Raw genomic sequence first — 576,716 nt, 5'->3', positions numbered from 1 at the left:
TCAGAGTTCAGTAATAGCTCTGGCCATGATAAGCTGGGCTTCTCCTTAAACCAGGGGGCAGAGAGAAGTTGTTGGCTAGGCTCTTGTCCGTCTTTACAGCTTTGAAGCTCTATCAGTGTACGCTTGTTTTATTGATTTATGGCAATATAACCCAATACAACTCTACTAGAGGCTGCTATACTTTCACATTTTAAAAAGAAGTCTGGAGAACTGAAAAAATGTCTTTTTTTCTTCCACTTCTTAAGCATTGATTTTAAAAAAATAAAAAGTAAAAAAAAAAAAAAAAAAGGAAAAGCATCTAGAGTATGCCTGCTTAAATAGTAAGGCCCTTAAGGGAATCAAAGACAGGTAGTCTGTGCCTTCCCCCATGCTTCCTGAGTTTTACAACAGCTCAGTAATGGAAATATCTGGAGTTCTACAATGGCTTAGTAATGGAAATACCTGGGTGGGGTTTGTGCCGTGAGGCTGGGCGAGGAGCACACGTTTCCACCCTTTGTCAGCGGGCGCTGGTGTTCGGAGTTAACGTGCTCCTGCTTCGCCTGGCTGCGGTTTAAAAGCCAGGTACAGCTTTGATGTTTGGTAATGGTCAATGATTGTTCTTTGTCATGGAGATAATCTTTAATTTTGACTCAGATCTAACGATAACACCCATGTTTCAGAAAGACAGTAACTTCATAACTTAGTTTAGGCTTTCACCAGTGACTGGAAAGTAAGCCCTGCAAACAGAGTGAAGTCTTGGGTCCAAGTGCACGGTCAAAGCGAGCGGCTTTTTCCACATGTCTAAGCAGTTTCCATGTGCAATTAAATTCTTTTATTACAATGCTCTTCTGTAGGGTTCCTGTTCATCTGTGTGCTATCCACTTAATGTGCTTAAAAATAAGTTTAAAAAAAAAAAAAGCCTTTCAGTGTAGGGGAGCGATGGGGAATACTGTACAATACTCTGTTTATGCTGTATGGAGATGTAAACTGTGTCACATCATAGCATGTTTCCCTACTCTAAGATATCTTTTGTAGGTAACTATATGAAGAACATATACCTAGAGCTTTTCAGTAATTTGTTTCCCAAAGCTTTTCAAAGGACAGCAAAAGCTGGTGGACTTGAAGTTAGCACCATCTCCAAAGTATTTTTTTCCTTTGCGTTTTTTGCAGCTCCAGTTTTCTTCTGGTTGGCTTGCATCTGTTTTTCCCTCTGCTAGCTCTTATTGAGTTAGTCTTTCCTAATTTCCTAAATGGCAGCAGATTCCTGCGTGGTGCCTTCCTTCGTGAGCTGACCAGCTTTTGCAGATTTTCCATGTCTCATCTGACTCAGGGAACGCTATTAATGGAGCAGTCTCATATCTGCTGTTACAAAAGACAACAGTTTGAGATGACAGCATTTAGCCATGATTGTATCTCTGATTTATCATATCCCAGTTGGGTGTGCAATGATTCTTTTCCACGTAGGTAGTACATATCATGTCCCATTGAGAGAGAGAGGTGATTTATTAGCTGCCTAATTTTCCATATAAGCTGGAGTGCATAATTAACAGTTGTGAGGGGCCTTCCTTGCTCTTAAACTAAATGCAGCTTTAGCAGCTCAGTTGGTACTGACTAGAGCTCACCCTTTTTCTTGGCAAACAACATTTGTTTCAAGTAGATGCATCTGTACAACCCGTTGAATTAACTGAATTTCACAGCTATTACTTGTTAAAGGATTAAAGTAAAAAAAGAAAAAAAAACAAAAACAAAAACCTCCTAGCCTGCTCATTTTTGAATGCTAACACAATACCTAACACAGCTCATCTGTTCTCTCCCTGTCTGCAGGATTTTGAAGCCCAGAGCAGAAGAGTCAGGGGAATACTTGTGCGTGTTTGTGTTTTCAAACTCTCCTGTAGCCAACGCCACTATAGAAGTGAGAGGTACTCTTTTTGTTTTGTTTTGTTTCCTCTCCCTGAAAGTGAAGTTTTCCCTGCCTCTGCTATCTCACTCGGTATCGGTGCAAGAAGGCAAACTCAGGAGGCCTTTCCTCATGAAATCAAGCCTCTTATCCAATCTTTAGTTATAATTTCAGAGGAAGTTTTACAGAAAATCCCCGGGGTAAGATCTCACAGATATGGGAATGTGAATATTGGAGTTGTGGTCCTCACAGAGGGTACTAAAACACCGTTCTAGCATATTTGTCTGCACTGCTACGATGAGCACGCCTGCCCAAGCAGGATAAAAAGATTGCTGCAGAATATGTATAAGACAACTGGGGCTCCCTCCCCATTTTGGTTTAACAGTAAATGAGGTCTTCTGAATGTATTGAATGTATTTTGAATTCCTGTTCCTGAATGGGGAAAAGTGAAGAGCCAGCATCTCACACGTGACAGCTTGGAAGTGGTGTACTTGTAGTTTTTTGTCTGCAGAGACTAGTCCAACTGCTGGGAAAGCCTGGGTGCCAGTTTGGACAGATGCCCTGTGTCAGATTGAGGTTTTTCTGCTTTCATGTGTTGTTTTTTTCCCTGTCTTGTGCATATTGATACTGCTAGGGTCATAAAGATGTCAGAAAATTGTGGCTAGAATCTGCAGAATGTGAAAGTAGCCCAAAAAAATCTTGTGCTGCAGCAAATATGCTCTTTGCACCGAGCTTTACTGTAGTTGATGCTTTTTTGTTCAATGTTTTAGACATAAAAAAGAGAGGTAGCATAGAGATACTGGTGTTCTATCCAGTGTTAAATGGTTGTTCAATTTGTTTGCTGAATAACCGTGTAAATGACTGGCCAGCATGTGGATGTGGTCACTGCTGTGCAGTAGTTTTCCCCTAATGCTCTCCGGTATGATGCATTATGGCAGCCTTGTTAGTCAAAGACAGATGAGGTCAAGCAAAAACTTGATTAAAAATTCTTGCAGCCAGCCTATGTGTGTCTGGGATTGTACTAATATGCTTGTTTTATGGTGTACTGTAAATTAGTTCGGAATCTAAATGAGCATTACTTACCATCTTCATCACATCCCCAGCTTAGACAGAGCTTTCTCTGCTGCTGTAGGAACAGCAGTGAGTGGGAAGGAGGGTGCTTCTCTATTTCTCAGCATCCCTGCGCTGGTGATGCAGCCTGTCCTCATCTATATTGCGATCACTGCTGTTTAAATTAGGCACCACAGATCTGCAGCAGAAGCTGAAACCTTTTTCCTGGATACTTCTGTTGCCTCATTGAATGCTGCATGGTCAGGTTTCCGAATCCAAAGCAAGTGAGAGGGGTTCAGCAGTCTGTGAGAAATGACAAATTATTCTGAACATCATTTTTCCTCATGAGCAAAGAATCTTTTGAACCATACAAACAGCTTCTTTGCTTATTCATAAGTCAATATTTCCCTTCACAATCCAATGATGCACCAAACAAAGCTTGCAGATTTCCCATCTTGATTTTAAGAGTTTTTAAGTTTTCTTTTAATGATCGTGCATATAATAATATTTCGAGACATATCCAGCATTTAACCAGCTCTGGTACAGAAGCTACATCTGCAAAGAAAAAGGAAATGTAAAATACGTGCTCACGTGGGAGCACCCCAAGCTCCTGTTGGCCTAGAGAAGTGGTGTGCAGCACCTGAAGTGGGCTGCTATTGATTGGAAATCTGATGGCAGCTCTAAAAATAACTACTGATTTAAGCACAATCAACTGGAATCCAAACTCCGGTTGTACTTCTGGTGAGGTTGTCTTCTGGGTGTTCAATTTACAGTTGTGTTTTTTCCTTAGTTCTGGGGAAATTTTTGCATTCTGCTCTTACACCGTAATTTCTGAATCTTTCAATATCTTAATTAAGATCTTTAGTCCTTTCTGCCTTCTCTAGGCTGCTTTCAGGGGTGACAAATTGCTTCCAGAGACAGGAAATATAGCTCTGATAATGGATTGAATAAGACCTTTTCCAGCTTTGTATAATCTGTCAAAAGACCTTTTAGAGACATTTGGCTTAGGGCGTCTCTGCTGCCCAGTGGCAGGCGGGGGCACCAGGCGAGCTTGGCAGGGAGCTTTGTACAGGGAGGGAGGACCTCAAGCTGCAGGAAGAAACGCCAATATATCTGATTGAACTATTGGCAGAAAGGGCAGAGGGAGAATAATAATTCATCCTACCAGCCACTTTGCACAGATAATTTATGTATAGATACAGATGAGCAATCATCACTTGCAAGTTAATGAACGCTGCTCCTGGAGGCATCGCACCTGCAGCTTGCTCTGCAGCCGTAACGCAAGGACTGGGTAACCCTGTTCTCTGGCTCCTCCTTGCAGCATCCCAGGAGTGGCTGCCTGAATTCCTCCTTGACAGAGCAGTATTGAGGTCTGCGTGCACAGAGCAGCATTGTCTGAAGTGGCGATACCTTCCCAAGTCCTGCAAAGCACATTGGAAACTGGAATACGCGGATAGTTTTAAACTGAAAACATGCTTTCCTGTCCAACCCCTGTTGCAGAGAGATTTGTGTAGCAATAAATTGGGGCTGCACTTAAAGCACAAGTGAACTTTGTGTACAGTCTCCCTGCAGTCCTAGCGCTATACATAAATTCATTCTGATCAGCATGTTTAAGTTACTGCTCCTGGAAGAGCCATACCGCTAAACTTATACGGCATCACATATATTTTCTTGGATGTAAATGTCTCTGAATACTATCCACGCCAGTTGCATAGAATATGCAGGCTTTTTTTTTTTACCGTTTTGCAAAGGAAGGCATTCCCTGTGATTCTTGCAGGTTGGTGTAAATATTCTACGCATGCTGCTAAAGCAGTTTTAGTGCTCAAATCAGACTGATTTTGGTACAGCATGATGCGTGGAGATGTTACCTCGTTAATTGAGGCATGTGTAATGCATCAGCGATGCATGAATCTTGTTTGGCCATGCAGAAGCTGCAATTTAACGCTTACCTGCATATGTGGCCCATCAGAGTATTTGTGGACGAGCAGTGGTACACAAATGTATTCATTTAATTGCTGATTGTAATTGCATTGCAGTTTTTTAACTGCTGATGCATGGAGAAAAGATGGCCCTGAATATAAAAGTGCTTGTGGACTAAAATAGTGACTTTCTGACAACTCGAGAACAACTCTACCAAATGCCTTGCAGCAGATGTAATCCAGGATACACCAGTGCCATTTGCCTTTTATGTAATGCTGCCTATTTTCTTCCCCAATCTCTACAAGGGCTGTGTAGGAAGATAAAAATGCAGAAACATGAGCGCTGCTGTTAGAACTGCTAGATGTGCTTGCATATTTAAAGCAGCTGTTCTTGGAAAAGAAATTACTGGGGCAGCACTTGCATAAAAGCAATTGAATTAAAATACTGGGTTTTAATGTCAGCCATTGGGAGTTCCCAGGAATGGACCAAGTCTGGCTTCCCTCGTACAGGCAGCTTTTGGGTGAAGCATCTGATGGAAACTTTCTTGCTCAAATTATCTCAGAGCTGTTTTGGGGCATTGTGTGAGAGCTGCTGAAAACCTGAAACAACAGCCTTAGGCCTGTGTTGATTTTGGAAGGATTCCTCCATGAAGCAGGGGTCTTCTCCCCCCTGGCTTCCTGAACCTGCTGGCTGAGAGCTCTGCAAGCTTGAAGATCAAAAGGAAAGAGATGCAGCTGTCTGAAGAACTCTCTCTTCAATCTTTCTGCTGGTAGCAAGATCTTGGGAGAAGGAGGTTGAAACAAGTTTGTCTTTTTGTATTGTACAAACCATCATCTGGTGCAGAACAGCAGCAGCAAGAACCAGCTGGAGAGGAGCGTGCTTCCAGTTCCCTCTGTGTGCCCAGAAATTGTGCAAGCCCCAGGAAAGGTCATGATGGACACAGTGTGACTGATGGACGGCGTCTGTTCTCCCTACCTCACCTTCCCATCCCAGGCTCCTTTCTTGCCATGCACCTTCCCGTGCACAGGTAGAGCTTTTCATTTCCTCATCCTTTCTAGCATCATGACGCCGAGGGGAATCTTCCGGTTTCTCTCTTCATTCCTTGTTTCTTCTGCACCTTCCTCTTCAGTCACCTGCAATTAGTCAACTTCCCAATAGCAAGTGCTCAGACCACCACCTCTGTGAGAGCGTACAACTTACCCACTCTGCAACCACTTCTTGTACCCCCTAACTGCAGCCGAGCCACAGGCTCTGGTTTCACAGGCAATACCCGCACCCAGAATGTGGCTCTTCTGCTTTCACTCTGGCTCCAGCCCAAGCAGTGTGCTGGAAAACAGGTGGCTGTATCAGCAGCCTTGAGGAGCTTGGTTCCTTGGCTCCAAGCTCTTAGGAAACCTCTGCAGCAGTTTCACAATGCTGTACCAGCAGTGAATTCAGGAATCCAGCATTCTCTCAGCACAGCTGCATTTTATAGTGGTCCTGAACACTGAAAGGGCAATGCACGTCACGTTCTCCATCTCTGCAGTGCCGTTGGTGTCCTTGCTCTCCACCCAGGCTATCAAGGTAGATGTGGATGAGAATTGTAATGCAGAAAAATAAAACTTCAGAGACCTTCTACTAGGTCACCCATAAGATGGAATAGTTTTTACATGCAAGAATATTTTTAGGTGCCTCTGCACCTCAGCACCTTACTTTAATTTTGTCTTTTAATAGGAAAACTCGACGGGTTCTGTTAACTGGGGCATTGTTTTGGAACTGACAGGCGTATTAGCCCTCCCCTCCATTTTAGTAATGCTAGTAAAATACCTTAAATACTTGGAAATGAGGGACTGAATCCCTCCTTTATATTAAGAGGATTGCACTGCATGCCCTGTAACAGAGGAACCAAAGAGCACTTGTGCCAAGGCTGTGCTGAAGCATCCCCGTCCCAAAAGCTGCAGTTTGTGCCTGTGGTATACACGCAGTTTGGAGGCACAATGTGTGCTTTGGCACAAAATCCCTTTCTATTGTGATGCATATTAAATCTACTGAAAGAGTGATGCTTATAAGATTACTCGTGTTAAGAATGACTAAACCTGTACTTATTTTGTTACATACTTTTAACTATCAATTAACTTAAACTAGCCCTGCCTCTTTTTGCTCTTTCGTCTGCTGTTTTGAACAGGTCTTTAGATTTTCAGTACGTTTTTTCCTGCTTCCATGAAGTAAGAATAAAAATCCTTGCTTTTATCAGGAGCATTAGCTTGCTTCCACTACTGTGGGACCTGACACAATGCGTTGGGCCCACATCTCCGCAGCGAGCTGTGTCTGAGCAGCAATGTGGGTTCTGCTGAGCACTGCTGTGTAAAAGCCGAGGTGAAATCTAAATCCCAAGGAACAAAACCTGCTTCATTCTGTGCTTTATATCTTACTGGCACTGGAGCAGAATGGTGTAAGAAAAACCTCGGCTAGAAAAGCTTTGCAGGAAAATGTTGCTCTGTTGCTAAATCTGTGATTGAGGTCAGCTGCGGTGATATTTCAAATGTAGCTTGTACAGCAGAAGGCAATTAGCCAAACATTCTGATAGAAAAAGGACTGGAAATGTCTCAGCCATAGCTTGAAACTGGCTAGCATCAGATGCCCTGAAATATTAATATTCCCTGTAATGCTCCCCTCAGACTGTGTACAAAAATAGTCCCAGCCCTCGGAGAGCTGGAAATGGCTGCTGCATAACTGTGCCCAGCAAGGAACAGGCAGAGCGTGCTCGTGTCACTTAATGCTCTCATTGGGATAACCTGGCAAAGATGTCCTCTTCTTCAATATAATTATCTCCTGGCTGTAGGAGAACGCTAGGTCACCCTGCAGCAGAAGTCACCATGTCCTAGAAAGCTTCCCCTTTCTTTCTCCTAGAAAAAGTGGGCCAGCTGCACGGCACAGACTTGCTGCGCCCTGTCCCTGCAAGGCTCTGCTTTCAGCCTCTTCCTGCTGGTGAAAACCCAGTGCTGACAGATGGAGGCTGTGTGGGGCTTCACTGTAAGCTGATGAATCCTATTTCTTCTTTCCTTAATGGGGAGTGCTTCACAATTGCTTTTGACAGCCCTTACGTGCCAGTTTCGGGACCATCGCTTTGCCTCCAAGTCTGTCCCATATGCTCCATGCTTGCAGGCCTTTCGCTGTCGGGGGCTTGGAGGTGAGCTCTGCGTATCGTCCTCAAGGAAGCAGAAACCCCACTGGGCTCACCGAGCCCCTGCCCGACAGAGCCTCTTGTGCCTAACAAGGAGGAGATGACACCTTTCTGTGGATCACAAAGTGAAATTTGCTTCTTAATGAAGAACCACCACCTTTTGGAGTAAGACTAACACTCCTCTTTGAGGCTGTGGATGGCATTTTGGAAAGTGCCTACTGACACTGGTATCCTGAAGGTGTAATGCAGCACACCTAGCCCTGCCTGATTTATTTTCTGCTTGGAGACCTTTGACTTGAAAACTGTTTGGCATCATTTGGCAACTAGACAGCGTTCCTCTAGCTTCATCCATTCTTGCTGCTTTGGTCGCGTATATTGAGGATTGTTAGCAAAGACGTTATTTGCCTGTGAGGGTACTGAATTATTTCCTTCAGTGTTGTATCATCCTGCAAAGGAGAAGGGGATTTTCTTTCCTGAAGAGGAAGATTTCCTTGATGAGAAAATGCTTTAAAATCAGGAAGGGGACAGGATGACATGCTCCTCACTGTATTTAAAGTATTTTAAAATAGCATAACCTCCTTTAGGGGCTCCACTAGAGGTCCTGTGCTTAGTCTGGATTTCTGTAAGCAACTTGCAACAGGTGTGAGATTTTTGGAATTTGTATTTGCAGAGGCATTTTGACAAAAGCCTGGGGTCATCAGCCTCTCCTGATGGTGTCTTTTCAGGTGAACACGTGGATGCTGAGGAATGCTGTACCTTGTTTGTACAGCCAAGACTTCTCATGGTTCAGAAGCTTCGTTTAATGCAGCCTCTAACAGTGTTATCAATCACCTGTCCTAAAAGAATCCTCCAGCACTAAAACATGGGAAAACTCCATTTCAAATGCCCTTGTGTTTGAGATACGGCAATGCCTTTAGCACATAAACTTGTCAAACGTTTTCCCGGAGTTGTGATTTAATTTGGGGGAAGAGCAGGTTCAGGTGCTGCTGCTCAGTCAGTCACATGAGATATTTTACTTGTTAGTTTGCTGTGACTTTAGCAAGATTTCATTTCTGCTCAGTCTTCTGACATGCAGTGGCAGATGAGCCACCAGGAAACCTCCCTGCTCCTGCCTGTAGGTTTTGCTAGCAGCAAAGGGAACTTCCCTTGTGTAGACCCTTGTGATGAATTGCAGCACCTGGGGGGCTTTTCCTGGAGCTCTCAGATTGGACTTTGACTGGATTAACAGATCAGCACCCAGCGATCACACAGCAGGCCACGTGTGACATAATTAGCAGGCTAGAAAGCGAATGGGCTTTAAAGGTGGTCACTGCAGCACCGAAGCCATCTGCTTAAGTGAAGGTTCAGCTCAGGCAGTCCATTGATCCAGCGTAATCTCTCGTGAGGCATTAGGCTGCAACAGGCTGCTGTGACATGCAAAGGGGACGGCAGTGCCATTATTTATAGACAAATTAATTCAGAATTAAAACCCTCTGCTGATATTTAGGGTGCTGATATTTATTCTGTGTTTTGCTCAGGACTCCCCAATTCACCTACAGCTCCCCTTAAAAATATGTTTGCATACATGCTGGATGAAGCAGTGTTCTGTTGGAGGGATTTTAACTTTTGCTGCATTACATATACCAGCTGTAGTGTCGCTGTAAGGTGTTAACAAGTGTGAAGTGTTCCAGGTCATGGTACATTTACAGACCAAATCTACAATCTCGCTACAAGGAATAATGGCTTGATGCAGCTTTTGGAGCTTTGCGTTAAGAACAGGATCAGCACGGAGCCCTGACACAATGGGCAGGTTGTAACCCAGGTCCCTGGCAGCTCTGCTTCAAAGCTGAAGGTACCCACAGAGCCACAGGGACCTCCTGAGCAGTGCAGAAAACGTTCCTCCTGTTCCTGCCCTGGGGAGCACCTGGGCCATCTCAGTCCTGTAGGTTTTTGGTAGATAACTGAAGCCCAATGGTGAGATTTCTCCCTTGTCCCGCTGTGTGCCTGGTGATCCAAGCCTGAGTGATACGCTTGCAGATGTTCAGCTGAGATGTTGGTTGGAGAGAGGTGGGAATCAGTTTTCCTTTTTTAAGTTGGGCTCAATGTGGGAAAGGTGATAGCTTCCAGGGAACTTGTCGCTTATTTGCTGTGCAGATTCTTAAAGCTTAAAATAACTGCCTCTCCACCGAGCAGCTTGTAAATGCAGTTCCTGTTTTCCTTTGTAGCTATCCCTGACATCACTGGCCACAAGCGAAGTGAAAATAAAAACGAGGGGCAGGAGGCACTCATGTACTGCAAGTCTGTGGGCTACCCACATCCTGAATGGGTGTGGCGCAAGAAGGTCAATGGAGTATTCGAGGTAAGGAACTGGGGTAACGGGAATGTATAAATATCCCAAAACTCCCACTAAGGCAGGAAACGACCACCTGAGTTCTAGGGGTGTGCTCTTTAGGGTTCCTTGTAACTTCTCAATATGTGGTTCCGTAAGTCTGAGATGCGGCTGAGCAAAGCTGAGATTTTTTTTAGCAGCAGCAAGTACAAAACTGTTGCACGCCTGTAGCGTTGCTGAGCAAACAGTTGCTTTTTACTTTGCTGCTGGACAAAGTTAGGAGTTGTCCCGAAAGATGGAATGTTGAGGGTCTCTGCTACAAATTGCAGAACACGCGTTATGAAATGTACTTTAAAAATGCATTCAGTTGTAAATTTCTTAAATTGTTTTTCAGTTTTACTGGTTGAGCTCACAAGACTCAATAGGAGGACTTGGCAGTGATATCTATTAGCATTTAAGTGCCCATATTTTTTCCATGTGGCAACCCAACTGTTGAGCTAAAAATTTGATCAGCAATTGGAAGAGCAGAAGAGAAGCTGAAAGTTGCAAATCCTTCAGCCTGCCTATTTTTACATCTGCCAGAGAAGCAGTAACTTGATTGATAGACGAAGAACAAATATTCAGCAAGTAATAGCGTGGGTTGTTTGCTCACTGTTAAGGATGAGCTTAATTTTTCATGGGACAGTGATGTATGGGCAGCTTAGCCAGTGCTGTGAGTCATCAGAGTCCTGTGTGTTGCTCTGTCAACTTCCCCACAGGCTTTCTTTCTGGTGAAGTTGATAAATTCATCCAAGATTAGCTCTCAGGAAGGTCAAACCATTGTATTTTGTTCTGTCAGTTTTGCCCCCTATGATTCTTAAAATAAGTAATTCCAGAAATCTTTTTCCAAAATGTGGAAAGAATGTGGGGCCTTAAATTCCAGGTTCTGTAAATATTCAGACTTGGTAGTCTAAGAACAGTGCATGTTTGTTTTAAAAATGTTACAAACACAAGATGTTAACAAGTCTACTGTATCTTAAATAATTAGACAATGCTACCTAATGCAGCGTAGAATAATCTTAACCTGTGCTGCTTTTTTTTTTTTTTTTTCCTCTACATAGGAATGATTTTGTCCCCTTCTTGGGAAAGCACTCTCTAGTTCTCTTGTCTGGTTAGATCAGTTTGTTTCATCTTGTTGTGTAGAGGGGAATGGGTTGTAATGGTTTCTTGTAAGGCACGAGGCTGAGAACACTGCAGCATACACGTACATCCCAACCGCTGGCATTTCATGGCTGCTACTGTTACAGCAGGAGAATGCAGCTTGTCAGTCAAGCTGACATGGTTTGTTTTCTTTTTTTTGTTTTGAAACAATTCACTTCAGGGAGGGATATAAAGTGAACACTGGCAGTGGGCTCTGTTGTGTTAAAGAACCAACAGCTTTTTGAGAATCCATCAAATCTTTTCTACTTGCCGTGACATAGAAATAAAAAGGAAAAGCCTCGGTGCCAGGACTTATTAAGCTCTCTCTCTTCTCCTCTTCCACCTTTCTTCTTTCATCAGGACATCAACAACTCTTCCGGCAGATTCTTTATTTCAAATAAAGACAACTACACCGAGCTCAGCATCACGAACCTACAGATCAACGAGGATCCTGGCGAGTACCAGTGCAACGCAACCAACCAGATCGGCTCCATGTCCGTCACAACCATCCTCCGTGTCCGCAGCCACTTGGCTCCCCTCTGGCCCTTTTTGGGGATCTTGGCAGAAATTGTTATCCTCGTTGTCATCATAGTTGTTTATGAGAAAAGGAAGCGGCCGGATGAAGTCCCAGACGGTAAGTGTGCTCAAAGCCGCTTGTAAGAGGAGGAAAACATAAAAAGGCAAAGCAAACTTATGGAAGGAAAACAGAAGGGGTCTTTGTGGCAGGAAGGATCATCAGCGCAGCTTGTTCAGCTCTGAGCTGTTTGCCTTCTCATCTGTTCACTCTCCAAATCTTAAAAACCCCAGTAAGCCGAGAGGGTCTGAGTGCTGTGCAAAGTCCTAACACTGCATTTCCCCCTGGATCTTGGACTGTGGGATGGGAGGGCAATTTTTGCAATATTTGGAATGTGTTTTGTTGCACGAGGTGGGCCTTGTGCCCCCGTCTCTTTCCTACTGTAGTAGCCCTGAAATCTTCCATGCCAGCCCACGGAACATAGCGCAGCACAGGGAGAGAGCTGGAAACCCTTTAATCCCTGATGGTGCCTGGATTGGACACTGGGCAGGTTTTGGAAGAAAACACTGCACTTAGAGGGATTGGGACCACAGATATGCTTCAAAAATATCATGTTTTCAGGGAGGGTGGGAGGGGAGGTGGGAGGTAGGGCTCTTATTTTGGTGTGTAACTGAATTAGTAATGTATTTAAGGAATGCTCTGCAAACTCCTGTCCACTGAGTTGTATTTTCTAAAGATTAGGCTATTAGCTTTGATGGTAGCACTGATTAATTACAGCTTTGTTGTGTACCAAACAGCTTAATTGTTTTATCTTTGAACTTCTGCATATCTCCCTCTTTTAAAAATGGGGGAAGGGGCATTTTGAAGCTAAAATGAGTATTTGAAAGAAAAACATTGACAAACAGACCTGACACTCGTGTGACACCTAGTTGCTTATTACTGTGTTTGTCAAGAAAACTTACTCAAGGAATCCCTGTAAGAAACAGCTGGTAATGCCATCTTGCCTGCTGTAGGAGCATGACGTGTCCAGATAATGGAGCAGGTGCTGGGGAGTACATGGAGGGCAAAACGCTGAGTCAGTGTGGGGAAGCACTGAATCACAGGGGCTTTCCTGGGTTGGACGAGCCTGCGAGCACAGTAGGTACCTCCCAAAGGCAGCTGTGTTGTAGCTTGTGCAGCACTGACTCGCCGTTGAGTTGCACAAGGGCTCAGTAACAGCGCAGCAAGATGTTTGCCTTCGGGATGGAAACGTAGGTGCTGAAACAGCAATCTGCTTGTCGAGCTGGGGCGAAAATAACTTCACTGCTCCCGAGCTGGGTTTTAGCGAGTGGAAGAAGAAATCTTACAAAATAGGTAATCAATTTCAGTAGCTTGGCAGAGGCTTGGATCACTTCCACAGCAGATCGAAACTTTCTTAAATAGTGCATACCTAGAGGAAACTAGCTTTTGATCTTAACCACCTCGGTAGCGATTACTAACTGCTTACAGAGCATGCGTTGGGACCGTTCCTAGGTGTGTATCCACCAAACTTGATACTGTGTTGTGCATGTACCTCCGCCAACTAACAGCTTCACGGTTGCTGAAGGGGTTTGTACTGCCGGCAGTTTGTTCTGTAAGTGGCTCTCAACCAGCCCAGAAAACTTCAGATGTATTTGAAAGAATAATTTAACGTTTTCTCGTGCTTCTCACATATTGCTGTACCATTTTGGCCAGGGGGAATCTCACCTCTTTTCTTTTCTTTTGGTGGCTGTTGGTAGTTCCCTGCATTTCCCAAGCTTTCTCTTGGTGAAGTTTCACAAGGACTGAAACAAGGTATCAGCAATTGTAATCAGATATGGAAATAGTTATCGCAAGCAGCATAAACTGGATTTAATCCAGTAGAAATTGGCTTGGACTTGACCAGATTGCAACGCGACAAGCGTGTTAGCACAATTGAGCACACACCAGAGGTGAAGCGCGCATCGGTGTTCGTTACGGGCTTGTTTCAAAGGCTGAAGTTTTCCTGGCTGGTCTGGCTGCTCTTCAGATGCCTGAGGAATTCCAGGCTCATCATCTCTGGTGTAGGTGTCCAAGATGATGAGCCAAGTAACTGAGGTTACTGACTTTGCTTGCTCAGTTCGCTATTCTTTTAAAGGCAGCTAAGCTCGAGTCCTGGAGAGTGATGAAACTCTGAACCGTGTTTTCTCTGCCCACTTTCTTGGAGGACAAAATCCAATACTGAATATTGCAGTCAATATTTACGTATTAGGTTTGCTAGATGAAGAGATGCAATCGGCATCTAAAGGCTGACTTGAGTCCTGTATTTCCTTGGAGACTCTTGTGCTTTCTTTAACTGCATTTGGAGCTTTCCGTGGTACTGTGGTGGGAAACACCCTTAAAGCCGGGGCGTTTTACAAATGCATACGTGAGAAATCCTTGATAGGCTGCTGATTTCCACACTTGAGCGTTTTCTTAATTACTTATTATTATATATTATTCTTAATTCCATTGTTATTTTAAATATGTTGTTATGAAATGCCAAAGTTAACGTTTGATCACAGTGGTGTGTTTATCTGGGATTGAAACTCAGTGTTTCCAAACTCGTGCATCTGCCTCTGTGCTGCAGTGAGCTGCGGCAGGTAACACCAGCGAGCCCACAGTTGAGCCAGCAACTTAAGCAGTTGCCTATCAGAACATTAATTAGCTGCGAGTCTAAGCATCATATTACTTAATATAAATATTATTTGGCATCTGCTGTGGTTTCTTTACAGTCAGCCAGTCTCCCAAATTTTCTTACTGTTGGTTTTGATGCCTTTAAACCTTCAGGACAAGGGTTGTGGTTACACCAGCCCTTGTGCGAGGCTGTGCTGTTAGTGCCTCCTCCTCGCTTACAGGGGCAAAAACTGGTAGCAGAGTAACCTCCCTGCTGCCCCGTCTCTCTGGGATGTGCATTTTGTCCTTGGACTACTCCAAATTTGTCCCTACTCTGAGATTTTTTTAATAGCTCCCCACCATCACCCCGCTCCCCATCGCAGCAGCATAACTGGACCCATCAGATCTCCTTTGATCTACAGTAGCAGGCAGAAGCAGCCAAAAAAAAAAAAAGAACAGACAGCTGTGTTTGAGGATGGATGGCCATTTTGCATGTTCCTTTGGACTGCTGCCTAATGGATCGTTATCATTCGGCTTGGCACGTCCTCCTGCAGGCTGTCCGCTCCTGCTGATAAGGTGTCTGCTGCCATAAACAGCCTAAATGTTGGGGTGCGAGCTCTGACCCGTAGGGCGTTGGAGTTCCCCACCTGAAGGGAGGGAAGGGGGATGTCTCCTGTATCCAGCTGGCCTTTTTTCTCCCTGAGAATCCTCTGATGGGTTGGCTCGAGGTAGGTACCTTTTTGGTACAAAGAAGTGCCCCCAAAGACTTTCAATGGCTGATGCTGAACAGGAGCCCCCACTTGCTAGTGGGGGATGTGACTGGAGAGAAACATTATCTCTGTCCTGGAAGACATCTGGGATGCTTTCCAGAGCTCTTGGGAACTCTACCTGGCCAGCCAAAATAAAATCAATTGAATTAATTCCCTTTCCCTCTCTCATCTCCGTGTCCCACAGGCTAAAAATTACCTGTCGTAGCGTGCCAGCTACCGCTTCTCTCAGATGGGTAGCGAAGATACCTGCTTGAATTCGGAGCAGTTCTCGGTTTACTGTTCAGTAACACTGCAGAGCAAGGCCACTTAGGTGTCAGAGCTGGGTGGGAAGGGCTCTGTGTTGCAAAAGAGACTTTCCCAGTGCGTTTGCTGGCTGCACAAAGTGTTACCGCCCGCTAGAAGCACTGCCAGCCAGAGGAGTGAGGGAGATCCTTTAACTTTGGCATTTCCTGACTGCAGTTTTTTGCATGGACCTTGCTTTTTGTGTTTGGTTTAGTTGCTTCTTCTGCCACAGAACAGGGCTGCTCGGTAGCTCCTTCGCTGATATTTCCTCCTTCACATAATTCAGGTGTTTACTTTTTATTTTGTCCTGCTGCTGCATAGCAGGAGAAGGAACGTCTGCCCCCGTGCAATCTGCATTCCCACCAGCGATGGTGCGGGGATGGCATTAGTGCACGCCTGGGGCGGGATCTTGCTCCTCGTGCCTGTGGATTAGGGGCTTTCTGGTCCTGCTGGGGGGAGAGGGGGCTGCAGCGAGTATCACCATCAGCCTGCGAGCCCCCTCACTCTCAAATTATGTGCGGAAAGGAGGAAGGGAGGGCAGGCCGCGCTTGAATTTCTGCACCACAAACTGAGAGTTGTGGCTCACTTTACACGTGGTAAAGCGAGCCGGTCGCATTCCGTTTCCAGACAGCAGCTAGGTGTCGTGAAACCAGAGTGGGTGAATAACGTGCAGCTTCCCATGGCTTTTGGTGATGAAAGCTGCATGAACATGGCATGTCGAGGCCAGGGATGCTGGCACTTCACTGCATGCACGGTCAGAAACCGTTCCAGCGGGGGACTGCTGATGCATTTTGCTCAGAACGCAAGTTGCTTGGACTTCCCTTGACAGTAAAAGGGAGCAAATAGCTTTTTCTTCCTCTGTGGTATAGCTTAAGCTGTTCATTTCTGATAGACATAGTGATCAGTCATTGTGACCTTTATATAGTCTATCAAAGATTCCTAAAGAAAGTGCTTTCTCCTGTTGTTGGATCAAATTAGCACAGATGCTGTTTTAAAGGGTGTGTTCCGGGGTAAGTAGAAAGTAAAAACTCCTTGGCTACATTCCCTCTTAGGAATGTAAACAGTTTTTACTTCAAAATCCATCCTGTGCATACTCCTTAGCTCAAAGCCATGAGGTGACTGGGTTATGATACGTGCTTTTTCATTCTTCCCCTCTCATTTGTCAGCTTAATACAAAGCCTCTCCATAAATGTATTTCTGCTCCTGCTGTGCAGCAGCTCCATCCATATCCCTACATTCTTTCTAATACTCATTTTTTTTCTTGACTTCCCTGTTCCTGCTATTACTGTAAGTAATTTAAAGAACAAAATGTTTTCACTTAAACGGTTTACCTTGTAACAAGTTAATTTTTGTTTTTTCCTATTACCCACACCTTTCTCTCCCACGCTTAAAATTCACAATGGGGAGAAAACTGTCAGACAGGCACGCTGTGAGATTGTGTAGCTATAAACTATACCTAAACGCAAGCATCGTTGTGTCAGAGCGGTAATGGAATAGCCTGGCTTCTGTGGGCCTTTGTACTAATTTGTTAGATGCTATTAGAGGGTCAGAACTCCTTGAGCCTGATGTAAGTAATCTTGGCCAGAGTTGTCATTGCCTTATGCCTTCATTCCATTTCAGAGCAACTGCTTTGACCTTACCGGTGGGTTTTGCGGAGCAAGGTGAGCGTCTCCACTCACCGCTCCCCCCCTCTGTTATTAATGAAGCGAAACAGAAGAGCGTTACTGCAAACCCTGTGTGCTGTGCTGGTAAATGCTGCCTCCAAATCTTTGTGCAACCTAAATTGTCAGTGCGGGTCGTAACGCCCATGTCCCTGCAAACAGCCGTGTGGCAGAAAGCACAGGGTGCTCGCTGGGGAGCCTCCTGCACCTTCCATGAGTTCACTGAAGAATTTGAGTGTTTTTTTTTTTTTTTGTTTTTTGTTTTTTTTTTTTTTTTAAACTTGGGCAAACATCTGAATTCTTACTAAGGTCCTTCTCAGAAGTTTGCAAACCACTGCTGAATTTTCTCTTCCCAGAAAGCACAACCTGAAGCTAGTGTAAATGTCAGAAGTCCCCATCAGTCCGCAGCAGTTGCAGCAGACTGCTTTGCAAGCTGCAGTGGTCGCTCTGTAACACCAGACCGGAGCAGCCACAGATGCTGGCTTTTCCTTTTAAGCATTTGGACAGAAATTGCACATAGGTGTTCTGCTTGGGTGTGCGCTGTAATGATGTTTCTGTTCACTGCAGGTGTGCAAGGCAGGCCTGAGTGCTGCCATCTGCCAGGGTAAGCAGCCCTGTAAAAGGGGAGCCCTCCACAAAACGCAGCCCCCTTCTCAGCCTGCTGTAGCATGAGTTCTGTTCCCAGACATTTAATGCAAGTTGAAGCCACAGCAAACATATTTGTCATCCCCCCAGAGTTTTTACGTCCAGAAATTTTGCCTAAGAAGATCATACTTGATGCGCAATGCACTAAAGACAGGAGGGATTCTGAACTTCCAGTTCAGAAATCTGCAATTTCAGGGCAACACTAAGCAGATAATCACTATACCTACCTTAATCGTGCATTATATAAACAACGATCTGCTGGAGTCCGCAGGCCCCTCCGAATTAAAAAGCCAACTCCTGGAAAATGAGGGGGTTTAGGTCGGTCAATTATGAAATTACAGCTTCACCTGGCAGCGTTTCAGGAGCCCCGCAGGTGCGGAATGGAATGAAGCAGCATACTCAGAGGCTGGTTCTCTGTGGCCATGCATTTTAAATACTGTTGCGATAGAAATCAGTTACTAGAGCAGGTCTTCTGGCATAAAGGTTTTGAGTTATATTGATATTTGTCGGTTACTATGACTTCTTTTTTTTCCCCCCTTCAATTGCATCATACCCTTAAAAAACGGTGGTAAGTGAGAGATCTGCATGCTTTGGAGTTTGTTTAATCTCCGCTTCAGTCTATACAATGCACAAGTCATAATGTTAACACTTTTTCTTAAAACTTCTTCATTCACGTTCACGACTAATTTGGATTTCAGTTTGCTGTTTTTAATCTTTATTTAATCTAATTTTGTACTTATTTTTTCTGTTGTTCTGTTGCCCCCTGATTTCGCTCAGGTTTCGGTCTTTGTCTGTACTGTACTGGGGATGCTTTTTCAGCAGAGAAAAGTCTGACCGGGGTAGTAACGCATAGAGAAATTTTCCTCGGTCGCATTTTATCACCGTTTAGGTTATAGAAGGGGAAGGGGCAAGTGGTGGTGATCCACTGGTCTTAGGCCTTATGCACAATCACAAGTATCCTAATAGGCATTTTTGTTGGATCTTTGGCAGGGAAACTTTTGCTGGCAGCCTTTATAAACGTGAAGCTTTTTTTCTTTTAACACACTAAACTCCCTGTCTGAAATACACATCTAAATAATTTAACTGAGGAGGAAGGAACAATGGTTATTTGGTAGCGAGAGAGAGAGCTTGTATCTTAATGGTGCAGTTTGCTATTTCTGAAGTTCAGCAAAACAAACTCTCAAAGCTGTCTGATGCTTGTAGAAAGCTGAGATAACCGAGTGGTAACGCCGAACGGCGTCGGTAGCGCTACTGGCTTGGGCTGGGGGGGCGCAGGGCTTGCTGTCTGTCCCAGGCTCTTCCCACCGAGTGCGCAGAGTACGTAGCCTAGCCTGCTTTGCAATCTTTTGTGAGTCAAAAGATTATCGTGGAGGGAGGCTCTAGATTTACTCTACTGTGCTTTGTGTTTCAGTACCTGATGTGTCTCTGTATATCTCCACTGTATATACAACAGCACATTGATGTCTGGTTGTCCTTACTAGTCCTAGTTCTCTCTGTATCTTGTCCGATAGTGTACTGTTGCTGGTAATGGACTTCTGTGGACACTGGTGTGTCGCTAGTATGTTATTTTTGGCTGTAAAGCTCTCGGTTTGTGGTTAGTTCTTTATTTTTTTGAAATATTTTTTTGTTCCGGTCACTGTCTGTGCTAGCGGTGGCTTTGCCTCTCCGTTGCCTTGAAGGTACAGGTGGAGTAATGTCCCGTTTGACAGACATTACTCCTAGCGTGTGCTCATGCGGATGCCCACACTGTTCAGACTGTAATTTCCATAACTGCTTCATGTGCACCAAGCCCCCTTGTGGAATCCTGCTGAGAGTTTCTTGAAGGCTTCAGTGAAAAATCCCTCCCTCACAAGGGGGAGCAGCAACTGTGGAGTGCTCAAAACAGCAGGTCATGAATTGGTCCCCCAAAATACCTCTATGGGAGCATTAATGTAACTTTCTGGATTGATTTTTGTACTGCTGCTTAAATGCACTTCCATCTTCTGTACTGCAGCTCGGGGGAAAAACAAGGGCTTTTTTAATTCAAAAAGTACTCAATTGGCCATGAAAGAACCCATATGAAACATTACTCGTTGGCAATTTTTTCCAATTCTTCAAAGAGAATGTTTTTTCTTGCCAGGAAACGCAGGCAGAACAATGCTGTCAGTCTTCCGTAGCTGAAGTCTGTTGTGTCTGGAGGTGTTGTGACACCGGAATTTTTCCTGGTACTTTGAGTCCTGTGCTCTATCGGACGCAAACACAAAGCCTGCAGCTATCCCAGGTCTATGCTTGGGTACTTGAATCAAGTATTGAACCTTCAGCCTCCTCCTAACCCGGTCTCTGATAATTAGATCTTGAGAGAAATGGGAAATGAAAAGGCTGTGTCGTCCGTGGTAGAAGATGAGCATATGGCGTGTACACCCTGTTGTGTATGTACCAATAATTACCCACCCACAGTTGAAGGATGGCTTAAAAATCAATCCAAGAAAACAAACAGCAGGATTTTACAACTGAGATGTTGGTTTGTCTTCTCATCTATTTTTATAAGATTGAACCACTGGAACTTGGGGACAAGATGAGCCTGACCATATTGCAACAATCTGTCCGCTACAGTTGCAGTTCTTCATGACAAGCATTCAAAGTGTTAACTAAAACCATTGAAGCAACATACCTGCCATTAAAACTTGAATCCAGAAAATAACTCCATGAATCTTTGCACTACCAAGTGGAATGGCCTTTAATGCTGTAGATAGATTGGTTTGCTGTTTGCAGTTGGGCTGGCGGCGGTACAAAGACTGACTCTCTTTTCTTTCCTTCCCTTGTCTTCCCTGGATTGCACCTGAATTCTTGCTGCAGATGATGAATCAGCTGGGCCAATGTAAGTGCACCGTAAGAAAAAAAAATATTGCTGAGATCACTCTGGGGGCTTACGGGAGTTGGCAGTGCTGTTACGTGTGCCATTACTAGCTGTGACATGAAAGCTCTAATAAAGATCAGCATGCCCTGTGTTGTATAGCAAAGTAAAAGCAGGCAGAATCCTCACTCTTTGAAGCCTCTGAGTTAATCTCTGGCTTTTTTGGCCAAGGGAGTAAAAAGTCTATTGCGGGAGAGGCACAAAAAAGCCCCTGGTCCCAAATAAAGGGGGCTTGGGCCACTGATGCTTGGGAATGGTACCTGCTTGGTTTGTTGTTTGATGGCAGTGAAGTAATGAAAATTGAAATCTGCCAGATTCTTGCTTGACAAACAAATATTTTCAAAGGAGTTAGCGTGTCATTCTTCCTTCATCCTATTTAACTTGGGATGTACAAAGAAAATTTTCCTACGCTTGTAATTTAATGTGTTTTTTTTCTTTCCCCAGGAAAACCAATTCTACAAACAATCATAAAGATAAAAACTTACGCCAGAGAAACACAAATTAAAAATGCTTATCATGTAAGTATGACTTGCACCACATCTCAGAAACGGTCAGACTAAAGCCCTCCTTTTTCACCCACGGTTTGCGTATGTAAACCGAACTCATTCCGTGTGTTAAAGCTACCAGCTGCTCAGAGTATGGCACTAGGCTTTCTGTCACGCTTTGAAGAGCACTGGGGGTTATCAAAAGAATTTTTTCATAAAACGTGTAGGTAGTTTAACGATTCGTAGCGCTCAAACTCTACGTAACTGCTACTATCACTAATAAAAAGAGCCCTCATTTCATCTTAAAGCCTGGAAGCTAAGCTCGGTTGGGAAGCCTGTGCCTCCATTTAAGACCAAATTGGATGTTAAGCGCTTTGTTTAAGTACTGTTGTGGCACGTGATGTTGAAAATGCTGTCAGGCATTGACTAGCACCTTTTCTCATTTCTTTTTTAGAGCTTTAAGTTTCTGAGAGACTGATGGCAATATGACCTGCTAAATTTAAGGGTTGGAACTCTTGGTTCTAGAACTCCAGTTCTGTCTGATTTTTTTCCTTTTCAAGTGAGCAACAATATGACTGTCTAAAGCATGCCTTATTTAGCCTCTCCTGTAAGGATGACCTAGCCAGATAAATTTTAATACTGCTTCAGTGTAGAAGGTGTAAACTATTTTGGGCTTGATGTGCTGTGAATGTTGCTTTTCTTTTCCTTAATATATTTAAACATTAGAAGTAGTAAGTCGGATCACGCATGCACCATTTTTTTTACTTACTGTAGCTGTTAAATTGGCAAAGCTCTAAAGCGCACTGCTGCCATCTAGTGATACTTTTTGTAAAGTACAGCAAAACTTAAAAATATATACAGTATATATTTATATTTGGGGGAGGGGAAAACCAAAATACAGTAATTGTGTTTCATTTTTAAGCTGCTGATGTTCATTCCTTACTGTATGTCTGAAAGATGAGAGAATTATGCTGTTCTGGTACTTAGAGAAGTAATATAAATTGAAATTATCTTAAGGGCTTAACCTATATAGAAAGACTTGGGTGTCCTATAATCAGACTTCAAAAGCTGGAACGGTTTGACAAGGTGGTGATGGTGGAGAAATGCAGTTGAAACAAAAACAAAACTTCAGTTTATAAATATATATATATGATTGCTTTTTAAGTGATTTTTTTGTTAACTCATGTAAATTCTCAAATCCTTTTGCACTGATGTGTTCAACATATTCTTGTACATTCAATTCAGGCAAACTTTTATAATTTTCTTTTTTGTTTAAATGATAAAATGTTACAGCATGGTGATATTCTATGCAACTAGTTCTAATCTTTAGTTTGACACTGTAATTTCTCATGATTTAAAGATTGTAGAAATAGACCTAACAGGGTTCTCATGATGTGCGTAACTGTAGATGCATGAACTTGTGTTCTGTGTATTTGTTGAAGTGCAATGATGTATAAAAAGTGGATTCACCTGTTTTTAAAAATAAAACACTGACAAAAACACGTGAGACTTTCAAATATTTAATTGCATTTAAGCTTGTATATCCTGAGTACTGTGTATCCTGGAGCGGATATTTCAGTGGTAGTAAGTTAAATATTGCTCAGCCTTCCGCGAGTTTTTTCAGTTCCTTCTCCACATCTTCCACAAAAGCTGGGAAATTCTGATCCATAAGACATAAGCGAATGAAGGGCCCCAGCTCTTGTGCGCTCCACACTGAATGCCGATACACAAGGGGGAGCTCAAACTTCTGTTTCAGCACAGACTGCAAAAGGAAAAACAAAGGTGTTGCACTAATCTTGTACATAAAAAGTAGCATTACATGGTTTTTGTAATGATGCAGCTACGTCAGATTTTCCTTCAGTATTTAATAAAGATGCATCTGCCTTGTTATTACGCTGTTTGAATACTTTCAATCCTATATGATTTATCTGTGGAACTCTTTCCCCCTCACACCTGGTTTCAATTCCAATAGTTTTCGTGCAGCTCTGAATTAGTGCCTGTGCCATTATGAAATGCTGGTTTCCTGGGTAACATGACTTCCTAGTGAATCCATTCTGTGTAAGAGAAGAGGATCCTCTGCAAAAGGCGTGTACTGCAGTTCTAATTGAGCAGGGATAACAAAACAATGTGGTTCTAAGCTCTTAATTTAGCAAATTGTCTCTTAGAAGTAAATGGTGGGGCTTTTTGAAAGGTGTAGAACATCTTTTTCATCCCAACTTGACCCCTGCTCTCAGCTTTTCCCTTGGTGGTGCAGGAAGGATGCCCATCATGCTATTTTTTACTTCAAATCTAGTAGCAGCATGCACTGAGCTCAAGGAGGCCCTCACCGCCTCCTGGCGTCCACGGGCGATGCCAGATCTCATCCATTAGGTACAGCGGAGAAGCGTGCAAGGCTAATGGCCTGGGAGGTTGCTGGGCAGCTCCCGAGCACTTTCCATGCTGCTGTGACTACGACAACCATCTGAGGCATCTCGACTAACGCTTCATTTTGGCTGGCTGCCAGTGTTCCTGCTGGATGGGAGCCATACTGAAGAAATGGCAACTTCACAGAGTACAGGCCCTGCCGCAGCCAGGGTTGCTACTCATTGTAAATCTCATTATTCACAGTGCGTGTTAATGACTTTAAATGTTTGTGTACCAGTGCTGTCCTGTTGTTCAGACTGCAAATACAGACATTGCCACCCACCTGCTTTCTAAATTGCTTTACCTGTCTGTTCTGAAGTCATAAAAGCATCAGCTAAGATGCTGTTTGGATACTCTGCATGGGAGAGCAGGAGTACAGAAGTCACTGAAGTGCTGCTTTCATGTGAGGTAAGTGTGATATGCAGAGGCAGCTGGTGAGCAAGGTGAGTGGTCCTAGTGTTATGGAAGGTGGTCTGACGTAGCTGGGCTTAAAGAACTTCAAACACCTCGCTTGGCCTCTTCCTTGGTATGCCTAATGGCATACTAGGGCTAAACCAAGCCTCTCCATCTGGAAAAGTCAGGATTGCTGTTAGTTTCAGCCAGGCCCTAGCTTCCGCTGCTTGAACCTGAAACAGGGCAAAGTAATGAGGTGGGCTGCTTGGGCATGCTCACATCAAGCATAACTGTGTTTGTGGGAGGGGGGGAATCTAATTTTTCCTAATCTTACTGGTTCAAAATTGCACTGTTGATGTTATCTTATGTCATAGTGTTGATTGGAGAAAAGTATCTTTAAACGCAAAATAGAGTGTTTAAAAATGATTATTCTCTTTCAGGTATATTTTATATATTAATATATTATATAACCAAAGCTGCTGCCAGCTTCTTGAGGTGGCACAAATGTAGAAATACAGCCCCATGCTGCTCCAGAGCACCAGCTGAATGGGTATGTCTCCAAGGTGAACTAGGAAAAGACGCTTAGCCCTGAATTAACTTCATATTGTCAGGGCATGGGAAATGAGCTCGCAGTACAGTTGAGTTAAGCTGACTAGAAAGTGAAGGGGCAAGCAGTGGATGATGTATGAAACTACATCAAGGAGTCTTTGAAAGGGAATTTGCTAGTAATTCAAGGGAGAGATGGATTAAAGCATACAGCAAATAAAAAGCCTTGTTAGCAGATAGCTTTGTTCAGAAGCAGGTATCATGCATTTGTGATTAAAAAAGAATTTTTTAGAACCTGAGGTCTTACAATGTGGTATTAATTTACATTTCCTAGTATTGCCTCTTAAAGCAGAAATTAGTTGTGAAATGATTATGGAAGAAAACAGTTGCTAAAGGCAAGCTCTGCCGTGTCTGATCGCTCTGTACTGAGTGTTCAACAGCAGAGCTAAATTAGCCCTGGGACAGGAAGGGCATACTGTGCCCTGTGCAACCACTGTCACTAATTCCATCTGTTTAAGGCTCACAGGTATCATCAGGGAAACTGGAGGACCTAGCGCGGTCCTGAGGCTACTGTTCACATTGTCAATTAATCCATCTGCCTTCACTGCAGATAAGAAGCACAAAGATACACAAAAAATACTGTAGGTAGAATTTGATGTTGAGCTTGCTCTTTGAGCCCAAGTAGAAGGGTAATGGATGTAGCTTTAGGTTTGCACTCAACTGCCTAGCAGGGGGCATATAGAGTTTTTCCAGTGACTTCCTAAGCAGTAATCAGTGATGCTTATAATGAGTAAAGCAAGTCAGTCAGTCCCATTGTTGTCAAGCTTCAGCATAACTAGAAGTACTAGGCTACAGTCTGGAGGATCGCTACAAGGAGAAAAAACAAACCTGTGAATGAAACAGCAAGGTATGTGCTGCAGCTCTCAACACAGGTAGAGAGTTTGGGGAACTCCACTTTATGTAAACAAAGTGTTTGTTAACAATTATAAGCATTTAGGTTTTAAAGATGATAAACTTTTAATAGGGAGCATAGGAGTTGTCCCTTAAACCACTGATGTGAAGAAACAACTCCATCACTCTGTCGATAAGGAAAAAGAAACTAGTAACCATTAGAAGCAACTGCACAAAAAACAGGTTTGAAAGAGTGTGGTTTTCTCCCCAGTCGTCTTGTTCTGTGCTGTCCCAAATTCACAATAAGCAACATTTCACTCCCACTAATTTTAAGTACAGCTTTACCCTGGACTTTTGGTTGAACTGTCAATTGAATTATGGGATCTCTTGCTGTAGGTCAAGAATGATTGATGTTTTCAGACTTAAACTAAGTAGAGATAATATCTGCAGAGTCAGTGACAGTCATTTATTTATAAGTGACCTCTGGGTATTTCTTTGCTCTCGGTGTGGCAGCATGTTCTTAGGCAAATGGTACAATTACACCATGAAATCTCTGGTGTTGCAGCTTATTTCCTAGTTCCAGATCATTATGCTAGAGCCAGTGTTTTTGTTAGTACAGACAGCAGCACTGGTAGCATCCTCATCTGCTGTGAAGACACCTACCAGGCATTTACAGCATATGAGAGAGCTTTTCCTCTGTGCCTGAGAGATTTAGTTACAGGTTCCAAGTTAGATTTATTTGTTCTTTTTACCTGTGCTAGCTGTGTTACAGATCTTCTTTCTCCAAGGCTTGTGTAGGAATCTGGTAGAGGCTCATCTGGCTATAAAATATCAAATGCAAATAAGAGCTGGTTACCAAGAAGAGAGTGGGTATGTGCAAGAAGGGAAGTGGTTCCATTTTTAGAGATAACGGGAAGAGAATGTGCTCAGCTACCTTATGCAGTAAAAAGGCATCTCTTTTTATGGAACTTTAAAGCACATCTGTTAAAGTCTTTAAAAATGAAAGACATGAAATAATGGGCCTGTAGTTAAACTGTCATATCTAAACCAAGGTAACTTTTAAACTACTTACTGGAAGTACCTTTAAAGAAACACTGTGCAAGAGTGCTCACCAGGAGCAGGCTTTTTAACTTCCCATGGGTTATATCACTGAAAAGATGGCTTGAGGTGTCAATTCTGCTCTCTGGGCGAGGCTTTCAGTCACAGAGTGAGAGCAAAGTGATACCAATAGTATGACTACTAGTGTTCAATAGTATCCTGCCTTTAAGTAGTTAATTGAACTGTCATTCTTTAACTTATCAGGAAAGGAGCAAAGCCCAAAGGATAGATAAGTGTGCTTAAAGACAAAGCAATGAATCTTGAAGATCAGATGTTGAAGGTCATACATCTCCTATACATCTTCCTTCAAATAGCGTAAGTCAAATTACCAGTATCATCCACCTCTTCCCCCCACTATCTCTACCACGTGTTGTTTTCACTGTCCAGTCATGTAGGACATTTTCTGGATTATATCGTGAAAATAATGTAGCTGAAAACTTTGACATTCCCTTTTCAGGATGCTGTTCTTGGCCCTTGGTATTTTATTGCATACTCAACAGTTTCCCTGGCTGAGTTAGCTGCATGGATGTTTATTAGAGACGGGTATTCAGAAGATCACATTTACCAAGAGACTGTATATTAAAGAATTAGTCATCCTCAGCAACACTGCCTTTGCCTCTTCCAATCACCTTAAGTCAGTGTCTTAGAGGGAAAACATTCTGCTCCTACCCTGAAATCACATCTAAATGCGTCAGGTTAAGCTAAAATGTATACAATTGCTATGTGTACACTTACTAAAACTACAAAACAGGAGTAGGTAAATGCAAAAAAAAGAACACAAGTCATGGTTACTTAAATGTCTCTGACCATTTTTCTTGAGCTGTGTAATTCAGCTGAAAAGCTGCCAGGTGGTTCCCAGCTTGAGGAGCTAAAATCACTTTTTTTAGAGTGTTATTTTGTTAACCTTTTTTAGGCACACTGAGAAAATAGCAATATGATAGCCAGCTTCTGTAGCTGACTTCCTGAGTGATTCCATTCCGGTTCACTAACTGAGTTTCCCTGCATGCAAGCTGATCTTTAGGTTTCCCAGTTCTTCCCATACCAGCTTTCATGAAAATTAATACAGTTCCTGAGATACAAAATATGAAGTAGCTGGCTAGAGGGGAGGAAAAAAAAAAATTCATTTGCTATGAGAAACACTGGTTTGATGTAAACAGATACAGAACTATAAAGAATATTGTGCTATTGAGCTCTGCTGATTTATTTTTTATTTTTTTTTTTTTTTTGTCTCAGAGTCTGTACTTAAGTAGAATAAGCAGTCATTTACAGATCTAGCACTGATAGGTGACTGTTTTCTCTTTTTTGCATCCACATACTCTTGCTTGCTTACTACATGTAGTACTTGTTCAGCATCTTCCACTTGACTTCCACCACTGAGACTGTGACAAAGGTTCTGGCTTTGGTCATCGGTTACTTGAACCGGTACGTACTCCGCAAGTTTCTGAACACAATTGCAGCAGTGTTCCAACATTTGTTGTTTTGAATCTCCACCAAACTGAACTCGAAACATGCGGCATTCATTCTGCTCAAAAACAAAAAAGAAATTAACTGTTCATCCCCTCAAAATATTTTGATTTAATTAAGCTATTAGATATAGTTAGGTAGATGGTGATTAATTCTTGGATCACTGCACCAAGGTAAAAAAAAAAAAAAAAAAATCAAGTTTTCCATGCTGTATTTTCATTTATCCCAACAGCTAGATGAGACTATAATTTGCAATTTGAAAATAAGTTTAAAAAAAAAAAAAGCAAGCAGGGACACTTAAAACTAATACAACTAATTAAGCGTTTTGCCATAACAGTGGGTACAGTTATAGCATGGAAATCTAAGTTCTTATTATTGCTGCAAACTCCCTAAGAATATTCCAACTCTAACTGGTTATTGGTGACAAAAAATGAGGTGGCACTAAAGTAAGCACAAGTCAACTTTGGCATCTAAACTAAAAGTTCTGGGAATTATGTTCCATTTAGAATTTATATTGTCTGCATTAAAATCAGCCTTCCCTACCTAGTGTGCATAGATAACTATAAATTCAGTTTAGCATTCCAACTTAATGCCACTGTTTCTTGAGTAGAAGTTAATGCAGTTAATCGGGAGTGAAAGAAACTGAAATGCTTCAGCAGGAAGAGTACTGTGCAAATGGAAAGCTATTCTGTAACCTCTCCCTGAAATCATTCCTTGGAAACTTTCTTGCTGGAAACCAGTTTTAGTCCACCTCTCTTGCAATGATGCAGATGTTCAGACTGGCTCACTGCAGCTGTCCTTGGACATGAAATGGCAGATACTGTACATATACATCAGCATATAGATTTCAGTATGAGAATCTTCCTGGTTAATAAAATGAAGAATTAATTACTTCAAGTAGTGACATAATATTAAGAATTGCACAAAATCAACCCCCAGCGTAGCTTGTCATGCAGAACAATAGTATTTTTTAAATACACGGAGAACCTGTCATGCACAATAAGCTTCTCTTAAACACATCCCACTGATAAAAGGCAGCTACATATTGAATGCACTTGTTTACAGAGTGTATTACTGGGACTTTCAGTTTGATCTTGAAATTTCAAATGTAAAACATCGTTAAAGCACCAGAAAAGGAGCAAGTTTTTCTTTCCTTGGACTGATACAGCTTATAAGTCTTCATCTCTCTAAGGTTTCAACATCAAAGCCATTTTTTAAAATGTCTAGACACACTGCTAGCCTGCTGATTTACATGAATACAAGGACATCTTTCACTTTAAAGTTTTTTGTCTCAAAGATGAGCCAGCTCTTTGTGACAGTCTGTATGTTTACATGCATGTTATTTTAAGATGTGGCTATTGCGTAAAGTGATTTTTATGGCGCTGTAAGTATAAAAGACTGCCTTGATGCCTTTTAAAGGGAAAAATGTCAAAATAATTCAGATGGTAGCACTTGTTTTTACCAGCACCCAGTTAGATTTCCTGTCATTAATGAAGGTGTCAGCTTAACTGGGTCAACTTCACGTAACTGAGCACTGATTTGTGGCTGTGCCAGACAGTTAAGTTCTCATTAAAATGAGAGAAAAGTAAATTCCATCTTAATTTGAATTCTTTTTGGAGACTTTCAAAGAACTCTTATTTTAGTTACCCCTACCATCTGCAAATCCATTTTCAGTCAGAACAATTTGTATTGCCATTTGCCTTTTTGCAGGGACTGGATGGTTAGATACTTAGGATTACAGTTACAGACAGTAGGTTTTGTGAACTAAACACCTTTTTCCTTTACAGAAAGAGAGCAATCCATTTCAGCTGTGCATCAAGTTTTAGCATTAACAGTGCTAGACAGCAGCACCTGAACTGAAGAGTTCAAGAGCTGAAGTACTGAAGAACTTTTGAGATCACTTCAATCTTCCCACCCTAGACAGGGTGAGTTCAGTGAAAACAGTATGAAGGGAAATGGCCTACTACAAGAATAGTAAGAATAGTGATGGAGCTGTAGAAAGGGTAGTCAGCCATGCAGCCTTCCTTCCAAGACACAAGTGTGCACCTGACAGGTATGGCTTCAGAATTACATGCACATATGTTTCACTGAATGAAGTTTCTGATAGTATATCTGAGTTTTAGTACTAGTCTGTGAAAGGTCTTGCTTTTAAGCATGGTAACACTAAATTTCTCAAAGTCTAGTTTAGAAACTCATTTTGCTAGCTTAGAGTCTACGATGCCCTATTAAAAGAGTATTTTATAAGAAATGAGAGTAAGTTTCACTGTCAATGTACATTAATGACTTTCAAAAGCCAATCTTTTAATGTTCACTCAGTTTCTTCTGAAGTACATAATCCCAGTGATTAACCTCCATGCTTTTTTGACATAGATTACCTATAACTGTGAAGCAGGTAATATGCAGAGGGTGGAAAAGCAGAGAAGAGAGAAAATAACCGAAACCAGTAAAGTAAGGAAATCAGACTGAAAACAAGGAGCAGAAGGTATATCAGAAACATTAGAGTAGTAGTTAGTTGCACATGCCCCTTAATTGCTTTGTGCACGCAAATATAGGAACTGGTATTTGAAAACATAGCTTGCTTTCCTCTGCTTAAATGGCTTCTGCTTTGTCTTTCTCAACTCTGCTTCAGTCTACCAGGGACTGAGACATAACCCTTCACATAGCGTGGCTGGCTCCCTGAATATTTTTAAATGATTTTGAGGATTAGCACAGAAGCAATATGCACTGATAGCATTTAAGGGATTGTTTCAGCTACAATTTAGGATACAAAGTAGAGAAGCTATATGATAAGACTGCTGCAATACCATTAAATCCACTTTAAGTCATGAGAATTTATGGTAAGTAAACATTTGGATGCAGTGAATTCATTTAAGACTGTTAATATTCCTCCTTTTCCAAAATGTCCCTCAGAGCTTTCTTCGAGCCTCAAAATGATTGTGACGTTGATTTTTGTTTCTTGTGAGATGCAGTAGAGTCCCTTAACGCTGTGCTGGGGAACTGGTTCTGTTAATTCCAAAGGAAACTGATGATCTACTGATTCATCAGAACTAATTATTTCAACAGCTCAATAGTCTTCTCCAATGATATTCCACATTTTATAACAATCATCTGACAAAAATCAGAGAACAAAGGTGTTTTGGTTTCAGGGAAGCATAACCCATGAATTTAAAACACATCGAGATACTTATTTTTTGCATTTCCTAGTGCTACCATTAGTTTAGGCTTATTTTGAAACAAGATGAGTCCTTATATCTGTACAATGTTTATTATACCTCACATGTGCTTTTATCTTGCAATTAGCAAGTCATTCCACTTTGCAAATCGTACTCTTTGGTTGTAACATCCTATGAAAAAAAAACAGTTATGCACCTTTCTTGAAAGGAATCAGATAAGAGATACAAATAGAAGTAAGGAAGAATTTTTACAGTTTCCAGCTCTCCTGGATACTGCTATTTGCAATTATAATAACCCGCTCTGTTCCTGTCAGGGGAGAATGCCAGAACGTCTCAGAATACTTGAGATGTTTTTATGCCTTAATAGTTCAGTGCTCTGTGCCAACAGTTAAAACTGGTCTCTAGCAGCTACTGAACGGGGGGCTTATCTCTTTCCAAAATTCCTGTTTCTAACTAAAGATGAACTCCCTCATCACGTAGAGATAGCTAAACTGGAAGCAACTGTTTTGGCTGCAACAACAAAGCCTAGAAAGTATCAGCAGAGGAGGGAGGGCTATTCTCATTTAGAAACAGTTTTTGTTTCTGAAAAAACTGCTCAGCACAGATGGTTAAGGATTTTCCCAGAGTTCACCTAAGAACCAAGAAAACTGCAACTTATACTTAAGTTGGTAACAAACAAATGCCATGTAATTTTTTAAAGGCTAGCCAACCCCTTTGCATGAGATCTGAGGGGAAGACAGAAACTCAGGTCTCTTCTATTAATCTGAATATCAAATGTCTGAATCACCTACTGGGCGCTACTGTGCCAGGTCTCAAGAGCCAGCAAATAGCTAAATAATTGCTTTAAATACTTCATGGGCCACAGTGAAGTATGACTGATAGGTAGCAAGCTTCTGTACATGTCAGAGAATTGCTTCATCTTTTTAATTGTTAGCAGTACAGTTTTCACACTGTGGGCCCATTTCAGGTTTTATACAGTCATGCTGGCAGATGAACTCTAAAATAAATACCAGTCTAGCTGTTTTAATAGCTAACTCTCAGAAAGCAGTCTAAAAGTCTCACATAGCAGCAGCTACAAAAGACATTACGATGATTCAATTCAGTTTTGTTTCGTACTTAAATTACAAAACAAAACAAAAAAAAAAACAACTTTAATTTATATACACAATTTACATTATCTCAGAATTTCTGGTTTAATTCATCCAATATTAGGAAACCTTAAGAAACAGAACTGAGTTAGCAATTCGAAATATTAAAATTAACTCAACCTACCTTTGACTTTGCACAAAGCAGCAGGCAGTCTGCTCTTCTTACTATCTTTAACCATTTGTGGCAATCAATTAATGAAAAGCCTTCCTGAAATAAAGCAGGATACAAACTACTTGCACAGCAAACATGCAATACTCCAAAGTGCACATTCAAATTACATGATACAATTTAATCCCTTATGAAGATTACTGTCATCTGAATACAGGCATCGTTTGTATCTATCACATAATTGCCAATATGTAATTTTTATCACACTGAATTAAATTGGAGTCTGTAGCTCCGGTTACAACAGTATGTCATGGTACATTCTAATTTCCATGTATACTTTTCAGTGTGCATGTTACGAAAGTCTCCTTGAAATGCATAGTAATAGCCACAACAAGAGCTTTAATCGGTCCTTCTGAATCCCATGAAATTGCCTGAGAAGGCAGCAGAGGGCAGGCAAACCTGAAGAATGGGCCAGCAGTTGGTTTATCTAAGGCCCAGACAGGCACTTTCTCTAGATGGAATCCAGGTAAACAAGAAGCAGCTTTGGTAACTTGAAAAAGATGTTTTTATACTCCCATTGCATTAACTGTCAGTCTCTTCAAACAAGATGGACTGCTCAGCATTCTGTTAAAATACCCCAGGAACCTGAAAACACCATAAAAACCTTCAAGACTAGGGACTGTGTTCCGAAAGTAATTCCACAGGCTGCCACACAGTCATTATTTAGGAAAGTCTAGGGTAAAAACAAAACAAACAACAACAAAAGCCAACACAACCAAGCTTAAGGGCAGGGAGGTAATTATGTAACCTATTTTGTGTTTATCTGAACTTTTGATGACCTCTTTACATAGGCTGCTTTGCATAGGTGTCCTAAGGGTCAAGAATTAAAAGTCATGCCCATCCTGGACCATCAAAAGCATGCTTTTGCCAGTTCATATCCATCTTTTGCAGGTCCAGGCTAGGAAACCATCTCCCATTCTAGTTTGGTACAAGAAGTCGCCTTAATAAGACACTGTTTTTAGTATGCTGGCACTGGTTTTAGAGTCCCATGCAGCAACTGGGTGCAGATTTTTAACTGAACTTTAATGAGGAGTATCTATGAAATGTTGGAAGAGTCATGCCAAATGCAAACTGGATCACAGACTATTCTGATCAGACACCTGCTAGATTCCAGAATGGTAAGATGGTCTGCAAGTATTGGTCCCAAGTGATTTAGAGGCGGAGGGAGAAAAGAATCTGCACTGTTTTGGGGAAGGTGCAGACAGCAGGTAAGATACCTCAGCTGCTTGCACTGAGCCCATTCTGTCTGTGGGCAACGAGCACATTCAGTGTGCCTCAGGGTAGAACTTACTAAGGTGTGAAAAGTCTCAAGGTCAAAAGAGTAGGAAAAACTTCACTTTGTGTCCAAAGGGAAGTGCCGAGCTATCCTCTACTCCTACATGAATTGTTAAAGGAGTCTGGATCCTAAAAGGGATGAATTGCCAAACTCACGAAATAAAAGAGCATCTTCCTTGGTAAGTCATTGCTCTCCAGCCGTACTGCGTGATGCAGCTGGACTGCTGAAGTTCTGGAGCAGGAGGGTATCCTCCTTCCACATACAGACAAAATCCTCTCTGTCAAACAGCAGGAAGCCTCTAAAGGCCAGTTTGTCACGTAGTCTGACACAGGAAAGGAAGCCTGTGAAATACTCCTTTGTTCACCTGGTATTTTAGCATCCCTGGCTTTGAGGTATGCAGTTTTAGCTTCTTTTGATAGACCTGCCAGACAAGAGCTTGGTATGCAGACTTTAAAGTTGTTTTAAAATAATAATGCCGAGCAGAATGCCTGCGGAGTAAGATGAGATTAGTAGGCAAGGAAAAGTACCAAACACTGTTAGAACATTTCTGGATGTTGTAATTTCAGTTGTATATGCCTCAGTTGTATATGTGACTTTGCAATTTTGCTAAGGATATTCATGTACAGAATTTGGCCCCCAAATATTGCTTAACTCTGAAAATGGAAAGGTGCTAGCAAGTTAGCTGTGCTCATGCTGCCACTGCTGATAGAAGGGATCCACTAAGGAAGCAAGGAAAATGGAGCTGAAGCAAGATGAGTAAAGTACAGAGTAGAGGGCAGTCAAGAAGGAAAGCAACTGGTTGCAAAAAACATAAGTATCACAAAAGAGTTTGAATGGCACAGGCTCTAAGGTCAGAACAGAGAAAAATGTGGATTATATAGAACTGGACTATGTAAAGCAAAAAAGATATATTTAAACCATTCCTTCTAGAAAAAGTATATTCTTGAGGTTTATATAAATAACCTGAAAAGCAAGTGTTCTCAGTGTTTGGAGTGCACTAAACCAAGAGCATTTAAATCTATTTTGGTGAAGTAAATGCAAACCAACTTAAGGTTAATTCCATCCCACTGCAAGGACTTACTTCCTTCTTACCTCATTTCAAGACATAAATGTTGAGCATTCCTTAACTTACTCATATTGAGGGGAATATCCATACCTTAATTCAGAACTGCTCGCTCCAGTTAAGCAGCCAGACTAAGATCTGGACAACCAAACAACCCAGGAAATAATTTGTGTTGGAGTATGACTGCTGCTAGTGCTTACATGCTTAGTGCTTCCTGCCATAGGTTGTTTATCCATTGCTGCTTGATTTCCTCTGATTCCCCTGCCAAGTCCTGAAAGACTGTTAGTGAAGCAATTCTAATATCCCCCTCTTTCACTAGGCCACTTTCCTTAACTTGTGGCCACTTCTGCTTACTCTGTTCATTTTGGATACTTAATGTCTCTGATGCACACTGTGTTTATTTAAATATAGCTGTTCCCATACTTATTCTATTTTTATAGTGTTTTTCCTTTCACTGTAAGACGTAGGTAGAACAAATGTTTTCTCCATAAAATAATAACCCTTTTCACAAAGATCATAAAAGGCAGCTGATGTTTAACTTTCATACCAACTATTTTACTGATGCTTACCAGGTTGGCATTCTTTTAATGTGCCCTGTTTCTGAGGTAAAATCAAGCTGGGGAAAAAAATTATATATATCATTTTTATTTATGTACTCCTAATTATTTGACCCAAAATTTAATTAACTGAAATTTAATGTACTTGGAATTTAATTAACTGAAGAACAAAACAGAAAGTGTTTCCTTTTCCCTTGCACCTTTGTTGATTGTATATTGCCAGGCAGAAGCAACTAAGAACAGCTAACCCGTACAACTGCTCAGACCTAACTCCATCGTTAGATCGCTTATATCAGTAATTGTCATTACAATCAGAATCTTCTAGATTTTCCTCAGTTGTAAGCAGAAAACATCTGATTTGGCACCATTTTAAGAAGGTTCACTGTTCCTCATGGCTTTTCCATGTTACTTCAGGCAGCATAGAATCTGTATTTCAGGCTGCCTGGATTAAGACAAGATTCTTCTTAACTGCATGAACTTTCTTGTCAACACTGAAGTAGTTACAAATCCATGTATGAAGTTCGGTAAGTGAATTCTGAACAGCAAGAATGAAGACCAAAACAAATCTGTCCCATGTTCCATAGCTCAGTTGAGAGGATCTCTGTCACCATCCAGGAACTAAGTGTGCGGTAGATTCTGGAAAATGCATGGCAATATATTAAGATTATAGTGCATTTGATCCTTTCTAGAGATGATGAATCAACTCTAAATCTGCTCTCAACATATGCACGGACAAAAAAATAGTAATAGCACCTCCAGATTGCTTCCACCGTGCAGACAGAAATACAGAGAAAGCAGCTGTGGGCAGCGTTCCCCTTGAGCAGGCACCATCAGTACCTGCTTTACATTCAGAGTTGTTCATTGCTGAGCAGTACTGGGTATGAGCAAAGACAGATGGCAGTATAAGATTCATTGGGAATATAGACAGAAAGGCAACATAAAATTGGGCAGGAACATAAGATTTCAAATGTTTGCAATTTGAAGATACAAATGGCACCATTTCTGAAAGTTTGATCATTAGCATTCCATCATGGCTATAGCCTTTATGTTATTCCCTGGGGTCAGGCCTGTAAGAGCACTGCATTCAAGGAAAACAATTTCATACATCTCTGACAAAAATCTGTCTCTCAGAGGGAGGATCCTGAGGGGGGGGAAAAAAAAAAAAAAAGCTGAAGCAGAAAACAAAGCAAGGCATTTTCCAAATATTTTGGAGCCAGGACAAGACATGACATATCACATGAGGGAGAGATAATAATGCTGGTCCAGACTTACACCCACGTAGTCTGTCATTACTTGGGAAATACTTTTGTTCTGATTTTACATTTCAGCCATCAAGAAGTTGCTGGATAATGAGGCCTTTGTTCTGTGTTGCAAGGTATTGGTTTTTATTATGAATACTTCTATTATTGTATCCTGTAGAAACTCTATGGTGCTAAGCAACATCTGAATACATGAACAGATTATTCATTTTATGTTAGGGTTGCCTAAAGGCCTTACAATCAATCTTAACTAAAAATTAAACCCAGAAAACCAAACACAAAGACAAACTTTCTCTCTTATTCGCTGCCAATTATAACGTGCTCATGAAATGCATATGTAACTGTTTGTCCTCAGTTCACGGTTCAGACTGGGGATATACAATGCATAACGTAATGGATGAGGGATTCAGCTGTGTATCCCACAGACTGGGAATGAGCATTCATAAGGAATTACAAGTTCAGCATGAGATCAAAAAATGTTATTGGGTTAATTAGTATTCCAGTGCATAGTTGTCAGAGTGCTCCTGTCTGAAAAATGGAGGAACGTGGCAGAAAAGAGATGCTGAAGGCTTCAGACAACATCCCGCTTGCAACGTTCTGATTCAAACTGGGCAGCGACATGGTATGCAGCAATTTCCCTGAAAACAGCAATCTTCTGCTTGCAAAGGCCCTGTTCAGTTTCCATGGAAGGCACCTGTGACAGTTCCTTAGTCTACTCGTTGCCCAAGGTAAGCAACAAGTAAGAAACGTTGCCTGCTCTGACCCCTCCACGTTGCAAGCTCATGCAACACTGCACAAAACCAGCAGGGATGACTTCAACCTGCTATTTTTCCCAGACGGCGAGAGACGCTTCCCAGCTACTGCATCATCCTATGCAGAGCTCCACTTCATGGGTCTACTCACCATGCTGAGTGTGGGTGGTACAGTGAAAAATATTTTTTAAAATAATGTTCACTGTCTAGATGTTAAGTGATTTGTTACATTACAAATGTCAACATTTTTTGACTGCTGACATTCTAGGTTCTATGATTATTCAACACTTAGACTGAAGAACACGTTGTTTATTCTTAGAAGTGACTACTTTGGAAACAAAGGAATAGTAGTATTATTTCCAGGTATCTGCACAATGTGGCTAAATCTGGTAAAAGTCTGCAGTAGAATAGAAATGTTTCCTATGGAAAGCAAACATCAGTGGGCGCTCAGTTAGAGTTGAGAAGACTGTTACTCTATCTTGTTGCAAGACAGGGAAAAATAAGGATATGAGAGCAGACAGTCTGAAAAAGCTTGTGAATTATGTGTAAGTGTTATGATGAACACTACATAACAGACAAAACTGAGATGCTTTCAGAAACCTTAAGCGAAATCTGAAAACATTCACAAGTACATGTTTCCATGGTGACCTCTTTGATTGGGATTTAGTCATTAATAGTTATAATACTGGAAACTATATGCTTGAATGTCACATATAGATTGTAAATCAAGTGCTTGTTAATATATGGAAAAATACCAATTTTTATCCTATTGGATTTCCAAAGGACAATGTGAGCTGCCATTTTGCACTTTTAACTTAGAAAACGGCTTACTTTATAAAAAGACAAGATTCATTTCATTAATGACTGAAAAATAAAAAAAATAATTCCACCTTAAAGCTAGAAGTTATGGAAATCAAGCTTTGAACATAATTCCAATCAAACCTTTATTTTTATCTTGTGACTAACGCACCTAGAAGTCTTCCTTACTTTTATATCTGTCTCTGAGATCTAAATACTGCCAAATAGATTTTTTTTTTTTTCCTATGACGAGCTGTTTTGAAAACTGAGCAGAGCACAAGTGGCAATATGACAAGAAAAATTCCCCAAACATGACTACTTGGAGAGTGGGGGAAGTAGAAAGTTGTCTCTCCAGAAATTTCCAAGCAATATGCCAGTCTCCAAATTCTTGGGAAGCTAAGAGCGTAGCAGAAACCATGTGTTTCACAGGCTGTGTGTAACTTCGATCTTAGTTCGTGTTAAGTATTAGCTGCCTCAACCAGATCTTTAGAGTATAGAATAGGAAGTGGAAAGGAAAAGGATAAAGGCCAAAAAGCCAAGGCAGACAGACAGCAAGCTAACTAGGAATAGAAGGATGTTAAGCTCCGTGTTCTCTTTTTGCATGCAATTTTTTTATTCCCGAATGTCTTAGATTTTTGATCTTAAATGCTGCTGTTAGGCTTGTTTGACTCTGGAGAACTGATCAGGGTTGAACTCATTAAACAAAGGGTTCTGTACAGAGGCAAGAAAGCTAAATGAAGGACTGAATGCAGGCCACACATAGGCAGCCTTGAGGCAGCCGTGCAGGGGACTCTATAATTAATGAATGTCTTTTGCCAAAGCACAGCATTGGGTGCAGGAGCACTTGCTGCTGGGTGGCACCTTTCTGCAAAGACTTCCCCCAGACTGGTACACACTGCAGCCCCTTGAAGGAGGGAACAGCAAAGATAAGCCCCCAACTTGGGACAAACCTCAATGTTTCACGGAACATCAAAAAAACATTTTTTTAAACTACACTTTAGAACAATGACAACTGACCAAGGACCTAGAGAGGCGAATAGAATACTCATAGGATTAGCTGGCTGAAGCACGTGAAAGTATTCCATCAGTAAGTCAAGGTAAGCAATTTCTTCTTTAAGTCCTGATACAAAATACATACTTCCCTAGATCAGTATTTTATTTTGAACTCTAACTTTAGGGTAAGTATATTTTATTAATGCCACTACTCTTTAAAAATTAGTAGTTGGGTTTAGAAGAATTAGGGCAGGAGAGTAATATAAATTTGAAACCCTTATAACTCTTTACGGATGCTGGTCATATAATACATAATTGTTACAACAGGCATCTATCGTTATAGGAAACACAAACGGGGAAACTGATGTAGTTCCACCACCAAGCAACCTGCTCACTTCCCCAGGTCCCTGTCAAATGTCCTCACTTGTTGCACAGGGACTTTTATCTACCCAAGGTAGAGTTGTGAATATCATCTCAAAAACCTGGTGCATAAGTTTCAGGCACTGCGAAGAGAGCATCAAGAACATCAGGATGTCTGCTGAATGTTTGCCTAATTAATGAGGCTAGATTCTACTGTATCCTAAGCACTGTTAGCTCGTTAGAAGTCAGGAGGGGACTGGGAGGGCACTAAAGATATTTAGCCTATACTTAAAAGATCAGGTCACAAATCAATTGCTCCGGATTCATTTTATCCTATTAAATAAGCCCTCTTTACAATTTCAGTTTGTTTAATGTGTAGGATATTAAGGATTCTAGCACTGGAATTAATTGCATCCAATAAAACACCAAAATATAATTTTCATGATGTTCTGATTTGGAGGAGGGAAAGGAAATGAGTTGCACGTGTCATACACAGAACATGAAGTATCCTAAGTGTGACCAGAAATTGCCAGAGATGTTGTTGAGATATTTCTGTTAAAATTCCATTACTTACAGTGTGCAAGAATGAGGTTTTCCTGAGATATGCAGTCTGTTAAGCAAAACTAGGTCCTAAAAATGTTATGCAATTCCAAATGAAATACTGAAAATCAAAACAACAAACTCCCTTTGACATGCATTACACATTAGTTTTTTTTTTTTTTTTTTTTTACATTCTAGGCTCTGATGTTCTGTTTACCCTTCTCTGGATTCCATTTGGTTCATCACAAGAAGTCATCTCTGGCAGTGTCATTAAAGAATGTTTAAAATGATATCGAGAGCATACCCATTCCCCAAAACAGTCTACCCATTAAAACAGATAACTTAGTTTTCTTTGGGCAACTGATGGATACACTGAACACAATTACTTCTTAGAATAGGATGGATGTGCTTCAGTCATCAGCTCTGGAGCATTCTCAGGTACTGTAAGAAATTGCATCAAGCTGCAGCACCCAAGCAGCAGGTACAGACTGATCTGCCTGGTCTGAAAGCGCTGAGACTTAGCGCATACACTACAGCATGCTCTCTGGCCAGAAAATAGTATTGCAAATTCCATTAGTGAAAAGTCTACTAGAAGATCATTCATTGAATATTTTACTATTTTATGGCTTGTGAGAATAATTCTGTAAGTCTTCTATAAAATCTTCTTACGTGAAGATTTTTTAACTTTTATAAATGCTCATAGAAGAGTCATAGTCTCACTTGGTCCTAAGAAACCAATTTTCTTTAAGAAAAAAGAAAGGTTTTGTAACAGTCGTGCTTTAAGAAAATAAAAAACTGTGAGAATGTGTAAATATATGCATTGAAGAGAAAATATTTTGATATAAAGGCAGGAATCCTTGAATATTCATCCCCAAATGGATTGGGTTAATCCAGCCATTAATGAAATACATATTTTCATTTCTGAACAACTGTCTTTCATCTCAGTTTTGTGCAAATGGCGATGTAGTGAAAGTTATCCGTGGACGAAAGGTAAGACACTAAAGAAAAGCATTTGGTAAGCAAAAAACTCCCACAAAAGCTATTGCTTGATGTTTTAATACAAAGGGAAGCGTATGTTACACAAAATGGTTTGTATTTTAATATTTCCTAAATCTTCACTTGACATGAAAAAGCATTTCATGGAAAAATCACTGAGCGACTGAACAAAATATGCCTTCATCCAAAAGTAAGTATTCATGGGATCCATGCTCACTAAAGAGAAAATACTTGGAGCTGTTGCTACTTGCATGTTAGCCAACCAAGATCAGTTTAGGAGAAAATTAACTAAGAAGCCGATCAGCAGAGTTCAATTAACACTAACATTTACTGCAGAAGAATGAATAAAGAAAACTTCGATATGCCATACAAAGCAGCTGAAGTCTGAAGTTCACATTTTTCAACTGATTCAACTGTAACTGATTTTTGTTCTTGCTGGACTTTTTAAAAAGCATCCACCCACAATATTATCATAATAACTCAGAACTTGCTGGCAGCTAAAAAGGTTCATTTTGGCTTTTGTAAAATGTACACACCACTGAAGAACAGATGTACTCTGATTTATCTTCCTAGAGAAAATAGAAGGTACTAAACAAGATAGTTTGAGTCTATTAATGCACTGATTTTACTACATTCTGCACCCATTTTAAACCAGAAGAGATTAAAATACATCATACTATGATAGTGCCAGTTTTAAAAGCATCCAATTAATATTTTCTTTGTCAAAGATGTTACCTAAAAGCTTTTTTTTGAACCTATCGCTTAAAATGGTTCATGTTAAAATTCTTGGAGTGGAGTAAGGGTTCCTTTACTGCTGCAATAAAAAAAAATATTAGGAACATTCACCACTTTCTGAATTCTTGCATTTAGTTTGCAATTCGTTTCATTCTTGGATTACTGCTAGAGGGGAAAAAAAAATCCCTTTATTATTCATCCACAGAAATTTTACAAAAATACAAAATAGTTATTCGAGTTGAGAAGGAAGGTGGTACCTGTGACAGCAGAACAACTACCAGAATAACTTCCTTCATTTGTCTTTGAAATAACTAGTGGTTGAGATGAGGTAGTGTACTTTAGAAACCATTTGTTGATGTCAAATGACAATTTCTGTAATCATACATCCTGTGATTGCTTAATGCTGTCCTATGACAAAAATATCTACTCTTCCAGAAAGGTTCTTCAGTCTTAGAAAAGGTGATTTATCCATCAACAGCAAATGCCTCAGGAAAGTCAAACCAGATGGGAAATCCTGAAGAACAGCACTTGTTGCAGGTTGGTTGGCTGTGTTTTGTTTTGTTTTTTGTACATTACAGCAGTCTCATTCAGCACAATGTGAAACATCCAGTAGTTCTTGAACTAAATCACACCTCTACAGTAAATTAAGCCTAACTCCGACCAGACCAAGCGCGTTTAACCAAGGCGCAACATCCCTCTGAGAAGACCTGTTACCTTCCTTATTATCTGCAAACTGGAAACTCCAAAGAAAATATGGTCACCTTCAGGCTTCTCCAGGGTCTTGCAGCCAGTGGGATCACCATGAAAACTATGTATGTCCCGTCTCCCCCCCCTTATAATGGACAATACTTCTTTCACTATTTGGTGTTTGATAGGGTCACGCAGAGGTCTTGTGCCTCACTGTGTTCCTATGCAAAGTTATAAAGCTGTGATAGTTGTTAATGGGTTCCCTCAAAATCAGAAGCCTGCAGTACATCAAAAGATCTGAAAAGTAGGGATTGGAAGATGGATCAAAAGACTAGACATCAACAGTTTTTAAAGGATGTAGTTACTACATAGCAAGAAACAGTTTTGTAAGTACATCAGAGGGAATTTCAGCACATACATATGTTGGAGAACACCTTGGCATTAAAAAGGAAATTCAGTAGCCCATGCCAGCAAGTACAAACGAACAGTAAAAACAAGAGCTGAATCATTCCAACAATTGCAGCACTTTATCAGACTTCATACATTCCCTCTGGAGCAGAAACTTGTGTATTTCACGTTATCCTCTATGACAAAATGTCCATTATAATAGACCCCCAGTGAGAAGATGTGGTCTGTGACAGATTCCAAAGAACCATACATACTTGGTTGTGCAAAGCCTGTTTAAACATTGTGACAGGTTTCTGACAACTCCTGGGAGCTGGAGACCACAGGGAGATAGCACCAGTGAGATTAACCATTTCTACAGTCTGATTATTTCTACAGCAACAACACAGCCTGTACTGCATTGCAATTCTTTTTGTTACATGCATCTCAACAAGGACTTTGGAAAATTCCACCAGTGGCCTGCATAATTCTGGCTTGAGTGATACTGAAATGATGCTAAATTTCCAGTGTCCCTGTGTACTGCCTGAAGAAAACCATTCACAGACTCAGTAATGGTCATGCATGCTGTGGTATCGGTGCTGATACCAGCTTCTGGCCAACAGCACCACCCCCTGTGCATCACCTTTCTGGCTGGTGATACTGGCTGCTTTACTAAGTAGATTCCATAGACTGGTCATCAGCCTGAAAAGACACCTGCGGATTGGGATTGTTTTAGGCAGAATTTTATCACTGCATGTCAGCACTGGGGAAAGGCACGCCTTTCTGGGAGGGCATGTGCTTAAGGAACAAGTCTAACCAGTAAAGCTAAGCCAGATGTTGGGCCAAATCACTTATAAACAGGAAACACAGGTCCAAAGATGCCCACCAGTGTTCACAACTAGCAGATTGGATATTTGCTAGGTTTTTCAGCCAGTCCAGTATGTTGAAGAGGGAACTGTGGGAGGACTACTCCAATCTCTGTCGTGTTGCAGAGAGAGATAAATAGGCACAGGGCATGTTATACCGATGCATTTTGCACTAGGTAACGTCCAATATGCACAGAGCACTCCTGCAGCATGATCCCAATTACACATCCTAGAAGTGCATCCAAAGGAATTGACAATCAGGTTTTAAAATGCATACAACACCAATTTTGTATACCTTCTCTCATACACTTAATAAAACATCTTTGGTGTAGCCTTAACGTTCGTGTAGAAATATTACCAAAATTTGTTTAAAAAATGACATTTTAAAACTCTTGATATCATGTATTGGTCATATTTCTCAAGTTTGTTTGTTCCATCTCTATTCTACACTATTCCTAAATTGAGATTATTACTGCGGTATCTTAGTGTCTTTGAGAAGCTGAAACAGACCTGAGACATCTCTTCAGAAATTCCTCATTTGGTATTTCAAGCAAGGCAGCTGCCTGAAAGCTTCACTAGCCATTAAACTCGAGAGCTGTGAGAAAGTGCTTTTCTCAGCCAAGTCTTTATAATGCTTTTCTTCCTGCACTCATCCCTTACGACAGCATGCTTTATCTGTGCATTATTATTTGCCAGATACAATCTTTGCCAGACAAAGTCTCTGAAGGGCTATAGCTTTTGTCCATGCCTTTCTTGCTCATTAGTTAATTACTAAAACTTCCTTTCAGTTAGCCTTTATATGGTTATTTCAAGGACATTCTGCAACGTAATACAAATCTACTAGGTACTAAACAGTTACAGCTGTCTGATCAGTGTACTGAAGACAGGACCAGCCCCAGGAGAGGGGCATTCTGCACTGATTCATTCCCAGCAGAATTTGGCAAGAGACGGCAGCAAGTCTTATTTCAGTTGCGTCTGTTTAACTATCTGGACATTCAATTACTCCATTCCTTTTTCTTATTCAACACACACTGCTGAAATGCTTTTCATGTTCCATTTTTACCTTGTCTAAAACCACTCAATTTGTCCTTCTTAAATATATAAGCCAAATGCTATGCCTTGTACGTGGGCTATACAGACAGCTCTCTGTTAGTTCGCTCATTACCCATTCAATAACCTTAATACACTCAAAGGTCAAAAAATAATAATCAAGGGTATCTTGAATTTTTAAGTTGAATCTTGAAATCTTGAGTACTACATGGGTCTCCCCCTCTATATTTAGAAGATATTTCTGTAAGTTTAAGACATTTTAGGAGGCACAGCAAAAACTGATTTATGATCTTATACATATCCTTGTACACATTCTGTATTAAATATGCATTTATCTTAATGCTGCAGCATTTTGCAATGGCTTGTAATTTATTTATTTATTTTTAAATATATTTATCAGACAATTCCTACTTGCTATCATCACTGGGTATTGGTGATATGCACTGAACAGAGTGGATCCCACTTTCCAGCACAGGCTTTTTCTGTCATGAAGAATGGAGCAATCTCAACATCAAACCAACTCTCTTAGATGGGGTGTTTTAGGATGTCTTTATAGTTTAGAAGCCAGTCATACTGAAGCACAGGCTACAGCACAATCAGTTGACACAGCTCTTAAGATATTTTGTCTCCAAGAAGGTAAGGTGGATGTTAGATCACATTACGCAACATATTGAAAATAAAAAGAACCATGATAAACAAAATTATCAAAATACTAATAGATCACTTGCAAGAAATTAGCTGGATCATATGGCAAATCTTAAATAAATTGTATTTCTATGTATTTCTTAACAGCATATTTTCTGTTTTCTTATACTGAAGAATTGTTGGAAAAAAAATCATCTTTCAATGTCAACTGCACTTAGTAATGTGTCTTAATCTAGAGTTTTAGAAGCACCAAGGAAACACTGTTCCTCAGTAGGAATTAATACATGTAGTATTAGTCTGATAAACAAAGAGAGAAAACACCACATGGGAATTTCCATGAGCAAAATTAAATTGGCAGTTTCCTTTCACTGGGAGAGAACATGAAGCTGAGAAAGGAAAAGAAGTCAATATTGATGCTAAGATAAAAGGAGAAATGGTTTTTAAACGTGAGAAACAAACAAAAACCAACTTACCAGTACTGTTCTCCCATGGGAAATAAAGAAGTGGCCAGATACAACAATGGTAAGGATAAGATGACCAGATTCTTCATTTGATTCAAAAACCTTTAAAAAGATTGACAAAATAAAAATCCATCCCTGTATGCACAGAATCTACACTTCCCATTTCTGGTACAAAATGAGACAGGCTTCAGAGGTCAGTGCTGGAAGTTAGAGGTAAAAGTACCTCTCAGAAATGTACCAGGCCTCCAGCCCCCAGACAGCAGGCAGAGTCAAGAAATATTTACTAATTAGAACCCCACACACAGACCTAGCTACTTTGAAAAAAAACATGACCTCTTCGGACTTGATCTATAGCTTTTAATACAGTGAGTGGGTCACTTCTGAGGGACAAGGAAAAAAGCAGGCCATTAACAGATATCACTAATATCATTAACAGGTTTAATTATTAATTCACAAAGGAAAACCCCTCACTGCCTGTGTTAGCTTCGTACTCCCAGGCCGGACAGACATGCCGAAGGAAGCTAGCTTAAGAAGAGGAAAAGGCTTGATATTGTAGCATTTTTATTCCTATTATTTTCCACTGTTTCACGTTTAGCTTTCCCTTGATTATTGCTAAAATACCAAAAGACCCTCCGCGGCTCGGGTGACAGCTACAAGTGCCACCCATTTCCACACACGGAGGGCCAGGATAGGAGTTTTGAGGGCAGCAGGACAGAGGAAAGACCCCGGTACCGGGCCACCTGCCAGGAGGAGGCGGTTTGCTCCTCGTCGCCATCCGTCGGGGGCAGGAAGCGGCCGTAGCGCTTCAAGGGCCACGTCGAGGCGCTGCCCGAGAGGGAGCCACCGCCGCCCGCCGCCATCGCGGCCCTGAGGTGGCTGCGGCTCCTCAGCAGGAGCGGCAGCAGAGGCGGGAAACGGCAGCCAATAGGAGAGAGGAGAGAACGCGGGAGCGGTCTCCTCCACCAATCAGCGAGCACCAGGGAAATGACAGCCAATCCGGTAGTGCGCTCGGGCTCGCGCGGACCGTTACTCGCGGGCGGTTGTTCTCCCCTCAGCGCCGCCATTTTGAGTGAGCTGAAGTGCTGCTTTGTATGCTGAGGGGACCTCTTGGTGATACCTGCATCTGGCTGTCTTCGGGTGATGAATTTCTGAGTCCATGTAGAAAAGTTATCCGAAAACCTAGTGTACGTTTTAAGTTCTTGGTGCAGTAATGTGTTGTGTTAAGTTCACAGAACTAAAACAGAACTTTTGTGGTACCTAAAGTAGGAGCTATGCTAAATGTCAAAAAGCAATTTTTTTTTCAGCGTGTTGCTTTTTGCTAGCCAGCACAGCTTTGTACAGGTGGACTAATAAATCAAAATTGCACTTCTCTTCCATTTTGCTTCCTCTCTGTTATTAGGTTGCTCCCAGAGTTATGTAATTTTACACTTTACCTAGAAAAAGAGTGATGGCAGGATGACTCATAGTAAGACTGCACTTATGTATTCCATTTATAGTGCATATCTTGGCACATTAGCAATAGAAATATGTGCATTAACCACCCAAGGTCAGTGAGGGGGCATGAAAGAGCCTGGAAGATGTCTGTGAGAGCCTGACTAACCTGTACTGACTTTAGGGATGTTGGTTCATCACTAACCACCATTAAACCATTTTCGTTTGCATACCTGAGGGTTCTGTGCTAATACCATTAATCCCAAATGTGAGCGTTGCTACTGCCAGCGGCATGTGCTTGGCCAAGGTGAGGCTTGGCTAAATAGTCATGTTTCTGTTAAATTAAACAGAACAAAAAAAATAATTTGTATTCTTTTGTTTATGATGTTTTGTTTGTTTGATGTTTTTTTGTGTGTTTGTGTCTTCTTGTTGCCTTCATAGTTTGCCATTTTGTTGCCAGCTTGGTTTATATGTGTAAGGTTAAAATGGCCTAAGTACTGTCTCATCTGAAATAAAGCCTCTGGGTACAAGGTTAACTTGTTACTTAACCTGGGATGGTTCAGTCTGTTAGAAAGCTATAGATCTGCATTTATGTCATGTAGCAGTTGTGTTGTCTTCTGTCTGGTATTACAATCCAAAAGCCAGGCTAGTATCTGAGGAACCATTTTCCTAATAAACAATTTTAGGATGTTTTTCAAAAAGAAGGTGTTTATCTGAATGTTTTGCAGATAGGGGAGCAGAAGCAGAAAGGCATTAAATGACTTGACAAGGTCATCCAGAAAAAATCAGTAATGGAATAGGGAATAGAGCGTGGGCCTCCAGCTGCCAGTTGCTTTCTCTAATCACTGTTTTCCCATGAGGATTTCTCAAATTGTGCTTGTCAAATGTTCAGAGTTGGCTTGTAAACTTGGGACTTTCTTGGAAACTACAGAAGAAAGTAATATAAATGTCAGGGAAGAATAGTATGAATACATGTATTGAATCAATTTTCCCCTAATTCAGCAGAAGTTATAGAAAATGGTTTGTTTGCAGCATCTTCTAGTGTCTAGTTTTCCAAGAGTGATTTATGGCAGATGTGCTAAAAGATTCTGGAGGAGGAAAACAAAAGCTCTGTATTTTAACAAAGTAAAAATTTCAAAATGTGGTTTTGAAAGTGGGAGAAGTAAACTAAGAGCATCAGATACTCTCATCAAACCTTTTAAAAAATAACACTATTGAAGTAGGATATGAAAAGAAGGAATTATTAGCAGGACAGATGGCCAGCTGCAGTGTAGAAAAAGGGTATGCAAATTCTTTCCTTCCCAACCTTGTTAGGGCACCTAAATTTTTTTATGCAGTGCTTGCATTTTTTATTTAGATCTTTGTAGTCTAAATACAGTTGCCAATGCAACTCGTCAGTGATTGTGCAGTATCTCATATTGCTCTTGTCTAGAGATATCAGTCACAACCGTACATAGTTTTGATGTGGAACCTTAATGTGACTTTAGCACTGCTTACTTTTCCAATCATAGTTTTTTTTTGAGAAGGGTTTGCTTCCTGTTTTACAGTAGTGTGTTAAGATTTTATATGTGTATACGGTAAGGTGTGATCCAGGAGAAATAACAAGTGTGAAGTGGAAATACAGGCATACTCTTGCTGATTCTGATTTCTTTGGGGATTTGCATGATTAATGTTGTGTTCAGAAAGTAAAGATGTAGAAAGATTGTTAAAATGTTAATTTTTATTTATTTATTTATTACAAAAGGTGAATGAGTTTGCCAATTTTCTTTTATTTTTCTTTCCTAAGTTTCAGTATAGAATACAGAAAAAAGAAGACTAGCATGTGAGCCTGACAGGTTAATATGTGCTTCATCAGAGATGAGATGGTAAATCGCACGTATGTGCTCAGGGTTTATCATTGTGGTGTACCTCAGGTTTGCTTGACATTTTGCAGATGGTAGCAGTAAAAGTTAATTCTCTCCTTGCGAGAGTGTGTAGCCCTATTACTGAGTTTTGTTGGGAAGCCTTCATGGGTATATAGTATCTGACAAGCTAAAACAGTTCTGTAAAAGGCAGTAAAATATAGAAAGAAAGCATTCCTACTGTCCTCCTAAAATGGCCTTTTCTGTTAATTCGAGGAAGGGAAAGATGTCTGGAAGGTGAAAGCTATTTTAAAAAATGGTTTGGGTTGGGACACATTAAATAATTTAATCCCTTAAAGTGGCAAGTTCCTTAAACAGGTGAGATTTATAATTCTTTCCCTCTCTTGTCAAATCACTGTGTGGCTTACCCCTGTCTTTTACTCCATCACATGGTACCGGCTGGATTTTGCTGAGGTGTTGGTCTGGTAATATGTCAGTCTGGGTGTTATGTTTCAGTCAGCCAGCAATCTGCTCATCAGTTTCCATCAAGAAAAAACAGGTAATGTATTTTCTGTTTGAAACATTAAAAAAAGCTAAACAGCAGTTATAATTGAGTGCATTTAATAATCCACACAGTGCCTCTAAGGTCTAAAGTGAAAGGGAGCCTATTGGTAAAGCTGATTTATCTTCATGAAGGTGGATTGTTAATGATCTCTTGCATCTCTGTTAAGTCTATTATTTTCTTTTCAACTTCTTTTGTCCCCCAGCTTCTTTTGTTGTTTCAAGTGCACCTTACCTTCATCAACTTGCTTGTTTCAAGTACTTCATTTCATTTTTACTAGGCTCCTTACAACCTCACCCAGCCACCTTTATGGTCAAGACTTCAAATTTATTCTCTGCAACTGTTGTTTGTAGGACTTAGTGACCAATCTACTTTGTTACCAAATGCATGCTGCCTATTGATATGTGCAGATATTAAATGTACAAGGAAATGCTACAGAGAAGAGAGACTGTGAAACAATAAATGTTTTTCTGTCTTGCAATTTGACCATACCCTGATTTACAAATAATCCCACTAGCTCAATTTTTCCTTGTGAATGTTCCTGAAAATTGCAGTCTGGTACTTCCTAAGAAAACTTTTCAACCACTAGTGTTCTTTTGATTTCATGTTAATGTCATTGCGAAAACAGCTGTGTCCATTCAATTCAGAAAGATGCCCTTTTACTTTACTTTTACTGTAATTTTCCCCTGTTTTTTTTTTTTTTCTATTTATGTATGTGCTTTCATTTTGGAATTTGTTCTTCTTGTGGTCTTAGGCTGTTGTAGCATGTGGAAAAATTAAAATTCAAAGGTTAAAATGCAGGGTCTTTACCTTGTTGAATATTTAAAGCTTTTTGTTTTAGAGAGCCAGAAACAGAGGTGCAAGCAGGAAGAGAGATCTGTTCCTGCACAATATGGATTTGATAATGTGCTAAAAATTGTTTTTCCTCAGAGAAGATGAGAACAGATTTGTTACTGTTTGAGAGTAGGGCAAAATGATGCGTACTAGCCTGGATTGTCCAGAATACATGACTGTTGGTTTTGGTCCTAGTGTTTTTTTGTTTTGTTTTGTTTTGTTTTTTAAGCAATTTACAGTGTTAATTGTAATACTGATGGTGGTGATAACAGCAATAACTTTCTTACTAAGTTTGAGTGTATGTTTGACAAAAGTGCACGCTTCCACAAGTCGGACAAGTAATGTATTAACAAAATAGGGGCTAACAGATGCATAAAATAAGTGACCAAAGCTGCTTCCTATCCATTCTGAAGGTTTCCCAGTGGTACTGACAGCTTGCCATCCTCTTTTATCCAGCTAGAGGGATAAATAGAATTACTCACAGTGGCATATATAACAGGCTAGTGAAAATGTTCTATTCAGAACACTTGATTTATGGCTTTGATTTTTATAATAAACTGTGTTACCTTATGCTCAAGTTGCTTTGTTAGTAGCTGTGTGACTTCCTCTGAAACTGACAGGTTCATTTCCATTAATCAACGTCTCACATAGTTAATTGGTCCTTCTTTCATCTGAATGTGATCTGACAGTCAGAAGCCTTGCTGCCCAGATTTCTCAGTGCTAATGAAATTACAGCATCTCAGTATTTGATTATTACATAGCAGTTCTGTATTCATCACAAGAACGTCTTCATGCAGGTCTGTCAACGTATGTCAGCATTGAGAGAGATGAACTCAGAGGTTGCAGCAATTTGAAGCCAAGTGCCATGTGATGCTGCAGGCCCACTGTGATGGCCTCTGCTGTCCTAAGGAGTGTCAGAAGTTCACACACCTGCTGAGAGACCTCTTTTCCCAGCTGTTGAGCTGCAGCCATTGAATCTTCCTCATGATTTTTATCCTGTTTCACTTTTTTCCTTGTTGAATTGTATGCCTTGCAATGAGTTTTAAATTTCTAAGTGGAAAAAAAAGGAAACAAATTGGCCTATTTTCTGAGTGACAAGATTTCACTCCTGCCTTACAAAATAGCAAAAGTCTGACTTGAATTAGGCATCAGGCTGAGATTGATTTTGCAGATAGACTTCAGAGTTGCTCTTTTTGGTGTCCATATCAAGATTAATAATTGATGGACATTCTGCCATTGAGGCAGCGCAAGAATTAAGTGATCCTTCTGACTTAGGGTCTTCCAGAATTTTTAAGCAGTTGATCCTTCTTGTTCTCAAAATCAAAACATTTTCTCCAAAGAAATTTTATTTCCAGAAGTTTGTCTGCATGTGTCTCCAGAAATTGTTTCCATAAGTACGCGTGCTGTTGCCGTTTATCTAATGGTGATGTTCCTAACTTGTCAAGCACTATATATCTAAATGACATTTTCATCTTACTCCCTAAATCATTTTATTTGTTTCCCATTGAGGGTGCTTGAAGTTCACATGGAAGCTGTGGAATCTCATATAGCAGTGTATGTGATGTGGACATTAAATTATGTGACTCAAAACTAGCAATGTAGTTCTACCATTTATGTATTTTGATTGTGGTAAGATTCGCTCGAGAGTTTTGGTTTGAGCCAGGAGCTTCAAATAAGTATGCAGATGTAGTTGTCAAAAAACAGCTTATCTACATGAGGTCTCTCTGGCCAGAAGTGTAAGAGCCCTGTGCCGGTTCTTTAGTGAGCAGCCAGTAGAAAAGAGCTTGTCCACTATCAACAGGGACAAACAAAAAAAAAACCAATGTAGCTGAATTTGCTTGAAGATCCTTGATTTAATGATGTCTTTGGCCTCATCATGTGTTTTGAGACTCTGTTCTCTAAAGCCTTAGGCTTTTTCTAGTGAAGGGTCCCATTTATTCAAAGCACAATTTATGTTCTTTCTTCCCTTTTTACTTTTCCAACTTCCCTCATATGGCATAGATGAAAGTGCTTCTGCCTCACAAGTTTTCTGTTTGCAATAATAATAATAAAAACCCTTCACTGTCAGTGCCTCCGTTTTGCTGAGTGCCTTTCATTTTCCATGACCTTGAAAGCGTAAGGGCGTTTATTAATTAATTCAAATTTACAGATGGGTGGAAGAGAGAACTGCAGATTGGAGATAAGCCATTTGTTGTATGCCCCTTTTTTGATGAGGATTGTTGGAGGAGAAACAGTCCTTTTCATTGCCAAGTTTTCCCATCCACGGATGGGCTATGACAAACCCACAACCACCAGAAAAACCTCTGTGTGCAATTGTTTCTCTAGGCATCCAGAAGCATGCAGAGTTTAATATTTGTAAGCTTGGCCTAACAAAATGATTTTCTTTTCCTACAAACTTTGCCTCTCTTGGCAAAGCTGCTCGCAAGAAAATCTTCAGTGACATAATTCCAGAATTACCTGGGCAATCTACTCTTGTGCAGAACTGTCTTCACCATTTTGAAAGCATTTGATAATGTCTGAATGAGTCTCACTTGCTGCCATGTAAAGCCATTATGTTTTGCCCTGTCCACCAGAGGTGTGGAAAGTAGTCTTTAGCTTCCAGCCTCTTATTCTGTACATTTAGCATGCTATATGCCTGCCCAGCATCACTGCTGTTGTGACAAAGTGGTGATTTGATGCTGGTTTTGACATCTCTTTGTGAGGAGAGAGGGTGATGGAAGAGTGGCAGCAGCACAATGAGGTGGCAGTGCAGTTTAGTGCTCCCAGATGGTCTGAAGTGAAGACAGAAGTCAGCCAGGGTGTCCTCAGGATTGCTGAGGCACTGCGAGCTGAATGGGGTAGCAGTGATAATGTGAGTGTGTATCAGTACTGCAGTCTGATACGTAACCTGGGCTATGTGCCCTACCAGAAGGAGTCTGTAGTCTCCTAACATCCCATGCTGTTTAGGAAACAAGCAGCAGAACACTATTTAATTTACTTGTTCATTCTCCCCCATGTTTTATATTGATATGAATAGCATTACGGGAGCAGGACTGTGCTTATATAACAAAATGTTTTCCTTCGGATCAAGGTTAATGCAGTTGCTCATATCTACCACATGTAAACTGGAGGTCTGCAGCAGGATACAAGTAACTTCCATGAAAATTGGCTATATCCTGTGCCAGGAGCTTATGAGCTAGGGAATGAAATATTAGGTATTTGTCACATTCCCAAATAATGTAATATTAGATACTGGAAACACTCCCATCTCAGTAAAGATGACAATATGTGGAGGAGAAGAATATTGATCAGAAGCATGCAGTGCTACATAGGAAATCTTTCTTTGTGCTAAAAGCCTAAACCAAAAATTAAAGACCCATTCCTTCCCTAGCCCTGAAGGACTTTTGCTTTGACATTAGACTGTATGTGATGCAGCACAAAAAGTGTGCTGTGCTGTAATGTACACTATAGTTTTGTTAATTTGAGTACATATGATTCTTTTTTTTCCCTGTCAGCTCTTTGGGCTGGGTTCCCATTAGCCCCATATTGAAATCTCATTGGTAGATTGAAACAGCGTAAGTCAGACATTCAAAACAAGGGTATATTCTGTTGAATATCTTTTTCCAATCAGTGGCAGGCATACATGTATAATCTGTCCCTATTCTTGAGTGCTGTCTTCCTGTGTATCACGAGAAACTCACCTGTGAAGCTGTAATTTGGCAAACTAACCAACCAGTTAACTTTCCGGAAAGGAGGAAGCAGCATTTTTGTCTCACATGCATCAAGTAATCACACATTTCAGATACTGCTATGCCTAGGTGAGAAAACTCTATTATCATCCATAGTAATGGATGTTTGTTTTTCTTCTTGAACTGCAGCAGAAGCAGAGCTCAGGGGACAAAATATATAAGCATCTTTCATTTTCTGAGGTTATTGAATATGTTTCTGAAGCCTTCCTAAAACAAGACATACGCTGTACATTCAAATGGGTGATTCAGGGCCCAGAAAACAGCATTTTTTTCCCTAATGAGAGCTTAGAAAAAGCTCAATTTCTTATACAAGAACAAATCCTTGTAAGCCAATACCCCTGGCTAACAGTGGCTGGTTAGGAAGCATATGAAGCGAAGTGAGGAGGATATAATAACACTTTCCTAGTGCCTTTTCTTGGTCTACAGAGATTTCTGCATAAGGAGTTCCTAAACCAGGGTTGTTGTCTTCCTAGTTTTTCCTCAATAGATTTGTTCTTTTGAAATCATCTTACCTTTTTCTTTTGTATCCTTATTAAATGAGGTGACCAAAGCATGTACAATATTCTGTGTGCAGAATACACCAGTAAAAAAACACATGGTGGTAACAATTTTTCTGCTCTGGTTCTAGTAATTCCTAATATATCAATTGCGTTTTAAAAACTAGTGTGTACTGAGCTGTCATTTCCTTAGGATTGCCTGAGGTAACCCCATGATCTTCTTCCTTAGTGGTAATTGTTACCTGAAAGTACCTCTCTGTATAAGCAAAGCTAGGGTGGTTGTTTTCCCCATGTATATAGCTTTATAAACATTCAGTTTCTCCTGTCAGTTTTATTGCCTAGCTGCAGGGATTCACTGTGACTAGCAATCATTCCACTGATGTTTTCAAGTGTATCTCAAACCCATGTACGATAAATGAAAAGCTGGTACCTGAGCTGAGATACTTCAGGAACTCTTGGATAGTTGGAGGTGTGACACAACCACTCTGCTTCAGTAACAGCAACTGTCCCCTGTGAAGTCACGTTACCCTGTAATGTGAAGGAACTAATGAGTTAGTTCCCTCACAAAGCTGGACACCTATCAACCTGAGCAGCCTCCAAGTGTGAATATCAATGTCTTATGCTCCCTTTTGACACAGGTGGCCAGACATAATCATCTTCATTGCAACTGATATCACTGAGGAGCAGTTGCCAAATAGGCAAGCATGATTAAGTTTTGGCTATTTTGTCAAGCCATGCTTTTAAAATAACTGAAACAACCCACTTTCATCTCTGTGCCTGCCTTGGACAAGAACTGGTTTTGTTTTACCATGTTTTATGGAGCAAAACTTAGTGTCAGCATTTCATAAATATGGAATGTCTTTTCCGTACTCTAAGTTATGTTTTAATTTTAATACAGTAGGCAGTTGCTTAGTTCAGTCTAATTTAGTTGCTGCATGAAAACTGAGAGGTATCTGTTGTCATTTTTTGCAGAACCTGGCTATGGCTCTGATCTTCTAGCAAATTCACAACAGAATGGTTTTGCCAGCTTCAGCTGATTTCTTCTTGATATCCTTTGACAGAAGGTAAGAAGGAGAGCCTCTCTGTCTTATTTGTTGTTGTTAACACGAGACCTGAATAGACAGGGATGCAAATAAACACAATCTTAGTTGTTATTCTCAGCAAAAAATCAAGTATGATAGATGAAATGCCACCTGGGATAGAAGATAGTTTGTTTTCCTATCTTAGCATTCCAGAGGTGGGTTATTCACTAACATTTAATAACTGTCTGATGTCAATGGAAAACTAGATGTCATTTGGCATAAGCTATCACATTAATCAAGAAAAGTGTAATTTTAGAGACATTTCTGTTATCTGGGCAGAACTGAGGCTGAGGGTCAGAGTGGAAGGTTGGAGATCATTCTGAAGCTTCTTTTTCACGTGCTGCATAGCAATGTTTTTCAAATATAAACAAAAAACCCTTTCCAGAGACAAATGTTTTGACAGCTCTACCACACTTACTATAAAGTAAATCTAAAATGTCTTAATTGCAACAGTGTTAATGTCAAAAAGCTAGTTTGTGTCTATTTTTTAAGAGACTGACAAAGAATACTTTTAACTCAAGGGGTAAAGGACTGGAAGGGAATGGTTTTCTATGCTAAAATTTCTAGTGCCTCAGAGATTGTTCCATATGCTGTAGCGTAGTGTGACTGATTGAAAGCCACTGCTGTAGAGAATCTACAAATCACCTACAACTCTATTTCCTCCAAAAAGAAGATGGTTTTGATATGACTTCCACATATCCTTCACCGTGGTTTTCTTCATGTTCCCTGGGTGGTCAGAGAAACCCATTGGAAGGAAGTGCATAAATGCTACCACACTGAATTACCTTCAAAACAATATGAAGCTCACTGGCGTGCGGGTGGGCTTTGTCTATTTGTCTTGGTAGTAACAGTCTAAAAGTTTTTGGTCTTTCTCTTTTTGATTTATACTTCTGGCCTTGAAAGTTCAGTTCTGCTGTATGTTCCGAGTTTTAATTCCATGTGAAAGGTACGATCCCATATAGAAGGGCAAGATGACCCTGCTTATGAGAGCTGCCCGTTCCACTTGTAGATATCTCGCTAGTGGAGTAAAAAGCCAAAGAGGCTCGGTTCTTAAAATAGTAACATAGCAGCAATTTAAGAGTATTTGGCAATGTTAAAGGTCTTGTTGTACAGTGTGCAGCAGAAAGTACTTTGCTTTTCAGTGTCAGTGCAGACTCACATGCTTGCAAGTAAAGTTAAACACACTCCATGTTTAGAAGAAATGATCCTTTTAGGCTGTCTGGGCTTTTCATTTACGTTTAAAGCAGCACAGCAAGGTAATGCAATCTGTAGCTTTTCTTCTCCAGCAGGTGTGAGTTCTGTAAGACCATTGTTTTGTAAGGTTTCGAAAAGCAACAAAGCAGAGGCTGCATTAATCAGAGGTTTTGTAAAATGAAGAAAGATATATTATTTCAGATGTTGAAAGGTTTTATTCCTTTTAAGAAAAAGGTATAAAACTACAAAATGCAGAGCACACAATTATTGTACAGGCTCCTTTGCTATAGGGTGTTATCGATGCCAAAAGTTTCAATGTGTATGAAAAGTAATCAGGCAAATTCAAGACAAAGAAAACCTGTGATGGGCTGTTAAACATAGAGGTATCCTTGATAACCAGAAAGACCCTGAGCCATAGCTTGCTAGAAACTTTGAGAGTAGAGCAAGGAAATGTTTTTATCGGATTTTCTTGATTGTACGCTTTTCCCCAGAGATCTGTTACTGCACACTGTTCTCATGATTCCCTCCCTTAAGAACAGGCAGCAGCCTTTCCTGAATGGAAGTAAGCATCCCCTTTCTCCATCCTGCTCAAAAAGCGGGGAGAGGGGTGCAGCAAACAGACCATGGAGCAGTACTAAAATAAAGTTCACACAACATCAAATGAGCCATACATAATACTTAAGAAATCATTTCAAGCATAATACCCAGACACCAATCTTTATCAGTGCTAGGTTAGAAATAAATATTCATCCTTTAAGAAGGGGTGGATAAAATTCCTTTATTCATTCTTTAAAAAAAAATAGACAATGCAAATGTGAAAGAAACTCTCAGCATATCATGTACAGCAGCTGGGAAATGAGTACTGTGTGAATTTTGCACACTTGCACGTGCATCATTCATTCTCCTGGTGTACAGACGTTCAGCCTCTCTTACCTGCTCTAATAATAAGCCTTCAAGAAGCAAGAGCACACATCCTGAAACAACTTCTGTCACTTAATTGCCAAGTGACCTTTTCTACGTTTGTCAAATCACTTAAGCCCATTGGTTTTTAATACATCCCATGAAGTGCTACTTGATTTTCAGATACTTAGCTCTGAACTCCTCTCATCTCATACAGCTTCATCACAGAGTTACTATTTCCACAAAGAAGGATTTCCAAATTATTGCCTGTTGTCAGAATGGAAAAAGATGAAACTGGGTAAATCCTTAGCTACATAAAATAAGCTAGGAGGCAACTGTTAGGATCATGCTGGTATATGCTTTAAACTCAGATTTTTGTCTTGGCTTAAACCAATTGAAAATCAGTGAGAGTGACCTTCAGAATCGGAGGGCGAGCTCCTAATTCAGCTAGGAGTGCTGGGCATGGGGAGGCACTGCTTGCAGTGTAGGCACTGTCAGTAGGATGGGAGAAAGTACGCCTTGGACTGCAGTTTTCTACAGATCAGAAGAGATTCTTCTGCAGTTCTGTCTGATTTATACTGCTTTTTACACTGTAGGCACTTGCTAATCTGTTCATTGCACATCATGTGCCAGCAGGATTTTAGTGAAACATCCCCTGTAGTCTCTACCTATGAGGCAAAGATGACGTACTGGGTCAGAAGCACATACCACAGGCAACTTTGGCTTGAGTCAGAATAGGGTGTCTTAGCCTGCAATATGATATATAAATGTGACTTTCCATTGCTGTTGTAGGAAATACAAGAATAATAGCCACTTACATTCATAATGTTAGCTGATCGGCCTCAAATGCAAGCTCATGGACTTACACTGTCAGGAATTTTCTCCTATTCAGGCACATATAAAGCAGTCCTTTCACAACACTGTGTTTTTGATCAGTTTTTAGAAGTTGTATCATCTGCTCATAAATATGTAAATTGTTATTTTTTTCCCTAACAAAACAGTAATCAAGAATTTATAGGGGAGGGTTAAGGGTGCAATGAACTAGGCAGTTCTTAGTGCCTCAGCAGAGTGTTTGCTTATCTACAAGTACTACGGGACACCTTAGTTATGAAATAACGAGATGAAAAGGTTCTGTTTAGCCTTGCCGTTAAGTACCCATGGAATTAGCACCAGCAAGCAGCTACCCCCTTACTCCATTAAGGCTGCCTTGCTTGCATTTTATAGACACCAATGAACAATCTCCAGCTTCAAGAACATGGGTTCTTGTGCCAATTCATTACCTCTTTTATTGTTCTAGAATGACAGTAGGCTCAGTGTGCGCATATTTCCAAGCTCTAGTTTGCAAACGCAAGGGCTAGAAATGCAATTCTTTCTTATGAGAGAGGTGGGAGTATTTGTCAGTGATGTGATGCGATAAACCGAGTACCTTAAAACTTCTAAAGCTTAATCTGGGTAAGTAAGAGGGATTGTGAAACTTAATATTATTGAAGTGTGATTGCAGGGGTATAGGAGAACAGCTGAGAAAGAAACATCCACAAAGGAGTTAGTCTAATAAATAAAAGACAAAATATTTCTCTATCTAGTCTTTTTGATGTGCTCTTTGAAACGGTGTGAAGATCCAGATGATACTGGCAAGTCATTGCTGATTAAAGAGAACAAGTCAGGGAGTTGAGGTTCCAGCTGATGCCTTTTCTTATATGAAAGTTTACAAATTCCATTAGTCATGTTAACTTCAGAATTGTTCTTGCTGACTTTCTCCATTGAAGTGCATTGCTTGAAGGTTGATGCAGTAGAAGAAGTAATTATAAATTTGGCTCAGTCACACAGGAGCTATGTCTGATTGGATCTGTAGCTGTTCAATATTAATTCTTTTGCACAGTGAAAGGACACAATTTATTTTTACAGTTGTATTGGGATATTTTGAGGATGTTTATCAGGTGAACCACTGAGTTGGAATCTTTTCACTGTACTAAGAAGCTGTTCTTGGTGAGCCTTCTTATGTGTGCAAACACCACAAAATTGAGACCTGAAGGCAAAATAAGGAAAAGGAACAAACTTTGTGTGGTGATCGCATTGCTTACTGTACAGCTGGGTGACAGTCAGGTATGGTGAGGAGGGTAGCACAGGAATCTGTGTAACAGACTTGTGTGCTGTGCTAGGGAACAGGCAATGTCCTGGCTTGATTTGGAGCTGTGACAGGGAGATAAGGGTTGTTCTAGAGTTGCCATCTATGCTCCTCGGGAGTCCTACATTTTGCACGGTACCCTGTTTGCTTTTCTGCCCATTGCCTGCATCCAGCTGTCGGGCATGCAAAAGCAAATGGTGTTTGCTCCCAGCCAGTGAGCTAAAACACAGTTGGGTACCTGCTTAGTGCTCATCTAGTGTAAGAGTAGCACTCACTCATGCCATAATTATTATTTAATGAGATATTTTTACTCCAAAGGCATAGTCAGAAAAGGCTGACTTGTTCTACCATGTATGGCAAATGGACCAATCTGCTGAGCCACCTGGAAGGCTTCTGGTTGTAAGGCTCTTTCCTCAGAGCAGTTGTAATTTGAATTGACATGCTGTTAGCTAAGCACATGGCACACTGGGCAGTAATATCTCTGCAGGTTGTGGATTGCTAACACAGAAACAGGGCCTCTAGTGAGAACCAGTTTGCCTCTTCCACACAGGAAGAGCACACAGAAGTTTGGTTTGTGTAGGACTTGCTTTTGTCACCCAGAGCTGAGCAGTCATAACAGGTCAGTTACTCGAAGAGAGCAAAAGTATGGAGGACACATTTTATCTGTCTGGGAAGAGTTTAGGCCCTGAATTACTACTTGCTGCTTGAGACGGACACAAGTGAATGTGCAGCTTGGAGGGTGCTGTCTAGACCTAGGCTATAGCTAAAACTGTGTACATGTTACATAGCATTATTATTTTTAAAATAATTTAACAGAAGTAATACCAGTCTTTAACATCTACTGAATTTAATTCTCAAATTGCTTCAGCATGTTTGCACAGTTTACGTGCACTTGATTTTGAGTTAACATATGTTAGGCTGTACAACTTCTTGTGCATGCACCAGCTACCTGCATAATACTTGCCTCGCCGTGTCATCTGGGTGACTTCTTGCTTTGGCACTTGCTATTGTATGCATAGTGATAGGCTTCTGTCAGTATTTGTAGTTCAGAAAAAAAAATAGGCCAACACCTACTAGCATTTCTCCCACAAAGATAATGCACATTGTACAGCTGTCCTAGATTCTCTGAAGGCAAAGAGATCGTTTCATTCGTCTCTTCCTCACTGAAGGGTGAGAAGTCGTATCTGGCTAAGGCAAACCTTCCAGAAGAGCAACCTCTCCTGATACAAAGTTGTTTAACAACTGAAAATTCAGCCTCTCCTCTCTCAGTTTGTTCTGCCAGTTAATCGGCTTGCTTTTAAAATGTACTCTCTATTTATCTCCCACTTACTTGGAGACGTTGTTATTTTTATGTGTTGCAGTGCTCACTTACAAAGCTCTTTAGTTGTTAGCATAATGCCTTTTCATAAATAATCACCTCATCTCTTGATACCCTTTTAAGATAAATTAAACATACTGAACTCTTCCCTTACTTTAGGGATTTCTCCCAGATCTTTCCATTTCTTCTTCACTACATAGCTGCTTATAGCCCACGGTTACAAAAGCCTTGAGAGCCCATGCAGACAGGCAGTCCTTTTCAGGTTCTCTGCTTTGTCAGGAAATAACTCTTTGATCTGTAGGCACTTCTAGACTTTGCTTCTATGTGCATGACCTTGCACATTGCTGTATTAAAGCAGACACTGTTAAATCACTTCAATTTACGGAAGTGCTGTGTTGTGCTGACAGAAATCATTATTACTTGCCAATTTTTGTGTCATTCACAAAAGGAATTGGTAGAGATTCTGCATGTATGTGGATCCTCAGGAACTAAGTTTTGCATGTGTTTGTGTGTGTATTTGTGTACGAGTGTGTGTTTGGTTGTTTCATTATCGCTATTAAATGTGAGCCGTTATTTCTGTTGTCTTTTTCCCTATATCAAATTTGACAACTCTACTGAGATGGGTTTTCTTGGAAATCAATTTGTTTATTCCTGTTGTGTTTTAAGAATAGTGATGTCTAATTTCTACTCCAAATTCTTTGTCTGTAAGAAGCCATGTGGTGAAACTTTGCCAAATGGAAAATGTACGCTCCCAGAAAAGCAGCAACACCTACATTTTGTTGGGTTTGTGTATTGCTTGTACAAATGGATGCAGCCTAGGTGTTAGTTTTTGCTAAATTGTGAACAAGGGAGTAGTTTGACTTGATTCACTCAATTTGTAGCAGTCTCTCCATGTTCTGAAATACTGTCAAAAATCTCAGTAATCCATATCCTGCCTCCAAAAACATGCATTCATTGAGTTTAAAATGATTTCCACTTAATTTTGTGTTCAGAGTTTGGTAAACTGCTACGTTAGCCAGCAATTTGAGCTGTTTTATTCTATACTGTATATCTGCAGTAGTTTTATTCTGTACTGTATATCTGCAGCAATACAAAGGTAAGTCAATAGAATTCTGGTCTTTTTCGTCTCAGACTTTTTGTTGAACTAATGTATGTGCCCCAGATGTGCAATCATATCTTGAAAATAGGTAGCCTAAGGCACTTTATGCCTGCTGAAGCACAGAACTGTTCCTACAAAGTGGAGGGAAATTATAGGGTGGTAATTTCTCAGGCATTATGGATACGAGGGCAAGAGTAAAGACGATAAAAATCTGCCTGTTGATAATGGTTGCTAGGCAGAGCAGGGTGATGGTCTCTGCCTTTCCTGCTTAGAGCCCTTTGGCCAAGGGTTCCTAATGTAGCTGTGTAGTGGGTTTACGTGGCAAGGTTTTGGTAGCAGGGAGCCATAGGGGTGGTTTCTGTGAGAAAGATCTAGAAGCTGCCCCATGTTTGGGAAGGGCCCCATTGTTTTCCAGATCCGAGCCAATAAGCGATGTTGTTTGCGCCTCTGTGAGAGCATATTTAAGACAGGGAAAAAACGCTGCGCCACACAGCAGCCGGGAGAGTCAAGGGAGTGAGAGAACAGCCTTGCACCAAGGTCAGTGTAGAAGGAGGGGGAGAGGTGCTCCAGGCGCCGGAGCAGAAGTCCCCTGCGGCCTGTGGTGAGGACCATGGTGAAGCAGGATGTCCCCCTGCAGCCCATGGAGTACCACGGTGGAGCAGGGTTCCATGCTGCAGCCCGTGGAGGAGATCACAGTGGAGCAGGTGGCCGTGCACCGACGGAGGCTGCCGCCTGTGGAAGACCCCTGCCGGAGCAGATTCCGGGCCGGACCTGTAGCCCGTGGAGAGGAGCCCACGCAGGAGCAGGTGATCTGGCAGGAGCTGCTGCCCGTAGGGGAGCCAGGTTGGAGCAGTTTTCTCCTGAGGGATGGACCCCGTGGTACGGACCCATATCTGGAGCAGTTCTGGAAGAGCTGCTGCCTGTGGGAAGCCCACGCCGGATCAGTTCATCAAGGACTGCATCCCGTGGGTGGGACCCCACAGCACAGGGGACGAGAGTGACCGAGAAGGAGCGGCAGAGAAGAAGTGCTGTAGACTGACCATAACCCCCATTCCCCGTTCCCCTGCGCCGCTCGGGGGGAGGAGGTGGAAGAGGGTGGATGGGGGGGGAAGGTGCTTTTGTTTTTTTTTTTTTTCCTTTGTTTTCTCACTTCTCTCACTTGTTAGTTGTAGGCAATAAATCTTACTATCTCCTTATGCCGAGTCTGTTTTGCCCGTTACAATAATTATTGCGTGATTTTCTCGTCCTTATCTCAATCCTTGAGTCCTTTTCACATATTTTCTCCCCATTCCTCTTTGAGGAGGGGGAGTGAGAGAGCGACTGTGGTGGAGCTCGGCTGCCCACTCGAGCGGAACCACGACAAGCTGGGAAAAGACTAATAGCAAATGAGGATTCTAGGACGCAGAGATGTGGGAAACTGGGGGTCAACTTCTGGTTTGCCACCAAACTATCTTTGTATGAAAAAAACTGTGTGTGTACACATATATAAATACTCCTCATCCCCTGTGGTGTACCCCCATCCTCCAGTCAGAAGATGGAAGTGATACTACTCTCTTTTATGGTCATTTTAGCATTTCTCTCTCCATGAATTCACAGTTGTGTTGCATTCCTGTAGCAAGGGGGTGGAGGGCCATGAGACTCCATAGATTAAAGCTGTTTCCTAAGTAATGCTAAATTATTTTAGCATTAGGAAATGTCAGGAATTTCTACCAAGAACATATTGTTTCATTCCCTATGTAATATCTTTTCAGCCTGGAGAAGAGGAGGCTCAGGGGCGACCTTATCGCACTCTACAGGTACCTTAAAGGAGGCTGTAGCGTGCTGGCAGTTGGTCTATTCTCCCACGTGCCTGGTGACAGGATGAGGGGGAATGGGCTCAAGTTGCACCAGGGGAGGTTTAGGTTGGATATTAGGAAAAACTTCTTTACTGAAAGGGTTGTTAGGCATTGGAATGCGCTGCCCAGGGAAGTGGTGGAGTCACCATCCCTGGAGGTCTTTAGAAGACATTTAGATGTAGAGCTTAGTGATATGGTTTAGTGGAGGACTGGTTAGTGCTAAGTCAGAGGTTGAACTATGTGATCTCAGAGGTCTCTTCCAACCTAGATGATTTTGTGATCTTTTCCTAGTATAGAAATGGCTGCAGTCAGTCAGAAGCAGCTTCTATACCTCGGCTCACTAAACACCATAGCTGTGCAGAAATCCTGAGTAATTGTGGTACATGCTTTAACCCTAGTTTTCAAAGCAATAAGGGGAGGATATCTACCAAGGCTGCAGTGTATTCCTGTGGGAAATGGCAACTTCTGCACAGTGTAGCAGAGGACATGTGTCCACAGAGTCAGAATTAATCAAGAAGGTTATTGACTAAGATTTCCTTGTGAATGGGCAAATCCTTTCCTAAAGAAAACTGTTACCCCTAAAAAGCCCACATGAGGCTCATGTACTCTGAGCTGTTTTTAGTGCAGTTAAAAGAAGTTAGAGAAGCATTTGTGAACTTCTGCATTTTGTGGTATTGCATAGTTGCAACTCAATATGGAGAAGACTCATTTTATTTAGGAAAGTTAATTCTGTAAAAAGCACATAAGCAACAGATGTTACTCGTAGTGCTCAAAATACTGTTGAAAGATATTTTGGTGCAGAGTGATGGATGTAGTGTAGATATGCAGAATTCACTTAATTTGGTAAGATTGTGCATTAAGACTGCTTAATTCAGTAAGAATGCGCATTGAAACTGCTTGAGTGCAGTGCAGAGGTAAGGTCCCCTCAGCAGTTGCCTTTCTGGTGCTCTGTTAAGAGCACTGAAGTCAGTGGGAAGACATGCAGCTATTAAAAGCTGTGGAGAGGTAACTGTTTCCTCTCTGAAGTTCCAAAATCCTGCTTTAGCAACTGCTGAAAAGCTCTGCTCGTGACTCATAAAGGCTTTTTTTTTTTTTATGACAGTTTCTGGCAGGTATGTTTTGATGGGCAGAGTGATGTGTACTTCTGGAAAGAATAGATAGCTGTGAACACTATTCAGTCCTGTTCTGGTGCTACAACAGGACTAGATGCATCTGCACAAAGTGTTACAGCTGTTAACGGGATTGGTGTGATTGCAGGGAGCCTTGTTACTGTCTGGGTATGTAGAAGAGTTTACTGCTTATAGTGGTCATTATACAAGAAAGTGCTTAATAAAGTCCCAATGAAGAATTATTATTATTATTTTATTTATTTAATTTTACTTTTCCTACCTTCTTGTTTCTGTACTGGACATCTAAATAGAATATAGAGAGGACTCGGTGAAAAATCAAGAAATTTTGTACATTTGCTTGCTAGAAGATGTGCTAAGCATATGTTAGATTCTGAAATGCATTGACTATCTGAATTCCTGCCGCTACTTTCTAGGAACATCAAGCCCCTGTAGAGATTATCTGTTAAGGTGCCAGGTGGTGTTAGGAATTTCATGGTTACTGGAAGGATGGTGTTGGGAATCTCATTGTTAGTACAAGTTCAAAAACTCAGGGCATAGAGCCATGGGAAAGAAACCAGTTTAGAGTATTTTTTTTTTTTTTTTGTCATCAGAAAGCCAAGAATTAGGCTATGGGAGTTTTGAACTTCAAGTACAATCCAGTATTTCATATACATAAATGCTAGATATAACTGGAATGTCACAAATTCTTCAGTAGCAATACTATATTAAACTCCATGAATACATAAATCAGCTAGATGTGAAGTTGCTCATGTTGTTGTTAGTGGCATTACTCGTTTTCTCAGTGTGAAATCTGAGAGAATCCTTTTTACTTGGGCAGATCTTATGATCAAGTAATATTTTTTTGAGTAAAATCTATATTTTAGATAAACTACAGTTGTCAAGGCAAAGAATAAATAATAGGCAAACCCATTGGTTGCACAACACAACACAGTTGTAAGGAATAGCATGAGCACAAACGTATAACTGGAGCTTTAAGAATACCTTTAAAAGTACTGGCAAGTCCTCTCTTCTGCAAGTAACCTGCCTTCAGGAGGAGGGTGCTGGTGACTGAATGGTTGCTTGTTTGCAACAGATCTTTTCCAAAGCAGAGTCAACCTTTGCTCTGAATATGAGTTTCAACTCTGACAGTCTGAGTAAATACTCAGAAATTAATCCCAATGTCATCAGTGGAGTTATTCTAGAGCTTCTTATATTGGATCTATTTAAAAAAAATAATGTTGTTCTACCTTCTGTTAAAGTGTAATGAATCCAAATTGCCTTTGCCATCTGGAGAGGACTGTTGGATCATTTTTCTCATGTAAGTGAACAACCCATGGGTAGAAATCATATATTTTAAGTCTACCTCTGAGCTTGTCAGTTGAAGCAGTTTAAATACAGTTTATTCACCGATATAGTTAGATCTCAATGTCTCTTTTCTTTTGAGTCTCAAAATATTTGGTATTTCTCTAATGGAGCAGCTTCCATGAACAGTATGAGGCAAACACCACAGATTCACTTTGCTATATATTTGCGGGAAGGTAACATTTCAAGATGCAGAAAACCACCAAATAAATTGTTAGGCAGGCGCTGTTTTAAAACAGATAATTTGATTTTGAAGGCCTGGTTTAAAATAATTGCAGAGAGAATAAGATGATCAGGTGAAAGAAAAGACATTCCTTAATAATATTAACTTGCTTTCTTTTGGAGCAATGAGGTAGGACACGAAAAGATTTTGAGGTGCCATTGGAGTCAAGGAACAAAACTTTTCCTTTTGCAGTGACTTCCGTTCCATTTATAGTCTGTGTTATTTGGCCTTGCTGGTCTTATGCCACAAGTTTGGTCTTAATGGGATGGGGGAAGGAGTGTGTAGGTATCTGTTGTGAAATTCCCAGCTTTGCTTTAGAAGGTTTCTATCTGTAGCCAAATGGAGCAATGTTTTATGGTAGCTGTAGAGTCTGTAGAAAGACTAAATCCTTAGCACAGGTGCCAAAAGCAAACAAATTCCTTATTTTCTAGGTATGAGGGTTGAGTTCCTAGAGGCTGTGTGAAGCCTTGTTGCATGTGTCTGTCTATCTGAATGACAGTGGATGTGGTGTGTGAATAAGGGAAGTTTATTTTAAAAGTACAAATATTTAGATCGGGCACATCAAACAAGAAACCCTGAGACTGATGTGTACTTTTGTTCACTGGCTATATACATAAATACACATTTCTATGAATGTACACACACACGTGCATGTCTGTGTAGATTCTGGAAAGAGAACCACAGATCTGAGCTTGTGTCTTGGTTGCCAGTCAGCCTGTGCGATTAGGAGATAGCATGGCTGAGACTCCAGATCACTGCTGGAGGTGGGTCCTTCTAGTTTCTGAGTGCTGCAACTTGTGTAGCTCAGCGCTGCCTCCTGGGTTGTGCAAGAGCCCAGCTCAGGGTGGGATGAGCTGTTCAGCAGCTTGATGTTGCTCACTGTGTTGGTACCAGCTAGGGCAATTTGCTCTACCCCAAATTAGTAGGTGGCTGAACAACAGGGGAATTGATATGCTACTGTCTAATAAGCATCATACTTTGGAATCCTTTGTGAGTGCTGGTTCCAAAGCCCCACCTTGGTTTCGACCCAAGATAAAACGCTGTACCACCACTCTGAGGCTCAACTTGAGCTGAAAGACCAAGTTAGAGAAACAAATACTTGCTAGTAAATGAGCACAAAAGGAAATACACAGCATACTGAGACCAGCAGGGTGTACAGATTTTGTCAAAGCCAGATGGTATTATTGCATGTACTTCAAGGCTAATGTAAGCCTCAAACTCAAAAGAACCCCCCAAAAGCTTCACTTTGGGAGGGAGAAATGAGTAGAAAATATATGGTGTAGAAAACGTCTTTTATCACAGTCTAATTATCAGTAGGATGCCTCTTTGTCCAAGTCTAATCATCATCATCAATTATACCTTTTCTCCCCAGAGCTGTTTACCATTTAAAAATATATATATATTTCCAGAGCTATATCTAGTAACAACAACAAGAAGAAAGGCAAAGAAACCCGACATTTTACCCTTCAGATACAGAGAAAAGGGATCTATTAGTGGTAGGGAATGCTATTTTAGAAGCATTACCACTGTCCCACTTATTCACTGGCCTGATCCATCCATCTACCTTTCAAAGACCTGTAACAATGGCAGGAAAAAAAAAAAAGCCTTTAGAAATATATGTGTGTCTTGCCTCTGTTTAATTGGTGTGTTGGGGAACTGAGCTCAAAAGACTTTTTGCTTGTCAGTCTCTGTCCCTGTTCCTGCACTGCTGTGAGAGGCTGTCCTCGCCGTGTTCCTGCTGTGTGTGACACAATGCTCAGGCACAGCTGCAGAAGACTTTGGGTCCCTCTGCTGTATACTGCTGACACTGACAGCAGGAAGGAAGATGAACTGTTGAAAAAGCGTGGCTGCACATAATGTTTTGTAACTGCAGGAAGAGGTGTTAGTTACTTCCAACTGCAGAGAAGAATTTAAGTGCTTGAAGGGCCAGAATCCCAAGTCTATCCAAGCCCTGCTCCACAGAAACTTGCTAGCGCTGCTGGCTGATTTTAAGGCTCTGCATTTCAGGTGCAGGCTGTGAGGGAGTTTGAACAGCACAAGGTTTGATCTAGTTTATATTGTCCATCAGATTGTTCTCGAAGCTGAAAGTTGCTGGGGTTCAGTGCACAAATTATGGCCTTTTTTTCTAGGAAAGCTTTAGAGCAAGAAAAGCAAATAGCTTATGAGTGTGCCAAGGAATCCCTCCAGAGTTAGATCTTCTCTGGCTCTAAGGCAAAGATGTACCCCAGTGTGATAGTTACAATTATGAAGCAAAGCAAATTTTCTAGTGTTTAGACTGGAAACCAAGATAGTGTAGCCTTGGGGAAGTAATGAAACTGTATGACACTATCCGCAAGTTTGGGAGAGACTCCTCATTCTTGAAGTGGGGCAAGAAGGAGTATGTTAAGTTTCCTGGGAGGCAGACTGCTGTGAAAGTGAGCATTGCTGCAGTTTGCGTGCTTGAGTAAGACATGACTACTGCTTGCTGTGAGCTCCTTCGCATTAGCAATGTTTTCTTCATTCTGTTGTACTGAGGTTTTCTAGTTGCATTACTCTAAAATCAATAGAACATGCAACCAACGCATGGGAAGTGCATAAACCTCAGTGCATAAACTCATCCTTCAATGCTTTTAGTCAGGAGTACATCGCACTGGGAGCAGCTGCTGCCTACGTTGTGAAAAGCTTAATCTGGGAAAGTGAGGCACAAATGTCCTTTGGTTAATCACCCACCTAAAACTTGTCCACGTTTTTTCTTTTTTTATTTTTTTTCTTTTTAAGTTACAACACTTCCGCCGCATGTATAACATGCTCTACGCATATTCAGGCAGAACAAACTTGTCCTATCCTTGCATGTGCATCTCAAAAAAGGGAGAAAGTTTAGTCTCAGTGGCTCATCCTGTTCTTAATTTGAGCCAGTTTTTGTCTAGGAACAGGGCTGAAATCATTTAATGCTTTCTATCCAGTAGTCAAGAAAAAACATTGATTCTGGCTCACTACTGATGGGAGTTCGGTTTGGTATAGAGGCTCTGGTGCCATTTTCTAGTCACTCTTTTCTGACTTGATCCCACCTTCATGAGCCAACCTTTATCACATCCCAATCCTAGTTAGTTCTGAGACTATCATTTAATTTTGCTTTTGCCAATGGAAAATAACTGCACAATAGAAGTGTGAAGAGAAGGAAATCTATGAGTGAGAAAGTAATAGTGGAAGAATTGTTACTTTAATACTTCTGCAAACATCCCTATCCCTTCTCAACCACACGCCCCTTGGCATTGCTGAGGGACATCAAATGACCAAGTTTCAGGGAGAAGTGAGAGCAGGGCTGTTCCATGAGGAGAGAGAAGCCATCAGCTGGGGGAAACTACTGCAGAGGCAGCACCCTCTGCAACAGGACACAGATGTGTGCTACCTGAACTAAGCAAGCTAGTGACCAGAACAGGTTCCATCAACTGCCCAGCCATCGTCAAGTAAAGAACCAGTCAGGTCTGAGGTCAGTCCAGGAAAGCTGAAAAACAGCTCAGGAACAGGCAGGCCCACAGCAGGGTGCCCAGGCCAGAACTTAAATGGAAGTCCTGGAGATAAAGCAGAGGCTGTAAGGGTGAGCCTGATGGGGTGATTAAAGCCTAAGTGGTGCACTGAGGTCTCTGGCACTATGAGCTGAAAGATGCAGTAATAGTCTGCCTTTAACAGCTGCTGGCTGGTATTGTGGATGCAGAGTTACTGCTCCCTTAATTTGAGTGTAATGAAACTGCTAAAGCCAGTGTCAGCCTGACCATGGCAAGCAAGTCACAGTAAAGCAATTGTGTTGTTTTCCAAAGTGTCATCACAAGTCAGTTTGAAATCCAGTTCTGTCATCTTATTTCTTCAACCCCCATTTCCTGCAAATTCAGAAGATGGAATAAATGAAGAACACGTAATGATAAACTACTCTTCTTCACATTGTTGGGTGTCTGAAACACTGCAGACAGAAAGATGTCACTGCTACGGTGACGGTGAAGGATGATCGTTCCCCTGCCCTCAACTCTAGTCATGGCAATCCAGCTGTTACATCTCCTTGTGTGATGTGTGCCTACTGCCATTCCTACAGCACCGGTGAAGGATTTGCATCTGACCATGAGTTACTAGCCAACTATTTGGAACCTTTTTCTAAGGAAACAGAGCAGCTACTTCTTATGTGCAGCAACTTGAAGTGGGGCTGTCTCTTCAATTCCTAATTAGTTTATTTTTGAGGCATCCAAAAAGCTGATTTACATACTAGCCACTTTCTTTGTATCTTGCAGGGTCTTCCATGGGCTGCAGCTTGACTGTTCCTCTAGACGTTGCATCTGGGCTTCTGCAACACAGGATACTTTGCTCTAATTCAAGACTAAAATATTAGGCTCTTTGCCAAAAGAGAGATTCCATGTTTCAGTTGGATGCCCCAGCTGAGCAACCAGTCCTTTTGGTCTCATGCAGGAGAAGCACCACAAAGTTGCTTGTTAAAGGAGAAACTGTTTTCTCATTTATGGCATGGTGAGGTGCTGTTTAGTCATGTCATTGTATCTACAACAGCTATTTTAAAATACTTTGCGTCAGATTCCTGAGAGTTAAAGGCAATCTGACAACATCTTGTGCCACAACTGGTCATCTTTGGGTTCCCTGCTTTGGCCCATTCTTGGTGAGAGACCTTTGTGCTAATCTCCCCCTAATTCTTCTCTTCTAGCAAGCTGCAAAGGGCTGTGATCTGTACAGGTGGGATTTAAGATATAGATGCAAGTGGGAGCACTGACTTCCTTAAAGCTGACATATCTTCTCAGGAATGATCACTGTGATTCTCAGCCTCTTATTTTTTGACTATTTTTTTTTTTTGATTTGAGACTTTGAAAGCAAGGATTTCTTCCACAGCTATGCCATGATCAACTTACAAGCCTATCAGTCTCTTCCTTTTTGATGGAATGAAAATCAGAAAGCAGTCGATCCCCAGGAATGTCTGTTAAGTATTTCACAGCTGCAGCCGCATCTTCACAGACTTTATTCTTGTTGCTCAGTTAACATCTCTGAAGTTCTTACTGCTCTGTGATTCCTTTCTGCCTTACCCATAACCAGCCTTACTCGACAGGCAACTCTGTCACTTCTCTATTAAGCTCACAGCATTCACTCCTGAGTTACCACAACAGCAAGGATTACGTGACAAGCAAATGAAGAGCCAGTCAGATAATGGAGTTCTTAAAATGGGGATTACTGGTGCTGAAGATGTAATGGCCTCTTTGATGCTGTTACTATCTATAGCACAAATCCTTCTCAGTCTCTGGACTATTGACCTGACACACTGAAAAGGCTCCTTTGCAGTCCCTATTGTCCAAAGAAAGGGAAAAGCTTTGAGCACAGGCATCTTCAAGGCACAGGAAAAACACAAGGCCAAGAGATAAGCTTGGTAATTTGAAGGCATTTTATTTCTTTCAAGCACAATCCCAACATTTTAGCTGAAACTGATATCCTGATTTTATCTGTGTTGCTTTTTCTCTAAGGTGTGCACTCAATACTTTGTGATTTCTAAAGATATTCTGAGCTGATCTCCTCCGGGCCAGAGCAGCAGCCTTGCAAATCAGTGTCTGCTGAAAAGAACTGTCTAATGAGATTTTGGGAAAAACAGTTGTCTCTGACAGTTCAGATGTTGTACCCTTTGGAGTGTCTATAGGCCTCTCATGGTATGACAGGAGGCACACAGTTACTACCCAAGAATAAGAAAATAGCTAGATTTTGGAATGACTGGACTGATTGTTCTTGGTTTGGGAGAGCATAGTTAATGGCAATGGGATGACATGTAGAAAGGTGAGAATTTTTAGCATTTGTCCATAATACAATGCCCTGCGAAGCTGTTGATGTGTAGAGAGCCTTTCTGAATTCTGCAGACATAAGCTGTTTGCACTTTCATCCCGAGATCTTTTGAGTTTTTTACAAATACGTTATCAGGTTCATAGTATTTTGAGGAAGTTGGAGAATGTAATTCTCCCTGTCTTCCAGATACAAGATGAAATTCTTTCATGAATTAGGCTAGTGTTATCTGACTGTAGAGCAGCATTGTGAAGCCTGCCTGCAGGAATCCAGCGGGTATAGCTGTTCTTCACACACATAACGCATACATGCTGCCGGTTTTTGTGAGTGCTGTGGGGTCCCTGGCAATTAGCAGGTGTTGGACCAGATTCAATTTGCTCCAACCTACATGAGTGAAAGAAAACTGAGGGGTGAGGTTGAGGGCTGCACCTCTGTAGGCATTGTCCTTTGGTTGTGACTGCGTTTGGGAACAGGCACATGGGGATGAGGAGCAGTGGGATTCGGTCAGGTGCCTTTTCACAGCGGTGCCTTATCCTCGCTGTCACCGTGAGTCTCCGTTATGTTGCAGATGCTGTCCCTCGGTGCATGAACAAGCCTCCCGCTGGTGCTAATGCATTTGCTGTGTTACACTACCCGAGTTCACAGAGGCCGGTGCTTCCTGTTTCTTGGTAATTTGTTGTGCTTGTTTGCAACTAAGGACTCCAAAGAGCTGTCTGTTGGCTTACTGTTGATGAAGTGTACTTCTACAGTGTTTTCCACAGCAACTGTGCTTTCCCATTCTGTATATCAGAGCTGTTTAGGAATTTGTGCTCAAGACCTTAATTTCCGTAAGGGTAAAACATTTTTCTCCCATCGTTCACATAGCAGCAGCATCTCACTGTCAGAAAGCTCTCCTTGGGCTTTAGACAATGCTGCCTTTACTCCTGCATTTCCTTTCCCTTTCTTCCCATTATTGTGCTTCATAACAAACTAAATTCTTCTCCTTCCTTGTATTCAAATCCATCAGCAATTGGTGGTGGTTATCATGGGCCTCGGTCATTGCTGAGCCAGCTGACGTATATTACATTTGGCAAATGTAATCTTTCTTCACAAGTCAGTCCCTTTGGCCCCCTAGTCACTTGTGCTGCTTTTCTCTGAACTCCCTGCAAAATCTGTTGATGACTTTAGGATAACAGGGAGCCCATTGCAGAACACAACGTTATGCATGCAATTTCACCACAGCAGGAAAGCAGACATAGTCTCCTTGTTCCAAAGCACAGTGCTGCTGCAGTCTTTCCCTCATAGCATTTTTTTTCTGTTTGCTGATACATTGTAGTGAAAACTTACCTGATTTGGGGTTTGGCTTAAAGCCTCAAGCCTTGCTCAAAGTTGCACACAGAAAACTTTTAGGCTTAGATTATTTGTGAGAACAGATCAACTTTTTTTTTTTTTTTTTTTTTTTTTTTTTTTTTTTTTGGTAACTTCATTCAGTTAACTTGAACAAGAGTTCTGAAACAAATTTGTGAAATAAGCTAAGCTCAGATCAGGGAGTTTGTCCTGTCCATTCTAAACCCTAGGAACTGTGGCTTCACAATAAGGACTTGTAACAGGGCTTTTTTTCTGGAGCACATTCCTGTAATGGAGATAATTCATCCTTTGACTATATTGGTCCACTTAAGGAGGTTTGCAACTTAAATGTACAAACAAATGCACATTCTTTTTTTTGCTATCAGTAGGAATTGAGCCCTTGCTCTCCTGCCTGCCACATTTGATCTCTGCAGCATGCTCCCTAGGACCTGCCTTTCTTAAATAGGTCAGTCAATATGTAAAGTGGAACCTTAGCTAGTTATCACAGGTGAGAAAATCGGTGTCTTGGGTTTCAGCACAATCTGCTGATACAACCTGGTGGGAAAATGACTCCAATGTAAAAAGCTACTTTTGTGAAGAAACAAAGCAGAGAGGAATTTGAATCTACTTTTAAGTAGCTGAGAAACTCAGCTTGGGATCTGTCTGCCTTTGTCCCACCTGACAAAGCATTTGCTTTAAAGTATATAGCAGAAGAATGAGCCCAATACTCCTTGGACTGTAAAGTGGAAGGAATTCTACCTGAGTTGCTTGGTGTCACTCCTGGGCCAGTGGCAAGGCTCTGACAGAGGCTGGATGTGACACCCAGCCAGAGCCAGTCAGAACCTGCAGGCCCAGGCAGCATGCTTGTTATAAGCTGGGCTTACAGCATCTTTTCACAGAAGGTTTTGCAGGGTAGTGCTGGCTGGCAGGCAGCTCCATCTTACCTGCTGCACAGACCCTAAGCTTGAAGAATGAACATGGTACATAGAGTGGGATATACAGTCTGGATCTATTGTCTCTGTCTTCTGAGGTGTTCCTCCTGTCTGAGAAAAGCACTGCTTTGTCCTTTCTCACATGCTGGCTGGTCCTGGAAGGAGAATCACAGTTGTTCTGTTCTGTTACTGATCTAGGGAGTTCTGAAGGTTAGTTTTGCTGGAGAAAACAACAGTTTTTCTGGGGAGCTCTTAGGGACAGTAGAATTTGACTAGGTCTCAGCTTGCACTTTGTGGTCTCACCAGATCCAGGTAATTCTAAGTCAAGAGAAACTCTGCATTCAGTAGCTTATTTTGGGAAAACATAACCTGGTCTGTAAAAAATGGAGGACCGAAACCCTCTGTTTGGAGAGCACGTCCAGGTCAATTTGCTTTTGGCATTAAACCCTTTTCATTTCTTGTAGGTGGTTACATGTGCTGCTGAAATGAGAGTCCTAGGAGTGCTGTAGGTTACCATCCCATACTGCCCAGCCTGAGCCCAGTACAGAATGTTCTTCAGGGCTTCCAGCACTTCTTTCTTAGAACATCTCAGCAGCTTTCCTGACAAGGCATCCCTTCCTGATATCTCAACCTTAGCCTGCTATTTTGTGTGTCAGAGTGAACCTGTTCAAAAGGTTACTGCTATGGAAAGAGGGCACATATTTCTCCAGCTCTCTTCTACACTGCTGCTGTAAACTGTGTCTGTTTCTTGTCAGGTACTGTAATAAACTGATGGTCTGCCAGAGAACTGCTGGACAGCTGAGGAAGCAAAGAAAAAAAAAAGCCACAATTTTTCTGGATTTGGTGGATAGAAATGTTTGTGAAGGTCCAGTGAGCACAAGGAAAGGGGAAAGGAGAGCAAAGCTGCAGGAGGAATAAGGCCTCTCCCCTTTCAGCATCCACCAGCTGGTAGATCAGGGTGTGAAACCACAGCTATAGTTTTATCCCTTTATTTCTTAAACATTAGAACAAACTGAAAACCTAGAACAGAATTTCATGGCTCAGAGATCTTTCTCCTAATTATTAAGATATGTCTACAGGGTAATTAATCATCACAGACTACAAAGCACATGAATGTAGTCTCCCTTGTAATTCCAGTTCTAGGTATATTGTGGTAGTGTTCAACCCTTAATAGTTAATATTCTCCTCCTTGGGTGGAGTCTAGGCTAGACTTGTGCTGAAAGGAATTAAAAACAAACAAAAAACCCTAGCATGTATCAGTGAAACAGAGCAATGTCTGTCTGTTAGAACTACAGCACGTTTTTCTGGATGTGGACTTCTTCTGCTTCATACTTAGCTTGGTTTCATCTGGCAACTGCAGAGGTTTGATAAATGGATTGAAAGGTTCTCTAGCTTTGCTGTGAGTGTCAGCCTCAGAAATGCAGTTATGTAAGGAGCTCCTTGGTGATTCACAGCAGCTCTCTCTGCTGGAGCTTTAGGAGTCAGCTGGGAGAACCATTCTCCTGCTCTCTAGTGGTAGAAGCACAAAAAAGCCAAAAATGTTCTGCTTTTTCAGAACAAACTCATATGTGCATGCCTTATTCTTACAGTGCAGGCCTGAAAATGGCTGACAAATTCAAGTTGGTAACTTGGCAAATGGAGTCTAAACTACCCCCAAAAAGAACAAGAAATATTTTGATCCAGTATATGCACAGGGATACCAGAGAGTGTCAGAGCAATTGAGAGGCTGAATTCTGGAACCTATTTAAGTGAGAACTTTTTGCTTTCTGAGGAGTCTCTGCAAACTTGTTTCTGCAAGATAAAAAATTCTCCCTGCCACTATCAGCAGACAGCCCAGGACACACAGATGCTCAGTTTGGTTCCAGCTAGTAGGTAGCGGCAATAAGCAGTCCCATTTGCTGGTTTGCTGCTGCTTTGAGCTGGGATAGCCAGAGCCAGCACCTGGTGCAGCCACAGCCTGCTTCATACCAGAGACAAACAGCAGTGTGATGTGGTTCACCAGGGAGTAAAAGTGGTGTGTGAGGCCATCCTGCAGGCTGAATGAAGCTGGCAGCCTTAGCAGAAGGTGGCCATCAGCACTGCCTGCCATTCTGTAGGTCATTCCTGGTGATGTGTGGTGTCAGGGAGATGCAGCCTCCTCCCTGGGAGGGCAGAGTATCTGATCAGAGCTAGCAGACTTTCTGTAAGGGTCTCTAAGCAAGCGTGTACTTTCTTTTCAGACTGGAAAACTGAGAGATTAGACAGTAAAACTGGAAGCAAAACAAGGAATGAAGTCCTTATCTCAGGGGTGCCTGTCCCACTTAATTATGGCTCACGAGTATCCACAGAATACCCCAGCAGCATTATGCACCCTCTGTGACCCCTTGTGCTGGCTTAGCCACCAAGGTCTGCCCTGAGCGATCCCTGTGCCAGTCACTCCACCTGAGATGGTGTCGTGGTTCCGCTCGAGTGGGCAGCCGAGCTCCACCACAGTCGCTCTCTCACTCCCCCTCCTCAAAGAGGAATGGGGAGAAAATATGTGAAAAGGGCTCAAGGATTGAGATAAGGACGAGAAAATCACGCAATAATTATTGTAACGGGCAAAACAGACTCGGCATAAGGAGATAGTAAGATTTATTGCCTACAACTAACAAGCGAGAGAAGTGAGAAAACAAAGGAAAAAAAACCAAAAGCACCTTCCCCCCCCATCCACCCTCTTCCACCTCCTCCCCCCGAGCGGCGCAGGGGAACGGGGAATGGGGGTTATGGTCAGTCTACAGCACTTCTTCTCTGCCGCTCCTTCTTGGTCACTCTCGTCCCCTGTGCTGTGGGGTCCCACCCACGGGATGCAGTCCTTGATGAACTGATCCGGCGTGGGCTTCCCACAGGCAGCAGCTCTTCCAGAACTGCTCCAGATATGGGTCCGTACCACGGGGTCCATCCCTCAGGAGAAAACTGCTCCAACCTGGCTCCCCTACGGGCAGCAACTCCTGCCAGATCACCTGCTCCTGCGTGGGCTCCTCTCCACGGGCTACAGGTCCGGCCCGGAATCTGCTCCGGCAGGGGTCTTCCACAGGCGGCAGCCTCCGTCGGTGCAGGGCCACCTGCTCCACCGTGGTCTCCTCCACGGGCTGCAGCGTGGAACCCTGCTCCACCGTGGTACTCCATGGGCTGCAGGGGGACATCCTGCTTCACCATGGTCCTCACCACAGGCCGCAGGGGACTTCTGCTCCGGCGCCTGGAGCACCTCTCCCCCTCCTTCTACACTGACCTTGGTGCAAGGCTGTTCTCTCACTCCCTTGACTCTCCCGGCTGCTGTGTGGCGCAGCGTTTTTTCCCTGTCTTAAATATGCTCTCACAGAGGCGCAAACAACATCGCTTATTGGCTCGGATCTGGAAAACAATGGGGCCCTTCCCAAACATGGGGCAGCTTCTAGATCTTTCTCACAGAAACCACCCCTATAGCCCCCTGCTACCAAAACCTTGCCACGTAAACCCACTACAGATGGGGTCATGCAGCAAGGCCAGCAACAGCAGGGAGGCTGCAGGCTTTGGCTGCCTGGCAGCTAGGGATGGACAGGATGCCCTTTCCTGTAAACACATACCTATAAACTTACTAGAGTCCATACTAAATTAAAGGGCAATCTTGATTTTAGACACGCAAACATTTCAGAACAGTGATGTGTAGAATTTCTCTACAGTCCTGTACAATAAAATAAACACAAAGTTCCCTTTAAGGTTTGCTTTAACACTGGCAACTCAAAGCAGATGAGTCAGTGCTGGAAAATTGGAGATTATTCTTTTCTCCTTCCCCAACCATTCCATCAAAACTAGAAAATAAGGAATATAAGCTTTTTCCTACAGCGACCTGCTGACATGCCAGTAGGTTTGATAACTGGATAGGCAGTCCTTAGCTTGGCTGTCGCAGTTGATAAAATACCTATTCTAATAAGTGTTGCACAGCACCCTCTTCTGCTGAGATGATGAGGAGTGGAAATCCCTGGTCTGGCTTTCTTTTTCTGTCTCTGATAGGCATTTATATACTGAAGAACAAGGTAAGTATGAAAACTCAATTATAGTAAATAGGGGAGAATCAATAAAGGAATGAGAAGCTGGCAGCCACACCAGCTGGCTATCTCCGCAGCAGAATCCTGACACGCGACATTACAAGAACATAGAGTGCTCAGATGAGTTATGAAGATTGATGTTTATGATGATGACTTGCAATTGTGCTATTTAAAAAACTCACCTATTTGGTAATGAAAACCTGCTGGCAAGATCTGATCAAAGAAGTGAAATTGCAGGAAGAGTAAAATAAGATCAGTAAATCAAATGCTGTAAATCATCTGTGAGGCACACAGCAATTAGGGGTGAATTCAAGAAGTCAGAATTATCGGAACTGCAAGCATAAATCCATGTCACACGTGCTGCTTTCTCTTCTGGGTAGTGCACACTCTCAACTCTAGCGTTTCCAAATTGACCTCTGTCAAGGGCACAGAGGTAAAAACTGTCCCCAAACAGAGTGACTCCCATCGACTGCTGCGGGTTTCAGTGCAGCACAGGCTTTGGAGATCCCTGTCATGCCACTTTAGGACATCTCTCAGGTTCTGTGCCTTCCCATCAGCGTTCCTCTCCACTCACATGGAAGATGTGCACTGTTTGTCTGCAGCAGTGGCCCAAGATACCTACAGCCAGGGAGGAGCAGAGAGGCCAGGAGGCTGCTGATGGAGGCTCAGAGACCTTAGTTGACACCTCTGGGAGATTGTTCGTTGTTATTGATCTGAAATGCAAAACAACCTTGGAATGGTAGTGTCTTCTTCCTCTTCTACTACAAGCCTGGTCTATTTTTAATCCTGCTTGCTCTGATTATTTTATAAAAACTTCCAGTTCCTACTCATATACTAGCCACTGTACAATACCTGCAGCACAGGAACTGGAAGTGAATAAGGCCCTGTGAATAATGCAGTATACAAGACAAAAGAGCCATGAAAGAAATCAGTTAGAATCTCTACTCAAAGTTCCAGCCTGGGATTTCGTTTGTTGGTCTGAGATGTCTGCTTAAACATTCATATCAGATGGAGATGGAAGTGGGTCCTTCCAGTTTTAATGGTCTGGCAGCTGGTAGATCAGGCTTAGTGAAAACAATTGTGCTCTGGAATGCATTTATAGGGAAATGCTTAACAAAAGCTGCTTTGAGTTCAGTGACAACAGCTTGATTTTGGTTTTAAGTGGCAGTGTTGAACAAGCACAAGTGGAGAGAACGAGCTTGTTCCAATGGACTGATTATAGGATGAGGAAATCAGAAATCCTTCAATTGAGTTCCTGGCCTGCCACTGCTTTGCTGAGGGGCCTTGGGTGAACTCTTCTTAGATTTTCTGTAGCAAGCACCTTGCTTATTTCATCTCAGGTAGCATTAAAACTTGCCTCAAGTGAGTAGTCACAAAGGCTTGCAGTTTAATATTGTACAGTTTATTGCAGTTTAATATTGTGCCTTGCTTAGAAAATTAAGCAGTACATATGGTTTCCCTCTTTTAATTTTTAATAATGAGGAGTATACTGGCAATCTGTATTGTCTCAGTGGTGCACAAGGGAGAGATAATATTTGTGAATTCCCTGTTCTTTTTTTGGGGGGAAAGCACAGATCTACAAGTGCTTCTGTCTAGTTTTTCCTTGTTTCAGAAAATCATCTCTCTTTGGTCCATGTTTTTAATTCTGGGTCTTGCATTGACTTTGTTGTAATCTGGGTGAGATAATCCTGTTTCCTCCCTTTCCATACAAAGGAAATAGGCAGAAGGTGCTGAAGTGAATTTGTGCACCTACAGCAAGGGGCATCTTTGGTGCAAAGTAGCCTGAACTTATTTCCATAGATTCATGATATTCTTTCTGTGTATACTAACAAACTGCTAGAGGGAGCTTAGTAAATGAATAGTTAGTTATTATTCAGTCCTTAGAATGGCTCCATCTAGTTCTTTAAAATGCCAGTTTATTAGTCATTTTACTTAGCTACAAGGCATTAATAAACATGAAAGGCTAAAGATGACTTCATCACACTTGGAAATCCATGCTGTATAGTTGCAGAGACTGGGAAATTTCAATATGCTGCATACATTTTCTACAGGAAAGCTTACTGCTTGTGGATTTTAATTGGGATTCACCATTAGACAACACCAGTACACTCTCAGAAGGATATCTGCAAGAAGCAAGGGGGTGACCCCTTGTTTCTTAGAAGCAAGTCCATATTGAAACTGGAATTGTGATGGTCAAGCTTGGCAGGAGTTCTCAGCACTCAGTTCATATAAAAAAAAAAAAAAAAAAAAAAAAGTCTGCACAGCCCCCTGTTTAGTGTAAATACCATTGGCGATGTTGATAATCGTGTACCTCATTACAAAATTCAAAAATATGATTCAGGAATCCAGAACCTCCCAACACTCTCATTTTAAGGTCATCCTGCCTGTAGCTGGGGGCTACAACTTCTGCATTAACATTGTTTCTGTGTATTTCTTCTTGTTGGAGTAGTTATGATAATGACCCAAAGCCCATATAACGCTTTTGTTTCCCATGTTGGCATGCAAACAGTTCCATCAGGAGTATGAGAGAAGCCTAGGAGTCTTCCAGTAGGAAGGAAAGGTATTATTTCAGCTTCTCAGGCACATGTGACTAACAATTTCCCTCCAGGCTGATTTTAATCAGAATGCCAGAGCTGGCACTGAAATGTATCAGAAGTGTAAGCAAAACAGAGCTGAATGAGGAGGATGATAGGATTTCAACAAGAAGAGTGTGGAGAGATCTTGGCTGACTTGCAAAACTATGTAGTGAGATAGGGCTTGATATCAAGCAAGCATGCTTGCTGTCATGTGCCAAATCAACTGATCGATACACAATTCAGTATTCTCGTCTTGAAGCTGTCCTGTGAGCTCTGTAACCAAGTGGCACACACCTTCTGTGTAGACCCTGATTTACACAACTCAACGTTCAGACCCCTATTCTTACTGCAGCTCTGCTCTGGAGAGCTAATTTCCCTTCCAAGCAGGGGAGCAGCCTGCGTATGAATGCTGGTTGATATTTATAGATGTTGGTGGGGTCGGAATGGGGATATTTCAAGTCAGTGCTGCCAGGCAGGTGCACTGCCAGGTGTGCATTGTGGTGATAGTACTGGCAGCTCTCAGCAAGGAAGGAAGAGCCATCTATTTCTGTTTTGTAATGCTTTTATAAAGGGTACATACAGGACTTGCTGCTGTACTATTAAAGTGCAGGACAACAAAAGACGTGAACAGCTAGCTATTTGTGCTAGCTTAGGTGGAAATCTTTATTAGACAAATAGATCACTCTAAACAAAACCAGAGTCCTGAGGCCAGAAACATAGACTTGGATAAATATGATCTAGTTTGGTCTACTTGAGAGGAGCCTACGTGGTCTCTGTGAAGGGCTGACAGGTTACAAACCTCTTGGGGATCTTTGACGGGTCATCAGGAAACAAAGTATGGGTGATCTGATTTATGCTGTCTGTTTCAATTTCCAAGATGCTTTGGCAAAGTCCATCATCCAGTTTTTGAGGAAATTAAGCAGCCAGAGAGGAAAAGGAAAAGTCCTAGCATGGGTGAGTAGTTGGATAAAAAGTAGAAACAGATGGTAGAAATAAATGATTGAGCCTCACAATAGCAGAGTGCCAAGTGAGTTCTGTAGGGATTTGTACCGGGATGTAGGCAGTTCAGCATATTCACAAATGACCCAGAAAAAGGTATGAACATTCCAGCCACTGTTACTGGTCATTTGCTTTTCTAGTTTTCCAGATTTTAGTGTAGTAAAGAACAAAATTAATGTTTACTCTAGCTTCCTATGTGGTGTGATTTAGGACTAACCCAAATTATTCCAGATTCAAGTCTAGTAGCTGGTTTAAAGGTGAGCTAAAACACACCTTAAAAACAAACAAACAAACAAATTTTATTTTTTAAAATTTCCTATGATAGAATCATAGAATGGTTTGGGTTGGAAGGGACCTTAAAGTTCATCTAATTCCAACCCCCCTGCCATGGGTAGGGACACTGCTGTGGCACAGAATCAGTGGATCTGTGATGCAGAATTGGTGAAAAACTTCATAATAAGAATCTACAGGTTGGTTGCCCTGAATATGACAAGTGATTAGCTTTTATTCTGGCCTGTGTGTAGCTTCAAATTCCAGGCAGCATTTCTTTTGTAGCCACATCTACTGGTGTGAGGATTCCTCTGTGTTTTGGTCTCTTCCTGCCCATATGGGTACTTACAGATTATTATCAAATAATTACATCTCCCTTTTGCTTAACTAAAAAAGATTAAGCTCCTAGGATCTTTCCTGTTTTCCTGTTCTTCTCCACTGAGCAGGATCTTTAGGCTTGATCTGGCACCAACATCCTCTACCACAGGCAGCAAAGGCAGCCCGAAGTGCAATTTTACCACCTTTTGAGAGTGTTCTGCACTTCTTAGAGCTTTCTAAGAAATAGGGAAGGGCAGAGTCATCAGAGCAGCTCTGATAGCACCTTTTGTAAAGCAGGGAGTGTGTGCTTGAGGGCTGCACGTTACAGCTAGTTTAGACTAATAAATCTGCCTCTTGTGAAAAGCTGGAGAAGTCTTCAGACTACTCAAAGTCACAGGAAGATGTTTTAACAAGTTCTGTGTCAGCCCTAGGCTTGATGGTAAGATCAAGTCCTTTTGAATCTCGTATTCTTTAGGTCTCACAGCAAGACTCAGTCTTCTCTATTTATTCCACTCCAGTCTTCTCCCTGCTAGAAAAAGTTAAGCATTCTCTAGTACTGAAAAGTGTGGGTGGCAAACATCTGATCTGAACCTTTTCCCCTGCTGAGATGTTTGACTTTAAAAAAGCGACAAGAAAATCGCAAGCTTTCCCTCCATTACTCATGAACAGGGAAAAAAATGAGTATTTTTATAGCCACACATTTCTAAATAAATCCTGTCACCTAATCCTGTTAAGTGAAACCTGCAAATCCAAGGAAGTGGAAGTCTGTTGCTCCACTGAAACAGGGATTTGTGAAGGGCTTTGCAGAACGGTAAAAAACAAAGAATTAACAAGCAGAGAAGTGACTAATAATATATACAATTTTTCCTTCAGCAGACTTTGAACAGCAACTTGTCAAGCGCCCACTATGACATGAAGTTGCTTAAAAAGGGGGAAGTGGTATTTGTTGTTTTTGTTCTTTAGCCTGAAATGCTTCCTCTGGGGTAAAGTATGCACTGAGATGTCTCCAGCTTCAGAAAGCTGTTTAATCTGACATCCTTCTGTAGGAGTAGGAGGAGAAAATGATTGTGGTGTCTGGGTCTGCTTTACTAAGCTACTTTATATCTATACACTTGCCGTTTTCTTTGCCGCAGTAGTGAACAGAAGCAGCAAGCAGAAATGGATATGTTTTGCTAGTAACTTTGGGCTGGACACAGTAGGAGCACGTATAACCTGGGAAGCAGATTCCACATGTGACTGCAGGCAGTTTTGTAATGCCAGTCTCAGTGATGGGTTATAGGTGCTTAAAGGTTGTGTATTGCAGCCTGCAACTCCTGGGGGCCTGTCCAAGCCTGGGGCAACCCCGAACTTTGCAGCCCCATGTGCTGGTGGCTCTGCAGGGCTGCTGCTGAGCAGGGAGCGACCTAGCCATGGGGGAACACTCATCTCATAGTTGTTCAGGTGTTGCAGGGCTGCGTACACCTTCACATCTTCTAGAATTCTGTCGGAGTTTTAAGCTTTTTATTTTTAATATACAAAAAGATAGAACAGGCTTCACTCTTTTACCCAAAATGGCAGCCGGTGAAGCAAACACCACTTTCCTGTTACCCCACTATCCCATGGGAGGTGTCTTTGTGAAGTTTTTCTACTGAGCAGAAGAAGATTTAAGATTCCAACAGTGTATAGGAGAGAACAGAGTGGAATCTGATTCTGTCAGGTAATGGCTATGGGGAGAATCAGTAAGGCCTGACTTCTGGTCCCTGTTCCCAGGAATGTTTTTACAAATCACAAAGGAAAAGGCGTTGCCCAAAAAGTAGAGAGAGACCAGGAAGCAGCGTCTAGAACTGCTCTGTGCGCCATGCCCTTGCATCAGACAGTGCAGAGAAGTAATGTTAGATGCAGTGTGAAGTTTTCTCATTGATTTCGCTGAAAAAAGCTTCAGCATTCAGAGAAAGAGCCAAGTGAGTGGGATGCCTCCCCCTCACAAAAACACACACACAAACACAAGGCTACCATCCTCTGAGACAAATTTATACAATGATGAACTGATACTATCAAGGCAATGGCCTCAGGTGTCTACAGAGCTTTGTTTAAACTCTTACAGAAAGGTCAACCAAGTGTTGAAAACAAATGAAAGCACCGGCCATGGAAATTAATCAATGGGGATTCCTGGGCAGACTGCTAGAACTCTGCCTGAACAGCGCCAAACGCAGCCCTGCAGCTCAGCTCCAGCAGTATCTGAGCCTTTGACATTGCTTCAGCGGGGCTGGCCTGTGGGGCACTGTGGAAACTAAAAGCTTCATTAGTTCTGTGTGCCTGAGAATATGGGATATGCCTGTGTGATGGATATTAATTAGCACAAGAGCATAGAGCCTGTATAGGTGTCGCTGGCAACAAGCACCCAGGGAAGGAGAGTCACAGAGAGCAAAATCCTCAATGACCCTTCTGGATTTCCTGGGTATTTCATCTCTGTCAGGTGTACAGCACTTCAGTTTCCTTCTATTAGGAAGCTCAGATCTCCTTATTAGCCACTTAGGTGGCGTCATCCCAAAACTGGGTTCTCTACCCAATGCACAATGAGCCAAGCGGCTCATTGAGTCCAGATACTTGTTTATTTTGTATCTGCAGCAAGATGGGTGCTAGGTGGTAGCTCCACAAAGCTAGCACACCTTTTGATGCCACAAATACATCTTTATACGTATTGGTTATACACAAACCTCCTAAAATTGGTGGTTAAGTGAGCATGACAACTTCTAATTGGTGATTCCCTGTCTTGCCACAGCTTAACGGCCCTGTGACACTTTAATTCACTGCGCGTGCTCCATGAGGAGTGGGCTTAAGGTGGGGAAGGGGCTATTTCTGACCTGGAGGTGTGGTTTTCAGATGTAAATGGAGATAGCTCACCCAAAGCTTGACCAACAAGCTCTCTGAGCTATTTCTTACCCCTTTGCTGTTGACAAGTGTCAGTCTGTGTGTTTAGCCAGAACTCCTTTTTCTTTGTTGTTCGTTTCAGGACTTATCACGGAATGCTCCCCTTTCTCCTCATTCTTTGAGCCAGGGTATCCATGATTGAATATTTAGAGCCAAATTTTCTGTGCCTAACCTTTGATCATTCCTCATACCTCCTTCTCTGTGAAATTCCTCTAGCTCTTACTTCTACAACAGTGCGTTGGTTCCTGAAATACCATTTGGAACAGGAAAAGTATTTTTTTTCTTCTTCTTCTACACATACACCCTTCTTGTTCTCAAAACCAGTGTGTAAACATGAGGTCTTCAGAATGTCAGCTTAGTTGGCTGACAACAAGAACGACCATGAAGAAGCTTGGAATGGAAGTTCAGACCCTCCATAATGGTAGCGTTGCAGCACGACTTGAACATACAGAAGAGCAAATACAATGCAGGCAGCTCTCACCCTGCCCTCTTTCCCTGTTCATAGTTTCTTTTCTTCCTTTAGATCCACCCTTCTCCATCTGCTTTTTTTCCTTGCTCTAGCTCCTCTCAGCAAAGCCCTCTCTAAAACAGAAACAGCAAAAAGGAAATGCACAGCACTGAACTGGCATTTGGAGAGCACGAGATTGTTTACTCTGCTGCTGTGTTCTGTTCTTCTGTTTAGACTGGGACTGGGCTACCTTCCTCTGCTGTGGCTCTGAGATCAACAGAATTTTCTAGATGCTTCAGTAACGCTTAAAATTAAACAAAAGTAACAAATGACAGAAAGGGGCGCAAATGGACTTGGCGTGCTTTTTTTGATCCAAAATTGAGGTAAAAGCTTGATTAGCACAAACACAAATGTGCCCGTGTAGGCGCAGGCGTGTGCAAACTCAGGAAATAATCTCAAGCTTCAGGATAACCATGAGATCTTTCTGGTATTGAGTGGGTTACGTGCAGTATCACTGAAGGGCTGGTTTCTAAAAGCAGAGCCCAGAGAGAGGAGGCCTTTATTTTAATCTCACAGAATTAAGTGCAGCTGTACCAGCTGATGCCTCTTCCCTCTCCTCTGTTTATCTACTGGCTCACCGGGGCACTCAGCATTGCAGGCAGTTGCAGACACCGCTGCTGAGCAACAGACGTGGTGGTGGCCCAAATCGCTCTTTTCTCTTGCAAGATAATGGGAACGTCTTGAGGACTCAGGCTGGCCTGACCTGGTTGCTTGTTTGTAGAGGATGTACTCATGCCAGGAAGGAATGAATCGCAGGCAGAAATGCTGTATCTCAATTCCATTTGCCCTTGTTTTTATTGGCAGTGACATTCTATTCCTGTAAAGTTACTGAGTGGGAGGGGTAACCACCTAAAATGGGCCCTCGGGGGACAGCAGCCTGAGGAGGGGTATCTACGGCAGGGGTGGTGACAAGGTGGGATCCTCTGCTTGAAGCTCTTCTGCTGCCATATTGCTTAGATATGCTGGCTAAGCTTGTTTTTGTAATTTTGCTGTCTTCGGGAGTTCAGAAATCATGAATAAGCATTAAAATGTTCAGCTTTGTTCCCCAAAATTGTGAAATTAATGGCTTTTAGCTGTCCACCTAAGGAAATGAAGCTTATACAGTTATGCTTTATATCCATCAGTCTGTCAGTTCCCTCCTGGTAGTATTTCAACGTGTTAATGATGTAAAACGTTAACAGAGGGATTTTGTCTCTGAGTGAGTATCTTCCCATGTATCTGTAGAAGTAGATAGGGTCATAAAATTACACGATAATGGTGCTTGGAAGGGACCTGTGAGGGCTCAAGGGGCCTTCTGCTGCAGCCTGCACGCCAGCCTCAATAAATTACATTTCCTCAATCACGGAGGAAAAGTTTGGGCTGAATCCTGTACCTTAGGCATGGGAGACTGCAGTCACAACACATGAATCTATGGGACATTTCTTTCATAACCATTCTGCTTACAGAACAATTTATTTCTAATTAGCAGACAGTCTCTTTTTAAAAATTTTTAAATTCTCTGCCTGTCTTCAGCAATTTGCCGCAGGGAGGCATCGTTAAGGTAGGCTCACAAAAACAATGAGGGAGAGCAGTGTGTGCATCCAACAGGTGATACAGGTGTGAAACTGGTTTGCAGTTGCATCAACAAGGCGATGTTGAGCTGGTTTGAGGCGCTCACTGAGGAAGAAGAAGTGTTAAAAAGTCTGGCCTTCCTGAAGTTGGGTGCTGCCCTTACTGTTATTGGAGACAGTAGCACATTTGCCATCAAATCCAGCCCTGTGTGATAATCAAAAATAGTACAGTTAATGTGGACAGAAGATGCATCGGCGGGGAGAGGCTCATGAAGAGGGATCCATTATTCTTTGTGAAGCTACGGCTCATTAAACGCTGGTGAAAGGTGCTATTTTGAGAAAGCGTTGTTTGATGGTCGCTGAATGGATCCAGTTTGAGCAAACCTCCCCATGCTGTTTCAACCCTTTTCTCAATAATACCAGATAAGGGTAGAAAAATAAGCTGGTTCTCAGTATTTTAACAGGAATTTGATGGAATATACATTTGGAAAGCAAATGTTATTGAAGTCCAAGATACAAGCTTAGTATGAGCATTTCAGTGTGGACATTGCAAAACTCATTTATAGAGTTTAGACCACAATGCAAATACTCCATAAATTAAGTAACTGTGACAAAATCATATAGTTACTCTGACCTCAGCAGCTTCCCAGAGCCTATGTAATTTCTGTTCCTCGTGGCTTCACACCTGGTTACTTGTCCCTAAGTTTTCTGCTCAGGGAGTATTACAGGTGGGGTGACAAGATGCTCTTGCTAATCAATCTGTTTGTAGCTGTGATTTTTAGCTACTTCTTTGAGGGAGGATTAGCAACCTTTACAGAAGTTCTAAACATCCTGAAAATCCTGAGGGTTTATTTTTTTGCATAGTCTGTGACTTATTTTCACAGATAGCAGCATGACTGATTTTTTGGATAACATTTCCTTTTTTGCAGTGGCAAAGCTGTTTGCTAGTTATGAGCACATTGCCAACAACCCCCTGGAAATACACGTCCCAGACGAGTGCTCCTATTTTGCTGTGGTTATAAGGATGAAGAGGGTGGGATTACTCCAGGTTTATTCATCAATGGAAGCTGGACAGAAAATAGCTTTCCAAGTACTTCTGACACAAGATTTTCTTTTGTGCCTCTGCTACTGCTGCTGCTGTTTCCCTGTGCTGGTTCCACAGCCCACTGTTGTTAGAGATCTGTTTAGTACCTCTCTGTTTCCACTGATGGACATGGAACTGTTCTTTCTCCCAATGCAACCTAGTTCTTGTGCAGCACAAGAGGACTTTCTGCTCCCATCCTGACTTCCAGTGCAGTGGAACTCTTCCCTCTCCCCAGAGCCCAACATCCTGGCATGTATCTCGCTTCCCATTGCTCAGCACTTTCTTTAACCTGACCAGATGCTCAGGTGCCTTCTTTGTGCAATAAATAGGTTTCAAGATATGCTCCAGCTGCTCAGTCCCCCACTTCCCAGTTCCTATTGACAGAGCAGTAAGAAAGCAGAGGCTGAATATCAACAAGCCCACGTGTGACAGCATGCTCGTGTAACTGGCAGGGGTGAGGGGGATATAGGATTTATGTATTTAAGGTGAATATTTTTTGTTATCTTCTAGGTATGAAGGTCACAAAAACAAACTGCAGGCGCAGTGAGTGGCTGTGCCACTAAAACTCTGAGATAGAATTTCTGTGTTTTGTAGTGTTTAATATTTCATGGATTTTCAAATGTCAATTATGAGTTAGAAGCTGCCTGCTAGGAACAACATGCAGCCTTGAAGGGACTTGCTCCAGTTCCTCCAATCTATACCACATGTTAATTAACTCCTTTATTATCTGTGAAGCCAAGGGTTCAAGGATGATGCCTGAAACTCTTACCCAAGCAGAGCTAGTCCTAGCAGGCTAGCATGCAGAAAGCTTGCACTGCTGCTTCCTGTACTCTGAGCAAGAGGATACCAGTTTTTATGGCTCTCAGTCTGTTCTTGTATAATCCTGAGCTCAGTAGGAACCTGATTTTTCACATTTGCATTGCAGCACTGTATTTTTATTAAAGTAGCATCACATATATATGTACATAAAGTTGACAAAATCCCCTAAGAAACAAGCAAATCTTTGGCTGCTTCACCTGCATTCTCCCTACTAAATCAGCTCCCTTTGTATCTCTGCCAGCTCTTGGAGCAGTATCTGATAAATATTGTTAAAAAAAAAAAAAAAAAAGATAATTTTCCTCAAAAAGAGCTTTCCTTTTTTTCTGGTATGTGTGTTCTCTATACCCCCTTTGAATATTCTGTGCAGCCAATGATAGGCAAGGCTTAACCCACCAACAGTCTCAGCTTTTCTGAAATGTTCTAAAATGTGCCTACAAAGGCCCATTGCTAACATGGAAAGCACTGCCATAATGCCAATAGTAAATAATGTCCGTGATGGTAGCTTCATACCATTAGACAAGGATAATTCCCAGCCTCCTGCACTTAATTCTTGGAAGGCTCTCAAATAAAATACCATTACTTTGAAGTTTTCTGGATACCAAATTGTCATTACATTTTAAGGACTTTGAAACTTCCTCTGAGTTTGGTACCTGTGAATCCTGGAGCCAAGGTTTAGAAGTGTTTAGGAACTTGCAGACAGAGCTATGCAGGAATTCACATTCTGGTTTTTAGCATTTTGGGCTATGTGCTTGACAAGGCCTAGATTCGATGCAGCACTTACATTCTCCTTTCAGGTTAAGCATTTTTTTCAGAAGGGGATGAAGATATTAAAGTGACGTGCTCAAGAAATTGCTTCAAAGCAGGTGCTGAAGAGAAGCTTAATGCTTTACAAACAGTTGTAAAGATAACAAACGTGGTCCCAAACCAATAATTTAAAAACCTCCTCTGTAACTGAGGAATTATATGCCTCGTGTACGGGCTGGACACTGGCGACCGGGGCAGTGAGAGCCAGAGGTCTAAGCACGGGGACATCTGCATGCTTCTGTCATTGCGCAGCAGTGTGCCAGGCAGCCTGACTCAGTCTTTGCACCTGATAATTTCCTTTCTTAGCTACAGAAGTGATAAAGGAGCATTCTGCTGCCTGGATGCTCTGTTGTGTTCTCTCCCCCTTTTCAAGGCTGTAAGAGAATCTTATTTGTGTCATCAAATAAGGCAGCATTCAGAGAATAATCCCAGAAAGACCAGGAAAAAAAGAGTGTGGGTATTTTCCGAGCCTGCTAGAATACCTATAGCTGAAGGAAGGCGAACAGCTTGATTCCTTGAGCACGTCCTTTATTGCTCTGTCATTCTCTGGGAACATTAGGGACTGTGTTTAAGAAGCTGCATCAGTTTCAGATGTTATGCACCTCATTAATCAAAACAGCTCCTTTTGGAAGGCAGTTGATTGCAGCTTAGGCACAGAAGTGCTTACACCTCAGCATCCCTTGGTGCCTAGAGAAGGAAAAAAGTAGAGGAAAAAGACGTTTACCGCTATCACTGGCTTTGTTCACATTATCTAATCTACAGGATTGTTTGAAAATCGAGATTTATTTCCCTAGAAAAAGCTTGTTCTACCAGAAGTTGGGATGAAAAGAATAAAACTAAATAATATTTTTGCCAGGTAGCTTCTCTGTAGAGTATTTCAAATGAGTCACAGCTCGTCCAGGTTGTGCCAGGAGGTGGGAGGACAAGAGGAGCAGGTGAATGCTTCGGAGAAAGGATTGGAGAGCAGGCAAACAAAGATGAAGAAGCATGTGCTGTCTGTGTGCATGGTGAAGTCACTGCTGGTGGCTGCATTTCCTTAAAGTAAGAGCTTAAGTACCATCCTGCTGCTTTAAATGGCAGAGTTATCTTAGGCCTGTGACAAGTGACTCCTGGGGGGGGAAAGGTGAACATTTGCTTATGAAAGCAGAAGCACAGCGATTCTCAGGGAACCGGTGAGGGTTTCCTCACTGCTTGCAGTGGGCATTGGCTGCCTGCATTTAGCCTCCCTGCCTGTCTGCAGGGTTCACGTGGTTTCCTTTTTCTGGGAGGTATGATTTTAACTATATAAAACAACAAACATTCTAGAAAGCCACAGATCCTGAATCTGTGCAAAAATATCTGCAAACAGCCTCTTACATGGCTAAACGGATTCTTAATTTAACTCCCCTGGTTTCAAAGGCTTTACATTAGAAAATAATTGGAACTGGTTTATCAGTCTAAGAGCTTCATAAGCATAGTGGAATAAACAGCCATTCCCAGGGCAGGGCAGGGCAGGGCTGATGGCCACCTTTTTTCTTCCTTTCCTTGTGATCAAAAAAAAAAAAAAAAAAAAAAAAAGGTAGAGAAAAGCCTGATTTAAGCTTTTTTCTATGGCTTTGGCCTCTGTGTTGCATGAGGTGGTGCCTCATGGCCAGCAGTGAGAGGAAGGAAGATTCCCACCCCGAGCTGTCCTCCTGCAGAAAGCGCTGACTCAGGTGCCCAGCGGAGTGGGCTTCCCCGCGGCGCAGGGAGAGCCCACGCATCCCACACGCGCCTTCGCCATCCCGGTCCAGCCTCCCTCGTTCCGGTAGGGGAGCTCTCCGAGATGCAGCCTGCCGTTTTTTGAATGACTTCTACGGATCCAACCCCTCAGGGAGAAATAGTAGCATTTGGCATGTCTAATGGGAAGCAAGGCAGCAAAGGAAAAGAACCTTCCAAACCTTTCTTCGGTAAAAAACACAAAGGGGTTCCCAGCAGGCAAACTTGTGCCAGAACAGACAGGCACTCCCCAAGCCCCTGCTTTGCATGCAAGTGAGATTTTCAAGGTGAACCGATATTTCCTCCTTTAGATTTGGATTTGCCCCATCCCACCCACCCTCCTCCTCCCCCCCACCCGTGTCTTCACCAGAAAACCTGCAGCCAAGCAGCCGCAACTCCAGAAGGAGACAAGGATCGCCAGCATCTAAGAGAAAAAGGAATCTTCTTGCTCCTATTATTTTTATGATGCTGCTATTTTTAAATTCACAGCTGCCCGGTAGGTTTTGCTGCTAAACCAAGGATGGCATTAAGCCGGGTGCTCCCTCAGCTGCAGCTGAGCCGCGGCTGACTCCTGGTGAGCGGCAGGAGCCCCGCAGTGCCCAGGCGCCGTGGATGTTGCAGCCCAGCAGCAGCAGCGTTGCGGCGTGCCTCCTGCCACACACACCCTTGGCAGCCAGACGTTGCCCTTTTAAGAAGCCCGGGTGCTGGCTCAGGTAGGCAGAGCCTGTGTGCAGTAGTCGCTCCTATGGCAACCCAATAGAATGGGATCGCTTCATGAATATTCCCAGGAGCCGGGGCTGCATGAGGAATAAGTGATGACAGTGATGTAAGCAAGCAGTGGCTGCTGCAGGTTGCAGTTCATTGTGTTATTGGCCGGCAGGTTGAGGAGTTTGAGGTACCCAGGCTTGCGCTTCGCTTTTCGGATGATGTCTGCCCGCCGGGAGACACTGCACATTTGCATCTCGAAGCCAACATGGCAAGGCGGCTGCTGCTGCTGCTGCCGCCCTCCCTCGCCTTCCAGCCAGAAGTGTGTGGCTCTCCTCTAGACTTCTTGCCCAGTGCTCTGGATCTGAGCAGACAGGGATTGCAGTAACACTCACCAAGGGGAGGCAAGCAGCAAGTAGCCAAATCGGGACAGGGGAGGAGAGGGGGGGGCTTTTTTGCCTTCCCTCTTTTTTTTTTTTCCTTCCGTTCTGGATGCAGAGCCCGTGTGTTGATGCGGAGCCTGTGGATGCCACAGTCTGGTAAGGAGATGACACGCCAGCCTCTGGTCCCTCCTGCCTCTTGAGCTGGGGGCAGGGTCCTGGGGGCAGTGACGGTTCCCCTCCTTCGGCACAGCCAGGGGGTCTCTCCCCCTCACTGAGCAGCAGCAGCAGCAGCAGCAGCGGCCATGGACAAGCTGCCCCCCTCCATGCGCAAGAGGCTCTACAGCCTGCCCCAGCAGATAGGACCCAAGGCGTCGATCATGGATGAGGAGGAAGACAGCGACAAGGACACCCGGAGGAAAAGCATCAGGCTCAAGCCACTGCCTTCGCCCTCTGCTGGGAGCACCCGGGCACTCGGGGGAGACCCCAGCAGAGGGGGAGACCCCGGCCTCCTGGAGACGGAGGCAGGCAGCAAGGGCGCCAAGACCAGCACCAACGGGGACTGCCGCCGCTTCAAAGGGAGCCTGTCCTCGCTGACCAGCAGGCACCTCCACGATGCGGCCGAGGAGAAGAGGCTGATCGGCGGCGAAGGGGAGCCAGCCTCCCCCGGAGAGGACAAGAGCCCCCCTGGCAGTGGGGAGACGGAGCAGGGACTGCCAGCACCCCCACCACCGGCATCCCCCCCGGAGTCCCAGCAGCAGCCCCCCCGGGCTTGCTCCTCTACCTCCATCAAAGTGGAAGGAGGTGGAGGGTGCGACCAGATCACCCCAGATGAGGAGCAGAGGCTGGGCCAAGCCGGTTTCATGCAGAGGCAGTTCGGGGCCATGCTCCAGCCGGGGGTCAACAAATTCTCCTTGAGGATGTTTGGCAGCCAGAAGGCCGTGGAGAGGGAGCAGGAAAGGGTTAAGTCTGCCGGGTTCTGGATCATCCATCCCTACAGTGACTTCAGGTACAATCTCCCCTTCCTGGCCCGCTCAAAACTGGCCTGCCCCTTCCCCTACCCTGTCTAGCTCAGACCTTTCTGCACAGAGCACACACCCAGGGATAACTTTCCTTGCTGATTTCCTAGTCAGAAGAGCTGGAGGACACATCCAAGATCTGCTTTGGTCAAACAATCTGCAGGTTTTGTTTATATTTTAGCTTAATTTTAGTGTCCCCATGCTACTATTATTTTTAAATTGTGTTTTTAAACTAACAGATGCCTCTTGCTTCAGCATTTTATAAGGGAAAGCCTCTCCATAGTCCTGTGTAAATGGGGAAAAACGTTCCCACCTGATGCACAACTCCAGATTAAAAGCACAATGTCTGCTGCTTAACTACTCCTGCATCTCCAGCTCACAACCTGCAGTCTGCCAGTTTAATGTTTCGTTTCCCATTTTAATACCTCAAAGTCCTCTCCCTTCTCCTTCCCCAAGAGTTAGGGAACGATGCTGCCACTGTTGCTGCTCTGTACAGCTTCTTACTGCAGCATCGCTTGTCAGGAATTGGTATGTGCAGAGGATGATAGCAGTGTTCATTCTGAAGGAACTTAAGACCTTCAGAGTCTTACAGACAAAGATCTGCTCTTTTGCATCTGCAGATGCTTATTTGCAAGACTAATTTGGGCAGGGAATAGTTAACGTTGTCTTTAGGAGAGTAATGGCTTTCTTTCACTCAGATAGCAACATTGCCATGAAGGTTAATAAAAAAATTAACTTGTAAACAGTAGAACCAATTATTGTACAGTTTCAATCACATAGCTGGGGGGGGGGGCTGTGTTTAGGCATTTCTGAGTAAAGTATTGTCTACTGCACAGGTGAATTGTCCTCTGCAATACGTATGTAAAGTGCTGCAATCAATAATTAATTACTTAGTGCAATCAATGGCTAAGGGTTACTGCTTCAACTTTAATTACAACTGGCTTACATTTCACATTTAAAAGCACACAGTAGAAGCACATTATTCAAACATAGCCAGCAAATTACGTGATTTTATTGAATTCTTGGACTCTAAAAGAAATGTTGCCTTATCCAGTAAAATATAGTTAGCAAGATAATTGCAGGAAGGAGTTGCAGGATGGATTTTGGTGCCCAATGACAGAAACCTCTTGGCACTACCTTTTCGGGATTTAACAAGCTTAGAAGATTCAGGACTGGCACTGAACAGATTCCTGGATACTTGCTTGGATTAACAAACATTATTAGAAGGCGATGTGAATTGGAAGACTGCACTGTCATTTAAATTCAGCGCAGTCAAGTGTCCCAAGCATAGAGCTGACCGAGCATATGAGGGTTTCCAGTAGCTACATCGTGATGCACAGTCCTTGTAAGTACAATCTTATTCAAACACAGATTGGAAAAAGTATAAAATTGCCTCACTGTTGTGACTGGTCAAATAATACCTCACAAACACAGAGAAATGTGAGAGTGTTTAGCTTTAGAAAGAACAAACCAATTTTATTCTTTTGGCTACAGATCTTTGTATATTTGCCACAAGCCTAGAGTTAAAAACTAACTGCTGTGCTTTCTTGGATTATTCTAGCAAAGTGCTCTCTGTGTGTTGCATCTTAAAGGAATTTTGGATTTAGTCTCTGTATCGTATTTGGATTTATCCTAAAGTAGCCTTCAGTTTGTATATCTTTTATGTGTCTGTATAACGGATTTATGCCCTTCCGTCTTTATGACTGTTTCCAGCACTGAACCAGACTGGCAAACTTCAGTAGAAGGATTGTGGCAGTAGCTGAGGTAGCCACCTTGCCCAAGGTGAGATGGTCCTAAGAGTTAATTTTTTGAATATTCCTAGTGAACCAGTGCTTATTCCTTAAAATGGCATAGCAAATTATCAGGCAAGTTTTTATTTGTGAGGTATTTGGCCATAGGGCCACTCCTAGCCTTACACAAAGGAATGAGATACGCAGGCAAGCTAGACTATCCCAAGCCAGCTGATCATACAGAGTGCTAACACCCAAATGTTCACATGCAGGCAGTTACAGCTGTATCCATGTATGACTTGTTAGCATTAAGAACAAAATCCTCTGCAACGTCGCTTTGCATTTCTGTAGAGAAAGCAAAGTGAGTTGGATATCTGTGCCCTGGTGTGAGAAATTGTCTGCCTGGTGTCAGATTCCAGGTAGGCTGAGAGCTTGCCGTTTTGTGTTTCTTCTAAATTGATGCTAGAAGCCGAGCACACAAATATGTGCTTCCTCCCTACTATTATGGATCAGCATCAGATGGGGCAGTGGTATTGATTGTGCAGAGAAACACCTGAAGAGGCAAGGAGGAGTTGGATGCACCATTGTATGGTCAGTGTGTGCATTTTCCAGGGAACTTTGTTCACCCGTGTTTCTAGGTCACTTGCAGCATATCTGTTTGAATGTGACTGCCACTTAGAGAAAATGCGTGGACTATCATGAAAATAACCTGTGAACAATGGCTGCAGTGAAGGAGAAGAGTGGGAGCTTTCCCAGATGCTGTTCGGATTAGGTATTCCCTTCTGCTCTGAGTGCTACCAAAGCATCTCTCGGAAACAACTCATACGAATATGAGTAACATTTCTTGACCTCCGAAATGCAGTAGGTTGCGCCACAGAGCAGGTATGACCAAGATATTTTCAAGAGCTATATCCTTGGCCCGAAGGACTCCATTTGCTGCTTTGCAAATTACGCAGTGCAAGGCGTGCTTGCTCCTTGCTATAGATGGGTGCAGATCCTGGAGCATTAGGATGCTGTGAGAGGCACGAGTCTCCATTATCTGGCACTTTGCATTGTCACCAAAGCTGTACAGTAGCATTTGGTGTACAAGTTTCAAGTTAATAAATACTCAGCCCCGGATCTTTTTTTCCAGTCTTTTTGGAGAAACTGGCTACGCCTCTGAGAGCGAGGTGCATCTCCAGGTGTTTTGGTAGAGCTCCAGACCTCACGACTCCTGGCTACGTACAGCTCAAGACGTGAACTTTTGAATTGAACGCTCTGACCCTAATTAGCGGAGCTTGATTTTGCTGTAAAATTACATTTGTGCAATTCCTCTGACTTCATGGAGTAACTCTCCTTTGTGCTATGTGAGAGGCATTCTGGTTTTAGAATAGAACAGAGGCTTTCATCATTGTCTCATTAAATTATCATTTTAGCATCTAATATGGCTAATTCCAGTGGCAAATCTATGACCCTCAAAGAGTAAAGCAAATTAATATAGATTAAGGCTCTGTTGATTTCTGCTTTTAGTCCATTGTGAGGGGAAAAGACACCGAATGACCTTTATAAAAACCAGACTCAGTGCCCCTGAGTACTCATGACTAATGCAATGGACTAGTTCTGGGAGCACTTTAAAGGTGTCTTAGCGATTTCTAATGAAAATAAGAGTACTAGCTCCTCTTCTGAGGTTCAGATCTAAGTGCTAGTTACTTGAGTTTATTTGCATCTGTGGCTGATTGCACATCAGTGCAGAGCCAAAGTGTAGATCAAGATTTATCTGAGGCTCTGAGAGCTTTTTCAGTGGATAGATAGGATTGCAATTTATTGCTTAGAGGATGCATTGATCTAGTAAAATCGGTTTAATAAAAAAAATTCCAGACAAACAATGATCTATCTAGTCTGAAGTTGAATGAAGCATATTGGTTGGAGCTGCTCTCCAGAATTGCTTGCAAAACAGTGGAGCATGCTGCTTTTAGAAAGGCCTGAGAACAGATACGCTATCTGAAGGACCAAAATAGTCCAAACAGTGAATGTAAATAGAACTACACATTATTCACTGTCCAGTAATCTATTAACTTCTTCACAGGAAAAAGAAGCTGCTGCTTGCTTGAAAACAATGGAAAATATTCCACTTGGTCCCAACTTGAGATTTTGGATTTTTTCTTTCCACTGTTCTCACTTACTCGGAATACTTATCTGCAAACAGACCCTTTTGTTTGTTTGCTTCCTCTGCAAGACCCCCACACCTGCTCAGGAGCTGGGGAGATTTCTGTGGCACCAAAAGAAATAGATGTGTGAGGTAGGGGAATTTCTGAAGAACAAAATCATTTGCTCCCCTTCGTGCTGGTCCAGACCTTTCAGCAGTGTCAGTCAGACACTTCCCTCGGGGAATCAGTGGGATTTATTAATTATACTACTAAACACTGACCCCAATTGCAGTGGCAGGATTGAGCAAAAATGGGAAGGATGCATGCTTCCCTTTTCCACTCTCCTGAACAGAAGTGATTGCCAGAGTGCCTCACGAGGTGCTGCTCTGTCTGTGGAGATTGTTTTCAGTTGTAAGCTTTTCCTTTTTGCTATTTGTTAAGAGGGTAAACAATTTGTGAAGCATGCAGCACGCTCCCTGGCTTTGGCGGTTCACTTAGGTGGGTGTTGCTCTTCCAGCTCTCGGACAATAATGCTCTTTTCTCTACCTGCTGCCCAGAACGCTGCTGCTTGTGCCTGCCTTCATGCCTCTCCACATTCAAAGGCTGCCCACAATGGCAAATGCTGATCTTGTGACTTGCCCACTGCTCACATGAAAGTAAAATGAAAGCTAGCCATTGTGTGAGCCTTATGTACTGCAAATTGCAATTCTGGTTCACTGAAACCTCTGCTTGGAGGGAAAGGCGGGGGAAACATCTGCATTAGTAGCAGAACCTGTGCCAGTCATTAGAAACAAACAAAAAGTGCAAATCAGTCACGGGCTTGGTGGTGGGCAGCTCATATATTTGCCTGTCTTTTCTTGTTTGTGCTGATGGCAGTTGCCTTAAAATCATGTGGGGGCACTGCTAGCTGAGGAAGGGAGATGTTCCTGAAGTCAGACTTTGCTGTCTTTACTGCAGAGAACTTTCCTGCCAATTCCCAGGGCAGTTTTGCTGGAGCTGAACAAGGGAATCCAAGCAGGAATAACATGAGGGATAATCCAAATCCTGCTGAGTAACATGGATTAGGCTTCTGTTGTCTTCAGTGGACTGTGAATCAAGCTGCAGGAGAGGAAATGCGGTTTCCTGACCATGAAGGGGACCAAGCTGGTGGTAGCCGTGCTTCTCATGTCCTTGGGCGAGTCACCCCAAGCTTCATGCTACGGTTGTGAAGCAGAGGATAAAAAACCCCGTGCTAGAGGCTTGATGTGTGGATATAGTTATTTGTAGGAGACATGTTCAGGTACTATAAGAGGCAGCGTTTGAAAACAGGAAGGTCTCAGTAAATGAAACACCTCAGTGTACCACCATAAGATGTTTTAAGATCATAATCATATAATATTATAGTATTTTCATATTTGTTCATGTGCAGAAAATGAGATCAAATCATATGAATAAATACTAAAGCAAACATTGAGATTTAAGGCAATAGCATGATTAAGATTTCCTGCACAAACTTAATTCAGACCCTTGGTACAAATCTCTGCCAATAAATGACCACATTCTCTCTTCCGCAGAAGCCCAGGCCTCATTCGGTGCACACGGGGATGGCTGTTCCTTTGCAAAAAGCTATTTAACATTTTATCCATCTCTTGGTGTAAGATAGCATATTTATTTCATCTTATTCAGATCCTAGTATGAAAAAACAGGGTTTTTTTGACACTTAGGAAATATTCAAGTGTAAAAGCAATAAATGATCATTTCTCTTCCTGACACCTTGGCTAGGGAACTAGTACTGTCATCCCCAGTCTGTAGTGAGGCGACAGAGGCTCACAGACAGCGAGATCAAGAACATGCATTACTTTGGCATAGTCAACCTGAGGACCCGTTCGCAGAGTGTGTAGCACTACACAGCATGCCTTATGTTCAGAGCTCAGCCTCTGTGGGTGCGCAGTAAGGAACTGGACATTGCTGTGACCCACAAGACCAGGGCACAGAAGTAATGGTTCCTGTTTTAAGAGTATCTGATGCTTTAAGATGAGCAGGACATTTCAGATTTGGACCATTTCTTAGACTTGCTCGGTGAGCAGCCAGTCTGAGAAAGAGGCATGCCGATCCCACCCAAGCCTCTGATGGCTGTTAGTTTGTCTGTTATAGTAAAAAAAAAAAAAAAAAAAGAAAGAGGAGGGGGTTGTCAAGAAACAAACTCCACAAAACAAAGCTGTGAACAAAAACATAGTGTCCTCTTTAATCATCCCCTACAAATATTATTCTAGTTCCAGTTTTGGATTGAGCTATTTGCCTAACACCTCTGCAGGAACTTTTTGGCAAAGACAGAATCTCCAGGGCAGCACTCATCTGCCTTAGCCATCACATCTCATCCTGCAGTTCCTTATCTCTTTTATTGCAAACCTTTCAGATTGTGCAAGAAATGAGCTCGTACAGAAAATCTTTTCCCCACACGTCTGCCTCAAGCCCTTCCTCTCATCTTGAATGAATTCTGTAGGAAGAACTATTTTGAAACATGTAATGACTGTAACGTAATACATACAGCTAACCTCCTTCTGCTATTTCATAACTGAAGCTTTCGACTTTGCAGTCTAATTTTAATACAGGGTTTTGTATAATTGTTAAGGTAAATCAATCCCCATCCTCATCATAATAATGTCCCTGGGTTCATTAGCAGCGATGGACCTTTGAGAGGATATGCTGCACTGCCCTCTGCTCTCAATTAAGCAATGCCCGTAGCAGGCAGTTACAGCAAAGCAGCGATGATGCGCCAGGTTCTTGGGTAGCTCTCCAGGCTTCAAAGGGAAGCGTGCTCTGTGTTGCAGACTGTTTGTTTTCTCTCCTGTACCCAAGCATGATGCCTTCTGCCCCACTCCTTCCAATCTGCTGTTTTCCCTACCCCTCACTTTCAGTGTTCGTGTTGCTTATCTCACCGTTCCTATCTCTGTTTTCTAGGTTTCTTGTAGCATGCTTCTTGTCCAGCCAGTCCTAGCTCCTCATACCCAGTTTTTCATTTGATTACTACTTTCCACCTCACCACAGCTTTTAGCAATGCTTCTTCTCCCCCGCCCCTTGTCCAATTGCAGTACGTTGTGCTTGGCACTTTATTCAGCCCAGTGTCAGTGGCACTTCACTCACACCAGTTCCTTCCCTTGCCAGTCTCAGTCCTTATCTTTCTTTTTTTTTTTTTTTTCTTTCTTTTGTCTTTTCTCCAAATGGATCTCCCCCCCCCCCATTTGTTTTCTCTCCTTCTATGTATTTGTAGTTTCTGTTATCCCTTGGACTCTTCAGATAAGCTCAGTATTCTCAGTCCCTGCTTTCCTTCCTGGTTTAACAGTGATCATTTTGCCTAGTAATTTCAAACCTCTCCACTTTATCCCTTTTTCCATCCTTGGATGCTCTCAGCCCAGCAATGTTTAGACAAACTCTACCCACATTCTTTGTTTTTTAAATTTGAAACACATCCATCCTTGAAGCCAAGCATTTCAAACGATGAATTTATGTAGAAGCACCATCTCCACTGCGTAAGTGTGAAACAGATTTTATTTGAGGGAAAAATGTGTTTTCCAAAAGTGTTTATTGGTAGGCGCACACAGAATCAGTGTAGGACGTTTCAGTACTATTATAAGCAGGTAGACTTGGGTTTCCAGCACGGTGTTGTTGTGGTTAGGTAACTGCTAGTGCTTTCTGTTGCACTCAGTTTTTTTTTTCTGCTGTAGCGGTACTGCTATTGCACTGAAATTCATTTATTATACAGATAAAAGAGTGATCTCTGTCTGGAGATAACATAGTGTCATTTTAGCTTGGAACCATTGAAATTTGTCTTTGTTTCTGATATGTTATGAGTATCTCATTAGCAAGCCCATGAATCCCTCCGTTTGCTCTCAAAACCAACTATCTGAGCTCTCATCTCTGCCAGAGCATAGCTTTCGTCCTTTCTCTTATTTTTGAAAGCTCTGTTGGTGCCAAGGAAGTTATAGGTCAATTGAGTTATTGTTGGTTCTAATTGGCACTCTAACAAGCTATTAAATCAATTTACCTACGGATGAATGTCACTCAAAAAGAAGGTGCCAACTCCATTTCTATCTTTGAGAACTTCAAAAAAACGCATTTCCACCGGTGAGAGCAAGGGAAAGGCCGTTCCATAGGGAAGTGGCCTGGTAGAGCACAAGATTTCACCCCAAAATGTTTATGCCACATGGTCTGTGTTGGGACAAGGTGCAGGCTGTTCCTGTATTCAGTGGGGTGAGGCCATTTCCAGAACTAGAGATGAAGAGGGAGAATTATAAAAGCCCCTAAGTCTGCTGAATGCTGCTCTATCCCTCCCCTGGTTTGTAACAGAGCGTGGGGTGGTTTCATTGTGGAGAGACCCGAGGCCTCTTCTCCTCCCTTGGTGCTTCTTGGTGTCCTCATGCGATCCTGCCGCTGCTGATGTAGGGGCAGCATCCCCAGCCATCCTGCAAACCAGGCAGCATCTGGCTGGCAGCACCATTACCGTCTCGGTGAGGAGTGGTATGTATCTGCATGAGATTTACTTGCTCCTGTTATAAAAGAGTCAGAGTTATTACGGTGAATAGGGCTGATTTAAGTTCTGTTCAGAAATGTTTAGATAACCTCTTTGTCTAGCAGCAATACAACACTCATTCCTGCATTAGCTGAGCATTTTGCAGAGAGATGGCTGTAACACAAGGTGCTTTTCAGCCTGCAAGTCAGGAGAGGTTTCTTGACCAAGCAGCAAGTTTGTCCCAGGGTCTCCAAACCAGAGCTGCTGTATATATGTATATATGTATATATGAACTGCTCAGGTATCCTTGCTTAAGTGGGCAATTTTTGGGGTGATGTACAAGGCAGATGAGAATGCGGCTTGGCTCTGCGTGGTTCTACAGCTCTGCAGTGCTGACAGCACTAAAACCTGGGTTTTGTCAGCAGACAAAGCAGTTAGGACTCTAGAAATACAGAAGAGAAAGCAGATGTGTGCTGGGCTAACAAGGTGCTATTACAGAGACCTTTTTCTGCCCCTTTTCCTTGCTGAATGGTTGGCTACCTGGGAAGTCCCTTTACAAACTGAAATTATTCATTCTGTGCAGTATATTCACAGCGGCTGACATCAAAATGGTCACCCCGTGCCTAGTTTGAGCACCAGACTGTAGTAAACCAGGCTGTTAACTCCTGAAGAGACGCTGCGTGCAGCAGGGGAAGATGCTGCAAGTGAGAGCACAGCAGATGAGCGTTCAAAGGGGAATTCCAAGGTCAGCTTGAGGGCCCACCCCTTGGATATTATAGGGGCACAACTGCTTCCCCAGCAGTGCTCAAAAGCTAATCTCATTTGTGGTGACTTGCCCAAATGTGCTAATTAAGGATTTAAATCTTTGCCTCTTTGGACAGAGAGGTTGTCTGTGTTTATGCATCTATTGTGAAAGAGCTTAGAGGCAGGAGAGGTGCTGCAGGTTGCCAGCTGATCCTAGTGTAGGAGCTGTAACTCCTTTTTTTTTCCCTTTTCACAGCTGTGCTCTGGCTTCTGGTGACTGCCGGGAGATCAGCAGCTGTACGCTGAGTAACTCCTCATCCTGCACACAGCTCCAGCGAGACTGTATGCAGAGGGACTCTGATGGGATCCCATTTTCCTGGTCAGAGCTGCAGGGCACTGTTACAGTCTGATGTCTGGGGGATGGAAAGCCTGGTGGCACACAGTTGGATTTGCCTGGGTGTGGGAAAGAAATGCCTTGCGAAGTTATCAGCACTCTGGAGCTTGCGAAGGAGATAACGGCTACATTCCAAAGACTCGGGGACTCCACATTAATAAGTCCCTTCCTCCCAGCCGTGGCTTCACACGTGATTTCAGGGCAAGGTGCTAACTCATCACAGCACTAACATTGTTACCGGTGCGATGCCTCATCTGCAGAGGACTTGGTGCATGCGTGCGTACGTGCCCGTCTCCAGGGGACAGGAGGTAGTGGAGGCCCCAGTTTATCCCATCCCACTCCTGGTGGTCTCACCTCTGTCCCTGTTTGTGAGTAGGCTGGAGAGATGGTGCAGAGCCCAGGGTGTGGGCTGAGCGAGCGCAGTGACATCCTGCAGCTCTGCAGAGGCACCGCGGTTGCATTAGGCGCAGGGAAGCGGTGCAAAGGTGACGCTGCCTGGCAGTGTCAGGGTTTGGACTGGCTCTCCTGACAGGCAGAGCGATAACAAATGATAACACTGGCTGACTCTCTGCAGCTTTTTTAATGATGGCAAACCTGCTTTTGTTAAGCACAAATTCTTGGTGCTTGATCTTTCCCTCTTTGCCTTAAAGCACTAATGCATGCACAAGTTACGCTTTTATTACTAACAAGTGGAACATTTGTTTCAATCCCTGATTTTCTGTGAATTACTGGGAAGAGGAGGAGAAGGACCAGTGTAGACCACAGATTATGGGCTGTTCTCTTTGATGCCAACACAAACCCATTTGTATCGCTTTCCCATACTCATTTAGCTGTGGATGCCTTTTGGACCATGAGCAATGTGGAGCAGGTACAAGGACAAACTGGAAGGCAGGGCAGGCATCTGGTTTTGACATTATGAGCAACCATGAACACAATGCTCTTTGTGCCTTGATTTCTCCAACTTTGGCAATGGAGCCATGGTGCTGCTAGGGGCCAGGGGAGAGGCTGTAGGCCTCTTAAAACATTTTAACATAACAAAAGATTCAGAGTAGGTGTCGGTAAGGGTATATGGTTTACAAGGCAGTTTCATGAGAATTTCTTCATGACTCTACTTCTCTGAGTGCTACTGAAGATTTGGTTACATCTCTTGTCCACCTGCTGTTAGGACCACAAAAATGAGTAGATCCATGCACTGTTAAGTGATTTCTGAATAATGGTTCCTTATTGCCAGCACCTTTACAGTTCCATGTATGATGCTATATTGTGTAGCACGTTTAGAACTAGGTTGGAAAAACATAGGAAAAAAGTCTGGACAGGGAATGGAGATGAGAATTTTGCTTTTTGTGTCTGTAATGAGAATTATGCAGCCCCAGCACAGGGTTTGGAGGTGCTGTAAAAAGAAAATGTTCCAACTTTTCCTCACCAGTCACGTGTATTGCAAGGTGTGCTGCTCTAGGGAGATGCAACAACTTGACTTCAGTAAACACTCCTGGGTGGAAGGTCTGGCACAGGAGCTGGCAAGGTGTCTGTCTTCCTCTGGTGCAGCAGCTTTAGAAAACAGCGTCTGAGCTCACTGACTGCCGAAGCTTTTGGACGATCTGTTCTGCCCCTTGCCCTTTAGTGCACGCTCAGGTGTGCTTCAGATCATGTCAGCCCCGGTTAAGGTGGCACACTGTGTGTGCTCTGGTTAGAGAGCAGCTGAGGGGCTTGCCCCATGCTTGGGAGCTGGAGCAAGTTTCTGGGTCAAAGGCATACTTAAATCAAGCTCCAGATCTGGCAGCGGCTGTTGGCTCAGCCCTGCCTGCTTTGGGAAGCTTCTGGTCCTCAGTTTTGCAAAACACCACATAAAGTGACGTCGTGCAGAGCATGGCGGTGAATTCCCGTTATGACTGGGCTGCATGGACACTCCTCATCCGTCACCCAAACGGGATGAATTCCTCCTGCTGCTTGTTGGCTATGTGCATTGGTGGAGAGGTGGCCAAAGCGTAGGCCCTAGACAAGGGCAGTGCTGCTGGTTGTGTGCTCCTTTTGCAGCACCAAGGGGAATTTAGGCTAGTGGTGGCAGATGTGGGCATGGCCTAGGGCTCGTGCTTTTGAACAGGGGATCTGGAAGCCTCATCTGCAAGTAAATTCAAACAGCCAAATCTGCACTGCAGACAAAAAAAGATTTGCCTTGACATCATCTGCCCTGCTCTGAGATCCGCAGTCAGTCAGGAGACCAACACACAGCTCCCAGCCTCTTCAGCTCAGTAGAATTAAGGCTAAGCATCATGAGCTAATGCAAGCTGTTCCCACCCCAAATAATTGGCTGCTGGATGGTTTTGTGTCTGTCTAAGCATTACTGCATGTGGGTGGATGTGTTATGTGTGTGTGAATGAGTCTGCTTTGGAAATTAATACATAACATCGGGGGTGCATCTAATAATACACCACCTCGTGAGTGATGTGTGCGTGAGAAGTGCAAAGCAGAGCTGAGCGTGTCCAACATCTGTACAGGGAACGCTGTCCCCAGCACCACAGGAGGATAATTGCCACACCTAGGCCACCAGAGTCTCTTTTTCTCTTCTTCCCACCCTAAAGTACCTCAGATGTCTCCAGTCCTCTGTCTCCCATAACCGAAAGAGGAACAAAAATCAGTGACATTTCTCCAGAGCTCAGTCCCCCGGTCAGCACAACCCTCTGTGCAGGGCAGAGCACCCTGTGGTGGGTAGGAGATGATGGAGGTGATGGGTTGTGCACAGAGAGGAAAGACAACGCCCATCCATGAGCATCACATCCTGCTGGAGATGTCGAGGCATGGAAGCCATGCCCACCTCGGGGGTCGGGAACTGGAACCCCTCTGGGATTGAGCTTTTGGCAGCTGCTGGAGGGTTTTATTTTCACAAGGCTGAGCCGTTCTTAAACACTTCCTCTAGTGCAATCATCACACACACATTTTCTCAGTAATGGTAGACCATCAGCATTTCTTTCTAGTCTTCAGATAAGATGTGTGGAGACAAGCTGTGAAAGAGCTGAACAAGGATGCCTTGATGTTAGTCCTCAGCTTGTCCCACCAGTGGGCTGCAGGCCTTCCTTCTGCACACATCCTAGGGGCTGTGGTTTTCAAGGAGAGAGTGCCTTTTTCAGGTGGGGATGGACAAGTGGAAACTTGTATCTTCACCAGTCTTGGCTACTGAGATCTGTAGGCCGGTAAGGGAAAAGCCGCCTGCTCAGCTGTACTTCTACTCGCAGGGGTTGGAGCTGGAACAGCTTTCCTACAGCAGGTCACAGGAGGAGGGGAGAGGATTCCTCACACTCTCTTTGCCCACTGTTTTGCAAAGGAAAAATGTGTATGCTCCTGCTTAGCTTGGTGAGAGAAAGGGAAAATATTCCAAATCAGATAATTTTGTAGTATCATAAACTACCCTGATGGTTCAAAACCCATGGCTTTTGATAGAGCAAACTACTGCTCTTCATAAACAGCCAGGTAATTGCCATACAGCTCAAATGATGTACTCGAGTTTATTCAGACCCTACCCTGAAGCAGCAACTGTGCGGTGTTGTGTGGTGCACTGCCTAATTGCTGCATTTCACCCCAGCTCTGGCTTTTCTACAGTACTGGAGGCAATCGTTTCTCCACACACTGGGGCTCTTGTGTCTGCAGAAGGATATATTGTCATTTCTTTGGAGTTAGGTTTTAATCAGTGAATGTATGGAGCAAAATTCCTTGGTGAGAACCCATTGCAGCCAGTAGGGTGGCACCAAGCATCAGCTTCTCCCCTGGGAGCTGCTCCTGGCCTCTTGTGTACCCATAGCACTGGGCACATCTGGGCACCGCATGCGCGCTGTCTGAGACCTGCTAACATCACACCACAGTGAGAGCTACGGGATTGCATTCACGTTTTGGTGCTCGTGAAGGGGATCTTCCAAGCCAGATTTAGTGAGGCTGGCTCTCTGTTGCTACAGTGGAAGTATTTTAGAGCACTGAATTTTCTGCTCGTCGCCCACAAAATAGCTATTTCTGATTCAGTGATGTCTTTCATAAAGGAGATCCCTAATTTACAATCACATATCTAATGGGCTAAAATGTTTTTGGATATACTTGAGAGCAGAGCTAATCTGCCCCCTGCTTTGCCTGGACTCCAGTGGAAAGACCTTCTGCTCCGGCTTCTGAGCACAAAGAGAACAAATCAAGGAAAGGCTTCAGAATTCAAAGTGGTGGGGATTTAGTTTGAATTTTGAACTTTTGAAGCAACTTCTCCCGATTCCACTCTCCTCTGTGCCAGTCAAGCCTTATGGGGGCAGCTAAATGGAAAATTTCAGAGAACAGGTACCTTAACGACTGCTGGTGCTCAGCTTAAGCTCACCTGCCAAGGCAGTTATGCAGCCCCACCACTGTAGCACACGAGGGCTTTGTAGTTTCCAGGAACCCCCTGAACTGGGGACTGCATTCTCTCTGCGTGACAGAGGAGGATCAGAGAGTGGAAGATCCAGATCCTCCCATGTTCTTGGGCACCTCTGCTCCAGTGGGACCAGGGAGGGCCAAGGATGTTGTTTTGAGTGACTTGCTGAGCATCCTCCTAGGTTCCCTCATGGCAGAACCATCTTTTTACTTCTCTTGCACAGCCTTTCTGTGATCTGCTGAGTGCCAGCCAGCTGGGCTGAGTCATAGCGCATATACTTCGGGTGGGATGAATTTGAAAGAATGGTGAGGAAAACCCTAGCCCTACTACTAAGCTTTCTTAAACAGGACTGCGTTAACTAAAAATTAAAAGAAAACAAAACAAAACAAAACAAAACACCACCACAACAACAAAAATAAACAAACATAGAATTCACCTGATCAAGCGTTACTGAAATACACAAGTTCCTGGCTAATTTACACAATACCCGAGCACGTCCCTGCTCCTGCTGAAATCAAAGGCCAGCACCTGCTACAGCGGCCTTGAAATTCCAGTCTGCATGCACAGAAGTAAAAAACTACAGGTGTATTTCATGTCTTAGAGTAGATGGCCTTTGAGAATATGTTCTTAGATTGCTTTTTGAAAAAGATGGAATTCATTGAGACATTGCTGCCATCATAGGTACCCAAAACAGGGCAGGGAACAGACTTGCCTCCAGGCACTGAAAGCAAAGGATAAGATGTGTCTTTCCTTTTAAGACACAACAGTTTGAAGCTTGGGATGGTCTTTGTGGTTGTAACTTCCAACAGAGCAGGTTTAGGTCCTTTGGGGGTTTCTTCTTGCAGCCTCAGGACCTGAAGTACATCCTCCTAGACTGGGGAGGGGGCTGTGGTGTGCACCAAGTGTCATTGCTCTCACTTGCATGCTCTTCTCTGGGCTTTGGGGGTGAACAGACCCCGTCCTCACCAAGCCCTGCTGCTGGAGCTGGGAGGTGAGCCCCTTCCTTGCAGCACTGGGCCTCCTTCAGGAACACCACCGCTGGCAATCGCTGCCCATGTCTGCAGCAGCACGGGGCTGGGTGGGCAGACACTGAGAGAACAGAGAGACCTGCTTCTTGCTCCTCTTTTGTTTTCTGAACACTTTTGCATGTTGCCAAGGGCTATGAGCTTATTTGTAGGCGGATTCAGAACTTGTAGTGATTGACAGAATCAGGTAGGTTGAAAATATACATTTACACCTCATTTGTTGTTGGGTCTGCACCTTAAACAGACAGGAAAGCGCTCAGCTGTCACTGGCTTGGCACAGGTACTTGTCCCTCTGTTCGTCTGGTAATTGTTTAGTGTGTCAACAAAGCTATTTGCGTGTTTCAGTTACACCTGAATTCTGTGGGAAATGGGTTGTTTATATGTCCAAACAGCTCTAAAGAGATTGTTACTTCACTTTCACTGTGTTGCATGTCTGACAGGTGTTTTTTTTTCTTCTGGTTTTTCATCACTGTTAAATCTGCGCTGTCCCAGCTGTTTGTAGAGATAGCTTTGTAATATTTCTGTGAAATAGCAAGGATATTTATTCCCATTTTATGTCTGGAAAACTAGTATACAGAGAAACGACATCATTTCCTAGAGTTGCTCACAGGATGTGAACTGGACTTGTGCAGACACACAACTAGTTCTAGGGAACGGGGCTGTGCTCCCTTCTGCAACGTCCCTTTGGCTTAGGACAGGACCTGGCAGGCTGAAGCCTCCTCGGTATGTATTGATGGGAAATGGGCTGCATCAATCTGAGTATCTTTCTAAAACAACTTGTTTCTGGCAGGTTGTTCATTCTAAAAATATATTTATTTCTAATTGCTGAGCTGAATGCTTAATGAATTCTTCCTTCCCAAGAACAATTAATCAAAGAAATGATTTAGGGCTGGCACTTGCTCCCCCAGGGCTCAATGGCTGTGTTCCACTGACTTAAATAGAGCAGATCAAGCCCAGCCCATACTGGAAAAGATTTATCTAAGCATTTTTTAATGGTGCCCATCACTATTTGTCTGGATGCCTCTGGCAGAAAAGTACTACATATATTGGAGGAGCACTCGATGTTATGGTAGAGTTACAGCAAGCTGCTGTGTTTTACAACCAGTGTTTGCCTGCTTTGTGTGATTTTAAGGAGAGTGATTATGCAAGCTCCCATTGATTGGAGTGGGCGTTCTGAATGGCAATGAAAAAAGGGGCTGCAGTGACAACTTGCTCAGAGAGGTCTCTTGACTGGAACGAAGAGGTGCAGAGAGTGGGCTGTGTGGGTCACTGAGACCTGCAGCCTGGATTAGAGCTTTGATGGAGGATCCCCACCACGCAACAAGGACGTGCCCTCTCTATCAAAGGTCAAAAGTCAGGAACAGACAACGAGTAAATGTTTCTATGACGCTGAAAAGGGCTTTGGAGCACAGAGGCTCCTTGTGTGAGGAACTGCCTTTCTGTGGACCTCAAGTGCTAAGTCCTGAGTTGATCTGAGTGCCCTTAAGACCCTGGAGTGGATGTTGGGATTCCTGGCCTCTGTCCTCCCTTCTTTTGTGGACCTCTGTGTGAGGGAGGCCCAGAAAAAGTGGCTGCCGCTCTGTGCCTCAGTTTCCCTGGCTGGCAGATGCTGATGGTGAGACCTGGGCCCCTGCCACGAAGTGTTCAGAGACCAAAAGGCGAAGATCCCCTGTGAGCTATGTACTGCTTCAGTCATGCAGTAATTAATTCAGCACCCGACGTTTGGAGGGGATAGTGGATTCACGTGGATGCCTTAGATAAGCATAGCCTTTGCACAGTATGCTTCTGCTGAGACCTAAAATAATCTGAGGCTACTAGACTTGTTTTTTTTTTCTTAACTGTTGCATTTTTAGAAGGTCATTCATCTCTTGTCTGGGGTGTTGGATACCCGAGGAGCCCCAAAGTCCCAGCAGCATTAGTCTTCTTGAGGATTCATTTTTCTCTACTCCAGCCTGAATAACTCAATGCAAACAAGAGTCTGATATTAGCAGCCAGAAGGAGTTAGGAAGGAAAAATATTTTCTGCCTGTGAAACTGAAACACACCTAGTCACTGCCTCCTCACCCTTTAATGTGTCTTATTCCCCTCCGCCCCATCTGCTCTTCCCCATGGAAGAGAGCTCTTGCACATTGCTCCTGTGGCATTTCCTCAGCCTGTAACACTTGAAGCCATAATTTTGGTCACAGAGTAGGCAGAAAATTTGCACCAGAGTTGTCATCTGTGCTGGCCAAAGTGGTTTTGACCCAGAAGCAATACTTGTCAAAGAAGGCATTTGACTTGGCAGTGTGAGTTCGGAGTGAACTCTCTTCCAGGGCTGCTTCTCCCTGTGCTGCATAACCACAAGGTCTGTGGTAAAGTGTCCTTTTCAGGGACAAAAGCTACCTGCAGGGAACATGTTCTGTCACTCCGGCTTTCTTGCTCCTTGGTGAGCATGTGGTTTAGGAAGCTTTGGGACTTCAGAGTAACACAGATTTGAACATGAGCATTCAAACAGACCACAGAACAAAACAAAACAAAACCAAAACCAAACCACTTTCTATTACCTTTCTCTGGCAGTGTTTTGGATTTCCATCTCGCCACTCAGCAGGTAAAAAATGATCGATTTTTTTCCCCTGGCCCCTTGTGGCACATCCACGGCTGGCACAGAGGCAAAGGGGTAAGCGTGCACAGGTGCCCATGTCTGGCAGATGCTGTTGCTTGTCCCAGCCATATATTCTGGTAACTTTAGATGTTGAAGAAAGCACGTGAGAGTACAAGTGTGCCTCATACTGCAGGCAGGCTGAGATGCGTTTCATTGAGTAAATTGCTTCATGCAGCTGAGCATCAGCTCTGTTCACTGCTCTTTCATTGAAACTGGATGTAAATGACCAGCTACTGAGCCAAACTGCACATAAAGTTGTTTCTAAGGCTGCTTAAGACCACTATAAGGTGTTGTGGAGATGATTACCGTGATGGTGCATGCTTCAAAGGTTACGGTGGGTGCCCCAAATGTCCCCAGGAGCCTCTGTGAGAGCTTGGGAATGGTATCAGAAGAGACCTTGAGTTTCACCCTGCTTTCCGTTTGGGCAGAATGGGCTGGAATTGTGATTTCTAACCAGCACCAAGCTGTAGCATAGCAATACCTAGGAGGGACATTTTTAGCATCTCGGGTGGCTAGAAGTCTTTTTCTCAGGCTGGCAGATGACTTAACTGTTTGCTGCATGTGGTTGTCACCTCTTTGTGGACTACCGCAGAGCATGTGGACACAAATTTGTCTATCCAATGCAAAATAGCAGCTAGCAGAAAGAGCAGTGTTCCCTCCACTGTCCTCCAATTTCTAAACTGTGTTTCTGTGATTCTGATAGATATGTGACTCACGTAATCTCTCTGCCCTATTTTAGCGTTTAATTTTAGTAAATTTGGGTTCCTGGTGGTGAGACTGACATCCTCATCTCAAGTAGACTCATATTATGTCAAGGGAGCTATGGCACTGCAAAACAGTTAACAGGCCAGCCTGTCATCCCTGTAACTCAGCGGGATGCTAAGTTGGTGGAAGATGTGTGTTAGCTCAGTTGGTGTCGTATGTTCTCTGCCACTCTTGCTGCAGTGTTTACTCTGCACAGGTATGTGTGCAGCCATCTGTGTCATCTCTATATGCAAAGTCTGTGCCTGCACCACCGAATCGTGTGTGAGTTGCTGTTTATACTCTGGCAAGTAAGCGTGGAAGATAAGATTCAGAGAAGTGGGCTTTGAGATGTCTACCTGTATGTCTCCAAGAAATGGCAGCCTGAGCACTCTGAAATAAGACACGGCCCCTTCCTTCATCTGCTTGGGTACAAATTAAAACTTTGGCCCAGTATTCCTGCATTTTGAGACAACTCGGAGCGCCCTAGTGCAGATCCATTTGAGACAGACTGCCCAACCATTTGAATTTGAGTCATGCTAGACCTTGGATGTGGGCCAGAGTCTGAACTTCATAATGCCACAATTTGTGCATGTCTTTCTGCTTTAGTCCTTTACATTCCACAACACATTCATGGTGACTTGGAAGCTGCAGCCCTTATTGATCTGTCCATTCCCTGCAACAACAACATATGGCATGTTTCCGTGGCAATAGGTCCTCCTAAAGGGGCTTCATTCCTTTCCTCCGTTTATTGGTCTTTTTCATTATTAAATCATCAGAGATAAATGCACACAGAGAAGGGTCAACGTCTGGATCAATGGACAGCAAACAAAGAGGAACTTTTCCATATTCATACAAGTGAGAGATTTCAGAAGATCAAACAACGTGGCATTGCCAGGCCCTTAGCATGTCAGTCTCATGCATAATGTATGCTAGGGAGCTCTGTGAAATCAATACACATCTAACACCTTGAAAACCTTTGGGATTTGGCATGTGGGGCTGAGGAGGGGGAATCAACATGCTTAAAAGTGCGGTAGAGTGGGGTGTGAAGAAAGGGTTAAGCTCTGGCTTAGGCTCTCTGCCATGAGTGCAAGGGTTCCTGCAGTTTTGGTTAAATGCTACAAATAGAAAATTGTACTTAAGTTTTAACTCTGGGGGAATGTGGTGGTGCAGGTTCCTTCTGATGAAGTTTGATGAGAAGGGCATGGGACGGAGAAGAGCACATCTCGTGCAGTGATGTGGCTGTGTAGGAGGTAATCCCAGAGCACCAGCAGCCGCTGTGTATTCTGCCTGCACCTCCCCTCATCGGGGAGGCTGAAATGATCTCATGTACCTGCAGCAGGGAGAGGAGCCCATCCAGCAGGTTAGAGCCTGGTTTGCCAGCAGCTGCACTGGGCTGGTTTCCATCTACAGAAAGCTCACGCGTATAAATTTCCCACGGAATCTGTGCTGTATTAACTTCCCAGTGGTACCTCCAGCCACTCCTGGCGATTAATTCCCCCTGCATAACAATTTGTATCTTTGATCACCTCCTCCTGGGCAACAGTGCTATGAGAACAATAAATTGTCTAGGTCTGGTATGTAAACGTTCTTCCTTCAGGCCTTCAAGGAAGAGAAGGAATAAGCTTTCCAACAGTTAATACACACAAAAATCTCACTGCTTTTGCAGCTCATTACAGGGGAATTCTCCATGAGCTAGTAATAATAGCTGTGTCCAGACAGGTGAGAAAGTATCACCAATGCTGTTTTTAGTTGGAAATAGGAGGTTTGCTGTATTGGCCCGTGTACTCCAAATTTAGAGCCAGAACAAACAAGGTCTCTTGTGGCTACCTCTGTTTCTGTCTGTGCATTTATTTTTACCTTTCTGAGGAGACTGGATTCTAAGCGCAGATTTAAAATACCACTTAATTTGTTAGGCAGGTATCTGCAGGCAGGAAGGCAGCTTCAGTTCAGGTCAGTTGACTACTTTGAGCAGAATCCGCTGTGGCTTTTCTTGTTCTTGTGACATGTTTGTGTTTCAGCATTGTTGGAAATGAAATGCAGGAGCATATTGTTTCTGTGTGATACAGTATGTCTGCAGGCCAAGGAGTAGGTGTAAGTGTTCCAATACATTTGCATTTATTGAATGGCAGATTGCACACAAAACTCTTGAAAATGCTTGTACAATTTCTAATAAGCACGCTGCAGGATTAGGTGGTAGATGTTGACTTTACAGATTAGATGCCCAGAAGTTATCATTATCCCAGAACGTGTGCAAGCCAGGCGGCAGTGCTGCAGCCTCATGAACTCCTCTGTCCTGACATGCCTCAGACTGTAATGAAACAACACCCTGCAAGGTTTGTTAGGTCTGCATGAAACCGAGCTTAGTGATGCCACTTGCTGTGTAGTTCACACACACCGTATGGCATTTGGAGGAACTTGAGTGAAAGATAGCACTATCTAGTGGTTGGAGTGCTGTTGTCCTAGCCAAGCCACTTAAACTCCCTCAGATTAGGGGAGCAGATGATACAAAGTTAAATTTGAATGTTAAAACACCTATGAGAAGGTGAGTCAGCAGGTTTTGAGGCAAGGTTCTATTTTTTTGGCATACTTGAACAGTACATTTCTTAGTGTGGCTTTGGTTCATGACTGCTGCATTTCAGTGCAAGGATGAGAAAGCGCTTGGGGGTTCTGAGACAGAAAAACAAGGAAGGGAATGAAGTTGTTCTGACGCAGTCACAGAGCGGCAGGGCTGCCTGCTTGGGCTGATTCACAAAGCCTGTTTTAAAGTGACCGGTGGTACCAGATGGAGGCTGTAGAAATGCCTCTCTCTTGGTAAATCTGTTTTGTGTGGCTCCTCTGGCATCTCCCAGTTCAGTGCTGGGTGTCACAGCCACCCAGAGCCGCAGGGAGTGAGATTTCTCTGTGCAAGGTGCCGGCTGTGCTGTTTCTTCTTAGCTAATGCTTGAAGAAAAAGGCCACTCCCCTGCTAACGAGTTCACATCACATTTTGCAGTTTTTGTCTAGAGCCAGTGGAAAACACAAGGTCTAAGACTTGTGCCAGCAAGAAGAAAGCCACCCGTAGTCTGCTCTGGCGGCTCCAGAGGCCACCAGGCGCTAGCAGCAGGGGCTGTACCAGCAGCCCCCCAACTCCTCCTTCACTCAGAGCATTGTGCTGCAGCGTGGCACAGACAAACGCCTTCCCTGGTAGCCTGCCCCTGGCCTGAGGGCTGCTTTACTTGTCCTCCAGTCTTTGGAGTCCTCCTATAACAGCATCCATACAGCAAATCTTCATCTCTTCAAGAAGCCTGACAATAGAGTGGGTGTATCGTAGGTATTATCACAGAACTAATAATTTAGGCTAACTGATATTAATGTAATGCATTATGCTTTGTAAGTTAAAGAAAGGGAATAATTCATAATGTGTTCTGTTATAATAGGGTAAATGCATCAATGCCTCAAATGTGTTGTTTGCAAATTGTCAAGTGTTAGAACTGGAATAAAAATACCACTAAGTAATGTGTATGTTTATTTCAACAATGAAGGAGAATGGAAATTTCCCCTTTGCTGTTACCGCAAATTACAGGATATACCATAACTGGAAACCTCTTCGGAAACTAGGCATCCATATTTTCGACATGCTAGTTCTGAATACGTTGCTTAAATCTTTGGTATCTTACAGTCTTTCTATTGATAACGTAGGATGATAATGCCTTCATAGGTCTGCTGGGATTTAATTAGTGTGTGGACATAACTTTGAAAAATGTAGGCTGTTGATTATTGTTTAATAGAGAAGTGTTAGATTTAAAAATTGATGATAGAGAAGCAGTAAAAAAGCTAATGTGCTACCTTGCTTGGACTGCAAATGCCATTTCAAACTATTGCATAAGCAATAGCTTTCTTAATTTTCCACTCACCAAAATCCAGTAATTATATCTGAAGATGACAATATGAGCATGTGTGTTAAACTCCAAACACGGCATGGAATTCTGCGGTGTTCAGAGGGGATTAGGTGAGCAATTATGTAGACTGGAGATAATCTAAGTGAAAGGCGAAACTGAGACCTTAGAAAATAGCTTGCCTGAAGTAAAACTGACAGTTGAATTCTATGAAAAATTTGTCAAAGGCAGTACATGAGTTTTCAGAAATCTAGATGGAACAAAAGTGCCCCAAGGCGTACACCTCCTTTGTAGCGGGTGCTGTTCTGTGAGATATCCCTATTCATACACCTGCTTGTGTAAGCACTGCAAATTCTTGACTAGCTAATAGTCCTCACACTCCTGATGGGAAAGTGCAGACTTGTATCCCATCTGCGTAACTCAGTGGTGCCCCTTACTCCTCCGTACCCAGCTGAGGCATCATTATCGCTGTGGCGACTAAGTCCAAAGGGAAGGTGAACAGTTCAGATCAGCAGCAGGCTCTGCCTGAAGAAGCAGCCAGCACTGCCGGAGCAGAAGGCCGGGGAATTCTGCAGGAGGCTGGGGCACAGCAGAGCCCTTTCCTTCGTGCTGTCTTAGCGCATGGCTAATTCTCAGCGCTCTCAGGGGTTTTACTCGGGATGGCAGAGGATACAGATTATTTGCATAGGTTGGTCAGAAGGAATTAAAACTGTTTGTCTTACTCTTTAAATAGGTTCCCCTTCTCATTTCCCATTATATAGCACGCAGACAATTTATGTAAGTAATTTGATTTTTTTTTTTGGTGGGTATTCATTTCAAAGAGGTTTTCAAGTGCACAGGTATTTGAATAAATCACTATAAATAAATTCACTTCTAGCAAGTGAATTCTTGGACTCGGTAGCTGGTTAAGTATCCTTTGGTGTGTTTAGGAGCAATGAATCACCACATTCTTGCTATTATCTCTGTGAATAATGCAAACTTTGTAACTCTCCAGTAGAAATACGCCTACTCATATCTGGAAGAAGTAATGCTTCCAGAGCCAGGGAAGGAGCTCTTCCAGCTCCTTTTTCTTTCCCCTCTCCCGTCTGTGCTGTTACCTATGTGAATGGCTGCTTTCTGGAGTACACTTTCCTCCCACCAGCCACGCTGACATCCGCTAATGCTCTTTACAAAAGATGATTTCTATTTCTAGCCTGACTAGCAGCCCTGGGAATTAAAGTGTGGCCTCTTTCCTGTCAGGATAGTTGCTGGTGAGCACATCAGTGTATAATTCAACATGCAGTCCGGAGGGGGAAGGGAGCTGCCACTCTGCAGAAGAGGGCAGATTTTCATCAGCTCTTTAAAGAAATACCACAGCCATTCCTCCCCATGCAAAGCAGAGGATTGAGATGGCTTTGGTGACTCAGTAGGTGGCACTCTGTTTCTTGAGTCAGCACTGAGGCACTGCGCCTGCCTGGGCTTGGTAGAGCAATTGGATTTGTCTTTGGTTTTGGTATTAGCGGGATATGTTCATTAAAGATGTGCTCTTGTAAGGTTAGGAAGGTTTGACACGGTGTCTGAGCTAAATTCATCACTGATGAGGATATCCTGGCTCCCTGGCATTTGCAGTTAGATGCCTTTTTATTTTTGCTTCCTTTCTGTGCACTGTCAGGCAGCTCCTCAGCTCAACCCCGAGTTGGCTGCCTTACAGCAGAAGCTGAAAACATCCAAAAAGCTTTGTTAATTTAGAGGTGAGGTTGCCCAAGTCTATTTTCTCTTGACAGTGCAAGTGCTACCAAGCAAGGGGAACAGAAGTTAAGGCCACAAATGTGCCCTGTTCAGGAGCGGTCCGTGAATGCAGGACTGACGCAGCGATGCTGACCAGGCTGACCCCTGCAGTTTGTTATTTTCAGTCCAGTGCTCACTATCCCTCCTGAGCTCATGCACTAGAAATGGTTATACTGCACCATAGAATTGTTTTGAAAGATCAAGGTTTATTTAACAGAAAAATTACATCTGAAAGCCACATTCCTTGCCTGCTGTTAAATTATGCACTAGACAGAACGGAAAGCTGATCCAACTTGCTCATCAAAGCCCACAAACTAATACCTATGAAGCGTTCCTCGTATCAAATCAACTGCACGACACCAAATATGTTCAACGAGCATATACTCTTGAATTGTCTTTGCTCACACTAATTCTCATACACATTCTGTTAGAACTAAATAATATATTTGGAATTAACCATTCAAATGTAGCAGTGCATGGTAAAATGTGATTTTCAGCTCCAAGAAGTGGCATAGAACTAGGATGTAGTACTGAAACAAGTGTGTTCGAACGAGGCATCTGTTTTATGTAGTGCTGGCTGTTCCCCATGCTGGGAGCTACTCAGTTGCACTAAGTCAGCTATAATAAAACAATACATTCATATTTATTAATTTTTTATGTAGGCTCTTGAAAATAGGAAGAGAGGAGAGGAGACAGGATATCAGAGAAAGACGCCAATGATACAAATCTCTGTTAGACCCTTTGTCAAGCCATAAGAATAATTTCCAGTCTGGTGAGACTCAAGAATCAAGTTCAGGTTGTAGCCCTTGCTTAGCCTCAGACTTCAGTGGACAAATCCCATTCTCTCAATTTTGCCACGTGGCTTCTCTATTGGCAAGACAGGGATAATAACTCTGCCTCTCATGGGTGCAGCGGAGCCAATTTCATCATCGTCAGCTCTGTGGAATCCCTGGGTGAAAGGAAGCGCAGAAATACAGAAAACATGGGTTATTAATAGCTGGTGCTTGCCCTTACATACATCGCATGCACTGTTACTCATTCTGGCCGATAATTTACAGGGAGTGAAAAGTGTTCCTCAGTGTAAATACAAAATGACACATGGATGGTACTAGACCTCTGAGGTGCTGCAGTCCCTGAGAATCTGTTCAGTGTAAATCCACCGATGCCACCCTGAGCAGATCGTACTTCCCATGTCGATTCAATGTGCAGGAACTGTGGAATCCTAAGAGTCAAATTTTAACTTCTAGGAAGTTTATGTTGTAAAGGCAGGTGAATTGGCTGTGCTGGAATACTGCGCACACCACCCTGCAGCTCAGGATGCAGGACAACTGACTGTGGTATGACCGTGCCTGACTACAAGAGACCAGGACAGCAGTCAGACAGAAAGCATTTTACTGGGGTTGTGTGTGTAGAGCTCACTGGAACAGTGAGCAGTCCTGGCCAACGCAGTCATCGTCCCCACTTGCCGCTTAGTACTGAAATCACCAGCTAATGCAGACTTAAGAGGCAGGAAAATCCAAAGATCTCTGAGGAAAGCCACTTACCTTTGCATCTGTGCGTGTCTGGCCACATCTGTCTCATGCCATTAATTTGAAACTTGGGAAAAATAATTTTCTTTGTGCATATTTCCTCCTGTATCCCCTGTAGGCAAATTAAAGATGGCTGGGAGGTTATTTATTTTCAGTAATAACGTACACACTGCTTCCAGACTTCCTGCTATTGTGCGATTATCTAGATTAATTGACTAGGAAAGATGCAGCATCATCTCAGACCCTTAATAAGGAAGACTGCAACATGGATTTATACAGTATTAATGCATATTGCTGTCTGACACGGCCTTGCTCTCAGAAGCACACGGACCTATCTCATGGCTGAGTGTCTACCAGCACCTCCTGTACTTCTATACTATGATACTTTGCCTGCAGGGGCATGGCACCTTGAGAACAAGGAGATGGTTGATGACATTTTCAGAAACCTCGTTAGTGGATAACTTGGCTTACACAAAAGCCGGTTGCCATCAGCCCCTGCTGAACGTTTCTGAGAAATTGCGGGCTGCTGGTTTGTGGCCCTGTCTGTCCATGTGTAATGGCTGGGATCGTGTGTTTAGAGGTGCTTCAGAGTGTTAGGTTCTCACCAAGGAGAGAGAATCTGTGCAGGCAGGGCTTTTGAGTCATCTTCTACCCTTTGATTTTGCTGCTGAGAGTTTAACAGATCCATGAGGCGCTTCACTACAGCGACATTGTTCTGCAGCAGCTCAGTCTGGTCTGCAGCACGGGCTTGGGCTGAACAATTCTTACCAAACCTAGATTTTGAGGAACTTTGAGGCAAATCCATTTTTTTTCTAAAAAAACATTTCCATGATTTTGACTGTAGTTGGTCAGACAGATGGACAAGCAGCATGGGGATGCCCTTTTTTGGCAAACCCAGCAGTTTCCTTCACTGCATCATTGGGAATCCAGAGTCACTCCACTGACGTCACTGGTACTGTGGTGATCTGCTTTAAAGGAAGGCACAATTCTCTCCCTTGTGTTTGAGTCCTGTTAGTTTTCTGTTGCCTTTTTATAGTCAAGGGAGTTAGGTTTATTTGGTACTCAAGAGGTTAATAATAAAAAGAATATAAACACCGTGCTAATTGGTGTGACGGACTAGAAGAGCCACAGCAGCTTTCTGAATGCCTCATCTTCAGGTATAAGCAACCGAAGCCAATAATCGGTTTGTTCTGTGCACTTTGTCCATTTGCTGTGACAAGTGCATCTGGATGTAAATTATTTATGATACCTCACAGTGTAACAGTAACAGCCCTGTAGTATACGATGTAGAGCTGATGAAATCTTGGCATTGTGAGACTACAGCGGATTGACATCTCTACGAGTGAAACATTTGGTGGGGACTGGAGCACCAGTGTTGGGCACTGAGGGTCCTTTGTGAGACTCCTCATCAAAGTATGAGATTCAGAAAAAAATTCAGTCCTCACCCTGGTTGAGTCGCAGCAACATCATGTGACAGTGTATTGTTTGCACTAGAACCTGGGGAAAATCTTTAAAAAGCCCAAACAAATAAATTAGGAACTGTATTTAGGCTGTGTGTGCCTTCAAGAATGAAAACGAGTGTTGTTGTAAGGCCTGCTGGATAATATTGACTTGTCGCTGAAGTGAAGATAAGTTTCTTGGAGACTGTGCTTTATGACACAGTAGCTAAATGTTGTTGTTGCTTACTTTAGAAATGAAATAGATAATTTCCAGGCGCATGACTCTGAGCTTTATTGATCATTTCTGTACAGCAGAAGAGTCTATAGAGTGTGAACTAAACTCCAAGTGCAGGCTCAGTGTAAGCTTGGTTCAACAAGAGAGCTAAACCAAATACAGCCGTTCCTAGTTCTATCTTGATCCCAATGCTACCTGCGCTGGCTGCTTGCAAAGGAGGATCAGACAGTAGGAGCAAGCCTGATTGATGACTGTGACCCCAAATGGCTTTGTTGACCTGCTGACTCTGGGCCCTTCCAGATACTTGTTCTGACCCTTTTCATAGCAGTCACTGCCGTAACTTCAAATATCTCTGTCTTCTTGGTGGCCCTGAAGGTCCAGTCAAAGTTTTCCAGGGAGCACGTCTAGCCATGTACCTAATTCCTCTCTGAACCCTCTCAGCCCGAAGATGAGTGTCTCTGTGCCATTAAGCACATAATTATGTTAGCTGCTTGTGCACTGGGAAAACATCAGGCAGCCTAGCAAAGCTTAGGTAACGAGTGACAGGAGAGATGTATAAAGCACATCAGTTCTGTTGATGTGGGCTCCCTGGTCTCCCACTCCATAGCTGATCTCACGTGTCTCTGTCTTGCTGTCCAGGTTTTATTGGGATTTGACCATGCTGCTGCTGATGGTAGGGAACCTGATCATCATCCCTGTGGGCATCACTTTCTTCAAGGATGAAAACACTACCCCGTGGATTGTCTTCAATGTGGTTTCGGACACGTTCTTCCTCATCGACCTTGTCCTCAACTTCCGAACAGGCATCGTGGTGGAGGACAACACAGAGATCATCCTAGACCCACAGCGGATCAAGATGAAGTACCTGAAGAGCTGGTTTGTGGTGGATTTTATCTCCTCCATCCCTGTTGACTACATCTTCCTGATCGTTGAAACCCGCATTGACTCTGAAGTGTACAAGACAGCCCGGGCACTGCGCATCGTGCGCTTCACTAAGATCCTCAGCCTCCTGCGGCTCCTGCGGCTCTCCCGGCTCATCCGCTACATTCATCAGTGGGAGGAGGTGAGCAGAGCCTGCGGTGCACTTGCATCCTAAATCTTTTCTCCGCTTATGCCGGTATTACACAAAGGTGCTTAGATTGAATGCCCATTCTCCCACTTTATTCCAGTGCGAATGCTAAAGATTGTGTCTTGAGTGTAATGCTTTGCTTTTAGCAGGTTCCCAAGACGGCCGTCAGCTTGCTGTTGCACAGTCACTTGAGACTCTACTATCTCCTTCAGGGTCGTACTGCGTGTGCTCTGGGGAGGGGATGCATGGGTTGAGTGGGGAGCAAGTGCACTTGGGTCTGCTGCAGGCAGTGTGAAGCCAGAGCTGGCTGTGCGGGGAGCAGTTATGCAGTGTGGTCTTGCCCTCTCAGAGCCCCGGGAGGTCCAGAGATGGTGCAGAGGAAGGGTCTAGAGACAGCTGATTTGCAGAACCTGCGGCGTTTATTTACCCAAGCAACTTCTACATGCTTAGCTCCTGAATAAATGGCTTGGTTATATATTTATAACCTTTTTGCTTTCTAAATTCTCTGACATGATGTTAAGGGGAAGAGGAAAGAAGAACATTTTGCAGACAAATAGGGTCCATTTAAAAACATAATGGTCTGGTGAAAAGCAAGAGCCCCAGTATCCTGTGCTGTTCTCAGAGGAGCTGCAATGTGAAGAGCAAGTTGTCAGGCTTACTGTGAGTGAAGCCACAACCTTACAAGTAGCTCGAAAATTAGTTATTTTTTCCTGTCTCCGTGCTCTCCAAAGCAGAGAGAAAGCTCCCTGCAGCTTTCTCCACATGTCAGTAGCATATTTTCAGGACAATGAAAGCTGGTCAAGGCAATTTCATCTTCTTCCCCATTCCTTCTCCTCTGCTTTGGAGCAGAGGCTGATGCAGAACATGATCTAATGCAGTGTGCGCTCCTGGGAATGTGAAGGGAAAGCAGCCATGCAAGTCATGGCTAGATTGCACCGAGCTGTCAGAACACTAACTCACGACGGAGGTGAACTGCTTCCTCCTCCCAGCATCACGGGCTCAGAGGGAGAGCATTGGTGCATACCTTACAAATCTCGGGCTTCACCTTCATAGCCTTATGATTTGTGAATGTTTCACTTAGAGCAGAGCACAACGCCTTGCTGAAGTTTGGGATGAAATTGTGCTAGGTGCTGTACAGATGCATAGGGAGAGACAGCTACAGCCCTGAAGAATTCACTACTAGGTTACTTTGCTTCATAGCACAGACAGACGGGATGTGCATTGAGAGATGGAGACCAATAAAGCAGAAATGTCTTTCCTGGTGTGGCTCAGTAGCTCGGAGACAGGGCTGAGCAATGAAGTATCTCCAGGTCTCTTGTCTTGTCCCCTGGTTGCCTTGCTTCTCTGACACTCAGGAAAGGGGAGTTGGTGGCTTAGGTTGATGCCAACGTAGCTCCTTGATGCTGATTTCCATAGTCATGGGGGTGTAGGGCTCAGCACTTGAGCACCTCTGCTACTTGACTTCCTTTCCATAAGGTGGTTGAAGAGGAGTTAAATATAATTGCTGTTAAGTGCACTGATTTTCTTTTAAAAACATAGTGAACAGGAAGCAATTCGGCACCCTTTCCCTGTCTTGCTTCTCCCAGGGTTTCACTGAGCAGCCCGTGGTGGTTCCAGTCTCGTACTGCAGATTGGGGTGGGGCATTCTGCCCTTCTGCTGGCTGTGCTGGGCACCAGGGGACAGCATAGCTGGGCACGCTCTGGATCCCTCCTGAAAAGCAGACTCCCTGGAGTGATGCAGTGCTGCAAGTGGAAGGGACAGATGGTGTTGGATTGCAGTTGGAGACTGCAATGCAGACTCTGTTATGCATTGCAGAGCCCAGCAGAGCAAACACGATAGTCTTTTTTCAAACAGGGCTCGACCCAAGCAGCAGTTTCCCAGAGAGAGTGTGGCACTAGGGGGTTTTCCACCTTCTTGAATGAGGGAGGGAAGCAGAGAGAAGGGGCAATCCCTTGCCGTTGGTGCAGTGCATGCTACAAAGCACCAAGGAGATGGGGAAGAGAAGTGCTGCTTCATCTCTGTGTGGGAGGAAGCTGTTGTGCTCGCTGGAACCACGCTGACAATTCTTGGAGCAATCACTGCTGCCACGGGGAACTTAGCTCCTCGCTTGTACCTACTGCTGAGACGCCAAGTCCTGTTTGAGGAGGGGAGGAGGATGCAGTGTGCGCAGAGATGTCAGTCTCCTTGCCCTGCCTCCTATGTGAACATTGCATCTGTGCATTAGTGTCACTCTGAGTACAGGGATGAGTGGTCACTTCCTGAGTTGAGAGAGCCTTTCTGTTTCTCCCCCTGCAATTGGCTATGCTCTGCATGAATTTATCACTCACCCTGCAGTGAGGAGGGAGCAGCCTTCTCTAGGGCTGCAATGCTGTAAAACAGCCAGCCACTCATCAGTTCCAGATCAATGCTAGTCATGAGTCTGTGGGCTCGAGAGCCAGTGGTTTGAAGTGCCTGCGCCATTCTGTCTCAGCAGCAGATTGCTGTGACATCCTCCCCCAGACCTGAACCAAGTACTTTGGGGCCTGCAGCTTGGAAAACACCCTAAAGAAGGGAAAAAAGAAAAAAGGAAAAAAAAAAAAAAAGAAAATTCATTGCGCTCATGTTCACTGGAGTAAAAAAATAAGCTTAATTCCAAATGTAGCATTTATTTGCATTATCCATTTTGCATGAGTGGTCCAAGGAATGAATTTACCAGTAGGGCAGAATATAAATAGAGTCTTTCTGAAGTGTCTGCCCGTATCTGTCCTGCAGTCAGAAGTTGGACTGCAGTGGAGGAAGGCATGCTTGCACTGGCTGAGCCTAGCATGCCTGCTCATCGCCTTATTATAAGCTTTGGTGTCTGGTAGTTTCCAGGTGCATTAGCAGAAATCCAGAGCAGCCAACATAGTCTGGGTCTGGAGCTGTGCTGGCATGGTGAGAACAAGCACAGGTACTCCTGTCATGCCTCGGTTGCAGCCATGGGAGTAGTCCAGAGGTGGCCCAACAAGCGGTGACAAGATTACAGGTGACCCCTGCGCTTTCCGGAGTGGTTGGGAAAGTGGCTGTGCTGCAGCAAGGAGCAACCTGAGCTCAGGATACGGCAGCAAAAAAAAAACAAAAAACAGAAGAGGCTGCAGAAGGCAGTACTTGCTGCTTGTGCACGCCCAGCCTAACCCTGCTTCATGCTGCCAGGCTTGGTGGCACCCCAGGGGAACTCTGCCCACCTCGGCCTTTGGCCTACCCCAGCAGCTAGTCAGGGTATCCAGGAAGGTTTGTGGTTCTGGGCCATGTGAAAAGAGGGGCACGCTGCAGCTCCCAGGCACAGGGAGCTGGGCCTTCGCGGTGTCATCCCTGAGAAACTGTTCAAAGAAAGCAGACTGAACGGTAATATCCTACAGACCTTATCCCAAGGTCACCCAGAAGAAATAATAAAGCAGAATAATGCCCTGTAATCCATATACCCGATCAAAAGGCAGCGCAGACTGCGAGTGTCAAACAAACAAAAAAATCCCTTTAGGTTTTCATAGGAAAATTGATTGATTTTTTTTTCCTTAAGAGCAATTTGCTGAGCTTCCCCTGTTTTATGCACATCTGCCCTGTGTTTGATGCCAGGATGCAGGAACCTATATTTAAGATCAAACTGTTGTGACTTACAGACAAGGAACATTTATTGGCACAACAGTAATACCCTGCTCCTGGAAATTGGTTTTCAAATAGCACATAGGCAATGCTAACCAAAACATTTTGTTTTCAGAATCTCATGCGAGAGACTATGGTGGGAAGGAAAGCATCTAACTGGTTTTGATATATATCACAATAATAAGAGATTGTCAGACGTGAGAGGATTTTGTAAATATTTTTGTCAAAAAGAAAGGTGTATTTTTCTATTTTGGCAGCTGAAACCTGAAGAAAGGACAATTGTGTCATTTTCAGACTATTACTTCAATGAAAACGTCCAAACCTTCCCAGATACTGTCCTTTTTCCTCCCTCGTGTTTCCATATTATATAAAAGTTTCAGAATGGAAGAAATGCATCTTCTCCGGTCTGTTACTGGCCACAGATTACATCATCTGAAAGATGACGTCGCTTTTAGGAAGATTCAGAGAGATTCAGAAAGCTGATTCAAAGGTTAGAGGGCTCGCCGGGCAGGACCAGGAGAAAGCTTCCAACAACTGTGAGACCGTAGCTCCCAATTGATTTCCATTTTCATTTGAACAGCTAATTCCCCTAGGTTCTTCTGACCTATTTGTAGCCTTCCTTAAATTAAATTAACTTAACATGGCTAGTGGCCTGGGGGATGTAATGATAGTCCAAATCCATAACTGGCTCCTGAGAGGGGAGGAGCTGGGCAGAATTATTGTACTCGAGCAGCACAGCAGGGTCCCATTCCACGAGCAGTTGAAAATAGCTTAGCAGATTTTCATCGATATGGTTTGCAATTCTGCCGCGTTAAATAGCGAGGCAGACCCATGAGAGTAACTCGTTAAAACCTCTGGCCTCCGTTGGGCAAAATCGGACTCAGCAAACACGGGGAACGTGGCAGGCAGGGGGAGAACGGGCTGAATTTCTTCCTTAGTTTGCATTACCTCATTTCTGAAGGCAGAATTACCAAGCATTTGTCTTAATGTCATCACAAGAGCTAATTAGGATCAGAATGCCAGTTACAGTCATTTGCATTCTCACTGCACAAAGTGTCCCAAAACTGGAGCATCTTTTCCTTTTCGAGAAAATCCCGGCTGCACTGAAATTAATAGCAAAACCCCCTTGTTGCCACACGAGAAGAAGGTCGCTCCAGATTTTACCACAGCCTTTACGTCGAGCTGTTTCACTTGTGCAGCAGAATATCCTTGCCGAACAGGGGCAGACACCAGAAGGAAGGAGATGTTCTCCATTTCTGTGCAGACATGACATTTCCCCGTAGCCAGTGGCCCAACCCCTGCCCTGGGCTGTGTCACCTTTCGGGAGAAAGAAACCTTACCCAAAGTTTTTTGGCAGGGTTTGTCTCCGGCAGGAAGTTCTGCTGCCATAATTCAAATTCAGCTTTCTACCTGGGCAATGGGAATACACAGTTGCAAAGATGGTATCGTAAAAAATGGGTTATAATGAATTATAAGGAGCAAGGCAAATATTTGAATAGCTGTGCAGCTACAGAGGGTGCCATAAAAAGGAAAAAGCCTTCTTCTTTTTTTTATAGTCACCTTCTGGCAGTGCTTAATGCGTCTCCTGTCAACAGCGTGGTATGATACAGGGAATAGATGGCGTGAGGGGCCGGGAGGAGGGCGCAGAGCCATTTGTCTCTAGGTCAGTGGTTCAGATGCAGCTCGTAGCAAGTGAAAGCCATTTGCCATCTCACGGCCGCTTGTCTCTGGGCTGTTCTTAGTAGCTGGGTGCCTGCATGACACAATCACCTGTGGGGCTGGCCCTGGGAAGCCTCTGGCTCCCTTTAGTAGCATCTGGGAGGTTTAAGGCCCCACAAGCCCCTGAAGAGAAGTCCCCAGTGATTGGGGCACAGGGCACAGCAATAAGAGGGTCTTGCCTGTGCCCAGCCTCTCGTTTTGCGTGTCAGAGGGCTCTCAGTCTGGGCTTTCACGCTGTGATGAAATTATAAAGGCTTTCAAAAGAGAGAGGCTGATCTGCTAATGATCTCTAATCACTGGGAGAGCTGGTTGCTGCTCCAGCCTCTCATTTTCCTCTTCCCTCAGACTCCTCCCAGCTTCCTCCTTACACATCCCCTTGCTGGGTACCGTGCTAAGTTCGCTTTTCTCCCAGAGAGCTCACGTCTCCGCATTTCTCTGCCAGCACCAGCTGCCCGCAGCCCGACGCCCGTATCCTGCCAGCTGCCTGTCATTTGTCCTCAGGCCATTGTTTTTGGAGGGGGCTCTCTGGCAGCCTTTGTTCTTGCTGCTGTGGCACAGTAACAGAGGGTCCTCAAAGGAGAAGTGCTGGAGCCTGGCATGAGGAGGTTCCTGCTGCAATCCGTGCCATTTTCCAAGGCTTCCTACCATGGAGGCTGCATGCTATTGATGGGGCGTTCTCCCCCGTGTTTTAGCTGCATGGGAATAATGTTCTGCCAGGCTCACCCCATACTTTAAGGCCAGTGTGTCTGAGGCACATTAGCCTTGGCAAGTGGGAGCAAATTAATTGCTCCTGTCACTGAAGCTTCTTCAGGAAGGCACTATTGATTGCATTCATATCAAGTGAAAAACTTTAATGAGGTAGCTGAAGAGAACAGCATTTCCTCGCCTCACTTTTCTTATTTAGTGAGACAGGGTTGGAAAGGGCTGTGCCAGATCCATAAGTTGTGTGAATGAAGTAGGACCTTGGCCCAGATAGGGCCATGAGGGAAAAAAATTAGAAGCTGGTTAGTGGGAAAGGACGAAGAGGGGATTTGGGAGTGTAAGAAGGAGCACAGCAGCATTGAGTTGCTTTTTTGCCAGGAGAAATTGAAGTTGATTGCTTTGTTTCCCCATGGAGCATTTTTGTGTGCTCTGAAGCAGTCGATGGGTGAGGGCAAGTCTGCTTGTCATCCTTGTTTGCTTGTCATCCCCAGACCTGCTGGGCACTCGGGGGCACCTCTGCACGCCAGATCAATTCAGGGTAGTGGGGACCTACCCAGTCCGTTCTGTTCCAGCAGGAGGACAGGGACCCAGGGAGAGAACAGCCAATTATCACCACATCTCCCTGTCTGTAGGCACTTGCTACACCCTGTGGCAAGTGCTGTTGTGCTGTGGGGCTCAAGGCAGAGCAAAAAGCCCCAGTCCCCCTCCCAGACAAAGCTGGCTAGGACACAGCGCAGCATTCAGACCTGAGGCTTCAGCACCAGCGCTGCATAATACTGTGAGCCAAAGAAGTCCCAGGCGTTGCCATGCGAACAAGGTAGCCGAAGGCAAGCTCTTGCCTTTCAAAGGTGCAGAGGCAGGGGCACGGGGCGATGCCAGCTGGGCAGAAAGGGCAGGACCCATCCTGCCAGGGGGGCTGCACAAGGGCTCAGCGGGCAAAACCTGAGGTTCCGAACAATTCTCACTTCCACTCCGGAGAAAAAAGCTGCCAGCCACAGTGCGAGGCTCTGCAGCACACCGTGTGTGGGGAAAGGGAGCTGGAAAGCCTGAGAAGCCCTGAGAAGACGGTTGGTTTTTATCCTCCTTACTTCTTTGCCAGAAATATGCTAATGCAATGCAAAACAGCCTTACTTTTTCCACTAGTTTGAGGTGAAAGGAGGAAAAAATCTTTCTGGGGAAGGACAAGCTTCACTCCTGAGCAAGGCACAGAGAGGTGCGAAGGTTTAATGGGCAAGAGCCTTATTGATGAAGTTATTTTCTGAGCACCGCTGTGAAAAGAGCTGTTTCGAAGACAGTTTCAGGACATGCAATTATCCGGTTTGCCAGCTTAATGCATTCAACTTAACCTCATTTTTATGAAGCAGAAATCAATGTGGTAACTTTTTCAGAGCCTAGAGATGACATTTTATTCTTGCTTCTCTCACAAGGATACATATTTTTAAGCTTCCTCTTCTGCTTTAACTCCTCCCTCTCCCCATTTTGATTAAGCAGGAATACCCTAAGGGCTAGAGGAAAGGATGAGGCAATTTCCATATTCCCAGAATCATTTAAGAGTGGAAAATGTTTATGCAATCTCTTTGCAAAATTCTCCTTGCTACCTTCTTGGAAAAGGACTTGGAACTGCAGCTCTGACTTCAGGACAAGAACCTTTTTGTTCCTTTCATTCCAGCACCACGTCACCAGGAAAGAATTGTAACGTGTTGTTAACGATGCCGACCTTCACCCTGGGTTTTCATTCCAAGGAATGAGTGTCCCCCAAGTTGCTGCCTTTCCAGCCTCTGTCACCTTCCCTGCTCCTGCATGGTCAGGAATAAGTTGGTCATTATTCCTCCCTTGTTTCTTCCCTTCCTAAGCAAGAAGTCCTGCAGAACAGCAGGTGCTGGAGCTGTGAGCTGGATAATGTCTTTGGAGAAGTTCTTCAACAAGAGTGTGCCATAAAATTGGAGAGAATAGAGGTAATTGCCCCACTTTTGATAAATATTCCTCCTCTCAAGTACTCCTACCCCAGTCCTTCCTGAAGTAGGTTGTGCCACGCACGTGGTGTTTTAGTCTAGGAACACATGAAAAATCCTTTGTATGATCTGGGCAAAGGAATAAAAAATAAAACTTCACAACAAAAATCTTCAGAATTTTACAACACAACTCATCCAAAAAAGCAACAGTGCTTTAGTTCCCCTCAATCAGCGTCCCTCGACTGGCTTTTTTATCACAGAAGTTGGCGAGCGTTTCATTGGGACCCTGCTGTTCTGAGCTTTTTGTGACAGTTTGATGGCATGAGAGTCCCAAAGCACACAGCAGCCCAAGCCCCCAGGGCTCCTGGAGCAGGTGGCAGCACGAGGAACAGCAGTGCCACCGCCAGAGGGACGGGTGGTGGCAGCCAGCCACAGGTGCTGTGCAGCTGAGCTGGGTCAGCAGCGCAGGAGCCTGGATGATGCCACGCTCTCTGTCCTCCCCTCAGCGGTTCTCTACATGATCAGGTTGGTCTAGGGCTGAACGTGGGGGTATATGTGTGCACGTCCAGAGGGAAAGGGGAATGAAGACTGTGGAGTTTGGCTTTTTAATCGCAAGGGAAAAGTATTTTTCCTGGCGCTGTGAAATGGCAGCGGTGGCCCTGTCTGCCTTGGCAGAGCCCCGTGGCAGGCAGTCCGCAACAAACTGGTGATTGTATCTTTGTCATTGCTCATCCAGTATTTATGAGGGAGAAGCCAGAAATCAGGGAAGGCCTGATCACAGGAAACTTTTGGCCTTTCATGACAGCAGCAAAAAGAATGTGAGAGATGTGACTGGAAAACAGAAATACCCAAATTCTTCTCCTAGCCTCCTTCTGGGCTTAGGATAAGCCCTGTGCCCGTCATCCCTCAGTGTTCCTTTCTGTGAAGTGAAGGTAAGGATGTAGTCACCTCATTGACAATCTTAAACAGCAGCATGTCCTTCAAGCTTCTGCAGTGCCATCAGGCCTGGGATCTGCTCCGACACAGGCCCTGAACAATCCTGATGAGATGTGACCTAAGCACGGACTTCTCTGCTATGTGCCCTCTGGCAGGTCCTGCCCCTGGGCTGCTGGAACACTGTTCCTACTCTTTTCCAGAAGCAGAGCCCTAACCCAACGTCAGACAGAGATGTCTCTGTCATAGTGTGTGGCTTTTCACTGTACTGTGATGTGTCTCACGTCGTCTCTCACCTGTTGACTTAGTGCAGGTAGATGAGCACAGAAGAGGATGACATCATGGTTACTCTGGATCTTTGCCCTGTAAGGGGCAGGAGAGAAGGAGAAGCTTGGTGAAGGTTTCCCAAGTTTGGATCCCACCAGGATCTGAAGGAAGGACGGATGGGCTTTGCAGTCAGCAAGTGAACTTGGAGCAGGAGGTGAGCCTGAGGGGAAGTCTTGGGCTAAGGGCCAGCCCTGACAGTGGCCGGGGACCAACTGGAAAAGAAGTGGCTTGGGAAGAGCTGGGCTGTGCAGCATGCTGCCTGGTACCGGGGGAGTGCACGGAGCCCTGGGAGCCTGCCCTTGCCCGGCGCTGGGTTAGGTCTGGCCCTGCTCCTGGGTGGTGGAGCCTGCGGAGGGTGAACTTGGAGAGAACCTCGCTCTGCGCTGGCACTGACAGGCAACCAAACAGGCAGCAGCAGTGCTTCCTTGTAAACACTGGGAAGAAACTGTGAGGATAATGTCTCTTAAAGCAGCTGACAGGCCTGTTCTTCCTCAAGTCCCTGGAGGGGGTGGAGAACAGTTAAGACGCAGCAGCTGTGTTTGTTGTTATGTTTTTTTTTTTTCTTCATTTATATTTTTTTTACCCAGCAAACTGCCGGGTGTTAATTCCTCTTGATTTGCTGTGTCTCAGTGCAGCCCAGTTTGGAGAGGCTGTCCCTCGAATAGGGCTGATTAGACTCCTCTCCAGTATGCACCACCCAAACATCCCTAATTCCACTTTATCCCAACAGTGATTGGCTTTTTGACACTACAAAAAATTAGGCTGGGATTGTGTAGTTAGTTAGATAAATTGGGTGCAGCCAAAGTCCAGAGGCTCTGTCAGGGCCCAGCAGTGATCACCGAGAGGTCCTAGTCATCATCATGTCACCACCACCCCAAATCAGTCCCATCTACTGGGCTCGGCTCTAACTGGTTTCTGAAGGAGCAGGAGGTGAGCCACGTCAGGGTAGTTGTGTCTTCTGCAAGGGTGTTAGAGCACATCGTGGGGGCTAAAAAAGCTTGGGAGCAGCCCTGGCAAATGGCTGGGCTGGCAGAGCCTTGCCTGCCCCTTCACATAAGAGACCACGTAGAGAGAGCCCAGTGACTGCATGGGGACTCCCCGTGGGCTGGGAATGTGCCCCTTGGTTGGAGGGTGATATTCTGCTGGTGGTTTTACAGCAATGCATTGTAAGATGCTGATGGACGCGCTGGTGGACTTGGGGTATCACATGAGCTCAGTACTTCCCCATCTCCGTGAGTGTCCATCCCCGCCTTGTGCTGGAGCAGCCACAGGAGATGCAAAGTGGAGCCACAAATGAACCACAAGGAGCTTGTGCCATGATCACCATCCTCCCTATTTTCATATTGCTCCGCCATGCACACAGAGGACAAAAAGGGCTGTCATTTGCATACAGGTGGAGAGAAAAAAACCCACGTGTGATTCGGGTTGATGGCACTTTCTCCAGCAGGCTTTCCCCCTCCCCTCAGGCTTGACCTACGTGTGAGCCTTGCTCCTCTGCACCCCAAATATTTCCACAAAGGTCTGCTGCCTGCCAGGCTGAGCAGGCATCTCACCAGCTGGCTTGTTCAGTCGATAAATCACCTCCAGCTTGCACGTACAGGGAAGGATGGATACGAACTTTCCCCTTCAGCTGTCTGCCTTCCAGATCTGAAAGACACATTGCATTTTGTCTTGGGGGAGAAGCAGCCCCAGTCCAACTCTGGAATATGAAAGAAAAGCGGAGGAAGGCCGGCAGGGCAGGAGGAAGGCAGAACGAAGAGGAAATGAGAAATGAGGAAGACCTGCTGCATCATCTAATCTGCCCTGGCACAGAACTATCTGATCTTCAAGGCTGTTGTGAGATAAGTTTTAAATGCCTCAAGTCACAAGGCATTGTCACCTTTTCTGAGAAGTTCATCTTGCAGCATTGCCTTGCGTGTTGTGAAGGATTACTTACTTTCAAGCACAGGAGACTGCCTTGCTTAGCCGGGCTCTGCCTGCTGCTGCACAGAGAACGAGTGGGCTGGGGAGCAGAGAGCTGGTCTTTGCTGTTTCTAGGGGGAAGAGGTTGGTTTCTCCAGCACAGAAAGCAAAAGGAAATGCTCGTAGCAGTGAGCATGTAGAAGTGAGCATGACAGATTGTAGCTCTGTCTCGCCTTGCACAGTGCTTCCCATGAGTGCACACAGGGCAGAGGCAGTGCAGCGATGCTTTAGGAGAACTTGAGGAATCCTTCCTGGAGCTCCCCTCATGACCCTTGGCAACAATGCTGCTGGAGATGAGATAGAAGCGCATGCTGCTGCTGCTTCTTGTACAGATTTTTGCCCCTCTCCTTGCTCTCGTCAAGGTCATTTCAGCAGCTAGCAGGGAAGGAAGAGTGCAGCCCATTTTAGGAAGATGGAAAAAAACCCTTTGGTTTCCATCCCGACTCACTGTGAGCGCTGGGAACGCAGGCGATGAGGTATGGAGCCAGGCTGGGACATTTCCTCTCTGGCCTTTGCCCTTTCCCTCCTCCCCCCTTCCTGAGGCAGAGCATGCTGCGAGCTCCTGTAGGAGATGCTTCCTTTAAAAGAAACTTTATCGCAAAGCACTCGCCCCTTATCTGCAGCCTTCAGACGTGGATGTGCTGCACAGAGTGCTGGCTGGGGACGTGCAGCAGCTGGCAGCAGCCTTCCTTCTGCTGCTGGAGACAGAAAGCTCTCCGGGCCTCCCTCCCAACCTGCCTGCAGCAGTGCAGCCGCTACACCAGCCGTGCACGCTCCCGGGAGAGGCATGCCTCCCGCTTTTCAAGGTTCACCAGCACTGCAGAAAAGTGCCCATGCATCTCTGCTGGCTTTGCTCAGTAGCACCATGGAGGGGGGATCTTAGAGATCAGAGATCACACTCTCACTGAAAACCCGAGGGCCTTGGTGAGGTTTGCACAGCCCCCATGGAAGCTCATACTGCCTCATCACCCCGGCTGCTCTTTGTATTTGAGCACCGTGGGCTCCGAGTGTGCTGCAGCAAGCTCCTGGGGGTGAAAGTGTAGGAGTGCTCTGCCATTCCCTTGCCTGATAAATGTTGCCCCAGCCCGAGTGATTACTGGCTGCAGGATGTGCTGCTCACTTCAACCTCCTTCCCTGTTCCTTCCTACCTCAGCAGCCTCTAGCCAGCAGCAGCAGATGGAGGGGAAGCAGCCTCAGAGCCCAGCGTTTGACCCTGATCAACTAATGGGGTGAGGGAAGGGCGAAGAGCCAGTGCTGCAATCAGCCATTGGAGCGAAGCAGTGCCTGCTTTGATTAGCTAGCAATCTGGGGGGCATTTGGAGGAAAAGCTGCTCGCGTACATTCCCTCCTCCCTGGGGGAGATGTGAGCTGTAGGACAACACCCCACAACTTGCTGCATTGTTTTAGGACAGAGGGCAGAAACTCTTCTTTGAAGAGACCTTTCTAATGGAAGAGAAGATGTTTGCATGTGACTGAAGTGGAAAGACCAGGCTAAAAGGGACGGAGGATATTTTATTCCAGGCAGGGCTGGGCACCGGCACCCCACACAGTGGCTTCTTGTTCCTGTTGCTTGTTTGCAGGTGGTCCAGAGCTTACCCTGTGTGACAGCTGACAGCCAGCCTCTTGCCTGTGGGCCTGGCAGAGCAGCACACCGTGGGCTGCTGCTGGAGCTGGAAGGTGGGGAGGTTGCACCGATGAGCCAGCTTAATTGACAACTGGCCCAGAAAATGAGATGTGATAATGGGTGGGAGGCAGCTGCCAACTCCAGATGCCTGCACTGGCATCAGAGAAGGGGCAAGAGAGTAGGTAGAGATCCTCTTGATTCCTGGGGCGATGGCAGCAGGAGGTCATCTGTGGCCATCAGTTTCAGCAGGGACATCCCTTCACCTCCGTACGTGCACCTAGCTGCGCTGTGGGGCTGACAGCTCGGCAAAGCCCAGCCGGCTTGCTGCAGGGTGCTGGCACTTGTCTCCGTGCCTGGCCCTGCCTGGCCCTGGTTGTCACTGCGGCCCTCCCTCGCTGCCTGTTGTGACCATAAGGGTTTGGCAGGTCACCTTGGGTGTGCTGGATCCAAAGGTATGCTGTGCTGGGGAAATCCAGGTGTGATTTCACCTGCTGGAAGAAGCTCCTTTACCCTGTATCAGCTCTGATTTCTGATTCCCCAAGTGATGTGGCCTCCCAGCCTTTCATTCAGCAAGCTAATGCTGCTACAGGAGTCTTACAGTCTGTGTTTTGCCCTGAAGTTCCTTTTGAGGTTTTCCTTTTTACTTGCATCCCAACACATTGCGCTCTGTGCTCCTCACCCCATCCTCAAAGATCTCTTTCCTCCTCACCTCCCTTTTGGCATCCAGCAGATCAAAAAAGACCCCATTGCCAAACGCTTTCTCATCAGAAGTGTTTACATCCCCCATGATATTTAGCCTACAGAGGAGAGAGGGCTCTCTAATTGAAATCCTGATGTTCAGATTATTTCTCGTCTCTGCAATAAGGAGAGTTACAAAGCTGAGGCTCAAATAGCAATCGCTTGCTAAATACGTGGACACAAGTTTAATCCTTTCGGAGTTTGAGGTTTTAGGGAGATCCAGACTAATAACAGGAATCCATTCTTGAATCCCTTCCATTTTCAGTCGTCCCACTGGGGGCTGTGAAATATGTGATCCCTGTGATTGTGTTGTTTACTGCTCTTCAGAGTGCCCACACCCATCTGCGTGCTTCAGAGTACGTTCTCTCGAGGAAGTCACCAGCTTGTAGGTGGTCAGGAAGAGAAACTTCACGACGATTCCCATGTCTCACTTGCTGCCCACCATGTGCGCAAAATTCTGGAATACAACGGCGCTGTAAACTTGAAAGATATTCATGGAAGTTTAGTGAAAGGAGCCAAAACCTCCCTTCTCATGCGATCTCAACCATATCAGACATGGAGCTGGGCAATCAGGTCCCATGGTTCTGAATTCATGCTGAGTCCTCATCTAATGGAGCAGGCTCATATCTGGGTTCCTCCACATTGGCTTTAAAATCTGAAGTGGCTCAAGTTTGCTTCATCCCATGCATGGTTGTACCTTGGCTTTTTGAGGCTTCCCACTCCCCTGGGAGGGCAGCAGCCTGAGAAGGGGCCAAGACTTTGTCTGAAGCTGGGTTTCCAAGAGGCATTTCTTACCCCGTGGTACTCTAGAGGAACTGGTTGACTGCAGCTTCACTCTGTTCACTTTGTGGAGGAAAAGCTCCATAAACACAAAGAAAGTAAGTGATAGAATTATTTAAAACAAAGAAGGATTTACTCCTCGTGCTAAAGCTTCCTGAGATGAGTACCTTTGACACTGTGTAGGAGGAATGTGCCTACTGCCCTGCTGCTTCTCCTTGCCCAATCCCACAAGTTACAGCTGCTCCTGGGATCTACATCCTCTGCCTTATATGCTTGTGTCCTGATTCACGTTTCCTGCTCTGCCAGAGCTTTACGGGGTCAGGGATCCAGCTTCATTTATAATCACTGGTGACACTTAATAATAATTCTGCCTTAGGTTAGAAGTGTTCATGTAAAACCACTCGTTACAGTAAATGTAAAGCAGTGAAGCACTGTGCTGGTCCTGTTCCCACCCTTCTCATAGCATGGCTCCCTAGGGCACCAGGCTGGTCCTGGGCTGCAGTTTTACCACTTTCTTAACATTTTTTGGGGGGGCAGCAAAGGCAGCGTCCAGCCTTTCTGGGTTTGGGCTGTCACTTCAGCAGGAGTCTGTGCTATTTCTTGAGTCCCCTCTTGTACCTGCACCGCATCCCCATAATCATGCATCCAGACATGGACTGAGCCTTGGCCTTACTTGTGAGGCGTGGAGCCTGAGTATGTTCAGCCCTTCCACACAGCCCTCATTGGTGTGGTCTGGACAGATCAAGCGTGACTGAGGCTCAGCACCATCCAGGAGCAGATCCCTTGGGATGTTCAAGCCCTCCTAAATTCACCTCTAGTACATCGAGCCCATGCTACAGGCACTGCGGTGCTGGAGAGGTGCGTGCCACAAGGCTGGCACTGCTCGGAGTCCATTCTCATTTCCCAGTGCCGATAGAGCCTCAGTGTATGTAGTCTGTAGCCTTTGTAGACATAGCCAGTGTAGGCACAGCTCCTGCAAAGCCCAGACAGCCACAGAGGTAAAGCAGCTCCTACCCCGCACTTAATTTCTCTGAATAAATATTCAGAGGTATTGACAAGGGAGGCTCTGCCGCAGCAGCATGCAGCGAGCTGCTAGGGGATTGTAAAGAATGATCAATGCTGTCATTTTTATGTACTTCATTTCCCCTGGCGATTTTTCAGTGCTGCCACCATCATTTCTTCTGTCCATTTCTTCTTACGCTGATGGGGGCGAATGTTCCTGCTGCTGCACTGGGGGCTTTCACAGCAATGAGGTGTCATTAAATCAGACAAGGCAGCAGAAGTTGAAGAATGATCCAGAATATAGAGGGCAAGGCAGGAGAGGTCGCATGAGCAGGTTATGAAGTGAATTCCCAAAGGACTCAGTTTCTTCTCAAACTAAACAAGAAACCAAGCAGAGCAGGGAGGCAGCTCCAGTTCTGTTTGGTACTGTAGCTTCTTTGTGAAAGCTGCTTCTGTGTAGTTTCTTCCTGCCAAGGTCCTTGCTGGAGGTGATAAAAAAGCAGAGCAGGTGTTGGAGGAGCACAGGGTGGAGACAAGCATTAAAAATGTTATAAATCTCCATTGTAGGACAACGGGGGATGAAAATATCCCAAGTGTAGTCACTGGGACTACCTCTGCACAGTAGGAGTAAAGGGAATTCAGAGAAGACTGATGAGAATGCTTGAGAGCAACTTGGAATAAATCAGAAGTTTGAAATCCTTTCCTTTAAGGGAAAGTGGTGAAAAAAAAAAGCCTGTAAAGTAGTAACTGAGCCTGAAAAAGATGAGGGCCATATATATTTTGCCTGCTGCATACAGGAAGGATATGGAGCAGTCAGTGAAATTGAAAAGGCAGCAAATTCCAAATGAATTCAAAGAAATACTCTTTCAGATGGCGTGCATTCAGACATCGGAGCTTCTTCCACAGACAGCACAATTCAAGGGCAGTTTGGATGTTTATGTGAGCTATAAGAACATCCAGAGTCAAAAGGTAGGCAAGAGCTTCGGAAGGTTAAAAAACACTCCTGCTTCCAAGTTTAAATCAATCTCTCACTATTACACATTCAGGTGATGTCTTCCAAGGAGGTGGGTTATCTTCCCTCCGCCCGATGGGAGGTTTCCTATGCCTCCTTCTGGATTTCCTGATTCTGGTTGCTGCCTAAGAGCTTGCTAGAGCGATTGGGATGGACACTAGATGTGGTTTGTCCTTGTTCTGCTCATGCAGTTAATGGAATTATTCTGCATGTTTACCAGTGGGAAGGGAGCCGGGCTTACAGGGCAGGAGAGGAGTACATCAGGAGAGGGTGGTGGGTCACATTCCCATGAGGACTAAAATGAAAATTTGATCAGAGATAGCAGCAAAGCTATTTCTGAAGGACAATGGCAGCACTAGGGCCAAAGCAAGTCATTTTCTTTCAATAATTCTATGAGGGAGTGTGCCTTTTGGAGAAAAAATAAAATACTTGCTGATTATATGATGCAGCAAGAAGAAAAGGGTTCGTTAGGACTTTGTTAATGTTTGTGTGAGCACCTTGGTACCTGGCTCTGTTCCAGCAGTGACAGCAGAGACCTAGTACCGAATGCCTCATCCTTTTAGGAAAAAAAGAGATAAAAACTTGCCTGTGAAAGGGTGTGGCCCTTAAAAGCAATTGCTAGCACCCTTTACCTTTGGGACTGCTGGTTGGTATGGGTTTGCTGCAAAGAAAGGGTGCCATATCTGGAAGATGTGTTTCTAGGATAGAAGCGCCCTGTGCTGGGACAGCGCAGAGGGGCTCACACCACACTTCTGCTGGGTGATGTTACTCCAGAGCTCAGCCTCTGAGGCACAGCTGCAGACCTGGCGTTTCGCTTGGATGTACAGCATCCCTGTCAAACTCTCATTACTACTATTACTGCTATTAGTGTGGTGTTATTATGTTATACCCCTAAAAGAGTTGCGCAAATTTCCTCATTTTTCCTGGCTGCAGCTCTGGGTATTTTTGCCTTGATACCTGTCAACAGGCACCATTTCCTCATGCATTTATAATTAAAATGGCAGCCTTTAGGGACTATGTTCCTGCCCAGCATGTATTAAGGGAGGTTTAGGAACATTTTAGGTGGTGTTTAAATACTGCTTTTAACCATCTTTGTTCTGACTTACAGAACTTTCTTTGTTCTATAATCACCCAAAGTATCTCTGTACAACCATAGCAGGATGCTGTCATATTTTCATAAATATAATCTAGCGCTTGTCAGTTAAAGTAAAAAGTATCACTTTTCTGTGCCCCAGATCCCTAAAGCGAATTAAAAAAATGTCACTTCCTCCCTCTTCCTTGGTCCACCGCAGCCTGCGTGGTGTGAGGGTGGTGGCTGCACTTCCTTCTGCAGCTCCTCTTCCCCTCATTTTGGACCATCCTCTGCCCTGGGAAGCTTATGGGAGGGTACAGGTTTTTTTAGGTATGTTACCCAAGGAGTTCTTCTCTCTGCACTGTCCTTTTAAGAGATGTCTTCTCTAAGGTGCACATGGCAGTACTGAAAAGGTTATATTGCTATTATTACTCTGAAAGAGTGGGAGGGCGTTTGTCTCTCCTGTTACTTGTCTTGGTCAGGATGCGACGTGTGACACCGTATGCAAATAAATCTCCATCAGTCTGTGCAATGAAATCTCTTGGCATGCTGCTGGCAAACTGGTTGAGGTCCCCCAAAAGATGATTCAGATCCTCGTTGGACTTATTCAGACCAGCCTTCATCAAAGTAATTTAGTCATAAAAGCAATGTTAACAACACCATTCAAATCTGTGCTACTGAGGACCAAACTGAAGCCTCCCCAGTGACCTGGCACACCTCTGTTCTGAATTCGTGCACTGCTGCAGCCCAGCGTTTCTTTCACTGCGGTGTCGAGTACACCTTCCTTTTCATCCGCCGCCTGCGAGACGTTACTCGCAAGAAAAAGAAAGGGCCCAAAGTGGATCAATGGAGACTCTGCAGGCAAATGCTCAGCCCATTGGAAAATCAGGCCATTGTGCTGAGCATCCTCAATCCTTGAACTCTGCTCTCCGTACACATCCAGTGTCACTGAGTTTGCAGCCAGAGGAGCTTGTCATTATCTTGCTCACACTCTCTGCCTCGTGGCACAGGAAACTATTTAAGGCTCCAGGCCTGCCAGGCTGCTTCCTTTCACAGGTGTTTCAGTCACTAACAGCATAAAAAAGTCAGGGGTGGAAGTTGGGCTGGGTTGCTGAGGCTGTAATCGAATGAAGCTGGAGGACAGAAACACAGCCAAACGTCCCGCAGCTGCAGCCTCGGCTGGCAGATGCACCTCTTTGAAAACGATGTTATCTGCTGCTTAAAAATGGGAGGAGGAAAACTTGCTGTCATTTCAGTCTCCCAAAAGGCTAGTCCTTTAAACACTGGCTCCAGAACTGGGATGCTGGTGCAGAGAAGTGCTTTGGAGACAACGAGCTCATTTCATTTTGGGGTGTGAGCCTTCTGCCTCACCCTCTTGCTGTGCTGTTGTGCTTGAGTGGGGCTTGACAGAAAGTTAATAAAGGCCTCTCTCCACTGAAGGGCAAGAAGCACTAAAGACATACTAATTGATCAAGAGGAAACTGCCAAGTTCTGTAATTGTTGGGTGAGTTTGCACTTCCTGGGCAGGTCCTAATGAATTACTGTTACAGCCTGGCTGCCAGTCACAGGAGTCTGTAAGTGTGTTGAAAGACAGCCTTGGATTTTTTAAATCTGGTACGAATCTTAGGCTAAAAAACTTAAAGCGTGACTGAAGGAACTATGAAAATAAAGGTCACTGCTCGTGTTTTGTGGCAGCTTTCTCTAGAACGTGAGCTGCGGTTGTTTTGCAGGCAGTCTGAATGTTGAGGTGATTTTATTTGTCGTTCGAAGGGCCTCTTCTCTGGATTTCATTTTCTTTCTCCCATGTTCTTCTGTGTGTTTGTGGCTAAAAATCCTGCTGACAGTCCTTGGTTCTCTGGGTCCAGCTCTTTCATGTATTTAAATGGAGAAGGAGAAGCAGTGTGGCAGACCAGAGATTCCTTCATTCCGCTCTCCCATACTTAATGGTGATGAAATGCTTCAGAGGGAGCATGTGATGAATTCCAGAACAACAGCTCTGTAATAATCTGCTTGCAGGTAGATCTATTCTTCGGTCATTTTATTATTTTTTTTTTTAAGCTCTGAAAAGGAAGAATATATCCTGGTTTTTAAAGTTACTCTTTTTCAGCCAGGTGTCTATTTAGGTGTGCGTTCAATACCTGCCAAGCTCCTGGCCTCAAGCATTCCTGCGTCGATGCATTCCACAGGCCGAGCAGCACATTGCTTGGAGAGCAGCATTTCCTCTCGCCAGCTGATGTTTTTTCGAGCAATTTTTCAGCTTCCTGCCTGAAAACAGAGCCATGCTCTGAGGGGAGGGCTGTGCCCGACCTAGGCGACAGCACAGCGTGGTCAATATTTCCAGTATTATTTTGCCTCATTACTTGCCCGTGCTAACTGTTTTAATTGGCCTTGTGCCTGGTAGCTCAATGGACTCAGGGGGTGTCTTCCCACTTAGCTTGATGAATTTTTGATCAGGCCACAGCTGAGGTTCCTCTGGCAGAGTCTGCAGCCTGGCCTCACCTCCGTCATCCAAGTCGTCCATCGATGACCTCAGCTCGCCACCCAGCTGCCTTCTCTTGCGCCGGCCACCTCCACCACCCTCGTTTCAAACCACTTGTGTATCTTGTCTCTCTCTCAGGTATTTATGCCTCCTTTCCCCTCTGCCTTCCCAGATATTTCTTTCCCTAGGCGTACCTAAGTATAGCCACCGAGCCGGATGGGCCTTTTGCCTGATGACTGTGGTCATTCTTAAACTTCCAAAAAAGCCCGTGACCTATTTCCAGAAGTGATTCATTGCTGGCCTCTCAGAAGAATCACTGCCCCCAAAGATGCAGATAAGAGCCATGAGAGATTTAAAAAAATGCCTAGGCAGGTAAGATATCTCATTCCCACAGAGAGCTAGACACCTAACCTACTTACAGCTCCAGGGCTTGTTGTTTTTTTTTTTTCTTTTTTCTTTTTCTTTTTCCAAAGGCGTTTAACTATATCAAGAGATGCACGAATACTGTTGAAAACCTGAGCTGTAGGCGTATGAGAACACAAGCCCCGTTGAAAAGCAAAGGGGCACATGCTCCAAAGTCGTGGAGTTCCTGGCCCCAGGCTGTGCACGGACCCTGCAGCTCTGGGACACGTTCCCTGGGATCAGAAGCTGCCATCGTCCCCCCAGGCTGGGGGGCAGCGGCCAACTCCTGGCCCTGCTCAACAGCACCCGAGGTGCTTCCAGCTCGGTTCCGTGGAGGCAGAATGGAACCCCGAATGTTTTCATCCAAGAGGTTTAAAGAAAACCATGCAGGGAAGGCAGTCGTCTGAGTTGTGCTAGAAAATATTTTTAAAAGTCTGTGTCATGTTGCCGTGGTGACAAAAGTTCTTAAAAGGAGGAAGATTAAAGTCTAGGCTGGGGGGTGGCATGGGGAGGGGAAGGGGGGCTGTTGTCAAGACAACGCGAACTCTGAGAGTGCAAGAGGCAAAACACATGGTGGTGGCAGGATCTTTGGGGTTTATATATATCCATAAACATCTGCCATCTATGCCAGCTTTCTCAGTGCTAATTAGTCCTGCTATTTCACCTTTCTCTGCTGTAAATATTTTCCAGTAGACACAAGTCTCTGAGGGAGAAGGCAAGAAAAGTTGTGTTGTTTTTTTTTTTTTTTTAATTTTGGCTTGGGCTTTCTGCTGCTCCCTGTCTACGGCCCCATATCTATCTCATAGCTGGAGAACTTCCCTTAGCCAGACACCAGCTGCCTGGAAAGAGTTAAAAGACCTCAGGAGGTGGTAGAGGTCTGCAGATCTGCATCATGTTCTTGTAGGGCTTCAATAGCAATGGACTGTTCGGGGATTTCTTCCCCCTGCCCTGCTTCTGGACTGCAGTGGCTCTTTCTAAGGGCAGCTCCTTGGTTCTGTATGGGAGCCCCACCACATGGGCAGTGGGTAGAGCAGGATTCCAAAGCTGGTGTCCCCAGATTTGATCCAAAACTTCGCTTAAAACTTCCTGTGCCCGTGGCTTTTCCCTTTTATGTGCCTCATTTTGCCCATCTAGGATGATGGAGATAACACACTCACTGGAGATATTGAAGCACACCAGATTAATGTCAGCCGAGCCCTTGGAGACCTTCAGATGAAAACTGCCACAGCAGCACAAAGGATTATTATTTAAAGTGTAAAATCTACTCGGATCTCTCTCCTAACACCTGGCACTCGATGCACATCCCTCCAACTCACTGTTCAGGCAGCCTTGCGACAGGCACGCTCCTGAACATCTCCCCCTGTGAGTGTTACACCGAGTGAATCACGGACCTGCTTCTCCTCTCACCCTGACTCAAGGCAGCATCAGCAACTCTGCTGACATTGATTATGTCGTTCGGTGCAAAGCAAGCATAAAAAGAGAATCAACCCCAAACCCTTGCCTTCATCTAAAACTTGATCTTCTGGCTATAGTTTTCCTTGCTGGCACAGCAAAAAGCGGGCAGAACCAAATCCCACACCGTCTCAAACTGTCAGCCCCGAATCTGCACACTGCTTGCAGATGTAGCTGTGCACCACAGATGATTTCCCGTCTCCAGTCCATCTGCTCTGTGCTGGCTGGTGCTTTCAGCGTTGTCCCAATACAATCTGGATCCCAGAGCTCCCTCCCTCCCTCACCGTTCTGCCAAATACAGTGTGATTAGCACAGCCCAAAGCTGTCTGACCCGAAGCTGAGCCTTCATATGGGCCTTCTGCTTCCCAGTATGCTGTGAGGTTGTAAATAAGCCCAATTGTGTTCCTTTACATAATTTTCCTTCCTTCTTAAGCCTCTTTTCAGCAGTCCGGTCTGAGCAAAAGCAGCCTTAGAAATTCAAAGTTTCTATCCTTGTATGTTTTAGTGGCAAGAACAGCATTTTGTCTATTCATCCACAAGAACAAAATGCGTGGCCTGATGAGTTACTGGAGACAACAAGCCTTTTGGGGTAGGATTTCTTTATGTTTTGGCACAGCTTAAATGTGGCATCCCTGGAAGAATGAACACAAAGTTGGGGAGGGAGAGGAAGGAGCAAATAAAGGGGCTGATGATGCATTTCTCATCAACAGCATCAGCAGCTGAGGTCTTCTGTGTTGCTCTGCTGAAACATTGTGTTTCCCAATGGTGTGTGCCTACATGACAGGCTGAATGTCTTGGGGAGCTGCCCCTTCTTTCCTTACTCTAACTTCTTGCATGTCTTTAGCAGTGTCTGAACTGCTCAGGGGTTTTGGCTCTGCGTGTGCCTCGTGTATGCTCGTGGCTTCCATGCTTCAGTGCTCTAACGTGCGTGATGCTGTATGTGCCCAGAGAGGATTCCTCTTCTGGGGGAAGCCCCTCCTGCAAGCTCTGCCAGTTGTTTGTCTGTTCCCTCCCTCCAGCCTTCCAGGATGGAGCTGCATGGCCAGGCTCCCAAAAAGCTCTTCAGAGCAGTCACCTGTCTCCAGCAGATTGAGACTGAGCACCTAGGTTTGGAAAGGCCAGTGCCTCTGTGAGGAAAAGATATCTTTACCTCTGATTTTAACTACAAAAGCCAAGTATGAGAAGGTGGACTCAGAGACCTCTCAACCTTCTTCCCCAGAGTCCACAAATATTCTTCTTAAGTAGGAATAAAAATACATATTTCCTCCCTGCAGAACAACCTTAACTCTGACCCCTAGAGCTCTCAGAATAACATATGATACCGTTTTGGTTCTCTTTTGATATTTATGTTTCCTTTTAAGGTCTTTGGGATTTTAAACCATAAATTAAGAGTAAATTCTTTGCTTTCTATTAAGCTGGAACAGTGTCACAGCCACTTGATTAGCCACAGGGGATTTATCACAGTTGTGTGTTATCCACGGTGTGGCTACAGACGCCAGAACTGGCTTAGGACCAGGAGGCTTTCTCAGTTTGGATGCAGTGCTACAGAAATCCTGCGATATTGCTAGTAGAGGTAGTGAAGGGCAACAGGCAGTTTCACTGCTTTCCTGTGGTGCAGAATCTGTTCGTAAACCCAGCGGATGCAAGGCAGTTCTGCGCAGAGCCAGCATTCAGCTGAGTGACTGTGCATGCTGTTAGCTCTGTCTGGCAGGGTGTCTAGCTCCGGCTCAAACACTGGCTCCAAACAGAATCGTTGCTACGCCTTATCGCAGTCCCCAGCCCCTCAGGACAATCTGCCTCTTCCAAGCATGGCACCTCCAGCCCATGCAGAGCCACCAGGAGCTTGCGGTTGTGGTCCCGAGACAGACGGACACAGCAATGCAGCATCGCTCACAAGGATCTGAGAAATATTGTTGACCTAGTGGTTTGGATGGCCACAGCAAGCTATGTGCCAACATACAACACTTAAATATACAGCTTCGACTTGAATCAAAGCCCTTGTTTCACTGCCAGAGCCAGGCCCCCAATTCTCCAAGGTGTCTTTGATTTCTTCCAGCTCAAAGGTTCAGGACAGAGGAAACCTGCTGCAGCAGAGAGCCAAGTGAGGGGTGCTGCACGGAGTTAGTTGGGAGTTCCAGGATCGTGGATTCATGCCATTAGGATCCTGACAGATAGTTTGCTCAGTATGGGCTGGATTTCCAAGACGGAGCCCTTATACCTAGAGATGACTTTGCTGAGGAAAGCTTTGGTCCTTCCACTTTCCCCCACCTATCCTTTTAGAGAGTGCCGCAAGGTGCCTTTGGCTAGAAGCACAGAGTGGACTTTGTGGCAGGGATTCTGAAGCCACAGCTTGTTCTGGACAGTCAAATAACAGCACTATTGGCTTGATCAGAAAATGCCCTTGGAAACAGGTACCTTTAAGCTAGAGTCCATGCTTCCTCCTTCTCCTCCTCCTCCTCCCCACTCCCTTCCTCTAAATGACAGGCAGCTGAAAGCTGGCAGGCAAAAGCAGTTCCAGGGACAGACAGAGGTGTAATGCTCTGGGACCCAGCTGGGGTTGTGTTACAACAGGACAAGAAAGCCCCGAGTGTTAATAATGAAAACCAGAGAAGTACCAATTACCGTGCGTGTTCCTCTGCTCCTGGAGCAGCTATTCTGGAAGGTTTCTCTCCCTAGTGACCTGGAGGCTGCTTCTGGGCTCTGCAGCACTGGCGAGGCCCTCTCCAGCACACTCCTGGAGTTAGCATTCCCTGCAGTGCCGCAGTGCATTTACAGGAGCTTCTTCTGGTGAAAGGTGTTCATTCCACCCCTGCACTGTTATTCCCGTGTGCCGCAGGGTGAGTGTTTCATATTTTTCTCTTGCACGTGAATGCAAATGTATTCCAAGGAGTGGGCCGGTAGCTCCACAGACTGACATTTGAAATTAGATTTGTCTTACCTGCAGCTCAGACATTTACAGCTGGAGTTCTGACCCAGGCTTACGCTATGGGCAGCAGAGAGAAGCAGGAACTCCTGAGATGTGATGTGTCCCCTTCTCAGGTACACGAGTGCTGCAAACCAGATGTCTCGCCCTCAGTAGGCGTGCTTCCATCTAGTGACTAATGGTCTCTAGGCCCACAGTAGGTGAGCTGAATCCACCCTTTAGAGCATGAGAGGAGGCAGCAGGACCCAGTGGCATAAGCAAACACATTCATTTATGGCTGGATTTTGGAGGTGCACCACGGGATAAAGGCTTGCTGCCCAACCCTGACCAGAACAGATGCCATTCATCGTATAAGAAGCCCCATATCCATTTACCTTTCCCCTAAACCATCCATTCCCTCAGGCTCTTCACTCTCTACTTTTAATATACTAAAGGAATAAAGGCACTTCCTAAACCAGACTGGGTTTCTCTCTCTCCCTGGCTGGAGTTCCCTGGGTTACAGGAGGGCTGAAGCTCTTTGAAAAACACACATAGGTGGGAGAGGAAAAGTAATTAATATAGTAAAACCCTGGCAATACAAAAGATCCACCCAGTGATCCTTCTGCAAACTGCTGCTCTGGCTTCATTAAAACCATAGCCCATGGCTGTCACTCAGATAGGCTGGCTTCACTTCGGGTTATCTAAATGAGAATGATCGTTTCTGCAATGGAAAAAAAAAAGGTGAAACCAGTAGGAATTATTCTTTATGAATTATGTGCTTGGCTTTCATACTGACCTATTGAGTCAGCATTGAGAGTCGGATTTCCTAGAACAGCCTTTCATGCTGGATTTTGGATATTTTCTTCTTTTCAGCTCAGAAATATCATTAGAATGGCTTTTCTCATGCTAAGTGACACTGTGGACTCCAGCTGCACCTTGGATGCAGCGGAAATAATGGGGTTTAGAAGCAGCTATCCACATCATTCATCATTCTGCTTCCCGGCATTCTTCTGTGGCTCTCTTCTGGTCTGGTTTGAGCACTCTGGCATCTCCTAATGCATGTGACCTCATGGCATCCTGATTAGGTAGGGAAGTGTTAATATCTGGTGTGGCAACGAGCATTGAAATTGAACAGCTAGCTCTGACAACAGAGTGATGAGCCAATTTAGGGAGCTAAACTGACAAACACGATTCCTTTCTTTCATAACATTAGTTTTCTGCCTTTTTAGCTGCTCAGACTGACTCACTGTGGGAGCAGAGGAGCCAGTCCATGATGTTGGCAAGGATGGCAGGTTCATATTGCTGCTGGTGGCTGCAAGGAGCAGGACTAACCCTGTAAGGGCAGCAAGCAGGTAGATGGACCTTGCCATACAGTCACACAGCATGCCTACGGCCCTTTCCCCTGCTTCCCTGACAGACAGACAGCTCCTCAGTAATCATCTGCCCCAGCTTTCTGCACTGGGGCTCTGTGGAGCTGTTCAGCACTCAGGAAATGCTTCTCCCTGCAGTTTTTGTCACTGCACTCTCTGTTTTTGTTCATAACTCAGCAAACTGAAAATGGCTTTGCCACCCTATATAAGCCTGTGTCAGTGTCTCCCTGTCTTTTGGCCAACTCGTAAGAAAGTTGCATTTGTGGCTTATTTTACATCTGAAGAACTGAGAGTAAATCTTGTTACACCCCTAGGGAAATTGCAGGTCTGGATAAATGCGCTCTGCGTGGCTCACTTGGAGGTCAGCTTTGCAGCAGCACCAGGAGGCATGCTGTTTCCATTTCCTTCCATTAAATCCAAGTAGGACATTGTGTCACCGGGTTGCGGGCTGAGACACAAACCAGCCAGGCTGCACGTGCCTCCAAACCACGGGGAGGCCTCCTGAGAGGGCCCGGCTGTGACAGCAGTGAGTCTCTGCTGCACTCACACCCAGCCCTGCAAATATTTCACTCCTCCAGCAACAGCAGCAGCACAGCACTGTGTGTGGGGAGTGGTGATTAATATTTCTCCAGGTGGAACTCTAGGGCAGGACACGCTAGGGCATGGCTCTCAGGCCTCCATCCCTCCCAGATTGCTGTGGCGATGCAGCAGCATGTGGGAAAAGATGTCAGATGTGTTCGGGGTCTCTGCGGGGTGATGTCAGAGCGAGAGCATCTCCCTTGTAGTAGGTGGCCGTGCTGCCTCCTCTGCATCCCAGCAATCCTGCTTCCTTGGAGGGACTGCTGCTACTACAGCAGCATGTAGGGGCTGCTCCCTGCTCCCCCTCTTCATGGGATGTGTTCATGGGAAAAGAGGCTGGAAGAGGCTCTGTGCTCAGTCACGCAGGGTGACCATGCTCTCCAGGGCTCTGCTGCTGCTCACCGTGGCATGTTGCAGGGCAAGGAAAACCAGTCCTAGGCAGGCATGTAGCTTAGGGCTGCTGGGCATAAAAGAGCCAAGCACCCTCAATGTCTCTACAACAAAGTCCCCCGCAAATAGTGTCCATCAAGTAATTCTTGACTACCTATGTGGATTTGATGACGGAGTACCCAGTTGTCTCTGTGTGTCCTGCTTATGACTAGTGCTGTGGACGAGAGGGATGTAGGCTTCCTTGGTATCAGAGAAATCAGAGAACTGGCTGCAGAGAAGGGGTTGCAGCTCCTTTCTGTCAGGTTTCTGGGTGTCCTTGCGAAGAGCTGCTGTGTAGCTCTGACATGTTTTTCTTTTCCTTGCGCTTCATTTAAGTGCAATTTCATATCCATCTCGTAAGACTTGAAGTGATGCAGCAGCTGGTACAAAAATTAGTTAAACCAGGTGCTCTGGTAGAAGTCTACTGAGTTTGAGGCTGTTCTTTCTTGCATTTGATACATACAGAGGCTACATCCAACATCCGATACAAAGACAGCTTCAGTCATGGGTCAGTGCAACACATATATCCAACAAGAGCAGAAATCAAAGAAGGTCACTGCGGTTAAAAAGATGTGATGATGGAGTTTATTTCTGAGGTGTGGCTGATGTTCTGGAAATATTTGCAACCAACTTATTTTATAAGAGCAGTTATGGAGCTTTCAATGTAAATTGAAGGTAAAATCAAAGGGCAAGAGGGTTGAGTGCTTACAATTTTGTATTTTGGTTTTTAATCTATTTTTTTTTTTCAGCTGGCTCTGTTCGCGTACAGTGACTGACCCGAGCTGAGCTGATGCAGCCTTTCCTGTCACATCAGCAAGGCTCTTGACCCCGATACTGCGTCTAATTATGCTGGGTTGGTTGTTTGGGGAGCTGCCATCTAATCTGCTCCCTCTTGTCCCCTGCAGATCTTCCACATGACCTATGATCTGGCTAGCGCGGTGGTGCGCATTGTGAACCTGATCGGGATGATGCTGCTGCTGTGTCACTGGGATGGCTGCCTCCAGTTCCTCGTGCCCATGCTGCAGGACTTCCCTGATGACTGCTGGGTATCCCTCAACCGCATGGTGGTAAGTGCTTGCCCGTCATGTTCCCCAGGCCCCTGGTCGCCTCTCAGCACTAACGTGGTGTCCCCAGCTTCCCATTTCCCCCATGTCCTTTCAGGGGCATCCTCCACGGTCCAGCGAGCGCTGGTAGAGCCATGGCAGTGTCGGAGCAGAGCCCCAGCACAGCCTGCTGCGGGCTGCCTGCAGCGCAAGGCAGGAGCCAGGCTCCCCCTCCTGGCAGGAGACAGCAAAGAGCAAAAATGAGGGCGTCTTTCTGCTGGGATCTGAGATCCCTCTTTCTGCTGAGCCAAAGGAAAGAGGCAGGGGAGCCCTAGAGCCATAGCTGGGTCTTATCCGTAACATCCTAATTCCCATTACTGGTCCCAAGGAAACTGTTGAGCCTCTTGCTCCATAGCCACATGAAGGGTGGGTGTGATCGCACTGCCTGCTGCTCCTTGGGGAGCTGCACAATATCCCATTAAACCAGGCTGAAGCAGACAAGCCACAATTTGGCCTTCCGTTGTAGGAACAGCGACCAGACTTCCCTGTAACATCCCAAGCTGTGCTGCTCAGTGCGCTGTTTGCTGTGAGGGAGATCTGTACCATATGGTGCATGCGCGGGGATTTCATGGTACCTTTCAACTGTCTCACTGAGAATTCAGGATCTTTTATTCAAAGGGACAATGTCCAGTTGATTAAGCAGCAACAACTGACAAAGCTTAAAAAATTGCCTCTTATTGCAGCTCTTAACCTCCAGATTCCCACAGCCAGTTCCTTCTTTTAAAAAAAAATATCAGGCACTCATGCAGAACAGAACAAATGTAAAATGTTTAAAACTGTCAACTTCCATGCCTCCCACATGTGGAGCTGTGGGCACATGCTGCCCATGCTTGAGATGAGTGAGCAGCCATGAAAAAGTCGTCTGTTTGGGGGTTTATTTGTTATTTCTTCCCTCTGCAGTAATCATTCATTTCCTGCTGTTGAAAGGTGCCAGACTGGCAGTTCTGGAGACTCCAGTCCCTTATTTATCTATAGCAGAGGAACAACCCATGCAGCAGCTGCCCTGTCTTCCCCAGTGCTGCCTTTTTATTATTTATATGGCAGGAGCAATGACAGATCAAGGCCTCATTGTGCTTGTGCTCTTCAGGTTCAAAAGGACAGACAGCTCCTTGTCCTGGAGAGCTCAGAGGTGCAGGTGAATCATCCCCATTGGATGAAGTGGCTCAGCCACGGTGTCCTTGCAGGACAGTCTGAGAGCAGCAGATCTGAACCATGTTTCCTTATTCCTCACATACGTTTCCCAGTCCTGCTTCCTGCTCTTCCCCACTTAAGTGGTTCAGTCTTCTTGCAGAGGGAGTGCTCGTTAGCCAAATGATCGTTGAGGATATGTTTATGTGCATTGAGAGCTTGGGTGAAAACCGCAGATCAAAGGGTGAGCCACCTCATGTTCTTACTGCTTAGGCTGGGCACCTTTATTAGCTGCAGGGCTGAGGAGGAGGGGGAAGGATGTGTCCTGCAGGCAGGAGGACTCAGCAGAGTCTCCAGGAAGGATGGGATAGAAACTTTTTATTCAGAGCGTGGCTTTACCAGGCAAGGACTCATGCTGCAGTGCTTGTCTTCCCCTCCTTGAGAGCCTGTGAAGCTGGGAATTAAATTTGCCTTGTGTGATTTTTTTTTTTTTTCAGCTTCTCATCTGCAGCTAAATCACTTTCATTTTTTCCATTTCTTAAAAGTGAAAAAAAATGGTGATCTCAATGACTGTCTCAGAAATGGAATCTCAGGAAACTGGGATGGGGAGCTGGAGAGATGGTTATCTGCCCCACCTAGAATTTAGGTGGCTTCCATTCCAAAATTTGTACAGGAAAATGCCAGCCCTGAAATAGCTCATTTTTAGAACATTCAACAAAAAGAATTTTTGGAATCAGATAGTTTCTTCTCACACTAAGGCTCTGTCCTCTGATCTCCTGGGACTTCCAGATGTGTCACTGGGAGCCTGCTCCCTAGCGATAGATGTGGACGGCATGATTAGTGCACCGATTTCCTTGTAGTCTGATGTGAAGTGGTGGGAGAGGCCACCGAGTCAGGAAACAGCCAGAAAACAGTGGCCTGGGCTGCTCGCAGGCCTTGGTGCTGAGGTGCTGATGGTGCTTGTGCTCTCTGAGAGCTGTGCTGGGCAGGGCTGGGAGGCCCCGATGGCATCTGCCTGTGACAGTCCCCAGGGTGGATCTTGGGATGCCCAGTACGGACCTGGTCACAGCTGGGAAGGGATAAATGCACTGGGTGCACGACTGCCAGGACTGCCCACAGGAGCTAAAAAAATTGGGGTGGAACCACTGCGGGGAGAAAAGGAATCTTCTGAGGCTGCTGCATCCAAGGGGAGCTATTCGTAAGGTGCCGAATGCTTTGGAGGCTTGCTCCTTGAGTGTGCTGGTGCCGCTCATCCCTGCTCCAGAGTTTCCCACCTAGCCACTTGGCAGTCCATAAAACCAGCTCCGACTCCAGTGCAGCAGGAAAAGAAGATTCATCACCTCCCATCTGCTTCCTAAAGTTTGATCCTCTTCCAGGGGATCTGTGAAGCATCTGGTGTTGCCAAAATCATATCAGGGGCTCGATAAATCCCTGGGTCCAGTTCATTTTGTTGTTTTCTATGTTTCCATCTTTCATCTTTTGCAATTGTAGCACTGACTCTGTGTGAGCCTTCTTTCTGAACGGGCTCTGACATGGCAGGGAAGGATGTCTGCGGTATTAATTGCTCAGCCCCAGTCTCAGGGGCCTTGGCGTTAGCTTCCCTACAGGGCACTTTATTAAAAAGGGAAACACTGGTGAGTCAGCTCCAGGGAGGCATATGTGCGGGCAGCAGCATCGCCCCACGACCCTCGCCTGGCAGCTCCTCATCAGAGAAATCTGAGCTCTGCTGAGACCTGAAAGCTGCTGGAAACACGTGGCTTGCTCCCCTGGGTACGGCGCTCAACTGATAAACCCTGCGGGGAAGGCAAACATCCCCCTGTCAAATGCAGCGACCTTGCACGGGAAATACTGCTCATCTTCCCTTCTGCTCCCCTTTGAGCCTACCACCCCCTCCCCTGCCACACTGTTGTTGTGTTGCTGAGAGAAAGGAAGAAGAGACACTGGTGCAGCACGTAGGGTGGAAGACAGAGCAATCCTGCATGGGGCTCCTGGCTGATTCCTAATTCCCCCCAAGGCTCTGGTGAGCAGCTCCCTCATACCCTCACTCAGCAGGCCTGCAAAGCTGCGTAGTAGTGTTGTGTTTTATAAACCTGTCAAGGAGCAGCTGCACGAGTAGGGCTGCTCCGTGATGGTGTCAGCAAGGTGACCCCTGCACAGGCAGTGCCCTCACCTGCTGGACCTGAACAGGGTGGGCAGAGCAGAATTGGTGATGGAAGGCTCCGTTGATCATCCCAGAGAAGGCAAGGTGCTAATGGTGTCCCAGGCCCATCCAGGGAGTCCGGTTAGGAGTGGCAAGACATGCGACCAGAGGCAGGGCTGGAGATGAGGCTAAAGCACGTGTCCAAGGCCCAGCCAGGGGACAGGGCTAGCAGAGGTACAGCCCTGACAGCTCTGACAAGGACTGGATGCCCAGGCTGAGCTCCAGGAACAAGGTGTGCATGGGTGGGGGTCCTACACAAAGCTGGTGGGCAGTGAAGACTTCGTGGTGCACCCGGAGTCCTGAGAGAATCTTCTCTTCTGTAAGGCAAAGGCCACACAAAACTTGCCCTTGGAAACAAGTCCAGAACAGGCGGGTGCTCTCCTGTGAGGTACGACCCTTCATCTCCATCTCTGATCCCACTATTCCTGTCCCTTGTACCAGATCTGAAGGTCCGTTTCCCTGCCCAGCAGTTATGGTGTTGTCCAGGGGAGGGCAGTGATGCTCAGAGGCCTTATTGTGCAGCACGACCCAAGTGGTGGGCAGCAGCAAACCCGGGGTAACAGCCTGTGGCCAGCAAATATCACAGCTGGGACCAACAGGGGGTTCACAAAGAGTGCTCACACCCTGGTTGGCTGGGCTGGTGGTCTCAGACATGAACCACACATAACCTCCAGCTCATCTGGCTAGGGTGACAGCTGGAGGGGGAAAATACACCCGTTCACTACAGACAGACTCTTAATTCTGTGAAATGTCAGTGGTATAAGTCAGGCATTGCCTTGTGCCCGTGGACTGCGCCCCTACCCCAAGAGTTTGCCAGGACTTTTCTGTTTCCCCACTTCTCTCTCTCTAGTCCTCTCCTATGAGGGCTGGGCCAGGCACACTCACACGTTCCTCAGATCCAGCAGCGTCCTGTGAGACCCCGTCCTGTTTCTCTAGGTGCTCCTGTAAGGCACAGAGCCCCACGCTGCCTTTGAAGAGTTTCAGCTATGTGTTTCCAAGTATTCAGGGGTGGATCTGAGCAGAGGCATTGAAGTCCAGACACTAATCCTAGAGAAATCCTTATGGTCCTGCCAGCGTGGATGTTGAAAGCAAGCTAGTTTGAGAAACCACTTCAAAGTAACTTTAACTCCTGTTTGCAAACACTCTTAGTGCCTGGCATGTGTTTGAGATAACATCCCTCTTGACTATGCTCAAGCACAGATCTGTGGCTCCATTTTAGCTTGCTGTGAGATTTGGCAGAGGAGGAGTCATTTTCTTTCTGCAGTTTTAAGGCCTCATTTACCTCCCCTAATGGATCTGTAGGGCAGCCCCCCCACTGTAGGGGCTGGTCTGATGGTGTACTGCCCCAGCAGAGGGGCAAGCTGTGTGAGTATAGGGCACTGTGATGCTGGTAGACTTGTGTCCACATCACATTTTGAACCAGTGCTGCTCATCTGGCATAATTCTGTAGAAAACAAAAGGGTGTAGAGCAGGCCTGAAAGGTAAAGATGCACTGAGACCTATAAGCAAAGAGTCATCGTGTAGACTGTGCCATGATGATCCAGCGCCCTTTACAGATGCTCAGAGAGCTCAGAGATCGTGTCCTGAAGGTAATTGCTTTGAAAGGTTCCCCTTCATGGAAGTGCCTCCCTTTCAGCAGTCCTTGAGCTCTTCTCCCAGCAGGCCATACTGCTAGGGAATGCTGTAAACACTCCAGGTTTTCCTCCAGCTCTCGCCCCTCAGCCTGTCATTACTCAGCCAACTCCTCGCTGCTGGGATCTGTAGAGCTCCCAGGGAGCCAGAAGTGTTTCTGCAGGCTGCTGGGGCTCACTGGTGTTGGGCATCAAGGGTTTGGATGACTAATTCCTTCCAAATGCTGGTCTCCTAGACCCAAAAGTTAGTTGGGAACTATTGTCTCCTATTTACTGAGGAGGAAACCAAATCTGGGGTGGACCCGTGACTTGTCTGCTCCCTAACAGCAAGTTGCTGGAAGAATGGCTTTTAAAACTCAAACCACCCATAATAGAAGGGTGGGCTGGGATGGGCTTAACCCTTGCGCCATGGGTTGCTGGATTTTTGTCCTGAAACTGCCCTGTTCAACCAGGAGCATCAAATTGTTCAATTGATAGCCAAATTGTGCTTTTTCACGTCTTGCAATTTGTATTTAGTGCTGGGACTGACTCTTATCTCCTCTCCTTGCCGTGCTCCCCTCAAGGAGCTGCATTCGGCCCTGTGCAGGCAGCAGAGCACAAATTCTTTTTGATTCCCTTTTGGAGAGTCACACTGGAGCAAGCCAACTGCATAGCCAGGAATAGAGACCCCAGTGGCCGCATTGTCTGTTCTGAGGACTCAAAGGTATTTTTTTCCAGTGCAGGAGGTGAACTGATGCTGCTCTGTTAGGGAGGGGAGCCCAGACAGGCTGGCGCCAGGAGGGAGAGGTCCCTTCTGGGACCCTGGATGTGCTGCTGCTTCTGTGTCCGCTTCGCTGTCACTTGTGTTGCTTTGCCCTTCTTGTTGCAGTGTGAATGGGGCCTGTCTTGCATAACGTAACCAAATAGGGCTGAGGTAACACTACCGCCTGTCTTTGTCCACGTGCTTATCTCCTAACCAAGCATGACCACTCTCTGGAGGCTCCAGCTCTTTGCCACGGCTCCCAAACAGCAACAGTACGCTTTGGTTCTGTTCACTACCTGTAAGCTTACTGAAAAATTTCCATCAACATTAGTGACACCCAGAAAGCTGGTTTTTGTAGACAGGTCATCAGCCATTCACCTGATTGTGATTTAATCCCTCCAGGGAGGCATCCAGCACTGCTGGTCACTGGTGCTGAGGCTGCTGCATCTCTCTGAAGGAGTTCCCAAAAGTATTGCTCATCTCTGCCAAGCCCCAAAGCAGGCCTGCTGCACCATGACCTTCTAAGTTGCCGTGGTGTATGTATCTGCACTGCTATATCCATGATGTTAGCACCTTCCTAGGAACAGAAAGAAGACTGATGAATGTACAGATTATGTGCTGTGATGAATGTCACCGTAGCAGCGGTATTTTTTCACATGCCTTGTAACAGCAGTGTGTGATGACAGTGCATTTACTTTACAAGGTTTTGTGGCAAGGACTTGCTAGCATATAATACCCACAGGACAGTAAATGTACCTTGTGCTGTTCCATGAACTCAAGCTAATCAGAATAGTCATGAAGCTTATGTTGTATTTTTCTCCCTTTCCCATGATATAATTGCCAAGGTGCCTCTGCTGTTAGTTGCAGTGGGAGAGCACAGGGTGTCCAAAACAGGCCATTGACTTCAGCTGGCTTCTCACGGTGGTTTATTGCATCTCTCGAATGAGACCATTTGTTCAGCTCCCCGAAAAAAAGCCCAGTTTGACGCTGCAAAGAACTCGCTGTCTGGACATTATCATCTTAATTTTCTGCCCTTCCCATCTCTTCAGGTAATGACCAGAGATCCTGAACATTTCCTAAATTGCCGGGGAGGAAGTGATTTTCCCCACTTTAAGATCTTACTGCTGGCAACCTTGCTCAGGCTCTCTTTTACCAGTTCTCTGAAAAATCCATTTCCCGGGAGAGTAATCATTTGCATCAGTCCCTTCTCCCACATGTGGGTCTCTTTGAAATTATCCCAGTGCATGATCCCATTTTATCCCAGGTTAGCAGCGTGTCAGTCTGGCTTCCTTTCTGAAAAGCCTTGCTGGAAAGAGCACATGGGACCTCTAAAACCCTGACCAAAGCCAGTTATTGTCAGATGGCTGAATTTAGGCTTTGTTTTTAAATCCAGCGTGCCCAACACTTCCAAGCCATCGAGGAATCAAATTGCTTGTTTAACATACAGGGGTGCTTTAAACATGGACTTTGGGGTCTAACATTAGGTATCCTTTTCTGAAATGTGTACATCTCCAAGAATGTCGTGTCCCACTGCTAAAGCTTTGTCTGTCTATCTGTCTCTTTAGAATGACTCCTGGGGGAAGCAGTATTCCTATGCGCTGTTCAAGGCAATGAGTCACATGCTCTGCATTGGGTACGGGCAGCAGGCGCCCGTTGGCATGTCAGATGTGTGGCTCACTATGCTGAGCATGATTGTCGGTGCCACCTGCTATGCCATGTTCATCGGCCATGCCACAGCCCTAATCCAGTCTCTGGACTCCTCACGGCGTCAGTACCAGGAGAAGGTAAGGACTGGGCTTTGCAACCCTTATGTGACCCAGGGGTGGTTTACGTGTTGTCTGGAGGAAATCAGGGCTGCGAGTAACTCATGTGAGAGGCCAAAGGTCTGGTGTCTTTGACACCACAGCAGTTTACGGGTAATTTAATTTGTTTATCCAGACAGACCCATGGAGGAAACAGATGTGGGATCAGATGAATAATAGTAGGGCAACTGGGTGATTCTTTTTGTATCAGACTATCTTTTCAGATTGGCATTATCAATGTCACTGGTATCTAAAATTAAAAGTCACTTTTTCCTTTCTGAGATCTTCTTCCAAATCCCAAGTAAACACTCAGAACGTGCAGCTTTGTTTAGCAAGCACTTCCTTTAAAAATATCCGGATTAATCTCTTCAGTGCTTGTGAGGGAAGCTACCTAACAAACCCCAAAGCACAGATCAAAGCTCAGGAGCACCAGTTAGGTTCCCCAGGTAGCTATCGAATTAATTGCACGGTGGTTGAATTGCATAATGTAGGGCACAGAGAGAAATGTCACCATTGATCAGGTTACCGCTGCAGTGGCAATAACACCTGGTGGTGGCTTTAAGGTGATGCTGCGAATTTGTAAGAAGTTAAGGGGCAAACAGGGGCACTCACTGTGATACAAAAACTTTTGGAACTGCCTCAATTCCTTCACTCTTTCCATGCCTGCAGTATATTGCTGTCTGTACAGTGGCATTTCGTCTTCTAAAGCAAAGGAGCTGCTGCTGCAATGATGTTTTTCCTTCTAGGACATGGGCAGGAAAAGCTGCCTTCATCTTCTGGTTGAAACAGCAGGTCTGCACCTCCACGAAACAGGAGGGCTCACTGAAGAGTGACTGTGTGTAACTGAGAGCAAGGGCCTGACTGGCTCAGAGGTGTTACAGTCAGGGTCAGGTGAAGATTAAGAAGAGGAAGAATGAGGTGCTAGTACTATTCTGACCTTGCCTGGTGCAATTAGATTAGGTGAGAGGGTAGCTGGTTTTCAAGTCCATAAAGTACGGCTAGTATGCACGGGCTTAAGAAAGGTGAGGTTTAAGTTGCTGCATGGAAGGGGGTGGGAGAAAGGCTTTATTAGGTGGCCTAGAGCAGGTCTGAGATACAGGGATTACAATGCTGGGCCACAGAAAGACCTTGCAGGAAGGCAGAGACTGAAAGCAAAGGGTGAATCATGCTTTTAGGATAGGGAAAATATCAAACCTCAGCTTGAGCTAAAAGAAAAAGCCCAGGAGAAAAAGCATGGAGGTCTGTGGTGCGTTTTGCCTCTGTGTTCCAGATTGGCTGGACTAAGGCTAACTGAGACTAAGGCATGCCAAAGAGAAGGACACTGCAGCACTAGGAATGCAAGCTGATAAAATCTGTGTATGCAGAATATTTATTCAAATGTGTTTGAAGTAGCATAGAAGTCAAGGACTGATTTGCAAATCCAGCCACCTGGTCAGCCTAGCCGCAGCCAAGTTTACACCTGCAGGACTGGGCAGCACAATTTTTTCCCCAGCCAGGTCTGAAGACAAGGGCAGAACTTGACCCTGGACATTTGATTCCACTCAGTGCTCAGGGAAATCAGTCCAGAGACTGTAGCCAGGGTGTCAGAAGTGTGAAATGTTAAATAAAGCCTGATTAGAATGTGAAGAAGTGAATGAGAGGGTTAATAGATCCAGGAGAAAAGCTTTGTGATGAAAGCAGTGAGTAGAGGGTTTAACAAAGGGTGTATTTCATGTGTAGTGGTTATAGCAGGTTCATTTCCCAAGGTATTCTCCTAGGAACAAAGCCTCAGGGACTGAGTACATTCAATTTCCTCTTGCAAATGGGACAAATGATGGTCTAAAAACAAATATGTATTTACTTTCTGCATTCCTTAGCACTTGAATAGCCATGATTAAAATGAGGCTGCTTCGTGATTTGCAGCCCTGCAACTCAATTTAGTTCGGTCCTCTTGGGACAATGTGTCTGTTGAAGCATATTATAAGCAAAGAATCTCAACAAGTTGGCAGGGTCGACTGGGAGAAGCAGGCAGGAGTTTGGAGACTTCTGCCGAGTACCCCTTCGGGTGCAGATAGGGCTCTGCCTCTTACCTCAACAGGCTGCAGAGGTTTTTGCAGCTGTTCCGGGAGTAGCCAAAGAAAGGGGGTACAGTTGGGAGGGAGAGGAGCGGCAGAAATTACCATCGTAACAGGACAGAAGAGTATAGCTAGTAACTTTATTGGCAGGCTTTGTGTAACCTTCAAGACAAGGTTTGGGAGGGAATTTGTAGTGAAATTTCAGATTGGTCTGTGTCTCTGCCAAACAACTTGTTCTTCCCTTGTACAAACAGGGTTTCTGAGAAGAGGAATAAAAGACAAGATGTGCTGGCTGTTGGATTCAATAGCAGGCTTGTCACAGTAAACAGTACATGATTTAGCCCCATCTTTCACTCTTGATTGGATTCATTGAACATTTGGAGACACTATCCCTGTTCTGTCTAAATCCCCTCCTGTAGCATCTGAACTTCATGCTGTGCTGGTTTCTGCAAGGCAGGGAAGCCATACAGGATCAGCGTGTTGGTAGGAAGCACGGAGATTTTGGAGAGGGAGGTTGAACCTTCCAAGACAACTCAGTGCCAGGGTTCCCAAGTGCAAGCGGAGAGTCCCATGTGGCACAGAGCACTCACACCAGCTCAGGCACTGGAAGTGGCACAGCCATCATGTAAGTATGGCTCTGTGCCATCCTTAAAAAGCTCTGAGGCAGAATAGCTCTTTAGCTCTGGCACTGTGAAGTGGCTGTTTTATTTCCAGTCCCCGAGACAAAGCTAGAACAGACCTCTCTGTCCTGTCCTGCATTGCACAGTGTGTTACACCCTAAATGGCTTGCCTGTGGTCACACAGGGAGAGTCAGTGACAGCAGGGTCAGAAGCTGACTCCTATCTCTATACTGCAGTCTAGTGTCTAGCTTCAAAATCTCTTTGCAGCCATGACTGGTATCCTTTCTCTTACGTGTGTATGATGGGAGAATATTACAAGTTCATCCTGAGGGGTTCTGATAGAAAAATCTTCCAAAGTCATGGAGTTAACATTTTATAACTGAATTGATCTGACAGCTCTGACCAGCGAGGGGAAGCCTTGCACACCTGTTTTCACATGGCGCTCTCCTACTCACAGCTGCACAGTTCCATTCTTGTGCACCACATCGTATGCTTCTCAGACCTCTACCGAGACGATTTCTCTCTTCTGGGTTAGTTTTCTGCCAGGTGACTGGGTTGAATTGCTGTAGAGTCCAGCGAGTGCCAGAGCTGGTGCAGGGTGATGGTGGACGAGGTCCATAGCCAAGAGCAGAGGCTCGAGGCCTGTTTCAGCTGTTCTTGTATCAACTCACAACTTAGCATGTAGATTCATCATTGACTGCAAAATCATCGTGCAACCTGCAGTAACTGTGGCTCACAAGTACTTGGAAAGTACAAGAGTGGGAGAGTGCTTCCTGCTCAGGAGATGAGTAAACTAGTTGCATATGAAAGTTATTTTCATGCTTTTTGCAGGTTGCCCTATTAATTTCTTTCTCTAATCCTAAAGCTCAGCTGGATTAACATTTATGTCAAGTCACCACGAATGCACACACACACACTCACTCATTCTCCCTGGTAGGTGCTGTAACCTTGAGGCTTTTGGGAGCAGTGATTATGCTGCTGACTGCAGCCATGCTCCTCGGAACAAAGCAGAGAGAGACTCTGGGCTTTACTCTTCCATCGCAGCAGGATTCAGGCAGTGATGGGCATCCTGCAGAGAGGCTCGGCTCTCCCGCGTTATCTGCTCAGGTACATGCAGAAGAATGACTGATGACAAGTAGGAATTGCTGCTGTCAGCATTGCAGAGCCCGGCAAAGCTGTAATCTCTTCTGCCAGAGCCTCATCTCTGCTCAAGATCTGTCTGCTACACTGGTGTTCTCTCAAGCTCTCTGTTCTCCATATTCATTCCCCTGCTCCCCCTTCCCCCGAACAGTCTATCCAGTGCCTGTTGTTCTTAAAATACAGATTGAAACCGGGTAGATACTTACATATGCACAGCGTTGTTCCGAAGAAGCACCTGCTGCAGCACAATTGCAAAGGGTAACATTACAGAGAGAAGTGCTTTCCAAGTCCTGCAGAAGCACTCCTGACATCATTTGTAGTTCCTGAAACAGCCCTGTTCAACCGCCAGCACCCTCATTCCTGCAACAGACTCATCCCATTCTCTGGCTGTCCACACCAAAATGCACTTTGCTGTCCAACTCTCAACATTTCAATCCTTCTGTCATTGGCCTGAGCTCAGCAAAGAGGGTTTTGATACTGGTAATTGGGGAAAATGTAATAACTGTAAAGGCTGAAGCATACTGTCTGGAAAGTACAATCATTGTTGGAGGACAAAGCAGATGTTAGACCAATATTCATCAGGGCAGAAGTGGGAGACTCTTGTCAGGCAACAGTTTGAACCAAGTGATGTTGTGTGATCCTTCCCACAGCATCCCTGTGGCACAGTACAGGTCAGGGTGATCTCAGCATACTGGCTTGATGCCACTGGCCAGAGATGATGGTCTTCATCCCTCAGACTGTCAGGCACAAGTCCTCTCCCCAGAGAGCCACGCTAAGTCTGCAGCATGAGTTATTCCCCTGAGAATGGAGGCAGTTTGGGGACTGGATCAGCCCTGCAGACTGAAATTTGGTGCTCCAAAAACTGACAGAGCCAAAAGAGTACACACTGCCATTGTGCCTTACTGCTACAGAGGGGGCTGGGAAGCCATCTCCTGGGCTTAGTCAGGCCTTGCCCTTCCTTGGAGACCAGCAAGACAGAGCTTTATTACACAGCAGGTTTAAGAAGTGATTTTTTTTCTCCTGGTATGTAATTAAACTGTGAAACTTAGTGCTACAGGGTGCTGCGGAGGCCCAAAGTTTAATGAGCCTTAGAATATTTAAATAAATCCACACAAGGAAAATCTTTGAAGTGTTACTGAATACTAAGATGCAGCCATAACCCCTGGCAGTGGGTATCCCTCATCCTCTTTTGTCAGAAGCTGGGAGGGTATGGCCAGGAGCTGGGCTGCTCTACGCCTCGTTTGTTCTTTCTCCTCTTCCTCAAGGCATCTGAAACTGTCAGAGACAACACAGGCGAGAGGAGCCCTCAGCTCACCCTTTTTGTGTTTTTAGGCTGTTGGGCTACACAGTTTTCTGAACGGGCTCCAAATGAACGTGTGCATGGAATTTGGTGCAGAGATCCTAGCTGGAGTCCTGGACAGGGTATAATCACATTAGCCTGGCAGCACGCCTTTGCTGATTAGCCCCCTTCCCTCCCCTCTAAGCAGAGCTAATTAACCCAAACGCAGCACTGCACCGAAGCTGTATTAATTCTTGTGGCTCCAGGGTTGGTTTAGCCAGGGCTACCTTGGGGATGACACAGTGCAGAAATATGAAAATAACTCGTGTCAGCTGCTCTGCTGGCGTGGAGTTGGGCAAAGACTGCTGCTGTTCCTGCATGCACTCTGTCAGATGGCAGATTTCTTGTTCATTACCAACCTGGACAGGGTTTGTAGTGTTATTCCCAAGACAACAGGTCACCAGCATTGGTGGTTCCTCAGGTGGTGGTCTCAGTTTCTTAGAGTCCAAAGGGGCAAGTGTCCCCCCCAGCTAGTGTCTCGGTTCTGGATGGTGGGAAGGCTGCAGAACTCCCTGACTCTTGTGGTAGGGTGTGTAAAGGAGAGGCTTGGGAGTGTGTAGCACTCCAGAAATTGAAGGTGTCTGGAAAATTTAATCAAATGCAAAATGTAATCAAATTTCCTCATTGGAAAAAAGTTTGGAGAGCCTTGCTTTATCCTGTTATGGTTGCGCTGGTTGTGTGTTACCTCAAGCCTGCTCAGAGATGGCCGGAGAACTGTTATGTCCCATGCTACCATCAATCAAAACATTTGGGATAGATAACAAGGCTTATAAATGATGTGCTTTACTGATTGCGTCTAGCTGCAAGGGCTGCTGATGTGTTCTGGGCTCGGTGTCTCAGGCAGTGCCTCCAGGTAGGTTCTTCTGTGATCAGGGCTGGGTTTTCTGGCAGCTGTGCAGGCCAGAGTCAGCAAGGGAAAGGAGCAAGCCTGGATGCAGCTCAGGATACCAGGAGGGGTCCAGCTTCCCCCCGTCATGGTAAAGAGTAGCTGGAATAGCAAGGGGTCCTTATCCCCACCTTTTTTTTTGCCAAAATTTGCAACCTGGTGTAAGTTGGCCCTCCTTTGAGAGGGGATTTGGACCAGGTGACCCCCGGGGGGTCCCTTCCAGCTTACATTGTTCTTCGTGACCCAAAGTCCCTGATTGCTTCAGGCAACAAGCAGTCAAGGTTTGGTGAGAACGGCTGGCTCTGGATTGTGCATGCAGTGCTGCAGGACAGCCCTCCTCTTACGGACACCACATCCACTTTGATTTGAGAAGAATGTTTGTAAGAAATAGTCAATAGAGTGGTGCCAATAATAGTTCATTCAGTTCAGGAACTCAACCAGAAAATCAGAAATTTGTGTCAGTTGTTTTAAGGTTATTAAATCCTTCTCATAAAAGAATCCTGCATTGATTAAGGAACGTGGAAATGCTTTCTGAATGAAAACCCAACGGTTTCTTTTAAAAACATCTCACAGTGGAAATTGTCTTCCCTTTATGGCTGTAACTCAACTGGGATCAAGTAGTTTTTTGGTTTTACAGAAGAATATTTCACGGTGAACTTCCTTTTTCTTGAATGTGTTTACCCAAGCTTTACTAAGAGAAGCTGTAAAACATCTTCTCGATACCTGTGCAGTGGTGATCAGTCGGCACGAAGCAGGCAGTTCAGTGCCCAGGTGGGAGTGTGTCCATCTTAGAGGCAGCAGCGCCCATACAGAGCGTGTGGCTGGGTGAGGGGGATGAAGTGGAGGTGTATAGGCAGTGCCCTCTCCATGCTCAGCAGGCGAAGGAAGGATTTGTTGACATTTCCATGTCTTTGCAGCACGTCTTCACAGAAGGAAAAACGAAGCTGCCATGTAGTTTTGCTTTCTGTCAGCAGGTTTACGTAGGGGATTGGTCTTGGTTTGCTGTATCAGAGATACAGTAATTATAGCTAAGATTTTGACATCTTATTTCTGAGAGGAGAAACCAGACAAATAGTTTTATTCTTTAAGCAATGTCAAGCACAGCCTGGTCTGAGCGGTGTGTTCGTGCATGCACAAACACTGTGTGTTGTCACGGAAAGTGCTCTTTCCTCAGCAGCTCTTTGTATCCCAGTGTGGGATTTCAAACTTCATTATCAGTTTTGAAATTCATTTTGGCACTTGAACTGTAAATAAAAAAAGTAAATACATCCTAACACGAAGAGCTAAGCCTCCCTGCTGAGCCACCTCTCCTGGCAAAAGGCTGCTCCCGGCAATACTGATTTCAAGCTCACAGACTCACTCTTCCCTTTTCCACATCTCTGGCCTTTGTCTGCTGGCAGATTTTACCTCATCTCTCTTGTCTTACTCTGCTGATGAAAGTAATGTTGATTTCTTTTTCCCCGTCACCCTTCAAGATAGGTGGATCCTGTGACATGGCCTGACGTCTCCAAAATATCCTGTTTCACAGTGCTTGATGAATAATAAAAGATTCCTTGACCAGGTCCAAAAGTGCATGGTGCAGGGCAATATGCTTGGGCTAGTATGTGGCCTCAAGCCCAGCGAGGCGTTCTCCTCAGGCGTCTTTCCCAGGCAGAAGTTGGTTGTGGAAAACCTTGCCATGGTGCACAGGCTTAGACCTTAAGGCTGAGCACCTGTAAAAGCGGACAAACAGGGCGTTGCCACAGCATTTAAATGCGAACAGGTTGGTCCCAAGGTGTTTGGATCTGATTTCCTAGGACCCCTGAAGTTCTCAGATGTTTCCATTGCTTGCAGCAAAGCAAGGCCGTGTCCCCCCATGGTGTGACTGCTGGCTCAGTGCTACGTGCTGAACGGCTCCGTCCCTGTGCTGGGATTCCCTGGTTTGTGCTGGGGCCACTGCAGCACTGCAGCCGATGGGAGGAAGTAAACAACTGTTTCATCCATCAGGCTCATAATTGACCCTACTCAGTCTGTTGACATGTCACAGCCCAGAAATGGGATTGTCTGAAGCATAATCCCTGCCTGAATAGGTACTGATTACCAGCAAGGGGAGGCAGCGACAGCGGCTCATCATTGCAGCCATCCTCAGTATAATCAATGTTGTATAGAAACTGGAAAAAAAAGCTCCAAGAATTTTCTGCTGGAGTCTGTGGTATTCGTAACAGAGCAAGAGATAGAGAGCCTGATTCTACATAAAATAATACCTGAAGGTATCACTGCAGTGAAGCTAAAAGCTTTCCATGTATTTCAGCATGTAACATGCAACACCTGAAAATCATCCTCCTGTAGCAAATTGAGCTGGTGCTGCGGTGCCAAAAATAACCCAGTGTTTGGAAGGGCTCAGACCCAGGATAGCACAGAAGGCTTCTTGCAGAATGAAGACTGGATCTAGAGGAAGTGACCAAACAGCGTCCAAAGCTGAAGAGTAGACAGACATGGGTTTATGCAGAATCATGCAGAATCCTGCAGCCTCATCCCTAGCACCATCCTCCTGCTGCCTGCAGGCCAAAGAAGATGGAAAGGGCAGCATATGCCTGCATACAGCACCCCTCAGACACTTTCCCGTCACTATGGACAGCATGGCCATGTTCACATGGCGTTTTATGACTTCCCTTGTTCTTGTTGGAAAACTGCAGGGCTGTGCTGAGGAGCACGAGCGTGTATGTCAAGCCAACTACATTCCTAAGTGTTGGCAGGTCAAAATGTGACAGCCTGCACCGGGTACAGACAAACTATCAGGCAGAGAGCAAACTTCTATAGGCTAGGACTGATAGTAAATATGCTCCAAGTTCTGCAAGTTCCCTTTGAAACCAGGAAAGATTGCACCAGCAGTGTTGGCGTGGTGTTATTGTGTTACAGAAGTTCTGTTTTCTTCCTCTCTTTCTCCTCATTGGACTCCAGGAGAATGTACCTCAGCTACACTGAGTAGATCTCCTGGTCGCAGAACAAATCCGGAGGGAGGAAATACAAATGACGTAGAAGACAAAAAACAGAACTTAGCATTTATTAGTTTTTGATGATTACTAAATGCTGGGGAGCTGACATTGCAGCACTGTTTTACTCCTAATCATATGTCAGATAAAATAAACAAAGATGCAACTGTGTCCCATCAAGACACTCCATCCGGTCAATCTTGTCATTTGATCTTTGCCCTTATGAAGCACAAATCCACTTAAGAGATCCACAGCATCGTCCATCATAGCTGCTTCCATGTATCTTAATGCAGTCTCACAGGATGTGCACTGCCATTCCCGTACAGCATTCGAAATGCTGTCAGAGCATCAGAACGTTTCACTTAATTGAAGATGCATTACTCTGCTCGATTCTCCTTTTCTTACACGAGTGCATCTCTGTTGATCTGCAGGAGTTTGGATGTGGAGACTGTGTGCGAGATTAAAGTCTTCCCCACAGCTGCCTCAGCCTATTTCCGGAAGGATGCAAGCAACACAGCTCTGTATAGGAAATGTATATTGATGTTCGGGTAAAAGGCAACTAGCATCCCAGGGCCTTTCATTGCAGTAGGTTATGTGTGTGTGCCCGTGTTGGTGAGCATACTGTGAAAGCGTGTAAGCGTGTTTGTATTAACTGAGTTGCAAAACTGGAAATCAGCATTTCTCTGCAGCTCTGCAGAGTGATGGCTGTGGACCAAAGAGGACTCAGAGAGGTGTCTGTGCCAGGGCTGGGGTGCAAGCAGCTCTTCTCAAATGCAGGATCTTTTTTGCGTTCAGAAGTAGGGCAAGGAAGTAGCCCAGCTTTTCCAGACAGTGATTTATTACTGCCAAAGGAGGACTCATGACAGAGATCGAGGGTATGAAAGGAGTTAAAAATATTTTGTTCTCTTTCGAATGTGAGTGATGTGAGCTTTGCTGGAAGGGAGGGGAATGGGGAGACAACTAGGGAAAGCAGCAGGTTCTAGAAGGAAAAATACTCATCTAAATGATTCCCTTTTGATATATTAATGCCTTCTTCAAGGGCTTATTCGAGGAAAAACAGACTTAAAGAAAATGAGTTAGGATTTAAATTGACTCAATTGTCTTCAGAGAGATTTAAATAATTCCTAAATGAGTCTTTCCATTTGAACTCAGAGAGGCCACGAAATCTCTGCACAGGTCCTCCAAGCACAGGTCAGACTGAGGATGTGGAGACAGGAGGGCTGGAATGCAAGGGAGAAGGGAGGCAAAAGGAGGCTGTAAGGCTATGGCTGGCCACGTCTGAAAGGCACCCGACAGGGAGCCAACTCCGTGGGCATCAAGTGGCTTTAGGGACGGGGTCTGCACCATCTGGGAGCCTCGATTAATATCCATGCACTCTGGCGGTCGTGCTCACTACAGTCACCATCAGCCCCTGACTTAGTCCCGTCCCCGTGTGTTGCTGGTGGCCTCGGGAGTGATCTTATCTGGAGCTGAGGAGTGATATGTACTGCCCACCATGGACTGAAAGGTCCTCCCTCATGCAGGTTTTTCTTCCATCACACACAGAGAGAAGGGGCTGATGCTCTCACCTGCAAGCAGCTCTGCAGGACTCAATCTCTACATGCAGGAGAGCTCAAAAACTCTCCACCTGGCATGGGTGAGGGGAGGTGGCACTGCCAAAGGCAGGAGAGCCAAAATACCTCCTTCTTGTCAACTGTGATTCCTTATTCTACAATTTTCTTTTGTAACCGTGTTTTTAATTTGTGATCTGAAGCAGAACCTTTCATTCCAGTGAAGTAAATTTGTCCTGCTTTTACTCTGCGCCTTATCTGGGGACAGTGACTGTAGGAGAATCTGACAAGTCCCAGGGACTTTGCAGAGCCGTAATTTATTGCTCTTTGTTACAAAGCAATAAATCTGTATACAGTAGTGAGTAAGCAGAGTCCGAGTCTCCCCATCCAAACTGTGCTTGTGAATTTGAGAAGTCAGGGATATTTTTCCTGAGAAGCAGAGGTCAGCTGGAGATTGACAGCAAGTGCTTATGGTGGGGAGATGAGGGGTAGTGGGCTGGTGGCTGGGAGCAGGTGATGAGTGGCATCTTGTGACATGGGGCACACTCAAAGGGGTCACCTGGAGCTCTGACCAGTGAATCTCTGTGATGGAACATGTGTTGTGGTGCGTTTGCTGTGTGGTAGACACGGTCTGATACAGGACACGGGGCTAAAACTGAGAGTCTGAAGTGGTATTTTTGGCAAGTAATTTATTGAACAAAAGCACAGCATTAAAACAGAGCTGTTTGTGGATTCGAGATAAATTTCATAAACCTGAGTCAGCAAAAGTTGGGCCCTTTCCATAGTGCGTGTCCTGCATGTCCTGCATCTGATTTGCCAGTCCCATGGATGCCCCAGGTGCCGTGATGCATCTCCAGAGGCAGCACACATCTCTGCTTCACCGTCTGAGCCAAGCCCTTACACTTGGTGCATTTAAGAGCACAGCCTGCAACATCCACGACTGGCTCAGACCAGGTGAGTTCTCCCTACCGGAGCCTTTCTGCTCCTTTTTTTTTCTGCTGCCTTTGCCACCCCCGTTGAGGAGCCGCGGACTATGCAGCGCCCAGCACAGCCCACTGCAGCTTCCTGCCAGTCTCTACAGAACTTCAGCAATCCAAATAAAAAAGTGCGCCGTTCATTGCCAATTCACCGCCTGGCTCCCCGTGGGGAGGTGGTGACTCGCTTGACTTTGATCATGCTGTAGTGATCATGAATATTTACAGCCAGCTCCTCTGCTGCAAGCTACAGACAAAAAGCTCTGGAAATGCCAGGAAACCCCGAGTGTCCCCTCTGCCACCTTGGCTTCTCCGAGTAATTCCTTCTCCTCTCTGGTGCAGATCAAGTTGTTAGCATGCAAGGCAGTGCCAGCACAGACTGTACTGAGAGCTGAGTGACACTGGTGTGTGCCGGGGAGGTCTGTAATGAGCAGGAGTTCGGTAATTAGGCACTTCAGCACAAGCTGCAGTAAAGGGACATTCAGGGACAGATTTATTGGGGGAAAGAGGGGAAGGGGAGAAGGAAAGGGGGTGCGTGATCCTCTTATCAGCATTATTTAGTGCAGTACATGCTCAGGATCATGCTCCGTGTTGCACACTGGGGGAGGGGGCATGACCAGCACACACACCTTGTCCCTGCAGCACCTGCAGGGCAAGTGGGCACATTTACAGCCCCACGCCCTTGAAGAAGTGTCAGGTACTGATAGAAAGCACCATTCATCCTCAGATACTGCTCTGGCATCAGGCAGCACGCCCTTGTATTCCCCTCTAAGTGACGTGATGGAAATGCAAATTGTTAGGCAAAAATACAGGCAGGTTTGACAGCAAAAGTGCATGGGCCAGCAGGGACCCAGAAAAGGTGAAAAAACCTGGACCTGTGCAGCTGTGAGTGGGAAACAAAAGTGCTCGGCCTCGTAGCTGGGTGGATGAGAACACAGAGGACAGGAGAAGCAGCCCATGGGTGCTGCAGCTTCATGCAAGCAACTGTCAGGTTTCTGCGCCTCCTTCAGTTTGCCTGTGACTGCACATCCACGGCAGGACTGCTTTCTGCTGCTTGGTGTGGCACTTGGGACAGTGGGATCCTCTGCTGGGCTGAGACACCGAGGTGCTACCCATCACTTACTGGAATGGAGCCAAGCTGCCAGGACGTGTGCCCCGGCCTCCATTCTGCACAGACTTCTCACACCATTATTTGCTGAGCAGGGCACTGCTGGTCGCTCTTTACCCCCATCAGTTTTATCTCTGCGTGTTAGTACCCAGGGAATGTGGAGTTATGTCCATGGTGTAACTGGCTGAGGGTAAGTTTAAGGGTTAAAACCTTGGGCAGTTATTTGGGGAATATAATAAAGGTATCTGCAAGCTTCCCCTGTGTTCAGGCAATCACTCTATCCTGCACCAGGTTTACCTGCCTCGGCCAACACAGCGTGGCGTGAAGGAAGCAGGTATGGGGATCAGCCTGGCATGTAGCTGTCCCTGAGTGGGTGCGGTGCCATTTACTGCGTGTCCTGCTAACTCCTTCTCTTTCTCTCTCCCCCGTGCAGTACAAACAAGTGGAGCAGTACATGTCCTTCCACAAGCTCCCTGCGGACATGCGGCAGCGCATCCATGACTACTACGAGCACCGCTACCAGGGGAAGATGTTCGATGAGGAGAGCATCCTGGGAGAGCTGAGCGAGCCCCTCCGAGAGGTGAGGAGGGGCTGCAAATGGGCAGTGTGTGTTCCAGTGAGGAGGAGACAGATGCTTCCCCTGCCCTTTTTCTTCCTGCTCCAGTCATCCAGATCCTCCTTCACCACTTGGCTGGGGAGCGTTGTGCTGGGGAGATGTACTCAGTATCACCTGCTGCTGCTCCCTGAGTCTGAGCTGGCATGGCACAGCAGCTCCTGTGCGACGGAAGGTGCTGTCACACCCTCCGAGTGACACCAAGCCACAGGAAGAGGCACGGTCCCTGTCTGCTGTTTGACAGCTGAACAGCTGAATTGGGCTTTCTTCATCTGAGGTTGATGAGGCAGCCCATGCCCCGGTGACTGGTGGGCACCTTTCCCTCCCTCCTCTTGACACTGTCCCCAGCTGCCCAGGATAATTATTTCTCTGAGCGCCTTGGCACTTTTGTGCTGTTTAATATCTCATTGTCAAGCAAGGGCAACAGAGAACGTAGGGCTGCCAAGGTGAGTTATAACGTTTTCCCAGAGAGGAGCCCTGGGCATTTTCATACAGCGTTTCACCAGCAATACGCACCTCTCACAAAATCCAAGGCTTTCTGAAGTAAGAGGTATATTTTATGTATTTGGCATGGTGGGGTGTTCCTGTTTTGTCCCTGCTCAGAGAGAAAGCATATGAATGAAGGCAATGAAGCATGGTGTCAAGCTATCAGCTTCAGTTAGCACTGCTACGTGCTGTGTCCCGAGGCCCATTCCAGCCTGCACTGGGGGCGCCAGACAAAGAGGACAGCATTGTTTTATTTTTGACTTTTTAACATACACACCAAGTGGGGAAACTTCATGGGTTATTAGATGCTGACTAAACATGTGTGTGTGTCTTTTCTGCTCCCTGTCCCATGTGTTCTCCCTGCCTCCCTCCCCCCCACCTCTCTCTCGTTTGTACTCGCATCGTCATCAGGAAATCATCAATTTCAACTGCCGGAAGCTGGTTGCCTCGATGCCCCTCTTCGCCAACGCAGATCCCAACTTTGTGACATCCATGTTGACCAAGCTGCGGTTCGAGGTGTTCCAGCCCGGGGATTACATCATCCGGGAGGGCACCATTGGCAAGAAGATGTACTTCATCCAGCACGGCGTGGTGAGCGTCCTCACCAAAGGCAACAAGGAGACCAAGCTGGCAGATGGCTCCTACTTTGGAGGTGAGGTTAACAAGTCACCCTTGTGTAGTGAGACCCACTGGTAGCGTTCACATTTTCCTTCGCTTGTCATACACAGGCAGGGCAGAATGTGGTATTGATACCCAGTCACCTCCTCCACCCCCTGTCTCTGTTCATCTCACCTGTCCTGCAGCTTCCCATAAGTAAATTGTGCAATGAGTGGTGGTTGGGAGTCGTGGGCAGTGTGGGAGTCGAGGCAATAAATAATAACAAAGTGGAGAAGGAAAACTTAGTTCTTGTAGTTTCATTTCCTTTTGCCCCAAGCAAACTGACAGATCTGTGAAGCTGAGAATCTAAAGGAAAAAAAATGGAGCATTCTCAATTCTCCAAGTACATTTATAGTGTTGCCTACTCCTACTGCCTGGCATCCATCATATGAGGTACTGTATAAACATGGAGGAAAAAACATAGTCCATCATCTCCCCAGTCTGTGGCTCAGCAAAATGTCGTGAAGGTCGGCAGGCAGGCATAATGTATCAGCAGCAGAGGCCTGGAACAGTGAAAGTAATACAAGGTCAGAAAACACCATAAGAGAAGATTTAGGATATTGCTTTTATGAGTAACACAGAAACTCCTGCTATCACAGCCCCACAGAGACCTCACTGACACCCCAAGACAGACAGTTCTCTGGTAGATGCACATTTCAGTACAAGCACTGAATGCATCATAATTAATCGCCTACCAGGAGGGGTAGAATGAAACCTGACTTTCCTTCCTCTCTGTAAGAACCGTTCTCTATTAAGAAATTCCAATCTTGCATTTCCTACACACTTCTTCTGTTATTTCCTGCAAAATAACCTGTTTGCAGCTACCTGCACAGGTAGCTCCTTGGAGAGCTGTACCCCAATCCCTTGGGGTACAGGGATTTTGTGCATCACTAGCAAGTTGGGTCAGCTTCCCGGGATTTGGAGTTGGAGGGTTTGAGTCAGGATACCCTTACTCTGACAGATTTTATTAAAATTGCCCATGAGATTCAATGCATTTCAAATACCACACGCACAACTTCTCACACATTCAAAGACAGCACAGTTTCAGAGGCATTATTTTGTTAGGAAAGCAGCCTAAAACTCACAACCTTGTAGTGCTGCTACACTGGCGCTTTGGAGTGCACCCAGAATGAATCCTGAGAGTGGTGCTGGTAGATTGACACCCAACAGCACAGAAAAGAATGCTGTGACCAGACCTTCTGCCTTTAGGTCACACCATCTGTCTTTAAGTGCCTGTCTTAGGTGCCCAGACTCTGTGTGTAATCAGTGGAAAAGCAGGACTCAGGAGCTCTCTGCTGAGTGCTCAAGGAGCGTCTGTGCCCAAATGAGGCATTTATGTTAGAATCAAGGACTTTCTGTTCTGTAGCCAGCTGAGCAACCTCTGAGAGTAGCTGACTGCAGTGTAAATACACCAAGAGTTAGTACGTGGGTACCACTAACTTGGCTTATCCTATCTGTAAGCTTGTGACACATCTGCAAGTAACTTCCAAGCATCTTTGAACAGATAAATGTTCTGGGTTTGAGGATCGCTGTTACTACCAGGCACCAAGGCCACAGGTCAGCACAGAGCCTTTATTGCAAATCTAAAGAGAGAATTAGCTTCAATGAGGGCACGGCATGACCTTCTGCTCCCAGTGCCCATGAGGAGTTGGAGAAAGACAGCTTCTCCACTCTGAATGCACAAATGACATCTTTGATAATCCACCATAACAAAACTTGACTGGCTAATTAGATCAGCAGAATCCCTGAGGTGCAATTGTACGCAGCAGCTGCCACAACTGAGCCCCCTGGTATTTTCTTGTTTAAATGTTACTGCATATGGAGAACACTACCACTGCTCATGCTTCCAGGGGGAGAGCAGGTAGAGTCTATCTGGAGGGGAGACTGGTGGCTGGCAGGACTGCCCGTTGAGTGGCAGCGCCAGGTTTTGTATGGCAGGGGTGGTGGTGTCTGTCCCCACGTTCTCAGGCTGGGGTTCTCATTCCAGAAATTTGCCTGCTGACTCGCGGCCGGCGCACAGCCAGTGTGCGAGCCGATACCTACTGCCGGCTCTACTCCCTCTCGGTGGACAACTTCAACGAGGTTCTGGAAGAGTATCCCATGATGCGGCGAGCTTTTGAAACAGTGGCTCTTGACAGGCTGGACAGAATTGGTAAGTAGAAGATGTGAGGGTTTCCTTTCAACTACATGCTGCTCTGGCATCCTGGGCCCAGACTTGGTCCTTTTGGTCCCTTTTTCCTTTGCTGCATTTGTGAACTGAAGGAGATCCTACGCAGTCTCTCCTTGTCTGGTTTCAGCTCCAACAAGAAGCCCATTTATGATCAGTTAGAACCTCATCCTTCTCTCTCTGTCTCTCACATACGCATTTCTGCCTGCTCCTGCTTCATTTGTTACCATTTCCTTTTAAAGAACCAAGATCATTCTGACCCCATTAGAACCATCCTGGTGAATTCTCTAGATTTTGAATTTTAGCTCAGAATGTGTAAGTACCCAGAGCCCCCCACGTTCAACAGAAAATAGGCCAGGCTGTGACCTCCCCCAGGTCCTGTGAGCAAACTTCAGTATTTCATTGAAATGTTCTGCAGCAGTAATCATCCCTCAGCACAAGGTCTTGGGTGTTTGTTGGAGGGTAGCCTGTCTTTTGCATGGATGCTGGTTGGGCTATGGCTGAATGGGTTAGTGGTATTACTTTTTAAAAGACAAAAACTGGAGCCACATTGATGAGGAGGAGTCTCCTCTATGAAATGCAGACCGTAATGCAGCTTTTTGGGACAGTTGTTTTTCTGGTCATAGCTGGCAAACAGCTGGAAAAGCAGAAAGTGCTGCTGGGACAGGAAAGCTTGGAGTGCTTTCTGGTGTCTTGTGCAAAGCCATCAGCAAAGCACAGCCGCAAAGCACTTCCCAGCTGCCCACAGGAGTCCAATATTTTCAGTAGAAATGGGCACCAGACAGAACAAAGACATGGAACAGTTGATAGAACACTTAACCTCCCACAGCCCAGAGTAAACACAGATAACCAAAGAGCACCAATGAATTGGAATAGCTCACAGTCACCCATGCCACGATGCCATCCTGTACTGGGGGAGACATCACCTGTGCTGCAAACAGCCTTGTCTGATTAGAGGAGACCAAGTACCCAGCCTTGGTCACAACCAGAGGCATTTAACATAGAGATTAAGTGGCTTACACAAGGTCATGCAGGAAGTCTCTGCAGAGTTAAAGACTGAGCATTTCAGAGTGCCAGCCTAACTTCTTTAGTTTCTTATTCTACATCACTTAAAGCTGCACACATTTTCATTGCTTTCCAGAATCAAAAAGGTCAGTGCAAGTCTTGAGTACAACGCAGAAAGCAAGGAGGATAATGGGGTGGGGGTGGGGGGATAGGGAGGAAGCTGGCATCCCAGCAAGGGGTGCAGTGTCTCTGGGGCTTTTCATGCCAGGAACATTGTATTCTGTGCATCTCATTACCTGCTTCAGACCAGAAAGCGTGACCCCTGAAGAAAAGGTTATGAGCTAAATATGTAGAGTTTGGCCACTAATGAGGCCCTAGTGTAAGTGGCAACAGTCTCCTCACTTAGGTTATTTAAATTAGACTGAACAATCTTCTAGAAAATGTAATATCGAGCACAACCAGGGATGGGCCAGCTTGACTTTATCTGAAGTTCTTTGTCTTCAGATGGTCAGTACTGCTCCGCTTCCTAGCCTGGTGCTCTTTGTAACTGTACGTACAGGAGGGCAGGGCATTGTGTGCTCCTTGTCCTTTGCTCTGTGTGCAGCCTCATGCACAGCCAAAATTCAAGGCAAATGTAGCACAGACTGCTCGTCAGCAGTGATGCCGAACTTTCAGGACGTTCCCAAAACCACTGTGGAATGAGGTAAATCCTTGGGTGCTTAACCTGCAGTGATGTTACCAGAACCTGAGGGAGCTAGTCTGAAGCTAGCTGGTGTCTTTTCCTGCTGCAGTCCTTGAGCTGCTGTGTAGACAGAAGAGGATGAGAAGCTACTACTGATACTGCCCTGCAGCATTGCTTGTCTCAGTGCGAGGATCAGAGACAGGCACTTTACTGTTGAAGATCTGAGCTGTCATCCTCACTCCCAGCCATCAGCACTGCCTGTAGTCGTACCGCTGGTGGCAATCATCAGTCAGGCCAGATCCCTGGGTGTAAGGGCTGGAGGTGTGGGAGACAGGTTGCAGGTCAGAGAGCAGGATCGTGCTTGCTTAGTGGCTGCATCGCAGGCATTCAGAGATCTGCAGTGATGTGCACACCAGCCACTGTTCTGCCACTGGGGTGGTGGCTGGACCAGCTGAATGCTGATTTCCTTTTGCTCCTTCCCGGAGTCAACTTGAAGGAGAGAAAACGCCTCACTGGTCCCCTTGCAGACTGTGTCTCCACATTAAAGAACTTCCCAGAGTTCCTTCACCTTTCTCACTCTGCTTTGCTGCTGTCAGTTTGAGAATGGATTGCAATCATTTCTCATACAGTGGCAGGACAGTGCTATTCTCCCCATTATACAGAGTAATCTTAACCCAGAGCTACCCAGCTGTCCAGTTGCTGTTGATTTCAATGCGATAAACACTTGGGAGCCTTTCATGATGCAGATCAAAGCGAGTTGCCCAAAACTGCATTAATAATTGGTGTTAGGGCAGGGAATTTTACAGTGGAGAAACTGAGATGTGGGGAGGTAAAGCCAACCTGCTCAAGCTGACGCTGAGTCAGAGGCTACAGAGAATAAATTTTGCTGGCTCAACTCATAATCCTGTAAGCCCAAGGCAGCGGTCCCTTTCCACAGCTCCATCAGAACTATGCCTGAACTATCCCTGTGATGTTACTCAAGTTTCCAAGGAACAACACTTAGACCATGAGTCAGACCGCTCATCTGGGGCATTTCATTGCAGGCAGCCTTTTTGGCTTGTAGCTCCTTCCCATTTCCAGTGTGGAGGCATGCAGGAAAGGCTGCCAAAAGCCATACAGGAACCTCCATGTCTGTGCAGCTGTGGGAAGCCTTCTTTGCAGTGATGGTCGAGGGGGAAAGCTGCTCCTCACAGCTATGTTTTCTCAACCATCATAAAAAAAACTCATTTGTTTCTTCCCCTAGGAGAAATTCCCTTCCACATGCAGCTGCAAAATGTCAGTATAAGGTCAGAAGGTGGCACAGAGCTACTGGAATAACATGCCCTTTGGTGCAGAGCTCTGGCATTGTCCTCCCCTGCTTTTGCCATTCTGCTGACCAGAGCCAATATCAGTCCCTGCACCATAAAAAAGGCACAGACCTTTAGAGCCATACTCTGGAAAATCCTAGTGCTCTCCCTGTTTCCCTGGCAATCAGACTCGACAGCTGCCTATTCTCCAGCTTTATGTCCTCTGCCATTGCAAAATAGCATCCTCATAGCACCTTCCAGCCCCGTCATGTGTAACATTCTTTGGCTGGAATTTCCCAAAAGAGCCTAAGGGAGTTATGCCCATCCTACTGGAATTGGCAGATCCCATGGAAATCCCTGCCTTTTATAAATAAGACATTTCTTCACCTTCCCCTGAAATGTGCGCCATCCAGAAGCAGCAGCACAGTAGCTGCATAACGGCACGTGACTGGTTAGGGAAGTCAGGAGCACTGCACCGAGCTGAGACTGACAGTAAGGGGATTGTTACAGGGGGCTGAGAGTAAAGGACTAGGGGCCAGAAGGGCCTGGTATGAACAGAGGATCTGTATTTTTGGTTCATGCTGCATTCAGCTCAGGATCTGTACACAGGATGGAAGCAAGTGGGAGCCTCTTTCCAAGTCAGTGTTGCATTCACTGAATTCCTTCGACCCAACAACACTCCCTTGAGAAGCCCAAGCTTCACTGAGTACACAAAGTGATTTGGAGGCCTCCATCATTGCTCTGGTACCAGGGTAGATCCATCCAGTATTCTGCCTGTGCAGTGAGGAATCGAGAGCAGGGAGAAAAATCTCAGTCCATCCAGCCACAGGAGGCATGCTTACAGGATTAGCTGCTATACAGAAGACTTAGAAAGCATGGTCTGAGCTCACCTTGGTAGCAGAGAGACAGGGTAAGAACGTAAGACCCCATCCCTTGAAGCACCAGGAGCAGTGCTGGTTGACTGGAGGTGCAATGAGGCATTCGCTTTGCAGAGCAAATGCACTTTGAAAGCCAGTGGCTAGACAGAGGGCAAAGAGAGGGGCAGATGCACGCAGATCTGTGCCCCCCATCGCTTCCTGCTGGTAGGCCAGCAGTGCGGTGACATGGAGGGCACAGCCCCCAGGAGCTGTCAGCTCCGTTGATCGTTCTGGCAAAGACCATGTTGGTGTCTCTTCCTCACCTCTGTCGTTAATGGGAATTGATATTGGCATCCTGCCTGGGCCATGTGTGGCTGGGGAAGAGGTTTCCCAGGTGTCTTGCACTTGCAGAGCTCTTTAAAGACTGGAAGGGATTAGTCTCTGAGAATTGACTAAGGCCAGGATTCTGCAATGATTTGTGTCCCTGCTTAACTCTGCTCTCTGAGTAACTTCAGACTCTAAAGAACTCCTCAGGCTGCAGAAAATCACATGCACAGGTCTCCACAAGCTCAAAGCCTGAAGATTGAGACTCAAGGAAATCAGGCTGACCACTGATTAATAACGATTTTACCACTGATTTAATTTCCCTCTTTTTCTTGTTCTTGACCAAGCTGTAAAATTCTTCCTAGTGTTTGTTTGTTGAAATGATTTGTTTGTTTCTCCAGTGAGTAATTCTGTGTCTGACAAGCGTTTGTGAACAGCCCCAGTTTGTGATGTGTCAGTTAGTTACGTAAGTTGCAGGATTCTGTTCTTGTCTGGCTTTGAAACTGGCTCTCGGTGACCATTGAAGCTTAAAATTAGATTTTCACAAGTATTTGCACTTGTAAAACACAACCACTCAAATGTTCACTGAAAGTAAATACAATACGGGTCGTGGATATTGTCAAATTGAAATTCACCGGTGCATTCCAAAAATATTGGGGGACAATTATTTTCCAGTGCTCACTGTGCTGTAATAAATACCATGAACGTCTGCCATAAGGTTGCTCACCATCCGTATCAAGGTCACCAGTGGGAGCTGAAAGAACATTTTGAAGGCAGGGAATGTTATTTTTTCAATTTCTTTGGGAATACTTTACACCAAACAGTTAGAAATACATACATTTTGAATGCCAGCTGCATATATTTAGATCCAGGGATCCCAGTTAACCCTGGATTAAAAATGCCTTGCATTTCCTCCAGGCACTGCAGATGCTAAAAAACAAAGCTAAGGCAACAAAATACCCATCTAAATATTATTACGTAACATTATTACAGTACAAGAGTGTCTGTTTAAGATATTGTAGTGGGAGAAGTTTTAGAAGCTTTGTCATACAAGCCACGAAAATAGCTGTTCTCCAACTTTTTCTCTGGGCACCCCATTTGTCAGCTCGTGATCATGCTTCTGCAACAGAAATTCCGTTGGGTTTGCAACCCCGCGTGTCTGGGTCGTGACTAATGCTCTGGGATCCGCTGCCTCAGAGGTAGGACTGGCCTGGGTTAGGCTGGGCGAGATGTGAATGAGAAGCTCTGGGACCTGTGCCAAGCTCTGCCACAGATTCCCCGTTTGTCCTTGTCATGCCTTTGCTCTCTGCCTCAGTTCCTCTTCTCTCCTACAGGGAAAACAATACCAGCAAAGGTGGAGCTCAGTCTCTGAACACACCTTAGCCGCTTACTCCCTTGGTGCAGGTGCCATCAAAATCACATGAAACTGACTGAAATGAGTAGAAATAAAACAATATGTACTCAGCATAAAATGTCCACACTGAGGTCCCAGATTTGTTTACTGTATGCCAGTGAGTAATCCCCAAAGAGCTGCACACGTGAGAGATGAGCAAGCAGATTTGGTCATAAAGCTCTATATGCCTCTTACTGAGGCTGCTGATCCAGGCACAGGTGATGTTAGGACATAAGTTCCTGTGACCTAGGATTTGTACCGTGCTACAGTGTGTGTGCTCTGGGAGAAAGCTTTGTTTCCAAGCCGCATTGAAGACTGCCCAGCCCTTTAAGTAGACAGAAACTTATTATCCACATACTGAGCTGCTGCAATACCCGTGCCTGACAAGAGGAAACATGGGCTCTCCCGTGTTGTGTCCTCTCGGGTCACCCACAAACATAACTGTTTATGAGGACTCAGAGTTCAAATACCACTGTTTGTACTTCTCTGACCCCAAATCCTTTCCCATAATTTCTGACAGTAAGGCGTGCAGATCTGAATCTGACTTACAGTCAGCAGAGAGAAAAAGGCATTTCTGGAGTGTGATTTGGCTTCCCTGAGATAGCTATCTAAAATGGCCGAGGTAGAAATGTGATCTAGCTCAGATACCGGTGTCTTCACGGTAGGAGCTCAGACTTCAGCAGGAATTCAATTTGTGAATTACTTTTTATTTGGAAGTAAAGTCCCAGATTTGGAGTATTTTCGCCTAAGGAAAGCTATCAGCAACTCATCAGCCGTGGGTGAGTGCAAGTGACTTCATCTTAATTAAGGAGAACTGCCAACCCTGTCTTGATACAGAAGTGCTGTTTCTCATGCAACTCTGGAAGGAAAATAAAGCCTAAGACACCCCAGTAGAAGGGGTGGTGGGGACAGTGGTGGGATCTCAGGAGACCTGCCTTTGACTTTGTAAATAACCTTGAGCACCTCGGTTTATCCCAACCTCACAGGTTGCAAGTCTACCTCACAGGGTGCAAATTCTCTGGGAAGAGTTTGGTCTTCTAGGCAGTTGTCACTAGTACCACGGACACTTGGAGAGCTGGGAGACATTCAGCAGAAGCAAGAGAGTTGGAGAGTGGTAGGAGATGCAATATAATTGTGACCCATCTTCATGGATCCCCAAAGTTACCAAATTCCTTTTGCATTTAGAGAGCCATGCTCACATCTATTTGCTATCAGTATCAAAATAAAACACCCGTTCAGATAATTTTTCCCATTCCAACACCTTTTTAAGTTTTTGACTCTAATTACATGAAGTAGGATCTGCCTGCCAACCACACCTGTAAACTCAGGGGACCTGTAAACTCCGCACCCCGACCACACTGCTGACAGAAAGCAGTGCCAGAATGTCACCAGCCCAGAGTCTTCCAGAATCTGTCCCTGTCACAGCTGTCAGCTCCAGCAGGGCGCTGAGAATTGAATGCAGAAGCTTTGGCTCCAGATACAAGCACTCTTGCCACTTGAAGAGAAGGCTCTTTGGCTTCAGTCTCCAGCAATAATAAGTAGCAGCCACTGTGCTTCGGAATTGCACAATTCTTACACCCATTCACGGCTATTCACAAACAATTTGCTCTACAGAGCCCTATAGGTTTGATTTTTTTTCCTGTATGATGGGCATAAATGTGACAAGTGAGAGGGAAGAGCATCATCAGCTTAATTTATTTCACGTTTTGTTTAACAATCATGAGATTCATCAGATAACATCATTCTCTGTGTATCGTTTGACCTACAGCAGTTTGGCACAGTTGGAGGTTGCATTCTGTCCCTTAAAAGGGATGTCCCATACTTCAAATAGGTATATGGGAGAGGAGAAGCAATCAGTGGTAGGCCTGAGCTGTACGGGGAGAGCAGACCTCTACTTGGAAAGACGGGATTGTCTGTGGCAACATTTTAAACTCACTATTGTTTGTTAAGATGGTCATAAGACAACAGATTCAGCTAACCACCCCAGTGCAATGGGCTCTATGCTGATAACATTTATTTCCCTTCCCATATGGCGCTTGGCTTTCCTGCAATAAACCCCTTTGTACAGTTTTATCTCCAGAGAGGCTTGTGGAGGACAGAGCAGGGGAAGAAGGGAATATTGTACATTAAATGTACTTCAAATGATGCGGCTTTGACAAGAAAGAAATAGACTGCATTAAGCAGGTGGGTGCTGCCTTGTACGTCTCACGGCATAAGAGCACACATATGGCAAGTTCTGCAGAGCAGTTCATCAAGAACTGCACATCCAGTTTGTAATGTGTTTACATAGCCTTGCTCTCAGGAAGGTTAATGTGAATTAGTTTGTAGAGCAGATTTGTTAAGTGCACGGAACTCCTGTGTGGATGCACTGAGGCAGAGTTCAAGCTGCTGGGATCCAGCTGGCTTTGCCTTGCTTCCAGGAGCTCCTTCAGTTCTGAGCTGACCCCTTTGCGAGGCAGCTGAGAAAGTGTGGGGTGACCTACAGTGGGGAGGAAGGCAGGCTGTAACAGCAGAAGAGTACATACGTCGGGGGCTGAGAATTATTTTGAAATCTCTGCTCCAGCTGATTTCCCTGTGTGTGCAGACCCTAAGACAGCGGCAGGAGCTGGTGCTGCGACACCCCCCAGCCAGCACAGTCCCAGGGCAGGATCCCCCCAGGGCACAGAAGCAGCTGTGGCAAGGGAGGGCAAAGACCACCTCCGTACCTGCACCGCGCTGTGAGCTCTCTGCAGCAACCAGTGATTCGAGCAGGGCGTTCAGTACCCAGTCGTATGAATAATAAGAAGAGAAGACCTGAAAGAAGTAACCATGTGGTGCAGGGGGCAGCCACTTTGACAGCAGGCCAGAGCATAAGCCAACCTAATAAAGTGAGATTATTTCAAATGCATGCAAATTCAGAAAGCAATTCAGTGACCTGAATTCTTAAACTGCAGCCAGCTGACTTAGACAGAACTGAAAAGAGAAATGAACAGAAAGTCACAGCTAATTTCCCCTGTGTCTGTGCGGAATTTCAACAACAGAAAGCTAATTTTGATTATTTGATAGGAGAATTATTGTTGAGTGCTGGCTCTTTTTATGAAATCACATGAGCCTTTCTCCCCATTCTTTTGTGTGCTATCTGCAGTTGAGGAAAATCTGACTTTGCAATTCTTTATTAAGGGAGAAACATCTATTAGCTTGGTTTCCATAATTTCACATACCCCACTCCACTTCAAAGCACCGGCAGCTTTGTTATAAACATCTCGTAGGCTTTAAATATCTTCTTTTCTCTCCTGTATTTAGTCCACTGTTGCAGTGAGGAAAATATGGAGTTTTTAGAGCACACAACACTCCATTAATGTTACTTATTTCTGTCTGACCATGGGAAAAAACATACTGTGCTAGGAGCTGTACAAAGAGGACAAAAAGGTGAGTTGTGCCATGGAGACCCTTCAGTCTAGGTACTTTGATTTTACTCCTGTAGCACCTAGACCTCCGCTCCGCAGGTTGCCACACACCACGTGCTCTGCAGAACCCCTTGTGAGTGGAGTCTTGCCCCGTGACACAATCAGGGCAGCTTCTCTTCCCTCAGTAGAAAGAAGGAGCCTGAAGCTACCTCAGAGTAAGCAATGGTGGGGAGCTGGTGCTTGAGGTGGTTGCAAGGTGGCTTCTGTCCCAGCTCCATGGCACCCCGGGGAGCTCTGGGACTTGTCTCCAAGAGAAAGGTTGATGAGTAGGAGTTTGGGGAGTCTGGAACATGGGGTGATAGAGATGGGTAACATGTCACTGGCTGTAGGATGAAGAGAAAGTGGGGGTGGTAGGTCTTGCTAAGGAAAGAAGGAGGGTCAGGAGTCAGGAAATCAGGAGATGTGGGACTGGAAATGGTGAGTTGGGTCTGACCATGGAAGAGGTTATTGGGGCAGACAGGACAGGTACTGTTTAAGAGACAACTTGGCCCCTGCTTCCAAGCCTTGCTTTGGTTCCTGCACTGGACTAGGCTGTCCCTGTGTGCGTCTGTAGGTCAGAGGTCTGCTGAGGTTGAGGAGTGGCCTTCCACGAGCTCACATTAGTACAGATCGGGATTTTGGGTGAGCAGGACCTGAGCTTCTAAACAGTCCACAGGTGTATTAAACAGATTCAGTGCTCTGAGGCAGAATCTACCTAGGGAGATGTAACTGCCTGCTCCAGAGGAAGTGCTAAAGCAACATATGGCAGGGAAAGGTAAAAAGTGATGCTTTTCCCCTCGAAAATCAGATGAGAGCTCTAGAGACAGATGTGTGGCAGTATTCATCCATCAGACCTTCACCTCAGAGGACCTGGGTGCAGATCTGAGCAGTGCTTTGCAGGGTGAACTGGAAAGACATGATCCAACCAGGAAAAGGGGAAAAATAGTACCCTCTGGAAAGGCAGCCCTGGGAATCATCTGTTAGCAAGGGCCCCACGTGAAGTTGCATAACCTGACTTTATGTTTATCCCTCTCTGTAGCCACACACACTCTGACGGATTTCCTCCTGCACCTCTCCCCTGAGCTCTGCCAGAGCAGTTGCTGAATTGGAATTAACTCCCTGTTCTCTACAAACCAACATTTTTGGAGGGTGGAATTTGGTGATCAGAGGCCAGCCACCTAGAGAGGCTGGGCGACCTAAAAGCCTCCCTAACCCTGGCAGCACGGGCAGCTTTCCTGAGGAGAGGTCCCTGCTGCTCCAGAGACATCCTTTCACCCCACGGCCCAGACCCAGCACTGCTTGCCAGGGCTTCCCAGTTCCCGAGCTGGCAGCACAAGGATGTCAGTGCCCTTCGAGTTGGTGGAGCATGGGATGCTCGATGTCAGAAGCTTTAAACTCTGATTAACCGTGAGTACTGACTCCCGGCAAGCCCCCAGTCCTCAGCCTCTGCTCACAAGCAGACCACGTCCGTTCAGGAGCCCCTTCCTGAGCAGTTTGCTGGGTGCCCATCGGGGCTTTGCTGTCCTCCTTCACACACACATGCAGGCCAGTCCCAGTGCCGGGCTTACAGAGAGCAGGCCTGCAGACTTGGCTCCTGGTTCCTTGTGCCCTGGTCCCTATTTTTGCATAAGGGATGTTCCCCCCAGCAGAACCTGAACACGCCAGGTCTCGGGTTGGCCTCGGGCAGGGTCACCGTGTGTGTGTAGGCTTCTCCAGTGCCAGGACTCCAAGGCAAACATCCTTTACATTTTGACTTGTCCAAAGCAAAAGTTCTGCTGAATTTCCAGTTCAAAGAATATGTCAACAAAATGCTATAGGTTAAAATTACAGCTTTCTTTAGAATCTCTCTAAATTTATATAATATTTTGGGGTTTAGGAGAAATGCATGGATGGGTTGTTTAATACCTGAGATACCTGCTCAGCACTTTCTGTGGGGTAAACAGCACATAAGGAGAAACTCCAGTAGCAGCCAGCCTCCATAATCACGCCATGATTAGGGTGAAGGGGAAGCTGGAGTCCCCTTTCCTCTCTCCTAATGAAGCCTCTCCCTGGCTTAGCAAGAACACAGGGCTCTATTGCAGTTCACCGAGTATAGCTGTAGGTTGCAGAACATAGTTTTAATTAGGGTTACACAGAGCCAAACTAATCAGCCTTTCAGTCTTCAGATTGCTGTCTTGTTTGCTCTCCTTTTGAGGCTGGTGCAGTGAAAATCCAGACAAGGAAAAATGAATTTGAAACTGAAGCAACTTCATAAATAAGATGGAAGGGGGGCAGAAATAATCTCAGAACCACCAGCCCAAGCAAACTGACTCCCACTGCCTCATTCTGCTCTTGGCTTCTGTTTCATGCAGGACTTCAGTCAGACCTGCCAGGAAAATGTTTTTATGCCAGCAGGGCACTGCTGTGTGCCTGTTGTAATCTGGTGCTGGCTGGAAGGAGAGTTTTTCTCCAGAAGCAACTAATCAGACTTGTATCAGGGTGTGGAAGCATCATATGAGTGATGCAATTAATTAGAACAGTGGAAACAATTAATATTTCAGTCTGCTAACTAGTTACGAGTTTGAAAAATTTATTTTGAAAACTCTTCTCCCCTTCAGTAATTGAAAGAACATTTTCAGTATTTTCTTTTAATGACCTGGAGCTGAAATCTGAGACTTTCTTGGGAAAAAAAGACGAGGAAAAATTTGATCTAATGAAACAGTTAATAAATTCAAGTTGGGTTCAGAAAAACAGTAAAATGTAATGTAATTCCAAAGGAAAACTGAAACGTCCTGTTTAAAAAATAACAAAAATAGTCATTCCAAGGCTTTTACTGGAATTATTTTATCAACGTGACACAAATTTAAGGAGCTCTGATCAAACCATTTTGCAGTAAATCGTATGTACGTTTGGAAAATGTTAGTGTATTCTCCATTTAGTGATCTGCCAAGGAAACCAGTCTGCTGTTGAAGTCTTTCCGTGTTGTCAGGAGCTCCAGTTATGAAAACATCAGTCTCCTCAATTCATCCGTGCAGCCCTGATTAACATCGCAACGGGTTCTCGTTGGAATTGAGGGCAGCACTGGAAATGGCAGGCTATTCAAGCACAGACAAGCAAATCAGAAGACAAAGACAGGTGACATGGAATTAAAAGAGCGAGATGAGGTGCGGTGATGGAAGCGCAGAGCAGTTGCTGGTATCGAGCTTTTCGGAAAGCTGCACTAGCAACATCTGCTGTTTCTCCTTCTTCTACCCAAGCTGTCCCTCCTCAGCCCGGTTCTGCTACAAGCTGTTATCAGGAAAGCAAATGCAGCAGGGCAGTTTTTTGCCTGTCTGGCTCGAACTCAGCATGCCGTCTCCCATCCACATCCTGACCTTGCAGTTGTGCAAGATTCCCCATGCTGGGATTTGTACCTTCAACTCCAGAAAGAAAATGATTACAAACCTGCAGACTGAATTGCTTTTTATCTCAAGTGTGCTGGCCAGATTTTCTCTTACCTGTCAATTTATTTAGATTGGTTGCTCTTTTTCTCCAGACTTGGAGCAGTTAGCATTTTTGTTTCTGTTTAAGCAGCATTTTGTGATCTAATTTGTTTGTGAGTGGGTGTGTGCTTCTAGAAGACGCTGCCTGGAAAGTAGTGTTTGTGTAGAGTGTGACCCTCTGCTCCTTCACTGCCAAAATGCTCTGAATTTTAAAGGTGACATTCGTGCTCTGCTGGCGTGCTTGGCAGGTAGAGGCAGGCTCTGTTTAGGGGATACCTGGTGCTGTCCATGCCAGCTTGTTATACAGTGAAACGGGCGTAGTATAGGTATTGTACACAAGCATTTCAGTGCAGACGGGCTCTCCAGCCCCTGTAATGGCATTAGCAGCTCTGAACACTGGCTGCCTTCAGGTCTGTGTCCTTCCAGAGCTCTAAGATCCATTCCTGGCCATCTGCCTTTCTGCTTTTTTGGAGGGAGTAGTCAGCAGCAGGTAAACCACAAAACCATTAGGTATCCCATAGCTCTACCCACAACAGATACGTCCTTAAAACCCAGTCAGCATTTTGGTTTGGTTTTATGGTGCAGTTCAGCCCACTGGAGGGGTTGACCATGGAGCTGTGGATTTTAAGCTTTACCTGCTTTGAACAATTGCATAGCACTGTTGCATAGCACTCAGTTGTTAGAGCCCACACCTCCTCCTTTATAAGGAGAGAAACGCTTGATTTTGAAAAGTACAGTGAAGGAAAAACTACAATTACTGTCAGATTGCTCCTTATCTTTTTTTCTGAGCTTGTCTAAAATCACAGTATCTTGTGGGGCTTTCTGGAACCAAAGGGAATGTTTCTTATCAGCTTCCTTCGTCTGTGAAGTTCCCTATAAATCAGTATCAAGTCACCTCTTGTCCGAGAGAAGCTGAATACGTAGTACTCACCTACAGATAGTTTTCAAGCCTGATTTGTGGATATTTTCTGCACCTTCTCCAGCTTTGCAGTTAGAACTAAAACATTGGACACCTTCCTGGCATTGTATGTGGTAGTGACTAGAATCTCTCTTATGATTTATAAATTCCTCCTTATTTCTGCTACAATTGCTTCCCCTCTTTCTTGTGGTAGCTTTAGAACTCAGCTAGTTATCTTCAAAACTCCCTCATGTCAGAGTTACTTTTAGGATACCAGGATACCAGTTACTCTCCTCTGAGTGTCATTCAAGTCCTTGGCTGCCAGATGTTTGAGTTTACATTTGGCTAGAGTAAGAATCATGTCCTTCAGCTGTAAGCCTTTTACCTGCTACAGATGTAAAAGATACACCATACAGTAAAAGAAACAACAGTCTGGATGTCATCTGCATGCAAAGACCTGAGACCTCAGCAGCATAGGATTGAAAGGAAATTCCTCTGGAATCTCACTGGGAACTAATACCAAGGTGGCAGTCCACTCCTAACCATTCCTTCTTGGAAACTATCAGCTGGCCAGTTTAAACTAGAATGCTATATGGGACAAATTAAATACCATACTGTGGTTTTCGTTGGTAATAACAAGGGCTGACTTACTTTGAAAGCAGCGATTTCATGAGAGTAGAGACAAACTTCATGGACAAGCCTTTGTTTGCAGCAAACTTGTTAATGGACAGGAGCAGCACTGCCAGCTTTTAATTCTTAAAACATGCCATGATTTGGGGATTAAAGTACTGAAAAGAGGCTCCTCTGGTTCCCCAGCAGCTGGCAAGATGCTGAGTGCTTACCCTGGTACTGTACAGGAACTCAAAGCTATCAGAACCAGCAGAAATGACATTTGAATCGGAGCAGAGGTTTGCTAGTGGGCCTGAGGAAGCGTTTGGTTCAAGAGGAAGGTTAGTTCAGGTTTTGGTCTGATCCAAACCAGCCGGCATCTCGTCTAGAGGTGACCCTTCTGCACCCCTGAGCTTCAGGTGCAGAATGAGCTGTGTGCAGACACACAACCAGGGTGCACACAGCTTGCTAGGCTGAACCCTTCACATCCAAATGATTGCAATAAATAAAAGCGAAAAGGCAGCCGATAGGCAGGTGCTGTCATCAGTTCAAACTGGCATATGCTGTCAGGATAGAGGACCCTTGAAAAGGCAAGAAGAGAGGATCTAATCCACACCAGTTTTGTAAGAAAACCATTCAAGCCAGCATACACCAATGCCTTACAAATCAGTGCTGGCACAGTTACCCATGCACAGACTGTTACGAGAACCCAGATACAAAAGTCGTTACACAGAGTGCCTATCCACATCACAAATCCTGTCCTTTGAGAAGGCATTTGTGCTCTGGTGAAAGGGCATCGCTGGCAGCATCTCATCCCTCTGCTTCAGTCCAGGAGAGATCATCCCTTCAGTGCCAGGTGCACACTCAGGCCAGACAAACTCATTATGCCACATTTTCCAGCCCATTGAAAAGGCAAAGCGCTGAGCTAATATTTTGCTGCAGGCTAGAAAGTCCAGCTGGAACATGAGGTTTGCTAGCCTGCAGTTTCCTTAAAGTTTGGGCTAGAAGGGCACAGCCAAATAATGGTAGCTGCAGCGTGTCTGAGAGCTCTTACTTGGGCCACCTGGGCTTTTCCAGCACATAAAATCCTGCCCATTTTTCATAGAGAAATTCCATTTCAACTAGAAACAAATGTTCGACTTCAGAATGAGCAAGATGCATGAGACAGATGATGAAAAGACATGTCTGGAGAGTAACTGACGACTCAGGAGACTGCAGTGAACTTGTGTTTCTGAGGTTTTCCTTTGCAAATACAAAAATTATGGTCTTTGGTTTCCTGCTCTTTTTCTAAATGGAAATTTAGATTATGAGCTGCAAAATGACACTCTTCCAGATTCATAAGCTTTGCTACCAGTCTGCCACACTTCTCAAAATTGGCCCTACTGTCTAAGACTATGTGTCCTGCCAGGCAGTTTTATGGGACCTTGATGTATGTTGATCATACCACAAAAGCTGAAGAGACGGTGTTTATCATCTTGTTGCTGGAGCACAAAGACTGTATGCAGAGCCCATAATGACAGTGGAAGGGAGACAGTGCCAACAACTCGAGGAAGGTCTGGCAGGAAGCTTTGAGGAAGCCTCCCCTACTTTGCCATATCAGAATGACCCTTTCTCTCTTCGCTTTCCCTACAGGTAAGAAAAATTCCATTCTGCTGCATAAAGTCCAGCATGACCTCAATTCAGGTGTTTTCAACTACCAAGAGAATGAGATCATCCAGCAGATTGTGCAGCACGACAGAGAGATGGCACACTGTGCTCACAATGTCCAGGCTGCTGCCGCCGCCGCTGCCGCCGCCGCATCCACCCCCACGCCCGTCATCTGGACTCCACTGATCCAGGCACCCCTGCAGGCTGCAGCAGCTACCACTTCTGTCGCGATAGCTCTGACCCACCACCCGCGCCTCCCCACAGCCATCTTCCGGCCCCCGGTGTCCGTCCTGGGTTCCCTGGGGCAGCAGTCCAGCCAGACCCCGAGGCAGCTGAAAAGGCTTCAGTCTCTAATCCCATCGGCCGGGCCTTCCGCCGTCGGCTCCCCCTCCAGCACTCCGTCCCAGCTGCACACACCGGGAGCAGAAACCCCGTCGTCCTCTTCCTACCACATCCAGCAGCTCGCAGGATACTCGGCCGCCGCTGGCTTAGGCCAGTTCCAGGTGGGATCCCCTCCCGCTGGCTCGAGCCAGACGGGTTTGAGTGGTGTGTCCTCCGTGGCACTGAGCCAGCTCCAACAAGCACCGTCCGGATCACCTTTAGGGACAGCTCAGCCCACCCAGCAGCAGCAGCAACAACAGCAGCAGCAGCAGCAGCAGCAGCAGCAGCCACCCCTTCCCAGCAGTGGATTTGGGCACTTCCAGCAAGCCACAACTAGCTCCCCATCAGCATCACTCACCCAGCTCACATCGAATTCACCCCCCGGCCTTCTCAACCAGTTCCAGCCCACCACGAGACCACTGCAGGGGGGACAGTTACAGCAGCTCTCAGGCAGTGGGACTTTGGGGGGAATTAATCACTTCCAGCCCCCTCCTTCTTCCAGCTCGCCATCCGCCAGCCTAAGCCAGCTGGCACAGGCCTCTGGTGGGCCGTCCTCAGGCCTGTGCCAAACACATCCAAGTGCATTAGGGTCTGTAACTGGCACGATAGCCCAGCTCCACCAGGAACGGTCGCCTTTTGCCTCCATGTCTCCTCTCCAACAGTCTGGCATCGCCTCTCCCTGTTACACCCCTTCTGGCCTTAGTCCTCCTACTCAGAGCCCAGTGGCAACAAGAACTTTTCAGTGTGGCCCTTCTGGGGCCTCAGGCTCTCACGGCTCTCTGCTCCTGCCTCAGACGGCCAGCCCACCTCCGCAGATCCTGCAGTCCAAGAGCACGCCGCCCGTGCCGCCCGGACGCCTGAACCAGGACATCAAGTTGATTTCTGCTTCCCAGCCATCTTTGCCCCAAGAGCTGGCTCAGACACTGAGCCAAAGTTCTCATTCCTCTAGAGAATCTGTTTCCAGCTTCTCTCCTTTTCCTGGTGGAGGGACTGGACTTCTCGGGAAGCCTTGTAGCTCAATTCCTGGGCGCGTGACTTTACCACGTCAGATGTCCTCAGGTTCTTTACCACATCCGCTGGTGTTTGGGGCCAGCGCTGCGGGCACTGCTTCCCTGACTGCTGGTGGGCGGAAAGAATCCATAGTGCTCACGGGGGATCTGGAGCCTGTCAGATCCAAACTGCCCTCCAATTTGTGAGGACTCCTTCTGAGAGCTGGTTATGTCAGCCGTGCAATTCGGTTCCCAATTAGACTTTCATTAATCTTTTTTTTTTCTTTTTTTTAATTTTCCCTCTTTTTCCTCCATTTCTTTTGTTTAGGTTTAACTGTGATTAGAAACAAACAAACAAAAAAAAAACACACGAAAAACAACAAAAAAAAAAGAAGATAACCAGGTATTCTTAGAGCTATAGATTTTTGGTCACTTGATTTTATAGAATATTTTAATACATGGAACAAAAGGATATGAGCAAATTTAATCCAACGAGGTAACACACAGATGAGGCGTGTGCCTGAGCTGGAACATGTGAATGATCAGCCATAGAAGCCACCAAAAAAGGTTTTCCTGTTGAGACAAAGATCCGAGGTTGACGTGGGCCAGAGAAGGGAGCATCAGGTCAGGCCCGTAGCTGGTGTTTTTGGGACAGCTCTGGTTGGCCTCAGCTTAGCACCACTTTGCACCAGCCTGGTGCACCTGAACCTGGCCTGTGGCACTGAGACATGGGGGGACTCAGATGGCTCATAGCGTGCATCAGAAAGTTTTACTGCCTCCCAGGTTTTCTCCTGGGATCAGCAGGGCGCAGAGGAGGCAAGAAGAGGGGTGAGTTTCACTAACACAGTCCCCTCTGGGGGTTTCAGAAGGGCTGAGTTGTTTTTTTGGACTCCATCTGAAGAAGAGGAGGGTGACCAGGAGATGGATGGACGGGCCTGACTGCAGCTGCTTGTCTTGTTCCACCAATGCTCTGAGGGAGAAGTCCCGTCGCTGCCAGCCCGCTGGCCGCAGCAGAAGAATCACAGAACCACAGAACGGCTGAGGTTGGAAGGGACCTCTGAAGATCACCTGGTCCAATTCCCTGCCGAGCAGGATCACCTAGAGCACCTTGTGCAGGATGGCAGCCTCAGTGTCGCCGCGGTGTGCACAGCGTGCGTGCTGCCCTCCAGGCTGGGGCGTGCAGAGCAAGGGAGGGATGAAGAAAGGCAGCACGTTAATCTTCCCTCTCAGTCTCGGTGTCTCAGTGTCCATGGGCTGACTGCTCTGAAGAGAACCGGGTAGGGTAAGATGGCAAGGTGGGGTGCAGTCGCCCCGGCCCTCCTCCTCCTTAGCCCAGGGGAGTCTGAGCTCAGAGGCACTGAGGGCAACACCGGTGCCCAGCCAAGAATCCTTCAGATTTGCAACTATGTTCATACCATTAAAACAGATTAAACCAGAAATTCGGCCAGCCGTGGTCCATGCTTCTCCTCTGATGGGGGAATCGAAATCGTTTGCTTGATTTCACCAGCAATAACAGCCTGCACCTGATTGATTGGCTTTGGTCTCGCCCTGCAGTTGCAGCATCACCGGACACATCTGGGGCCTGGCAGGCACCTTGAGCTGGAAAGTTTGGGCTCCCCTGATTTAAGGCAAAGTGGGATGAAGACAGAATGGGGCCTTTTGGTGCACACAGCACTGAGAAGCTACAGCCTTTACCTCTAGAGCAAATGTCTCCTTTTCTTTTGATTCTTTCGTTCTCTTTGGTTTTTCCGTAGGCCAAGAGGTGTCTCCAGCCACCTCACTGTAAAGAGTCAGGTGCTCAACTTTTCTAACACTTGTTAGAAACCCTTGTCCAGCTTCCCTCTGTTTCTAGCTATCTTGGAGTCCCTCCAGCCCACAGAGGGAAAGCGGAACTTCACGCAGCAGTGCCAAAAAACTTAATATTATCACAGTAACGATACAGGTCCATACAACCCCCTCTCTTACCTCCTTCCCCCAAAACCACTGGCTGACAGTTGATTTTTATACCGAATTGTTTGCAAAACTCTTGACATGTGCCTGTATCTTGAATGTTGCTGCAAGCATTACTGGGCACTCTTGCTTCAACGTGCTTTGGTGGCTCAGAATTCAGATGTAATCAGCTTCGGTCTTCCTTAAAGGGTCAGGGGAGCTCTTGAAATGTTTTTTTCTACTAGCTACATACAACTATGTATGTGTGAGTGTGTGTGGAGGGAGGGGTGTGTGTGTGTGTGTGTATAGATTTTTATATATATATCTATATATACACACATGCTTTTATATATATATAGTATACAGTTATACACATATGTAGTCTATTTATGCACATGTGTAAGCACGCACACACACATACACACACACACACACATTTATATATATATGTATCTCCTAGTTTTAAAATACATGTCAGTTTTGACCCTCCTGTAGGACTGATTGGCAGGTGATAATTGTAACGCATAGCTCCTGCTTTTCCAAAACATGTACAGGTTCATCTTGAAACAGAATCAGTTGACGGAATTGAAGCAGAGTCACAGACCCTCTCATAAGTTCAAAGGTACGAGTTCCTAGAGGAAGACTCACGATATCCTTTCAAGTATTATATTTGTTTTAACAACCTTTTTTTCCCCGTATGCCAGAGGGCCCCCTAGAGCGAACATCTCAAGAGGTTGGGAGTTAAGCTGTTTGGGTCTGGGGCATTCGATACAAGCGGGTGGGAAAGGTCTTCAGCCCAGCAATGCCAAGCCCTCGTGGATGACTGTCCCGTGACTGCTGCATTGGTACTTGAATCTCAACAACCCCTGTGGACACTCAGACAACTGGAGGTGCACAGAAACACCCTGAGGGCTGTCTCTGGTAGACGCGCGTTCCTTCCGCCAGGCCGGTGAACATCCTGCGTTCGGTTGGGTTCCTTCGCTTTGATTTTCACGGGGGTGCTGTTTGATTTTCCAGTTCTTAGCGGTGCAGTAGCCAATATTGAGTTACTCCGACTGGACCCCAGTCAACACTAGGCTTGTCTCAGTAGGTGGAACTATATTAATTATTATTGTTATTTTTTGTTTTATTTCGGGGGGAAGGGAGGGAAGAGTTCTAGGGGTGGGGTTTGCAATATAAAACACACAATAAAAAACCTTAGTAAATAAAAAAGTAAAAACCCAGCCCTCTGACTTGCTGTCTGCTTTGAGTGTTGAAATTCAGGCACTGTGGGAGGAGGTTTCAAGAAGAAAAAAAACACCTCATGTGTCATTTCAGCCCTCCCTGCCCTACTGGAGAGAGATGATGAAAGGTTTTGTCTCACTTCCTATCTGTATTTTCCTGCTGTTTTCACAACTTTGGTGGCATGTTTACCTGCTGCCACCTCTCCACCTCACACATGCCTCTAGGCAGTGTATGGTAAGCCACTGACAGTAAAATTTCTACGCTTTTGCCTACACTTTAATTTTTAGCAGTGCAAAGGAGAAACCTGCCGGTTGTTTTGCTAAAAGTGTACGAGATTCCTTCACAGTACTGACAGATCTGAATCTGTGGCTGACTTTGTGAGCCTCAGAGAAGAGCTCAGGGAGCCTTTCCGCAGGATGCAGAAGTTAACAGCTTGGTATCAGGACTATCACAGAAAGCGCATGAAAATCTGGACAAAAAGTCACCATTTCCAAGTCTTAAATTAAGCTCGGTGATGATGCCAGAGTCAGGACCTGAAGTACTTTTGGAAGGTAAAACTAGCCTCAAGCCTTATCTTTCACTTCACAGCCTTATCTCTCATTTCCCTCCTGTGAGATCCTTTTAGAGTCTTTGTCCAAACCCAGCCTAGGAAATGGGCACGAAATGGATTGCTGGGGTCTGTAACTCACACCGCAGCCGTGGCCTCGTGCCCCTTCCTCAGAAGGAGCTGAACACAAAGCAAAGCAGCCCAGCTGCTGTGTGTCCTGCAGCCCGTAGCAGCGAGGTGCAGCCGGACATCCTCCTCCCTGCACCAGGAGCCTCCCCCCTGCCTTGCTGATCGGCTCACGTTCAGTTTTCTTTCTCTGAAATCTCATTGCCTTGGTTCCTTCTCATCCCATGGCTGCATTTAGCCCTCTAACCTTACAGCTCACCCAGCCGCTGGAAGGCTTTAATTGCTAGCATGTGAGCAGTGTGTCCTCCTTGCTGGGATGAGAACAAGGTCCTGGATGTTCTTTAATCAGGACTCCCAATGCCAGAGATGGCATAAATAAGTAAATAAATGAACAGGAGCCCAAAGGCTGTGAATAAAATCAGGATTTTGCAGAGAGAAGGATGCTCAGGGACTCGCACACACTTCCACCAACACAATGCAGTGCAAGCCAAGCAAGATGCTCCTTTTGGCTCTCTCCTGCTTCTGATGGTACAGGAAAATAGGGGACCCTGATGGTCTCCCTCCATCAATCCTCTGACCTTGTCTGGCTGTAAAGGAGCAGAGCTGGTGAGGAAAGAGCAACCCAAACCTTTTCATCAGAAAATGCCATTCCCTTGAAACCAGATGGCTCTGCCCTGGAAGGTCAGTTCTCCTGGGTTTCACAGAGGGAAGTGCAGGCAGGAAAATACTTGGTTTGCCTTTCAAAATAAATGCCTGCTCCAAGCTGTCTTACTTTGCATGCCATTACCATTATGGAGGAAACAGGCTAGGAGTCAGTCCTGCCCTATCGAAACATAAAAGAAAATTAATTATACTTCACAGAAGATTTGGAAACTTCCAGGATTTTCATGAAGGAAGGAAGGGCTTGGAAGGGCTTGATTGGTTTAGCCTATGCACTGCTGCCTCCTTATCTCACTGGAAGGACTCGAGACTGAACTGGGACTTCGTGGTACACACCGGCAGTCAGGAAGAAGCTGTGCAGGTACCAGAGCCAAGTCACCCTCCCATCCAACTGGGTGGTTTCTCTGCCTCTCTGCAGTGCCCTGTGAAGACCCAGCCTGCTGGGGTGGGGACTCAGAGCAAGAGAAAGCAGGATCTCAGCTCTGGGGATTTCTCCCTTGTCCCAGAAAACAGTCCCAGCCTGGCTGCCTGCCCCACTCACCTCCCAAGGAGAGATCTTTGGGTAGGGGGGTGATTAGCCCAAAGGGGGAGGGAGGAAAATGAGGCCAAAGCTGCACTGAGAAGGGGCTAGGGCTGGGGTTGTGCAGGCAAACAGCTGAGTCCTTTTTTTATCCCCGCTGCAAACCCCAGGAGCTCGCAGCACGGTGCTGGTGAGCGCAGAAGGCCACAGGGAGCCTGCAGGGTGCTCCAGCGCGTGCCCTGGGGAAGGAGAAGGGATTTGCACCTTTATCCTTGCTGGGGGAGCCACCAAGTTCAGAACCACAGGTTTAAATAGATGAGTACATCATAGTGTGTATTTTATTTAAAGTAAAGAGAACCACACCCTGATGTCAGCATTCACTCAGTCACTCCTCTGGGGCCGAGCACATACCTGCCTGCCCGTGGCACCACTGAGCTGCACACTGCGTGGGCCAGGCTCTGCGTCCCCACTGCTCTGTGGGAAGGGAAACCAGCCACAAGGCAACACTCCCACCCACGTGCAATCCACAGCAGATAAAATACAAATTAAAATACCAATTAGCTTTGCTCTAGGCCTGCAGGATCACCCTCTGCTGCCCCACCACCTTCAGGCAGAAGAAGGAGGAAAAAGCATCCAGGCAGGAGGTCCATACCCTCAGGTGATGTGATGGGCAGAAATCTTTCCAGCCTGGCCCACCTCTGCCATGTACCTCGCTGGGACAGGGGTACAGAGCAGGAGCACAGCCCCCAGAGGTGTACAGGGAGGGAGCAAAGTGGCTGGGGAAGCCCAGACAGGGAAGGGCGAGGGGCCAGGGCAACCTCACCAGCCCCGGTGAAAAGCTGACCAGGATTTTCTGCTTCCCGTAGGCGAGGGCAGTGTGAGAGCTTCACGGCTGCTGAGCCAGAGACAGCACCCGAGGAGGCAGGCAGGACCTTTCCCCTCGCAGGTAACTCCTCCTGCCCGGCACTGCTGGGTGGCAGCCACCTCTCCGAGCCCCAGAGAGCTTCATCCTCGCAGCCCCTCTGCACAAGGCAGCTGGGAGAGCCCACACAGTGTGCCCTGTAGCGCTGTGTCCCCTGCTTGCCCCCACACATACCCAGAGCCATGCTGGGTGTTGTGTGTGCCTTAGGCCCCTCCACCAGGGGCCACAGCCTCTTTGGTTTCTGGGCTCAAACCCAGTCTCAGAAACCCACAGAAGGTCAGCCAAGCCTCGTAGGCACATGGTGAGCAACGCTACCCCCTTGCCAGTGCATCGCCTTGGCTGCCAGCACCTGATGGGAAGGGGAGGTCTCCCAGCCAGAGCTTGTGCTCTGCTCTCAGCGATCCCAAGGGACTGCTGTCGGCCTTGGCAAGGCGTCTTCAGACAAATCCCCTGGCTGCCTGCTGGCTTTTTCCCTGCTGGTGAAAAGGGGGTGACTTTTCACACGTGCACGTTGCCTTTTGCCACTGACAGCCATTTGCTCACCAATTCCAGCACACTGAACCTGTGCCTAAGCCCCACTTTGACTTTAGGCTGTGATTTCCAGGGAGCTGAGTATGGTACTGCCTAACCTGACAAATTAAAGGGAAAAAAAGAAATCCTAACTTTATTATGCCACTTAAAATTTGCAGGAAGGCAGATTGATTTTTTTTTTTTTTTTTAATACTCTTTTTAAGGAGTGATTGCAAACCAGCTGCCTTTCAGCCTCCAGCTACCAGCTGACCCTAATCACTAGCAATGACTGCTCTGCTCAAGTCCACCTCTTAGCAGGCACCTGATTAGAAAAGACACTGACTGAAATCACTGGGAAGAGGTAGAGGCTCTTTCATGTTCATGGAGGAGAAACAGCAGCTTGATAGCTTATAGTGGGAGCCCAGCAGACAGCAGGCCCTTCACAGGACTTCCCAGGCAATCTCTTGCCCAGCATGAGCTGTGGCTACTGCAGCATGCTCAGGGCCAGCCGCCTCCTCCAAAATCCCCCAGACAGAGGGGACCAGACTTGGGAACCCTGCCTGGCTCCCAGGAGGGGAACGGGAGCTGCCTGAGGCTGCAGGCAGTGCCAGGCAGGAAGGCGTTAACGGCATCTCCAGCCCTGCGTGCCCGAACCTTCCCCTCCCTGGGAAGCTGCTCTCCCTGGCTGGGCTGCAAATTAGACAGCTCCTCTGGGTTATTCACCCCACCTCCCTTTAGTTTATTTTTTTTATGCACCTGCCTTCCTCAGCTGTGATGGGCACGGCTGGGGCTCGCCCACGCACAGCTCGCAGCACGAGCACGCTTGCTCTGCCCCTCCAGCTCCATCAGAGGTGCTGTGGGTGGCTGGCAGGAGGGCACGGCCACTTGCCCTCCCCAGGCCCAGCGCTGCCTCTCCGGTGCCCTGTCCACCCACACTGGCCTCCTGCTGCGGCCAGAGGCTGCTGTCAGCTCCGTCCCCACGCGTACCCATCACTGCCAGCTCCTCTCCGCAGAGGCTCGGTGCTGACAAGCCTCTCCCCGCACCGTGGGGGCCAGCACGGCCCCTGGAGGGGCTCACCGGGGATGGGAGCTGCTCTTTGCTCTCTCTGGTGCTCCATCAGTGGCCTGGCACTGCTGCAGCAAACCCAGCAGAGGTAGGAAGGACCCGGGAGTGACTTTTTGTTCTTGGGGGGGGCAGGAAGGATAAAGGACAGGGCTTCAGCACTGCTCCTTTGTGAGCATTTCTGCACCTTCCCCTGCTCTGCGAGGGGCACAGCACCCCAGCCTGGGGTCACACGCTGCTGGCCTGCCCCGTGCCTGCAGCTCCTGCCAGGCAGGAGCAGTGCCCCTGATGGATTATTGGCCTCCCTGCTGCCTCAGCCCTCTCTTGCAGCTCATGATTTGTGGCAAAAATCGAGTGCCAGGACAACTTGATATTTCATGTCATTATAAGGCTTGTGCTGCCGGAGAAGCTGTGGCAATGGAGGAGGTGCACACCTAGCTCTGGGAAGGGGCTTTAACTGCAGCTTTTAATCAGCTCTACCAAGAAGACCCCAGAGAGCACCTACAGGAGCTGCAGATGCCCCAGGGACCAGCAGGGGCACCTGAAGGCACTTGTGCAATGACACATGACATGGATTGTTTTCATCCCCCAGAAAAACCGTCTCCAAAATCAGAGGATTTGGGTTCAAGCAGTATAAAAACAAGCAGCTGCCTGTCCTGGGGAGTCAGGGATATCCCCTGGGAGCCCGTGAGTCACAAGCACTGGGGGCTCAGCATCCATCACGTTTGTCGTGATGCTGCTGTTTGCTCGCTGCGTTTTCCTCAGTCTCAGTGCCTCGGAGCACATCTCACGCAGCTCCTAAATCACCGCAGGCTGGAAATGGCTGCCTGCACCCCAGCCTTCATCCCCTGATGCCAAGCCCCAGCTCTCCAGGCCCACCTGCATGCGAGCCTGGCTGGCTTGCAAAACAGAACCAGCCCCCAGTGCTGGATTAGGCACCTGGGTTAATGCTCAGCACCTGGGAAGGGGCTGGGGGAGGGAGATGGGAAACACCTGGGGCAAGGGGCAGGCTCCAGCCGGCTCCTCGCAGGGAGCAGAGAGCTCCTCCAGGCCTGGCTAGGTAACAGCAGCAGTGGGGATTTGGGGGTGGCACCCTAGTTGCAGCACACTTTTGGGGTGTTGGTGGCCCTGTTCAGCCCTGGTAGGAGCAGGGCTGCTGGAGGTTGTGAAGGGGCAGCAGCAGGGGCTTGTGCAAAGGCTGCAGGCTTGGTATTAAGTGGTTGGGAGCAGGCTGAGCTGGGAAGAAGCACCTTGTTTACCTGGGGGTAAGAGAGGCTGGTGAATGCTGTAGGATCAGGGAAATCAGCCCCGGGAGTCCCTGTGCAGCATCTCCTCGTGGGGCTGGGTCCCTGGGGTGTGGGGGTGTTGTGAGGGCCACAAGGCTGCAGCAATACCACAGCAGGGGCAGGCAGAGATGGGGGAAACCCGGGATGAGGAGGGCAAAATGTGACTGCCAGAGCAGTCCTGCCGCCCGCGGCTGAGAGCGTTTGGGAGGTGACACTCCCACATCACTGATAACACAGTGGCAGCCCTCGAGACTGAGGGCTTCTGGAGGACAGACAGGACCAGGAAGAGGTGCAGGTTTCCTTGGCAGCCACAGATTTCTTTATTTTTTGGCCATGAGGCTCCGAAGCCTCACTGCGGGCAGGCAGGAGGTGGCTCGGAGCAGTGCGTGACCGGGGCTCTGCCTCGCAGCAGCTGCGGGGGAACCCCTGCACCGGAGGGAAGCCGCTGTCAGCATGGAGCTTGGCTGAGTTAAGTGGATGCAGTTCCCATGGCGATGGTGCCCACGGAGGAGCAATGTGGCCTGGCGTGCTCCTCGCGTGCAAGGAGGCTGGGAGGTCGGCCTCGGGGAGGGTGCGGGGTGGGAAGGGGCTTTCAGGCACGTGGCTGCCCCCAGGTTCCCTGGGGAAGCCTCTTCCTCTCGCCCTCCCTGTGAGACAGGGTCAGCGCTTTCCAACCTGCTCCCAGCTCTGCCTGCTGAGGCTCTGCTGGCCAGGAGCAGTGACTGGGGTCGCTCCTTTCCCCCTCAGGCCTGAAGCCCAGGACAGAGGCCCTCACCCCACCCTGACAGAGCGATGGAAGTACTCGAGCTGGACATGCTGGCAGCCTGAAACGAAAGGGATGCAGCAAAACCACCAGGCATGGGCCAGTGGGTGCTTTCCCCTTGTCTGGAGCCTGCTAGGTGTGAGTAGGATTAATCCTGGTTTGGATTAAGTTAACGTGGTGAATTTATTGCTACATCTCTAGCACATCTCAGTGAATTCACCCAGCCTTTGCAGCAGTGGGGTTGCTGCTGTTTTAACCATGGCTGTGCTGAGCCTGGTTCACATGAGTAGGGTTTGCAGACACCAGAGCAGCACCACCCTCCTGTTTGACAGAGGGTCGGGTGTCCTGAGACAGCCACAGCCAGGTTGGGAATTTCCTCCTAAGAAATCACCGAGGAAAATTAGCATTTGCTCTGAATTGCAGTCCTCTGAGAGTTGTCTCTCTCGGCCGCTGTCCTGACAGAGAGGAAGGTCTGGAGGAATGGCAGCACGTACTGGAAGAGAGGAGGGTCTGGGGAGAGATGGGAACTGAGGGAAGAAGGTGGGGCAACAGGAGCTGAAAATGGGGAATAACTGAAAAAATGAAAACAAACAAAAAATACTAAATTCCGCTCCCCTGGAGGACAGGGGATAGGTTCTTGGTCAAGTGCAACTGCTGCCGGGCCTGCCTGTAGAGGGGAAATGGGCCTGGCATCTGCATGTGTAGGGAGCCCTGAGCAGGGAGCTGAGCTGACTGGTTCAGGACACTTTCCCCTACAGCAAGTTTCTTTGCTCCCCCTCATTGTATTGGGTTCACCTCCCAGGCCAGCTGCCACATTCAGGCTTTTCTTGCCTGTTAAAAAGGCAGGTTCCAGGAGCCACCATCCCCTGTGCGGTAAGAGCAGGTGTAACCTGACCAAACCCTATGGTTGGTTAGGGGAGAGCTGCCCCTGCAGAAAAATGTACCAATTTAATGGTTTTGGCCAAGGTAATTTAGCTAAAATCATGTCTGCTTTCATAGGAATGATCTTATTTGAGCTGAACGTTGACTTGCTGGTAGTTTAAAGCCAGCCTTAATTCCTGCCTTAAGACAGGAGGCTGCTTTTAATCGGAGAAGTCTGCAAGTGTTGCACCAATTTACCAAAGGTGTTTGAGTTGCTGCGAGTCAAATCTTTATGCCTATGTTAGAAGCATAAATGCTATCAAGGAAGGACACAGTGAGGCAGGAAGAAACCTAGTTTGCTGCAGGAGCTCATTACTATGCTGCTGCTAACAAAAGAACATCACTAATTTCAGTCTCCTTAATTAATGTAGGCTGAGGAGAAACAGTCTCTTCCAGGTAGATGCAAAAAATGGTGTGTTTGTGGTTTTGCTTTGCTTACCAGCAAGTCATCGCTGCCATCTAGTGTCCTTGCCGTGCACTGCCCAGCCTGCAGAAGGGCACAAATGCAGGTGTTCCTTCTACCTGCCTTACAACAGCCCACGTGGCCCTCAGAAAACCGCCACCTTTCATCTGCCTTGACCTGCAACGCGAGTACCCGAGGAAATTAGCTGCGCTGGCCAAATAAGAGGTGGTCTTTCACTTCCTAAGCCAGAGGTTAGTAAATAGAGGTCACATTTTTCTGCTGTGTCAACTCTTTGTGCCTGCATCTCAGCTGTGCCTTGTGGCACTCCCAACTACATCACTAACACCTTTGTTCCCAGCTCCCTTACACCTCTCACCAACTCTTGCCTGACTGAGAGGCCCCTGCCCGGCTGCAGGGTCACAGCCTGCCTTCAGAACTGTGGGGGCCCAGTTTCCACTCACAACCTCAGCACAGTTGCAAAACTTTGGAGAGAACACTAGAACCTGCCTAGCAAAATAGGGATGGGGGAAGGGAGTGCAAAGCCATGCGGTAGCTTGTTCTCATTTGGCAGAGGTCAGGGTGAGGAAGGGTCTAATACCCTCAGGAATGTGGGACACCAGTAATTAGGGCTGGCTTGTGGAGAAGAGACTGATGACCAGCAAATCTCTTCAGTATTGGAGAGTGGAGTAAGCATGAAGGTAAGAACAAGGATATCACTTACAGTACTTTGAGTGCTATATTCAAGGATTTATATATATGTATATATATATATATTTTTTTTTTTTCCTGTGATTTACTGGCTTACTAAAGTTCCTCTCTGAAACGTACTTCCACTGGCTTGAAATCCTGCTTCCTGAGGCTTGCTTGTTAGATGATATTTTTGCCATTGAGCTTGCAAACAGAGGGTAGGGAGTTAGCCAGGAAGACACTACATGCTCCGCACCTGTGTAGGGGTGGGAATAATGGTGTTAATGGTGTCCTCCTGTTCCTCTTCTTTCTCTGGAGGAAGCAACCTGACAAACAGCAACAAAAAAGGTTCGAGTAAAATCCCAAACCTGGTCACCACCTTGGTTAGGAAAACAAGGTAGAGGAATAGTTGAAAAGAGAACAAACTCTCCAAGCAGACCAGAATTTGATTGGATTAAAAAAAGTGTATTGGATGTCCAATACAAAATAATAAACATGAAGTTATTAAAAAAAGCCATAGAGTATACAGCAAATACTACAGAAAAGCAAAAAAATTGTACAGAAAGGTAGACGTCTACAGCAGTCCTCAAAATTATTCTACATGAGAATCATAAAACAATATACAGTTTTTTTTCCCCAAATCTCTCTGAGGGAAGCTGCCACTTAACAGCTCGACTATGACACTACAAGAATACACAATGTCCAAATTTAAAATCACAGGATATGTAAGAAAACGTAGCATTAAAATGTGAAAAAGTGCAATACAGATTGTACACTGAATTGAATAAATGTTTTTTTTAGTTTAACCTTAAAAAACCAACTTTGAACAGTTGTTTTATCATTAAAAATATTCCCCTCCCCAAATTCAATGACAATATTAACATTCATGGTGTTATACATAAGTAATATTCACAAAGACCCACCAGCTAAGAATACTGTGTATGTAAGATGCTATTTCTTTGGGTATAGGTAAAAAATAGGCAAAGGAAAACATACACCCTTCCTTTCAGGACAAGGTGTGTATTTTATTATTTAAATACATATTCTGTAGCTTATTTTGCCCTGAATTGTATTGATTAAAAGTCCAAACATCAATTTTCCAGGTGGCCCACGGTGCTCCAATCGATTCCCTCCCTCCTTTCCTTCAAATAATAAATAAATCCAGCAAATGTGCTAGAAATGATGGCACAAAGAGTCCAGGAAAAGAAAGGAAGTAAAACTAAAGCCCGAACCCCTGCTGCTCTCCAGAATGATTCGTGGGCTCTCTTTTTGTGATGGGGATTAAGAAAATGGGCCCAGAGCTTTAGCTGTAGCAAAACAGCCATTAAATATCCATTATTTTAATCCATTAAATATCCAATAAGGAGTGGGTGGGAAGCAATCAATTTTTGTTTGTTTTAAACTTAAAAACAGATCCTGGTATCTCCTGTTCTGTTCCAGCAGGTGCAGCCGTCTAGCTGAGGAGCTCTGGATTACGTTAGAAGTGCCCCACATCTGAACTGCCTGCCACCTGCACTGCCTCCATCATTAATGCCGAGCTTCCAAGCTAGAAATCCCATTGCTCAGGAGGAACGGAGTCTCCACATGAATCATCAGCAAGTTTGGGGGTTTCTTTCATCTTATCTTAAAAGTGAAAATACACACAAGGTTCTTGGGCAGATGGGTTTTGTTTATTTTTCTCACTGAAATAGTCTCCTTTTCTGCCATTCCTCCTCACAGAGTATGGCAGAGCTAAGCAATGATACTGAGAAAATAAAAAAGCTTTTCTTTCCACTCATACAGGAGCTCTCTTTTAACTTTCCTTCCTTTCTAGACAGATAATGTGAACAGCACCTGAGTTGCTAATACTGTTTTTATTTTAAATGGTTTCAAAAGTGTAAAAAAATACATTTTGCCTTGCTTATGTCTCTCAAGAATCCTTAAGAGGATTCTCGTTTAAATGGCCTGGGATAGAGAAATTGCACTGGGGGTGGATGTGCTGCTGAAGGAGCCTGTGGACGTGATGTGTTCTCAAAGGCATGGCGTAAAATCTTTAGAAGAGGTCCACAGCTCTCTGCTTGAAGAGGGCCAGGTTGCTCAAACCTCAGCAGCACCAGCAGCGAAATGCTGTGCCTGGGCGCTGCTGCCTGTGCCAAGTTCTCCGTGCTGCGTGAGTGTTAATCTGCACTTTAGTTTCATGATGCGGTCTTTAACCTAACAACAACAAAACAGAGCACTGATGCCAAAATAAGCTGTAGTGTCATCTAAACGTAAGGAACCCTACTTTACAGGAGGAATTTTTTTTAATGTTTCTAAATGACTCTCACTGCAATTCAGTAACCAGAGACACAGTATGCTGAAGTTACAAGGAAGGACGTTACAGAAGATGCTTTCATTTTCTTCAGTCTTTCGAGTCAATGTAGAAAGACAGGAAAACAACAATAATGAAACCTCCCACTGGATCCCCTCCCCTTCCCCATCTACTTTTCCCCACTCAAAATATTGAAACTGCACAAAAAGCGACAAACAAGCCTTTCAAATTACATTTCAATTCAAACAGACTGGTAATCTCACAGTGATGAGAGGAGAAAGTCAGGCTTTTAATAATTATAATATAAAAATAATAATAAAAAAAAGCTTACAAATAGCAGTGCAGCATCCCAAAAGGCCATGGATTAACTGCCAGAAGGGGACGTAATTATACGCAGAATAAAAAACAAACAAAACAACCCACACTGGCAATGAATTTTCATACACAATAGAACAAGCAGTCAAATGTCAGTCTAGGCTGTGGAAAACAACAGTTTCTCCTTTTTTTTTGATTACATTAGTTTTTTTCCTTTTTATAAAAAAAAGATAAAATAAAAACACAAAATTGTACATAAATGCGAATGTCCAACACTGAAAAGGCAGGGCAATCACACCACTGAGACAAAACCTGACCAGAAAAAAAAAATGTGAAGTCCACTTTTTTTTTTCCTTTTGTCTGGATGCTAGATTTCAGCCTGATGCGTCCCATCCTGCATGGTCTCAGCAGGTAAATGGAATTCAACCTGGCAATGACTTCATTGCAGGATGATGACAAGAAAGGTCATCTCTCTTCGAGCCGTAGCACAAATGCACCAGTTGGTTCGTTTGCTTTCTGTGAATGCTCTCAATGTGCTGTCCCTCTTTTTCTGTATTTTTTATTCTCTGTACAATTCCTTGCATTCCAAGGCTGAGTCCCAAGACTTGTGATACGATTTGGAGTCATGTCCTGGTGAAGGTGGTCATGCTGTAGTGATGGCATTAAGGTCCTTCATAAGTCCTTCCAGGTGGGCCATCTCTTTGGTCAGCTCATCTGGTTCATAATTCTGTGGGAGATGGAAAGAGTTAGTTACTGACAAGGTGACATGCAGTCTTTGGAGAGAGACAAAGTAAGGAATAAGAAGTGGTCAGTGATTCTAGCATAGCTTGTGGCTCTGACACACGAGTAAGCAGAAGCAGATTTACTGAGAGTTATAGAACTAATACGCTGAATAACACTATTTTAAATGCACATCTTTTTGCAATGCTGATTTATGGTTTAACTGACTGTGAAACTGTGATCATCTTATTTGTTTCACCTGTGTCAGTTCCTGCCTCAAGGTAACAGCTGTCTTTGAACTGAAGTAGGTATTTTAGAAAGAGTGTCCTGGCTTGATTGTAAAAAAAAAAAAATTGAAAAAAATCATACAGGTAAAATTGTTTTAAAACACACTTAGGCTTGCTAAAAAGATCATACTCCATTTTTAGCCTCAATTGTCTAGCTTCAGCTATTGTAATACTGTAATCTATACAGGTACATAGACGGATACCATGAATTAGTTCATCTCAAAACCTTTCTAAGCCAAGTCTTTCATAGAAGGACATAGAACTCTTTTCATAGGAGGCGAGCCAGGCTGCTCGTGGTATTCCAGTTCCAGCTCTAATAGTGCCAAATCAGGAGCCCCAGAACTCCTGTGTGATCATTTCTGCTCTATATAATTGAGGCCCATTATTAGACCTTCTGGCTAGAGCCTAGTATTAAAGCTACTGCTCAGCTGACTGCGTACCCCTAAACTGGAGTGCTCAGACCTGGCAGTGTTATCTCACTGCTGTGCTCCTAAATACAAACCTCTTCTTTCATTTAAGCAGAGAAGAGCAGCAACTTTCGATTTACCAAGCAAATCTAGACTGTTTTGTACCAGAGATGTCCTCTCTGTCCTGTGTCTAACACGCTATCTGCCAGCAATTGGCAATGATAAATATCAGTGAGCTGGAAGTATTCAGACTTACTCTTCTCATAAGGACTAAATCAATTCAAATCACCTTCCAATCCTAATTCCTAAAACTCATAATTTAGCTAGCATATAAAGTGTGCATGATGACTTTATATTGTACTAGTTTATTAATAAACTTATTCATGTATATATTTAAGTTATAAATTTAATTGATGAATAACTAATAAGTGTTTTGGCACCAACTCTAAATAAACAAGTAACATAGGAGCGACAAATACAGGAGTGAAAGTATACTAGATCAAGTACATGTATGCATATAATTTCTAGAGTCCAGCACATACAGAAGTAAAATCAAGAGGATGAATTAGAGACAACAACAATGTGACAAAGGCATGCAAGAAAAAGGAAACGTGAAAAAAAAATCGTTCAAAATGAGCATTTCCTCTAACAGTAATACAATAGCTAATATAAGAACTTCTTGGCCTGTGATTTCAAAAGAAAGCTCTTTCCTGACACCTGGAAGATCCTCACTTCTTAAAAACTGTCTATTTCCAAAGAAGCTCAATAGTTGTATTTTTCTCGGAAAGTCAGAACACTTTCACAAGAATGAAATCTAAATATTTGGGATCATGGCTTTAATTAAACATTTTGGCTTTAACGCTAAGTTTTTCGTTCGCAATGACACTCTGGATGCTTTAGTGGCTATGCAACAGCACAGGAAGCTGCAGCTGCAGGACTTTAAAAGGATCCAGGCACGGTATGCTTGCAAAACAGATAGAAAAAAATGACATCTCAAAGTGAGCATGAACACAACACCTTAAGCTGTACAGAAGAGCAAGCGGCACCATTGGAGGCCTACAGCTCTGTGAACAAAGATTCTCTTTACGCCAAGGTAAGCCAAAAAAAAGACGTGCAGGGGAACTTTCACAGCTCCAGTACAGAACCTTGTGTACTGAAGGCCAAGTCATAAATTCATCATCTCCATTAGGTGCTATGTGTTGTAAAAAATTAGAAGACAAGTATCTGGCTTTACTCCCTTCTTGTAATTGTGAGACTGTTACTCTACGTTCAGCTAATAGCTTCAAGACAGCCAGAATGTTGCTGGAGGTTTATCAGTTTTGACTCAGTGGGCCTTGTGGACTGGAATAGATGGAAGCACTGCGTCTGTTTAGTGGTGCATAACGAGAAACAGAGGTATGCTCACAGGTAACTTTCAGAATTAGAAAGTACTATTAATACCTGCATTTATGTGCTTATTCTCTGAATTCACAGCCTTGTGTAGAAGGTTTTGGCAGTAGATGATTTTTTTTATGTGGGTTAACAAGCAATGGCACTTGGTAGAAGTCAGAAGCCTCATTATCCTCTGCCTTTGAAAGTCTCAGTGCAGTCATTACTGAAGTTTACAACGATCATACACACAGAGGTTCACCATTTTGATACGCACTGCCAAACGAAGCTGCTGGCAGTGTAAGAGTACCTACGCTTTCCGAGTCCTCGAGCATCCTGGTGGTCTCCTGCACGTCAGGGGCACTGGGAACTACCACTGGCATAGGAGGTCGAGTTCTTCCTAAGGTCCCAATTGACGCAGTCTTCACCGAGTGAACGGGATGGTTAGGAGCTTAAAAGAAATTGTTATATAATTATGCCTCAGTTAATTAATATTCTGCCTATTCAGAAGGCTCTTGGTAGTAGGAGAATAAAAAGGTTTCTATTAGAATAGAGGAAAACGAACACTTCAAATAATGAAATGCTGAATTTGAATTTTTGTCTAGTTAATCTATGTACTGAAAAGGGCCTTGAAAATAGAATCAAAAAAAATCAGTCCAGCGTCTGACACGTTTTCTTTGACACCCAACTCTCCCCATCATTTTCTGCTTAAAATCTCCTTCTTTCTTTCTCTGTCTGACAAGCGTCTCTGGCAAGTTTTCCCCTGCTCACCTTGCTGAGTCAGTAACGGGGTGCTTGGCAATGCAGGGTCGTACGTGGAACCAGCTGGTGGGACTGCTGGCACTGCAAAACTCTTCAGCGGGTGGGAAGGACGAACATGTGCTGTGGGGAGGTTCTGAGCTGAATCCTCCTCTTGTGCATTAGCCAGGTAAGCTCCTGTGGTGCTTTCAGGATCCTGATGGTCAGCACATGTCTGAGAGGAGGAAGCTGGCATGGTGTCCGTGCTAGGTGTGTTTCGAACAGATTCTACAACAGACAAGAAGCTGTGGTTTATTTCCTTTTACAGAAATTTTCTCTGTGGTCACATGGAAACAAAGCAGTAGTGTTTACAAGCACCATTCCCAAGATTGCTGCTATAAGCTAAGAAGCAAATTCACGAGTCAGCTGTGTAGCAATTAACACCAGTTCCATGTAACCGTCCTGTTGTAGAGTGAACGGCAACAGCTGTTTAGTAACAAAATAAGCTGGAGAACTGAATGAGTCCACAGGTATAAGACCAAATCAACAGCTTTGTGTGGGAACAGCTACATGTAAGAAGACAGACAGCAGCCTGGGCCTCAGACGAACAGCACAGAACACGAATCTTCAGTCTCATTTTATACTTCAGTATTTCACAACACAGGAATTCTTATATAGGTATATGTTCTGCATATATCACTGAAATGCATACAGAAGAGCTTTTTTTTTTTTTTTTTTTTTTTTTTTAGAAAGATTTCAAATCCATTTACTTGCTGAAAACTGAAATGAAATCCCAGGCTTCATTTGGCTGCCTGCAGCAGCTCCACCCACATCTCAGAGAACAAGATGGTACCTTGAATTTAGGGCATCGTGATCCTGATCAGATCATGTGCAGGAAAAGATCTGGATGGCAAGAGCTGACACTTCAGCAGCATAAACACAGCAAGAGGAACCTCTGCCTCTAACATATCATCTGTGTGTTTGCACCCTTGTGAATTGTTTTCAGAAGGAAAGAGGAAACAATACTGTTGGCTCTGGCACCTTAACTAAAATTTAGACCTTAAGCTACAGAAACCCAGAATTCACTTCATCTCAGGATGTTATCCACTTGCAATTTAGCAATACCGTTGCTTCAGAATTTTTAAGAAAACTGGAGACATTACAAAAACTATCGCAAGCAATTGTGCGTCAAGCCTGAAAAACGCCGCATAGGAAACACCACAATTTTCTTTGTGCTTCAGGAGGATTAACTAATAGCTCTCAGTAACAAAATCTGGACTTTTGTTCTGTCTCGCTTTTAAACACAACTAATTAGGAAAGTTATTATCACATTAAATAGCTCATATTAGATGTAAACTGATGTTTCAGACTCCAGGGCTGAAGGTTTTATATTAAGGAGTCTTCCTTTTTGAAGTTGTATGTATATAAAACATTAAGCCTCCTTTTCCAAGGGCATTATCACCTATTGAAAGGATCAGTATCTGAGCTACACGAGAAGCAGTCTACATAAAACGCAATCTAATTGTCAAGAATATTGTCTGTACTTAAACCCATCCCTCTGCCTCTTAGGGAAGTACTTTTTCCCATTCTTCCTCTTCTATTGGCAACAAGCCAGGAAATGCTATGGGTCACCTACCGAAGCAAATACACACAGCGCTAGTTGCTGTCTGTCGTTATCTAAAAACCTTAGAAGTTAATTTTACTTTCATTCAGCTCAATGAATGAATTTTGGCAAAGACCAAAATGGTGACTGACCAAGTTAAGTTTCAGCTGTTGATTCCACATTTCACTCATTGTTCCAATACAATCAAAATCTACCTGCATGTTTATATCTCACCTGTGGAATTGGCCCTGTCTGAATGGGACATGGATGTGCCAATCGGCCACGGGTTGACCTGGTGATGGAGATAGCTGCGAGTTGGAGAAGCGAGGCTGCCGGAGTGGAAATGATGGTGAGGGTTATCGAGTGAATGGATGGGATGAGCACTAATCACAGCTGTGAATGAATATAAGACAGAAAAATGCTTAACATACAGACAAGCATGCACATGTACTGAAACGCACCACATCCCTCCCTTCTCCCACAAAGCCTCTGAGCAGGGGAGCTAGGACAAGCTCCCTCTGTGACAAGACACAAACCCCCCAAAGAAGCAGAATCCTCCATTTTCCTGCGCAGCAAGTGCTCTTCTCTTGGCTGTGTCTTCCAAGAGTTCTGTTACACTCCCTTTAAAACTCCACATATTTTATGCTGTGCTATAAATGTCAGACCTAATACAGGAGACATCTGAGCTCAAATTCCAAACTATTTGTGACTGCCATTGAATTTCTCAACATTGTAATGGAATGTGGCATCTTTGGTTAATTAATTAATGTAAGACAAATAAGCATAGGACATGACAGACACCAAAGGCTCTATTCACTCCCTCTGTGCGGAATTAGTAAAGCTCTGCTCCTATACATTTAAAACTGAAAACATTTTTTTCATTTTTTTCTCATTTTTTATCTTGCTGTCTTTATTGCATTTATTCCTGCTTGACACATGTGAATTTTATACTTACTGTAAAACATCCTTTGCCCTCACCCTCTTGTGACAACAGCAAAACAAAGTCCCACTACTCCCCACATGGGAGGAAAAGTGTACAGTTTAGCTCTTAGGAGAGACTGAAATACTGAGTTGCTCAAAATCACCGAAAAGAAGTCTCAACACAGAAAACAGAAGGAAAAGGCCAAAGGTCAGTGCTAGCATTAGTACCATAAAGAAAAACACAGTTGTAGTTGGTTGGTTTGAACCTTTTCTGGAAATTCTCCACATGTGGTGCCTTTGAAAGTTACTTTCTAGAACTGACGATGCACAAATCTATCATTATAATGGTAATCCAGTTAAGACTTCTTGCATTGATGCATGCTGTTTGAACTCAAAGGCTGACTAAAGAAACCTGAACCCTCTGACTTCTTCATTTCCTGGAAAATAGCCTGTCAGCAGGACAGAATATGGGAATTGATCAGAGGAGGCAATATGTGTACAGATTTTCAGCTATTGGTAATAACCATTAAGTTAGACCCACAGAAAGGCAACCCCATTATCATCAGCCTCCTATAAATGAAGAGTAACTACACTCCATTACTGAGCATTCGGTTCTAGATTTAAATCCTAGGGAAACATGTCCAGGGATACAGTCACAGTAAAATACCAGCTATTCTCACTAAGAGCCTCAAGGAAGATTACAGTGTCACTTTGTCTCACAGGGAACTGGCAAATCAAGGAATAAACCACAAGAACTGGGTGATCAGAAACTGTGGCAGAGATGACAGTCATCAGAGCCACCGGGAGCTCTCCTGCATGTCAGCAAGGTAGGAAGCATGTAGACTGTAAGGCATAACATTTTATAAGCATGAACATTTTAATTACTTCTACTTGTAAAAACTACTGCTGTATCAATTTGGTCATTATCAAATATAATGAATGTCAGTACAAAAGATTGCCTAGACATTTCTGCAACTGCAATAAAAATTTTGCACATAACTCTGTGCCTCAGAAGACACTTCTTAAAAGCTTGGGGATGGAGAAAAAACAAGACCATAGTAGTTCTGAAACACCACCCAAAGCAGAATCCAGTGAGCAAGTTGGAAAAACTTGATCCAGTGAAAAGCCAGGTCCTAGGTATGTGCACCTTCTCACCTAGCCATCCAGCTAGGGCAACTCTGCAATTACTTTTCTGGTTACCTAAATCACACAAAGCTTTACAGTTCAAAAATCAGTATGCTGTAACAACAGATCACAATGTGCTATTTAATTTCAAGGAAGAAAAAAAATCATAGGAAGAACAAGACAAAGAAAAATGTGCATTAAGAAATAAATAGGTCTTTGCTTCCTAATACCCTTCCAGAAGTTTTGTTTTCCAGTTGTCAAAAGGAAGGGACTAACTAGGCATGCACCATTCCTGTTGCACTGCTGGAAATTATACTGAAATTGAACATACTAAGTTATCCTAATTTAGTACTTAAGAGGAAAAATATCTAGATTTGAACACTACAGTACAGGGAAATAAAGGAACAGGAAGGTATCTGCAGCCACAGGCTTAAACACACTAAATGGTTCTGCCTATGCTGCTTATTGAAAAGAACCTCATGTACCAGAACGTCCATTTTCAGTGGAGCTTCTGCAAGAAAGTATCTAAAGACATCACCTTAATGTTTTCACTGACTGTAAAAAATCCTACAGTTGTAACTCCTTGGAGCTTTTGCAAACAGGACAAAAACTCAAAAGAGAGTCACAAAAACAATCTCAAGCCCTAAGGCACCAGAGGACCTTACTTATCCTTCCTGACATTTAGTGCATCGTGCTAGCCTGTTGCACCAAGCCAGCTGTGTCTGCAGCTGGTTCTTTCATTCTGGGCAAGGCAGGATCTATTGCAGGATGGAGGGGAAACACATATGTTTTTCAAGCAAACACAGCAGGACTGGCATTAAAAAAAAAAAAAAAAAAAAAAAAAAAGATGTCAAAGCCAGGTTTGGTGCTGCAAGGAAAAATCATATCCACAACTGTATCTGCCAGCATAATCACATCAGCTTGAATACCATTATAAAGTGGAACTGGAATATGCTACCTCCATAAAATATGTACCACCACCGTATCTATCACTCTTGTCAGCTGCACATCTTCCCATCCTGTGTGGGAGTGATCGTGTAAAGTTGCCAGATCTTTCTCACTGAATTTTGTAGCACGAAACGCGCATTGCTCTGCTCTTTCTGTGCAGTACTCAGCATGTTTCAGCACTGGCTCCTGTACTCATTTGTATTATGTTGTGTTATGCTGCATCCCATTTACAGGAAGCCGCACTTGTCATTATCAGAAAAGTGCAAAGGAAGTCTCACTGCAGTCTGATTTTTTTTGTGGGGTCACACAAGTCTGAATTCATCACGTTCCAGAACCTGACATGGGACAGGGAATCATCAGAATCCAATAGCTGCCGTGTCCACCGTTAGACACCCATACATGACAGCAGGTAACAACAGTAGCAATTACCTGAGCTAAACATGAACTTTATGTTCATGAACAAGACATGTCCCTGAACAAGACATGTCTAAAGCTCATACCAAATAAGCATTGTGTGATTTTGCCTCACAGTTCTGTCGGTGCAGGTAAGCTTTTGTAAACGTTCACAGTTTTACTTGTGCTGAAGTCAAGGTTTCAGTCTAGTTGTTCAGAGGATTGGCAAAGTCCCTTTTCATCTCAGAATTTTATCATTTGAAAACCACAGGTATGTTTTAATTCTGAAAATATTTCATAATAATAATTGTATTTCCGTTACTTCAACACAATTTCTAAGTCAGCATACTTGCTCAAATTGTCATTAATTAGCAGCAAAATACACAAATAAGGAACAACAAACCAGACATCCTCCTCATTTAAAAGTCTGCTCTGCCAAACTCACAAAACCTCAGCCTCTAGCAGTGATGCATCCACATTTCAATAAATTAGTATAATAGACACATTGCGGAGCAAAACTACTGTACATACTGCAGAGGCTTTTGTTATCTTTTCCAAAAAAGAAGACAACTAATGGCAGAGAAGAGCCTGACTGAGATTCACCAACCCAGGAAGGCAGCAGGAAAAGCGAACACAGAATGCGCTACCAGGTCCTCCCGTACTAGAACCACAAATCTCTTGATGAAACCAGTAGGAGACTGGTTAAAAACAGACTATAGAAAGAACTATGTTACACAGCAGGTTTTGAACTTCTCGAACTTGCTACCACAGGAGACTAGAGGCAGACAGCAATTTCAGAAAGGGGTCAAGACCTGTTCAGCAGGTCAGTAAATAGAGCGCAGAAGTCTCAGCAGTGATGTACCCTCTGCAGTTCCTATCTAACAGCTGGATACTGGCAGAATACAAAGGGAATGGACTATAAAAAGCAGCCAGGCTCCTAGGCTCTCCCTAAGAGGCACCTGCAATTGTTGCTGCTGGAGACTGGGACAGACAGACTGCTGGACACATTCTAACTCTTCCCCCTTTTGCAGCATGCCGCCCAGTACAGCTATTCCTTCTAAGTCGATCTAACTCTGCCTTCATGATAAGGGATTCAGGATGCCTTCTTTGAACTGTTTCCACTGTGGATATGACAGAACTACTTAGGAGATGTAAGCAGGGAGACTGTAAGTGAACGTGTGTGCCTTTGCATACAGCATCAGCATGGCTTGTTTGGGTGCTCCCAAATCCAGGACAGCTGGTAGGTGGGCTGCTGACTTACGCTGAGGTGGCTGAGAATCAAAAGGCATCATCATCTTGGGCCTCATTCCCCTTCTTCCTGCCAGCGTGGACATGCTATCCTCTGACTCATGCCCTGAAGAAAGAATACTGAAGGTTATTTACCATGGAAGCAAGACTTCTGTGATACCATACCATGATGATTTCAATCCTCCTCTCGTTATTTCTGAGTGCAAAAGAGGGCTCTCCCATCTGTAAGCAGTTTTGTGACTCACAACTGACAAAAACAGCTCTCCCATCCTTCACCACGAAGTGGGGAGGAGGAGGAGTGTTAAAGATAACTGGTCACTCTCCAGAACTCGCCAGGCCATCAGGCTAACACAAACCTCTGGCGATGCAGCTCTGGGAAATGAGTGGTAGAACAGAGTCATGCATGTGGGTAAGACGTGCTGGATCACCACGTAAACCACTCACCATGTGGAAACTCAGCCAAGCCTCAGAGATGAGCAGTAGCTGGCTAAGGTGCCGAAACCTGATTGTGTATTTGCTGAAAGAAATGTGTCACACACTTCTTACATGATCTTCTGATTACCGATCAGTATTTACTACAGGAAATTCATTATTTAATTCTCGTGCATTCACTTTCCTCAGTAAAACATGTGGTCCTTCCTTTTCATAGAGCCTTATAAACCAGGAACAAGACAAATTCAGTACTCGTAAAGTAAGAACAAAGGAATATTATGGTAACCAAATAACATGCCAATAAAGTGATTTTGACAGATAAAGTAAAATATCTATAGTTTTAAGAATCAGGATCAAAGTACTTGCTGATAGCTCACCTCTGTAGGAATTCCGCCTTTGATGGATATTGCTGTCCATGGAATTATCAACTGGGGTGATGTCTTGGGAGTTGCGAGGGATTGGGGTATCTGTCATGATTGGATTGGGATCTGGAGATTTATCAATGGGTTTTAGCTCCAGTCTTTCATGATGGATCCAAAGGTCAGGAGGCTTGACATCTTTGGAGTTTCCTTTGTACTTGTGGGACCCATTCACTGATTTGCAGGCAGCTCGTTTCCTTGGGAAGGAAAACAAATGAAATGTTCTTAGATGTATGCTTCCTTTCACTTGTTGAAAAAGGCAAATTTTCATTGAGATTTCTTTCTGATCTTGTATCCAGCTGAGCGAAAGCTACCCACTGGGCAGGAAGCTTTGAATTTTACATATAAGCACATCTGACATCTCAAAGCATACCCCTGCATATTCTGCAACTCTGATGCCATGAATTTTGTCTCAAATGGTACCACATGCTGTAGAACTGTGCTCTACAGACTAAGCTTTCATTAACAAAAATTAAGTTTCCAGTGCTTATGGTTATTAAAAGAATATTCTAAACACGAAGTGTATGTACACCATGCTGTGCTGTACTCCAGGGTTTACAAACAACCTCAAACAATAGCTGCAGAAGGAGTGTGGAAATAGCCAATTATCCCAACAGGATGGTTAACACTAAAGATTAATGACAAGAACATTCATTTTACCACTGCTCAGGTTAGACACATCTAACTAATGTGCTTTTTCATCACTGTTGAACAGCATCAGCAGCCAACTGGGGAGAGTGCTTGTGGGGAAGACGTTTGACAAGAAGGAATTTGGGAAAAATTAAATTCAGAGCTCCAGCACTGCCCCCCCTACTCACTTCTCCTTTTGGGCCCTGGCAGTGCTGGAGGAAGGCGTCCCTTCTAGGTAGCACATTTGCTACGAATGGCTAAGATATCTGCCTATATACAAATTTGAAAGTATCGTCAAACAGAGCCTCTCGTGTAGGTGATACACAGCCAGACATGCTCCCAGCATCTGGCTGTGAGCTCTGTAGTTGAACAAATGAAGCAGATCAGAAGGTTGTGTGTTGCTGCATGTGGGAGGTGGCATTCAGAAACTGGGAAAGCAAAGGCAAGATTTCACAGGGTTATTTTTGCTGCTTGAGAAATAAATAACCTCTCTTGGGCACAAGACCCTGAACTTTCTCCTCTCCCAATCACATCTCCCAGCTGCTAGACTCTCATATCCACGTTCTCTTCTCCCAAGAATTTGCATTCTTGCAGGATAGTCCAGCTTCAGCAAAAAAGTGGGATTAATTTCTAAGCCAAGCTTTTAATCACTTTCTTATAACCCTGGTTTGCATAAAACAGTCTCTTCAAACTTAAAAACAATAAAAAGCTTTCAGCTCTGTTCAGTTCTTTAAAAGAACATGCAGAAACAACTTCCAGTAGCCTAGGGAATGGCAGCATCACTGCTGTCATCTTAATTCAGATGAGTGAGGGTAGAAGTCAGACACACAGTTGTATTTAGGATTCTGGAGCACTTTTCTAAGGAGTCCAGCTCCAGCTCCAGATTCCACTCCAGTAATCTGTCCAAGAATTAGCTATTATCATGCACAGCTTGGAAGCCTGCTGTGCACAGTGGAGGACATACTAAGAACAGAAGTGAGAATCTGCCTGAGCTGTTGAGCTCACACAGCTCTACACAGATGTATCAGCACAGGGTTGGAAACAGAAGAGCCAGGCCTGCATGCTGCTCTGCCTGAATTAATTCTGCCTCTGATCCTGGCGCAAGCAGTAACGGAAGCTGCATAATGAGATGTCAGCTCTCAGACGACCATCTGAGCTTCCAGCAAGACATTCACCAGAGATTGGTGTGATTACTGTAAGCACACAAAGCTGATATTCAGACAAGAATGCAAGATAATCCCAGTATTTTAAACAGTACTTTCTTCTCAGAGAGAAGGAGTGTAGGTCTATATGAAAGCATTGTTATAACATTTTTGTCTGTAAACCTTTGATGTTTTGTAAACTCTGAAATACTGATTAAGAAAAGCTGATGAACATCATCACCAACTTCATGATAACATCCATCAATACAACTGAATTATCTGCCAAACACTGGAGTTCAAACTCATGTCACAGCACTGCATTACTACATTGGTGTCAGAACAGAGCTTCTACAGCTTACAAGGCTTAAAAGTAATGAACTCTACATCATAAAGATATATCTATCATAAAGATCCATACATCATAAAGAACCATACATCATAAAGATCTATACATCGTAAAGAACAGATTAAGTGAGAAAAATAACTGAATTCATTGAGAAAGGTAGGACAGGGCTACGTGCCCTTACTTTTTCTGGTGAGAAGTGGTACGACGAGTGCAGAAGACAGCAACTATCACCACGATCACAATGGTGATGACTCCAACAGATACGATGATCACAAGGAGCATGTTGCTATCCAGGGGAGAAGTAGGGCTTCCATGGGGACTGTTACTGCCTGTAAGAGTAGGGAGAAAAGGGTTACTTTTTATTAAGACTTTACTTGGAAAAGATCCTCAACAAAAGCAAGGAATGCCAATACCAGACTGGGAAAAAGATCAGTAGAATAAGAAAGACAGTTTATCTGCTAGGATTTCATGTGAAATGCTTACTTATTTTTCTGTCATTCGCCAATCGTGTTTCTGTACAACTGTGTAATCTGTAAGGTGCTTTATAGATCCAGTTCCAACTACCAGTCTATAAAGCCTCAAGTTCACCCTACTCTAATAGCTATCATAAAAAAATTCAATAGTTGAGTCTGAGGAGAATTAACTCGGGACCATGCTAGAACTACAGCACAATGGGCATTCCCCTGGACCCAGTAATCACAGGAATTGTATCAATATTCTACAGCGGTCACTTTCCTCTGAAAAAAAACACTTTTTATGTAACACTAATGAGCGTTACCTTAGGGCAAGGCTCCACATTGCCCAGTGCTAATACGGAGAAAGGGTTAAGATGATTTTTTTCCATCCTAATATGTTCTCACTGAATAATTTTTACATTTGTGCACTAGAGCAGGCATTTAAAACTAAACTGAGAACAAGATCTACTGTCAAGACTGAAATGAAAAGGAAGGGGAAGGTATTTTTTCCAAATACCCTACACAGTAGGCAAGAGTGCTGACAGAAGTCTGATAACAGTTTCTCGAGTGCGCACAGCTATCATCATACGAGAAAAAAGTTATGGAAACAGATTTGGTTTGGGTTGTAAACAGTGTACTATTTTTGGTGGGCTGTCTCATCACTCTGAAATACCACAAGTCACTGCATTTGAATTGAAAAGCTTTGTAACAACACTTACCACCGAGTGGTGGTTTGTAATCTGGCCCTATGTCCACTGGGCGGCTTCCCTTTCCTGCAGATCCTGAAGCTGAAAAAGTCACATATAGGGTAATTCTATAAATACATCTATACATATACATATACAGACACACGTACACCTACGTTCACATCAACACCCGCTCTAGCACTACAAGGCAGCTCCTTTGGAATTTCTCTCTGAACAATTGTGAGCATTTCTTAATCCTTTTCTCCCCATACATAAAGATACGGCAACTATGTTTCTCCAGGAAGAGAACCACTTCAAAAGAGCTATTAGCTTCCTGTGCTTAGTATCCATTTTAAACAATACAACAAAAATTATTTGCAGTAATACACAGGTATATATTGAGGTAAATGGTTTTGCCACACTTATACACACAGCTAATCATACTGAAACAGTAGTTATAGAGGTTTCTTTTCCTAATCCCTAATTACGATAAGCGAGGAAGAAAAAGCACAGTAAATATAATATTAAGTCCCTTCCTAACCTTAAAAGCTTGCTTTAAAATTCTCCCCATTCTTTCCTGTTTGTTTTACCTTTGCCACAAGTGACAATGAATTATCACGGAAATGTTTTTGGCAAAACCCAGGGAAAACAAATTAATTAGTTTCAAAGCATTATGTTTATAGGCTGGCAACAGAAGTAAACGTATCTATATGTTAATTATTACAATCCGAGGCACATGGCACAGCCTCTTAGCAGAATCTCCTGGGTGCTAGATGCAAGAGCCAACCTACCCATTGAAACGCCATCCTCCTGCTCCTCTACCAAGCACTTCCCCTCATGTAAATCAGGTCTAACTCAGATCACTTGCTGCCACAGCAAGAGGCATGAAGTCACAAGTTCACCTCTAATACCAAGATCTCTCCTGAGTTAGCAGAAGGCTTCCAGAAGAAAAGGTGCACAAAACCTCTGTTTTTTTCATCACTTACGTGTTTTCATTAGAATACACTAGTGCAAAATGACCACGAATGATAAAAACAACACTGTTCTTTGGATGTTGCATTACGTTTCCCCCCTTTACAATGTTCCTCTTAATGGAATTTGTTATACTTGACACATTTTTACAGAGGTAGGCACAAAAAGTCAGAACCACAAAAAACAAGTCCCCAGATACAGCAGTTTACATCTGGAAGAAGGGTTTTCTCAGTTAACAATCTACACTAATCAAGAACTAGTAAGTGTAAAAGTATGTGCCATGAATGGAAATTATTAATCTGAAGTCAAAAGTATGTAAATTAGTAACTGTGAAATAAAGACAACTGATAAGAACAGCAAAAGCACCAGCAAGACTACTGAATAAACCCCAAGGAGGACAATAAGAAGGAATGTTACACGTATACAGTGAGGAATCAGATGTAGTCTATAATAATGGGAAAGGCGTATTGCAGGACAAATCTATAATGAACAAGATATATTGCACCTGCCAGCCCAGAGAGGCCATAGCATTCAGTTAAACGAGTTTTCTCTTTGAAGTACTGGACTGGTAATTTTGCAGCATCGATGAAATAAATTAAACAGAATTTTCATCAGCTGGTATTTAATATATTTAGATCTGTACGACCATATAACTTGCACCAAAGAGATGTGAAAAAAAACTCGGTGAATTCTCTGAATCAAACCTGGCACTGAAGGCAGAGTGGAGTACCAGAGAAGCTTGGAGGGGGGCAGAGGAGGAGGCAATAAAAATAACTGGCAATATTTTAAAAAGAGAAATAGACAGCCCTATGCATTTTTAATGCAGGAGCTGGATCTTTATAATAGGCAAGATCATGGAAAAACTGACAGATTGGAGATGGGGGCATACTTCATGCCCATCTTTCTGTTTTACTGAAAACAGGTCTTTTCAAACAAACAATGTCAGACAATAAATTTAGTTCAGAACAGAAACTCAGAAACTATGTAGACGTACTATATTTAGACTTCCATAAAACATTTCACTGAGCTTTGTTAAAAATAGCATAATAAAAAAGCAATGTGGCACATATTAACAAGATTAACAACTAATTAACTGATAAGAATAAGAATTATAATTGCAGAATCATTATTCACAAGGGATATTTCTAATGAGGTTCTGCAAAGACCTGAGCTTGGCCACGTATAATTCAATATCCTTAATAACACTGTGAAAGAAAATTAAAATAATTGCTACTAAAGTTCACAGATGGCATAAAATGATGGAGTAGATAATAAGATATGCAAAGTCACCTGCACGGAGCAGCAGGGATGACGTGTAAATGTGGGTGTAAGACCCTGAGTCAGGGCAGTTTATCATGGGCCTGCACTCACTACCATACTGCCCCTGGACACGTGCATATGTGACAAGAGTGTAAATCACATTTTGATGATAAAAACGCTGGAAGTCAGAGATAGGGAGGAAACAATATTCTAGCTGTGGACATCCTTGGAACAACCACCTGCATGCAACCTTCAGAGGGGGGCAGCTCAGGGACACCAGGCGCTGGCACCGACCATGTGGCCTCTGTGCAGCAAGCAGCGTGCACACTGCCAGCCAAGCAAAGGTATCTACAAGGCACGAATGCCAGTTTTCAAAACATGGTGAAATTCAGGTATCTAACTGACCATGTCACTTCTCAGCGTCTAATTCCAGAAAGCAGGGACCAACAGCACAGCCTGTACACGGTGGGGAGCTTGCTCCTGAATACAGGAAAAGTGCTGACATGGGGGTAAGGAGACCAGAAGCACTGTGACCAGAGACTTGGTCCCACTGGACTTTGTTCCTTCCAGTCTCGAATAACCTGTTCAGTATTCCTCAAGGACACAATTCTGCAATTATAGGACCTTGTCACAGAGCAAGCTCTTCTGCTGTTCAGCTTGTGTTTTCCTTTTCTACATTTAACCTATTGCCATGATTTCTGATCTCCACATTCTCTTATAGGAATTCTGAAACAAAACTCTCTTGGCCTTTATGTAGGCTTTATGAGTTATAAATGTTATAAATTTATAAATGTAATCAAACTGTTAGTAGAAGAAAAGATTATTTTAGTATGAGATAATGTTGGATGAGAAGATTTAGTTATCTGCTGAAATTAAGTTAGAAGACTAGAGCAAGGGTAAACAGCAACTTTTAAGTAAAACCATTTAATCTTTCCCTATTCCATTCTACCTGCAAGAGAGGACTAACAACAACATGGGGAGCCTCTGCTTCCCCGCAGACAAGCCTGACTCTCAGCTAGCATCTCTGTTATTCTAGTCTGAGTAAGAATTTACTTTGTAATTGCCTAGTAAAGCATATTTAAGAAATTACTTCCAAATAACAGGTTGAAAAGCAAGTTAAAAAAAAAAGATAATTCTCATCCCCTTTAGGATCTATTTAATTGTATGTCTAAGCTGCTTGCCAATGTCCTTTTAAACATCATCCCTTTAGACTAATTCTTCCCCTTTTTATTAGGCTTGCAGCTTATTTGGAAGCAAGCAAAAATAGCCCTGGGACATTCCCCATATAATGCAATGTAGTGAACTCAAAGCTACCATTTTTCAAGCAAGTATTTGAAAGCCTTAAGGCTTTTAGTAGCTAATGCTGTGCTCTTCAGGAGAGTCTGGAGTCTAAATGAGCTGACAAACACAATCTCTCTTGCAAAAAAGCTTTCTAGAGCAGATATACTTTCCCTTATTATAAAAATAATTATAGACATAGAGCTTGCAAAACAGCACTTGTGCTAATTAGATAACTGTCTGATCTTCCTCCTCCATATACTGAGATCTTGCATCAATGGTCAGAGGCTGGCTGGAGTATCACTTAATCCAAATTCATTTTGACAGAATGATTCACCTCTGGCACAACCCACTCGTCCCTTCATGTGACATCTGACTACAGAGATCACTTTATATTCTGAACACCCAAACCACAAATAGAGCTTCCAGTTATTCCACTATTAAAAGCACAACAGGAACTTGCTCATTTATATTTAGAGCAGCAGATACTTGTTTCATTTAGGAAATGCAACAGCACATGGAAAGGAGAAAAAACAACACATGGAAAGGATTGAGTAAAAGAGAAAGCATGGCTCTTCATTTACCTTGATCATTAGGCATTTTATCTGAGGATTCAGCTAGTGGGACAAGCACAGGGAAGGAAAAAACAAGAGAAAGATCATAAGGCTTGAAGGAATGAGAGACAGAATTTCAAGTTTCCCGTAGCATAAACAGACTGGCTAGAGTAAAGCTTTCAATTTTAACCATGAATACTCGCATGGAAAAAGCACCGTTAGATTCATAACTTTTTATTCTTCACCTCTCCTTAAAGCACTTTTTTTTCCAAGGTATTATGTTTGTACTATTTCACTAGGTAGCCCTCAGCAAGCACTTCGTGATTAAAGAGCCCACTGTGTCACACTAGTTCCCATTACATCAACCAAGCCAGCAGTGAGCAGTATTTCACTGGCTACCAGCTCCAGATCCTGCTGCCTTGGACCATTTTATCATGAGCAGACATGACACACAAGATCTAGAATCCTAAAGCAACTAGAAAGTAGTTTTCTAAAACACACATGTGGGACACGGATCCTCAGCATTAATAACTAGATGTCCTAAGGGCCCACCACTAATTTTGAAATAACACAAATAAGCAAACAGTTGAGCAAAATCTGCATATGCATTAACCATGTGCAAGAGCAATCAGAGGGAAAATTTTATTCTAATCCAACTTCATCATCTCCTCGTCTTTTCCAGTTTAAATATAAAATTCATGCTACTTGGTGCCTTACTCCTATAGGGATGGCATTCAGAAAACAAGGAAGCTATTTAGCTGTGTGATACTTTACCTTTTGGGGTTCTGAACTGAACTGCCTCAGACATAGGCCCCATGCCCTTGGAGTTGCGGGCCTGAATTTTGAAATAATATGGTGTATCGAGGGTCAATTCTTGTATCTGATGGGTCAGTCTGTTTCCTACAACAGGTTCAATAACCCAGTCATGTATTTCAGCATTCACATCCGTACTGTAGTAAATGATGTACCCTATTCAAAGGAAAGAAACAAAAGAACTTTATACATAAAAGAACAGGATAGTCATAAGATCTAACAGCAAGAGTTCTATCGACTTTTAATGATATTTGCACAACTAAATGATTATGGGTTTTTGAAAGTGTATTCTTACATTTTCAAAGACTAGGAATGTATTCATGTATTCGACAGCCTTCCCATCTAAAATTTTAAGCTATTCAAAAGTATGTTGAGAGAAAAAATCTATTTAAAGTATCAAAATTATTTTTCATTACTGTTCATTAAGTATGGATGAATTCCTCGCTTCCACCTCTCTATCTGTTCATGGACCAAGTAATGTAAAATAACATGAACCTACTCTTATAAATATATCCTCAAAGTATTAATGTTTAGGGAAAATTGCTAACCTTGAAACAACAAAATATTCTCATGTACAGCAAAAGAACTTGTGTTTATGAGTTCATATTAAATCTAATTGGTTTATTACTTTTTCAGTTTATTAACAAGCAAACAATCCGGAGAGAACTGAAGCTATCTTGCAGGTCCTAGGAAAGCAGTACAGGAGGAGTATGTGATCTGGTGTTAAATATACTGCACATTCAAAGCAATACGAAGTAAAAGCATTGTGATTTCTGTCCCAGAGAACACAGAGCCCCTGGCATTAATTTGCCCAAATATAGGGCTAGGTCAGAGGCTTCATGCACAAATTGCTACTGCCCTTGTCCCACTGCCCACCTGTCTGTGGGGTTCAGTAGGAAGAGAGAGGCAGGTTCTCTGGAGCAGCTTTCAGTTCTTTAGAACAACGAAAAGTCTTGCTGGTACCTCACATTCACGTAATTCCCAGCAGCCAGTATGGCATGGAGGATGATGCCTGAAACACCATTTGGAGGTCTGGTAGGTTTAATTTCTGCCCTTGGTGGCACATTAACCTCTGTGGGCTGGATTTAATAATTTGCTACTTGTACAGGTCACAAAGCAACCTATCTGTAACTTGTCTAGGAAGAGACAACACATGCACACAGCGACAGCTGAAAGCATTATATACAGCATAGTGGCACCAGATAACCGAGTTTCCTCATGACTGTACTAATTAGTCAGCAATTATTATGATGCAAAAGCATCTGGAATCCAGATTAGCACATTTCAGAATTTCACATCCATCTTAGCCACATCAAATGAAAATAGGAACTGCAAAGGCAAGTAAGTATTCCACAGACATGCTATCCAGAGCACGGAATTACTTCATTGCACAGCATTTCTGCTATTACTGCACAGAATGAATTGTGCAGGGTTGATCAGTAATTAATTACTCAAGTCTCTGCTTTTTTCGCTGGCAGTGGCTCTGTCCAGCAGAGGGCACTCAGCTGCCACATCCCCAAAAATCCCTGCCTGGCTCCTTTGGCAAACCCAATCTGATATTTGGCGGACTCATAGCCCTATAGACACATAATATTTTAGCATTTAGCTCTTATGTAAATACTAATAAATACCATGGGTTTCCATCCAACACCTATGAAAAAAATGCAAGGTTCTACTTCCCAGTATAGACATTGCAAAGAGATTTGTTACCTGGAAAGTGTGTATGCTAATTTTGCTAATTGCACTGTGTAAGTGAATGCTGATCTTTTTGTATTATCGCCTTCCACTCCCTGATATACCCACATGATGTAAGGTGACAGACTTATCTTTTTAAGAGCACATATACGCTGGGGTTATTTGTGCCCTGCATTTCACACCTGTCAATGACCCTCATTGACCGTTAACAACCAAGTCCTTTAACCTGCAGTAAAGATAAAGGCTCCCGCTCTTCCAGTCAAGCTTTCCTTCCCATATGGAAGAAACATTTTGCTGATAATAAAGGAACGCAGAACTGGCTTTACAGGGACAAATGAAAACAGAGAAAGGTCCAAACAGCTATCTGTATGCACAGGCAGAAATGGCTCGGGCATTTTGGCGCAGTGCGAGCTGCTGCTCTGTAGGAGTTGCATCCCCACAGCTGCACCTGGAGCACACAGAAGAGCAGTGTGCCGGTGTGTTTGCACAACCCTCCCACACTGTTGTTTTAGCACTGACACCAGGAAGACAGCAAGTGCACCTGGCACAGCCACAGCATCTTACCTGCAGGCTCTGGGCTGCAAGCTCAGTGCCACTTTGCTTTTTAGGGGTCTTTCTTACATTAATACTTAAATTACTGTAATTAAATACTTAAGAATACTTATAATAGTAAGAAAGTGTATTGCTTTTATTAAAGGCAGTCTCCAATATTCTGCCTTTTCAAAGGAATCAGACTCATTTTTGTATCCTGTCTAGAACACGGGCTGCAGCACTGAGTACTGTATAATCAGACTCTTGCCTTGGTGACAGGTTTCAAAGGTTTGATTCTTGTACCACAGTTAATTCTGATAACAAAAGCAAAATCATACAGTGCAAACCATATGCTGATAAAATCTGCTTTAAGATTAAAGCCTGGGGGGGAAGAAAAGGAAAACTGAAGTGTATTATTTTAGAAAGCCTTTAGAAATGGGAATCCAAACAAACAGAACGCTTACAGAAAGGAAACAGTAATTATTGTTTTCTGTAAATGATTTACCCTACATGAAAGTGATGCAGTTACCAAGTCAAATAACAGTTTGCTCCTAATGATTATGTCAGGGGATTAATAAACAGGCTTTAAGTCTGTTCTGCGCCACAGCAATGGCAGGAAGATGACAAAGAGCACCGGGACAGAGACTTCTAAATAAAATACTGACAGGCCGGATGCATTAACAGATGTATTTCAGGAGGCTTGCTATTAGAATAGCACAAACTGATGAGGCCAAAAATTATTGAGATATTTAAACTTTCAATTATATTTGTGGTTAGACTCCCATTTCATACTGCAGTTATAGTTTATATCTTGATATATATTTTACTGGGTACAAAAGTAAATAATTAATCCGAGCTACTAAAAAGATCGGCAAAGAAGATATAGAACCTGTGGATAGCTCCAGGCTAAATATGGAACATGTTCACATAGTTATGTAGATTACATTCTGCTATTAACAAGCTATCTTGTATCTGCCTTTGTAGCTCACGCAAACTGCACCTGTAATTTTGCCATTGGCTTCGGATGGAGGCTGCCAGTTAACAATTATTGTCCGAGGTTTTCCCTCTTTGCTCACCACAGTCACATCTTTGGGAGGAGAAGTAGGAACTGCAAAGAAATGAAAAACAGGTTATCAGAAACAGTTTGCCCAATTTCACTGGATGTAAGTAATCTCAGCACCTTCACTTTTTATTAGAAGAAAGGCACGTGCAACAATAAAAACCCTGAACATTCACAGTCTTCAGATAAATCCACTATACCAGTACAGTGGTCTTACTGATTTACTCCATTAAACTGGCAAATGCCATCTGGTGCGCAGTATTTCCTTTTCATGGCAAGTTACCTGTTTCTAAAGCCTTTCTGTCACCAGATGCTGTGATTGATGATTGAGCTCATCTATCTTCAAAATCACATCGTCTTCAGAGAACTCTAGTAGTTGGGGTTAGTGACTACTAACATGAATTTGTTTGCTCATCAGAAAAACTGCATGAACTTGTGGAATAAACACATTTTATAGACACAGGCATATGAAATATCTCCATATTTTCAGGTTTATGGTGGGACCAAGACCCAGCAATGCCAATTTTCTACTCAAATCTGAATCAGCAAAGTAAATCCACCAGAGGTTTAGAAGTGTAGCCAGTAATTCTCAACTTACTTTACTGAACATTTATTTGTGATTTGCAAGGAAACCTGTACCACAGAAGCATGTCCAATACAGAAATACTGGCAGAACACACCTGTCCAACCTTGCTCCTTGAGTTACCAGAGAGCAAAACTTGGAGTGGGAGAGAGGGAGAGCTTTCTGCTCCCATCAGCCCCTCCTGCCTAAAACTCAGGAAATGGCACAAACCACTCCAGCAAAAGACTGAAACCTGAGACCTTTCTCCCTGCACACTCAAATATCCAGCTGGGGCTTGGATTAATGGCTTTCAAATGCACAGAGCCCATGTCTCCAAAGGTGCATTAACCAGCTACAGTTTGGAATGCCACATTATGAAAAACATGAAAACTTTTAATTAGGTAACTTTTAGCAAAGTATATTTGCCTTGGATATTTAATACTGTAATAGTAACATTTAGCGCTTACACAGTGCTTTCCATGTTTAAAGAGCTTTATGTATATTGCTTATTAGAAATTAATTTGCACATCCTCTGAGGTGGCTTCCTATTATCCCAATGCAGAATAATAGGTGAAAACCAGTGATGGCAAAAGAGATTCAAAAGTTACTGTAATCATTATCCTAGATACTTAAAAGCATGCTCCACAGAAATGATGTAAAGCACTAGTCAAGGCCCTAGAGTAAGCTTCAAAGAAAAAATAAACCTCAGGACTAGCCCTCAAGAGATTAGTAATGCAGAGAACAACACTGAAACCAGTTATCCTGTATTTTTCTTCAGTCTCAGTTTAGGAGCAAGTCCTGTACAACGCTGCAAGTCATGAGTATTCAAAAATAATGAGTCACACACTCAGGAATTTGGCGAGTAATATAAATCACAAGATCCGTTATGAGAAAATATATTTAGCTTTTGCTTTTTTTTTTTTTTCGTTTGCCTCTTTGTTCCCAAGCTTTTAGGTCATATTTACAAATATTCCTTACAAGCACCCCAACTAGAAATGGACACTATTTAAATGGAATAAATGAAACTGCCTCTATCTCACCCTTGCTCCTGCACTTTGAGTTTCAAATTCTCTTCAAAGAACTTTATCTGTGCAACTTTTACAATCCCTGCACAGAGTTACGGATGAGAAGAGTGCGTGTGTACCAAATACAGTTCGAACACTGGATGTGCCTAGCAATCAGAAGGGGAAGCGAGCCTCCATGCAGACCTGGGCTAGTTCCACAGCTCTGACATTCTGTTTTTGGGGGAGTGCATTCTGACAAAGCCACCTACCTCTGGGCAAACACATCACTCTCACCAAAAACTAAGACAGTGTTTTCAAAAGCAACTGACGCTCACTAAGGGTCATGGGACTTCAGAATAAGTTAGGAGCTTTCTGATTTCATCTTTTTCTTAATCCTTGTTTTAGAATACTTGGATGACCTTACTAATTCCTTACATACTTGACTTTCTGCTGTGCTTTAATCTAGTCTGAGAACTGCAGGGTAATTTTAATAGGCTCTTTTTTGTCCCTATTCTTCAAATAAACAGAAACACCAGCATAACGAACAGTAAATTCAACTGCACAAAGATCATTTCACACTGTGGGATGATGGGGCTAATGAGGGACAGGTCAGGAGAGGTTCTGGAGCTCCCAGATACTCACAGGGCCCCAAGTTCCTCCCAGCGGCTACAAACCCTCTCCTGCTCTCCACTTGGAGAGTGCATCACTTCCACAGCTCTGGGAAGTGCAATGCCTATTCACATTGAAGAATAATTTAGGGTTGATTTGGATGTCTTAATTTTTATTGGGATTTTGGTTTTGATTCATTTGTCTCATGCACTTCCTCACTGTAATAATAATCATCATCATGATACTGAATTTAAATTATTACTTGCTAAATTATTTTCTTTGTATGTTTCTTTATTCTCTCCTGCCTGTGAACTGTGGTACATTATTCATTACTTCTCTGTAATTTGATGTAAATTCTTTTGCATGCAATCATTGCTTTGAATTTTGGAGTATGTTTTTCTTTTTTAATCAGAATTTCTGACCAAACTAGAAAGAACCCCCCAGCAAGTACTCCTCAGCATAATCATTTTAAACACATGCTTTCCCTCCTCCAGGATTCTGGCAGACAAGACTTTATTGATCTCATCACAGATGTCAACCCTTCCAGAAAGGCACAGATAATTACCTAATTCAAAAGTTGTTCCATGTGCTGTCATACTCCAAGTACTTGATCTTCGACCTTTAGTCACCATCACAGAGAATTCATACAAGGTATTTGGTTTTAACCCAGTCACTAAATAGCTCAAAGTGGTTGCATTTGCAGTCTGAAAGAAAAACAAAGTGTCACTAACTTCTGAACTGAGAACCATCCATCACCAGCTCTCAGACACCCGTCTCAGGTAATATAACCACAGTCATCAATTCTCTAACGTTTTTGCTCTGTCATGCAATTCATTAATCAACTATTAAGGTGCCACTGTTTTATCCTGAGCTAGAAACTCCTTCTGCAAATAGCAAAAACATTTAATATCAATTATAGATTAAAAAAAAGAAACAACAATATGAGGTCCAGGGCACACTTATGCAGCAGGCCGAATCACTGACTACTTGGCAGGGGGTTAATTTACAGCATTTCATTAACTGATCTAACTAGAGAAAGCAATGAAGCACAGCTAACAACAGAAGTCCTTCATGAAATCCGCATCTTCCTTCCGAATTCCTGTTAACATTTTCAGTGAATTTTTAACATACTTAAATAAATAAATAAACAAACAAGTGAAGGTACAGGTGCTGAGAGACTCAAAGATGCCGAAGCTTTATTAACACTTAGGTTTTATCAGAAAGGATTGTTATCTAGGACCAAACACTGAACCACACATGGTTTATACTGTGATTTGTAACTCAGCCATTTACCTAGTGTTTTTGACCTTTAAATCAAACTATCTGATGGTTGTTATACGTGACCTAAACATAAATAGCATGTATTTGAGGCATATGGAAAAAATAAAGAGGTTTCTGTATCTATCTGTATTCCTTACCTTGACCTACACAAATCTAAATGTAGAATTCAAAAGCTAGTTGTTTCCAAATATGGCAGGGTCATACAACACCTGGATTATAACAGGTTTTATAACTATTGCCTTCAGAAAACAACTGTTTTCAGTGATTTCTTTTTCAAGGAAAAGACCACTTATAAATGCATATTCCTTGAAGACTCGACAAATAATATGGCCAAATTCTGCAGAGAAATCCCTTATTTCTCAAGTATACAGTGACACATTTTTGCTACACCAGGTGAAAGTTCAAAAAGCTGTCAGCCAAGTGATACTTAAATTTGTACAGAGTACTTTGCTTGTTCACAGAGGAGCATTTTGCCAGTTAAGACATCATAGGATTCGACAGACCATAAAGACATCATAAAACTAATCAAAATCAAATCTTCCATTACCTTTAAACCTTAACTTGTACAAAAGTTCAGTGTAGTTTCAAAGTAAATGTGATTGCGGCTGAATGGTTCAAATATTTAAGTGTAGAGTAGAACGGTTCCCGTATTTGTTCAGTGGCAAAGCTTGACTGAACACAACCTCCCTAGTACAAACATGAAACCATGAGCTCAGAAGAGCTTTTCATCAGCTCTTGGGAGTGCCAAGCAACATCTTCTCCAGGCTCTTTGCAGTGCAGCTCAGGGACATGAGGAAAACAGTGATGTTACAGTAGAAACTGCAAAAACCTTTGGCCTAGACAATAATGTAATGTCAAGTCCAACAGAAAAGTCTTTTCCTAATGTCTTGCATTACTTTACCCCTGCAAAGTGCACCCATTTCTTACTCTCCACAACCTCTGGAAAACCCTAACACCATTTAAGCACTCAATTCTGTTTCCAGCACTTTTTAGCTCCCAGCTGAAGCCATACATAGCAGTTGGAACCCTTTTTAAAGGTTAAAGTTATATTTTCATCTATGACTTTGAAGCTTGGTATCTTTTAGTTTCAGTACACATCTTTCTGAATGTAAATGACACATGAAAGGCCAAACCGGAGTGCAAGACTTCTCTGCTTCCTTCTCTATTTTTATGCCATTTACTGTTTTTAAGATCACAACATATCGCATTATACTAAACCCTGCTCACCTACTAGAAATAAACATCATAAATATTACCTCGTAAAATATATTTTCTTTTTATACAGTCCCATAAGATCTAAGTTAAGATTTAATATTTTAGCTTATGCTTGAGAGCACAGCTGATATAAATCACAGGAAGCCTGCGCATAGGACAACCCCTTGCCACCAACAAAGATTCTTTGAGAAATGCTCTCTGATCCACATTAGTGAAGCTACACGGTTCAAAGCACAGTGGAGTATTTCAGTTTCAGGAACTATATTACATCTGTTCCTGTGTTTATATGCTCTGCATGGACACAACCCCTATACAAACTTAAGAAAATAAGGCTCCTTGAGGTTTGTACTTGCATTTGAAGCATGCTCCCTCTTCTTGAATAAGTATTTTGTGAATGTAAGCATAGAAAGTGGAAAATTATGAAACAAACTATATCAACATCCCATTTATTGAAGGGAGTGGTGGATGAAACAACACCAAGTTGAACAGATGCAGCTCTGGATACCAGAGGACTGTCCTGAAGATAAGATTGCTGTGTGCGAGGCTGTGTGATGAAGAAGCTTTGATGCAACTCCGCAAACAGCCTCAAAAGGTGCAATAGGTAGCAAAGCTTCTAGAGAGATGGCCATGATGAGCAACACACTAGTCCGTACTTAATAAAGTAACCAAAGACCTGACTAAAATACAGCAGCTTATTCAACAGGCACTGCTGAAAAGAGGTTTTGCCTGTCTTAAAATTGCCATTTGTTTTTGTTCAACTGAGCAGTACAGATTTTATCAGTGAAACAAAGAAAGAAAAGCCGGAAGCAAGTTCTCCAGACATCATGGTTTAAAAATGATGATTTAGGGCAAATGTTTCATACTTAGGTCCTCTGAGGCAAATGCTTTTTTAAATGAGTAATTTTGAACTATATTCCATCATTACATATTATTTTTGGTTCAGAGTAAAACTTCTTGACCACTGGCTGCCAGCACTGAGAACAGTGGGAGTATTTCATTTACCACAGTGTTTTTTTTAAAGCTCTTAACTAATGAAACTGCAGTATTATATAAATCACTCCCGAGACATCCCCTGCACATGACTCAGGAATGTGGATTCATAAATAACTTGCCTTTAGAGGAGGAACACACATACATACATCTTTTCATTTCAATCAAAAAAAATATCTGGTTTGTAACAAGATTGCTCTCTAAGAGCATAAAGGGAGCTCCACTAGCTGGATATTTTAACAACCATTTCCTCCGAGTCTCATTTCAAATGTGAAATTTGCAGTCAGCATTTTTCAGGTCTCCAAACAGCTCTGGAAATTAAAAAATGCAACCAACCGACTCAAAAGATCCAAACTGAAAAATCCAACCCCAAATTAGATCTCCAAATCAAGGCAGGCAACAATATCATAAAGTTATCGTTATGTATTTTGTGCCCATCAGTTCCCAAAGAGAAGTTTCACTATCAACTTGGTATGAACATAAAGGGTTGTAAAAACAAAAATAAAGACTTAAAATTATCAGAGTAAGTTTTTCCCAGTGCATGACTCACCACACAAATTCAGAGTCCTCTGCTAAGTGGAGAGAAGCCATTAGTAACACATACCTTATTAATGCATTATTGGCTCCTCTAAGGTAAGCCCACGTGTCGCAAAAAGCCATCATGTCAAGGTGAAGAACGAAGTAGTAAACTGTCACTGTGTCCACAGCTCCCCAGCAGAAAGTCATTCTGGAAGTGCCTTTCTTGCCCAAGTCAACTCTTCCATTCACTCACACGCAACACCCCATCTCAACCTCTCACACACATACCAGATACCACAAACACCTACTTCCACCAAACCCAGAAGAACTTTTGAAGCAATGATTTAACTGAGTACTACTGATGTGTGAACACAAATAAAACTGGATACACATCTATACTGCTTTCTAAGCACTTCTCTTGACTCTCAGCTTTTGCTTAACCATAATTTGAACATGAAACTTGTCATTAGAATATCCCAGCTGTGCTAGCATCGTTGAAACTCCAATACCTTGTACTTTGTATTTGCAGGAATATTGGTTTTCCAGCGAACTGTGTAGTAGCGAGCATCAGTGATCTTCTGGTTCTTTGGCAGAGAGTTGTCTGCCCAAGTGATCCTTATGGTGTCATGACTCAGAATGGAAGCCTGAACTCCCACCGGTGGCATCATGGGAGACGGATCTGGCACTGGAGTGTATGGAGCATTAATAACAAACAAATCAACTTCGGAAGTGTCTAGGGAATTGATGGGTAAAAAGTCGTGTATTATAATTAAAAAGGGAGAAGGTGGCATTTTAATGTAAACAAAAACAAAAAAGGGGAAATGCAGGGTAATACAATGAAATGAAGGTGAGAAATGGAGAAAAAGAGAGAAAAGTCAGAGTTAATAGGTGACATAAGACTGGCTAATACAATTACTGTTGCATTGTGTTCCCGTAAGACAATGACGACATATCCATGCTAGTTTGCCACCTAGCCATTAGCATTGAGTGCATGCAATCATGGCCTAAGAATCCCAGACATCCAATAGTTTTAATTTTGACTTTGTTTGCCTCAGAACATCCATTGATTCCTCCTCCAGAAAACACTGAGGAGGAAAAAGAGTGGGACTTCTGGATGGGTAAATACCACTTCATAAAAGTAACTCCCATCATCTTTTAAAGAATGCTCATGGCAGGCAAATCCCATATATCATGCAAATTTGCAGTAACTAAAAAAATGGAATTCCAATGTCCCCTATAAAATCTATCAGAATTCTTACTTTTCAGCAGATTAAAACAAACAGAAGTGTTAAATATTTGTACAAAATAACTAAATAATGTCAACAGTCTAGCAGGGAGCACAGCGAGCCATAGGCTAGTAGTAGCTCACTTGCAAACAAATTTCTCTTTGTATTAATGTGTTACAAGACAAAAAACAATTAAGCAAAGAACTTGTTTAACGTAAGTAATGGCAGACTGAGACTTAGACAAAGAAAGTGAAGGCATCATATTCAAAAAAGCTCAGTGTAAAGATAAAAAAACCCTACACTTGTCCCTAAAAACAAAACAAGAACAACACCTTTAGAATTGTACCCATACAATTTTTGCTAATGTAATGGTAACTTTTAAAATAAGAACATCTGTAAGTTGTTAAAAGATAAATTTTGTAATTTAGAAATAAAATCAAATTTAGGCAGTTAAATAAATGGACGAACCATGCAAGACAATCATTGAAACAGTATGGCCAATCAGTTAAAGAAATGGAGAGTACTTGATGACACTGAAAAACCACACATTTACATGAAATATAATCACATTTTCTGCTGCCGTGCAGAAGGCATGTTACTGATTTTCAGCAATGCACAACTTCAAAGCAGCCCCTTGCCTTTACCTGAATGAGGCCTGGTCACCGCGCTCTCATAGAGAGGAATTCCTTCACCAACGTTGTTGAACGCTTTCAGAGTTATAACATAGTGGGAGCTCGGGTCTAAAGGAAAAAAACAGTAGCATATTTTCAGTGCAACCTGTTTGTGAATCCTGTGGTGTTTTTTCCCCCCCCTCTATGTTTTCTCTGCTTTGTCCAGTATTTTAAGTGAATATATACGAAATAAGAAGAATAAGTTTGCATTGGAAATTTCTCCACAGAGACCTTCTTTTAGTGTACAACAGCTCTCATACAGCAGAAGTCTGTAGTCAGAGCACATCCACCTTAAGTACAGTCAAGCTAGTAATAAGAAAAAACATTTTAAAATGCCCATTTTAGGTTGCTCTACTAAATATTATCTAATACTCCAATTTTAGGGAATTTCCCAACAGTTCCCAATAGTAACATTTATTTTGCTATCAGGATATCTTACCTACCACAGGCAATTCTGTGGAGGGTCTATCCTGTATTTTAAAGTAGATGCCACAGTAACTTGGTGACATTTTAGTTTATTTTTCTGCCTGAAGCAAACTGCTTTGCAGCTCCAGAAGGAGAATAAGGAAGTGCTGCTCAGCATGAAAGTTCTTGTAATAGTTCTGGAAGGGAATGCATCAAACCAAAATGCACTATGCTTCAAGCTCAGTGAACTTAGGTGTGGTGGTTTTGTATTTTTTTTAGTTCCTCTGCCTCTTTGACATCAACAGAAAAATGAGTTTGTTTCAAATTTATCAACCGTCTGGCATCCCAATGTATTATCTTCATAATGATAAAGATCCTCTTAGAAAACATGCTGATAGTCTTATATCTTTGTCATATCATGATTAGAAAGCGGGAACGTAAATTAGAAGTGAAACATCGGCCCTGGTGTTGATTTGTTTTCCTTACCTAAGTTTTCAATGGTGTAGTATCTCTGTTTATAGTCCACCTTGATGGTCTGTGCATGAGGACTGCCAATGCCATACCCTATAGCATAGCCTCTTACCACGATGTTCTGGTTTTCAGGTGGAGTCCAGCTCACCACGATACTGGTGACAAGTGGACGGACATGTAAGGAGCTTGGAACTTCAGGAACACGAGTTTCTGTTAAACAAAAATAATGGATTTAAAGGATTGCTCTTACATAAAGGTAATTACATGAAGAACCATGAGCTGGTATGGTGAAATGTAGCACTTGTACTGTGCTCCTATATTAAAATGAGTATGGTCCAAAGGAGAGAGTTTTATTGTACAAGAGAGAGCAGAGAGCTCTCTAATAAGCAGATGAAAGCTAACATTGTTTTGTACACTACTATATATTAACAGATACTTCTTTTTAAAGAAAAGACAGTCATGCTGAAGAAAATATCAGATCTGCTTCAAGGCAGATTTTTTTTTAATATATTTGTGCATGTCCTTTCCAATTTGTAATTTTTCAAAACATTCATTCAATTATCACATTCTTCTCCTCCACAATCTGCTTTTAGTTCCATCATATTACTTACTGTTGGCATTAAATAACTACCTTGAAAACACACTCACGATGAAATGCACATTCCTGAGCTCACTGTAGGATTAGATAGAATATTCCAAAACTTTAACAACTGTCAGTAAACTGGATATTGCATTTGTGGCAAAGGTTTGTTGTGATTTGTCCTGTACCTGATGCCACCTTTCTTGTCACTGCTTAAATCCTTATGTCCCTTTTACATAACTCACAAAATGTATGCAGGGACTACATGTTCATACCACAAGAATGAAAAACATTCAGAGTCCATGTCAAATGCTCAAACCTTACTCCCACAAGCAACACAAATCTAATCACAATTCAGCAGCAAGATGGAATGTAGATCCCTAAAAACAGAAGGGCTTACTTCCACGGTATCTAACTGCGGTCCCCTAATATTTTTACTGAAATGACTTTTCCCCAGTGCTGAAAAAAAACTTAAAAGCAATCTGAAAGCAAAACGGCGTGTACTAACATCCGTACCTTTGACTTAACTTCTCAGAAAAGAAATAATTGCTTTTGTCAGGTCACAGGAGCCCGCCATATGGTGACAGATATTAAATATTTTGTGCAATAGTAAACTGAGTTCCCCACTCTAAAATAAAATCTGTTCAGAGAGTTCTGCTTCCTGCAGGGATTGCCTTTTAATGAAACATGCTGCATTTATCTAAAAACATTTAATAAAACACCACAACAGTATTATTTGGATCATAATATGCCATTGGCCTGCTTGCCGAGGGAGTTTATTGCCTCCAGCTGACACAGATGATCAATTAAAGTTCACAACTATTAAATACAGAAAAGCTACAGAATTGCAATATAAGAGATGACATTTTAAACTGCACAGAAGTTACCGTGCTGGGGATAAACTTTGTACAACTGTTTAACACCTTTTGCATATGAACTCCTTGTGGGACTTGCACCAACTCTGAAAAATTACACAGCCCTACTAACACAGACTTGTAACCGTCTGGCTCCCATTTGCATTGATGACATGATAAAGTTAATTATACTCTATTTAAATTCAAACGCAACCACAGAATGGAAAGAAATTACATGTATAGATGTATAGATGCATACTGAACTTGAGAAATTAAAGATTAGTTGTAAATACACTATTTAAAACATCCACATGTTAAAATCGATGTATTAAAAACGTCCACGTGAGATTACTAAGGAAAGAAAAGCAAAAAATATCCATCATCTTCAGCTGGAGGAATTAGCTGCAAGGTTGTGTCATATCCAGATAAAGGAAGACAGGCACACACATGCAAGTCATTTCAGCTCTAAAAAGCAAATTTTAAATAGCTACAAAACTGAACTCTACTGTTAACATTACTTTTTCTGCTGCTCTTGATTAAGCAATGGTAAGTAAGAAATAAGAGGACAAATATTAAGTTGAGCATCAGCTTTGCATAACACAGATTGAAAAATGGGCTCTCAAGGGGTTTAATCAGCTGACTGTTGAAGCAATCTTCCAACAGTGTAGAACAAATATTGGATCTCTTTTGTAATTCTGTCTTCCAGCTGCTAGCATAACTGAATCTCCAGTCACACAGATGTGAAAGACATTACTGGCAACCTGCAATATTAATTCAGCTAGAATAGCCCTCAAGCTACTTTGTAACACAATGAGGAGGGAGAATGACCTGCAAGAAGCATAAGGAACTTGTGTGCAAAAGAACTGATCACATACTTTTTTGAAATAGGAACTGCCAGAAACATGCTGCCCAGAATCATCAGCAACATCTAGGCAGTTCCCAAGTGATCTGCCATTGCCAGCCTGTTAGAAATGGCACTTCTCTGCTGCAAATTCAATTGCTTGTAGTCAAATTCTGGGAGATGCTCACAAATTTGCTTATTGGAATTCTGCAATAATCAGGTTCCCACTTGCAAATCATCCTAGTGTAGTAAATATCAAACCTTTGGGCCAATTGACAAAGGTCAAAATTTTTCACAGAATTTTTTCTACTTTTACTGTTAACCTCTGCACTGAAAACAAGATGTTAGTATGGTTCTGTATGCCACATATCATGAATCTATAGCTTTGGTAGACAAGTCTTCATTTCTGGTGGAAAACCTGGTCTACAGTAGTCTACCAGCACTGGAAATATTATCAATCCCTTTTTTTTTTTTTTTTTTTTTTTTTTTTAAGTGGCAAGAAGTAGCAGTTACTATAAGCCAAATGTCCTCTTCAAGTACAAGAAGGAAAAAAAATAGAGGAAAATGCTTTAAACAAAGCATAGTAGCAATAAAACACAGCGGTAAGATTCAGAGACCTACAGACAGCAGCGGTGTTCTCCGCTGCTCCTTTCCTACCATGGCATCTCTCCTGCATTCAGCAAAGTTTACACTTACACCCCAACACTGCAGCCACCATGCAGACACCCATACTCGGTACTGCAGTCAACAGTATGAGTAGTCACTCATTGTATCTCTGAATATCAAATCACTACGCTAAACTCTCTGAGCAATGCTTCAATGGTTTCATTAGCATAATTTAGGTGTGCCATAAATACATAATCACTATTTACTTCCTCAAGGAAAACAGTCCTCCTACCTCCACTTTATAGCCTGTAAACAACTGCATGATTAACAAGACGAATTTTATTGCAGTATAAAAATCGAGCCATTATTATTACATAAATCTTATCATGTATTATAAGTTAAATGTTGAATCACTGGCACTGTCATTCAATATTTAGTATTTCTTAGGAGGAAAAACATAGCGCTAAAATACAGTACTAGAAAGTGTAGAAGCAGAATTTAATTTTAAGCCATTTTATTGACTTGGTAAGAATTTCATAATTAAACAGAAATTAATTTCACTTCATTATAAATATAAAATGTTGCGACATTAGAATACATTAAAAACAACTCAAGAAAATCATCTCTGCCTTTTAAAAAAAGCAGTCAGACTTTACTGTGCCCTGTCTTTGGTGTCACAGATAGCTTCACACTTACTATCTTACCATCTAGATCGCTCTCAAATGTTTCTGCTGATATCCAGTCAGTAGCTGGTCCAGTACCATTGACAGTCAAGGCAGCTACTCGGAAGCTGTATTCTGTACCTCGTTCAAGACCTGGGAGACAAAGAGCATCCAAGATATCAAAACAACAATTGCAACCGCAAACACAGGAATCACAACTCTTAATTAAAATAGAGGAATTTTCTCCATACTTTTCTTTCTGCCATTCAGGCAACACAATGAGCTCAGCACCACCTTCTCCATGCAACCCCTATGCCTTTACATAAAGGTTTTAAAAAAGGCAAAACTAGGGCTAAAGAACAGGCTTTAGTTACCACTAGCCAGCCCAGACTACCTCAGAAGTTACAGTCACTCCTTTTAAGTGTTTTTATTCTGCATTTACATGTAAGAATGCTACATAAGCCTGTAGATACAAGTCTCGGTGCCTTGGCCCACTGAAAGCACCTAAGAAACCCCTATGATAACAAATGCTTGCAAATAACAGCTCACCTTCAATTAGCTGAAAAAGCTGGGTCCCACCGATGCTCTCAGTTACATCACTCTTACGGGACACTTTTCGGTAGCGAATTTTGTAGCCTGTGATTTGCCCACTGTGTGTCCCTGCAGGAGGAGGCTGCCAGTGTAGCATGATGCTCTGTGGAAGGCAGAAGAGAATTACAAAGTCATTGCCTCTCACACAGCCTGAAAAAAAATACTCTACTGCTAATACTTAAGGAACACCAAGTGGGAAAACATGCAAACAGAATACACTGCATTTTCATATACGTAAAACACGTGCTGTCTGTAAAAAGAGAAAAATGCTATCTGTAAAAAGTAAAAACTGTGATTCAGCAGCAGCACAGGTCATACAATTGCCTATAAGTTTGCCTCAAAGTGCTTCAACCCTATTAGACCTCCTGATTCTAATTTCACAAACAGCCTCTTGGGCCGTTTCCCTTTCCATCTTATTTGGGTTATATTAAGATATGGTTTACTCAAGGGGCTGTCCTTAAGAAGTGGTATTTTCTTCAAAGGGTACAAGTTATCTGAACTGTAGTTTATGTGCATGAAGCTGCTGGGTTTTACCATATATGCAGTAGAAGACAACATTGGGGAAAGGGGTTAGAAAAGGATTTATTTTTTTTTAATCCTCAATCATAATCACTAAAGTAATAATGGTTAAGTACATATTTTTTAAAGGGCCCAGGACCTTGTAAACACACATACATATGCATACGCCCTGTAAACAACAGTTAATCACCAGGAACATATTCAAGCTCTGGTGCTTCAGGCTTTTGTTCCTGATTAACCCTCTTTCATAACTAGTCTCCATGCTTTGGAGTACTGTCACTGCCTCCACAGCATTCTGCTGTGCACAGCCCACAACTGGATTGGAATTTCTAATGCCTTGAGTCCCACATTCAGATATTTTCCTGTTGGGCAACTCATAAGCAAACAGCTGAAAAGCAGCATGGTAGAAGAAAGACCCAAAAGCAACTCCAAATTCTGGCTGATTTAAGACCCAACCTTCTATTTACCCGTAACAAAAAACAAATTCTCAGCATCTTACCTTGGAATTCCGCACCTCCAGCGTTAGATTCTGTGGTGGAGCACTGGGGACTAGAAACATTAAAGGAATTACAACTGAAACATTTCCAGATAACGTATCCCATACTGTATTTCCATATACAACTACTCTCTCATATAATTTGTTATGGAAGTACGAACCATTCAGGTTTAAGACACAATCCAAAGTGACTACAAAATTCTACACATGCTTTCTGACACGCGGTGACTGGTTGGCTTAGGAGATTTACTCACTTTCATCACAAAAAATTAACTCACTTTTTATTCAGGCCTTTACTTATCATAGGTATTTAAATAAAAAGCCTTATATTTAAAAGGACTTCTCGTTAACTCTATGAGATTACATTCAGTACTTTTCCAAATCAAGATTTTCATTTAGATGCTTGATTCTGGGAACCCACAGTTAAAATTCTAGCCCTGGATTTTGTCTCATGACTTACTGTAACAGGAAAACCTCAGTCAAGATGTGTCTGTGCTACTGAAAAGCACAGAGGTGAAGTGCACTGCTAAGATGGTATCTGCTTCTGAATCTCCATTCTTTGTTAGTTCTTTATTTGCTGTAGCAACTCGCTGGTCAGGACCATTGAAGTCCATTACACAAACACGTTACTTATGAGAGAAACTGAAAGCAAGGAAGTCTCTGCAGCTCTCCAGAGGTGAAAGACTCACAAGTGTTATCTCAAAGGCATAGATAAGGGTTCCCTGACAGGAAGCTGAGGCTCCAACAAAGTACAAGGACAGGGAACTAGAGGTACAACAGTACTAGAGATTGTTCCGTCCACAATAATCCATTTTCCAGATAACACACACCAGGCAGAACAATGCCTAAGAAAACAATCCTGAGTGCATAAATGAGTGAAAGTGCTAAGTGAAAGATACCCCAGGGCGTGGTTTAATATCCCTCTCCCATTACCAAAAGGGAGATAATGACAACTTATTTTTCCTCCCCTCTTGCCAACTGAACTGAGTCTGAGATCACCAGATCTATTTAGGGGCTACATCCTTTAAAAAGCAAGAACATCAGGTAAGAGGAGGAAATGAAATAAAGTTAAGCCAGTTCTTGCTGTTCTTGTTTTATGTAGCTGGTGCCTGCTTTCAAGACAACCTAAAATGTCCTGGGTTTCACAAAGCTTGATTAATAATTAACACATATATCGCAAACTTGGTGAAAGACAGAAGATTGGCAGGACGCAGGAAAGGATTTATGCACGTAAATACATATACGTGTACCTTACTACACGCAAAATTCATTTTATGTCAAAGTAATCCTAAACTCAGACCAGATTACCAAATTAACCAGATCAACAAATAAAATGTATTTCCTACGGGCTGATATTCCACGCTCAGGTAAGAAAGGCTCAGCCCATTTTGGTAGGCTGTGCAGCAGGAGGACCTGACATGCTGCTGGTTCAGAGAGGCTGCAAGGACAAGCTGGTAAGGGACATGCCCTCTGTCAGGGTGTGATGCACTGATGGTATTTCTAGTTGTGATACAGCACTGTTTCCTACAAATAAGGAACACTTATGAGGAGAGATGCAATCCTTACCAGCAGCACATAAACCCTGGTTCAAATTGCTGCACCTGAAGAGCTAATTATTCTGCAACAAACCAGTGTAACAGACTTGGGTTAGGAGAAGAAACCTACATGAAAACAAGGAAGCTTGCTAAAAAAGGTAGCTAAGAATGAAATATTTGCAGGAGGCATAGAGAGGGCGTACTGACACCACAATAGGAAAATCCAGGAAGAAAATGTGCGTTGTTCATCCAGAAAGATTCAAGAAAGTGAAGGGGGAGAACAGCATGGTTAAGCAGCAGGGCTACACAACTGTTAGAAGCAAAAGGACATTCTTCAGAAAGCTATAGAAAATAAATTTCAACATGTTAAATGTGGAAACTTAAGTCAAGGTGATAAGAAGTTCAGGAAAACTTGAAAATGACATTAAAACTAATAATGCATTCTTCCTCAACAAGTAAGGAGCCGGAAAACCTTCAGAGTAAGCAGAGTTACAGATGACCAAGGTATCACAGGAAAAGAAAAGGTAAGGCCAGATGAACTACCTGCTTTGCATTTGTACTGAATGAAAGGCAGCAGAGAGGCTTCCATGACATCCTTTACAAGGTACTTAGAGTAACTCTCCAACTGAAATGTCAATAGGCAGGGTTACAGAAGCTCAGGCATAAGCTGCAGCACACTGGCAAGGTTAGATGCTATTCATCCAGGATTTCTAAGGGAACTTTGGAAAGAAATGGTTGCATTACTTACAGCAGGCTGTAACTGCTCACTTAAAGTTACCATGATACTGGGAGATGCCAGTATTTAGAAGGGGTTCTGCTGGAGCAACTACTGGACACCTCAGGTAATAAATCAAAAATCTGTATTAGCAAAAAAATCCAAAACTATAATAAAGTGTGAAAATCATAGATATGTGGTGAAATATGACATATCTGCCACTTTTTAAAGGGAAATCTTGCATCACAAACCTTCGGGAGAGCTCTTAAGAAACAAAGCAACCACGGGACAGGAGGGAAGTCCTTCCCGAGTACACAACTGGCTAAAAGAAAGAGAAGGTGAGAACGTACATGGTGGGCGATGACCTGTGGAGCTCCAGCATGGCACATGCTGACAGCCCTGTCACTACGCACATTTCTAAGGGATGAAAGGGGGATGAGCAGCAATGTGAAAAATATCAGTACAGACAAGATCTGATGGTAAAGAACTGCAGAAAGACCCGGGGCTGTTCTGTGCCTGGATATTAATGTGACAAATTAAATTCATACATGGGAAAAATGATCCTAACTCCACATGCAAAGCGATGGCTTTAAGCAAACCAATTCCACTTAAGGAGCAAGATCACTCTAGCCCAAAAATGTCGCTGCAGTGCTCAGAATGAGCCAAAAAATGCTGGTAATTACACACTTGCATCTTTGATACAATTTTGGTCCTCCCTACCTCCATTTTTAAAAGCACATAAGAGACAAGAAACCTAGAAAAAAGTTCAGAAAAGGGCACTGAAGCTTGAAACAGCTTCCACAGCTGAAATGAGTAACCATTTCTGTCTTAAATCTGGGAAAGAGATGAATGAGGGAGAATACAGCAGAGGTCTATAAAATGAGGAGTGGGACAGAGAAGGCTGATGGAGACTGATTATTTCCTCTTTCAGGCAGCACAGCTGTTGGCAACGAGCAACACTAACACAGACTAAGAGGGATCAAAATAGACTACAAGGGAGGGATTTCTCATAGAAAGTTTAGTTGTGGGATCCTCCGCTTGATGTTGTGAATAGTAAGAGTTGACATGAGTTTAAAGAGGATGATTAGAGGCTTCGTGGAAGGCCAACTGTGTTAGTGAATACATAGAAACCACTGCAGGGACAAGAAGTCCCATAGAAACAAACTTCTGGATGCACAATTTGGGACAATAATCATTCTGCTTTGGCTCAGTCCTGGAGAGAGGATTCCAGGCTAGGCTCATTTTGGGTCTGACAGTTCTTATGCATAATTAAACTTCTGTAGAAAAAAAAAAAAAAAAAAGCTAACATTAACTGTGATCATTCTGCAATTGTTCATATATCCAGATTTGCTCACATTACTTTCTTATTTGCCTTACAGGAAATGCTGTTACCATCTCCTGCTTTCAGGATTACAAACGATTGATTTAATAATGTCTATGCTGGAGTCCAAACAAAGCCATGCAACGGTTTTCCACATGACCACAATTAAAATAAAAACACTCCAAAAGCAGAAGTCTGCTCATAGGTAAAAATATTATAAAAGCTAAAAAACAATTTGGAGTGGTTGGGTTCAATATAATTATGTTTCTGTCCACTCTTAATACTTTGTAGACCCAATAACCCATGAAATAAACTTCTGTTGTTGAAATTAAGGACACTGTTGTTTTGTAATTGGAATACTGGATACTTCTGCAGGTATATTAATTTTCCTTCGCCCAATTTGGAAAGCCCCAGGGGAACTTTCAGCATGCATGGCCATATGCAAAAACCACGTTATTAATAAAGCAGTGCAGCACTGAACAATGACCTGAGAAGTCTTTCTGGTTTGAAATCCACTTAAAGGAAATTACCACATAATTCCTGCAAAAAGCCTTGGAATAAAGCAGCTTACCATCTGACAGCGTACGTACAACAACATCTTGCGTAGAGACGCCAGGGCCATGTTTATTGTAAGCTACCACTCGGAAACTATACTCTGTGTATTTCTTCAATCCATTAATGGTGTAGGAGAGTCCTGCTACATCAACATCCTGTTCATAAGCAAATAGACATACGAGTCAAGGTCAGAATCAGGGCTGCAGTTACAAACCTCTCAGACTTTCAGTTCAGTTATACTCAAAGCCTAAAGCAGGAAGGACACCCCTTGCACTCTGTAGCACATGCAAGTCAAACCCCCAGTCATATGCAGCCAGGACTTGTAAAGATGCTATCAGTCAGCTTGCAAGAGGAAGTTCTACCTATTCAATTTAAGTTACAACATGGACGCAGGTTCTACAAACAAAAAGGGATCTAGAAAATTTGTCTATTAGTAAAACTATTATGATATTTTTAACAGTGGGACACAAAAGTAGAGGAGGTAATTTTATCTGAGGAATACTCATTCCTATTAAAAAAACTGACATCAAAATATTTTAACTAATATGCTAACTAACGAACAAAAATATTCTTCCCTTAGGATTTTTTTAAAGCTTGAATTGTAGTTACAAACCATCGTGTGGGAAATTAAATGACTGGGTTTAATTCTCCCAAAGCCGTGATTATTTTTCAGGTGACAACCCGTACTTGCATAGAATATGCTGGATTCTTCCAGCAGAATCCTAAGCAAATTTAATTAGACACTCACCAATATCAAAATATCTATCACCGGATCAACGGACTCAAGAATTAAACCATTTTCTAAAAAAACAGGTTTTAATTTTAAATATTTCTGTGTTTTAGGCTAAAGGCTTCTGTCTGTCAGAAAAATGAATTCTTGGTAAGACGCTTCTAGAAATTTAAGGTGAAAACATAATAAAAGAAAGAACACTGTTACTGGCATTGTACATCACACAGGAAGAGCCATGCTCTGTACCTGCTCACTGTCCTGTCCCTTCTCCATGTAATACAGCTTGTAGTTCTGGATTTCTCCATTGCCAGACAACGGCGTTTCCCACGTGACAGTAACGGAGGTGGGTGAATTGGCGTATGCTCGGATATTGGGTGCTGGACCAGGAAGCTGAACTGCAATGCAAGCATGAAACTCCGCTCGTCACCAAGCCTAACCAATACATTTTCAGGAGCTAAATATTTTGGCATCAACTTCACAAGTAATGAACTCGCATTCAAAGATGGATATTTTTCTGCATTTAAACATTTCACATGGATTCACTGGTAGGGGGTAAAGGTGACACCAAATTTCTGAAGGAGCTTCTCCTCCTTGCATCAGACTCCCAACTCTGAGCAACTCTAACAAATCTCAGCCTTTACATTTTTGTAGTTTTCCTTTATTCTCTGTCAGTTTATGATAATTGAAAAGTATTCTTTTATAACAAAGTTTAGAAAATTCAACAAGAAATGCTTTATCAGTTCTTCTTTAGAGTGAGAATAAAGCACACCAATGTGGTAGCGTGGAAAATTATTTTGAAACTCAGGTCTGCAAGTGCAACTTTTAAGAGTATCACCTCATTCTGGGAAAGGCCAAAAACGGGAAAAAATGGCGATCACAAAGTCAAGAGGCTCAAAGTATTTATAGCTTACCCTCAGGCTGAGTGGCCACCTTCAGCGGTGCTGAGCTCTCTCCAGGGCCATGCTTGTTTTGAGCCACAACTCTGAAGACATAAACTGTTTCTGGCATCAGGTTCTGGATCATCACTTGTGTCTCTCCAGGACGACTCGTATTTTCAACACGTTCCCTTTGGGAAACAAAAAGTTTGGGCACGGAAACAATCATTGATTAGCAAGAGGGTTTTTGAGGGGTAGGTAAAGAAATGATTGCTACTTGGAACAAATCTAACATGTATCCCATTTGAATGTATGTAGTGTATTAATGATGTGGTTATTTATACCACCCTGACTACACAAAAACAGTAATCTGCCAAAATGGCTGGTGACAAAGCTTCTAATTTTGTAGCTTGTCTTTGAAAAAATACACACTAAACTAAAAGAATAAATTATACTCAACATCAAAAAATTCTAAGTAGCTTCATTGTTTTCCTCCCAACAGCATGCCATAATTCATTGTGACAGTTTATCCTACTACTCAGAAGCCACAAGAAAAAACATTTAAAAATTGTACACAGACTCTAGTGAGATTTAAAGACATTTCTGTTAATATGGTGGGGATGCTTTCTGTGTATTTTTCAAGGAGGCTGCTTTAATATTTTCTTCCATCTCCAAACTTTACTTAGTTCCTCCCTAATATTTAGATTTTTTAAAAACATCCAAAGGCTCTGACTCACACAGGCTGTGGCAGACAGCTGTGGCAGTTGCGGTATTACCACACAAGTAGTGGAGTCAACAGAAGGCAACGTCTGCCCGCGGCTCCGCTGCTGGAGACCATCCTTCGGCAGCGGTGCGCGCTTCTATCGCGGGCTGCCAGCGGGACACGTGAGGCAGGCTGCTCTCAGGTGCTCCAGCAACATGCAGGAGACAGCTCTGGGCCTCCTGCTTTGCCTGCCAGAGCCCTAAGGAACTGCCTGCTGAGTGGTAATGGGCATTTCTCTTCAATTTGGGAAAAAGGCAGGCATTTTGCAAGCTGAAAGCTAGAAGCCAGCTGGGAGAGCCCACCTGGTGTGCAAACCCAAAGATTACTGCCCTGCATCTAGTGAATTTCTACTACAGCCCTCAAGCACCCTGTGTGAAAGCCTGGTCTGGCAGCGATCATAGTTCAGGAAACGCAATCACTTCTTATCAAGCTCAGGACTGAGGTGACGACCACGAGATTAATTATCAACTAACTACAACCTTTATTTCCAACACATTATTGTTGTCACCTGAACCTTCACACAGCTATGTTTGGGCAAGGACATCTACAGCCAGTCCTGGCTTGAAAAGAAGCTATCTACTCCCTGAAACAGAAATAACAGCACCGTTACAAAAGAAGCAGCAAAAAACTTCCCCACTGAGGAAATAAACACAAGGAAAATGTGAATGGTTTGAATACGATCCTTCCCCTTTTGTCTGGGAGACTTTGTTTAGCTCTACAGCAGAGGGCAGACGATTCTCATCCCAACGATTAGCTGCTATTAAATCATTTTTAATGCAGAAGCCTGGGCAAAATTATTCCACAGTCTCCTCTTTCCTACCTCCCAGCCATTATGATTTAATTTATACCATGGAAATCTGATGCCAAAATTCCCCTTTTTAATTTATTTCTTTTTAAATCAACTACTAAGGTTGATTTAGCATAACTAGGTTTAAAACATTTTCGAATCCCTGTTCATTTCTGCACTATTATACTGTATCTATACAGAGGAAAACAATATGCTAAATGTAACTGAAAAGCTGTTTAAACACATTTTCTAGAATATTCTCTTTCATGACAGTTGAGCTAAAATGGCATTGCATACGCAGCCTAATTTATTTCAGATTTTTTTTTTTTAATTTTCATCTTTGAATGAGCAGCATCATTATATATGAATTTAAGAACTCTGCAAAGGATTCCTCTTCTTTTAATGTTTATAAAGTAATTTTTGCAAGAAAGAAGCTGGCAGAGAAGCGAGAGAGACACTGAAGCAATATAATTCCTGTTGCTGAATGAAAGAGGGGGGCAGGAAAAAAGATAAATATTTTCTCTCGCTAACTTTTCCAGTTATAGCTAAAGCAAAATGTTTGCTTGAAAATGCATTTTCAAATGGATAGCTTCCTTTAAAAAGTATCTTAGCTATAATGAAGGTATCTGAAAACCCAGAATAAGTGCCAACTGATTCACAGCTGTGGAATAGCATTCATCTCCCATTGACATGCAAAATATATTGCACTTTCTGCCTCAAGTTTAAATGCGCTCACTGATTTTGTCTAGAAAAAAGTCAGCAATCCAAGGTTACTATTTAAAATCACCAAAAAAATTAAATTATTTTCAATGGAAACACAACATCTATCAAAAAATAAATAGATGAGCCAAAGCAATGCAATTTTCAGTAATAAGTAGGAATTGTGCCTTCCCTCACAACAGTATATTAAAAATATGTTGAGATTAATCTAATTAAGTGCTACATGAATCTCTCCTTTATGCCCTTTCTTAGGGAGCCTTGAGCACCTTTTATGAGCTCTGATGCGTTTAGGTTGGCATAATAGGTAGCAAAACAGATGGTCTATATGAATAACTATATTACCCAACAGAACATTATGACTATTCTAACTCATTCCAGTTTAATCCCCAATTAAAGAGCTTTGCAAACTGGTATTAAGGCTTAAAATAGCTGTCACATAGAGGGGGGGAAAAAGAGTGCAGCTCAAAATCAGAAGCGAGAGTTCATCTGGAAAAGTAAAGTTTGAAGTCACACTTCCAAAAACAAAACCTTTGGGGAATTATTAAAAAGTGACCAGCATCTATGCCAGCCACATCAGCTGTGAAGCCAGGTAGTGAGCTCAGACGGACATTTTGACAGTGCCATTATGCACAACTAAACTCCATTTTGTGTTTGTAGCACACTACATTGCACCACAGGTTCAATATTATTTGAATCTATGCGTTGGAGCAATGTGTTGGCCTTCTCACAATTTTCTGTCCATATCTTGAAAATGTGAAGTTCTCCTGCCTAGCCGCTCACCTGAAGTTTCACAGAAATAAACCTCCCTTTGTCATCTGTCCTATATATCTGAATTCTCATACGCTTTCCAGGGGCCCTGTCTTGAATTTCGAATGCTAATGTAACCATATAATCTATGAGGAAGACAGGAATTTGTATCTGACCAGATTACTTGAGTTCTTCTGGAGGTATGGCAACAAAGCCACGATGTCCTCTTCATTCCTACACAGTCCCCTCAATAAATGCTCCTCTCCTGCAGCTCCTTGCAGTTTCTGTTACAGAGCAGCCTCCAGGTCCTGTATTCTCACACACTCCTCCTTGACAGACACTAAAGTCCACCAAACCGAGCTTTAACCATTTCAGAAGCGAGGACCATTTTAGAAGACTGCCCTTTTTGCCATAGTTACTCATTTTCTGCTGCTAACAACCTTCTGTAGCACCCAAATTCGGTGTGCAAGCACACTCTGAGTTGAAAAGGGGAAAGGAATTCAGTGCTGCAGAATGGCTGCAAGGCAGGTGATTACGTTCCATCCATGAATATACTGAGGTCCTCTAAATCAGTCCAAGGTGCAAGTAAAGTAACACCTCATCGTGTTTCTGTGTGTATCTCACTGCACTGGAAGACTGTAAACTAAAAGGAATGTAAGGCAGCCGTGGCCAAGGGAGAGGCCACTACCCCACTACCCCATGAACCGCACACCTCGTGTGCTGCAGAGATACGTAGGGCTGCTACTGTTCGCCATATCAAGTTGACTCTGCAAACCTTTAGTGATGAATTAGAGATGTCAGAATATCGCGCTGAGCTGTTCCACATCGGATGGACTTTCACAATCTCTTAAAAGCCCAATTTAAAAGGCAAATAAATCAAATGACCCAGAGTTTGATCGCTGCTCAAACCCAAGCAAGGAAGAGGCAACACGTAGTTTACTGTAAGGATCCAGTAATGCACGCAATGAAAAAGGTACACGTAGGCACAAATCTAAGAGTTTTAGGAGATGGTACATATGCACTTAAAGCCGCAGCAAAGATGTACGATCATGTATAATTCAAGCACCACAAGGCAGGCATTTAAGCAGTGTTTTATAATGCTGAGAGAGAAAGGAGGGTTGTGCATCCAAATCTGACTTCAAAATTTTCTGGTTTCTGACTGCTTCGTCATGTGGGACACTCACACCTATTTTTTTAGTCAATAACTAAGCAAAGTCACAAAAAAGCAAACAACTAGGCAAAACATACTATGTAACATCAAAAAAGGAAGAACATTTGATGAACAATTGCTTGCCTTTTTAAAAATTACTATACTACTTACCGTGCCTTTAAATTTCAAGCAAAAAATCCTACCCACTTTTAAAAGTTTAATCTCTATACAGTTGTTTTCTGTTGGTTTTGTGCCTCTTCCTTAAAGCCATATAAAACATTTAAATCCAGTCATAAATCAAACACCTCCACCCATGCACACACCAAAAGAACCCTAGCTAGCTAATGCTGGAAATTGGGATTTTTTAGACTCTTGAGTGCCAAGTTCAGATAATTTATTGACTGCACAGAATTCAGCTCAGGACTGGGAGTGGATGCTACCATCCTAATTATGGAGGGTTTTTCTCATTCTTTCATCCCAGGTGCCTGCAAATACAGCAGCAGACAGAAGCAGAGAGGCAAAGATCTCTGCATACCCCCAGTCCATTTTCTGTACCTCTCAAGGTGAACCTCTAGTGGGTTTGTCATCTCAGTTTTGTCCCTCAAAAATTAACTGGGTTCAGGGTGGAAGGGGTTTTAGTATCACTTCAAATACATTCAACATTTGAATTAATTTGAGCCATAATTTTAAACATCCTCTCAAATTCTCCAAGGAGTTTTTTCTGACCTCCCAGGTAGAAGGAAACACTCAGTTCAAGTTCAGCTGTTGTCCTATCATAAACAATGTATTACACTCAATTATTTGCTTAATTCAGCTTAACAGTTCCAAAATTCATGCCCTAATGAATTGACACTGGCAAGCTGTCAGCACCATCAGGGTGGATCTAACTTGACAGAGATGAAGCAAACAGTATCCGTACTTGCTTTCAGTGTGAAGGTGGAACCTACTGACACAAAGGCTGTCCAAGTAGGATGCATTTTTCTTGAGTGTGGTTCATTGTTGTTTTTTAATTCTATTGTTCTCATTCTCTAAATGCAGGTTTCAGGTCAGGATTTCACACTACTTTTACACTAACCTGTGAAATGCGTGATACCAACCGTCCTTATGAGCATAGCAAAAGACTTCCTAAAACAGAGGAGCAGCAAAGGCCAGAAACTCGTGACCACCTGCCAGTGAAAGGCTTCCAGAGCCTGCCTTGAACCCTGATCCAGAAGAACACATAAGCAAACAAAGATTTCATTGCAGCCAATGAAACCACCTGCTTACATGTAAGCACCAGCTCAAGTATAGTGCTGTGCAAACTTTCTGTGGGCTACACCACTCAAACCCCGGAAGGTTGCTTTTTGCAGGGTAGTTTCTGCAGGGTGTCCTGTAATTTCTTAAATTACTCCTCACAGATTAGGAGATGCCTCTCTCCTTTTGCTCTGCACAAAGATTCTGACCCAACAGGGTCATTTTCTAGATTTCTGGAGTCCTGCATGTAGTGGAAGGGAATGCATTTTGCTTTCTCCAAAAGCAAGACCCAGTATAAGGAGAGGAATGAACCACCTCCAGCAAATTACTTTCTGAAAAACCCAGGGGGGAGATCAGTTACAACCAGCAATATGAAGGAGGAAAGGCAGACAGCAAGGATAGCTCACAGGACACCACCATTTTTGCTGTCTTATTTAAAAATATCTCCAAAAAGAATTAATATTACCAAAATTAGGAAGTAGTAGAAAAAAAACATTTGTGAGGCACAGAAAATTTTACTAATTGCCCTAATTAGTTGTTTTCCGTGAACCTAGACTCTTGTCTATCTTCAGAACTAAGAAAAAAGTGGAAATTCTCCAAGTACTAGCGCATTTGAGATTTTTTCCAGATGACTTTCCTAACTTTGCACCTCACTCTCTAGACAGTAAGTAGATAATTTTCTTTTGAGTAATAAATCTGATAATCAATCTAATTTGTAATTAATTAAGCACAGCTCAAAACGCCTGTTAGCTTTAACTTCTTCAATCTTATCACAACAATTGGAAACTAATTCTGAGCAGCAGATCCCATCAGTGAGAGAAATGTGTAGATTGAATTAAACCACCGGGACAGCATGTAAAAAATTCATGAATGCTTCACACTCACAAAAATTCTATTTGCAGGGATTCCTAGATGGGAATCAACATTTAACTGACACGATGGGAATCAACATTTAACTGACACCTACCGCGTGCCTCTCTAGAATCAGGCTATAGTTACAGGGTTTTAAAGCTTGAGCTGACTGCCCCCTCTCAACAGCACATGTAATACCTGGAGAGTGTCTACGTGCCTGCAGTGGGTGGCATTTACAGCCGTCAGCGTTCCCGAAGAGGTGTTACAGCCTCTGTGTTTAGCAGTCTGCTACAAGCAGGTAGCAACTGTTTGCAGTCAATCAAAAATAGGCACAAGCATTACCCCTAGCAGCATGTCTATGAGGCAATGATGCAGACAAAAATGCCTATCCCCTAATCAGGGTGCAGGAGGGAAGGGAACACAGCCCCTCAGACTACAGCTTGTAAGATTTTGAGCTCTGAAGACTTAAATTTGATAGCACTTCTAAGCAATGCTAGTGTGAAGAAGTGTCATGAAAGAGCACAACCCGCTTTACACGCTGAGATCTTTACCTGTTTATACCTTCCTTGGTGTAGAATATTGAGTAGGTGAGGTTGTCTCCCTGAGGGTCTGACACAGGTGTCCGCCACGTCAGCCTGATGAAGCGAGTGGAGACGAGGGTGGCCACAACATCCCGAGGGGCTGAAGGCAGTGGTCCCGTTGTAGCTGGTGCTAGATGGTCATTAGTGGCACTGGTCAGTGAAGTGGGAGGTAATGTTGGGATGGCAACATCTTGTCATGTGCAAACATTGGGGAATATGAAGGGCAAACATCACCACGGTTTTAAAAAAGAAAACAGAAAAAAAAACAACAAAAGAAATAAACAAAACCACGATGGGAAACAAAACAAAATGAACACACACAAAAAAGGCCATTAAACTGAAGGCTGACATGCAGGCAAAGGTAACTACTGGAAACTAATGGGAAATATTAAAGGACACGTCACTGTAGAGCAAGCAGACCAAATCTCCACTGTAATGGAAGTGGCAAGGGAAAGGGAAAGGTGAAAACTGAGGATAAAATATGCCCTCATAAGAGGGCATACCAGCAGCAAACAGTATTTTCATGTCTTTGTAAACCAGATGTAATACCAAGCATTTACAAATAAAAAACCTGCCTGTAGTGTTTATTCAAAAATACATCCAAACCCAATTTTCTATTTTATTTCATTAACATGCACAATTAATTCATACCATTCTTAATCATAAATAAATGACAGATGGAATATCCCAAATTTGTTAAAGGACTGCAAGCAATTGAAGGCTGGGGTGAGCTCACATACGACCTGCTTTCTGAACTGGCTGGGTCCTACTACTGCCAATGTGGTGACAGCCTTGGTACGGCAGGGCAAGTAGAGATTTGCCCCTAACTTTCCCTAAGATCCCCGTTTTCTTTCCATCAGTGTTCTTCCTCCCTCTCACAATATACTACATCACTTTACAAAGATACTAGCAGGCACAAGCAACTCGTTTTGTGTTACACGGAGGCTTTGCGAACTTTCTGCAGTCGGTCATGCACGTCTCCCTGTGTTACTGCTTTAAAGCTAGGCTAAATCTCCAGGATTATTGCATTAAAAGGTTGACAAGTTAAGAGCAGAAGTTGTAACGTACAAATAGCTGTTCTCCAAATCCTATTAAAGCAATCCATCCAGTAAATCTAACAGTAATATTGTGAGCAGCTGGACCCCAATTACCACAGGGTATTACAGGAAGCACAATTGGTTACAAAACCCGTAAGTTCAGGATACCCTGAATTTTTCTGGATTCTTAATTATTTACCAAGCTTAAGCCATCTGACTGCATTTTCCACACTGGAGTCTATGCTGCCAAACATGTTTATTAACTTGGTAATCACAGAAACTAAGTAAAATGGCTCAGGTTTCCCCAGGAAAGGAGCTCTGGATGAGTACAGCTTTGGTGAGAGCTGCAGCATCTCCACATAAAGACTACCAGGATGCAGGGGCTCATGTCATGAGAGACAAAGGAGACACCTGCATGTGAAAAAAGGACTAAACCAGCAAATGTTTCCTAAGCAGCCAAACCCAGGGAGTACTACCAGGCAGATGCACCGAGAACGTCTCAGCTCCTGAAGAAGCCTACCATCAATCACAACCTTATTTTAAACTCTAAAGAAAACCACTGCCAACAAAAGCATCACCTCACATGTAGGTCTTCAATTTACAGAACTCATTTTTTCATTTTTCAAGCCACCGCTGATGATGGTGGAAGGAGAAAACATCTCCTTTTATCAGACATGCACAACGTGATACAAGCATGTGGGCACAACTATGAAACAATTTGGTGTTTCTTATGAAGCACTTCTCTATGCAATGCCACAAGGACCTTCCTGAAACTCGCATTCCTGCTTTGTCTCCTCTCTCAGAGGCTGCCCATCCTCTCATCTGGGAAGTCTCACTCCCCCAGATACTGCCATAAACACCATCATCAAGCTAATTACATTTCAATTATGTGTTTCTTCTTGCTTTGGTATTCAAATCAAAACTTTTCACTTCAGTAACTATATTTTAGAGGTCTCTGCAAGACTCCCAGAGCCAGCAAAATACATGTTTGGCTACTGGAAATACAGCTCACAGACAGACAACTACTCAAGAATATCTTCTTAATTATCCTTTCCACACTGCAACGGCCACAGATCACAATTAAGCATTCTCCAACACCCTCCTCCCATCAATGGGCAATGCCATTCATGTCACATTCATTGCAAAATCTAAACTATTTTTAGGTCCCCATAATTACATTTCTTACAGGAGCACACTAGGTTTTATCTCCCAAGAATAACCATGTTATCACCGACTATGCGGTGCAGGATATTTAATTACACAGCTTCACCCCTTGTGCATGGTATAGTATGATATACCAAGGGGCAAAAGCCATATCTCATGGGCACATAAAGTTCTAGCTGAAGTTAACAGTGCTTACAGTTACCACAACAACCTTCCTTCAGCCTACATCACCTCCATTTCCCAGAGCAGAGCTGTATGAAGGGAGATGTGGACAATTTTTTGACCCCATTGCTGGACGGCCCAGCAGAAGAGATGCTCTCCCAGATTTGCTATTAAAAAGATGGAGGATTTAGAGCAGAACAGAACAGTTGCACTTGGAAGTGACCTACAGAGACCACTGAGTCCAACAGTCAAAGGTCTGGTGGTCACTGGTGACTCAGATGGTGAGATTTAAGGTCCCAGCGACACTCAGGAAGGCACCTGGCATAACCAAGAAAATGGACTACAGGAGAAGAAAGTTGTGCATGTTCCTGGGACAAGTGCAATCCCATGGGCAGCCAGGACAGCTAGTTGATCTTCAGGAACGGACAGCACGAGAATGGTCTGTAAGTGCAAGGGACAAGCAGGCATGGTGAGAAGCCAGCATGGCTCAGCATGGAGCTCCTGGCCAAGCTGAAGCTCCGAGAGTGTGAAGGAAGCAGAAATGGAGATCAAAACAGCTAACCAGAAAAATACAGAGACACTATCCAGGTTTTCAGAGGTGGAATTAGGAAAGCCAAATCCATCCTGGATGGCTGGGCAGTGGGGTGTTTACATTTGAGTCCATGTTAATGGACTGGAGGCTTGACCACTGCACCTTTCTTTATTCCTTCCTCACAGCTTTTGCCACTGAGGATCAAGGTGCAGTGCCCTGCAAAACACCTCCATGGTGCCCATAGTTTTCTGCATCTTTCCCTAAGTGCCTGCTTCACTGGCATCCATTTCATTTCAAGTTTTCAATTTCTGTTCATTTTACAGTTCAACTGCCTATCTTCCTCTTTCAGAAAGCTTTAATTTCCTATCCCTTTATTAACTAATTACATTAGTAATATTATTTAAAACCATGCAACAGTTTGAGGGAGGCTGTTATAAAAACAAACTCGTGCAGTACAGCTGCATCAGCCAAATGCCTTCTGAAGTAGCATCCTCTCAACCAGTCTGGTGAACACTTTGATTGACTGCTTCACACATTTATTAAAACTATTTAACATATGAAATGCCTCCATTTCTTCAAAAGAAAATTAAGACATTTCAAAAATATCCAGCACTTCAGTGAAGAAGTTTCTTATATCCACCATTTCAGCTTGCTTTAACTCTAGAAAGACTGCAGGAAATTAACCTCTACTGTATGACCATACAAAACGCTGAAGAGCTGTATCAGACTTCCACTCTTCAGTCCAGCAGCTCTTTTAGAGCTGGGATACCTGTACACACTTGAAATGTGTGAAGACACATACCTTCCATTACCTTCCATTAATACTTTGGTTTCCTCTGTTTGTCTTGGTAATATTGTCAGGCGATCTACTTCATTTTACATGCTCTTGATGCAAGGAATGCACCTTACCTACCTCTGAATATCCCTGCCTTTGGTTCAAACATAATACAAATATTTTAAGAATAATTAAACTGAAGTAAAATGCTGAAATTTCTCTACAAAAAAATGTTCCTGATTTTTTTTTTCTTAAATTCATCTGGTTAATCTAAAACACCTCCCACGTACTCACGTATTTGTCTCCCTATGTAATGAAAAAGATCCATCTTTTATTTAAGTGATCTGCACACAGTGCATGAAGAACCTGCAGGCATCAAGATGAAGAGCCTGGGAGAGCTGCCAAGATTTCCCAGATTAACAGAAACTCAGTTTTCTCCTTGTGTAAAACTCAAAACTAGAAATATTCCTTCTGACAGCGTTATAGGTATATCGGTCAAACACAACAAAGGACTAGTAGCATCAGAAAAATAAACCATGAACCAAATAAAAGCACAAAGGGCTTGTAAATTGTACGAGTAAGGTAAGCAATGAATAGGCAAGAAAATTCACCCATTGAAAGCTGCAATTAAATACCAGCTTGGCAGCAATTTGGTACTGCTGATAGCCGTGGAATGTATTTAGAAGACTAGGTTATTTCTTCTCCTTTCTCCCCCATTCTTCCTCAAAATGCCTTGAGTGCCATTACAAACCGATTTGTACACAGCCGTGTGAGCAGAATGCTCAGCAGTGCAGAGCTGTGTTAATGAGTAATTACACTAAAATTAGTTTTAATGCCAGTAAGGGAGCAGCTTTATTACTTCAAGCTTTTAAGCATGGTGTAACAAGTAACATGCAAAACGAGTCTTTTCTTTCCAATATATACTTCACCACTTTTCAAAAAGCTACTCTGCTCTGGGATAGTCTTTACAGAGATATGCCGACACAGTTTCACATTAATCTCATTTTAAAAGAAAGTAAAATATGCATATTCAGCAAGTGACATACTAAAAACATGGGAAAATAATGTTGCACGCCAGACGTATATATAAAATAGATTTATCTTTTCAACCACTGCTGATAAAGCAGTTTTTCTGACGTGTGTTTTTCTAAGGGACCAAGACAAGATCTTTGCTCGATTTGGCATCACACAAAAGCTGTAGAGTCAAGATATAGCACATTGTCTTCAACAGCATTTCAAAGAAATCATTCAGCAAAAGAGCTGACACAAAATGAACCGCTCTCCCTAAACACTGGCTCCAGTGGAGCTGGGGGATGAAGGGGGCAGACCGAGGTTAAATAACTCAGTGTTGCTAAGAGGATGCATTAAAACTGTCCCAATACAATTTCAAATCGGGATCAATAGAGAAGGAAAATGGGAATCTGTCTGCATCTAGCCAAGTTAAAAGCTAACTAAAAAAAAAAAAAAGTTAAAAACACAGCAAAATATTTCAAATGGTCCCTTTTCTCCTTTGCGCAATGTATTTTCTAATGCTTATGCAGTAACCTGGGCAACAAAACAATGTCTGAATTCCTAAACAAACACAAATAGCGTTCAACTACTGAAACAACAACCATCACAGTACATCCAGAAATCCACCAATGTTAAGAGGTAGGCAGAGAAATTAGACTTTTTAGGACTTTTAGGCTTAGGAGGAATTAGGGCTTTCCTAACTGGCCACCAGAACCATTTGTTACCCGCAGTACTCATGGGCTAGAAGGGAAGCCATTACGTAGCTCTGCACTTATGTGATGCCCTGGGCTGGGGCACCCTGGGTGCCACACAAAGACTTCAGCTGCAGCACAAATCCCAGGGTCCACCTAAGAGAAGACTCCTCACCACTCTCTTGGCAGATTTTCTGGCAAACCAGGAGGTTCCCAGCTAGTTTTGGTGTGACAAATGCAGAGTGAGCACGCTGCGGACACACACCTGGACTGCTAACTGCTCAAGCCCCTGCTGTCGAGCTACTGTGGCAGGAATTCCTCTCCAAAGGCTTCTTCTGACCGGACATCACCTACTGCAAGTTTATTGCAGTGTTTTGTGGAGTGCACAAATACCCAACAAGGATTAAAGACAGAAACGAACAACTAACCACTAGTGACTTCTTTAGTCTGAATCCTCACCCTCACAGGCCAAATCACAAGGTTTTAATTTTTCCAACATGATGCTGGTAAAGCCTCAGAGGTGTCTGTGGTGTCTGCCAGCCTGACGCACGCTGTGGTAGTGGCTTTTCATCATGTAGGAGAACTGGCCCACGCTGCGATGAGCATAATTCACTGCAGCCAGATAACAAACAATTCAAACACGGCTGTGATGCTATTCGGTCCTAACTGTTTCAGGATATTGATGGGATCTTTTAAAAACAACTCTGTCAAACATACCACGCCTGAAAACCAGTAATTGAAATGCTTTATCTGTTAGCTAATCAGAAGAAATATTTTCCATGTTGTCCAGCCCCTCCGGTTTATATTTCCCTTTTCCTCCTCTTTTCCTCCGGTGGCATATTCACAGCTTCCTCCTGCTGTGGGCAATAACATCCCAATTACACCAGACAAACTACACGAAGTGCAATAGGAATGTTATCTGCTTTCAGCTTTGCCGCTGCATGACCTGGGACGAGTCCAACATCTCGTGCCCCAGCTACCTGGTGCTAACGACACGTCACTCCCACAGCCTACCTCATGAAGGTACTAGTGACATTTGTGAAGCTAAGATGCAGAAACACTTTAAAACCTACTGTGTGGCCATACTTAGACTGGTGGCCATATTCAAGTGCTGGCAAAGTCGCAGCACCAGGTATTTCTGAAGTGTAGTTGAGGTGTGTCTATGTCAGAAGGCAGCTGGAGGGGGAGCAGCACCCACAGGCTCAGCTGCTGGCCCTCTGCATTAGCTCTTGTGCCCAACAGCAACTGCAGAGCGCTCCCAGTCCGGTCTCTTCCCAAAGACAGCGAGATTGTGCCAGGTCCAAGCCTATGCTGAGGCACAGCTTGAGGGGCGAGCAACAGGGATGTAAGGGCTGAGATCCTAAGGGCTCTCCTGGAGCAAATGGAAATGTCCCCGTGGCTGCATCCCCAGGGCATGGACAGTGAGGCGAGCGGAGAACACGACAGAGCCGGCCAACAGAAAGTGCTGCGGGGACAACTGTGCTGTTTGGGGCACCAGAGAGTGGTTCATGTAACAGCAGTGCAGAAGAAAAGAAAGGCCTCTTTATAAGGACTTCAGAGCGGATTTTATAACTTTTGAGTATAAATAAATCTTTGGCTGAGGCAACAGAGACTTACTACTGCAACTAAAAATAGCAAATTACTATTTTGCCAAAAAATCTGCTAGAACAACATGACCTAAGACACTCAGATCTCTGAATGCCTTGGAAATTCTGTTTGAAAAAAATACCTGAGAAGCACCAACACATTCAAATTTTGATTTGGTGCACTCAGATTAAGCTGTTTACTAAATAACAACATTTTTCACAAAAATTATTAGTTAACTGATTCCAGAAAGGTAATCAAGAATTTCACATGTTTTTACTACTTTAACCGAGTGTGATGTTTTCCAAAATTTCAGCTTTAGTACATGGTATCATTTCTATTGCCTAGCAGCAGAAGGATTTAGCTTTGATCAGCATTAAGAGGTTGTGATACTTCAAAGAGTTGTATTCACATAAAAAAAAAGAGACTTTTTTAAAAACATTTTTCATCAAAGTATTCAAAAAATGTAACAGGGACTCATTGCAATGTAGCAAGTATGAAGTAATAACATGAGAAAAGTCCAGGCGGTGAATCTATCCTTTACAATTTTGCTGTCATCTTTTTTCCCTGGGTTTTTACCCATTTATCAAATTGCTGTCCCTCTTCATATGCCTAATTCATAAATCTGCGACAGAAGGGACATCATCTAGTTATTCCGAACAGTCCCCTGCATCATACTGTAGCCAAAGAAAAACATATTAACTGGCACAAATAAGTTCATATAGGACAAACGGCTGAAGTTGGTACTTTGTCTCAATAGATCAGTTATAATAACTGAATTACTTCCTTCCCTTGGAAAAACTAATTAAAAGAAATAAATCAGACTGCTATTCCTCTGAAATGCTCTTTCATGAAAACTGAAACAGGGAAGAAGCAGACATGGAATGGAGTGTGTATTAAAATAATTTCTGCTGGATATGATAACACATGTTCAGGATCTCCTGGGCTCCATAAGGGCATCACCAGCACCTCCATTTAACTGGTGTGAGACACAGACCTGTGTCTGCTCTATGTGACCATAGAAAGTTGGCAGAATTCAATCATTCACAGAAAATTCAAACTTACACCAACAGTTGTATACAAAATTGTGCTTCATGAGGTAATCTGAACAGCAGAACCTTTTGTGTGATTTTGCTATATAAGGACATTTGTCAAAAAAAGAAAACCCATTAGAACATTTCAGGCAACACCTACAAGAAAGCCCAACAGTGGCCAGCTGGACCTAAAGCCCACTAACCTTGAAATTACTTCTAAAACTAAAATTGCACAAGCCATCCGGAAAGGAAAAGCGCAACTGACCCTATAAAGAGTGCCTCATGCATGTACAACTATGCGAAGTGGTGTATAAGGGACAACAGGCTCAAAAAATGAAACAGAGTTTGTATGTTTTCTGTTGTGGTGGTTTATACATTCTTTGCTATGATTAACCGAAAATCTATTACTATCACTCACCATTGCATATATAAGGCATTTGGCAACATAAAGGATGGGAAAATAACAGCATCTTGGATGCAGTATTTTTCCAGTAATGATTTTTTTCACAGCACCTTCTCGTAGCACAAGCATCTGCGTGTCTTCCTTTCATCTCTCTGCCTGGCCAAGGAAGGATCCAGTTTGCGAGCAACTCTCTATGCTGGACACTTCTACCACTTCCATACTGGTCTCATTAAAGACAATGCTTTAAACTTCTGTACCATTTTAACTACTACAGAAAACTTTCTTTAAAAGTACCCATTATTTTCATAAAACGAAATGGAAATACTTAGTCATTTCTCTATTCTGACATCTTCTGCCTAACACAGACATATTTTTTTTCTGTAATTGCTTTAGATTAATTTACATTACCACTGGGAATGAGAACTGTTATTTACTCTTCACTCAACACATACTATTTGCAAAAAGCTCACCAAAAAGACATACAAGCAAATTCCTATCTAATACCAAGTGATTATGAATTTTTAAGTGTTCATTTAGTCCTATAATCTAATGTAAAATGGACACTGAATAAACTGTGGTTATATAAACAAACTGACAAACACACTTTCCAACAACGAGCCCATTTTTCAAAGGAAGTCATAAAAGCGATTATGATAAAGGACACTCCTCCCTTTCTCATTTCATTACCAAGTGCCCTGGTGTAGAGGAAACAATCTGATTTTTTCCCGTCTCGCAGGACAGCCCTTCCTGCTGCAGCGCGTGCAGCAGCGGGGCCGCAGCGGAAGGCAGGAACCCCGCTGTTCACATCAGAGAGCAGTGGGTCAGGGGAGGATGTGAAGAAAAAAAGCCCTGCCTGTCTCTGGATCATGGGACTTGCACTGTAAAAAAAAAAAAAAAAAAAAAAGAAGGAAAAAAGCCAAACATATCTCAAACTGTCCCCAAGGGGTTCAAAATTAAATACCTTTTAACACATTTTGTTATTGGAAAAAAATTCAACCCATAATTACGTACTGCAAAATGATGGGCTTACGTATTCATCACTGAACTTTTAAGATTAAGCATTTGAAATGTCTAGTGTTTTTGTTTTTAGCAACTACTCCCTGAAAATGGAGTCAAAACCCTCAACAAAACACAGATATAGGGCCCAAAACAGCACAAACAAAAGTAAACGTGTTAAAAAAATAAAAAAAAAACGGTATAGGTTGTCTTTTTAATGTAAATACTCATAAACTGAACTTCTATGCAGAATAAAAACCTGTTTATAACAGTGGGGTCTGCAACAACATACCATACTTTGACTACAATATCTCATAACAGAAAAGCAATTATTTTGTTTCAAGAGCAAATGTGCTACACCCGAGCAAAGCTCTTTATGGAAGAGCAACTAATAAAACCATAATATATAGATTTTGGAAAGTGGTGGTTTTTACAGTATGTGGAGCCATTTGCATGTTTCAGGAGTTAGGCAAAACTGCTCCCGTGGTCTAAAGTAACTTGTTTTCTCACCTTGAGGGGACAACTTCACCATGCCTTCATTTCCAGCCTCACCTTTTGTGTTTTTTCACAGTTTCTCAGTTTTCACTTACTGTTTGCACACCGAGCATAACAGGGCCACAGTTGCTGTCAATGCTGTAAACACTACAAATGATTAACCACAGCAGTTTCAACAAGGCAATTTTAGGACTCAATAACTGCTCTGATAAGAGAGCAGTACCAGTATACTGGTATCACTATCAAACCATGCTACATGACTATTTAAGGATGCTTTTTCACTGGAAGAGCAGTGGTTAATTGCCCCCATTCTCTCTTTTCTTGGTAGCAGCCTAAACTGAAATAAATAAATTAATCCATCTGAGAGCAGCAGTTGCTGATCCACCAGGTGGAATTCCCGATACCACCCCACTTCTTGCAGGTAACTTGGATAACCCCTGATTTTAAAGCAAAGTATTTACGTGACCACAGAGTTCCTCCAAGTTACCTCTGGATATAATGTCCATCTTCCCATTCAGGATGTAATTGGGTACTTCTCTCCTGTGTGTCTGATGTGCGTTGACCCAGAAGCGGCTAACAGTACACATAGGATTTACCTGAATATTAGCTTATATGGTATTCTCTGACACTTGGAAATGAAATATAATTTCCTTCAGTCATGGATCTGTTGACTCTTCAAGCAGCGCTGCAGGAACACTTCTGCAAGCTGAAGTTTCAGCAGATGAGACTGAACAAGCTGCTCATATGTCAAAATTTACTCTTCATCAAACTTCTATGTATTTAAATATCTACTTCTTATATGTATATAGTACACTCTCTTTCTTTCATTTAGGTGAATGCACATGATTTTTTAAAGGGAGAGAAGATACCAAAAACACCTTTCCACTTTTAAGCCATAGCTATATTTATAGCAATACTACTGTATGTGGTATTCGATGTTTACATTCATTTAAATTGGGTTTCTCTGTTAAAGACTGTATGTATCTGCTGCTTGCTTACCCTTTGCAGGCCATATCTGCCACACTGTTTTTACAGCAACTGGGTGAGCTACCAGAATGTTTGGGAATTTGGGATACTGACACCTATTGCTGAGACACGGCACCTATTAGCTCTGTGACTTACAACTGAGAAAAGCAAACCCAGGTATGAATTTTTTCTTTCTCGTTATTTTCCTTTAGCACCTTCAGTACCAATGTGTCAACAGGAAACCATGCAGAATCCATTTATCTTTTATAAAGACTGTGCCTCCACAATTATCAGGTTCCTTTTTTTTGTGGGGGAGAGGAGGTAAAGGAGAGGGAAAACAATAATTGTAAGAAAACACTACATAGAATACTTCTAACACAGCAAGAACACTGACAATCAGCAGAGTTTCAATACTGAAATTAGGCAAATTTGAATGCATATTATTATTAGGAAAGTCAGATTGAGTTGTTAGGTATGTGCTTAATTTCCATGTGGTATAAAACCTACAAGCCTTTTTAGGCTATCTTGTCAACACTGCTGGGAAAATACGTGACATCAGAAGTAAGAGTCTTCTAGATTCAGTTACTCGACCGTATGAGTCCTATTACATATGCAACCAAACTGTAAACCAATCCTTTCTTTTTTTTCTCCAAATGGCATTCATCTGTCTCTGATATTACTGTATAATTTAGCAGCTCTGAAATATAAGCAACCAATTAAGACCATATCCACGCGTTTGTTCACCCCCTCTGGTGCGAAACTGACAAAATCTGATATTTTCCTTTACAACACAAGACTAGGATCAATTACAAATTAAGGCTACTTCTGTCAATCTTCACAACCCTTTTTGTGAATTATAAAGGCAGAGGAAATGCTAAAGCTAATCCTTCCTATTATCCTCTTCACCTTAACAGGGAACCAACAAAACCCCCTAAAAGCAAAAATCCCTCACGATGTAATGACTGCTTTCTTCTGCAGTCGATGTTTTTCACCCCAGGTGTTTCTGTTTTCACCTTGTAACTCCGACCACGCAGCAGCAGAGAAACAACCAGCCACTGCTCCATGCCTGGAGCTGCTCACAGTGAGCATACTGGCGGTGCTCCATCATCAGAGCCACTTCCCCTCCTTCCCACTTCTCTTTACAACATGACCTATAATTTCTTCAAACACAGGTACCTTTGAAAACCAAAATCAAGCAGCTGACGCACAGCCCAGGTGTTTCAGAGTATAACTGTGTGAGCAGCAACCAGCGGAACCCATATTTGTGCTGAGCAGTCTTAAATTTAAAAGTTACGGTGCACAACATCTGATATGCACATCTTCACAAGGCTTCAAATTTCTTTGCCAAGTCAACTGTAAATACAGTCATAAAACAAGAAATGAAAACTAATAAGCACAATCAAAGCCTCCTATAAATTCCGTTATGCCTTCCTGCATTCACCGCGCACTGACAAACATTAATCTATTACTAATTTAATCTAAATTAGAGCAATTTATTTAAAGCACATGCCAACTTTAAACATGAATAGTTCATTGAATGCAGAATATGAGAGCTGTTTAGGTCCCTATTTCAGTAACTTAAAATGTGATAAGTTTGAGATCTACAGCAGTGTAGGTTAATCAGTTGGACTTCTTGATACCCCCATGTCGTCAGTGAGCTTGCTGAAGAGGGAATTAATAATGGCCAGTTCTGAAACAGGGGTGGAATCAAGAAAGGAACCTGACTGAATTACAACAGCTTGCTGGCAATGCTGAACACATGTGCAGCCATGAGAAACAATAATGCTGATTTCATGGAGGAAGACTAGCTAAGTAACATAAATTAAAATCAAAATTAAAATGAAAAAAAGTCTTCCAGAGTTGAAGAGGAGAACATACTGCTATGTTTACAGAAAATTAGCAAGGAAGTGTACACAACTAGTAGCAAAATATTCCCAGAGTTTGGCTTTGGTTTTATAAAACACTGTCTGAAGTCAGTTTGAGCTTTCAGATGCTGTTTATGTTCCTGAAACACAACTTTCAAAATGAGACTTACAAGCTGTTCATCTATCATTCAGATGAAGCCATTTTGATATTTTCAGACAGGGACTGAGACAGCAAGTTTGGAAAAGCTTCCACCTACTTCTAACACAAGCACTGTCATGATTTTTAAAGATTTCCTTACCCAATCAGCACTGAGGCCAGATTTGGTGCATTCATGGAGTTTTTTCAGAGAACTGCAGTATCTACAGTACCCTACGTTTGTTGTTTTTTTTTTTTTTTCATTTAAAAAATTAGTATTTATGTAAGGACATAATTTTATAAACTTAAATATGTGCGCACACAGAACAACAGCGTTTACAGGCATGTGCAGAGGTGTATGAGGAAGCAACTTGGATTTTATAACACAGTAACAGCCCCTGAACAGCCCAATTATCTTAAAAGGCATACACCATACCATATAGAAGGTATTTAGCTCAAATACCACAGTTCCGTAATGTTCTGCATTGTTTCCTAACTTTGAAAAACAATTTTTGACATAAACTGTGACAAATCCTGTATGAATATATGGAATAGGATATTGACATTAAGCAGCTGTGAATCTGCTGAGCAAAAAAATCCACAGCTACATGTTGAGATATGACAGACAAAAGTGGGATTTCTCCAAGGGAGAGGAAATTCCCCTGCTAGCCCTGTCTCTAAGGATACCCATCTTAGTGGGTTTTCTTTTTTTTTTTTTTTGCATCATCTCCCCATAGGAGACCAGAGCGGGTCTCTCAAATCCCACTGGGTTCTGGTGCTAGCAGAGGTGGGCGCACATGGCACCAAGCAGCTGCCGGGGCTCATTACCATCATCTGCTCCCCTGAGATCCAGGATCCATTTCTTTCGAGTACTGCTCCTCTTTACAGAATATTTGAATGCTTGGCCACAAGGGTTTGCAGCCTTACTATTCAGTTGCAATCCACAAATCATTTCTTCTCTGGTGGACACTGTAAGACATCTGAAAGCCACTTGCATAACCACAGGGACCTCTTCTGGTTTTCCTTTCATTAAGACATGTAAAATTGTACCTGACAGAAAGAATGCAAAGACACTTCTACATGAGCAAAAATGTAGAACAGTTTTCAGGAAAAATACCCAACAGAGTCCTTCTCTTTGATTCAGTTGGCTTTCTTCATCTTGCTTTGACATTTCATCCACAACACCCTGCACAGTTTTCAAGTACTTCTACAGTCTCGGACAACCCTGTAACTACATGAATTGAGAAAATATTTACACTATCACCTTGAAAACAATACTAAATGTTCTTGATTCAGTGTGTGGCTGCATAAAAAATACTTAAAAAAAAAATAAAAATTACCTCTATAAGATGTGAAAGAGCCTGAGAGATTACACTTGTTATCTGTGCAATCATCCAAAAGAGGTCCTGGACATGCAAGCTGCCTGCTTCAGAGTTTGAACCAGACAAAGGCCAGCAGTTGATTTTACTTTACTTCTCACATATGGAAAATCCCCAAAAGTGCAATCAAGTTTTTCAAATCAGAGCACAAGCCTGTTAATGCCAACTTCCATATTTCTTTCAGCAGAAGCCAAAATTTGTCAAAGATAAATCGTATTTGCCTCCTACAACAGAATAACGGAACCTACAGATACGGAAAACGTGGAGTATTTCATATATCTTGATTTACATAAGGCTTTTGACATTGCCTCCCAGGACATCTTCAAAAGCAAGCAAATATGTTCCAGATGAAGCTACTACAAAAGTGGATTCATAACTGGCTGGAAAAAAATCACATTCAGAATAGTTCTCAATGCTTCGATGTCAGAACGAAAGGTGATTTTCAACCAGGATGTAAAGGAGGGCATGTTGACTTCCATAAGATTTTGTGTGCGTGTCTGCGTATACACACACATTTTACCAACCCAGACAATGGCACAGAGAAAACTCTTAATATTTATAGGAATGCAAAGTCAGGAGGGCTGCAAGCACACTGAAGGACACGTTTAGAATTTCAAAGCATGTTGTCAAAGTGGAGAAACAGCCTGAAAACAGCAAAGGTTCACCCCGAACAAGTTAAGCAAAAAATTCAAGTCTCCATAGGCAAAACTGCACAAGGGAAGAGACAGTGGAGGCTTTTTTCTTCAGGTTTTTAATAATCAAGTTATGCAGACATTTATCAGGAATGTCACAGGTTGAATTGTCTCTACCAGGTCTGCATGACAACCTCAACTCCCTTTTTCACTGCTATTTTCCATGATAACATGTAGAGAACTCATTTGAGAAGTCTGCCCCAAAATTTCAGGCTTTTTTTCCCCATCAGTATTCAACAGTCAAATGCACAGGGAGCAGTGGTGTCCCTTGCAATGAATTCCACATGGGCGTGCTTTCAACCACTGCAATGGTCAACAGTAATAAAAATTGATTCCCATAGTGGTAAATCTGATGCAATTAAATTAAATTTTTTTCTCCCAAGATCAGAACATTCGCCATGAGAAGCACTAACAAACTTATTTCTCTATGCTTCTTGCTGTGTTAACAAGTGCACGGAAATTCTGTCTTTCAGGAAAAAACACCACCGCAGCCTCAAGCAATGCAGTGACAGCTCTTTATTTCAAGCAGTAAAGCACTCTGATGTATTGTTTCCTGGTTTGGGGAACATCTATGGAAGAGACTCTGTGCTGGTTAGTCTGCTACTTTACCTGTTTTTTTTCTGTACCTGAAACACTTCTTGAAAACTAGAAGAATCTTAACAAATGACTTTCTGAACTGTGATATTTATATGGCATGGTTGAATAGACAGCGGGCTCCACCCACGGAAAGGATCCTCTTTCACAGAGAAGTTACATCCAAGGTCTGCCTAATGGGAAGTCTGAAATCCTGCTAGAGCTAGAAACTCTTCTTGACTGGCATCAGGCTGAGAGGCTGTGAGCACGGAACCTGGTGGTAGCTCACTCCCATAGAAATCTTAAGTCTGTATCAGCCTGAGGAAACCTCAATCAAAAAACACCACTGCAGTATCGAAACACCGTATTTTGGCAGCATTCCAGCTGAAACATGCTGACTCCAGAAAATGCTGACAACGGGTCTGATGTTCTCCACCTTGGTGTAGGAGGGGAAGCCCTGGCCCCACCAGAAGTCCTATAACCTCACTCTACTGCTACCAGACTTGAGAGAGCTGACTGCCAAACTCCGGCAGAGAAGCACCAGCATACAATGAAATTATTCATGCAGCAGTGGTCCCGCACAGCATCCAATTACACAAAGAGAGCACAAATTTCAGGTCAATAAATGACGTCTTTAAAACTCTCTCAGAATTAGGATTCACATAAGGAAATTCAGTGGAGGAATTAAAATCACACAGTGCAGCCCAAGTGGTGTTATGCTTTAATCAAATTTGGGTTGCAATGTCAAACTGTGCCTCCAATACAAGACATTTAAATTTCTCGTAAGGAGATCAGTAGAAAAACACATACTACAGAACGGTGGTAATTTGACTATAAACAAAGAGCTAAACGGGATCCATTCACACCTCTCGGACTGACACTTTCTGAATTAGAATACTGCCAGTTGGGAGGGATCTCAGCAGTTCATCCATGAATACGCACAGACCAGAGCCACTTCTGAGCAGGCTGCTCAGGCCACATCGAGGAGTGCCCTGTACCTCCAGGAACAGAGACATCACAGCCTCCCTGGGCAACCTCTTCCCACTGCAACCACCTGCTCTGTGAAACTGTTTTTTCTTACCTGATTGGAAATCCCCTTTCCACAGCATTTTCCTGTTGCCTGCCATCCTTTCAATGCTGGCTCTGTTTTCTTGGGGATGACCTCTGAGCTTCCTACCAGCCTGTTGGGTCCCTCTCTTCCCCTACTCCTGCTGCTCCTCCCAGGCTGTTGCAGATGCAACACCCCACCAGCACTACTCACCCAGCCAGACACAGACAGCCTGTATTAAGAAATCATCTTCAGCACACCCCAGAATCCTCCTTTACTGCCAGCCCCACCACCCGGTTGCCATGCTAGCATGCACCAGATGGTTAAAGACAACCACACACATACCAGGGCCTGCAATCACAAGGCTTTCTACAGTTGCATAAAGCAGGCTTGAACTGCCTCTTCCCATTCATTTAGCAGAGGTCTTTAGCAGAGATGCACAAAAACATCATCCTTCCATCCTCTGATCCTTATGCATAAGCTCTTGCTGGTTCATTGTCCTCTCCAAGGAAAAGCTGTAAGCACCACAGTCGGTCTCTGCATGCATGCATGGCCTGATCCTCTTCCTTGCTTCCTCCCTGCCCCTCTGAAGGAGCCTGCACCCATCCCTTGGAGCTATCCCAACGCACCTGTGTAAGCCCAGTGCTCTGCAGCCACACACAGACTCCTAACTCCTCCTCCTTGTTTCCCGTGCTGGTACTATGAATTTACACGTGCTTTCTTGGACTAGTTTTCAAGAACATTTAACATTTAAAGCAATGGACAGATACAACACAAAAACCGTGACACAGCACGCTACTGGATACCAGCTCAATTCATTCACTCCTATGCAACTCAAGGATGGCAAACACTAATTTCTGTAGTACAGAAGCACAGAATTTGCTCAGTGTACTACGCTTTCTTTGGAATTTTGAAGGTGATGCGCTGCATCTCAACTCATGTTTTGAAATTGTTCTCTAAATAACATGGCATATTTGTTTACAGTCGATGATTTTTCTTTATACAGCATTCAATAATCACTCCTTTTTTTGGTGCCTGAGTACTTGTCAAATGCCTATCACAGAGGGGTGACAGGGAACCATCTGCCTTCCTCCCCCAAAGGCACCTCCTTTTACTCATTGCCACCTGTTCTTTTTTCAGTCCCCAAATGGCAATTCTGAGCAATGCCAGAATCACTGGAAAAGGCCAGGTTACAGGTCCTGGCTGAATTTCTCAGTCTTGTCACTAGCATTTAACCTCCACAAAGAAAACCCAAATGTATCCATTACTGAGGTTTTCACAGAAAAAAAGTTGACACAAAACAATGCTGTAAAAATGACGACAAGAAATAGCTTTGTTATGATTAAGTGAGCATATCTGATTTGTGCATTGGAAAACTGAGGTCAGATGCTGACCTATCAGGATATAATTGTAAGTTAAAAAAAATAAATGGCTTTTTTGAAAAAGGACCAATGAGTGATTTTGAGATCACTAACAAAGTTAGGCCCAAAGCACAGCTAGGGTTCTTCCTTCTCACTGGGATATGCTGAGTCCTCCATGGTGGCATCTGAAGGAACTATGGGGACACCATCTATCTGCTTCAGCAGCAAGGCAAAGACAGGAGCAGCGAAACCCCCATAGGCTGGCAGAGGGCAAGTGCAGAGGACTGCAGTAATTCAGGTCAAAATCCCCTTTCCTTAGGTAATTCTTCTCCTCTAAACTTATAAACAGAGAATTACAGAATTTAAAATAAAGCCACCACCCCAGTAAGCCTTCCAATTACCCTGGCATTTTTAGCCAGTCAATTATTTTCCACAAATCCCAAATATATTGCAAGCTTTTCAGAATTCAACACAAATGCAGAAAAGACCAACCCAAGAGAAACTTGTGTTACAATTATTTTAAACTGAGTGTAGCAGCTGAGTGTGCATGCGCTCCAGTCTGGGTCACTCATGTGCACCTGCGCACTGAAGGGCCGGGGTGCCGAAGACAATGAGGTGAATAACCAGACCTGGTTCCTGGGAAGCCAGGGATCAAATGCAGAACACCTCCTGCAGCTAAGCACGTCCTGTACTTTATATGGCTGCTGTATTTAAAAATGATGCTACTAGGTAAGACTGAAGAAAACACAGGCGTGGTGCTTTCCTTTCAGACCGCTCCACAACCTGTCCAGCGCACCGCAGCCCAGCTACGGGTGAAGCGGCAGCGCCCCAGGCAGCAAAAAACAACATGCAGGAAGATTTCTATGCAAAGGGTGCAGAATGAAACAAGGTAATGCGCAAAGGAGACAACTAAGATCTGATCTAATAGGCAAAGTGCAAATAGAGGACACTTTTATAGGTTTATTTCTATTTATCCTTCCTCAGAGTATCTCCCTCACAGTCTGAGTGAGTGCCTTTTCCAACTACTCACACTCATCCCTTATGGCAGCCAAATATCCTCTTCCTTGTTGTCAATTATATCATAGTCAATGCTCTACTCCATGTACAGATGACCAAAACAGTCACGGTCCATTTCTTCAACACTGGCCCATAAAGAATGCATGTGGCCTGGCTGTCTGACAAACTCTAAAAGGCTTCTATATTTTCTAGTATAAATTTCCTTTATTAAAGACCAATTTAATATGGTAACTGAAAGGGCTACCTGGAAATAGCTTGTAATTTGTCCAGATGTTTTCTAATTCCATTTAGGAAGGAGAAAACAGAGAGCAGGAAAGGAAGAGACATCCTTGCCAACTGGGATGGAGAACTTTGATGAACACATAACCAACATTTTTTCACTGAAATTACTTTCCAATTGCCAAGGTAGGTATTTCTCATCATCAGGTGTGAAACTGAAGAAAAATAGCTTTCTGAATTAATGAGCAAAGTATTCAGAATAGATTTTTTTTTTGTTCAAATTGGTGTTTTTTTTGTTTTTGTACCAAGATGGTTGTCATGAAAGAACTATCATACATCATGCCTTCACTTTCTTTCCCTGAACATTTCTTCCTTCTTCACCTTTCATACATTGTGACAAGGTGTTAAAATAAGATCTCAAATATCTATATTTTCTTTGACTGTGTACATTATACCTCTTTTCATACATCAGGACTGAATAACACACAACACATTCATGCCTAATTGCACTACTTGTTATGCCACTATTCAATAGCAAAAAAAATAAATGTACTTTCAATGAGGTACCATGTGATCATCTCTACTGCTGGAAAACAACAACTAATATGCATCAGTGTTACACAGGGAGTGCATTGTTAAAAACATTGCAGGCCATGTAACAGCACGATATGACTTCGTGGGTGTATTTTTACACCCGAGACTCCATCAACACTGCATCCATAATCCTTTGGCAGCATGCAAAAGAAAAAGGACAGCATTATAAGGCAAAGTCCTTTAGTGTAACAGGACAGGTTGCCAGAGTAGAACAGGAAGGAGAAACCACTGGGCAAACAATGGGGAGGGAAAGGAAGAAGAGTGAGACCACAGGAACTAAAATAATAACAGTAATAATAATTTATAAACCACTACTGGGAACTGGGTGAAAGTACAAACTTGGGCAGGGCTTCAAAACCCAAGTACATTAATTATTCAATATTTTTCAAACACAGAAAATATGGAATAATGCTTCCGTTTGAAAGATTTGGAAACTACTCAGGTGATTCATGCATACAGCAGAAATAAAATTACTTTTAATAATTTTTCTGGCAACATGATGACAGTAGGCCAATGCTGGATCCAGCCGCCTAACACCAGTCAGAGGTGAAATCCCATGGCTGTGTAGTATTAAAGCTACTGAATCCAGTAGAGGGCACCTTTCATTCCCAAAATTGTTGTGGAAAGTACATGCATCCCTTCAGCCGGCAAGGAAACATACCCGCATCCAAAGCAGAATTCAGAAGAAGTTAAAAGTTCAAACTACTCTACAGAACAATCGGAAAAGAAATGGGAAATATCTCCCTTCATGGCACACTTGTAACAGTTCACTCTCTGTACGCTGAACAACAAAACCAAGTCTAGCAGCAATCCTAAAATTTCAAGTGTGAAGTTATATCATGTCCCTGGTCATATGTAAGTGTTCCTTCTAAGTCTTTCCATCCAAAAGTTCTGTTATATACAGGGGAAAAAAGAAACTGCAATTTTGAAACAATATCCAAAAAAGAGAGGCAACACTAAAGTCAAAAAAGTATGGAGTTAGTATTTTCTTGTCTGACTTATTTCCCTTATCCTTCTTTCTACTGGTTTTCTTCATTATGCTATTAGAAATTATTTTCAAGAGCTGTGTGACCTGAAAGAGCGAAACAAGTTGGTGCCTTAGTAATGATATTTGTACTGCCTTTTCTTTCTGGAAGACAGTAGTTCTTTTATCCTAACAATAATTATTCTCTTATAGCATTCAAAATATGCAATGCAGAATACTGTGTGTTTCAATGGCAAACAGGTGAGCACTGTTAGTGATACCACTGACCAGAGCACAATAAATATCTTCAACTGCAGCAGCTGCAACTCCATCAATTCTTTTGCAGTCACAGTCTGCAGAAATGACAGAGTTTACTACTACTTTGTTTTTTAAAACTGATGGCAGAAAGAAGCTTCTGACACTGGAATGACTTCAGTGTAAAATACTTCATTTGTTGTGAGCCCTGTAAGAACTTATTTTTCAGTTTTGGAATTGCAGTGACTATTTTCATATTGGATGTCCTATTGTTTTTCAAAATCTCAGCATACACTTAATATTTCAGATTTACGGCTATGGTTTATTATTGCACTAGGTATTTCCAATATATTTTCCAAAATGCAAGGTGAATGCTGTAGAACTCCCCAATTTCTCCTCTCCCTAAGTACCTGTAAGTGTAGAGGGAGAAGATGACACTGAAACCTTCATATGATTTAAAAAAATCATCCTAGTCAATCTGAGTTATAGGTAACACGTATCATGTGGAAAAGGTCCCCTGAAACTGTTCCTCCCGAACTTTGGCACTATACTGTCACTTTTTATCTTACCAAGGTCAAGTATTATCAGCTGGGCTCCAGCCTGTGCATTTCCAACATCGTTTTCTGCAATGCATTGATAGAATCCTTCATCTGATTTCACCAGACCCAGAACTTGCAGATTATGTTCTTTCTGAGGAGTGAAGGATAAAAACAATACTTAAAAATGGGCTGTGACTGCAAAAACAATGGTGTTATTATGACACATTACTATGATAGGAGAAACTTCTGAACAGTAATACACAAAAGTGTATTTCGAGCTCCCGTCAGATTTCATCTCTTTTACTTTGAATCCTCAAATTATACAGCATCAAAAAGCAGCAGAAGCTCTTACTAATGGCTATCATTTTCTAGCATCACATATCACTGGCAAGTCATAACATTCCCACAGCCGTTTTTATGATATTTTAAGCACTGCATATAACCGCATAACTCACTGTTACAATCCCACAACCTCAGGTATACCCAATTATACAACCATTAAGTTCTAAGCTATGTCTCAGTAATGACTTTCACTACATCTAACATTTCCCACTAGAAGTACCAGTGTGCCAAAACTTATGATCCACAACTCAGGTATATTTATATTTCAATTTCTGTTTGAAATTGTAATTTTCATCAATCACAGATGACTGCAGAAAATAGACGGTGTTCACAGTGAGCTTGCACTCCAACAGGTTCAACCAACAATTTGTGCTTTGCCTCTCTCCCTCATGGAAAATCTAAGCTACCAAGAAATAGACTCACAAGCAAAGTGTTTTAGAATTTCAGTAAAATGACTGAATTACAGAGCATTACAGAATTCAACATGCCAATTAATTCTTCCAGGCCCTGAAAACATCAATAGCATAAAAATAGGAAGGTGGTCCTATGGAAGAACCTAGCTTCCGTATGTTTGTGTTACAGGACTAAGGGTCAGGTCAAGAGCTGGAAATGGGCAAAACTGACTATATACTTACAACAATTTTGAAGTAGTCACTTGGAATCACCATGTCTCCATTCTTGACCCATTTCACAGTTGGAGTAGGTTTTCCAGTCACCTCACACTCAAAGATAATGTCCATAGATTCATGAGCATAAATGTTCGCTGGCCGCTTCAGAAATTCAGGAGGAACTTAAAATAAAAAGAAAGACAAAAGATAGTGTTAGCATCCACAAAAGCAATTAGTTGTGCTTGTACATGTAAAGATGGCTTCAGGGATGGCAGCACAAACAGCAGCAATATTGGCAGACATTTTCAGATCAAAGTTTGATATAAGCTGATACAAGCTCTGTTATTTCAAAATTGCATTTAGGCCAGTTAAATAGCCAGCCAGTCTAATTTGAAATGACCTCTTGAGAATACGTGAAAAAAGAAATTGAACCAAAATCTATAAAGTGTAACATAAAAAAGTATTTTTAAAATCGAGACATATATACTCTTTGGAAAAGAACACCTGGGTGGTTGAAGACCATGCTGCTCTCATATCTGCCTCAGGCACGATGCTGCACGTTAAAGAACAGCGGGAGCAGCACGTACAGGGAGGATTTCAGAGAATATTCACACTTCCTTCACTAACTCAAGAGCTCATCTGAGCAAATTATTTAGTGCTTAATTGTGCAACATTTCAATGCACCTTTCACAAATAAAGAATCTTGCAGGCTAAGCTCCCAGCAAGACAAAACCCAGGTTACCGAAAAGCCTTCACCCTTTCCTTCAGCAAAGCTTGTTACTTTATGAAGTGGGAAGACTGTAGTTAGATTTGAATTTTTTTTTAAAATGGGCTTTGATTAAAATTGCTGCGTAAAACTTTCTTGCAATTTACACATGAGGTGCACGACAAGCACCCCCTTGGAGGTCCCCAGAACAAAGAGCAGTGGCACTGCAGTCGGGCTCCATCACACCAAGCACATCATGATCAGCAACGTCTTATTATTCAGCCAAACCTCTGCAGTTGATACAACAGAGGGTTTTCAGAGAGTTCTTTGTACTTAATATTTAAGTCGAAAGGTAGCAGAAAGGTCAAATTACATTCAAAAGACTTTCTGAAGTCAACGGACGCAAAACTAAGATGAAACTTTCCTGGGGTACCCATTCCCTTGTGTTTCTGTGGAGAAACTCAGTACATCAAACAGAGAGCGCTGCATTTATCTGAAGGCTTTCTTCTCTGCCTTGTGTAGGCACAGCCACATTTCACTGCAAGGTATAGATCCTTGTCTCTTATATGCCTGTTCGTATCTTCGGGCATCTTAAAGGAATTAGACCTCCAAAGTTAAAAATAAACACCCCCTTGCAAGAAGCACTAGCTGCAGAACTGCAGACACAGCTTTGTACCACATCAGTAACGTGCTCCAGGCAGGGGTGCCCCAAGATGTGTATTTCAGAGCTCAGTAATGCACAAAGGTTCTTCCTGAAAGAACATAAAGCACATAGCTAAGTTGTCATCTCTGGGTCTTGACCACTTTTTGAAAGGTCTTTTATGTTCAGAGTAAGGTTAGTTAAAATAAGGAAGTTTAAAATCCAGAAGAACTCAACGATAGAGAATTCTTTGGCCATGCAAGCCCCACGCATCCAAAACTTTGTGAGCACCACTGGGGCCCCAGGAAGCATCCAGGAGCAGGAGAGGACTCCAAGCCTCTGCAGCTCACTGGCAGAAGAGCCCTATGCAGGCACACAGAATTTGAGTCTCATCAATTATGAAGCACATTCACCTATTTGTTTTTATTAATCTCGCCGACATAAGGGCAATTTGCTTACTTCTGGTGGCAGGTCTGATTGTTCAAGTTCCCGGAAAGTCAAAAGCAGCCTTTTGCCCTTTAATATTTATCAAAGAAAGTCAATATGGCTGGGCTACAGAGTTTAGGCAAACATTTTACATGCTTCACTCATCAATGGGATTTATTTCATGCTAGGGAATAAGGAATGCTAGATTATGTTATACTTTTTTCTGTGATATGATCCATTTTCCTTCATGTACAGGTTTGCAGGTGGATTTAATTTAAAAAAAAAACAACACACAGATAGCTGGAGACAAGCTGCTCTCCACAAACTGATCTCTCTTCTGATCTCTCAAGTTTCAGACCAGAAATAAGAGAACATAAAAATATGAAACTATTTACTTATAGAGTAGGAAGATGACTTAACTCTCAGACATACGTAAACCTACACCAGAAACTACAAAAAGATGCTCACACACATTTACAGCTTGACCTCCTTCACATAGGGTTAAAGATCTGTATGGGGCTGAGTCCAGTTGCTGCCTATGACTTCCACGATCCATTTTGTATAATCATTTTCTTAAATTTACCAAAACCTCCATGAACTCCAAATGAAAATGATTTAAGTTCTTTTGGACTTAGTATCTGCATCAGATGGCTGTTGCAACTGTAACTTCAGTCCTCTGAAGTTACATTTGGAAACTGTCATCTGAATTTATTCCTGACCAAATTGCAGTAACCTATTATTTTATTGTAAATTTGCATTCCTCCCGGGTGTTTATCCCTTGGCATTTCTATTCCGAATGAGCTGTGCTTTTCCTCTACTCCCTTCCCATATCCCAGCCTCTGTTTTGGCCGCTCAACAAGCCGTGTTTGCTCAGGTTGTTCTGGCATGACAAGCCACCACACCATCCCCAGTGACCCTCTGTATTTGCTCTACTTTGAATTCATCTTTGCAGTCTGTAGAGCTTCAATTACTTGCATGCCGTTTCAGATGTGTCTCACCACTGACTTGAAAAAACAGCATAAATACAGCGTTATCGCTACAGCAAACATCTTGCCCAATTCATAATGCTATTGTATTTGCCCTTTCCTAGATGCAACATGCTGATCTCCGAGTCCGCGGCTCTCTCATCTTTAATCATTTTTAACTAATGAGTAATTTTGTCCCAGGCTGCTTTATCACTTTCTTTCAATCTCTCCTCTGCACACAGATACAGACACATACACACCAAATGTTGAAGCACCCATGTGGTTGAAAAAAGGGAGCATAAAAACTGGAAACACAGGAAGTTGTTTTTCTATGAAGGTGCAGTACCCTTATTTTCTTACCGTTCTCTACAGGGTGGCATTAATTCCTTAGCTATTAAACTTATGGCAAGAATCCTAATAAACACAAGCAAGCAACATTCACTGCTAAAAGCATAAAACTTGTAAAAAAAAAAATGTATCTGCTGATGTCAGAAGACAAGCAATTCGCTGTACCTAGCAGCTATGCCATGAAACTCCAAGATAACTGTGGGATCACAGAAGCATAGGATATCCCGAGTCAGAAGGGACCCACAAGGATCATTGAGTCCAATTCACATGTAGGGATATACACCAGAGGGTCAATAAAATAACGAGTGGCACTTAATATAAACAAATAACTGCTCTGGGTTCAAGATAGCCTTTGCTAGAGTGCGTCCTCAGTCTATGGACATTGTCTGTTCCTGTTCTCATCACTGGTGTTTCCCTTGTAATGAAGACCTTTGGAGCCCCCTCAAAATCTGTAGCGACTGGCATTGCTTGAACTCAGGGCACCATCCACTAGCAGGCATTAATATTGAATTATAAGATTTGTCACGAAAATGAAAGTTGAACTAGATATCCTATTACCTGCTCTCAACTATTTTTCACTTAGGAGATTAACAATTTGAAACACTTCATTTTTCAAAGTGACTTTGCTTTTCTGGCTTTTGGAGGAAATGCCACACTATTTACAAAGGGAAAGTAATATGAGAAGTGCTCACTTTATTATCCTTTACTTTCCAGTTAATGAATTAAAAATGCTTTTGAAACACACTTTTATAGTTTAACTATGTCAATGTTTAGCATTTGCACCGATTAACACAATGTAAGTGCAGATGTTTGTGGTAGAGAAGTTAAATTGATAACCAGAGAGCAAATGAGCCAATTACCATATAAAATAAGATTTGTAATGGAGGATTATGTGTTCCGTTACCAAACAGACAATTAAACTTCAAAGAAAACTTGGCAGCTCACCCTACTCTTCTATCCCTCCGAATGGCAGCATGCAAACAACTATTGCAACTGCAAGATGCTTGCACAGAATTTCACATGCACTGTAGCATCCTAAGAGAGTCTTTACACAACAGCATCTTCCACCCATCTGCAGATACAAAAGACAAAGCATTTTGATCCCAACGGTGAGCAGAGAAAAGAAGGAAGGCAATCTACATCAGCAGGTGACTTAAACTTTTAGCTGGATCCCTGTAAAGTGAAATACTCTAAAAATAATACACTTTTTTAAGCCCACGGGTGTAAGATGATGAGAAGAGCTAAGGAAGTACGTTAGTCGAAGTGGAGACGGGAATTGCTGGTGGGCACAGATGCCATTTTGCAAATGCAGGTGACCAGAAGGAGCAGAAAACCAGGAGCAGTGAAAGGCAATGTACAGGACTGATGCTCACATGATTCGTGCTTGTGTGCCAGCAGGGGCCAACAAAGAAAAACGCTGGCTTAGGATCCACATTGTCTACAGGTTAATTTTTAAATGGCAAAGTATTAAGAACCTTTGAATAACTATGTGAAGAACATTAAAGTAGCATCATTTATTCTGAGCCTTACAGAACGACTGCTTCTTCAAGTGTCTTTTCAGTGGTCAGCAGCTCTTGCCTGTTCTCTCTCATTAAGACCGAAAGAGAACAATTTGGTGGCCTTCAGGGCCGTAGCCAAAAGAATCTATTTTCAATTCAGCCATCTGTACTGCTTCAAATGAGAGAGAAATTAATTACATTCAGTCCTCTCCAGCTCTTGAAGAGCTTTCCTTTCAGTTTTACAATCACGGATGGAAGAACAAAGGTTCCTGGTTTCGCAATCTCATTTCAAACATGAAACTATAAATGTGAAAGCTGTAACTAAACAAGAAAAGGAAAAATTCAAGTTCTGCACAATTAAAAAAGCAGAACTTTCTGTTTGCTTAGTTACAAGCACAGTGAACCTTGTCCTAAAATATTCAGACCAAAATGCTGCTATTCTAGTTAATACCTAATTTTTGCATGCCTTCCTCTTTTGCCAAAGCTGAATCCCCTCCACATTGCTCCCCAGAAAGAAAAGGAAGATGGCAAAGTAGTGTTTCTCAAGTCTGACTATCAGGAAACAAAGAAAACCTTGCAGAGGCAGGAGTGCAAGCAAGCAGGTCATTTAGGTCTTCATAGTAAAAAAAAAAAAAATAAATAAAAAAATTTAAAAAAAAATCACCTGAATGTACAATCTCCTTAAAAAAAATCCAAAGCTGAACTAGGCATTATATATCCAGTACTCCTCAAAGAACAGGCAGCTGCAGCTGTGCCATTATCTCCCTTCTGAATAGGTGTAAAAGTCTTACTCAAAGTGTATAAGAATAGTCTCATTTTGACACAACAGAAACACAGATTGCAAGCCATACTTTAGAAAGACTTGCTTTCTTTTTAAAAAAGCATTAGCACAGCTGTTGGGCAAAGCATAGCATCACACAAAAAACAACTTACACATGATCAACTGCAAGAGGTATCTGTCACAGCATTTTGCTGTCTCCTCCAGTCCTCTGTCACCTCCCTGCTTCAACACGCTACGGCTGCCGAGGGGCTGAAATGCAACAGCTGCGTTTCCAAACAGAGTGGTCAAGGACCAGGCTGAAGTAGCCATTTCCGCTTCCTCAGCCACTTCCAAATGCTCTCATTCCACAAAAATTACAAGTGTGTTCCCTGAAATCACACCATTAAATCTGAATTCTTGTCAATGTCTCCTCGCAGAACCTTCACTCTCTGTACACACTTCTCTGGATGACCCGAGGATTTCCCTTATCAATCAATGCCAATCGTTCAAATACAAAAGCATCTTCCAAACCCACAAATTCCTGCGTACTCCCGATATTGATATATAAAACCCTGAGCAGACTAGATAATTTCTTGTAGCACATCTCTGATTAACCACTCCTTAAGCATTCTTGCTCAAAGGACTTCTATTTTATAGCTAATACTTCCATTTCATAACTACACTGTGAGTAGAAACCCAATCTTATATTTCAGTAAGCAACCAGGATTACCATTATTACATAAACTGGGCATTTTTATTATTTTTATAAACAGCTTTTCAATCAGCATTTCAAATGATAAGCCCAGAGGAGTTTTACCTTCTGATCCTGTGAGGACAAATACTCTATTAGGCTATGTTACAAATCCTTCTTTAGGATCCTTACAATGTTAAACTTAATTTTAACAACCGAAAGTTTGTTTATGAGTAGGGTATAACTCTGGAGCGTGATGATCACACTGTTAATCCATTCAATCACGCCTTGAATCAATATTAACATGCTCACTGTATCACTGCAGTACAGAACATTTTCTCCAAATCTACCTGCCAAATGGCAAAGCAGCTCACGCTTCCACAGACAGCAGCCTTCTGTTTTAATGAGACATTGTACAGGATTTCAAAATCTTCGAACTTTTTTTTTGTTTTAAATTCCCCAAGCAGAGGCTGCTTTAGAGGACAGGTCCACCTCTAGCTCAGACTACAGGACCCATTTCACTGCCTGGGATAGCTCAGCTTTTCAGTGCTAACCACAGAGAAATGTCTGAGTTACATACAGAGTGCATTTTATTTAAACTAATAGCAATTTCATTGGTCAGTTAGCTGAAACCAACTAATTTCTGTCAGCCAGTTGCCATGACACAGACTTAGATGAGAAGGTTTTATGTTATTTGCATTAGCGCAGTGCTTAGGAGCACCCACGGAGCAGAGCCATTATGTTACCAACAAAAGCAAACTATTTAAGTACCACAATGCAAAGAATGAAATTAAAGAAATTAAGGATAAATTATATCATTAAACCATTAAGGAGAGAGCAGTCCACTCAGCTATGTCTTATATTCACCTAAGTCTATGAATACATCTTCTGCTTTGTGGTATCAAAGTGTAATCGCTTCGGAAGCCTATTGGCCTTCTAAATATGTCTTTTTCCAAAATTTTGATTCTGCCCCAAAACAACATGACATCCTCCAGCTCCTGCCATTATTACCAATACAGAGGAGAAGTTTCAATTAGCTTTTAATTGTATCTTCTAGTTGTACAAATTAGTTGGTTTCCTTCATGTATATCACAGAAGGAAAGGAAATTACACTTTAAAGAGAACTAGGGAATTATAATCTTCTTTCTTAAGAACAACAAAGGTATACAGATAAGTACTTTATTAAAAAAAAAAAAAAAAAAAAAAAAGAAAGAAAAAAGAAAAAAAGGATTTAAAACCAATACAATGCCTCAGGAAAGTCAGAAGTCTTCCCAACCTCTGAGCAGGGCTGACACGTCCTTAAAACACACTTAATATGCAGTTGGAAATTTGCACAGCAGACAAAAGTTGACAAAATGGAACTTTTTAGAGAAATAGCCACAGAATAGAAAACTGTCAAATGAATATAAAAAAAAATCAGTGTACCAAGACAAAAAAAAGATTATAAAAATGTAAACTAGTACATGCGCAGCATTTCTATTGCACAAAACCCAAAGTTCCAGTTTATGCACAGGAACTGCAGTCAGAGGATGAAAGTTTCTGATGCAGTGACACAGTATTACTTCTTCTTACCTTGTAAGATAATGACTTCACGTGTCTGCTTTTAACAAGTAAACCACTGATGGTTTTATTACATTTCAGACAATTAAAGCTAACGTACCAGTAGATCAACAGTTCGCTGTCTGTGGGATGCTTACCAGTGTGAGTTCTCTGCTGCTTCTTTAACAGATGAAGCAGAGAAAGAGGCAGCATTTTTCTCTAAGTGCGGTCTCTGGGAAGCTACCCTAAACTGGTGAGATTCTGCTCACCAGCTGAAATGGCAAGGCTGAGCCCTCAATATGTTCTAAGCTCTTGCTCATGCAGAAGGGGCTGGTGCTTTATGGCTTCATCCACAACCACCGAAGCATCCACGACCTGGATTTCTGTGGCTGGGGGATGACAGGGGGTGGCCTGACTGCATTCGAATTGATTTGAAAACAAATATTTTACAATTAAAGTGAAGAGCTTTTCTTCAGAAATCATTAACTTATGAAATACTCTTCAGAGGCCAGTCCCTACATAAATATTTTGGAAGCAGAAAACACACAATATTACAACCACCAAGAAATCAGATGAGGGTGAAGAGTACAGATTATAATGAAAAATTATCCTAATCAACTAGAAAAGGAAAATAACAATATCAGGATAAAAGTCGATAAATATGTATTTCTTCTTCAGGGAGACATATTAAACTGGACATTTACGGAATAGGACATGATAGCAATGGCAGGAAAAGGTCTTAGAAATAAGGATTTTGCCAGAGATCATAAATATGACCATGACCTGAACACGACTCCCAGTATCCTACTGGTGTGAAAAAAAGTAATCATACAAGAAGCTGCTGCTTACACCTCCTGAGATTCCTTTTCCATCCAACACCCAGTAATCTTCAGCCAGCGATGCTATTCGAGCACCACATTTCAAGGAAAACACAGACTCTGATTTACAAGAAAGCTCTGCAAATGATCAATGACTCAGAAAATTGGCTCTAAAAGAAAAATGGAAGCCCTGGTTTTGGTTATTTGAGCAAAGGCAAGATTAAGCAGTAATAAAATCGGAGACCTCAAATAGGTAAGAGAGCTTAATACATAAATACTCCCTGGAAAAAAAAAAAAAAAAAAAAAAAAAAAAGGAAAAATCAGATGTGTGTGTCATTCTCCCTACGTTCTTGCCCTACTCTAAAAATGATAAAACTCAAAACAATTAATTGTTCAGTCTCCAATCTGATATGGAAAGGGGTTCTTCTCAGTATGAGCTTTAGTAAAATCAAAAACTATCTTTATATATAACTGTTCTGAACTTGTGCATACACAGGACTGCAGAGGAACTATCATTAAAGGCTGTGAGACGTTAGCTCAGCACATGAATTTGGAGAGCAGACAATTAGAGGTTATGTATATACATACCCGCAAATAGAATTGTCTGGGAAGTTTTCCAGGTGCAGAAACATACGGTGAGTGCTCTGAGCGTGCCCTATACACTAACAGTAGTTTTATTATGGTTTTGACTTGTGGGGTGCCTTAGCAGTTGCAGACCAATTCAGTACCCTAATTGCATGCTGGCATTAAAGCTGTGGCAAGATTGCAACATCATCCACACCTCTCTTAATCCTATCTATACAAAGATAAGCATAAAAATTGGCTGTAATTGTCAGCTGATCTGTTCAGCAAGAGCAGGAAGTGTTTAAAAAATACAACTCCCTTATCTAAGCAGTATCTGCAGATGGAGCATCTGCTTCGCAGGGCTTTCAAAGTCACCCTACCCTGATAACCTGCGAACAAAGGTTGCTTATCAGCAGGACATATCCAGCAACAAAGAAACACAGCAAAGGTTGCACAGCGCCAAGCGGCAGCCAACTGCAGGCATCAAGGAGAGAATTGTGAGAGGAGTGAAAGCATAAAAGCAATAAATACATCTCCATTCATTCTCCCAGTGTCTAGCAATCCCTGGATGAGGGAGTTCCTGAGAAAGAAGAGAAACCTTTTTATTTGCTGGTCCCTTGCCTGCCCTTGTTTCTTTCTGGACCCAGGTAAGTTTTCAGCAGCCCCAGTGCTCACAGCAGCAAGTTGCAAACTTCATTGACACTCCCTAAGAAAATTCACAGTTTTTTGCATGTCTTTGAGTTAATCAGCCGTGCGATGTCTCGTGGTTCAGGCAACCAAAGGGAACCAAGCATTCATTCCCTATTTGCTTTCCCCACGGCACTCAGGATTTTACGGAAAAGAACAGTTTTTGACATTGCATGTGTCTTTGATCATCCTTGTTACATTCCCCATACCTTCTTCAGCTTTACCGCATCTAACAGCTTTACTACATTCGAGCAGCACGGGAACCAGAGCTGCTTGCAGCATTCAATATATATAAGACCATCACAGATTTAGTCAGTGCCACAAGGATTTTTCTATTTAGATGCCTATTCCTTTCCTAGTAAGTCCGAACATTTAATTTGTTTTTTAAAAGCCTACCTTTTCTAAAGACCTACATATTACAACCTCAATATTTGATGCCTGTGCAAAACCAGGCAGGTCAGAGACCACTGCCATACAAGCAGAGTTTGAACCGCATTTAACCGAACGTGCTGCTTTATAGCACACTGAACTTCACCTGCTGTTTTACTGCTTCATTGTTTCTTGCACAACAAGGCATTTCTACAGCTGACCCCACAGCCAGCACTCATTCCTACAACCCCAGTCCGCTCAGAGCCAGCAGCAACGTTTGTCACCTTACAGTCCTCTTTTCCAGATCGCTTACAAAAATGCTGAACAGTGCAAACCCGGCCCCGCTGGTGAACAGAAGCCCCCAGTCCCACTCAGATTTTCTGTCTGTTCAACATCCTTACTGATTTTCTTTCATCTACACGAGGTCATTCCCTCTTCCTACACAGCACCATTGTCTGAGACTCTCAGCAAGACTGGCAAAAGAGTTGCAAATGGAGGAGCACACATCCACCAGCCTGAATATCCCCAACTTCTCAGCAGATCTCAGCAGTCAGGTGAGGCTTTTCTCCCCAAAACATACACAGTTCCACTACACTGTATTCAATGTGTCTAAAAACAATATATATTTTTTCTATTTCCATCAATTTTACCAGTCTAGATGCCAGATTACCTTGGCCACAGTTTCCCAGAGATCCCCCAACAGGCTCTTAAAAAACTGATGTCATGTTGACCAAATATCTTTAGTCTGATTTTTTCAGACTGCCTAGCCAACTTAAGTGATAGGTTACACACCACACTCAGGATTTCACACTTAAACTCCTTGAGAAATGTGGAGTGAATGCCATCTGGTCCGGATGATTTGCTACTGTTCACTTTGTGGATTTGCTTTGAAAAATATTTCGCTAGCTCGGCAGTTGCAGGTAGGTCCTCCAACAAGCACACTCGTTCTAAAAGGGAGGAAAAAAAAAAAAAAAAAAGCAGCAGCTTCCAACTCCACGAAGAATTCAAGAACTCACTTCGCTTCAGGCCATCTTCTCACCCCTTTCCCTTCATGTTCAGTCATCTGCTGACCCTGCGCCTTCTCTGGCAGACTTCCCGTCTCTGACAGGCTTTGCAATAAGGTATGAGAGATTTCTGTGTTATTAACAAATGGTTCCTCAAAAGCTTTGTATTATTTTACTTGCATGTAGATGTGAGAAAAATGTTTTTCTTTACCATGCTGTTAACAGATTTCAGGGTCAGTGTTTTTTTTGGTTTTTGTCTTTCCAGTATCATTTCTGACAGGTGTCAGGCATTCACTGTGAGCCTTGCACAGCTCCTTAAATGACTGCCACGCCGCTTTCCAAGCTTCACCTTTTTGACTGTGCCTTTGGATCTTGTTTTCAGTCAGCTTCCTCTTACCGCACTTATCGCCCACCCCCCCATCTTTCAGTTTATTTTGTTTTTACAATTCAGTGCTCCTTTAGAGGACTTATGGTTTCTGTTGGTCCTGTAAACATAATAAAGTCCGTTATGAACACAGTTACAGGAAAATAGACAGTAAACTTTTGAATCAAGTCACATGCACTGCTTGGAATCAAGAACAAAACCTACTCCTGAGTTTCCAAATCAAGCTCCAGCACAGAACGCTTCCTCTTGGTGAACGCTGCTCCCACGTTGCTTCTTGCCATGCTCAACCATACTAGATTGGTGTTTGGAGTTGATGAGACATGCATGAAAAGCGCAGGTGAAATTCTTCCCTCATCCCTCACTTGACTCACTTAAGAAACTGAGTTTTGCAGTGCCATGGTGTGTGATGTGACTCCCCCGCCTCCCCCGTGACACAAACAGGTGAAGAACACAGACCAGCCTCAGATAGCTCCTGAGGTCCCAGACAGGTTCTGATAGCTTTGGGGACAGCTCATGTGCATGCATTTAAGTGTGCTGCCTTGTCCTAGGAGCAGTATGATGCACCTTGTTCATATAGAAAGAAACCACCCCCAAGGAGCCCCATCCCACCTGAGATGCCCAGCTGGGGCCCTGGGAGCACGTGGCTCCATCATTGGTCACCACAGTTGGTCAAGCTGTATACGAACAAGTGAAGGAATGAAACTGGGAAAGCAGCACAGCTAGCAAAGGTTTCCTTTGGAACAGCAGAAAACCAGGGTATGGGCATGCTGTGCTGCCTGGCAGCCTGTTTGCAAGGTAGTGCAGATGAATGTGAAAGAAAATTACATGTAAAATTTGTAAATATTAGCCAAAAGGATAAGTAATAGTAGAGGTGGTTTTTGTTTTGCATGAATTTTCTCTATTCTGTAAATTTCCCTTAAAAAAAATGGAGGCCAATACTATTGGCAAGCCTATGGAGACTAAAACCCTAAAAACACGGAGGCTGCCCTGTGTGAGGACACTTCTGGAAAGGGTCAGTGCCTAGGAATGTCCCATTACAGCAGCTGTTAGAAGCAGTAGCCTCAGTCTGTGAAATACAAGTGAACGTGTGACAAAACCTGTACTTGGGAGGTGTCAGCAGGACCACACAGGGGAGGGACACAGGACTAGCAGAGCTTGGCCCTGCACAAGAGCTGGGCAGAGGCTGAGTGCAATGAACCACAGCCAGGAGGACACAGCAAGCAGGAATGAAGTACAGTAAACCCCGGCATAGGTCACGGAGCAGCATGAGACGATCACTGCAGCAGAAGCAGCAGGAGAGACAGAAGGTGGCACCTGATGCAGGGGTCCTGCCCAGAAGACCCCACAGGGCAATGCCAGCCCCCAGCTGTCAGGGGCAGGAGGGGGGCAGCAGGCAGCTCTCCCCCACAGCTGAGCCCTTACTGAATCCAGACAAGCAATGGCACGTTGTTCGGTGTCCTTTCTTCCAAGGGAAAGCTTGCTTCCAAGTCTGTGCCTCCTGTTTCAGTCTGACACTGATGATTTTTCTTTAGGTGTTTTTTTGATTTAGACTCCCCGCACACACACTTCCCCCTTAAGCTTATCTGAATTATGTTCCCTTTTACGTGAGGATTTTGTTACGTTCAGTAGATGCTGCCTCAATACCATCTGCACTTCTCATCTCTCCTCCTGTCCGTGTAGTAAAACCCAATATTTAATTTTAAATACCAAACATTTATTTCCTTTTGTTAGCATTGAACGCAGCCTTTGTGTATGGACACGCTGAAAAAACTTCTGAACACACACTCTGGAATTAGCATGCTGTTATCAGTGGTGAACTTTACAATTAAGGAAGAGCTCAGGACAAACAGAAGAGATGACATTTCTGCATTAAGATAAGCAGATCATATTGTAAAAGCTTGTCTATTGCAAAAAATTAGAGTACAACACCTCCAAAGTGCTTAGCAGCAGCTATTATAGATTATCATTCAAAGCACACCTAAGGTAATTTCCAGGATTTTATTTTTTTATTTTTTAAGAATAATTGATTTAATCACCAGGAATACAAAAAAAAATTACTATGTTCATTATTTCTTTGTCTAACTAAGCCTTCCTTCTCCAGTCCTTGTAGCAGACATCAAGCTTGTTTGACCCTGAATCTACTCCAAGTACCATGGAAACATCTGAACAACAAGAATGCTCATCAAAATTTAAATTTCTTACAGCAGTACCAAAGGCAATGAAAATTTTATTGAATTCTACAGCCCTAATTCTCTACGCATAGAACACACGGCAAAGAGGCAGCAGGCACAGCCCTCTGCAAGATGAAGGCCTGCGGCCTCTGGGCCCTCGGTTCCCAATTTCCAGCATAAAGCTGAACCACTGAACCTTCAGAGTTTCTACTTCCAGGTTTCTACCACCCCAGCTCCCATAAGCCAAGCTGAGGAGAACCACGGGAGATGATGATTCTGCTCAGATTTCACCCCAGCTTGCTAAAACACCTCCATCTAGAAGCCACAAATGCGCATCCCCCATTCAGACTATTTAATGAAAGGATTTGCAGCACTGCTTCGATCTCCGTGGCAAATGAAAAAAACATTACTTCTGGCATTTATGAACACTTGTTCCAGATACAGGGATATTTTCCTACCTGTAAGGTAAGTTTAAAGCAATTGTTTAAAGCAGATGTGTCACGACACACTAGTTCAAACTTGCTGACCCAAAGGTTTTGGTCTTCAGTGAAGTGTTTGCTCTATCACACTATTTATCCCTACTCATTTATTACTGTAGCAGGGACTTTTTAAAGATGATTACCACAATTAACGCAGTGGTAAACACTACAATGCCACCATCATGCCATTCTGTGACAGCTTTTCTACCAGATGCAGAACAAAGGTCTGGCTGTTTTCTGAATTACTGTTACAGGCACGGCTGGTGCCTCCACCTACACTGAATGACAACCAAGTGCCTTGGTAATAACAACTTTATGACTTGCCAAGATGTGAACCTGGCAAAAGTTCCTCAGGCATTTTCTTCCTTGAATTGCATTTTTCAAAACCTCAAATTTTAAGTCTACAAGGGTTCAGATCAGTTTGATCAGTGAAGGAAAAAATGGATTTTGAATTTTTTTTTTTTTGTTTTCATCAGAGATGCATGAGAGAAGGGGGATGCCAGGAGAGAGGAGGGGACTAGAGAATGGCAGTGATGAACGTGGCAGGTGAGACGGCTCGGGGACAGGCTGGGACATCAGAGCAACACCGGGAGAAATTTGGTGAGAGGTGCCCAACAAGGCCAGTTTCCTCCTCAGGTATCCTCAGAAAATGGAGTTAAGTCTCCCATTTCCACCTGCTCCCCTAACCCAAAGAGCCCCCCACTGCTTGGCACACAGAAGACGGGTGTCCTTGGTTATCCTCCCTGCCTAAGTGGCAGAGATCAAGCAAATCCAGTTTCTGACAGGTGACAGCCCTGTCACTTGGGTCTCCGCCAGACAGAGATGGAAGGAAGCTGCTGACCGGTCTTGAGCTCGTGCCGCCAATCACAGCTCTAAAGGGATGTATTAAGGGATGCATATTCTGAAAAATCAATGTTTATGCATCTCAAACTGGGCATTGAAACAGCTGGATACATTTCATCTTAATTTTTCTATGTCTCAGTCAATTTTTAAAATGGATTCCGTACCACTTCATTTCAGCAGAGTGCAAAAATACATTCATTAGTGGTTATGAATGATTCAGATTCCACGGTGCTGAATACCAAAACAGAAATAAATATGGATTTGAGCTGAGCACAATAAATAAATCATGGTACTATCCCCCAAATAAGAAGAAAAATCAAATATTGAATATTTTCTCAGTAAATTAGTACTATGAAGCTCATGCACTGCACAAAGCGGTAAAATCCTGTCAAGAAACAGTACAAGACCACTTAGTTCAAGATTTTCATAACTTCCTCCCATAACAAGTGGGAAGGAGGAGATGACAGATTAAAGACAGCTAACAATCCTAGCCTTGAAGTTCCTTATTTTTTGAATATTTGCCTGTGGAGCCTCCACAATGGGGCAGTAAGTTTGTGTGCAGGAGATTCAGAAGCTGGCAGAAGGAGCATGATTTCAAGATGATATCCAAGATTGAACTGTTTACTTACTGAATACAGACTGGTGCAGTTCACTTGGGGGAAAAAAACAAACTACGTCTGCAAATGGTAAAAATAATTGATTGAATCCACTGCTTTGGCAGGTCCCTCTCATCTCTACAGAAGTGCGATGCGAACTTCCGACAGCACACTACTGCGAACTAGGCATTTCCCCAGCAATCACCCACTAGGAAATATTTTTTTTTTCTGATCGAGACCAAAGAAGAGCTGGTGCGTTTGTGCTTTCCCTTTTTTAGCTTGCAAAGACACAAACTCTGCAGGCTTGCTCTACACATCAATTAAGAGTTATCCAATCACTTCATTTCCAGATCAATGCATGTGGGCCTATCTTCACATCAAAGTCTCTTCTGATTTACAAATCCCCAAAATAACCTTAATTACAATCCACCTCAATAATAGCTTCCATATAAAGGAACAAGTAAACATCTAGGACTGCAGTCTGAAGGAAACAACTGAAGGGATACAAGAAAGGCCTACAAATTCATGCATGGGCTGGTGGGGGGAATAAGAACAAATTCCTTCAACCTTTTCCCAGACAAGCTAAGAAAATTACTAAATAAATCTACATTAACAGTGACTGGTGCAAAAAAAACCAAGATGGTGCTGGTCCTCACAGTGTCATGAGATGCTGTGGATATAAGATGTTTAAATGGGTTTGGGGGACAGAGTGATTAATAGGAAAGAAATCTACTGAGGATTGCTAAATAATGGAGAAACCACTTGTGGCTCAGAAAATCCCCAGTCTGAGATCCCAGATCAGTCTCATCCCCAGTGATGAGTGAGACTGTATACTCAAGGGAAGCAACATGTACTTCTACCCTTCACATAAATTCTCTCAGCCATCTGCTTGTGGACACCGGTGGGAACAAGACACCAAATGCAAGAGCCTGTCACTTGGTCTAGCACAGCCACTTCTGTATTTCTGTGCTCATGTCTTTCCCAAAAGCTGTGCAGCGGGAGGCGTAACACTGACACACTGCTCAGCAGGGTAAGGCGAAAGCCACAGGCCCTCCACCAGCTTGTCCTTGCCAAGGGAGCACACAAGGAAAGCTCTTCAAACTGCATTATAGCAAGCACAGTCCCAAAGCACGGGCTGCCCTGCCTGAGGGGAACTGGCTGTTTGCATCTTGCAGTCTATTTCAACCCATATGGCAAACCCTAAGAAGAAAAAAGCATTTTGCAACACTGAAAGATAAAAATCTTACAAATTTAGATGTGGGTTGAGTTAGAGGAGGGACTGATCTAGAGTATCTCTCAATGACTGAACAGAAACACCACACCACTACAACCCTGCACTGTACCACATTTGGCTTTGTGGCAAAACATCAGTTCCTAACAATTTAGCTGTGTAAAGATACAAAAAGAATAGAGACTAATAAGAGACTAAATAGAGACTAAAAAGACTAATAAGGCAATCTAGCTGTAAACTGTATGATCAGATGCACAAAAGCACATCTTCTAATTGACCTTTCAGATTTCTAGCGTTATTTATGTCGGAAGTTATGGGTGTATTAAGAAGTCAAGGAAGACATGATGAATTTGAGATATGCTCCTTATCCATCAAACAAATTTCTTAAGTTCAGTGTTTTAGAAAATAATCCTTCCTAGCAACCAGAAACAGACTATACCCTTTAGTATGTTTTCAAAAAGCGTTTTTACACATCTCTGAGCTATTCTAGGCAAACAGGAGAACACTATTCAACTTCAAATAGAAGTTCAGAAAAATGCTAGCTATGGAAAACAATAACCAACAATTATAATCCAACCTCAAACTGTGGAAACCAAGCTCAAGTTCTGCAAAGAGACAAACAAGCCTAAGATCTGAAGTCACATTATTTTTCCCAAGTACTTAAATTGCTGGTTTAACATTAATGTATCATTAATATGATGCAGAGTTTTACGAACAGCACTACAGGAATAAAGCAGTCAGTGGAATCCACCTAAGAGGCATCATAAAATCTTTACTTCTATGCTATTGCACTTTCTTACAATCCAGCTAAATTTTACAAAGTTAGTAGGTTAATTGTTGAAATCCTCAGTTTTCTGCTTGTAATCCTCCAAATCAATGCCAATGTCAGTCCAGTCACAAAGAAAAGTAGTAGCAGGGAGATTAGCAGCTCTGAAAAAATCAGTCCTACAATGGTTAAGCACACTAATGATAACTTAAGCGAATTAGGAGAACAGTAATCCTGCAATGTTGAGATTGAGTTTATGACTGGAAGGAAATCTATGATCGATGCCCAGGACAGACACGCTACATTTCAGTAAACCTCTTTAGCCTGATCTCATACAACAAAACCTCTTTTTTCACCTCCACAAAGCCTCCAGTGCTGTTGGGTTTTCTTTCCTTCCCACATAAATTCTTTGACAGGTCTCCAAAACAAAATTTTCAGCTAATTATTTAATGTACAATCATTTGGGCCTTATGTGTTTTCCACATCAAAGAGAACGCAGCAGGATGTTACTCATGCATTCTAGTTTTCCATTATTTTCTCACCAGAATGGCTTCCTAAAAAATGGGTTCATGTGGCATTTCAGGATGTACTAAAGGAAGCAAGAGGGCAACAGATAAATGCTCTAATTCAGAGCTATGTTGTCAGTGACACTGTCAATAAACTAAGTTATTAATTTCACATGCAATGAAAAGGCAAAGAAAAATTGTTTCCCAGAAGGGGACTGAAATGGCAAAATGGTATTTTAAACATTCTCCCCAAAGCATTGCACACGTGTAACAAAACATTTGAATTTACTAAAAATGTATCCATAACAGCTTTACTCAACCCTCAGAAGCTATGAACTGCTGAATTCATCTCAGAAGAGATTTTTATTACAGAAGGCTGACATTTTAAATTGCACTTTAGCCTTTTTGCTTCATTGCTGCCCTCAGGTTCTCAGAAGACAGTAGGCAGACTTGCAAATATGAACCGCATCACTCATTTCTTAAAAGATACCCTGTTGGAATAAACAAAGAAAATTAATTTGAAGTTGGAGGCCCAAAATGCTCTTGAGCTAGATGCATTACAGAGCACGAAGCATGACTGTTTTCAAAGGTTGCTAACACTTTCACATGCCCTACAATTCTATTCTGCAACATCACTACAAAAAGCTACCTTGCCTTACCTAATTGAACTGCTCCCTGAGTACCTAGATCCATGTCTTTCTTGTAAAAAGTACTTTTCAGGAAGATGTAACCTGCATGCGTATCACCGCTGCAGTCAATACAGTTACTCTTTCATAGGGAGACCTCTTTAGGAAGCCTACATTCTGGTGGTTGGCTCACCAATGGCAGCAAGGTGACAGTAGCAGCCCCAAGGGGTTGTGTTTGACCTCTCGAGTCTTCAATACACTGTGGCAACATCCAGCCTCCTAAGGATGCAAGGACAACAGGCCATAGGAAAAGAAATCTTGGAGTCATCATTTGAAAACAAAGAAGACTAGCAGGGCTGCTGGAAATCAGGACTGGTCAGAAAAAAAAAAGAATCACAATTTTCTTATTTTCAGTATGAAAATATCCTCCTGCCGTTACCTAATCACCAAGTGGTTTGCTGCACACCTGGTTTCCTTCCACGTGTTATTGTGCATCCTGCTCACATCCCCTTACAGGCAGGATGCTCAACACCCTTCCAGCATCCTTCTGCAGGGAAGCCTCAGATGTGTCACTGAAGAGTATGCAACAACTTTATTACAGAAATTACACCTGCCTCAAAGGTTTTCACAACTAACGTGAAACACTGTGCTTAGTTTAACTTGACACTGTAACTAAAGAAGTTGTGTTTACCGTGGAACAAGAACTCAATGGTGTTTTCTTTTAAATTATTCTCATCACGAAGAGAAACTAATTAACTGCAAGACTGTTTAGGGAACAAGTCACCACAGATAACCTATCTCCTTACAACAAATTACAGAATTGTTTCATCTTTGCAACTTTGGGATAAACTTCCCTTCCAAGGACTCTGGTTTTTATAAAATGACACCTAGTAACTGCAATAATCTACCTCCCATTAGAGAGATAAATTATCTTGTACTATGAGAGTGAGCTTAACTACCACGAAAATTAACTTGAAAGAAAGTATGCCTTTCCTTTATGTTACGGTCTCTCCCTAGAGACCATCTAAGTAATGCATGGTGTTCTTCAGCATTTCCATTTTACTCACCCTCATGTTCCATCTCAAATTTTGGGGGTGCAAAAACAATGTACAAGTGTCTGTTGAAATGGAAAAAAAAACCTTAGACAACCTATAAATCCAAGAATCAAACTTAAAGCTTGATTCAACCAATTAAACACAGAAAGATGACCCTGATATACAGAGGAAAATACTTGCCATTTAGGGCACGATTTCTATAAAAAGAGTTCTCACTTAGAGGAAGAAGGCATTTTAATGAGCTTCTTAGTTCACACATTTAAATTTCTTGAAAGTCTTTGGCATACACAATTTCAAAATTATTACTGAATCCTTCAGCTTTTATTTTTAATTGCAATTTTAAGTGTCATGTCTTTTGATAGGGAATAAAAATAATAAAAAAAAAAGTATACTCTATTTTGTATCTACTATATTCTTCAATCCTTAGGAAGTATTCAAATGCACTTAGAACAAAAGCTGAGCTATCAACTGGCTTACCTTTCCCACATTAACCTATGAGTTATAGCCCCAGGTCAGTTGTGCAGAGGGTGAACTTCCCACCCAATGTTAATTATTCCTCCTGTCAAAATCACAGGGGACCTAGCAGTGTGCTCTACATAGCGTGCCACATGTATCCGTGCATGTCCTGCAGGATATGGCAATTCAGGGAATTCAATCTCCTTGTTAAGCAATCTGAAGGAAAGCACATTGCTCAGAATCAAGCTGAAACTAGGTATAATAGAGGTGGCAGGTTTCACTCTCTGTTTTCTCAAAATTGGGGAAAAAAAAAAAACAAAAAAAACCTGTTATTTTAAACTGGCATTTTAGTAGAAGGAAGAAGTCAAAATGTAGTTGATGAAAGCAAGGGAAAGGGAGAGGAAGGCTGACTTATTCAGGACTGCCTGTCTGTGCTGCAGCAAGCTCCTCTCTTCCCTAATTCACAGCGGTACACACTTCATCAATGCATAACTGACTCCAAAGTCAAAGTCATAAATCTTACTCCAGGTAAATCCCACTTTTATTTAAGGTAAAACCAACACTACAGATTTTTGTCAGCATTTATGCTGCCTCAGAGGTATGGTTCCTGTGGGGTAGAAGCCCTGGCTGTAGATTTTCGACACAATTGTACTTCTCTGAGCTTTTCTTCCTTCTGAGGTCTGAAAAAAAACAGCTTTGCTGGTACAGCAGACACCACATAAGGCACATTTGGCTTGCTTAGTGTAAGCAGTACTCCTCCAGTAGTAAATCACTACTCATGCAGACACAGCCTTTTGTAACAAGAACTAAATGTAATGGCATTTTGTTGAGTTTACTCAACCAGCCATGGCTGATTCAGTAATAAGAGGGAAAGAGTAAGTCAGTTCCAAGATAACTGCCATGAGTTATTACCAAGAGCATGAAAAAAACACTTAAGTTAAAGGAAAGCTGAGAAAAGGATGGATAGAATGGACAGAGTAACAACTGGATGTGTCTCTGAGTTGATCATAACACCATCCCCACTCAGGACTAGTTGGAAAGGAGGCAGGGTCCCACACTTCCTCAGCTTCATACCTAGGATTTCTAAGCTGTAGGTCACCGTGCCCCTGTCCAGATTCCTTTTGGCACTGCAGGCAGCCAGAGCCTACAGACAGAAAGGATCAGTCTTCAGATTTAAATCCAACAGCACGATTCTGGAACCCCTGCCAACCTTGTGCATGCTTACATCTTCACCTAATCCAACTTCTGCTTCCCAACACTCAGAACAAACACAATTTCAAAATTACATCTGTATTTGTGAAATACGTCTGCACTCACTTACAGGCATTCTTAACCTGGTCCTAGGCAATTCCTTTACCTAAAACTCAAGCGGCATGGATACAGAGCAGAGTTTTCTACCCAGAGCAGCACACTTTTCAGAGTTTGCAGTATGTCAGCATCTCACGAGATCACTGGTTGCAGCACACATTCAGAACATTGGAGACCTGCAACCAGTCCACATCTTAGACTTAAGAATTTTACCTTTTGTAAGCATAGCACCTGACCTAGCAAACATCCTTTTCTGCAACAGATAAGCAAGAAGGACACCAGCTCAACCCACAGACAAGTTAATGCTAAGTTGGGGTGCCTTTGATGGAGATAGCGGGGAGAAATTACAAATAGGATGGTGTGTTCAGTGCAAGAACATCCATACTGCTTTAGCCATCTGTCCTGTGTGTTAGTTAAATAGTGCCTCATTGCTCCAAAAAGGGCTGAAAGTGTCGAGGACTGTGTTGAAAGCCTCTGATCTCACGCAGGCCTAAACCTGGATGCAAAGAGCACCTGTCAGGTTTGGTGATTTGTTGTTGTTTCACCCTCTGTCCTGCAGCCTGGTCTCAAAGCTCCCATGAAAAATGGTCTTCAGAAAACAGATGTCTGATTTAACAATCCTTTATTGAAATACATTTTGAACTGGGAGAAGAGGAATTAAATCTAAATATGAAACTCAAGCAAAATTGTGCATCTTTCTAACCGGTGGTCCAGGCCAACAAAGTTATTGATAGCAACCTTAGCTTATAGTTTTTTAAAAGCCATTCTGTGGTAGAATGTCTTTCTTTCCTTAAGGCAGCAGCTGGTTCAAACCCCCATTAATATGATCTTAATTTATTAGAAATTCTAGCTGAAAGAGAAACCAGCTTTTACAATTCCCTTAGTTCAATATCAGTTTCTACACTGTAGATATTTAAGCCACTGCTGCTTAATTTAGTAACATTTTCATTATCCCCAAGGATTACTCAAGAACATTTACAAGGAAAACCATTTGTGTGAATTGTATGGCTTACTGATAATTTGGTTTAGGCTCTCTTAATGGTATTCTCTCTCTACCTATATTTGATATATATATAAATTAATCACAAAGCTTTTTTATTATTTATTTTAAATTCATGGTGAACCTCATCTCCATTGCATGTGCACTTCTGAGGCATAACCTCCCAACTGTAATTCAGTTATGGATGCTTTGGCAGATGGATCTCATCTTTGTCCCCCTAACACCTCACCATTCAGGGCTGCTTTGTGATTGCTTCTTTGGTGCCACAAAAACCTGTTTGTAAACTATACAGCATCTATGTAACAAAGAAAGTGTCTCCACATGCTAAACAACGGGATTGCAACTTACTGATGCTCCATGCAGAAGAACCTCCAGAGGTTCTGCAAAGAAACTACACCCGTTCCCAGTTCCTCTCCCCCGTCTGTCAGCAGGGGGATATCGTGCTCTGATTGCTGACTGTGCCACACTCACACCTCTGCTGCACAACAGCTTCAACCAAACCCAAGTTACTACTGAAATGAGCGCCTGGTCTGCAAAGCCTCCAGGCCAGCTGATGGGCCTGCAGGTGGCTGGTGCCAGAGGGCTGCAGCTCTCCGCAGGGCACCAACACAGCCCTGATCTTCGTGCCCTGTCTCAGAGACTGCTCTGTGCGCTCCAGCTCTCGCCCCCACCCCAGGAGTTGGGCTCTGCTCAAATGCACACCACCAGCACCGAGGGCAGCCGCCTCCCCCATTGTATGAGAACAGGGCAAACAGCCCTCCTGGTCTTAGAAAGAGGTCATGCAAAAAAAAAAAAAACAAAAACAAAAACAACAACTATTCACCACCTACAGAGTAAGATTTTGCAGAGGAGCAGCTGTGAGCTGGGACAGGGGTTCTGCTCAGCCTGCCAAATAGTGGTGGGCAGCAGAAGTTAGACCACAGCACCTTTAAGTATCACAGAAGTGTGATGCTTCGCAGGATGTAAGGAACATGTTAGTCTTGTGGAAGTTTATATGTAGTATTAAAAATGATTTCTCACATCTAGATGGGCATGCTTGGTCTCCAGGTAAAGCCTGAGCTAGTGATGTAGTCTTAGGACAACAGTACAATCTTGTCCTTCCAAATCCATGCGTGTTTCTCAGTATTTCTTGAGAACTTTTTCATTAGTAATGCGACAGCTGAACAAGAATTTCAGTCACATAGGCAGAAATGACTGAAAACTATACCTATATTCACATTATCTCATTGAATCCACAGTTATACAACTCCGTAAGCATGAAACCATACTTCAGAAGAGCAGCAAGGACTACTAGAAAGTCTTTTCAGCTACAATGGTGAAGTGCAGAAATACCGACGAGTATTACACTGAGTTAGCTCCAACACCTTCTCCGCATCAGACTCATCTGACTGTATTTCTTTTGTATCACTTGAGCAAAGATCGTTAATGGAAGTCACGTTACAGTTTCAGCAGGAGGAAAGAATGTCTAAAAAGCTTCAGTATGCTTTTTAGTGTTAATAGCCTCCCCAGCCAGAGTTTTGAGATAACCAGGACAGAATACTGGTGTCCCAAATATGAGCCTTTGACAGCAGCAGGTTTAATGCAGCATCTTCTGAACCTGTAATTGAAGTGCTGCCTATTATCAAGATACAGCACAGAGCTTAATTAGAAACAGAAATCAATAATGATAATCTAGAAGGTATGAGAAAGGTTTTAGCAATTTTCACTGTAGGTTCGGATTTCTTCCTGAGATTTGTTTCCAATAATAATGGAAGCTTAATGCAAAAGTAAGAGTCACCCCTATGTATTACTCTGCTGTTACACGGTTTAATGCACTTTTCCAACATCTATGGTTTCCTGAGGAGGACGGCCTCCTCTCGTCTCGAAGTATCTGCTGCAGATGAGATCTCATCAGCTGTACTTTAGGAAGATAAATCTAACACTGTAAGATGTTAAGGCTCTTCCTTCCACAGTTGTCGTGCATACTTTTTCAACGTTTTGTGGGATGTTAAGAAGGGTATGGTGGGCTGTTCAAGGGAAAGCAATCATGCCATACAGTCTAGACTTAAATCACAACCCTATTTGTCTTAAGTGGAGAAGAACAATAACAATAGGAGGTATGTTGGTCTTCAGAGAAGTACCAAAGCACAATCATCTGCAAACCTCAACTGCGATTACTTGGCTCAGGATGCAATTAGTACCACAGGATACCCATACCCTTCTAAAACATCACACAGGCTCTCCACAGAAGGCAAAGAAAAGCAGAGATTACCTGAAGACACAAGACCTCCAATTTCATTCATCTTAAGAAGCAGAATCATTCTTAAAACTAAATGCGGGTCTTCTTCTGGGTGCGCCAAGCCTTGCCCCAAGTGTAGAAACTGAATGTCACCATCTCAGACGTTTCTGCCCCTGACAAGGCAATTAAGTGTGCTGCACCGATGGTGTAACATTTCTGCTGGTATCACCACCAACCAGCTACAGTTTGTGCTGTGCTCTCACAACAATCTTTTCAAATCTGATTTGTGTCACTGACTATCAATTTAAAACCTACTGGCTAGACAAAATATAGACTTTATCTGGATTTCTTTTATTATCTAAATTACTACCCAGCACTTGCACAGAAAGTACAAAGGAAGGTGTTCTCACACGGAAGGAAAAACACCATAACTTATGTATTTTTTGCTAGAATAAGGATTCTTCGTTAGCATAAAGCTTTTAAGCTACACTGAAAATATTTAAGGCATTTCTTTTCAAAGCACAAAATTGATAATTTTATCAAAGCACTTCTACATATGATTTTTTTCCCCTCTATACAATTTGCTCCAGCAGCATAGATGAGGCAGCCATCAGACTACTGCTGTGAGCAACCTGAAATGTATCCCTAAAGATACCTAAAATAACACTTTTCTTTTAATTTTGGTATATCAACACAGGAAGGCATTTAAAGCACGATATTTAAGATGCATCCAGACACTGATTGCTGTCCTAGATGACTGAAGAGCCTGCTTTCTACAACTGAAGAACAATGAAAGGTAATAATACAGACAACAAAAAAAAATGAACAACTCTAAATCTTCTCACACAATTGGGAAGCATCCAGTGATTCATTTTGAAGACCTCAGACCTGCCATATCAATGTTTTAAGGAAAAATGAAAATGGAATTGTGTTTTGTTGTTTTATTATTTTGCAGTTCAGAATTAACTGCAGTAAATATTTCAACGCAAAGAGAAAACTCCCCCTAAACTCATTATCTACAATGTAAGTACCAAGACAGGCGGCAGGAAGCTCACACAGCGATCCAACTCGCGTCACAGTATTTACAGAACTCCCAGGGGCTCTGGGCACCATAATAAATTTGAAATATTTCCCAGATGAAAAATGAACTTATAACCTTCCCGGTATTGCACTGCCACTGTGGCTCTTCCAGGCCACAGGATTCAGACTGAACAGAAGCCAGCCGACAGCATTTTCAATACCTTTACTACTGTTTCCCCAACTTTTCTTTCACCACTTTCCACTCTTATCTCACGGAAATACTACAGATTCTTTCATTGCTGGTGAGAGCACAACAGATTTTTCCAGCGCTCTCAACCCATTACACGTGTTGTGAATAAAGCCGGGACCCAGCACTGTTCCTCCTGCTGACAGGAAGGGCAAGAACGCTGTCAACACAGAAATCTGACATCATACCAAAGGTTTTCGGACAGCGAGTTATTGCCTACCCTAACAGGAAACACCCTACCCTGGCAATGGTACCCACAAGGTACTTGGTCTGAGACCATGCCCACACATCATGTTTTGTACCAGAGAGTAACTTGAAGAAAAGCACACAGCAGCATATGCCTTTTATCTGTTTCATACCTGTCCCTGAAGACCATCTCAGATGCAGATGGGATTCAGAAGCATTAAGCTTTAGGGGTTAGGATCATCCCAGCCACGGATCTCCCCCCCAGGACATTTCATGTTTTCTTCCAGGTTCAAACCACTTCTTGAATGCGCAAGTCAAAAACATGATGCAGGAATCACGGGCATGTGAAATCTCAAACTGCACAGATGTAACCAGAAACCTGTATTTTCTGTAACTTTTTGGTGCAGAGCAGTCTGGTGAGCTCGCTGCAAGGTGCCTCTGTACTTCAAGGCAGTGTGTACCTCTCTCTTTTCAAATAAAATGCCAGAAAACCACGCTTCCAACAGATCCATCCTTGAGCTGTTCAGGCAATGGCTACCTAACCCATTCCAGATCTAAAATAATCAAACTAGCCTAAAAGGATCTGTTGAAGTTAAATAAAGTTACCTCACAAACAGCAGCTGAACCAGTAGATGACAGAAGGGCCTCAGGAGGAAAGAAATGGGGAGGCAGTGCCCACTATTCTTGTGGAACAGTTTGGGTCACTCAGCAGGAGATACAGAATTAATTCCTTGCAGCTGATAGAAGCTGTGCAAAGTACCATCATCTTCCAAGATGAACTTCAGACTTTCACCATTCTGAAATTCCTGTGCATTTCTCAAAACAAATCTTTGTACCCTAGCATAGACTATCCAGACATAGCAGAGGGCTGAAATTCAAAGATGTTCCACAGGTAAAGGTACAAAGAACATCATTAATGAGAAAAACAGGTCTTCCTTTACAATCCATTCTTTTAGCTTCCACAGTGTAGGCTATACAGAAAACAGTTTTTTCTTCTATCCAACCCCTCCTGAAATGTCCATGATTTCTCAACTAAGCACACTTTCAGTGCCACTATTACTTCTACCGGTAGCAAAATATCATGTCTTCCTATATTCTTAGGACCTGTATTGCATGGCTTATGGATATTCTTAAAACAGTCTTCAAAATGTTCCATTCATTTTCCACCATCCTTTGAATAAGAATTAAAAAAAAAAAAAAGTTTGCCTAACTCTAACTCCAATATATAAAGGGATAAAAGATTTATTATTATTTTTTTTAGAATATACTTCTCAAACCTTAAATACCTTTATAGCTAAGTTGTATAATCATTTCCAGTTAAAGTCATTTTTTCAGGTTCAGTCCTTCTGCAATATAGGTAAAGACACTAAATTAAGTACTTAAAAAAATATATTAGGACAATATAAGGCTCTGCTAACACTTTCTAATTACAAAGGCTAGCCTGTCCAAAGGACTACTTCCTAGCATGTGGAAACAGATAGCATCTTTAAGTGTCATCAAAACTGAGCAAAATGCATTACTTGAAGGTAACATTTATCTGAATTCAAATGATGCCAAATTTAACAGTGTAGTGGGCTTACGTGCATGAAATTACAGGGCTGTTCAGTCCATGTATTTGTGTGCGGTTAGAAATAAGCTATCTCCCATTTCCCTTGTGCAAAAGCACAAGCAGCACAGCAGAATTTACCAGTTACTCACCACTGGAGTACAGTACGCGTTTAGATGTGAGGCAGGAGAAGGTATGCCACCCTTGGGGGATGAAGGGCAGTGACTCTGTCTCTGCAGCCAGGGAGGGCCAGGTATGCATCACACCCCACAGCAGAGGATGCACAGCAGCTTGCTGCCACTGGTTTCGCATCAAGGAGAACACATGTGAGCTTCCAGGGGTTCATATCCGTAAGAAAGGTTAGAGAAAAGTTGCTTTGTTCCAAGACCAACCATTAGTGAGCACTTTTCATTCCATGCACAATTTAAGCTTACAACTGGATAAAATGGTTGTTTCTAACTACCTGCACATATCAGTTGGCATCTTGCACTGCAGGGAAATCTCAGTTAAGAGTCATCAGCAGGAACGCCATTTCACTTTAGCTGTCCTAACACTGTCAAATAATGCCATCTTACCCACACCTAAGTAGAGATTTACAAATGACTCACTGAATTGCCATCATGAAATATTAATCAGGAAGAAAAAAAGAGATTGACTGCAGTAGTACTACTTTTATTATGCTTTTGAAATCTCCAAACAAAAAAACACATAGGTGCTTCAAGAGATGCAGAAAAATAGACGAGACATGGGAATTAAATACCAAAGTCCTAGATTTCTTGTATGAACTTCTGCCAGACTAATTCCTAAGAATGACAGAAGAAGCCTATATTAAGCAAAATCATGTAGTTAGTCGGTGGTAGGAGATGACAATTTTTCTGTTCTAGAAGAAAATGATACAATCATCAGGTAACAGTTACTCAAACTATTCAACCCTTCAGCAAATTATAGTAATGGAGAGATACAATTACTCTCTGCAGTGACCTCTCAAAGTAAAGTAGAATTAAGTAAGATTAGAACTAAGTAATAAAACCAGAAATGCAACTTCCAAAATGCAATCTGTATAATCTTCAATATATTTTAATACCGAGGCATTAAAAGAAATCAATTTTTTTGTGTGTGCCGGGTGTACAAGAGAAATTCAGCATAAAAGAATTGGCAGAATATATTCTAAATCGTTACAATGGAAAAAAGAAATTACTTGCATTAGTTTAGATAAGTATCAAAGAGTGATCTCAAGATCACTTTTATCCCCAAGTGACCCAGCTGCATATCCTACATTAAGGCTATAATCTTGGTCCTATCTTTGATTTTCTTCGCTTAATTGTATGATACCATTAATAATATTAATTTCTGCCACTGCCCATAGAACTGAAAACCTCATGCCAATTCTGTAAAATTGATAATTTGGAACTGAATTAAACACAGCACACAGCGAGATACATTAAGCCATCATAAAGTGCAATGAATCACGAAGCCCGTAAGTACTGAAAGAGACACAGCACCTCTCTTCATTCCTCAGCCCAAGAACCAAGATAAGAGAAATGGCTTTTGCTGCACGACCAGAATTTGCTTTCAAAATACTTAAGTCAAAGCAGAGCTATAGTAACACCAGTCCCCAGAGCAGGTAGCAGTAAAACGCAAGGTGAAGCCTAAATTAGAGGTAACTAGTAGGGAAGAGCGCAAAAGTGTCAACCGACCACATGCTCTCGAAACAGTACACCCTCTGCTATGTTCACCAACAAACGTTGCACCTTGTCAGTGTTCAGTTTTACACAGAACTGGACATGGTTATATGGCTGTGATGCAAAAATGCTGCAGATACCAATAAAAGCCTTACTTTATACCCTACTCTCCTAACAAGGTAGGCTTCATCCATTCAGTTCTGAACAGCTCACTGGTCAACTCCCCTTGAAAGCTTGCAGCCCCTTCTTTATTTATTTATTTTTTTTTCTCCCAAGCTAATTTTTTCCAGTTATTCTATACCAGAAACACAGCCCTTTTCCCAAGTGCCAGGTAAGGCATGTAAAACGTAAGTAAGTACACCTCAATTACTAAAATATGGCAAACATTTATACACTGTTGAGTGTATGAAGAGTAAGAACTCTGCTAATAACATGCCTTTGCATTACACTGCATGGTATTAGAATCTAAATTACATCATATTTTTGCCATAAATGTTTTGACTATAGATAAGCCTTCCTTAGCAGTTCCTCCACGATTACTTATTCTTAGTCTCTTCAAGACTTATTGTGAGGACAAACCTTCTTGTACCACAATCCCTTGTAAAACAACTCAATTGTCTTACAAGGACAATGCATACTGTCACCAATGTGACACACAATTAAATTCCAGCTGAAATATCTTAAACCAATGTAAAGCTCCAATTAAAAAAAAACTTATTTGCACAGGTTATATAAAAGGCTTTTAAATCAACATTATCAACATTTCAGTGCTGTTTCTATTTAAAATAGCTTTCCTGAATAAACAAAACAGTTGCACACACAAAATAAAACCTGGTCTTACAAAATAACTATCTCTGCTCTTATCTTCTGGCAAGTTCCTTGAAAACAGCAGTATATTTAGGACTATAAAAAAAAAATACTCTGTATGATTTCAAGGAGGAACCTAAGAAGTATTTCACATTACGTGAGCTTATACAGCAGCTTTTAAACACACTCAAGTGTATTATATAAGCAAATTCCTCATTTGAATATTTATGAAATCATATGCAGTTCAAATAATAAATTAGAGTAACATAACTTGCAATATCCACAGCATACTCACGTTGGTGGTTTTTTGTTGTTTTTAACTGGGGCATGAAGAAAAACAGCTGACAAACTTCAAGAGCTTTTGCAGCAAGGTGTTTAAATGATTGTACACGAATAAAACTTACGAACAATAATTCAGAGATGTGTTCTCTCTGAAAATTAAATATTCTTCCTACCTTGCACTGCAAGTTCTGCTTGAGCTTCAATCGTCTCGTTCCCATTATCTGCTATGCAGGTATACATCCCCACATCCTCTTCCATAACTTCACTGATCACCAGACTGCCTCCCGCAAGAAACAGAAACCTTTCGGAGCTGTGCAAAACAGGACAGTGGGGTAAATTGATGGACAAATGGATTTAAATGGACAAAATGATTTAAAAACTGATTTAAGTTCACAGAGAAGCATATACAAGTCCTTTGCATTAAATGGCTAAATGAACTTAAGCGTTCACACACAATATTTCTGAGTGCCATTTACAAGGAGCATTCTCAGAGAAGAATTTTTAACTAGATAGTCATGTTCCATGTTTTGGCATCAGATTTTACACTAAGATAACTACCTCAATTCCAGGATTACCTGCCAACAGGTCCTAACTAAGAGGAAAACAGAAGTTTGTCATGAAACTATTTTGGGAATCGCTTGACAGCAGTTCAAGGACAGTAAGTAAAGAGATGCATACGTATGGTATTGTTGTTATAGCCAGAAAGAAGCAGAAGCGTTCTATTATTGAGCAGGAGAAAAATTATTACACAGGATAAATAGGCACGTTAGTGGTAATCAAAGACAGTCAAGGACAATCCTTTTCCTATCTCAAACAAGGAAAATCTGTACAAAAGAGCATCGAACCAGAGCTGTCAAGCTGGCACCACCTCCTTCCCTCCCCTTCCTTGTATTTTTTATTTCATCTGCCCAGGTAAATTTTCAAAATGATGCTCTATCCGGTCCTTGAAGTTCATGGTCTGCTTATGGACATTGACAGTCCAAGAATATGTAAGGGCTTTCCAAACACTGCTAAGGGGAACAGAAAATGCCAATAAAGCTCGTTCTGCAAAGAGTATGTTAGACACATTAACATTGCACTAAAAGTGTGCCTAAAGAAAAGCAAGTGAATTAGGCAAGTGCCTTGCACTACTGATTTTCCCCATAGCCAGTCTCCAGAAAAGTGAAATCACACACACATGGCATGGCAGCAGGCTAAAACAATCCAAAGTTACTAGAAACTGTCACATCAGCCAACAGAAAATCCTCTAAGATCTACCTACTTGAAGCACACAGTACTGTTTACATGACTTTATCAATTCTGAATTTGACCAGCTTTCTACTTCAGAAAAAGTTTTCTGAGATTCTGAGCTGTAAGAAAGGTGAGCAGACAAAATGCTCTATTTAATGTCCTTACACACCTCCTGTACTAACTTGAGGTTACTGTCAGTATTGGAGTTATTTGTCAAACTTCAGTGTTTCTCCTTTGTGTAGAAATGTGTATATAGTTCTCAGCCATCTAAATCAGGGGCTATGCTTTTAAAAGAAAAAAAAATATTCCAATTGATTATTTCCCTCAAGAAAATTTAAAAGACAGTCCATAGTCTACCAAAATGGGATCCAAGTTCATTGCTGTTAAATACATGGAAGAAAAAAAAAATCACATCAGACTACGTGGTGATTCCATTCGCATGCCTTCACTGTGGAATACTTCTGGGCTTAAACCAAAACTCCTTTTGTAATAAAGTAAAAAAATATATCTTAATTTTGCAAGGATAGTAAAGCATTTCCACAAAAGAGTGAAGCAATCAGATTTCAGACACTGGAGACAAAGAATCAGCTTAATATAGAAGTGATAACATAATTTAAAGTGTCATTAAAAACAACAGAGATTGATCATTCAAATGTCAGGGAACAGCAAAATCAAATTCAAGCCTTTTGTATGTATTCCGTACAGCCTTCAGTTACCATGTTACACACTCCTAATACACAATTACTTGAGCTACTTTGGATACCTAACTCACATCTTTTTTTTTTTTTTCTCCTGGATTTCATTATCACATAATATGTAGTGAACCTTTATTAAAATGCTGCAGTCAGTTCTAGCCTGAGGTTTTGGCTTTTTTTCCCCTTTTAAAATACCATTCCCAAAACATCTTCTAATCTCTTTGCAGTCTTGCTGAAGCACAGCAGATAAAATCAGACAGTAAATTAGATTATTTTGTGAATCTACTACCAGAAAAATCTCCATAATTACTCTGCTATGTTTAACCTTCACTGAGTTGGGCAAATGTAATTCACTTAACACAAATCACTCAGAGTGCCTGGCAAACAATAATATATAATAATTAAAAGATCACATATTCATGTGAGGTATTAAGGAAAAAACCCTGCATTAAGAATGTGTTCATACAACTAAAGACTTTATTTTAACACATACAACAACAGCACAAAATTAACACTTAAGTGCAACCTTAGCTTTGCAATTTCCTCGCTTTAGAAAATGATTAACCATACAACAGTTTTCTGTGGGCACTTCTTAATCATATAAAATTTGGCTAAACTGAACAGCCCAATAACACTGAAGAGTTAGCTTTACTTCAACAGCGTTAATAAAATATAATTATTACTCCAGGTCCTTTCAACTGTTTATTTTCAGATTAGCCATCTCATTTACTGTGTTGGTTTTTTTAGAATAAGATTTTCTTGTTATGATTGCATTTGAATTTCCTTCCATATATATATATATATATATATATGCATGTACAAATATGAATTGAGTTGCACAATACGTGGTGCCTGAGCACAGACTTGTAGAATGGTGATTTGTGTGCTGTGCAAGGGTTTCCAAGTAGAACATCCAAACATTTGAAACTCCCAAAAACTGAAAATCCATCTTGGCAGCCACTTCAAGTGGAACCTCACTTTTCAACTTCAGCAGCATCAAGAGCATAAAATCACTCCTGCATTTACTAACAGACCCTCACACAGTAGGATCCTTAGCCAGACATGTTTCCGGAAAAAAAAAAAAAAATCACGGCTTCAAAGTCAGCAAAACTGGAGAAAACTATTCAACCTGTATAAAACATTTCCACTTGAGCCTTCTGTATCAGATTATGCTGGCTGTATGGCAGACTGAACTTGTTTAGAAAAAAAGGAAGTAATTTTTATACTGATAGCTTCATACTTAGTGGTTTTTCCCACTTCCTTCAATTCTCTATCTTCTCTGATACTGGCACAGATATTACTCATTCTGAGCAAATAGAGGAAATCCATCTGAAAAAGCAGAATGCACGTTCAAATTGCTGAAGTGCACGTATGGCAGGTCCAGTATGCATCAGTATGGTATTAATAATAATCTGGTGGGTTTTTTAGAATACAAGATCCTATACAGATTCTCCTTAGAAGTACAGTTTCACAGTAAAAAACTTAATTTTACGTTACGTTAATTGCCATAGTTAAAAATAAAAATACAAGACTATGTGCCTAACCCACTTCACAAGGAGAAAAAACACAGATATGCTGAGTTTTGTTTCCTAACCTCATAGATACACACACATCCAAATATTTACACGTGCATTTATATATATGTACATTTAAGTCTCTGTATTGTTTGTAGACAAAAAATACTTTAAGAGATTTTGAAAGGCAGAAGGTACATGAAAAAGCAGTCCACAGGAAAATGATCCACTCCTTGGGATAAAGAAAAGCCATGTTAATAACAAAAGTCATACTTTTACATAACACGGGGACTTTAATACAAATTAAATACAATTTGGCTACTAAATTAACAGAATCTGCTAACAAGCTAAGGTACCTATTTCACAGCAGTTTAACTGCAGGCTTTACTCCAACAAAACCTTAATTCTTGGTTCTAGAGATTTTTCAGTTCCTCTGCTCAAGAGAATGATATGACAGCTGTTAAGGCAAACCGAGTTTAAGCACTTTTTGTTGTCTGCTGTTTGAATCACTTCTCTGTTAAGCTGTTAGTCATGAGGAGTAGGCTTAAAGTGATCAAACTGCGTGGAAACTCTTCGTGAACTATGAAGCAAACTTCTTCCTACAGAGTGGGAGAAATAATCAAATTTCCTCCTTTACATGCATTAAAAGTGAACTGTATAAGGAGTACACATTTCACTGTAAGGAGAGAAAAAAAGCTGTGTGTTGGAACAACTGAAAATAAAAATAATCAATTTCATCAGCAAAGTAAGGTAACTTTATTCATTCATGTTTAACCAGACTAGAAAGATTCTGTAGTACATGAATTCTGTAGTATGTTAAGACAAACCCAATACAGTTTTCCCTGTTCAAAACCCCTTTTTTACTCCTTTCTGGTTCTCTCTCTGAACAGAAGAAAACACCTATTTCAAATTGAAGGGAATTCTTCTTTGTCTTTTCAACTTTACCTTCCTCAGTGAGCACACACGCAGAGGATGTGGCAACCAACAGATTCCAAAAATACACAGGCACCTGCAGTTTGGTGAGAGGCTTTCCTGAGAAGATGCATTAACTCGTTCATACAGGAAGAAAAAGGTGCGATACTGCAGGTCTGTGACTGCTGGCTGGGGCCTGGCAGAGAACCTACACAGCTCAGTTGTTGAGTAGACAGGTTCTTAGTAAAGAAATGTTTAGTAAAGAAAACTTAGTAAAGAAAACTGACTGTCTTGTGGCTCTTGTTCTTGCCTTACCAGGGTCCACGTGGTGATGGAGAAACAAGAAACCATGCTTTAGAAGTGAGCTGGTCATAGCACACACAAGTGCTGTTCTGGCTGCCCATAACAAGAACCTGGCATACAAATCTATAGTCTATGGATTTGTACTGAAGCATAAATTCAACTGGAAACCATACTTGTAACCAAAGTGAAACAATGCTAAATTTAATGCTAAATATTCTGAAAAATCACGTCATGCATGGCTCAAATTGTGCGTATATTAAGATCAAATATGCTTACTAATATTACACCTAAGCTTGCCAGTTATAAGATTTCTCACCAAATTTTGAAAAGCAATAGAATATTTGGGAAGCCCTCACAACGACATGTACAGAAAAGCTCATAACAGACTCAGCAGCACTGTATCCAGAGGAAGAATTGATGTTTTGAGCTTTACATCAAAAAAAGTGAGAACAAAATCAAGCAAGAGCTCTCCAGGATGTGAGCTTCGCCTTCCTTGTGTACTGAATGTGACATAGCTTGGAGAAAGATGGCGTAACAGAGGCGGGAGGCAGCCAACATTTGTAAAAATATATGTAAAATGACGTTATGTCATAAGAAAAACAAATTAAGATCTTACCAGGCACATTCATTTTGACATTTCATCATGCTCAATTGTGCAATTCTAATGAGACTGTGCCATCCTTTCTATGAGAATGATTTCTTACATTTACAAAAATGAATCAAATATAATCACGGGCCATCAGATTGACATCAACACAATTTCTCAGAGGTATTAGAACCGTTAGTCATTACCTGCAGAAGCTTGCATTTTCCTGATAAAGACAGTTCACACTACAAGCCCATAGACTTTTTAATATAAGAGTTGACAAAAAAAAAAAAAAAAAAAAAAAAGATGTATTGCTACTGCTGTTGCTGTAAAATGACTTGTGTATTCCTCCAGCTGCACCAGGTGGTAGCCATGCCGTAGCCCACAACACAACTTCACCTCTCACTGTTTCATGACTAACTTGTTTCTTCTACATGAATCTCACCAGCTTGGAATGATATAGAACATCAACTATCTGGTTATAATTTTCTTGTTCTTCATAGGATTTGTTCTGCTTTTTAAATACGTGTATTTTTTGGACCACATTGTTTTGAATGAATACGCCAGTGGCAATGCATAATAGTTTTCACTTAACACACTCTTGGAAGCCTACACTTTTTCTTTTTAAATCATGCCTAGCATTTTGATATTCTGCTTTAATGAGAAATTATGAAATTCTTCTTTGAACACTTAAATTTTTAAGGGACACGTAGATGCATATTGGACATTTCCATCACGGGAAGAGTAATGTGAGCGCAGGAATCTCCAGAGATAATATGCTAGCATGAAGACAACTTTGGCTTTTCTGCCATGTCCTCATCCCCTTAATTGCTTCTTTTGCTCCAGCGGCAATCTAAAAGTAATTTACTCTTAATAACTTTCCTGCTTCAAATATGATTTCTTGGTTTCAGATGTCTATAAAAAAAGGTACTAGATGTGACTGTTCTACAAGTCTCATAACTACCCTGTCATAGTGCTCAGTCTAGCAACCCTCCACCATTTGAAAGCCACGATCCGTTTTACCCGTTCAAAGACTGTAAGAAGAGTAGGAAACAAGTTAGGCATGCATCTAAAATTGTAACTCTAGCTGTGTTAGATTCTTACTCTTACATAAGCAATATGTATTAACCATTACTCACCCTTCTGTAGTAAGCTCTTCTTCATTTCTTGTCCACCTGACATATGGAGTTGGAAATCCTACAGCAACGCATGGGAAAACCGCACTTTGCCCAGTAACTTTTGTAAGCGATGATGGCTGCCTTGCAAAGACCAAGCTCTGTGGCTCCTCTGGATCTGCAAGTATTTTGTAAATGACAATGAAGTTACCAGATGCAGAATCAGGAGGTGATCATACCAATAAAAAAAGTGTCTAATTTTTTTCCTGCCTCTACACAGGACTGAATCCTTGGTGCTACCTACAAAAGCTTCCAGCAAAATACTCTCCCAGCCTCCCACAAGAAAAGCTCTTTACCATTTCCTCCAGACATGCAAACTGATTCAACACTGTCAGGATTCTGACCCCTCAAACTGCCTAGGAAACAATTTCAGCTAAAAGCTGCAGCCCTGAAACAGAAACTTCCATCAGATAGTCAAGATTTATGAAAGAAAGAAAAAAAAAAAAAAAAAAAAAAAGGTTTGACATTGTCCTCTGACCATCACCACAAGGGCGTCTAGTAAGAACCTACATATAACAAGCTTACTTCCTATGCTGGGGCCAAAAGCTATGGGGAAAGAACATCATTATACAAATCCAGGATCATTTTCATTTTCACCTTACTCTGCCCATCCAGCCCAGGAATACATTCTACAGAATGCACTGGACTCAGGCGTCCCCATTTATATCATACTTCACTTTATCAGGTAGCTGCTTGAGAAGCTGCCATTATGCACGTGAAAATCAAGTTGCCAAAGCAGAAAGTGAACCCTAAGAAAACGCAACAATAAACTAGACAATTTGCACACTGAAGTAATGCAACCTTTGTCCTAAAACAGGAATATACCACACTTTTCCATCCCTATAACGGTGAATCCTCTCAATTAGTTTGGGCTTTGCTTTGATTTGGACTGGATAGGGCTTTGCTCCTTTTTTCTTTTCTCCTCCCTCTTTAAGAAAAAGCAAAAGCAAAGAGCATATTTACTCAGTCTCTATCAGAAAAGGCCTTCGTAAGAACTGAAAATGTACCCACCGATAAGTACTGTCCAGTAATCTATGCCTTGCACCATAATTTGAACTACATGAATTCCAGATGCAGCATTTCTGCTACATTCATTATCGTAAGTCCTCCACTAACAGCTCAAAAAACTCCTTTGTTTGTGTTACATTAATTGCTGTACTCTCAATACTCAGATGCATGCTTACTGGTTTGGCACCAAGTAAGTTCTAGAACTGGAAAAAACCCTCAACCTTTTATCAAAAAGTTATCTTTGACCACCTAAATGGAGGAATACTACTCTGTGACCACACCGCTTCTCCTCCCTGAAGCACCCACCATGTCCATCAAGCATGGTATTTGGCCCATCTCACCTGGGACCTACACAATACTTGCTGGAACTTTTCCAAGTTGTTGGCTTTGGTGTTCTCCAAATATTAACTGAGCATTTACAGCCCTACACCAAAGGCATGCGTGTCCTTCAAGGTGTAACAAGAAGAGGCTGCCAAAGTATTCAAGAGAACCAGGGCTGATGGAAGTCATGTTTCAGGATTGTCCTAAGCTGAGGGAGCCAAACTCCAAGTGATTTTGGATCACACCATCTGTCCCAGGCCCACGCACAAACCATCACAGCATCTCCGTCCTCATTTCCTATTAGAGGGAGCTAGTCTGCTTGCTCCAGAAATAATACCATGTGTGAACAGGCAAGAACGCAGTGAGAGTGACCCAGAGCAGCATATGGAGCAAACCAACTTGTAAAAAAAATGGATGTAACAGATTGCCAGCGAGTAATCACTACACTGGGGAGAGGAGCTGGTCTCATTCACTGGAGACAGAACTTGCTTATCCTCCAAGCTCAAAAAAAGGAGTTGAGTTCCCAGGTTTGTGGAAGTAGGATTCAAGAATTATGTGGTTATTTTTCTTGCATTCCTACACTTGGAAGTACCTGCTAATTAAGGAGCAGCGCTCAGAAGTGCGTCCTCCCGCATCGTGGCAGATGAAAGGCAAACTGAATGCTCTAAGGAAGCTTGCTATGAGGAAAAGTACTGCACTGTCCATGGATGAAAATCTGTATTATGCAAGCGTGTGTTGGGCTTATTTCAAAGATTTAGATGCAGAACATTGGAGTGCCTGTCATGCACATATCAAATAATGATTTAAAATTGGAATAACGCCAATGAAGAGCAGATTAATTCAAATCCTTCAATCAAATGCATCTCAAACCTAACAATTATGTGGCTACTCAGGATTAAAAGAGCTTTCTGTGCAACGTTTAATCCCACTTTAAAAAAAAGTGCCTGCTGGGGGGCTTCACAAAGCTTCACTATTGACACTTCTAGACTCACTACCACGTAAGGAATCAGCATTATTTGTATCTGCAAGTAACTGTCTTAAGTCACCTTTAACAACACATTACAGAGATTCCGTCTGTATCGGGAATCAAGAATTCAGAAAGATCAATGCAATACTGAAGCATATTACAAAGTCTTTAATTGCCAAAAATCAGAAAGATCTTAATATTCCTTTGAGAGTCTGTAGAAACACCAAGACCAAACAAACTAAAATAATTCAATTAAGTGTCTATCAAAAAAGCGCTCTTCTTCAAAAATTATTTCCTTCATTGAGGGAAGATGAACCTTTTTTTCCTCCCCCAGAGGTGAAGAACTTAATGAAACTAATACGTAGTTTAAGCATAATTTATTACCTAAGCCTAGCAGACGCCTCTACTCTAAAATGGAGACAGGTGCAATAGTAAAATTGGGGTATTTTAAACAAAGAAGTGATATTGCCATGAGAAATGGAAATATTCATTGAAAGGGATCTCTGAAGATGTTTGATGCAGCCACCTGCTTCAAGTCCACTGTTGCCAACAGTAGGTAAGGTGAATCATGATATTGCCCAGCCTAGCCCTGAAAACCTCCAAAGATGGAGTTTTAGCTACCCTCTCTGGCAGTCCTCCAAGCAGTAAAAATTTAATCAGAATTCCAACATGAAGACTAAATCAGATGAGACAGCATGAAGCTCTGGAAATCATTAAGACAACCATTACAAAACACAACCCATGTTTTCCTAGTTTGGGAAAGAGCGATTCCCATTCCTGTCTTATTCTTGGTCAATTTTCAAAACTCTGTGTTAGAACATCTGGTAAGACACAGTTCTGTTCAACAGTGTAATACCGTTTTAGAAAAAAGCAGCGTTTCAACATTCAGTGAGAATTGGACTTTTGTTCTCATTTTAAAAATCTACATATTTCAAAACAATATGCATAGCTAAACCTCACAAAATAATGGGATTCATGGTCATCCCCTTTTTGGGATCTGGAAACTTCCCCAAAGGGGCTAGCATTTAAGAATCAGAAGTTCGTCAATACTGGAATCATTAAAGTGCTTCAGCATCCCAAGAGCAAGGGACAAAGCAACAATTCATTTTGGAAACTTCAACAATATTTTAAACAAGGGACTCAAGTCTGAGGAACTTACACATCACTCACAACTTTTTAAGAGAATTTTTACCCTGAGAGCCAAACCATCAAATACGGCAAAAACTATTTGCATGTCTGACCTATTTCCAACCACCGCAATGAGCTCAGACACTGATAACTGATTTTGCTTTTCTGTTTTCCAGATGCAAAATTCAGGTTAGTCTTCCCGAGAGCCAAAATGCTTTATAGTTTAAGTGCCTGCAGTCATTTTAAGCTACTTGGAAAAATAGCTTCCACAATGCATATTAGAATTAGTGCAACTTTAAACATATAAAAATGCAACATGGGGGATTCTCACTTATTGCCCTTGCAAGCATTCTTACTTTCAGTTGGTTTTGGTTTCCTTATCAGTGGACTAATCTTTACCTCTTTTTTGAAGAAAAACAGATTAATACCTGGAAGAATTTTGAGCTCCGCTTCATCACTGTATTTAGGGGTCCCACCACTTTCAATGATGCAGCGATAGAGTCCTCCATCCGTATCAGTAGCATTACTAATAATAAGAGCTCCACTTGGTAATTTAAACACACGATCATCCAGAAAGACTGGCTGACGATCCTGCTCCCACCTCACAAATGGTGCAAGGTCAACATTGACTTCACAGTTTAGGATTGCACTGTTTCCTTTGTAGACAGACGATGATTCTGGCTGACTGGTGAACCTGGGAAGACCTGCAAATAGGAAATACAAAACTTAGTAAAGTGACAAGAATTAGAGGTACTCTGAAGGTGACACCAAAGCTTCCAAGTACAGGTCAAGATTCACGAACCTTCTATAAAATAAGAAGTATGACATTCTCCAACTCTTTAGAAATCTTAGAATTTGATAGCAAAGTGATAAAAGTGATAGTATAAAGGCAAATAAATCAGTTGTTTTAGAAGTAAGCAAATGTTGGAAAACAGAAAAGTCTTTGGAGTCCTCAAAAACAGGAGCAGACATACCAGTAACCTCCACTTACTTCTCCAGAGTTGCTGCTTAAGAAATACATCGCACAGCACACCAACATCAAGACAGTATCTCTGCCTTGTACAGTATAATAAGTTTGAACCATATTTTGTAAAAGCCATGAGTTCTCATATAGCATTAACGCACACGCCCCCTAGTATACACTGGGACATTGTGACACTGAACAGATAATGCCACACAAGAGAAGGCTTCCTGTAGACTTTCCACTCTGATGTTTACAATGCAGGCGACATCTTAATTTACCACATACAGAACTATATATAAGGAGGTTTTTTTTTCCCACTGTATTTTTAGATATCTAATATTAAAATTATAAGATTAGCTATTAAGAATTTAAGCAGAAAAAAGTTTAAAATATTTTCCACAACTTTGTCACCAACCACGTATAAGTAAAGGTTTAGCTCACAGTAAGTAAAGGTTTAGCTTCCCTGAAATTTTAACCAGGCCACAGAAAGGAGCCTGAGGGCATTAAAGGACCAAATCTGACTGAAATTCAATGAAAAAGGGATATCCCTTTGAAGCTCTCAGCTTCCCAAAGCCTTAAGCATCGCATCATAAGGTAAAAATCGCATTTGCCCATAAGAAAATCTTTATCTTTCTCACATTAGTACCTTTGAGAATGGAGTCTCTTCACAAGACAAAGCTACGGCTGCAACACCAAAACAGCAGCTCTATGCACAGAACACATTCATCTCCCGAATAAAAAGGTTTTCCACAACAACCTCCTGCACAGGATATGTGATAGAGCCTCTGACAGGAAGACCAGAGGCCTCCAAACAGCTTTGTGGTTGTTTGGGTGCCTGGTGCTGGCAGCGAGGCGGGTGCCATGAGGCGAGGCGGGCACCATGAGGCGGTTGCAGCTGGTTCCAGGCGGCCCCGTCACAGCCAAGCCCCTCAGCAGCCCGAATGCAACAACAGTCTCCAAGGAGGATTTCTGGTCTTCTTTATGCTCACAGTTAAAATTAATATTGTCATAGAAACAGCCTGTTGGCACTCTTGACATCTTGCCTTTTCTTCTCCCTTCCTGCTTCGAGGAGATTTTAAGCTTTTTCCTTTCAAGTCACTACACTGTGTGCCTTCAGTGCAGAAGATGGAAAGCAGGACTGGGTTACACAAAGGAAACCATCCGAGCACAATTATTCTGGCATAGGAGCAGAACCAGCTGGCTCTGGTAACCTCTAGCTCAGGGCTGCTGCCCACGGCAGGGACCCCAGCACTGAAGGCACCGACACCGCCATCTTGCAGACATGGCTCAGCTCTCTTACTGCCTGGCTCTTCAACATGAAGGGAAGGAGAGGGGAAGGACAAGTTACCTACCTTTTGTGCCCCCATTTCCAAGAAAATAACTTTACCATGTGTGGTATATCAGTTGCATACTGGTGCTTAAACTCTATCTCCTATAGTTTTTCTCTGCCTATCTTCACTAAACACCACTGCCTCAAAGAATCTATACCAAGTTGCTTTAGTTAAACAGTATTTTCCATCATTTTAGCTTGAATCCCTACTTAAGGAAAGCCCACAGGGTTTTCTTGTGTTTTTGTTTGTTTGGTTTTTAAACTTAGAACATTTCTTTGCTCTCCAATTTCTGTAGAAATCCTTGGAGAAGCAAGAAGCAATATCTGATGTCACATGTTCAGGCTTTTCCCACCTGAATAAAAAACATTGTTGCTTGGACTGTAAAATTCTTAGTTATTAGCACCCACTAAGTGCAAATTTTAATGTGTTTTTCATAAACTTTTAGGATACGTTATTTCCCATAGAACAGTAAGCCTGGAGTAAGCCTGGACCAGGCCAACAGCACTAATGACAGTGCTCTGCAATCGAAGCCAGCCACATAAGAGAGATTTATTTGAGCAAACCCACAGAACACCATCTTCACATCTTATATTAAACCTATATAAGACCTCTAGTAAAAAGACCAAAATCCACAAACCAGAGAAGAAGAGGTCAAGAATATTGATGCAATGAGCTGGAGCAACATAGCTGGTCTCTAGGGCTAACCTCTAGTGCTACAGAGAGAAACAAAACAAACATAAAATATGCATATGACTTGGGGGGATGTGAGGGGTGGATATACAAAACCAGAGATCTTCACAATCCTTGAGAATATCTGAGCAGACTTCTAGTACACTACATCTCCAACATTTAGATCACTTCTGTTTCGACAAGTAATTCCTTCCTCGCACAGGTCCACCTCTAAACACTGCATGCTTCCCCCTCCCCGGAGAACTATCTGCAGGCTCCTTGCACAACTTCACTCCTCTGAGAAGAAAATAAGTTTCTAGTTTCCACTCCTACTGTATTTCCAACCAACTTCTAGTCCTTTCATCTTGACCTTGTTTTGGTATTAATTATTTTGCATCTTTCATATTAACCATTACTCCCTCCCTCTAAGGTATTCACATGAATAAAAATCTTCTTTCAACTTTCCTTCTGCTTAGTTAACGAAGCCACAATCTTTAGTTTCTTTTCCTCATTCCTCTAACCATCCTAGTTATCTTCCTTCAAAGATTCAGAATGGCAGAATCATTTGCGAGGAAGAGACCTAGGTAGAGTATGGTCAGCTACGAGGTCAGAGTGGACTATTCAGGAATTTGTCTAGTCAGATACTGAAAATCCCAATGCACAACCTATTGTGGAACTGCGTGCCTTCACAGGGAAAAAAATTCTCCTCAAATCCAGTCAGAACCTCCTTTATCCTTTGCTTCAACTGGTACCCAGCACTTCACTACTAGCTAAACAGAGACCCAATGATTTGATATGCCTATTGCCATTTAACATTTGATTAAAGATGTCCAGGTTAGTATCACAAAATTGCTTCCTTGTGTTTATTGAAAAATATCTTCCCTATAGATTTAAGAATCACATTAGCTCTCTGTACATCAGCAGATGATAGTCAATCTTGGAATCAACCAATATAACTAGACTTATCTATAAAATCACCAGTCCCTCCATCCCAGCTTAATACAATACCAAGGATATTGCTTGTATCTGCATGACTTTGCACACTGTGCTAAGTTTCACCATCATTCAGTCTATAACCTCATTTAATTGTTCCTATGAGACCAGCAAGGCTTCAGCAAGAGTAACAAGGTCCTCCAAATTTGCCGCACTTGCTATTTCACAAGCATCTCATTCTTACACCAAAACAGCTGATGAAGATGTTAAACATTATCTTCCCAAAACCTAGTCTCTGAGGCCTCTTTCCGTTCTGAAAATTTGCCTCTCAATATAAGCCATTAAGTTTTCATAATTACCTCAGATTCTTATCAATCTCAATATTCTCATTTAAATTTCCATCATTTTGACCTTCAATAATTTCTAACAGGAGAGCATATCAAAAGGCTGTGTTGTGGCATGCCTATGCCGCTCTAAGACATCAATTGCTTCATCAAGAAATCCAAATGCAAACCACAGACACAAGTCATGTTACAGTTTAGCCTTTTGTCCATCTTCCTTTGTCTCAATTACCCTCACCTTCAAAATCCTTCTAGCAAGGACATACTGTTGGGATCAGACTAATTGGTCTAGGATCACCCTTTCCCTTTTTGGGCACACATTCTGCATCAGTTATTCTTCAAGAAGAATGCGCTAGCCCTGCATTCACAACTCATTAAGAATATTTACTAACAGACCTGTAAATTAAGGCAGTTCTTTCAGCAGCCTGGACAGGAGATCTGGACCTCCTCATTTTGTCAGATGAGCATTGGGACCTGTGCTTTCATCTCAACCATTGAAATTTTATTTTCACCCAGTACGGTCACTGTATTAGCAACCTATAGCATATGTGAGAATGTTAGCAGAGGACTAAAGCCCTGCAATTTCTAATATACAGTTCAATTACACTTTATTTTAAATCGCTTATAAGTACTATTCGCTTTTAGGGCCAGAAAGGCATTGTATACTCTGTTGTGGGCAGGCCCTCCATTAAGGTTAAATAAGCTTTATTTAAGATGGTTTCATTACTCGCTAGCAATGAAATTACAGTTCCTTTTTCAGGTCATCTTAAATGCCAGTAAAATCTTTATTTGATCATACTTTTGTATGGTTTTATGATATATAATTTTAACCCAGGTCATAATTTTGTCTCAAGAGCAATTTTCTCTTATTCTAGGATTACTTGCAATTTGCACTGCTTAAAAGTCTCCATTGTGTAGGAGGACCCTTTTGCTTGAACCAACAGACAACCACAAAACAATGACGACGCATTACAAAAAGTATTCAAAAAATAAGCTTCAATTAAAATTAACTCCCAGACTTGTTTATAAATACAATAGCAGGTCCAGAGCACTGGCATACAACCCCATAGCAGTATGCTGCTAGAAAATACCCTGCCATCCATCAGCCTAGAGTCTTTCAATTAAAGAGCTTTTCTTTTCCACTTCAAAGTATCAGTAGAGTTCCTGCATTTCCCTAACTTTTCAGCACAGTTTTCAAAACCATGCCAGCTAATTCAGTCCATTTAAATTGTGTACACATTTTTCAAGCTACTCTTCAAACTTAAATTTTGAAAAAAAAAAAAAAGATACATTTTTCTCATAATGGTTTCTATTTCCCAGTCACTTCAATCAACACATCAAAGCAAGATGATCTATTATAATGAAAATTAGTTAGATTTCTAATGAGAAAGCAGCACCCACTCTTCACCCACATGTTGCAAAGCATTCAGTTGAAGATATTACCCCATCATTTACTGAATGAACATAATGATAAATGATACTTTGGGGTTCTGATATTAAAGATAATTTTTTCATGTTTGTACGTACATTAATCATTCCATGGCAGCACAAATATATTATGTATCGATTTTAGGACACTGCAGGAAAATACTCCTGACCTAGCAGGAACGTGGGTTAATAAACTCAATTTGGGAGGATGATTTTCCATTTGGAATGTTGACTAAAAACTGGCAGAAGAACACACAAGCAATAGCGCAATTCTCACATGTATACAATAGAAATCAGATGCACCACGAACTTCAAATTTTCTTCTTGGACAATGCAAATGCAGGGGTGTGGGAGAAACAACCCTGTCCCTATTTTCTCCTTCCCTTTTGTCTCTCCCCCCACCAAAAGACCAGAGCGATGGTAGGAATGTCAATGAACAATCTACTTAATGCAAATTTGTTCCATTCAAATTGTATTCCCAGTCTAAGCATTGCTGAGATTTGTGGCCCATTGTCTTGATTTCTGAAAAAGCAATGACGTGCCTAGAAGAGCAGTAATTCCCATGCTCCTGGAAAACACAGATGGTAAAAATTCTGGCTGTAGTCTGCTGCCTTCAGCAGAGCCAGTATTTCATCTCCTGTACTTTCCAGGAGAAGAGGAATTCATTACACTGAGCCAGATGCTAATCTAGTTCAGCAGTCTCACTGCAGCCACAGACAGTGCCAATCATTTCCAAGAAGGCTGAAAGAAAAAAAACACATCCCATAATCAACAATTACTAAACTACTCACTCCTGTGACAATGTTCCTCCCGACTTCAGAGGAGCTGCTTGCCTTCTGCTCTGAATACCATCAGCAGTCACTGTAAATGTTCAATTTTTATTTAACGTGGATGCTATTACCATACATGTTTAATCCTCTTTAGAATCCTACTAACCTTTTGGCATCAATCTTGCCCAAGCAAGACTGCAAAACAAAAATAGGGAAAAAAAGAGTAACTTGCTCTTCTCAAGGGCAACAGATGGCTGCACAGGAATTCACTTTTTCCCTTGCCTATGACAGGTTTGTATACCTTTACTACACAGTTGCAGGCCTGCTGGATCAAATTTTCACAAACATTTTTTGTTGTGTACTTGAGTCTCCTCCATTGCTACTCTACATAGCAGAATTTAACACAATATTTTCAGAATTAAACAGTTCTGAAACACCCTACTGTACATGTTTACACAATTAACTGTTTCCCAAAGCTGGTTTCAGGCTTTTTTTATGATATCCCAATGTACTCCGCAAATGTTTTCTCCCATATTTCCCAGATTATTTCTATTTCAGTAGGGAAAAAGCAAAATGCTGGAGTAGCTGCAAGTTTTTCCAAACTACTGCTTCCCAAATGCCTACCACAAAAACACTGTTGCCCAATCTTACTCAAGTTTCTTGTAACTTACCAAGCTTTAACGGTATCATCTACAAATATTGCCACCTTACAGCTAACAGCTGGCACCTTACGATCCTTACACATTAAACTGTTCTGTTCATACACAAAGAGAATGAGAAGGATTAAACAAACCACTGATAGCTTTCAGAAATTTTTCATTTTCCCCCCAGTTCTCTTTTTCCTAATCAAATCTGAACTGCAACAAATTAATACCTCTATTACTACTTCGTTAATTAAAATAGCCTCTTGGGAAACATGAAGATTTTAGCAACATACGTAGGTGAAAGTGTGTAGAAACATGATGCCCTATTGTTAAAATCGCTACAACATCTGTTATCCTCTAGTGAAGCAGAGGATCTCAAAGATGTCGCATATTTTGTTAGCGCATCAGCTTCGCGCCCGAACCCTGTTAAAAAATTATTAAGTCCAGCCATCTGTGGACACTTCATTAAATTATCACAGCTCCTCTTCTTTTCCTTTGCTTGAACATTATTCAGCATCATTTGTCTGAGTGGCAGAGGTGTGAAACATGTTTTAAAATATAATTTTGTTAGTAAGACATACTTCTTCAGTCTCACTAGCAAACAGATTAAGCTTCATAATTGCAAAACACTCATGGAGAACAGAAGTCCAGCATTACCTGAATTAAGATAAAACCAGAAGCTTCTTACATGGAATATTCTTCGAACTACAACTTGAAAGAAAAAACTTTAAGTCTCATTGGCTAAACTAAAGCAAAAAGCATGTGGAATACAAAAAAGGCACGAAAAGTTTCAGTGCATACTCAGAATTCTGACTCTCAAACACAGCCTTGGTGAGATACGTAATACGGCACATGCTGACTTCATACTGTAGTGATTTGTTAATGTATGCCATGACCAGAACTGAATAAGCAGGGGAAGAAGGAGAGGATGTCAGTGTACATATCAGTAAGAACAAACACTAAAGCATACAGCTATATGCATGTAATGTGCATACATTCACTAACCTGGTGTGATGCCAGATCTTTGGAAGAAGCATTCGAACTAGAGATATTCTGAGGTCCCTTCTGAGCTCAGTTATCCTATGGGCTATGACTTGGGGAAACTATACAGAGAACTAGAGATAAAGGAACAGCCTCAAAAACATTTCACAACACTGCACAAGGAGGGACAGAATTACATCTGCCAGAACAGACTTCCAACAGGGAAAGTTCAAGAAAAACTGATCGTGCCCTGGAGCACAAGGTTGGATTACAGGAATTCTCAGGTTGCCATCAAGCCCCTTGGACTTAGATCTGAGCATTGCCACAGAAACACAAATTAAAAAACAAAGAAACCACATATACAAAAATTTAAGAGGGTGCTTTGACTAGTAAAATACATAAGAATATTATTAAGTTTTACCTGGCAAAAAAAATAGTTTTTCATAGAATTTATTTGAAACAAAACACATTTTTATAGTTGTCTTTTATGTACTAGTGTTATTACTTTGCAAAATTTAATATCTTGGAAGCTCAAACTGAAATACAACAGCATAACACAGCCACGTACACTGTAAAGAAGCTTCTTTCCACATTGCATTAATGTCAACATACACAATAGTATTACAGGTCAATTCTGATTTTCAATCAGAACACAGACATCTCAGAGCACCTTCTGACCTCAGCCCAACACTGGAAACAAATAAATAAGATCCTGACTTCCTACGGAACTGAAACAGCTCTTTATACCATGTCAGCTGCCGACTCCTCTCGTGTATGCTTGATGAAAAGAAATGATACAGAAGATGATCCTGGTGAAACCACTGGACTCGTGACTGACAGCATAATATCGAGCATGAGACAGGTCACATTTCTAGAAGTGACTTTATGATGCTATTTTGCCAAACACTACGTTTGACAGAAGTCCTAGTATTAAAGTATTAAAATGGACCAAGAAAAAAACAGACATGATGTACATCTTGATACTGTATTAACTGGGGTGCCAGTTCCCAATTCAGAAAACTGTAACACCTGAGTGCGTTTGCTCTGTGCCATCGCAAATCTGCTGTGAGGATCTGGGCTCGCAGCCCTACAGGCTACAGCTCCGGGAGCAGCCGCAAAGCAGTGCTATGAACAAGTGAGGCTGGCTCTGAGAAGGGATGCACTTCTGGTGCCTGTAACTTCAAAATGAAAGAGGGAGAATAGAGAAATTGGTTGATTAAATACTGTTTGAGTTGGAAGAAAAAAGTCGAGCAGGCTACCAGCATGAAGAATTTCACATTGAAAACTAATTTATCATTGCTCTAACATATTTGCCCTTTCTGAGCGATGGAAATGCATTTTGACAGCAGGCCACCAACAGGAATGAAAAACAGACAACCTCACTGTCTTGACAAGATTGCTCTGCAATTGCAGAACACGTCCTGGCAGAACTTCTATGAAGACAACTGAGTGTGCAGAGGTGTTCAAGCTAGGAGTGAAGCAGCTACAGAAAGCCCTGACATGGTAAGGTTCAGCTATATTTAAATAATAAATAAATAAATAAATAAATAAATAAATAAATAATAGGGAAGGAAGCAATGTTAAGTGGGAAGCTAAACCAACCTTCCCTGAAAAAAAAAAAAAAAAAAAGTAACTTGGAAATCCCTTGGAGGAAAAATAAAATAAAAATCAGAAGTTAAAAATTCATCTTGGGAAGGTATTGAAAGTGTTTTTCAGTGCAAGGACAGGACTAGAGAATAGACCAAGGCTAAACAGAAATCCAAATCCAACCAGGTGACAGCTAGAAGAGATCAATACATTAATTCCAAGAACCAAATGGGAGCAAAAAAAGTGATTCAAGCAAGATCTTCGGAAGTGCAGAGGTGGTTGATGATGACCATAAACTACAAGAACAGAAGATGGAGCTGGGGTGTCCACGGTACAGTGGGAGGTCAGGCTCAGAAATACAGAGAAAGTGACTCTGCTATGGTGTAGGTGAAATAATAGGATTAAATTAAAATCACAGACAGGACTGGCAGTTGAAGGGGCAAAGAACGGAGAAGCGCCACGACCAATAGCACTCCAAGGCAGCAGGAAAAACTGTAGTATCCACAACTAATTTCATCTATTTAGGTGCTGAGAAACATGGTAAGGAGGCATTTCTAACAGCACATGTAAACGAATTGAGGGGGAGAAACAAATGCAATAATTTAATTGATACTGTTGAAGATCAGTCTAACAGGGTAATCAAGAAAGCACTGCAGAGTTTTAAGGGAAAACCTTAAGATAACATGCAGATTGCCACAGCATTTAAGAAACCTCAGGTCTTGATCAATAGAAAGCCTTACAAAAAAAGTACAGGCTCACAATTACTCTTTCTAAAACAAAATCAATAGCCATAACAAAAGAAGAATAAGATCTGAGTATTCTGGTGAAAGAAAAGAGCTTGACAGGTTAAATAATTTTAGATCCAAGTGAGGCTATCAATTACGAAAGCTCATGTGAACAAGCTATTCAGAGAAGATTAATGCACAGAAAGGACTGCCAGGATAAATTTATCATGAAACTGGAGGAAAGATCAGAAAAACTTTCACAAGCAACTCTATAGACAGAGACAGCTGGTACCTGAAGACAGACATTTAAAGATGGGAAGTAACCTAAGCAATTTCACAGAAAAACATAGAGAGCTGACAAATAGCAAAGAACTCTCCCTAAAAATAAAGTACCTGAAGACTGACATACCAAAAGGAAAAAAAAAAAAAAAAAAGCAAAAAAAAAGCAGAAGAACGAACTTCAATAGAAGCATTTAGCTGAAAAAGATGAGCTTAACTAGATTATTTGCCAGAGCTGTGGATCAGTCACAGAGATGAGGATTAAAATACAAACATCTGGATTATCACACCACTGGCCCTAGAATCACAGACACTTGCTAACAATTAAGCTCATCATACCAGATATATATATATATATATATATATATTAAAGGTCTCTCAGTAATTAAGCCTTTCGTGGCTTTGTATGTGCAGACTACGAACACTCACAAAAAATGCACTGATGGTGCATCTAATCCAGGCATCTGACTTGAGCTGCTGTTTAGGAAAGAAGAGCAACACCTTTGCAGAAACCTATAAATGAAGATTTTTTTTTTCCTCCCCAGTGTCCCTCAAAACAGGGGGAGTTATATGCAAATAAGAAGGGTCTTGTTTGTTTTTTATTTTTATTTCTAGCGTAAGTATATGAATGATGAGACATGTCTTACATTTGTAGGGATATTGTCAAGACCTCAACCTCACTAAAGTCAGACATAGCAAGCTTCATAAATTATTTTTCCTTATTAAATACCACTTTCCTCCATTTTGTTTCCTTTTCAGTATTACTGAACTACCTCTTGAATTTCTCTTCTGAAAAATACACCATTTATCACGCACAACCCTGTCATGATCCCTCCTAGCCTTAACCACTGTTGTGTCATCTTTCATTTGGGTAGGTGTGATAGCACAGCTTCTTATAATTTTCAAAATGTAATACTCGGTTGATCTTAAGTCTGAACAATGCCATTGTGGAGATCCATCACTTTTAGCCTGTCACGCTAAAGCTGAAATATCTTTTTGAATCCCACACTCTAAGACACAGTTAGAAAAGAATACAGGCAGCGTATGTAACTAACACTTGCCTGACAGTTCAGGATTTAGAGTGAGCAATCTCTGCAAAACTTGTCAAGCAAAATTACAAAAGGGATTTCTGGTGCTGACATGCAGAACATAAATAATGAAAAAAATACACATTTGAGGGAAAATATTAACAAATGGGAAAGCCAATCTAAACAACATTCATCCAACTTTATTGTTCAGGGGTGCTGATGAATCATCAATAAACTCTCAATTTTCACTTCTGAAAAACCATGTAGAGTCATCCATCAACAGACCGTCTACTAGAAACCCAAGTGGCTTTAGAAAAATGAAATTTGGGAGTGAAGCTCCCTTTTACAGAATTCATGCTTCTCCTGAAATAAGACTTACTGCTGTGATACTTTCAAAACCAAAAGGCAAAAGGTCAAGATTTGAATGTATACTGCAAAGAGTATATCTTGATGTCAGTTATAATATAAAGACAACTTTGTCTGCTAGCCAGCATGCACAAAGGATACTGCCTTTGCTAATTACAAGGCTAATCCTTAACAGTGCAAGTTCCAAACTGGTAAACCAATAAAACTAATAATCCTGGTTTATAATGAAATGGAATGTTGTATTTAAGATAACGCCTAATTAAGAAAATAATCTTAGTCTGAATGAATGACTAGAGGCTTTAGAGGTTTCAGTGCTGCATGTCTGGGAATCAAAAAGACCAGCTACCACAGCCATCTTCAGCAGGAAGGAAGACTTCCACTACATGTATGTTAGCTGGTAATGGAGATGTGAGATTTCACCAGTTCTACATTTTCTCCCCCACACCTACCCATCTGAGAAACAGATCCGTAATCCCTCCTCCTCTCTCACCAGGCTTAGTTTCACTGCACAGAACATTACCTCCACTTCTAGAAAATATGTACTAGTTTGCTTTTTCCTGATCAGTAATATTAAATTGCTATAAAAGCAGAAACTTCAGACATGGGTGTTGCAGATCTACTTGTGCCCCCTTAGCACTCTAAAACAAAGAATACTTAGTTAACTGAATACACAAGATCTTGAAAGTGCATGCAAAAATAAGGGGGACAGACCAATTCGTTCCTACGAGGGAACATATCCTGGATCAGAAGGGACATCGTTTTTTCTAGTCTTACATTGAAAATATGTATAACAGGTCTGAATCTGGATCTTTGCTTTCAGTCCTAGTCCTAATAAAGATCTTTTTTTCTACTTTAACTGGACAAACTGGATTGTAAGAATTCAGGGCTACATACATGTATAATCTAGAACATTTCTTGCCCTCTCTAAACTCTGCAGTTTGTACAAACAGCTGACAAACTGCAGTTTTATAAAAACCTTTCCCATACTCACTGAAAATAAATGCTTTTTTATCCAAGATAATTTGTTATAGAATGAAATGGAAAATGCAGATGATTTTTTCATAAAGACATACTTTTGTGAGGAAAATTTATCACCCATGTCATTTACTTTTATTGGTTAAGTGTTCTTAAGTACCATTCACCAAAGTGTCTACACTCTTACATTTTTTCCAATTCAAAAGGTATAGAAAGTTCTTTATTCATGAAGAACAAGTTTTTCTTTCCCCCCTCTTAAGGGAAATAAGTAATACCGAGTATTCAATCCAAAGTGCTGTAGTTTCTGACTACATCTCCAAGGAGCTGGAAGAAGCACGCAGTTCGTTCTGCTCAGCCACTGCACTAAGCTTCTTTTATCCTTCAGGAACATCACGCACACAGTAAGAAATGAAGTTCTCTTCAGATACCATCTTCAAAGTTAGGCAAACTTTAAGAAACTTGTGCAAATCCAGAACTATATAACCTGCCTATTTTTATGCAGTTCTTAGTAGTTATAGCAAAGATAAACATAGAATTTCGATCCAAATTACTATTTGAGCAAAACTCTTCTCCTCTCACCATTGCTTACAGATACATAAAAGGAAACTACTTAAGTACCCAAACACTAGAAAATGCGACAAGTTCTTAAAACCAAAACACACCTCTTCAATGACGTGCCTGGCAGAGGCCTGGCTTTAATTGCAAGCACACATCCATCCAGGTCTCCCTCCCCTCCACCAGCTGTGCTCACTGCAGGTCCTTGGTCTTCACTTCTTGGCCACAGCTTCACCTACAGTATACCATCCCAAAAACGTAATGGATACAGAATTTTCTTCATGGTCTTTCTTCCAGGGTACTCATTTAAAGCATCCTGGTACATTACAAAATATAATACTCTAAATTTATTGAAGACAAATTCTTTTGTAACTCATTGAGGGCAAGTCAGATCACTGAGATCTCCTTGAAATCATAATGAACCAGCGAGAGAGGCAGGATTAGGCATCAGCCATCTCCTGACTCCTAATTCAATTAATTCCTCCAGACAACATTACATTAAATGTAGTTGTTCATTGAGGCCTCCCATAATTTCAGTGGCAGTTACACAAACAGCTCTTCTAGCCATCAGATTGAAAACCCAAAGCTTGATAAATTCAAGCCACAAAGCTTTAAAAGGCAATCAGGAGCCTGAAAACAGGAACAATTTCTCAAGTGAAGTTCCTTCTATATATGACGTATTGACATCAAGTAAATCACGTTGGTCAAACACAGGTCAAGAGCCCGATGTCCCCATTTTTGAGGGGTTCTGTGTGACGTCGTGCAGCAAGCTGGAGAAGATAGTTAACAGCCTTCTTCCACTGGTCTTCAAGTCTCATGCTCACTAACGAGCCTGTCCTTTTCCTAACAGTAATTCCAAAATGAAGGTTTCAAAACACAATTTCTGTGAGTATCTAAGTGAGCTATTTAGATATTATTTAATTAAAGGGAGATTACCTAATTGAGGAAGAAAAAAAAGGTCAATAATTTAACATTAAGAGTTTTTTGAAGGAAACTCAGTCATACCTATAATTAATAGTAAGGCAGCAACACAGCTGCCTTTTATATGAGCAACTTGTTACAGCCAAGCATTAGCAAATGCAGGCAAATGGAAGAAAAAAACAGATGGATTCACTTGGGAAAAAAAAGAAGACAATGGATGAAATAAATGTTTTAGTGAACAGTCTATAAATGGCTGGGTAAAACCAATAAATCCTTATGATGAAACTCACTGCCACTGTCACTTCACACCTTCTAGCTCTTTGTATGCCCATTCTCTTAATAAAAGATTTATGAAAGCTTTAACTAAGGAGTAGTAAACAGTAACTGGGAAAAAAAGATTACCTCAGGGGCATTTTAAGTTATTGTCATCATACTTTTTTACTAAAATACATATAAATTTATTTTTCCAAGATGAATTACTTACACAGTTCCCCAAATTTGTATTTTTTTTTAAATCTTTTTTGTAAAAGCTATCGCAACCCTTTACCCTTCTTTAGGCATAACTGGTACTTAAGTATCAAAGCCAGATTTGCATTTCAAAAAGCAATTAGAAAACACATTGTAGTAAGACACTGATAAAAAAAAAATGTTGTGGCTTTACATATATTAGCAATTTCCTTTGACTTCCCCTAGTTAAATCCATCATAATAATGGCAATACCCATAAATTAGATGGGCAATGCAACTGCCACACTTTAAAATGCCTCCCTTGCTCTGATGTTGGTGCAGTCATATTCTGGTTTGAAAGACACAGAACAAAAATGCCTTTAAAAAGAAATAAATCGTTTCACGAATCCAGTTTAGAGCATGATAGTGGTTGGGTTTGCACAGCAGGAGGATGAGAAACAAAGAAGGAAAGAAATACTGGCAGTGACAATGTCAACCTGATTTTGCTAAAAAGAAACAAATATAGAAGAACACACTTCATAGAAAAAAAGACAAATATTTCCTGAAACAACTGATCATTAAAGATAACTAACAAATTTCACGATGTTTGAATTTAAAAAAAAAAGAAAATCAAAGCTTTTCTACCAGACTTATTGTAGAATGGGAAATAGCTTACTATCAAATTCTAACAGCATACAATTTCAAATTAGACAAATCATCCTGATTTAAAGTGTTTTTCATATTTTATTTTTTTTTTGAGTCACATGAGAAACGAGTTTAGAAAAGGGAAAGAGCAACTTCTTTTGGAGACAGAGGTGCTACAGAAACTTTGATTCTTGCAACCTGAAGAAGCCTGAAGAATAAAGGCTTCTCATCTACTATCAGGTATGGAGAAGGTTCTTTAAAAGCACATTGTCAAATGCACTCCAAACATCCATTTTCCCATGCCGTGACAAGTTCATAGCGCTGTGTCAAAAACATAAATTGAAGGAAGAAGCCAAGAAAGTAGTTCTCTAACAAAAAGCATTCACTCACTGTCTGACACACTGGACGCAGGTAGTGAGTGTGTTTGGGTTTGATTTTTTCACGCAACGGTTGACTAAACACCTCTGTCACCTTGCAACACCTTGCATTATCAATACCTGTTGTCATATTGGCACGAGCTGCTTCTTCTGACATTCAAGATTTAGACCAGTCCAATTATTCTAAATCATTCCAAAAATTAATCACAATTTTAAAATCTGTTAAACCTTTGCACGAGATTCACAGCAGGTAGACTGTCCAGCATTATCCATCAACTGTCAGGGAGAATAGCACAACTGTAAGACTAAAAGCTCAAGCCCTACATATTATATAAAATTATGTAACACTGCTTGGTTTTACTGCCTGTTTCTATGCCCTGGCCTCCCTAACCAACCAGAATTTGTCATTTTCAGGTAATGAAGTTATTTAATGATTAAGTAGCAGTTAAAATGTGCATAACATTCTCTGATAAAGAAATTAAGTGCATCACAGTGCAACATTCACACATACCATAGGAATTCAACATAACAGTGCACAATTAAGAGGAAAATGAGCTGCCTCCCACTGTTATCTGAGACCAGCGAGAGATTTTTACCATGCTAACTATCCCCACAGCTAATGCATCTCGAAAGCTTCCAATTACAACAAAGATGGGGGAAAAGAAACGTTAGGAACATACCTGATAAAGCTGCAGAATCCAAATGAGGTCAATAAAAACAATATAGCACAGTTAAAAGGGAATATTACAAACCCTCCGAAGGTACCCTTTCCCCTGCCCTCGAAGGATTTAACACTGTGTATGGGCTTGCACAGCTCCTAGTTCTGCACTCAGTTATCAAATGGGCTTTCACACACCTGCATTTCATATTCTGGAGCAGAAAAACAACTTAAGCACACTGCAGCCAGAGGATGCTCTTGGGCAGGTTTCAAACTTAGCAGGAGGGTGTAAGGCAGTGCAGAACAAGCATCAACAGCATTTTGTCCAGTCCTGAACAAAAAGGTTATCATTTTAATTCCCTGTGATTGACCAATATTCTGCTAATGCAGCTGGCAGGCCAGTATCAGATAAGAAACTTTGTGTAGTAAACATCTGAATTTGCTTGGGTTAGACAATATCTTCAGGTTTTCCAGTATACATTTTTTGAAAACAAAACTCACTAGAGTTCATTTTTCATTAGTAGAAGGGTCTTGAAGACTATCCTTTTAAAAACTACCAATTACAGCAATATATTTTGCATTGATAGAGGAAAACTAGTAAGTTTTAAAGGCATTTTGGAATATCTTTTTTTTTTTTTTTTTTTTTTTTTTAACCCCAGTAACCTTATGTAATGATCGTATGGACCAAAACAATAACAGAAGCATGACACTGAGCGATCTCTTGGGAAGCAGCAGAACTGAACACAAGCAGCAATGCAAGAAGGTGATTATGGTGCGTTGGATCTTTTATTGTCCTCATTGCCAGGAAACTTAGAAACATATTTCTCATTCAACAGAGATTCTGAAAGTCACTTAAGGTATAAAAAAAAAAAGTGCAGGTTTGTTTATTCGCAGCATTTCTGATGTTTCACAATGCTACAAGCTAACTTAACAGAAACAACATCTGAATATAAATGGCAATGAGCAGCAGCTCTGGGAGATGTTGTAGCACTAGTCAGGAAGAATTCACTACCTGGAGACATTTATTAAGCAAAGAAAAAACTGTTTGAAAGGCTGGCAGACATCATTAGAGAAACAAAAGAAAACTGCTTCACAGGCTTTTTTATTTTCTAGTCACATTACTTTAGTTTACCTTTTTTTTGTTGGTTTTTGAACTCTCACTCTTACAAGGTAATTCTAAGTCTCTTGCAGCTGTACTTTACAAAACAGTTACATAACCTGACAGCCCTGAGCCCTGATTTAAGCAAAAATAAGCAAACGTCATTCTGGAAACACGTCGCTTTCCCAGTCAAATTGTTTGTGCTTGCCTGCAAAATTCACCTGCTTTTCAAATTTCTGAAGCTTCCCTGTTCACACCTGACACTCAAGAAACAAACAAACAAAAAAAAAAAAGGCAAAGCCCAAGCATTCACGCTTTTTCCACCAATCTTCTAGTTCTTTGGGGATTCTTCACATCACTAGCTTTTAGAAGCTTCCCAAATGTTTCATGACACAGAGGGCAGACTAATTTCAACATACAAGCCAAAGAAATTTATCTTTAAGAGTATTTACACAGAAAGAAAGTAAAAGCCCACATTTTATTTTTGGCTCATTCTAAGCTGTGGAAAATCTCTGTAGTGATTAGATGTACCTGACGTTTTTCTTAACCCATTCATTTTAATTTTCCTCATCTTCAGCATTTCTTGAGAAATACCCACACATTAAGCCACTTACATGAACAGAATGTATGACAAAATTCACCTAGTTGAAAGAAAAAAAGGAAAAAGGAACACATACAGTCCCAATTTCATTGATAAGTGATGCATCTGCTTTTGTGGAAAGCTTTTTTTTTTTTTTTTTTTTTTTGAATAAAGAGCATATTTCTATATTATCACGATGTTAGTTACACATTAAAACAAACAAAAAAAATAAGCAAAAAAACCCCTTACCTGCTACCGTGAGCTTTGCTGTTCTGCTGACAATGGTCCCCAGGCTTTCTACAGTTGCCACACACTGATAATATCCTTCATCAGGTTTATTATGCTTGGAATGCACCACGCTGTTTATTAATAAAGACCCATCTGGCAGCAACTGGCGACGGTCATCTGACACCAAGTTCAGCAAAGTCCCATCTTTTTTCCACTCAATTTTTGGGGAGGTTTCACAATAAGCTGAACAGTTCATTATAACAGACGCCCCACGAACTGACAGAATGTCCATTGGCTCCACCAAAAAGTGAAATGGAGTGAAGGTCCTCACAACGGATCCTGGAAGATATAGAGCACATGAAGCAATTTGGGGGTTAGCTTTCTGCCTTTTTTTTTTTTTTAAAAAAGAAAACAACAACAACAACAACAAAACAAAACAAACAAACAAAAACACATCATTTAAAAATATTCAACTGTACATGACAACTCAGTTCTTGCAGTATCATCACCCTAGAAACACCTTGGTCTGTACGACAGTATTTTCTGCTAACTACATATACCAATGAACTCTTGAAACTGAAGTCAAATCTTTCACACCTAAGACATACTGGTTTGTTCATGCTGGAATCGATATGGTCAACAGTCCTGAGTGACCTATTACACAGAAATCTGCCTCATCAAAACTTAAGCTGTTAATTTATGTGCCCAAATAATACATTTATACAAACAGCATATACTCTGAGGACTCTTTTCTTGGCCTTTTGTGGTACGGGTGCCAGTAAAAGCAGTGTATGAATTTGTTTTGTGTAACGAAGATTAAGAAACATTAAGAATAATTCAGCCCTTGAGAGAAAAAGTCTCCAATTCTGAGCTTAACACGTCATGCAAGAGCCATAAAACATCTTTTACTTCTATTCTAGTTCAGGATAAACACGATTACTTCTCTAGTTTAAGTATTCCCAAAAGACATCTATAATTAGTGTCTACTTTCCATTAAGAAGTGAATTTTAATTACTGTCTTTCTAGTGTATTTGGTCAAGCAGAAAGATTGCATGTTAGTATCACTTGGACTTGTCTTAACTTAATCATCCAAGGAAAACAGAAGGAGGAAAGTTTCTTTCAGGGAAGAACAGCATAATGTAGATTTCAGACAAGGGAGGGGGGTCTTTTTTTTTTTTTTTTTTTTTAAAGCCAACCTTTCAAAATAACGTCAAGGTTCCCTACTCATATGCTGGCAAGCTCCACTTCTCCTCCATTTGGGGACTAATGGTGGACACATACAAAACATCATGGTGATATAAGTGGGAGCATTTAAGAGCTGTCTGCCAACAAAACAAAACTGAAAGTGCATAGAATAAAAGGTTAAATTGGGCTAAAAAATCCATTCTAAAAATTCCAAAATTTTGAGGCAAGCCTCAACTACAACGCAGGGCTGCACCAATTCCTCCTTATCTGGATACAAGGAAGGAAAGCTGTAAAAAGGGAACACGTGAAACAAAAACACTGGCTGATAAAAAAATAGACAAGATCTCTTTGTAAGAGCTGGAAATTAACTATTTTCAGTGGACGCAACAACTAAAGAATGGTTTAATGAATGAAAACATCAATGAATTATGCTTTTTGATCCTAATGAATTAAGGCATCTTCTACAAGCATAGTGTCTACTACAGTACTCTCAGCAGGAAGAGACACACTTGGACTACCCATGTTTAAAAATTTTAGAGAATAATTTGAAGTCACATGCTGAAAACGCACTGCACAAGGATGTTCTTTAACAACTACAGAAAGGAATTTTGACTTTACATAGAAATGGATGTGTGGCATCCCCTTTACAGAGCTACTTACAGTCACTGAGAAAACAAAAATAGCTTTTAGCTAACAAAAACCTTACAGTTTTGCAAACAGTTTTTTTTTTTTTTTTTTTACTAGGCTGTTTAGAGACTAGAAAGGCAATGACACGGCTATCGCTTCTTTTCTTGTTTCTTTTTTCTTTTAAGAATAGTGCAAGTGTTGTTCATCATTAAGCTATTTGTTAGTAGGTGCTCTAAAGAAAACAAGGGGAAAAATAGGTTGGGCTTTGAAGTCTCTTTATAGTTCTTAAAAGGGAAAAAATCTTGAACATGAAGTGGGGGTGTTGCTTCTGAATTCTATACAGCCTTTAAGTTGAATATTCAGACAATACCACAGTGAATAAAAACCTGTTCTGTTTTCCTGCATAGGAAATAACAGCATTATTTTTATCTGGCATTTGTGTAGCAGAGCTACCTGCCAACCAGTTTACCTGACCTGGCAGCAAGAAACACCCAACACATTAAGGATGTATTTTTCCTTGTAGGCAATTCTCCCAAGAACTTAAAGGTAACGTGTAACACTTGCGAAAGGCATCATAAAAAAAAAAAAAAAAGGTCTAAATGCAGATGGACAGGTATCACAAACTGATCAGCAGAGACGCAAATTGAAGCTTATGCACACACAATAAACCCATCAGGAAGGGGCATAAAAATACTTGCTAAAATAATTTCACTTTTCACAATAAGGTCAATACTGGTATGCTTTAAAATGTTATGAGGAAAATCTAGTTATTAAATGCATATGTTTCAGTAAGTGGTGGAATAATTACTATGCATGTGTTTTTAGAAAAAGTATAAATAGGTGGGAAGCCTTTACCTATAAAGGCAGACTGTGTCCTGTAAGCATTTTAGCGTCCTCAGTCACTTGGGGGTTTTGGTTTTAAGAGATTTACCTTCTCAAATAGCCTTAATTAACAAATTGATGCAATTCCTGCTATCACCAAACCACACAGAAAGTCCCTCATCTCCAAACAGACTTCAGCTCCCCTCGGAGACGGGCTCAGCCTTCTGCACAAAGCCTATTGTTTTCCTCCTCATAATTCACACAAACTTGAAGATAAGGCAGGAGGGGCAGTGTGAAAGAAACAACAGATAAGTTATGCTTTTGTAGGTTATATCATTCAGATATTCTTCTACCTTTAAGAATTCAAAGATAAAGAGAGAAAGACAGGCTTCCCTAGTGACAGTACTGGTCCTAGACAAGATTAGATCTGCTATGTCACTATCCAAATCCTTGAGATTTTGTCTTTCCTGGTGATAAAGAAGCAAAAAAAAAAAAAAAAAAAACAACAACAACAACAAAAACAGAACAATTATAAAGATTGTATGTGCTTCCGTAACTTTGATTTGTACACACCGACCTATACATTGATTTGTACACACCCACCTATACATGAGCACCTCCTTGATTCTGCGTGCAGAGCTTTGAGTTTTGGCTCTAATCTACCAGATGTGGCAGAAAGGTCACAGAAGTACAAAAATACTTCTAAATGCTTACCAGTATAATCTCATCCCCCATTCCACAAACCTAAAGACTTTCTCTAAATTAAAGATTCAGCCTTACTGCCATGGGCCTTCCAATAGGAAGCCTTGTATCCAAGCCAAGCTATCAACCTTTCTTCCTCACTTACCAACTCTGTTTTTTCCAGTAGAGCTCCAGATCCCTACCAGAACAAATACAACCACACAGTTTTATTTTTCTCTGACTCTTTTGAGTTTTCAAATAAAACCTTAAAAAAAAAGGGGTGGGTGGGAATCGCTAGAAAGTGACAGAAGCCAATTTTAGCCATGTCTACATTGAAGTAAGCTTAAGTTCACTCGGAGGAGCCCCTTCAGCACCCATGTACCCATTTTTTCACAGGCTCAATGCATTAGCTTAGATCCATCGCTGGATCTAAACCATCATTCTTCATTTTCAATGTTTCTGTGACCAAGCACACTAGGCAATACACATCTTGGTTCTAACTATGGCTCCTCTTGCCTTCTAGAAAAGTCAGTCCTGCCCAAACACCTCAAAATCACAACCTCACTTTTTTATTCCGCAGGTCAGCACAAGCAGAGCAACCAGCTTGAACTGAACCCTATTTCTACTCTTAAGATTTTTTTAATCAAGATGAAAAAAATAGTTTGCCTTGTTTCGTCTTCATTGCAGGTTGGAGCAGATCAAGTCCACTGATGGGCTACGATTACCCTGAAGAAATGAGGTGCCCACAGAAATAAAGCTGCAGAGTATGGAGCAGAGGATGTCAAGAGAGAGCACACCAAGAAGGAATAGCACAGAAGGGATCAGAGACTTTCAAGAAGAAAGCAGATTCTCAGCCAGGTTTCAGAGGTAGCGTTAAAGAGCTCTTGCCAAGAACCCTGTGAGGACTGCACAGGCTGCTTCAACTCCTGCACACAAAGCAGTGGATGAAAAATAAAAGGGTTAGTAAATACATATGCCCCATGTGAAAAGAAAGTTAAACTCACATTGAGAATTTCCTAGCTCATACTCCAAGAAAGGTTTTGCAGTTTGGAGTTTGTGGCACTCGGCAGAGAAGCACTGGTGGAGCTGCCATGCTCCAGCCAAGGGAGTTCAGAGCTCATTTAACCCTTGATTCAGCACAGGAAAGCTTTGTGCATACAAGAGCTTAATCAACTTCTACTGCTGCCAACCAGCCGTTCTCTCTCGCTCCATCACCCTACTGATTATTCAGTTAATGACACCGCGTTACTGAAGACTGGACTGATGGATTTTGTGGAGGGAGTCCTTCCTCTTCCTATGAGCTTATCTTTTATCAGCTGCTTGATTTGTGTTAACGTTGGCCCTGAAAGCCTAAATTAAAGAACTCTGGTCTTTTCTTTAGCCCTTACATTCCTAGCTTCTCGATCCTGCCCTCAGAAACTGCCGTGAAGCTGGCTCTTTGCCATTTCATGTCTGGCTGATTGCTCCTCCCTAACTGTATGAACTGCCTTTTAGCTCCTCAAAATTTCCCTCATCCCTAAAAAAGTTTACCATTTCTGAACTCTAACATCTTGTCCCCTCCCTTTCAGCTTTATGTCATGAAAATTTAACAAATATCACTTCCTTTGCCACGCAGGCTGCGAACGGAAGGCATCTAATTGAGATTAACCCAGGACGCAAGTGCAAAACCCCACACAAAGCAGCTTTCATCACCATCACTGCTTCTCTTACCCAACCCTTTCCACAGCCATCTCATGACGGGGAAGAAGAGCAGCTTTCCCTCCTTCATTAGGAAAGTGTTCTTGGATGGTGGCAGCAGGATAAACAATAACAATGACTTTTTCCATGAAACTTTTTAAACGACCCGAGGAAACTAGAATGGTCTGAAAGTATTTCCTTAACAATTCCACAGCAATTAACTCTCATACCCACGCTACTTAGATGTTAGAAAAAAAGTGTTTGTTTGCTCACTCACTTGTGAATGTTTCCAGGAATTGAAGCTAAGAGGACTCCTTTACACATCCCTAGCTCCTTCTCTTTCCAACTTTTAAAATACTTTGGGTTTTTATAGTCCTCCTTGTAGCTCACCGCTCCTCAGTTTCCCAAAGTTAACCAACAGTTCCGAAATGGCTTTGGCCAAGACCAAGTTCAGCACATGCAAACGATTTAAAGATATTTAACAAAGAACTTTTAAGCTGCCCTTGGCCTAATTAGGGCAACAATGTAAAATTAGGGCAACCAAACATCCTTCATCAGAAGTATGGGACTCCAGTGATATGCAGGGATTCACTTCTTGGAAGGAGTCATTCCGGGCTTTGATAAAGAAAGATTTCTTGCATTTGTGTGTTGAGGAAAGACCTATCAGTTGGGAGACAAGATACTCGTCCTTCCAAATTAAGGCTCTCAAACAATTTAAGAGTAAATATATAGTGCCCTTGAAAACTGATGTTCAAAACAGAAGTATTTGACAGAGTCCTAATCAGACTGGCGGGAACTATTATAGAGCCTTTATGTATTGCAAGTCAGTGATAAAAGATCCAAGCTCTCTTGCTGCAGGACTTAACTTTTAAATGGCTTTTCACCAGAATTTAATTAACATTCCCACTGGCCCTTGAAACCCTAAAAACTGTATGTCATGCCCTTCCTAATCTAGATCATCGAAAACACTGTCTTCAAGAGTTAGACGAATGTATTTTAATTGAAGATGCTACAAACATTGTTCTTTGCAAACTGCCAGCGAGAGCTCACAAGGAACTTGTTTTGTGGTTTTGTTAAAATATTCATTGCTAAGAAGCACATTAACTATATGGATAAATTGCTACGTCCATTAATCTCTACATAAAAGTACATATTAGCAATAAAAGTACGTATCACCAGCAGGTTGGTAAATTTTTTTTTTCCTTTGACAACAGACACATTCTGCACTGCCCAATAAGCAATATTTATATGTGGTACTATAATATACCACAGCAGAACTAATGCATAGGTAAAGATGGATAGATTTTCCTCTTAATACCATATTTTTCCCTCTTGGAAGAATATATATCACCTGACCAAATTAAATAACATGCTGCACCAACATACATCAGCCAACCAATGATTTCTTGTAATTATCTTTTTATGGTACCTCCAACCCCCAATCACATGCACGGTGGTTCAGAAGTTCACTCCTACTAAAAAAAAAGCAAGAACAAGTTCTCCAAACTGCATTCTCTAAACTGAATTTCATTGCTTTCTTTGCAAAGACTCTGCAATCCATAAATTATGAGACAAAAATGATATTGCACTTAAGCGCCAAGAAAAAACTAAAAAGTATAAGAGCTAGCCATGACGGCAGATGAACAATGTAAATCGTGCTGGTGCTTTAATAATTCCAAAGGAAGGCTGACAGCGGAACCTAGAAGAGCAAATGATGTAACATTATAAAATAAGTAATGCCACGTATAAATCTAGACTTCCCCAGACTTACTAGATTCCTTTCTCCTTCAGTACAAGCAGATTTCCTCTTTTAATGATTTAATACACTATAACAAAGATATTCATCAAAGCGAGATACTCATCAGCGCCCCACCATCATTAAGCGCTGTGGGCTAGCAACGATGACTGAAGAACGACGTGGTGGCTCGGATTTGCTGTAGCTTGCAAGGGAAGGGTCTACATTCCCAGGTCTGTAGGGAGACAGATCCTTTTCTGCGGGATACAGGAAACAGCACGTACAAAAACCCTTTCCCTCTTTAGGAGGACTCTTGTCCTCCTTTTCTTGTCTGTCCGTGCTGTGCACAGGTGCCTTCTTGTAATACACACTGAGCAGACAATACTGAGTGAACACTAACTGCCTGGGCTACTGTAACAAAAATTGTATTCTCAGCCCATCTTCTCAATAAAACATTAAGTTTTGTGAAATTACAGGCCATCGCAAACAGTGTGTGTCTTCATACCAAAAGGCTGTCACCAACACAGAGAGGTTTTTGCTTTCAGTTAGACAGAACTCTGCTCTGCTTCTAGCTCCCGTGTTTTTCAAAAGGCATCCATCTAGAAATACAACATAGAGAAAAAGCTACACATTTCTGCATGTCATTCTATAATGGCTTCAGCTGCAGAGCTGAGCAGGTTTTCGACACCACGTACTAATGAGAACACAAAAGTCAAGGTACTCATCATCGTAACACAAATCTGTACAAGAGAAAAAGAAAACTTGTTTCAAGGCTTTGTCTTCAGCACAGGCAGGAGTGTACTCGCCCTTCAGGAAGCTCTGTCAATAAACAAAGAATTAATTCAAGAAAAGCATACTACAGTATGCAAAGATGCTTTTCCAGCTTTGTCTATACTTCCAGTTACCTTTTTCTCAATAACGAATTATCGGTTTTATCTTAATCGACCTTCCTTAAAGATCTCAAGCAGGAAATTATAAAACACAGCAAAAAATAAATAAATACGGCCCATTAAAAAATGTATGCGGAAATAACATTGAGAACAAAGCGTCCAAACAGTGTGCCTGCAGTAAAGCTTTGCAAAGTACGTGGCCATGCATTTAGTCTAACCACTCCTACTGTAAGTGATACCATCTCCTCATATATTATTAAATAATGGGAAGGAAAACAAGATAATGATCAACAGCAAAATCCAAACACAGATTCTAATTTCAAATAGCAAACGTCATCTTAGGAGACATATTTATGGCTGGGGCCATTTGCCTGGCCTTTCTGCCACCTCGAGGGAGTCAGAAATTTTTAACCCAATTTTGAACACACGGAAGCAACTTTCCTACCTAGAGTGTTGCTGGATTTAATTGCCCCAAGATCAGTGACACCAGCTCCCTCAAACAGCCAGTGGCTCAGCGTGGCAGTGCTTGTTCACAAGCCTTATGCCCCTTTACTGGGGTGCTGCAACTTTATTGGGATGTCCAGAAAAAAAAATCCTGACCAAGAAGATCTCCAGTCCATGGTTGTGCTGCCAGCAAGTTACCCTCCTGGCAAGGGTTTGCTAATCTGACCAAAACCTACCCTCACAGCCAGAAAAGTGTCAGCCAGCCCTGCTTCAGAAGCAAGCTCTGCTGCACTTATTGCTGGTGTGCAATGAGGAAGAACGCTTAACAACTGCTCAGAACAAAAATCCAGGTTTCTTCCAGGCTGCTTAAAAATAATCCTTGGGTTTGCTAGGATTCAAATCTAGGAGCTGTGTCCCACACGTCCCTCCTGTTGTGAAAGGAGCGTCCTTTCAAGGAGCTTTTGCTTCTATAATCACCCAAGGAAAAGCAAGTCAGACCATCTAATGCCATACATCCTTTTTTTTTTTTTTTCCTTCAAGCCAATGAAAGCACTACTCTGAATATCCTAAGAGTAGAATTTCATTTTCATAATCATTTCACAGGAAGAGTTTAAATCTTTTTTTTTTTTTGATGGAATTACCAAAGCCATTTCTCTCATTTCAGAAATCTACCAGTTCTCATTCCAATAGCTTATCCCCTGACCTGACACATCCCTTCTAGGCTTGCACAGGACGTTAAAATGGTACTGTGTTTTACTTGATACAAAAGACATAAGATATCCCCTCTCTACTGTTATAGTGACAGAAATAAGCTAGCACGACAATCAGGCAAGAATCCTTTTGACTTCAACACCAGGGACAGAAGTTACCTCAGTTGCAGCCCCTGGGATTAGCTGCTCAAGGCGTGATCTCGCAGCAGACTAAAACACTTTCAGGGAGATGACTGCCATCAGCGCAGCACAAAACACCACGTGCACTCTACCCCCAACAAGGCCTTCACCCAATGTCAAATTTCTCTTTATTCTCATCTGTCAAAATAAGCCAGACTGATTACCTTTCCTATTAAATTAACAGTATGCCAGATTTTTTTTCCCCCGTTCCAGCCCATTTTGGAATGCTTTGTGGGGCTTTTATTCCCCTGCAATTTTCTTCCTCCTACTTAAACTCTTCCTGCAACGTGTTTTCATTACTTTCCCAAACTGGTCTGAGATCCTTCTAGCATTTCTAGAAAAACTTACTAGAGGGCACTGTAAAGACACCTACAAAGAGAACATTTATTTCTGTTCATCATTGAGAACAATAGTACTTTGACTTTTCCACAGAAATAGCTACCACATGTTAGCTATCGACAATGCCACATTTGTTACAGCAGGTGAGGAGGAATTTCCATTTTTCCTGCTGGAGAAATGGATTTCCCTGCCTCGAGTTCCAGTCTTTGGGCACTCAGGGACACTATTCCTCTCTTCAGATACGCGCCATACTGAAAGCAAACAGTGGCCCTTTCAAGAGGTTAAAAATAGAAAATGAAGTCTTGAAAGACTTCATACTTCATACATACTGCTCTCAATACAGGCAAGATGCTAAAAATTAGCATTAATTCCTCCGTCTTACCCTCCTTACCACCTCACTCTGGTGAAACCCCCAGCAGCCTCAGACCTGCCTGCCACCGCAGACTGCCCTGCTGCTGTGCAACGCACACCCAGCTGAGCAGGCAGCAGACTCCCTGCCTCAGTTGTTTTTTTCCACCAGGCTGGTACTTCAAACTGGTTTAGAATGTAAATACTGGAAAAAATCCCCCACACATCACAAGAGAATTATTTGCTGAAACCAATTACTTAAATATTTTCCGAGCAGTAAACACGCTGCAGCATCCAAGAATGCTACATGAAGGGTAAAGTAATAGTTCTGTTTCTCAGAAGCCAACGAGGTTACGGGTCACCCAAGAGACCGTATTCGATGCAGCAAATTCATTTAAAGATGCATAAGAGTTGCACTTCAGCGAATGATCTTCCTGCGTGCCGTGGATGTCCTCCAGCCCACCTATCCAATTCACCGCCTCAGAGCGATTACGGGATCACAAAGCACACGTGCAGAGGAGTGAAGGGCAAAGGGGAACGCTGCTACGAAGTCAGGGGCCCTCCCGTGACAGACAACAGTCAAAAATGGCACGCGGGAAGATGTATGAGGAAGAAAAGAGGAGAGCCTGATTTCTGTGGGAAGTTTAAAGTCAAAGAAGGGTTGAACAATAAAGACGCGAGCAAGAACCAAACTGAAAGCTGCTGAACATCATTTCCAGTGTCTCCTTAGAAAGAAAGACCTCTGGCATACTTCATGAGAGGAAAAAAACCCTTAACAAATACCTTTAATGTTAGATCAAGCAAGAATTATCTAAGGGGACCTGGAAACAGAGGAACAGTCACATCCGATCTGAGCAAAAAGAATCCCTTTCACACAGCGCCTTGTCACAGCACAGTTGAGACAGATGCCAGGCAGCACCTCAGAACAGAGTAAACATATCAAAGCATCCCTGATTTACCCTTTGGGCATCTCACACTCGTGAGCAAGGGACCTTGGCAGCCAGAAGCGGGTTTTGCTCTTCACCTCAGCAGCCTTCAGCAAGTAAGAAACCACCACCAAGCACCGCTGGCACCTCCAAACTGACCCAGGCAGCCAGAAGAAACAAGTGAGATGAAACATGGAGAAGGGTCCAACCAAACAACCAGGATAAAAAAAAAAAATACCCCCAAACTGGCAGCACGATACAAGTAAGGGCAGCTCCTCTGAAATGCAGGGTGTACAAGTTGGCTTCTCCGGACCCTGCAAAGATGTCCCAGTGGGATAGAAGTATCTGTCTTTCAGCCTAGATATAATTAGGGAATAATTTATGCTCTGCACATACCTCTGAATGCTTAACGTTTTGAAGTCATTTTAGCAACAGAAAAATATCAATGTTAAGACAAAAAGCCCCAAATAATCAGTACACAGACAGGATCAGAGCACCACTCGGACTAAATGTCAGGCAAGTACTCCGCTCATGCTGTGCACTCTCCAGTCCTGTTTTTACCTCCCTATCCATCTCTTCTTGTTTGTTTTTACATTCAGGGTTAGCCTGCTCATATTTGAAGACCCTACCAGCATTTTAATAACTGAGGCAGACAAATGCCTTGGGGTAGAGCATCTGACGGTCATCGAGGAAAAGCGGCAGTAATTAGAACCGAAGTCATTTCCCTAGCAAGAGCAAAAAAATAATAACACACTCAACACCAACAGATGCCAGAAGAATAAGCCAGGTGCTTTACAGTAGACAAACAGAAGAGCAGAAAATTGCATGGCTTTGACCCCTTGGAAACTATTTAAATCACCACTAATGCTTAGTGATGTCCCTCCCATCCACACGGTGAGCGCAGAGCCACGTCCCGCAGCAACCGCACGGGTGGGATGCTGCTGCCCAACAGCACTCAGAGCACACGGCAGCAAGGAGGAGAGAGGAAAGGGCATTAGGACTTACATCTAGACCACGCAGTAAGGTGCTGTAGTGCTTCGATACAAGATTCTGCTTGGGCTTTGTATTACTTCACTGCTCAGCAAGAGCACTGGAGTGAGGCAAGGAAACAGCCAGCTGTGTGAAGCAGCCACACCACCCCTTACACGGGTACTTCACAGGAGTCACTACACGGTTATGGGGGTACTGCTGCAGCACTGCCTGAATGCGAATTTCTGCTTGGTGATATGGACTGCAGCAGTGATCTCCTGAAGCTGGACATTGACAATGATAATAAAGCAGTAACCATTTAGAAGCCTGCATAAAACACCTCGGTGAATTTTAAGTGACATCAAGTCACACACTCCATGTCTTTTATTTATATTTATGCACACAGAGCACACAGTACATAGCCGCATATAAATGCACACTATATACAGCGATGTGTACCCACCTCTGTTTTCCATAGTGATCATTTTTCAAACCTCTGCTTTTCAAGACAAGCATTTAAAAGTGACTGATCAAACCATTAACCATCTTAGTAGTACCACTGATGCATTGCCTATAGAAAAAAAATACAAAATAACTTACAAAAACATGATTGTGCCAGATTCCAGGAAAGGTTAGCAGATCTAGAACGGGTTATAATGTAAAGATAATGAAGATGCAGAGATTAAAGCCCAATATCCAGATCAGCTCCACTACTAAAACCAGAAAATAACTAGCGACAAACAAACAACATTTCAGCCACGGCCATGAGTACAAATAAAGAAAAGACTCACCTACATCACAGACTGACATCCATCAGAAAAATAGTTTGAACTGCTAACTTTAACACATAACTGAGTTACAAATGTAGCTTTGAGGAGTTGTTAACTCCAAGCAGTGGATAAAACTCTCCTTGTGTGTCACCTGAACAATACATCAGCTTTACAACTTTACAACTTTTTTTTTTCCCCCCTCAGCTGTGAGTTGTGCACATTGATCCTGGAAATATTCAATGCCTTTTAGACAATTTGGCTTGGTCAGGATCAATAGCAGTCAGAGAATTTCATCGTGCTTGAAGACCAGCGGAAGGCTCTGGCCAAGCCAGCAGTGCCCTGGCAGCAGGGAACACCCACCTACAGCACAATTCTGCAGCACATTCGGGTTCAGCTTTGCACCAGTGCCTCTGGACCACATCCACGCATCAAACTTGCTGGCCCAGGAACAGGAGAAGCTTCGCCACTGCAAACTAACCTCACTTCAGACCTCTTCAGCCAGAACATGACACACGTATTTGCAAGCCTTACTGACCCTTTGCCACGAAATGCACAAACGTGGTCTGGAATCATAAAAAAAAAAAAAAAAAAAAAATGTCCACAAGTCTTATTGACTGCTACTTAATAATTGCAAGTGCACCGAACATACAAGGAGTAGAGGAAATTACTGGATCATTGTTTACTGCTTTTTCATATATGAAATCAAACAGCTACAAGTCACGAAGGCAAATGTAGTGTATTAACGACGCATTGTATTCAAACCAGATCCCTGAACAAACCTAATTGCACGAACCCTTTATTACAACTTTGCAGCCCTGTTATTTTACCCAATTGATATTTTTCCATAACGGATTCCTACTAAGCTGTTACCTTGCACTTTAGAAGTGGAAAAAAAAAAAAAAAAAAAAAGACAAATAGCCCAAGGCTTCATTTTCACTCCCAATTCTTGACTTCTTTCTCGGAGGAGTGGCTGGTGTAGCGTTAACTGCACTTATCTGCCAAGGAAAGGGGAGACGCAAAGCACACGGGCAAACAGCAGCATTCTTGCACCTTCCCGAAAAGCAGCGGAGTTGTATGCAGAGATTTACTTGAGAACAGAAAGCATGTGGTGCTAATGGAGCATGTCTAACTGCCGTCATTTTCCTTATTTGATCTCAGTTGAAAGTACAGTAAAATGAAGTGAAAGGCCAGTTTTAAAAGCTTTGCACAGATTCTTGTCTCTTCTGAAAGTGTATTAATGAAACAGCTTCCTGTTTCATTTTCTAAAGACAAACAAAAGCTTTTATCTAGCTTGTTTACTCACTTAACCTCCTAAATTCCCATGAAGCACTGTAGCTTTGATTGGCACAGTTTTTGTCAGAGTAAAATAAAAAGCCTAACTGTAGCTTTGCAAACATATTAGCAAAAATATTTGCAAGTATTAGCTTTGCAAATGTTAGACAGATATGTAAGGAAAAAATGGATCTGTTCATTTGTAATAAAGATTATTCCATCAAAGTGGGAAAGCAAATATGTTTAAAAACTTACATGAAAATGGAAATACTAATATTGCATATATTAAACAAATTACCATAGCAAATTACACATACGGACATTACCTGATTACTTAGTCAGAAATGTTTAAGAAAAACAAATTCCTAGGTCACCATTAGAAGGAATTGGCTTATATTCCTTTTTTCCTCCCCCAATTTCCCCCTAACAGTGAAAGTTCTCGTCTCTCCCTCTAAATATTTAAAACCTCCTAAACAATAATTTGACTAAAGAGTGCCAGAGGGGTTTAGCGCACAACTTCTCCCTTCGGTTCACCTGAGAGATGGCTCCTTTTAGCTGTATTCCTTCTGGCCCATTAAAAAAAAAAAAAAAAAAAAGCAGAAAACCAGCAGAGGCAACACAGACAACCCATCAGCAAAGATCCCCAGACTGCAGGCAGGATCAGGGAGCTGCACGCAGGTACTGCAGGCTCCTGTTCAGCCCCCCCAGACTGCTTTGGGCTAAACAAGCAAGCTCCAAGCAAGCCCATTCCAGCTTAATCAAGTCTTTCACGTTGACAAACTGGGCTCCGGTCCCGATATCCCTCTCTGCGTTGAATTGGCACACACAGACTGCACGCCACACTGACAGCTACCTGCCTGGCTAGTGCTCCAGGTCAGGATGCTCAACACACAGCAGAATTTTCAGCTCAAATAAAATCAAAACAGGACTTGGCTCTGACCTCTGCGTATCACGTTGGAGGACAGTACTCGACTGACATGGCTTTACGTTTAATTTGTTAAATAAACAGACCTGACTCCGTATTAATTTGATCGATTATGGCAACAAAACCCCAGAAGGAACAACTCCACAGAAGCAGAGCAACACCCATCTCCAGCACTGACAACTGCACATTTCAGATGTGTAACAGATGGCTCGGAAAAACCTGCGCAGACTGTGTTGATAGCACCCTTTCACTTTGGCTCTGCCTTCTTGATTCAGGGATGCAAAAGCTCACCTGAGTAGGGCGAACTCAAGCACAAGCTGCTGAAGAGAACTTTTAAGTGAAGACAGACACACCGAGTATTTATACTTAACATTTCTTCCGATTCATGGACTGCAGCCAGGTTTCAAGTGCTCTTGCAAGACAAACATTTACCTTCATATGACAACAAGCTCTTTAACCTGCCTGGACAGGGGAATCCCACTAGCTGACTACTTACTGTCTGAAATAAAGCTTCAGCTGATAACATTTCTCCAAACACAGTTTGGGTGCAGTTCCAAATGTCTTTTCATATGCTGCAGCTGAAGGAGTCACATCTCAGAACGATGGATTAATTTTGGTGGGGACTTCTGGAGATCGTCTCAGCCAGACACCTGCTCCAAGCAGGTCAGTTTGGATCAGGCTGTGCACAGATCTGGCCAGCCAAGCTGGAAGCACCTCCAAGGATAAGCATCAACAGAAGGCAAACAAGAATCCAAAGCAGGAAAGCACTGTGAGAGATGCCCCAACATTGGTTTCCACTACGTCGTTTCTGACACACCACACCACGGTTAAACACCTTCACATTGAAACCACAGAAATCCCAAGCAGCAGCACAAGCAAAGCCACAGCAACGGCAGCATTAGGAAAGATGTTTTCTGAGGAATCCAGTAACAGAAGCTATGCAGTGTGCCTGACCCATTTGTGACTATACTTAGAAGCAAGGAGGAAGAGATGCAATACACCGATACACTCTGAAAATCAGAGCTGAGACGTGTTGTGCTGGGCAACAGGAGGAGCAGACCTGACCCTTAGCAGCATGCCACTCTCCAGAGCGCTCCTTCCACTCATCCCACAATGTAGGATTCTGTAAAACCTCTTGGAAAAAAGTTAGGTTTTCCTGGTGGAAAATGAGGCCATACTATAACCTCACAGAATCCCAAGACCCTCTCTTGACTGCTGAGCTTGCTGATGGTAATTACGGTTTTGCTTAGGCTGACAATGCTGTTGAGCTCACTGCTTTGCCACTGAGACCAAAGGATACAAGTTCAACAACAAGGGGAGTCAGTGAAGGCTTCAACCTCAATGTAGAGGTGCTAACCACCTCCAGTGTCCCTAAGTGCCTCTTTACATCAGTTCCTGACTCCAGCTGAGCTCCAAACTGCAGAAGTTAACCCATTCCTCTGCTGTGTAAACGGGGTTGGGTGTTGGTGGCCACTTACCCACCAGCTACAGCCACTTAGCACAACCCAAGCACAGGGTGAGCCGTCACCACCCTAAAACTGCAAATCCACTCCATATCCAGCACCAGGGAACACAGGGAACACGAGGATCCCAACCACCACCATTCAACCCCAGTCTCTCATTCCCTTTCTGCTGTGACCTGCTATGTGTTACCAGGCATAGTTTTCTCCTCTGCGTTAGGGCTCCAGCTAGCAATAAGGTAAGGTTTTTAGCATATCCTTCACATTTGCATCACGGTCGCTGCCTGCTGCAACAAGCTTTCTATTTTAAATAATACATGCTGATAGAACAGCATTAAAATACAAAGCAACTTGCAGAAATAAGTTAGCTCACACATCACAGCACAAAACAAGTTTCAAAAGATGCTACAAGCAAAGCTTTTCCCAGATTCTTTAAGAATTTCTTCTGTAAAGTCTCCCAGTCACCAAAATACTACCTCTGAGATAAAACCACAGACATTTTCAGCTGAAGGGCAGACCTACCCCGCCTAGGCATCCACCACTGACCACTGTCAGACACTATTATAAAGCTAAAAATTCCTTTGGTCTCATTCTCCATGTCCGTTCTGGGTTTTATGTAAACAGCCTGCACAACCTTCTCCTGAGAAACTTTCTAACTCAAACACACCTTAATCACAGTATAATCAAATAATTAGATCAGTCCCTGGCAAGTCTACTATTAACACTTAAAAGTTATGTTTAAGTTTAAAAAAAAAGTTGTTTCTTCCCTATTTCAATCAATTCAGAGTGTGTTATGCCTATCACAAATGGGAATCTTTTCTTGCAGAGTAATTTCCCTTTTTCAAAGAAATATTTCCATGAGAAAATTGTCTATTAATGTGTGCAGTGGGTCGGTTTTTAAGACCTACAAACAGAAAACAGAACTACTGAACACCTCCTGTTGGTTATAAGAAGGACGAAGCACAGCTTTCCAAGAAAGCCGAGCACTCGTGTCACCTTTACCCATGAAGGATGCCCAGACAAGAGCACGTAAAAGCACTACATCAGGCCTGTAACAAACATCCAATGCCACCAGTCCCATTACAAAACAAAACATTTATGGTAGAGGAATCTGCAGGGTGATGCACTTCAACAACAGCACCAATCTGCATATACAAATATGTTCATATGAATATGTTAACTTGCTGTTGTGGTTTTTTTTTGTTTTGTTTTGTTTTGCTTGCTTTTTTTTTTTTTTTTTAAATCAAAACCTGTGCTGTTTCTGCAAAATGTTGTTTGTCGCAGTGTCTGGCTTTGAATCACCCAGCACACATGCTACATGGTTCCTCCTTCCCAAAACCATACTATTACCTTACTTGCACAAGAGGGGATATAAATCACAGAATAGTAAGTGCAGAAAGAAGCTCTCCCCTTATTTCAATGGGATTTCTTTGCAGCATTCTTCTTACTGCCAAGACTAAAGTGTTATTACACTGTCTCACAAAGCTTTTTTGTTGTTGTTTTGTTGTTTTGTTTGTTTTTAAATATGGTTTGCATGTATTAAGAGTAGTTTCATCCTCGTAAACATGGAGGAGAAGAAGGGAGGGGCAAGTTATTCCCATCTGCACCCTTACCAGTTTCAGGTTGAACACTATCTCCTGCCCAGACCAGTACATCCAGCCACAGCAATCCAGCAAAGCTTTCCTCACTGCTTCGGCTGAAAATGATGGAAAAATTGGGGGCATTAAGTATCTGGGACAAGAGCTTGTGAACTCCAGGGATACACTGCAAGCCTGTGAAGCAAACACCAAAGCCAGGACGGTTCCTACAACATCTGAGCCCCAGGCATTTAAGCAACCCCAGAAGCCTACGAGTCTGCCCAGTACGACTCAACTGCTGAGAGCAATCACAATCAGGGCAGCCAGATGAGCCACAGCCTACAGATTTGTCACCGAAGTTATGAAATAGGATGTTATAGACCAATACCTGATAATCCAGGTGCCCAAAGCTAGGTCACCCTTGCTTTACCATCTGCACATACTGCAGACATCTCAAATACCGCACATTCAGTGTCGAGGTCACCTCTTCCATATGGTGTCACTTCCTTGTGCGTTGTCAGTCTCGTGCCATCCTGGGAAATCAGCTCGGGCTTCTCACCAGTTTAACTGGGTTCAAATATACAGAGAAAAAGGTGATCCTGGATACCAGTGCTATTTTTTTAACTGATCATTGAGGAGAACTGTTTTTATCAGAACTTTTTCCATCAAAAAAATCTCATTGGGAGCTATAACTATCTAAAGATTTTAGGAAATCTGGGGCTACATTGAAAGACAGTACGATGGAAAAAGACCACAAAACGTAACTGACACTGTCTAACAAAAGCCCTGTCTGGGGTAGGTGAATGAAAAAAACAAGACAAAGCAATGTCCTATGGCCATAAAGCAAAACAAAAACACAACATGGGAAGTACAACATCTTCTGGTGAGTGTTGAGCATTTCTTCTACGCAGACCTGAGTCAAATCTCCAACGAGTGCATACAGAAAACTCGAAAGGCCCAGTTCATTTAAGGTTTACCACCTGGCTGGGAGTCCAGAGGTGTGATGGCTGAGGAAGCCTGCAGCACTGCTTCCCAGGCTTGTGGTACGAAGCACTCACTATCACAAGCTCCTTCTTGCAGAGGCTGTACCAAAAATGAATGCCTAAAGGCTGGTGGGATGGTTCTTAGTCCCCAAACTATGAACACATCAGATGCGACATTCACATCTGAACAGCAACCTGAGAACGTTTCAAGAAAAGCTCATTAAGTTTGCATAACTTGCTTTTAGTTCCTGGTAGAAAAAAATTCTATTAACATGGTCAAAACTACTATTAGACTAAGGTGCCTGGGTATCTCATCGATTAAATTAAATATCATTAATTTTGAATGCAACTCATAGATCATTCTCTAAATGCTATGCCAAAAATATAATTGAGTCTTCATTAAGTGATCAGATGGGAAACGGGAGCTCCTTCCCCACTACACAACTCAAGGTTAAACTGCAGCTCACACGGGATTGTTAAGAACTGCCACAGACCCCTCACCTTCCAGAGCCCCCGAAAAGGAGCTGGTTTTGTCAGCCCAGATCCACCCGCTCCTCCTTCCAGCTCACCCGTAACCTTGAGAGAATGGGAGAGGTGGAGCTGCTAAATGAAGATAGATTTTTTCAATACAGTCAAAGGGACTTAAGAAAAAGGAAATTATCCCCAGCTACAATTAAAGTATCACCGCATTCACTGCGCTACGTTCAAGTTTTAATTTAAATTAGCTCAGAACAAAGCAAGCTGTCCTTTCAGCCACATTCCTGTCATTTCATCTCTGCGGTATCAGTGTCAGGACAAAAAAAAAAATTCCTAGCCTTCCTAACAACTCAGTATTACAGCTATATTTGGTCACTGTATGCAAGCTGGAACAATCCATTTCTTAATAGATTGTACTTAGAACTAGACTTTAAAAGAAAATTAGTAATTTAAGATGCAAAAGACAACACTGGTAAAACATTCTGAGGAAAAGGTTTAGGTGCCTGATGTAGCTTTACAGACAGTTGGGACAAGAGGAGAAGCAGCACTGGAGCTCACTAGGGCAAAGACTGAATACTGGCACTTCAACATGGATTTGGAATAGAGCTTTGGTCAAGATCCAGAGCTGGGTTTTCCTAATGGACAAAACAAGCCCTCGGCTAGCACCTGGTGATGCCAGAGGGCACGGAGAATCACAGGCGGGCTCTTGGTGCACACAGGGATGCGTTCTTGTGTTACTCTGCAGGAAAAGGACTATTAGCAAAGACTCATTACATTGGCAGCGTTTCCCTCATCACTCCAAAACTGTATGTTAAGATGCAGCTTTCATGATCTTGTCCTGCAATTATGCCTCTAGATCAGAAGTTTTTTATTAGACCTTTTATTTCAGCATAATTGGTTATAAAGCCATAAATGTGATTTTTTCAAGAGAAATATTTTGCAGAGATGGCACTTTGAATCCTCCCCCCCACAGGACATTGATCCGTTATTGATCTAGGACGAAAATACACCACTGATTTTACACTCAAGTATTGATCGAGCGAGGTCAATTCCAGCAAGATATTCGGGGTACTAAAAACGTACGAGTGCACAGCTGGAATGAGTTATGGTACTTCCTAGCACACAAATTCCTTTCCTTATAAAATCATAGCTGAACAGCTTGCTGGATTGCAGGCTACTTGCAGGAGGGGCTTCGGCAGCTCGCGGATTGATTACAGGGGAAGACTGTGGTCCCCATTTTGCGCAAAATAAGGGAGGATTCCTTGAAAGCAATTTGTTGAGAATCTGGCTGCTTCCACTAGCTCCTGTGGGCCCAGCAGGTCCCGCACAGACACACCTGTCCAGTGATGCTCTCCACCCCGACACACACGCCGCCGGGCGGTCTGGTCCCCATGGCACGCCGGGATTCCCATCTGTCTGTCTCCATGGCTACAGCCGCAGAGCAAGGAGCATCCTACAGCACATCCTACAGCAGCCAGGCCGCCGACCCTCCGTGGTCCCTTGCCGAAGGGGACCACAAGCCGGGGTGGGTCAGAAAGGGGCATGGCAGCCCCTGCTCAGGCTGAACAAGCTCCAAGCCTCATGAGCTGTTTTTTGTTGTCCTCACATGCTGCAAAGCAAGGCGGGTTGTCTCAATTCAGGTGAGCCAGAGAGCGTGGCAGGGACCGCAGAAATGAGGGGAATCTGAATACTAAAGGCGAGTGTCAAATAGCAGCTTCGGCTTTGCCAGGAAAGCGCTTTCATTTGCCATGGCAGGACTGGAGAAAGCACCATTTTGTACACGCTTGTACTTTCCCAAACGCTTCTATTCGCAAAAGTCACAATGAAGTTTTAATAAAGAACATACGCGCACTAACTGCTGTTTAAAAGAACATTCTCAAGCACTGCTCTGTGGTGTGTTAGACTTGAATTACCCCGTTGCTCTCTGAGAAAGCTTCCTTTTTTCATTTCTCATTGCCCTACAGTCTAGCTTTTAATCAAAACTGGAATAACTCACCCTAGTAAAAATGCCGGAGTCGCGTCTTTTGCTATTAGTTACCTTTCAAAATACCACTATCCGACTAGTTTCCTGCTACACTTCTTTAGAATAGACTATTAGGAGATTTGTATTGAAAATCAATCACTAAGAGCTGCAGGTAGTCTTGGCCTCCTTTTGTGTTCCAAGGCACATTAGTCAATCTGAAATAAAGCGTCATTGTCTGACTTGCAGCCCGCACCATGCAAATTCTGGATGCGTTGTGCTGCAAGTCCCGAAGACAATGACATCACCCGTCCCCATGTGGGATTTGCTGGAGGTAAAGCACCAGGATTCCTTCCCACTATTATTTCAGAGAGCGCAGCTCCAATGCTGATGCCGTCCTCGCAGCAATCAAGAAATAAGAAGCACGTTCACGTGATGAAGCGTAGTTTCGGCCATGCAATTCCAACAGTAACATTTTCTCCCATTTTCAGCCATTAAAATGGGAGAGACTGTATACACAGAGCCTGCAATTCAATTTGAGAGATCTTTGTTAACAGCAGCAGTGAAAAGGAGAAAAAAGCCCACAGAATTCCTCCACTTCAAGCACAATCTCAAAACATATGCTTACGATCCTGGAAATCTTTGAGAGATTTAGTGTGTTAAACAGCTGCAGCTGAGCTTAGAATGAACATTGCAAATAAATGCTAATGAGATGCTTATAGATCCTGAACAAATTGATTTACTGAGATCTTGTCGAGTGTCTCCTATCAAGGGTTTGTCAGAGTAAACAACCAAATCCTTATAAACAGAAGTGACTCATTCATTACAGCTGGAAAAAGACTTTAAATAAAAATCCAGGCTTTAGTTCAGGAAGACGATGAGCCAGCCACATACACATATATCCATATGTGTTTTATGTTTTGTTTTTTGTTTGTTTCGTTATTCGTACTTTTGAAACCACAATTATGTTTTCCTGCCTCTTCAGAAATTTGTCAGCAAGAGAAGTAGCAAAGGGTGTTGTTAAAAAATGTACGTATAGTTTAGCTCCCCAGAAGCTGCAAATCACATTGCAGTGCCATGACTAGGTTTAAAGTCTCAAGGAACAGTTATCAATGCGAGAACTGACCAAACTAAAAGCAAAACAAAAATGCTTACATAAACCTTTAGAATAAAGCCATGCAAACCAGATGTACAACAAGCTGACGTTCAAATTTTTCACTGGAATTTGTTTCAGTATAACCTGTGTGTGTGTGTGAGATCAATGCCTTGGAAATCACACAGGTATGAACTCCATCATCTTTAAATGAATCTTACTGTTCATAACACTATGTCGTATTACATCATTATGAACAATAAGACACATTGAAAAAAATGAGGTAGAAATTTAGTTGCTATGTATCAGAAGAAAAAAGGTTTCTAGTTCAACAAATCTGGATGACTGCACAGTATTGTAACTGTTGCAGTGTGGAAACCCTGCAATTTCTTTTGGACCATTTACCTATAGAAGATAAACGTTTAATAGTTTTGTAATGGCAGGCAGGGAAAGCAAGAATATGTATCCTCTGCCAGTGCACAGCCAGAGTTTCTCTCATCAAATGAGAGACTTGGAAAGATGAAATTCTCCAAAGAACTGGGATAAAAGCAAGGGCCAGTTTATTAATGCCAATAGTCTTTGGGGAGGTTGTGCAAAATAGATTTAGCAGGGAAAAATAAATGCAAGAAAATGAATCCCTTCACCCTTTCATCCTCCACAGCTCTGCTTACTGACAATCCCAGCAGCTCTCAGGGGTGGCTGGTTCAGCAGCCTCAGCCTCCCAGTCCAGCAGGAGCAGCCCCAGACCTGGTTTCTTCTTGCTTTACACAAGATCCTCAGCAATCATGCACTGCTTTTACCAGGTACCCTTGCAGAGACATCCATTTCAGATGACGGTGACTTCATTTTTTTCTAAAACAAAGCTTTCTTTCCATAGAAGAGAAGCCATCCTCATCCAGCTAACTGCATACCTGAAAGATGGGCTTGCACTACAGTCCCAAAAAAACAATCTTTCCCCTTCTTTTGTTCTTGCAGGAAAAGAACTTGCCAAAGCCTAATAACTAGCTCTTCAACAGCAGCACAGCAATATGCAGCACACTAATTGTTCAAAGTCTGTTTTTTTCATTTCAATTACCACTTTAAAGAAAATTTAAATGAAAGCAACAAATGTGAGAACTATGAAGAAGCAGTAGCAAAGACAGACTATCCAGATGTGTTTACTTATCCCAGAAAAACATCAGCGTTTTTCCATGTAGGTGGACATGATTTCTGAGTGTAGCTCTGCAAAATCTGAATAAGGACAAGCCCACGCTAAAACTCTACAGCTTGAGTGCCTTTCACATGTCCTACCCTCTTGATGTCTAACTCCACCAAAGAGCTCACAGTTAGTATCGAACAAGAGGTCCGTTTGATACAACCGAGCCTCTAAGTGTAACTCCTACGCTTTATTTCACTACTACCACATTAATTGGTTTATCTGAAGATGACACGAAGGACGCCTCACAAACATCACGGAGACAGCATTTCACTCAGATTGGGCAATGGGTAACTCTGACATTCAGACTGACGTTTTCTTCCTCAGAAAATAGCCCAGCCTGAGCTTCAGGTGATTTACAGCCAAAACATGCATGAGCAGTAATGCACTGCCCAGCAATCAGTTAATTTGGACAGCATTTGGGTATGAAGCCTAACAAACACGAGGTACTTCCAGAAAGCAAGTTTCTTTTGACTCTTGTCTTGATTTAAAAGCCCTGTTTCAAACCCACCATACTATTACTATCAATCACTTGATATTTACCTCATGCTTTTAAAGACACTGTGTACCAAGCAGAGCTTGAAGCCTGAAAGGCTCAGATGAAATAGCTTCATTTCAGACCCACGTCAGTCCCTGCGAGAGGCATTCAACTAAAGTATCTGGCCATCAGGCCATCCCATACTCCAACACCAGCTCCTCCACTTACTTCTGTCAATAATCTCACCCATTTATCTTTTACTACACACATTTGCATTTCTTGTAGATTGAAGTTATCACTGATCTGTTTGCACTGAGCTTAGACACCTTGAGAAAAGCAGAAAGTATGTTTTATTTGCAAATAGCACAGAGGTTTCAAAGATTTTTAAATGAAAACACAACAAAGAAGTTCCATGTCTTCCCTATAACGTTAACTTCCAGATACTGGAGTTATTCTGCCACCACTTAAGGAAACTCACACCCCGAGCAACACTCCAGTGCTGCCAGGACAAGTGGATGAGCATGGGCCATATCTCCCTCTACAGACTGTCACACAAATACAACAGGAACCATGAATTCTGCCAGTGATATGGGTAAAAACTTACTATAAATCTGCATTTAGATCCATCAGCTACAGCACAGGCCAAACTTAAAACAAGGAGACTAACAGAAAGCTACAAAAACAAGCAATACAGAAAACCTCTCCAGAAGGCCTCCTAGGACCTAACGTTTATTGAGGAAATTAAAAAGCAACTCAACCACAGATATTATTTACAGAATGACACCATAAAATGTTAGATAGAGTGTATTTCAATTCCTTGTGTTACCTCTGTCCACAAGCTTTACTTGGGGATTTCACATTTTGAGATGAGTAATTACCCACTTGACTGAATGGCCAACCAGGGTGGTCTTCTGCTCAAACCTGAAAGATTCTCAAGATGCATTTGCCATTGCAGAACACCCTGCATTGTACAGGCACAGATGTTTTGGGTTTTCTAGGAAGCAATCATATATAAATCCTGTAACTGTTAGTTCACAGCTACCAAATGCAGACTGCAGATTTGGTAGCATATCAACAGCTCACATTCCTAATCATAACACTGAGGGAGTGATACTCCTGTTCTTTCTGTTAGGACGTAGCAGTATACTCCCCAAAAACAAACCTTTCCTTGCAGCAGAGATCCTGCACCTTGTGTCCCAACAGTTCAGAACTCGCAAGGTACAAAGCTCCCTGAACAGAGAGGCATAGGATCAATAGCATAACAGCAAGCAGAAAATGTACACAACGTTCAACTAGAAGCTTAATTTTTGTTAAAGAAGGATGCTTTTCCTAAAGCTGTCACCACATTAGTTAAGAAAACATAATACCACACTATGTGAGACCTACAGTCCAGATACCAAGGGCAACAGCAGAATGTTTTTTAATGAATACACCCAAGCCTGGCCACTTCTACAGCCCATTCTCCTTGTTCTCCTCCAGCACCTACAGCTGTTATACGGGAATTGTAGGGGGTGAATGGCTGCTCAGACTTCTGCTGCCCCTTCAGTGACCCATTGCTCATCAACAAATCTAACCTTGTCCGCATGTGATGTCTGCCTCATGTTCTGGGGCAGAAAATTCCACAATTTAAATCCCCACTGTACAATACAGTTCCTCCTATAATCCATTTTTAACCAACCTGTGAGTTTTGCCAAGTGAACTGTAGTTGTGGCACTTCAAGGTCTGACACAGAGTATCGCGTACTCACCAGCCTTCTCCAGCCTCAGCTGCCTCCTCCCCAAACAAACTGCTCAGAGCTCTCCCCTTCTCCACCTTCTTTCCCAAGACGCAGAAAGTAGAGCTGCCCACAACAGTGTTTTATGGAGTAGCTGATGATGTTCTCAGTACCGCTCCCTAGTAAATGAGGCACTGCACTTGATCGACTTTTTTGGCCGCTGCTGCACGCTGCGCTAATGGCAAGAGAGAGCTGGCACCCGTGGCTCTGCGTGCCAGCAATGAGCGCTCCTCAGAGCTGTACACACACTGACATTCACCTGCTGCCTTTTGCTGGCACGCTGGATGCTGTCAGGTCCTTCTGGATGGAAATGCTCACCGTCAGCACCGCCTGTGATTACCTTGGTCCACGATCTGACACATCTCACCACACAACTACACCGTGGATGAAAACACTTGACTACATTTTCCCCGTATTTCATTTCTACAGCAGCTAAATATATCCGTCTCAAAATGCTGACACTGGCTTACTGGACTCTGTACAGTTGAAAAAAAACACAAAAATTCAGAGTTTTACTTAAGAGATTCTGCTCTATTATGTACCCCAACAAATGTATGCAGTTAAACGCTGATACCACTTGGACCGTGTTTTCTGACACTCAATCACTGAGGAAAGAGTTTTTAAAAAGCTACACTGAATTACATGTTGCTCCCAAGGCAAAATACATCAAGGCAAACTAACAGGAAAAATACTTTAGAGCCATAGCAACTGCAGTTTAGGACCCTCACAGCAATTAAATATTGATGCTGTTTTCTTTTGTATAATTTAAAGCAAACTACAATGACAAGTCGTAGTAACACTGAAAAATAAAAGCGATATTGAGATGATTGAGATGTCGCAAAGTGCTTATTTAGTAACTAAAAAGGAAACCTCGACACTTCATTATTCCTTCCCATAAGCAAGACTAACACTGCTTCTCATCAGCTATCCTTGCAGAAGGGTGGATGCTTTCAAACAGCTTTTCTAGCTTTTCAAAGACCTGAGTTCTCTGCTTTCACAGTGTGTTCTCAGCATTCCAGGGCTGGAAATGAAGCGTTTGGGGAATGATGTTGGACATTTTCATGAACTAAATCTGTGCAACCTAAAGAAAAGCACTTATTTCCCATAACAAGTCCAAAAATATGGTCCAAGATTAAAACAAGAACAACAACAACAAAAAAAAAAAAAAAAAAAACAACACAAAGACAACGTGGAGTAACATCTCAACTACTAACCAATTAAAAATATATATACATGCCTTTGCCTCTCAGGTAATTAATAAAATGAGCCAAGGAATATCATTTCACACTTTTTTTTTCTTCTAAATTACAAAGAAAACATTCTCAAAAATACCATGACATAGATGTGACAGAAGGAATCAACACCACAAGCTTGGGATTTTAGAGAGGTTTTGGCATTCAGCTTGTAGGGTTTGTTTTTTCTTTAATGAAGCCAGCATCTTGTAACTTCATAATTACCTGTTTTGACAATACTGTTTCACAAACGTATTGAAGTTTCACTAATTGTACCTCACATACAGTACACAACTGCACTTTATTTAAGTGACTTTGTAAAAAAAACAGCCTACACAGTTGTGTACATCACGAAACCTTTTAAACGGGACCTACCTACAGCATTTAACATTAAAGTGGGAGTGTTTTTGCAACTTTGAATTGCTTTTCAAGCCACTAGTTCTAAAACATAAAATAATTTAGAGAAAATTAAAATGTTACTTAGTATGCAGCTTTAATTCTGGCAATTTTACTTGACTTCAGCCATGGAAGAGAATTTTTAAGTGAAGCTGCATTAATTCCTAAACATAGAAAATGAACAGCATATGAATAATTTATTGATGGCTTTTGCTTCATGTCAGCAGCTTTGCTGGAGGAAGTGATATTTATGAAGTCCCCCAGGACACCAAGAAGTTAAAGATGGGCAAAGAAACTGTAGGATAACGTTACCACCTCTGCAGAACAATATCTAAGGTATGCAGGTGTCATGGGATATTTCTCTGACCACATTGTACAATGCTGAAATCCATGTTTTTCAGGGTGGGAGGAAGACAACAATCAATGAGCTGATCTGAAGAAAGCCAGCACCTCTCCAACTGTTGATAAGTAGGACCATGATTCTTTATGCACAGCAGGTATTACAGCAGGTATTACAAGACCACATTGTAATTCTGAACCGTTTTCCATCTCCCCTTTAACCACCCTCCTGCCACATCCACCTCCTGCCTTAAGGAACGCCCCACCAGCCCTCCAGCAGGATCACAGAACAGCACCTAATCACAAGGATGAGGAGAGGCGGCAGCATTTCCTGACTCCCATTCATCTCCTCTTTAATCCCCCTGCCAGAAATTGCTTCTCGTCCCATCACATCACCATCCCTAGCCATTCTGCCTCTCCTCCACAGCCCGTCTCCTCCAAGGCCGGGGGCTGAGGATTAGACCTCTGTGGGCATCTGCAATCCTCACCCACAGCTCTCTTCTTTACAGCACATACTGGTTTTATGTTATGAGGCTAGTTTTACAAAGAACATGATGGAAATGTCACCAAGACCAAAATCAGTTTCCCCTCACTGATATTTGTCCTTATCCTTTATGAATTTCCAATTAAAAACCTGAAGTATGCTTTCATTATAGCCTTTGTAAAAGCTTTTCCCAGGTAGGGATTAAGGGATCCCAGATAGGGATGCTAAGTAGTACTATAATTCAAACAAGAACTCTGAAATCCATATATGAAACAAATATCCTGCTGCTAGTCAAAAATAACAGATGAAACACTTCTGAACCGACTCTTCTGAAGATACAAAATGACAAACCAGTTTATTAGGGATCCTGTACTGGTGGGTAAATTTGGATTTAAAATAGCAATGAGTCTAGAGTTCCTCTTTGGGGGAGAGAGGTGAAAGCCTACCACCCTAACCTGTTTTATAGAAACCATTTCATCCAGCAAATGTTTCTGCCTTCTAAAATACTGTTCAGATGTAAAACAAGAATCAAATTATTTTTTCTCTTCACACAATGCTATACAGTAAATTAATGCCTCAGACCGCAGTGACTTTGGATTAGGCTAGTCTTGTCAATAATTAATACAGCTCCGTAGCACGGAGGCATAGCAACAAGCTAGATGAACCAAAATCCCTTCTGTTATGACACCAGCTTCTCCCCCCTTTCAATATGCATACACAACGCTGCTAAAAAAGGACAAGATTCTTCAGGACCTTGATGTAAGAGTTTTAAGTGCCAGCAGTTTTTTTTCTTCCATTTAAAGAAACGCTTTATAAAATAAACATTTTTATTGGAACAAGTCAATAAATTGAAATCAGAGCAAACATCATTGTCTTTAAACTGGCCTCAAGAAATAAGCCAAAATCTTGATCAAGTGAGCTCTTTCAAATCCCGGGGATTGCAGATTCCTAATGTAACAAATAAAAAGCAACCAACACAGACAGCAGCAATGCTATTCCATCAACTCAGGCACTGTGATTCATCATTCTAGAAAACAACAGATGAAGCCATCACACACCCTCTATATATAAGCTTTTATAAGCTTTACCCAGTCATCTCTCTGCAGACAGGCTTCATCTTCCACTGAAATGGTTATGAATTACAAAACTTGCATTAAAGTTGGAATTGTGACTCTCATCATTAGATATGCAAGTCACGGACAGCATTTATGTATATGCACACTGTCCTCTCTGTATTTTTATATTACTCAACAGCAAAAAAGTACTGAACTTATTAACTTCACAAATGGCTTGGAAGGGGGAAAGAAAAAACAAGTTTTCAAATTAGCAGATCATAAAAAATTGTTTTAACAGTCCCAAGTATCAAACTGCACGAAATAGAACACAAATCTAATTGGCTGCAATCTAAATTAATTTCTTTGTAAGAACATTTTGTTCAAATAAATAGCCTCTCCCGGATAACCCTGAGTTTCAGCTGCATTGTTCATCTCGCAACCTCAGCAGGACCACTGGTATGTAAGGATGCGATCCAGTTTCCTCAAGGGTATCCGGTAGAGTTTGAACACTGAGCATCTACCTTGAAATTCAAGGAAGCACCGAATCTAAGTACTTTTTCCTAATCTGACACTTCGTTTTGCCACACATTTCACACTGTGACTTATCACTCAATTTGTGCAGTGTGGAAAACAGATGCAGGTGGTCAACATCCACAGGCTGATTTTGAGACAGTTGCACCTTTCCAAAAAGATTTGTTGCAAAAAGATACAAGTCCATTTTTCTTTTTCTTTTTTTCTTTTTTTTCCCCGAAGCAGGTGTTCAGAGTGTTTGATTTTATTTTACTACACAAATAAGGCTTTCCTTTTGTCAAGGGTGGAACAAAGATAAAGTTCTGGTACTTGTGGTTGGGCAACAAAAGTATCGACTTTATGACTCGACCCACCCATTTAAACAAATACCAGTTTAAACACATTTATGTTATAATCCCTAAAGCTGTGAAGAGAGATTACGTAGCTCCAGCTGCTCTTCTAGCTGTTATCCTTTCCTTCACTGCCTACTCCATCATCACACTCTGAGCAAGGGGTCTCTTCCCCTTCGCAGCCCCTACAAGAGCAAGGATGAAGCCATTCTTCGTGTTAGTCTCACCTGAACTGGACTCACACCGCGAGGAGGATGATAATTTGTTGAAGTGTCACAGGCAAATAATTCATATTCTCTATTTAATCAAATGTTTGCACTTTAACTCCAAATAAAGGTGACTAAAACAATCTGTACCTCTGTGTTAAGTCCTATTCCCGTATCAAATACTGGCTTTCCATCAGGTCTGGGAGAATCATGGCACAGAGCCTGTCGAAGCAGCATTACCTGTGGGCATTTCACACAAACAGGTAGAAATCCAAAGCTATTTGGGCAAAAAATTTTGGCAACTTTCCACAGCTTACTTCACCCTTGTGGAAAATCTCCCATAAAATCACCAATGCTGGCACTGTTGGGAGCTTAACACACAGCAAACCTCAAGCAAAATAGTGATTTGTGATAAATCACGCTTCGCAGGTAGTCCTATCTGTATGTTGCCAGATGCTTTTTCTTTAAATATAGTTAGATCCCACATTTAAAAGTTTGCTTTATGCTGAAATTTGTCTTTTTATTCAAAAGCCTGACCCCTGCCCCAAAGTACATTTAGTTAATATTTACCAGACTAACACACCGTTTAATAAATCAAAATCTTTTCTTGTCCATTTGCCTACACATGCAGACATTTTCCCAACAAAACCTTCTACAATGTTTGTCCGTGCAGGCTTGAAGCTCGAGGAGCCAGTATGCTGCAAAAAGCTCCAATACATAACCACGAGGGCCACATCAAAGTAATTTAGCATAACCAGAAAACACACCAAGTCAAATTAAACCCCAATCCTTTCATTAGTGGATGGGGGAAGTCTATTTACGTTCAGGCATTCTCTACTTAAAAATTACCAAAAATAGCCCTTAAAAAGTTTGCTGCCCATTTCCTTCGAGCCCGACTAGCCTGAGCTCCGTCATTACAGCACCCGACATATTTGGTGCCTGTAACACAGCCAAGATAGGAGCCACGTAAGGACACCAGAACCAGCGTGGACCAACAGCTTCCATCGCCAGGGATGAGAGCAGCAGTGTTTCCACAAAGCCTGGCCATCAAGATGAGCACATCCTAGGGAGTCTTTGCTGTGATTCAGCAATTCCTCAAGCGCCTCAGCGATCATCTTGGCTAGCACAAGCTGGCCTCTCTCAACTTCCTAACTGCCCGGGTACTTGTGGACACAGTGCTTACCTTTCCATTCCCAACCTGTAGATGCAGGTGTCAGTTCTTGACTTCCACAGCCCTGAACTCAACACATCGCAAGCTCCGTTCCTACAGAAGGAAGGCAAGTTCTCTGATGCTGGGTAACCCAAAGGAAACTGGATTAAAAACCATCTCTCATATCCCCAGACCTGCTGATATCTCAGGAGAGCTTAGGAGAGCTGAAGCACCAACAGCAGGAGAATTGTCCTTTGCCCCTGCACCTTTCTCCTCCTCTTTGAGTTTTCACAGACCTATGTTCATGAACACAAGACATTTCAGCTGTGCATAGAACATCACTGGACTACACGTTGCAGCAGCTTTGTAAGCAAACATGCTACATTTTGGGAAAAGAAATGGCATTTCAGAGAACCAAGTGAAAAACATTCTGCACGTTACAATCCTGAGAGCATCCCCCCCGCCCAGGCACCTCGTTGGGATTCAGTGAGGGTGCTCACAGTAGCAAAACCTCGCCCAGAACAGACCCATTCAAGGACAAATCCATACTTCATCTGAAAAGGGGCTTGATCACTCCATCTGCAGTATAAATGCAAGAGCTCTTGGCTACAGTCTCACCTCTCCTGTAACACCACAATTACACTCACTGAGGATAAACAACGCAATTCTGAGGATGACAAGCATTTCTAACAATCACAGAAATGAGAAGACGTGTACACTACAGGAGCATTCAGAATTAGGAATAATTGAATTCTATTCAAAACTCTTCTTGAGGACTCCACAATTCTTTCAGCTTCAAGAGAGTATTAAAAATGTGAATTTTAAACTGTCCTCAAGAGGCTGTTCTAACTCTTACACAGCAGAAATCTATAAATATTGGATCAAATTCTAGCACCACTTTTTACATTATTAATCTAGAATAAAATAGCTTTCAAAGTTCTTTTACTCTATCAAATTACTTTCCAAACCCAGGAGAGGGGCCGGGAGGGATGAGACAAACCCTGCACGTCCGCGTTTAAGCGCTGCTCACACTGCCTGTGCCTGAAGGTCTCTGAGGTTTGGGTATCACAAATGCCATCCAAACACACTTAACTGCAAGCCCTGTGAAGTTCCCGGCTTACTCTGGAGTATGTGAAGGAAGAGGGGAAAAGAAACGAGTTAAATGGCCTTCTAGAGTTCATTACTACGTCCTTAGCTTTCTGTTCCCTTCAGAAGTAAACCAGCTTAATCACACCCCAACTAGCTCAGTCCAGGAGGACAACTATGACACTCCACATAAGAACAGATAAAAAAAAAAAAAAACAGCTAAAAAAGCACCCAAAAAACTATCCACAAGCTGTAATTCAGCTGAGTAGTGAAAACAATCTGCATGTCAGGGATGGAAGTAGCAAGCAGGTCCAAAACCTTTCTATGTGCCAGCCCTCAGCTACTCACGTCGCTGTCTCTAGCTAATTTTAAGTAATCAGGGCTAATGCTGCACACACGTGTATGTACATAGGTATGCATACAGTCCCTACTTGCAAAGACTCTTGAGTATATATTTGTGAATTTTAAGCGCATTTGACAGTAGAAATGAATTCAAAGAGTTCCCATGAAATTAATAGGAAGGCAGTCAAATCAAGGAGGAAGATTTACTGCTCTCTAGGGAAAAAGGCTGCAAACTCCAATTTTTAAAGCCATGAAAAAAATCCACATGGTACTTCAATACCAATAATATATCGAAAGAATTCAATATAAGAGTCTTCAATTCCAAGATTCATTGCATTGCTCACAGAACTACTACCACCCTCCTTCTTCCCAGGGTTGTTGCAGCAATAAAGCAGAAAGCAGCAGAAATGCTGAATGCCACTTGGTGAAACGGTGCAAACACGCCTGTAGTCCACAGGGCAGCACCGACAACAAGCCCAGGGTGCACGGAGACAGATTCCCCAGGGCAGATTCAAGCATCTCGTTTCCTGAGCAGGCAGACACCCAGCGTGCTGCCTGCAGCCAGCTCGGACAACTTCTTCCTTTTCCTTCCAGCCAGGGCTTAGCCTCAGCACCCTCCCATGTTCTTCTTTAAGCTGCAGCCTTCAGCTTGCTGCATCTGCAGCTCAGCTTGAAGAAAGCCTTTAATAAACACCCAGAGCACAGCTGTCTGCTCCCTCCCAAGGCTGAAGCTGGCCAAGGAGTGCAGCTTCTTTCCCTGCTCAGTCAATGCCAGCACCAGTCAATGAACCGGTGCTTATTTTCAAGGGGTAAAGCCCTGGCTATGCTGGAGACAGAACTATAATTTGTGAAGCATGGTTACAGCTACGTTCCTAAGGGACAGCTTCTCCCAGCAAGAGTGCACCGGAGACACCGTGCCCTCTCTGAGTAGTTATGGAATTGCTGCCAGGAGAGTCTGCCAACTCAGAGCGCGTTTAAAGGAGCTCAGTCAGTCCCTCTAACTTCACGTGGGTGCTGTGACTGGCCTCTCCCTTCCTCTGAAACCTGGCAACTCACCATCACTCCAGGGGAGACTCCCAACAAAGGGGCAAGGGACAAAAGGGTGACAGACAGCTTCTGTACCACTTGGGCTGTTCTGGGTTCACGTTTTTTTCACACCTTCAACACCTGAGAAACTTCATGAGTTTGTTTGTGAGGACAGGTGACATTCTCAAGCTCAAGAAGCACCCTGATATTCGTATGTCACCAGATGTAGGAGTCTGAACTCACGCTTCGAATTTCCAAATGGCCACATCCAATTAAAAAGCTATCTTTCGTCAGCATCATCATAAAGACGGAGGACAGAACAAGTTTATGCTTTCAGGCTAGTAACTCGGTTATGAACCAGCTCCACCTGACACTCCGTAGTTGCAGCTGACAGTTCTGATTTACATTAATAAGACAAAACCAAGAAACTGCTTCTCTAACAGCAGCCCCAGAACACATTTAATCATCTAAAATTTTCTTTGTTATCATAGACTTTGGCTCTCCACAAAAAACATAAAAGCGTGTTTAATCAGATGGAAAAGACTACTGTCTTTTAGAACAAATCAAACCTAACGAGGATAACACGCAGATGGGGACAGCAGTGCCCCCCTGCCTCCAACTAACCTGGTCCGGCTGGCAGGTGAGAGGCAGGGCGGGGGAGCAGCAAGACAAAAAGCCAACAAAAACCACATCACATCACTGCTGCTAATAAAGCGAGTGTTCCTGGAGAGCACAGCGCAAGCACCAACTGCGAGACAGGTTTCAGACACAGAAAAATTTGAATATGAAAAACCAGGGGATCCCTGCAATGCGTGGTGGCAGCACGCAGATTCAAGCTGAACTCTGTCTCCCTGTTCGGGCCTCCACACTTTCCCTGGGTCTTTTCTGTTCCTGCCTCTTTCCCCCAGACAGGAGCACGCTGAAGCTGACAAGCTGCTATGCAAATCTAAAATGGAAGCAACAAGAGAAATAATGAAAATCAGATCCATTTCTGCCAGCAGCAGAGAGCAGCGCGCTGCCAAGAGCCGCCGGGCCTTGCTCCTCACAGTGCTTAAAAGCCCAAGCTCTAACAGCCCTCGATACTGCATTTCTTACATCCAACCCCTAAAGTAGGCTTCCTGTTATTAAAAAACAAACCCATTCTTCAGGCTGTGCTACGGAAAAAGCCCGAGCACTTCGCACAGCTCGCGGACAGGAGCAGAAGGCCGCGTTTCCTAATAACTTCCTGGATATTTTACAATTGCTTCCTCTCAGGAAGTTTGCTCAGTCTTCGCAGCTCCAACACCAACAATTCTTGGGGAGAGGTAAGCTGTCCAAGAATATCAAAAGCGCATTCCTAACGCGCAGACACGGACCTGGCTCTGGCTCACTAACAACAGGTTTTTCTTTTGGCCGCATCAGCACCACTAAGGAAGAAGAATGACCCGACGGGGTGATGCCCAGTGCCTCCCGATTCCTCTTATTCCATCTCCAGGCAGCGTGGTCTCCAGGGGAGAGACAAGTCTGAAAGAATAGCAGTACACAGTATATCGCCAACACAGGAAGGGAAGAAAAGGATTTTTTCAAGTTACGTTTAACCTGATGCTGCTTCTTGCTCCCAAACTCCGTTTTTCCCAGGTTTAAGGTATTAATTCCTTCCAAAACAGTAAAATATGTCTGCACACGCAACAAGTCTTTTTTGATCACCCTTCTTCCACTTTTTCCATCATTAAGTTTTTATCTGCAGTTGATCTTATACAATACACTACTAGCTACTTACTAAAAATCATTCAACCTCATTTTCCATCTATTTTTGTACTGTCAGTGCTGTACTTCATATTAAAAAAAATTAGGTTGCCGGAACTTTTAACTCAGAATCTCGTCAGGTGGTATCCTTGCAGTGCTTAGATGAAATGAAAAAGAAAGAAGTACCAACTGTTAGTTCCAAAGAACAAGGAAATAGTTTACTTGTGTTCCCTTTCTGTTCCAAAACCACTGATTTTATTCTTAGAAGCCATCTTCCCCCAAAGCAGGGCCAGTTGTTTTCAAGATGATCCTGAAATCATAACACCAAACCTTAATTGCTGGACTGAGAAAGATAGTTTACATATATCATTAGGTAATCATACTGCTTAAAACCCACCTGCCTTTATTTTTTTAATTTAGTAACATAGAAGTAATTGATACTATTGCATAAAATTACTGAAGTTCCATGTCAAGCTGCTCTTCTAGAGAATTAACTTCAATACTGTAAATAAACATGGAAAAAGTTGTTTGTCTTTTTTGAAAAAGAGACATTAAATACTGTTGACTTACAAGTTTACTGTATTCTGCACTTTTAAGATCTCTCTGTTGAACAAAACACTCTATACAACAAAAAAGCTTTGATCACAAGGTCCTATGATCTCTGCTTCATGCATGCACTTTTTAATTTACAGACTGGAACAGAAGACACTGTTGTCCTGATTTTTCTGTTCCTTATTAATATTTTAAGGCTGTGTGAAGTATCTCCTGCATTTTCCTTGAAATGACTGTTTCTTGCACTTCCATAAAGCCTGATTACCTGTCAGAATCCAGCTGATTGCTTCAACTCCACCTCTGGGACTTATCTAGTGACATCCCCTCCTGCTCACAGGAGTTCCTATTAAATATGAGGCTCGCACTCCCAGGACGTTTAGTTATGCATTAATAGAAAACTTGTTTTTAACATAGGCAAGACTTTCAATACTTAACTTTTTTTTCCTTAAGAAAAACAGCTTTAAGAGATATCTACTGTCAGAATACTTTTTTTTTTTTTTTTTTTTAACCCTTCTGCCAGAAAATATTCAGAGAAATCAAACAAAATTAACAGGAGTTAATGAGTCAGGAATTGCCTCAAATTTAGAAAAGAGGGAAAGAAAGCAGGGATGATTCCTAATTTCCCCCCCTCCCCTTCAAATTTGTTATTAATAACCAACTTCACAAGCAAAAACCTTCATGACTACAAGTATTTCTGTGAATAACTATGAATTTAGACTATTTTGCCGTAGATGGTGCCCATATCAGTCACCTCCTTCAAGCCTTCATCAGTGTGATTATCGCTGCCACAGGATGAAGGCTGCTCATCACTTCTGCAGCACTCGACATCTCCAAAGCCCCTGAACAATGCTCACCAGTTCTCAGGACAAGATTATCCTCGTGCCTAAGTTTCACCCTTAGCTTTTCATGAAAGACAATTTACTGTAAGCTTGGACAGCAGAAATACACTGCTAGAACAGTGTTAGGAAGTATACATGTTACTATTATACCCTACTTGCAGTCATGAAACAGCAAAGAGACACTAATTTGAATTGTTGTTCTCTAGTCAAAATAATTAAGAAATTTGTCCAGCTGACTCACAGAATACTCCGGGTCTACTTGAGCACAAAATTGGAGACACCAGGACAAAAATGAGATATTAAGAGACCGCACGCACACACAAGTTCTTTGCCCAAAGCTCTTAACGTTAAAGAGATTAATGGAAACTACCGAAGTTGCAGAAGAAGCCTGAAAGTGGCTAAGGAGGGAGCAGAGGGAACATTAGTGCCACGTTTCAGTAATTGATTGTGTATGCTTGTATGCTGCATCTTTCCCTCAAACTACATTTCGCCTGCATATGGTTTCTCTTTCTGTCACTTTTAAAGTGATTTATTCTCTTCAGAATGGGAATTAGGCCTTATTTTGATCAAATATTTAGGACATTTTAGACATTAAAAGCCACAGATTACAAAGAAGAAAGGACAAAAACAGTGAAGCAAGATTAAAATTGAAGATAAGCCACAAATCCTACAATAAGGAATGAAAAAAACAACTAGCAAAACAAAATGCAAGGAGCTAAGAGGTTTATCCACCCTCCTTGTACTGTCTGGTTCCTTACTGCTAAATAATACCATGAAGGTCTTAACCACGCAGGAGCAGATGAAAGGCATCTGAATATAGGTCAGCGAAGGGTTTTGGATCCAGCTACGGACACTAATTAGATCACTTGCAGTTACTAAAAACAAGAGAAGAGAGAAAAGAGCTCCAAAACAAAGGGTTTATGCTCAAAACATTTGGAGTTGCTTTCCTCTAATTGTCAGCGGCCTTTGGTTCGAAAGCAGCTGGTGGCCAATGCCCCAGCAGCGAGGCTGCACCCGAGCAGCGCGACGTTTGGGCGAGCATCCGCAGAGGGACCTGCGGCCAAAGCAACACCAGGCAACATTCACAGCCCCGCACAAAGGCAGGGGGGTCTTCAAATGTGTTTTCAAGATAGAGCAGAATTCCTTCGCTTTCCTAGGAGAACATTGGCTGTTTTGTTTGACGCTGCCAAAACCTACAAAGCAAAAAAAAATTACTTTTTTTTTCCCCTGAGGTATACAGTATAGCTCAGTTCACACAGGGTTCCTTGTACCAGCCTGTTTATGCCTTCTCTTCTGTGAAACAAGCCTTTCTGTCTCCATAGTGGAAAAACCCACTGGTTTATATCCTTTTCGAGATGTATGCAGCCAATTAAATTGTAAAGTAATACCTGTTTCAAAGTCTAACTCAAAGAAACGATACATTCCTGGGCTGGGATTGGAGCCAAAGAGGTCACCTTACACCCTGCGGTCACGTGAGAATATTCAGGTTTGGGAATTTGGTATTTTGATTTCCTTATAAAGTAAAAGTGGAGCTTGAAAGGCTGAAATATCGGGGATTCTGCACATACAAGTTGCATGCATCGCTCAAGCCATAAAGATAATATTCTGAGGAACAAGAGAAGACAGTACAAGAGTTCACAGTGATCCCAAGCCCTTCACAATGACTGAGGAAAGCAGTAAGTGCTCATGGCTCTACATTTCTTCCCCAAATTAATGCCTGTTTTAGTCATATGAATAAACTATTATGTGACCATTGGAGTATATGCATAAGAATGGTGTAATCTGCGCAAAACAACAATGAAACGACACACTACAATAAAATCCACCCAGCAGAGTAACAAGTCGAGCCGATTTATTTCCATATGAAAACAGTGGTGAATCAACTTGTAAGTTTCATTTTAAATCTCTAGCTTCCTTCAAAGCAAGCAGGGAGCATGTAGAGCACCCCATGCCACTGGCAGCTCCCTGGGACGGGTGCCTGGTGCAGCTGTACCCCACTGCACGCTGGTGCGTGCCTCAAAGGTGGTGACCACGCAGCAGCCAAAAGATGCAGAGATCTACGAGAAAAATACGCTGTAAAAGCTAGCAAAAACTGCTAAAGAAAGCAAGATGTGCATATGACTAAGGCAATTAAGAGCTGGGGATGAGGCTAAGCCATACTTTAACATCATCAGGTGGTCATTATTAGCGAGGTGAGGTTCCCTGATGCAGTACCAAGACCAAGGGCATCCTTTGCCTCCAGAGGTGAGCAGTGCCAGGCACTCACACCCAGCACCCCACAGCTATGCCTTGCCACCAAATTCAGAGACCTAAGTCATACCTAAAAAAAAGCCTGCCTTTCAGAGAGCTGTGTCCCCAGCAGTGAAATGCTGTTGCTATTACCAGCACACAACATGCTGATGGTTCACAGGTGTATAAAGTGACACAACTAAAGAGGCAGGTGAGTGCCTTTATACCCACCCTGTTTTGGGTTCTTCAGTACAGCAATCAAGTTTTCATCAATTTAAGTTGTGCCCTGATGCTCTTTAGCTTTGGCCATCAGAGCCACCAACTCTCCAGCAAGGTTCCCCACTTGGAGCAGCCTCACGTCTGCTCACCTCAGGGCAGAAGCAGAGCAAAACTGACTCTGTCTGTGTACAGCATCTCAACACAACTCTGCCACCAGTCACAGTCCTGTTTTTCCCTGGCCCTAACACCCAAGTTGTTCCAGTACACCTCGGCTCCATTTGGAGAAACGCCTTGCAGATTGGGGGCATCCCCTCAGTGCTAAGGATCGTGCTTTGTGTGTGAATGTAGCAGCCCAAGTCTGCCTTCACACCACCCTTTATCTCTGCCAGATGCAAATTAAAAGCGTATCCTAAAGTTTGCATGCAACATACAGGTTTGGATGGGTCCTACACATCAAGTAAACCCACCAAAACAAGTACTTATGTTTTCATGACGTGTCTGATAAGAGCTGTCGAGTCAAATTCACAGGTTGCATTCTTCTGAGCCAGTGAAGTGAGCGTAATTGCATTGCTTTCTTTGGAGCCTCCCAGACGCAAGGCAGCTAGCTGTGCCGCCTTCTCACGAGCCGATCGGTTTTAATGTATTAAAACCTGAATTGTTTAGCCTACATGGAAAATCCCTGCAATAACTGCATGAGTTTAATAAGTTCGCTCCCTTGGTCAGAACCGATACCCACACCACAGAGATTTCTCTACCTGTTCACTAAAATAACATCCCAAGAACCCAGGAAAGCTAAATATAGATAAGTAGTAGTATTAAAATCAATTTGTGACACAAAAAAAAAAAATCTGTATATTGATTAGCTACTCAGTTTTCACAGAAGACATTGATTTAATATTGGCATCATTAACATCTAATGGCGAGATTCATAGCGCTGCTCAAGCAAAGAGCACAAAGGGCTACACCACTGACTGAACAAGAGCACAGAGCTGCATCTCCATATTGTTTCTCCACACCCCAGTATTTTTCAAGTGTTCCAGCAGAATATTTTAGCTGTTTAACCCCAGACATCAGAGAAGTAAATTTTAATGTTTAAGTCATGTGTGAAATCAATTGTGTTGACGGAAATATCATTTGAACGCATTTACTTTTTGGAGACTGTTCTGCATTTGTCTTTGGGTAATGAAATTCACTTCATTTTCATAGCATAGGTATTTTTCTTGCCAAGAAATACAAGTCAGGATTTATTTCTATCTCTGTATAAATCCACAAGGTAGCTCTTCACCGTGAACACATTTCCAGTGCAAACGTGAATTAAAAATCAATGAAGCACCTACACAGACTGCCACAACAGATTCTGGAAAGCTTTGCCTTTGATACCCACAATAGAAATAACAGCTTAAGTTCTTAGGCTTTCTAGGATTTGTCACCACTATGAATTTACATCGTTTCGATGCAACTGTTAGCCAAAGCTGCTATCAGAGCAGCATGGCACAGCAAGAGTCGCTGCAGGTATAACGCAATTAGTTGTAATCCTGGTCCTCGGTGTTCCAGGAAAGGAAATTTCTCGGGCAAACAAAACTGCACAAATTCAGCCTTTGCCTCTCCTAACACCACAAGCCAAGTGTTTTGCATCGTGTGTAAATTACTTCTTATCCTAGGAGGAACAATCTGCTCAGCTCTAACCGCTTCTTTTCGAATGCAGGGAGCGCTGCAGCCTCTCCCCGAGCCCAGCTCCGTCCTGGCTGCGCGATGGCTCACAGCTTTCTCCAGCCCCCCGCTGCGGCCTCAGACATTCCTCTGCTCTGTCAAGCAATGAAAATATCAGCAACAGGATTAGAGCAAGCCTCTGAAAGAAAGACTAGCTCGCTTAACATCCAAAGCCTAGGAAAGAACACGGACGTCTTCTGGGGTTCACAATGCTGGTAATCACTCTAAATTACAAGCAGTAATGGCATTTTTTTGAGCTTCAAACAACTGAAGGCCTTGAATTCAGTGATATTCCTGCATCATTAAAAGGCCTCACATTCCTGCAAGATGCAGCCAAAGTTTGTAAGTGTTCATTAGGCATGGCAGGCTTCTGCTCTTGCACTAATACATGCTAGAAAAAAAGAACAAGCTAAAAAAGAAGCAAGATTTCTCTTACCTTTTAAATCTCAGTGCAGGCACAGCCAGCAACTCTATTCTTCTATTCAACCTCATACCAGAGTGGTCAAGGGTTAAAACGTTTAAGAAAAGCATTAAGAAAGAAAAAATATTTTTCCTGCACTGAGGAACAAGAGGAGCACTTCAGAAAGGCTCCGAGCACCACACAAATTGAAAGAAAACAATCCTGCAGAAGCAGGACCTCACTGCGGCATTCAGGTTTGCTTTTCACAGTAGCCTCCTCAGCCAAGTAAATGCATCTGAATAAAACCATTCCAGCCCACCTTCCCAACCACACTGAGCTACTGAGATCCTCACAACTATCCTCCCCTTTCCAGATGAGAAAAATCCTTTCAATGTTTACTTCAAGAGCTAATGACTTGAAAACAGTTAGAAACAGTGAAAGTGCTGTTCCAATTTTGGGGTGGGGAGCAGCATACTCTTCCCGCTCTACCCCTATTCTCAGGAGCCTCACTTAACTCGTAGCTCTGCTCCACATCCTTACATAGCCTCACAGCTTTATAGCAAGTCACAATGTAAAAGGAACCGTCTCCCTGAGAAACTAAACGGAGTTTCTGTAGCTTTAGCAAGTTAAATGCTACTTCTAGAATGCACGTGCACATCTATGCATTACATCAGCACTAGAGATGCACAAATTTCCAGTTTTTAAGAAGGTGGATGACTGCAGAAGTTATGGTGCAAGGGACTTGAGCACAAACACGTTGCTCATGCACATCAGACCGAAGCTCAGCGTGGCACGTTGCTCATTGCACCCCAAGGTAGATTTGCACAGGAGGAGGAGGACACTGGGCGATCCGTCAGACTCCTTCCCCACCAGCATCCGATACATTATGCATGCCGGCGCTATTGCCTAACAAGCAGCTGTGGCACTTTATAGCTGAGCTCACCTCCTCCCTGCTTCCCCTTATGCTCCACATCCAGATTGCATCGGATCCTGTCTGTTTTATTGTATTTTGTGTTTATTCCTCCCTTACCCAGATTTGTGCAGACGTTACCCATCTCACCAACTTCCCACAAATGCTGCAGGGCAGAGTCAGGGGATGCTGAAGGGAGCCTGGTGTCTTCTTGGGGTTGACAAGTCCATCATGACATTTACACAGAGACCTTTTGATGGAAATTCTAGCAGGGATTTTAAATATGGTATTAATATACAATTTCCTACTTTTTATTTAGCCTTGTCTGTATTCCAGGCCTGTAACATAAAAACCTTATTTTCATACACTAAAGCCATCTTGTACAACTTCAGAAGCATCTTCCACTATATTTAAACCAACGCACTCAGAACCATTTCCAGGTTATCAGAAGAGTTTCTTGAAACCTTACAAATTTATTTTAAATGGCCGTCCCATTAACCAGAACTGCTCAGACTTTGTGACAATTCTGATCACCAGATTTTCTTGGAGTCAATTGCAGTAAAGCAAATAACATTGCCAGATGTCACACTTTTAAACAGATTTTCACTATAAACGATTTTATTGATCGTTTTCTGTAAAATAAAGTGTACAAGCACAAAAACATATGTAAAGGAGAGGAATTAAATCAGGACCAGCTCTAGTTTTATAAAGATACAAAATCAGACATAAGGATGGCAAAGGCACAGCGATGAAGCACTTATCCCAGAGCTACGCTGCTGCTTTTATCACAACGTTGTGAAACGCAGCACAGCACTAACTCCAGAGGCAAACGCTTTGAAAGGCACTGCAGAGTTTACACAAAGGGAGGGGATGGGAGGAGCTAGTCCAAAAAACCAACAGCCACCTCCCCCCCGAGGAGTTTATTGAAGCAAAAACTCCAGCGTGGAAGCGTAGTCTTGCACGATACCACCAAGGCGTTGTGCATCGCTTACGTCAGTTACTGAATTTGAGTGCTGCTTTCTGGTGAGCCAAACGGTTTGTACAAGCAAAGTTGCTCAAGAAAAAAAATCAGGGAATTGAAACGTAACCTTCTGGTAGGCTGACTTGTAAAAGCACAGTTGTCTCACTGCTCTTCCCCTGCACCAAAAGGCTGCAAAGGAAAGGAGCACTCAGAGACCACACTCACAAACCCTTGGTGCTTCTCGGTGACACCTTGCTTTCTTCCAAGTATTAAAAGCGCCTTGATTTGGTTTTGTCGTATCTATGCTCTTTGGTATACTGTAATGCAGATCAGTTACAATGCAAAAAAATTGCTTTGAATTTTGTACAGCTGATTTTTGCCCAATGGTCTATTCAAGGGGTCTTGCTCACACTTGCATTTTGGCCTCATTTATAGCAAGGAGTAAGGAACCCGCTACCTTCTCCCAGCTACCTTCTTCAAGCCATTTTCCCCTCTATGTGCAAACTGAAGGGTTGAAAACAAGTGTGTCTGTTACATTCGTATGTTCTAAAAACATTTTGCTTAGTGATACAGTTTAGTGTAGGACTGGTTAGTGTTAGCTCAGAGGTTGGACTAGGTGATCTTGGAGGTCTCTTCCAACCTAGATGGTTCACAAAATGGTGCCTCAGAAAACTACTTCTCCAGTGACACCGCTGAAGTCTGCATTACAGCCTCCGAAAAGTGCACAAGCAATTAAGGAACAAGAATGGATGCTTCTGTTTCAAACTGCCATAAGGGACTGCATAAATCTCAACAGTTATTATCATAAAAGGTGGCAGAACTAATCAAACGTACATCTACTACTACAAAGACACCCAGGTATCACTTGGTCAACATCTAAAGCCATTCTATCAAACCCTTGGAAAGTTGCCTGAAGAGAAATTTTCCAAACAATGAAGCAAAAGGTGTCCTCTTTGCTACAGCTCCCAAGTGTTACCCAAAAGGCTGTAAAAGCTTCCAGAATTTAAAAAACCAAACCGCCAGCACAGCATTAAGTGTAGGTAACAATCCCCCACCCACGCAGCACCTTTGGCAGCCGAGAAAGGCAAAGTAACATCTCTGAAGCCACAGCTAAGGATGTTACAGCAGATCTGCAAGACGCAGCCTCCAGCTTTCCAAAGATGTGTGCTGGCTGGCAACCCCCGTCAATAACCATATGACTACAAGACAGAAGTGACAACACCTGCACGCAGTCACTAAAGCTGAAACCAAACTCTACCTTTTTCTGAGACCACTGGACAAAGCTAAATCTGTCTGAGCAACTTGAAGGTGTTCCTGCATCTTAAAACCATTTGTTGATTTCACTGCATGGCAAAAGTCACACTTTTTTTTTTTTTTTTTTTTAAAGATATGTAAATGCTCAACCTTGGGGTTAATGATAAGTCTTCAACTCAACCTACAACTCACTTCCATTTTTTTAAATGCAGTACGACTGCCCAAGTTCCAAGAAATCAGATGCTGGTGACAAAGGCAGGTCACTGAAGGCACTGTGATTTGAGGTTCAGTTCAGCAGTTCAACCCAGTTGCTTTGTATGCCACAGGAATCACAACTGAGCCAGGCTGGCAAACCTGGCTTTGTGTTGGGCAACAAGAGAATGAGGCACTTGAGTCCACCAGCAGCCGTGAGGCAGAATGGACAAGATATAATTATTTCTATTTTGTAGGAGAAGTAACACCATCAACCCATCGCACCCTCTCCTCAGTCCGTGCACTTCCAACAGCCATCAGCGTGCAAGTTCAGGGACAAATAACTCACAGCACAGGAGCTGCACTAGATTTAAGCAATCAATACGCTCTATCTATTCACATGCAATTATAACAGAAGCTATCAGGTGATAACCCTCCAAAGCCTCCTGCAGAGACAGGGATGACCAGCGTATACGCAAAATTGGGAAAAAAAATATCAACACACATGATAAAAATAAGTCAGAAGTCCATTTCTTGCAGATCCTTTTTTATTTTAATAAAATATCAAAGGACATGCCTGAAAATGCTAAAGCAAAAAAGCCTCTACTTGACAAACTGAATGCAAACGAAGATAAAAGTACAAAGCCCAGGCTCGCTGTGCTCTGGAGTCACGACCAGTAGCTCTGGAGAGCAAGAAGTAGGACAGATCAAAATGGAGACAGATCAAATCTAGCTCAGACAGGTATTTTCAGCTACTGGAAAAGCTTTATTTCCTCCTTTAGATTATTGATTTCCCGAGTAAAAAGAAAAGCTCGGCAACAACAGTAAATAAAGAGAACTGGAAAACACTACTTCAAAAAATAGCACTGCACATTTTCAGCTGATAATGCCGTTACCATGAGCACAAGATACTTCACGTCGAGCCACAAAGTCAGCATACATCAGATCCTGCTCTGCATGCACCTGATGACTCTTCCTCCCACAGTCAGATATCAACTGTCCCCCTCCAAAAGCCTCGAATTTCAACTATGAAAACACCACAGCATACGAATAGAGGTTATCTTCCAGATTCTGCCACCTGATTTTTAGCTATTGCCAGACTAGAGCCACAGCATTTGCATCAGCTCCACGGAAGAGCACTTTCTTGTTCTCAAAGACAACAGATTCTGCAATGCATAACACTCATTTACACTCAACTGCACAACTAGGGGAAAAAAAAAATAGTATTCCCAATGTGGTCATACATCTCCTGTAGCTATGCTTTGCGTACCATGTATTTCATCTGCATCACAAAAAAGTTGCATGGAAAATCACACTGCTGAAGTGGTTACCAAACCACCGCAGGTATCTGAGTTGTTTGACCTCTTTTTTTAAGCATTTAGACATTTCTCAAGACACAACAACAAAAAATAGCACAACTTCAAGTATGGGGACAATAAGGAAAAAGAATCCTTAACAAGAAGAGAAGAGCTACAGAACCTAAAATTAAGGCTCCAAAGACCAGCACTAGGTATAAACAACGGCATGGGAAGATTAGGATAAATAAGCTATTTTACACTTCAAACAGAAGACAAGCCATTTCAAATTCTAGAAAAGGAAGCAACCTGGGAAAATTACGAAGTAGGGCTGTCACACCCCAAGTTTGCAGTACACACTCTAATAGCTCTTAATGCTAATTAAAAGTGTCTCTTTTTTGTTATTATTTAAACTTGTCCTTGCAAATGAGCAAAATTGGAATATGCTCCTCTAATTTTGGATCTAGCTCCCAAAACCATCCCGTTACCAGCGTCTAAACAGGTCAAGATGCACTGCAAAACTACCATGTGTAGTAGAGACAGGGGTAGCAGCATAAAAATGATTTCCATCTCTGCGATAATATCAAACTCCACAAGCAAAACGGATTAAATCATTGCAAAGGCAGTATGTACACACACAGCACGGCCCTTATCACCACATACGTAACTGGATCAAAGAAAAATCTCCCCTAAACCACACAGGGAAGGGCACCAACAGTATGCCCAGGCAGAGCACTGTGGAGGAAGAGCAGCTCTCCATCCCAGCCCATGCCTGCCCCCAGCATACACCTCACCTCACCTCCACACCAGTCTCCCAGCACTCACAAGTTCCTGACACTTGATTTCAGCATGAATTTTTCCTGAGAACCACGGAGCGATGTCATCATTAGCCATGAAATTGGCTGAAAGTCTCCACGCATCAGGAGCTGCTGTGGCTGCCAAGGCTGCTTCTGTCACATCACCTCCTGTGTAAGCTCTTCTTACAAGCCCGACCAGACTTAGTTTTGGTGTTCTTCTTCAAGGGCTTAATCAGAGATGATTTAAAAGTCCTGGTCCCACATAACCACAACACAGCCATCAGCACACGATGGATTGAAAGCAACACCTGCACTGAAATGCTACACAAGGCAATCACCATCAGTTTCCTCTGGACTTTAAGCCCGTGGCTGGTGCACCCAGAGAGCTCCCAGGCCGCCACCCGCTGCTCAAAATGGAAGCCCCCTCCAGTAGTTTATTTTTTTTTTCTCCCCTCAAGGCAACATATTTTAAGATGAGACTTAGAGCTTAGTTCCCACTTCAGGACCAAACAGATGAGATTTCCATGGGGGCGGGAGGACACTAGAGCCAAATTGACAATTCGTTCTAATTTAAAGCCTTTAACATTTAAGAAACATTTTACTGGAAAATCCAATTTAAAATAACATACATTTTCTGACAAAACTTTAGCCTACAGATCTGGAATTGATGCGATACGATACGTCAGAACGTTAAGGAGCGGCACGGTGACAGAAGAGGTGCTGTATTTTGTTCACAGCGCTTTTCGTGTTGAAACACCAACCACAGCGGCGGCGGCACCTCCCCGCAGCGCGGCTCCCACGTGCTCCTGTCACCCTCTCCGACGGCAGGCCGTCACGCAGCCACATGGCACGGCAGATCTGGGAACCCATCCAGTTTGCTACAGCCTCCACAAACGCTTGTGGAAGCAAATGGAAGGGCAGGGTGTGCGAGAAACGCTGAAACTAAACACATGAAAATAGGATTAACGCTTGGCAGCAACTTCCTATCTGCTGCGCTTCACTTTTGCCCAGATTTCTAATAAAAAAAAAAAAAAAAAAAAGACAAATGGGTAACAAAATACTGCTTTTTCTGCAAGATGAGCACCAAAAGCCCAACCTGGAAATGCCACCTCCAGCGGCACAGGAGCCTACCACCAGCTGCTGGGGTGTCCGACCGCATCACACGGACTGTTTCTGGATGCAGTTCTACTCCATTTCCAGTTCCCTCACACTGCCTTCCTTGCCTGTTTTCAAACAGGAACATTTGGCTTTATAAATTGCTGTTGGAAATATTTCATTTTCTCATTAATACCCGTGCTTTCGTGTCTGCTGTGTACAATCTGCAACAACCATTGGTTTCAAACAATTACTCTTTTTTTTAAACCAGTCTGACTGTAACCCCTTAGCAGAGAGAAAGCAACTTACACTCCGCCTCTCAACACACACAAGACGTTTTAGAAGTCATGACAGGTCTAATGACTTAAATGACTTTTGGCAGCCTGTTCTACTTTTAGAAAGCATATCCAAACGCCTCTATTTGTGGCTCTCCCTCTCCCTACAGTTATGTTATAAGGTTTCAATGCCTGAGCTCCAGAGCAGCGTTAAGAGGAGATGTTCAGGTTCATTAACTACAGAAGAAAACTGAGAAAGATGAAGCTTGCACAGCAGGACCTGACTGCACCTTAACCCAAGTGAGATCAAGCTGCTGGTCCGTTAAACAAAAAGCTGTGAGCTGAGAAGGGGCTGGAAGATGCCCCAAGCCTGAAGCCAGGAGCAGCTGGCAGCAGTGTCAGTAACACGAAGGTGCCTCTGTCACAAGGAAGGGCAAAGAAATCAGCATGGTCGAAATGATGAGATGCAGTTTCTACACCCAAGCCAGCGTACTGTGAAGTGCTGTATCACAGACATAACACAGCACATATTTACAGATGCAAATAAAGATGGACACAAGCTCTGGCTCAGGATCTCTTAGTGAAGAAAACACTAAGGAAAGCCAAATTTCATAGAAAAGCAGCACTCATCATGACCTGGCTGTAAACTACACGCAGAACATTAAATGCAGTGAAGCTGCAGCAAAGCAGATTATCTCTTCAAAATTGTAAGCCTAAGTTAAATATTTTAATTGGCAAGAGTCACCAGTTACACCTACGTGGGTACAAACCTCCAACTGCAGCACACCATGCCCATGCTAGCAGCATCACATTATTCATCCCTAGGTCAACAGCAACATTAGACACATGTCAAAAAATGTTAAAAGCACATCAAACAGGATAAATTTATCTAAGTGAAACAATAATGGAAGACAACCGAGCTGGCTACTGACATGCCCTTCGACCAATTGTCACAGAGTGTGACAGCTTCAAGACATGTAAGAAAGACATCAAATAAAAACATGAAGGTAAAACACTGAAACCCCCCACGCACGTAATGACAGAAAGCTAGAAGCAAAACACAGAAGTTGTCCATACTTGTAAACAAAAGAGAAAAATACAGGAATAGGTGGGGAAGTTCAACAGAGAGACACCCAACAAGTGGATATCCAAGCCCAGTGAAACCCAAGAGAAGGATATGAAGTATTACAGGCAAGAAGAATATCAGGAGAAATGGAGTTTTATGGGAGCAGGTGGTAGAAGTACAGAAAGATACAAATTCCTAGTCACGTTAAACAAAACGAAATTCAGGTCTTCAGTGACAGTAAAGCATACGCAAGGGATTTCTTTAGCATGGCTCTCCCATCAGCACAAAATAAAAGTACATCACACAATCGGAAGGGCTGAAACATTTGGTGGACCTGGAGAAAGCGGCTCAGCGATCTTCACAAACTAGCACACTTTCTAAGCTTCTGTAGCAGATAAATGATAAAATAGCTAATGCTCAGGGGCTTTACGTTGATGTTGTTGTTTTGGTTTGGATTTTTGAAGGAAATAGTAGAAAAACATTAACAAAACCCAACAGGATTCACTGCTGTATGGGCTAACAAGCAAACTGAAATCTCACCTAACCGAACTAGGAAGGGCAGCTGAATTTCAAGTTCTGTGAACAGATGAAGCAGGGGGCAATTTAGTCACACAGGTGTTTTTCCATGTTTAAAAGACCTCTGGACAAAACTATATGACTGGAGGATGCTTATTAATTAGAATTATCAAGCTTCTACGCTTGATTCATCAGAACTCACGCTGATTAGAAAGAAGTCATTCATATGAGCTAACACTTACCCAGTGCACCAAGATCAACAGATGAAAATTCGCAAATGAAGAAATTCAGCCCAAGCAGAGCACGTGAATTTCTTCAATGGTATCCAGTATCGAGTCAGCTGCTCAAACTACTTCGTGGCAAAGAAAATTCACTGCTAATATATGCAGAAGAGCACATTTTAAAGAAAAGCTCTCTCCAACATGCAATTCACTATCGCTAGATCAACTTAACAACTCAAGAGAAAATCTCACTAGCTGTGAGAACCAGAACACCCACGGAACAGGAGGAGTAAAACAGCCACATCATAAATTAACAGTACGCTCTTCCCTAAGAACGCCACACTCAGTCTTGCTAACTTCACAACAGAAAGCTGAGGCTGAACCAGGAAAGCTCAAAGACAGACCATGAGAATCAGAGACCAGCAGAAAACACAAGCCCCTGTTCCACACGAGCCTCACAAGAGAAACCAGAGAGTGAACATGGGCTGTTCTCGTAATAAGGGAGCTGTTTTCTGACCACGAGCTTTCTCTAACGGTAATAAAATCAAGGAACACTCGAACCGAGCCTGACCCCCACTCAGACCAACTGTGTTCAGCTCCAACCACTTCCAGTGTCCCAAATGTCCAGAAGCAATGAGTAGAGTGATGCTTATTAACAGTGTACAGAAAACGCATCTTGCTTTATAGTATTTAATTCTTACTTGGATTGCTAAAGAGGCACCGAGTCATTTTTATTAAAATTAGATATTAAATCTCTCCACTTTCAACAAAACTCAAACATCTCATGGTTGTCACACACTCCAGGGAATTGTCCAAACTCCCAGGAAATTTGTTAGCACAAGGCTGCTAATTCCTTCTCTCCCTTTGGTAGGGGCAGCTTTAGAGTTCTGGGGTTTGTGGTTTTTTTAAAGACTTTTTTTAAGCTAATAATTAAAAAAAAAAAAAAAAAGCTTATCATAAATCGATAATCTGTTTATTTTGTAAAATTAAGATATGCTCCCTAGCTTGAATACTACATAGTAAAAAACACTTGGAATTAAGAGCACCTAACAATTTCCTGCGGAAGTCTGCAACGATACACGTACAAATTGGGCTCACTTATTTATATGGAATTAATCAGGATTACCACTTTCATCTTAGCAATTTAACTGGAGAACTAAATCAATAGCATCCAATCAGTAAAATATTACTGTTGTTTCCACAGCACCGAGACATTTTCTCTATTAAGAACCGCCGTGCCCTTCCTGAAGATCGATATCCCCGGAGCATGACGTTTCCCGTTCCAGGAACAGAGCCCGGATTCGGCGAGACAGCCTGCAGCAGCTCCGGGGTTCACCTGGAAATGGAAGTCATGCAAGGCCTCTCTTCCACTCGCTGACTTGTTTCCCATGAGAATCCTGCTTCCATGAGAGGCACCAGTTATTAAGCAGAACTCCAGGCATTCCTCCTCCTAGACTAGACAAAGTGACACTTTACAGGTCCTACTGCTTCCTAATAAAAATGAGCTACGAACACATTGGCATCTGTTTTGTACAGAACATGACTGCCATGCCAAGCTAGAGACAGTGCACCAATCTGCTTTCACCCTTTTATGACGCTCAGGCTGATGCTGCACAAGTCATATGCTTTTATGGCTTGAAAGTAAAGGTTAACAAACATATCATCTTGCTCTTTGTGCAGTTTTCTTAAACTCCCACTCCATTTCCATGCTCGCTCCTTATCACCCTCCTCTCCTTCAAATTAAAACAAACAGAAGGGAAAGTGAGTGGGAACTGTAGGCCGGAATACCTCACAGAGGGCAGCCAGTTATTTAAAAACATGCCCACGTAGTTCTCACATCTCTCTGAGGATCTCCTCTTGAAGGCCTGAAGTCTTACAAACGAGAAGGCCACTATCATCAGGAAGAAACAAACACGTATTTACATGAAGAGAAGCTGCAGTGTGTAATTATCTTACTTCACCTGTAAGAAGTTAGCGGGACGATAGCTAGAGACAGCAGAGACCCTTACCCCAACCTGCTCACACCTGCATGTAATCAGCAGTGGTGGTGCGTGCACATCCCGGCAGCTACGAGCAAACTGCTCGTATTCGATCGCACCCAGCAGCCAGGACAAGCAAGGCTGACACACGCCGCGTTTGCATCCAGCGGGGAAATCAGCTGGGGACCTGCGCTGACGGGGCATAATGGAGACCTGAATATTTGTCTCTATTCTTAGCTCGGGATATATTTAGAGATAATCAAGAAACACACGCAGATCAGGAATGAATTAGGACTCCTGTTTCTCAGGAACCCCAAACATCTATCCTCCCGCTTCCTCCAGCTTTCCTTCCGCTGCTCCCACGTCCTGCAGCAGTGCCCGCGGTGCCTGTTTCAGAGCCTGCCACCAACACGTGCCTGAGCACCCGTTAAGTTGAGGGAGCCCTGTGCATCCTCGATTCTTACCAACTCCAAACCACATTTCATTATGGACTTCCTAAACTGCCAGTTTGTCCTTTACCAGCGCAATAAGCACCGATTCCAAGGATTTCGACAATATCAGGGAGAGAAGGAACAAATTTCCTGCTTCAGAATAATCTCATCTGCAATCTTAATAGGGCATATATTTTACCATAGCTTCTCCATTAAAAATTAAAATCGACACCAACTTCAATTTCATTCTTAATAATGTAATCCTGTATAGATCAAAGTTGTCACATTCACCTCAAGTCAGTTTCAGTTACAAGAGGCAGGATTTAGCTAGTTGATGCTTGTTCCTTAATATGGATTTTGGGGGGTTTACTCTGCAAGTGAATAACTGTCCTAATTCTGAAATAAGGACTCATTTCGTCTTATATACAAAGCAAACAGATAGACTGGGAAACAGACTCAAGCTCCTAGATGCGCAAACAAATGCTTGCAGTTACACAGGTGGTTTTTTCCTTAAATAATTCAGCTACGCTCTTTCCTTCTTCAGAGAGCAACAACTGCCTATTTACAGATGGGCTCAAACATCACTCAAACATTAGGGGCTCTATACAAAGAACGCAGGCTTCCAAACCTCCAACTTCTGCGCTTTTGTGTCATTTTTATCAACACCAAAAGGCTCAGAAAGAGGAATCTGTTCCTTTGGGACATAGCAAAAGCCACCGGAGCTTTGAGATGAGTGCCACATCTGAACCCGCCCCGAGAGGCCACGCGTCCTCCCCAGCCCCACACACCTCACCGCGACCGCTCAGCGCTCGCCCAAGAGCCGGAGCCCCGCGCCAGGCCCCCCGACAGCGCTGTCACCCCTGCACCCCCAGCACAAAGGGAGCGCTTTGTGCGTGACGTGGAACATCTGTGTCCGATTCCCTCTTCCACCAGCAGGGAGGGACTCGAATGCGCCTCTCCCACCTGCCAAATAGGAGCATACAGGGAACACCCCGCGTTTAAGAAAAAAATACTAATTATCAGGTGGGAGCTAGTGCAAATTAGGCTGGAGTTCATCCGCTGCGCACGAAGCATCTCACATCTTCATCGAGACAAAGAACCAAGAAAGGCTCTCCCCCTCCAGTGACTCCCTCTGAAGAGCTCAGGGTCAGGCAAACCCTGCCTCCTGGTCCTTACCGCGGGTGGAACGGGGCAGCACATCGACGGGGCAGAAAAGCACATTCCACAAAAGAGAGAGAGAGAGAGAGGAGGCAGCAGGGGTGCGCTGAACTTCCAGCGTTTCCACGCTGATGCTTCCAAATTGCCACTCTGAGAAACAGTCAGCTTCAATGAATGCTTTATTTTGTGTTTCTGCGTGCTACTCCCCCTTGGCTGACTTAACTCACCTATTTAGCTGCAACAGATAAAGCGTCACCTATCAGTTTGATGTTCTCAAAACAGAAAGGATTTTTTTATAAGTAGCAAAAAGCACCCGACATGACTATAACTGCAGTGAGCTGTCAGCAGAGCAATAAATACTGAAACAGAATTGTCACATGGTAAGATTTTACACATCAAAACAGTAACTTATCTATTACACAGAGATCTTGGAACCTAAGTATAATGTTGTTGGTGTTTTTTTCTTTTTCAAAAGGAAAACGAATAGAAGTCTTCAGAGCTGGAATCGGCAAAGCTCGCGCTATGTGAGAGGTTAAATAAATACATTCCCTGTCAACAGGAGTCAGCACAGGCGATTACATCAGTAGTGCCTGAGCTGAGAACTAGCACGCGCGGTTCTGCCTGGCGTGATGTGCAGCAGGACAGCCCCAGCTCACCGCCAGCAGCACGGCGCGGCCGCGCTCGCGCCAAGTTGCCGAGAGCCGCTCGTTGAACCACCACTTGGGTTTGCTCCAGGGTCCACTTACGCAGGGCTTGCCTTCCACACACCAGCGTTCAATCCACAGGGAAATATTAAAAAAAAAAAAAAAAAAAAGTCCAAGCGTTCAACATGCAAGATTTTTTTCTATCTTTCTCCTATTCCATCGCTGACAAGAGAGGGGGAAAAAGGAAAGTTTTTCCACGGCTTCGTTTTGCAGCCCGCGGATGCCCCCGTGCCATGCCCAGCTCTCCCTGTCGCGGAGGCCTTTCTGCAGGGCAACCTCACACGCACGCCACGCTTCATCTGGACGCTGTTACGGGGCTGCCTTTCCTCGGGTTTATTCATTTTGTGGTTGGTTTGATTTTTTGGGAGGCAGCGAAGCCGCCCGCTCCGCTAGCGGATGGGCAAAGGCAACAATGGGGAAAGGTGCGAGCGGCGCCCGGAGAAGGGGGCTCCCCGTGCAGGTGCCGGGCTGCGGGCACGGCCGGACAGAGGGACGGACAGAGGGACAGGAGGGCGGACAGACAGGAGGACAGAGGGACAGCAGGGACAGGCGGCCAGGAGCCGCTTTCCCGAGGCGCGCAGTGGCCTCTACCGGCGCTCGCCTCAGCCCGTCCCGCTCGGACAAGTGCGGCGGGGCACGGAATCAAACAGAACCGGCACCGAGCCGAGCCCAGAGGGATTCAGCAACCGAAGCAGCGCCGGGAAGGCGGGGAAGGAGCCGCCCCCCCCTCAACGACCGCCCCCCCCCATCCCCTTCCCTCCTCCCGGTGTCTCCCCGTACCTGTGCGGGGGCTCGGGGAGCCGCTGCGGGAGGCGGCGGCCGGGCCGGGCTGGCCGAGCAGCAGGAGGCCGAGCCGCAGCGGGCCGAGGAGCCACAGGGGGCCGAGGGGCCGCCGGGCTCTCCCCGCCGCCATCGCTCCGCTCCCCGCCGGGCCGCGGCGCCCCGAGGAGGCGGCGGGGCCGCACCTCCCGCCGAGCGGGGCCGGGCCGAGCCGGGCCGAGCCGAGCCGGGCAGAGCCGGGCTGAGGGAGGCGGGCGGCAGCGGCGGCAGCGCGGCGCTCACTCCATGGCGGGGCCGGACCCGAACCCGGACCGGGGCCGCTCCCGGCCGCTGCCGCGCACGGAGCCCAGCGGCGCCCGCCCCGCCCCGCCCCGCCCCTCGCGGCCCCGCCCCCCCCTCCGCACACCACACACACCCCGCGCGCATGCGCCCGCGCGCTCCCGGGAGGCGGCGGCGGCGCACGCGCCCCTTCCCGCCATCGCGCGCCAGGTGTGCGCGCGCTCTCCCCTCCGCCCCCCCCCTCAGGACCGTTGGCCCCCTCAGCGCCGTGAGGGCACCCCGCCATGGCGCCGCCTTCCCCTCCTCACAGCAGCCCCCAGCACCTTGTGTTCTCTCAGGGAGCGCGGCTCGGTGTTTCAGAACGAGCGTGTCTCCCAACGAATCAAAGGATTCATAAACGCGGATTCCTAAACTTTGTGAGGGCGGGCGATGCGTGTTTTCGCCCTCCCGGGGGTACTTCGCTTCAGGCAGCATTTGCCATTCAAATCGAAACCGTTTTGGATGGTGCATCGTTACCGGGCGGTTTTATTCCGACTGTTGCATTGCGTATCCTTACAAAGGACACAATGAGAGCTATAAATATACATTCCTCCTCCATTAATCATCTGAAGTGTACCCTTATATATTTTCCATCATGGCCTGCTGCCCACTAAATGACATTTTTACGCTCTGTACGCTATCCTTGCACCTCGTTTTATTATTGACTAATTGAATCGTCTCCTTCAGTGCATAATTACGTAGCGCTGAGGCTCAAGAAGTGGTGCGGAAACCCTGCAATAACCATGCCCCTTGGGCACTGCAACAGCAAAACACAGCTAATTGGGTACATCTCCCCAAAAAGTACACTTCTATCACAAAAAACAACCCACGCTTAAAATCGTTCCTTCAGGTTTAACACTCATCCTAACACTGCTGCTGAGAAGCTGAGGACTGATTACAGGAAAGTTTGTCATTTGCCTTGATTACCATTTGGCAAGGGTGTCCCTCTCCATGCAGGCACCAGTGATGCTCCACTGAAGTGAGCCCTGAGGCAGCGGAATTTGCAGATTTGTGCATTTAAAGGCTTTTCTGCAAGGCAGAAGCCTGACACAGCACACCTGTGCACCTGTGAATATTTCTGCACCTACAGATGCAGAGATGTGCATGATTACTTGAACACCAGCATGACTGCAAAGCGTCAGCTAATACCAAAGTGTTTTTCTTTGTGAAACCTGCTTCATTATTTTATAATTTTGTCCAGTGTTTCTGTCAGGAAGCGGGAGGCTTGTCCTCCACTGAAAATATCCTGGAGCGTTCTCACAGTGGTGAATAATTACCTCCTCAGAAGGATGTTTGGTTTTCTCCACGTTAATGCTTGCCACGTTAAGCTGATGGTTGATATGCCAGAAGGATTACCATCAATGAACTGTGATCGTTTATACTGAGAAAAGAAGCCCTGATTAAAAGGTGGCTCTGGAAGTGTAACTATTATCGAAGCTGGTTAGCAATTCCTGTCATAAAATCCCATCTTCAGTCACCTTTAATAATGCCAGAGTAACTATTGTGCTGAAATGAAAGCGTCTGAAATTCATACCTCAGGTCAAACTTCAAAAAGGTCTTCTGTCATTCCTTCCGTCAGGCCAGAGGTAAATGTCCTTTGAAAAATATCTTTGAGCCTGAAAAGGAGAACAGTCACCTTGTCAGAGATACTTCCTCAAAAACCTCTGTGTAAAAACCTACCAAAAATGCCATTTGCACTCCGTGGGGGTTTACCAGAGCTCGGCAGTGCCATTTCCCAGCGGTTTCATGCTCAGAGAGCCGGTCGCAGGCCAAGGCTGTGGGAGCAGAGCTGGACCTGCAGTTCCAGTTCCCCGCTGCCCTGGACCATGCCAAGTCTGAACGTACCCAGGGCGAGCGGGGAACCCGTCCTTCCAGTCCTCTCCCTGCTTCTCAGGCAATGTGAGCAGGAAGCTCCTCCGTGGGGCCAAGAACTGGGTTGGGGAAGTTGGCAGGCACAAAGGGTCTGGAGAAAAGACAGGTTCTCCAGGGCGGTGAAAGGGAATGGGGCTTGGAAGGGGAAACTGGGTCTGCCTGGAGGGAGGGATAAAGCAAAGCTCAAGAGCAAGAGTCTGGAAGCCAGCTGAGAGAAGACTTGAAAACAGACTGGGAATGGGAGAAAAATGGGAATGGTAGTGAAGAACATAGGGAAACTGTCACATCTACTGGCAGCAAGTGTCTGAAACGCACCGAGAACGTACTGCATCCTCTTGCAGCGCTGGACTACGTGCAGGAGAGCCAAATTATTTCTTTCCTCATTTAGGATAAGTTTCCACATTGCTGATGGCCTACATAGATATCAATACAACAACGCAGGATTAAATTGCTGTTTTTTTTAGGTTATCTCTACATGGGAGAGAATTGCACATGGAAAACTACATTAAAACAACATTAGTTGGGATGCAAAGTAAAACACTCCCAAGTTATGAAATACCAGAATACAGATTGTCAATGCAAGCAGATATGCCTGGCTCTGATGCTGAAGCAAGGTCAAGGAACAACATTAAGTGCCTAAATAACTTCCACTTCATTTGCTACAAAAATTAGATGTAGGTATGCTATGTACCTTGCAAGGAGCTGCAAGAAAAGAAAGCGCTGTGGCTCAGGTGGGCAACTCCTGCTCCAGGAAGGGGCTTCAGCATCAAAACTCCTGTGCAGAGCAAAGCACAGTGCTTAAAACAGAGGCTTCGCATTAATTGTGCAGCCTGCATTTCCTAGGTGCCTGATTTGACATTTTGAAGTCTGATTTGCAGAAGTGAAGAGCTCTTACAGATAGAACCACAGTAAATGAGAATTTATTCAACTCTGACTAAATTAGATGCTTTAACATGTTATATTTTCTGACAAAATCAGGCCATGAGTATTTCTAATTGGATATCTAAAATTAAAAGATATTTTTTACTATTCCATCTGTATGCCTAGATTCCTCATCTGTAAAATAAGGGTAATACCAGTTCTCACACAGAGTTGAGAAAATGAATTAGAGTTTGCGAAGCACTTGGATACCATAGTGATGAGTACCATGCAAAAGCCCAGGAGGAAATGAATAAATCTGTCTTCAGAACAATATTTGAATGGTGTGCAGTAAATAAAGCATGGGCCACATAGTGAACAGCGAGGAGAAAATAAAATTATTACTTAGTGAGCACAGGCTATTCTGTACAATGAGCGAGGCCGGGAACCTGTCGAAAGAACAGCGTGTGCTCTAATTACAATTAAATAGCGCATCATAATGCAAATGCACAAAAGGGGACAAATTACAGTTGCACAGGCCACCTTAATGTTAGCTTCTCTTAACTTTGAAACTCTTAAATTAAAAAAAAAAAAAAACACCTTCAGGGTGCAGATGTCTAATATGCACGTGTAAATGACTGCATTGCTCTATAATAACTGGAGACTGTGTTTACCTCATCTGCCTCAGCCACTTCTAAATGACTGAATGAGAAAAGTTTTTCTCCTCTTGGAGATATCTAAGCCTTACAGCCAAGATTTAATGCTGTCACTCAAATGTTCACATTGTACCTTTATTCATTTAAAATTCTGCCTTATTTGGGAGTCTGAGTATGATCAACGGAGGCAGAGAATACTCTCCGGAGGGGAGATCCAGGGGAGGACCTTAATTTCAGTGATTAATTTTTTTTCTCTTGCTTGAGGTGCTTCCTACTGCAAACCAACCTACTGCTTTTTGGCACAGAAGCAAGGTTATGGAACAAAGACAATTTCACTGACCTTTTGTGACTCCCAGTCATGAGGCTTCCACCGAGGACTACTGTACACTCCAGGGCTGTTGTAAATTGCACTGAGTTATCTGCTGCCAACAAGATGAGCAATGAAATTAGGATTGGACTGGTCAGTGGTGCCCTAGTTGTGTCCATTTTTCTGATTATGGCTTCTCCAGTGCTTAGCAGGACGTCAGTTAGCACAGAACTGTTACACCAATTTATTGTTATCTAGAGAATTTCCCATTATTGGGCATCCTCAAACAGCTGGTTAAGACAACTCTGGGGTAAGAAGGAGCTGCAGCACAAAGACGTGACTCATCAAGATTTACATCTATTAGGTACTCACCTTAAGTTTAATCTCTAGTGCTGCCTCCCTGGTGTATGAGGTATGACCAACAACCACAAACTTCTTCTGGCAACCAGTTTGCTTATGCCTACATTGGTCTTCATACTGATCGCAGCACCACAGAGCCCAGGTCTGTTCTCCTTCATCATTCAGCAGGAACTAGATTTTTTTTTATTTTGTCATATTTACTGGTGACCGATGTGGTTTTGCAAACTGCTCAGAGGTTAAAAGTCATCCTCCCAACTTTGCAGAGCAAATTCTAGGTTAGCAGGCCATTTGCCAGAATGCCTCTAACCCCAGCACATATTTCTGTCCTTCCTGATGTCAACAGCTGGACAATTCCGACTCCTCACTTGGAGCTAGAGAGGGTGGCAAATGGAGGCAGACCTTCCAATAACTACGGTTAGTCTCCTGGAAAGTTTGAGAAGGACGACTGAGCTTCTTAGCTTGACTCCGTGTTTAACAGAGTCTGAAATAGGAGCAGAGCAGTTGGTGTGAAATGCTTTTAATGGCTTCGTTTACTGAGCAGAGTTGCTGTTTAGATCTAATCCAGTGTTTGTTTATTCGGGGATTTCAGGTGCAGATAGAGGGAAACTAGAATCCAAAATGCAGGGCTTACTGAATCCAATCCATGCTTTAAAGAATAATTTATTTGTTATCAGAATGTGCATAACACTGTGGGATGCGGCTGTCTGGGCACTCAAAAGCAGAGAAATGAAGGCAACCCCAAGGGGAAAGCCTGTTGTTACTGCAGTCAGTGGGAGTTTTGCCATTCATTGAACCAGAGCCAGATTTCATCTCCGGAAGCTTGTCATGGGATGACACCGTGCCACAGGCATTCACAATGTTATCAGCGACACTTAGTTTGGTGTTTTTCTCCCTGTTTTGGTGATTGTCATATAGTCTTTGTCCTCAGGTGAGATCATTTGTGGAGCCATGCTGATAACTGAGCCTCCATTCTTCTTCCCCACTGACAATGCCCTTGCTTTTCCAGCATCCCACTTCTCACTGAGGTGCTGTAATGTGTCTTTGGACTGAAAGACTTTTTCCACACCCAGAAAGAGAAGAGACAGACAATCCATGCCCTCTCCTGTGAACAGGATCAACCTCCTCTGCAGCTTAAAAACCACATAAGCCAGGCAAGGATTCCAGGTGGTGTTTATCCCAAAGCATTTCCAACAATCCCACAAGAATGTTAATTACTGACACCAACAATCTTGTTCTCATTCGTATAATGGGAGTGCCTAAAGGTCTTACCTGAGGTTGGTCCTATTGTATTAGACACCGTACGATCACACAATAACATCAGGTCCTTTCCTCAGAGAAGTTAGGAGGAAAACTGAACCAAGAGAAGGTGTTATGAATCACTGAAGGTAGTCCAGCAGGTCCACCACAAAGACAAATTTCACATCTCTTTGAGTCCTAGTCTTTCAATGCCATGTAAATCCTACCACATTTTCTCCTTGTCTCTGTGCCGGGAAAGGTGGGGAAGTGAGACTGCAGTGGTCTGAGAGCAATTCAAAACAGAGAGGAAAAAAGTAGAAAGGCTAAAAACAACAGGAAGAGAAACTCTCCGGCTCTGGGACCCATCCACTGCCCAGGGGCTGATCAACTGCCTTTGGTTCGTGGAGTCCAGGAAGCGGAGAAGCAGCAGCATTACCTGCATGGGAAGCAAATGGGTCAGCAGGAGTCAGATGAGCAAGTCTCAAGCATTTTGCCCAAAGAAGCTTTGGGTGCTCCATCCCTGGAAGTGTTTAAGGCCAGGTTGGATGGGGCTTTGAGCAAGCTGGCCTAGAGGGAGGTGTCCCTGCCCACGGCAGGGGGGTTGGAATTAGATATCTTTAAGATCCCTTCCAACTCAAACCATTCTGTGATTCTATGATAAAACTTGAAACTAGACAGATTGCACTGCTGCATCAATACCTGCAGCTCCCATAAGTGTCTGGTGCTACTATAGGTCAGTCATGGCTGGGTTGTATCTCACACTCCTGCTTCAGATCTTTAAAACTGAAGGAAAGATATAGATATAAAGGCTCCTGTTAGAAAATACTGACTGAAGTACCCCCATCTTAAACCACAGAAACTGAAGAATAGCAGCTAGTAGAGCCTTGTGACAGTACAGTAAATACAAACAAAATTACCTCAGCCCACGATTTTAACAGTTCAGGAACAATGGCACACACCACTAATACAATATAGTGAAGATAGATGTGCAGAAACAGGTAAGAATACTGACATCCAGACCGCAGATCTGGACTGGGACAGAGTCCTGTTAGTAATGAGCAACTACCTTATTCATATGCTTAGCAGGTATCCCTTTAAAGTTTGGGGTCGCCTCCCTTCTGTTAGAATGCTACTCAAAATCTCATCACTCTTTGAAATTCTGTGAAGGCATTTCCTAAAAATGTAATGGACATTTTATGGAAGAGATATTGTATTGGGCTTCGTTATTTCTCACGGAGGACTCGTCTTTTGTCAGTGACCTCCTGCCCCAGGATCTGTGAGCACTGAACGTGGTGACCCCACAGGGGACACATGCCCACCCTTAGGACGGAGCTCAGTTTCTGGCTATGACGATGGTAGCTTTAAACTGGACTCGGCTGGAATATTTCAGGTGTTCAGATTCAAACTTTGTGTTATTTCTATAGGCAAGAATCAAATGTTGCACCTTCCTGCCACGAAAGGCAGGGAGTCATGCTGCAGCACCTGAGCATGCTGCAAAAGTCCAGACAAAAGCTCGGTTACGTAGCTCGTGGAGGAGAGCGAGCAAGTCTCTTTGCAGAGTAACAGCAGCGATACAGCCCTGATTTGCTAAGAAACAAGCTCCTGTTCCCAGCAGTTTCTAGTTTGAAAGCAGAGCTACGCCTTGAAACATTCTGCATAAATTTTATTGTAAAATCGTTTCTAGCCTCCTGCAAATTTCAAGTATCTCCAAAAGCAGGGCAAATTTGCCAGTGTTTCTTCCTAGATTTCAGAAGTCCGGCTTCTTACCCCCATTAGTACTGCCTGAATCTTTCTCAGATGCAGGACTGAGCAATTTGGAGAAACAAGGGACAGCTTTAAAAAAAAATAATAAACATTTCACGCTAAGGAGTGGTACTGCACTCACAGCTCGAGCAGATAAAACGTGGGTAGCCTTCAGATAGGTAAAGTGTTTTACTCGCTAAGGCTGTCAATCTGGCACTTTTCACACACGTTAATTTTACTTTCTTTTTTTTTGTTTAAATATCCCTTCAGGGCAACAGTTCTGGAAAAACACCACCATTCTGCCACAGCTCCATGCTCCTCCCAGGGGAGCACTGATCAAAGCCAGGAGAGCAAAACATGCACCTCTGATGGGGTACGAAATGCGGGTGATCGTGCCGTGAACCCTTGTATCTTCCTGACAGATCCACAGCACGTTAAGCACATCAGGGGCTGTACGTCTGCTGTCACGATGTGGTTTTACCACACACTTTGATTTCCTTAGTACCTGAACGGCAGCTTTAGAAATCAAATTACAGTCTGAGTGCTACAGGCTGCAGCCCCCTGACTGAGCCACTAAATCAGACTAATTGAAACAACAAATATGCCCGAATAGCAGTTCCTTAGGAAAATGTTGCCCTTACAACACATTGCTTTTACTTCTAACATAACTTGACTGCACTTATTGACTAGTTGGTATTTCTGCTACTGCATTTGAAGTCTATTGATTCTAAGAAATATGAAATGAGTTTCAAAGAGGTCAGAATGCGACTTTGTGTCCAAGAGAGACACAAAGACATTCAGAAACACTTAAAGGGAGCAGTGGGAACTGCAGAAAACTAAATGAGGTTACTAGTTCATACCAACAGAGATCAGTGGTTTTGGAAAATCACTGCCCATTGGTAGTCAAGTGCCTTGCCCCAGAAGAGGTCAAGGTGCTAAGTCACTTCCTAGCAAGAAGGTAGCGCTACACTGTAAGAAAATGTTGCCCAGGCTGTCACACCACCTACTTCCCCCTCCACTGACGCACACTTCTGGGAAGGAGGATGTTCTGAGAAGGACCGAAGGTTGAAATGGCATGTCCTCCTTCAGTGTAGTGTGAGGTACGTGTTGGCAAGGTAGCCTGGGAGGAAAATATTCTTACGCTATGCAGGTAGCACACATTTTGTGTAAAAGCAAAATGCCTTCACACTCACAAAGGCATTCAGCTAAAAAGCATCACTCCCAAAGACCAGTGAGAATTCAGATGTTTGGAACAAACTCACATTGCTAAAAAAGGAGAAATAGTAGAGAAAAGAGGTGAAGGCTATCAGAAGCACCCTTCATTTCTGAAAGTACAGAAGAGCTTTATTCACCAAGAAATCCATTTCTCAAAAAGACTCATTCCACATTCAAAAACCTCCATTGAGGGCTGAAGAGAAATTGAGGTTTATGTCTATACCATCTAGAATGAACATTTACATTCCAGGAAGAAAAGAAATGGCATTTTTCAGATGTGAGCCCTCTGAGGCAGGTAACAAATAAGATATATTTGACAGAGGAAGAAAAGCTTTCTCACAAATCTAATGTTTTTCTAGCCCCAAATGGCTGCAATCTGCCTCCAAAGCCTTCTTTCAGGCTGCTGCTTGCTTCACGATCTGTTAGTTTTGTCTAAGCCACCCTCTCAAATGGTAGTCCAGCTTTTTCCTTCTGACCTTGAGCCACTCACCAGATAGCAGGTAACAGTCACCGGGTCATTCTGGGGTTGTCATCACAATATCTGCCGTGAGCCAATACTTCTCCTGCTGCCAGGTCACTCTAGGAAGTGTTACTTTTGGAGAAGACAGCGTGGGAGAAGACACAGTATTACTGACACACTTCTGATGTTTACTGCTACTACTGGTGTTAATGTGTGTTTTTACTAAAGAGCAGAGCTCATGTGTAATCCTTAGCTTAAAAATAAAGCTGCAAAAACATACCGAAGAAAATATCAGGAGGAAAAAAAAAAAAAAAAAAAAAAAGACATAATACTCCCAGTTTCTTATTCTCTCTCTCTCTCTCTCTCTCTTTTTTTTTTTTTTTTAAAGTTTTACATACAGTTTCTGACAAATGTAATAGCCCGCGGGGGTACAGTGCCCCCAGAAGACTCCTGAAGAAGCAAATGCTGTGCCCAGGCTCCTGCTGCAGGAAGCGAGCAGTGAGAACTCCAACACCGTGTGAGGCAAATTCCTCACTGTGAGCAATTTCCAAACCAGGCAGATGAAGCAGTTAGTCTTGTTCCTGGCTCCAGCCAGTTCGGATGCAGGAAAGGCTTTTCTGATTTTCAGCTGATGCAGGTGTACAATACGGACTGTTTTAGAAGTGACATATGTAAGAAATCTTGCACTTCACCTAAAAATAACAGGTTTGATGTATGTAAAGAACGACTGAGCACAGAACTCAAATGATAAACCAGATCCTGACTGGGTTTTGGAACAAACCACTTCAAAGGAGATTGTTGACTCACAATTACCATGAGCAACAGTAAGCCCAGTACTGGATCTGTTGCACTGCCAGCGGCTGACTTGGAGACCACCTTTCAAACCACGGGTCTGAGGTTAGTGAACCAATCTGTTAAAACAGCACTGGAAAGTCACTGTGTCTACTCTAACACTGACTGAGAGAAGGCAGGCCCAAAAATCTGAAAGTCTGCAACAGAGCGGAGTAAGATAAAGGTCTGCAGCATTCAGAAGCAGTTTGCAAAAAAATACAGGCAATGGAACAGGACAGTGGGGTGAGCAACAGAAACCAGTCCCCACCTTTGGAAAAAGAAAGGGGAACTCAAGTGATAACACCAAGAACATGTGAATGCCCATGCAGCAGTCAGCGTGGACAAAATCCCCATTTGGAGTACTTCATGGTCCCAGAGTGGGTTGGGTGACACAGGTGAGGAATCCCCAGCCTGAAAGATAAAGGGATGTTAATTAATTATAAGTTGTACGGCAATTTACACAGTGCTAGGAACAGCAGTAATTAGCTCTAAGAAAAAGCTACAAGCAGACTCCTGAAAATGGTCAGAAGTGAGTGAAACTGCTCAAAGTCAGCACTTAGAGAGGGAATCTTTCAACTAAATTAATCCAATGTTAAATGTACGGGGAACCAACAGACAGCAAGAGATAGCCTGAAAAATTAGCCTATACAGCTGTGTTGAGAAGCCTTGTTTACACTAGAAAAACACCATCAGAGCACCTGAACAATAGTGAGTTTGTTTTTTTTAAACAGGGAAGCCTGCACAGGATGCTGAATAAACCTAAATAGAGCCCACCCATCATAAAGCCCACATCCTACATAAAATTCTCACGTGGAATACAGCAGGCATTAGAGGAAAGGGTGAAAAGGCTCACAGCTCTGTGAAAGATAAGAGGAAATGCAGAACTGACAGCAAGTGGACGCTCGTGGGTCACCAGAGAAAGGGGAAAAACATAACCCTTTGTGATTACAGTTAAGCACAAATAAATACATAGGAAAAAAAAAAAATCTGTTTCCTGCAAGGAGTAAGGTTTTGGGGGAAACGGACTCTGCCAAATATTTTTCTCTGCTGGAGGCATCAGCAGGGTTCTGACAGACACGTTAGGAAAACAGAGCATACGTTTGTGCATATTCAACAGCCCCTATGGGAGACATAATTTTCTCAGGCAGCCATTTGGGTTGTGTTTGGCACTTGAACTGTTTCATGGGCTTTGATAGCCTAGGATCTGTGTAGATGATGTTTTGTTCTGCGGCAAAAGAGTAGAAGCACATGACCAAAGGCTCTGATCAGCTTTTGAAAGACCCAGACCAGCAGAGCTCAACCAACAAAACTCCTTTGTAATGGAAATGCCATACCTAGGCATGAAATTAGAAAAGCAATGTGTACAAGGAGATTACAAAAAGATTGAAGTCATCCCCAGTATTCCTGCCCTAGCAGAAAAGGATGCAAAGTTAAGATACCTTTGAGCAGTGAACTGTCTACCCAATTTAGCTGCCCAAGCAATCAATGACAGATCTTTATGTGCAAGAGCATTCCCTAGATCTAACATACAGATCCTCACAGGGAAACTGAAAGGAGCTAATTAATAGCCCCAGATAAACAGAACTAAGTGCAAAACTGGACATAGATCTTTACAGACCAGTGCTGACCAAGCTGAATTCTCTCCTTGCACTCTTACTAGCACTTATGACCCCAGTGAGGCACAAAGATTAATGCTTATACAAAAAGCATTTGCTTTCCGCTTTTTGTGAAGCACTTGTAGGCCGACTGCTCAAATGTTTCGTCTGGTTTCAATTAGAGATATTATTAGTCTTTACTTACAGTCTGAGCCGGGTGTAGTCTTGCTCTGGACAATTCAAGGTACTAACCCCCGTACCATTCCAGAGGAGCCTGAAGTGATACCTTTCTATCCTTACCCTACGATTGCTAGGAAGTTAATTCAATAATAAGTCAGACTCTGTTTACATTCCCAATTGACCACCTCCATTCATGTCAGCAGGGTTGCCCTGTCTGCAGTGCAGTCTGAAACCCTGGGTGCCCTGAGCTCCAGAGAGGTAATGACTGTTATTCAGTTAACCCACAAATCACTGGGCAGGCGGGAGATGTGAAAAGTCATGCAAATCCTCTTTGTTCACAGGAGGTGCAGCGTAAGTGGCCTCATAGGAGCTTCAGGAGGAGTTTCAAGGCTGTCCTCGAAGACAGGATGCTTCCTGGTATCACAATGGCCAAAGAAACTGTCTTAAACTGTTCTGCTGTGTAATACTGAGGCAGTGTACAAAGGAGACACCAAACACTCTGATGGCAAATGCTCTTGTAGGCTGAATACACTCAAACAGCCCAAAAGCATGAAGCTGCACAGGCCAGTTCGCTGTGTAAGCAACGAGCCTCTGAAGACGTGTATGCTGAGACAGCACCTAGAGGGAAGCATCTTCCTGTTTGACTCCACTTGCTCTCTTAATTAGGCTTCTGTAATCATACAGCAGTGAGAAAAAGCTGGCTCCCTTTGGAGAAACACTGCAGAAGTAGGTAATGCACATTTTCCAACATCAAGGCCTACCTAGCAGAAAGGGCTCCCCAGCCATCAGCAGATGCCCACAAAATCTCAGGGCAATGTGCTAGGTAGGGTTCCTGGGGCTTTCTTCTAGAAAATGTAAAAATACATTAATTTACTTTGAGGATTGGATTGCACATGGTGTTCTGCAGTGATGCACACGGTTTCTGGGATAAAGCTCTCCTCCAAGCCACCCTATGGCAAACCTCTCCAGGGAGAGGGAACAGAGGGAGCAGCCTGCATACCCCGTGCTGTCTCTTCCTCTGCAGAAGGCAGTCATGAAGACCTGCAGTCCTTCCCCCAGACTGGGCACTGAGAACATGTGCTGCATCATCACCCATACAGTGCAGAAAAAATATAACAGCACCTGCAAGACACGTCCAGAGCCCCCTGGACCAGTAATGATTACCAGCACAGTCAGGACAGCAGAAACAGCTACTGCCCTCTTCCATCAGACCAGTTCATTTTGACCCAAACATTTTATGGAGAAATCCCAGAAACAGTTTGGCCAGTAAGTCAGCAGGAAAGGTCTGTCTGGTGCAGAGGAAGAAGTTAAAATGCTGAAAATGAAGAGTCTGCCATGTATAGACAGCCCCTGCAGCATGCAGCGCTGAGAGCAGGTTTTTCAGGATCATGACTTTGGACTAATGTGCCTAAATTCTGTGCAAATTTCACTTCAGATGTTTGGATCTAGCATCAAATCTCCCTTTATTCCTGTGGAGAACTGCAATACTTCCATGGTGTTCCACAAGGTCTTTGTTAAACTCGGCAATCCCTCTTCAGGACCTAGGGGTGGAAGGTCCCGCTCAAAAAAAAAAACAAAACAACACATTTATTTTATAACTAAATGTAAGCTAAAAGAGAACATCAAGTAGCAGAGACAACCTGAGGGTACTGCTAGGATTCAGAGAGATGTAAAATGCTTGAGAAAGGTAAATCTCAGGTTCAAGGGCTGCAAGTAAACTTGGGCCCCTCACCTCAGCTGACACGGGAGCTGCAGCACTGCATAGCTGGATGTGTCATTCCTCAAGCCAGGTCTCTTGGCTCCCATTTCTCAGAGGTGCCTTTCTGTATGGAAGCTAAAGATCATTAAAACCTTCCAGAGGACAACCATGAGATCCAGCCAACATTCCTCCCTTCAATAAATAAAACAGTTTCTAGCATACGCGGCTCTGTGAATTATTGCAGAGCACATAATAGTCCCTGTATTTGCCTACACAATCACTGCGCTCCCCAGATCTAACTCATTACTGTGCTTAGCGAAGCGCTTTGAACTGCCTCAAGCATGAAAAGCACCATATAAGAACAAATTTTATTCTCATAAAAAGGTATTAAGGCAAGTTAGAGGCACTATTGACGCACATGATATGTTATAATTGGCAAATGTTCACAAAGGCAAAATCCAGCATTGTGCATCAAGCTGGAGGGTACCTGTGTGCACATGGATTGTGTCTGAGTGCGTCCCCTCCTCTGCCCTCCAGCGCTCCCAGCTCCCACAGCCAGGCTGGCTGCGTGACAGCCACGGCTTCCTAAATACAGCTGTTCTGCTTAGCAGGAGAAATCTGGACTCCGCTTGACCTAATTTTAAAGGGAGACATGAACAGCACCGGCCAATACCTGGCACTCTCCAGCTGAAGGACTTCAGCCCTTCCTGACCCATCGCTCCCCCATGGCCGTTGCAGTCACCAATGCACCACCTCCACGGATCAAAACTGCACCCTGGCACCTTAGCTGAGGCACGTTCCTGTGTCACCCTTTCCAGAGCTGTCAGCTCCGCTCAGCTATGACCTGCAGCACCCTCTGTTGTTCCCGTCCTGGACTTCACCCAGCTCTTGCTCCCTACCAGGACATTCACTTTCCTGTTTCAGTTTCTGTCTTCCAAAAGAACTGTGTCAGGGCACCACAGTTATGCCAGACTCTCCTGGTCTGCACTCTCATTCCCTCCTTGCTAGTCTTGCCAAACGCGATTTTTTCCAAAAAAAATGATCCGTGGAATGGAGAGACACTGTAGGTACAGGACAGGTGAAGTCCTTCTTGCTGGGAAGAGCTACAACAAATAGGCTCTAGAGACCCAGAACTCCTGGAAAATAAAGAAAGTTTGAAAGTGTCAGGTCGCTCTTACATGAAATTCTTTATGTCAGTGCTGCAGTTAAGGATGTTATCAGAGGAGCCAGGAATGTTCTCGGAGTTGGTGGTAAAGGACAGAACATTTTTCGCAGACCCACCGGAAAGCCTTGTGCTGTCCCAAGCCAATGTCATGTCCCAGAGGGACACCAGAGTCAGCACTCTCACTGCTGTAATTGCCAGCAACCAAGATAAATACATTAAATATTAAAGGGAATATTGAGAAATAACAAAAACTAATACAGAAACCACAGTGGTATGTGCTTGCAGGCACATGTGCACGCACGTGTCTGCAGTCTGTCCAATGGACTCATGCGATCACCCACGATCCCGGCCCACAAGCTACATTCAATCCCTCCAACTTTCCACTGTCTTGAATTCGGTCTGTAAGAAAGAAGCCTCGTGGCCCATTTTAAAGCACTAACAGCTCCTTTTTGGCTTGACAGCTCAGTACTTTTCAGGAGGTTGGGGCACAGTTTCTCTTCTGGGCTCTGAGGTATTTGGGATGCTGCAGGGATGGCACAGCCATTCTGGAAGAGACAGATGTGCCCCTTGCATACACTCCATGTGCGGCAGTGCCAAGCGAGCTCCACACCTGCCTTCCAGCTTCGTAGTCCAGCACGCAGCCCTGAATCTTAGCAAAAGCAGGTGAAGGAAAGAGTGAAGGGAGACCTCCAAATACCTGAAGTGCTCCTATACTACGGGACTGAGGCAGAGGGAAACACATATGCACTGGCACCTTCGCCAAAGGCTGTGCACCAAGATCCTCATCCACTTTTTGTTCCAGCACTTCTCATGGGCTTCAAGAGGAACTCAGTGGACTAAAAGCCCCAGGATTTAACCCACAATGAACCTACACATAAATGATCTGCACATAAGGAGAAGCCACCAGGACCATTGCTCTGGAGAATAAGGCCCAGGGCAGAAATCCCATTCTGTGAGGACCTGACTATGAGATGCAACATCGGGCCTATGGCAGCAGCCGTGTTGAAGACAAAGCTTTCTAAAGAAAGGGGCTGGTGCGTGTGGTATCTCTGTCCTCAAGCATACAGGAAACACTGCTTGAGAGCCTTCACTTCAGCTGTGCGCTAGAAGGTTTTTTGTACCTCTCCATATAGTTAAATTTTCTTGGCTGCCCTCCACTCTGCCCACAAAGCACTGCTTGGAAAGGAGGAAACTCTTATTTGCATGCACAAAGACTGGCAAATTTCTTCCTCCACACAACGATGCGCTACTCAAAGGAAGTGCAGTCCAGCAGGTCCCTTACCATGTGTCCAGGGGCCTGCTTGTCCTCACCAGCGTTTCAGCTGTGCTCATTCAGTGGAGTGCGCTTGGTGCTAGTAAGTACGAGAAGACTTGGCCTAGCGATGTGCTCACGTAGCTTCATTTTTAGATCTTCCCCGATGGGAGAAATTGAGAGCCAAAGATGTTACACCAAACATACTCATCCAATTACTGGAGCACTTTGAAAAGGTGATATGGATCAGTCTAACACCCCAAGCTCCTTCTAGAACAGAACATGAGCATGCAGACGCTGCACTTTTGCGAAGCATCAAGAACCAGACAGATTAGCTTTGTGGCTTTTGTTAGTTGGTTCTGACTTGCTTTTGACTTCTTGCCTGCTCACTATTAACACCCCATGGTGCAGTTGTGTTTGACTTCACTATAACAAACCCTGATTTATATGGCCTCACACCATTCCTCCTCCTTTGTGTGGCCTTGAGAACAGCATAACAGGCATACTAAAATGGAACCCATTTAAATCAGTCACTACTAAAGGAGCAGACATCTTCAAAGAGAGCTATCTTTGTGAATCAAACTTCACCCTTCCTGAATAACTGTTTTTTTGAAATGAAATAGCTTATTGGGGTTTGGCAGAAGCTGACAAATACCTACTCCAGCGAGTAGACTTTAAAAAAAAAAGGTGAAAGCATGACTGAGATTCACAGAGCTGCACAATAAAGAGAGAAAAGATCCAGAGGAAAATCAAATGTGCTATATTCATCACTCAATCACTCAATTACAAGTATCCGAGCAGCTGTCCAGTGAAAGGAATTCAAGCTCCCTATTTTACGGTGCGTCTCTGAACATCGCTGATGCTTTTCCACATGGAAATGCAGCAGATGAGCTGTATCCTTTCCTAGACCCATTGCCAACAGAAAATCTGCAAACCATTGTCACTGATACTAACTTAGGAGCCGTGCTGTAACATACCCTGCCACCAAAGTGTGTCCAGTACTTAACGCACTGCTTGCTTTAGGAATGTGGCTTTTCTTTGGTACACAGTGAACACTGCGATTATGTGTTGCATATGCCAAACAGGCAGGGCTGGGTGGGGAAAGAGGAGGGAGGCTTCAGCTCAGAAATGATAGTACCTATTTTTAGGTTCCCGAAGCCAAGCTGTGCTGCTCCCACTCTCTTCTGATGATCCAACACGTATCACTCTAGATGTCACCAATCCCAGGCAGTCCTGTCAGTTTGTGGTGCTGGGCTTCAGCATCCTGGGGGTGGAAAGATAAGCAGCAATTTTTCTGAAGTCTGGCAGGAACAAACTGTATCATGATAAATGTAATTTTATTATTAATATTTAGATGAGTTGTTTTTTGTTTTGCTTTTTTTTTTTTTTTTTAGTCTGAACTTGCTTTTAGGAGATACGTACCTGGCTCTGCCTGCTCTGACAGCCCTCCACCAGAATGCAGCAGAACGTCCCCTTCACTGAAACATCCTCTCTGAAAACCTGCTGGGCAACCACAGGGGATTTTTTTAAGATCTGGTTTAAGGATATTGAATGACCAAACATGCTCTTGCTCACTGCTGCCTGGGACACATAAAAGGTCTAACTGGAGTAAATTCAGGTCCCAAGTCAGTTTTGCATAATTATAGTGTTTATTGGGGGCTGCACAGTCTTTTCATAGCACTCTAGGTACCACAGTCCCCAATTCCCTCAGAGATTTGACCCACAAGCAGTTTACCATACATCTGCTTTGCACTAAGAGCCCTCTGCATACTTTTAACACACTACCAGCACAAGACAGTGGTTAGTGCAGCCCCTTGGTGACAACTTATTCAAGTTAACAGAATCCTCAGGTACCACAACCCAAGTGTTCTGCTCACATCACCTGCAGCAAGTACCCACTGGAGTTATGTCAGAGCTCTCTGAGATAGCAGGGAACCAAACTGCAGTCTCTTAGGTCTTCAGTTGACCTACTGCAGGAACATCCCTTCTTTTTTCAGCTGCTTTTCTCCATTACATTATCCTGCAGTACACTCTGCAATCAAGTAATTAGAAACACAAATGGTACTGTTTCTCAAATGCTGGAGCATTTATCTTTAGAAATGTAACAGTGAAAGAAAATGACACCATGTAAAAAGACACCATTGTAAAAAGGAAGGGATCACTATATTAAAAAAAAAGTTACATTCTTGATCAAGAAACAAACTGGCGTGAATAATCACAATCGTATTTTGCAGCCATGCAATCTTTTTATCTTCTTCTCTCCCAAACATTTGAAGAATACGAAGTCTAAACCTTTTACATGAAAATAGCTTAAACTAGCATTGACAGAAAACACGCAGCCATGTATTGACCTGAGAGGCCAGAGAGAGTTCAAACATGAGCGAACTGTCCCTGATCTTGGCTGGGGGCTGGCAGAGCTCACCTGGGCCAGCCGCCCCCTGTGTCACTGCACACCACTTCTGCCAGCCACGCAGCCTGTGGGTGCCTCAGCTGAATTCCTTTTCAGCAAAGGCTGGCTGAAGGAGAGCAGTGCCATTATATTTAATCACGGTGGAGTTTTGCTATCCATAGAAGAATCCTGGAACCAAAGTGTATATTCATGATCGGTGACTACAGCCTGGCATAAAATGTCTGCACTGCTTCTTTCCACTCCAGTCTGTGCCTTTGAAGTCATGGTAACAGCTTTTGGATTCGAATCCTCTGATGAGACTCCTTGATTTATTAGGTAAAACATCTGGAAAAAATGAAGACTTGTGGCAGTATAAATCCTCCAGAAGGAGCAGAGAGGTTTTGTCTGAGCAGTAGTCCTGTCAAAAATCAAGGAAACCTGAGCCCTGGTGACTGGCTTAAGGTTGCTCCGTGGTTGCAAAGCTGCAGCTCAGAATGGGCCCGTTCATGTTTCACCCACTGCCCTGAAACCATCAGGCAGGCTCGGCCGAGGCCGCGAGCACAGAGAGGAATGTACATCAGCTAACAGCCCTCGGTGCTGGGATCGTGCCACAGCTAACTAAATGATTTTCATACGCTCTTGCAGCTTGAATGTCGGTAGCAATTCTGCCCTTGACATTAATAAGGTAGCTCCTGTTATAAATCACTCCATACTGTGGAAGCAGTATGAAATGTAAAATACCTGCCTCTCTCCCTCAAAGAAAAAGGCAACAGCAAAATGCAGACAAGCCAGGAAGACGTAGTTCAGGTCACCTACGCTGCCGTTCTGTGCTGAAAAGGGGTGGCAGGGTGACTCCTCCGCTCCCCAATTACAACCACCTATGTGAGGAAAGGAACGCTGGCTTTGGCAGGAGGCAAAAATTACCAGCCTTGGATAACGCTGATTTGAAAGGAATAAAACCTGCACAGGTAACAAACAAGGAGACGCACATTTTGCGAAGTGGATTTCTTCTTTTATTTGGAATGAGCCCTGAACCAAGGCAAAAAAAAAAGAGAGGAGGCATGGACCTGCAGGAGCAGCTTGCTTTGCCCCAGAGTTGCTGCTGATGGCTTCTTCTACAAGAGGAGTGTGCAGGGACACGTGTGTGAGCAGATGCATCTGTGCCTATCTGTAAAATATTTGTTAGGTGAGGGCACAGCTATAAAGCACAGAGGTACTTGACTAAGAATTATTTACTCTCTCTGCCTCCTCCATACCCTAACCCATGATCCAAATCTCAGAGCTCCCGCTTTTTTCCCCAGAGAGCCATCTTTTGACAGTCATTTTCCCATCGAAATCCCCTTTCCAGCGATTTGAATAAAGCAGTTGTAACACTAGCCCGAGTGCCAGTCTTCTTTTTGGAGGGGGTGCAGGGCCGGCAGAGGAGGGGGGAGTTCGGGGAGTATTTTTTTAATCAGATAAATTATTGCTGGGAAACCAGCCACTTCTCTCCATTCAATTTATACTCTGTGGGGAATCCATCTAATACCCCTTCACCGAGTGTGAGGCAGGACCAGCGAGATGCTGTCTCAAACCAGGGAGGAAAGCAAAAGATGGGGTGGAGCACTGGGAACGAACAAGCCACTGGAGGAAGGGGCTATGCAGAAGCAGGAAGGCAAGAAGAAAAGCCTGAGGCACGCACGCAGCTCCTCAGACAAGGGAGGAAAGGAGAAAATGTTCCCGCTCACTTCTCCGCTGGCAAACTGGAGCCGAGATGAGCTCGGGGCTGGCGTGCAGAGCTTTTCACCTGCAGGGAGGTGGCGAAGCTCCAGGCAGGTCCGTGGCTGCACGGGATGGGGGCTCCTATCGGACGCTGCTTGAGTTTGTAAAATGGGCTTAGTGATTTCACTCTGGCTCCCAGTGGAACTGGGACCGTGCCAGTTCACCTCCCCATTGTAACTGGAACTGGTTAATGCCTTGTTGGCCGGCTGAAAGAAGCTGAGGGCTGGGAACAGAGACGGCTCCCAGCACATCGGGTTTCAGACACGCTTGCAGGGCAGCATGTCTGGGAAGCTTGCCGTGCCGTCTGGGCATACCTTTTATTCTTGTTTGTATTACTTTAACACCTAAGGCCCCAACCAAGACAAGGCTCCATTGTGCCGAGGCGTTGTGCATGCACGTAGCAAGAGATGGGCTGTGTCCTGAAGAGCTCACAGCCTAACCAGACAGACAATTAGAGGTGGGGAGTGGAAACAGGTGCACAGAGAAGGGAAGCGATTTCCCCAAGCTCAGGCAGTGAGTCAGTGTCCAAACCAAAACCAGAACTCGGTGCCTGATACCAGGCCACAGCACTTGCTTCCCTTTCATGTGCTAAAACCAATTTAGCCTTTACACGTCTCACTGCAGCACTTCTCAGTGACTCTACGTTCATTTGTATCAAGTTTGTAAAGAATTACAGGGCAATGGCACCTGAATGGGTGGTGTCACAGCACACTTTCCTGGCCTTTTCTTCTTCTGCAGAACAAAGAAAGAAAAGCTTTAGTGGGAGAGTTGGCGGTGAGCTTGGGAGACAAGGAGACTTCTGAGGAAGATTGCCCAGATTCTGGGAGTGACTACAGTACAAATAATGGTAGAAAATAAAGGAATTGACTCAGCAGGAGGCAAAGGGGAACAAGTGGAAGAGTAACTCTGATCTGGAAAACTGCATGGAGAATATGACATACCAGGCAGAAAAAAGAAGGCAAAAAGAATCCAGACGTGTATAGCCTGCATTTCAGATAGCTTCCTTCTGACAGTCTGTCACCAAACTGCTCAGTACCCATCCTCAGAAAAGCAGGCCTTACACATAGTCCAGTTATTTTGGGCCCAAAACAAACAAAGAGAATCCTTTAATTCAGAGCTCATTTCCATCTGCCAGTCCCCACGATTTTCCGTCTCCAAATCCAAACTGCTCGAAGCTGTTGTTCCCAATACCACAGTTTCCTTTCCCAGGTAAAATTTATGGTTAAAGTAACACAGATCTAAACATGTAATTAAACCCCTCTAGCCTATCTACCAAATAAACTTATTTTCAGACTTCAATTAACCTCTGAGGTTACTTCTTAGAATTGCAAATCTTGCTAGAAATGCCAGAACCACTTGTGGCGGGATGAAGTGAGCCCACTGTGTCAGGTTACAGGGATCATCTTAACCTGCAGTGATTCTTGTCCAGCTCAGAAAAAAAAAAAATCCTGAGCTGTCCACTCCTGTCCATTGTCAGAAAAATTTTCTCCTTCCTTTCTAGGAAACAGAGAAGAAAGTGTTACCTCCTTCTCCTCTTCAGGTACTGTTTTCTTGTATTTTGAATCCCCAGACATATGTACTTCATAGAAGTGCTGCCCATTTTGGAGGTTTTATCCTGGACTGGATGATCTCTGGTGGTAGGGGTATTCAAGCTGCTTTGTGCATTTAGTCATCCCTAAGTGTCTTTTTGGCAATCTGTTCCAGATTCTAAGCATTTTACATTACGACTTGGGGACTTGGTAATCTCCCCTCCCAATCCCCACCAACAATAGAAATATCAACTCTTCAACCTTAAATCAAACACAAATCTCTCTACAATCCTCACCTGGAATCATCTTTCACAGGTCTCTTATCTCAGTGACTGCTACACTGCTCAGGATCCACAGTAGTCTCCCTGTCAGAGGAAATAAAAACAGATCCCATGAATCAGGACCTCTTCTTGACATGAACAAGGTGGAGGGGCTGCTCTTTGCCTGCAGCTACAGTAAATTGCTGTTTAAGCCTTGCCAACATTTCTGGAGACTCACTGGGCTGTGGGAGGTTTGGGCTGCTCCATTCTTCCACGTTGGTTATCATCTTTCATTTCTTTTACACCTGAAACCATGTGGTTTATAGAAGTCTCTCTGGGCCCAATAAACTATGGAAGTGAGCCTCCTTATTCTGTTTTCTTTCTTCTCCTGCCCTTCTTCATTCATTTTCTGGCTCTAAACTAAGCAACCGAACCCCCCAGGGTTCATCAGTAAGCAAAGAGCAGCCAGAAATGACAGGAAAGAGGGTCCTGCCCAAGCATGAAAGTAAAGTAAAGACAGAAGGAGTCCCCTGCCCTCTAACAGGGAAGTATGCCTGACTGCATCACTCCTAGCTTCTATTACACACAGGGTGAGCGAAGGACAAGGAAAAGCAGCCTTTATGCAGCCAGGGATCTGTATTCCTTCAGGAAACAGTTCATGTGCTGCTTCTCAGGGGCAGCTAGAAGCACTCGGAGGTTTGTCATCACCTGGGCTGGAGGCCCTGACAGGCTGTGTCAGCGCCGGGCTTTTCTTCCCAGCTCCCCTGCGACCGTCCCCGCGGCGCACCTGCGAGAGCAGAGGCAGCAGAACCGACAGAGCTGCTCCCCACACCTCCATACGGGGCTGATGCACCCTGCTTCTCTTCACCATCACTCCGCTAATGGAACATGTGCAGCCACACGCGGCTCCCTGAGAAGCAGAAATACCCCAGCCCGGTTATTAGGGAACCAGATCCCGCAGATCATCTTCCCCCCTGCCCTTCCCCTCAGCGTTCCAGCTCGCTTCCAGCTCACTTCCATGTGCTTGGCTGGACAACTGGCAGCACGTGCTAGGTCGGAGCAACACGTGTGCTGCCTGGCCAGCTGGCTGCTGCTGCTTCTCCCAGCGGATGTGGGGCTTCTTCCACTAGTGGGGATGGCAATTTGTTGCTTTTTTATCCTCCACTCAGCTGCAAACCTTCAGGTAACTCGTGGGAATTTCATATCCCTCTGATTGACTGACACTTTCAAAAGTAATTCGAGGGAAGGGAAGAATGACAGCGTAACAGTAGGATATTTCTTTAGAAACCAAGATAAAAATGCTGGTGTAAAAGGGCTGGTAGAAATCTTGTTTCCTTCACCCACAAATTCTTTGATGCTGGAAAACATAACCCCCCTCCCTTTCCCATATTCTCCAGTTTGCTACAAGTTCTGACATGAACAGCTTCTGCTGGGAATAGCTGACTGTGCCAAAATATGATAGTTGCTGTTCCTACGCTGCCCTCCCCTCCCCAGATCATCACATTTCAGCTATTGACATTGCCCAGAAAATGAACGTTGCTCAGTGTTTACTAACCCTTCTGCTCCTCTCTGTTCTGCAAGGACCTCCGCGGGACAGCGGGCTCTCTGCTGTTTACAAGCCCATCTGCTTCTGTTGCTTTTCTCCACCTGAAGTTGGAATGCTCTGCTCGGGATATTGCTCACAGTTGTGCTGGGAACTGCAAAGAGCAGATGAGGATTTCAGGTGGTAAGCAAGCAGCATGAAATGAAGAATACAAATATGTTTTCCTCTAAATAGTCCTAAAAATAATCTAAACAAGAACAAGATGACAAAGGAAATTCCAAAAAGCTAAGGATGGCTTCGGCACTACAATCACTCCAACGAGAGACCCAAATTATGAGAATTTAAACATTTAGAATCAAACCAGAAAGGGAAAAACACATGTGCTCCAGTGGCTGTTTTCCTGAAATTACACTGCTGCTCTCTGCATTTTCAAGACTCTCGAGGTAGAGGTACAAGACTCTACTTTGCCCAAACCTGCACAGCTGCTGTGAGCTGCTTAGCTCAAGAGTTCTCCATGCAGTTTAACTCAAGGCCACATCTCCAGGGATAAAAGGGGGGCCTTGGGAGTCAGAAAGAGACTGGAAACCTGTCTGCCCATATCGCCTTCAGTGGAGCGCCCAGAGACAACCCTCAAAACCAGAGCTGCTTTCCTGAGAACCTGAGCTAAGCACAGCTGCAGGAGGGACCAGAGGGGGCTCTCCAGAGTCTTAAGGCACTGAAACACTCTCCGTAGCCCAGCACGCTGCTAGGCAGCCAAGCACCCCATGCGACAAGCCTGGGCAGGCTGCTGCAGACATCCACAGGCTCTGTGAGAGGCAGCTGCATGGATGGGAGGCAGACGGCTTGGGAAGCATGCTGTGCTAACAGAGGCGGGTGCAGATAGAGTGAATGCCTCCAAACCCTGTGTTTCTTTGTGCCACAGCCTCTGCACCTGGTTCTCATGGTGGAGAGGGGCTGCGCTGTGATGGCTGGGCACTGCCTCAGCCGTTGGGGAGCAGCAGAAGGTGGCAGTCACTCTTTGCTCCCAGTTGTGGGCTTCACCATGTTGGTGCCTGGCTTGGAAGAGAAAACAGAAACCGTTGCTGCTTCTGGCCCTTCTGAGAGTTAAGGAAAACTAGCAGACCCCGAAGAGAGGAGCTCAACTACCCCTGATGAGATCAGATCAGAAAACAAAGGTGACCAGAATAACCTCACTCCTGCCTTGTGCTGTGTTTTTCACCAAAATTTGCTAATTTAGGCCAAGAACAGGCTAAAGGAAGGGATCAGCGAAAGCATTTGGGATGGTGTCCATGCTGTGTCCCTAGTTTTGTAAGGTCAGCTTGCCCACAGAGACATTTGCCACTCTGTGTGGCAGAGCAGATGCAAATTTTACAGGACACACACACACTGAAAGCTCACACTCTGTGTCTGGACAAAGACTGAGAAGAAGAAAGAAATACTGGAGGTGGAGAGGGTGAGATCTCAGGGAGGAAGAACCCACTGCAGGTTCCTTCTAATCGTCCCTCTGCGCATGGCTCCCTCCTGTGCTGGTCACCAAACTCCACCAGCTCAGGGTCAGAAATTTGCCTTATTTAGGGAGGAACACGATGCCCCAGTTGGCAGCTTCCTGACTCTGCCCCATCAGCTCAGCTCAGCACGACTTGCACAGATCACGTCCCAAGTCTTGAGGCTATTGAGTAAAGAAGCTGCGAGCTCCCGGGAAGGGAGGAGCTTGCCAAGGCAGCTGCTCTGCTCAGATATGCAACCTGTGAAGAACATCTCCTTCCCTCTGCAACACTAACGTGCCCTTTTCAACAGATGAGTGGGCTGGGATTACCTCTTTTTAAGCACTTTATGGTAACTGGGCCCCGTGCAGAGGGAGATCTGAAGACCTCTGAGCTGCTCACAGCTACTGGCTGAAATGCTGGCTCAGCTTACACCCACAGACAAAGGGCACCCTCACCTCTGAGAAGTGCACGTGCTTTGGTCCCAAATTCCAGCAGAGCTCAGCTCTGTGGTGGGCACCAAAGCAAACTGCTAGATTTACAAAGATGCTTTCACATCTGTGCTAACAAGCTGCTGGGCTGCTCTGAAAACTTCACCCTTAGTGGGCAAGGGGAGGAGGAGCGAAATCACACTTTGCACAAAGCTTCTGCCTTGTTCACTCTGGGGGAATCTTCTCGTTCAGCCTAACCATTCCTCTGACCAGCTAGGTGCAACACCCCGGCATAAAACAGTGCCTGCAGCAGTGCTGTAGCTCTCAGGGCCTGGATCAGGACCTCTCGGCACACATGCTCTTCATTAATGCTAGCCCGGGAGCAGAAATGATCCGAGAGCAAAACCTCTGAGAGGATTAAGCAAAAGCTCTGGTGCAGGGAGGGGATCCAACCTGAGCTTCTTCCAAATCACGCAGTCAGATCTGGTTGCTCTGGTTTGGACCTGGCTCTGGCAAGACAAAGTGACGCAGTGAGATGCTGAAAGAGGGGAGCAGAAAGAAAGGAGAGCAGCCCGCTCCCTCTCACCCCAAAAGCGCAGCGCCTCGCTTCTAGGCCCCTCAGTGTGCACAATAAACTTGTCTCCCTTCCCTCACTCCGGGTTACATTGTTCGCTTTCCTGCAAATTGTTTCCACATTCTGTATAAATAACCCCAGTGCCAGGGAGGGGGAGGGAGGGAGCAGAGGGGCGCGCGGAGAAGGGGTGGGAGGAAATCAGATGTCTTTGTTACTTTTCAAAAAGAAGGTGGAGGATGCCGAGAAGCAGTTTGGAGCCGGAGCCTTGGCAGGCCGAGCAGAGAACTGCCATCGAGCTGTGTTCAGACCTGGAGGAAGAAGAGTAAACAAGGGAGAGATTATATATAATTATAGACAATCATGTTGCTGGGGATAAACAGGAATCAAAAGCACGGAGGCACTGAAGTCTGGCACGTCCCCAAGCACAGAACAGAAGCCAGCCAGCGAGAGGCAATGCGGCTGGAAAGCGCTTCCCTTTGGGCCTGTTTTCAGTTAGCTCAGGGGCTGTTTTTTTTTCCTCTCTTTTTGGCTTGAGGCATTCCCCCATAAAGAGAAGAGCCTGCCCAATGGGAAACAGAAGCCAAACTGAAGTCAGCAGAATCCTTGTCTGCGACATTAATAGATTACTCTGTGAGAAACGTCAGAAATGTTTGGAAAAGATACAGCCCGCTTAGGTCAGCAAAAACAACAACAACAGGCATTTCTGAACAAAAACGGCTTTAGAAACACTCCCGAAGTGGTGCCTGCATGTCCTGTGGGCACACTCCTCGCAGGCAAAGCCACACAGGAGCAGGAGGCAAAGGGTGAGCTGCAGCTAAGGGTGGCACCAGAGGCCTGCTCCCAAAGCCCCTGGATCAGGGCTTCGTGACAAAAAGGTGTCCAAGCCCCTTGGCTGCCTCACCTGCTCCCAACGTGCATGGTGCTGAGCTGTCCGGGAGAGCTGTGTGTTTGACAAAGCTCCCTTCTCGCTTTGCTGCAAACCAAAGGCAAAAAGATGAGCCACTGCCTGCGCCGTGGGGCACCCCGCGCTCCCTCTCGCCTGCCTCTGCATCTGCAGGGGGAACAAGCAGGAACCCGAGCGTGATGGGGCCCTCCTGCCACCGCCTGCCCGCCCGTGCCGCGAGGGCACCCACCTTGCTGTGTCACGGCCCGGCATGCCAGCAACTGCTTTGCCTTTGAAGAGCCTGGGAGGGGGAAGGAAGAAGCCTCTGCATGTGCTGGAGATGACTCTGGATGTAGTCAAGTGAGCAGGCTCTGATGCTACAAGTGTTGTGGCCGAGACCGGGGACGCTCATCTGCCTTGGCACAGCTCTCCCTGAGTGCCTAAGAGTGCCCCGTGAAGGGGAGAGGAGGAGGAAATGATGAAGAAACAAAGGCAAGAGCACAACTAAAACAACGGCATATGGCCCACGAGGTTTGTGTTGTTCTGTTTCTTTTTTTAAGAAGGACCTTGGGGGGTTTGAAAAAGAAACAAGAAAGAAGCCTCACTCATCCTTCTTTTCCTTCCCTTGAAGGCTCCACAGCTCACTGGAGAGTTAGAGGGAAGGCGACATGACGAACAAAGGACGGCAACCTCAGTCGGTGACAGAAGGAGGATTGTTTAGCAAGGCAGTGTAAAAAGCTCTCTCCCAGGCATTGTTTTAAATCCAAATAGCTTACAGCCTGCTGAATTCTTAAGCCATTTTCCTGATCTCTCAGCTGTTCTTCACTGAGAACTCAAACAGACATTTCAAAGCAAGAAAGCAGAGAGAAAATATAGATATAGATATAAGAAATAATCAAACCTGTGTTTAGAATCAGCTTAAGAGTACAAGAAGAAAGGCATGCACAAAGGCTCTTCTACTTTCTCTCCTTCACTAAAGGTGCTCTGAATGTCCTTTTTCCTAAGGAAAGAAAATGGATTTTTTAAGGGAAATTACATTTGCTCTCTGAGAACAGTGTCACAGTTTGGTGAATGGTATCACCTGGCTATCTGGGTATAGCACTTTCTGTATTTTCTGTGAATTCATCACTGTGGGCATTTTCCTCCAGGATTTCTTATACCAACAAATCCCTCACCAGTGGTGGATACATGTTGGGGGGGCATATATGCATCTGTATAAGTGCAAGATCTCTCTGTTGGCCACCTACAAACTGCTGTGGTGTTACAGGAGAGGTCAGTTTAAGCATAAAACAGGAGCCATGTTTATCTCAAAACTGCTAGAAATAGATCAGAGAGGGCAGAGGGAATGGAATTGGAAAAAGACAGCAATGGGTTAAAAAAGGCGTTTGGGGTCCAAGCCTTATCTGCTCTAAATTGACATTGTCTGTGAGGTAACAGCTAAGCAACCTACTCCCACACGAAGTTACAGCAGTTACTTCCAAACATCCCAGGCACGAGTGTACAGAACCGAGAATAAAAACAAGATAACAGAGCAGTATTAAAAATAAGCTGACCGTGTCCTTTAAACACGTGCCTGTGTGCCATGCTGGACAGAAAGAGCGTCAGAAGTTTAGTGATATGGTGAGAGGGTACAAGTGAGCCAAACTGACAGACCTGGACAGATGATAGCTGCTCTACTTTCTCTTTCATTTAGAAGTAACCAAGAAGGGAGAAGGATACAGAGTGCTTGTCCTGATGTTCTGTCAAAAATAAAGTGAGGTTACTGGTCTCCTGCAAGCACAGATGAACATCAATCACAAGTCCTTCATAAAGGCAGGCCCCCAGAACAGTCCCTCAGTGTTATTAGAAAGCAAGAATTAAAAGTTTATCAAAGTGGAAAGAGCAGATCCTCAAGGGAGAATGGATTTCATAAGCAATCACCAAATTCTTCTCCAGGCACCTCAGTGTGACTTGCGAGGCAGACAGAAAATCAAAAGAGCTGCTACCTAAAGAACATCCAGCGAGTGGTCCCAGCAGGAATCATGGAAAACGCCCTCGGTGGGACAAAGAGCCATTCCTTCCTTGCCTCTTCCATTTCTCCTAAAGCAAAGAGGAAAAAAAAGAGTACATCGTCTGCATCGCTGCTTATTTTTGTGTTGCAAAACTTATTTGTATGTGCTGAGGGAAAGGTTCCCTTCGGCTTGTCACATCTCCATGTCTGGGTACGTCAGTCTCTGCTTCGGATGGGCTGAGGACAGGAGAAGCAGACCGACACTTTGGTACCCCAGAGCTCAACAGCTCAGCAGCTGCTGAAGGTCAGCAGAGGCAAGACCCAACTGCATTTCGGTTCTGAAATTTTACATACTGGAACTTGGCCATGGGGCACGAAAACACAACTGAAGCACGACTGCTTTATCCTCACCCTGCCTGGCGGCCAAAGCGATGCTCTGGGGCACTGGCCTGTGAGTCCCACTTCTGGCAAATCCAGCAATTCAAAGGAAGCAGAGCAATGGGATTTTTTTCCTTGGCTCCTCACTGGTGGCACTGGAAGTCCTTGGAGGCCACCGAGAAAGCACGCTGCCCCCTTGGCTGGTGCTCACACCTCTGCTGTTGCTGTCATCCCCAGCACATCCACTTTTGAAATAATTACTTCCACGGCTTATGAAATAACTCATGTCACTGACGGAGACTGATGAGAGCAGCCCTCCAGGCCCGAACTGCTGGGTGCAGGCACCTTTCAATATGCTGCCTGCAATAAATGTGGCAGGGGGAATGCAACGTTTTGTTCAGTGAAAAAAAAAAAAAAAATCCCATTTCAAGCTTCTGAAGGGCTATTATAAGATGTGGCATGATAAAACTCAGGACATGAGCCTCTTTAGATTTAGTAATACATGCTATCGATTTCTTCCTGCAGAAAAACTTCAATGAACACCCTTTTTTGTTTAAATCTTTTGTTGCAAAATTGATTATTCATTGAAAACATAAATCCCAAAGATTTGACCGAGTGATTTCTTTAAATGTTCAGATTTCTGCATCAAAGCAGACATTTCCGAAAAGCAACAACCATTTTGCTGTACAGTGATCGTTAGCAGAAAAGCAACTCTGACGGTAAGTTTTTAATTAGCCCATATAAATGTGCATGCAAATGTACATAACTGCATTTCAAAGGAAAACGACTCACTCCCTAAAACAAAAATGCTTCTACAATAAAAGCTACAGAAAACCAGCAAACAGAAATATTCTGATCCTAACATAGATGTTAATATGTCTGGTAAGCAGACGAATAGGGTCAATTTATCTCCCCCTGCCTGAGCAGGACTCCCAAACTGTCCAGAAAAAAGCCACCCACAACACAGTTCAGGAGCTGTGATCCACAAGCCATATCTGCTGCTAAAGTACCATGCCCCGAGATCATTGTTAAATTGCTTTCTGAAAGATAGAATATGCTGGTTAATCTGACTCCAACGTGTGTATTTTTATAACTGATGCAACATGGAGGTATCATCATTTAAGGGATGCATTTGTACATCACATTCTTTAAAATATCAGATCAGGAAAGCTCCTGAATGCTGCCTACACCACACGTCTGATTGGCTTCTGTTCTCCAAATGGGAAGGGGGCAGGGAGGGGGGTGAAGCAGCCGCCAGAAGAAGAGGATTGAGATGCACACAAGAGAGAAGGGAGGCAAAGGGAAAGAGGAAGATCAATTAACGATCCGATCCCGGTGAGAAAACAAGTACAAATGTGGTCCCTAAAGTTAACGCCGTTGGTTGCAGCAAGGAGCCGATCGATCGATGTTGGCGATGGCGTGGGGAGCGCCGCGGCGCGCTGCCGTGGGAGCCCAGCGCGGGCTTCCAGCGGGCAGGGCGCGAGTCCCCAGATTACAATAAAGCAGCTTGAAGGTGACAGATTTCATTGTTGAAGGTGATAAAATTCCACGTGGCGCGCTGCAAAACAAGGGCTGGAGCTCAGCCCGCAGAAGGGGAGGCAGCCCCAGACAATGCGGCGGGAGTTTCTCCTCCTCTCCTCTCCCTGGAAATCGGTCCAAAAGCGCCCGGGTGCCCGAGGTGTGCGACACGTTTCTGCCTGCCCCACGGCTGCTGCTCGTGAACCGAGCACCCGGTGGGGTTCCCTGCCTCGTGCCTCTATTCCCACCCGTGCGGTGGGAGCACAAGGATGATGCAAAGCAGCAGAAACGTCGGGCTGGCCTCACTGAGAGTCCTGCAGCAGGCAGGATCCTACAGGCCCTGTGTCAGCGTCAACAAGTTGGCCACGGCACCTTCTCCCCTTCGTGTTTCGCTGAATTCTCACTAAGAAGATCCCTGCTGAGGGACAGGGCAGCGGGGCCCATCATGAACAGTGTGTCCCAAAAGCTTCAGGTTTTGTTTTTCGGAATAAGCCCCGACTGCCGTTACACAGGCACACGCCCACGCAGCACAAATCCGACCTTCGTGCCACACTTTGCTGCAAACGTTTTGAGGAAGGACTGGGAAAGGACAGGTGTTTGCTGTTCTGCTCTGACAGAGGTTGGGTTTGGTCTGGATGCTGCCCCCAACACGGCTGTTTGAGATGCAGGGAAGACTCGGCAGCAGCGACGTGAAAGGAACAGGAAAATCAAAGCCTGAGACTAAACTAGCAATTAGACCAGCCCCGGAATATATTCAAGTCAAATCAATCCATACAAGAATTTCAGTCACGGTGTGCTCGTGCCCACACTTCCTCCCTCCCTCCCTCCCTTCCTCTCCCGCAACCCAGGGCTGAGATCCAGCATTCCTGTCTGCTTAATCAGAATATGCAAGAAGTGCAGTGACAACGCGTCTCCTAAGATGCTTTATCAGTTTTGCAAAGTCCCAGTTCATCCTCCTCTTGTGGATCTATTTACATATTGATGTATTTATTCGGCTCTCTCCACCAGGCATGCCCCATGAGATTAAACCATTTTATTTACAAAGACATTGGGGTTGCAGCTCCTAACAATTAAGTCAGCCAAGATATAACTTTGCATGTGCTTTCAGATTGATGTGTGAACAGACAAAAGCGGCCTCGTCAGCGATTCAGGAGCAGCCGGAGGGAGGACTGGTTAAACCCCATCTATATAAACCAGTCAATAGCTGCTGCAACTGGGAAAAATGAATTGGGGGGGTGGGAGGCGCAAATACGCCGACGGGAAAGATAATGAGCCAGTAGGAGTGATGGATAAAACCTGCAGAAGAAACTTTGCCAGCGTAGCTCACCTTAAAGAGCGGGTTCTTCGGAGTAGCTTGTGCTTCATGGGAACTCGCAGGCTCACGGGATTTGCCCCTGCTCCATCTCGCCCGTCAAAGCCACCTATTAAAAAGGAGAAAAGCTGTTTTCTCTCAGAGGGCTACACAGGAAGGGAAGGGAGGATGAGAGGAAAAGGGAGAAATACCTTGCAAGATGGAAGTCAGCAAAAGGTCATTGAAGATAAACTGCAGCTGACTTCATGCTCCAGGCAAGGTGCTACAGCCCCTTCTGCAGAGAAGATCTTTTCCCTGGGCAGATCTCGAGAACCCCTTCTGCTGCCCTTCTGTTCCCTGCTGGCATCTGATCGGGCTCCAGTTGTCAACGCTTCTCTCCTTACCCACCCTGGGCATGGTGTTGTGCTAACAGGGTGCACACTTTGGGCCAGCTTTGCAGCGTTACCCTCCCGATCCCTGTGCAGCACCAGCGAGCCCTGCAATTAAAACTGCATTAATCAAAGCACATCCGCTGGATGTGGAGGTGAGCAACAGGAACCTGTAGGAATAGGGATGTCCAGCACACGTTCCTCTTTGTCTCTCTGCCTTCTGCCAGCTGAAGTATGTCCATCGGAGCATTGTAGGCTCCACCAGACACAAAAGCTGAGAAGTCACCTGCATATCGAGACCAGTATAAATCTGGCACGCTGCTGCCTGCTCCTGACAGCAACCTCGTCAGTGCCAGCATTCTTCTGAGCATCTCTGACATTTCGGAATTATATTTAGAGACCTGCATGTGAATTTAATTTTGAAGTTTGCTACAGAACACTGATATATAAATATTCTGCACACCCCGCCGGAGGGTCTAGTGGTGCACAGCAAGGCCGTGCCAGTGCCTGTAACTAAACAGGAGCGGGCAGCCCAGGGACGGAGCACTAAGCAGTAGTCTCACCATCTTAACAGTCGGCACTTGTCTCCTTATTAATTCTCACCCTGATCTTTTGCATAGCACTATCGCCAGGCTAATTAATCACAGGTGCAAGCATAAGCATTAATTGCAACAATGAATCACTCTTTTTTTTTTTTTTTTTTTTGTCTGTGCCTGGCCGTGTCTAGCCTATAGGAATGCTGCTACTCCCGTTACCTTTATAATTATTATAAATATAGAGGCAGCAACATGCACTACATTTGTAGGCATTAAAAAAGACATGGTATTTGGCCTCAAGCATTAACAATCTGGTGCATATTCAGGGGGGTGATGAATGCATTTCACTGACAGTCTGAAAATGCATTTCCTGGATCATTTTAATTCAGGAATGGTCTGAGGACGTTAGGTAAAGCACAGGTTTGGGGAATCCAGCAGCTGCAGCTCTGCTGGCCAACACGCTGCTGCAGGTATTGGCTGCTCATGGCCTGTTGGGACTGCCAAGGCGCACGGCGGTCTCCAAATCCTGCTGCCCAGCCTGCCTTGACCTCCCTGGGAAATCACAGAAGACAGGAGGGCTCTCGAGTGCAGATGGCTGGGGGAAAATGCTCGGTAACCTCGGGGTCTCCAGGCTCGGATTCAGCTTGAGCGAGATCGATCCAAAGCCCTGACATGCGGATGAAAGGAAGGGATGTTGTGAACCTTCGAAGCCAGGCACGTGCCCGGAGACTCCCGATACTGCTGGAGCTGTCAGCAGACACTCTGGTGCCTGACCTCCTTGTGCCCACAAAGAAACTGGGGGCTCCAAGGGCTCCCAGGACAGGCACAGGGTAGGCAGAGGGGAGCACGGGGGAGCTGAGGCCCCTGTGGCCTTTGCTGCAGGGAATTTGGAGCCTTCCAGCCCGGTGCTGGGTGAGCTGATGTCTTCCCTGGCATGGGCACAGGACAGCACAGGGATGGAAACGCGTCTCAGCGTAGTGCACAAGGGGTAAAAAGCAGAAAAGCTGCTGACTGTGCTGCGCTGAGAGATTAGATTTTAAATGTATTAAATGACTAACGTGCATTATGCGTCCTTCCCAGGCCAAACCACCTGCATACACAATGTGTGGCTATGATGTGGGGTTGACAGGTTCAGGCAAATGGTTCAGGACTAATTTTCAGTGTCAGACTGGCAGAAGGCGCTCCAGACAGAGGCTCTTGAGGCTGGGGGAGATGAAGCCAAAGCTGCGAAAACACTGCTTTTTAGGGAGAAAACACAAGCTAAAATTTGAACAGCTATAAAAACACAGTTTGTCAACCAAACTACAGTAAATATTTCCTTTCTTTGCTAGCACAGAGGCTGGGGAGATAAAGAAATAGCTGAAGGAGAACTCAAGGTGAGCACCCGTTATTTACAGCTGCTGATGAATAAGCAAACCCCCACACTGTGTTTTCCTACAGGACAGCAAATGCTCTGGCCTGCTTAAGAGTCTGGTTAGTTGTTATTTTTTCCCCTCCTGGGGTGCGCTTTACATGCTGCTCCAGTGAAACGCCGCACCACTATTAATTGCTCGCACGCACAGAAAGCACCCGGCATCCTCCCTCCCCACCGCTGCGGTCCCAGCAGATCAAATGGGGGAGCTGGAAAAGTCACCTACCAAGGCAGAGGCTTGGAGAATAATGTAAAAAAGATCCAAAAGGATTTGTGTTGCTTGTTTTTGTTGGTCTCTCTTTTTTTTTTTTTTTAAATATAATTTACTTCCCTCTGCCAGCTTAAAAGCATAGGCTTGTTTGAACTTCCTAGGGAAGTCGGGAGCACTGAAGAGAAATTGGCAGGCTCCAATCTGGCTGCTTTTCCTTATTATGAGAAAATACACTCTCGTCTCCTTGTCTAAGGGTATGAATTCTTCATCTCATATTGTGTTTGCACAGAAGCGTGAAATGTATCCTGAACATTGGTCGTCACCCACACTTCACAATGTGAGAACAACGAGGGCAGTGAGACATGGAATGAGAACGGGAACGCCACAAAAGTGGGGGAGCGGGTGGCTGCTTCTGTTCCAAGGCCCGGGCTCTCGCGCTGCATTCACCATATCCATGGCATTTCAAAGGAAACCAGAGGCACGTTTTTCCTCCGAGATGCTCAGGGGCCCTGTTTTGTGAGCTGTTGTCCCTGTGGGAAGCTCCCTCCTCCCTTTCCGTAAATGTTCCCCCTGCTGCCGCTGAATCACCAAATAATCTGGAGACCCGTGGGAAGGGAATTAAATGGTGGTTATCACGCTGCCATGTTCTGCTCACTTTATTTGTTTTAAATGACCATGAAAGCAAAGGGGGGAAAAAGAAAACACCCAAGTGGAAAGTTAATTGAGCTGCTGAAATGTCTTTAAAGGAGCATTGTGGGCTGGATTGCAATGCCTCGGCTCCCACTGGTGGCATTTGCTCACATGAGTGGGCACCTGATCACGCAGCACGGCCGGGACCCCTTCTCTAAAGGATCCGTGTCTCTTGGAGCCGAGGACAAGCAAAGCTACTCAGCTGCAGCGACCTGACAGGGGGCTTGATGGGACGGCATGCTCCAAAACTGGCCAGGAAGGGAGCAGGCTGCAGGCACTCGACGTGGATGAAGGCCGCAGGGGTTGGTGTCCTGGGTTCTCAGCAAGGTTTTTGACTGCAAGGAGAGCAGCCCAGGAGCTGGCTGAGCCAGGCTCTGGCATTAGGAAGGAAAAACTATTCCCCTGTCTGTCCTGGCTGCTTAGGAGAAATTGGGAACCCAGAGTAACGGGAGGGAACTTCCCATGGAGGTGGAAGAAGGAAAAAGACCAAGACGTGGGGAGAAAACCCAAGCAGAGACAAGGGAGGAACTGTCCTGAGCGACTGCATGGAGCTGGAATCTAGGAGATAGGGAGCGAAGAAAAGCCAAGATGTGGAAAGGCCGGTACCACAGAGCAGCAAAGCAAAGCAAGCCACCCACACCTGAGGGAGAAATCAGGGCGGGACCGTGTGGGAAAAGGGGGCTCAAGAGATCTGCTGTGGGAGCCCAGGGATCGGGCAGGGAACCTGCTGGACCTGCTGGAGCAGCTGCGCACATAGAACACAACTTGCCTCTGGCTTCTTACACCTGGATTTGATTGTGAGCCCAACACGCTGCAGTAAATAAAAATGTGTTCCTCTCTAGTCAATCTGCTGCTAGATCTTGAAATCCTCTAACCTGCAGGAATTTCTATCAGAAACCCTTCAGGAGGGATCGCTGCATTTTTACGCAGAGGTTCTGGGTCCTCTGCAAAGCCAAACAAAAGCACACGGGAGGAGAGAGAGCTGAGCTCCTCTCTGCCCTGCCCCATGCACCCCTGTTATGCTACCCAGGCACTGCTCGTGGCCAACTGCAACTTTCTGCTCCCTTTGTCTCCTCTCCTCCCTGACAGGGGTGCAGTCCCTCCCTGTCAGCTCTCCAGGACCCAGCAGCGTTTTCAGGACAGCCCAGCTCCCACACAGCTCCTCCTGTCCCTGTCCTCCATGCCCTAGATGTTTTCTCAGGAGCCTTGCAACCACGGCCACGATCAGATCACACTGCTGAGATTCGCAGCACCTCTTCGAGGGGGTGCCCAAGGCTGCTTCCCCAGTCACCCTCCTTTCCTACAGTTTTGGCTGCCTGCGTGGCCTCTGATCTCTTTTGTTCCCCATTCCTTAGTGCTTCTACAGGTCTGACAGCTAACCTGCACGGAAAGCAAGCTGGCGGAAGCTCAGGGATGGATATAAACTGGGAGAGGTATGCTACAGCTCTCCAGGGACACTCACAGTAGGCTGCCTGTGGGCTGTTAGAACACAAAAGCTTAAATGTTCCCTGGACAAGGCAGCCAGCACACCTAGGAACACCTGGCTAGAAATCAGCACTGAGATTCTTTTTCCTTTTGTTTGTTTGTTTGTTTGTTTGTTTTTCAAGGAAGAAACAAACCCACAAGAAGTCTGTTCTAAGGACCACCAGAGGAAGGCAGATTTCCCCCGGTGCTGGTACCTCCCGTAAGCCTGCCAGGGACCCCAAGCCCAACGAGAGCATCACATCCAGAGCTCCCATGACCCTGGTGCTCTGAAACACAAGCAGGCAGCAGGAGTGAGGTGGAGGTACGCGTCCTACCTTGGCTTGGGAAGAGAATTAAAAGGGCAGTCAGGGATGGGAGGGGGGATTAAGGACCTTCCCTGAGGTCCTGCTCCACTAGGTCAGCACTTTCTGGGAATTGCTGTGTTGCCAGATGTTGATTGGGCATCTGACAGGAGATGAATAAAGTCAATAAAGTTCTTATTTCTGGCTATAAAAAATAATAATGAAAAGCAGACAGAGGTGGGGGGTAGGCTGCACAAAGCTTTCCCAGGTTGCACTGAGCTGAATGCAGAGGGAGCTTTCCCTTCTCAATTTCTCCTGCCTGCACGCCACGAGCAATCGGTTGTAAATCAAGCAGCTGGATGGTACTGGTGTACAGTCAGAAGTATTCCTTGATTCCTGTCAAAGGGAGGACCTTTCATTCATTTTGCACGACCTTCTCCCAGTGGCAGTGCCAGAGCTCCCCAGCCGCAGCCTTCCTTCAGAGTGCCTCGTGCCAAGCCAGCCCCACTGGCTCAGGGCTCAAGACCCAAGGGTCTGCGAACCAGAGCAGCTCACATGTCTCCACGAAGGCCACATCACCTTCTTTTAATGACAACTATTCTGCCTCTAGCTCTGCAAGTGAGAGCTCCTGTTACCATGTCAAAGGCTGCCCCACTTCCTCGCACCTCTCCCCAGAGGTACAAACGTGCCTGTGCTCTCAGGTCCTGTGTAGCTAAAGATCGAGTTCTGAATATCAATGATTTCCTTTGTGCTCTGCTGTACCAGCCTGGGGATATTTGGCTGGGGCACTCTGAGCAGTTCTGAGACTTTGAGATGTCATTTGTGTAAAGAGCTCTGCTACACAGCCCCTGTCAGAAGAGCTGCCTTTGTCCCCACGTGCAGCAGTGACCCCTCTCAGGAAGCTCTGCAGAAGGTACAAACTCCTACCACGCCAACACCTCCCACAGTCAGGTGGTAGCTGCTTTGAATTTGGTTTAGGAGGTGAAAAGAGATAGAAACAAATTCATTGGTTTGAAACCCTCGAAACCTGGGATCTAAACAAGCTCCTGGGCTGCATCCCCCAGAGGTCCTGAACACCCTGAAGCGCTCAGACAAGGGCATCTTTATGCCATGTCAGTGCTTTCCCCATTAACAATTCTTACACAGCCTGAAACTCCCTTAGTTTCAGAGCCAGCCTTCAACAGGTCCTGTACTGCTGGGAACACTGGCACCTACCTCGCCTGGCTCTGGATAAGCTTGTGGATCCAGCTCACTCCACAGCAATCAGAGCAGCCCTGTTCCCCACCAAGATCCAGGTTGATAACCGTCACTGGCTCCACACTGGCCTCTCTACAGGAAAAGAAACATTCAAAATGTGTATGAACACGGTTTGACAAGGTGGGCACAACCCCAAGGAGAAGGGCCAGCATGGCTGTCACTCCTTCCTCCTCCCCAGGATGGCAGGAAGCAAAGCTGCATTACTGGGGTTGGTTTCATGGGAAAACCTTCTACTGGACCTCTGAAAGCCAAAGAAGAGTTAATTGCTGATCTAAAACCCGGCAAGTTGCCTAGATACCTCAGGGCACGATCTGGTTACACTTGTGCAAACAATCTGGCACCAGGCAGTGACGCACACACCTTTGCATTTAACATTTCTGTTTTCCCAAGCCTTAACCTCACTTGTCGGCATAATGGACTGGGAATACACATTTAAGGTGGAAAGCATTTCTGGAAACTGGCTATTCTTCAAAGGCATATTTACTGGCTGTTCCAATAGCCACAATTCAATAAACACACAGCAATATTATGTTGGGCAAAAATATTTGGGGTGAAAGAAGAGTGAAACTCCTATTACCGTTTTTTATTCGATATTTTTATCAACGATCTAAATGACGCTATAAAAATCCTTGTTGTGGCAAAGTTTGCAGATGCCAACAAGACCAGCGGTAGGGAAACAACAAGCAAGGCTGGACTATCAATACTCAGCGATCTGAAGCAACTGGGAGTTGGCCACACTCCAGTGAAATATGATTTAAAAAGTCAAATGCAAAGTAAGGCATCTGAAACCAGAAATGCAGGTTACGCTTACAGAACGCTGCCTCGGAAAGCAGTTGCTTTGAAAAGGACTTAGAGGACATCTCAGAGCTCTGCTTTAGCCCCAGCTGCGGTGCAAGCTGCCATAAGGGACATCTCTGATCCCTCCGTGTTCAGAAAGGGCAATCACAGACCCCAGCAGGGGGTGATCCTTCTCATTTGTGGCACCAGTGACAATCTGCTGGGAAGCTGTGCCCAGTCTGTGTTCTTCCCTTCAAGGAGAAAGAGAAAACACAGAAGCAATTCAGGCAAAGCAACACAAAAAGAGCCAGCAGCTGGGTCCTGCGTGCTTCCGAAGGAGCCCAGGCCTGTTGGCTTACCGAAGATGTGACTGAGAAGGGATCTCATTGCTGCTCCTGGCGCTGATATAGGGGAAGGCAATTGTGGGAGAGGGCTTTGGGGTACCACGGTGCCTCTCCTAAGACAACGGCAAAAGCTGGAAATTAGAAATTTAACCTTGAAACAAGACACAAACAGCAGCGGAGGCCATTCAGTACTGGAAGCATTTGCCAGGGAACTAGGTGAAATTATGGGATTAGCTGTGTTTCAGAAGCCACGCTTTCATTCACCTTCTGGGAGAAATTACACCGGCTGTAAGACAAAACAAGGCTGTCGTAAGCCCAGCTGGTCCCAGAGCCGAGTTCTTGCTCAAGCTGTTCGGAGCAGGCGTTTCCCTGTGACTACTTGGAGGAAGCATTGTGGAAAGACTCAGGCAGCCTGAAAGATTTTTCCTAGCTGCCTCGAACTCTGCACTGTGCTCTGGGGGACACTTCCACTGCTTAAGCTTTACATACTGTAAGTTATATGACTGTCTCTTCCCAAATTAAGCAAACACAGATTCCCTCCTGCAGAGCTGCAAATCTCAGTATCAGTTTCTCCAGTCCTCACCAAATCCTCACCAGTCTGGCTCTGGAGAAAATGCACAAAGAACCCCCGTCCGCTCCTCGTTACAGCTGGGGAACTCTACAGATATCAGTGAGGTTTCAGGGTGTAACAGAGCAGAAACCAGCTCAGCATGCTCATCTTCTCAAGCTAAGTCTGTCCTTCTGTTTCAATAGATTAGCTCTTCGCCTGCATTTCCCCTTGCACAGCGATGCCAGCCTGGCCACAGCAACAGTGAGCAGCAAACAGCGGGAGGCCCCGCTTCATCCAGCACCAGCTCCCAGATCTCTAACAGTGGCGGCTTTTGTTCTCCTGGTTCCTGTCTGATCTCTCCAGCCCCGTCTTACAGCACTCTGCATTCCTCCTTCAGGGCCCCCTCCTGAAGTATCTGTGTGAAACAGTGTATTGCTTTTCCATTTCAAATCTAGACCTGGCATCTGAGCAAAAATAAAAAGTGATCAATCATCACACTGATGCAGAAGGGTCTTTCTTCCCTCTCTCTCTTCATTTTGTAAGCTGAACTATCAAAAGTGAAAATTCATCTTCTGTTTGAATATGCAGGCAACACGTAGAGCTGAGCACGGAGATGCAAGGAGTGTGTTTTCCAGTTTGAAACAAATGAATGCATTGCAGAGAATAAACTGATAATGCTAATCTTACCTGCACATCTTCCTGCCAAACTGAGACTGGAAACTCTTGTCACAGCTACTGGGTGAACTACATTATGGACCAGCCTCACCTGACACGGTGCCCCACACATCTCTTGGCTCCTAAATCCAAAGTCACCCGTGGGAATCAGGCAACTTTTCCAGTTGTAGACTGGATCTTGGGTGGAGTACCAGAAGCAAATGCTCTCAGCAGATCCGAAGTCTGTCCAGACAGTGCCGTCCCTTCCCTCTGGTGAAGCAGCAATGCTAATCACAAAACAAGCAACTTCCTGATTGCAAAGTATTGCTTCCCTAGAACAAAAGCATTGCAGAGTGAACATGGTATAAAAACAACAAAACAGGCTGTGCATGTTCAGATCGTCTTTCCTTAAACACTTCCAGGAATGGGAGGCTGGTTTGACTGGCTTCCTGAAGACTCTTCTACAGCTGTATTGGCATTTGTCTTATTTTGGACTAGGGCAGCCCTTCTGAGATGACCTTACTGCACTTTGGTCCACCCTGCAGAACTGGATTTCTTTCAGCCAAAACTAAATGGCAAAGCGTGCTCCAGAAGCTCACCTAACATGTCCCAGTGCTACTGGGTATTCCAAGCCACGGGGCCAGATTAGAACTATCCCAAATGAATCACCCAGAATGCACGTAGTGGACCGGCACCAAATGTTTCACTCCCCAAAGCTGCTCTTACTGCACCTTGCTGCTTGCTAATGCCAGCACAACCGCTATTAAACCTCTCCCTGCATTTGCTCATCTCCTGCAAGACTTCATGATGCTTTGCAGTACACGGCCCCTTAATTTTTCCCCCACTCTACATGGTTTAGCTAAGCAAGGTTTCCTCTGGCAGGAGACAGAAGGCAATAAACACACCTGGAGCTAGCAGCTCACCCTGTTTGCTTGCAAGCGTAGCAAGTTCACAGGTCTTCATGGAAGTCTGGCTTGGCACAGCGAACCCTAGGGCTTCTTAAACTCCACTCACAGTAATTTCTAGACTACAGAAAAGCCAGGGCTGAGGTTCAGGTTGAAAAACAAGTGTTCTCACGCTGGAGGCACTGAAGGAAACAGAAGGGCAGGTGAATTTCCATAAAGAAATTACCGGCGTCATTAAGGATTAATAATTATTTCTGCATCTGATAAGTGATTGTAGCGTTAATCTCCTGCATTAGTTTTTTTCTTAGCTGTTGTGTGTACAACCAAATTCTTTGCAGGATCACCTCTGGTACGTTACCTGATGTGCTCAGATGACAGGTTGTGTAAGGCGTATTCATCCACTACTTATTTTCCAATTACCATGTAGCTGTGGTATGATGAGTAATCTTGTACAGAGAGAGGGAATCTTAATTTGCCTGCCCTAAAAACAGGTTACTGTGATTTCTAATGAGTGTCAAACAATAGCAAATCCTAACCAACCAAAATAAAAGGTAACTGGCTAGTGTCATGTCTAATTTCACTAAACAATGGTATCATTAAATTCTCCTGCTATGGTTGATTTTGAACTGTCGGCGAGAATGAGTTATGCCAGCTACACAGGGATTTCATATTTCTCCTTCAGTTCTATCTTTGATTTATTCAACAGATTTATTCTATGGTTTACATTTTAATATTTTTGCCCTTCTGTTAATGATAACAGATGTCTGGAGATTTGTGGCTCAGCTTCTCAGTGGCAGAGAAATCAGGAACACGGCACCTGGGTGTACCGTCAGTGTAACTGGTCACCTTTTAACAACTACACCAGCTCAGAAATGCAGGTGGTGGCTACCCCCAAAAGATTGGTCCTACTGCAGGAATCTCAATCCAAAACCATCACTCTTCTCCCAGAAATGAATGCTGCCTCAGAAGCTGATTTAAATCAGAGACTGAAATAGGGGAAAAACCACTCTCCTGTATTTTCACTCTTCCCTTCCTCAGAACCCCATGCAACAAATGAGCCACTGCTTATCGTACGTCTTCCAAAGACTGAACTTTTTTTCCACAGAGTGGCAGGAAGATGAGCGTGAGTAGCACCATCAGCAGAGCAGCAGAGGCATCGCATTACCCTCAAAAAACTGGTCAGAAAGCTGCTGGAAAGCCCTGAGCATTGTCTGCTGGACAGCTCAGCTGTCTCACGCTCGGTGGGAGCGATGCAGCAGGCTGAAGCGCAGGAAGCGCCTTTCTTGCCCGGACTGGCACGGTGCTGCTGAGATATCGTGTAACGAAGAGCACCTAAAAGCAGAGACCCAGACGAGCATGGTGTTCAGTGGCTCAGATGAGGGCCGTGACAGGAATAAAACTGTTAGAGCTAACCATACACAGAGGCACAGCTACATTTCCACATCACTGTGTGCTATAACAGGCTAGGGACTAGAAGTGTAGCATCTCTTTCTGGTTAACTCTTCAGCATGTGAACATGCCTGCATGAGAACAGGAGTGTTTTGTTCCTATCCAGTTCCCCCTCCTTCATCTGCAGGTAATCAGGAACAGCTGCATGCTGAGGTTAGTCCTTGCTCACACACCAATATAAATTCTCTGATATAATTGCTACATCAGCTACAAACAGAATACATATTTTATATACTATAATAAAGCATGGCCAAACCCAATATATATTTTATATACGACAATAATGTGTTCCATCAACTGTATTATTTGTTACAGAACCTTCTATCAAAATGCTGCTGTGCAAATGTTTACACCAAGAGTGTATAAAGGGCTCAAAAATCCAGAAATGAAGGAAAAATCTCTCTCACTCCTCCTGCCGGTCACTCCTCACTCCCATACCTCCAGCAGACCTTGTGATATAAACTGCCCGTCTCCACTGACAAGACTGCAGTCCAGGTCACACCTCCAGTTCTCTGTCAAAGGTACCATAATTGTCACGGAAGGATCTTGGACCAGTCAAAACTGCATTGCAATTTTCAGCCCACTTGCATAATTTAGCAAGATAATACTGCCAAAAAGCAATTTCTCTGAATAGAAAGACCGTTGAGGCTTGCCTGATCCCTTGAGCTTTGTGTCGTCTGAAATTTAATGATCCTACTTGTTGTGGTGTTGCATTCATCTTTAGTAAAAATATTAAGACACTGCAGCAGAAGATCTTGCAGGACTCAATGCCTCTGCCACCTCCCCATTGACACCCACCTTTCACTCCAAGCTGCGGCTCTGCCTTCCTGCCAGTATTTTATCCTTTTCAGTAATGGATTATTTTAACCTACATTTAGGGGGGTTGTACCATAATCCATCATGCAAAATTTTGTTAAAACCTTCTGGAAAACCAGATAGATTTATGCTATCTAGACTGATAGTTATTTCATTAGCATAAGCGATCAAATTAGTCTGACATGATTTACCTGCAATATATCCATGCTGACTCACTCCCATCACAGTACATTTATTCTTTTTAAAAAAAAAACAGCTACAAACTAGCTGTAAATGAAGGCTACCAAAAGGCTTTCCTAAGAACAATGTTCTTCTTGAATCTTTGCCTCCTGTTAGTAATTCTGCTGGGGTGGAGCGTACACATTTTTGCATCATTTTGGGAATGGGCCAGATTCAGAGAGCCAGACAGTACAGTTACAACTGGAAGTACAAAAGAATCGTCTCCCCAGAGAGGGCTGCTATACTCAAGGACACTTGACTTCTTCCACAGAGAGCCTCAGCAGAAAGAATCAAGCCTGGTAAGAGACACTCAAAATAGGATTTCATCTGATCTGATTTTCTACAGACTCTGATGAAGCAGGAGCACCAGTAAGGTCTACCTCGGTAGCTCCCAACCACTGCATCGCCTTCTACACCAAACAAAACTATTTATAAAAAAAAAAAAAAAAAAAAAAAAGGCTTTTCCATAAACTATCCTCACTGCAGGAAGACCTTCCTGACACGTAACCTACACAATTCAAATCCATCATTTCTTATCCTATCCCTGCCTAACAGGAGAGTCAGGTCCAATTAATCTGTTTTTGTAGACCAAGCAGAAAGACCTGTTGCTCTTTCCCCAGGGCAACAGAGAATTTTCTCTCAAACTGAAACCTCCACTTCCCTTGCTCCACTGTCTGGCTGGGACCTGTAGCTGGACACTGCAATCATGTTGAGAGATCTCTGTCTGCCGAAACAGGGCTTTCAAGGGAATTGCTTGGGTTTTTGGTAGGAAACATTTCCTTGCAGGAACAGGGCTGAAGTCCAGAGAAATAAACTCCACCGACACATTCAGCCACAACACGCTTCCTCTTCTTTTTCTTTTTTTCTTTTCTTTTTCTTCTTTTTCTGCCCCAGCCCATGGCCTCAGCTGCCTGCCTCCCCCAGGCACCTCCTTCTCCTGAGCTGCAGGGAAGCTCAGGAGGCTTTCTCAGTTCTTCTGGGTACACAAAATTGCTTCTTACACTTTCTTTACCCATCACAACAGCTTGCAGATAATAATTTCCTCCACATCTGAATGCAGTTGTCAAACCACAACGAGCAAAGCCCGCAAGGATTTCTGCTGTTGCAGTGCACAGGCACTGCACAGGGGTCAGGGGTGTAATTCCAGCTGTGCTAGTGGCCCCTTGTGCCTCCTTCAGGCACGTCACCTTTCTCTGGGAGCCAGCCTCCTCTCCACCTCGAGTCTGCTTTGTATGTTTAAATCCCGAACTCCGAGAAGAGACCAACTCAGGTATTTCCCAGGACCCTCCATCCAAAGATACCTAAATCTGCTTCCCTAGTAAAGGTACAAACCACTCTGCATTAAAAGAGTTTTCTTTCAGTTTGCTGTTGGCTGAGTATTCAGTAGAGATTCAACACACAGGATTTAAAGACTGCAGACGTGATGACTTGGGAATTTACTGCGTCCTGCCTCCAAGCTAGATTTTGTCTAAGGAAGTGCTCCTGGACAGAAGGGTGCTTACAAAGGTCCACTCCACAGGCAGGCTATCAGGAAATCTGTCTGTTACCAACTGAATCATTAAATTATACTTTTAATTTCGACTGTTCTTCAACACAGGGAAGCTACATGCAACATCCTGCTGAGGGCAAAGTGAGTCAAGTGGTTACTAAATGGTCACAGCTAAGAGGTAGAACAAAGGTCCAGGCATTAAAGCAAGCACAGGAAACCAACCCTTTTCCACCATACAGCAACCCTCTGTAAGGCTTCCCCCACTGTTTAGCACGGTAAAATAATATGGCCAGAGATGACATTTTTTCCCCCTACATATACTCTAATTTAGTTTCTAGGGAAAATAAAATAAAATAAAATAAAACTTTTCAAACTCTTAGGGATTTGCTTATTGTGTTTTAAATGAAATAAAGTTAACCGTGACAATCACCGGGGTGCTCGAAGCCTGCTCTGTTGGATCGGTTAATCGAGTGGATAAGATGTGTCCTTGGGGAAGAACAGGTGCCAGCCAGGCTTTATCCCTAACTTGCCAGCGGCCTCGATTCGGCAAAATTCTCAAGTGTGTGACTAAAGCTGAAGCACATACTTAAGCACCATTGACTTCAAACGGTTTTAAGCACATATTTAAAATTAAGCAGAAGCTTTGATAACTTGGGACCTTAGTCAAAGCTAAGGACCTCCAGGAAATCAGCAGATCCTGCGCATGTTCAGGGTCTGGCTCCAAGCACAGGATACACATGCTGCTCCATGTAAACCCCCTAATTAGCACATAATCTGTAGGCTACCAGGAAATATTGGCCTCTTCTCGATCAGCACTGTCAAAGTCATGACAATGCTGCAGAAACCGTTCCCCTTTAATTACATGTGATCATTGAAGCTAACCACGTACTGTATAATTAGTACAAAAAATGAACTATTTAAGCAACTTGCATTTAGCAAACAGTAGTGGCATTCTGATTGCAGTTCAGTATTCATTTACCATAAAAAAGATCTTATGCAGGAAATGGATTTTTCTGATTCTAAAATCTTGCAAACTTGAGTTTCTCCAGGATTTTCAAAGAAGAAGCCCTATGTTCTGAGCAGGCTGGAAGGCCAGCAGCCACAAGGTAGCTTACCAGGCAGTGTGACCTCTGAGCAGGTTCCTAGCTGGATTAAGCCCAGCTATGTATTACTGTGAATGGAGGACAACAAAAACAAAACAGAAAAAAAGGGGGAAATGATAGGTTTTCTCTCATTTGACAGAGATCTTGCTTTTCCCTCTTTTTTCCCTTGCACATTTTCATGGTTTTGTAGACAGGTAATTACATGTCTGATGTAAAGACCAACCCTCATCGTTCCTGCTTCAGAGCTGACAGGGTTTAGTTGCAATTTTATTACAGTAATCACAGTCAGTAGGACTGTATCTGGGATGCAGCTGGGGTGGAGGAGGGAAGAACAGCTCACCTGACCACCTGGTCAAGGTTTCTAAATGGGTGATGTGGAATCAGTCACAGAGTTACTGCTCTTACCTTTGGCTTCATCTTCTAAGCATGGGAGAAAGAGACCTGAAGCAATGCAGAGCCGAGCTAAGTTCTCACAACACAGACCAGGGTTGCAAGATCATCCACGCTCGCTTTCAGGAGCAGATCAGCACACCTGAGCAGAGAGAATGTGCTCTCTCAGGAAGGCTAATTAAGTGGGGTGAACGCAGACAGTCCTAAGCTTGAGCCAAGTCAGCATCTCAGCCCCGCAGTTCCCGGCACTTCCATTCTGGCGTTAGCAATGGCAGAGCCAGCTCAGTCTGCCTGGCCTCCCCGCCCAGACATGCCCTTCGTTTCCCACGGAGCCCCACAGCTACATGAGCTTGGACTCCAAACCTTACACCAGCTAATTGCTGGTAGCAGCGTGGGCTAGTGAGCACATGTCATTTGTGGAGGACAGGAGTGAGAAACGTCTCTCTGAACTTACGGCACCACAGCCCACATGGGGGTTATCTTGCAGCTTCCTCTAAAGGATCTGGGAGTGGGCTCTGCTGGGGAGAAGCGGAGAGGACACCACTGTAGAAGCACTACATTGACCTTTCCACCAGAATGTTGGCACAGAGGCTTTGCTTCATTGTCATTTGCTGGTCTGAGGAGGTCAGAGTCAGAGCTACACTACCAAAAACCGCCAAGACCAGGTGTAAATGAACAAATGAGACAGTGAGAGAAATAAGAAGGAGTGAAGTGAACAAACATTTGGTTTAACAGCAGCTTCCACTCACCTCTCACTGAATCTTGTCAAAACATCTTTAGCTCATCGCCAGCACTGCTCAGCAAGTGTCATGCCATCCATGGGCTTGTAGGACAAATAAACCCTTTTGCAAGACCCGAAGAAAAAGGAAAGAGTGAAAACAGCTTTGCAGGTTTTCTAGTGGCGGAACAGCCAGGAGAGAAAACTGATATTCCCCGTACAGAATCCAGTGTCAAAGGCTGGACAGGAAAGGGGTCCTGAAATTACCATCATGAGCCTACACTTGCTCAGTGAGGGACAATCTTAGGATGAGAAGATAAAATCAGGAGCATCACAACTAAATCGGGACGCCTGGTCACAACTCTGCTCTGCTGGTGCTATTGAACTCCCTTAAGCTGCCCCTTAGCAGCATGTCCCTTTCTGAAACTGCCAGCGCCTTTGTTCTTCTCCAGAATAGCTGCCCGCTTGTGCACACAGAGGCAGGGGAAGGTTGGACACTGTGTGTTGCATTGTACTGTCAGCCTAAATAGAAGCTGATGGGATAATAATTAATTGCAGTCTCCCTGTAATAAAAGACAAGACAAAGCAAGAGATATAAATAAAATCATCAAAGGAACTCACAGAATAGGAGCTGTGTCTGCATTTTGTGGGCAATTTACAAGCCAAAGGAAGGTTGGGAACCCAAGGACTGAAAAGCCATAAAAATCTATGGAGCCCTCACAAAACCGTGACAGCGTCTCACTGATCTGTCTTGTTACCAGGCAGAGGTATAAATTCCCCCAGCACCTCTGTTGTTTAAGGAGCTGGAAAGGGAAGGGAAAAGAGGCCTGAGGTGGGAGTGACCCCAGGCTCACTCAGACCCGAGCAGCAGGGAGGTGCCCTCGGAGAGAATAGGGGGGACAGAAGGCACCGAGCTCTGCGCCGAGGGCAACAGGCTGCCTGCAAGCCCAGAGGTATGGGCTGGAGAGCTCTGGGCTGCTGGGAGCACTTTAATGGAGACATTTTTAACTCCCTTTGTACTGGGAGAGCTCCTTTCCTTATGGCCTGCATGAAAGCAATCCCTGCCCTGCCCTGCCACTTGCCAAAGCCCAGCTGCTTGTCCCTGTCCCCAGGCTGTTGTCGCGACTGTCACCTCCCAGCTCAGAGGGAAGGATGCGGTGGTGATGTTGGGGGGAGCCGCTGCCCCCAGCGCTGCCCCAGCCTCATGGACAGCTGCACCTGGAGACAGGGCCAGGGGACAAGGAGGGGAATCCTGCTCCTGCTCCCTTGCCATGAGACTGCAAGAAAAAAAAAAAAAGTGTGTTAAAGAGGATGGATGTGAAGGGAAGAGAGGGGAAGATCCTCTGTCCCAGACTAACCTCCCATTTAATGTCCAGTTCTCACAAAAGTCAAGTAACCAGGAGCCTGAACACCCTCACAGCAGCACCAGTTACACGACACATCCCAGAAGAACTGAAAGATTATTTGGTGCTTTCATAAAAAAGAAAATGCTACAGCCCTCACAGACATACGGGCTAAACTGCTGCTGGTACAAGCCCCTTCTTCTAGGAAAATTGGCCATTATACATTCAGCTCATCTCCATATTGCCATTAATCCCACCACGGAGATACAGACACTTCCCTTGTTCGTTCCCTAAAGTGAATGTAGAGTGTAGCAAGAGAGAGAAAGAGATGAGGCACCTCCTCTGCCTCTCTGGGAAAAGCTTTTCTTGGTAAATGGGTACACACCGGGGACAAGCTGGAAGCACAGATCCTAAATCCCAGGCAAATCTGGGCTTTGTTTTGTTGTTTTTCTCCCTCTCTTTTAAAAAGTCTCCTTTCAGAAATTCCTCCTCTAGTTAAACAAAGCCAAGGTAAAGAAAAGCAACTAATTAAAATGAACTGCCATTACACAATAACCCCTCCCTGCCAAAGGCAAACACAATCTTCTTCCCCAAAAGAACACATAAGCTCTCAGCTAAACAATAATTTCCTTAACCCAGGCGGCAAAGGCTTTCTTTCACCCGCTACCTAAACAAGGAACAAAGCAACCAAGAGGAAAAAGTCGCCTCCCTTTCCCCGTGCCTGCCTTGCCAGAACCTGACATCTCCACGCCAGCGCTGCCCATCGGGGAGGGCAGCGTCTCCTTGCCTTGTACAGCCCGCAGGGCTCTGCCTTCCTCGGGGCAGTGCGCTCATGGGGACGTACTTGGCAACCTGGTGCTGCAGCCAGGGCAAAGGGATCATTAAGGATCACTCCCTGCCCAGTGTCTCCTTGCAGACTGGGAAGAAGAGGCGGCATGGTCCGAAGAGTCCCTCTGCACAGAGAGCTCTCGGCAGCCTCGAGCTCTGGTCTCACCCTGGGCTCAAACAGCTTTTGCGTTTGCTTCTGTGCAAGCAAAAACCCCACTGCTGGGTTGGTTGTCTTCAGTGGCTGAGCCTTGGTTCTAAAAAAGCAGGAACCTGGGCTGCCAGAGAGAAGGGGCAACTACGGTTTACAGGTCTTCACATTTTCAACTTTCTTTGTGGTCCAGCTGGAAAGAGAGGAGAGCGCAAGCGATCCATGCAGAGCACGTGGAAAGCGAGGGGAGCTCTCCCTTCCCAGCAGCAGGGGTGATCCAAGGATCTAGAGGCACGATGCTCAGCTGTGCAGCGTCCCCCACCAGCTCTACAAACCAAAAGCAGATGAATATTTCTCTCACCACAAAGGCCAGGGAAGGCTCCTGTCACCCTGCAGGTAACCTGCGCTCACTAAGCAGAGCACATCTTTGTCAGACAGCATAGCTAATGCGCTGCGTGGGGGAGAGAAAGACAGACAGGGAGTTAATGTGTGTCCTTGACTCCAAGCAAGTTGAGAGCTGCAACAGAGAGTAGGAGAGATCTGGAAAACACCCAGCTGCTTGTGGGGGCTGCCACCAGATTCTCCCTCCAGCTTGCAATCAGTCCTGTGGGTAGGGAGAAGGGATGCAGGCTCCAAGCTGATGCCAAGGGAAGAGTGCACGGCGGGGCAAGTGAGCAGAAAACTCCCAGCTCAGCTGCAGCTGCGCCAGCTCGAGCCGAGCCTGCTGCTCACGCCTTGTCACCATCCCACCCCTGAGAGCAGCCCTGCTCAGACCCGCCGTGGTGATCTGCTTGTGAACGCTCCCCAAGCCAGCTCTGCCAGAAAGGGCTGCTGTTTCCCATGCTTTAAGTGTGCACCGATGCTTTGCTTCTGCCTCCGTGCCCTGCTGTGAGGGATGGATGTTCTGGGGTGAGCCACGAGACTCAGCATGAACCTAAGGGAGGGAGAGCCTGGGCAAGCAATGCCAGCAGTGCCTGGGCAAGAACCAGCTCCATCGACCCAGCTCCCAGGTCTTCGGTGCCCAGCAGCCACCCAAATGATGTGTGCAGCCTGCTCGCTGTGTTAGGGGCACGGATCAGCCCCAGAGCTCTGACCCCAGCCCTTTGTTATGGCACTCGGCTACAAGAGTGCCTCCTCACCTGGCCGGCACGAGCTCCACAAGCCTTTGCTGTCTACTGCACTCTCCTGGTTGCAATTTTTAGCTCAATCTATGACCTAAAACTCAAAACTCTTCCAGTGGTTTATGCAGGAGCCCCTGGGCTCACCCCCCAAAACCCAGCTCCATCCCTCCGTGGCTGCTACATGGCTGGGAGGACAGAAGTGGGGCTGGGAGCAGCACGGGGCTGCCTTCTGCGACCTCAGGACACGCACGTTGAGGCCACCTCCTGCAAAAGGTCAGGTCCCCGACCTCATCGTGTTCAGAGCACGAAGAGCGTGCCAGCAGGGTTTGCACACAAGCCTCTTTTACTTTGTGCTGCGCAGAACAGAGGCACGAACAGCTACTGCCTGCGCTGCAGGAAGGGACCTGACAGCAGAGGGGCATTAGCTTTAGCTGAAATACAGGAACTTTAGTTAAAAAGGGGTCTAAAGATGGATCAAACGCTCATCTGATCACATCTTCAGCTACAAAATTTCCCCTTTCTCCTAGCAGTTTCTTTTACCTGCATCCAGGCAACGGGAACGAGGCTCACTGCTACAGTCATTATTGCACACACCGCTACGACCTGCTCGAGGTAATTCCTACTCTGGGGCAGGGGAGCGGGAAAGCGCCGGCGTTTGGAACAGCTCCTGCTCAATTGTCTGGAAGGTGATTGAATGCTGTAGCACTTAGATCCATACCAGCAGCCAGGCGGGAGCGGGTCAGAGGTGACAGAGAGGATCTTGCCATGTGAATATAGAGTTTAAAGAGAAATATTTCACTCTGACCCCATTTAAAGCCCCACGTGCGGTGTGAGCAGGAGGAACATGTCCACAGAGAAGCTGTCTGTGCCATGATGCCACCCACAGCAGCATCCAGAAAGGAAATGCCTCGGTCCCAGGCTTAGAAACTGCCCCAACCTTTGCACCAGAGGGGAAGAAGGGTGCAGGCATCAACTCTACCCACCCCGAGCACGGATCCCACACTTCTGCTCCTTTGATCTCTGCTTGCTGGCATGCAGCCTCGGACGGCTGATCAGCCAGATGCAAGATATGGCCAGGACCTTGAACCTCCTGCAGTTATTGTATCTGAACCATCTTGCCTGTCACGCAGGTTAGGAAACAGGACCAATACTCTGCATGGCAGCGAGCACGCTCTAACACAGACCCAAAGGCAGTTTGAAGCCTTTTTATCAGTAAGCGATAACACCTGGACTTTGAGCATATATTCAGCTTATTTAGCAATTAGTAGTTAATTCTTGCTGATAGAATGTGTGAACTGCAAGCAAGAGGGGTTCTTGGTCTCCTCTCCGAGTGCTCTTGGATCCTGGACTCCTTGGCAGGAGGAAGCAGCTGACGACAGCCACGGTGAGCAGCTGCTCATGCCCGTGAGGAGCGCTGCCACCCCATCTCCGGATCCTGCCGCCTCCTGACAGGCCTGTGAGGTTATTTGGAAGGAGGCAGCCGGGGGTGGCCTTGTGGAGTTTAATCAAAACTACAGTCACCTCAGGGATCCTGTTGGATATGGCACACGCACAGGTGGGGGCCCAGTGTGCTCCACGGGACGGACAGGTTCCTGAGCCTCGTGAGACGGTGAGGAACACAGCACGGTGCTGTCAGGCTGCCCGGGACAGATGCACCACGGTGATGGGCTTGGCCCAGTCAGATACCTCCAGCACACGGTGCCCAAAGACACTGGCCCAGTGATCCTCAGGTGTGTGGGCATGGACCTGCAGACTCAGCAGGGGAAGGAAAAGCAAGAGACAAAGCACGCGGGATGGCCACGACAATCTAACCAAGCTGTACTGCTAATGCTCCTAGGAAAGAAGTGCTGGACTGTGTGGTTTATTTCTGCTTTGCTTTACTGCATGTGCCCTAGGAGAAAAAACAGACATGAGCAACTCTCTCCTGCTTCCACAAGACCTTCAGAAGAGAAAATGCTCCATCCAGCAGAGCTCCCGCATGCTGAGCTCCTGCAGACACGTGAGGACTGGATCAGGACTGAGCAGATGCATTACAACTTTCCCTCTAATGGCTTGTACAGCACCTGAGGGGCTGTAGGCCTTCCTGTTAATGCTCCACATGACTCTCTGAGCTCTCTGCCCTTTACTCCTGGCCTCTTGTGATGCCGAGTTGAGCCCCTGTTCCTACAGCAGCGTGCAGAGGGCACAAAGCTATTCTCTTGACCCCCACTTTCAGGCTGATGAGATTTACCTGCAGTCACGAAGCAGCTCACAGACAGCAACAGCATCCTAACAGGCTGATCAAGGGCAGGAAGGCAGAAAGCTGCTAAGTCCTGAGGGGACCTGTCAGCTTAAACTTTATCTGCTTGAGGCCTGCAAGTCCTGAGGTAGCCCTTGCAGGGCGTTATGCTCACAGAACAGCTCCCACACTTCGACAGTAGCCCCTCCATTCCGTGCACGAGCCTTCCTCCTTCACAAGGTTTTGTTTCACACATTTTCTTCTCATGAAGCCTCTGCCACGCTGCCAGGTGCACAGGTCTCCGCTGCAGTGTGCCTGTGGTGCTGCAGAGGTGTTGTACGAACACCACGTTACTTCCTGGCCCTGGGACCTGGTTAAGGAGCAGAGCCACATGCTCTGAACCCAGGGGAGCTCCCATCCCCACGATCCTCCAGGGGTGGACAAACCTTATCACGGCAAGGCCACGATGTTCTGTTCTGTAACCCCGGTGCATCGTGGTGCGACGACGCAGCCGCGTGGATCAGAGCTGAGCGGAAGGCACAGGATGGGCACCAAGGACTGCGCAGGCACAGGAACTTGGTTCACTCAACAGAAGATTAAAGTTGCACTGACTCAAGGGAACCTACTCCAGGGTTTGTCTAGGACAAACCTCTCAACACGGGGATGACAGCCAGGGGTTGGCATGATGGCTGCTCGCACACCGGGGGGTCACAGCTCCAGCTCAGCGGGGCCGTTTGTTCTCTGCCTTGATCTTCATCCCTCAGCTGTACTGAAAGGAAGTTTGTCCGAGACAAGCATGTATGGCACACAATGTCAGCTTCAGAACAAGCTGCAAGGAAACAGATTGAGTTCTCTGTGCAAACCAACTGCGAATCCATTCCTTGGTGGCTTCTCTTGTGGGACACTTCAAAGGCACCAAGCATCCACAATGCAGCTGCTGCCCTGGGGAAGGAGCTGTTAAATAGCCTCCGTGAATGAGAAGTAAAAAATTAAGCAGTTAGATTTGGCACGTGCATCACAATAAAGATCCCTGAATGCTCAGCTTCTTATTGAACCTAAGGCGGGCTGTTAATTCGTTATTCACTTCCCAGCCTGGAAGGAAAAGCATGTTATACCCGAGGGCCAGAACCGATGAACAGAGCCATAAATCAAGCAGTTTACAAGACCAGCAATTAGGAAACAAGCCGACAGAAGGGAGAACTCTGTCAGTAATAAAGCAGACACACCACAGGATCTGCTGAGTGCTCAAAGCAACTGGGGACACGCAGTCCTTTCTACACTCCATCTCTAATTCTTCCAGCCATTTGCTGCCTTTTCCCTCTGTCTCCCATTTCCTTTTATTTCCTCCTGCTCCCCTTTCCAGTTTTTCCTCTGTTCTCTTTCTTCTCTCTTCTGAAAAGCCAATCCCTCCTGAGAAAGCACGAACATACCTGCTGAGCCAATGGATTCACCAGCTGCTGCCCAGGAGCAGAAGTACATGCTGGCACCAGCAGCCGCGTGCACACAGCCCCGCGAGCCCTGCACCTGCCCAAGCACTGCAGCGGTACCTGAGCTTTGGGGCAGGGGAGGACATCCCTGCAGGTCCCGGGATGGTGTTGTTGGGGGAACAAGTGGTTGTGGGCAGAGCTGTTCATGTAAGGAATGACTGGGATGCCTCTACGAGCACAAGTCAGGTCTGGCTCCCTTGACTTTGACCACTGCCCCTCCAGCATTTCCTACTCCATTTCTGGCTCCTTCTCCTGACTCACCACTGGAAATCCTGCCCCTGCTTCCCCTTCCAGTTTTACAGCGTTGTGTGCAGCCCTGGACACTGGCAAAGTCAGGCCTGTGCAGCTGTTTTCTGCATGCAGCTCAGGCACACGCATGTGAAACCTGAGTGCAGGACTGGGGTATTTAACCAGGCTCTCTTGCTCGCTCACGTATCCCCTCCTGCCCAGCACACTACTGCATCTCTAGGACATCACATATTTGGGAAATCACAGCCAGCATTGATATATTTTGTCTACATCTGCCTTTGGCACTTGGTATCTGTATAAAGAAGAGAAACATGGCAATTTTAGAGCCTTGTTTTGTCAAGGCAGGAGAAGACCAGATATTCCTCTCATCATCCCAAGACCAAGTGGATCCAGTTACGGCACGAATTAAGACTGTGATATTCCAGTGCAGCCTCAAGGGCCTGGAGGAATCTCGGATCTGTGCCGTTTCTCTATGGAAACACTCGCTGCCATCACCCAGACACCGAGCTATAAGCACAAGCCACCAGATCAGCGTTATCACACCACGGCACGTGCTCAGCCTCTGCTGGCCCAGCACATCCCAGCTCACGGTGCCGACACCTCCCAGGAGGGGGGCTCACAGCCCAGGGAGTTTCCGAAGTAACAAACCCACCTCAGCTGCTGAAGCCTTTTCCTTTTGGGGCCTATCCCCCTTAAAGACATCAGTCCTTGGTCAAGGCTGAGACTTGTGCTAGGCACAAGCATGCCCAGGAAACACTGTGAGCTGCCCTCGTGCTGGCTGGCACAGGCAGAGATGACCCAGCAGAGGCCATCAGCCAGGCTGAGAGCAGCGCGTGCTGGGGAGCACAGGAGCAAGGAGGGAAGGAGGGTGCCCCGAGGATGCCAGGACAAGGCCCCGTGTCACCAGCGACCACAGCTACTTCCCAGGCAGGCTGCTCTCCTCAGCGGGGTGAAGCCAGCCTGTCTTCAGCACATCAGAGGCGCAGCTGATAGGCACTTCAAGGAAACAAAGCGCTGCCTTTGAGTGCACGTTACTCCAGCGCGCTCCCAGCTGTCTGTGGTTTTGATCTCAAATGGCGAGGCTAAAGAGTCGCTAGTCCACAAGAGAAGGAAACATCTCCTCCAAGGCTGAGCACAGAGGGACTAATAATCCACCTCCCCCAGCGCCGGGGCAGGGAGGCTTTGATGAGCTCTTTGGCAAGTGCTGTAGGAAGAGGCTGCAATATAGAGTTAACTAATTAGGTCGCTGCACAGCAAAAGGAAAATAAAGTAGAAATCGTTTCTGTTCAAAGCAGATTCCAGCGAAGGAGAGAACAGCTGCATTACCGGAGACAGGCTGCAGCGAACTCTGCAAGAAATCGGGGAGGGGAATGGGCTTCAAGGTCTTGAGGAAAGCAAATCCCAGACACGAGGCCACCGCAACAAGAAAGGCTCAGCAGCTGGGGAGTCCTTGGGAGATGACGGAAAATCCTCTTCAAAGGATTCTTTTCCCACCCAGATCTTGGCAGGCCACCGCGAGCAGTTATATTTTGCTTATCCAAAGTCTCTTCCAGGCCGGCCAGCTGCAGATTTCACACTCGGAATGGCTGGAGCGTTTCTGAACCCATCCCAAATGTGCTTTGTCCTTTGATGACAGGATCCCAACAGACTGCGTGTGGGGTTGTAGAAGCGTGCCCTCAGGCCTCCCAGTCCGTTATCTGATGGTGCCCTGGGTTCACAGAGCCATGGAAGGGGCAGCAGCAGGTGCCCATCAGGAAGTATCCATGGAGCTATGCTCCTCGTTTCCACCTGTAAGCACTGAGCCCTATCAAGGAGATTTTGTCGGCTTCCTCCTCCTCCTCCTGCACCACCAGAAGGCATTTTTAGCTGCCCATATCGTACAGTAAGGAATAACATGAGAGAGCAGCAACTGCTGGTGCTTTCCCCGTGGGTTTGTTTTCCCAGAAATGGCACGGAGGCTTTCCATGGCATCAGGTAGGCTTTGGAGCAGCACTTGATGGAAATCCAGCCGCTTGGCTTTGCCCCAGATCGCTGGCACCCTGGGAAGGTCAAAGCACCGCAATAAGCCATATGCTCAGCCTTGGCTTCCCCTCCCAGTGCCAAGGCATGTCTGCAAGGGATAAAGCCAGAGGGAACGTTAACTGATCACCACTGAAACGGAGCCTCTGCTTGGCTTCCACCCTAATTAACTATCAGGAGGCGATGCCGGAAGGCCCCCGCATTGCCAATAAAGAATGTGGGGTTGGTAATTAATTAGTAGCCTATTGGGATCCCAGCACCTCTCACCCACAGCCGAGCTCTCCAGATTGATACAAAGGGGATTTAATGGAAACACAGCAGTTTTCCCATTATGGCCTAAAGCAAAACAGAACTAGTTTTTGAAGGAACCTCATTTACAGTCCTCTCACATGACTGATGCTTAGCACCTAACCCTGCAGGTACGGGAATGTATTGGAAAGAAACCTGCCTGCAGAATGCTGGAATAAGAGAGAAAGCCCCTCAGGTAATTTGGTGAGCTATCTCTGTTCACCATCCTCCATGCATAAGAAAACAGCCAGAGCAGAAGGATAACAGAGACAGGTCTTGCACAGTGTATAGCTGGCAGCACTCCTGGAGACTCCTGGCAGCTCATCTCTGCCAAAAGAGCAAGAAAACCCCGCTAAAACAGGACATGGGCATGAAATGGGCATCAGGACATCCTGTCTGGAGGGGTCAGGAAGGGACAGCTTTGCTGGGCTGATAATTGTGAGGCCAAATACCATGACTCCTTCCCGTGGTTGGAAGCTGGAGGTGAAAGGCCTCAGAGAGCTGGAAAGGAGACAGCCAGCAGAAGATCAGGTGGCTCTCATTGCTCGTGTAGGGAGCAGTGATGATGGGTGATGTCTACAACCACGTTGTCAGACCCAGGGGGCAGAGGGAGGTCAGCAAGGGCATGAGGAAATCACATCAAGGCAGTCGAAGGTAAGGGACGCTCAGAAGACAAGATGAGGAGCAGCTGCCAGAGGTCAATGGATGATCCTGGTATAAGACTTCTCTAAGGTTACTGAGGGTTGCTCTGGCTGGAAAAGAGTACAAAGAGGGCATCCTGCTGAGAACAAGATATTCCTGTATCAGAGCCTGAGATAGCACAGTATTGCACTGACAGCAGAGGACAGGCGAGAACACCCCTGCACACCCACAGAAAGAAGCCAGAGCTAGTGCTGACATGATAAAGAGGAAGCCATGTGCACTTGTGCTCTCCCTGTGAAGGGAAAATATGCCTCATACACACTAAAAAGGTGTTAGAAGCACTCAAACAGTTGCCTCAGACCATAGTTTCATTCCCTTATCCTAAACTTTGCAAGTGTCACCTTCTGGTTTTCCTCCAGCTCCAGCCACTCTGCAGTCTTCAGCCCTCTGGTCCAGCCGTGTTCCTCTCACCCAGCGAAAGCTCTGCCTTCTCTGCAGCTACCTCAGCTCTCAAGCCCAAGCTTGCAGTTGCTCCATCTTCCTAACAAGCTCTCTGGCTCATTAACCTTTCATTTTGCTTCTCTTCCTCTGTTCAAGCTGAAGCCTTTCAAGCTCCCTCTCCTGACTTGAATTTCCTCTCCCTTGGACTCTTGCTCAAAGCAGAGGTCTGCCGTGCTTGCTGTGATGTCTGTCAGCAAGTTGCAGCATCTTCCTGACACCAGCAGCTGTGTGCTGGCCGCTCTCACAAGTGGGCTCCATGCTGGGAGGTGCTGTACCCTCTCCCTTCAGACTCCTGCAATGTTTCCAAAAAAATCTTGTCTTTTCCTGTCCAACGGACATCATTTTCACTTCTCTTTGTAGGCCCTCGTTTTTCCCCATACAGAAAGCTGTTGGTACCATGAAAATGTCAGCTTAACCATCAAGAAACAGATCAACTGGTATGAATCATTTGGAAAGAAAAAAAAAGATCAGAACGGAAAAATCTATGATTCATCCACACCTTGGATAGTGTGTGCACTCGTGGTCCCTTCATCTCAAAGGGGATGGCAGAACTGAAACAGATTCCGAAAAAAGCACAACAGATGGTCAAAGACACAGAGCATAATTAAAAGCACAATTACTGAAGGCACAATGAAGTAGGCTCAGACTTGTTAGCGTGTAAGAGGAAAGGCTTGCGGGGAAAAAGTCAGGGTGTGAAGTCATTACTGGTCTGAAGGGGGACTGGCTCTTCACCTTCTCTTCCAAAACAAGAGCTCTGGGCCAGCAATGAAGCTAAGAGGAGGGAGGACCAGCCCCACGCAGCCCACCTTCTCTTAGACCAGGGAGGCCACCCTCCCTCACTGCTTCTGAAGCTGGTATAAGGTCTTAGCTTTGGGCTGGACTGAGGACCAGCCATATTTACCTCTGTAGTTCCCATTTCCCCAAGACTCCCAGCCAAAAATCCTCTCTTCCTTCACATCAGGAAAAAAACATCCCAATGTTCTCAGAAGACAGTTAATTACATTACTGCTGAAGGCCTTTCCTTGCCTTCCCCCATCTGTCATCTTTCATTCATTATGAAGGAAGCAGCCCCCATCTTACATCAGCTCACAGCACCAGTCCACCCACCAGATTTTCAGGGAAGCGCTGCCATGCTTTTCCTTATTCATACTCGTGGAAGGGAGGAACACCCACAAAGCTGATTACTTGTCTTCTTCAAAATCTTGCCCTGTGATTTCTGCAGGAAGTTTGACAGCCATTAGCCCGGCGCAGCACCAAGACCACAGCCAGGATCACTTCGCTGCTCCTCTGTTCAACTCCACAAGGAGGTCCCACAAGGAGCAAGTCCTCTTTGGCCACAATCAGGAAAGAATCTCCTCCTTTGTGCAGATGCTATGAGTAAGAGGAGGGCTTTGCATTAGAGGGAAGCAAGACCTAGAAAACCATGCATTGCTTGCCCTGCCCTCCCAAGAGCCAATCAGTCTGGATGGATACTGTCAAGTGAAACGACAAGAAAGTGTTCTGGCCTCCTTCCATCTCCTGGGCATTGAAGACACGGAAAAAAACAGAGATTTTAGAAAAGATTTCACTCTCAGCTCCAGGATAACCTTTGTGCAGCCATTTTTCACACTGAGGGTAGCTAAACACTGGATAGGGGACCTTGAAGATATAATAAAACCTCTCTGGAGGCCCAGATCACCTGGACCTAATTTTGAAGCTGCCTCTGAGCAAGGGCACAGACCGAAGACTCCCTGTGGCTCCTTTCACCCAACATTATCCTATGACTGTAGGAGTATATGGCCCTGAAACAGCAGGCAGAATTTCACTTGCCTTGTTAACAGCAGGACTTTCCTCCAGGCGCAGAGCACCCCATGGAGCTCAGCTCTCCTCCTCGGCTCACTGGCACAAGGTGCCCACACAGCAGAAGAATCTGGCTCAGTCCCTGTGCTCATTGCCCTTTAGATGCAGGAGAACGGCTCCTGTCTTGACAGCATTCCCAGAGGCTTGTAGATAAGCCAGAACTAGAGGGTGCCCCTGGAAAAGTAATCTGCAGGAAAAGTAAAGTGCTGCTGTGAAATGCTGATTGGTTTGCATTTGAGTTTTAGTGGAAGTGCACTTATATCAAGGTTTGACTCTTTAAAAAAGTTCCAGGTTCGTAAGAGCCTTGCTACAGAAGAGTTCTTGGCAGAGGTGGGGTGTCTGCAAGAGAAACACCAGTTCCCATTGACAGATCCTCAGGATGAGAAATAGCCCTCCTGTACACACACAGACACCTTGGGATTGGCCTCCTGCAAGGACAGATTTTACATCCTCATCTGGAGATCATCATGGAAAAGAAGGGTTTTAGAAAGCCACTTTATAACCCTGAGCATCAGAATAAGTAAACGTGCAGCATCTCACATGCTTTGCTCAAGAGATGAAGTGTCACAGGCTTTTGATGGGATTCCAACTAATTCCACTACGCACACAAAAGCCAGCTTTAACTCTTCCTGTGCTATCAGCCTTAATGTTTTTACATTCAAGCAGATTTTTAGTAAAACCTTCCACAAAACGGCCAAGTGCAGCAATTTGCTGTGCTCACTGCAGCCAAGACATTCTTTAGCCCTTTCTCAGTGCAGCACTAGGAGAGATTGGACCGAGCTGCAGGGATATGGGTGGGAGAAGGTTGCTTCTTGTTGCTCTCCTTTGGGAATGCAGCAAATGTTTTCAGGGGCGTTTTCTGTACTGAGATCAATTGAAGTTGCTTGGACAGTTCTGCTTGGCAGCCTCAGCCAGTGCAGCAGTGTGGTGGAGGAGAGTCCTGCTAGCGGGAAACTCAGCCCTGAAGGCCTTGCTTGGGGTTATGTGTTTCCTGAATGGCATGCAACTAGGGAGGAGTAGACAGAGTCACAAGGGGAAACATCAGAGAGCTCCCTTGGAATAATCCCCTTCGTGGAGAAGGGCTCGAGCAGCTGTAGGCTCTTCCAGATTATACCTTCTGAACCCCCACCCAGGGTCAGCCAGAAAGGGGCTGGGTTCTCATTTCCCCAGCAGCCTGACTCTGGAAACAACACCCACTAACACATGCACACACAGAGAAGGGTTCAGCACTGGATATGCCCTCGTTTTCTACATATGTGATAACAAATGGGTGTGCTTGCAGTCCAGAGAATCCCCTGCTGCCCTGTTCTGCAGCTGGCTAGTATCCTTTTCAATAACCAGTGGATCCTCTAATGATACTCCCTGCATTCTGTGTTCTTGCAGGCAGCCAGCTAGAAGTGCTTATGTGCAGTTAGACCCTGCGTGATGATTACAGATGATAAACGTAATTATTCTGGGTCCTGATTGCCTCTGCTTTCTTCATTCTGTTGCTAATGTGTAAAACCACCCCAACGTTATCAGGTCTGTGGACAAAAGCACTGTGAAGAGACAGCCTTCCTCCTGAAGGAAGGGCCACGTGGTCAGGGAAATGAACAGTGCAATGCAACGAACTGTTCAAGGCACTGAGCTGCAGCTGTGCCAGCCTCCTGCCTCCTGAAACACACAGTCTTTAAGATGCACCTGAGCACTCTGCAAAACCAAGGTCAGAGAGTGATGGGAAGTGGGTTTCATTATTCGGCTGTAAAACCAACAGACAGGAAAACATCAGCGATGAACCAGTTAGACTGACTCAAAGCAGCGCTGTCACACAGGTATCACAGAACGCAGGATTTTAGGAAGCTGAACAACATCAAGTCTCCTGAAGCAGCAAAATGTCCCGTCAGACCTGTTACTAGCATGTGTGAAGCTGGGGGGTGGGAGAACACTTTCCTGCACCAGCCAGGAGCCGACTGCCTTCAGATTTGCAGCAGCAGATGGAATCCAGAGCACAGATCTCTGACTTCTGTTCTGAACCAGAACCGGGACCTGATGCACCAGCAGCACGGTGCAGGGAGGCTCTGCTCTGCCCCATGAGCCCAGATCTGCTCAGCCAACCCTGGCTTCTGGGGGATCTGCCACGTGCTGAGCAGCCACGCTTGGACATGGGTCCATGGAGCACCAAACACGTGCTGTGACACTGAGCAGGACCTGCACAGGGGAAGCACCAGATGGCAGGGCCACTCACTCTCTGGTCTTCTGTTGTCTTCTCTGTACTCCCATATGGTCCTGTTCGTAGAGCTGGGGGTGAACTCCCTTTTATACGATCTGTTCCACATGCTGCGGGACAGAACTGGCAAGGTCTGGGCGTCCTGAAGAGTAACATAATCTTTCCTGCTAATCCAGGAGAAGGGTGGTATTGGGAGAAGGCTGAGAGGCAGAAGGAACAGCAGGGCTGGCAGAGCTGATGCTCACACCCAGCAGCCCTGTTTCCTTCCCGCATGACCTGGCTCCTCAGAGACAGCCAGTGCCTGGGACAGAGCACTCTGGAAAACAAGGAGTTCTTTAAGTTTTCTTATTAGATAAATAAATCAATCCAGCGATCACGAGGCCCTGAAGCCAAAGTGGCCAAGGATAGGAGAAGCTAGAAAAGCTTCAGTGAGAACAGGTAACAAGAGACGTGTTTACCACCGAGGAGAGACAAGGCTTCTAACACTAGCAGGCTGCTGCACCACAAACATTCCCTATGGCCTGGTATGGCTGCACAGAGATATTTACACGTACAGGCAGGGAGACGCCAACCCCTGGCTGGTGAACAATCAACTTTTATCCTCTCCAGACCAGCAAAGCCAAGATTTCAGTAAACACGCAACCCCAAAAATGTGCCTGCGGATTGGGTAGAGCAGAGCCTGTGCTCTCCTTGCCAAATAACAAAGCCATTCTCCTGTGGGTGGTTTCATGGTGAGGTTTCTGTGGGGAGGAAGTGTTTCTAGTGGTCAAGGCAGGGAGCAGGGGTTCAGCAGACCTGGCTCCCATCCCTGGCTTTAGGCAAATCAGGGGAGCTCTGACTGCAGCAAATGCGCGCTCTCGCAGGAGTCACTGCTGCCCTCTGCTCACCTCTCCTTGCTCAGGCACAAATTGCTCCTCTGAGGAACAGAGATGCGGGCTTTTCCCCACCTGACAGCACTTCCTGACCTTGCAGGGTTATTGCGGAGCTCGCGTGATTGATGCCTGAAAGACTGGCAGAGCTCTTTGGATGACAATCTGTCTGGAAGGTATTGGAAGACGTGCACATGCAAGTGCTGACACGTGAGAAGGAGACACGCATCTCACACGCACTCTTTACTTCCCTCCACGCTCACAAGTCTCTACCCAGACTTGCTGCATCCGCTACTCATGCATTTAAATATTTACAAGATGGGTCTGCAGAAAACCTGTGTTTCAGAGCAGAGTAGCCAACACTCTGGCTGAACAGATGCCCTTACAAATACCCAGCCCACCTCCCTGCTTGCCCAGACTCCACATTTTACTCACAAAATCAGCGAACGTGAAGCCAGGCTGAAAGCCTACGGCAGATACAACCCAGCTCTACTCAGTTCTGATGGGCTGGTGCCAGTGACCTCCCCTGGCCCCTGCATCGTTCCCTCTCCACTTCATCCACAGATGTCATTAACCTGCTGCTTATCCCCTCCTCCAGCTCATTAATGAAGACACTAAAGAAGACTGGACCTAACCCTGATCCCTGTGGCATGCCATTAGATAAACACCTCCTTGAAGAGTTCCCATCAACCTCTTATGTATGAAGGACTGTTGTCCTGAGGTGTGCATAGCTATTAGAGCTAATGACTTCACCTGTCACAGCTTATTTGCAGTGAACCCCACAGGGAGAACCCACCAACCGCATCAACAGTTTGTGAAGACAAAAATGAAAGAAGGAACACCACATTGTCACCTAGGATGGCTCTGTGTTTAGCGGGCTCACCGGCTTTGTCTGTTTACAATGTTTTATCTGACTGCTGTTTGTGATTTCTCTCCTAATTTTATCTGCATGCTGTTATTTTTTTTTAAATCTTCTCTTACCTTGTTGGCTGCATTTCAAAAATAGGTGGCATGAGTCAACTGCAGTGGACCAGTGTAAAATCTTGTAAGATACTTCCCTCAAGTGGAGGGAATAAAAATCACTCAACTGCGTGTCACAGGCTCTGAGGTACCTCAGGTAGCAGGAGATAATGGGAGATGGACACCTAGATGAGGCAGAATCTGCCAACCTGCTTGAAAGGTGCTAGGAGCGTAGAGAAATTATCAGTGATACTGCAAAATAAACCTCCCTGCTCTACAAATGTCAGGGCACACAAGACAACACCCAGCCACCCTTTGTAGCAGATACCAAAGGAGCATATGCTCTGACAACCTGTCAAGTTACTACATGGACAGCCAATGTATATCCACGAGCAGGTTTTAAAAAGTCCTGCATGCAAGCTGAGCTGAGCGTGCCGAGTGCTCCTACATGATGTTTCAGCAGACGTGGAAGAGGCTGTGGGGTGAAATACCTGAGCCCTGTACAACAAGGGGGCCTTGTCTAGCAGAGCCTGCAGCAGGGCTGCGAGGGACAGATGGGAACGGAGCGAACCAGATACAGATTGCAGTCTGTTAGTAGAGCTGGTGTGGGTGGTATCTATACTCACCCTAAGGCTGATGTCTGATCTCATGATCACTGTTTTCCTCAAAGCAGGCAATGAAACATGAACAAAGAATTCAGATCTCGCTGTAGTTTTACTGTTACGATGATAGCAGCTCAGCTCTGGTCTCTTCCGTGTACATTGAACAGGAGAACATTTCATCTCCTGCAAATGAAAAGAGATAAGAAGGGCTTAGCACAAGGCAGGATTTGTCTCTGTAACTGATCAGTCCAACAAAGGGAAACACAAACCGTTTATTACAGAAAATGAGTTGTGCCATCGAGGCAGATGCCTGCAATTATTTCTGTTAAATATTATGTTTCATTAACTGTAAAATATATAATTAATAAACTTGCCCCCTCGTTTTTGTTAAGTTTCACTGCAAAGACCTTATTACTGGAATAAATCTTTCTAGCAGCGCATGTTGACAGAACAGAGGAAGGTGCACGCCCCTGTGTGTGTGATAATTTCCTTATGCGAAACTGAATTATTAGGGAGGAATAATCACCTCTCTTCACAGCTACGACTGTAGATACACCCCACTCCGAGACTCGTTGATTAAGCTCATGCCTCTTAGAAGCAGGGAAGAAGACACCGCTTTGGCTGGCAAAGATGATTTGATCTGAAAGCCACCACGCTCTTCTTTCACTGGCAAGTCTGCAGAAACAAAACGTAAAACCTGATTTTTGATTCACTCCATTAAAACAGTCCATTAAAAAAAGTCTTCTGCCTATAAAGCTGTTCAGAAAGACCTCTGTGGTTAGGCTGCTACCCAGACTCTTTTATAAGCCCTGTGTTCATCTACCTCACAATACTGTAGTAGAGCTGCAGGACTGTGATTTGCTTTCCACATACATCAGAACTGGTTAGATTTGGGGATGTTTGGTGATGGCTGTTAAACCATACCAATTAGAAATGCTTCAAAAATGCTGCTGAAATTTGACTCCAAGCATAAAATTCCCCTTAGATTTTGTCTCCACTTGTGATCTTTACCTCAAGCTAGTTGATTGCCAGTTCACCAAGGGTAATTAAAATATTTCCAAAGGCTGTTCTGGGCAATCTTTTTTGCCTTGCTGCAGGCTACAAATGTTCGTGGTTTGCCCTAGGCCGATGTTCATTCCTGCCTGAGTTGGCACAAGTGGCGACGCATGCCAAACGAGGAGGAAAGCTGCCTCCATCACAATTCTCCCCTCCCAGGGCAGGTGGCAGAGAGAACAGGAGACCAGAGGTGGAAGGAAGGAGTGCACAAGCACTCACTGGGTACAACTTCTGAGCACCGAGGAGACAATAAAACTTTGGGAGGAGAAGAGGGCTGTATGGATTTTAATAAAGCCCTGTGATCTCACTGTTCTGAGGTGTCTGGATGCCCCTCAGCAGAGCCAGGAGGCTTCAGAGATGAGGGAGGGCAAGTGCGCTGCAGGTCGTGTGTGCTGGGAAATGCACGAGCCCTGCCTTGCAGCAGGTCAGGCCTCAGGATGCTGCACAAGATAACCTCACCCTGCTGCTGCCCTGAATCTAAAGAAAGGGGCCCATTCTCCGCATCATTTCAACTAGCACTTAGGAATGTTAAAACAGCCAATCAATTTGATTACACAGAAATTTTAGAGTCAGCAAATTATCTAGTTAAATGATGCGTATAGAAATGTTAATTCAACAGCAACTGAAACCTTCTTAAATTTCTTACCATCTGAAGGCAATAACCCTATATGAAGAAGAAAAGTGAGGGGCTGCACATTCTGTCCTTGCAGAAGAAATCATAACAATATTTTAGATATTGCCTGTAACGTAACCTCTTCGCAGTTACACAAATAGCACAGGTTGAGATTGAGTTTGGAAGTACAGCAATGGAAGCTCTGAAATTGCATTACACAACCATTTGCCATGGTTTTGCTCCAGGGGAGGGGCTCATAGTTCAGCTCATCTTCATCAACACGTCTCTCTGCATAACCGTTGTGTATGAAAGTATAATTTTACTTTTGTATACAGAAGTATGATGACACTTGGCTGTATGACCCGCACACCCCTGTCCCTCAACAGCTACGAACCCCTCTGTACATACACGCCGACCCTGCTGACTATCAGGCATTATTTTGTTCCACTGGATCCCTGCTGGGTCAGACCACGCACACTGGAAAACGAAGATGGAAAAGTTAAGCAGCTGAACTCTCTGGCTCTTGGGCCGCACAAGGGGGAGGGAAGAGGGAGGCAAAGCATCTGGCTTCCCTGCTTCTCTAACAGCCTGGCGGGAAGGCTGCTGTCAATTCCGCCTTCTGCCTTGTTGGAAGAAAGTAGAAGTGACAAGAGGCCCTCCAGGCAGGCAGCCAGGAACCAGAAATTCAATTGAGTTACCTCCCGAAACTGGACTTTTTTGGAGACCCTTTCCCTGAAATTGTTTTGCCTTTAAAAAAAAAAAAAAATCATCACAGTTCAGGGCCAATTCATCACCCATGGTCTCCTGGCTCTCCTTTCCTCCAAAAACGCGTGATTTGCACAAAAGGATTTCCATTTTCCAGGCTGCTCTACAACCAGCCTCACCCACAATAAATACACACACACATAAATATGCACACACACACGCATGCATAGACACAAACACTGTTATTTATAGATGCAGGCATTGCCCCAGACAGATAAATACACGGGCGCGTTTCTTTCCTATATAACAGGCAGGGAGAGAGGCGATGCTGCAGCTGAATTCACTCTACATTCGGTGATTAGGAGACAGAGTGTGGGACATACGGTCTATCTCTAGGGCTTAGACCAACCGGTTATTGGCTGGTGCTGCTGTTCTCTAACAAGCCCCTGGATATATCACTGTGGCTGTAGAGAAATGCAGCTGAAAGAGCCTTTCACTGTCAGTAGCAATCTGTCACTTCATGTATCTTACCCTGCCTCTTCCAGCACAAAAGCTTCTGAGCTGCAAGTCGGTGCTAGGAGAAAGGTCATTTTGCAGGTAGGCTGGGGTATTTTTCTTGATTTCTGGGAATGCACGGCCAGCTTGAGGCACCGTCTGGATGCTGCAGCATGCATTTCAGCTTCACATATGCCTAGCTATAATTTAAGACAAGGGAGCATTTCCATTACAAATCCCCTTTTTTTTTTTTTTTTCCTGCGGATTTATTTCTTAGCTATTTGGCTTCACTTTGGGGTGAACCTTCATAGAATATATTCACAGGCAGGGAAAAACTATTTTTCTTGTACAATGTTTAAATCCAACTCAGCCTCTTTGGGTTGTAAGATGGTGAAGGAAATTACGTATGCACACAAACACTCACAAGCACATACAAAAGCTTATACAAACATATGCCCGCAGAGAGATCTGTTACAAAAAAGACAAGCCAATGCAAATAAGCTCAATTTTAGAAGTGAATTAATTTGACTGACTTTATTATTCTAAATTATTAACAAGTTCTAGCAAACTTAGAATGCAATAACCACACATGGGCTTTCATCCGAGTTAAACAGAAACAGATAACTGCTCCTGATATACGTGGTATCAGCATAAATCTGGGAGAGCGAACTTGGAGGCAGAAACCCGGCACACAATGAGCCCCTCTCCTTGCAGCATGGTGTTTGCAGCTCCTGTACGGCTCTCCTCCCCTGAAATATTCCAGTGCAATGAATCACCCTCCGACAATGCCAGAACCCCCTATTTTCGTGAATGCCAGCTGAAACCTGACCTCCGCAGTACTCTAATCTGTTTATGACTTGGTCTGGCTTAGCAAGCCTGTTTTGGGGGCTTTTTTTTTTTTTTAACTCTTTATCGATTCTACTTTGATGTAGTCCAATAAAGCACATCGACAGAAGCAATTTATGTTGCCTGGTGCCTCTAGTTCCAGGAAAGCCCATAGCATATATGAAGAGAGGTAAAGCAACGTCCAGGTTACCCGCTGCTTATCCCAACCTTCCCAGCTCTGTTCAATCCACCTCTGTAACTGAGATAAGGAACAGTTGGAGCTGGCACAGCAGGCACTGGTTCCAGCGGGATGCAACCCCTGCTGCCAGGGCTGAGGACCACTCGGCCTGGGGAGCTGCTCGTGGAGCCCCTCGTCTCTCTCCCTTGTCTCAAACGGTGGCCCGTAGCTCCCTGCCTGTATGGTTAGGCACCTAAAGTGATGTAGAAAGCCAAGATAAGAGGCATCTATGCCAGATGGGCCAGCCCTGCAGGTAAGCGCTGCCCTCCCTCTGGCTCTGAGGGTACTGGTGTGGTTGGAGATACCAAATGGAGGAGATGGAGGAGTTCCCTGAGGACCCCACAGCTCTGCTGAGAAAAGACACTGGCAGGGTGCTTGGGGTGGGGGTGGTAAGGTGTCCTCATGCTGTCTGCTGCCCAGAGCCAGCCTGCAGCCCACAGGAGCCTGCCCGTGCCAGAAAGAGAAGCTCGGCTCCCCTGGCACATGCCTAGAGAAGGATGCTACACCCCAAGGATTCCTTGGGTCACCTGGCAGAGGCTCCATAGCCTGTCTGGGGTTCACCTCCCCATCAGTGAAAGGGGGATGTTAGCCCTCCCCTGCACTGCAGCACTGTCACGCTAACGATGTTAATGCACATTGTTCCAGCGCCACTGAGAGCCAGATTAGGCAGCCAGGAACTGTACAGATTTATCCTATCAGTTGGAGATGCTGTGGCTATCCTCAGGATATGCTGGATTCCCTCTTCCTTTCTTGCTTTCACACTCAGATCTTCCCCGAGGCTGAGAAAACACTAAGAACATCATCCAGGAAAGATGCTGAGTGAAACCCGTAGCGTTTGGTGGCTCCTGTGAGCAATGCAATAGTTTTTCTCTTTAAAGAGAACTTCTGGCTACGAGGACACAGCAACAGGGCAGAGGAGGATAGCTGAGAGCTGCAGAGACCGGAAAAGTGAACCCACATTTAGCCACGGGGCAGTTTAAAGTTCCTGATGCATTTTTCTGCTAAGTACAGCAAATCCCCCACACTGAGCAGCAGCCCAGGTGGCCACAAATGCCACAAGGCTAACTGCCTGCGCGGCGTGCGGGCGTTAGGGAGGGCGTGCGGGTAGCAGCTGAAGGCAACACAGGGTCCTTCAGGGAGGCAATGCCACCTGTCAGGAGCTGGGCCTGCCACGGGATGGCTCGGGAGGCATCTGAGAGCTGCAGGATTCCCATTCATCCCGAGCCTCCCGCGGGTCGGAAGCGCTGCTAGAGTTTCGCTCTGCATCAGCCGCTGCTGTGCTGCGCAAGCAGCGTGGCAGAGAGATGGCCACCAGGCACCTCCTGGGCCTGAGGGAGCCCAGGTGGGGAAAACACAGCTCGGCACCCAGCAAAGGGGAGAAAGATGAAAGAAAACACGGGCTCTGAGCCTACCTGGATCTGCTGCCACTGCTCAAGTGAGATACCACGGCTCAGCCCGCCTCCTTGCAGGGCTCCTGCTGCAAGGAGCAGGCAAGCTTATTGCACATTCCGTCAGCATCAGAGCACAGGCACCTAGCTCCAGGCTCTTCATTTATAAACAGAAGAGCTGAAATGCCTCCCATCCCCTCACGGAGAACCTTGCTTGGTGCTAAGAGGAGGACGAATTCCCCCCAGCTCGTGCCACATGGGTCTGTGAGCCATATGGGTAGGTGGACACGTGCAGGGACAATGGCACCGCAGCCAGGCTGCAGCTCAGGTGGGCAGCGTGCTGGGTGCCCCAGGAATGGGACCTGCTTCAATTTCTGGAGGGACTGCAACAGTCCTGGGTGATACATGACGGACACAGCAGTCTGTGCAGTCTGGCATTGGTGAAGGCTCCACCTGTGGCCCCAGCACATGCCTCACCAAGCACCAACCGCAATTCCCATGTGGTGGTCACCGAGCGACCTGCTGGGCCCGGCAGGACCAGCACGCCAGGCTGCCTGAAGCTTCGGCCAGGACTTATGAAGCCATCACGCGTTCAGACTGTCTCCAAACAGAGCCAGCACGCCTCAGGACGCTGCCTGCTTTTCACCTGATTGTCATTTTTGGTCGCTGTTACTGAAAGGCATTTCGGAGCTTTGAGACCTGCTGGAGAGATGGAGGCCAAATTCCCAGCCCTTCCGCCTCCCCACTTCTCCCCTGCGTCCTCTCTTCTGGAAAGCCTTCCCGTGCTAAGTATAGTTCCTAACAGGTGCGTGACCAGAGGGGACTGTCAGGGCCGCAGCTGTCCCCACAGAGGCCTGGATCCAGCTCCATCTGTCTCACTGGAGTTATCCACGCCGCCTCACTGCGCTCTTTGGACACGGGATGGGGGAGCATCAGAGGTTCAGCCAGGGAGGAGATGCGTGTACACGCGCACACGCACGCAGAGGGAGGATAACTGTGCCGGGGAATGCCACAAACAAAGCCTCTGACATCAAACTAATGCGTCCTTTGAGGCTTTAAAGAGCCCTTGCCACACACAGGCAGGCTGCCAGCTAACTCATCTCTCTGCCTTGCCATGCTAACAGCCTGATGCCAAGGTCAGGCTTAAAACAAAAGCTGACTGCTTTGTAATCCCCTGAGCCTCATTTGGGGATGCCACAAGACTGGTAAGAAGCAGTGGCAGAAAACGTTTGGCTGGAGCCAACCCCAGCACCAAGCTGTCCCTTCACAGGGGAAGGAAATAGAGAAACGGAGCCGTGCTCACCATCTAAAGGTGCTCCCTACCCCTTAAAGCGCCCTGCCATCACGTCAGGCTGATGTGGAAATAATGAGGAAATAATCCTTTTGCAACACACCACTGCTCCTTGCCACTGCACGTTGCAGAAGAGCAGCTGATGTGTCCTGGGATGTGTTCTGTGCTAACAGGCTGCCGTGACTTAATAGGAGGCTGATGAAAACCATATGCAGAGAAGAGGACGGTACCTTGACACCAGCACCACCGCTGAAAGAACAAGGGACGGCTTTCTGAACTCCCACAGTGCCTCTGCACAACACGCCCCGTGCTGCACTTGGGCCACAGGGTCTGAACTCGGGGAGCCCAAAGCCCCAGGAGCTGCTAAGGGGCAGAGCCCAAAGCTGCAGGGCACTCGGGGAAGGGGCGGGCTGAGACAGACGTGTGTAAATCTTTGGCAGAGAGAAAATCCATTTCCCCTCTTTTATTTCTTTGTTAAGAAGAAACCACACGGCTGCGAGCAAGCCTCTGCCCTGTCACAGCCTCCCAAAGGAAGAGCAACGAGTCCCTGGAGCTTTGTGGGGGGAGAGGACAGCACTTGCCTGCAGCTCTAGGGACGAACTCCGAGCCCAGGCAGTGTCACCGGGCAGTGAGCCCAAACGGCACTGCCACCTGCACTGCCCTGCAGCCCCTGCCCCTTTCCTCCTCAGGGCTTCCTCAGCAGGGCTGAGCACATGGCTGAGCGATGTCTGGGGCCTCCCTGCTCCCACTCCACACCTTTCAGCAGGGCATAACACCTTCAGATGCAGACACAAGCAGGACTTTCATCAGCAGGAAGCACAGGATCAAGCCCAGACTCACTAACACCAGTGCTGATTGCAGGGACTGCATCACCTCAACCTTTTTTTCTTAAATTGCCTTACGTCTTTTCAGATCTCAGTTTCTGTCCTCTCCTGCAGGTTTCCAGGGCTACGTACAGTTACATTCCCTTACCTTTTTTTTTCTTTTTCTTTTTTTTTTTTTTTCTTTTTTTTTATGACAACTCTTTTCAGAAAGAAGAGCTGACTGAAGCAATCAACTCCCTTGGGGCTCTGGGGCAATCAAGACTATTCCATCATATCGGTGCTGACAGGGCTGGGGCTGCCAGACTGAGTTATCACAGGTCCTGCCCTCCCCTGCCATCACTCCCTGCTCACCAGGAGAGCCCCGGTCCAGACCGAGCAGGGAAGGTCAACCCCAAGCTGCAGAAGTCTCCCATTATTAGGGAGACATCAAAGAGAAAGAAGAGGAAAACAAACATATCCCAGACATCTCCCCTTTCTAGGCATCTCTGAAAATCATAACCAGCTCAGATGGCCCCAGGGAAGGAATGAGGTATGGGGAGCCACGAACCTTTCGTGACCAGCTCACCGTGTATCAAGGAGACTGCAGCCACATGCCAGGCGTCCCACAACACCCCTGTCACACAACCTGACATCTCCTTCTGTCCCCGTTCAGCCCCTGCCCAGCAAAGGGCTGTGCTCCTCTCCTACCACAAGGACCAACTGTGCAAGAGAAGTGGTGAAGCTGATTCTGAAGCAGGAGAGCCAGGACTCCTACTGGCAAGTGGTGAGGGAAATTCTCTCTGTCTTTGCTCTTAATCCCAGTTTGAGACTGCCTCAAGCTCCAGGGCCCTCCCCACCTGCTGCAGATCTAAGCAGCCTTGGTCAACTTGCTCCCGTACCTTACAGTACATGTAACAGTCCAGCGGGGGTTGATAATCTCTGGGATTAGAGATGGTGGATTAATAATCAAACAAGACGTTGTCCAGATGGGCAGCAGCCCTGGAAGCCCCAGACTGCCAAGAGTTTGCACTTTCCTGTGAAGCTTTCAGAAACAGGGTGGTGTTTTCAGGGTGTTCTCCAGTTCCCAGCTCCCAGGGCCCTGCCTCCACAGCCAAAATTCCCCTTTTGTTAGTGCAAAAATGGCACTCCACTCTCACAGATGAAAATCTGAGGAAGTGGATCAAGGATGAAAGCCCTGCTCCTCAGACCTACAAGAAAATCAGGGTTAAAGCCAGATTTTTAAACTCTGTGGGTTTTTAAGCCAATTCTGACAGCCAACTGTCTCAGGCAGTCCTGGCTGTTCTTTGTAGCTGGTGACTCACTGCATATGGGGGTTTGACCTCGAGGACTGGGATGGTTCTCTCCAATGCAGAGATTTCTGGACATGGAAGAGAGGAGGTACAGGACGCAAGAGCAGACACTTGAGAGGCATTTGCGAAGTGCAAACCGGTCTCTGAGCCACAGTTTCCTCTGAGTCCCGCCTGAACATCTCTGCAAACCCACCCAGCCCTTGCACGGTGCTTCGAGGACAATTTGACCCGGAGTGTGAACAACAGGATTAAGCACTGGATCAGCAGAAAAATGACTGCAGCTACTTATTATCACTTGCTATTGAAGAGTTATTGTTCCTACAGAACGCTTGTTTCCCTGAGCCACATTGTGCAAGTGTCGGTGCCTTTGCTAGATTTAATGGTCCAATTATCACGGGCTGTGTCACCTCCTCCCCGTTCTACATGACGAGACCTGCTCTCCTGCCTTCATTACGAGACCTGCTCTCCTGCCTTCATTCCCCTCTCCTATTTCGCTAGCAGGCAAACACACCTCTGCCGCTCCTTCCTGGGTAGCCTTCTTTTTAGCTTCTCCCATGCTCAGGGCTGGCAGGGGCTGGGGGAAGGCAGGCAAGTGGAAGAGCAGTCTCTGGGCTGGACATCTCACCCTACAGGTGGCTAGTTGGCGTAGTGAACTTAGTGAAAACATAACCAGAAGTTCTCCTTTAGAGTTGAAGTCACGTCAAGGTCTTCTCCCACCAGTTGCAGTGAGCTGCGGTCCTGGTGCCCAGCTGCTGACAATACACTGAGCTGCTCAGTGGGCTTTGCCCAGCACTAGCAGGCTTGGCAGGAATGTTCAAGGAGAAAAGAAGTGACAGCACACCGCCAGATAAGAAACTGCTTCCATCACCTGCAGTAGCTGTGAGGTTACAGCCGACTAAAGGTTAACCCATCTGCAATTAGCTCCAAAATCTGTCTCTAATAAAATATTCCTGCAGATATTCCAGAGGCAAAGAAATTACCTTTGGTACACCCCTACCCGTAGGGCAGTGCCTCAGCCAAAAATCAACACAGACATGGGAATTCTTCTCCCCATCGTGGTCACTCTATGGCAGGACCATGGGGAGCATCGCTACAAAAAAAATGAGCAGGAGGAAGGGGAAATGAACGTGCTGGGGTGGTGGCCAAGGGGCTAAGCTTCTGGATCCCCTGCCAGCAGCAGGCCACCAAGGATGTACCGTGAGTGCCAGACCTGAGAACATCAGCTCCTCGCCAGGATATCAAAAAAGCAGTATAACAAACAGCATTAGAGAGTTTCACAACAGGATCAGACATTTATGTGAATAAGAACAGCATCCACAGCGACAGTAGCTCAAATGAAAATCATAACAGCTATTGATTCCCCTGCTTCAGGGTATAAGCTGCTTGCCAGCTGGGGTCAGGGGGAAATCTCCCCCCATAGGGTAGTATTGCACAATTACGGGCATTATGGGATTTTTATGCCTTCCTTTAAGGCATCCGGCCTTGGCTTCTGGTGGAGACAGGATACCGGGCTGGAAGGACCATCGGTCTGTTCAGCTCAAACAGTTTTTATGTCCTAATACAAAATTAATGGTTCTCTCGCTCAGATACCATGCAGTAAAGCTGCCTGCTCTGAGCGCTGCAGCTGGCAAGGCAAAAGCAGGACTGCAAATGTGATCCTTGTGCGTCCCTTCCAACTCGGATATTCTACGACTCCATGAAATTCACTCTTTCAACCCAACAAGGAAAGGCTCTCCTTGGCCGGGAGCAGGGATGGGACTGCAACAACCCGTGCACACCGGTCGATTTGCCTTGACCTGCCCGCACATCCTTGCCCACAAGCCCCGACTGACCCGTTTTGGCCTCCCTGCTGAGCACAGTTACCGGCACGTTTCCTTTGCCTGGGGGAGCCCGGGGAGCTGCACGGCCAGGCTAGCGTGGAAAGCCGCCTGGACATGACTTCCCTTCCTTGTGCACATCTCAGCTTGGTTTTACCCGCGCTGATGCTCCTGCTTTACCCCCGAGCTCCCTGCCAGCGGGTGCCCGGCTTGGGCAGGTGAATCTGTGCCCTCGTGCCCCGCACAGGGCCCAGCCTTCTGGGCTGTTCTCTCTTCAACAGCCTCTCATGCCAATAAAAGGGCTGTCAGCCAGGTCAGGCAGGCTGTGGAAGCAGGAACGACCGTCTTAAGAACTGTATCTGAGGATCCACACGGAGGTCCCTTCTGCTTGTATGGACCCACACCTCATCCATCATCCAGACAGCCAGGCAGGGCCACTCATCTTCATTTGACGACACCTTTTATCTACAAACACCTAGATTAAGTCTCACGGCCAGTCTGTGAACTGGGCAGGATCTTTTTACCAAGCCAGGGGCAGACTTTCCTGGCTCGGATCCGGCGTGGGGCTGGATCGCGAAGAACTGCTTGCTCCCAGCCTGACTTCTACAGCAGGACTTCTCCGAAAAGCCGACCATGCCCCCAGCTTGGTGAGCCCATTATTTTGGTGTCTAAGTGGAAGCCAAGTTCTGCAATTGCAGCGCGTGCGGTTGACTTGTGGCTTGCCCTGAGGGAGCCAACAGTGCTGCTGGGAACCCTGACCCAGGAGCCCTGACTCAGGCGTTCTGTGAAACCACAGGGCCTGCTGTTTCCATGCCCATTGTGGAGCTCCAGTTAACAGAAGGTTTGAACCTCCTGTGCAGAGGCACAAGGGGATCTTGCTGCACCAGCACTGCACCCACAGCAAGGAGAGCTTTCGGTAGCAGCCCAGAAGCCTCTTCCCTTTGGCTCTGCATCCAGCTGCTCCCCTGCAGCGCCCCACGCCACGAGTGCCCCAGCAGCCCGCCCACGCAGCCCGCCTGCCCAGCTGCTCACTGCCAAATTTGTGTGACCCTACTCAGGTCAAACAAATGGCTTTGGTGGCTGCACGTGGCCCATGCCCGGCACTGGACACCCCTACTCACTTGTCAGATTATTCTGGGGTCAGTCCACGTGCACAAGTACGTTTGTAGGAGAACTGGGACTGACAGGCATTCTCCCCACATACGCTGTGTTGCCTTAAAGGATGGCAGCAACATCCCATAATGCCCATAACCGTGCAATACTACCCTCTGGGGGGAGATTTCACCCTGACCCCAGCTGGCAAGCTGCTTATTTCACTGGGAAAAAAGACTCAAAAATTAGGACCTGACTGAAGCAGCCACGGGCAGGCTGAACTCAAGGTTATTCCTCCTGGATGGGATTTTGAAATCCCATCCTCCGTGCCTCACAGCCCCTGCAGCCCCTGCTCTGCTCCCCTCAAACACAGCACCATGCTAAACTTCACCCCCTTGTGCCCCCGGCTCTGTCTGTCTAGGGCAATGACGTCCTTACTCATACAGGGATGTTGACCAAATCATAAAGAAGATGTAATGACATTGTCTCGGCCGACACGCTGATCGATGCTTTTCATGCAAAATTATGCTTTCTACGACTAATAAATATTGATCTTTTTTGTTCCTGTGTAGCACTGCAATAAACAGTGACTTAAAAATCTGCTAGCACCGAGCAGATCTGCTATGCAGCCTCCAGCTCTCTCACACCCAGCTCCCCTGCAGTCCCCACCAGCACCTGTTGCCTTTTGGGGTTCTCTTACATCTGCCTGGGCCCACCTGATGTGAGAGCACCACGCCTGATCCCACAGGGGTCAGAGAGCTGCAAAGCTCCATCTCCCTTTATTTATCTGTCCTTTAAACAGTGCGAATGCTACAGTGATTCATAGGAAGAAGTAGAAATTAAATGGAATTGGAATGAGTGCTGAGGAGGGCGGGAGGGTCATGTCCTGGGCACATTTAGGATAACAAACAGGAGAAACTGGGCCAAGCGCAGAACAAATGGAAACATTTGCAATTACTTGGCAAGGGAATCGTGTAAGCGCTAATAGGCATGGTCAGACAACTTGAAACTCCTTAAATCAATGCTTGGAGCTTAGTAAGCAAGCGCCTGGCTGCAAGCTTTGCTGGACACGAGGCATCCATTCAGCCCTGCTTCAAGCCCTGGGTCCACGTCGTGGCTGTCCTGCTCTATTTACTCCTCTGCTGGAGAGGGGTCAAGCAGTGTTTCAAACCCACTTGGCTGCCTCACCTCACTCAGTGCCATACCAAAGTGCAAAGCAGCGGTGACTCAGGCCTGATCCCATAAGTGAAAGTGCTCACAGATAAAGGGAGTGTCATCTCCAAAGGGTCTGGGGTGAAGGAACCTCAGGAGATGGGAAAAAAAAAAAAAAAAAAAAAACACATCACAGTGCAAAGCAAAACTCTGTAGAGCTGTGTGAGGCAGAAGTAGCTGAGATTTCACCTCTGCCTCCAGGACTCCAGAGCCAGAGGGAGAGATGCTGGCTGAAGGATCCCCATCCCTGCTCACAGCAGCACTCACAGAAAGCAAAGTGGTGACAAGTCACAGGACTCCCAGATGGTACCAAGGTGGTTCCCTGTCCAGGAGACAGCTCAGTTCAGCCTCGTTTTTCCCCATTAAAATCGCCCTTCTGGAGTAACAGCAGGTCCTGGTGCATCACCAGGCAGTGACAGTGCACGACAGCAGGCTGGGAGTGAGCCATCATGGAAGCAGTCATGAGATCTGGGAAGAGAAAAGCCTGGTGTGTGTTCACAGTGGCTGCTGCTCTGATGGGGACTGCAGAGGGTTTTCCTGAGCAGGGTACAGAGGTCTGTGAGGCAACCCAGCACCGTCAAAAGAGACAACAGCATCTGAACAGCCAGCAGAGAAACAAAAACAACCTTTGAAACAAAAACCACAGAGCAAAAAATTCAAAATCAAACACCTGCTGCAGCGTGTGGGGAGAGCGATGTGCTTTGGGGTGGGGACCACAGTGACCAGCGCCATGCACCAAGATGGACACCACCTACGTCAGCTCCCAGGAAAAGGCAGGAGACACCTTGCTGCTGTCCGGGGGCTGTGCACCTTACTGCAGGGAGACACTTCTCTTCTTCTGGGATTCACAGCTCCAGACTCAGTCCCCAGGGAGAGCTGGCAGCCCTTCCCTGCCACTCATCCTCTTATCACAGCTCTCCTGCCTGCAGATGCATTGGAAAGATGGCACGCAGGCAGAGGGAGCGTTTGGTGCCGCACAGCCATGGGACAACAGCCCTGAATTGTTGGACAAAAGGCTGCAAGTCAGTCGGGAAGGGCCCTAACAAGGCTGGAGTCACGGCCTCTGCTGCTGACCCGGCGCATCCTTCGGGACGCTCTGCGAAGTGGAAGCCGGAGACAGGACTGCAAACGGATTGATGATGACAGGCAGAGGCCTGGGCTCGCTCACTGCTGCCTGGCAGCCACGCCGGTGATTGGATTTGTTCAGGACACATTTTGGGGAGTAGATTGCTTTCCCTTGCCAAAGGGGACGGACTGGATTCCTACCCACCGTGAGCAAAGGAGTTGTGAACCAGAAAGGAGGGAGGGCCAAAGGTCTCTGGTGCTCTGTGCAGTCTCAGGCATTCCCACAGGCGCTGCACACGCCGGCTGCAGCAGATGCTCCTGCTCACCGCTCCTCCGTCTACCATTGATCTGTGATTATCTCCCTGCTCCAGGGGAGCTGCTGCAATGAATCCTGTCCCTTGTCTTCCTGAGGACTGCTCGGCCAGGCAAGGGCCTGCGCTGCATTTTGTGACCTGTGGCAGTGTCTGAAGGTGTTTGGGGTGACCCAAGCCTTGCCCACTCCCAATCCTTCCAGCACAAGACCTGCTTCCACCCGCAGTTTTAAGGAGCCATATTTCCCCCTTCCCCATGCCGACAGCTGAGTGCTGAGAAGGCACTTAAGGCGACAAACCTGCAAATCAAGACAGATTCTGGACTACAGAGCTTAAAATATGACCACATCTCTCCCAGGCTGTGAATGGGCTCACTTGAAGAGCTCCCCCGGTCCTGAGACCCTCCCCTTCTCCATCCCCCTCCTGGGAAAATCAGAGAGGCCAAGGGCTGCTGGTCTAGCAGATTTGCAGGAGTGGGAGTTGAATCAATGAGGCTCTGAAAGCCAGTGGGGAAAGTCATTCTGCACCTTCCTGACACCAGGAATAAATGATTCAGTGGGAAAGAAAAAAAAAAAATAATACAACAACCCTCAAATGAGGCTGGAATTACCCACCGGAGAGATATTTCATCTTGAGGAATTGGGTTTGCTGCAGCGTTCATCTCACTGAGCCACAGCCAGGCTTTAATATCCAGCAAAAGGTCAAACCTAAATGGGAATTGTTACAGCTTGCCGGAGCCCCCACCTGCACAAACGCCACGCGCTCCCCGGGCCCTCGTGCGCCCGGCCCTGGAAACGCTGCTGCAGGTTTCAGCGCTCCAGGTGCTCGCGGGTCTCTGAGTGGCTCTGCAAACATTCATCAGCCCTTCCCACCCCTGCCAAGGATCATCACGCCCAGTTTATTAGCAATCATCTTCCCTGCTTAATTTGATAGCACTTGCCATCTCGCAAGCACACTCTCAGCCCTACCTTCACAGCCTCTCGTCTTGCTAAAGGGCCTGAGAATGAAACCTGCAGGGCCCTACTTGGCCTGACCCTGCAAATTTTGCCTGCCCTATGTCCGCTTCCAGAGCCGGGGACCTTGTGCCACCGCAGCGCCGCGATTGCGGTGGAAGGCACCCAGCTCCCCAAAGGTGTTGCCATCCTCTTTCACCTGCCTCCTCCCCGTATCCACATGTAAAAAGGCTGCTCCAAATGGCAGGAGCGGGGCTGTCCGTTCTTCCCCTACACACCAGTTTCTAGGGGTGCCCTCAGCAAAAGCTGCACTGCTGTCAGTGCCAGGTCTGTGACACCGCTGAGCTCAGGCAGCACCACAGAAGTACCACAACCCTTTCTGCCCTCCCATCCCCAGGAGGCGGCCGTAAGATTGGCTGAGCCCATGCAGCACACAGGGAGGCAGAGCACGTGCCCAGAAGCCTGAAGACATTCATGCAGGGCTTTATTCTAAGGCCTGAGCCTTGCTGCTAAGGGCACTCTGCTGCTTTAAGGGGCCAAAAGCAGTGCAGCAGAGCTTGCCTCCCCCAGAAGGAATGGCAGGAACACAAGGCACAGCGAAGTTGGTCCCTATGCTGAATCCAAGGCCTGAAACAGGCAGCGGGGCACGGCTGGACCACAGACACACACCTCCCTCCCTGATGGGTTCCCAGACACAGTTCAGCCCAGGTCAAAGCACAGGAGCACAGCCTTAAAAGCATCCTGCGCTCACCCCCCTTGGCAGAGGGTCTGCATGCAAGAGGAACTGCCCTGCCTGCTTGGGTGTCTTGAGCAGGGTGAATTTGGGGTGAAGGCTGGGGGCTTCCAGATGTTTCCACTCAAGACATCTATCTCAGTGAGGCACCTGTTTATCGTAAAGGAAGGTGGGATTTCAAGGCACTGGAGGGCTGCAGGAGGGTAGCTGTCAGTTCCTTGATCATTGGAAACATCAATGCTTTAAATCTGTGTTCTGTGCAGAACTGCAGAGCCCTTCTGCCAGTGCCCTGATCCTGACCCACTGCCCCGGCAGCTGGCTCTGCCCCTCGCTCCTGACCTGTCGTTCCACTCACCTCCAGCAGCACTAACGCTGCCGGCTCTGAGGAACCCCAGCCCTCTCAGACTTCTTATTTAAGGAATTTGTTTTTCTGAGGATCACGTTGCACATTTGGGTCAGCTTGGTAGTACTGAATCTTTCTGCCTCCTCCCAGCCCCAGTGTGTACGAGCCCTGGGTGGTCCTTTGGGGCTGTAGGAGCGTTCTTATCATGCCCACCTACCTCACAGCCCCCCTGGACATTTCTGTTCTTCCCACTTCTGCTTTGGTAATGCACACACTGTGCTCCTCTTCCACCCCTCTGACTCAGCCTGCCCTCTGGGAGCTCAGCATCCCTATCCCATGCAGTAGCAGAGTTCTCCAGGAATGAATCAGGCAGACAGGAGGTGGGAGGGAAGGTGGAGATACCTGGAGAGCTTCTTGCCTCCTCTTCACCATCCTTCTGTATGATGAAGGTGAGGGATCAAAGGAACAAGAAGAGGGAGTAAAGCAAATGAGCAAGCTGAGCAGAGGGGGATTTCACCTAAAGCTGGGCTGACAATCAGCTTAAGCACTGGGGTTTATAGCAAGCCTGGTCCCAAGCAACAGGGATTCCCTTACACGATCACAAACGTGTAAGGGAAGAGGTGAGAACTGGCAAATCTCCTGACAGCCCTGTCTCATTTGTCTCATTTCACCCAATAAGACCCGTAGCCCTCCTGCTTTCCTGTTCAGGAGCAGACTAAACCTGGCCAATGCACCTCTGCCCTGCCCAGCTGTCCCAGCTGCCCTCCCAGCCCTTCCTGATGAGCAGGCTGCCACCTAGGATGGGCAGCATGCTGACTGGAACTGACACCCACTGGGCAATCACCTGAAACTACCACTCTCATTTTCACTTGTGACTTAAGCCAGATTTCATTATGTACAGAAGGATTAAATTTTACTAAGGCTAAGAAAAGAAAATTTTTTGTTCAAATATTTACAGTTAAAGCTCACCAGAAAGTCAACAAGATTCTGCTGGACAACACTCAACTATCCACATCCCCCAAAGGAAAATAGGGCTTTAACATGGTATTTAAAAAATCCAGAGACAACCAAAATTCAACCTTCCTGATTGTTCCTGGGCCAAGCTGAGTCTGTGCTATACATCCATGCCTCTGGGGGAAGCAGAAGCAGTCAGCTGGAAGAACTGCTTGGTCTTTTCTTCCTCCTAATGCTGAACATGAGGACATGGACACAGTGGGTCAGCCAGTCCCTTGCATGGGCATGCTAACAGAGGAGAAAGTCTCTGAGCCACAACCAGCAGACACATACTTGGGAAGCCAGTGCTGTGGAAAATGTGGTCTGATTGCTTCTCCCTATGCTTGGCTTTGTTGAGCTGTTTGTGTCTTCTGGATGCAAGACCTCCCTGGCAACGAACTGGAGGTGCCATTTAGAGATCCCGTCCTTGCTACTCAGGATGTTTAAATTCAAAACTCGAACTTGTGGTTGGCAGGGAGCAGGGCAAACAAACAGCAGAATGATCAGCTGTCAGCTCCTGACAGCCCGGCACAGGGCAGCCAGGCTGGCCTGCAATAGCTGACCCCTCTGTCAGTGGGGAATAGCTGAGGTAGCAGCTCAGGGGCCTGTCACAAGTTTAAACTGCTCAGGTTTAAGCACAACAACAGAAAATTAAAAAACAACAGACAGGAAGTGTATTGTAACATTCAGGCCATGTTCCCTCCTCTGTGAGGTCTGCTGATTGTCCTCAGATGCCTCCTGAAAGTCAGCCTCTCATATGCTCTCCTGTTTGGTACCTACCTCTCACAGCCACGTTGCAGAAATGTTTTTTTACCAGTGGAAGGAAGGCTGGACTCACCCAACACACACCGGAGGGCTTGGGGGTTATCCCTCAATGACCCAGCTGCCACTGACGGCTTCTAAATATGTTTGTTTCTTACCCCAGCCCTACACCCTTTTCTTGGCACGTCAATCTCTATCTGAAGCTTCCCTCATTCACCTCTGCAACTGTTCATGTTCCGTGAGTGCATCTTAGGTTTAATGGTTACCTGTGAGTAATACAGCTCACGTTTGTCAAAGCTCCTGTGGCAGATGCAAAAGCTCAGGTAGAATTGCTCTCTCCCTTCTCTGCTTCTTTACAAAGGTCAAGGGGCGGCAGAGAGAAGCTGATCTACTGATGAGCACGAGCCGAATCCCTGTGCAGACAGCTGTGAAAGGAGAGCAGACATCTTCAGATGTTAATCCCACAAGATGAAGGCCGAGTTGATTTAACAGCCTTATTTCCCTGGGTAGAAAATAAGCTTCCCCAGGGAGCCAGCAAGTTTCTGAGACTCCTCAAATAGGCAGAGCTTTCCTGAAATGAAGATCCTATCTTGGAAGATTTCTCATCTATCTCCCTGTGCCCTGGGCACTGCATAAGCAAGGTCTGTGTTCACATACACTGTTCTCTCATGCAACCGTGTCCTGCAAAAGGCTCAGCAGCAGCCGCATCCCATGCCAGCTTTCCTCTGCTGGATGCAGAAACACATGTGTGTGACCCCGGTGTGATCCCCAAAATCCACCAGGCTCACAGAGACCACAGGAGCAGACACAACGCCTTGGTCACCGCCACCTGGCACTCTGATGATGCAAGCTGCGGACCTCCAGCCAGCAGCTCAGCATTCCCCCCATGCCGCAACACAAGGGAAGGCTTGGGCGGGAATGCAGACAATATCCTAAACAAATCTGCTGTTTACAAAGTCCCCTGTAAACTGTTTACATTGCTGGGGAGAAACCATGGAGGAACAGCAGCTGGAGCATGTTCTTCCCAGTGCTCCTGTGGGAGTGGAGCTGACGCATGTCTGGAATGGGTGCAAACATATGAGGGAAAGAAGAGGCAGCAAAATCCCTGCGCCACCCACTCCCCCAGCCTGCCAGGACCTCTGTGCGCACACACTGCCTCCCTGAGCTCACTGGGGGGAGCTGGCGTGACCCTAGGGCACAAGGCGGGGTGGCTGTGTCAGCTGGAAGAGCCCCACGCCCCAGGAAAAGCCAGCCTCAGGCTGCAGGGAGAGCATGGGCCACGAGGCTGGTCAGGGGCTGCTGGGCGAGCTGCCTCCAGCTGCTGTGGGAAGCAGACCTGAAGGAGCCGGTCCTGCACCTCCCCTGGAGCCCCTTGGCTCTTGGAGGCATGTGAAGCGTCTTGTGACTCTCATCCCATGGAAACTCGCTGTGTGGCTCACAGGAGTCAGGGAAGCTGGCCTCCTGCTGTATTATATACATGTATAAAGAGTGGTTGAAAACGGGGCCTCAGAAATACCAACAGGAAAGTTTTCAAGCCCTGGCATAAAATAAAAGCCTCAGTGTGCCTCTAATCTGCCCTGCTTCCTGTCCACGGAGCCCCTTTGAAGTGTCTGTGAACAGCAATGCGTCAGCGCAGCGCAGGCTGCCTGCGATCCCAGGACAACCGCAGGGAAGCCACGCGACTGCCCGAGCCCGAGCCCATCTGGGGGCTGAATCCAGGACAAGAAAGGCTTTGGTGCGAGAGATGGGAGGGTTAAAAGTCAACCAACCTTTCCCAGTGCCCTCACAACGTGCCTTGCACTCGCAGCCCCTTCCACGGAAGAAAGTGTTTGTTACATTACTTGAACAGCTGAAAAGGACGTGAGAAAATATGGGCATCTCTCAAGGAAGGTGATAAGTGCTCCGAGGCCAGAAATAGCATCGGGGGGGGGGGGGGGGGGGGGGGTATGTGTACGTGGGGATGGGCAGCTCGCTGGAACTGCAAGGACGTGAAAATGTATTCCCTACACATGATATGGCAACGCTGACCCAGTAGTTGGAAAGGAATACAGGTACGATGATTAACAAGGAAAACGAGTGGGCGCACTCACCCATTTGGTGCTGAAGGCCAGGCAGAGAGAGGCACGGAAATCTCTTTGCTCACATAAGCAGGGGGTAAATGATGTCCATCCGCATCTACTCTCAACTGTGTCACCAGGAATCTGCTGTCAGAGCCAGTCCTGCCCTCATTCTGCACCCAGTCGGTCTTGCTGGGCCCAGGTGTGCCCCCCTCTGTGTGATGCATCCCCAGCATCTCAGCTGGCAGGAATGTTGGACGGATCTGGAGGGCTCCTCAAAGGCTAGACAACAACAAAGAAAAAGGGAAAAAACACTCTCAGGACAACCCATAACTAAAAATATTGTCAGGTTCTTTTGCCAAAGCAAAAAAATTTATTTCCAAAACCCTTTTTCACGATCAACCACAAGACTGCCCAACCCAAAAGATCATTTTGTTTTGTTTTGTTTTTTTGTTTTTAGTTTTGGTTCCATATTTTGCAGTTAAAAATGTCATCCAGCAAAATGTCTGAACAAAACAGTGCTTCAGAAAAAAAATAAAAAAAGAAAAAATTGAAAAAAACTGTTTTCAATAAGTCAGAAATGACTGAAGACCTAATCCCACAAGTGCTGGGTGTTTTACCCGGCTGGAATGACCTGCTGCATTCGACTAGAGTTTTGCAAATAGCTTTGCTTAGCCCATATATGGCACAGTTCCCGTGACAAAGCACCTTCACATTCAAGGCCTTCCAGAGAAGCATCAGCCTGGAGGGATACCCCGGTGCTCTCAGCCTGGAGAAACCCACCTTGGAGGCAGGCAGACACTGCTAATCCAAGCTAGTCCTTCTGTTTAGTTCCGTGCACACCGGTGCCTACCCAGGTCTCTCCCAGCGGTGCCTTCTCACCTCAGCACCCATCATTTCACTACGAGATGAGAGGCAAAGCCATCAAGCTGCTGGTTTTGAGTATTCAGGCTGTGATTTAGCATAAGCCTTCAGAAACAGTGAAGTGAAGCAACTCTCCAAAAAGCACTTATGCTCCCCCCTTGCACCCAGATGGATTTGTTATTGAGGGAGGCTCATAAAACCTGCTTGGGCCAGCCCAATGAAAACCTTGCTTCCTGAAACGATGCTGAACACAGTTTGTCTTTGTGCTTGGAGCAAGGCTGTGTTAGCACCAGTTCTGCAGCTCTTACTGCTGACAACTATTGTCAAAAATGAATCTTTTCTTTGGTATGCAGCAGGGCTCTGATGGATGTAAAACAGAACTGAGCATTCGTGTTTGCTTGCAAGGGCTTTCTAAAAGGAACTCCAGATGCTAGCCCAAACGCCTCACGCATTTTCCACTTCAATTTTAATTGTTGGTGCTGATGATCGCTTCTTTTCGTACCATCAGCTGCCAGGTTCTGCCCCAGAGTTAGCGGTCTTTCAGAGCACGGGAAGTGGGAAGACATTCCTTTAAGTAAAATCCCTGCTGCGATCAACTTGCCCAAAAGATTCCCCAGGCAAAGGCGGAGAGAGAGTACAGCAAGCTCGTGTACCACAAATTCACTTAGGCTGCTGCGACAAGCCCACCAGAAAGCATGCGAGTCCTGCTGATGGCAAAGGTCTCCATGCCTTCGGTTAAGCATCTCTTCCCTTCCTGTTCCCAGGGTTTTTATTCCTACAAACCATGAGCACACTGCCAAGATGGCCATGAATTAAAACACAAACTTTCTCAGCACGAAGCTCCGGTCCCATATGTTTGGCGATGCCCCAAAACCAGCTGCTGTAATGCTCTCACAGACAGCCACCTAGCCCAGCCCCATCCTCTCAGCCTCCTCCAGCACCTCTGGAGCCTGGGCATCCCCCTCTCAGCCTTTGCAACAGAGAGGGGACAGGTGCAGAAGAGCAAAGAGCTTCTAACCGCAGCTCAGAGGCTCAGCTCGCTGCCGCTATTTGCTCGTTATTCAGGTGGGGATCAGAGCCCTCTGTGACTCAGGAGAGGAGCCGGAGCCTGCCCTGCACGTCCCTCACCTGCTCACCCAGCACTGCAGACATTCCTCCCGCTGGGCAGCCGGGCTCTCTGAGGGCCCTCCTTCACATGGAAGCATTCAGGAATTCCTCTCGTAATTAATTCTCCATCATCCCTGCACAGCGCTCCCGTGCAGAGGAGCTCAGAAAGCAGTGGCACAGAGCAGCAATTAAGGGGCAAAGACAGACTGCGGGGAAAGGCACTGCAGGTCACACCTGCGCTGCACCAGAGCTGCTCTGGGAGAAAGCCCTTACCAAGCTCCGGAGGGAACGGCAGCTCCTAAGTCAAACCCGAGTAATAAGATGATCTTGTAGGGGGAAAGATTAATCATTATTGGCAGCCAAGAATGTGCAAGTCTAACAAAAGCCAAAGGTGTTTTTTTTTTTATTATTTTTTATTACAGTCCAATGGCAGCTGGGAAGGCAACGTTAGCTACGAATTATTAAACCTATTGCAAGAATAAATTTTCTTTGAGACAAACCATAAAATGGGAGTAAAATCCTCTTAAGCCAGTGACATTTCCTAATGGAACAGACATTATTTTTTTTTTGCAAACCAAAAAAAAATTAATAAAATTGCTTTAGATTATTAAGTGAACAGATTAGGCTCCACAATGGAAAATATTTACTCAAGCAAAACCCGCTTAATTTAATACCTGCCTCAATTAATTTTTAAGTTTGGGATTATAATTGGAGAGAATAATGACGTTTTATGCTTGTATAAATAGGGACTCGTGAGCCGTATTTGCCCAGAATTCAGGCAGGAGAAGAAGGATCTAGGAAAACTTTACCTTGCTAATCCCCAGGTAACAGCAGGCTGCTGTATGTGCCAGTAATGAGATGGGCAGCTCTTGCAGGCCTGGAAGATAAAGACTGAAGCCTACGTTCCTTCTCACAGCTGGTCATTAAATTTCCTGAAATGTCTGACCAGGAGGTCACTACTGATATTACAAAACAGAAAAAATACTACAGAAAATGGAAATTGTTTCCTTTTTGAACGTGGAGGCAGAACACCAAGTTAAAAGCACGATGAGCTTGTGCCTCATCCCTCCAGCACGCAGGGGGGATCTGCAGCCAGTACGGGCTTTGATCCACCTGCCAGACCTAGGATGAAGAGAGTGCAGCAGCTCCTTGCAAAGACCTGCCAGTTATTAAGGACCTCCACTGGACACTGCTTCCAAAGTCAAAGCAAGGTAATTGCTCCTTTTACACCCCAAGAAGACTGGCTGGAGGGCTCAGTCTGACGGAAAGGAAAAAAATAGACGATGACTGGCTACTGCTTTTAGAGCAAGCTCCCTCAGTGCTTTTGTGCTTTTCTCCCTCTGCCAGCATGGGCCATGTGGGAGGCGGGTGGAAATCCAGGCTCCAGGACATCCAGGTGGGAAAATATGCCTGAACGGTCACTTCCCTGCACAGTGGAGCTGAGCCCACCAAAAAAAGGTCTCTCTCTACAGAAATCACCTGCTGCCCAAGGGCTGAAACCCACCACCACTGCACTGTCTTCCTCCTTGCTCGTCTTTTTTCCAAAAGCCATCCTCGGGGCTGAACTAACACATGTATGAAGTGCTGACATGCTCAGTAACTGCTCTCCACAACTGCTCGTTAACTGCACCACTTGCCCGATGCGTGGCTCTCCTATAGCTGGGATTCCTGGAGCAGCTCCACACCCCCCTGACTTTGCTGGGAAGCAGGGAGTGGCCCCGTGTTGGGGAAGAACGCCGGGAAGAACACGCCGGTTGGCTTGCAGCTGGCAGCAGACTCTGATATCCTGCTCCTGTTTCCCCTGGTGTCAGAAGTACACACTGCATAATAAGCAGTAAGAGGAGAAACATTTGATTAAAAAGCTTCCTGCCTGGAAGCAATTCTAATCCTGGCTTGACTGGCTCAAACTCAGCCCCAAGAGCGTACACGTTATATATAAAGTCTTTGGGGGAAGAATATGAGAAAGCATAAGGGTTTTATTTGACATAGACCCTGCTGGCATATCAGAGCTCCGTTGTTTGTGTTTTCAAGACAGGAGCCTTGTTAACAAGTGCTGGTGAGTGCAGCAGGCACTTGCAGGCTTTCCACCGAGTTACTGCTGGGGTAGGTCTGGCTGAACGTCGTGCGGAAGGGTCAGTGGGGACAAAAATGAGAGAGAAAAGGATCCGATACTGAAATCTTTCTTATATTAAAGTGAAAATATTGAAGGCTGGATGACAGTGACAGAGAAGCTGAGAAGTGTTTCAGACCCAAATAGCGCTTAAGTACAGGTGAGAAACAGGGAATATGTGACAAGAACAGAGACAGAGTCTATCTGAACTACCTGGTAATCGTGAGCTGGGAGTTTGTCAGGAAACAACCTCACCAAGGCGATGGGCAAACTGTACAAGGTAACTGTAATTCTGCAGGCCTATGGAGTCAAATGGCGATCAAAGAGCCATGCAGGGCCCAGAGGAAACAGCAGGGAAACCAGAATCCTTCTCCTGAAGGCAGACAGAGGCAAATTACAGCACAACAGACCTGTCCCAAATCACCCCCTAGGTCCCAAATGCAATTGATGAAGGACTGTGCACGTGATGTGCTGACTGACAAGCCTGGAAGACTGTCTGTGGGAAAGGAACAAGAAGGGTAATTTTATTGTCATGTACCACAGGGGGGTGTAAGTAAAATCACAGCATGAGAAAATGACAGTGTATCTGTCTTAGGTCATTTACATGCCCAGATAATCTGTGGGAGGAGAGCCAAAGTTGCTACATTTGACAGAGGCAACACAACTGCAATGCGCTTGGGAAATGGAAGCGTACACACACGATTTGCATGCACTAAAACCAATCTTGTGTTTGCTGCTCCCAGAAACTAAAATGACCAGACTTAGTAATTTAGCCTTCCAAATAAGAGCTCTTTGCCCCCTAACTATGGGCTGTATCACAGGTGCAGCATTAAGCCACGATCTCATCTTGCTGAGCATGCTGCAAGAATGCCGCAGAGGGGCAGTTCCACGCTCAGAAGTGTCCGTACATCCCAAGGACACACTTAAATGCAACAAAAATATTGTGCACAGGCTAAAGAGCTAAACTGTCACGAAGGCAGATGCTGGGTAGCAGTAGCAGACATCGGGTATGTTGGGGCTGGTAAGCGATGGAGAACAGCAGAGTTTTTAGGAGGGGTCTGGAGGATGGAGGAAAGGCTCCGTGAGTGTTTACAGGTTGCTACTCCCCTGCAGAGGGAGTGACACAGGAGGAACGTGCAGCTGCATGTTGGAACTGGCACGGCTGGCAGACAGGCAGGGCTCTATCTCCGCAGTGGAAAATTTTGATGAGCTGGCTCGATGGAGCAGGGCTGGAAGAGGCCGTCTGTGGAAGACACAAGCACTTTGCAGTTTGGTGAAGATGATTAAGAGGCTGGTGAGATGTGCCCTGCAGGACCTTTTACCATTGCACTGCCAGAGGTTCCCAGTTAAAACCCTGACGATAAGGGTCTGTGGTACTCCACACAGAACTGAGAGGCTCGGCAGCAATCTGGTTGCTCAGAGAAGCTGGGCACCCAGAAGGATTCCAGTCAGGCAGACAGGAGGAGGAGCTGGATCTTGGAGACACTCTTCAGGAAGAACTGGCTAGTTCACTGGTCAGGATATGGGTACTTAGAGAGGGGTCACGTTAAAGAGGAGCCAGGTGCTGGGAGGATGGTGAGAAAGATCAGAGACATCAGGAAAGGTAGGAGGGAAGAGCAAGCCAGAGAAGATTAAAAGCTCTACTTCGATTGCACTGAGTTGAAGCCAGTAGATGGATATCCACGAAGCGCTGTCAGAAAGACAGGCTGAATTAATTTGGACAGCACAGGACAGGCAGGGAGCAAGGCGATCACTCTGTGAGTCATCAGCAGGAGATAACATATGCAAAACTTGTAAATAAGGTCACCCAGAGAGGGAACACAGAGGAGGAAAAGAAGAAGACTGGGTGAACGGTGAGTGATGGAGCAGGTGAAGCAGCCAGCAGTACCTGAAGACTGTTGAGCAGGACAGGCACAGCCTTACAGACATCGCTGCAGGGGGGAATAAACACAGCCCCAGCAGCCAGGCTGTCCCCTGCGGGTAAACGTGCCGTACTAAGAAACATAGAAAGGGCTCGGGAAGCTGCTGGGTCCTGGTCCCCCAGGGGTGAATTTCTGCCTCAGTTTCCCTGCCCTTGAGTGCAGACACAGACCAGCTCTAGCAGCTGCAGAGACCACACCTGGCAGTGGGAAGGGTCCATATTCTTGTTTGAGCTCTTCAAGTCCCCCCAGACACAGCTACAAGCTCACTTCCAAATCCAAAGAGAGGGAGAAAAGCACTGTTGGTGGCCATGGAATGGAAAAGACAACCACACAGCTGTAACTGGCAGGGAGCTGTGCCGGGAAAACGAGCACGTCCAGCATTCCTCAGCTGCTGCCCAGATGCTGGAAGAGAAGGATAATGGTTGTGACGTGCAGGGGCAGGAGCAGCGGGATCCTGAAGTCACACTTGACCCCAGATCACAGCCAGCTGGCACGACACCGTATGTTGAAATTGCCCATTTACCTGAGCCGGCTGGCTGGAAAGCAGAGCCAGCATGCAGGGAACGTCCAGGTTAACTCGTCACTGGCAACAGCCTCCAATTTGTCATGAAGGGATTCACACCATTTACAGAGGGATGCGGGGGTCTTTGCAGGTTTTAGGCAGCTGCCCTAAGAGCTCAAAGAGACTCTGAAAAAAGAGGATCCATTTCTAGCCACGTAGAGACTCTTAGCATGAACAGCAAGCCCCGGGCAGAGGGAAGGGAATAGGGCACTGGGAATGCACCAGTGGGGCTGTACAAAGAGGACCTATTCTGGCACTTAAACCAGGTGGAAGCAACTTTGCCGCTGTCTAATCTGAGGACAATGAGGAGTCAGATGTCTTACAGCCTGGAAAGGCCTGACCAAGTCTATGCAGAAAACAAGTGAGGCACTGAACCACTTACATAAATGTCTGGACGTTATTCTGTTTCTGCCTGCATGTGCACAGTGACGGCAAACTGCTTCTAAGGTGCACAAACCCCGGGGGAAGCAAGATGTTGTGCGGCCTCAATTCATAGACGAACTATGCCAAAAAGGGATTGCCTCTCTCCCAACATTTGAAGCCAGTAAATGTTAAATCCTCAGAAAACATCCCTCCCTGACTGATAGGTACTCTGTGGGGAGCTGCTTCCAGGGGGTGAGTAGCGGAGGATGTCTGGAAGCCAGGCTCCAAGAAGTACTGAGGTACAGCCAGGACAAGGCTGGGTCTCTCCAAGAAGCCCCAGCAATTCTGAGATTTTTCTATGAAGCTTCATTTACAAAGAGAATCAGGGCTGCAAAACACAGCTTTGTCCAAATGCCCATTACAAGACTTCATCAGATCATTCCGGACTCTGAGGCTCCTGTCTCTGCACAGCAATAGCCATCATCCTCAAGCTTTGTGTGTGTTTATGTTACCCTTCCATTTTCCCTTCAGATATGACAAGCAATTCTTAGAACACGGGTTATAAACTCTTCTGCTCTGGAGTTCTGTCACCTTTGATTGCACTCAGATGAGGGCAAGGATGTAGTTGCAAAGTAAATCAATAAACAACACTTAAAGGGGTCTTGCAGACACAGGCTGGGTGCAACGCCGCAGCCCTTCTCTGTCCCCAGCTAGCTGTGAGGCACCAGAACAGCTCCTGTCCATGGGGCCTTCGACTGATTTGGGATCTGACCCCTAGGAACGTAACCAGAACCGACTGGAGAAACATGAGCACGGAACAGAGGGCACTGGGGAAGACAGCAGGCCTGCCTCTTTGCCCCATCCTTGCCTGGAGAAACCCAAAGCCCTTCCTGAGCACCTTGCCAACACGGGGACCGAGCAGAGCAAGGGCATCAGGCAGGGGGAGCTGAACCAATTCAGGGCTCCACGAAGGCTGGATTCAGGAAGGGGCCACACACCCCTCACTGCAGGCACCGAGGGCCCCTCAGGCCTGCTGTCACACAGAGGGCAACACAGCCACGTAGAGCACAGCTGGGGTGGATTTCCTCAGGAAGCCAAAGGGGATAGTCACAGTCAGCCCTGCGGGCATTTCGGCTGCCTGTGGCTCCTTGTGCACACACCCGGCAGTCCCAGGACCTGCTCCTGGTCAGCCTTCCATCAAGCTAACAGGGCTCTACCTCTGTAAGCGGCTCCTGCAACCAGGATTGTAACAGATCCCATTCAAGCAGCCCAGGCTGGTGGCTGAACACATCCCTAGTGAATAGGAAGAGCAGGTGGTTCATCACGTGCAGCTGGCCTGCTCTGCAGGACCAACACGGCACACGGGGTGAGGGTAAACTCCTGGAGAAGCTTCCGACAGAAACCCTACTTGAATACACTTCCAAAAGCATTCACAGAGCAAATTAACTCCGCTGATTGAATTATTTGGATTTTGGTTTCTGATTTTAGAATCAAAAGCTGTGTAGACACTCTGGTGACCGGGAGGCAGCGATGCTGTCCCCCCAGCCAGAAAGGAGGGCTGCTCTCCACATGCTGGAGAACACCCCTGTTGCTTGCCCACCTAACAACTCCTTTTTTTCAGCCCAGCTGCATTCCCAGCTGACATCTCCATTACCTGTTTCAGTGTGCCGACGGTGACATCGCTGTGCTCCTTGCACTGACACAGGGCATCTGCTTGCTGTTCCCAGCTCCGCTGCCTTCTCTCCCTGTGAAATAAAGCAAATTATTCAGGGCAGAAGTGATCTCTTATTTTGGTTGTCTTTATGTTTTGGCATCTGTTCAGCGCGTTTGTGCTCTGCTTCCAAATCCAGCATCGCCCATGCAGAGCCTGGCGAGGGGAACGTACAGCTGCAGAACACATACTCGTCCTCCGCCCCAGAGCACAGCAGGACCTCACTCTGAGCAAGGTTTTTTGGTGACTCAGGGAGAGCTCCTGCAGGCTCTGCTCTTCTTTTTAGCGTGGGCTGTCCTCACTCCTCAGCATCTCTGTGCTGGGGTCCCTGAACCCTGCACACAGAGCCATTTCTCATTGCATGTTACACTGGATGCCACGTGTGCATCACAGAGGAGCTTTGGGATATCAGCCCGGAAAGAAGGCTTCAGAGCTGAACTGAGCAACCCAACTGTCCAAGGTCATATGTACTCTGTGGCTAGATCTTCTGCGTAGTACCAGGCAGCTGAGCTGTCACACTCTCTCTGTGCTTCCAGTGCAACATTCCCTGCCCTTCATTCAGGCAAACCCCAAATGAAAGTGACCAAATTCCTCCCAGCTTCCATAGAAAGCAGCCCCTTGCTCCCATACATCCCCGCAGAGCGAGGGGAACCCATCACACCCTGCCCAGGCTCACACTGAGCCCAGAGACATGGTCACAGCGCTGCTTCCTACCAGAGCCCCTTCCTGCAGCCACAGGGACCTGCTCTGGGAGCCTGCAGTGCCGAGCACCTGTGGGGCAATTAATTAACACCAGTAATCACTCATATTAACCGCAACTGGAATGCAACTCTTCGCATGCCAGCGTTGGGGATGTGCTGGCTCAGGGCATCGCTGCGGTGTCTAGTCCCTGAGACCTTTGCGTGCTCTCTCCGGCTGTTAAGAGAATCAGGTGGTGTCGTTCCTAGAAGGTGAATAAATTATTATTGTAAATTACTCTGATGAAGTGGCTTTTATTAGAAAGCCAGACACAAAGGGAGCTTGCTGATTGGCTAGCAGTGATGTCATACCCGGCACAGCACTCAAATGCAGAGATACGAATTTTCTCTTCTGTATTTTGTGTGCAATTTTCATTTTATACTGGCAATAAAGCGTCACCAGCAGAGCCTCTCACCCTGTGAGTGTGGTGGGGGGTCTGTACTTCTCAAGTGGCTGATGAAAGCAAAGTGGCCTTTGTTCCTCTGCCTTGCAATGAACCTAGGGCTAACAGTTTTCACCCACAAAGGCACTGTGCTTTATTGCTCTATTAAATCCCTGTGTTCAAATTTCTTAGATGGGCAGCAGAGAAACTGGCATTTTTTGGCTTGCACGTACCTAAAACCATTCTGATCACAGAGATTTTGCTATTTACAAACTAAAGCTTACAGTGCAGATCAAGTAACATCTCGGCTCCCATTCTAATCTTCGGCAAAAGGCAAGAACAGGGTTTTGAAAATAACCAGGCAGCAAACTCCCAGCAAATTATTTTGAGGTTTCACATCTTGGCTTTTCCTCTCTGCAAAGCAATTCTGAAATTCTTGGTGAGCTTTCAGCGAGGCATACCCAGTGACCAGCCAGCTGCATGCTACCATTTCTCTTCCCTAATTGAATGCCCTATCAAACTTAAGAAGTTTGCCTAGCAAATGCTCCAGCTTTAATCATTTCTGGATGCAAACAGGCGAGCTGGTAGGGCTTGAATGCTAGAACTCGGTACGCATGAAAGCGCCGCTCGCCTCTCTGAACTGGAATGAACTTTGAAATGCCAGCAGCTGGGCGAAGCGTGCCTCCCCAGACCGTGGTCAGCTCCACAGCTACACCGCTGCCGTGCTGGGCTTCAGCTCCCGCTGAACACACAGACATGGGGAGCTGAAGGCTTTGCACGTGTTACATACTGCTGAGGTGTACATTTTGACAGGTGGACCAAATCTAACATTTCCAGCACTGAGAATGAGCTTCTGCTCATTCCCCCTTGATGCTGGTTCAAAAGTCCTTTGTCCTATGAGGGCACAAAACAAAACACGTCATTTGGAAGATGCAGAACGTCCTGAGAACCCCCACAGATCTGCACTGATGAAACTGGGTGCTGAGGGCTACTGGAGAGCTCAAGAATAGTTGGATTTGCTGCCCCCATCCTGAGGCGGTGACTCTGCAACATCCTCAGCTCCACTTTCTTCCAGGTGGTGTGAGGTTGGAAATCATTGTCTCATTGCCTGGAGATTTGCTGAGCTGCCTGCCCCTTGCAAATACCACCAGCTGCCCTCAGGCTCCTAAAAGTTGAGTCTGAGACGTTTTAAGCCCCGAAAGTAAAGGTGCAAGGGATGTGCTTCTGGGAAAGAGAGGCTGTGAAAGCCTGACCATGAATCAGGAAAAAAAGACTATGACGGCAGAAATCCTTGGAGAGGATGCTGTCTGGCTGGGACACATGGTCAGCATCAGCAAAAAGGGTACTGGCTCTCAGGTTTAAGACCTGGAACAGATTCAAATCACCCCTTTTAGATCTGACCTCGCTTCCTGTCAGAGGAAGACAGCAAAGAGGAGAGGGAGCCATGAATCTTGGATCCGGTCCCTGCTTTGCCGTTGCATGGCCTGGCCTGACATCCCTCTTCACTTTTACCACTCTGTTTGCAGAGCAGAGAGTTATTAAACGCACCAGAAGATTCTCAAGTAAAACAATTTCATTGTTTTTAAGACTTTTGTTATAGCATCTTTGGCTTTCTGGCTTGGACCACCACAGACCAGAGCCAAGAGGCTCAGAACAGCCCGTGGATATTGAGTTACTGCTCAGAACCAGATCAAGTTCCAAAACCGCAACCGCTGGCCAAAAAAAGAAGCCTCCGCAGAGCAGAATACACCCACGCAGATGGCGCAGACATCAAAACGATCATGCTGGGCCTAACTCTGCTTCCCTTCCTCAAACAGAGCAATATCCTTGCTCACACCTTTGATTTCAGTAGCTTTATTTCCCCAGATGAAGCAGCCAGGCTCTGGAGGAGAATCTGGTGCCACCTACTTACCACTTGCCTTACAATGAGAGGTCCTGCGTCGTTTAGCTTTGTAATGAAGTTGTTTTTGATGTATCAGCCAGCTCCTCCCTCTCACTTGAGGCTGGTATTAGAATCACGGCTGGATTATAACACACAGTAAGCTGTTCCGGGGTGATATGAATCAAAGCCCTGAAAGTGGGATTCCGTTTAATTAATCGCGGCTGACAGATGAAGGTATTGATCGTAGATTGAGAGGTGCAGCGTTGGCCTGGAGGATAATTATTGCACTGGGTTAGGGGGATGTTGTTGAATTTCGAGCGATGTGGGAGGGAGGAAATAAGCAAATAATTGCAGCTAATTAGAACTTGCATGAGCACCCCAAATCTAGTTAGAATAATCAAGCAACAACAGTTTGATCCAAATGAAAAACGAAATAACGGCCCAGAGAGCTCTAGATGGCTCCCATAAATTCTTCAGCCCCTTGTCTGGGACAAATGTTTTATGGAACCAAAGGCCTAAATACAGAAGGGGAAATGGGCGAGTTTATTGATTGGGAACGCTTGGTTTTGCCCAAGATGTGAGTTAAATAGAAGGGGCTGCCGAAGCTGGAGGATGGCAAACGGCACGGGATAAGGGGAGATGCTCTCGCCTTCGCCACGCTTCCTGCCACCCGTTGGCACCGCGCCGCCTCCTGCCAGCCCGCACAGGTGGGACTGCAAATCCGCGAACGGGGCGCCGCGGGGCTGCTCCGGGGGGATCAGCCATGCGACTGCTGTCGCCACAGGGATAATGAAAGGTATCTAGGCTAGCAGAGGGGGCAGATGGAGGCAAAGCTGCAGCCAGCAATCTGTGTGCACACAGCGACCAACCCACTGCTCCCTGTCCACGGGATCCCCATAATCTCCCAAGGCAGACCTGCTGTTACAAATGCTCTCATCACTAACGCAGCGGGGGCAGCTAAGCAGAGAGAGTGAATGATCTAGCAGGGGGTTAATAAAAGGACTGACGCAGAACAAAAAAGCCTGTCAGACGCCATAAGATGTGCTCTCCACCCCTTCCACCCCTAAGGAAATTAAAAATTGTAGCCTGTGGTGTACACCGTTTGCTCAGCGGGACTGGACGGGGCAATGGGATGTGGAAGGGTGGGACGGGAAGGGGAAGGCTGGGAGTCAAATCTTTGTCAGGGCTGTTCTTTCTGAGGCTATATATCAAGCGTTGCTTTTCTAAAGGACCAGGTTCAAACCTGATGGGACCAAGCCACGTTTCTGTGTGCTGCTGCCAGCAGCTCATCCTGGAGAGAGTCAGCTGGATCCTGCCAGGCTGCTCTGCCTGAAACCAAAGTCCACACTCGCATGTTTCCATGGAAATGGGAAGAGAACAAATGCCTCTGACATGACACCCCTTTTCTGATGTAGATTTGGACCATTTCTAGCATTCCTTCCTACCAAAACCCTTCAGGACTGGATATTTTGCAGGCAGGACCAAAGGGAAAAAAAAACATAATCCTATGAAAGAAAACGCACCAAGCTTTCTGGTGAGCAAAAACGGAACTCTAAAGCACATTAATCTACTGAAAACACCCTTTGAGGCGAACAGAGCTCTCTTCTCACACGCACTAAGCACAGCTCAGTAATTTACAGGCTCCTTCTTTCATACAAGTGCTTGGCGATGAGCTCTTCCCTCTCCTCTTCAGGCTGTTTGGTGCAAAGTTTCCAGAACCATTCCCCCTCCCCTCCAAAGGAACGAAACCCCCGGGCTCCCAGGCGAATCCCCCGCTGCCGATTCCTGCCCGTTATTGTCTGCTTTGCCCTTTGCATTGTCTGCAGCCTCCGCTCAGAGCTCTGCAGGCAGGCAGGAGCAGCCGGGCTGCGCAGCACAGGCCCGCAGCGCCCTCTCCCGCGGGCCAGCCCGTGCGGCGCCGCACAGCCAGCCAAGGGGCGCTGCGGCACCCACAGCACCGGGTGCGTACGGCCCAGGAGCCCCGCTTGGTTTTAGGGTGCTGCCCCAGTCCCAGCTCCCCGCCTGGCAGGCGAGCGGCTGGGTGCCTCTCACGGGGCAGAGCTGGCGTTTCACGAGGGCTGATGGCTGCAGCACCCAAAATAGCAGCAAGTTCCCCGCACCTTGAGCCAAGGCCTGAGGCATTTTGGCAAGCGAAGGCAGAAATCCGTGCCGGCGCGCTGCTTTCTATCAACTGCTGGGCACTTCAGATAAAGGCGAGCCCTGCTCACAGAGGTTTGCCAGGGGCCTGAGCTTGGCACCAGAGGAGCATGGAGCGCTCAGCGCCCCAGGTCTGACTGCGTCTCACAGCAGGGACAACTCCCTGCGCTGTCACTCCCCGTGTGGTTATGTGGTTACTCCCTGAGCTGCTCTCACCCTGCTCAAGCCCCTCGCACCAAGAGCCCCCAGCAGCTGGCTCCTGCCCGCCCCAGGACCTGCACCTCCCATCCTGGTGGCACAGGAGCATTGCACACTTTGGGAGAAGAAATAGGAGAGATCTTTTGCAGAGCCAAAGGTAAAGCAATGAGAAGTTTGGTTCCATAGGGAGCTTGCCTGGATGGTTTGGGATTATTATCATTTTAAAGGACAAGTGCTGGAAGCCAAGGGTATGAATGAAGGAGCTTCATGAATACAGATACGCTGCACGGATAGAATAAATAAAGCTCATCTACAGTCGCCGTTTCTCTTTCCAAGTGGGTGAAGACAAAGTATGCCACCCCAGGAGATCCAGAAGAGGATCAGACCTTGTCAACAGAGGCTGGACATTAAACAGTGCCTGAGATGGCAGGCCTGCTAGAAGCAGCTGGCTGAGTGCTTCCCTGCTATCAGGAGTGATGTGCCGGGGAAGTCAGCCTTCCTCTACAAGGAGCAACGCTCCCAGGAAGCAAAAGATTTCTAGCCGGCACAAAAACACTTGCAAAGCAGAAGCACTTCTCCCTGACCTCGCTGCAAGGGACTGCAGAAGGTCCTCAGAGTCCCAGCCAGCGGGGTCGCAGACCTGGCTACACCCACAGGGCATTCAGCACCATATTGTGGTCGCTGGAATGAACAGTCAGCAAAACGAGTTAAAAAGGGGAAATTAAAAAAAAAAAGGTTTTCAGTTGACCTGAATATTTCACTTGTCCTAAGAGAAAATGAGAAGCACAGGGCTGCGCATGAGCGAGAAGCAGCAGCTCTGGCCACACAGCGCTGTGTGGGGTCTCAGCCTTGCTCTCCCCACCAAAGGAACTCGCAGCACTTGCTCAAATGCATCCTCAGTTCCTAAGCTGCTGGAAAAATGTGTTTTTTCAAAACATTCCTTCCTGCCTCGCAGAAATGGGGATCACACATCTTGTATAACGTTATGTACTCTTAGAGATCCGTCCTGTTGCAGCCCCAGCAACAGGCAAACCATCCCGTGCCACACCAACCCTTTTGCACATTACCTTAGCTCAGCTCACTTGGCACCAGCGCAATTTTCTCTGGGCTTGGGAAGATTGTTCCTGCTCTTCTTGCCACTATGACACATCCTGTGCACGCCATGGGGGAGGCTAGATGTGGGCGAGTGCAAGCCAGTCTTACGATAGTAGGTTGGCTTCTCTGGGGTTTTAATGGGGCTGAGAACCTTTTCCAAAATCTCCAGCAAGCTGGTGGGCCCACGTTCCTTCTGTGCGCTGCTGATCAAGCCCTGGGAGACTGCATATTTCACCAGCCTCCAAGTCTCATTTGTCTTACACTTGCAGCGAGTGTACGTTTGTGGCTTCAGTGAAATATATGACTCTGCTGCTAGGCTATACGAACAAGAATTTATCTGCTCAACAGATTCTGCTGGCTTCCAAATGCATGATTTATCCTGGAAAAAAGCAGCCTAACATTGACAGGATCTCCTGGTGGTACTTCCAGGTGGCCTTTTGTGTGCTGGTGATAGGTTTGGGTTTTTCTTTGTTCTTCTCCTCTTTGTGTTAGCCCTCCCACCACTGCTGGCTGTGGCAGCAATGACAGCAATAAGCCTTGGGGCACACAGATACCAAAAAGTGAGTAAACTCCCTTTTTTGTGCTCTAGGCTGAGGAATAGGTCAATGCCATATTGCCCAAAGGAGACACAGGTAAGGTCCCCACATCCCTGGCTGTCACGGAGTGCTTACGTGTACCTGACAGCCAGCCCTGTGCCATGCCCAGCCCTGACAGGCCCGGAGACCTGCCCTGGAGTTGCTGTATCAGCTGGGTCACGCAGAGCCCCAGCTTTCCAGGTACTGAAGGTCACAGTTTATTTCTCAGGGGTGACGCTGCAGATGAAAAACATAAAGTGCACAGAACTGACAAAAGGAATCTTTAAAAAAATACATATTTTTTTTCTCTTTTAGGTATCTCAAGAGATGAACAGGTCTATATTCACTGGGCTTGACCTTAGTGACCTAAGTCCTTTTGCTTGTGTTGCCCTTCTGACTCTTCCCCCTTCACAAAAACACCTCAGTCTTCTGCCACACAGCTCTCATATCAGCACCTCCAGGGGCCCATGTGCACCATGTTATTTGTAGACAGTAAATGTAGTAAATTTGTAGACTTCTCTGATGTTCCACCATCCTGACAGAATAGCAAGTACTTGCAATTGGAGTTTTTTGAATTTTAATTGCTCTCTTACTCATTTTTTTCCTCAGATTCCTCCTAACTGCACCCGAAGTAGGCACACAGCTTGGCTCTGTCTGATGCTCAATTTTCTGCATTTTCTTTTGCTCAGGATAAAAGTCTCATTTTATTGATGCCTCGCTGTATTTACGATCAGCAAAGTTGCTCAGGGTCCCAACTGCACACGCTTTTGTCCTTTTCTTGTCATACAAATATAAGCTGCAGCATGCCACTTCAGCAAAATAAGCTAAAGGCATTTGGGGGGCACTAAGAGCAGCATTTTACAACTGCTCCTTGGGGATTTGATCTCCTTTTACTTAGAAGACCTTCTGTCCTTGAACTACAGTTTGAACTTTCCACATGAGATGACAATTGCTGAACATTCCCGTGCTATTTAGAGGCGTCTTTGCTCTGTTGATAGTGGTGACGTTAACAGGAAAGCTGTCACTGTCCCGCCACTCCACTTACGGGCAACAGATGACCGTCACCTCTCAGCTCGTATCATAGGGCTGTACATGTAGGGATAAGGCTGCTGTGGGCCCGGCCACGTGAACACCGCCAAACCCATGCTCTCATTGGCAGATCTAAAGGTTTAAAACCATGTGGAAGATTTGGAAGGACTCTGGAGTTGACACATCCTGAGAGTGTGAGAGTGCTGGCCCATTACCAGGGGGTATACAGCACAGACCTTTCCAAGGTCAAGGGGCGACCTCATTCCAGGCTGGTTCCCCCAGCTCTTGTCAGCAGAGTTTGCAGTTATGATCTGCTGCAGCTCCTGTGCTGAAGATGTCTCTGCACCTGTCTGCAGAACATGGCTGGCACTACAACAACCACGCTATTTGCTAGGTTAATGGTTGGACTTGATGATCTCAGAGGTCTTTTCCACCATAACTGATTCTGCGATGCCACCCGTTACCCAGAAGAAGCACCACTGCTGCTCGCTGCCCTGCCAGCTACGAGTTGCTATTTCGGTTCAAACATTCACGGGTGCTGCGAATGTGACAGTCTATGTTTAAACTGCACTCCAGAGCCAGCTGGGAAGTGGGTGGAAATGAATCTTTTGTGGAACAGTTAAACCCCATTTTCTCCAAATTAATTAATTCACAAAGAACATATCCCTTCATGGATTTTGCAGTTAAAAACAAAGCCAATCTCTCCACCCCCTGCATTATCTGTCAGTTGGGCCACAAAGAACAAAAGAGCTCACTCAGTTGTTACTCATTTGATCACATCATGGAGGAAAAAAAAATGTCTTGGCTTTGAGCTTGGTTCTGAGCCGCCCCACATCAGCTTTGCTACAGTCACATCCAAACATTGTTCCTGCCTTCTGTTTGGAGCTGATCTACAGGGTTACGACCCAGCCTTCAGGGAGCAGCCAGAAGCCCCAGCACGGGCTCACTTGCCTGGCAGCCAAGGCGCACCCCACTTCTATTTTCGGATTGAATTTACCTCAGTTTGGATTAAATGCCAGGTGTCTGTTTGATATCTCTGCTGCGGTGGCAACTCTCAGATCACATTTGGGTTCCCGTGGACAAAATCCAAGGAGTGACGGATGGCTGGACGGGTGCCCAGCTGAAAGCTCAAGAGCCTAACAGCAAGAAGCATCTCAGCACCTGTGACTTCAGCTGAACTTGACAGAGAAAATAACATGCACTGCCACTGAAAATCCAGCCGGCCTCCGGCTTCTGCTCCTCATCTGGCTGCAGCACCGGAGTCAGGCTCACCTACTTTGACAACCTGTGAGGTGCTTAGTGCATCGCTGTGCCCTTTTGCAGTTTAGCGTCCCCAGCAGCTGCCCAGAGCTGTCTTTCTCACCTTCAGCTGCCTGCTAAGTGCTAAACCAGTAGCAGTCTCCACAGAATTATCAGCTCTCACCTAAGGGAGCTCTGTTTGGGAAGGGTTTTCTCACACACCTCCCTGTTTGGCATCTCAGGACCTCCCTTGAAGTAAAGACCATGCTCAGCAACACCTCGCACTCCACAAGGAAAAGACAGTCACAGCATGTCAGACCGCAGACACCCATTATCTCCTGCCTGACAGTGGTGAACAGCGCTATGCCTGGGAAAGAGACAGCGAGCAGTCCTCCACAGGTCACCCTCCAGACACAGACAACTTCATAGCCCTCTGGGACAGTCCTCCAGAGCATCTCTGCTCAAGGCTGAAGCATCCCTATTAATTCAATTTCTGCCCAGAAGCTTTCACAATCATCTTTGTTGCTCTTCTCTGAAGAATTCTTAATACAAAATATTTTGAGACTGATGGGCAACCAAAACTGCTCTTATAAACCAGTACTTGGCTACACCAGGCATTCTGTCCAAGAGGAATTAGCAGCAGACTTTGGAGTGAGGCACGCTGACAAGTCTAATCACTTGCCTTCAAAGATGAATGACCTCCTCTAGACAGCAGATGGAGTCACTTGCTGTTAAGGGCTTCTTTAGCATGCTCAATTTTTCAACTGAAGTTAAAATGGGGAAGAATTAAGCGACACGATAATCTGCTTTGGCGACTGTAGTAGTGAAAGTTCACAGCAGTTATTTCTGAAATCCCAAAAACGACAGAGGTAGAAAAGGATTGGTTTGCTTTCTTCTATATTTTTGTAAAGACAAAGGAGGAAGAGTCCTCCCTGTGCATTCAGCATGAAGGTGCTTGCAATGCCTTCTCTTGTTTCTTTAGCTCATTTGCTTACTGGCTCTTCTCTTCCAGAGCGAGATGACGTGAGCCATTGGTGCTGTATTTCTGCAGGAGAGATATACTTTGCTCTAAGGTGGTGAGAACAACCTGAACACCCAAATTAGCCTGAAGAAACTGCACAGAAGCATTCATTCCTGCAGCGTTAATAAAGCTGAATCTCCAAGTTCATAAAATGAAGATGACAGCATAAATCGCATGCAAACTTTGAAAATGAAGTACCCAGAACCTAAACTGGTTGGCCAGCCGTACAAGCACAAGGCATTTCCCTTGGGAAATGCTTGAGTTTCAGCTCAATCTCCTTCAGCCAGCTACCTCTCCTTGTCATACACGTTGCCTAGCCTAGAGGAAACACTTCCTCACAAGAGTTACAGGTGCCTCAAAACTACAAAGGGAAAATGAATTTAGTGCTCAAAGTGCCTCAGTAATATCTTCATGCTTGTATAAGTGAAAAGAGACATCAAGTAGTATTTATAATAGCACCGATTTCATTCCGGATTTCTGTGATAGAGTGAGCATTATTTCCAGAGCATAAGGCATTTTCTTTGAAAACTTGTTCAACCCCTTCCCCATATAGTCAGTCTCACCTCCCCTTCGCTTCCCTACCTCCTTTTTGTTTTATGAAACATTTTCTCAGTTTCACTTTTCTCAGCCACATCTCCTCTAGAGAAGTTTCTACCCCTCCACTCACTGCCCATTTGCAGAAGAGGCCAGAGACCTCTTCTGCCAATTAAGAGGAATCTGGTTTCACAGCAGCAACAGTTACTGTCATCGGTTCATTTTACACCAAACCCTCTGTGCCTTACACAGACATTCACACAACAGAAATACCAGGGACAACTTGGATAAAGCAAGCTCTATTGCTAAAACCTCTGTAGACAGATCGAGGGACGAGAGCTGTGCTAGGCACCACAGTTTACGAGTTGTGTCGGTTAATATATGACATGGGGATGCATGCAAGTCGTTTAGAATATGAACTATGAAATACACAAATAGTTTTGGCAGTCTCACTGGTGAAATTCTGAAACAACTGCCTCTCGGTAGACCTATACACAAATTTATTGCAAAATGCAATCTGGGGCTTCAGTTAGCACGTTAAAATGTGCTGAGCTTACAGCACTGGCACATCACATCAGGCAGCAGGTCTATCTGTGGGAAAGCAGAACCAGGTGCCTGAGCACTACAGCCCCAAGCTCCCGTGCTTTGAGCATTTTGTGCTCACCCTACTGAACGGCACTAAGAGAGCCCTGAGGAGGGTGGAGCAAAGGTGAACCTGGGGCTTTCCTGGGCTTTTCTGACTAAGTAGGCTGCTGGGTAAGGGCCCACACAGGCCCTGCTGGGAGGTGGGTCACCTCCAAGGATGAGCAGCACACAGCTGTTGTTATATCACCTTGTGTTCTCTCCACCCAATGCGATTCTTTTGGTTGTGCATGTGATTGGAATGGCAAAACAGCTTCTGAGCCAGAAGAGAGAACTGCTCCCCACAAAGACCTATGCCTAAGATCCAGGCTGTGGCTCCTTCAGACATGCATCAGACACATGCTGAATAAGACAAAGAAGCCTATTTTCATACAGTAATCGTGTATTTTTGCTGGTAAAACTGTGTGGCTCTCAGCCAGAGATCACGCTTCTTCCCTCCCTCACACTCACAGAGATCTGACCTAAGCACGTCCTACCCATTGGCAAAGTAACCTCAGCAGGCCGTCGTGCACAGCTCTGCACACAGACAGGCCTAAAATACAGCAAATGCTTTGGTTTCTCTCTTCCAGTCTCTCCAGACCTGCCTACATCCTTCTTCCACGGTATTCTGCCACAGCAAGAGCTTAAATTAAAGCCTAAAGGGTTGCAAATGCACGGCTTCTCAGAGATCCTGTTTTTAGGCATTTTCTTGAATGGTAATAGAAATAAGTGTCGCATTCACAACACATCATTCCGCCGATGGGGTGGTACCAGGCTAATCTGTCAGAGGCGAGCACTGATGCTGCTGTGACGCTGGGCGAGCAGTGGCCTCCATCTGACCTCAGAGCTGTGATCCCAACAGACAGCGAGCACTCCGAGGCACGCTCGCTATCAGGGACACCGGCACTGCTGTTAGCATGAAGTGACACGAACAGAATTTGTAACCCACATAAAAGAATGCAAAGTACGCAGCATAAGATACAATCCGCACAACACTGAGTATGTAAATTGGATGGATCTAGGGGACCGAGGAGTATTTTGAGCTTCATTTCCAGTGTTCCTTTCCCAAGATAAGATTGGGCATCTGCCATTCATCTTCTGCCTTGCCAAGGAAGTTGGAACAGAAGAAAGTACTTGAAGCACTGCTCTGTCCCTACGCACAGCTCGTGCAAGATGTACATCCATCCTTTCTCCTGGGCCAGGATATGTCAGCGTCCAACAGCTCTCACAGGGCTGTTTACAGGGCCAAACGTGACAGATAAACAGGCGTTTAGCTGGGCCATGGATCTGCAGCTCTCAACACCTGGCAGCACTGCTCACAGCTGCACTATCTGCAGGAGGGGGCTGAGTTTGCCATCCCTGCCAGGGGGCTTATGCCAGACCCCAAAGCCCAAGCCAACACGCAGGCTGCACGCACAAGCAGGAACTTTGAGCACAGCTGAAGGTTCTGCTCACAAGAGAACACGATGCAACCATCAGCTATGTCCCTCCTTCTTCTGGAAAGGAAACCTCTCCCACCTGGCTGCCCCTCTTTTTGTCATCCTCCTCTCTTTCCCCCCCAAGCATGTTATCCCCCACGCTAACACCCTTGGGCTTTCTGACTTCTACCTTGCTTCCAGAAGACCTTCTGACAAAGGGTTTAATTCCTCCATTTCTGACGATCTGAGCCATTTGTTCCAGAAACAGAGCAATTGTTGCTGAGCTCAGGCAGCCACTGCCATGAACCCTAGTGGCTCAGGGTGTTCACCAGCACACACAGAGGTTCACTCTCACTCCAGCTCCCAGGCGTTGTGCAGCCAACCAGGCTCATCACCACAGGGTGCGAGCAATCAGCACTGCAAAATCCAACAATTTGGCTCAAACTGAAAGCAGCACATAACTCTGGGTCTGGAAGCTCCCAGCTCCAGCCAAGACAGAAGCTGTTCCACCCCCAAAGAAAAAGAGCTGCTCTGCACAGCAAGTCTCACTTCTGCAACGACAAGTGTCTAACATGGTGGTTCCGATTCTGCAGAGCACCCAAACAACCGGCATCTGGCAGCTTCACGCTAGCACTTCTTCCAGACCCTAGTGCTGGGTACAGACAATGCTGATACTAATTAAGTAATTTAAATGGGGACTTGCATCTTTCCTGTGTGATTCCAGTTCTGAAGCACTGCACTACTGATGAGTGTTTTGCAACTGCCAAGACATGAAAGCGTGTTTGTTATTAACACATCACTATATAATTAGGGGACTTAGCAGGGGGCTGGGTATTCACATGTTCTTTTTCCTCTGGCGCTGACAGTGCTAGATGAAAGTCTCTAGGTATCCCGTTAGGTGACAAGTGAAAATGAGTTCTGTGGCCAAAACCAAGCAATTTGGCACAATTTAGAAGAGAGATGGTATTTTCTGCTCAAAAAGGCCCCAGAATTGGAACAGCAGGAGGTGTTACAGATCAAGATTGAGATGCGGTGGCCAAGCTGAGTGTGTCTTACGGAGCAGGGAAGCAGTGGGTGCTGAAGTCCAGGACTGAGACATGTTGGCAGAGCTGAGATGGGGAATGTTGCCCAGTTTCTGAGCACAGCACTGATTCTGTATTTTAATTAGAGTTCCTCTGCTCATCTGCAGGGCTCAGTACAAATTTCCATCTTCTGAATTTTCCAGACCTTTATTAGGACCCATCCGAAAAGCCTGGGTGCCACTTGTTCCTATTCCTCCAGCAGTAACCAGTCACACCCACCAAATTCCACTACTGGCTCTCGCTACATGTCACCAGGCAAGCATCAGAAATGTCTGCACTAGCTTCACCAGTAGGGACTGATGCACAGTTGCCACTCTATCTTTCCAATTCAGATCAAAGGCTTGCAATCAAAGACAGGAGGATGTGGGATTTCAGGGAGAGGTTTGATAGCAGAGAACACAGAAGAGGGAGTGGGACACACAACACCTGAATAATTGACTTCACGAAGCCTAGGGAACTCAGAGAGAGGCAGTAATACCATGGGAGTGTTGGATACCACAGGAGGGAGCAGCCCTGAAAGCATCTGCAATGCAAATCCCGCCTTGGGTGCTGCCTAATGTTTATTAGGTACAGCTAAAGATTTAATTCCAGGCATTACAGATACGCATGACCGATCCCACCAACAATAAAGGAATTCATAGTTCGAGGAAAACTCCTCCCCTTCCCACACTGTGCACAGGCCTACAATTTAAGCTGGCCAAAGTAGGTCAAAAGAAGAGAGTCCATTTGAATATGCAAATTCAACTTAACAAGGAGTGAAGACAATTGCTTGTGAGTTCAAGCTAAGAAAAACAGGTCTTCATAGATCCTTTGGGAACTCAAAGCTTAGGCTTTCACCCCTCCCTGCTATTTCTTCTGCTTGCCCATCTTCATCCCCTTTCCTCTCGCTTCCTGCCTAATAAGCTTCTGGCAAACCCCCCAATTCTCAAAACCGAGCCTGTGATCACAAAAGCAAACTCACTAACAGCATTAAAAGCTCACAAACCTTTATATGTGAACCTGAGTGGCTGCTGAGAGCATGTGCACTGTGCATAACTCTCCACGGCAAATTTTTTAAAAGCAGCATTCTCCTGCTTGTTTGTCTGCCTCCTGCAGACAGAGTCCCATTTCCACCCCCCCCCCTTTTTTTTTTTTTTTTTCTGCTAAAGGGAATGAGTTCAGTTTCCAATAACTGAAGACTGATTAAACCAACCTTCCCTGACACATCCCTTCCAAGTCACAGGCAGCTCATATACTGAAACAGCATCAGGAAAAGGATTGGATCTACAAAGAACTTCATATAACCAGGAAGAAGCAGCAAAGGAAAATTGTTGCCATGAGTTTTGATTTAAACTCTTTAGAAATCCACCAAGTCTTGCCTTCTCTTCCTATGTTTTATTAAAGGACCCCAGCAAAAGCTCTCAAAATCAGTGTCACACCTTTGAAATAAGGCACAGGCCTGAATCAGAACTAATTAAACAGGTATTTAATTAATACTTTTTACTCAATCTGAGTCATCTCATATGAAACTATCAGCCTTGTGTCCCTCTCTGCTACCTCTAACCAAAGTTTGTAGGATGCTAGGTGGTTCAGGGGAAAGGAAATAAGGAGATGCATTTCAGTTGTCAGCTGACACTTTCACTTCTGGTTTAGCTGCTACAGGCAAAAATAAATCTACATTGGCTTAAAACAAATATAAGCCAAAAAGCTGCAGATTAGCTCTGTAACTGAACAGGTTCTCCAAGGGAACTGCCTTTTTTTTTTTTTTTTTTTTTTTTTTTGAAAAAACACCTTATTTTCGTTGGCCATAACCAAGGTCATCAAAGCAATCTTTCAATTACCTTTGCAGTCTCATTCAAGTCCACCGATAAAACCATTCATGGAGAGTGAACACTGGCAGTTTAGGCAGACCAAATAGCAGTGGTTCCTCCTGAGCAGGTTTGATTTTGTTGATGTGGAAACTGCACCTGTTCCGGGAGTGAAAAAGACAACTTTAGTCTTCAGGGCAACAACGCAGAACATGGCATTAGCATCAGATCAAAAACTAATCACCCCAAATTGGAATCGTGGCTAATTCCCTAAAGTACTACTGTATTAGATGGGTTATCTGCTTGCAGCCTAACCCTCTGATGACACAGTACTAATAATGGAGTCCCTGAGCTGTGACAATGTTATGGGTCGCAGCTGCCTTATGGGCATGTCTAATTATGATGTTCTGTGACAAGGCTATAAATACATGTGCTCCCACAGGTGAAGACCTGATTGTACTGAGCAACGAGAAGCTCCAGCAGGTATTTGCTCTGTTCTCCAACAACACAGCACTGCTTGCTTGAACTGGAGGGCTGCCTATGGTTGTGGGAGCCCTGCAGGCCTATACCCTAGGGACTCGAAGAGTATGGAAGCAAGTGAGATTTCATAATCACGTATAGATCAAACATCTGTGGGAAAAATGCCAAAGGGAAAAAGAGTAAATTTGTTCAAATGAAAAAGCCAACTGACAAGCCCCTAAGACCACCTGAGCAAATGCAAAGAGTGTTTGCATATTAACAGACCAACATTGATGGGCTGAACACAGGTCTAAGTGCTGTAATCAGCCTTTTAAGGGACACTGAAGCAGGTAGCTATTTGAAGAGAAAGAACCATCTGAAGGATTTCTTGAACAATGGGGAAGGTGGCTAGGCCCCCACTTTGTTTGCAGTATATGGTTCTTAAAACTCACTACATTATTGTGCTGCTCTAGGCTCTTTAAAAAGTTTCCCTGCACACCACCCACTGCCAGGTGAGGCCCATTTTTACTCCTTCCCTCACAAATTCCAGTCCTGCCCACCTCCAAGCCCTCTGTCTTCACTTGTCCCTAGGAACAACATCACAGGAACAAAATCCTTGAGGTAGTCAGTCCTTTTTGAGAAGGGCAGGCAAGAAAGGCAACCTGATGGGCAGCCCAGTGACCACACAGGGCCAGAGCAGTGAGCCACTGAGATGAGCCAGTAGACTCATGTAGATGAGCCACTGTCCAAATACCCATTCTTTTAATCTAGAAAGAAGTATCAGCAAGAAGCCTTCCTCTCTCTTTCACTGTTTGTTTTGTCAGAATCAAAGAAAATGACAATCATTCACAACACAGAACTGAGTAGGAAAATTATCAGCTGCCTCAGCCAACGCACTGTGGCACACAGTTGTCAAACTCCCGCAAATTTTGTCATTAAGCCTTAGAGCTAATGTTTCTGTGATTTCTAAAGCAGCCCAGAACATTTCCCTTTCATTAAGGGAAGAAAAGCCTCTCTCCTGACTTCTTACGACACCCATGTGATGGGCTGCAGCAGACAAAAGGATGTCCTCCCACTGCTCCCTGCTAAACCCAGCACAGGCTGCCTCACAGGAACGTGGGCACAGACCTGAAGTAACTCAACCTGGGGAAGGCACAAAAGAGGCTGAGAGCAGAAGCTGCGCTGCTGAGACACAGGTTGATGAACACGAAGAGCTGAAACATAGAGCATGGGGCTACACAGGTGCTAGGAAGGCACTGAGAGAAAGGGGCACAGGCTCCCCGTTCTCCACACCACACTGCTTGCTCCCCGCTGACCTGAGGGACCGAGGCCAGGCTCCTCGGGGCCGGGCAGAGAAGCCTTGGAGGCCGCAGACAACCCTGAGGAGCCCTGAGGAGCCCTGAGGCGGCCAAAGGCCGCCCACGCCCGCCATTTCCCCTCACGAAGCGCCGCCGCGCTGGCGCTTCCCCTGCCCTATTCCCGTAGCTCAGCTACGCCCGCCACGCCGCAGCGCTCTACCGGAGGTACGCAGAATGCGCAACGTTAAGAGAGGATGCGCACTCGGCGTGAGGCCCGCCTCGATTCCCGAAGCGGCTTTACGGCAGCCGGCGCCGGGCGGAGGCGGGGCGCTACGGAGGCGGCGTAAGGAGGGGCGGCCGCCCGCCTGCCCGCCCGCCCGCCTTCCCCTCAGACGTGGCGGCGGGGGCGGCCGCGATGTGGCGGCGGGCGCTGTGCGTGGGGCTGCTGGCCCTGGCGCTGGGCTACCTGTGCCTGCTGGGTCCCCAGCTGCCCCCCTCGGCCCTGCGGCTCCTCCCCGCCTCGCTGCTGGGGGGGCTGCGCCGGGCCGGCTCCCTCGAGAGCCGCATGGTGGCGGCCTGGCAGGCGGCCATCGTCCGCCCGGCGCGGGGCTGGGCGCGCGTCGCCGTCGGGTAGGTCAGGGACGTGTGAGGGGGGGCACCGAGGGGAAAAACGGGAGAGGGAAGGGCGAGGAGCGAGTGGGAGGGTGCCTGTGGGGAAACCCAACGGCCTCTCTCTCTTTTTAAGCTGCAAAGAGGGTGAGGGGAAAGTTCAGGAATATCAGGCGGGTCTTCAAAGCTGGGTTTAAGCGTGGCCATGAATCTCGGTGTTATATATATAGCGCTTGACTCACTTCGTCGTAAATAAAAGGATGTGATGGGATAACTTGACTGTGATGCGAGGTTTGACCTCCGAGTGTTGCAAAAAGGTATTGAGTGTAATGGCTGCGTAGCTGCTGTGGGATCAGCTGGAGCCTTGCTCGTGCATTATGGTCGATGCAAACTTTCTCCCCTGAATACAGAACATTTCTAGTGTCCCCTTTAGTCTTATGCCATGCCCTCACTGGAAAAGAGACGGTTATCTTCAGCTTAGTCCTTTCTTCTTTGCTTTAAAGGGACTCAGTACATAGAAATAGCTAGATACACATAATAGATACACAACCCAAAGGCCCAGGGCCTCAATGTTCCACAGCAAAATAAGTTCATTAGTAGCATCTCCCTGCTGTTAGGGCAGATTATTAAAAGCAAGAAGTGTGTTAGCAGAGGAGTGGCAGGGAGGGAGAAGAAAGACAGCTGGAGGATGATTAGAAGGGTCTCACTTGAAAGAGCCGTGACTTGCTTTCTGTCCCTTTGCATCTTTAATGATTCATTAAAACATAAGATTGCTGCCCTTTTGCTGCAGTGAGGTTGTGGCTAAAATGCTGTTGAAAATTATTGTTTCTTTCTTTTTTTTTTGTCTGCTGTGCAAGGGGATTTTTCTCCCTTAGTATGTGATGCACAGTGCAGCAGATTTCCAATCAAACAGGAGCTGCATTAAAAGTGCACTGAAAACCCTTGAGGTTTTTAATGTCCTTTATTCAGTGTGATGCACACTTCACGTGTTGCAGCCCAAGTCATTCATGAAAGGTCACTGATGAGGAGGAAAGGCCGTGCAGTTCGAGCTGACATTGGTATTTGGAGTGTTGTGGACAGATGCAGAGCAAGCTGAAGATCCTGGGAAAGCTTTATAGGTTGTTTGGATCACTGTCATGGAAGCATGGGGCAGAGGAACAGCAAATGCCCTTAAAGCAGTTCCAGAACATGCTATAGCAATTGTTCATGTGATCTCAGTAAATATTTTGTTTATATTACTGTCTCTCTGAAACCAAGGAATAGGAGTGAAGGCAAGCACTCAGAAACTTCCCCTAAAATACATCAGTAGAGCATGTAAGATGTTTCCTGCAGGCCTGGTTCCAGCGCAGAAACTGTCCTGTTCTCTGCTCTGACTTGGGCTCCGCTGTGTTTAAATTGCTGTAATTTATAAAAAGTTTATAAAACTGGAAGGTTTGAGCAGCAGGTCTGATGTCACTTAAGGCTGGATCTGCCAAAATGGTTCTCGTAACTTCCCAAGTGGTGCTGGATTTTTCTCCTGCTTTGCCATTTGAGAGAAGGAGACATGCCTGGAAATTGGGGATGGTTCTTTTCAAACTGCAGTCTTCGAATGTTTTGACTGAAAAGTGGCTCTCTTGACTTCTTGTAAACAGAATCACTGCAGGTACAGGGTGTTTGTGTATGTGCTTTTGCTTTTTATTAGCAGTAGTTGAAACTCAAGAGGCTGATCTAGTGGGCTGAAATACTTTCAGTTTTAACAGTTCTGAATTGCCTGCAGGTTTTAAACCAGAACTAGAACAATAAAAGCTTCTTTATTTTAAGAATTAAAAGTTAAAAATGCTATTATTATGGTGCCTGCTCTTTTTTGAGCAAGCCTAAACAGCAAACAAAGTGCAAAATGTAACAACATTTACAACCACCTTTGAACACGAACAACTTACACTTTGTTTTAGTTTAGCAGAATGTTCAAAATCCAACCCTTCAGTGCTGTGATGGAGCACAATAAAGAGAGAGCACTTTAGTAAAAATTTAGAAAATTCATATCCCCGTGTTTTTTTCTGTTTTGTTTTGGTTGTTTTTCCTGAGGGCTGCCCAGATTTAACAGCAAACATCACTGGCTGGGAAGTGAAGTCATTGTATTGTCTCCCAGGCGCTCTAACGTATGCTGGCTTTCCCTGCAGTGCATTTTCCTTCTCTCTTTCAGTGTCAATGCCTGCGTGGACGTGGTTCTGTCTGGTGTGAAGTTGCTGGAGGCACTTGGTCTCGAACCTGGGGATGGGAAAAACCACGCTGTCCTGACCTCCCAGCAGGACCTGAGGGAAGCATTTGTGCACTTCATGGAGAAAGGGGCAGCTGCTGAGCGCTTCTTCAGCGATGCGGAGTCTTTCCATCACATAGCACGGACAGCCTCGGAGTACCCAGGTGCCCAGGTATGTCCTCCATGGGAAGACAGGTTTTGAGAAGTACGGTTCTTATATTCTGCATTGATGGTGACTTTTGTTCTCTGTCTAGTGAGAGCCCTAATCGTTTAGGAAAAAACAGAGGACAGAACTCTGCACCTGTCCCAAACTGAAGGGTTTTGAATGGTCTGTCCCTTGCTTGCCTTTTCCAAACTGAAATACCAGCCCAAGATTACCTCTGCAGGATAGTACTAAAGACATTTTCATGTTTCATGGGAGCCAGATGGGATTGATGCTGTAAAAGAGGCTCTAACATGTTGTAGTGAGACAGGAAGTAAGGAAAAAATCCACACATGAGAAGTTACAAGCATGCTGATCAGCTCTAGGACCTTAATGCAGGGTTTAAATTCTCTCTAGAAGTAGGGATGATGAAAAAAACTCAGTGATTTTCCTGAAGCTTCACTTTCCAAAAGCAAAGTCCTGTTGCTCTAATTTATGCTGGGTCTTCTGAATCTAGCTGCATATCTGCTTGACAGCTAATTTCTACAGACTATTTAATGCTGCCTTATATTCAGTTTGCCAGCTGCTTTTGAAAATCTGGCCTTTTATTGGTCAGGACTTCTGCGTGTTGGTCTATTTCTCGATGTTCGCTACATGGGCTTTCTGGCATCACTTGATTATCAGCTGTATCTTTCTACAGCTTGTTTTCTGTCACCTCTTGGCACCTGTGGTCCTCGTGACAGATCTATGTTCTTTAGTTTCAGAGCTCACGTAGGTGTTTTCTTACTTGAAAGTTCGACCTTTCTTACCTAAAGAAACTTTCACAGTTCTGCTCGCTTTGTGTGGGCATAGATGGCAGGTTTAACCCTGAAATACTGTAGTTTTCGAATGACTGCTTGTCTGCCTGTTGATTTAAAAAAAAAAAAAAAAAAAAAAAAAATTACCAATTGCCAGTGCAGAAAATCTGCACTGAAGTAGGAGGGAGTGTTAAAAATCAGTTGATTTGCACAGGGCTGTCAGTTACCTGAAGGCAATATTTAGACTTTAAGAAGAGAACACTTAAGTTGTTGGCATCTCACAGTGAATTGTAAAATTGTTTTACCTCCGTCCCCACTAAGCTTTCCTAAATTCTCTAATCCTGGAACCTTTCTAGAAGCTAAAATCTGAAGCCTGTACTAAGGACTAAGCACGTGTAAAGCTATCAAAGCAAGGGAATGCCCATACCTGCCTCGATCTGTTTTACAGCTTTACGTAGGAGGAAACGCTGCTCTCATTGGTCAGAAGCTTGCAGCAAATCCAGACCTGAAGGTAGGTGTGTCAAAAGTTATACGCTATTCACTCGGCTTTAAGGAGTCTCAAATCTGTTCTTTAGGTAATGGTTTACAGCTTATTGCTCCCTTGGAGTTACTGGCTTCTGTCTTAACCTTCTTTCCAATAAAACAAATACGGATCCCTGTGCTGTGCTGATCCTTTTAATTTTTGCTAATTTAATAAAAGTGGCTTCTTCTTTTCACATGGTCATGTGGAGGCCAAATTGTTGGATATAGACTAGTGTAAGGTCCTCCATCTTCCAGTGAGCTTGCAAGAGTGAAGAGAGTTTGGTTCTAAAGCTGTGATGGCTTATGTATTTCTGTACCGTGCATAACAAATCCTGAAAGGAAATACATTTTCCTGTATGAGAACTATCTTGCTCATCAGCAACTACTGGGAAGAGATGAAATGCGGGACTAATGCATGCATAGAATGGCTTCACACAAAATGAGATGGCTACTTCAGTGCACTGAAATGCTGGCAGGGGACATGGCAGGGGATCCTTGATTGTTTTCATTGTTTTCTAGATCCTCCTTTGTGGCCCAGTTGGTCCCAAGCTCCACGAACTGCTTGATGACAATGTGGTTGTGCCACCTGAATCCATGCAGGAAAGAGATGAATTCCATCTCATCTTGGAGTATCAAGCAGGTACCGTACCAAAGGCTGAATGTTGGATGGAACCCTGATCATCACTAAGAGATTCCTGGGTTTACAGTTTTCTTTTTTTTTTGAATTGGTTAAAAGGACCGTGTAAGTTATCAGTACTGGCAGCTGTCACTGGGCTAATCTGGTAATTCTGTGCGCTGCAGGGAGCTGTGGTAGGTGAGCAAACATCTTAAACTCCTTTGAAACTTTATTCCTTTGTAATGCAGTTACTGTAAATACTGACTTATGCTGCTGTGCTGCCATCCTCTTGGTTCTGTATTCTTGTACACTGTGGCCTATAAAAACCAGGTATACTTTTTGTTTTGTGGTATATATCCTAAGCAGACCTGAGGGTATAATTCTGCTGCCAATAGCTGTTAATTGGGTGCAGTCATGGTATGAAACCATGCCTTCAGATTCCAGCAGGATATCCCAAAATAATCTGTAGGTAGGTGGTTTGATTGGCTTCTCTTCTGAGTTGGTTTGCTCCTCTGCTTTGCCCTAGGTGAAGACTGGGGACAGGTGAAAGCGCCCAATGCCAACCGCTTTATATTCTCCCACGACCTATCAAACGGCGCCTTAAATATGCTGGAAGTGTTCGTGTCCAGCTTGGATGAATTTCAGCCAGATCTTGTGGTGCTCTCAGGACTTCACATGATGGAAGGCCAGAGCAAGGAGATGCGACACAGACGACTAATGGAGGTAAGATACTTAGATCTCCTCCATTTCCATCCCAACAAATGCTCCATAGCAAACTCCGAGCTTCCCAGGCTTGAACTTGTAATAAGGTGCATCTTCCTGTCTCCCACAGTATGCACACCTTTGTTCCTTCTGTTTCTTTTAAAACACGTTTTAGGTGTTGTTTTTCACCTTTTCCTCTACCCCTGCAGGCTGTGGCCTCCATCTCTGACATCCCTACTGACATTCCGATACACCTGGAGTTGGCCAGTATGACTGACCAGGATTTTATGAGCAACATTGTGCATCAGGTAACAAAAAGGACGTGCTCTTTTCATCAGTTTCCTTTTCTTTAGTATCACAATGCGCAGACTGATAGATAAATATAGAAATTAAAAAAATAAAATGAGGTTTATCATTATTAAAATTGAAAACATGGATTTAATGTCTGCTGATGCATTCTGAACAGATTTTCTTTACTGAGCTTACCAGTCTCCTCTGAGCAGCAGAGAACTGCAATGACTCATGGCCTAGCAGAGGCCAGATTTGTTTTCTTTAGCTCACAGAGGGTATTCCTTTTAGAAAGGTTTGACTGAGGTTTCATAAAGGAGGTATCTTAAAAAGCTTTTGGTTGATCATCAGTTCAGGGTTTTTGCAGTATTTCTTTCCTGCAAATCCCAATGTTTAAGTTGACACAGCTCTAATTCCAGCATTATGTTTCATGTGGATGTGATGTTCTGTTGCTCTTTAATGTCAAAGTGCACCTCTAGAAAAAGAATTTCAGAAATAGCCAGCAGGCTGTGATGCACTTTGGTAAAAACAGTACTGTGAAGGAGAACCCAGAAGTCTGACCTGTCTCTGAAGGAAGAACTCTTGTTCCTGTTAGCAGGTCTTTCCCCTGGTGAACTCCATTGGGCTGAACGAGCAGGAGCTGCTCTTCCTCACGCAGTCGGCCTCTGGTCCCCACGCCTCCCTTGCTTCCTGGAACGGCATCCCCGATGTGGGCGTAGTCAGTGACATCCTCTTCTGGGTCCTGAAGGAGCACGGGAAGACCGCGGACCGGGCCTCTGATCTCACACGCATCCACTTCCACACCCTGGCCTACCACATCCTTGCCACGGTGGACGGGTTCTGGGGCAACCAGGTTGCTGCCGTGGCTGCTGGAGCTAGAGCTGCAGGGGCTCAGGCCTGCGCGACCGAAACCATCGACACCAGCAAAGTCTTTCTGAAGGCTCCTCTGGAGTTTGTGACCTCCCAGATAGAGGCACCTTCCAAAATATCCTTAAATCCAGATGAGCCAGTAGTGCATTGGCACAGAGAAGGCATCTCATTCCACTTCACACCCGTTTTGGTGTGTAAGGATCCTGTCCGGACCGTGGGACTCGGGGATGCTATTTCAGCTGAAGGACTGCTATATTCAGAAGTGTATCCTCAGTAGGAGACCAAGGCCCCCCTTTGTCTCCAGTACTGTATGGTGTCTGAGGAACCATGCTCTTCTCATTAGGATTTCAGGCAGCGGTGATATAGGAACAGAATCAGGGTATGCTATGTTTTCTGGACATAACTGTAAAAGAGCCAAAGAATAATTCCAGGTATAAACTGTCAGATACATTCCAGTCACTTTGCAGCAACTAAAACATTTCACGTTGAAGTGCAGAGGTTTTAGTATTTAATGTGAAAATTGGCTTTTCTTTGTCTTAAGCATGTGGGGAGGGAAACAAATGCCAAAATCCCTGTCTGGAGTAGGTTTGCTCTGTGGGTCTTGTCTGTTAGTGCTGGAAAGTGCTACAGCCAGGAGAATTTTGTGTGTGTGTGGATCCCAGGCTGAGCACAGCAGTGCTTGGCCCTGCCTTGCTTCTGATAAAGTAAAAATAAAAGGCTCTTGCATTATCTCCTCTCAGCACATTGCTACATGGCAAGAGCAAACCTTGCGTTTGCTTGGTGCGATGATGAAATCTATTACTGACAAAATTACCTCTCAACCTCAGCGCCCCTCGAGCTGGAGGGAGCCGCAGCCCTGAAATGTGACGCACGCTGTACCTCCTCCCCACGTGCACAGAGGAAACCAGACTCAAGGCAGCGTAGGTGATTTTGGGTCTCTTGTCTCTGTGATTATTGTTATTCAACTGAGTCCTAGTTGCCTGCATTTAGTTTGGGGACAACTAAAAGTGAAGATAGTCAGGGTTTTTATTTGGGAACAAAGCTTTATTTTATTGCCAGGTAAATCACAAAACGTTCCCTGTGTCTGCTGACCACTACATGCCAAGGGTTTCAGCCAGAGGGGCTCACAGCTTGCTTTCTTTGCTAATGGCAGGTGCTTATGTCTGGTATTTTCCAGCTGACAGAAAAGCTATTGAGTGATAGAGACTTTTTCTTTTGTTTGTTTGAGAACTGATGTGCAATCTTTAATCTCCCTGCCTTCTGTTCAGAAGGGTTAAATTATTAGGGAAGGGCCCTCTGGAGCTCTGGAGGCTCAAATGCTGCAACAGGTAAGACAGATGTGAGGAGCTTTTTATTTACTGTGACTTGATCACTAGGCTGTCTTTGCTGTGGGCAGTCTTTGAAAATAAAAACAGAGGAGTCAAATCATCTACTATCATTGCCTTGCTAGTTCAGAAGGCTTGTTAAATACTTCGTTTATGTATTTTTTACCTCTAGGTAGCAGCACACCATTGATTGCACAGCACCAGCGTTCTTTTGTCTCTTTTTCCAGCATGGTTTTGTCTCTGTCCGTTTCCAGGATCTTCAAGCCCATTCCCATAGCAATCATACACTTTTTTTTTCAGTGTAACTGAATTAAATGCAATCAGCGTGTCTATGCAAGTCTGCACTGTACCAGAATTTGTAGGGTGTCACTTTTGGTCAGCCTTTGCATCTCAGCAGTGGGGAGGAGAGAACACTACCCATTAGGCTGGCCTGATCTCTTTCAGCAGGGCTGTCACATTGCCGTCAGTGATGTTCTCCTGGTGGAAAATGCCATTGTGAATGCTCTGTAAGGATAAAAATTGACAGCTGTTGTAACTTGTACTGACGCAACACAAAATGCTGTCTGTCAGTGTGTATTTAACTTCTCCTTTCCCTCTGAGGAAAGTCTTAAGTGTTGCACCAGAGGAGAAATACAGGCAGCGCTGTGCTTTCCTGTAGCTTATCCCATCCTGGTCTTCCACCAAGTCTCAGTATTTATCGCAATGCAGGATCTTCTTAAGACTGAAAGGCTTTCTATTCTTTGTTGGTGCTTTGTTTTGTTTTAATTTATAAATTGTAGCATGGAACTTAGAGTTCTGGTTTAGTCTTCCTACAGAAAAAACAAATAAAAATTTTCTCCTTTCAGCCATCTAAAAGGTCTGAGGCCATTAGCGGGGTTATTTGCAACCTTTGATCAGAGCCTTCTGGTACAACACCGCTGGGACCACCAGTGGCCACGCATCCTGCCAGCTGGAGAAGTAATCCTTTGCTTACGATAGGTCCCACTTTCCTGACGTCGGGCCAAGCTGTGTGGATTCTCGGGTTGGAAAAGAAACAAAACTAAATACACACAAGCTGTCATGAGCAGTGGTCCTGCTGCTCTGTTTCCCTTCTCTCTTCCAAAAGCATTTGCTGAGATACGAGGCCAGTTGGGCTGTGATTGTCTTTTGGCCATTTAAAATCAGGTAACTGCGCCACCAGAACTTGTCCCAAGGGTAAGGCATGCTTACACTAAAATGAGTGTTACAGACTTAAATCCAGTCTCTTTTTAAAAACTAATTTGAATAAATAACTGCTGTAAGTAAGTATGAAAAAGGCAGTTATTGCTTAAGAATTCATTGGGGCCTAAAAAACCTAACCATGAAGCAATGCCTCTGAACTTCCTCCTGTTGCTCTGTTCCTTCTCAGCAGGTACCGTTTGTGCCTCGCCTTTGGCCTGCGGTTGTTGTGCTGCGAGCCTGGCAGGGCTGCAGCTCTGCCCGAGTATCTGCTTTGATCAGGCATCTCGCTGCCAGCTCGCCTGGTCACCAGATTTGTAACAAGCGTGACCCGTTAATCAGATAGGCCCTCGCTATCCCTGATCAAGTTTTGAAACAATCTATATGATAATAAAACTGAATCAAATGGCAGCCTGTCTACGCTTCACGTTTCACATGCTGTGAATTTGATCTGCTTAACTTCCCTCTGCCTCCCAAACTTAATTGCAGCAAGGCTTGCAGATTCCTGAAACCTGTTTGTCCCACACCTCTGCACAGCAGCAACAGAGACAACAAAAGAAAGCTGCTTGAACAGATCTTGCTGAACAACAGAAATGGAAATAGACAGTGTTTTTTTAGTTTTTTTTTTTTTTTTTTTTTTTTTGTTTTTATTTTTTTTACAGAAAAAAATAGTGAAATACCTTTCACTGGGGGGTTGGAACTTGTCCCCCAGGCTGCTATTTTTACTATCCCCATTGCAATACTGTTGCTTTTAGTTCCTGGGGCTTTGGTTTTTGTATTTTTTTTTTCCCCATGAAAAACAGCTGGAGCACATCTTAACCATGTGTCCTGTTTTCTTATGAGTACTTAATGCTTAGAAAGGGGTCCTGTGATCTATGCATACGTGTGGTTGTTTTTTCTTGTAAAATCCAAAAGTCCTTGGTAGGCAAGAGATTATCCACAAATTTACTTACTTGATTACTGAAAAATCAGAAAAGTTGCAGTAATACCCAAGTGTCAAAACCAGTCTTGAAAGGATACCCCCTTACCCTCTCTTTCTGTTCTCATGCCCTCCTCATACCTTGAAATCCAGTGATGGCTGACTCAAACCTCAGCTAGCCTCGTACTCCCCAGCAGAAGGGTTTCCTTTGGAAATGCACTGGAAATGTTTATTTGCACATAGTTTGCTGAAGACGCAATACATGAGCTCATCACTGTGGCAGTAAGTCAGTGGCTCTTCAACTGATAGAACTGGTGTGTGTTGGTATTTCCACCTCTGAGTGCCTGTAACCAGTGCAGCCATTTGTGTGTTTTGGTTTTTTTTCTTTCACTTACCCTTGACCAAAACCAAGCAGTGGTTCCCATCTTCCTTCAAATGGAAGGTGCCAGCATGTTCCATGACGTTGCCTCCTGAAGGCCAGGTGGCAGGTTACCTGAGGTGCGTGAAGCTCAGGAAGGTTCAACATCCCTCAGCAGGGACGTTGCTTCTCCACTGTGCCCATGGTGCCATGTGGTTGCTCCCTGGCCAAGGAAGAGCCTATCCCAAACCCCACTCTTTCCAGTTTAAATGCTCTTTGGTGTTTCACAGCACTGCTAAGGAATTACTTGATTTTCTTTCCTTTTGTGTTTTTTGGTTATCTCCTGTTGTGCTACGTAAGATCTGGTTACATTTGCTCTTTTGTGTGAGTTCCTCTGACAGAAATGATGGTGACATTTTCTTCCTTAGCTTTTATGCCTTGTCTCTAGCAAAGTCCACATCAACTGCCCAAATACGGTTAGAGCTTCCTGTAGAGCCTGGCTCCACTTCTCAGCTACTGGAATCCCAGGCTTGGACAGCAGCAGGGACTGATCTGCCTCCAGAGCCTAATGGACAATGCCAGCAGTGTGTAGGTCTTTGCCATCACGTATTTTCTGCCCATATCTATTTCAAGACAGGCTAGCCTAAGGCTTTTTGTAGCCACCTCCCAACAACAGAAATAAAAGATCTTAAGCTGTGAAGTCTGCTGGTGCTGCTGGTGGCTGGCTTTTTTTCTTACTCTCTTAATCCTGGACTGAATCACCAGGAACGATGTGCCACAGCAGGGTGATCTTCCCAGCCACGCTCTGAGAACTGAAAAGGAAAACCCGGGAACAGCTTCTGTGAGAAGGGTCCAAGGGCACATACAGCATTGCAGGTACCCCAAAAGCTCTTCAGACATCATGCTGTTGGGCTCCATGCTGGAGCTTGCAGCTAGGTAGAAGCTGATGGAGTGGACTAGTGAGCAGCTATGCTGCCTGCACGGGTACTCAGCACTGGCTGCGGGTACACGTGCTCAGAGCAAGCTGTTCTGGAGCAGTCCTGGCAAGCGTTCCTGTCACACCATGTGCGTTACTATTTCTGGTGTAAGGAAACTCATCGAGTTGATGAGTACATTTGAAAGAACAGTATAAAAACGGAGGAAATACCAAATTTACATTTTTATAGCATTAGTTGGGTTGTTATGTTCTGCATTAAAAGTGAACGTTTCAACCCATATTAATTGTGCTGTTCTCCAGTGCAATTTGTGTTTTGGTAAAAGCATACAGTTAGGTTTTAAACCTGTGATCACAGCAAAGTAGTAGTTTCATTTTGAGGGGAAATAAATAAATACATGTCTATAGACTCATTGGTTAAAACGAGCTAGAGCAGAAGCCACAACTACCACCTCACATTCCACATTCAAGCAGCAATGAGGATATCAGAGAAATGGGAATGCTGAAGTTTGTCTTTGCTCTTTGTTTTTAATATTTGGCTGCTAAGAGGCAGAGCAAACCTATTTGCAACACGTTCTCTTTACCCCCTGGTCTGCTCTCAGGCCTGTTTTCCTCAGCACCGAGTGATGAGCTCTTTAGCCAAACTGTTGTAGACCCAGGAGTGACTGCTCTCCTGTCTGTTCAGATGCCAGATGAAGCTCTGTTCCACAGCAGATGGAGCAGTTTCTTGCATAATAATCTCAGGTGGATCCTACGCCCTGACCAAACTGAATTCTCAGGGAGTTATCGATCCAGACTTGTGGTAGGATGTCCTTTCAGCAAGGGGAACAAACGCAGGGTGGAAATAGCAGGCACAGCCACTCCCTCCTGTGCCAGAAGCTGGGAAAGATGGAGGTTCCAAACGGCTCCCTGTCGCTTTGAAAACTGAACCTGGTATCAGCCTTTGCTGAACTCATAGCAGCTGAAGAATACAAATACTGGCAGCTAAGGGTGAATAATCTCATTAAAATGCAAGTGGAAGAAACAACAACAAAATCCTGAAAACCTCACCTGTGAATGTCTCAGGAAAGCTGCTCCTTGTACAGTGCAGCCTGGTTAAAACTGGATTCAAATCTCACCTGCATCTCTCATTAAGAACCCCTGCAGAAAACACTGATTTTTTTGTGTGCAGTTTAGTTTGAGAGAGTGGTACAGCTTTCCTTGTAGCACAGCTGTTTTCTGTTACAGAAACCAGTCTTGACAGATGAAGTACTTGTAATACTATGTGCTTTCTTGTAGCGTATATAGGTGTGGAGCTTATTATTTTAATAAGGCTCATTTTTCTGCATTCCCCTGAGGTTTGTCTGCTTCTGTAGAAAAGATTTTGCCACTTCCCAACAGTGAAGTCTAAATTTTAGGTGTTTTATGCAAGAACAGGATGAGTAGGACCCAGGCTCTTGCCATTATTGTCTGTCAGTGACCACAACTGGGCAAACGAGGGCATACAGGAACCCAGCAAGTACACGGTAACAGCGCATCAGCCAGCATCCAGTTGTTTCAGGGATTTCAGAATCAGAGTTATTTGGGTTTAATGCAAGTTGCTGGATGGGTAGATAATTATTCCTGGCTGAAACAAGATCTTGCTGTCCAGGCTTTTATTTTTTAACTGTCTTCTAGATTCATTCCTGTCACAAAGTCAGTCTGCAGTCTACCTTGTAAGCAGTTTGATTTAACCTGGTTAATTGTAACACTTTTTTTTTTCCTGAGAAGGGAAACAGAATGTCCTAAAGCAGGTGGTTTCTGCTTCCCTAGAAATTAAGCTCATTATTACTTTCCATCTTAAGTTTTCAATTACAGGGGGAAAAAACAGAAAATTAGAATTATGGTTGATGCCAGAAGCAGGTTTTGGAACATAAGGTGTGATTTCCAAAATCCCTAAATGACTTTGTACAGTCCTGCTGAAAACTCCCTTGCTTAATTTCAGTTGAAAGAACAGTCCAGCCTCATTCTCATCATTAGATAGCATAAAAAAACTCTCCATAAAGATACTGCAAATTTACGGCATGCAAATGCTGTCATCACAGTACCCAGGAGGAGGAGAGGAGACGGGACAAGGAACTGCAGTTTTATTTATTATCCAACTGTAATTGCAGATTTAAAAACACTTCCTTAGATGTGAAGCTCCCTTCTGCTTTGCTGAAATCTGGAAAGAACAAGGTGCTACCTTTTATTTTCACAGAAGGAGAGTTAATCATCTGCGTAAGCTTTTTACCAGAAGGTGTATTTTAAATACCTTGACAGCACCTCCCCATGCAGCACCCCCTCAGTAGTGACACGTAACAATTACCCTAAAAAGCAGCCCAGAAGCTAACAGGTTGCACCAGTGGGACTGGGTGAGAAAAGAGCCTGCTCCGATTCTTGCTCAGCCCTTCTGGTTCCCACAGCACCTGTGGGCCAAGGGCTGTTGCACGTAGCCGGTTGGTTTCGTGATGCTGCAGTCCTGAAGTTAACTTAACCCGTGTACAACTGGCAGAAGGCAGGGGAAAGCAACTGGTGACATGAAAACAAGGGGATCGAGCAGCTGGAGGGAAAACCTTCTGCTATCAGCAGTGCTGGTGAGCGCGTGCCTGTAAGTGCTGTGTTCAGGTCACTGAAATTTCCACAGCTTGCGAGCCCTCATGGTAAGACCAAATGATTACAATGAGCAATTGCCACAGGAAAAAAACGTCTTGAACTAGAGTTCTGGGGTGAGATAAAGTTTCCACACCCTGCCTACCCTTGCTCTGTGATCTTAACTTCTTCACAGCTACGGTTATGCTGCAGTAACTTTCAGTGTAAAAAGTTTAATGTGAATAAAATCACTGCACTGTACCTGGTTTATGCTGCTTCTTGTCTGGTTTGTTTAAATTTGCCAGCGCTCCACAGAAGAACCTGTGATTTCTTCAGCACGATGAACACCTCACCACGGTGCTACCCCAGGGCTGAACCAATTCAAAACCAGCCCATAGAGGAGAGGTGGAAAAAGCCACATTTGAGATAAGCCGGCAGTTTTGGCAATCAAAAGAGAGAAAGTGAAGGGTTCCTACTCTTTTAGTGGCCCCTGGGGAGCAGGATAGCACTTCAGTTCCCAGCTGCACTCTAAAGATGCATTAACGTCACTCTGGATAATAGCAGCTAACCAGAAAGCACCGCTGAAGGATGTTAATGCACCCAGAGCCTTCCTCAGGCTGCTGCTACAAGTTGCTGCAGAGAAGTTTCCATTACTAACCTTGCCCTATCGGACTTGTTGATTACGGAGCGATAGAATGCAGCGGTGCAGAACAAAAAGCAGGAATATATTTTAAGAAGCTCAGCAACCCAAACAGCAAATAGGCTGAGCCTGAAGCTTCAGCTGCTTTGGGCAAGTGCTAGACATCCTGCTTAGAGAACTCGGATCAGAAGTCCCACAGCAACATCAGCTCTGTGCACTTCTCTGCACACTGATGGGGAAGAAGAAGAAAAAGCAGATGTACTTAATCCAGTTACTGGTTCTTTATGTAAAGCATGATGGTCCTGCCTTAATTCCCCAAACCAGTTGCTTTGAGGACCTGTATCAAGCTCTGGATAAATCCCAGGGGCAAAAATCTGACAGGAGCAGAGAAAGGAAGGCTAAGGTTTTTCTGTTCAAGGATAAAAACACTTTCAAAGCATCTCAAGTATCACATGGGCATTAAAATTCCTTGCTCCGCTCACCAAGAGGCTGCTTTGCCTTCTGGAACCTAGCAGAAATGATTTCTCCTGAATGCTGCTGTAAGGAGGGCATAACTGAGTTATTCAGAGCACAGCTGCTGTCATACTAAAACAATTTAAATTTAGTGTTGAAGCTGACCATTGCAAGCCTTTTCAGAAAGGATCTTTTTTTTCCTGCTAACCAATCTTTCCCCCATGCTGGGCAACGCTAATTCTAAAGGAAGAACTCCAATCACATGAGCACAGAGCTTCACTGAGGCTCATTCACCCTGTTTCTCGGCAAACAATTAGGAATTTGGTTCTGGCAGACTTTTGTGCTGCTGCAGCTAGCCTGCTTCCAGAATAGCTGGCCCCTGAGCACCTGCCTTGCTCTCACCCAGCTCTGCAGTTTTCTTTGTCTGTTGTTAGCTACCACACATGCTTTAAAATAGATTTTCTCCTGTAGGATTCAAGAAATACACAGAGTGATCTTGGCATCGGAATGGGACCATGGTCCTAAAGGAGGTGGCTCAGCTGGCTGACACTTGTGCTGCCACCGGGCTGCCACGTTAACAGAGTGATTGCCTCAAGACCAACCAGCTCGGCTTTGCCACGCAGCTGTCACCACTACAGAAAGGGTGCGCTCGTGTACTCCATGGCCACCACACGGCCCTGCCAAGGAATGAGAGCTCCCAGCTCAGCTCCCTGCCTGAGCAACCTCCTTGGCCCAGCCTTGAGAAATCATTTAGGAAGTCTTGCCTTTGTGAAACCAGGAGTGACGAGCACATCCCTGCCAGGATCCAGGCTGTGCCAGGCCCAAGCCGGGCTCACAGCTCTGTGATCACCCTGGTGAGGTGTTTCACCTTCACTCCTTCTCCGAGTGCACTACCACTGACCTTACTATGGCTTATGCAGGGCTTCCTCAGCTTACAAGTTCAGCCACCAGCAGAAGGGGTTGATCCTCTTTGGGTTCTCGTTTTCCAGGACGCTAAGTCACTACTGCTGGCTTTTCTAAACTTACTGGATGCCTCAGCACCCTTCTGGAGGACTTAGAGATGAACACTGAAGACATCCAACCCCATCGGGTCTCCATCCTCCAGTCTCTTGCAGTAAGGTGTGACCACGCTAACAGTAGCTACATGGGAACCGCTTCTGACTGCTGCAACTACTCCTTGGGACAAGGCAGAGAGCACGTGCTAAAATCATTAACCAAAAACAGCTGCATTTAGCCTAACTGACAGTGGGGTGAAGCCACCGTGGGTCAGGGGAGAGGGCAGGTCCCCTTCCCCACAGGTCAGCAGGCAGCGCTGCAGATGTCCCCACACCTGCCCGTGCTGACCAGAGTCCATTCTAGTCCTCTGCCTGCCGGCTCCTGCGCTTCTCTTTCCGTTGTTCCTCGGCCTCTGTTGGTGCTGTGGTCTCCTCAGGGCCCGGTTCTGAGCTCGGTTCTGGTTCCAGGGGCAGCGAGGGAGGCTTTGCAAGCGGAGCTGATGCTCCAGCACCTGGGGAGAGAACACAATTACAGAACGACTGTGTGTTTTGTCTGTTCTTTTGTCCCTCCAAGCAGGATGGAGATGCAAAACAATCATAGCTATTTTTTGTTCTCAGATTTCTTCTGTCTAGCATTAGCTTATCAGCAGCACTCAATTATTTTGTGAGCTATTCAGCCAGAGACCTTACAGTACTTGGGGTTCTGCTGAAAGGCAGCTGAGGCACAGTCTCATTCGGCCAGGTTGCTGTGAGAAGTCAGTAGGAACTTAGGAATTAAGTCGTGCTTTGGAAGGGAGATTTGTCCCACTAAGGCTGGTTTATACTCAAACTGGAACCAAAACCACAGCATAGCTTTCAGTTCACAGTTTTAGCAATCTCAGGAAGAGTTTTCAGGCAGTTAATGTAGCTCCTTACAGAATAAAATCAAAACAGGATACTGCCACACTGCACTTGTATCTATACATACTTAGGCCAACAGGTAATGTTATGAACCAGCTCCTCTGACATAGGTGATAAAGTCCTTCAGGTAAGCCCCAAATTCCTGTATGTTTTTGTTTTTCAGCCTCCAAATCTTTCATGCATGTAAAGTTTATTCCATGCGTGAGGAATGGAATGGGTCCTCAGGGGTGCCAAGGAAAGAGGCCTAGGTTACACAACCTCCTTCCTGTTCCAACCCACAGGAAACAGATCTTAACAGTGACAGAAAATCACCACAATCAGCAGTATCCTGAGTGCATTCCTCCTTGGGGCCAAGGGGCGAGAGCAGGTCAGGCCATAGGCAATGGAGATGCCCCCACCAAGCCCCCAGCAAGAAGCAACACATGCAGCTATCAGCCTAGGTCTTCTAAGGCTGAATAGATCTGAATGGAGCTCTGTAAGCGAGTAAATATCCTCCTAAACACACGCTGTAACTCCATACCCAAAGGGACAGAGGCTTCTCCCCTCCCACAGTTCCACTTTGCAGAGGTGCCAAGGAGAGGTACCTGGTGGAAGCTGCATGCTTTTCCCATACCCAGCAGCCGAGGACATGGCTTGACCCAGGGCCTGGTTAGAGCCCAAGGGCTGCTGAGTGCTGGAGGATTTCCCTGATGGCGCAGCTCGCTGCTTGGATTTAGACTCTTTAGCAGGCTTAGTCCAGAGCAGGCTCTCCCCGACCTGCAGGGCAGCTCCCATCTTCTGGGCAACCTCCACCATCTTCTCGAGAAACAAAGAGAGGAGACCCTTGTAAACAGGAATACTTCAGACAACAATAAAGTCAACAAAGAAATAGAGCTGTGCAGAGCTGGCAACTGCCTTGGTGCTCGAGGGAAACATCTCCGCTAATTCATTCCCTTAATTAAGAGGGAATCTTGTCTTGCTGTGTATTGATTGAAGAACTGGGCTTCAAAGAGCAGAAAAGAAGTAAGCAGCTCTCAGCAGGCGACTGCTCTGCTCAGAAAATCTCATAAGCAGAATTTCTTCCTAATAATTGGACTCAAAAGTCAAATTTCCTCCTTGTTTGTTGCAAGTCTTAATGTGGCTTTCTAGTTCCTGCTGACAACTCGTAAGCACCTACCTCAGGGTCAAAGTCAAGAGTGCTGCTCTCCTTCACTGCATTGACCTTCTTCTCCATCTCCTGGTACTGGCAGAGGGCTCCCTTCTTGTCCCCCTGGTTATACAGCAGGACAGCGTAGTTGAGGTTGACGAGGGGATTGCACCTGCAACAAACACACGGGATGCATCGCACTTAGCCGGACTCAGACCACGCTGACGTGCCCAAGCAGCAAAGCTTCAGCCTGGCTCAGACAAGCCACGGGGTGCTCTGGCCCTGAAGTCCCATCTGCTCACATTGCTCCTCCACTGCCCAGTCTCAGTTGCTCTGAGGCGAGGGCTACAAAGATCTCCCCAAGCACTGACCTCTGCTCTCAGGTAGGTGAGCTGGCTTTGTCAGCGTCTGCAAGATTGGTTCAAAGGAGGCAAGAGCTCTCCCTAAAATGCACGCTATGTTTGGGGGCAGCCTCAGAACTACTGGGGCTGCCTGTGGGAGGGTGGAGGAGCATAAGGCAGCTGTGCTGTGCTAGAGTTTGGTTTGAAACCAGCTGCAAAGACCTGCAGAATAGTTTTGCACTTGTCAGACTTAAAAGGGCAGCAGCAGAAGCCCAGCTGAGAGCAGAAACCAGCGCTGCACTGTATTTACCCGTGCTACCACTTACACCTTTGGGAACAAGACAGAGTCCGGCCTGCTTGGCCAAAGACTCAGAGCCCTGGGCCAGCAAAGCATTCCACAGTGACACTGACAGCATGAGGACTCTTGTGACTGCTTCAACCCCTTCAGCATCTTCTCTGCACCAGCCAACTCCTTGCACTTGGGGACTATCTCAGGACTGGCTTTAATAAATCCTAGACAAAGTGCCTGAGCAGCAAGCAGGCACCTCCATGTGAGAGCTGGTGCCTGGGGCAGGTGAAGTGACGGGGGCTTTGTGAAAGCTGATCTCTGCTCTGGCTCAGCACTCCACATTTGTAGGAGAGCAGCTTGTCATGGGACAGGACAGTGGCACTGGCTCATACTGATCGTACTTTACAAACTGACATGCTGCAGAACATGCTGTTTATGCTTCACGTTCCCTGCCTCTTCTCTCTCTTTCACCCAGTAAAACCATACACCGTGTGTGTACGGTTACAGAGGAACAGCGGGCAGTGCCTGCCAACGAGGGATTCAAAAGGAAGCCCAACACTGCGGGTAACACTGCAACCCTGTGCAGCTCTGCCTCCCCTCGTGATTCTGTGATGGAGAACAGCATACGAACACAATTTTATATGGAATAGAATTGTTCCACGTGCTCTCATTTTCTACAGTACCCATTTTCTTCACCAGGATACATTAACCCAGAGCAGCAGCTTTTCTTCCAGCTTAGCCAAGAGTGTGAGCAAACTCAGCTGGAAGGAAAGAGCGAGCTGCTTCCCTGGGTTCTGGGATTCAGTGAACCCCTCGGAGACCTCTTCCTTCTCTAGCTGCTTCACAAGCCAAGGTTTACACTCAGCAAAATGCTCTGACCATTCTTCAACAGTCTGAATCCCACATTTAACTTGGTGAAGCAAAGTGCATAGGTGTTATCTGACAAAGAAACGAACAGCAAGAGGGGCACCACAGGAGCTCAGGCAGACACTCGGCTCATCCTGGCTGCAAGGCTGAGACCTGGAAAAGCAGAGGCTGCATTTGGCCAGCCCGTAGCGTGTACGTGTATCCCTGCACACCGGTCAGCCAGGGATGCTTTGGAGGTTGCTCAATAAATGTGAGCGAGGGACTGGTGCCCTCTCCTGGAGCATGGCAGGGATAGCTGGAGCCATCCAAAGATTGCAGCACCCACACCCAGGGGGCCAAGACAGAGAGCTTCCTTTGTGAAAAGTGCAGAAGGAAAGGCTTCTGCCATCGCTGTGCAATAAATAGAAAGCATCGTCTGCAGGCCATGACTATCCATCCTCAGTAAGTTATATGACAGCGCTGCAAGGAAGAAGACTATTAGAAGAAATCCGATAGCATTCATCACCATTGGATTTCCTTTACCTGAGAAACTGGAACACTGATCCTGCAATAAAAATAATAATAAAAAAAAAACACCCTCCTCATCGTCTTTGCCAAAGCAAAGGATGTAATGCATGAGCAGATAAATATAAAAACCTGATTTCTTGAGGGAAAAAAAAAAAAGCCAATAAAAACAGGAAAAAAAAAAAAAAAAAACACACAAAAACAGACTCACACAACAAAACACCAAAACCAGAAATTGGCCAGATCTGGAACAGCCACTTTTAAAATTAATTGAACTCTATCATGCTAGTTATCCTTCAAGAGCTGAGAAGCAATATAACGGTTAGAAAAATCAATAGCTAAATAACCAAAGGGGAGAAAAAAAAAAAAAAAAAAAAAGGCACAGCTATGAGCTAAAACCAGTATTAAGATGAAGAAACATCTTTTTTGAAGATTTTGGCAGAACACTTTCCCTTCCAGACTCCAGCATGGTACCCAGACCAAATGTCACAGCGTGGCTATAAAAGTATTTATGGCAATGGGAACAGACACAGCTACCTTCATCCCAGCCAAACAGCTCATAATGTGCCAAGAAAGTAAGCCTGCGGGGACACAGATTCAGCCACAAAATAAGTGTAGAGAATACAAGGCATGTCAGCTGAACGAGGCACAAAGAGCCTGACAGAGCCTGGATATTCCTCCCAGCAGTCAGTGGCAGTTTGTATTCATTTTTGCTTTGATGAAGTTTTATTTTCCTGGTGAAACTATAAAGCTGTAGCATGCTACTGGTGCCAGATATTTAGGCAAAGTTGGGGAGCTCGATTCCTATTCCCTCTCTTTGATCAAAGCACACAAACTCATGACTAAGCAGTCTGAATGAGCTTAAGATCCTGCACGCCCTTGCTAGACATGGAGTTCTGATTAGGAAAGCCAGGCAAAGGAGCCGACTGGATCTTGGTTGGAGCTTTTGGTAGAACAGCTGATGCATAATTGCAAAACACACAGCAAGACGTGTAAATCTTTGACCATGGCTTGCACAGGTTCACTTCCTGTGAGGAGGCTGCCCAAACGTCCTGACATTTGAGGCAGAAGTAGAAATATTTAAATCTTGCTTTGTAACTTTGTTGATGCATAACCATGAAGAATCTCAGTGCCAGATGTGTGCTGGTGGCGCCGGGCTAACCGATTCAAGGGCTCTGTCATGCATGCAAGCCAGGCAATTCTCAGCAAAGCGCCAAGAGCATTTACAGCACCTCTTCGCAAAAGGAACTGCACTAAGGGGTCAGACACTATTCTTTTAAACTTGCTGCCTTTTTTTAATGGGCTTGGGAACTTCCAGAATTCCCAGAATTAAGCCTAGCCTGTGTGCCGAGGTTGGAGGGGACAGGGACCAGTGTTTTCTCCTGCCATCTTGTGGTGGCCACTATGGAAAAGAGCCTGCCGTAAGACTCACTGTGCAGGCTGCTCTCAGTATGCAAATATTCGCAGTAAACTGGGGAGAATCGCCATCAAACCTCCCACTAGTTAAAATGTGAAAAGTGAAAAATGAAAGGTAAAGAAAAGCAGACCCAGGCAGCCAGAACTATTCCTAAATTTGAGACAAATCTGTTTTTTCTGCCTGAAATGACGCAAATGACTATCTTTACCACTGAAAGGCTCACTTTAACATTTCTGAAAGCAAGTGCTCTGATTTTAAGAGCTAGATTGCAAACACCAGCATTGCTAACAAAATGGAGGAGAAAGAGCTGCACCACTGTCCTTTATATGCTTTATATTAGCTTCTTGCCCACATTTTCCCAGCTAAAATCTTCCCTCTGACCAGTTCAGAACAGGCTTTAACCCAAGCCTCTCAGTGCTCTCGCCAGTGCTTGAACTTTGGGTTATAAAATATTCTGGGATGGCTGGTTTCCTTCTATTGAATCTGCTCCATTGTGTGTAAATAAAGGAGGACTGGAATCCAAAGCCATCATCACTGACTCACTAAATAAACAGTAAAATAAAAATCAGCTTTGGTTTGGTCTCAAACAAAATTTCTTTCATTTTTCAGAGCTGACCTGAATGGAAAAAAAAACAAGTGGTTTTCAAACTGATTTGCATTGCTTCAGGAATAAAAATATTTCCCTAATGAAAACCGTCTTGGGTCAGAGTAGTCAGAGCAACAAAGCATGTGAAGGAAACCAGGTGCAGGGAGGAAAAGCAGCGTGATCAAAGAGCTAAAAGATGTGATTAAGACTTACTTGTCCAATGCCACAGCTTGCTCATAGGAACGTTTTGCATTCTCAATGTCTTCAAGGTTTGTCAGAGCAACTGTACCAAAGGAAAAGGTACACACAGAAGATGATACTTCACAAGGACTTTACTTTTGGGATAATTCAGACTGTCATTAAATCATGAAATAAATAGGTGCTAGCAGGGTTGTCTGTATTACTGCGCCCAGTGCAGGTGAGGATTAACTCTTCTAATGTCCCTTCTTATAACTACTCATCTCACCAAATCACAAAAATTACCAGTGCTGGACATGCACACCCTCTAGGCAACACCAACCCAAACTCTTAAAGATAAAAAGTGTTTGGTTTTGTATTTTATTTTTTTTTTCCAAATGTGTAACCTGGATCTAACTACAATTTAACCTTTCTGTTCACTACCAAGAGAGAACAAACTATTCAGGCTTTACATCCACTGGTGACCTGCTGGGGAACTTGGTATAGCCTTTGTCCAATGTTTTTTTCCTTCAGGACAAACTTTCCCTCTCCAAAACGCTGCATCTCCTAAGCTGGATATACACCAGAGCTGCATAACGGCGTGTCGCTTACCTGCAAGGAGCATGTACAGCTCTCCCATCTTGGGCTGGAAGTTGATGGCAGCACTGAGGAAGTGGAAAGCTGATGCATACTGCTGCATCGTCAGGTGCACTAAGCCCAAATTGTACAGGATCTTCCAGTCAAAGGGAGCCAGGTAGTTTGCCCGCTTCAAGCAGCTGATAGCCTTCAAAAAGGAATAAGTGTGCTGTAACACAGCCCACCCAAGCAGACGTCTTGTCTCTGCCACAACAGGACTCGCGTTCTTACATAAAATTGAAAACATGAAAAAACATGAAGAAAAATAAGGAAACGAGATACTTACTGCAACGTATTTTTTCTTGCCGAAGAAGCACATCCCAATATTGTTCCACAGTGGGGGGCTTTCAGGCATGGTGCTGGCCACCACCCTGTATTTGGAGAGGGCAACATCAAAGTCTCCATGGGTCTGCATCAGGCTGCCAGCTGCCAAGGTGGCCTTTGAGAGAAGAGGAGAGCAACCAGCTGAGGAACTGCGTTTCCCCAAACATGATGAGATGATAAAGTTGTTAAGCTAAAGCCATCTCAAAAGCAACCATTTAACTTTTTCAGTTGTTTTCTTCTAGGGGCTGCCAAAACCAACAGTGAGGAGCAGATGAACCTCTAGAACCTCTCAGCATATAGTGAAGACAGGGTAAAGAGGGACTTGAGTCCACTTTTTCCTGACCTATCTCAATCATAGCACTCTCTGAAATCCTGTAATGTAAAAAGTGCTTAGGGTATGTTTTGGGGTGATAGCATATCTTCTACAGCCCAGGTGTCTGAGAAGATCTATGCACTACTACTTTCTTTTTACCAGCAAGTACTGATAGAAACAGTTCTGGTGTAAGTTATCTGGAGAGTAAAAAACACAAGCGAGACAAAGCAGCCTGGTTCACACCAACTAGTTGATACTGCAAATTAATGGAAATATGCATTGGGGGAAAAAAGGCAAGTGGCTGCAACACATATATATTTAAACCACACTAAGCTAGTTAAGTCATTTATGATACTTCACGGTGACAAGTAAAATTTGTAAGTGTAAAGGTGTTTTCACAATAACATTTGGCTTGCATTCATGTATCAGTTGTCAACCATGCATTTCAATATTCTACTTTGCTAACATCGTACCAAAGGAGGCAGCAAGAAATGAAGTAACATGTTTAAAAAGGGAAGCAGTTCCACAACCAGGAATGAAACCTAGATGCCAAACTCAGCTTTCTGGACTGGAGCCAAGGAAAAGTCACACTTGTATGTAACAGCTGGAAACACAGAGGATTATTAGCAGATGGGAGAATAACGTAATGGGACATCACTTGGGCCTGTGCTCCATGCCTAGGAATCACAGTGACCCAGGTCTTGGGATTTTTAAAACAACGTCTGGAAGACTTCCATTGTAAAGCAAATTCACTTCATTAAACTAGGTGCAACTTCAGATTAAAAAACAAGGGATCCATTTAACACCACATATTCTGCCCAGGTCCCTTTCTCTGCTTCCACACACATCCAGTTTCCTCTCCAGGGAAAGGTCCCAGAAATGTATTTTGGAAAAAGTTTTCTGGAGCATAATCCTTTTTAGCCTCTCAATGATACAGACAGCAAAGCTTTGATACTGGAATTAGTTTCAAGAGGTCAGCTGGTTCATTTCCACTCCTCCTGATACCTTGTAATTGCCTTGGTCGTAAGTAAGTGCCTTTCCAAGGTGTTCAAAAGCCTTCTGGTAATCCCCAAGCTGGGAAAAGAAGTAAATGAGAAAAGTCAGAAAAAAATGAGAAAAGTATCAGAAAATCAGGAATAAGAAAGGAAAACATAGGCTTTATGGACACCCAAATTTCTGTTCAGCTAAAAAAAAGGACTCAGAAAAGTGATTTTTGCAGAGCTTCCACTTACTAACTTACACACACATTCCTGTTTGATGATTTACAAAACAAATCATAAAAATGGATTATGCTGAGCAGGATACACTGTTCCATCCCAATTTCCCTATCTCCAGAGAAAGGCAATGTTTATGAAGATCTACATCTTATTCTCCAGCATCTAAATAGATAGGGAAATGCTTAAGGAGCTTTCTGAATTAGCACTCAGTGCAAGTTTTCTAGCCCATCAATCCTGCCAGGATTGATACTGCCAGCTCTTCTTTGCCCATTTGCTCCTTGGGTAGCTTACTTTTGGAATAATCAGATGGTCCTGCCCATACATTTCACAGATAAGTGATAAGTATGCCTTTGTTATTTAAATCAATGATTTTCTTCTATGGTGCATTAATGCTGCTTTCACGGCTGCTTTTGTTGTAGATTAACTTGCTGGACTCCAGCTCCAGAAGTAAGGTAATGACTAGTCATGTTTTACTGTACTTAGAGGATTTATAACAGAATTAGGGCAGCTGCCAGACAGAATTCCTGCTCTGGCTCAGATCCAGGATCAACTTGCTGTTAGCAGCAAAAGTAAAAAAGAAAATGAGAGAAAAGCAAGCTCTGTCGTGATAAATACAGTCCTTACAGAAACGCAGGGTAGTCACATAAGGACGGATAGAAATTAACCCTATAAAACAGTCTTGGTCGTTTTGTAAATAAGTAAGTTCATGTAATAGATATGGGAAGTTTTCAGTACCTGCAAGTAAATTAAGCCCAGTTTTGTAAGGAGGTCTGTATTTTCTGGAGAGAACCTGTAACACAAAAGCCAGAGAGCTGCATTGTGAATTGGCCCTTCTAGAACAAGGTAAATACAGAACATGGCATCGCTATGCTACACTGCCCTAGTATCACAATAGGAAATTAACTGTTATTATTAATAATACTCAAATATTGGAACAGTTACCATCATGGGGACTTCCTTTGAACAATAATACATCTAAGATTTCAAAATGCCTTATAGATACTAAGAAGAAATGAAGGCAGCTGTTTGAAATGGGTCTGGAAGCATGATAAGAGGATGTGGTTTTATTAAGCTTCACAGTGAGCCTGCATGAGTGACCTGGAAATAGAAAATGGGGTTCTCCTGTCTCCCATAAATGATCCTGTAAATCCCTCCCCAGCTTCTGGGGCCACGTGTGACAGACAATCCTCAGCGTTTCTGGTGGATCCCACACATTCATCATCAGACTCGCCATTCACTACTCTACAAAAAGATTATGAGCTGCAGACTGCTCATCATGGCCTTGTGGTACACTGCAATCCACAGGCACTGCTCTAGTAGTTAACACACCTCGGACAATATACACCACTGTTTAGCACAGCAAGGCTTCAAAAAGGATGCCCTTAGTGTTTTCAGTTACTGCATGCAACTCCCAAACCCTTGTGGCTAATTTGAGGTTCAGACAGCAATGTCATGAACACTTTTAAAAGCATCCCCATTCCCAGGAGGTTTTAAAGAAATAAATAGCATTAAAAAAACAACAACGAAGTAGAAAGGGACGCTGTATGTTTGTGGCCTCACTTAACAGAAGTAAATTTTCAAGTCACTGCTATCAAGTCTTAAGAAATCTAGTATGTACAATCACACGGGCACATTTAAATCTCAACTGGAGCAAAACCTGTGTGCCTGGTGAAAGATAAACAGAAAGCAGTGACAGACTAACCTGCAGCTGGTAACAGCAGGCTAAATGCAGCGGGCAGATGAGAACAAAAAGAAAAAAGCAGGAGTGAGGAAGAAGGGAGGGAAGGGGGGCAGCAAGATAACCAGTATAAACCTGGTAAAATGCTTAGCAAGGATTATTTATGTAATAAACATTCTAGATTAATCCAAACGTCTACCCGACACAATATACTGCCAGAGAGCAGCCAAAAGCAGATGTGTAAGAAGGAAAAACAGCTAGTACAAAATGCAGATCCTCCAGTGGTTTCTGACATGCTCCTGCTTTCCTTTAGTCTTTTGCCTACATTTTTAAAAGCACCGGTAAATCAGACACTCAGGAACGTCCTAAAAAAGACAGATTGGTACTCAGAAATGGTGACAGGGTGGGAGAAACTCACCATGCACCAGCCCATCTCCAGTCTGCCTACTCACACTCCTTCAAACGCAAATCACTCCATGAGAAACCCAGCAACTGAGTTTTGACAGACAGTCAGGGTTAGAGAGACAGCCAGGGTTAGATCTTGTTGGTAGAAAAACCTTTGGGATTTATTAAGTCCATTTGGGATATGTTTGCTCCGAGGCATTTCTGTCCATTTGTTTTCCACTGTTTCTTGGCAGACCTTCAAACAGCTACCTTCTTCCCTGACATGTTGTCAGCAGGAGGAGGACTACAGCTGAGAGCAGAGACAGCTGAAGAGCTTGCAAAGTGCTTGCTTTGCACAGAGACACTGTAATTACCATTAGCTTTTTAACTGTGTCCTCAATTCAGATCTGGGACACCCATCAAATTAATCCTGGCATAGGATGGAACATTGACAGAGAAAAAAAGAAAAAAATATATATATATTCTTACTCTATAGCTTTCTTATAGACTTCAATGGCTTTATCAGTCTCCCCCTCCAAAAGGTGAATTTTTCCCAGCATCTTGTAAGTCTGATCATGTCTGTTGAGCTCCAGGGCATTGTTTAGCTGGTCTCGTGCCTAAACACACAACCACAGAGAATAAAAAATAATCAGTGATCATTCCTCGGTGAAGCAACAGCCCAAGAGCAACCCACAGCAGCTAGGGAAAGGGAATAGCTAGCACCCCCTGAGCTCGGAGAGCCCTGCTAGCAAAGCCCAACTTGGCTAATTGTTGAAACAAGTTCTGCACTGGGGGCCATGAGCTTTCTGGGACAGAAAAAAGGGAAGCAGCATGCTCCAAGCCAAGAGGCAACAACCTCACAAGGAAGAGAGGAGCACAGGCCTGTTCCTGTGCTTGAATTTGTTTGCTTTAAGGGAAGCCTCAGCCCTGTGAGGTTAACAGGTACATTGCAGTTTATTCCTCGCTAAAATGCTTACTCCAGCAGCAAGCAGGGATTGCCAAGTAAACCAGGGGAATGAATCAGCCCTTGTCAGGCACACACCGCTCCCCTCCAACAGGAGACGCTTTGCAACATGTCCTCCTCTTACCTCCTCAGGCCTAGCCAGCAGGACTGCAAAGAACATTTGCTGTTTCTGGACACACCATATATTAGAAAGAGAAATGCTGACAGGTTAAAGGAATGCTGCACTATGGGATACTTGTTACCAACAACTACTGAAAAGACAGCCATCCCCATGGGCTTCGTTGTGTTTTAGGTGTCCTCCAGGAATTATTCAGCACACACTGCTACCCAGGGTGACCAGTACGTCTCAGTTATGGGAAAGCTGGCAGGTCCCAGTATGGAAACTGCTAGTGCAGATAACAAATCCCATGGATGGACCTATGCTTCACAGCATCCTGCTTTACAGCAATGCCTCCAACAGGGAACAAAGCGGGGTTTTGCCTGCAAGGACCACAGCATTCCACCAGGAAGAGCAGCAGGGAGCAATTGGGCCAAACTGGGAACAAAGGCTAAGTGCTGTGTTTTCCTGAATCCTGCCAGAGACAAGGGGAAGCAGGTTTTCCTTCAGACCAATGAGACTATTCACAAGATGCAGTAGTTTGAGCTTTATGCTGGGGAAACAGCTTGGGTCTTAACCATCACACTTCTCTTGCTGCAAGAAGATGGAATTGGCATGCTCAGTGGTTTGCTGCTCCTCACAAAACCTGCAATGTTTACCACAGTAGTTTTAAAAGGCTCTGAAACAGATGCAGCTCTTGATGGAGCACAGCTGGTTTTCTGTCTTGTTTGAGGCAGCTCTTTGAGGTCCCTCAAACATTCCTTTTAAGAACAGAAATGCTCTCTGAAAAATTCTAGTTCAGGAAAAGCCTCCTGGCCAGCAACAAGGCTAAACTCAGTTTCACTCTTATCCAAGTTCACAAACTTTCAGCTGACTCAAAATAATTCAACATGCAAATGAGAACAGACACAGCTCATGAACTTTTGCTCCCAGAAATGAACACCGAAGCAAAAAGCTTCCTTGATACCCAGCACTGCAAAGGGTCCACCTCAAACCCCCAGAGTGTGAAATTTCCAGGAGCCCTGCTTCCCATCTGTCAGGTAGGTGAGATGAGCATTTGCATTACCTTGTTGAAATGTTTCAGGTACATGTAGCACACCCCCAGGTTGTGGCTGATCTCCTGTATGAAACAAAGCAAAATAAAACCCAATCAGCATGAGGTTTGAGATGTGATACGTCATCTACCAGTGACAACAGTCATCGCTGACCTGGACAGGGAGACTCCCAGCCCATACCCTTCTTGCTTTAGTTCAAATAAACCTATGAATTCCAGTTGCTCCAGGAACCTACAGAGCTAAACTGTGACAGAATGGGAAAGACTACAGTCCAGAGGGACTAAAGCACAGAAATGACAATGGTCTCTTTGGAGAATATGGAGCAAAGACTGTTTTCTTCATGTGACTCAGTTCCCAGTGAGATTCCTGAAGCTAACACCCATTGCCCTCATGGGTGGCTCTCCATCTACCTGTACAATCACAAAGACACACACAACACTGCATCCAGCTGGACAAAATTTAAAGATGTGTCTAACTTTCCAAAATAGAAGTCAAGCACCAGAAGGGCTGATATCCAGGATCTCTGGCAGCTGAAACACGTTTGCAACACAGTAGGGAGATCACTTTGGCATCCTAAACACTCTAGTGCCACTGTAGGGAACAATCATGCCACTAATTCATCGCCAACAGTGTAACAGCCAAGCTACTTGTCATCTTCCTCGCCCTGGCACATCTTGCAGAGCTGAAAAGCAAGGTCCACAAGTTCCTCGTTTCTATTCTGGTAAGCATTTCACTGCTTCATCAGTTTAGACAGCCTTGACCTTTGAGAGAAAACTCTCTTATTTACCCTCACAATGATACTTTCCTCGATGTGTCTCTCCAACTGTGGAGAACAGTAATGAATCAAAGAGCTACTCCTGGTCACTGCAGCTTGCAGAATGAGGCAGCACAAGCGAAGAGCACAGGCTGCTGCCAGTGCTGAGCCAGGTACGGGAAATAACTGATCAAAATGCCCACTGAAGTCTGCCTGCTGTGGCTGTAAATAGGGTTATAGTCATGCCAAGCACATACTGCAGGTAGCTTGGTTAGCTAAGGGACGATCCCCAGCATAAAAGGTTTCCGAGTTGTTTGGCACTGATGAGTTGATGAGAATAACGTCAAATGTATCCTGGTATCAAGCCTCAATTTTAGACACACTGAGCACCAAAAGTACCACTAAAGTCAGCAAGTGCATCATGTCTTAGCAAAAAAGATCACATGTGGCGAGTCTGTCCTAGAAACAACACTTCTGCAGGCAAAACGGCCACCTGCAGAAGGCTGTCCACAGCTAACTGCAAGCCGCGTCCTCTCTTTTCTCACCTCCTGTCACACATCTCCCTTTGCAGTGTTCTTCCTTCCTTCTTTTCCTCTTAAGAGGAAAGAGCTAATTTATTATTGCTTCTGTAGATATCAGCCTACATTTTGTCCAAGTAGATAATGCTTGGTAGATAAGAAGTAACCTTTTCAGCTAATTTGAGGGCGATCTTTTTCAATGCTGTTTTGCATTACGAAAGGGTTCCCAATTACTGAAGCAAGTAATAATGCAAGTGATAATGAGGGTTTAATGATGACCAAAGGAGGCACTTCCCATACTGTCCTTAATGTCATTTAGCTCTTCGTACTATATATGGCTGTGTTGATACTGGTACTTTGCAAAGCTCAGACACGTTGCTAGATTCTCTGCTGCTTGTGCCCCAAGACAAGGTGTGGGACTGCAGGCTGAGATCATGCCTTGCTCCTGCGATCCAAACCAGCGGCTGCAGAGCCTCATCAGCATCATCGTTCTGCCTCTCAGCCCTGCAGCTCACACTGCAGGCAGCATGAGCTCACCTCTGCCTGGAACACGTCTGCAGCTGTCTCCATAAAACTGCAGAAACATCTGCACAGCACAGTAATCTCCAAATCAACACAACACTCACCCAGTCCTTTTCATCGAGTTTAGCTGCTTCGTTGTACACTTCAATGGCTGCCTTGTGTTTCCCCAAAAGAAACCTGTGAAAGCATTTCAATTTTTATTTTTTCTTGCTTTGAAACCCTGCTGTGCAACCACTATCACCTTTGCCAGTGAGAAATGATGCTATTTGCTAGTTCTCCAGAGACCTGCCTGAGAAGCCCTGAGAAGTTTCCAATCTGAGCAATATGTCAGCACTGCTCCCTTTCAGGACCGAGGTCATTAATTCTGCGCTCCCTTACATTATTGGAGATGCAAGGAATGAATCCACAGGCTCTGTCATCTGCCTTTGTCTCAAAGGAAAAGCACGGGTGATCAAAAGCAGACTGGACACTCAGAGACAAAAAGGGGTCTGCAGGGCAAGTTTACACTGCCCAAGGCTGCAGCTTTAGCTCTGGACCTGGAAATTGGTGTGCTACTTCTCTCACTTAAAGCACAAACACAAATGAAAAAAAAAATACAGAAAAAAAAACACACAACACAATAGCAGCCAAGCATGTAACAGAGAATGTGCTTTAAAGGGTAGCCCACGCTTCTGGAAAGCATCTCAAGTGTTGATAAGGAGGAAGCATGCTTGGAATTAAGCAGCCAGAGATTCCACTTGATGCCTGGGAGAAAAACAAAACCTGGAAGGTCCTGGGTAGCACATTAAAGTGAAACAATAAAAACACCACTCACAGCGATCGTGCCACCTGCTTGAGGTTGTCAGCACTTCGAGGGTTCAGAATGGAACATGTCTGAAAGAGTTCAAGAGATTCTTGAATTTTCCCCTCCAAGCGAAATATCAAAGCTGCAAGACAACATATACCAGGCAAATTAGTCCATTATCTGCAGGAAAAACGTACCTCTGACAGCAGGGAGCTAACAGGGGGTACAGATACATTATAGCAGTACTTGTTTGGTCTTTCTCCTCCTGCAGCAACCTCATGCAGAAGCTGTGTGCGAGGACAGAATGAAAATACACGCAAAGGACCCATGCTCGTTTGGGAAAAAAATCTGTTCTTTATGGTACAGGCATCTTGAAACCCTGGCCAACTGTTCGTTATGATGCAGTCTGGATTCCTCCCCTCCTCCTACAGGCTGCCATAAGCCCTTGGCCAAGAAATCTCAGCTGTCCCCCAGTCCAGTCATCTGCCAAGGTGACACACAGCCCTTTGAATTTCAACGCCAAGGTCTGGGGGACGTTTGTGAGAAGGCAGAGGAAGACCACTCTTAGAGCCAGTGGCAAGACAACAGCCACCTGAGGCACGTAGCTCTGACAGACAACACACATCCACAATACATTTCACAGCACACGATCAAACACGACCCAATCGAACACCAGCACATCGAAGGCCAAGAACCACAAGTCCAAGAAGGAACTGACGACAAACTCATCAGTGAAGAGAAAACAGAACATCTTGTCTCTGTCCATGTGATAATCCCAAATTTCAACACTAGAAGGTAGGTAGAAAAAAAGCCAAATATACTTACATAAGAATTTTATACCCGTTTCCTTCTTTTGTCCCCACTTGTTCCCTGTATCTTGTATCAAAAGTAACTGGCTTTAGCAATATTAAGACTTTCAGAGGCCTCATGTGACATACCTTGAACGTAGACAGCATATTCACACCTTCCATGAGACTCCTGGAGCTGCTCTTTGATGACAGCCTGAAACGAGGAAGTGCAAAGACCACAGGGTAAATGTAATCCCCATCTCTGAGAAGCCCATTTACTGGGCCACCATCACCCCCTTTCCAAACTGTAGCATGACAGTTTTCAAACGAATATAAACCCTTCACATTTTTTAATAAAGGCAACCTCTACGAAAGAAAAATGATTCTGACCAACCAAATGCCTCCTGTGACTTTGATTTGGAGAATATTTTTGCACGTGCTACATATAGCTGTGCTGTATCTGGGCGCACAGCAGAGTGCCCCAAAATACCTTGAATTAAAACATCATGCAACATGTTGTCAGACACAGTGCTTCCTTTTGTGACAGTAACGGTGGTATCACACTGGACACCACAAATACAACATTCACGTAACCAAATTTTGTGCTTGGAAAAGTCAGTATTAAGACAGAATTTGCAGCTAGTTTTTGCAATATGCTGTATTAAAACACTAAAAAAGTGGTCAACTTTCAACATTTTAACAAAACTAGTGAAAGAGATTTTGTTTCAGCTACATAAACCACAACTGCACATATAGGACAGGCACTGGATTGCGTTTGGGACAACTACAAGAGCGCGTGGAAGAGTGCAAATTCATCATTGTTTGTGAGAGCACGGTGCCAGGAATACCACAGCTGTTCAGTGTTTCTCTGTTCGTTCCCATTACCAAAGATAATTAGATATTACCTGGGGAAAACGCCACAAGAAATCTATGAAAGCATCCTCTGCTGATAAGGGTATCTACTCTAGGCCCTTTGTGAAGAAATAAATTGAATTGGAGCAACTGCAGCTGAGTCAGTGAAAGTCAAATGAACAAATGATGAGTACATGGGGAAAGGAAGGAAGAAATCTGAGGAAAATGTAAATTATTGTTGGATGCACTCCTGCAGCTGACAGCTTGGGGTGCGGGTGCAGTTTGGCTATATTCCATAGTCACACATGACCTGAAATTGTAAAAGTAGCCAAAATGAGTGACTCTGGGCAGGATGCAAACGTCCTGTTTCTGCTCTCTTTGAGGTTCCTCCTTTGTTCTGATGTAGAAGACAAAGAGGGGATAGAAAGGAGGATTTCTGGGCTAGCAATAACCTGGCACTCATCTGGTACTTCTGTCTAGTGTGTGATCAGTACCACTATCCCCTGCCTCCGAGACGAATAGAAATGAAAGGACAAGAAAGCAAGGAGGAAAATTGAACCTCAAACATAGCACATGGAATGATGGAAAGCGGGGTGAAGGCAAGGAGAGTTATTACTGAGAAACCTCACTGACAGAAAGAAAATTAAACAAAGGAAGGAAAAGAAAGAACAAACGCAGGCTGCTCTTCCCCTTGGCCATAATACCCTCTGATCTCCTGACCAGAGACCCTCCACAAGCCTTCATTTTAGTCTTAACCAAGTACTTTATCATCGGACTTTCAGCTCAGACACAAACAAGCATTTCTGAACACAGGTATGCAACACTGCCCCATCTACATAAAACCAGTCTCAGAGCAAGAGCAGGCAATAGAGAGCTATCTTTTATAGAGATCTGATTAATTCCTTAAGCCCTAAAAATCCCATAGTGAAAGGCCTTGAGCTGAGAAATATGATCTGTAATCCCAGCGTTTCCTCCCAAGTTTATTTAACTTGCTGACAGAATTTAGACGTATTGGCAGGAGACCAACCAGCATGAGTGATTTTAATTAATTAAAAGCATCTGGTAATTTTAATAATCCTTCCCTCGCACATAACAGAAGATTTCTGTTGTGAAAAACGGTTAGGGGGAAGAGCTGGAGTTGCTGCTGCAAGCAGAACACACACTTTATGAGCTGCCTATGTGAAGAGCAAGAGCTGAGTGATGACGACTGCTTAGCAGGGCCCGTCCCTGCGCTCCCCCCTCGCCACCCCCCAGATCCACTCTGCCTGCACTGCAATAGCAGGGCTGCTGCTGCCTCTGGCTCTGGGGGATGTTTGCCTTGTGCCTTGCTGGGTAGCGGAATCAAGCAGGCGGAGTTATTCATCTCATGCTGTAATAAGCAGCAGCATTTGTCAGAAGCTTGGCAACGCCAGAATAGATGCAGGAGCGGCCCTATAAGGGTTAAAGCCAATTTAATGCTTGGATTTCAGGGAGTCAATGTTAGGAAATATTTTTTCCTTGGGCTTTTACACCGCTGACAAATAAGGGAGCTTTTCCAGTTGCGCTGGAGAGGAGGCATCTCAAGGCACTGAGTGGGAAAGAGTCTAACAAGATCAGGCCAAAATTAATAGCATCAGAGGTCATTCGTTTATTAGCTGAGTCTTAAAAGAAAACTGATGGGCATTAATGAATGCCCAAACTGTACTGAAATCAGTGAGTTTAAAGCCATTTCAGTCATCAGGAATAACGATGCCACCTTTCATTTTTGAAGGTATTGGCCCTGAATAGCATGTTTGAGGCTGCCTATGCTCACGGCGTGTAAAGGCATGCAGCTGGGGCATCCTGCGTAGACCTGTAACCCCACCGAGCACCAGCAGAGAGAGCCAGAGGCTACCGGAGGGCAGTTCAGTGCACCTAGGATCTGCATTGCCTTCTGGACACGGCTATGGTTCAGGGACTGCAGAAGGATCCTGGCATGCTGACGTTCTTATCTTCTTTGGGACAAATCCAGGCCTCTGAGCACACATTCATCGCATCTGGGAGGACGGACGGAAGATTATTTAACCAACTACTGTCTGGTGCCAAACTCTCCCGATGTAACCACAAAAACACGGTTCTGTGAGCCAGGAGGAAGGAGCTGACAGCTAAAGCAAAACTGGTCTGCCACAGGAAACGTTATTAGCTGTCTTCTCTACATTTTTCCCCATCTTTTACTTCCTTCAGTGACTAAAGACAAATTGCAGAAGCCAATGCTCCCTTCACACACCATCCACACGGCTACTTTCTGTTTTCCTGAGCTGTATGTCTCTGCACTCCACGAGTCTACAGCCTGCCATGGAACTGGCAAACGTACAAAACGGGAGACCAAGAAAATGCAGTCAGATCAACAGAAAAGGGAAGCAATTTTCTATTTAGATTACTAGTCCAGCCTCTGCTTAGATCTGTTTAAACCAAGATCTGAGAGGAAATCGTTCTGCTGATGATAGAGCCCTCCAGCTCCGCTAATTAAGAGCTAAATGAATTTCCTCTGGCCTACCAGTTTCTTAAGCACCCCCAGGAGTTCTCCAACAGAGAGAGACAAGTCCTGGCCGATCCTGGTGTTTCAGGAGGGAAAAACTATTTTCAGATCTTCTTTGCACATTACAAAAACAGAAAGGCAACTCTTACACCCCTCCTCCTGCCACTGGCACATCATCTTCAGTGTGTCAGGAAAACACACTGGTTAATAAACTTGGCATTTCCTTAGTCCACTTACTGTTAAATCCCAAATCAAACAACCACTTCCATGATACCCACCAAACCGAGGAGAAATCAAAAGGTGCAGTGTGTCACAAGCAAAATGAAAGAATATCATTCAAGGATAGCCAAGATGTATTTTTAGACTTGGTAGAAATGTATTACTCGATTGAAGTGCTTTTTATAGCAGCTGTGTAGTACCCTTGAGAGACCTGCACTATGGAACTGCGTTATAATCAGTGTGGAAGACCCCGTGTATCACCTGGAACAAGAGAAGCTTGCAATCCTTTCATTTTCACCACTTCCAAACGTATGGTGAGTTTATGGAGCACTCTAGAGAACTGCACGTATGAATCCTGATTGTAGCTGAGGATTTAATAAAATTAAAGCTGTTTTGATCCTTGTCTTAGTTCTACTTTCTTTTGGTCCCCTGATTCCAAGAGAAGTCAGGAAGGAGGGTGACAACAGCTCAGCCTTACCTCAAAGTTGGGATATTACGTTGGTGATGTACTGGTTTATGGGGAAAAGAGGGTTCCTAACGACCCTGTGGCACAGCACGTGATCTGGCAAACCTGGAAGGCCACAGCTCTGCACCTCCCCTGTCCACAGCACAGCTAGGCCAGGCATGAAAACCACCATTTGACAACATAGTTAAGTACTTCCTCATGCAAAATCTCAGCAGCAGCTCTTACCTTACACTCGTCATACTCCCTGCGAACGTACAGCAGATAGATGTACCAGTTTCTCCTCTCTATAACGGGTATCTCCGGCACTGCATGTAAAATACAAAATGAGATTGATCAGCAGGGAACCTGGGCAAAGCACGAGAGGGATTCTGAACTGCCTGCTCTGCAAGCACAACACAACTAATTTGAGAACAGCAATTGCACCCGTCGGTGCAATTAAACTTCCGACTTGAAACCTGGAGCCTGGACATACAACCCATGTCCAGTTTCATTTTATTTCTCAAGCTGATGTGTAAAATGCGTTGTTAGAGACAGAGACACTAAATGAGGTCTCTTAGCAGAAAACAGAGAAGTACCACCTCAAAAGGCTTGAGGCATCTGCTCCTTCTGGTGCAGCTAGAGGAGCAAGCAGCACCGAGCAGCAACACGTTGGCTACGCACACATTTTAATTTAGCACTAACGCCGGTCTGATGGGATTGGTTTTTCCAAATACGCAAGAAGCAGCTTGGGGAAATGAGTTAGATTCACATTTCAGAAGTAGGGCAGAAGAATCAAACTTCTTTAACATAAATTTCTGGGAGTGAATGAGAAGGAAATAGGCACCACACACAAAAGGAGACTTTGGAGATGTTGTCATTCTCGAGGTGTGAATAATTCAGAGAGGTCAGGCTTGGTTCTTTGAAACTGTGAAGGGAGTATGAAACATCACAGGTCTGAGATGCTGTGAAGCTACTGGCAGAAAAACCTATTTGATGCAGTGGAAGGGAGAGGATTGTGCTCCGGTGTTTCAATCGTATGGAGCTTGCAGCAGTAATTATGGCAAATCACGAATGGATGTTGCTTAGTGATATTCGTGTTGGGTTTAAAAGTTTAACACACTGCTGTGCATTTCATTACGGCTCAAAATGTATTGCTTGGTTCTCGTTTCTGCAGCTCAGATGCTGGTAGCTGAGAGGTAACCATAGCAACTGGCAAAAAGCTGTATGTTTGCAAGTCAATATTGTGACAGAAGCGTGGAAGGCAAAGATGGTCGCAGGGGCCGAGGCCACAGGAATGCCCCACGGTCCCCACTGCCAGCCTGCGGCACGGGGCAGGGTCAGACGGAAAGCTGATGTGACCACCTTAGGGCAACACAGGGACCTGGGATCCAAAAGCTCTCATCAAATGCTGCTCCCTCTCAGACCTTTGTAAGAACGGCATTTGCACACGCACGCTCCCCGACCAGTTGAATTGATTTCCACCAGCTTTATGTTTTCCATTTGTTCTTCCTCGTGGTTTCCCAGCAAGTAAGGAGTTAAAAGCGTCTACAAAGTGATTTTTAAAAAAGCACTATTTCATAAAGAGCACAGAGGGCTGCTCTTCTGGACTGCATCGGGTGGTTACCTAATTCATTGGCAGACTTGTAATGACTTCCTTGTGTAAGTTACTGCAGATGCCAGGCTCTGACAGAACTTTCTTTTCCTAGAAATACAGCACTTAGGGGTACTGGAAATGAATTGTAGAAAGCAGCCAGACTTGTGTGCTGCCCCTGTGTGGCATCTTGCCACCACCCAGCACAAAATACTGAACCAGATAGCACATCAACCTGACCTATTCAGGTACTCCTTACCTTCTTTTGTAAGCATGGATTTAAAGGCAGGCATTGCAAACTCTATTTAACCATCAACATTCCAATTCCAGTCCAAACTAAAGTACACTTTGCCAATTTGTGCTAGTAATACAGCCTAAAATTACAAAATCCTGTATCATTACAAACAATGGAAACTGTTTTAAATAGGGAACAATCAGAAGAGACTCCAGACAAATCCCACCTGGTCTCCAGCCTGATGCCAACAGCACTGCAAGCCTTACCGAGAGGTCAAAAAGAAACAGAGAGCACCATTAAACCTTAAAACATACAGAAAATCGAGCTGGCTGGGGTGTGTTCCAGCTGAGGTGGGAAAGACCAAATGAGGTTAGACCCTACATGAATGCTTTGGGATACGGATGGCACATCAGCGAGCAGATGCAAGATGGGTTGTTGAATTCCTGAAGGAAAGGGCTTTTTCACAGTTGTGGGACCAGAAGGACGCTGCACTGCCGCCTACACGACGGCAATGCCTGCTGAGAGCAGTGCTGGGAAGGAAGAAAGAGGCGACGTTCACCCCAGCCAGCAACACGAACGCTAAATGTCACAGCACTGAGCTGGGTATCGAGCTGCAATCGATCCTGCGCATGCACTTCAAAAAAGCATCAGAGACCAAAGAGAACAATGCCATCTGGAAATGAACGCATTTTACAATGGATGTGAGCGAGCTTGATCAATTTACCATAATCTACCTCAAACATCTGCAGCATAGACAGGCACGAGCCACGGCAGTGTTTTCTTTCCTTGTCATCTCCTCTGCCATTGTCCTGCTGCTGAGAAACAAGCAGGAAAGGAAAGAAAAGGACAAAATGGACACCGACATCTCACAAACACCGTCTGCCTTATGGGTCTGAGACTGCAAAACCCAGAAGAGTTACCTGAAAGAGCTGGGCTGGAGATAAAACTGAGAGGAAACAAAAAAGCCACAAAACACACAAGTGAATGGCATTCACATCTGCAGAGATAAAACAGTTTTGCTTCCCCCCAGCAATGCGCTGAGCTATCTCCTCGGATAACCAGGCGGAATTGGGAAAACACGTGGAGTTTTTCCTCTCCTAAAACACATTTGGAAATAGCAACAAACCTGACTGAGATGACATCAGCCTCTTTTTTTCTTTTTCCCTAAGACGAATAAATTGAAAAAAGATAAATAAATTCTGATGTCTTTCTAAAAAGATGTCTAGATTAATTCATAGATATAAGCGATCTGAACACAAAAGAAACACAAAGATTCATAGAAGAATGTTGATAGACTCCCTGAGCCTATTCCAGAAAGAAAACATCAGTGGTTTGACCCTTTCTCTGAAGAACTCCAAGACAAACATTACGTACCAAACCTGGTGTGGAAGCCACAGAGGACAGAGAAGAGTGGAAAGACAAAGAAATTGCAAGGAAATTAATAAATCATTAGACAAGAACTTGTCTAATCCACCCAAAAATGGCTGTGGGAAGCAAAGCACTGGCACCACACTGCAGACTCCTCAAGGGTAGGGATGATGGGGAACAGTGGAGTTTTCATGTGGCACAGTGGTTTGCAATCTCACCCTAATCAGAGGCCACAACCAGGAGGTTTCTGCACAGGAAAGAGCTGCTGAATTTGGCCTCGCTGGGAGGAGCTGAGCACATTCATCACGTCCCTCAGGCTGCCTGCAATGCAATTTTCCACCACACATTTTTCAACACACGGACTTTCAGAAGTCCCTTGTATGTAACTGCTGCAGAGCACAGGAAAACATGCCTTTCTTTGCCACCTTTCGCACAGTCCTCTACAATCCAGTGCCCGTGGGGATGCAGGGACCGCAGGTTAGAAAAGCAGGGCTTCTGACCATTCTAGCAGAGGAAACAGACATATTTTCTGTAAATCATGCTGATCAAGGGCCAGTTAAAGAAAATGCAATTACCCCCAAACTGTATTTACAGTGAAAAGGGTTTATAGCTTGTGTAATTATCTTTTCGCCTCTCTTTTCTGAGAGTACAAAAGTCTACTCTCATTAAGCACCTGCGACAGGGTGCCAGGCACCAAATATATGATTAAATACCTCAGTCAAGAGACAGGCCAGTTGCTCTGCAGTGTTTTGATTGAATTCAAAAGGGAATCCATCTGATCCCCCTCTTTCTCTGTGGCCAGTGATTGATTGCACAACTTGCTCCCAGCAACGTGATTTTTCTTTCTGACAACGCGCCTTTACGGAAGTCACTGGAGTGGAAACCCCGACAGAATCAGAGGAAGATCATCAGGTTTGTATCTGCGCTGCACTATCATCGCTCCTCACTCCATTCATCCTCTTATAGATTTTCTCAAAGGACTGGAAAAAATGAAATCTGAATTGTCCCCTTTTGTGGAAACCTCCCTAGGAAATTACTTTGTGCTCGTGTCTTCGTATTGGGTAATTACAGCCTAGGTACCAGCTATCAACCAGCGGTTTTCAGATTTAATAGAAGCCTATTCAAATTGCTGTCATGTAAAAAACATGGGGGGGGTGGACAAACAACCAAATTTCAGGGGGAAGCGATTGCTAAAGCACCAGCTGTCCTCTAGAAGGTACCCAGAGACTACTCGTGCTGTAGGCACAGCCAGATGAAGCCGACTTCACCATAACCACACGGGCACAGCCACCAGGCAGCCTGTCACCCCTCCTAGTTACAGCCCACTCCAAAACTGGATGCTGTAAAACAAAACCCTGCAGTCTTGAGAAAGCACACCAGCACACAGGGACTTTCAAGATTAATGAGTAAGGATGGAATGACTCAAGTCTCTCACTACTGTGGTGTTTTGCTATTAGCAGAGCTGCACCAAAGAAAAAATGTGGGACAGTGCATCACGCTCAGAAAGAGAGGGGAGCTTTGCTGCAGCAAAGGCATGAAGCTATGATCTTGTGCCATCAGAGAGGGCAAGGCTCTCTCGAAGACACAAAAGCAGGATTGATCTTTTTGATTTGGGATTCATTTCCTGGCTACAAGTACTTCTGGTCCTCAGCTTAGCATCAAACTCGTGGCACCGTAACGATGTTTCACCTGTGGCTGGAGGAGGCTCCTCAAACCTGAGATGCGATGTGTGGTTACGGCTTTCAGCACCAACATCTACCACATCCTGCAATTCCCAGCTCAGTCTCCCCGAGACATTTGCTGGCATTACTGCCAGGGATGTGCTCATTCCCACCTGCAGAGTTTGGGGAAGGTTTGCTGCTGGGCATGGCTGCGGTTACAGCCCAAAATGAAGCTTGGTGCTTCCACAACTGTGTTTAATTAGACGCCGATAGGAAGGGAAAGGCAAGGATGAAACCAGCTGTGCAGTTCTCCTTCTTGCCTTGAGCTTCACAAGCTCCCAACGTGGGGAAATAAGGTAAAGCTGATGAAATAGAGGTAATGAGCATCTTCTGAATAAAAATAATACGAAAATAATAAGGAACAAACTCAAAAGGCTGCTATAGAACGATGTACCAGGGAACCTTATTTTCCAAAATAAGGTACAAATTATGGATAGAAAGCATTTTAAGCTCTCAAGCTTTTTAAATTTAAAAACAACAGGCGGCTTTGACAGCAGTGAAGCACCCTACAAATCCCTAGCTAGGCTGGTGCACAGACACAAGAACAAGAAATCCTCTTCCTTACCCAGACACCCAAAGGCTTTTACTGAGACTGTGGCAATATAAACACATTATAGCTTGGGAAGAAAACTAGTAGAGGAACATCGTCCTGCCTACGCCCACATCCAGCTTTGGAGTTTGAAAAGCATATAAATGGAGACAAAATGTATTCAAAATTTGGTAATGATAAAAAATAGCTCAGAAAATCACCACCCAGCGGAGGTTGTTTATGCTACGCTGCACTCATTGCGTGTGTATATCTGCATACATGTGTGAGAATACGGGTGTTCGAGTACACAACAATACCTGTAAAATGCAGAAACATTTATAAATGTAAAATACCTGTAAACAACAGAAAAAAGGAGAATTTTGCAACCGTCTCCTCGCACAGCTGCAGCCATTCCCTCTGTTTAATTCCCTTCCCTCTGTTTTCCCTTTTGCAAATTGCTGCTGGAACACCTTTAAATCAAACGATAAACCCGTATGGTTCCCCCTTATTTACAGTCAGCTGGGGTTAGTAAAATTCATCATATACTACCCTGACGCTGGAAAGAAAGCCATAATTCATAGCTGTGATCTTACTATCACGTATTAATAGCTTCACAAGACACAGAGAGAACTGCAAGGAGGCTGAAAAACAAGAGCAGGTTTAAACAAAAAGGCAACATTTCTGACTCTACACCTCCCCCTGCAGGAAAATTAGCCAAAGTTATATGAAGAGATGAAAATTGTATCTTAAAGTTGATTTACACGCTAGGAAAAAAAAGGGGGGGGCAATTTTTGTTGCTAGTTTACATTGCATGAATCTTGAAGAGCAGCCAGCTTAGACTTCAAAGTCAGTGGTTTTCCTGAGTTAAGGCATTTAAGGTCTGAGTTCCTCCAAATGAAATGTTTTTATTTGCAAAACAAATACCTGCACAGATTATTCCATATAAATGCCTCCACAGCGTGGGCTGCTCCAGTTTAACCTTTGAAAGGTGAAGTGAGGAGGTTACAGAAGTAAAGGAACCAATGCTTGCGACCACCCCAGACCTCCCAGCGGCTCAACCAGTTTGCTTACTGGGAAACCTCCAGTACCAGCACGAGGCTGGCGAGATACCGCTCTGCAACCCTGACTCCTTTCAACAAGAGGAGGGGAATTATATTTCCCTAAGCACGAATGCATTAGCCTGAGCACTGCGACACGAAGCATTTGATTCAGACCTAAAAGAGCGAGCAGCCTTGGGGTGAAGCTTAGTAATGCACACATACCTTCAAAAGCAAACTAAAAAAGTAGACTCTCGTTTACTGGCCTCAAAAAAAGACACCAACCATCTGTTTCCTCTGCACGAGCCAATTTTGAGCATTGATGCTGTCTGCTGAGCAGCAGCACGCATGCTGAACAGAAGAAAAACAAGTCTGAAACAACTTTTACCGTGTTTGCTTTTAAACGCAAGCTAATCTAGAAAAAAACAGGCTGATTCGACAACAGCTCTCAACTCTACGCTGGAGATATTCAAGGATTCAAGCCCCTGGCAGAGCCCCCCCGCTGTTATCTTCCCCATTTCAATGCTTTCATCCTCCTCGATGCCCTGCGCTCGATACCCTGGTAGGCAATGGGGAGAGGGAGCTCCCTTTGGGTGTTTGTTTGCCAGAGTACGCCGCCCCAGAATAAAACTGCACAGGAGGTCCAAGATATGAGCTGATGACAGTAAAGCAGGGATGGAAGATATTTCCCCCACAAAAAGAAGTCATGCTGGCTGCAGACGTTCCCAAAATAACCCTCCTAACCAGCTTCTCATTAATTCCAGTTCCAGGAGCGCGGTAGCGATCAGTGCTTTCAGGATTTCCAAACTAATCCTTCTTTTGGCTTAAATACTTATGCTTAGGCTTTTTCTGTCTATGGTGCGAGGTGTTTTGCATAGAAATTGAAACCAAAATTGTTATAAGGCCTTTGTAAGAAAAAGATTTCCCATGTAAAAGCAAAACAAAATTAAGGCAGGAATAGCACGGCAATTCAGTCCCGACAGCCTCCCAAACTTCCCACTCATCAGAGAGTAATAGCTAAAACCTCCCCTTGTTTCATCCCTTCCAAAAGAAGGATATTTCATATGTGGTCTTGAAAATGGTCCAGCGCTTCCTGCTACCAGCCCCTGTTTCTGAATGCCACTGTTTTTCCTGACGTGTTGCCTCGGGATGAAGTTTTCCATGCCAGATGTCTGTCCCAGAACAAAGATTTGCTCTTCCCTACTGCATGGGTGTCATGTCTTCATTACATGAGGACTTCTACAGCATTGGTATTTTCACCAGGTGCCCTGCCTCATCCTAATTAGGATGAATATAAAAATAAATCAAGGTTGGGTGTTGAATGACATTGCTGCAAAATGTGAACGATACAGTGCCTAAATTGCAGGACTTCTGTTACAAAGCTTAAACCTTATGGGGCAAAGGGGACAGAACCTGGAAGAAATGAAGAGTTTCTTTGTTAAGTCACTGCAATGTTGCATGAGACATGAAACCTCACTCTGATGCTGGAAAAATCACCTACCAGAGCTTCCCCACATGCCCATCCCTCATTTTTGGCTGCCCACGAGACCTGGTACCTCCCAGCACTGACTCCCAGCACGATGCACAGCACGGATGCTCTAGACACTGAGGTCTTAGCGTACACAGGGTTTGTAACTCTGAAGAAGCAAGCCCTCGAGCTTCAGAGAACCTCACATCAGTACCCACTTTTGACTATGACCTTGCAGCACCAGGGAATTTGTCTGTGCTGGGATAAACAAGACATCTGGCTATACCCTAAATAAGGGAGATATTTTTGACTTCACACTCCCACTGAGCTGTTCCCTTTTCAGTGAGTGCCACCATCCCTGTGCAACGGGTGATGTTGGAGAGCTGGGCAAAAGCCAGCGTGTAATTATGTCACGAAAGACTCAGGGGCTTGGATTAATGTTGTGCAGGCAAGGTTAATTGTGACATTCTTGAGTGGGATGCATCTCCCTTAACTTAGGCGTCAGAAAATTAAGCCAGCTGAGTTATTTGCCTTGGGCTGTCTTTACAGTAAAGGAGAGGAATACGCGTCCTCGGGGAGCGATTCATCTCACCCGGAGATAGGTGGCTGGGAGAGATCAGAGGGGTGGCATCGGGTGGGGCTTTCCACTCACTAAACACGGGCATAGGTGATCTGCTCTGACCTGGAGCTGGGTATCAGAGCCATCTAAATTAAGAAAGATGAATCCCGCCCTTCCTAAATTTGTTTGTTACTATTTTAGTATATAGATTTTTTAATTTCACAGCAGGAGATGCCATTTCATTTGTAAGCAGTACACCAGACAAACGAAACTGAATACTTTAAAATACAAAAGAAACTGCCTAGCACTGAGAACTTTTAAAGGAAGATGAAAAAAATAAATTTGCCAACGTAAATGTCATCCTAAAGTAGTACGTTGCAATTGTATGGCTAGATCTCCTAAAGCTGGGCTACTGCACCCCATATATATAGTGGTAGATATTTCTTAATTATCAAATCAGCAAAAGGCACTCAGATTACACTTGCTTGCTACAAGAGTTAGCACTTTTCTTGCACTTTTCATTGTCTAATTAGGTTTGCAATAGGTTTAAGAAGCAGATATGAATTTATATTTTTACAGAGGGGAAATGAAATAAGGCTGACAGCTGCCAAAAGATGTAAAACTAGAAGTGAAACCATAAAACGTCTGATTTAAAAGTCTGCACTAAAATTTTACAGTGACACCAGCCTTGACAGAACAACACACCTACCACACTCGATCTAAAACGAGTCCCCGCGTTATCACAGATATTAATGTGCACACACAAGAGGGCAGAGCTGTACTAGCACATTCAAACTTAAATGTTTCCAGTTCTTTATGGTGCGGGGTTGTTGCTTTGAGGCGAAGAGGATGAAGTGTATTACACAATTTAATTAACCCAAAATAACTCACCTTTTTTAACAGCTCTCTTCAGAACTAAAAACACCTTCATCAGATCCTGCACCAAACACGTGTGCCAGTGCTACCCACGTACCAGAGATGAAAATACTGGCTTTTCTTATAAAACAATCACCAACCAATCCGTGTAATTTAGAAATCATTTTCTTTCAATGGGTTTTTAGGTTCAAATGAGCTACAGAACCTGGCTTGCACATGGCCAAATGGAACCAAACTTGTTATGTCCAGAAACCAGGAACCACATTTGTGTCATTGAGTCCCCCCTCAGCATTTCTACCAACATATTTTCGTTTTGACACACTTAAAAGTATTAATTAATTTAACTCAAGGGCGTCGTTTTTTATCTGGATTTCTCAGGCAGCTTCACTCTTACAAGTTCAAAGGCAGCTTTGAAGCTGGCTCAAAGAATGGATTTATATTGATTTATCAGGAATTCAGAAATGACCGGCTCTGCAGCGCACAGAACCAACTCACCAGGGCACTACAAAGTTCCTGCTCCTCAGAGCGCTCGAGCCATTAAAATACTTGCAGGAGGGATGCCCATCGGTTCATCTGCGTGAGCTGCCTAGAGAGAAAGCGAGACGCATTCGCAGGACACCGCATAAAAGACGCCTATCTTTTTCTGCATAAGCTGGAAGTTATTTATAATGCAACAGTCACATTTTGAGATTGTCACCAGCGCTTCCTAACTACAGCCAGTACCACATGAAGTGAGTTTACTGCCCATCAAATTGGCACCAGCACCTGCTTTTTATTAGAGCCCAGTGACGACATCCTTGTCTTCAAGAATGAGGACCTACGTGAAAAGGACAGCACGATCAGTATTTGAGCTAAATATTGACGGGGACAGGAATAGCTAGACAAGAATAATACCCAGCACTTGAGAATGTTTCAAAATTCAATTAAGCAAAAGAAACTACTCCGGTAAGATGCAAAACACTGGGGCTTTGTCATCTATCCAAAACCCAGGTTTCTGAGTGGTAAAAGAGTTTTGAGAAGCTTTGAGCCACAAAGAAGAACACCCTCCTTACCGCAGAGTTTAAGAACAGGACACAACCACTGCTTTAAAACATCTGCTCACATTATATGCTTCCCTACTTCTGGTGTCTAGTTTGGCTGTAATAGCCAGGTCTACACCAAACTTTGCTATTACATACAAAGCGACACTGAGCACTCGTGTGTTTACCACTGCTAAACCTGTCTCATCAACTGTTTGGGTCAGTACCTTTGTCTCTGCGAAGCAGAGTGCTATTAAACCAGAGGGAACTTTGTTTCCTCCCCTTCGGTGGCCCACACTGGCCTTACAAGCCATTTTGGCTAGTTCAGCTGTAATTATACCAGACAGAAGTGGAAACCACCCAAAAAAAAAAAAAAAGAAAAAAAAAAAGAAATCAGATGAAGACTCACAAGCCTTGAAGCAGGCAGAAAACAGCCAGACACCTGGCTGATTTTACAGAAGTGCTCTGATGTGAAGCGATGAGTGTGTTAAATCACCCTGCGGGCAGAGCTGAGCAGGGAACACAAAATTTCTCCCTTCTGGTACGCTCGTACATCTTGCCTGCACCCTTCAGTACTATCTTTAGCAGCACTCAAACAGGTCAAGTAGTACTCTGCAGTATATTACATTTATGTAATATTTTTCACTGAATGTCTCCAAACGTTTTGTTAACTGAAAACCTGCAGCATCCAAACGCTGTCACTGAATGTTAGACCAATCTTCTCTTTGATAAATGTTAAAAAACAAAGCTGAAGCACTTTGCCAAAGGTCACAGCTAATCCAGAGCAGAATTCCTTTGCTATAAACATTAGAAAAATCATACCTACAATGGATCCAAAAAATATCCTAATGCCCCAGACTGGGGAGAACACTTAATCCTTGCTAATCCTTTTGCAATTCTCAAGTGGGAGATTTTCTCTTTGAATATTATCAACCTGCCCCATCCTTGGGTATGCGTAACAATTCAGAATTGCCTTCTTCAGTCTTAAGGGCTTCTGGCCCACGTTTTTCCAGCAACTCAAGTGTATTCCACTTTATTTTTCTACAGTGTATTTAATATGTTAGTTTTTTTTTTTTTTTTAGGATTTAGGATTTTAGGATTCTACCCTGTTATTAAAAATCCATCACTGTATCTCTGCAAAAGCTGGGGTCTAATATTTGTGTAGAAATCCAAATGCAAATCCATTAACCTCTGAACTGTTATTAGACTAACACGAGAGCCCAGAACTTGCTTTCTAAATAATATTTTTCGTGACAAAGGGAAATAAATTCAAGTTCCATAAAAGCTCTTTTCCCAGCTTGTATTGTTGACTTTCTCTGCTGCGGCACTATCAGTTACCATAAAATGACTTGACTGGCCTGCGTGGCAAAAGGAGTGGAGAGCTGGGAGACAGTCGAGATCAATTCAAAACCAGTACAGCATTTGGGGAAATATCTGATTAATTTAAAATGCAGCAGGGAGATTAACTCAGCAGGCAGATATTAACTCTACGTTGCTTCAAGGAACAGAGCTTCCTTTATTCCACCACCAATCGCTTGGGGAGAAAATATCAACACAGGGAGAGTTATGGATCTTGATGTAGCAACAAAGGGAATTGATTTTCAGAGGAGCTCTCCCCAGGGGGGGTAAAGGACAAAATAATGAACGGTTTTAGCTACTAACGTGTCAGTTACTGAATAATGGTTGTCAGCAAGCGCAGCTACAAGATACTCGGTGGGGCTTGCCTTCCGCCACCCCCTTTAATTTAGATTTCTATGTTCAGAGGTTTCGACCCCGATTGCTGCAGTGCCTTTCCCCAGCAGCACCACAGCCTGCTGCAGACCCCCTGCATGCTTGGCGGATGCTCACTGCTCTCCCTTTGGGCTGACCTTCCTGCAGGAGGGGCTCTCTTCACTCCAAACCCCTCGGGCTTTCACAGCCACCTGACTGACTCATCAGCCCCGACAGCTGCTAATTGAAGAGCAATTTCTGCCTCTTATCTCACAGTTAGCCTTGTTTAACAGCCAGGGTGCAAAACACTGCTTCCAAGTTTCCATTTTAAGTTGTCTCCCAGGACAGGGAGCATCCCTGTGAGGAGCACCAGGCAGCAGCGAGGGGAAGTCACCGGACCCTCCAGTCGTGCAGTTCAACAGCACTCAACGTGTTCCCCTCTGCACAATTCAGACTGAAAACGCGGCGCTCCTTCTGGCTGAGCAACAAATCCATGTTTGTAGCTTCTCATTCAAATTACTTTTTGCAAATCTGAGACAACATTTTCAGAACCATCCATTTAATGTCTTACATCTGCCCAGGACAAACACGGGCAAGCTGAACCCAGCCACCGCGATGACTTCAGTTAGGATTCAGCGATGACTTGGTCATAGGCTACTACATCTGCGTGCAACGACATTATTTAGTTATTATAATACACGCTCTGTTCAGGGACAAATTTTATCCACACCAAACCACCTGTAAGAGAAAGCCCTAAGCTACTGTATCACACAGTCTCATATCTCATCGACCTGCTTGCACTAATTCTAATGTTTTTCTCACCTCCCACCTGAAAATGCAATGCAGATAATAAAGGCAGATCACTGCAATAGAAAGTTACCATTCAGTGCTTAAAAATGTCAGTTTAAGATAACTTTAGCAGTGCTCTTCCACACAAACACACCAAGCAGATTTGCTTGGCTCCTTAAAGTTTACTAAAACTCTCCTCAGCCAAACTACATAGGGACAGAGACTTCATTAAGAAATTCTAGAAAAAATCCTGTTTAAAAAAAATCCGTCACAGGTAAGAGATGCTACTCTTCCCTGCCAAAGTCCCCAGAAGAATATACAACATCACTTTCATTTTTTCCTCTCCTCTCTAACATATCCCCAGCATCATACTCACACAGGACAGTTACATCACGCCCTATAACAAATCTTGCAGCTGCCCTCATTTCCTAGAGATTAACAGGAGGCTTAAATCAGCTTTTACCCACTGTATGGAAGGCAACAGAGTCAAATATTAAATGGCAAAGGCTTCCAAAGCATTTAAGAACTTCCTGTGGTGAGCCAGGTACTGGAGGTGCCCCACTTTACCTCGAGACCCAGACATAATTACACAATCACAGGCTAGACTTTTTGTCTTCATGCTAGCTCATTTTGACTCAAGAGTCGTACAAGGGAGACCCAGGGGCACCAACAGTTGGATTTCATTTACAATTTTCCCCTCTGGCAGACAGCTGTGCAAACACCCATGCCAAATCAAGGAGGCAGAAGGAATATCGGGTGGTGACGGATGCAAAGCAATTCTTCCGTGCAGCCTGAAAACCTGAAGGAATGTTGGTGGCCCTTCTTAAAGAAGCGCCCGGCTCGGTTTCGAGGCTGTCGATCAGCCTCTTGATCAAATGGCAGGCGGGATCTGCAAAAGCAGTCCCATTAAGAAAGTCACAACTGCCTCCGTTCGCTCCCCCGAACAATCAATATTAAACTGCGCGCACTTAAAAGCAGGAAGGCTCGCGACTGACAGTTTAACAAGCAAGCTGACAGAGGCACGGCAGCTTCTACCCAGCACACCTCCGCGGCTCGTTCGTAAGGTTGACGGCCCCATCTTTCTTGCTCAGCTATTCCGTTCGCTCATGAATTATGCAGAGTTGATTTAATAGACCTCAGCCCGCCAGGAAACAGCCGCGGAGTGATAGTCCATCTCTCGGCAAACACCATCCGCCTGATCCCTTTGCAGCTGTCTTATTTAGAGAGCTGAAGGGGATGCTGTCCTGAAAAAACAGGCAGAAGATGCAGCCTCCCAGGGTCAGGGCAAATATCATAGATGTGGCTTGCGTGAGAAGGCAGAACAAGGTGAGGTTCCTGCAGATGAAGGAATCAGTCACAATCTTTACAGAACTGGATGGAGATGAACCAAGCAGTGCCTCCATGGAAGCCATACTAACTGTTGTGAAGTGAGAGCCATCCCTGCCCCGAAAGAGTTGCTGGTGGAGATAAAAGTTCTAGATTTATTTTTACTTGCATACGGGCCTGCAGCAGTAGCAATCTCTTCTTAGATCCGGGCAACATACCAGAGGCTCACACTTGTGCAAGGCAACAACAGTAGGTGGATACAGGGCTAGGTGAGGTTAGCCTGGCCTCCCCCAAAAAAAGGCAAAGAGGCTTTTCCAGCTTCCCAGGGGCAGTTATAGCACTGTGCCTACATGCAAGACAAAGAACTTCACCTTTAGGCAGAAAACACAATGCCCAGTCGCCAAACAAGCTTCTTTTTAATGCCAGCATTACCAACGGGGCATTCTCCATCACGAGGGATACAGAAACATGGAATATTTTCTCCCAAAGCATGCTCTGACAGGAACACCACACATTCAGGTAGAAAAAGGCCAAACTGCAGTGCTCCCTACCTGAGCGTCCCTGAACTAAACAGCAAGGGAAAAGGCGGACTGCTTCCGACTTGTGCTGTCAGCATGTTGGGCTTCTGGCAACACCGCAGAGCTCACTCCGCATCATCACCTGAGCTGATGGGGCCCTGGGGGTGCTTGAGTAAGGGAAACGCAGAGAACCCAAACCTCACAGGTATGCAGGTCTCTACAATGAACAGATCCGTATGGGGAACGTGGGCACAGCTGAGAACTGCAAAGAAGAAAACGCTCACAGAGGGCACTGGGGCAAGTCACACTGCACGATTTAGGGGAGAGGGGGAAGGAGTGGCTGCACCACCAAGCTGCACTGCAGGCTTTACAAGACCCTTTACAAAATATCAGGATTTAGTCAAATATTTCAATATTTCAATAACTCAAAATGCCACTGATCTAGTTCAGATTCAGTCAAGATTTCAGAAATACTTGGAGATTTAACACCCATTTTGGTATATAACAAATTAAAAACAAACCTAGAGTTAACACAGTTACAACCTGACTGGTTTGATCCCAGTTGCACGTGCTTTTACTTCAAAATGTAGAAAATGTGATGTCAAAAAATTGATGAGACATGATGTTTGTTTCCCAAGATCATTTTTAAAGCAAAACATTATTCTGAAGAATGCAAGTATACACACAACCAAAAAGGACAAAAACACTCATATTATTTAAGAAGGTAGATGAATATCAACTCATTAGCAAGCCAAGAAGTATGTAACCACTAAAATAAAGTCCGTTAGATTATAAGATGCAGCCTGTAGGTACAATCAGTTAGCCAGCAAAAGCACTGAGCTAGTGCTGACATAGACCCTACAAAAAAAGTACTTGTACTCAGCAGCTTGCAGTCTAGAAAGCCTCGTCTTTTCCCAACGGACATTTCTTTCTTACTAGACAGCTGCACACACTATGAAGAAATCTTAATATCAACCTGCCAAGAAACACAATCGTATCTTAAAACAAACCTCTTTTAGGATGGGGTTTTGGAGGCTCTCTAGCCACTGGCAATGTAGAAACCTAGAAAGACAGAAAAGAGAAGTATTAAATACACCAGGCAAGGTTTCTTGAAGACACATTCCACAAAATAATCAGAAAGGACAACCGGCAAACCCCAAAAGAGTGCACAAAAATAGCATCGCTGCTGCTAGACAAACTCTGCCCTGCCAAGCACTAATCTTCCCTAGCCATACCTCATTTGAGATTTCCACTCACTGTGTAGATTAAATAAACCTGTTTGTCTTACAGATCGTTCAATTTTTGTAGGTTCACTGCTATTGATTAGGATTCCAAAAAGTGATCACGTTGCATGTGTTTACATTAAAAAAAAACCTCAAGCATTTAAGACGCTACTTGGAGATCACAAGGCAAAATTTTAGAAGTGTGTTATAAACATTTATAAAATTCTTTTGAATGAAATGGTTGAGAAGTGAAGGAAAATCACAGCCTCTGTACTGACCTACATGAGAGGCACATGGCTGTGCAGGCTCAGACCACACCCGAGAGGAGCTCACTCCAGAGAAAGGTAAGTTTCACAGTGCATCTTAAAGTGTTTTGGGGTCATCTTTAAAGGATTTATTTAGGGCCAAGGTGACCTAATTAAACACCCAGCATTCTGCCTTTTCTTGGTCGAGAAATGACTACGTGGAAGTCACCCAGAGCAAGAGGAGAGAAAGTCAAGTGCCTTCTTCCCAGCAGGGGCATTTTCCACAGGCCTGCAGGCTGCTAACCAGTTCTTGAGGTTCTCCTGAGGAGAGGTTTAATCACTCTTCATGAAGATGCAGTCTTTTAGGGAAAACAAGTGCATGCTCCAGAACATAGGGGCAAAACCAAAGGCACGCCGAGGGCAGAACCCTGCCCCAAACGCTTTGGGAGTGCAGCAACGCCGTGCCACACAAGGCAGCAAACCTCACCCCACAGACACTGCCCACAGCTCGCAGCCCGTGGAAATAAACCCAGTGGGGAATTTTTCTTACTGTACATCAAAATCGAGCAGTCACAGAAGTTACACAGGATCACCCAGGGGAAATATTTTCATTTTTGCCTTCCAAGTCTCCCAGGGAACAGTCCTCAGACAGTCCTCGTTCCTCTTCTTACAGGATTTTACAGGCCTGTCCCACCTTAACATTTTATTTTGTTAGGGTGGAGTTTCAGCCTACCTACTCGTTCCTTTCAGGGCTTTGGGAACATTTTTTGGTCTAGTTTTCTGGCTCTGGCCAGCTTCGTTTCTTAATTTTTAATATTTAGTCACTTTTCTGGTTGTTAATGAGAAGCGTAGCGTCGGTCCTTTTGCAGAGATACCTCACCCCAAGACCTTCTTCCCAAGCAGCAGTAATGAGTGCAGAGAGCTTCTTGTTGATATATTTTCAGTGTTTTTTGTTTTTTTGTTTTTTTTTTTTTTTATCAACACATCACCCCCGAGTGCCGCTCAGTGGCTTCTCCCGTTCCTCGCCTCCCACCGCCCCAAACACCCCTCGTTTGGCCACCCCTGCGTGCTGGCTTGGCAGCGGCCGGCCCCACAAACCGCCTCATTTCCCCCTCCCCCTGCCCTGTCAATACCTCCCCACCCCCGGGGAGCGAGAAATAACCCAATCCCGCCATCATTTCCTTCACGGAACGCCTAAAAACCCTTAAAATCGCCTCAAGAAGCGCCCGGAAGCGTCCTCCCACCCCCTCACCCCCTTAAATTCAGTGGTTTTTTTTAAGCCCGGGCTGCTCCCCCGCCCGCCCCCCTCAGCCCCTCACCGGCCGGGCCTGAGGCTCCGCCATGGCGGCGGCGGGCGGGCGGCGCCGTTGCCGGGGTTACCGCGCGGCCCAGTTCCGGCGCCGGGCCCGCCATGGCGGCAGCGGCGCCGCGCGGAGCCCGACGGGAAGGCGGCGGGGATGGAGCCGGCTCCCGCCCGCGGGCTGAGGGGGGCTCGCGGCTCCTGAGGGGAGCCCCCCTCCCAGAAAGGGGTCGTTGGTTGTTATAAACGCGTCGCCCTGCCCGCCCCCGGCTTTAAAAAGTATTTAAAAGACGTGACCGGCTCCTGAGTGGGATTCGGATCAAACAACAGCTGGGTTTTCCCTTCAGGAGCAGAAGCCCTGGGGCTGGGGTACACGGTTTGGGAAATGCTGAGTAAAAACCATGGGTGAAGGCTCAGCCTCGCTCAAACCACACTGCTCCCGGAGCAGACATTTTAAGTATTTTGAATAGTTGAAGCCCAAGTAGCCACTGCCATGGTGGTAGGCACAAACACATCTGCATCATCCCACCCCTCACCCGCCAGCACTCGAGTCGCAGCAGGAAAGCTGTGAGGTGCAGGTATCGGCATCCACAGGGAGCAAATAAAATGAAGAGACTGCATTTCACACCACCGCCCTGCCTGCAAGCTGCCCCTTTGCCATTTTTCCCCCTTGAGGCTGGCAGAGCTCATAGGACACTAGCCTGGCGAAAAATACCACAGGAGGAGTTCCTATACAGGAGTAAATTTAATAAAACCACCACCAATTGTTTACTTTAACATAGCTCTTGTTACAGAAATCATAAAAATGGACTCAGTAGCTAACTCATTAGTTCTTTCCCCTTTTAATTGAAAAATACCCCCACTGATTTCAATTTCTACTGCACTAGATGGAGTGTTAAATATTTGCCAGGACAGTATGCCCAGTAATCGAGCCCAAAACAAACACAAAGACAATTCCATCATCTTTCCTTTTCAATGTTACGACTCGTTATAATGTAAGTGAAACTTAACAGCAAGGAACGCTCCATTTGACAGATGAAAGGGGGAGGGAGAGGAGATCCACAGCCGAAATCTTGCAAGAATCTTTTGAGAAGTGGTGCAAAATACCCCTCCTTTTCCTGCCTCAGAACTAAGGAAAATTAAAAAAAAAAAAAAAAAACACAAAACTCTAACCACACACATACACACACTTCCTCCAGGTTCAGAGTGCGTGTCCTGCGTGCATGGATGGGAACAGCTGAGTCTGATTTGGGCAGGCCAAGCAGTACCAATGTGGGGAGAGAAAAAAAATAAAGAAAAAAAGGCAAAGCATCCTGAACCACAATGTACATTCGTCACTAATGCGGTGCACACCGGGTTACCGAGTGTCAGGAGCTGAGCGTGAGGGGACGGGTCCGTCGCCAGCAATAGGTACACACAAAACCACAGAGGCCACGGCTGTAAAGGAACTGCAGGAAGAGGAGAAACCCCACTTCTCTGGTTAAAGCCTTCAAAAAAAGTCACTACACCAGCACACGCTTCCCCCACCCCATCACAGGGAAAACAGAACAAAACAAAAAAAAATAATCAAACTGAAAGAAAATGCACAGCAAATAGACATAATCTTGAAGATTTTTAAAGAATAAATATTTTTTTGTAATTAAACATTATGCAAACACGTGCCACGCTTGCTCTTTGTCCATGCATATGCGCTATATACAACTTTGAAAAATACTGTGTTGTCCTCTTTTTGTTTTAAAAGTCATATACAAATTTTTTTTTTTCCTTGCTGTGTACCCCCCCCTCCTCCCCTCCCCAAGAATCACCTTTACAAGGAGCCAAATCGACATTCATCCGTGTACTTGGGTGGCAGAGAGGAGGAGGGGGGCGGGAGAGACATCCCCCCTTACCAAAGTACATCAGAATGGCTGGTTTGGACATGAAAAGCAGTGTCAAGAAATTGGTTTAAATTTCATCTGTACTACACACAGGAAAAGAAAGATAGAAAAGAAAAAGGAGTCGGCTTGGAGAATGAAGCTACGTTACAAGTTAAAGTTGGAGGGTTTTTTTTTTTTTAGTGCGTCTGTCACACTCTTATTGGCCGCCTAGAATACTGTTGTACAATGGTTTATCTACCTTTTTTATTACAATATAATTTACTTAAATTTTCTGTTAACAAAACAGAATCCCGGTACTACAGACCAGCGGTGTAACAGGCGTAGTGCCTTGTGTGTGTTTTTATTTTTATCGCATGAGCACTCTAGATGGTAAAGGTTTCAGAGTTCGTTTTATGCGGGGCCTGTCTCAGTCCTCAATGTACTCCCACAGGTCCTTCTCGTAGCCTTCATGCACGTGCTGCAACAAAACCCTTCGTCGACTCTCGCAGTATCTGCAGCAAAGGGGGACAGCACAGAAAAGACAGGTTAGGAGGCACAGCTCGTCCCAGGCATTGAGTAATGCAAACCTACATTAAGCCTTGCTTCCAAAGGGGAGATCCCCAGAGAAGGGCTTTGTATCTGTAGCCAGTTAACAGCACTAATTAAGACTTCAGCTACTCCAGTCACTCACTTCAGGTCCCTAGGTGGAAAACCATGCAAATTTATAGTTTCCTGTGCAAAAGTATCCCCAAAGCCCCTAGAGCTGAGAAATCTGCTTTGATAACTGAAAAATGAAGGGGTGGCTGCAATTTGCAGAAGCTAGAGCACAGGTTAGTGGTGACACCCGCAACAGGAGGGAGCTCTCCTCAAAGGTGTGCTGATGCCTGCTCACTGAGCTGTATATAGACAATTCCAGGAGCTAGCTGGGCAAAACCCTGGAATGCTGACCCTGTTTTATTCCCCTCCAAAATCCCTGTAGAGATGGAAGTGGTAGAGCATTGAGAGATGGCTACAAAAAGGGGACTGGCCTGGCTGGAGGGCAGGTCTCACCCCACAGCTCCTGCGCCTCAGAGGGGCGCTATGCCCTGCAAGGTCTTCCCACCTACACACTTAAACTGACAAAGCTGCAAATAAAGCTGATCCCAGAGTTAGGTACAGTCCTACCAGGATCAATGATAGTGAGGAAAAGGGATATCATAGGAACATATCAAAAGATGCCATGTTCATTTCAGGTGCGTTAGCCAACTAAAAAGATAAAAGCAGAGAAACGTTTAAAGTATTCAGGTTCCAAAAGCAAATTATAAATAAGCAGCAGGCAATTCTGGATTAAACCCCTTCCAGTGGAGCATGTCCCTCTGCTCACTAAAAGGAGCTGCCCAGCAGAGGCACAGGAGGAGCCCCCCAGCACAGTGCAGGAGACCCTAACAGAAAGCTATCCAAGCATAGCACATGCCAACACGTAGGCAGGAGTGCAAGTACATCATAGCAGCCTGAACTCAAATGTTTAATGCCCTAATACTGTTAGCATTCAGTATCAGATCAGATCAACAGATTTATCTGAATAAAACTGTTCTGGCTCTTCTCCCTGCCATCAGCTGTTGCAACACACGTCCTCGTACACCAAGTCCCACTGATTTTTACAAAGCATGCAATAATGAACATGCACAATTACTGCTTTCCCAACTTCAGTTATTTTGTTGTCGATGAGAGGGTCAATTCTGTTTTCTAGAAATATCTTTGCAAGCTAGGAAATCAGTTTCCCAGTCTTTTAAACCCCGTCTGACCACCCTGATAACATCCTTGGTCTCAATCTTGCATCACTAACCAGTACACAAAGAGCACTGCGCAGGACATGATTAAGACATGACTGAACTAGTTAATTAGGGACCTGCACAGGCTTGACAGATGCATACTGTTTTCCCAGAAACTTGAAGGCAGACTGAGGATATATGTTGTCAGGCAATTCAAGCTATACAATTTTTAATTTCTTCTGGATAGCTGTAGCCATCCCTAGAAGGGCATCCAGTTTCACAGAACCAAAGCAAACAGCTGCTTGAACTGATACCAACTTAGCGGCCATTTTAAAGTCTAAGTTACAAAACTTATCCAAAGAGGAAGTCTGAAAGCCTTGTCCAGTCCTAGCCCTGCTGCCAGACCCTTTGGCAAAATTGGCCACAGGCCCACTGTGAGTTAATGGCTGCTTCTTCCACTCCCCAGCATCCCTTAATCACTAAAGCTTACCCTACTTGGGCATATTTTTTTTTTTGCCCCCAACCTAGACACGACAAGTTTAGCGACTTTGGCAAAATGCCTCAAAAAAATGCAAGCCATAATCCTGTGACTCATCCACATTTACAGCTTTGAAATTTTCCACTGTGCAGAAGCGATTCCCCAGGGACCGTAAAAAGCACTGGCATTTCTGTCACCTGGGCCCCACTTCTGCTCTCTTTCAGGGCTGAACAGGTTACTCCCTCCTTCTTCTTCAGTACAGCTTTTTTGCACCCACTTTTTGCTCAGGGGACACACTGTACAAGCAAGACAATGAGAAGAGCTGTCTGCTTTCTTATGGCAATGCAACCTAGGCCAAAGTTGTTGGTTGGGAACAACAAAGTCACTCCTTGTTTTCCTTTGGCAGGTCCTGGCCACTCCCCAGTGCTCCTTCTGTGCAGTGCATGAAGAGCCCTTGATTTTGGTCACAAGATTTTTCTGTTCGGGGCTTGAACCTTCTAGCTACTGCTCAGCAGAGCAGATGCAAGGAAGAGCTAGGAGCCACCTCCCCTGAGGGCTGGTCCCAGCAGGGGCACAAAAACACGCTGCCAGCATCTGTGAAGCCCCCTGCACGAGGGCTTCACTGCCAGCAATTTCAGGCTCTGGCACAGGACACTGCTGTTCTGAGATGCCCAGGGACAGGCTGATGATCACAATGTATGGCAGAGGGCCAACAGCAAACAGCTTCCCAGGGACATGACTCTGGAGAAAACAGTAACTTGACAAATACATGCTGCTACCCACCACAGGAGATGGCATTACAGGTGCTAGAGCAGCTCTGAGATACGAGGATTATTCAGAAACAAACCTGTACTTATCCTGTACTTTCTGCTTTATGTCTTGCAGCGAATCTTGGGAGATATCTCGCTCAAGGTACCCAGAAAGCACCTCTGTAGCATTCTCTAAGTCTGCTTGGTTATTCTGCAAAGACAAAAAAAAAATGTGTTTTTAGGTGGAAGGGAAGATTTTTCTGTCAATCCAACCAAAGTAAAAAAAAAAAAACAGGGTGAGATATAAACCATGTAACACTGCAGTAACCTGCTCTGAGCACTGTGACTGAAAAAGTAGAAATTTCATTTGATCAGAAGAGAACCGTTACATCTACCAGCAAGCCCTATTCCTCCCTCGATCTGCAATATCCTGGCAAGTCTAAGGAATCTTTTCCTTACTACTACAGTGCAGTACAAGCCAAATGGTCTCCCATTATGCCCTTAAGTCTATTTCCATCCCCCCAGCATTGGCACAGCTGTACTGACTCCTGGTACATACAGCTTTGACTACTGTTCAGTAGTTCTGTGCACCCTGACCACACAGCCCAGAAGCCTTATGCTTAAGTTCTGCACATAGACCAGTGAGGGATTGCTGTAAACCTTAAACAGCCAATACAGCTTCACGGGTGAAACAGACTGTGTAGGTTGTCAAGAGCAATTTTAATGGTAGTGCCCTTGGAAAAAAGTCAGCACCAGGGAAAGGCAAAACACTGGCGTTAAGTTTAATGCATTCTTTTGCCAGTTCAAGCCAGAACCCCGATCCTCTTTTTTTTTTTTTTTTTCCCCTCAGAGTGCAGCAACAAGTAGCAATATTTCATCTTCCAGCAGAGGATCTACAAAATGCCTAGCAGGGCATTTACAGACAACAATATTTAGAACGACTCACTTCTGTAAAACTGGGGACAACAGCTTCTCCAAGCACTACACCCCTATGCCACTTATCTTTGTGATCTGAACTCCTGACAACCATGTTTTCTCCTACCTCAAAGATAATGGACTGATTATTCTTTTTGAGGTAGAAGGCAAAGACGTAAGTGTACATGAGTGTGGCACGACACTGGCAGAGGACGTCGACTGCTTTCTTCAGGAACTGCACCTCGATCCATGACATGTTGTGCTGCTGCATCTCCTCCATTTTCTGCTTCACCTGAGCATAGAGCTTGTGCTCAAAGCGCAGGCTCTGCATGTGGTTCATATAGCGGTTGCAGTAGAATAGGTACCTCTGCAGGGCTGCTCTGGATCGCTGTGTTAATTCCCATTAGGGAAAAAGAGAACAAATAGTTAAAACAAAGTAATGGCTGCAAGAGAAGTAAGCCCTTCACAAAGCTCTTCCTGACCCTGAGAATGAGCTTCCTTTCCAAAGGTGTTTCCTCTCCTCACATGTTGGCCAGATTCAGACGGCGCCACTTTGTGCGGCACTGTTAACCCTGACATTGTGCACAGATTAGAGGCCAGACCCTCTGCAGCTCCCTGTCATGCAGGGGACTTCCTAGCACAGCTGCAGCATCCTCACTCCCAACCCTGAAAGTAATTGGAATCACATTGTTGAAGCCTAAAGTTTTTTTGTTTTAATCTCAGCCTCCCCTCTCAAGTTACAAGGACCTAAATGCTTCCAGTGTCATAACAGACAGCCAGGAGCAGATTTTCCTTTTTTGGCTAATAAAGAATTCTAATTAAACAATTATTGTGCTTGTGTTAAGAGGGCAACCTTAGGTTGCCTAGGCATGTCGATTACAGAGCAGGGGAAAGACGCGATGTGCTAAGTAGTACAAGAGAACCAAGATGACTCAATACGCAGCCATTAATCTTATTTTCTTCTCACTGACAGATCAGCTGAAAACAAGGACAACATGGGCATGGTTAAACTTGCAGAGTGGATGTACAAAGGTAGCACACGCCAGCCAAAGTCATCCCTATCTGCAGGAGGAGGGGCTGCAGGAAATACTTTGGTTCTTGGCTGTAACGGTACTTTGACAGAGATGCAGGAAATGGATTTCTGCAAGCTGCAGCACACAGCATGCAATCCCTCCCCATTAAAAGAGACTTTGGCTCTGCTAGCCATATTCACAAAGCAGTTCAAGGTAGCTGCAGCTTCACTCCCAATTTCTACTTCTGTCAGGCCTCCAAGTATAGGTATTGGAACAACTCAAGTCTACTCTATTTACATTCAAAAGGTCTGCTGTGTTTAAACTCCTCGGGATTAGCATTAAGAACTTTGCAGTGAAGAGCATTTTCCAAAGGGCATTGGGATTGCTGTCTCAGACCTAAAGCATTATGACGACTTCATGCAGGAGCTGCTATAAAACAGGCAAGGCAGCATGACAGATAACAACTGAGTTAACAAGTTCTCTACGCTGCACTGAAGTGATTTTGAACCTTCCCCCCACCCAGCGCAAGGCAAGAATCCAAAGCTGCTGGTGAACATAACTGTCTTTTGGCTTCGTGCCCAAATCCAGGAAATTCCTCGCGGCTGGTTTACAGGTTTACAGAAAGCCTAAAAGCATGCACAGAGCTGCTGAGCTCCCTCACCGCCAAAGGTTATGGACTCACCTCCTGTGCATCCCTTGCTGCCTTTGCATCATCCTCGTTGTAACGATTGCAGTTGTACCTGTAACGGGGACACCGATGCCACAGAGTTCAATTCAAAACTCGATGCAGGTTCTCTCGTGGCTGCCTCGCCTTCCCACCACGCTTCTCAACTCACCAGGCAGATCCGTGGGGCTCCCAGGGGCCCAGACACACCCAGCAGAACTCGGCTTTGCAGTTCTGGTTCCGACAGACCATGTGGTTGCAGCCCCCGTCCTTCTCGATGGTGACGTGGCATTTCGGGCACTCCTGTGGACAGGACACAGAGCACTGTCAGCACGGAAAGCGAGGCGGGCTTAGTCACAGGCATCCCTTAAAAATCTTAAGAAGTGAGAAGGGTTCTCACGGCAGTAAGAGACTGCACATCGGGTGAAATACCCGGTTTACTTTTTCCCTTTGATCATCAAGGTCCTCTTCGAAGTTAAGTCTCCAAATAATTCCAACCTCAGAGCAGCTAGACAGACCAAAAAAGCAACAAGTATCACCTTCGTTGCTATCATACATTGCTAGTGGTAATTTCATGAGCTTCTCCAGAGTTACAATGGTAGCAGCAATGGTTCATAATTGCCCAGGGGAAGGCATCTGGCTTTCCTCACCATCAAGTGTTTGGTCCACTGCAGCACTCAAACCTCAAAAAAGCCTAGCAGTGAGCTGGTATCACGCTGCTATCAATCCAAGACACCTGCAAGTTGTGAAATGTCATCCAAAAAGTATCCAAAAACTACCAGCAAGAATCCATTGTGCTTCAAAGAAGCCTCTGTCAGCTAAAAAGACAATGCTCCTCCTGGGGCATTTCCACACTTCCCGTCAGGCTCCTTTTCTCCTCTTCATGTAACACCTCACTGAAGGCTTTTCTTACACAAGTCCACGTGGGGCTTCCTTTTCAGGTGTAAGGCTTCTGTCGAGTATGAGCATATCAAAGAGCAGCACTGCACGGGGAAATCTTCGGAGAAGATATATATATATTTTTTAATAACACCAGTATCACTCCCATAGATCAGCAGAATATGGCCACTTTCCAAAACGACATTCACCTCATGCAGAATATAAATGACTTCTGTAGTGTCCTACTGAGTACACAAAGCTGAAGTAGCAAAACCACGCTGAGCTGCATCTACAGGTGAAGGAAGCCAGTCCAGCTCATCTGCTGCTTGTTCCTGCCCCTCTGGCACTTCTCTCATGCTGGCAATACCAGAGTTGAACCGAGAAACAACTTGGGTTAAAACCAAGCAATGAGTACAGTTGGAGAAAACAAAACAAAAACATCTAGGCTGGATCAGCCCAGCTCATCGCACAGCCACACCAGCAGTTGTGAAGCTATACAGGGTACAACCCAACACATTCATGCACACACACTCCAGACGTCCCAAGCACTACCACGTAAGCTACATTTGCATGCACGTTGGTCCTGTTTGTGCTGTAAGAGCAGAATCTGCACAGTTACATACTCAGAGTATAACTGAGAGGTGCCAAAAACCATCATGGTCTCCACCTGTCAGAGGCGACCTGTCTCACTAGATGGGCAGGCTAGAAGGGGAAAAAAAGACAAGGGAGAAGATGCTGGCATGAAACTGAACTTGGTTTTGGCCATCATGATTGAAGTGCTCCGAGCTGCTTGTGCTCAGCAATGAATGGTTTTCGAAGAGGAGGTGATGGTAGCAGAGCTGCACAGCTTTCCCCCGCCACGTGTCTCATCTGCTCAGGTGCCAACACTCGAGTGCCTCCGTGGAAGACACAGCTATAGCCAAACAGCTGCAGCCAGAGCTCCTGCTTAGGACAGTCCCACAACTGGGGCAAGAGAGAAACAGCTCCCAGACAACCTGCCAACGTGCCAAGGCACAGTGGAGTACATCCATGCTGCTTGTGGGGCCGTCCTCACCCACAGCTACACTCACTTTGAAGTGCTGAAATTGTTCTCAGGTCTTGGAGGATGCAACTGAGCTTCTCAGTGTCAACACCGTGGTGCTTGGAGCTCCAGGGCAGCACCGTGACGCAAACCAGAACAAAAAGACCCTAACTACAGCCCTTGCAGTACAGGGAATGCCATCCTGGCCATGCGTTTACATTCTGCTAAGCAAAGCGCAAGGGAGAGATTACACAGTGAGCTGTGCAAGTTCTGAGAAAGTGAAGAAGCTGAACATTATTAGAAATTAAGGAAAAGCTATGAGAAGGATGCATGAAAGAAACAGCGAATGCTGGCAGAAAGAAAAAAAGCAGCAACTACTCAAGCCACTAATGCAATGAGTGGAGGAGATTTATAGATTAAGGAGGATATGGAAGGCAGTTCTTATGGAGAATTACGGCCATGCAACAACATAATAGCCAGCAAATCAAATTACTAAACCGGTAGATTATTCTGCACGTTATCTATCATGCCACGATGCAGAAGTGACCTCATTAACATTGTTCCACTCCGAACAATTCGGTGTTTGCTTACACGCTGCACTTTGCAACAAAAGCCCAGGCAAACCTGGCCAAGGAGAACAATCCCCATTCTGTGCTAAAAGGCTGCGTGTACAGAAAACCCCACAAACCTCAGCAGCTGCTCTGCGGGCAGGAGGCTAAATAGAAACACCTTCCAGATTTCCATGCAGGTGAAACAGATTTGTCCTCCCCAGGACTCCCAGAAGCAAGGGACACACATTGGCCTCCCTGATGTATTCACCACGATGCCTTCACCTATAACCAGCCCTAAAAGATGAACCCTCCAACAGCACGGCGAGCACCTCAACAAAATCCACAACTGAACTTAATTACACTTGGTGCAAAGTAGCACGCTCTGACACCACCTAGAATCGTTGAGCAAAGGAGGATATTTTAAACACTCGCTCGTCTGAGAGGAAGGATGGCATTTTGACATCTCAGGGAAGGCTGTTCACAGTTCTGGCACGAAACCGCGCTGGTGAGAAATGAAAGAGCAAAGTTCGCTGCTGGTGCCCAGGGAGGATCCAGGCGGCTGCCAGAATTTCCATGCATTAGAACAAATGTAGGACTTCCAGAAAGTACAGAGGGAGTACATGTTCAGGCATTAAAAGCAACCTGAAAAGGAAGAGAACTGGGTTTTTGCCATTTTATCTCGCTTGGAGGAAAAAAATGCCCAATAGCTTTTGTGGAAGAAAAAAAATCTGCCTGTTTTATACATCAGACCTTCAAGTCCTGTCTAGCCCAGAAGATAATGAGATGGTGACACGCCAGGAGCCAGAAGTGGTAAGGCAGGGGCATTTTTAGTATCAGATGAACAACTTTCATTAACTCCGATTTAACTTCAACAAAAAACAGTGCCTTGGGTGAAGACCAGACCGTTAACATCTTTGTTCTTCTTCCCTTAGTGCTCAAGATGCCCAAAGACCAACATCGCTGAAACTCAGGGTTAAAAAAGGTTTTGTTCCCGCCCCCCAAACCCTTCTAAGATCCTTTCGGACAGTTTTGAAACACCTTAGGAACCCCAAATAAGCACACAAATCCAAGTTTTCTGTTTTTATTTCTTCATCCTTTGAAGGTCCACTTAGTAGAAGTAACTGATTCATGTGGTTTCTTTATTGCCAAAGCCACGCGAACCCAACACCACCAGAAAGCTGCCTAGTTTATTCAAGAAAGGAACTGTTTAAGAATCAAGTTTATACAACAAACTGAGGAAAGAAACACACAAAACCTTCAACTATTCAACCCTTTGTCTGCAAGAATACTGAGAACTAAAGCCTTGGTAAAGAACTTGCTTATAGGCTTACCTGGAATTTACATTTACTTAAACTAAAAGCCATCTACTCCAAGCACACCACGATCGAGCAAGAGCTCTATCTTTTGAATAAGCAGAAACAATTTAGTGTATAGGTCTCCTAAGATCAAATAAAATTAAAAAATATATAGAGGAGGCCACAAAACTCACTCCTCAAATCTCCTCATTTTTCATTCAGACCACTCCAGGTTTGTCAAAAAATGCATCACACCACTCCGGTTTTTGAACAAAAACCAATTCAGCTGGGTTTTACTTTTCTACTCTCTCATATAACAATTGCCTCATTTTCCTTTCCTATCCTGTCTCCCAGGGCAAGCTGGAACAAACGTATCTCACATTCTCCTGTTGCAGAGGATTACCCAGACTCGAAGCGCACACGTTCCAGGAAGACTGGTGTTTTTCTGTTACGCCTCCATCGCAGTGAGATGGGAAGTGTTCTTCCCTGCACGGAGACCACATAGGACTGCAGCCCAGCGTCACGCTCGGAGGGCTTGAGAAAACACTTTTCAAAAGCTAGAAATGGCAACGGAGACAGCAGGAGCAACAGGAACACAGCAGCAATTAAATGACTTGAGGTTTTTTCCCCCACCTTAAAATGGATTTTTGCACCTGATGGGATGTGATCCGATTCCCTTCTTGGTTCTTCAGAATGAATAAAGTCGATGCAGAATTTGGCCTCTGACTTGTACTCACTGAAGCGAGCAGCTGTGAAGAAGGTTCAAGACATCCCTCCCCAAACACGACTGCCCTGCTTTCCTTGTAGAAATAGTAAGGAGACTGACAGCAAGGGCAGACATACACACACCCAAACTGCGCAGCTCCTACCCCAATGTCTTAATATGGCAGGAAGGGATCTTTCCCAAGCTGTACAAACACTTGGCTCCTCTGTGACCGCGGACTGCACAGCTCCAACCACGCGTCTTCCAACAGCCATCCCCTCTCACACATCATCACAGCAGCACACAGCTCCCATCTTCGCTGCCCTCGAGAAGGCAGAGATCATTATGAAAGGGAGGGTTACATTTCTTGCCAGCTTTCCCCCGAATTCAATCTAGCATCAGGTTCAGAGAGAGGAGAATTGTGATATTGTCCTTCAGTTATTTCAGTCAGTACGGACACCACAGGGCTCCACGACAGTTGGCTTGCTCAGATGTCTGGTGTAATTACCCTGCCTTCCCCCCCCCCTCCTGGTGCTACTGCACAGTCTGGACTCCAAAGTGTTTTCTTGCTGCAGGAGCATCTCTTATGGTATTAGAGGAAGTAGCTTAGACAGGGATGTGCAAGGACAACAGCCCTTCTGCTGCTGACACCAGATGACAGGCACTAACAGATAAGCTGGGCTGATGCCAGCATGGCTTGGCCACACTTGTTTCCCCTCCTCACCCTCCTCTGGATGGGTGTTTCCCACAAAAAAATAAAAAGCTTCTTGCTCCTGCCATTTAAACTTATTTCTGATAGTCTGAGATATGCTTTAAATACCCCTAGCATGGCTCCTTGCTGACAAAGTCTAGATCCCAGTTTAAAAAAAGGATGACCATCTTTACAACACTCTTTGGGCAAGCAAGCTGCAGATACCAGTCTAAAAAATACAAGGAGACAAGCAGCTTCGTATTTCCAGCAGCCTGTCTTAGTGACACATTACTCATGTTTCATTTACAGAACACACACAAGGATATTTTGGCTTTTTTTTTTTTTTTTTTAGATGAGCACAGAATCCAGGAAGGGAAAGCTTAACTTGAGATTGTAACAACACCCCACAAGCATGAGGCTCTCCAGGAAAGCAGGCAAAAAAACCCAAAGCAGGAGAGCTCAGACCTTGGCCTTTTGCAGCACATGCCAAGGTAGGGACAAGGTAGGAGACGGAGAGCCCTAAGGCCAGAGCCAGTGTCACCCTTAAGGGGCAGCAGCAGCTCCTCCTCTGGCTCCCAAGGGCTCCACCACAAGCAAGATAGGGCTGTCCAACAGGAAAACAGGGCTGCGCCACTGTGATATTCCAGGTATTTGGTTCCCAAGGCTAAACTAGCTGCTTTACATGTGCTTGCACTCAACCCTTTCCAAATTATTTGGTTCTTCTCCCTCAGGTTTAATTTAGGCAGTATCTGAAGAGTGAGCAAACCGAATAAATTTGGTTCTGTTCTTGACCCATGATCCACCTCTGAACACGTTCACCCCAGAAACGGCCAAGTTCACTTTCCTGAGCAGAGCTCAGCCCCCAAGCAGGGACCACACAAACCCCAGCCCGTGAAACAAAAAAGCACCGAGACTGCACAATTCCAGCACGCCTTTAGCCGTGCGTTTCAGCGATGGGTGTTTCTGCTCTCACCATAATGCGACATTCCAGTTCAATGAAAAACACGCAGCCAGCCCCAGAAAGCAGCAGCGCTGCCGCAAACAATGCCATTAACCAGTTACACAACGGGGCTAAGAAAACAAAGCAGCCATTTCCTCACACCCTCCCCACCTTCTTCCACCCTGCCGGCAGAAGTGAGACCTGAGTCTGCTCCTAACCCCAGCCTCCCAATGACATCTGCTTCTCCTGTTTCCTCGCCACCACCCCGCTGCTGTTTTTATTCCCAACAAACGCAGACCTGCTGAAGTTTCACGCAAAGTTGGGCTTGCTGGAAGGAAGACATTTACATAATAAAATCTTAACAGCTGTTCTGCCAGTCTCTATCTGGAATGTTGCCCAGCGGAAATGAACAACTCTTCAAGAGACCAGCCCCGGGGATTTAAAGGCAGATGTAAATTATCACAGCTGTATCAAGCCACGGGTGGTGTTAACATGTTTCACACACCTGGAGTGAGGCACTGAATTGCTCAGGGAAGCCATCAGTGCCAGACAGGAGCCCAAAGACTTAAAACTTGAGCTTCCTTTGGGTCTCCAGTCAACTTTCTTACATGAACAAACTCTAACCTGAAGAATGTCCCTCGATTCGAGGCAGTAACACCTATTTGCACTTCAAAAAGTGTACTTCAGTGAGCTGAGGATTTTAATGTGTGCTTTTAATGACAACAGCAGAAAAAAAGAATCCCGTATTGACAAATTAGGTTGCCATTCTTCTTTTCATCTGATCGAGTACATAAAACACAAGGAGAACACCCTCACCTTTGTGTTTGCTGCAATCCAATTAGAAGTTTCACTGTCATCATCACACTTCTTAATCCACTTCTTTAACCACTGTTAGAGAAATGCAGAAAGAGTTACATTAGAACAGAGGAACCAGCTGTAAAGGCTCCCAAGACAGCTGCTTACATTAAGGTGATAGTGAAAAACACAGAGCTCAATGCTACCACACTGAAGTGCAACTTCACAAAGCTTCCTAGAGCAGATACAAATCCTTTGACTTGCTCACTAGATACATACCAGAAGAGAAGAAGATAGGATCAGAAGTCTAAGCAATTATTATTATTCCAAAATCCTACCTGTTGGAAATTATCTTTTAGTAAATCGGGACAGGGAAACAGCATAGGTGATGCTAGAAAGCAGTGCAAACGGCAACTAATTTAGTTGCAGACATTTCCTGCAGCACCAACCTGATGCAGTGAGCAGGACCACTGCACTAACACTTCAGCAAAGAGTTTACAGTTCCTAAAGTTCAACCAGCTAAAGCTTTACATGGGACTCGATGTTACAGGTATTTTAAAAGTGATCTGTCAAAACTGCAGTCAGACCCTCTGTGCTGGCTACCTTTACACCAAGCCATGTCATGTATTTTTCCCTTGCCATCCACCTTAACTTCTTTTTTTTCCCTTCCTAACCTTAGGGGGAACATGGCTTTACCAAGTGAACACGAGTTACAAAAACAAAGGACTGCTTACACCTGGTAGATAACAAACTGACCACTACTGTTCCAGAAAGACCAGCCAAACCATGCTACACCTCTGGTGAGGCTTCCCTTTCCCCTCCCCAATGAAGTTTTTATGCATTCGTCACTAAGAACACAGACTGCCCTGGCCTCAAGGCATGAAACATCTTTGTGAGCTCTGCACAGGGCCACAGGAATCCTAGGTTTAACTGCAGCTTCTGGCAGCCCTGTGAAAAGTAACAGCCCAGTTCCAGAGTTCACTGCATGGCAGCAGGTTCTGAACCAGGACCAAATTCCTTCAGTACTACAAACCCCAACCCTGCAGAAGCACCAACACCTACGGAAACGCTGAGTGTAGGAATGCTCTTTGTAAAGTGAGGCATTCGCTTCTGAAGCCACCCACTTCTCCTCCCGGGTCTCTGTTGTACAGCCTCCTCCTCGGGGTGTTCCCCCATGTGGCTGAGGAATTGTTCTATCAAAAAGAAACTTTCAGGCTTCCTAAATAAATCCTGGAGGACTTCTCTAATTCTTCTCATGAAGTGATCTAAGCAGGAGAATTACTATGCTTCTTGAAGCACAAGCTTTGCAGCTGTTCACATCATTTTTGTGTCTTACACATAACTTGACTTTAGTTGTTTCAAAGTCACACATTTGGAAAATTGCTTTGAGATGCTCACCTTGCATTTAACAGGATCATGCCAGTTTTCACCACAGTTAAAGCTGAAAGTGAAAGAAAGGGAAAATAAGCAAATTAAGTAGCCAGCTATACTTTTATTTCACTTGATTAACACCATGGAAATCTTCTGGGTCATTCTGTTGAAAGACCATGGACAACCTCAAGGAAAAATTACACACAAACACCTCAAATCCCACAGCCTCACTGGAATATGCATCACATTCGTGAATCTCAGTGCTAATGTTACATGCTTAGGTGCAACAGGGATTTATTTTCCTTCAAGCACCTCAGGCAGCTTTGCAAAATAAATTTGGTATCTTAAAAAAAAAAAAAAAAAGCAAACAAAAGGGTCTAACCTGGACAAGACACTTGACTTAAGTAATTATTATAAAAACATATGCTGCAGGCAAACTTGTTATTCAAAGTTAATGGACGAATGCCTTGTCAGGACAGTATACACCTGAAAATCACTGGGATTTTCTGCTTGCAATCAAGAACCTCACCTAACTCGAAATCAATTAGCTGAAGGCCAACTCTCATTGAAAGCCAGGTGTGGGGCCTGGTCAAAGGAGCCTTGAGACACCAGCTGCAACAACTACACACCAGCTGGGCCAAATCCTGGTTTACCATTTGAAGCCTACCTCCTCCCCATGCTCTTCCCACCACATTTAAACCCCATCTCAATATAAAGTCTTCTAGATTACATACTAAAACACTTTGAACACAAAAAGCAACATCAACTTCTTTTATGTGTTTGTTCTTACCAAAACTGACGTCCACATTTGCAGCGAACAGGTTTAGCATCAGGATATTGGACTTTAACAACGTGGTGGCAGTCTGGGGCAGGACACCATTTTAACAGTCGATTACACTACAAAATAAAGCCAAAAAAAATAATAGAGAAAGGATGCTGCACAAGAAACTTACCCATCTGCCCTTCAGCCCTTCAATCGCATTTCCTCCTGCCTTACTGTAAGTCTCCTCAGCCAAGGCATTTGCTCCCTTACTAGCGAGAGAAAGCAGGAATACAACCATCAGCATTCCACTGCCAAATGGAGTCCTTTATGAAAGAGGAGGAGGAGCACAACCTCTCCTGCTGACCTCGGAGTTCACTCAGAGAACACATTTGAATAATTTGAAGCTATGGAGCTCTCCACTGAAATAGTGCATTTAAACTTGTCTGCAACTACTCACTTCTGTTCCACTGCTCCCACAGCCTTTTTGAAACTTAAAAAGCTCACAACCCTGCACAGTAACTAGCTCTTACTACCACTGCATCATTTCAAACAAGGAGTGTAAGCGTAATCGCAGTAACAACTTGCATACCAGGCTCTGCAACAAATGTGAACGCATGCAAGTAGAAAAAGGGGACAAAGGAAAGTCTTCCAAAGAACCTTTCTCTAAGATAATTCTGGTTTTGGAGGTGTAAAACCACCAGAATTTTGCTAAAAGCAATTTTACAGCTTGACTTCAAATGGCAAACATTAAAGGCACTTTCTTGTTTATAACGCTGTTTCCTGGTTTTCAGTCTGAAGCATCTCAGATAACATTCAAGAACTATAAACATGAAGTGCTCCTCAGAACTTAGCAATTGCAACAGTTGTCCAATGTGTATTTACAACAGCTGGCTATACCTCTAGGTAACCATGTCACCATGGCTTTTGTCCTATACATTTTTACTCTTCTCCTACAACTGTAGCTGTAGCTAACTGGGCTATAGAACAGCCCCCGCAAAGCCTCTCATTTGTAGTTACGTTTGATTAGAGACTATGCAAAAGAAATCCTATTCTACAGCTATAAATGAGCCTCACTTCCATGGTTTAGTACACATGCAAGACAAAAGACACCCTGGAAGCCATTACAAATTCCAAAGGAAAACTCACCTCTACAAAACTATTGGTTATTAAATGCTGGTACTTTAATTTAACCTTGGAATCTGTGATCAGACGCCTGTGGAAATAGAAAAAAAATGTAGTAAACTCAGTTTTCCCCCACACACACATAGCCAGTATACACAGACAAAGGATTTTGATTCTTCCTTTTCTATGCTTGCAGGCGCTTTTTTTGCGCTTACCTTTTCTCTATTATATTATGAAATCTACAGATACTGCATTCAACTTGTAATATTAATTTCAGAACCAGACAAAGCCATGAAGTTCAAGGGAACTAATCTCTCAGTGTGAGGATGTTTGCTTTAAAAAAAAAAATAAAAAAATCACTGTCTTCAAGAGCACAAGAACCAGAGCAGTTTCATTAGCTCATTCACATTACAGGTGCATTTTGTGTCAAATTCCTTTAAAAAGCTTCAGAACTGCTGCGTTGACTTTGGTAGACCTTATGTTAGCTGGGTTTGAACGGAATGCAACAATTTCAGTTTGAAAGTCAATGTGGCTTTAATCTATTATATTCATCACAAAAAAGGCAAAGCTGATTGAAATCCAACAGCACAGAGTGATAGTGTCCACAGCATCCACTTTACTTCTGAATTGAGTCAGCTCAGAGCAGAAGACAACCAGACAGGAATCCTTTAAAAGCATGGTGACCACTTTTCTCCTTGACACAACGATCCAGCTGGCATTTGCAAACTGTCCACGCTAGATGTGTTATAAATAATTTAATTATGTACTGCTGAAGACTGTCATATACATCTTTTAGTTATTAAAGAAACATCTTCTGCATTTACAAAGCTTCACATCAAAGCTGGCCTAGTACACACTTTGTGATATTTCTGTTTTAAATCCAACTGTAGTGCAGCCTGGTACAGCCACACCACGTATAAATATTCTAATTAATACACTGCCCATTTCAGGGTGCAGCCAGAATCAAGCATGCTCCTGCATGTTATCACGCCAGCATTCACTGACGAACAGCGCACGTGACCAGGCGATGTTGCATAAATCCTAGCCCTTAGCAGTCTGGGGAGCTCCTCACCAAATGACACGCTGGTTATTACATAAACACAGCACGTGACAGCCAAATTCCCAGTGCTAAAATAAAACAAATCGACTGACAAAGCAGCTCACCAGGCCCTTGTCCGTGACGAGCCTGCAATTTCAGAGTGAAACTAACCAAAAAAGGAAAATAAAAATAAATTTGTCAAATAAATTATAAATCTCACTTTACTCTATACCTAACCTTCTAGATACAAAAAAAATAAATTCCTTAAGTGGCATTTAATGTATATATGAGATGAAACGAAGTTCATGAAAGAGTATTACACACTGACATGTCTTCAGAACAAATTCAGATCCATCCGAAGATGGCAGCTCCCCTTTATAAGGCCATCAGTTTGACACTTTTGTTCCATTTTCACAATGCAAACTCCTCAAAGACACAAAAGAATGAATTTTCAAGCCCCACATCAGGTGAGAATTCAAATACCTTCCCACAGGAATTACTCCAAGACCCTACTGCATTCTGAAGTGACACAGCAGCAATGTTTTTTGCAATTATGCAAAGGAAGATTAAAATCAAGGCAGTGCTCCATACGACTTCCCATAAGAAAACCCCAAATTCACCCATTTCCCCCGAGTGGGTTGATTCTCAAAGGTTAGTACCGGCCTGCTGCCATCCACCAGCACAGCCGCCAGGTAAGCCTGCCTCATTTCCTAATGAAATCAACAACTTCGCATGTAGGATAAAGCAATTACCAGCAGCATTAGCGAGACTGAACAAGGGATGGGAACAGACTACCTTCAGCCAATCTGAAGGTCTCAAAAGAGCCAAAGGGTCTTTGCAACCTTCCTGCTTAAGGTCAGCAGGAAGAGCAGCAGCAGGAGAGCTAGCAATCTGCTAGCTGAAGACTCACAAATCAAGGAAATTCATCTGAATTGCTCAATTTGGACTTGTAGGGAGAGAATGCAACTTGGAGATGTACTGCCTCATTGATGGAAAGTACCGAGAAGGGAGTAAGTGAATAGCTTGGCCTATCTACTCTGATTTGATGGATAAAGAAACTTAAATGTCTCTCTGCATTGCACATTCCTTTTAGGCATCTATAGCTTGGAAACCTAGAGCTGGAGACTTCGTAAAAAGAACAAGACTTAAAAAAACTAAGCACATGGGAGGGGGTGCAGTTCCAGATGGCATTACTGACATCTTCGTTCCTGCCATTTTGTAAAATAGCTGCAGATCACCATCACTGCTTCTCAGGCAAAGCACTAGAAAATGCACTTCTCCTTCCCCCGGAAATTGCAGGTGTCCCCCATAAGGGGAGGGAAAGGAGAGTTTTCACCTCTGTGCTTAACATTTCACTTAAAGAGAACTTGCTTGTTTTACTGCCAGAAGTCCCAGCTATCCTTGCCGGTTCTAGGTGGGGCACAGCACATGCTTCCATCTTCCCCTTCCTCCCCCTTCTACTGCCGCCACCACAGCCTCCAGTGACCTGAAGACCCCCAGCTAGCCTATGTGAAGAGACCCCCGAGCACATCTCAGTCACTGAGAGCTACGATCAGGAACACCCTCGAGTGATTTCCTGCTGAGAGCGTATGACGCCACAAGTCGAGCTCAGACTCCAGTAAACAAAAATCTCCATCACATCACTCAAGAGATGCCAACTTCAGTTTGGTTTCCACCCACTGAACTCCACAAACCACCCCTCAACGAGGCACGAGGATA

The 576,716-nt window shown here is 44.4% G+C and overlaps 7 protein-coding genes and 3 long non-coding RNA genes across 33 annotated transcripts in view; 5 read left to right on the top strand and 5 right to left on the bottom strand.

Moving 5' to 3' along the window:
- Positions 1-22,879, top strand: part of NPTN (neuroplastin) — a 51,067-nt gene extending 28,188 nt beyond the window's left edge. For 2 of the 3 annotated variants that reach the window (XM_084532203.1, XM_084532205.1), the window contains 6 exons: positions 1,804-1,898; positions 10,214-10,347; positions 11,857-12,130; positions 20,835-20,856; positions 21,337-21,410; positions 21,832-22,879. In XM_084532203.1, coding sequence (XP_084388329.1) covers positions 1,804-1,898; positions 10,214-10,347; positions 11,857-12,130; positions 20,835-20,856; positions 21,337-21,397 — 586 coding nt within the window. In that variant the 3' untranslated portion in view covers positions 21,398-21,410; positions 21,832-22,879. Of the gene's footprint in view, positions 1-1,803; positions 1,899-10,213; positions 10,348-11,856; positions 12,153-20,834; positions 20,857-21,336; positions 21,411-21,831 lie in introns of all 3 variants that reach the window. The other variant, XM_084532204.1, reaches the window with a different exon arrangement.
- Positions 22,541-46,966, bottom strand: REC114 (REC114 meiotic recombination protein). Of its 3 annotated transcripts, none has more exons than XM_084532215.1 (6): positions 46,825-46,966; positions 46,097-46,186; positions 32,618-32,701; positions 28,039-28,230; positions 26,363-26,431; positions 22,541-23,139 (listed from the first exon to the last, which is right to left on the bottom strand). In XM_084532215.1, the coding sequence occupies exons 1-6, from the start codon at positions 46,942-46,944 to the stop codon at positions 22,978-22,980; spliced, it is 717 nt and encodes a 238-aa protein (XP_084388341.1). In that variant the 5' UTR covers positions 46,945-46,966; the 3' UTR covers positions 22,541-22,977. The 3 variants fall into 3 exon arrangements, with proteins under 3 accessions (XP_084388341.1, XP_084388342.1, XP_084388343.1); XM_084532216.1 differs by having other exon boundaries at positions 28,051-28,230; positions 46,825-46,956; XM_084532217.1 differs by having other exon boundaries at positions 46,556-46,927.
- HCN4 (hyperpolarization activated cyclic nucleotide gated potassium channel 4) lies at positions 26,438-195,434 on the top strand. Of its 7 annotated transcripts, XM_084532192.1 has the most exons (10): positions 36,606-36,933; positions 42,427-42,528; positions 55,950-56,041; positions 122,758-123,181; positions 151,148-151,309; positions 158,612-158,830; positions 171,925-172,071; positions 173,002-173,242; positions 175,235-175,399; positions 190,987-195,434. In XM_084532192.1, exons 3-10 carry the CDS (start codon positions 55,992-55,994, stop codon positions 192,576-192,578), a joined length of 3,000 nt encoding a protein of 999 aa, XP_084388318.1. In that variant the 5' UTR covers positions 36,606-36,933; positions 42,427-42,528; positions 55,950-55,991; the 3' UTR covers positions 192,579-195,434. The 7 variants fall into 7 exon arrangements, 6 of the variants coding, with proteins under 6 accessions (XP_084388319.1, XP_084388318.1, XP_084388320.1 ...); XM_084532193.1 differs by lacking the exons at positions 36,606-36,933; positions 42,427-42,528 and adding an exon at positions 26,438-27,023; XM_084532194.1 differs by lacking the exons at positions 36,606-36,933; positions 42,427-42,528 and adding an exon at positions 47,001-47,083.
- On the top strand, positions 141,803-144,776 carry LOC311442695. 2 transcript variants are annotated; one of them, XR_014696799.1, is made up of 4 exons: positions 141,803-142,133; positions 142,495-142,645; positions 142,737-143,246; positions 144,645-144,776. It is a non-coding gene; the product is annotated as an uncharacterized lncRNA (long non-coding RNA). The 2 variants fall into 2 exon arrangements; XR_014696800.1 differs by having other exon boundaries at positions 142,474-142,645.
- Positions 195,435-200,982: 5,548 nt separating the features above from the next.
- On the top strand, positions 200,983-203,497 carry LOC311442850. Its single transcript, XR_014696906.1, has 4 exons — positions 200,983-201,137; positions 201,497-201,626; positions 201,906-202,063; positions 203,285-203,497. It is a non-coding gene; the product is annotated as an uncharacterized lncRNA (long non-coding RNA).
- An 879-nt stretch (positions 203,498-204,376) lies between these two features.
- NEO1 (neogenin 1) lies at positions 204,377-394,039 on the bottom strand. Of its 9 annotated transcripts, XM_084532530.1 has the most exons (30): positions 393,970-394,039; positions 393,306-393,387; positions 336,494-336,811; positions 318,371-318,646; positions 314,483-314,636; positions 308,277-308,413; positions 277,705-277,859; positions 276,758-276,878; positions 255,205-255,424; positions 248,438-248,592; positions 247,773-247,921; positions 246,813-246,951; positions 242,674-242,723; positions 241,614-241,758; positions 241,107-241,217; positions 237,537-237,731; positions 236,619-236,714; positions 235,258-235,481; positions 231,309-231,447; positions 228,509-228,616; positions 225,244-225,438; positions 224,500-224,532; positions 220,439-220,507; positions 219,446-219,593; positions 217,105-217,343; positions 216,309-216,401; positions 211,895-212,053; positions 210,091-210,345; positions 209,634-209,770; positions 204,377-207,264 (listed from the first exon to the last, which is right to left on the bottom strand). In XM_084532530.1, the coding sequence occupies exons 3-30, from the start codon at positions 336,762-336,764 to the stop codon at positions 207,181-207,183; spliced, it is 4,257 nt and encodes a 1,418-aa protein (XP_084388656.1). In that variant the 5' UTR covers positions 336,765-336,811; positions 393,306-393,387; positions 393,970-394,039; the 3' UTR covers positions 204,377-207,180. The 9 variants fall into 9 exon arrangements, with proteins under 9 accessions (XP_084388656.1, XP_084388653.1, XP_084388649.1 ...); XM_084532527.1 differs by lacking the exons at positions 393,306-393,387; positions 393,970-394,039 and adding an exon at positions 391,454-391,792 and having other exon boundaries at positions 209,630-209,770; XM_084532523.1 differs by lacking the exons at positions 393,306-393,387; positions 393,970-394,039 and adding an exon at positions 391,454-391,791.
- A 10,569-nt stretch (positions 394,040-404,608) lies between these two features.
- LOC311442849 lies at positions 404,609-502,689 on the bottom strand. The gene is made up of 17 exons (XR_014696905.1): positions 502,272-502,689; positions 500,718-500,843; positions 484,870-484,960; positions 476,321-476,569; positions 474,497-474,655; positions 456,752-456,900; positions 456,250-456,408; positions 429,450-429,563; positions 423,444-423,728; positions 423,268-423,361; positions 414,695-414,836; positions 413,927-414,049; positions 413,176-413,244; positions 408,623-408,700; positions 408,339-408,464; positions 405,665-405,919; positions 404,609-404,903 (listed from the first exon to the last, which is right to left on the bottom strand). It is a non-coding gene; the product is annotated as an uncharacterized lncRNA (long non-coding RNA).
- A 112-nt stretch (positions 502,690-502,801) lies between these two features.
- ADPGK (ADP dependent glucokinase) lies at positions 502,802-509,952 on the top strand. 2 transcript variants are annotated; one of them, XM_084532521.1, is made up of 7 exons: positions 502,802-503,071; positions 505,233-505,458; positions 506,674-506,736; positions 507,267-507,387; positions 507,890-508,086; positions 508,275-508,373; positions 508,949-509,952. In XM_084532521.1, the coding sequence occupies exons 1-7, from the start codon at positions 502,857-502,859 to the stop codon at positions 509,498-509,500; spliced, it is 1,473 nt and encodes a 490-aa protein (XP_084388647.1). In that variant the 5' UTR covers positions 502,802-502,856; the 3' UTR covers positions 509,501-509,952. The 2 variants fall into 2 exon arrangements, with proteins under 2 accessions (XP_084388647.1, XP_084388648.1); XM_084532522.1 differs by having other exon boundaries at positions 508,952-509,718.
- A 6,087-nt stretch (positions 509,953-516,039) lies between these two features.
- BBS4 (Bardet-Biedl syndrome 4) lies at positions 516,040-556,504 on the bottom strand. 2 transcript variants are annotated; one of them, XM_084532519.1, is made up of 16 exons: positions 556,421-556,504; positions 554,644-554,695; positions 539,134-539,213; positions 535,025-535,088; positions 534,117-534,228; positions 533,407-533,479; positions 531,520-531,573; positions 529,882-530,009; positions 528,066-528,120; positions 527,119-527,187; positions 525,763-525,915; positions 525,453-525,624; positions 524,877-524,946; positions 520,690-520,831; positions 520,118-520,328; positions 516,040-519,145 (listed from the first exon to the last, which is right to left on the bottom strand). In XM_084532519.1, the coding sequence occupies exons 1-16, from the start codon at positions 556,442-556,444 to the stop codon at positions 518,994-518,996; spliced, it is 1,611 nt and encodes a 536-aa protein (XP_084388645.1). In that variant the 5' UTR covers positions 556,445-556,504; the 3' UTR covers positions 516,040-518,993. The 2 variants fall into 2 exon arrangements, with proteins under 2 accessions (XP_084388645.1, XP_084388646.1); XM_084532520.1 differs by lacking the exons at positions 533,407-533,479; positions 534,117-534,228 and having other exon boundaries at positions 556,421-556,488.
- Positions 556,505-557,133: 629 nt separating this feature from the next.
- Positions 557,134-576,716, bottom strand: part of ARIH1 (ariadne RBR E3 ubiquitin protein ligase 1) — a 55,029-nt gene continuing 35,446 nt past the window's right edge. For all 3 annotated transcript variants that reach the window (XM_084532516.1, XM_084532517.1, XM_084532518.1), the window contains 9 exons: positions 573,983-574,049; positions 572,864-572,970; positions 572,101-572,143; positions 570,724-570,795; positions 564,000-564,130; positions 563,846-563,903; positions 562,278-562,538; positions 561,334-561,446; positions 557,134-558,769 (listed from right to left, as the gene is read on the bottom strand). In XM_084532516.1, the coding sequence (XP_084388642.1) occupies positions 558,685-558,769; positions 561,334-561,446; positions 562,278-562,538; positions 563,846-563,903; positions 564,000-564,130; positions 570,724-570,795; positions 572,101-572,143; positions 572,864-572,970; positions 573,983-574,049 (937 nt within the window). In that variant the 3' untranslated portion in view covers positions 557,134-558,684. The remainder of the gene's footprint in view (positions 558,770-561,333; positions 561,447-562,277; positions 562,539-563,845; positions 563,904-563,999; positions 564,131-570,723; positions 570,796-572,100; positions 572,144-572,863; positions 572,971-573,982; positions 574,050-576,716) is intronic.

The sequence above is a fragment of the Aythya ferina genome (assembly GCF_964211825.1).
Source record: "Aythya ferina genome assembly, chromosome: 11".
Taxonomy (NCBI): domain Eukaryota; kingdom Metazoa; phylum Chordata; class Aves; order Anseriformes; family Anatidae; genus Aythya; species Aythya ferina.
The sequence above is the reverse complement of the archived record's forward strand: the minus strand, read 5'-3'. Positions and strand labels throughout refer to the sequence as shown.

Bases quoted from the DNA above. Each gene is read 5' to 3' on its own strand.
- REC114 (XM_084532215.1), bottom strand. From the start codon at position 46,944: ATGGCGGCGGGCGGCGGTGGCTCCCTCTCGGGCAGCGCCTCGACGTGG. The intron at 32,702-46,096 runs GTAAGTTGGTTT...GCTTTATTTCAG, and splicing joins CCCATGGGAGAACAGTACTG to GAAGGCTTTTCATTAATTGA. The intron at 26,432-28,038 runs GTAAGCAAGCAA...GATATTTTATAG, and splicing joins CTGAACAAGTACTACATGTA to CCAGATGAGCCTCTACCAGA.
- HCN4 (XM_084532190.1), top strand. From the start codon at position 94,287: ATGGACAAGCTGCCCCCCTCCATGCGCAAGAGGCTCTACAGCCTGCCC. The intron at 172,072-173,001 runs GTGAGGAGGGGC...CATCGTCATCAG, and splicing joins TGAGCGAGCCCCTCCGAGAG to GAAATCATCAATTTCAACTG. The intron at 173,243-175,234 runs GTGAGGTTAACA...TTCTCATTCCAG, and splicing joins AGATGGCTCCTACTTTGGAG to AAATTTGCCTGCTGACTCGC.
- NEO1 (XM_084532523.1), bottom strand. From the start codon at position 391,586: ATGGCGGCGGGGAGAGCCCGGCGGCCCCTCGGCCCCCTGTGGCTCCTC. The intron at 228,617-231,308 runs GTAATTATCTGT...ATTTCTTTGCAG, and splicing joins TGGAACAACTTTTGAATTAG to TTCCTACTTCTCCTCCCAAA. The intron at 210,346-211,894 runs GTGAGATATAAA...TGTCTGTTGTAG, and splicing joins AGACAGGGCCAATTCCACAG to AATCTGTTCGAAACACACCT.
- ADPGK (XM_084532521.1), top strand. From the start codon at position 502,857: ATGTGGCGGCGGGCGCTGTGCGTGGGGCTGCTGGCCCTGGCGCTGGGC. The intron at 503,072-505,232 runs GTAGGTCAGGGA...TCTCTCTTTCAG, and splicing joins TGGGCGCGCGTCGCCGTCGG to TGTCAATGCCTGCGTGGACG. The intron at 507,388-507,889 runs GTACCGTACCAA...GCTTTGCCCTAG, and splicing joins CATCTTGGAGTATCAAGCAG to GTGAAGACTGGGGACAGGTG.
- BBS4 (XM_084532519.1), bottom strand. From the start codon at position 556,444: ATGGCGGAGCCTCAGGCCCGGCCG. The intron at 534,229-535,024 runs GTATGTCACATG...GTTGTCTTGCAG, and splicing joins ATATGCTGTCTACGTTCAAG to CTTTGATATTTCGCTTGGAG. The intron at 528,121-529,881 runs GTAAGAATATAT...TTTGTGTTACAG, and splicing joins GTCTATAAGAAAGCTATAGA to GTTCTCTCCAGAAAATACAG.